At 48.7% G+C, this 576,716-nt stretch overlaps 7 protein-coding genes and 1 long non-coding RNA gene across 15 annotated transcripts; 4 read left to right on the plus strand and 4 right to left on the minus strand.

The window, feature by feature from the left end:
• Positions 1-9,307: 9,307 nt before the first annotated feature.
• On the plus strand, positions 9,308-12,051 carry Cdkn1c (cyclin dependent kinase inhibitor 1C). 5 transcript variants are annotated; one of them, XM_041666547.1, is made up of 4 exons: positions 9,308-9,505; positions 9,642-10,623; positions 11,133-11,271; positions 11,363-12,051. In XM_041666547.1, the coding sequence occupies exons 2-3, from the start codon at positions 9,651-9,653 to the stop codon at positions 11,264-11,266; spliced, it is 1,107 nt and encodes a 368-aa protein (XP_041522481.1). In that variant the 5' UTR covers positions 9,308-9,505; positions 9,642-9,650; the 3' UTR covers positions 11,267-11,271; positions 11,363-12,051. The 5 variants fall into 5 exon arrangements, with proteins under 5 accessions (XP_041522481.1, XP_041522482.1, XP_041522484.1 ...); XM_041666548.1 differs by having other exon boundaries at positions 11,366-12,051; XM_041666550.1 differs by having other exon boundaries at positions 9,642-10,587.
• A 33,323-nt stretch (positions 12,052-45,374) lies between these two features.
• Positions 45,375-366,361, minus strand: Kcnq1 (potassium voltage-gated channel subfamily Q member 1). Its single transcript, XM_041666328.1, has 16 exons — positions 365,906-366,361; positions 323,380-323,470; positions 286,800-286,926; positions 286,309-286,387; positions 285,771-285,867; positions 284,948-285,088; positions 277,620-277,730; positions 276,661-276,756; positions 275,041-275,163; positions 273,797-273,938; positions 210,183-210,303; positions 115,228-115,303; positions 111,370-111,464; positions 110,736-110,782; positions 109,821-109,882; positions 45,375-46,689 (listed from the first exon to the last, which is right to left on the minus strand). Exons 1-16 carry the CDS (start codon positions 366,289-366,291, stop codon positions 46,474-46,476), a joined length of 2,010 nt encoding a protein of 669 aa, XP_041522262.1. The 5' UTR covers positions 366,292-366,361; the 3' UTR covers positions 45,375-46,473.
• Positions 366,362-383,276: 16,915 nt separating this feature from the next.
• Positions 383,277-400,805, plus strand: Trpm5 (transient receptor potential cation channel subfamily M member 5). Its single transcript, XM_041666857.1, has 24 exons — positions 383,277-383,393; positions 383,728-383,908; positions 384,542-384,708; positions 385,375-385,558; positions 386,953-387,017; positions 387,151-387,342; positions 387,621-387,723; positions 389,083-389,201; positions 389,555-389,893; positions 389,959-390,099; positions 390,207-390,330; positions 390,780-390,925; positions 391,576-391,688; positions 391,844-391,936; positions 392,293-392,551; positions 393,170-393,288; positions 393,469-393,601; positions 394,243-394,417; positions 397,068-397,221; positions 398,167-398,348; positions 398,822-398,954; positions 399,624-399,696; positions 400,076-400,142; positions 400,474-400,805. The coding sequence occupies exons 1-24, from the start codon at positions 383,277-383,279 to the stop codon at positions 400,560-400,562; spliced, it is 3,468 nt and encodes a 1,155-aa protein (XP_041522791.1). The 3' UTR covers positions 400,563-400,805.
• A 974-nt stretch (positions 400,806-401,779) lies between these two features.
• Positions 401,780-404,734, minus strand: Tssc4 (tumor suppressing subtransferable candidate 4). 4 transcript variants are annotated; one of them, XM_041666373.1, is made up of 2 exons: positions 403,330-404,734; positions 401,780-403,106 (listed from the first exon to the last, which is right to left on the minus strand). In XM_041666373.1, exons 1-2 carry the CDS (start codon positions 403,545-403,547, stop codon positions 401,933-401,935), a joined length of 1,392 nt encoding a protein of 463 aa, XP_041522307.1. In that variant the 5' UTR covers positions 403,548-404,734; the 3' UTR covers positions 401,780-401,932. The 4 variants fall into 4 exon arrangements, with proteins under 4 accessions (XP_041522307.1, XP_041522310.1, XP_041522308.1 ...); XM_041666376.1 differs by having other exon boundaries at positions 401,780-402,908; positions 403,240-403,450; XM_041666374.1 differs by having other exon boundaries at positions 401,780-402,908; positions 402,991-403,450.
• Positions 404,735-404,886: 152 nt separating this feature from the next.
• Positions 404,887-420,916, minus strand: Cd81 (CD81 molecule). Its single transcript, XM_041666377.1, has 8 exons — positions 420,620-420,916; positions 410,949-411,063; positions 407,456-407,553; positions 406,745-406,819; positions 406,430-406,534; positions 406,020-406,121; positions 405,554-405,640; positions 404,887-405,469 (listed from the first exon to the last, which is right to left on the minus strand). The coding sequence occupies exons 1-8, from the start codon at positions 420,683-420,685 to the stop codon at positions 405,407-405,409; spliced, it is 711 nt and encodes a 236-aa protein (XP_041522311.1). The 5' UTR covers positions 420,686-420,916; the 3' UTR covers positions 404,887-405,406.
• Positions 420,917-434,087: 13,171 nt separating this feature from the next.
• LOC121457313 lies at positions 434,088-443,791 on the plus strand. Its single transcript, XR_005975760.1, has 4 exons — positions 434,088-434,419; positions 435,615-435,700; positions 438,057-438,148; positions 443,114-443,791. It is a non-coding gene; the product is annotated as an uncharacterized LOC121457313 (long non-coding RNA).
• A 16,643-nt stretch (positions 443,792-460,434) lies between these two features.
• Tspan32 (tetraspanin 32) lies at positions 460,435-473,729 on the minus strand. The gene is made up of 9 exons (XM_041666524.1): positions 473,664-473,729; positions 472,995-473,109; positions 471,991-472,088; positions 467,729-467,803; positions 463,926-464,027; positions 463,329-463,415; positions 461,897-461,980; positions 461,558-461,649; positions 460,435-460,516 (listed from the first exon to the last, which is right to left on the minus strand). Exons 1-9 carry the CDS (start codon positions 473,727-473,729, stop codon positions 460,435-460,437), a joined length of 801 nt encoding a protein of 266 aa, XP_041522458.1.
• A 9,492-nt stretch (positions 473,730-483,221) lies between these two features.
• On the plus strand, positions 483,222-514,576 carry Ascl2 (achaete-scute family bHLH transcription factor 2). The gene is made up of 5 exons (XM_041666526.1): positions 483,222-483,243; positions 490,512-490,624; positions 512,144-512,249; positions 512,697-513,490; positions 514,051-514,576. The coding sequence occupies exons 1-4, from the start codon at positions 483,222-483,224 to the stop codon at positions 513,470-513,472; spliced, it is 1,017 nt and encodes a 338-aa protein (XP_041522460.1). The 3' UTR covers positions 513,473-513,490; positions 514,051-514,576.
• The last annotated feature ends 62,140 nt before the right edge of the window (positions 514,577-576,716 follow it).

A 576,716-nucleotide genomic window follows, 5' to 3' on the forward strand; every position in this document is an offset into this window, starting at 1 on the left:
GTAGCCAACAGTTCAGTCTAAACAATTCGTTTGAGAAATTTTTGAATCACCTCTGTTGTACTTCTTCAGGAATAAAAGGACTGTGATTGGAGGCTGGGGACAGAGTAGGGGGTAAGATTTAATGTAGTCACAGCCCTGTTCAGGCTCTTTGAGGTCTCAGCCTGTCCCATGTTCTTTCTCCGCCAAAGCGGGTGAAGTTTCAGATCTTGGCCAGCAGGCGGCGCCCAGGTCCACAGTTCTCTCCCTGGCTCCCAGAAAGCTGCATCGTCTCAGGTTGCATCTACTGGTGTCGACGCCAGGAAACAGCCTGTGGACTGACTTGAGGCATCAGAGCGTGGGATCCAGGCTGGGCAGACAGCTTCCCATCATCCACTAAGCTCCTCTGTCTGCCTGTTCCCTGGGAGTTTATAGGTCCAGGCTGATAGTGATAATGGAGACAGATGAAGGTTTTTCCCAGAAGTCTATAAAAGTGTCCACTGACCTTGTGGGTGAAAGCGTGCAATGTGCAGAGCCTGGTCCCAGATCTCCAATCCAGGCCAGATGACCAGAGATTAGGGAAGGAGCTGGTAAAGCCCATAGTTGGCTTGGGAATTCTTGGTTTGACTGGGATGGAGGGCCCTCTCCTCTCTGATCTCCGGAAGTCACACAGACCACTGCGGTATCCCAGCTGGCCTTTCCGATCAGATCAGTGAACAGTGTCAAGGGGTCCTGTGGCTTCCCTTGCAACAGTTGCCCCTGCACCCCAGTCAAGGGATCAGCGCTTGTTTTTTGCTTGCATTCAAAAAATATTTATTTTATTTATTATATTTATTTTATTATTTTAAATTATGGGTACATGTGTGTACATGCTTCTCTTTGTTTGTAGATGCATATGTGTCCAGGTGAGTGTATGTTCACATGTGCAGATGCCTGGAGAGGCTAGGGTTATTGGCTTTTGGGTTCCACAAAGGTGTGAGCGTCATGATGTGGGTGCTGGGAACCAATTTAAAGTCCTCTGGAAGAGCAGTGTGTGCTCTTAACCACTGATCCATCTCTCCAGCCCTTCTATTTTAATTTTTGGGCAGGGCTCACTTTGTAGCCCAGTCAAGGCAATCCCCCTGCTCCTGCCTCCTGAGTTCCGGGATTACAGACATGAGGAGCAGCTTTCCTCCCTACCCTCTCCCTCTCTCTTTTGAGATCGGGTCTCGCTATGAAGCCCTGGCTGGCCTGAAATTCATCATGTAGATCAGGCTGGTCTTGGACTCCCAGAGATCTGCCTGCTGCCTCTGGAGCACTGGGACTAAAGGCGTGTGTCACCACACTTGCTAGCTGAGTAGAGTCCCCTACTTCCCCCACCCTAGGGCCCCAGGTACAACATTCAATCCAGGGAATGGACTGTGAAGAATCTCTCTGTCCTCACTGGTTCTAGAACAAATTTGCCAAACCAAGGGAGCCTATTAGAGCCTGGCCACAGCTCCTCCCCAGGGTTCTGCCTGCTATGATCACACATGGCATCTCTGGGTAGATCTATTCCTTGTCCAGCTGCCAGCCGATCCCTTCTATCTGTGGGTATGGCACAGGTTAACACCCTTGAAATCCCTTCTGTCTCCTGTCTTGCTGGGCCTGGACTTTCTCTCCCTGCTCTCCTGCTTGGAAGACCCCGAAGCTCAGCTTCTCGGCAGACTTACTCCAAGGCAAGATGCTCCTACTTTGAGCACTGGCTAAGCATTCAGAGAACATTGGCTTGGGATAATCACGCCCCGGTCCAGACACTCCATGTCCTCTTCCGTGCCCAGGGCATCAAGGCTGAAATCTAGGTGTAGCTAAGGCTCGGCACTGACTGGTTTGCTCTCTGCTGCCAACCGAAGCTTGGTGGAAGCTGGGCATGGTATGCTGTTTGTAATCAGCACGCAGGAAGCCGAGACAGGAGAGCTGTGAACCTGAGGCCAGCCTAGGCTACACAGGAGAGCTTACCTAAAAAAAAAAAAAAATCAATCCAACCCAATATATTAAAGTCTAGGGAGGTAGCAGAGGAAGTTGGGGATCGGCAGATGGCCTGCTAGCCTGCGTGGGAGCATTCACACGGGGTTCTGTGGTCAACAATCATGACTGACCAGGCTTAACCTCAGTTTTCCCATCTGGGATGTGGGGGTGAACCCTGCTCTCTGCCTCATTGACTCTCCTGAAGATTAAATGCGGTTATTGGCATGTAGAGACAATTGCATGGGAACCGCCAGATGCAGCAGATCAGTATGCAGGAGGGAAGATGCCACTGAGGGTCTGCATGTGTGTGCGGAGACTGGAGGAATGGGCCACTGAAGACCTGCTTGGGGGGGGGGGCGTGCTGTCAGAGCTGGTAATTAGGCCGCGGATTAGGGGACCCACGTGACTGCTGGTGCAAGTGCTTTTGTTGAGGTCTGAGCCTCCTTTAGCACCACCCCCCACCCCTGGGATCAAAGGAAAAGTCCAGTTCTCTTTGCAGCACAGTGGGAGGGGGTCACCCGGAAGGGTCTGAGCCTTCCTCCCAGCGTTGTTAGGGGCGACCAAGGGAAGGAGGTAGTGAGGCACCCTCGAGGGAGGCTTGTTTTGACAGTTCACATGCCGCTTACATGGTCCTCAGGCCTCTAGAGGAGCCGCAGAGATGAGAAGGCCAAGGCTCAGAGAGGGTCATACGCTTGCCCAAGGACCCAGCCAGTAAGAGGGTGGGACTCGGCCTGGTCCTTCTCCTACCCTTGTCTCCTACCATAGTGTGGACCAGCCTTCAGGGACGGAACCTCAGGCCCTCTCTGCCTGGCTCCAGTGATCTCATCAGCATCCATCCTCTCATTTCTCTGTTGTAACCCATCTGAAAAGGCTGGGGTGCTCACAGACCTGGGGTGCAGCCCACAGCCACCCTCCCATGAAGAGCTACGATGGGGCCTACGGGGCCTGTGGGACCTGAGAGCTGCTAACCTGTCACTGCTCTGCCTTGTACCTTAATGGTGGCGTGCCAACGGCCACTCACATGATCACCTAGGTTCAAGAAGGGAGGAAGGCCGGGGGCATGCCTCCTAGCCAGCCCAGCTGGCTTTGGAGCTCTGAGGCCTGGGGCTTTGTTTAGTCATTTCAGGGGAGGGAAGCAAGGGAGAAGGCACTGGAGGGTGGCCAGGCCTGTGCGGGCTAGCGAGAGAGCAGGTGGGCACCAGGAAAGAGAGCTGAGGTGGGGGGGGGGGGGCTAGGAATGGTGGAAGAGAGACCTTGCTCCCCTGGGGGCTTGCTCTCTCCCTCTTTTTTGGTATGTGTCTCTTTTCATCTTAGTTTTTTGTTTTGTTTTTTTTGTCTTTTGAGACAGGATCTCACTATGTAGCTCTAGAACTCACTATATAGGCCAGAACTCAACAGAAATCTGCCTGCTTCTGCCTCCCAAGTGGTGGACTCAAAGGTCTGTGCCACCACCACAGGGCAGCTTCAGTCTTCAGAGCAGGCACTTTGTCCTTCCTTCCCTTTGTCCTACAACTTAGCAGCCTCGGAGGCTATGACAGACTCACAGGTTAACAGCCAGTTTGCCTAAGGCGTGAGTCATGGCTCTGGCTCTGGCTTTTAACAGTTCTAACTGGACACATTGGGCAAAACCACAATCTTGAGGGCGTGCAGCCGCAGAACAGCAAGATCTCTGCCAACTCATCTTCAGGTGTGAGGCACAGTTGTGGGCAGGACCAGCTTTCACATCCCATGAGAGGCACTCCTGCTGTAATGTGGTCACTGAACACCAGGGGGCAGCAGGAGTCCAGCCTTGATCTTGAGGCTCTTGATCAGGAGGCCTCTCCACTGCAGCGCATAGTTGCCACTCTTTAGCCTTGAGCAGCCTAGCTGGGGAAGAACCTGTTCACCTCAGCAAGGGATCCTGGAGGTGCTGCTAAAGATGGACTGCTACCTTGGGAGCTGTCCCAGGCCCTGATTGTCCAACTTCCAGCTTGGCTAACTTCTCTCTTTAAAACACAGCCCAGGGAGGGCTGGGTGTAAGGGAAGAGTAGGAAGGAAGTGAAGGGAGTGAAGAAGGCCCCCTTGCCTTGACCACACAGGGTCCAGGTGAACCTATTCTTTCAAACTCCACTTCTGGTGAGACTCTGAGCAGTGACTTCCGCTCTGGCCTTGGTTCCTTCACAGGGATGTTACAAGAGTAAGTGAGGGCACACGAAACAATGTCTAAAAGTCCTAGGCTCTGAGAACACAGCTCAGTTGTTAAGAGTTCTTGCCTAGCACACATATTCTCAGCACTACATAAACCATGCGTGCAGGGCGTACCTGAAATCCCAGCTCTTAGGAGGTAGAGGCAGGAGGGTCAGAACGACAACGTCATCCTTGGCTACAGAGCGAGTCTGAAGCCAGCCGGGTCCACCAGAAGACCGTGCCTCGAAACAAAATATAACAAAGTATCTTTTGGCAACCCTTTCATCCCTGAGGTCTGTCTCCGGGTTTGAGTGTGTTTGTGGTGGTGGGTGGGCTACTTCTCCCTGCATGGGAGGAATACTTGGGGTTCAGAGGGGATCCTCGCCCTCCTCTCTGTGGGGTGGGGCCCACTCTCCCCTAGCCTCTCCGGTGGGTCCTGGACTCCTTTGACACTGTAGCTAGGCCAAAGGTAGTGGCTTGGTGGGACCTAGGGGTCCTGGGTGCACCCCGTGGGCAGGAGGTTCTGATTGTGAATGCTGCGAGTGCCAACAAGAAAGGGGATGTGGGGGAAGGGACTCAAGGATCTGCATTATCATACCCTTCACAAAGTGGGCCCCTGAGCCTGCGGACCCAGAGTTGCACATGGTCTGCTGGGAACTTTGGGCGAGCTTAATATTTGACTTCGGTTCCTACGGAGCCCTTTAGACCTCCTCATCCCCGAGAGAGGGGCATCAGGATCCTGGAATGCCCAGTGGTTCTGGACTTGTAGAACTTGAGTGGGTCCTGGGCCCAGTCAAGTAGTGCCGCTGATCGCAGGCTCCCCGCCTCCAAACCGCGGCGGCGGCTAGGCGGCCGCCGCACGTGTCTGGGGGCGGCTCCTGCCTGCGGCTGTTCCTTGTTCGTAGTCTCCCTCAGCACGGCCTGCCCTGCCCCTCCCACCCATTCCTGGGGAGTGAGGACCCCCGGCCCGGACCCCAAGTACAAGGCAGGCCCTGTAATCGGAGCCTGGGCCGCATGTGGCCGCGTCACCGGAGAGAGGCCGGCACCTGCGGAGGACGTGTCTGGCAGCGGCCCCAAGAACAGCCCGTCCTGGGGGCGGGGCGAGCCGAGCGCGGGAACTGGTGCGGGAGGGCGTTCGCGCTGAGCCCGCCTGGGGCCCCGCCAAGTGCGCGCAGGGCGCTGCTTGGGGGCGGCGGGGTTGGTCTGTAACCGCGCAAACCCCTCGGAGCCTCCAGCCCAACCAATGGGGCAGGCGTTGGAGGCTGGGGGGAACGTGTGGGGGACATTCCAGGGGCTCCCGCCATCGCAAACAGAGCCAGCACAAACTCCATCCAGGGCTTGGCCCAAGTGTTCCTTAAGATCGAGGCCAGTGAAGTGGCTGTTGCCCCTGACTGCTGAGTGATCTCAGACCGAATGCTGAACATCTCTTCGTTCTTTGCCCTGTCCTCTCTCTCCTGGGTGGTGGGTAAGGGAGCCCAAAGCAGATGCAGGTCAGAGCATGGAGTAGGCACAACATTGGAGACGCCTTTGGCCTTCTTGAGAGTGCATCATTAACAGGGAGCCAGCTGAAAACCCCCCCTCCCAAATAAAGAGACCCCAGAAGGACTATGGGAGATTGCTCTCTGTCCATGGCCGTCCAGGGCCTCCAGAAGCAACAATGTGTGTTACCCGGTCCTTTGGCCTTCTCCCTCTAGTTCTGACCCTGGGCCTGCAGTCTCCACCTTCCTTGATAGATGGGTGACATGTGGCCGCCCATGGCTTCATGGAAAATTCTTCAAGGCCTTAATTTATCTGATAAGACAGCTCAGGGTCTTAGAATCTGTGAAGGCTTCAGGCAGGTTTGACTAAGGGCCATGGGGAAAGACATATCTCAATTCTATATTTGGTTACCCCAAGAAGGTCCCAGAACCTGGGGCTGTGGGTCAGGCGATGTGTTTGACCAGGAGAATCATCCACGCAGGCAGGAAAGGGAGGCATGGGGCAGCCAGGAAGCTGGTGCTACCCTAGTGGCCACCAGGGGGCAGCATGAAGCAAAGGACAGACCTGACCGCTGCCTTCGCTCTAGTTAGGGGCTAGAAGACCCTGGGCACGGGGCTTCCTGGGGCGCCCGAGTCCCTGTGGCAGCTGAGCAGCTATGCCGGTGTTGTGTGACCCCAGGACGTTCTGGGAAACTGAACTGGCTTAGCTGTTCCAATCTCCTCTAAGAATGAAAGTGCGGGAGGGCTGGGGCCAAGATTTTTTCCTGCGTTACAATTCACTTATCAAATCTTGGAGTTGGTTCGAGGAGCTGGAGGGTGTGGGTTAAGCTGGCCTTAATCACCTAGGAGCCACAGCAAGGGTTTAATCTAGGCAGCCCGTTTTCTCCTCGGAACATAGTGCCCAAGTGTCCGCCTGCCTGTTGTGTGTTCTAGCTGCAGGCAGTAGCGCCACGGTAGAGTCAGCTCCAAACTTTTAGCAATGAAGGACCCAAAATTTATTTATTTATTCATTCATTTATTTTCGGTACCGGGGATGGAACCCAGAGCCAGGGTTCATACTTTTCAAGTGCCTTACCACTGAGTCACCCTCAGCTCTTCAAATTTTATCTCCTACTCCAATCCCTGGAAGAGCGGCTGTGCCTGAGCCTTGCCACGGCCCTCTTTTTTTTTTCGTTTGGTCAGCGGGTGGGTACACAGAAAAACAGCTCCCGTGGTCGTCATCTAAACGGGTGCGCATGAAATTTTGCCAGAGATCTGCGGCACAAACTGGTCTCTGGACTTAGATGTGCGCTTTTCCCAGGTGCTCTGGAGAAACTCTGGACACACTGCTCAAGGCTATGGGTGAAGACTGCAGGACAGAAACAGCGCTCTACTCACCATGACCAAGGGAGGGGTTCCAGGGCTTATACTTCCTTTACCCCACAAGAGGCAAGCCCAGGAAACTTGTCCCCCATGAGCCGGACACCAAACAGGCACCCCCCAACACCCCACCCCTCAGCTCTCCACAGCAACACAGTAAAAATGTACTTTTTCCCCTTTGGATGTATTTTTAATGACAGAAAATAGAAGGAAAGTCTTGTAGCCAGACAGAGGTTTACTAACGTGCAGACTCCATGGGCTGGCGGGCTAAGTGTGGGACTGGGCCCTTCTCCTGGAACCAGTGTGCCTAACAAATCTGTGATAGACTTGCAGAGTGGTCACTTCCCCTGTGTTGAGGTGGGACAAATAGACTGATCAAACAGTAATATAAAAGTAGAAAGCAGCCAGGCAGTGATGCGCACACCTTTAGTCCGAGCACTTGGGAGGCAGAGAGGCTGGCGGATCTCTGTGAGTTCAAGGCCAGTCTGGTCTACTAAGCGAACTCCCAGACAGCCAGAACTGTTACATAGAGAAACTGTTTCAAAAAACAAAAAAACCCCACAACAACATAAAAACAAACAAAAAGTAGAAAGCAAACAAGACAGGTAACCTTAGGGTGGGGGTGTTCTAGCCAGGCTGATGCCCAGTGAGGCAGTCTGCACACCTCACCTGGGCACCTTTACTGCTTCTCCCAACTAATAGGGCACATCGGCTCTGCACCACAGGGAGTGTGTCCAGTCCTCACAGCAGCTTTTGGCCTGGGTTGTGGGCCTTCTCTGTTCCTGCCATCTTTGACAGCGGTAGCCTGGGTATTCGGACTGTTGGGGAAACCCTGGGAGCCAGGTGGTCACTAACAAGTGTGGTCCTGTGCCCAGGGGTCTCTGGTGAGGACCCTGAAGCCTGAACCCAGGCTCAGAACTGACTCCTTGTGACCCTGGACTAGTTGATTTTAGCCTTTAGTGAGGGGTTTCAGAAGCCTTCGTTTGTTTGACTTTACTCAAGAAAAATATCGTGACTTACCAATGTCCTGAGAGATTTGTAAAGTGGTGTACTGAGAAAAAGACATCCTCACAGGTCACAGGCGCTGGTCTCTCCCCCAGGGAAGCTTCCAAACCCCGTCTCTCACCTGTTCCAGGACGACCTATTCACTGGCACCTGGCTTCAGGGTTTGAAGACCTCTTATCGACCACTCGTTCCGAACTACCTAACCACTGCAAATAGGTTTCTGTCTCGGAATTCTCAGAGGCAGTCTCTGCTGGCAGGGGAGAGCTTGGGGGCTCTGCACGGCCTTTCAAGTATGGCCGGAAGTCCTGGTTCCCCACGGCGGGGGAGGGGCCCTGCTCCTGGCACATGCCAGAGTCACCTTCTGGACTACCTGCCCTAAATAATGGACTTCTTTTGGCGGCAGGAGTGGGGGTGGGGGTCTGCAGTCGCAGTCGGGGTGTGTTTGTGTGAGTACACAGGGCCCCACCAAGAGGCACTGCTGTGGAGGAGGGGTGGGTCTTTCCCTCTTTCCCAGCACAACTACTTCCAGTCAACCAAGGCAGGCAGAACTGGTGCCTGGATATGGTCTGACGGGTCCTGGGCATATAGCAGTGTCGTGATGTAGGTACAGGCCAGGATGGAACAGTTTATGTCTCATCTGGGTAGGTGAACCCACATAGATCAGGCTACTGGTCAGGCCCCCAAGACCTCTACAATATTGTCCCTCTGGAAAAGAATGGAGCTGATCCCTGTCTCTACCTCCTTGTTGGAGGCTCTTAGTGCCAGCAGGTGTGCAGACACCTCGAACGAAGGCAGGGACACAGGCCTGGGTGCAGAAGGTAGCTCCAGCCATGGTCCTGCCCAGGGCCAGGACCCAGCTGGTAGGGATGGTTTAAAGCCCTATCAGCTGGCGCAGCCCTAGTGAGAGCACAGGCCGTGGGGACCGTAGGACCTGCACCGACGCCAGTATCGCCGAGGGGCAGTGCCCAGCTTCAGGGTCCGAGGGGGCGCGCGCGTCGCGGCTGCGCAAGCCCCCGCCTGCAGACAAAGGAGCCCGCGGGGGGCGGGGGGGGGGGGGATGGGGCGAGGGGGAGGGGCGTCGCGGTGTCACGTTACCGCCCGCAGAGCTCTTTAACTCGAGCCCCGCCCCCTGTCCCGCGCAGCCCGCTCACAACGCGGCCGCCAATCAGCGCACGCCCATCGCCGGCCCCGCCCGGCCCCGGGGGTGTGTGCACGCGGCCAATGAGCGAGTCTAGGGGGCCGGGCCTCTGTGGGCGGGGCGGGGTGTCTCGGCCTATCGCCGCGGTGTTGTTGAAACTGAAAATACTACATTATGCTAATCGTGAGGAGGCCCGCGCGCGCGGGGGTGGGGCCAGCGCGTATAAAGGGGCGCAGCGGGCTGGGCGTTCCACAGGCCGAGTGCGCTGTGCTCGAGGGGTGCCGGCTAGGCCCGACTGAGAGCAAGCGAACAGGCAGGCAAGCTCCGAGGGGGCGCGGCCCAAGCTGGACAGGACAAGCGATCGAGACGCAGGAGCCGTCCACCACCAATCAGCCAGGTAGCTGCCGCGTCCCTAGGCAGAGGCGGACGAGGGCTGTGCAAGGGGTCTCGCCCACGCCCATCCTCCGCCCTCTTCCTCTCCCCTCTTCCTTCTCCTCCCGCTCCCTTCTTTCTCGCCGCCCGCGTTTGCACAGCCTTCGACCATGGGCATGTCCGACGTGTACCTCCGCAGCAGAACAGCGATGGAACGCTTGGCTTCCAGCGATACCTTCCCAGTGATAGCGCGCAGCAGCGCCTGCCGCAGCCTCTTCGGGCCTGTGGACCACGAGGAGCTGGGCCGCGAGCTGCGGATGCGCCTGGCGGAGCTGAACGCCGAGGACCAGAACCGCTGGGACTTCAACTTCCAGCAGGATGTGCCTCTTCGAGGCCCTGGTCGTCTGCAGTGGATGGAGGTGGACAGCGAGTCTGTGCCCGCCTTCTACCGCGAGACGGTGCAGGTGGGGCGCTGTCGCCTGGTGCTGGGGCCCCGGCCTCCCCCGGTGGCCGTGGCTGTCATCCCACGTTCTGGGCCGCCAGCCGGCGAGGCCCCCGACGGCCTAGAGGAGGAGCCTGAGCAGCCGCCCAGCGCCCCAGCCTCGGCCGTGGTCGCGGAGCCCACCCCACCCCCGACCCCGGCCCCGGCCTCAGATCCAACCTCAGACCCGATTCCGGATGGGACCCCGGACGCGACCTCGGACCCGACTCGAGACCCGATCCCGGATGCGAACCCGGACGTGGAGCGTCAGGACGACGAGGAACAGGTCCCTGAGGAGGTCCCTGAGCAGGTCCCTGAGCAGGGCGAGGAGCCGGGTGCTGAGCCGGGTGCTGAGCCGGGAGCTGAGCTGGGCGCTAAGCAGGGCTCTGAGCAGGGCGAGGAGCAGGGCGCGGAGTCGGTCGAGGAGCAGGGCGCAGACCCGATCGAGGAGCAGGGCGCGGAGTCGGTCGAGGAGCAGGACGAGGAGACCGTGGAGGAGCAGGGTGCTGAGCCGGTCGAGGAGCAGGACGAGAACCAGGAGCAGCGCGGCCGGGAGCTGAAGGAGCTGCCTCTCTCGGGGATTCCAGGACGTCCCGCGGCCGGGATTGCTGCGGCCACTGCGAACGGTGCGATCAAGAAGCTGTCGGGGCCTCTCATCTCCGGTGAGCCCCGCACGGCCCCGCCCCGGCCCGGCCTCGCTTTGTCCGGCCGGCCGGGCTCTCCCTCGCCCTCGGGGGCCTCGCCCGGTCCCCGCCTCCTCCCGTGGCATTAAAGGGCCCGCGGCGCTTAGGGCGCGGTTGCGCCTGCACCCCTCTCCTACTGGTGGGGGTGCATCTCCAAGGCTCCCGAGCGTGCAGTGGGAGGGTGAGCCTGGCCGCGACCCACTCGGATCGCGGTCTTTGGCTCGGGCTGCGGGAGCCCCTTAGGGCGCCGTGTGTGCGGCATGGAGGGGGTTAAGTGCGGCGGCAGCCCCGGGGGGCTTGGCCGCGGGACAAGGGGAAATGCTTACACAGCACATTGCGCGGCGACGTAAACAAAGCTGACCCGCCGCGGACCTCGGCGCGGGCGGGGATGGCGCCCCCACCCCTGCCCCGCGCCCTGCGCACTCCGCCGGCCCCCTCGCGGGTCTCCGGGCCGGCCCCGCCCTGACCGGCGCGCTATCGCCCCGCAGACTTCTTCGCCAAGCGCAAGAGATCTGCGCAGGAGAACAAGGCGTCGAACGACGTCCCTGCGGGGTGTCCCTCTCCTATCGTGGCTCCTGGGGTGGGCGCGGTGGAGCAGACCCCGCGCAAGCGTCTGCGATGAGTTAGGTGAGTTCGGCGCTCCCCCCCGGGGGTCGCGGAGGGGCCGCCCCGGGGGGTTCCCCGCCGTCCGTGCTCACCTGAGTCCCTTTCCCCGCAGCAGCAGTTTAGAGCCTAAAGGCCAGAGAGAACTTGCTGGGCATCTGGGCAGCGGACGATGGAAGAACTCGGGGCTTCGGCTGGGACCTTTCGTTCATGTAGCAGGAACCGGAGAAGGCTGCGCAAAGCAGCCCACGGTTTTGTGGAAATCTGAAAACTGTGCAATGTATTGAGAACACTCTGTACCATGTGCAAGGAGTACGCTGGTCCCAAGGTGTAAAGCTTTAAATCATTTATGTAAAATGTTTAATCTCTACTCGCTCTCAGTGCAAAAAAAGAGAAACTAGAAAACGTAGAACGAAGGAAAAAATGAGAAAAAGAAAAAAACATGTATATTTGTACAAAAAGTTAAAAAAAATTATGCTAACTTAATAATTGTATTTATCCATGCGCGGATCTTTCTGCCACGCAACTGCTGGATTATTGATTATTACCAAAGGCACTAGAAATCACCAGCTTCAGATTACCCACAAATGTAAATCTACTTTTATATTAGACTCTAGGGGAATGGTTGTTGCTTAAAAGCCCCCACACATTCATCTCCAGTTAGCTTACAGTTTTCCCCCTGCTTTATTAGATTGCTCTTAAACTTGGTGACCAGACTGTCGAAATGGTTCCTGTGCTGCCCATACCAACTGCCCAGGGCTCCTCGTCCGCCAGGTTCTAAATAAAGAGGCCCAACAAAAATTACACTTCCAGTCTGTTTGTTCTTTTACACCTCTGTAGCCTCAGAACGGGGGCAACTGAACATGGTGGGTGGGGGGCTGGGGCAAAGCGGGGAGTCAGTCAAAAACATCATCACCACTTGACAGAGTTGTTGGCAGCTTACAAAGTGGGGAGGGATGGGTGCGGCTTTCACTGGGCCTACTGACCTGCTACTCAGGTTTGGGAAACAATGTCTGCCCACAACAGACTCACTTTTCCTTCTAATTCCAGCCAGGCCTGGATGGGGGCTTGCAGGACTTAGTACAACATACACAGCTCACATGTACCTGTAGAAGTTCTCCATGTGCAGATTGCAGTGAAGCCCTGAAAGCTCCAGGGTCCCTAGGGTCCATAAGGCTGAGCATCCTCAAGAGAGGGCAGCATGATGGCTTGGCAGGGAGTGGGGACATTGGTGATGAGCAAACACTAGAGGAGAACACAGAGTGAGGTGCCTGTGAGTGGGTGGGATGGGGTGGGGATGGGCCCTGACCCAGCTTCTGTGGAAGAATTCAAAGCTACGTCTCCTACATAACATGCCCTGTTTCCCAACAGTGCATGGGGTTCCAAAGAGCCCCCTTTTAGTCTAAAAAGGAAAGGCTCTTTATGCCCGGTCTATAAACCTATGAAAGCAATGGCTTTCAAAGGGAAAGGTGACATGAAACAGATTGGCCCATGAAGTCCTTATGAAATTCCTTGGGCCGAGGGAGAATTCATGGATGGTATATCAGCCTATAAAGGCTTGATCAAGATTTTAGAGATGTGTGGGGTGTATAATTAACCTTTCCTGAATACCTTAGAGGTCCAGCTGCGGTCAGGCTCTGAGCAATGCCCCCACCCCATTGAGAGGGCAGACATCAATAAGAGCGGAGACCCTGCTGCCTGCAGCAGCCCCTCAGCTGCATGGCCCAGGAATTAGATCCCAGCAAGGAAAGCTGCTTGCAGGCTTCTACGAGCTCCCCCGGGGTGGGGGAAACGCCCAGCACTTACCTGTGTGCTAGAGCAGCCCTTTTCTCTATGACTTGAAGGTGGATCTGGTACTTGAGGTGCTGGGCAACAGAGGCATGGGTTAGGTCCTTTCGTTAGGAGAACACTGGTCCAGAAGCTTGGCAGGTAGCCATGGGGCCTCAAGGACCTGAATGAACTACGTAGAGTGCACACAGTACAGACGGGACTCCGTGTGCAGGTTGGCTAGGCCTCTGTTCCCTGGTATGATTCTCACAAACACTAACCCTAGGACCTGCCTGCAAACCCACATTCTATGATACTTTATGGGGGAGGCTTCCTCAAAAGCATCAAGGGCTGTGTGAGAACACAGGCCAACGCCATTGCCACTTCTTGGGTGCAGCAGGGTCTGTAGCAGAATCTGGAAGACACCTGGCCTAGGAAGCAACACCACACGTGTGACTTTGAGCCCATGTGGTCCCAGCCAGACCTTGACCTTGGGAGCAAGTTTCTCTATTTGAGCTGGGAAATGTCTGACGTCATATAACTGCTGCCCTGGGCACGCAGGATGTCAGGTAGGACTGTCCAGTCCTGGACCCAGATGGAGGGGCAGTTGCTAGGTCTGTTGTATTAACCACCCAAGTGGTAATGCCACATGATGGTGGGCAAGGGTGTCACCCTGGGAAGGGTGGGTGAGTCCCTAAATAGGGGTGATCCAGGACCCCTCAACAGAATAGCCAGGACCATGAGGGAGGAAAGAGAAGAAGGGTGAGTGTGCAGAGGAGGAGAAGAAAGAGGAGACCATGGGGCTGTCAGGCTCTCAGGGGCTGCCTGGGGCCTTGGTGGGACTTCGACTACTACCATATGGGTTATGTTATTGAGAATGAATGTGCACTTTAGGGTGTGACTTCTTTTTCTCTGGCCTCACGAGCCTGATCGACAGGGTGCAGGTTGGCTTTTGTGCGAGGCCGTGAGGAATGAAAGCAAAGGGATCATGACTGGCAGAGAGCAGGAGAGCCAGCAAGAAGGCCGGCTGTGCCAGGAGGGTGCTGTGCTAAAGAGGCTGGGTGGCTCATGTTCCAAAGGAAGGAGAGATGTCAGAGAAGGGCGGGAAGAATAAAGCTGCAGTTCCAGGCTCCCTAAGACCCTCTGTGTGGGAGGCAAAGATAAATCCAGGGAACCACAGCACACTGAGACCAGTGTTGGAGACAGCCGAGCAACACCCAATCTTTACTTAAAACAGGGCACAGTAGGGTTCCCAGCAGGCAGCACTTGCTGACTGCACCAGATCAGTGGGACTAGCAGCGGAAACTTGCCATGCCTAGGCCCTGAGGCCCTGAGGGTATTCCCGGAATAGGGGGTTAGAGAGGCTGGGGGCAGGGTTAGGAACTGCTGTGAGCTGTATTTAGCTGGAAGGCCTCAGGTTTCTAGGGCTGATGTGAAAGGTGGGGGGTGGGAGCAGGTTGTCAGAATGAGGGAAGGGGAAACAGCCAGGCTCCTTGCTTTGAGATATAAGTTGCACGTCAGGCCATCACTATCCTGACTTTCCTTTTGGGATAGGCCATGAGAGCCTCGGAGCATCTTCATCATCTCAGCAGCCCTGTGGTGAGGTATGAGCACCTGTGTAACAGACATATGGAGTGAGGTTTTGAGAGGCAGGCTAGCTTGCGGAGTACCACTGCTGATTTGGCATAGGAGAGAAGTGGCCAGTGCATAGCCGGGCTTGTCCCTAGGGTCAACAGCACTGATTTGGCTTCTGCTTTTTCTGTTTGTTTTTGACACATTGTTATTAATGAAAGTTCACAATTTACACCCAGGCTCACTTTTGGCGGGTTGTCCCATCGATGGGTTTAGACGAATGTGTGATGTGCTATGTTCATTCCTGAAGCATCAGAGTGGGATCCATCTGCCCTCTGCCTCCACCTCCAGCAACCCTGGTCTTTTCGGCTGCCATAGTTTTGCCTTTTCAGAATGACTGTGTGCAGCTTTTTAGACAAGCTACATGCATTCAAGGCTTCCCATGGTTTCCTTTTCTTTTTAGCACACAATTATAGTAGCTGTAGGGTGCGTTACACTAGTTTATCCCAGCACCAACTGAAGGGCATCATGGCTGTTTTCAGTTTGGGCAAGTTTGACTCAAGTCCCTGAAAACATCTGTGTTGATTCAAGTTTTCAGTTCGCTAGGGCAAATACCAAGGAGCTCAGCTGGTGTATTCTATGGGAGGAGCCTGTTTGGTTTTGAGAGAAATCATCAAACCTCCTAGCGGGGCTGCAGTGTTCTGATCCCAACAGCAATGAAGGAGTTCCTATTGAGGACTGGTTTCCACTGTACCACATCTACCACCAACCCAGGTGAATCAGAGAACAGAAACCAGGCTCCAAAAGTGACTCACCAAGTGAAGGCACCGAATACCAGGACTGATGGCCTGGGTTTGATCACTGGAATCCACGTGATGGAAAACAAAACCAACTCCTACCAGTTGTACTGTGTGTATCACATACACACACACACACACACACACACACACACAGATGCACACACACTAAATAAATAATGAATTACAATGAAGAAAATATGGACTGTGGATGTGACCTAGCTGTTAGCGAGCTTGCTCATCATTTATGAAGCCCTGGGTTTGATCCCAAGCACTACATACACTGGGTGCAGCTGTGCACACCTGCAATCCCAGCACTCAGGAGGTGCAGGCAGGAGGATCAGAAGTTCAAGGTCCTCAGCTATATAGTGAGTTTGAGAACAGAATGTGGCCTGAGATACATGAAATCTATCTCAATAAACAAATAAATATAAAAAACAAAAAAATAAGTTGAGGATCTGGTTTACACTTATCACCCCACACTTGGGAGTGTGAGGTAGGAGGATTGTCAAGCCAAGCATAGTGCCCCAAACACACCCTACAAACAACAACAAAAACCCTAGATTGCATCTCTAGTACCAAAAGAAAGCAAAAAGTCAAACCTAGACTCAGTTGCATGTGGCTCATGTCTGGTGCCTGGAGAGTTCCAGGTCAGTCTGAGTCACAGGTGGGGACCCTATCTCAAAAGGAAAAAAAAAAAAAAAAAAAAGGAAGGGCAGAAACCCTTCTCCCAGCTTGCACACAACCAGGACAGAACACAGTTAAAAATTGACACTGATGGTCTTGGCTTTGTTTTAGATCATCAGTTTCTTTGACCTGGCCCAGGATGGAGAACCAGAGCTGTGACCAACCCTCTAACCGGGTGTGAGGTCACTTGTGTGATTGCCTAGATATCAGCTGACCTTCCTTACAGGGGAGTCTGCCTCTCCTGCCGTGACTGTTGCTGCCTAGTGGAGTATGATTGTCATAGGTTGCTTCTGAAATACGCCTGCCTAGCACAGTGTTCTGCCATTTTATCTCTGCCTTGGGACTGGCAAATCTGGCTACTCCTTCCCAGAAGACAGAGCAGAGTTCAGTCACAGCTCACAAGTCTGACTTTCATAGAGAGAGAAACGCTTCTTGCTTTTTGTCAGCCATTGAGGGTGTGGGGTGTGTTTGTTATGCAGCATAATGAAAACCAAGTGGACAGATACACTTCTAGCTCACCCTCTGGAGAAAGGACAACAGGAGCCTGGTTGGCACTGTCTTGTCATTCTGGAGGCTTGATGTTCTGTTTTGTACAGTATTTGAGTGTATCCCCAAAGGCTCATGAGAGCTCATGGGAGCTCTGTTCCCAGGATGTTGGTGTGAACTGATGGAGGAGATAGTTGGAGGTCCTTAGTAAACTGGGGGTATAGCCTTGGAAAGGAAGATGGGGTCCTCAGTCTTTGGCTTCCCATTTGGTGATGTGATTTCATCCTCTCCTATATACCAGCCATGCAGCTCTCAGCAGAAGCTAGCAGATCCTGGGATTGTCTCTCAAACTACAGAACTGTGAACTAAGCAAATCTTTTCATTTTATAAAGTACCCGGTTTTATATAATTTGTTATAGTAAATGGGAATGTGTCCAAAAATGATTCCCAGACTCCCGAGAGTCATAGGCAGTTCCCAACATTACCAAATCCAGCTGTAGAGATGGAGTACCCTGGGATATGTGATGTAGATAAGCCCTGCAGTACAAAAGGGAAGTGGCCTCACTCAGCAAGCCTTATGGACTTGGGAAGAAATGCTTTGATCTTTACTGCCCTTAGAAGTTCTGGGAATGATCTTTCTCCTGTCCATCTGGCTTCAACATTGGCTCATTTCCTCTGCCGTCCAACTCCCACCGTGGCTGCATCTCTGCCACACATTACCAATGGCATAAAGTTCAGGTACGGATTGCAACTGGCACTTTCTCTTTGACAGCTAACACCTGTCCCAAGTCTTTTCCCAAGTCAAGAGCATTTCAGTGCTGTGTGGATGAAGACAGGGCCTGTGGCTATGAGTTGGGAGTCTGGGGAGGACTGGGGGGAATAATGTGGCTGTGCTTTGTGGGGCAAACTTGAGCAACCTCTTAGACCTGGCCTTGTCACCTCTGCGGCATGTGATTTTCATCACAGAAACCTCCAGATTCAAGAAACAGAGTTTGCTCCTCAGTAGCAAGAGGGACAAAGAATCCGTAGCCATCATGGCTAGAGCAGCTCTTAGTGTGGGGTTGACTTCAGGGCATAATTGTCATCTGCCTTTCAAACACAAGCAAATTTTTTCCCCACTTGAGCCAAAACATTCAGCAGTAAGCAAACAAACAAACAAAAAAACATCAAAAACTTATTAATGAGTTCAGCGTAAGGGGGCAACAGAAGGTAACAGGAGTGGATATGATTAAAATATATATGTATTCGTGAAAATTTCAAAAACATAAATTAGGGCTAGGAATGGTTCAGCGGTTACTGTGCTTGTCACATAAGCATCGACTGGAGAGCTGCATTTCCCCAGAGCCTATGTAGATGCCAGGTGGGCATGATGACCTGCCTCCAGTGCCAGCACTTAGAGGGCAGAGACAGGGGGTCCCTGGAGCAAGCCGGCTAGTTAGACTAGCCACATCGTCAAGCTCTGGGCCCAACTGAGAGACTCTCCCTCAGTGAATAAGATGGAGAGAAATCAAGACTCTCAAAGTCAACTTCAGGTGTCCATGTACACATGCACACATAGTGCACCCATACATTTGAAATACATGCATGCCACATACATGTGAAAACACACTCATGCACATCATACATGCATGGGCACATACATGCATAACACATAGGTGCACGCACACTCATATACACACCACACATGAAAAAGGAAAAAATAAAAACAGGCCAAATTTAGGAAGCAATAAAAGTCAGTAGCGAGTAGAAAACTCACATAGAATGTTAAATATGCATAGCTTTTAATGAATGTCAACCATGGATCCATAGAGAAATCTAAAAAATACAATGTGATTATAAAAACAAACTTTTTGGGGGTTGGGGATGTTGCTCAGTTGGTTGTATGCTTGCCCGGCATGCAGGAAGCGCTGGATCCCATCTCTAACACCACGTCAATAGGGTGTGATGATACATGCCTGGGATCCTTGTTCTCAGAGGGGGGAGACAGGAGGATCAGAAGTGGAAAGACAACTTTATTGCACAGCAAGTTTAAGGGCAGCCTGGTTTACATGAGACCCTTTGCCATAAAAGAAAAAAATCTTTTTCTGTTTGAAATGCCCAATTGGCTTTCTGCTTGCCACATCAGGAAAATGTGCACATAAGCAGGAGCGAGGACACTGTATCCTGGAGCCACTGAGACACTATCGAAACACTTAGACAAGACGCCCACTAGCAGCAGCCCTTTCTGCCTTTGTTCCTCTGTTGGGTATACATGTGTATACATAATATATATGGACATGTGCTTGTGATCTATCATAGAGCCCTTGTATATAGTTGCACACACATGCCTATTTTCTTTTCTTTTTCTTTTTTCTTTTTTTTTGGTTTTCGAGACAGGGTTTCTCTGTAGCTTTGGTTCTTGTCCTGGAACTAGCTCTTGTAGACCAGGCTGGCCTCGAACTCCCAGAGATCTGCCTGCCTCTACCTCCCGAGTGCTAGGATTAAAGGCATGCGCCACCACGGCCCGGCCCTATTTTCTATTTTTAAATTTGATTTTGCATTCATTTATTTTATCTTATTTGAGTGTATGTATGTATGTGCACATACTTGTGGAAGTCAGAGGACAACTTGTTAGAGTTGGTTCTTTCCTTCCATCATGTGGGTCCAGACAATCGGATTCAGTTCATCAAGCTTAGTGGCAGTCACCTTTACCCAATGAGCCTTGAATCTCTTGGGCCTTGCATTGATTTATTTTGCATGTGTGCATGTGTATGTGTGTATATAGGAACACACACACAGCAGTGTATATGTGGCGGTCAGAGGACTGGTAGGGAGAGTCAGGCTTCTCCTTCCATGGTGTGGGTTTCAGGCATGGAATTCAGGGTGTCTAATAATAGGGGTCAAAACCATCTGGGTCCTAATGTGTCTTTTTTTGCTAACTTTGTATCTGATGTTCAATTAACTCAGCAACTTGTAATAGTATTGTTTGTGCTTTCTGAAAGACTCTTAGAGAAGTTTGCAAATAGGGCCAGTAATAAGTAGTCTAACAACAAAGTAGCAGCAAGCTCCCCTCCACCTTTTAACAGTGGTTACATTTTACTTATTTTAAGCTTCTGTTTCCATCTCCTTTTTGAACTAATCCCAGGCCCTTCTTCCTGCAGATGTTCCCTGGATTTGTGCACCCTTCTGGCTTTGTCCTGCAGGCGAGTCCTCTTCCCCACTTTCAGGAACCTTCATTAGGGATGCCTGTTCAGGAGTCGTCATCACGGACACCTGTCTAGCCCTGTTTGTTCTCTGTAAGACTCTGCGGTTGGCCACTCTCTGGACAAGCCTCAGATAATGCTTATCCAGATGCTGGATAATTTTGTACTCGGTACTACCATGTGTCCACTGTCCTGTTTTCCTGACAGGTGTTTCCCCACTGGAGGAGGGCATGCCATCTCTACTTGCCCTCGAGCCCTGACTATGTTGCTGGGATCATAATGGTTTGGATGCAGCTAGAAACCATCTTTCCTGAGCTAAGCATGGTGGCCCAGGCCAAGAGATAGGGGCAGGAGGAGCAGGAATTCAAGGTCATCCTCATTACTTAGTGAGTTCAAGGCCAGGCTGGGCTGCATAAGGTCTCATCTAAGAGAATTAATGAATGAATGAATAAATAAATAATCTTGAAAAACCCCAACTTTCTATTCTTTCCCTTGTAACTACCCATTTTATTGTCCCAGGGAGCTGCCTGCAAGGGCACATCCGTGGTCCTAGGTACTGTGGTCAGGGTTGAGATGGTTGGTTCGTGTCTGGGTGCTTAGAACATTCTAAGCTCCTTGGTCAGTATCTGTGTGAATTGGGCTTGTAGCTGCCCAGCTCACACTGGGTGTGGTGAATCCAGCCTGGCTCTGGGCAGCAGGGGGCTGTGGCCATGCTGGGCTCTTCTTGTTTTGTGCCTCCTCTCCTTGCCAGAGTCTGACTCCCCTTGCTTCTCTATCAGAGCTGGCTTCGTGACCACAAAGAAGGCAGACAGCAAGCCTGTTTCCCTTTGTGGGCCTCAGTTCCCCCCATCTGGTGAGGAGCATACAGTGGAGAGTCCAGTGGTAGTGTCCTCGGGGTGTATTAAACTTGCTCTGCTCTTCACTTAGTCTTCCATGATGCTCCCATCTGTCCAGACTCTAAGGCTCTTATGATGTCAGTTCCATCCCAAGCCTTGTCTGGTATGAGACCTGGAAGACACTTCTTGGTCTGTCCAAGTAGAAGGGAGTTCCAGCCCTGTTCCTTAGACTTTGGGGTCTTTTATGTCGATAACCTCATGGCCATCATGGGGCTTTATCTTTTGGCTCCAATATTTCACCTTCAGTCTTGGACCAAAGCCCAAGGTTTGGATGACATATTGAATGCAGACCTGAGAGGCCAATGTGAAGATACTTGACACCCGGGGCTGGGTGTAAGGGTGCCTCAGAGATCAGGAGGTCTGCGCGATAATATTGAGCGTCAAGGTTTAGGAGAGGCAACTCCATCGTGAAGCCTCAAACACCCTCATTTCCCTGACAGGGTGCAGACATTGACAGTCACTAAACTCTAGGTGCCTTGTACCAGACTTGCAGCTTCTCAGAGGTCAGGAATACCTTTCAGCTCTGCACAAACAGCAGTGACAGATGTTTGTAACAGTGCACAGGAGCCCCAGTACCCCTTAGAAAGAAAAGTCATAGTTCATAAGGACTGGATGTTTCTGATGTCCAGAGGCCATCTCTCTGTGTGGGGAACTGTGATATATGGTCAGGTGGGCAGGAGCTTGGCTAGGGTTACAACAGGCAGTGCCCATTTCCTGGTCCCTGGCTAGAGCTGTGTCCTCCATCTTCCCATTCATAGTTATAGCTCTCACAGACCGCTTTTTGTTTTTTTTTTTGGTGTATGTTACCCCAAAGGGTCAGGGAGTTTGGGCTTTGCTTTTTTGCATTCCTGGGTTCTATCACTCAGTTCAGGATCTGTCCCTTAGATCTCACATTGGTTTTGAGGGTGCTCTGCTTCAAGCCCAGAGCCCTGTGCATAGATGAGGGAGGAGGAGGGGTGAAGAGAAGAACTTGGGGTGGGGGACGAGAAGGGAAGTGGAGATACGCTCAGTGGTGGAGTGATTTCTTAGCACATGCAAGTCCCTGGGTTCTATCCCTGACACCAAAAGAGAAAGAAGACAGGAGGAGGAAGAGGAGGAGGCTGGGGGGAGAGGGAGGAAGCGAGAGCTCTGTGGACACAGGCATTTGTTGCTAAGCTTGACCACCTGAGTCCTCTGGGGCCACACAGGGTAAAAGCAGAGAACTGATTTCTGCAGGCTGTCCTCAGACTTCCACACACGCAGGCCTTGGTGCGCCCCCCCAAACTAAATAGAAATATAAAGCATTTTTTAAAAAAAGGAAGAGAGGAAGAAAACAGGGAAGAAAGAGAGAGGTGAGGAAGTCGAATGGCCTCACATGACTGTTTTCTCTCAGTTGCTTAGTTCAGGGGCTTCTTGCACCTTTCCAGCGGGTTCTACCGTTGGTGGAGCCAGGCTTGAGCAGGCATCTCCCCACCACCCTGCCCGGCTTCACTCCGGGAAAGTTTTGCACAGCGTCCAAGATGGGATCCCAGAATGCTGAGGATGTCGGTCCTCTCTGCCCAGATCAGCCCGTGTGAGGTAGCAAAATGGACAGAAGCGGCCCTCTGAAGTGGAATAGCATTGGAAAACGAATACTCAGGTGGTCGGAGACCTAAGGGCAGGAGGCACAGGTTCTGTGTAGCATGCAGGCTGCCTTCATTGTGTTCAGGACCATCCCTCTCAGCGAAGAAAGGAGGGAAGGTGGATAGCCACTGTACACAGAAGATTGAACCCTCTTAAACTGGCCACTGGGTGGGGTGTCAAGGAGACCAGCCACACAGCCACCAGGCAGCTGTAGCAAGTGTACTGAGTTGGAGTCACAAGAGGTTAGAAATACCCAAGCAGGCATTGATGTCTTATAAAAGACATCAAAGGAAATGGGGAAAAATTTAATATGTAAGGGAGGCAAGGATGGGGGAGGAATGCTGGCCTTTTATTAGGGCATGAGGGAAGGATAGAGATAGCACCAGAATGTCACACCTCCAATCTTAGACACACACACACACACACACACACACACACACACACACACACAAAGTGTCCCATCAAGAGGCCTTCTGTGAACCTGCTCAGCTATTCCAACTCGTCTAGGCTCCAGGATGTGGCCTGTGTGCCTGTTCAGTGGGATGCTCACAGGCACCCAGTTTAGGGCTGGTGCTGGCAAGGACCTGGTGACTGAACACATGCCTTTTCCTGGAAGAAAGTCCTGGTAGGTATGTGCCAATGCCTGAAGAGCCCAGAGGGAGTGGGGCTGCCAAGTCCTGCTCTCGTTGAACAGAGATGGAGTGTCCAACAGAAAGGGTGCTTCTGTTGAAGGAGAATGGTGGCTGGCTTTGGATACAGCCAGGGGCCACAGCCTCCCTCTGCTTAGGTCTGGTCCCTCTTGTCCCTTGTGCCATGCATTGTTAGTCATTTAAATGTGGCTCTTCCAGACAGGCACGGTGCCTAATGCTTGTAATCCCAGCACTTCGGAGGCTAAAGCAGGAAGATTGTCAAGAGTTGGAGGCCATTCTGGGCTACATAACGAGTTCCAGGTCAACCTGGAATAGAGTGAAATCCAGTTTCACAGGTGGTGGTGGTGGGGCTTATCCTGAGTCAGTATTCAGAGGCAGAGGTAGGAGGATTTCGCTGAGCTCCAGGCCAGCCTAGGTTACAGAGTGAGACCCTGCTTCAAAAAGGCAAAAACAACCCAAAGGGAAACCAACCAAACAATAAAAGGGCTCTCAGGCCTTGCTCTGTGCTGCCAGGAGTCTTCTCCTGCTGCTGTCTTGCATAGAGCCTCGCCCTTGAACCTGGGTGACTCCAGGGGAAGCCTAAGGATGCCAGGGCCTTCCGGGTGGCATTTCCCACTTCCTGTCCACCTCAGCTATTGTGTCCCTCTCCAACAGGGAGACAGATACATTCATGACCAGCCCCAACTACTTCTTAAAGCTCTTCTCAGCCCAATCTAGGCAATTCACTGGTTAAAGCCCTCACCCCTCCAAAGGTGCTCTGAGGGGTGTGTGCACTAGAAAAAAACTAGCCCCCTCCCCTGAGCAGGGTCCCTGGAGGGAACCACAGCCCAGGGCTGGTTTTCTTTACTGTGAGGGAAATTTGCATAGAAAACATAGAAAACTTCCAGGAAGCTTTGAACTCATTTGAGCCTGCTCTACGTCCCCACTTAACCGACACCAAAAAGTTGGTTGAAAGTGGACCCAAACCAGCTGGGCAAGTCTTCAGCTCGTTTCCTGCTGTAATAAGTAGCGTTAGAACGAATATAAGTGCGGTTGGGCCCTAGTTTAGCCAAATTTGGTGGGCAGGAATCTGGAGGGCAGAGAGGGTTGTTTTTCCCAAGTTCTTCCTCGGGGGGAGGGAAACAAGGGAACCCATACTTTTTCAAGCTTCCAACACTGTGGATGTTAGAATCTGTAACATCTTGGGGTTCAAAAACTCAAGGATTCGTTTCTGAGCTGCCGAGTTACACCCCAATTCTGGTGGGTCAGAAGTCTTCCTGCAGGAGGGGCAGCTGTGGCCTTAGGCCACCCCTGGACAGAGAGAGCCAGGGTAGGCCGTGGAGGCTCAGTTGGGGGTGCAGGCAGCTGCGCTGAGGTACGAGGGCAGGAGCGCGCCACGGTGGCCCGGGTCGTTCTGCCGGGACCGACGACCGAGCCTCCCCCTCCCGGCCGCGGCCACGCTCGGCCCGCCGGTCCTCGGGGAGGGGCGGGAAGGCAGCTGGACCCGGCGGCGATTTATGGGCCTTTCAGGCGAGCAGGTGCCTCCTCGGGCCGCTCATTGTCTCGCGCGCCTCACAATGGGGCTGCGGCAGCCGTAGAGCCTCCCCCGCCGCGCCTCGAGGCCTGCACGGGCGCCGCGGCCGGCCCAGGGCGGTTCAGGAGCCCGGAATCCGTCCATCCATCCTTCCATTCTTGCAGCCTTCCACCCGTCCTTCCATCCATCCATCCACTCGTCTGTACTTCATCCTTCTACACACCCATCCATCCATCCATCCATCCATCCATCCATCCATCCATCCAATACCTCCACGCACCCACCCACCTCCACCCATGCACCCATGCTCACATGCATCCTCCCCGCCCCTTTACTCCCTCCCCCGCACAGCGGCCCTGCATTCCCAGCATCCCAGCCCGCGTGCCGCCTGGCCCGGCTGGACTACAGGGACCCCGCGCCCCGACGGTGCGCCCGCGACTGCTGCGGCGCCCCGCTCCTTCTGCGCCGTCAGGCACCCGGGTCTCCGCCGGGCTGGCACGGCCAGCGCCGCCGCGTCCGGGTCGAGCACACAGGAGCCCATTCTTCTGGGCTCCGCGCAACCATATGTCAAATCCGCGTCGACGCAGCAGCCCCCCGCTCATTCAGGCGCAGAACGTCCCGCAACAGCGAACAATCGCAACTCTGTTCATGTCTATTATGGATGCGAACCGGGCGAGAAAAAAAAAATCATTTAACGCCAAGAGATAGCCAGCTAATTACCAACCATATGTGAGCCCGAATTCAAAGCCACGCGGAGTTCATTCTGAGTCCCGGCGACTTTATTAGGTATAGAAGACAGATGTCCCGACAGCCCACGCATCACAGAAAACTGTGTCAGGGAGTTTTTGAAACGAGGGGAGAGATCTTTAAACATTAAAGGCCCAGACTGCTGATGGACTGGGCCACAGTCCTCTGGGACCTGCGCCCTGGGAGTAGGATTTGGCCACCAGCTGTGCCAGAATCTTGCTTGGCTGGCCCAGGATAGGGCCCCTCCCTCCCCTTCGCTGTGACTCAGGTGTTCCAGAGGCTCCTTAAGATTTACAGCATGTATCAGGGATTTGGGGCTATCCTATTGGGAGCGTGGAGTCCTTGGTTTTTACCCCTAATGGGGCTCTTAGTAGGCGGTTGTGTTGGTAGGGTCTGGTTAAACCCTTCTAGTCTGGGTTTGACTAGCCTGGCACACAATAAGTCTTTGCCTGGAGTGGAGGGAACGAGTGATTTGGTGAATGAATGAATGAATGAGCCCGTGTGTGACAGCCTACCCAACTATGAAAATCCCGGGGAGTGGGGGTGGCGGAATGGGTACAATAGCAAGGAAAACACCACACACAATTCCTTTACCAAGAAAATAGCCTCTGACCACCAGCCTCCAATTCTGTAAGGATGGAAGAGGAGATATGAAGGAGTAATAGAGGAGAGAAGAGGGAAGGGTGGGGGGAGAGACAGAGAGGCAGACAGACAGACTGACAGAGACAGAGAAAGACACACACAGACACACAGAAAGAGAGATTTTTCTGTTTTCCATGCAATGTAATCACATCCCAGCTTTTTCCCCTTGTTATTCTTTTAAGCCAAATGTCTGAATAAAAGGATTATGTCCCCCCACCCGGGACTGGCTGTGCCCCTGTGAGCAGGCGGGGGCCTAGATTAACTGTGGCCTATGCCTTCTGAATTTTTTCTATGAAAATAAGTGAGGTCAGCTGCCATTCAATTGTCACAGAATATATATTTGAGAATTTAAATATTTGAATCAAAGGAAAAGACCAGGCTTTACATCTATGGCCAACCCAACCAGCATGTTCCCTGAATCCCTGCACAAAGGAAACAGTTCACCCCAAGTGAATTGTCTCCTCCAGGAAGATTCTGCAGAAGGAGCAGCCGGCTCTCTCCCCTTTGTTTCTTGTGCTTTTGTTTTGTGTTGTATTTTTCTTTCCTCTTCTTATCCCTCTCATTCAGTACAGGAGGGTGTTTTCTGAAGCTTGGGGGCTTACTTTGGGCCAGAGGATGTGAAGAAGCACGCAGAACCTCCCAGAACAGTTCATGTCAGAGACCACTCTGGCATAAAGTAAGACTTAATCGAACATGTGTGGGTGAAAGAAACAGACAGAAAGGGGAGGTCCCGTGTCACTAGGACACGACCGGTGAGCAACTAGGTGGGGAGGAATGGCCCGTGCTCACAGCCCGGAAAACTTCACAGTCGAGGTGGAGCTTGGTCCTTCAGCTCTTACCCTGGTTCTTTAGGATGACAGATCTCTAGCCCTCAAACCAGACTCATTAGCATTTAGTGATTAAGAGACATAGGGACTGCACATACATACTGTGTTGATCCGTGAGGATGGCATGGGAGAGGTGTTAGTAGGAGACTTCTAAAGGACATCGTTAGCGAAATTGCACAAAAGGTCTCTAGGCCAGGGGTAGGTGGCAGTGGCTGGTGTCTAAGGTCTGGAGGCCAAGGCTGTTTATTGTCTCTTTGTGCAGGTGTGTCTTTTGTGCGCTGATGGGATGGAGGCTGGGTCTTCACAGGAAGCACCACAGCCAGAGGCTTCAACAGTCCAAGTCCCCAGCTCCATGTCCGGAGGCTGGAAGTCAGAGAGGAAGAGCAAGAAGCTGAGGAGCCGGCCCCTCCCAGGGCCTATGTCCTTAGCTTGCAGACTGCATCTTCCTGTGTTCTTATGTGATTTTCCTCTGTACAGCTATGTCCTGATTGCCCTTTTCCACAAAGATCCCAGTCAGAGTGAATTAGAACCACCAAAGATCTCATAAAAAGATGCCATTTTCAGATATACTCACCTTTAGAGGTTAGGGTTCAACAGATTTTTTTTTTTTGGAGGGGGACTTGACCCAGAGCATGGCTTTAGGCTTTCGGGTTGGATTCCCTCTGTCCCTCTGTCCCTCTGTCCCTCTGCAGGACAGTGGGAACTGTGCTGTTTCACTGGGGCTGGGGACTGAGGGTTCAGACTAACACAGTTTCAGGCTTTCTGTTGCTCAGAGAGGCATTTGGACACACTGATGTTTTCCCAGCCCTCCCCTCCCCAGAGGATGAGTCTAGAAGCAGGCTGTGTGTGGGGTCCCCACTCTCACTGAGGACTGAGGCTGCTTGGGAGCTGGCCCTGACCCAGAGGTGAGGGACAAAGAGCTGAAGAGCAGGCTGGCTCTCCATTGGGGTCCTTAACTGCCATCTGCCCGGTCCTGTGTTCTCCCCAGGTATCCACCCCTTTTGCTTTAATCTCTTGTACCTGCCTCGGGGCTCCTTTCCTTTCCCTCTCTCTCCTTTCTCCCTTCCCCCTCCCCCTTTTTTTCTTTTTCTTTTTTTCTTTCTCCTTCTGCTCTAGCCTTGAACACCTTCTTGAATCTAAAGGAGAGCCCAGCAGGTAACCTCCACAGTGGAACAGTACTGGCTGGGTCTGATACCTTCTATTCTTGCACCAGCCACACTGTTTATTGCTGTGTGACCCAGGTAGATAGGCTGACCTCTCTGAACCTTGGTCAGATTACTTTGTAGCAAGCCAAATGCTGATTTGCCTTTTCAGCACAAGAGAGAAGGAGCTAATGAAAATGACTGAAAAAACACTCCAGGCATTTAAAAAATGTCACGTAATTGCAAAATAATAACAATAACAACAATATACTTTGGAATTTTGCTGGAACTGAGAGCAGGCCCCAGTGGAATTTGGCATTAAGTGGTCTGCTCTGGCCTCTGTCCAAAAGGGTCTAGTTACTTCTGCACCCCAGGAAGGCATTCTGAGGAGGCCCTCTTGTAAGGGGGTCCTGCCACTGGACTCCTCCATGTGCTGGGGCCCAGGCACCCCTATGGGCCAGGGGCCAGTTTGGAGAATTGTTGCTACAATCCCAGGTCATGCATCTGGAGAATCAGTGATGTCTTTCATATATATATATATTTAAAATAACTCAAATAAAAATATATTTATCTGATTGTAGAACTGTGTTTTATTAAAACACAGTTTAAAAACTTAAAATTAAAAAAAAAACAACTCAATACAGAAAGGTGCTATTTCCCTCGATAGTGTCTTGTCTGCCACAGCCCCATACTGGAGTCTGGGGATATGTATACTCATATTGAGAGAAACCATATCCACCTTTGGAGTAAAAATTGTGCATTTAGTTAAGCATTAGAATATACGTGCATGTGCACACAGAAATGGCTCACCGATTTTTCATAGGGTCATGTCCCAATAAACCCACTGTAAGTTGAAAATAACAGAAGACAAAAATGGAGTGGCTCTGTCTAGCCCACCTTAGCTCACCTGATCTAAAGTGATCCCTAGAACGCTAGCCTGCAGCCCAGCCCAGCCCAACAAAATCATTGACAAAACTCCTTTGTGTGCTTTCTTGAGACAAAGTATAATATAGCACAGGCTGGCCTCAAATCTGCCATGTGTCCAAGGCTGGCCAAGCTCCTTGATCTTCCCCTTCACCTTATTGGGATCCCAGGGATGCACCTCTTCTACAAAGCTCTCTCTCTCTCTCTCTCTCTCTCTCTCTCTCTCTCTCTCTCCCTCCCTCCCTCCCTCCCTCCCTCTTTAAATAATAAAGTGTGGAGGACCTCATGCAATTTCTTGACTACTGCGCTGAAAATAAAAGCAGAATTGCTTACAGATTCAAAGTTGAAAGTTTGGCTTCTGCTGGAGGCTGAGCTGCGCTGTGGGAGTTACCTGCATCCTTCCCTTTTCTGTCTTTTGTGAGACAGGGTCTCAAGAAGGCCAGGCTGACTTGGAGGACCTGATCCTCCTACTTCTACCTCTCAGATGCTGGGTTCCTTTTTTTCTTTGAGGGAAGGCTTTGTTATGTTGTGCAGACTCACCTGGAACTTATTATGTAAGCCAGGGTGGCCTCTAGCTTGAGATCCTCCTGCCTCAGCCTCCCAAACACTGGAATTCCAGGTGATTGCATGGTCCCCATGGTGTCTGTAATTGTTCAAATTGGAAATATTTATTCACAATGAGATGTTTAAGAGGCTCAGTGTGGTGATATTTTGTTTGTGCTGTAACAAAATAAAATTTGCTTGAAGATCAGCGTGTGGAGCTGGTAGCCACACTAGTTAGCCATAGTGATCCGGCAGTGGTGGCGCACACCCGTAAACCCAGCACTAGGGAGGTGGAGACAGGAAGTGCTACAGTTAGGTGGAGAGCGGAATATAAGGCAGGGAGGAGACAGGAGTTCAGGATTCAGTCTGAGGTTTCACAGAGTCGGCATTCAGTCTGAGCATTCAGTCTGAAGATTCATAGAGACAGGATCTTGCCCCCATGGTTCTGAGGATTTTGTAGAGCTAAGAATTAGTGGCTGGCTGCTCTGCTTCTCTGATCTTCAGGCAAATTTTATTAAAGCACAAATAATTACAGCTCAGAACATGAACATGTCACAAACAGAGCATTTGAGATTCAGCTTAATACAGCATACAGTGCTGTGTTAATACAGTGACCTGCTAGAATCCTGCTAGTGACCCTGCTAGAGCCGCTGGGATATGCCTGCTGCCTGGGGGCCTGTGGAGACAGGAGTTCATTGGTAAGACAGTCTAGCCAATCAGAGAGCTCCAAATTCCATGAGGCCTTTGACTCTAAAATCAGGTGGGTGTCAGGCCCAAAGGTAGAGCCAGAGGCTAGCCCCATTACCCCCTTACCTGCTTGCACCTGGAGGAAGGGGCAGAGTGAAACTGGAACAAGCTTGTGCTGATGTAACTGACGGCTTTGAAGATGTCACAACCACTCCTCTCATGTCGGGGAAATGTCAAAGCAGTGCTACATTAGTGTGGTCCATTTGAGAGACCTTAAACCTAAGAACTGTTAGCAAGGATCCTTCAAAAAACAATGCCCACAATGGCTGCTGGGGATATTGGATTGTCTCCATTGTAGGCACTAAACTTTCCTGGATTGTCATGTCACCACAGACAGTGAACCTTCAGGAGGCGATCATGCTAAAGTCTGGGAATAAGAAGTAGAGGCTTGCTATGGAGGCTGCAGTGGTGTCCCTCAGTTTCACAAGTGTCCTTCTCTCCCCTTGAAGCCAAGGTGGTTGGCCAGATAGTCCCTCCGGTCTCGGCTCAGCATCCTTCATCAGACACTCACACCCGAAGCCCTGCTCACCGCTCTGTGTCCTCACCTTGGTTCCTCCCGTTCTCCAGTTTCTACTTCTCTTCATCGCATGAGTTTATGTTGGTGATTTCAAGTCCCCTGTGGTAGCAACACTGCTAGGTGGAAAAAAAAAATGCCTGATACCCTGAAATTAAGAAGGCAGTACTCTAGTTTGAATTTTTTTTCCTGATTTTTCTTTTAAGTAAATATAGTTAAAAGACAAAGTGGAGTGCGATCAGGGAAAATACCTGCCAACCACCTCTGGCCGCTACAGCCCTTTATATACATGTCTGCTCATAACCACTCAGCCCTAACACAGCACACCTACATGATAGCTGAAACTGAAGATGCCCACCACTTGGAAGTGCATTAGGAAAGGTCAGCTTCCAGGTGCCAGGTGTTGGAAGCTTCTGTGGAGAAGATAATATATGATGAAGAAGCTACCACTCCCCAGAAGCCACATCTGGCCATATGCATTGCAGCTACAACAGAGTGTCCATCGAGGCCCAGGCCGGCCTGGTCATCCAAGACTCACTGAAGACTTGAAGCAGGGAGGGGGACTGGCTTTACTGAGTAGGCCCCCAGAAGGAAGATGGGACCTCTGGCTGACGGAGGGACTGTAGGGGTTGGGAAGAAAGCCAAAGGAATCTGTGGATTCCACAGGAATGGGCGACTACTTCCATCCCTTGCCTTGGAAACTTCCCTAATGTCTTCGGGATGTGCATTTCCTATGAGACGCTGTCAACCCACCTAGTGTCACTGTTGGCAGGAGCTGCCAGGGTGAATACTGAGGATCTGCAGAGTCCTTGGGATGTGGGCAGGATTCTCAAAGCGGGAGCCACCAGAGGTAGGTATGGCAAAGAACGAGGTCTTTGACCCTAGTCCAGGGAAGGATACCAGGTTCAGGATGCCCAGAGGACAGCAGGGAGGAGGTGCAGGACGAGAGGAGCTTTATAGGTCACATGTGTCAGGGAAGGATAGGATTTCGCCAGCCCAGGCTGCAGTAGGATGGACCGGAGGACCATCAGCCTACAGGGAGCTGCAGCCTGGTGCCAGCCTGGAAGAGAAGGGCCTGAAAAGACAAACTGAATGCTGGGAGCAGTTGGGCTAGATCTCCCTTGTCAGCTGACTTCAGATCGGGCCAGTACCATAAATTAGGATCCATCTTCACTTGAACAGATGACGAAAACACAGCCCACAGAAGGACCAAGTGACATGTTCCAGAGAATACCCATGGAAGACCCCGGTTGTATGGTGTTCTGAGGCTGGTTTGACATCATGATAGCAAAGGGGCAGACCACAGGAGGACTTACCAGTCCCTGTCACTTACTTATCCACACATTCATTCAGCCCTTTATCCATCCACGCACCTATTTTCTCAGTTCTCCATTCATCCATCCGATCCATTATCCATCCACCTATCCATCTATCCATCCTTCCACCTGTCATCCACCTACTTCACTCAATATTAATCTAACCTTCCATGCATCCACCCGTGTACCCACTCACCTATCCATCCACCTACTCATCCATCTGTCTAGTCATCTATCCAACCACTTACCATGCATCCCTATACCCATCTATCCACCCACGAGTGTATTCTGTCCAGACAGCTCAGTTCAGTACCGCTGTCCTCCACCCTGATAAGGTTGCAGGAGGTGAGTGCTGACCCAACCAACCTGGCAAACAGTTTGGGCATGTGGGGGTGGGGGCGGCGGCGGTGAATTTCTGCTAAATTGCAAGGTGGGGCTCCTGGGGACCCCAATTATGGGAAACTCATAACTGCAGCCTAAGCAGCCAGGCCTGGGCGGAAGGGCGCAGGCCGAGGGCTTGCCCGGCAGGGGGTCCCGTGTCCCCACTGCCCCCCCCTCCCGCCTCCCCCCTGCCCCGCGCGCAGTCTGTTTGGAGAAGAAAGCGGGCCAATTTGTTTTCATTCAGAGTCACTTAAGATCCCATTTTGGAGAAATGAAAAGAGAAAAGCCCGCTTCCCGCGCCCGGCCCGCTGGGTGCTCGCCCGTGCCCGGCGGCGCGCTGGGGGGTGGGGCAGCGCCCCTCCCCCACCCTCTCTCATTCCCTCCCCTCCCCCACAACCCCTCCCCATCTTACTCCACTCTCCTCCTCTTCCCCTCTTCTCTCCTTTACTCCCCCACCCTTCTCCTTTCCATCCCCTCCCCCCTCTCCCGCACTCCCTCCCCCACTCCTGCAGTCCCGCAGCCCCTTAGCCCCGCGTCTCGGCCCGGCCTCGCTCATTCACATGGCCGGCACACTCGCGGCCCATCTGCGGAGGCGCAATTAAACGCGGGGGGTGGGGGGTGCCCAAAATTAGCATTTCCGCGGCCATCTGGCGCGAGGAGCGGGCGCGGCCGGACAAAGGGCGCCGGGCGAGGGGAGAGGCGAGTGTGCCGCGGCATTGACCTGCAAATGAGGCTTTGTCTGCGCATTAAAGCTCGCCGGACCCCCGACCCTGGCCTGCGCCCCCACCGTGGCCCCCGACGGCCCAGGCCGGACCGGCACCCCGAGGCCTATGACCCCCGTGCGGGCGCCTGTACCCGGGGTTGCACCGTGGCGAGGCCGGCCCCTTGGCCTAGCCTGGGCCAGCCTAGCCTGGCCTCCTGGCTTCCTCAGGTTGCCCCAAACTTGGCCAAGCCCTGCTGGGACTCGCCAGGGACTTAAGGTGCTGGAGATGCCCTAGGTAGCCACCTGCATGGATGGATCAGTCTCTGAGCTCACAGCCATAAGGGCCAGAGTCTTCTGCCTTCAGCACCAAGGAGGCTCAGAGTGCTGGTGGAGTTGCAAGATGATCTGTATTGGTCCAGATCAGGACCCTGGACCTGTGTCAGAGGCCAGTGTCTCTTACAGGCCTTGCCAGGCATTGGACTTTCTACAGTGGCTCAGACACTGGAGATCCTCAAATGGAGTCCCCATAGCAAATCCCATGACCTCCGTTGGACTGGGGAGCAGTGTCAAGCTGCCTGTGAGCCTCAGTTTCCAAACGTGGACAAATGGGAGTGTGTCGGAGGTGCTGTTTCTGGGTGAGGACCATATGTGGCCCAGTCTAGGGGTGGTGAGGTTTCTTAAGCAGGGGGAGAACAAGAGAAAGAAGGTTCATGGCCCATCCTGGGATGGGCAGAGCAGACCTTGGCCCTTGGGTTCCATCCTGGGACAGTGGTGATGCTGGAGAGATGCAGGTAGGGCCAGAGTGACCACTAAAAAGAGCTGTGGTTAAGGATTAGTGTTGGAAGAGCTAACCTAGTCAGGGTGGAAGCTGAAGATTTCGTTGACACTGTCCTATCAATTCATTTCCTCAGAGGTTAGACAAGGCTGCTCAGAGAAGCGAGGGTATGGACATGTGGCAGTGCCTGGCACAGCCTGGCATCGAACCACAACTATACCAAAGGGATGGTTCCTTCTTCTATGATGTGGCTGAGCGGCTGGGACCTTACATATGGGCCCATTCCTACCTGTGGGTCAATAAACATATGAACTGTTCAGTTTCATCAGCCATCAGAGAAATGCAAATTAAAAACCCCTTTGTGGGGCTAGGGAGATGGCTTAGTTTGCATAAGATGTGAGTTCTATTTCTAGAACCTATGTTTAGGGAAAAAACCAAGGTAGCATAGTGGCACACATTTGTAATCTCAGCATTGCAGAGATAGAGGGGAACAGGTAGATACCTGGGGCTTGCCGGTTGTGTGGTGGAGGAAAGGAGCTGGGCCTGGGCCTGGTTGCAGCATCCAGGCCTCATGTCCACTGCTCTTTCCCTGTTACCAGCTGGGCTGCCCCGCTAGCCAGGATTCCACCCCCAAGTCCCAGGCTCTTTGGTAGGCTCTCCTTCTGAGGGTAGGGCCACTGGACTGGCTGCCTCTCCACTCAGCTCCTTTGCGAGGCTGGTCATCCTGAAGAGAGCCCTGTCGGTGCAGGAAGAAAGCGGGGACTAGAAACTCTACCAGGAAGAGGCTAGTCAAGGCCCAGCACCTTGTCATTGAAACTTCCTCAGTGTCACCACCTCAGACCAAATTGGCCCTTCCTCCCTTCTCGGTTTGTCAAACTCCTGACCATCCTACAAAACTGAACATGAAGCTTTCCAAAGTGGATCCAGGATCTCTAGCTTTAAGGAGGTATTGTGCCCTACAGATGAGTATGTGCCCTCAGAGCAGATCACAGAAGGGACACTTGAGAAGGAGAACCAATGAAGATTAAGAAATGCTGACCTGCAAGGAAACCAGTTCAAGCTGGACCCAAGAACTCCTGAAGACATCTGCCATGATGGCAGCTGGGGGTGGGGGCGGCGGGGGGGGGGGGTTGTGGTCACTCACAGCCTTGAGAACATGGGCTTTGATATTTGCTGGGAGCCTGAGGCCCCTCAGAGTGGGAGGTGCCAAGTGTAGAAAAAAGAGGCACTGGTTTTCCCTGCTCTAGAGCACCCTACTGCCAGCACCATGGCTCTGCACACAGCACAGCCCCCTATGCCCCACCCATATAGGATCACTAGTGTGCTTATGCCGACCAGGCTCATACCTGGTCCCCAGTGCCCCAGACACCAAATGCACCCAGGACTCTAGTTGCATAAACTCCACACCTAGCAGGCAGCAGGTGCATTGTTATTATTTTGTGTGTCATTATTCAGATGTAAGTGCACACACATGTTCTGGGTGTGTAATATGTGTGCATGTGTTTGGAGGCCAGAGATCAACCTTGAAAGTCAATGTTTAGTCTCTGTCCACTGTCTTCTATTTTTTTTTTCTGAGACAGGGTCTCACATGGACCTGGAACTTACCAAGTAGGCTAGGCTAGGGATTGCAGGTCTTCATTCTGTCAAAGCAAGAACTTCAACAACTGAGCTACCTCCTAGATCTTTATTAATTACTGCTATTACAAGGCCAGGTTACTCCCCTCCCCCGCCATATCCCACCATCCTCCCTCTTGCTTCCCTCCCATTAGTGTCCCCCAGTTTCTGATTCTATTTTCTTATCCTCAGTGCATATATGACTTTATGTTCTCCCTGAAGTCTAGGACCCACAAAGGACACTTGCAATATTTGTCTTTCTGAGACTGACGTAACTCACTTAACGTGATTATCTCCTGTTTTATCCATTTTCCTTCCAACCACCTCACTTCATTTTTGTTGTTGTTGTTGTTTCTGTGATTGAAAAAAAAAATCCCATTGTGTGTATAAACCACATTCTCTTTACCTGGTGGTCTTTTCTTGCATACCTAAGCTGCCTCCCTAATTCAGCCATTGTACGTAACACCGTGATGAGCAGCGACGTGCAAGTATCTTTGCGATGTGTTGACTTAGAGGCCTTTGGGTAAATACCCAGGAGTGTAGAGCTGGGTCATGTGGAAGATCCGTTGTTAGTTTTTTTGACAAACCTTCATACTGATTTTCATAGTGGCTGGGCTAGTTTCACTCCCGCCAGCAGCATGGTGCACAAGGGAACTCTTTTCTCCACAGCCTGACCAATGTTTGTTCTTGGTGACTGCCATTCAGACTGAGGGCTATGAATCCCAGTGTAGCTGGTATAGGAACATATGCAGGACACCCTAGAAGGGCATTCTTCGTGTGCATGCCCAGCTTGTCTCTCATTGACCTGAAACTGGTAGATTAGGCTAGGCTGGCCAGGCCCAGGACGCTACATGTCTTCATCTCTCCACAAGCCTGGCTTAACTTTATGGGGGCTGGGGATTGAACACATATCTTTATGCAAATAGAATAATCGCCCCAACCCCTCCATGTGGCTTTTATTTGCATTTTTCTGATGGCTAGCAAAACTGAACAATGCTTTGTGTGTTCATTAGCCATTCAAATGTACCTCATCTTTTAAGCCCTAGACCTCACTCTGCCAGCCTGTTTATTGAGTAATTTGATGTGTTAGTATTTAGCTTTTCGAGTTCTTTATACACTCTAGATAGCAATCCTCCCAAACAGGAGATTTTTTTAAGCCTTGTTGGTCATGTTGTATCAGGGGTTGCCCCACAAGGCAGATGACCACTGTCCCCACTGCTGTCAGGACCTGCTAGCCATGCCTATCCCAACCATCCCACCCATGTTGATCAGGCATGAAAGTGCTCATCTTTTCTGTAGAACATCTTAGTGTCCAGTGCCACCCTCCCCACCCCTGACCCCAGGCTGAGCCTACCCAGAGGTGCACAGACTGAAATGCAAAGCCTGCATGGAGATAGCCTTCTCTGAGATCCTTGGCTGGTGTGCAATGCCTCAGTGACTTTAGCCAACATTCATCTCTTGTGCATGTCAGCCTTCGTCTTCCTGCCCAACTCGTAAGTGGCCTTTAGGCTTAGGTCTCTGTGGCTTTTTGAAGGAAAATGTCCCCCATAGGACCATAGGGAGTGGCTCTAATAAGAGGCATGGCCTTGTTGGAGTAGGTGTGACTTTGTTGGAGGAGGTCACTAGGGGATGGGCTTTGAGGTGTCAGATGCTCAAGCCAGGCCCAATTTGGCTCACAGTCTCTTCCTGCTGTCTGTTGATACATATGTAGAACTCTCAGCTACTTCTCCAGCACCATGTCTGTCTGTGTACTACTGTGTTTCCCGCCATGATGCTAACGGACTAAACCTCTGAAATGGTCAGCCAGTCCCAATGAAATGGTTTCCTTTATAAGAGTTGCCATGGTCATGGCATCTCTTCACAGCAATAGAAACCCCAACTAAAACAGTATCTATATATTTTCTCCTTTGGAGAGGATTGTGAATTGAGCACTGGGACGAAAGGCTCTGTCCAGCTCTGTTCCATGGGAATGGGCAGGTGGATAAGGGCCCAACCTTAGTTTCAGATCATAGGGTGGGAGAGGGGCAGGGGCAGGATAGTGAAGTCCCTAATCCTGCTCTGGGTTGCCCTGTCTGTGAGATTCTGGAGGTAGCTGTCTACCTTACTCATCTTCCCTGTTGTTCTGTACCTCAAGGTGGGGTACATCCTATCCCTCCATTCCTGGTGTGGTCCCCCAGGATTTCATTAGGCTCTGATGGGACTGGGCCTAGGTGGGGAGGCAGTTGCCACATTGGCAGGCTGGCTCCTGTGAAGGCGGAATGGGCATTGTGCCCTGCCCCTCTCGGCTGTCATCTGCTGCTGGGATTCAGTTTCCTAGAGCTGGTGTAGCTGCAGGTGGGTTCTGGAGGTCCTGGGACATCATAGCTCATGAGAATGGCTCCCTGGGGAGCAGAGCCCAGAGTGCTGCAAGAAAGAAATCTGCTGGTGACCTGAGGTCTCTCTGCTCCTGGCAGCAGGAGGGATTGCTAGGAGCAAGGGTGCCAGGCCTTGGCAGGGCTCTTGGGAAGCCAGGCCAGCTGGGTGCTGAACAACTGAAGCCCTTGGATGCATTCGAGACACAGGACTGGTAGAGCAATTTCATTACGGTTCCCAGGCTGGTGGCTGAGGGGAGAGTAGAGGTATTTGTGTCTGGGATAAGGGGATGGGCCAGGCTTCTGTTGGCCCTTCTACAGCTCCAGCTCTTTGGGGGAGCTACTGGTGTTCTGAGTGGTGTAGGGGAGGGAGATATAGCTTCTCCCAGTCTCCTAGGACCTTTCCCTGACCTCTGTGCTAAACGAGTCAATAGATTAACCAGAGGAACCCCCATTTTGATTGCACAGGTATGTATGCACAGCCCTGAAGAAGTTAGTTGACTTTAGGTCAAAGCTGGAGGTGGAGCCCCTGAGGTGAGAGGGGTGTTGTGTGGGTTGGCAACCTATCTTGTTATGTAGAGCTGACTGCAAGTAGCAGAAGCAGTCTGCCAGCCTTTAGAGCCCTGAGGGATGCTGCCTCCCATCAGGGAGCCTCGTGCTTATCTGCTTATGAAAGACACCCACTTCACCAGTTATCCTCTAACCTCCATCCTGGTAAACGACAGCACTTCTTAGATGGGCTCCAGGGACCTAGGGAGCTCTGCCAGGTGCTCTGTTTGCATCCTGTCCGTGGACATGGGCTGGCTCCATCTACCGAATGGAGAACGAACACAACAGCATCCGATGAGGGATATGAAGTCTGAGAATGGGGACTATGTGGGGAATGCTTTATAAGCTCAAAGCCCTTGCCCATAGCTGCCTTCCCCGCCACTTCCTGGGCTGCACCCTTCCCTATTCTTCCACTCAAGGATGTACCTTCTCTTTTCTGGGTGTTTGGGGTTGAGTAACTCACACATTTGAATCTCCTATTCAGCTCTCTCGAGTAGCTCTTACAGGATCAGGACAGGCCAGAGGGTTGATGGGTCACTTAAGCCAATCCTCTTCCCACGTATCGGGTGGATCTTTCTACTCCACTCAGGCACAGCTCAGGGACATAAAGCCTTGAGGTTCAGAATGAATGTAATCACCATACCCACCCTTTATAGCCATGCCTAAGGAATAAGTGACCAGGCTGCTGTAGGGACAACTGAGCACAGTTGGCTAGGAAGTCCCACACTCTGAGAAAGGAAAGAGACACAAAGATGGGATGCCCATGGCCATCTTAGCCATAGGTGTTGCTGCTGCAGGCATACCCACAAGAGGGGTGGGTTGGAGAACAGAAAGGCCTCTCCCCTCATCATTGGATTCAAGGTGTTGAGGGATACACAAAGTTTTGTTGATACTTTGAAAAATACTGCAGAAAGAAGCAAGTCTCTGGAGAGGACTCAGGAGTCATCTAGAACATTCTAGAACTGAGGCATAGGTGAGCCTTAGGGTAGGCAGTGGGTTCCAAAGGCTGTGGAGCTGTTTCTCAGGCAACTGGGCACCAATTATATTTAATAGGTCCATGCAAATAGGCAAATTCTAGAACATTCTAGAATTTCAGGGATAGCCTTACTTTCATTCTATAGGATGGAGGGGGAAACAACACAGGTATATCTGGCCAAGTTCATAGGTCAGGAATTCAAGCTTCTAAAATACACAGGCGTCTGGTTCTAGCACTAGGGAGACTGAGGCAGGAAGTTACAAGTTCCAGGTCTGCCTGGGTTTACAGAGTGAGATCCTGTCCCTGAAAACAATGAAAAGATATTCATAATCTACAGGCTGTGACAGTCCCTTACCCATCCTCAGGCAAAGCTAAGAGATGCCTCAGTTTCTCTTCATGTAAGTGCATAAGCACTGGCTCTCAACTGTTGAAGGTTTGTGGAGTGGAGTCAGCTTCCCAAATAGAGCAGACCATGCAGGTGTCTGGGCCATGTGTGGACAAGCTGGAGAAGAGTAGATCTAACTTTGGGCACCACAGTGCATAGGTCCCTCACTGGAGAGCCAGCCCAGCTCAGAGCAGACCCAGGTTGACCAATTGTCCTTTCTCTGAACTCCAAACTCCTTTGACAAGACCCTGTACATTCCAAATTCCTTTGTCAGGACCCTTAACAACTTCTCACTGTCCTGATAGTTTCCTTTTAAGGAAGACTCTATTGAAGGGAATCCATAGGTCCCGACGACAGGCCTGGCTCCCGAGTGATGTTGGGGTCTCTCTTTCTTGGCCTCTGCTGGGGTCTACAGCATCCCCATGCCTTGGAGAACCCTCCCTAACATGAACCCCCTTCTCCCAAGCTTGGCTGATAACTTTCAGCTTCAATTGAGTCTTCTTAGACAGGCCTCTGTGGGGGCTGTGGATTGGAGGGAATGTGGGTTCCCCACGTGTGTGCACAGGTCTCACTGGCAGATCTTCTGACCTCTCTGGGTTCCTGGACTGTGACATACTATGTCTTCACATAGCCATGGGTGCCACACTTACCTGGAATCCTGAACTGCCACAGGATCAGGCTCAGTCTGGCTATTCCACCAAAACGTGTTCCACCTCATGTGGCTCTCAAAGTCTGCTGCTTCTGCCTGTTCTGCCTGTTCTGCCTGTAGCCTTTTTCATGTGTGTGTATGTGTGTGTGCGTGCATGCATGTATGTGTGTACATTCATGTGCTTGTTGCATGTGTGCGTGCTCAAGTGTGCATGCATATATATGTATGTGTGTGTGTGTGTGTAGGGCTTGGTGGTAGGGAAGGATAATAAAGTCTTAAGAACCAACCAGAAAGAATTCTATGGGATTTGGGGAGTCTCATTAGTTTTCAGTATATAAAGGATCCAAGTGGCCTTCTATGTGGCAGATGCTAGAGCAACCTTAATGGAATCAGTGGGCTGTCTGGCCTGTGGCCTCCTCAGGTAGGCATGGTACTTAGTGACTTCCAGCTTGCTTGGGCTGGCAGAGGAGCTGTGCTCAGGCCATCCGAGAGCTTTTCTCTCCCTTTTCTCTTCATCCTGGCCCCTGACATCTCCAGATCCTGGAAGGCAGCTCTATCCCAGTCAGGCAAATATTCATGTCCTGAGGCTCCTAGGCCTCTGGATTCCTAGGCCATCTAACTTCTCTGTCATGGCTCTTTTTGTTCCCCAACATAATGTTTTTATTAATTACTTGGGAATTTCATACAATGCGCCTGATCACACTTGCTTCCCATTCCTTCCAGGTCCACCCCCCACCCTTGAGCTGCCCCCTCCTTGCCCTAAATAAGAAAACAAAACAAAACAAAACACAAAAAGGCCACCAAGTCCAATTTGTGTTGCCCAGATGTCCACTGGAACCTCATCAAGCTCCAGTGGCCAGCCTCTGAAAGAAAACCGAGTCCTTCCTCATCCCCACTCCACCAGAAGCCATCAGCGGTGAAGGGTTACATTTCAGCATCTTTGTCACAGTTTTTAGGGACTCTCTTCAATATCTTCCCATTGCAATTGTTTCTTTTGTTGGGGGGTGAGAGGGAGAGGTTGGCACAGAAGCCTTCAATGTCTCTCATTCTCAGTTATGAGTCTGTAGTCGTGGATCTCACTGCAAAAGATGCCTCCTTGTCTGTAGCAACTGGTGGCAGCTCAGATCATGGACATCCACATGGTTTCCGGTGTCTGTTGTGGCTCTTTACACACAGATACTGAGCTGTTCAGCTTCAGCCTGGGCCGTGTCTTCCTCATTTCCCAGGTGGAGAGGTTTCATTGTTTGAAAGCCTGTCTGTTCTAGGCTTCTGTCCTCTTTAGTGCTCCCTTCTTGCCCCTGAAGGCCCCTTGGGTGCTCCTCACAGTTATGGCTTGGTAGGAAGATGAGGCTGTGGGTTTGTTTGACTGGACTAGGGTAGAGGGGCTAGGAGGGTAAGAAGGTCCGAGGGCCTCTATGGTCCCCAGTATGCCTTGCTGTCCCCCTGCCTATACTTAGGTCCACATCTGAGAAGCAGTCTGGTGGCTTGGGTTCTCTTGATTGAGAAGCTGCTGCCTGAGCCTGTGTGAAGCTAGGCCTGGAAGCAGGTGACTGAGGCTGGGCTGGGCTCTGGGAGCTAGGGAGGACTTGTCTTCTTTGGGCCCTGGGAGATTGGAGAATGTCTGAAGGGGAGTGGAGATGGCTCCCTTATGTGTCACGGGAACTGCAGAAGGGGGTGGAGATGCAAGGAGAACCTTGCTGTTCTCTGGCACTCTGGAGTGCCTAACAAGGACACTGAGAGGAAGGCCAGATAACAGAACCAAGCTCAAGCCATATGGGGACCAGTCAGGAAAGAAAGGGATCTTGAGTTCTAGTGGATTCTATCTCCTACACTCCAGCAATAACTGAGTCTTAGTGGGAGGGAACCTGCTCCCAAAGGCTAGGGATGGGGTAGGAGGATCCATTTCTCAACTTTCCTGGAACCTCCACTGGAGAAGACAAGATGCTTCCATTCTTAGGGGCGCGTCTCTGCTCAACACCAAGAACGCTTACCCAACCTGCACTCAGGAGGCCCAGTGAGCAAAGCAGGGGCAGCATTGTTCTAGAACAGGAGAGAAGGCAGTCACTGACCAGGGGAATGAGAGGTGCTTGTCTGCTGAGCTCCAATGCTACCCAAACAGCCCAGCTCTGCTTTCCTACCAGTCCTGTGCTGGGCAGGAATAGTCCAGCATTCTGAGGTCTATGAGAACTGAGGCTGTCTGCTCGGATCTGGCTGCCCTAAGTACAGCCTAGGCCCTACAGTCCTGGACCCCTGCTGTCCCAGGTGGGAGGACCTGAGGGACAGGATGTGGGGTCCAAAGCTCAGGGTATAGGCGTGGCTCCATCCAGACCTCAAGTATACAGACACAGGAAGAGGAGAAGGGTGCATGGGGCTGAGTATGGTGAGGGATAGACCCTCGATCACCCAGACCTTAGAAGGGTGCCCACAGTGCTGGAAAAATGGCTCTTAGAATTGGGGGCCCAGAACTTCATGGAGGGACGTCCCATCTCTTTTGGGGACCATGTTATACTAGAGATGCCAGTTGGGGACTGAGAGGGGAGTGGGGAGGGTCCCAGGAGCACTGTATCTGGCCCTTCACCTCCATTCTACTGGGCTGGGAGACTGCTGCAGGTTCAAAGGCAGGGGCCAGTGATCTCCTTCAGGCACAGGACAGCTCCTCCCCTGGGTCCAGACACCTCTGTGGCCAGTAGGTGCCTTTATTTTATCCAGTGATTTAACTAGTTTTGCTTGAGCCCAGTTGAAATTGGGATATTTCTGGGCCAGCTGCTCCCTCTGTTTCATTGACCCTCTGGCACCTGCCCATCACGATGGAAGTCCTGAGTATGTATGTATGTACGTACGTACGTACGTACGTACGTATGTATGTATGTGTGTGTATGTGTGTATATGTATGGGGGTGTTGGGTGCGGGGAGAGGAATGGAGGGGGATTCAGATAAATATGGCTACTGGGATTCCAGGAATAGTGGGTTGACTATGTGGTATTGAGCCAGGGTGGTTTTGGGAGGGACCAACCAGCTGCCTCTCTGCCTTTGGGAGGCTTGCTCTGCTCTGAGAGGGCAGGACTAGGAAGAGGTGGGGCTCATGCTGAGGGGTGTGGCTAGAAAATGGGTGTGGCTTGATACGGGAAGACCAGGGAAGGATCTAGAGCTAGAAGGCAGAAGTACAGGCGGGAGGAAGAGCCAGCTTCACCCTAGGGGATTTCTCTGCTTGCCTTAAGTATATGGTTGTGCCTCTGCGTCCGTCTGACTTAGGTGTCTCATCTTCATCAGTCCTTTTACTGTCCTGTGTACCCGGCAGACGCAGGTAACTGATAAAAGGCCACAGCCTGGGTAGCAAGGATCTCTTCTCTCTGTATGCTGATTCAAAGATGGGAAAACTCAGGTTTGGGCAGGGCCAAGCCCAGTACTCAAGAACCACAGCTGGATGGGAAAGGGAGCAGGCGCAGTGGCAGAGGCAATCCCATGAAACAAGAGCTCTGCTGGTCCTCTAGCGAATGATCCTAGCACCCACTGGACACCAGGGCCTCGATAAGGGGACAAAGGCACAGCTCTGGGGACAAATACTCATGGGTATTGTCAGCTCAGCCACTAGAGAGCTGAAGCGAGGCCCACAAAGGACCCGAAGAAAGGGCCGCGGGAGGGGCTGCGAATGGGCCTTCCCGCACATGCCACCGTTGCCCGGGCGACGGCCCTCTCATGGAGAGGTCTGCTGGGCCATTGTCCGGGGCCCGCAGGACGTGTCACACACCAGATGGTCGTGTGCTGTCTAGGTCACTTATAGGGGGACAGAGTGAAGGAATGTGGCCAGCCCGGCAGGCCGGGGCACCATCTGTTCCCTCAGACCGTGGGCATCGGGCGGGCATTGAGCGTCCAGCCTGCCAGGCCCAGCCTTCTTCCCGACTTTAATTAGGTAATTCCATAATTGGGCTTTATTTCAGGTAAATTGCATTTCACACCCGAGAGGGCTGCAATGGTCCTTGTGGGAGAACAGCACTTGGCCACTCTACACAGTCCATAGTACAGCACCGAGGCCAGTAGGGTGCAGGGACTGGGTCCTGCCCAGATGGGCAGCCCTGAGTTCCTCATGGGCTATAGCCTGCCTGGGCAATGCTGAGGGCCCTGGCTACAGTCAGCCACAGCCTGGGGCTTCCACAAATATTTACCCAACAAGGAAACAACAGCTTCTGCCTTTCAGCAATTGTTGCTGCAGAACCCCTCTTGAAGGGGGTTGAGACCAGAAAGCATGAGGCTTCAGCTGCCCTTCTACCCGTCCCTGCCAGGGATGGCCAGTGCTTGTTAGACCAGAAACCAAGATCTTGTGGAAGCTTCTAGGATATGCAGACCCCCAAGAGTCAGTGTAAGAGGAACTTGAGGCCTTTCCCCTCCTATAGGGGCCTCCAGTTGCATCTCCATACTTGGATCCTTGATCCCACTACTGGCTACCTGCTGCCTCTAAAGACCCAGGGTACCTCCATCCTTCAAATCTCAGAGACCTTCAGTCCTGACAGTCTGACATATGGGGTAGGTTCTAGAAGGAGGACAGACTAGGGACAGAGTAGTCAGTGGAGACAGTAGACACTGGCTGGGCAAGTCCCTGTTCACAGTGTGCAGTTTCCATCCCTAGAGGATGGCTCACAATGAGTGACAGCCATAGGCCCAGGTGGGCAGGGTGGTACTCACTTGGAATAGACCTCCAGCCTAGGGGACTGACTGGACAGCCAGAGGAACATCATAGTCCCAACAGGGAAATGGAAGCTTTGAGGGGAACCTCACTTCTATTTCAGGAATCAAATTCCTACAGCCTTGGAAGCTGGTCCTGGAAAGGATCTACTCTTGGATGGCCTCTTGGGTCACCCTGGTGGGGAAGGACAGATGACAGGGCCTGGCCCATGTCTGAGGGTGACTTCCTGGGCATATGTCAGTGTTGTTCAGCTAAGCCAGGTCCTAACGCAGGCTCAGCTACTCCCAGAGCTCAAGGTCTTCTGGGAATCGGGTGGTAACTATATCTTTATCACATTGAGTAGACAGGGATACCTGGAGTGGTGGCCAAGGGCTGCCCCTGCCCAGCCCAGCTCTGTTCTACCTTTGACATTTCATTGGGCATTTGAGCCCTTAGAGCCTGGGCCTTCTCTGCATGGCCTGGCCAATCATGCTCAGGCCATGACCACCTGGGCACCTGGGCTCCAGGGCTCCAGGGAACTATAGGGTCCTGTCCACAAAGAGGTTGAGGCTGTCCATGGGAGCAGCAAGAGAGAGGAAGGTGGGGTAGGGCAGAGAACAAAGGTTGAACTCTATGTTATTCTAAAGACTCCCCCACCCCCAGACACTCCCAGAAGTAAGCATGTGCCAAGATCAACCTGGGATGTCCCAAGTTTATTTGAAAAAGCCTCTCAATCAAGATCATACTATCAAATTCATTAAAACAGAGATTCTGAATCACCGGAAATTATCCTGATTTCTGTGAGGTGCGATGTCCGAGGAACCAATCCCGGGAGAAATGGTGATACCACTAACTGTGTCATGGCTCAGCTGCTGGCTGAGATGTGCTGTGATGAGGCCGGAGTCTGGGCATCTCTCCAGCACCTCTGTCAGCAAGGAGTAGGGGGCAGGCTGCACACATAGGGCACATAGGCCTCGAGGGCCCTGCTGACTGCTTTAGGGGAGGAGCTGTCAGTCCACAGCTAACTAGGGTGGTGGACAGTGGATATCCCCCAATTTGGATATTGGGAACGCTTATGGTATCCTGCCCATGTGATCAGCATCACTAGAGAGGGAAGGAGTTGGGCTCTGGCCTGCTGAGCCCCCACTGGCCTGTAGCCTGTAGAGTGGGCTGGATGTGCCCTACCCTTCTTGCTCCCAGCTGGGTCCTGGATTCAAGGCTGAGGGTGGGGATCCCAGACTCAGACTCTGCCATATTCTTCCTGTCTCCCTTGAGGAAGCAACTTGACATGGCCTGGATGGGCCTCCCTTTGCCCGAGTTGCATCCTAGCCCTACAAGATGCTCCCCATCACTGTGTTCCAGCCATCAGGTGAGCAACATCACCATCTTGATAGGAGTGACAATTCTGGCCTGAGAGGAACCCCATGCCTAGCCAAATTCTAGTACCCACTGGCTGGGCCTTGGTGAGTTCCAGGTTCAGGCTGGTGATTTGGCCCACGGGTTTTGGGGCTGTAGGGAGCTAGACTGCCATATGAGATCTTCAAGGGGGTGAGGACCAGGTGAGTGCCCCTGTTGAGGGAGGTGGGGCAGACCTGTTAGGGTTACCCTGGACCTCTCTTCTGAGCTGCTTCAGGAGCCCTCATCAGGGCCCATCCCGGGCACAGTCAGCTGTTCATAGGTGGGAAGGCTGTTGCTGGGCAGGAAGAGCTCAGGGTTGATGGAGCCATCTTCATCACTAGCCACCACCTGTGGCCTGTTGTTGCCAGTTGGACCACCCTGCTGTAGGGACAGCAGCTGGTGGAGCATGTCTGTGATGATCACCAGCCTCTGGTCCAGTTGTGTCACCTGTGGGGACAGAAGCAGAGATGAACATGGTTCTAGGGAGAGGCTAGTGCAGGCCATCCCAGGGCTTGAGTGTGGAAGGCCTGAAAGACAGAGAATGACATGTGTCCTTATAGATATGTGAATTTATGTATGCACCATGCTGAGAGGCCCTAGGTCACCCTCATGTGCCTGTCTACATGTGCTTATTGGGGTGCAGTACAGAACTGAGTTCTTGTGTCTATCCATCCATCCATATTTGTCCTTTCCTGTTTCTACATAGACCTAGTGGCTGGGAGCACCTCATAGCCCCCTCCTGGGCTTTTTAGTCTTGAGACTCTAGACAGCCTTCTGCAGCCTCTAACACAGTCTCTGGCTTTTTGTGGCCAAGTGGAGAGGGGGAGGAGGGAACACAATGGGTGTAATTTCAGAGGCCAAGGGTTATGTCTAGCTTGGCTTGGAGGGGACTGGAGCCCTATACAGAGAGGTCTAGCTGAGAGGGGCTGTCACCTGGAGAGAGAGATTGGGACAGGTGAAGACTGAGCAGACAGAGGCTGGGTGGGCCATGGAAGAGTGCCAGTCCCCAGAGATATCTCAACAGGGACTAACTTAGGACAGCATCACCTTTCTGGGTCTCCATTGACCAGGGCAGTGACTAAGTGGAGTTCTGGGCCAGGTGGTCCCTAATCCATGCCTATAAAGGGCTTGTTTGACTCCAAGAAGTAGGCGGGTAGCTAAGAAACTAGGGAGGAGCTAGAGCCAGGGTAGAACCTGGGATAAATGGGTGCAGAGTAGGCACTGGACAAAGGTCTCACTCGCTGTGCTTGTAGGAGAGTCATTGGAGAACTTCTTAGAAAGAAGGAGCCATTGTATAGGGGGCTGGAGCCAAGTCCTGGGGGCCTGAAGTGGTTGGCTACTTCCTTTTCTCCTCTAGAAGAAGAGAAGACCTGTCTAGGGAGGCCAGAGCCCCCAGCACAGTTCCCTAGGAAGCAGCAGCTATTCCAGGGCCAGTTGGAGGATTGGGTGGGGGGTGGGTGGGGGAAATATATGAGCCTACCCAGCATAAGCAATAGAGCATGGGTTGCGATTGAGTGAGGGGACCTCAGAGACTGAGCACATGGGTGGTGCCCTCAGTGTGCTCTGTTAGGAAAGCAGGGGTCCCCCTCACCCTCACATGGGGACCTTGAGCAAAGGGAACACCAGTGACGCAGGGATGGAGCCAGAGGTCTTGATGGATGGCCTCATATGGTCAGACCCGCAAAGCTGCTTTAGGGAAAACCATGAGATGACTCAGCCAACTGCTGACTGCTGGCCTCAAAACCTGGTTGACTTGGGCCCTGAGGACAAGGGACAGCATGGGGCCAGCTCCCATCTTCCTGGACAAGTGTGTTCTTGGGGAACGTCTGTGTCCTAGGTAGATCCTGAGGCTTTTAGTACTGGCTCCTCTGTCCCACTTCCGGTTCGTATTCTTGAAAGGGCTGGATGGGAGAAGTATCACGTGGAGCTCACACGGAGAAACTGAAGCTCAGGGCTGAAGAGTGCTGTGGGTGGAAGCTAAAGCTAGGTTGTCCCTGGCAGGTGAAGCTAGGGTTCACGCCCCATCCGAGGTCTCCCTGAGCCACCCTGCACCAAAGGAGGGTTGTCTGAGCCTACTCTTGGTCTGGCTTCATGTAGCTTTAAACACACAGAGCCAGTTTGAGTAGGCAGGGGGAGAAGCACCAGTTGGCTCATGAAAGATGGATCGTTTCGTGAATGTTTACTAACCCACACTTTTGCTGATGGGCAGAGTCCTTAAAGAGAGTCCTTGGGAGTGGGGGGAGGGCTGTTTGAAACCTCCTGCAGGGCAGCTGCCACAGGGCCCACCAAGCCTGTGTGTGCCACTCCAGGGTATCTCCAAAGCTTCCCTGGACAGTTCCCAAGCTCATAATGACCCCGTGGCCACTGTTTATGCCAATCGGGGTTTTGAGGAGCCTGTTTGGGTCAAAAGTTGTCCTATTGGCCAAGCTGCTAAAGGCAGGATATGGGCTAGAGTCCTACGAGGGTCCAGAGTCTGGGACCTCAGTGTGCTGCTGTCACCTTGTCTGAGGGGGGAGGGGTAGACGTGTAGAGACAGGAAATAATGCAAGGGGTCATCCAAACACACACACTCCTCCAGTTCTCTGGCTGCTTGAGAGTTTGCCTGGATTCCATGGCCATGTGCGGGATCCTCCTGGGTCCTCTTGGCCATCCACCGGATCCTGCTAGATTTGCCCAGCTGTGCACGAATAGGGCCCTCTTGCTTGCCCTGGCTATCACGGCAGTCACTTGTGGTTGAGTTTTGTAATTTTCCTAGCCTTGATCAGACCAGCTTGGCCTGGGGTGCAGATACCAGGGCTTGGATTCAGGGTACAGGGCCCTAAGATACATTCAGGCTGTGGATCTTTGTTGGTCAGCTGAGGACACTCTGTAGAGTCACAGGAGAATGGTCTTTGGTGCCTTGGGGGACATTCATAGGTTACTTTCAGAGGCCATATTAAAAATATTTGCTGCCCAGTGAAAAGTTATCAGATGCCATCTGGCAATAGAGGAGCCTGTGGGGAGATGGCCAGTGTGAATGTCATATACTTGTATTTATGATCTTGCCTGGATCTTAGTGGCTGGCTGTGGTGCTTGCCATCTAGTCTGTCCAGCACAGCTTGGGGATCAAGGGTTGCCCTGTGAAGTAGGACAGCCTGGCTATGCATTTTCCTTGTTGCTTCTGTTTCCCTAGCTGGGACGTGAACCAAGCTTCTGCCCACCGGTGTGTTGTATAGCAGCCTGGGGAGCTTGTCTGCCAAGGCCATGCTTCTGCCTTGAAAGCAGGTGGTCTTAGCTTGCTCTTTTGGCCTCTGCCTCTTTCCTGGCCACTTAAGCTCCCAAAGCAGCCCCTAGAGAGCCTCTATGCCCTTCATGCCCAAGCTGTGTCCAGTCCTGCTGGGCCATTCAGGGAGGGTCCTGGCCTGGTGTACAGTGGCTCCTCAGCCCAGAACCCAGCTCCAAAGATAACACTTCAGCAATTGTTCTTGGAGCCACCTGGCTCTACTTTCTTCCTTTGGGTTTTGAGTGCATGGCCAGAAAGCTGGTGAGGCGCTGTGTCCCATGCTGGGTAGGTGGAGGCAGGGAGCCACGACACCACAGGCAGGTGCCCAGAGCGGTGCCACCACCTTCAGGGAAGGGAGTGCCTGCTCTGGGCTCTGGGATGGTGTTCTCCAAGAGCTACTGGGACAGATCAGTTTTGGGGATCTCAGATCTCATCACTATTTGCAATTCAATAGTGATTAACAGGGCAAGGCAGACAAAAGCCTTGTTGTGCCCTGTCTCTGTTCACCTAAGTAAAAGCCATCACTGGCTTCCCTGGGCCTCAGAAGAGAAAAAAGCAATTAGAACAACAGCTAGTTAGAGAGCTGGCGGCGGCTGGCGATCAGACTCAAGGCAACGGGGATTCCTGTTTGATGTGGTTATGAATTTGCTTTCAAAGGAAAATCTTGAAGAGTCTTTTCAGAATTTTTTTTCTTTCAGAACCTGCCAAGCCTTGATCCTTGGTCAGGACCCCCACAACCCTGGCCTGTGGATCGTCTCAGCCTCAGCCTAACCTGGTGGGGATACTTAGCCTTGGGTTCAGGGTGTAAGGCCCTGCTATGCATTCAGGTTGGGGATCATTATGGGTCAGCCCAGGGCCCTCTGCGGGGTATTGGGAGAATGGCCTTTGGTGCCTTGAGGGACACTCATAGGTCACTTTTAGAGGCCATATTAAAAATATTTGCTACCCAGTGAAGAGCCATCAGATGCCAGCCTGGCAACAGAACAATCTGTGTGGAGTCAGCCAGGGGGAGTTCGGTAGAAGACATAATGCGTATGAGCCTAGACCCCAGTCGAGCTGCTCCCTGGCTCAGTTGACCCCAGGCTCACACTGGCCTCCACTTCTGCATCTTATGGATCAGAAGAACACTGCCTGGCGGGCCCTGATGATCCTCAGCCCTACCTTAGGCTGCCTGCCCATCATCACTCCTCCTCCACGTCCTCTCTCCCAGCACCCCGACACTACCATCAGAGAGACACCTCTTTAGTGCTGTCTAGGTTAAGTGTGGCCCTACTTTGAACAGAAGGAAGGAAGTCTGCCTAGGGTACTATGGGAGAGGGAAGAGTTGGGGCAGAAGTTGGAGGAGTAGCGAGGGAGCAGTGATTGGTAGGTACTGGAGCTTCAGTGGGTTTATATATGGTGTTTATACAAACGAGCTTAGCACTTCTCAGCAGGTAGCATTATGGTTCTCATTTCAAACACTTCATGGAGATGCTAAAAGAGGGGTGTGTAGTGGAGCTGTTAGGGTCATCTCCTGTCTCCTACCCCTTTGGGGGCCTTCTGTTACGGAACTTTCCTCCCATCAGCTGGAGGCCAGGCTCCCTGGACAGTTCTATCCTCCGGGCGCAGCTAGCATCTCCTATTCCCTGAACGGTTACAGTAGTGTCTACTGGCTGGCCTCCCACTTCAGCAGGTTTACACGTGACAGTCCTCTCAGAACACAAAACAGCACTGTGCTGCTGGCCCAGGAGCCACCTTATAACTCACTCCCATTTCTCCATGTGGCCTTTTTCTTTCTTACTCCCGTGACTCCAGGCCTATGCTGCTCCTCAAACACGGCAGTGTATATCTCTCTCAGGGCTGTCCTCTCTCAGCCCTTTCTTTCCTCTGCGGTGATGCTGCCAGCCCACACACAGTCACTGTTTCCTCAAGGTGCCGGCTTCCCTCACTGGAATTGGGTCACGTCAGTTGTGGTCTTTGTCCACACTACTCTGAGTTCAGGGAAGGACGCCACCAATGCTAGGCCCGTGAGTACCTTCACTCCAGAGTCCAAGCCCAAGGAAAGGAAGGTAGTTTTACCTTCTCAGTGCAATCAGGCCTCATCTTCACCTAGCACCCATCTGCATGGGGAGACCATAGTGAACTCCCGTGAATGACACATGGTCACATGGAGCTTGTACAGGTTGGTCTTGTGGAGTGGAGTGGATGCCAACACGCATTGGTGACCGGAAGAGGCTGTGCTTACAGTTGTCGTATTCATGACTTAGTGCTCTGGCTTTTGTAGAAAAGCCTGCAAGCAGTATCTCTGGCTCACAATCACTAGGGTGGCCTTGTGTCCTTTGGCTCCCAGGATCCACAGGGCACATGTGTGAGCCTGCCTGAGAATGCAGGCTGGGTCCTATCTGGGTGCCATGTTGAACAGTGTCTCTCTGCACCAATCCCAGGGCCTTCATTTTGTCAAGCAACATCTCCAACCCCAGCTGTTCATTTTACAAATGTCTAAAAAGGCCTGGTGTGGTCACACACACCTTTGACCTCAGAAGAGACAAGCGAATCTGTTCTATATAGTGAGTTCCAGACCAGATAGGTTTATATAAAGAAACACTTCCTCTAAGAAAAAAAAAAGTCAAAAAAAAAAAAAAATGACTCAACCCATGATCTTGCTTATGCAGACAAACACTTGGCTCCCACCAGCATATCAGATAAATTATCTATGCCAACAAATAAATATTCCTGATCACCAGAAACATCAGTCACATGAGTGCCAGTTACCACACGAGATGGGACCTGGGACTATAAAGAGCATCCCTAGGGGGCTGGTGAGATGGCTTAGTGGTTGAGAGCACTGACTGCTCCTCCAGAGGACCTGGGTTCAATTCCCAGCACCCACATGGCAGCTCACAGCTGTGTGTAGCTCCAGTTCAAGAGAATCTGACATTGTCATACCAATGTGCATGAAATAAAGTTGTTTTTTTTGTTTTGTTTTGTTTTTTTTTTTTAAAAAGAGCATCCCTAGACTAAGATGCGGCAGGCACCCTGACTATTCACCAAGTCATTTCTTAAGAGCCTCACCCAGGGAAACTGACATAGCGAAGACTTTTGCCTCTGCGTCCGGGCTCTGTCTCAGATCCTTAGTCCACTTTTTACAGAATCTGCCGTCCAGACCTACAGATGCACGGCTCTACACATACCCATGGTCCATAAGATTTTTACCTGGTTCCCTACAGCTGCTTCCTTACGCCTGCCTCTCTAACCCTTTCTTGGATCCCTGCCGCTATACACACACACTCACACACACATGCGCGCATATGCACACATGCACACGCAACACACGCACATGCACACACACACATGCGCACATACACCACATACACACATACACACACACACACACACACACACACACACACACACACGTACACACCATGTAAGTACTCATACAAAGCCAGGCCCTCAAACCTCTGCAGACAAGGCCTGGCCCTGGCCAGCAGTCTCACCCCTGACCCAGACGCCTGCACTCCCCTCCTTTGCTTTGCTCTGGGCGGCACCAGCTGACCTTTGTGCTCAGACCTATGTCTTCATCTCTCCGTTTTTCCACTGCACCAATGAAAGTCATCTCCCTCTGCAGCCCCTCCCCAATCCCTTCTCACACAGATCCTGAACACATCCTCCTCCATTTTGCCTGAGGACCTTTGCACTCACTGGACTCTCTGCCTGGAAAACCTGCTCTCCACTGCTTTGTGGACTTTCAGCCGCAATGCCCACTGCTCCGCAAAAGCTCCTACTTATCTCGTTTCTCCTAGCACACTCTGTGACGGTTGCCCCCTTCCCCAACTGACTTCCTGAGTTTATTAATTGACTTGTTTATTGTCTTTTCTTCAAACTTTAGGATCCTGAGGTCAGGTCCTAAGTGTGCCATTCCTGTCGAGTCCCTGATAGTCGGACACACAGTAGGTGCTTAGAAACCCATGTGATCTAGTACAAATATTTGCTGAGTGGCTAAATTAATCTTTGGTCTTTCTCTTGGGTGAGGGGGTAGAAGCCCCCAAGAGCCCTGCTTTCCAGGAAGGTACTGGGCAAAAGCCAATGGGGTATACAACTGCTGGCAAGTCCTTTCATGTTCATTGATTTGTAAAGACTCTTTGTATGTGAAGGCTTATCTTTTGACATGTAGATCACAAGCATTTTCTCTTGCATGCTGTTTTGTGACAGTACTTATGGGGACCATTGTTTTTCCAAATAGGAGCTCCATCTATTCTTTTTTCCTTTATGGTTTCCAAGTCAGTGTGTACTTAGCTAACTAACCCTTCCTCAGTCCGACATGAATTTTTTCTGGTGTTTTTTAGGTTTGCATTTCACCTGTAAATCTTTGATGTGTATGGGGTTGATGTAGTTTTCCCTATAGTGGTTAATCTCTCACTGGGTGGGGGAATATCTTTTCTACACACTGACCTCCTTGCCTGTCTGTTTTTTTAGGGTTCACTGTATATAGCTCTCTCTCTGTCCTGGGTTTCACCATATAGGCCAAGCCAGCCAGACACTTATGATCCTTCGGCCCCAGCCTTCCCAAGTGCTGAGATCACAGGCCTATGACTACACACACACCTGGCTTCTAAATAGCTTTAATCCCTCCCAGGCAACCCTGTTGACTTTGCTCTCGACTCCCTAGCCTGTGCTGGGAGCCCTTGTCACCTCTCCCACACAATCCCATAGCTCAGGTTGCTGGGTCTCCCTCCTGTTTCTTCTCCAGCTACTGAAGTCAACCTTGGTGCTCATATGACTCATCTCTTACCCTGTCTTCAGACCCCACTGCCTCACACAGATGAGCAGTTGATGTCCCTGGGCCAGCAGTGTGTGGCCCCAGGTTACAGGACACTAGGTCATCTCCTCCCTCCCAGGTGCCCCTGTTGCTTGGAACCGTCCATTCCATAGTTTCCCTGCTTTGTGTGAGCTGATGACAGCTTCAGGGACAAAGGTCCTGAGCTGAGCAGTGGCAGGCTTGAGGCCCCATAGCCCCTTGCTCCTGACAACACTGAGGGCCTCTGCCTGCCTGCCCTAGAAGCTGCCTCTACCCCCCTGGCAGTTAGTGGAGGTTGGGGGAGATCTAAGCCCAGAATGGGGACGCCAACCTCTCTAAAAGATTCGCCAGCTCTTGCAAGCCTCAAAGTGTCCTGTTTGCACCATGTCAGGTGCTTAGGAAGCGGCTGCTCTGCCTGCTCAGTCCCCCATGGGCAGATTCTACAGCAGTTACTCAGGCTGGGCAAGCATGTAGACAGGCTGGAAAAGTGGAAGCCGAGAGGCCCTGTTTGTGCTGGCTGCAGGCACAGGCCCCACCTGCATTGGATTCTCTTCTGCTGGAGTCCCGGAAGCTTGAGGACTCCAGGCAGAACATGTTGTACCAAAAGCCAGAGCCTTCGGCCAAACTAGGTGGGCAGTGGTGGCAGGTGGACAGGGACCACACGGGGCTCAGGCAGTTGATCAGGACTGCCCACCTGGGCCGGCACCACACCCTGTGTCCTAGGCAAACACAAGCAGGTCTGTGGCTGCTGCTCCAGGAGCCTTACCTCCTGTCCCCAGTCCCCAGCCTCCTCAGACCCAGAGTTTGTTCTGTTTGTCCTTTGTCCATGTCCATCTCTGCCTGCCACTCTGGGACTACCCGTCGATGTGAACACGGGTGAGCTTTTCTCAGCCTCGCCCTTCATATATGTACAGCCATCCAAGTGGCCACCTTCTTGTTCATACAACAGACATTTCCATCTTCCCCAGTAACCAGGTGGGGGAAAGAAGTGTTTAATCTCTTGGTTCCTGCTTTACTCTCTTCCTTGTAACACTTGCTTCCTGGTGGACAACCTCACTGGGCCTCTGGCTATGGCTTGGGTCTATCCCCATTGCCACACTGACCAGGACCTGCCTTCCCTGGGTGGGATCTGGGTGGTGCTGGGAGTTCACTTTCTGTGGGGGCATCCTGTGACTTGGCTTATCCTAGACCTTCTAGATGCTTCTTTCTTGAACATTCTCAAGTGCTAACTAGTCACAGGCATAGCCCCAGTTTTTTCTTCCATTCATTCAAGATTTTCCCTGGTTCCGTGTTGATCTCATGGGCCTCTCAGGGTAAAGGGTGGAATCCCCTTAACACTACCTCTCTCCTGGTCTGAGTGCTGGCACTCCCTGCCCTTTTAGTATAAGAGCACTTCCCTGACCCCCAGATTCAGCTGCACCTACAACCTTGGTATGTGTTCTCCTTATACCTCACCCAAGCTGGGACTGTCCTTAAGATAGACCCTTGGAACAGCCATGCACGCCCCTCCTTGCCCATCTGTGTATACTCTGCTTGCCAGGTGATGGCTTTCTTTCTCATACTATCCCAGATACAATCAGGAGTGTTGGTAACCTGGTCCTCTGTGTCCCTTTGTGTTGGTCTCTACAAAGATGGAGCTACATGGTCTACAGTGACACATTCTGTAAAGTACAGACATTCAGCACTGCCTCCCATTTCTCCCTGGGGCCTCCTCTACCAGGTGCTTGGCTGGCGACAGGGTGTTTACCCTCCCTAGCTCCGGCATGAGACACTGTATCCCTCCATGGCAGTTTTGACATCAGCCGTAATATGATCCAGGTGTGGCGGTCCACTTGCTTGTTTTTGCTCAACGCAGGCTTTGAGGCCGCCAGTTAGAACATGTCAAGGGCACTTGCTTCTTGGGGTGGCTGCACATCCAGTGGGCCTCCCTGAAGGGACCAGCAGTGCCCTAACCTGGGCCCTGATGCTGGACAAGGGAACCCCGGGGAACAACCCAAACCCATGAATGCACGGTGCCTGAAGCTTGTCTGGAGGAGACTCCTGTTCTGGTGGAGTGCTAGGGTCTAGAGCAAGGTTGTGTGTGCCCCAGTGGTCTCCTCACCTGCCCCTGGCTCCCACTGCCCCTCAGCCCCCGGTAGACCCTAAGCATTTGTTCGTGCTGCAGGTTTTCCACCTATGACGGGGTTTCCCCAGAACCCGCCTCCTGGGCTTGGCTTCCTGGTTCCCAATTGCTAGTTCCTTATACGCTATCCTCTAGTTTGTTCCCTGGCCTCCATTCCCTTAGCCTCCACTTTGAATTTGGTGTCTTTAGAGAACACCCCCTGTGTCTCATGGCCCAACCAACCCATCCAGCTCTTGTCTTTCTCCTCATAATAGTTGTTGATCTTCAAGACATCCATCTTGGTCCTCCTTTACCCTCCTGCCTGAAAAGGACACAAGCTCTGCCTCATGAGTGGCCCCATGACCACTCTGTAGGCATGGCTACCTTAGGAGCCCCAATCCGCTCTGCTGTTAGCCTCTAAGTCTTTCATAGCTCTTACCCTAGGGCGACCTCTGACTGACCCCAGTCAGCTCCATCCTGCCAGCCCTAGTCCCCCTGGCCTTCTGGGACCCTCCAGGCCCTCTGTACCTGCTGAACTATAAGCAACCACCTCCCTCCCTTAAGAACTTAGTGTTGTTATGTCTCAGGCTTTTTTTTTTTTTTTTCTTCTCCACAGTCCTTCACACCTGCACAACCTGGATGGCCTTCTTCCAGTTTCCTGCTGAGAGCTCAGGGTTCTGTGCTGACCCAGGTTGTCTGTCTCTCCAGGTCAGGCAAGCAGGAGGAGGCTCTTGCTTTACCCATGCTTGGGTCACAGTGGGTGCACAACACTGACCCACACGATGAGATGCAGGGATCATGGCTACCATAGGCTAGAATGACCTAGAACTCTGCTGGTAGGGTGAGAGAAAAGCCTGGTCTACCTGTGTGGACTGTGTCTTTCATATGCCTGTAGATGTGTGCATGGCACTGGACACAGGCTCTGTGGAGCCGAGTGTGGCTATGTGCTGGAAGCCAGGAAACTGGGAGCTACTTCTGGAAAGCAGATGCCATGTGGGCAGCAGGGAGCTGGGCAGGAAGTTCTGAGGTAAAGGTGAGCACTATCCAGTCGGTATCCCAAGCTCACAAAGCCCTGCCTGCCCTCCTGGGGCCTGAACATCCTGCCTCACTGCTATTCAGACTCTGTCCCAGCCTGGAGATTGAAGGGGCCCCATGACTCAGCCAGTCAGTCATCCAAGCTGCAGCTGTGGCTGACCCAGGTGGGCAGGCAGCCCCCAGCCCAGCCTGCAGAACGGGATGGGGCCCCACTCCCTCCCCTGCTTCCTGCTTCTACTCTGAGACAGGATTTTCTGAAGTCAGGACCCCTGAGGCTGGAGGCTAGGCTGGAGGCTAGTCCTAGGGCTCCGGATGGGGGCTGGGTGGCTGGGCCTGGAATCTAGACTCCTGCTTCTCTTCTGGTGTTTTTAACTGTGGGGACAGAGTTAGGATGATCCTAACTACCTCTCCTGGCATCTGGGTCAGGCCCAGTATTCTGCTTGGAGTAGAGGCCTGGCTGAAATGTGGGGTGCGGGGGACAGGACAAGGCTTCCTATTCTGTTCCCTCTCATTCTTTGTGCCTCAGAACTTCCTTAGTCCTCTCAACACAGGGTTCCTGTACTCCACTGGGACAGAAATTTCAGTATCTCATAGGTGGGCCCAGTCTTAAATCTATGGGTTGGGAAACTCTAATGGAGAGACAGCAGGTAAAGATCCTGAGGTTGGGCTCCTATGGGGCTGGCAGCAGATGGACAGATCTTTAAGGCTTAGAAGATATCACATGAATAGAGGAACCTGGGATCCCGGATCCCTTTCTGACCCTCTAGTCACTGGGAACAAAAGGGCTGCCAGCTCTCCTGGCTTCCATCTCCCCTCACCCAGCAATGGTGTTTCCCTTCACATTAGCTACGGCGCCACACCACCGGCCACCCTCTCCCCGTCATTCTCTCCTCTGTGCTCAGCTCTGGTATCTGTGCTGCCTCCTCATTGGACACTGGACACTCATCCTCCACAACCTGCCATATGGACACAAGGCTCTGAGGTCACCCACCAGGTGCCCTGTGCTGGTCTTCACAGATCAGACCAGAGAGTGTGGGGTTAGCCCCTGGCTGCCTCTGGTCTCCGGCAGACTGTTCAGGAAAGGGGTGAGAGGAGCTGGACCAGCAGGAAGTTGCTGGGGCTTCAAGCCAGGCCCCAGTGCTCCAGCCCATCTGGACATACTTGGCAGGTTTTCTTCTTCGTGTTCCCAAGCTTGTCAGGATGGACCCTCACACTAGACACGTCCAGCCTGCTACCTGCTGCCAGGCCATGCTGAACAACTTCCCATGCCTCCACCTCAGGCCACCCTGCTGATCCCCAGCCCAGGCTCAGGCTCTGGTGATTGTCTACCTCCTGCTTCTGTGACAGGAACTGCCAGGGACACTGAGGTGCTAAAGGTGTTGGATGTGAGGGGAGTGAATTTGCTCTTCAACAATGGCTACTCACTGGCTTTCTGTAACCTCAGTAGTCACCTAAGGAATCCTAGTGGGGTTAGTTGGGACCCTAGGCCCCAGGATGGTAGATCAGGTCTCTCCCTGGCTCAGACTGCCATGGATCTGGGTGACCCATGTTTTCCTGGTCACCTCTGCTTAAGTCCTGCCCCAAACTCTGAATGGCAGGCATCCCTGGGCAAGCCCCCAGCTCTGCTGCCTTTTCCGAAGTTGGGCTCGTGTATGAGCTATGGTGCCGGGACTCAGGCACTGCCTACTCAGCCTGTTCTCCTAGCTTCCAAGGGTCCTGGAAGAGGTGACTTCAACAGATATTTTATCTCTGGAGGTGGTGGTGGGCATTGGTGCCACCTCCTTCCCTTTTCTGGTGACAGTTCTTCCCTAAGCAACCTGCCCCAAGCAGACAAGCACAGGAGGGATCTGTACTGGGGACACGCTGGAAGGGGAGGGGGACCCAGGACCATGTTGACACAAGCAAAGAGCAAGGTTCTCTGGCTCGGCCCTCACCCCTGTAGGGCTCCAGCCAGGCCTCTGGTGCAGTGTAGGTTACAGTTACTACCTCTCCCTGCACCCACAGACACTCTTATCCTCACTGTAGTCCAGGGTCCACATCATAGTTGTGCCCCAGCCCCCAACTCTGGCCATGGCCTCCTGCCACCTTGGAGATTGACTGATCTATCCTGTAACCTCCCACCTCACTCCACAGCCAAAGATAGGTCATTTACTATTCTGTTAGGAGCCTTTTCCTTGATGCTGGGCACTGTGGAATGCTGACCAGGCCCTGAGTCCAGGCAAGGCTAGGGGCCCTGAAGAAAGACTCTCTGGAAGGCTGCTGTCTCTGGAGCTTTATACATAGTTAGCTTGGCCTGTAGTGGCGCTCTTTGTTCCTGGGAGGAACCAGGTGGGTAGGATGAGGGTTAAGCTGTAGGGAGGACATGCAGAAAAGCACCTGGTAGATTTGGAGGTTTACCTTGTGCCCATGACCTGCAAAGCCAGAGCCCTGGCTGCCTCATTCCTAGAAAGTACTGCGACATCTCATGGGCCCCACTAAGTTCCCATGTTCTACCCAGGCTACGACTGGAGTCAGATGTGGGGCACTCTTTGGAGCCCAAGGCTGAGGGCAAATAGGTTGTGAGGGCTCCCAGAAGGTCCATAGTTCTCAGAAGGTAAGCCAAAAGGTGGGGAAGCCTCCACCTAGGAAAGAGGTTCTGGTTGGCCTTGGGCCCATCTGACCTGGGCTGACCCCTCCAGCTGATGAGAGATTCAGGCCTATCCTGCAGTTCCCAGCCCGCCCTTCCTGTGCTTGGGGCTGGGAGGAAGAAGTCACCCGGGACACCAGGGCTGTGGTAAGGGGCTACATGCTGACAAAATGGGTGTGGTTCACAGGCCCCAAGAAGCCCTCAGTTCCCCTGGCTGTCAGGTTCTCCATTACTAGTCCAGACCTTGAAGCCTTGGAGACCATCCAAAGCAACATTCAGATCTGGGAAGCCTGCCTAGGGAGGAACCCGAGTCTCTCTGTCACCTCTGGTTAAAGGAGGGGACACCTGGAAGTGAGCTCTCCTCTCTTACTACTGCCCCATCCCACACGACCACAGTTCTGCTCTTCCCAACCAGGGTCTAGCTGACCCCAAGACTACACACGCTGTGCAGTGCTCCACCCTGGTTGGCCCTTCATCTCCTGCCACCCAAGGCCCTAGCATGTCCTCACCTTCTCCTTGCAGCCCCAGCTCCCCACTGGACCCTCTCTTCTTCCTCACCAGGCCACCAGCAGAATTTTCTACCTTCTGGTACCTACATTCCCTTCCTGCATTTTAGAGGCTTCTTGTCAATATTAATCAATCTGTCAGAAGCTCTTCCATCTCCCAACAGCCCAGAGAGGGGGTTATATCCCCAGGTCCGAATTCCTATTTCCGCTGTTTCTGGAGGGGAATCTTTAAATTTCTTGACTGTTTCTTAGTTTTCCTGTTTTATTTCTAGAATCTCTGTGTTTTTTTTTTTTTTTTTTTTTTTTTTTTTTTTTTTTTTTTTTTTTTTAACATCGCCGTGTAAACACTGTATTCACAAGGTCTTCTGGGATAACAGCTTTCTGTTTTCTCTGTAGTTCAGGGTTGCCTTTGGGTTAGGCTTAGTTTTTCTTTTTCTTTTGTTCTTTCTTTTTTAAAAAAAAACATTTCTCTCTCTCTTTCTCTCTCTCTCTCTCTCTCTCTCTCTCTCTCTGTACATAGGTCAGAGGATGACCTGTGGGTTGGTTCTCTCCTTCTATCATGTAGATAGAGAGATCAAATTTAGATCAAGCTTGGTGGCACGTGCCTTGACCTGCTGTGCCATCTTGCTTATCCTTTGCTTAGTTAAAAAAATCTTTTAAAAGCCTTTATTTTTATTTATGTGTATGTGTCTCTGTATATATGTCGTGTATGTTCCAGTGCCTGTGGTGGTCAGAAGAGGGTGTTAGGTCCCCTGGAGCTGGGTTACAGTGGTTGTGAACTGCCTGATGCGGGTGCTGAGAACTGAACTCGGGTCTTCTGCAAGAGCAGGAAGTGCACTTAACTTTGGGCCATCTTTCCAGTCCCAGAGAATTAATATTTCTAAATCTTTTTCAACTATTTTTTTAAATTGCTTGGGATCAAACCCAGGGCTTTGCACATATGAGGTGAGCACTCTAGTGCCTTCTAATACATCTGTCATGAATCCATCCTTTAACTTTCTGCAAAATTGCAAAGTTTCTATTGATCTTATTGGGAATATTGGTAATGAATTTCTCTCTCTCTCCCTTCTCTCTCTTCTCCTTCTCTTTCTCTCTCTTCTCTCCTAACTCTCCTCTTTCTGCTGGAGTCCTAGCAGGGCTATTTTCTCTCTAGTTTTTAGGTATTATATTCTTTCCCTTGGTCCCCAGCTTCTGTGTTCTTGCCCGTTTCCCCTCTCATTTTGCAGGAGTATATCCTCAGGCAATTTTCTGAGAAAAGGTATGAGGTAAATAAAAATGTTTGAGCGTGCGTTTTGGCAAATCTCTTTATTTTTTTCTGCTATACTTAGGACTCTAGATTGGAAATGACTCCACCTTCCTTCTTCCAGAAACGCAAAGATACTGTACTAGCACATGTTCACTTCCTGATGCTTCTCTGCTTTCTGTGTGTGACCTATATTTTTTCTCTCAGGAGATGCAGGATGTCTGTTTTATCGCTGTTCCGAAGCCATAGTGGAACCAAATGGGGCATTCTAAGGAGTTGACTTTTCAGCCCCAAAGGGTTCAGTTCAACCCACAGCTGTTCCTAGTGTCCTGACAGGATCAGCTTCTCCAGAATGTAGCCTCTCATCCTTGCTTGGGTGGGGGGGGGGGTCAATAAGTACCTGGGTTCATGGGATACTGAGGGAGTGCTTGACACTCAGGCTGAACTTTAGTAGACTCCTCTTTGTGTTCCTGCCTTCAGGATGTTATAAGATTTTTCCAGGATCCTGGCTGAGAGCTACCTTATCGTTGATGGTGGCTCTGCCTGGAAGGTCAGACTCTAGCTCTCATTTCTATAGTCATCTCTGCTGGTGGCTCTCTATCTAATCTTCCAAACTTTGGGGATGTCTCTTTCCCTCTTCCATTATCTTTTTCTGTCTACCCTTCTAATTCTTTGCTTGCTTACTTATACCACCAATTACCCACTTTGGTGCTTCTACTGCCATTTTTTTTGTGGGCTTTAGAGGAAGTAGAGATGAATATTAGTTGAGTCACAGGTCTTCTGTGACCTCAGCTTTCTGACTTCCCTGGGGTTAAGGGTCACCTTTTCATCCTCAGACTCCCAGGACACACATTTCTGGGTCTCTTTCCTCCACCATCTCCTTCTCCACCCAGGTTTTCTGAGTCCTGCCCTTACACCTCCATTGGTGGGTGCCTCTTGGCTGTTGGCCTCACTGGCCAAGCTTTAATGCCTCTATACATTTAATGCCAGCCTGGACCCTCAAGGCTGGCTGAGCCACAAAGTTGCTGGTGTCTGACCTCACCACTTAGGAATCTGAGAGGCTCTTAACTTTGACCTATTCTAGGCTGAGCTCTGTAGATAGCCTGTCAGCCTTGTCTTCATCCTGGGGACCAGCCCTGCTTTGTGCCTGGCTCTAAGGACTCAGGCTGAGCCCCTAAGGGTCTGAGTCCTCCCTGCTCTCTTTCCAACACTCACTTCCTATCAGAGTTTTTTCCCCCTGAACCACGTGGGTTTGCCCTCAGACAAAGACAGAACTACTTCCTCCTTTAGCAAAAGAACCTTGAATTAACTATTTACTCACCAGGGGTCCTTGCAGTGGCAAACCTGTCTTTGGACAGAGGAAGGCAGATACCCCTCCAGTGATGGGAGGGAGGGTGAGAGAAGGGAGGGTGAAGGGAGGGAGGGTGCCCTTCAAGTACTTTCCTCCTCCTCACTGCTGGAATGCAGAAGTGATGGCGACTGTGGAAGCTATGGGGTGTCACATTGTGGACAGAGAAGCAGACAGAGAACAGAGACAGTTCCTGGTCTGGCTGCTGCGCTAGACCCATGGGAGGTCTTGCCTGAGACACCAATTGTCATTATCCGAGCAATAGCTTAACCAACTTGCACTACCCCCCTCATGGCATGCCTGATGCTTTGCCTGCTCCTTGTCACCTATGACGTTCTATATTCTACACCTAGCTTGACACACTCGCATATATGCCACCCCTGAGTTGTGTATAAGGTCTTGTGACTGGCTAAGTAACCTCAAAGCCCAGACTCCTTAGGGTGCAGCTTCTGTGCCACCCACTGCTGGCACCTACCCTCCCTCTTTCTTCTTGGCCTTGAGGTTTGCCACAAGAACCCTGTGCCCTACCTGGCTGTGACCATGTGGTGCCAGTGGGCTGGGAACACCAGTAGGAAGGGGCTGTGGGTTCTCTTAGAGCCGGCAGAGATCCAGCTGGATGGGGGTAGGCTGAGGACCCTTGGGGTGCCTGCTGCCTCATGCCTGGTCCTTTTTGAGCCCTACTGGGTCCCAGCCAGGCAGGGCATTTTCTCTGCCAGCTGTAGGCCTGCAGGTGAGCCCTAGGGAAGCAGGGGCAGGGGAGGGAAAAAGGGCTGGGATGCTGGCCGGGTGCACCGACAGCCCGCCCAACTTTCCACAACTGTCTGCACAGAGCTGCACGGTGGTTTCCACAGGCTCTGCCAAGTGGCGGCTGCCGGCTCGGCCTGGGGTTCTGACCCCCGACGGGGCCTGCTCTCTGCCAGGCAACCCTGAAAAGCTAGGGCAGACAGGGCCCAAAGAGTTAAGCCACCCTCCACCCCATCTCATTCCTACAGTTTTCTGTCCAAGACACAGCTGACGTGAGAAACAATAGCATTCCCTTGGAGAGGTTCGGCTGCGGGCTGAGGCCCCCCTCCCCAATAATTACTCAAGACATTGGCACGAGCCAGGCCTGGTTAGGTAACAGGCTGCTCGTTCGCTCCGGAGACTTCTAGCTCACAGTCAGTTACACATAATCTCTGCAGACAACAAAATCGTTTCCAGGATGGTGGGGAGGGTGAGGCCTTGCAGAGAGGGTATAAGGGGCAGAAGGGGCAGAGACCAGGGTAAGGTGGGGGTAGGGTCTTATTGTAGGGACTCCCAGGAGTCTCAGGGATGCAGCTAGGAAACTCTGGGTGTTGGCCAAGCAACTATGGTAAGGGAGGGAATTGCCCTGCCCCCCCCCCCCCCCTCTACAACCTTCCCCACCCTTGTCCCAGTCCTTGGAAATGGGAGGCCACCCCGGTCTGGTCTGTTATTGAGCAGAGCCCCAGAGGCACTCATTCATACAAGAGTGTGAATGACTGCTTTAGGTGCTTCCTCCTCCTCCTCTCCTGACAGCCTCGCAGAGGACAATTTATGGCCTGTTTACTGTCCATGGCTCACTGTATGCGACTTCCTCAAGGGCAGGGCCACATACTGCACCCCCCTGCCTCTCCCCGCTCCCCATGTTCCCAGAGCACATAGCAGACATTCAGAAAATATCTGCCAAGAACAACGGACGACATCTAACCCGAAGAAGCAAGCATCCATGGGGTGGAGTCAGGCGCATGGGAGGGGTGCCAGGCAGGGAAGACGGCGGAGGCCGTGGGTGCTCTGCCACCCTTCAGGGCCTGCCTTCCTGGCACTGGGACTCTTCCACAGGAAACCCGCCCATTTTCCTGGAAGGATGCTGAGCAGAGTAGGCTAGGACCAGGGTTTGGGTCTGGAAGGGCCTCCCTCAGCCTCCCCCTGGCAACTGGGCAGCTGAGTCAGGCCACGGAGAGCTGGGACAGCAGTATAAGGGAAGGCTCCAGTCTCTGTCCAATCTACACCCAGCATGACCCCAACTTGGGGAGGGAACCTCCCTCCTTCCCTTGGTATATCTCAGGACTTTTATCCCTCCATGATGTGTCTCAGTGCAAGGCCAGCTGTGGGCATGCGAACAGAGCACACCACTGACTTCCTTGGAGGCAGAGCTGACCTGCTGACCTCAGGCTACCTGTCCAGTCCCTCAGGCCTTGTCTATTCTCTTCTTCCCTCAGTTCAGGAGGCCCGGAGGACAAGCATCATGGCTCTTGTCGTGTTCTATGTAGGCAGAATGAATGTGGCATCAAGAGAGAACCTAGCAGGCTCTCAGCTCTTGCTTTCCCGTCCCTTTCTTGAAGCCTTCATGGGACACGCGTGATGCAAGAGCTCCTGGATTTCTTTTGCCTGCCTCTGGCCTCCTGCTCCAGCTTAGGTCTCTCACTGCCCATGTTCTGTGTTCTCTGTGGTCTCTTGTAAGGTGACCTTGAACATATCCTTTTTTGGGGGAGTCTCCTTCGTGCCAACAGTCTTCTAGCAAGTAGAGAAGTTTTAGCTTCTCTGAACCTCATAGCCTAAATTCTCAGTTCATGGTTTGGAGTAGACACATAACCATGTGACCACCTCCGTCACTCTGCTCCAGTCCGGAAATGGACTAAAACCAAATCTCAGTCATGTGGTCGAAGAGAGCATAGATTCCTTTTCAACCTCTGTCCTCACCTCCCTTCCCCACAAGACCCTCTTACCTGTTCCCACTGACCTCCTATTTCTTAGTTTTCCTGTTATCTTTCTTTTTCTTTTTTCTCGAGAGAGGATTTCTCTTTGTAACAACCCTAGCTGTCCTGGAACTCACTTCATAGATCAGGTTGACTTCAAACTCACAGAGCTCCACCTGCCTCTGCCTCCCAAGTGCTGGGATTAAAGTCGTGTGCCACGAATGCCTGATTCTGTTGTATTTCTTGAACTTCTATTCCTTGTTTTTGCAGTCTTAGGCATTCTCTAGTGACTAACATGGAAGATGAGCCATCAAGACTTTTGTCCTACAACTTCTTCCCCAGTATTCCTTCTGCGAAGTTACACCACAGTTTAGGCTAGATAAATATTTACCACTTGCATTTTAAAGAAACACGTAGCTTTAAATGATCACAATGTAAACACTGTGTTCACAGGGTCTTCTTTGATAACAGCTTTCCGCTCGCTCTGTAGTTAAGGGCTGCCTTTGGGTTAGGCTTAGCTTCCTTCAAACTTGTTTATCTTTAAAAGATTTTATTATTCTTTTAAATTATGTGTCCATGTATCACCGTGTGGGTGTGCACAGTAAGTGCAGGTGCCTGCAGAGGCCAAAGACGTTAGATTCCCGTTGAGTTAAGGTTGTAGCTTCAGCTAGAACTGTCATCTGGCAGGCGCTGGGAATTGAACTCTGGTCTTACATCTGAGTAGTACATGCTCTTAACAATGGAGCCATCTCACCAAGTCCTTATTTACTTATTTTTCTGTGCATGTTCATATGTGTGGAGGTCAGAGACTAACTGTGTAAGTCAGTTCTCTCCGGCCATCTAGGTGCTAAGGATCAGACTCAGGTTTTCAGACTTGATGACGAGTGCCTTTACCTGATAAGCCATCTTGACAGTGGGGAATGAATTTTACTGGGAGATAATTTTATGCACATGTAAAGGAACCTGTTCGTGTGAAGGAGTATATTTGTGTGGGTCTGCATTCTGAGTCTCTATGTGTATAATTGCATATGCAGGTATTGTTCTGTGTGCTAGGTTGTACATGTGTGCAGATACATATACCATCCAAGGAATGCTTGCTGTACACATCTTTCAATGATAGGCTGCTCTCTTGCATTCTCTTGGCCCTCTCTGCTTCAGGTATGGGTTGTGGCCTTGCCTGACCTTGCTCTCCAGAGAATTTACATTGGATGGAGAACATTCCCACAAACTTCTAAGAAAAGGTAAGGAAAGCCAATCCTATACATTTCCAAGTATCTCCTTGGCCTTCACAGATACTTTGACTAGGTATAGAATGTTCTCTTCAGAAGCTTGTAAGCATCTTCTCTTGAGAGGCCCATGGCTTGGCAGCTCACTTGCTATCTCTGAGATGATTGCACAGTATTCTCTTTGTCCCTGTCTCTCTGGAAGAACAGCCTGGCACATGAGCTTCTCCTCCTGACTGGGGCTTTTGGGATGACCCTTCTATTTCCTTATTTTTCATATATGAGTATTGCCCGAGTCTATGTATGTATACTGTGTGCTCTAGAAAGGGGTCAATGAATCCTCAGAGGCATCTGTGATCTCTGCGTGGGTGCTGGGAACTGAACCTGGCTCATCTGCAAGAGCAACAAGTGTGCTTAACTACTGATCTGTCTCTCTAGGCCCTCTCCCATGCTTCCCCTGGAACTTCTAGCTGTCAAGTATTGGATCTTTTTAGACTGAGTTTGTGCGTGCGCATGTGTGTGCGTGTGTAGTCCAGAGGTCAAACTCAGGTATTATCCCTTAGGTATCACTCAAACTTTTTTGGAGACAGGATCTCACTGGATCTAAAGTTTATTGATTAGTATAGCTAGATGGTCTTTGAGCCCAAAGGGTCTTTTGTCTCTACCTCGCCAGTGCTGGGATTACAAGTATGTGCCACCATGCCTGGCTTTTTTTTTTTTTTTTAACATGGGTTCTTAGAATTGGACTTAAGTCCTTATGCTCATGTGACAAAAGTCTCACTGGCTGACCCATCTTCTGAGTCTTCCTTGTTTATGGGTCTTCTTTGATTATAGCCTTTTGTTTTCTCTGGGGTTAAAATTTACCTTTGGGTTTTGCTTAATTTTTCTTTTCTTTTAAAAACATATTTATTTTTGAGTGTTTATGCTTCTTGGCTAATTAATTATCTTAACCTCTCAGTTTTTATCCTATTTCTGGGAGATTTACTTCAACATATTTCTGAGTATTTGAAATCAGTACTCAATGATACATTTCCAAAAGCTCCTTTGGGGTTTCTATGCCTTTTTCTTTTCCTTTTTTCCCTCCTAACATCTGTTCTAGTTTAATGATTGCACAGCCTTAAATTTCAGAAGGATCTAATGCACGCACCCCTAATCTATATTTCCCTGCCTTCTGGCCTCCCTGTGCTGAGGTTAGCCCTTCCCAGTACACTGCCTTCCCTAATCCCACTCAGTCTTCTGCTTCCTCTCAGATCAAGCTAGGCCCCTTCCTTCCTGAGCCGGGGCCCTTACATATGCTGCACACCCTGCCCACAGGGTTTGTTTCATCTGTGCACTTGGCTTAGCCCCTTGCTTACGTGGAGGTTCCTTAGCGGCCTCCTCTGCTATCATCCTGGATGGTTTCACAACCCATCTGACACCCTGAAGCTCTCTTTATAGCATTCACTACTGCTAAGGAAATGTGATTCCTGCCATGGTGATTGGTAGCTGCTTGGTGCCCCTGCGTTCTCTTGTCCTCTGCTGTGGTCTGGGCTCCTGTCATTGTCCTATTCCTCTGTTTTCTTAGCATGTCACTACAGCCTTAGGGGCATATATCTGATATCCCTGTCCAAGAAGTCTGAAGTTTGACGTTTGCAGGGCTGGCTGCTTCCTGAGAGTTCTGGGGCAAGTGTATTCTGGCCTTTCCAGCATCTCAAGTGGCCTGCCTCTTTCACCTGTGGCTCTTCCTCTATTTTCTCCCTCTCTGGTCTCTGCTCTGGCACTTGTTTCTTTCATGGCTGCACCCATTGCCCTCTCTTGTAGTGACCCTTGTGATGACAGCTCTGAGCATCTAGGGTTCAGTCATCCTTCCATCTTCTTTTTGCCTGTGCTCGTGCCCTACACAGGGCCTCTGCACCTGTGGCACAACTAGGGATGAGGAGGGAGGATTTGCATACAGAGTCTACCTTATAGGCACCATGGTGCTGAAGGAAAGAACTCAGGCAGAAGTCAGGTGAGGAGGGGTCACAATGTGTCTGTGCCACCCAGAGGGCCAAGGGCCTCACCCAGGAGGAGGGTTCAGATAGACGGGGTGAGCAGGACAGGGCCTTAGACTTGTTTTGACATCTTTGGAGAGATGCAGAGGTCAGGCATATACAGGAGCCCAGACCCTAAAAGGCCCCTATCCCTATGACGGCTGAGAGAGTACCAGAGATTTTCAGGTGCAGAATGGCTATGAACACATGAGGAGTGATGGACAGGGAGCAAAGCCCCAGTCAAGGATGAGAAGTTCAAGGGAGTAGGAAGATCAAGTGTGTAGATTTCATGAGGGACGAGGTAGGGGAAGTTTGGGGAAGCTTCCAGAAGTGGAACAGGGAAAGGACATGGTATCTGGGACTTGAATGGGAAGACAAAAATCAAAGAAAGCAATAAATCAAGGAATCCACCATACTCCTGAGAACTTTCACACCTATACCCAAGAAACCAACACTACAGGGGGAAGACAAACAAGTAAATAAGCACAGAAAGAAAGTCTGTGACTCATGAAAAGCTGAACTCCTGACAGAGGCCACTGCCTCCTGTGTACATGAGAAGGTCACGGAGTCAGTCCTGGGCCTCCGAGGAAAATTCCATAAACTTCAAAAAAAAAAAATCTGCACATTGATATAAAATTGGAAAGTAGCTACCAACAGACACACTGGAGGTCCAAAAGTAACCCTCTAAATAATTCTATGCTTAGAAAGGAGATGCAATGGGAGACACATCGGTTTGCGGATTGGCCATGATGACAACGTGACAAGCTGACCGAGCGTGCGATGCGGCCAAAGGGACATTCAGAGGGATGCTCAAAGCCATGTTAAAGAACCAGAGGGATTGAACGCTCACATTCTGAGTTTTTTTTTTTTCCCCCAGGAATCTAAAAAAGAACAGACACAAAAATAAATACAAAGAAAGGACAGGGAAGTAATTGATCAAGATGCAGGAGAATATTAGCAAAATGGAGAAAAATTCTGAAGAGTCAAACTTAAAGCAAGCAAGATAACAATGTGTTAGAAACTCAAAGGGGATAACAACTAGAGACACGGAGGGAAGTGTCTAGCTGCAGCTGGTTATGGAACACTGTTTGTTTTTGAGACAAGGTCTTGTTCTGCAGCCCAGCTAGATCTAAGTTTCTGATCCCCCTGCCTCAGCTTTCTCAGTGCTGGGATCGAAGGGCACAGAAATACAAGAAAGTTCTAGATCCAGATGATGTCTGAATATAAACCCTTAAAGGCATGGGCAGCTGGACCTTACTTGACAGCCTGTGGTCAAACACCACCAGAGGGTGTTTCTGACATGTGGGGGTGGTTGAGTATGCTTCTGTTACCTGGTATCACTGCAGCTGTCTTGGACTAAGTAGGAACACACTATGAAGGTCACACAATGATGGGATTTTCCAATGACGCATTCCGTAGGACAAATTCCTATCTGCAAGTGATGTGCAACAGACATAGTCAAGACCAGGTAGGGTTCCTCTTGGTAACGCATGAAAGGTTCTAGGTCAGGAGAGCTCCAGGCTCCTGTTTCTAGTGTGATTCATAGAGACCTCTACTCCCATTTGGAGACAACAGCACGCTTAGGGATGGGACAGTGGGGCTTGTACTTCCTGTACTCTGGGTGTCTTCCCTGTCTATAGTCCAGCATGTGGCCAGCCACATGGCTGGTGGGTGCTGCTTATCACCTTGAGATAACCCTCCCCGTCCCCCTACTCCACCCCTGATCAGCCAGCCCTCTTCAACAACAACAGCTATCCAGCTCAGCACTGTTGTGGGGAAGCCTAGCGCATGAAGGCGCTTGAGCAATGTTGGATGGACAGAGGTCAAAGGCTGGATAAAGTGCCAGGTAGACCCTGTAGGGCCAAACTTCCCTGGCCAATGTCCAATTGGTCTTTGAAAGGGACAGAAAGGTCTGGCCCTTTCAGTTCAATGCAATCCAGCTTGAGCAGAGTATGACTGGTGTGGGTTTCCTCTAGAACCGACAACGGCTGTGGAGCAGGCTGGATCCCTCAGGTTACCCTCTTCCAGAGTGGCCAGCGGCCTACCCATCTGACATCATTCTGCAGGCCTGGGGCAGTAGAGTAGCTGCCTAGCTAAGCAGCCTCCCCACCCCCCCATCCCCTGCAGTTGTGGGAGACACCTGTTGGGAAGGATGGAGGGCTTTACTGGCAGCCGACAGCAGGCCTGGCCAGCTCTGAGGGGTGATCATCCGGCTGTGCCTGGGTACAGGAGCTCTGGGCAGCTGGTGCTAAGGACCTGACAGGTGGGAGGGTTTGGGGCTTAGCAGCTGAACTGCTTAGGGGACAACTGGAGGTGGAGCGGACTGCATTCCAAAGGGAGCAGCGTCTGAGCTGTGAGCACATGTGTAGAGTGGATACATAACATTTGTGAAGAAGGGACAAAGGGGGCACTCTCTCGGCCCCTTGCTGGGATAGCCAAGCCAAGTGGCCCAGGCACGTGGTGACATATGTCAAAATATCCTGCTTCTGTTCTGTAGTCTGAAAGGCCTCTTTCTTTGTCTTTTCTGAGAGCTGCTGGGCACTCTCTGCCCTGGGTAAACTGGGAAGGCACCACAGAGCACAGCCTGACTCTGAGCATGTGCTTTGGTTGGTGTGGCCCCAGGACCCTGATGGTTCCAGGCCCCGGGGCACTGGTCTGGCTTCCACAAGCTTTACTATCTGACCTGAAGAACAGACAGGACTGAGGGTGGCGAGGGAGGCAAGCATTTCAGTGCACGCTAACCCAGAAATACTGGAGCTCTGTGGTGTGAATGTGTGGGCTGGTGGGTGTTGTTTTAGACAGCCTTGCTACTTCTTGCAGGGAAGGTGGGTTTTAGATATCAGTGCAAACTCTGAAAGAAAGCTCTGGGGGATGGGAGGTGTTTAGAAACTGCTTAGGTTCTTTGGGGTCTTTTTTCAAGGTCTTTCAAATGTAAATGGACACCATTTCTACAAAGCTAGTGAGTGCCCAATGGGAAGGGAGAGTTTTAGGGAGGAGTGTGTGTGCCTACAGATTTGTGTGCAGTGTGTGGAGACCAAAGGTCAAATTCGAGTGTCTCTCCTCAGGCACCACCCACCTTGTTTGTTGAAACCAGGTCTCTCACAGCCCAGCTCTCCAGCAGGCTCCAGGAGCTGCTTGCTTTTGCCTCTCAATGCCTAGATTATAGACTCGTACCAACCCCCATTCCCGGCTTTTTGTTTTGTTTTGTTTTTAAATTCTGGGCTTTGAACTCAGATCTTTATGATTGTGGGAAGCATTTACTGACGGTGCCATCTCCCCAACAAGGTTTGTGAAACATGTTAGACTCCGGGTCCAGCACCCCTGCGTGGGATGCCACTTGTATCTTTAGGATTGGGTGTTTTTTTAAGTCTAGTGGTTGGCCCCTGCCAGGGAGGAAGGGCTGGACCCCAGGAGGAGCCCAGCAAGGGAAGGGGCCCTAGTTGGGTCTATAACCACAGTTCCCTTGGCTCAGGGTCACTCCAAGCCTTTGTGGAGTGGGGACGGCTCTGTTAGTACTCAAGATACCACGAGCCTCAGCCATCCGCAGAGACTTCCTGGCTGAGGACCATGTCAGAGTCTTCCAAAGGCAGCATCCCAGGTGCCAGTCACTAAGACTAGGGCCTGCTTTTTCATGATGTTAACACAGATGCAGAGGCCTGGCCCAGCCTTCCTGCAAACTATCACTGGGGTCAGCGTCTTCCTGGGTACCTGGGGACAACTATGTCTGTGTAAAGCTGTGGGAGCTGGGCACTATTACAGCCCTCACCCTGGGGTGTGACAGAGCTTTAAGGTAGTGTTCAGAATCTGGCTAAAACCACGGAAAGACCCGTCATGGGTTCCATCCAACGTGGTTAAAAACATCTGACTTTGACCACAAAAATGCTGGCAACCGGGCCACTGCTGAGACCGTTCATCTCAGAAGCGAATGTGCGGTGCCGAGAGCTCCCGCCTTAACCCGTGGAAGGGCGTGTGCAGGAGCCCATGCGGGACTGGAGCCACGGGCCTCGGCTGTGGGGTAGGCCAGACTGGGGCGAGCAAAGGACTGATTCTAGAGTATTCTGGGTGCTACTGGGCATGGTTGCCCTAAGGCTGCTGTCAGCCTCAGATGTCAGTGTCTTCTGGGGATAGGAATCAAGGTATAAGAAGGGACTTCCAAGGCAGGAAGTTGTCACTTTCCAGGGTCGATCTATGGTAGGCAGACATGTATCTGTTTGTTCATGAAAATAACAAAACACTATCAGGCTGAGGTGTTGAGGACAACACGTAGGCTTCAGTAAAGCACTGACCTCCCCAGGTGACCCTTGGGTTTCGGGGGATGTGGGCAGTAACCATGTGATGTCAGACAGAGATGCAGGGGCCCTAAAAGGGAGCAGGTAACTTCTGGGGTCACAAGCAGGAGGGAGTGTCAGTGGAGAGCAGGACCTCAGGGAGAGTCAAGGCAGGGTGACAGGAATGAGAAGGAAATATGCTGGAATGTTCCAGAAATAGATAACAGACCACTTGTCTTGCTTCTTGGGCCACCAGAGTCACTCCTCAAGCCAAGGACTTGACTGCATAGTGTCCCTATTCTCTACTGCCAGAATTCTGCCATGGTGGGGTCTCCTGTGGTCAGTTTTAACCATTATGAGGATTCACAAAGGGGCTGCCCCTCAGGGGCACATACACAGAAGTCTGCGATTTTGGGTGAATATAATCTTCATTTGGTCAGAAAAGCTGCAGACGCTCTCCAGACACGGAGAGGAGGTCCCGTCTCCTCACACTGTCTCTAACACTTAGTGTCCCTCCACTTTTTAAACCCTTCCCACCTGAGTCTCCAGACTGCCTACTCTGTTCCCACTAGGAATCTTTGGCATAAGGGCTTCCTCCTGGGAGCTTTCTATGCTGTGGTTTTGAACCTCATAACCCCAATGCAGGCTAACTAAGGGCTACGGATTCCTGTTCTTATTCCTTGCCTTGGTAGCTCAACTTTCAACAAATCCCATCACCAGCCATTCATGTCTACCTCATGGTCCTATTGCCCAGGACTGTGTACACGTTAGGGCTCCCTAAAGCCCAGAACATGCCTACCAGGGAATGCATCTAGTTCACTTGCTCCCTTTACCCTAGCAGGTATATGGGATTCAGAGGCACAGGCAACTGCTGGAGAAAGCCTGGGGATCCTTGCACAGCTTGCCTGTGGTGGGATAGGGGCTTAAAGCCAGGGATTTGGGGTGTATGAAGGGGGTGCAGCATAGTTCCATCCAGTACTTCTCAGGTATGACCAGTACAGGGACATTTGGGCTTTCTGTTTGCTAGCTGATAACTGGGCTACCATGGTGCCTCCTGTGACTCCAACATAGAGTCCCATGCATCCATCAATTGGGTGCTGGTGACCTTGTTCATATCACTAGAGGCTCTGGAAGGGATCCAGGGTGGGAGCTTGAGGTAGAATGTGGGGTATGATCTACAGGGGAAAAAAAGACTTCTGGAGAGGGGTCGCTGAATTCAGAACTACCTATAGGATCTCAGGCTACCTTACCCAAATCCAGGCTGCTCCCTGAACCTAGGGGTCTAGCTGTTTCAGGAGGTGCCCTAGGGAGCATGCTCACTGGATTACCACCCCCTGAGTATCCTGGAGACATCTGGCCATCCAGGTTCAAGGTGTGGCCTGTTCATAGCAGGCTTTGGTCCTTCACTAATCTTAGTATGGTTTGAGTCTGAAATGTCCTCCAAAGGCTCATGTATTGAAGATGTGGGACTTGAGGAAAGCAAGGACCTCACAGACCGATAAACCCACAAATAGATCCTAAATCTGAGTAGACTGTGGGGAGGTACTGGGCACCGATGAGGTGGGACCCAGCTGAAAAGAGTGGGCCCTTAGAGGCTATATCTGGTCCCTAGCCCCTTCTGTTCCATGCTGTCACAAGTGGAACAACTTTGTTGCTAACAGAGGCTTTGACCCACCATGATGCTCTGCCTTATTACAGCCCACAAACCACAGCACCAAGTCACTATACACTGAAGCCTCCAAAACCACAAGCCAGAGCTACTCTTTCTTCCATTTGAGTTATTTTTTTCCTCAGAAATTCTGTCATAGAAACAGAAAATGAACTAACACAGGATAGGAAGGAGTTGGTACAGATAGCATCAATAGGATCTTCTACAGTGACTATGAGGGGCATGGAAAAGGGTTGTTAGGACAACTGCTTCCATGAGGTCCATAAGGCTAAGGTGAGGAAAATCTGGGGTTATAGACAGCTGGCACTGGATAGGCATAGTGGAGTTTTGCATGGGTGCTTGCTCACCAAGCCCTACACTAGGTCCAAGGAAGAGTGGGCCAGGAGACCCGGGAAGGAGAGAGGGAATTGGCTTCATGTGCACCTTCTCATAAGCAAGGAGTTTGAAAGGGAAATGGCTCATGTCCTAGGCCTTGGCTGGATAGTAGAATGATAGCCATGGGCTGATGGAACAAAGAAAGGGTGCCAACATTTAGGGCTTGGGGCCCACATGTTCCAAAGGATGAAATATTTGCTTGAAGTTATTAATACTCATCTAAATTAAGTTATTCCTCCTTCTTTCCTGTCTTACACTCATAACTTATCTACCCATTTGTCATCCATTCATATATCCACCCACCCATGCATCTATTACTTATCAACCCACCCACCCATCCACTCACCCACATGTCTATCTATCTATCTATCTATCTATCTATCTATCTATCTATCTATCTTTTTCATCCATCCATCACCAGCCACTTATGTATCTCCATTGTCTCATCTTTCTACTCTCTGCCATCAGTTTATCTATCTAGCCATCCATCCATCATTGTCATCTACCTACCCATTTATCAACCCATCACCCATTTAGACATCCATTCATAACCTATCCATTTACGTATTTATCTATCTATTGACCCATCACCATCTAACCATTGCCATCCATCCACCCATCATCTGTCTATGCATCTGTCTAGCCACCATCCACCCATTCATCCTTCTATTATCTGTCATCCACTTATCTATCCATCCATCTATCCATCTATCATCTGTCCATCTGTCTATCTTCAATCCATCAAGCCATTCATTCACCCACCCTGTACCCCTTTATTCAGCCTTCTCTTTCTCTTTCCCTCTTGCTACCCCACCTGTCGATCCACTCATCCAATTCATTCATGTTGTCCCCTCCATTCTTCCCACTGTGGCTGTCTCTGTGTATCTTGCTGCAAATGACAATATCAAATGGCATGGCTGATGCACCCACTGGTCTTGGAGTGACAGCCTGTCACCAACTAGAAACAGATCAAGACCAACCAAGATGCCAGTCCTCTGTCTATTCCTTCTCTTGTCTCTTGAGCCCCCGCTCTTATCAACAGGGTACACACTCCATCAGATCAAATGGGACTACGGAGACAGAGATGGGATATCTTCAGGGCTAAACAGCTAATCGCGGGACTGGAGAAGTGGGGAAGTCAGGGTGATTGGATGGGGGCATTTCTGAGAGAGCTAGTTTAACAGAGGGCCAGGTTTGTCACGAACATGGGATCCAGTGTCCCCTGAATGGCTTAGGCTGCTTGGAGTCAAGGCGGCCACTGCTACCCCCATGTCTTTTAAACATGACACAGGCCTCTCCTTAGTGCCTACTTTACCCAAGTAACTGCAGGCAGGGGCTGTGACTCAGAGGAAGGTGTTATGGCTTCCTGCCCATCCCCAGGGCTGGTTCTCATCTCTAGACAGGTGAATCTGCTGTAACAGGGGGAGAGGAGTGTTTACAAAGTCTCTCTGGCATGTTTTTTATGCCAGGTTCTGGTGCGGGAACAGGACTGTAACGGGAATGACTTCAGTTGCAGCGAGGAAGGAGAACCGCTAGCCAAGCACAGGCATGGTGGGTTAGGTGGCAACACAGGACTGGTGCTGTAATCAGGAGCCCAAGGCAGTGAAGGAACGGCACGTCAGGAAGGGGCCAGAGTGTCTCCTATGTGGCTATGAGGCTGTTGCAGCTTGACATCAGGGTTGATTTTCCTACAGGGGCCCAGGGTCGAGTGGAGCTTCAGGAAGGTGCTGCTGGGGAGACTGTCTGGCCAGGGGTGGGGCCACGCTGGAATCGCCTTCCAGGGAGGAGGGAGGCTGACAGGCCGTGAGCGGGAGTACCGTGGGTCTGGTTTATGTTTTAGACATCCCTCTGGCTGCTGCATGGAGACAGGAATGTGGGGGGAGAGTGGAAGCCGGGGTGCCTCTTGGGATGGGGAAAAACTCTCTCTGTACATGCCGTTCCTGACTGCCGGAAATGCCCTTCTGGCCCTGGCAGAGACCACGGTGGGAAGAATAGTACCACTGAGCAGGGCAAATGGTGATTCAACCATGTCTCTCCACACCTATGACCTAGGTGGGCACACTGTGGGGGTGAGACTGGGAAAGATCCCTGCCACTTGGAGTGAGGGAGGGAGGAGGTTTCACCCTGGACTTCAAGTGCCTATCATGGGAGATAGCTGTCCTTCATAAGCTGCCATGTTTGTTTGGGGTTTGTGCCTGCCTTGAACTATTGCTTCTGTGTGGAATGGTGGCAGGAGGGTCAGCATCCCCTGCAGCACCTGCCACAGCCATTGCCAGTCCTTTAGAGATAGCACCTACTTTTTGGGTGACTCTTTTCCTTAGATTCCCCTAGCTTCAGGCTGGGTACATGACTCCAAGGCAGGTACAGAGTACAGCTGTCTGCCAATCACCACAGGGACTGGGCGTGCGGTCTTAAGCTGACCTGCAAGTGTCAGCTGGTGGTAATTTTCTAGCAATGTAGGGAAGCTGTAGTTGTGATCTTCAAGCTTGTGAATCTGGGGCTGAGAGCCATTGGCCACCACACAGAGACCACTGAGGTCAGAGACGAGTCATGGAAGCTACAGTGTTTGCTCCTGGATCTAGCTATGCCTGAAGCTATGAGTCAATATGTGGCATTATCATTGAGACAAGTTTTAGGGGCAGGGATTTCTAGCTCTAGAAACAGAATATGTGTGTGAAAACTTGAAGATCTTATCTCTAGAGGTCAGGGTCTGGTGCAAGGGGTAGGGTACCTGGACGCTTCTGAAGGAGGCAGTGGTTTAGGGAGGCTGTGATGGGCCAGCTAAGGGTCAGTGTTACAGCGAAGGTGATGACTTGGTAATGTAAAGATGGGATTCAGATGGTGTGGAGTGCAGATTCTGGGGCAGCTGTGACTGGTCAATGCCTGTGGCTGGGTCTGAGCCACTACCCGACTGTGAGCAGCCTGGGCTTCAAGGTCATCCAAGTGGCTACAGTGGTAATATCTAGGGCTCCCAAGCCAGCACCTATGAGATGCATCTCACTACCACTCCACTTGTCCTCAGACATGCTGCCAGGCTGGGACTTAAGAACCATCCCACATCTATTCTGAAGATGAGGGAACTGAGACTCAGAAAACTTCCCCTGACTTAAGTTCTGCAGAGTACCAGGGAGTCTGGTCTAGGAATATATGAAGAGAGAAGGCGCAAAGGTCACTGGAGGTTAACATGATAAGGTGTTCTTCTTTCCCCATTGGTCGAAGGCAATGAGAGACCCAGGACAACAGCTGCGGAACAGAGTCTATTCTACCCACAGTAAGTGGGAGATAACTGAACAACTATGAACAATAGGAGATCTGGTGTGTGTTACTCAGCAAAACTGACTATTGCTTAGGGCTGGGTCCCAAATGGCAACTTAGCAAACCATAGGACTTGTGACCACTCCTTCCCCCGTTGGTTAAAAATAGGGCAACATCCATAGCTGTGTATTCTCTGTGCCAGGTCCTTGCTATGCTAGGCAGAGATATGGACAGTGGCTGTCCCTCCGTCCCACCTGGGCAGTCTTACTCTGTACAGACACACCCATCTATTTCCCAACTTTCCTGCCAATGAGGCAGCCTTTTAGCAGTGGCCTGACTGTTCTAACGTAGGGGTCCCTTAGTGTAATGTCTGGCATTCCCCTCACCATCTATATCTTAAATGTTGGCAGGATCTGCTTCTATAAAGACCCCAAGAAAACACTTGGCAATACTAAGGAGAGGGTAAGGACAGCTGGGCTAAACAGACACAGAAGGTCTGTTGAGATACAAGCCTTATTCGGAATCTCCAAACAGACCTAGGAGCTGCTGGGCCTGGTAGGCCATGGTTAATGTCAGAGGTCAGGACTTGCTATGGGAAGTTAAAGTCAGAGCTGTCAAAACAGGAGACAAGTCAAAATCAAAGTGAGGGCTAGGAAGGCAGCTGTTGGTAAAGTGTTTGTCACATTGTAGAAACATAATCCCAGAAAACAGGAGGGAAACGTAGAGGGCATGAAAGTCTCATTAGAAACATCCTTAACTGCTGGATAGTAGTGGCACATGCCTTTAATCCCACCACTAAAGAGGAAGAGGTAGGCAGATCTTGGTGAGTTCGAGGCCAGCCTGGTCTACAAAGTGAGTTCTAGGACAGCCAGAGCTGTAACACAGAGAAACCCTGTTTCAAAAACAAACAAACAAACAAACAAACAAAAACAACAACAAGAAAACAAGAACAAAAACCCACATCAGAAATAATTGTGTAAAGGAAATTAATAATAATAATAATAATAAAGGAATCTTCCAGAACTTCCAAATGTCCAAAGAAACCAGTAATTAAAGTTACCTATAAAGTAATTTGGCCAGAAAATTTAGACACAAAGACAAGAGTGTGGCTACTAAAACTTTCAGGAAAAAAAGGAAAGAAGGGGCGTGTAAGAAGGTGTGTGACTAAGACTTCTAACTGCCAAGCCTGCACGCCATAAGACCATGGAACCAGGCCTTCAAAGTTCAGAAGGAAAAGCCTTTTCTACTTGAAATTCTATACCCAGCTTAACTATCAATAGCCAAGGTAATGTAATGAAGATGTTTCAGGACCCAGAGCACAGATCTTCCACATATGACTAGAAAGGTTCTTGAAATCTCTTCAGAAAGACAAGGGGACAAGGAGGAGGTATGAGATCAGGCAGCTGTACACCCAAACGAGGAGTTATTATCAGGGTGTCTCTGGAAAAAAAAAGATGCTAATTAAAAGCAAGAGGAAGGAGAAGTCTGGGGGACTGTGAACAAAGGAGTCATTGGTCCGCACACTCAGGCAGTGAGAATAATAAACCTAAGGAATGAAGGGAGTGGTCAGCGGGAAGCAGGCAAGAACTGAGGGACCTTCTAGAAGGAGTTACCGAGGAAGAGCTCTGTCCCATCAGGACAAAACCAAGGAGAAGGCTGGGAGACAGTTGCAGGGAAAGCGCTTGCTGTGCAAGCATGAGGCCTCGAGCTTTATTTCCAGGCACCTGTGTGAGCAAAAGGGAGTCCTGGCATGCACCTGTGACCCCAGCACTGGGTAGAAGGAGACAGCTGGGTTCCTATGGTTTGCTGGCGGGCTAGCCCAGCCCTTTCAGTGTATCCCAGGCCAATGAGAGTCTCTGTCTCAAAAAATAAGGTAAATGGCTCTTGAGTAACGATACCCAAGTTGTCACCTGGCCTCTATAAACACATGCAAACACGCATGCATACTCACAAATACACACGAATATGCATCCTCCTGTGGATTGTGGTGATCCTGAGCCTGTTTCCAGCTTTGCATAGAACGGAGACAGATGGCGATGAGAAGTAGGGCTTCAGGGCTGACTTCAAATGTCACAGTGACATCGATCTCACCATGATAGCCATAGCACAAAGAACACACAGAGGGCAGGAGGACAGCCTGGCCACTGTAGAGCTCCTATCATGGGAGGCTAGGACTGCATGCTCACAGTGAGCCCCATTTCCCACATTTTGTAGCATTTCCCCCTCAACCTGAGAGCGATGGATTTCTGTGGGTGAAGATATGTTTACCTGAATTTGGCCATTTCTTCCACTTCACTTAGAATTTTTCTTGTTAAGAATAAATGATTCAAAAGTTTTGAAATCATACCTACGATTGTTTATGATGGTGTGCATCCCTTTACCCATATGCTTACATATCCATTTGTCCATCTGTCTGCCTGCCCTGTCCCTCTATCCATTCTTTTATTCTTCCATCCATCTGTGTACTCATGCACACACATTCATCAACCCACCCTCTCATCTGTCCACTTCTCCATCCATCCATCCATCCATCCATCCTCTTACCCATCATCCATCTACTCAGCCATCCATTCATTGACCCATTCATCCATCTATTTGGCCCTATTTATCCATCCATCGTCAGCCTGTCTCCTCTCTCAACCACCCCCTCACACATCCGTTTGCCCATCCACTCAGCAGTTCACGTGCCTATTCATCTTTCAGTTCTCTAGCTCTTTACACACGCATCTTTTACATCATTTTACATCATTTACACATGTTCTTCCAATTCACCTGCCTGCTTGTCTGTCTGTCCATGCATTCTTTCCTGTGCCATATGTAGAGAATTATCTAGAATGCTGCTTCTTTCCTGCTGAAGATGGATCTTCCTGGGAAAATAAGGACTATCTCTAGAAAAGAAGATCATGAGGGTTTTCACTTTTTTTGTAGGCCTTCCTGTACTGCTAGAACTTGAAAGAGAGCAAAATCTCTTTATTATCAATTGTTTATCAACTATCAATAATCTATCCTCATCATTATCATAAGAACCCATTTATCTATCGATCATCTATGTATGTATATAGCTATCTGTCAGTCATCCCTCCACCTTCATTTTTGACATGAACAACGGTTACCTATGGAGATCTGGGTCCTCTTTTGCTTTCTTTTCTGTTCGGCTTTGCACTGAGGCCTATTAATAGCATCTTGGCACACTATTTTTGGATGCCCCTCCCTCAGAGGTCTTCCCTGACCACCCTGGCTCCTCCCGGCACAGTGCCCCACTCTGTCTCTACATGGTAATTTTCCCAGTCTGTAATTACGTGGTGTATTTTTGACCAGGGGCTACTCCATAATGCTAGGAGCTCTGTCTTGTCCCTGTGGCACCTCCAGCACTGTCTGCTGTCTGGGACATAGCAGGGGCTTCAGTGGGGGACTGTGGGAAGGAAGGAGTGAGCCATGGGCAGCCTGGGATTCTCCTTTGATGCCCAAGCAGACAGCCTGTAGCCTCAGTGTGGTGCTTGGCAGTGGGCGGGGAGAACTGATTCCTGACAGTGCCCGCAGTGGTGCCCATGAGAGGAGGCGGAAGCAGGTGCTTCCACTTGCCACGTGCCGGGCACTGGGCCAGGTGCTCAGCAGGGAGGGTTCCAGGTAATGCAGCCCACGAGCCTGGAGGAAGTGTTCTTATCTTCTTTTAGATGAGGGAATTGAGACACCAAGTGGTTTGTGGGGTCTCCAGACTTGGCCCTCTCTTCTATAACCGTGCTCCAGCCAGTGTTAGGGGCTGCAGGAAAGTAGGAGCATTGGGTGAGGACAACTGGGGGCGGCCTCAAGATGGAAACGAGATCAGACCAGGTGAGAGAAGGCAGGAAAAGGGGGAATCCTAGCACGTGGTGGCTAATAGGAGGGCCACTGTGAAGGGATGCCCCTGAGATAAGGGCAGGGAGTCAGGAGGGGGTGGAGAGTCTCGGAGATTCCAGCCCCAGAAGTGCCTAAGCTTGAGTGCACACAGCCCACACTGACTCTCTAAGGTACAGTTTGCACATGGGTGCTCACCCCAGAGTGACAGACTAACTAGCTTGCCACAGCCACCTTTCTGGTTGAGGTGTCACGCTTGATCTCTTCTCCACACAGTGAGACCTGCTGTCCCTGGAGAGACCCCGGGCAGGGCCAGGCTGAGCTCCTTCTGTGCTCCAGGCAGCAGTGCCATCATCTATCCCTTAGGCCTCAATAAGAAGGAGGTCACATTGAGGAAGAGCAAGCAAGACAAGGCAGAGAGAGCTCCAGAGATGGGAGGTACCATTGTTTGCCGGCTTCAGGCTGTGCGTTCCTTAAGAGAGTCTCAGGGGGCCAGGAATGGGGTGGGCAGGAGTGGTGGGCTGTGGAGAGTGTGTGATAGATGGGGAGAGGACAGAGAGGGTTCTGGAGAGAGGGAGGAAGTGAGGGGGAGGAGGGGCAGCTGGAGGTAGAAGGGGGCTGGGACATAGCCTAGTGTAGGAGGCTCAGCAGTGGGTGAGGGAGGGAAGGGCAGGGCACTCCCTGGCCTGTGTCATGCCTGCCACAGGGCCTGTGTGTATGTGCATGTATGTGTGTGTCCCTGGGGTGGATCTGGGGACATGCACTGAGCGGGAAGGCCGGCTGCTAGGCTGAGGAGAGCCCTGGGCCTGCGGGGAATGTTCCAAGGAGAGATTTATTAGTGAAACAAAAGCATATTTTTTAGGCAGGACTGTTTGTACAGTTATTTCATGACATCGCCTTGGCCTCGGGCCCAGAGCAGGACGGCCGAGGAGGCCCCGCACGGCTGGCCGGGTGCACAGGCCTATTCGTTAGCTGGCCGTCCTCTCCCGTCCTTATCTGGTCCTGGACATCAAAGCGGGGGCTTTTCATAAATGAATTAAAATAGCATACACACAGCACCGGGGCGGAAGACCCCAGGCCAATTAGCTCTAAGTAGGGTGAGAGGCCTTTCAGAGACGAGCCCCTTTCTGAAGGAGTCGCAGCGGCTTGTCAAACTCGATGAAATATTTTGCCCAAAGCTCATTAAAATAATGAACCTGCATTTCTTTCCTCAAGAGAATAATTAGCAGACTTCCAAATGGGTTAAAGCAGCAATTTAGAAGTGGCCCCCCTTAATTGTCCCATTTACTTCATTCTGTGACAAGGAAACTCTGGCGCCTTGGGGAGGAGCCGATAGTCTCGGCACTGGCCCTGTGTGGTGATGGCAGGGCTGTGGGGTTGGGTGGGAGCTAGGGGCCTGCAGAGAGGGGCTGTGTCCAGCTTGGGACCCTTCTGGCTCTGCAACCTCCCTGGCTTTCTCTCCGCAGACCCCGTCCCTCTTGTGCTTCCATCAGTGACAAGTTGGCCAGAGACGGGAGGTCTGAGGGTCATGGCCAGCACCCAGGTGTAGTTTATGCACTGTTGCTGGGAGGGTGTCGACTCAAAGCACTCGGGAGTGGGGGTATCAGCTGGAGGCTCTGCTGCAGACAGGTGCTGAGGAAGAGAACCCCAACAGGTGATCTGAGCCTCCGCATAATCAAGGGTTGAGCCCTGGTACATCAGGGACTCTGATGAGGAGGAGTCCAGGTAGTGAGAGGCAGGGGAGGACACAGATCAAGTGGGTCAAGAAGGGTGAGCTCAGAGTGGGCCAGGATCTGTCTCCCTGGATGGTAGTAACACTGATGGCCAACAGGTAGAGGGGAGAGTTTATCTGGCATCAAGCCACTGGGCACAACAAGTGGGGGACAGGCCACTTGTCTAGCATGGGTCTCCTGCCGGGAGTCATCTGCCCTTCTCCGTACTGCTGTCAGGGAGGATCTACTTTTCGCAGTAGCCTGAGGTGGCTCTGGACAGCTCAGAGAGCAGAAATGCATTCAAAGTAGATGGAAAAGTTGAGTGGGCTTCAGTGGCGAGCCTCCCGCATGGCCTTTCTTTGCTCCTTCCTCCCTTCCTTATTCCACATTTGTTTTTTTAAAGACACTCATGATGCAGATTTTGCAAAACATTGGTAGTGGCCTGCACAGTGGGGTACTATTTACAAGGTGCTGTGCCATGTACACACACTCCAGTGAGGGGCTCATTTCCCTGCTGAGGTTAGGTACCTGAAATCGTACTATATGTAAAACCAACCCTTAGCCAATGAAGACTTGTAGTCTCTTTCTGATCTCTCTGTGATAAACAAGGCTGCCATTAACTTGCTTGCATGCAACTCCTCTTTGAGCAATTCTGATTGGGGACAGGGTCCAAGAAAAGTCACAGGGTTAGGGGAAGGGTGATCTGTACCTTGGACACATATCACCAGTGCAATCTGGGAAATAGGATGGGCTCACTGTCCCCTGCTGCTTCAGTGTCATCATCACAGTAGCTTTTATCCCTTTGTAGAACAGAGCAAACAATGTGAGGATATGTCAGAGGCCACATGATCACTGTGCAACCCCAGTGCTCTCACTCTGGGATAGGGTCCAGTCCTGAAAAGCCTATTATATGCTGGAAATGCACAGAGCCCCCAGGCCCACTGCTTAGCATAGCTTAGCTGCAGGATATTGTAAAGTGTCTGACATTCACCCTGGAAGGTAGGGGACTAAAGAGAAACTGTTCCTGAAGCTACCTGGCATCTAAAGATAGAATTGTATAGCCATAGCTCAGGAAAAGATCTAACTTCAAAATCTAAAGTACAATGTCCATGTACACATGTGTGTACACACATACAAGTACATGCACACACAATTGTATACACACATGCATATGCATACAGTATACACATGCACGTAAACACATGCACAAACACATATACACATAAGTGCATGCTCAATTCACATGCATATATGCACACATACATATATTCATGCACACACATGCAGATTCATATACACACACAAGTATAGTTCTTACTGGCATGCATCATGTTCACACCTTCAAATGGACAAGTTGTAAGTTGAGAACTTTTAAACCTTTCATTGAAGCATGCCAGCTGCTAGATCTTGCATGCCTGTGAGTGGGTGTGGCTTTGTTCTAATAAAACTTTACTAACAAAGATGGGTGTTAGGCTGGATCAGGCCCATGAACTGTGTTTTTTCTGGCCTTGTTTCAGCAGGTGAATGAGATGAGACTTGCTTCTTTAGTCTTGGGCCTTCTGCTTCAGGCTCCCATAGACTTGGAGTCTATATACTAAAGACAGCCTTACTCCACCATGGCTTTTGTCTGGTGCAGCCTGACCAGCAGAGAGGGCCCCTCTACTCTGTCAGCCAGGCTGGGCTGGAGGGGACTCTGTGATAGCCCCTAGCATCTGTGAACTCATTCTCTTTTAGAGACAAAGCCCTGCTTCCAGCTGTCAGTCCAAGCTATCAATCAGGCTCAGCCTGACCCTAGAGACCAGTGGGCATGTCCATCTGCTGTTAATGGCTTGTTAAAGCAGGGACTGATTTCAACTCAGCCTGGCTGGGCAAATATGCCTGACTGGTGCCAGCATGCCTGCTGCTCTCATCCAAACTGGGGACAGTCCTGTAAATGGGGTTGGGAGAGACGAAGGTAGGAAGCCGCGGGCCAGAGCAGAGCTGCTGACTTATCATGGCTGCATCCACACAACTGCCCATGGCCCCTTGGCTGGCTCCTGAGACAACAGAGCAGCCTAGAACAATAAATCAGTTAGGAAGAGTAATAATGAGGGCGGGTGCCCCATTCAGTGCCAAAGCACCAGCAGCTGTCTGCTACCCTAGGTACCGTCTGTGGGAACTATTCGCCTTGCACCAGTCACCTGCCATCACCAGCAGGAAGAAGATGCCACCCTTGGTTCCCTCTTGTATCTGAGGAGACTGAAACTCTGGCCATAGTCACACAGCAGGGATTTGTCCCCAGGGACGCTTGGTGCCTCATGTCATACACGCCTGCTATGGGAGAAGCAATGGCACAAGCCAGTGTGGTCCCAATGACACGGACTGCTTAGGGAGGAAGTACACCCTACTTCCAGCATTTAGCAGAGGTGGAAAACGATTTGTGCCTCAGCCTCCCTGCTATAAAATGACGTTGTGGGTGGTCGAGACCATGAGGTTCTGGGAGATCTTTGCCTGCCAACACGCTCAGGGCATTTGCATGGCTAACAGAGTGCTGGCGCTTGCCTTGACCGAGTGGCGGTTGCTCTGGCCCCTGTGAGCATTTCTACCCCTTGTATCTACTTATTGACCAGCAGCTACCACAGCGAATGAGTGACATCCGTAGCACTTCTATTTAGGATACAGAATGGATTCGGGTTGTGTCTCCACTCAGGACACATTTGCCTCTGCCTTGACTATTTCATCATTCCCCTTGGTCTTGACTCCTCAAAGCCCCGTCCTTCCCTTGAGGCTGTGAGCAAGGTTGAGTGGGACAGATGGGGGTAGATGATCCTAGGCACCACAGCCCAGGGCTCTGAATACCCTGCATATAAGAGAACTGACTCTGAGAGCCTCAGTGGTAGCAGGTGGGAGCTTCTGAGACTGAATGGGAGGTGAGCGGGGAGGAGAGAGACTGGGAGAGGAACAGGGTATGCTGGGAGAAAAGAGGGCCCCAGGAGTCGGTAGGCAAGTCTGGGCAAGCAGAGGCTCCGGGCACTCAGAGGGGCAGGCTTGGGTGGGCAGGCTGGGGCAGGCAGCAGGAAGGGGGCTGGTAGAGGGGCACAGGCCTAATCCTGTGTCTCTGAGGCCTGATGGGCATCTCTTAAGTCCCATGGTTCTACAGCTTGCCCGAGCCAAGGTGGGACACTATGGCTTCATGTGATATCCCCTCAACCCTAAAGACAGAGACGTGTTTTCTGGTGTCTGAGGGGACACTGTAGCATGGAGGGAACCTCATGGCATCATCATATTTCCTCCCTTGCCCATCTTTAAGGCTTCCAGTTCTTGTCTTGCCCTCATCCAGGGAAACCCTGCCCAGGATGTTCTGTTACTGCCCACATTGCCTCAGCCTCTCAGGATGTCCTCATCCATCTGAGTACTCTGTTTCTTGACTGGGGATACTTACGGGACAGTATTCTGGCCAAGGCCGGTCTGTTGGATGTGCCCCATGGGGAACTCAGATGGTTGGCGAGCTGCTTTTTCACAGGTGGCGTTTCCTGGCCTGTGGTCTTAAAGGAGGCCACGTTGATGGGCAGTTGGCCACCCCTCATGTACAATTGGATCAGGAACCCTGCTGTCTGTCTGCTTTCTGCTTCAAGTTCCACTGGATGAGTGCTGGAGGCTAGGGCTGGGAGCTTAGCCTTGAGGAGCCCAGGGGATAGTGTGCCTATCTTCTTGTCCTGTTCTGAGGGAGCTTGGATGGTCAGTCTGGCCTTTAAAGGCTATGTTATGATACTCTGAGTTATGCACGTGGGCTTTCCTGACCTGGGATGCCAGAGTGATGGTTGAAAGTCAGTGATGGGTATTCTACTTTTCTAGTCTACGGTCTGGGCAGATGAGGGTAACATCTAAATGTTGGCCTCAAACCTGGTCTGAGAGTCTTTGACATGGAGTGAACTCACACCTTCTCTGTGCCCCAACAGCAACCTGAGGGGTTGACTAGTGAATATGTTTTAGGTGTTTGTCATCACCCTGCCTTGTGGTCTACTCATTGTCTTGAATCCTGTTGGGCATTGCAATGATGCCTGAGAGTCAGGGTGGTTGCCAGGGCCACCAACCCAAAAGAGTAGAGCTCATGGAAAGAGCACCAAAACCAAGGGGCTTCATGCTGTGGCAGGTCCCCTGTGGGTTTAGCACAGACAGGAGGCAGCCTTTAAAGGTACCTTTTTCACTTGAGGGTGTCATACTCTAGGCCCAGGTTCCTAGCAACTGTTGCTTTAGCTCCCTTGAGACGACTTTGATAGTATCAGGATCTGGGCAGTCCTCCTGGCTGAGGATAGGGATAGAGACAAGGATAGTCCTGAAGCCATGGCCAGCTCATCCTCCTGCTGGCCATATTCACCAGTACCCAGTACACTATGAAGTTCAGAAGGGTCCGTGAGGCTCAGGCTGAAGAGAATGGTCCTCAGCTGAACTTCCTGTACAACAACGGAGGTAGAGAATCCCTCCCTCTTCACATCAAAGCAGGATCACCCTGGAGCCCTGTTAGTCTCTCTGTTGGAAGTTTTCTAACCCATTTCACCAATGAGGAAACAGAGGCTCCCAGGATCCCTGGATGCTGAGTTGTCTGTAACATCATGGACAGTGGGAGTGTGACTCTCAGGCAGGTAGGGGCTTGGGAGATGACAGAAAAGTAAGACCAAGGGCTGTAACTGGTCCCCATGCCTAGGCAGTCCACATATATCATAGATTGAGACAGTGGGGCTTGGCCTTCCTTGGGTGCCTTGTGGAGGACCCCCAGATCCTGCTGAAAGGTAAGCCATGTCCTTAGGCATTGAGCATGATAGTTTATCTTCACTGCTGACTTGGCTAGATTTGGACCAACACATAGACACACTTCAAGGCATGCCCAGGAGGACACTCCAGAGAGATTTAAGTGAGGAAGAAAGGTTAACCCTAAATGTGGGTGACACCATCCCATGGGCTAGGGTCTCAGATTGAGTAAAAAGGAGGCAGAGAGGCAAATACCAACATTCATCTCTTCCTGACTTGGGCTGCCTCATGCTTTTGCCATCATGCCTTTCTATCATTGTGGACTACACCCCTCTTAAGACGTTAGCCAAAAATAAAATCTTCCCTTAAGCAGTGGTTCTCCATCTTTCTAACGCTGTGACCCTTTAAGACAGTTACTCATGTTTTGGTGACCCCCAACCATAAAATGATTTTCATTGCTACTTCATAACTATGGTTATGCTTTAATTATGAACCATAACGTAAATATCTGTGTTTTCCAATGGTCTAGGTGACCGCTGTGAAAGAGTTGTCTGACCCCCAAAGGGTCAACCAATAGGTTGAGAACCACTGCCTTAAGCTTCTGTTTTGAAAGATATTTTGTCACAGCGATGTGAAAAGTAAATCATAGCCTGAGAATCCTGTGGTCTTCTGTGACACCTCACCTGGTACCCCCTCTTCCTCAGAAAAACTCCAGATTCTTTTCCAAAAAAAGAGAGGGAACCCCCAGGGATTGCTGTGGGTGAACAGGCATTCCAACAGCAGAAGGCTACTGGAGGGCCAGCAGAGAGCTTATAGCCTCAACACAACAGTGTCTCAGGTAAGTGGTCAGGTGGGCAGTGTCACCTGGAAGGAGACCCTGGAGATCCCATCCCTAAATCGGATGGCTCTGCTGGCCCCAGACTTAGGCCACTCTTGGATAGCTGATCTAACCTATCTGGACCCCAGTTCTTCACCATCAGAATTAGATAATATAGATGGACACAAGAACTTATCACCAGGTGTGCTACCCCTTTGTTCAGGACAAAACAGGAAACACAGTCCTCATGATGCTGCCTCTCACACAGGGACTCATTTCCACTTGGCATAAATGAACAAGGCACCTGACTCCATCTTTGAATTTCCACTCTTGGCAAGACTGGGTGGGGGTAGGAATAATAGAAGAAGAAACAGAAAGAGCTTTCCTTAGAGCCTCAGTACCCAGCATACCTCAAGCTCGCCCTGAGGTGGTTTTCAGATACACCACAAGTCTCATGGCCAAACCCCTCACCTTCATGCATGCAAGCATACCACACAATATTTAAACACACAAACATCAACCACCCTCATACATGCAAACACACCAGACATACACATATGCAAACATCCACCGCCCTCACATGTGCAAACACATTACACATCATCCTTGAACATACAGACATGCTATACACTCATACATATAAACACACACCACCTGTGCCAGGTCTAAAACCACAAATACCTTTGGATGCATAAATGTAGCATATGCCATTCCAGTATATGACAGGGACACCTCTGGGCCCAGCCTAGGCAGCCCCTAGGACATAGCACCACTGCCCTCATCAAGAGCAAATTCCCTTGAACTGCCTTTCTCCCTCACATGGATGCAGAGGAGCTGGCCTCCTTTTTATTTCACCTGTCCCAGGGCCATTTCCCTGCTGTCCCGCATTCTGGATCCTGCTGTCTCCCCCTCTGCAGGTGTTAGCTGCCATCCGTTTGGTACCTGCTGTTTGATCACTTGTACCCAGTCTGCCACCCCCCATGTCTTCTGCACATGGTTCTGTCTCTCACCACTCCTCTTTCCTGCCTTGCTTCTGGCCCCTCCGACCCCTTCCCCTGTCCCAAATTAGGCAAATGGGCACTCACAAATCAACCCTGCCCACAGCATAGAGGCGAGAGTTCAAACAATGCAGCCAATTTATAAACAATTTTCTCTGCAGCGATTAAGTTACATTTTCCCCAATAGCTGCTTCATTTTCTTGTCAAAAGCACACAGTTTTCACATTTATCTCACTGCAAGGGTAATTAATTTCCAGACCATAAGTAAGAATTTAATTCGATACCTGCAAGGATTATAAACCATTTCAATCTGTTGTTTACATGAAATCAAGAAAGATTCGTTCTGTTTGCAATTATGTTAATGAGGAAATAGAGTGGCCACTTTTTTATTTTCAGGGAACTCAGCATAATTTTGCCATTACCAATGGATTGGGCTAAAAAGGTCCATGGCCACCACAAACCTCTGTGTGACTATTTTTAGGCTGACCCTAGTGAGGGAACCAATGCAGACAGTCAGGTACTTCGAGGAAGACTTTTGGGAAAATGACTCTCAAACAGTGGTGGTGATTTCCAGGGCATGGTCCCAGCTTGGGTTGTGGGCCATAAGCTGGTGACAGGCAGAGGGGATGGACGTCCCTCAACCCTCTCCTACTACTGAGCTGTAAAGAGGGGATCCAAGAAGATCAGGGTAGTGGGGGATCCAGGCATGGTGGCTCACCCCTCTGCTCACAATGCATATTGGCCAAGGCTGGGGACTGCAGTGAGGACATCGAGGGAGAGAAGGGGCTGCTTTCAGTCCAGAGATACATGTTAACTCAGCTCTAGTGCTGTGTCAGAGATTCCTGGTAAGGGTGTGTTTGCCCACCAAGGCACCTTGTAGGCTGTCCATGACCCCCAAAAGCCCAGGCAGTGTAAGATGTCTGGGAGATGCCCACAGCATGCCCAAGGAGAGATGTGCTTCCTATGTCAGAGGGACCAGCTATCTTCTTTGGATGGGGCTAGGTGCTGAAGGCCAAGGGTGAAGGAGGCCCATTGGAATGGAGGTACAGCATGAGCAAGGGTGAGAGGTATAGGAAACGCCCACAAGCACAAGGGGAGCTGTGCATAGAGAATATAGGGGAGGAAGGAGCTGGACCAGGCTGCCAAGGCCAAGGGCCATGTGCTTCCTTCATAAAGGCAAAGAGCAGGCAAGAAGGAAAAGATGCTGATAGGAAGTCCCACAGACTCCTGAGTCAGGGTAGACCATGGTGGGCAGCTTGGGAGAGACTCTGCCTGTGTTGACATGGGTACCAGGGAAATCCTCGGGGGTCTAGGAGGCAGGAGGCTGTCTGGCCCAGACCTCCATAAGGCAGGAGCCCCCAAGGAGGTGGGCTATAGAAACTGGCTCAGCTTTCTGCCTCCCAAACCTCCTGGGCACTGTAGGGCTACAGGAGAAAGAGAGCCCATTCATGGTGTGGCCCGCTGTGGTCTGCAGACACGTTATGGCCTGTCCCTGGCTGGCTGTCACTAGGGGGATGGGGGATGGGCACTGTCCTCTTCCTCACTGCTGCCCCCCACCCCCAGTCAGCCCAGAGCAGCCGGCCTGAGGCTGCGGCTGAACCTCATAAATCCTGGGATGCTGGAGACAGCCCAGGTGAGGCTGGGAACAATGCCCCATTGTGGCCCCGTGGGGATGGTCTGCCACCACTTGCCACCAGCCCCTATGCTGTAAAATCTCTCCCCATGGATCCAATTTCGCCTCTCCGGCCCTTGAGGGGTTAGGCCTGGGACAGGCGCAGTTCCATTCCACACAGAAACCATTTACGGCTGGGATAAAGGCTGCCTTCATCAGCACCAAAGGGCCAACGTTTCCCCGGCCCCATCGTTTTGTCACCGCCACATCTGTCAGGTGGCAGCATGCGCAGTAATGGGGGCTCGTGTGGGGGCAAGGGAGGACCTCAGTGGCCACTACAGGGAAGAAGGGCCTACAGTCTTGCACTTCCTGTGAAGCCTATGGTGCCTCCCTGGCTTCCCAGCTTGTGCTTTAGTGGGATATTATTGCAGGGTCTAGCTCCGAGGTGGGGGCACGTGTCCTGAGGGACTGGCAGAGAGGACATCAGACCAGGCTGAGTGGAGACATTGCCCTTCATGGCAGAAAGAGTTTGTATGTATGTACATACATTAATGAGCAAGCCAGGAGCAAAGCCTAGAGGAGGCGAGGCTTTGGCCTTGCTAGGCTGCAGTTCCAAAGCCTGAGAAGCAGAGGAGCTGGGAACACCTGGGAGAGGATGGAGGGAATGAGAGGATGTATCCTGCCACTTTGCCCTTTAAGCTCAGGGCCAGCAGTGGGCCTCAGTTCCATCGCACATTTGAGAGGCAACAAGGATGTAGGAGCCACCTTGTCCTTGTCCTTGGCTGTTCATCTTCTGAAAAGCCTCTCCCAGGCTGTGGACACCAGGGCTGTGCTGGTCCTTCTGTGGTGATAGCCTGACCCAAGCCCTCACCTGTATCTTAGCATCTATGCTTGCATTTCTGTACAAGGTACAAAAGATGGTGCTGAGCCAGAAAGCCATTGTTTCTTGGGTGTCACTTCTTGAGATGAGAATAGTATGAACGTTGTGTTCACCAAAGTGAGGAGGTACTCTGGAAACATCACAGAGGGAATAGGATGGGTGATCATAGTCCCACATCCTGAGGCAGCAGAGGCTCACTGCCCTGGACCTCTAGCCTGCCTTCCCTGCCCACTCCTTCACTGGGGAAGGAAGCTGGAGAGAGGCCAGGCAAAAGGGGTACATTGGGGTAGAGCATAAGAAATTTTCTCTTGCAGTATGGCAGTGGGCACTGGGTAGGTTCTGTGGTTGGGGTGTCAAAGTCACTATGACAACTGAATATCTGAAGCCTGCAGAAATAGGGGCAAGAGAGTGAGTTCTGGAGACTGTTATTAAACTCTGGTGAGCCCCAGTGGGTGTAGGATGGGGAAGGTTATGTCAGATTCTTTCACATCAGGCAGGGGGCCAGGTTAAACTGGGGAACTGGTGCTGGCTGGCACCTACGAGTCACGGTTACTTTTGGGCTTGCTTTATAACTGGGTGACAACTGGTCACAGTGCCCAGGCTGATTTAGGTCCAGGATTCCAATTTTAGGAAAAAAGTGTATGATAGTTAATTTTGACTGTCAATTTGGTGGGATTTAGAAACACACCTCTGGACATATCTGTGACAGTGTTTCCAGAGTGCTTCAGGGGAGAGCCACCCTGAATATGGACAGCACCAGCCCCTGGGCTGGGGTCCTGGACTGGATGAAATTGAGAAAGCAAGCTGAGCATGAGCGTTCACCTCTCTCTGCTTCCTGACTGTGGCTGCAGCGCGATCAGCTGCCTCACACCCCTGCAGCCATGAGAAGCTGCATCTCTTCAAATTGCGAGCCAAAATAAACCATTCTCTTAAGCTGCTTCTGCTGGGAACCTGGTCACAGCAAGAAAAGAGATTAACACAGAGGAAAAACTGAGTAAGACAGACAGAAGACCGAGCGAGCACCTCAAGCGCAGGTGGGGAACAGGGACTGCTCTGTGAACCCAGGTATCACGCTCCAGGCTGTAAGCAGCACACTTCCTTCATTCTCAGCAAGGATCGGGGAGGCAGGGAAATCAAGGCAGAGAGGGAAGAGGACTGCTTGTGCTCTCAGTTATCACTGGGGCAGAGGATTCTGAATTGGCACCAGATTTAGGTCATGTATCTTTCGCCCACAGATGTGGATTGGGAGCACATGGGGTTAGAGGTGCAAGGGGAGGGCGGATGCTCCTCAACAGGATGGGTCTTGGCTCCTCCTTCATGAACCTTCTCCCCACTGGCCCTGCATCAGAGGTCTCTGGGTGCTGCCTTCACTGTATCCCACATGCTTTCCTGATTCCCCATCAACCAGGAAGAGTGGGATTGGAGAAGGGGCTGTAGGAGAGCTGTGGAGGCCACTGGTCACCTGACCTTCGTTCTATGATCCAGCCACTGCTGGGAGCTGAGCCTGTTTCCTTTCTTGCCCCGTCAGACTTTGTCGCCCTTCTAGGAACAGTGAGTCCCAGGGCCTTCTGCCTGGGAAGCCGGATGCCTGGAGCCTCTTCCCCTCAGATTCTCACAAACCTGCTCTTCCCCTTTCTTGCACTGAGCCCTGAGCTCAGCTCTGGCCTGGGCTTTGGAGCACTGGCCTGAGGCAGGGCCAACCTCACTCTTCTACTTTCCTGCCTTTCTGAGGAGTAGGGAAAGCCCATTTCTTTGACTTTAGCTATGATTTTGTGCCCTTTTTGCCTCTCCACCTTGAACTGACTTTCTTCATTCCTTTGCACGTGAGCTCCCTGACATTGGAGGTCAACCTGTCTGCGTCAGAGGCTGGGGGTCCTTGATGTTCTCTGTCCTCCATCTTCCTGTCTAGTCTCTGAAGGGGCCAGCAGTCTATGGGCCTGGTCCATACTGTTAATGCCACACCTAAACCCATCACAGCCTCTCACAGCTAACGGGAGTCCCTTCTTATCTCCCTTTTTCTGCTATAGAAAACCCCTGGGGTTTAGCTGAGAAGTCTGTACCTTTCTCACTAGGTTATATCTTGCTGTACTCTCTGACTTCTGGGGGCACTGCCTTCATGTCCCAGGGCCTCTGTATAGGCTCTGCTGGCCTGGCCTCCACCTGGACTTCTTCTGTTGGCTTCTGGTTCCTGACTTCCTCACCAGGGAAAGCCTGCTTCTGCTACTTTCTCCTCTCTACCATGGGAAACACATAATTACAGGTCGCTATGGGTGTCCCCTCCTCTGTGGATTTCAAGGACAAGAGTCAGCCCTCTCTACTAGGCTAAGTGGAAGCACTGGATATGGAGCTGGCAGCAGAGGGTGCAGATGCCTGGCTGACTGGATGAGTTCATGCAATGCTCAGAGGTTTCCTACTTGCTTCCCTGGGGCTTCTGCCCCTCTGTTTTGGCTAGAAGGGCTGCATTTTAGAGAATTCTGTGGGCTCTGGGGAAGTACCCTACATGTCCACCCTAGTTGTTAGAGGTGGCCCAAAGTAGCCAGATGGATGTCATAGACATGTAAACCAAGTCTGTGGGCTTGCTGGGCATACCCAGACATGCCCTACATGGTGCCTGTAAGCTGAACCCCATCAATAACCATGGGCCCCTCACTATGGCCACACAACCAGCCAAGAGTGACCAGGTGACATAGGCTATCAAGGCCCCAGCCAGGACCTCATACCTTCCTCAGAAGCCCCACCCCTTGGGGGGTGGGTGCCGGTGGTCTGATGGGGCGTCCACCCGGCTGGATATAGCATCTCTGTGCGAGCAGCAGGCAGCTGGCCACCTCGTTGCCCACACAGATGTCTCTTTATGCTCTGGACCTGACTTGCGGCTCTTGGCTCCCTAGGAACAGAGGGGGCGCTGTGCACACTAACCAACCTGTGTTGGCTGTGGGGTGAGGTGGTGAGTGGAGGTAAGGCAGGGGAGGAGATGGGTGAGGATACACAAGGGCTTCACCCCACACTCTGGAGCTCATAGTAACATGTCAAAAGGGGCCTGCTGAATATGTAACTGCTGCTCACCAAACCCCATCTGCCAACCTCCTCAGAGGGAAACCTTTCAATGACTCCAGGGTGCACAGCTACCCTCACGGTCTACTCCACTTTCTGCTCCTCTTAATCCATCTTTTGCCATGGAGCAACATGACAGGCATGCTCTGTACCCTCCTTCCCCAGAGCCCTTTGTAGGCTAGCTCTACACCTTGCTCCCTGGCCACTCTAGAGATCCCTGGCAGACCTGCCCACCCTCTAAACTTCTTTGCAAAAGCCCAGGTCTGCCTGGAAGAAGCACCTGAGCAGGAAGGATGAAGGATTGACCCCCACCCTCCATACTAGCCTGGGCCTTGTGTTTTCTTGGTAGCGCAGTAGCCACAGGGACAGGGTCGTGTCCTGGTGCTTTTTGAATGCCGAACCACAGGCACATTGCTTACCTGACTGAGACAGCCTGGTCTTTCAGAAATGGAGATATGGAGGTCAAGAGTACCCTAAGCTCAGAGTCCCTGCAGGAGCTGCTGAGGAGGCCTTCCCTGTTCTGGGCCAGCACAGCTACCCCTCAAGGCCACAGGAGAGGGACGGGATATAGAGCAGTGGAGGAGGGAGATCCAGGAGCAGAGGCATGAATGGATGGGCCGAGGGCGGGAAGCAGCGGATGAGGAGCGGGTGGGGAGGCAGCATGCTGCCAACCTAAACAGCCCAGCGTGCCTCAGCCCGGCATTTAATCCACAAAAATTTCCATCTGCTTCTGGAGCCCTTGGAACCCAGGCAAGAAAGGCTGTTCCCTCAGCAAAGCAAACAGGCCTCCGTGTGCGCAGCCGTTCCCAATACTCGCGGCCCCAGCTGAAAGGCAGAGTCAGCCATTTTGTGGATGAGGACCTCCAGGCCAGACAGGACCCCCACCTGCACCCCAGGCCTTGGGTGGGTGAGCATGGAGACCGCACTTGCTTTGTTAGCAGGTTTCACTGGCAGGGACCTGCTGGATCCACCTGCCATTCAGCAGAGGCTATGTGGGCCACATGCTGCACCGGGGCTGAGAAGCTCTCCCTATCCAGAGAGGCCCACTGTGACACCATCCAGGCTTGGCCCTGACTGTCACTTGACATGCCAGATGTTCCCAATGGTCTCTGTGCACCCTGAGGGGTGTCCCCAAGTGTGCCTCATGCCTGCTATCCCCGCCCTGGCTTCACAGGCCCATGGTTTCCGGAGCTGCCAGGGCTAAGGCCAGGGCCAGGCACGGCTGGCTGCCCCTTTCTAGGCTGGTCCTCTCTTAGGGAGGGAGGGAACAGCTCTAGGTTGGGAGATCTATTTTTGGTGGTGACCAAACTGCTGCTTAATATGCAGAGCTGGGGCATGGTCGGCCCTGGCCCACAGGGTGACAAGTTTAAAAAGAGGCTCATTTTGACCAAAATACATGTTTTTCTGAGGTTGGCTAAGGAGGCCAGGCAGGGCTGGCCACACAGACACAGGCTCGCACCACGCTCACGCCCCATCCCCAGTGGACGGTGCCCACTACCTCCCTTAACAGAAGCTACTGATTAGAGATCACCCAACAGCCCCGTGGAGGCCCAGGGCCCTCGCCTGCTACAGGCAGACACATGTGCCTCTGTCTGCTGCCCGCCTGCTCCCTGCCTCTCAGAAGCAGTCGCACCCACAGAAGTTGACACGGGCTTGAGCTAAATTTTCAAAAAATGTAAATTTCCTCTCTAGCCAATATTTGAGGCCTATAAATAGAGTCACTCAGGAGAGCTGGTGCGAGGCGGGGGAGTGTCTCCCACACAGACAGGGAGAGAAACATCCTAAGAGAAAGGAGTACAGAAGGAATGATGGCTCTGGGGAGGGGATTGCTGGGGACTTGAAAAGCAGTGGTCACTGTTGGAGTGGGGGAAACTGAGACCCAGATTTGGGATGATTGCTCAGGGATACATGGCAGGTTGGGGCAGAGCCAACTGCTGCCACATTCTCATGCTCACACTATGAGCTCTGTGGTCAGTGCTCTGGGTCTCTTAGTTCTAGAATATTCACACAATATTACCCACACTGCAAGGCCCTTGCATACAACAGTCCTCTGGCCTGGCTGGGGATCCTCTATCAGTGCTGGACACATGGTGCTCATAGGACCTGCTAGATCTCCTGGCCTGAGTGACAGCAGCAGGGCTTGCAACCTAGGTGCTGGCTCCAAAGGCATTGAAGGAGGTCCAGGTTCTGACCTGCATGAAGCAGACAGCGGACGATAGCGCAGGGCTTGTGGTGTGCCTGTACACACAAGTAGAATAGCATAGATGCAGTACACCTGGGGAAAGCAGAGCCTGCGGAAAAGGATGATGACCCTTGGCATGGGGTTCAGGGGCTAGATAGGCCCAGTGGGGTCTTGAGATGAGCACTGAGATCATGCCTGCAGCAAACCAGCATGGTTTCCCCACAGGGGAGTGACCCCCAAATCAGGCCAGACTAGAAAACCAGAGAAGGCCACGATTTTCTCTTAATTTCTCCAAATTCATGGTAACTGACATAGAGTGTCCTCCATACCTTGGATGAAGGAGAAAATTTAGGCTCACTGAAGACAGTGGGGTCTGCTGAAGGCAGAAAGGATCACCCCCCCGCCCCCAGGGGAGTGAGCTCTAGTCCCATGTCTGTCTGCAGCTTTTGAGGCCCAGATAATGTCCTTGTTATATGGATGGTGGAGAAGGTTCCCAGTCTCTCTCAGAGGCTGTCTGGGTTGGATTGGGCTCTGAGACTTGCTGTCACAATGGGCAGGGTATAAGGTCATTTTCAGGCTGGCCATTATTGCTGGGCTACTCTGTAGGCCTGGGAAGAGCTGGGACAGAGAGGGCCTAGCACACAGGGTATCAGGCTGTGATAGTCCCGGTACCAGGGCAGACAGTAGGCAGCCGGTTAGAGGACCAGGGCAAGGAAAACAGGTGGGGATGACAGCTATATTGTTTCTGAGTCTATCTGTGGGTCAGACATTGCTTTCCTTCCAATGCCAGCCCTGGGAGAAGCATCAAGAGGTTGGTTGCTAGGCATCAGAATCTCCTGCTTAAACAACAAGAGAGCCATCTACAATCCCCATATTCACCCTATGGTTTGCTACACCAGAACCACTTAGGAAGAGAAAGGCCATGAGGCCTGCAGCTGCTCCTCCAGCTCTGCCTTGGGTAACAGCAACATCCCTACAGAACTACATACTAGGTCCTGATGGCCATAGGACTTCAGGACACTCTGTTTTGGGAGGTATCCACTGTGATTAGCTCCTCTTCTTCCATAGCTTCTTGAGGTGTCAACAGTCAGCAGTGTCCAGCCCTCTGCTGGACCTGGAGCTTATCCTTAAGCTATAGTCTGGAAAGGCACGCGGATGTCCGATTCTCACAGCCTTCCCCAGGCTTTTCTATAGAACCCGTGACTGAAGAGAGCCTGCTACACCAAGGACACAAAGTCTATGACTCACTCTATGCTACCCATTGTGATGGTGTCATTTTCTTACATGTTGACTTCCTTCTGGGGGAAGTTAGCAGCTGATACTTTCCTCTAACCATGGCGGAGGTGGGGGTGGTCTTTTGCAAGGACTCTTCTCAGGTCCTAAGGTATACCTGAAGGCAGAATGGTGTAGCTCACAGGACACAAGCCTCGCACAGCGAGTTCAGGCTTCATGAGTGGCCTCTCTTAGAGTGTCAGCTGGGTACAGGGACTCCCCAGCAGCCATGCCCACTCCCGCCCAGGACCAGGGTGGTGGGGCACTATGTCAAATGGCGCTTTCATTATAGGTTTATCTTTGAAACCCTAGACAAAACAGGGCTTGTGTGGCTTGACTGAAGGACCAAGCACCTCAGGACTCCACCATCCACTAAGACGGCTCCTCAGGAAAGAAAAAATACACGAACCTTAAAATAACCAGTTCCCAGAATAGCAAACGAATGCCGGCTTCTGAAGGGAGCTCTTTGATCGTCTGGAGCCCCAGGCCTTGGCCTGTTTACGGCCCTGTCACTCAAGAGTAGCCCAGCAGCAAGGCAAGAAGGGGTGATGGAGTGGGGCTGGGGGACAGTGGGAAGGGGGCCTTGGTGGGGGATGCAGTGCTGTGGAGTGTTTTAGGCTGCCCTACTTTCTGATGTAACCAGCCCATGCAGGTAGCAAGGCTCTTAATGGCGGCTGGCAAATCAGCCAGGAGAATGGCTTGTGGGTCCCAGCCTGTGGTCTTCTGGGACACTGGAGAGGGTGAGACATGGACTGGGGAACGGGCTTAGGAGAGGGAGCCCAGGGGACCCTGCAAGTATGTTTGTCTGGATAGGCAAAGGGTTCAGGGCCAAAGATGCTGCTTCGTATCCCTCTTTCCCTCCATGCCCTCCCCACTCTTCTCTTGGTGTTCACAGACCTCCTGGTCTGGCCGTGGCCACTCTTGCCTCCCTGTATGTCATATATATGAAACAGCGCCAGCCAACAGCTCAGCCCCAACCCCATATTAACTTCAGAAGAACTGAGTTCTAATGATCTCATTTTAATAAATTTAAAATTAATTGTACATGGGTCCTTACCTGAGCTTTAAGAACATTTAAAGAATCTCTTTTCCCAGACTGGGCCTGTAATCTATTTGGGAGGCTGAAACAGGGGAATCATTTGTGTTTTTAAAGTCACTGTTAGCTACATAGGGAGTTCCAGGCTAGCCTGGGGTACACAGTGGGTTTTAAGCCAGTCTGGATTGCAGAGCAAGACCTGATCTTAAAATCAAAGACAACTGCCTCCAAATCTCCTTTCCAAGTTGTAAATTTTATAAAGTCTTAATATGACTCCAGAAGCTCTCATGAAAACCCAGCTTTCAAATTGAGATGGGCTATATGTATAAAATTTGTCTGGCTTCTGAGGACTCAGAAAAAGGGAAGACTGGCAGCTGCTCTAACGGTCTCTGTATTGATTATATTGGAATCATAGTATTTGGGGTATCCCGAGTTAAATAAAATGCATGACTGTGATTTCAATTTCATTGTATTACTTTTTAGAGCCACTACTGGAAAATTAAAAATCTGTGACTAGCAGCCAGGAGCTGACTAGATAGTGGGGAGGTTAGAAACTTAAGACTCAGAGGTAAGCACTTCCAAGGGCGCCCATGCACTGTGAGGTTTAGTTTCTTACTAATGACGTTGGGCATTGGAAACTGGGTGTCTCAAAGCAGAAATCTTCACCAAGCTCCAACCTTCAAATAGCTTGGTGGGAAAGTCAACAAAATTAACCCACTCCCTGAGAAGACTGTCAAGATGGCTTTAACTGTTAAGAGGAAGGGAACAGTTTTTGCCCTGGGAAGCTGTATCCTCAAGCTAGTTACAGCTCAGATTAGAGCTCAAACTCTTATCTTCTGAGTGGTCTGGAAAACCTCGAGCCTAGGGCGGAAAGGCCAGGCTGGATGTGTGCCCATCTGTGTAGCAGCAGGAGAGGGAAGCAAAGCAGGCACTTCATGGAAAGCAGTGTGTGTGAGAAAGAGGTGGGCAAATTTGCTGATCATATATACGTCTATATATGTGTGTGTAATGTGTATATATGCACATATATATCCACATGTGTACAACACACACATACACAAAAAACTTACAAAGCACAAGAAAGCTATAGTACAATATTCTTTACGACTATAGATGCAAGCCAGGCATGGTAGTGCTGGAACCCCAGTATTTGGGGTGTGTGGGCAGAGCCAGGAGGATCATAGTAAGTTTGAGACCAGCTTGGGTTACATAGTAAGTTCCAGGCCAGCCCGGGATAGACTATACAAGGACACTCTGCCTCAATCTCCATTTTGTCCGTCTCATAAGTGTGTGTGTGTGTGTGTGTGTGTGTGTGTGTGTGTAGACATAAATACAAATGTTCTTAACACAATATAGCAACCTGAACCCTGCACCATAAAAAAAGTCATCACCCACTATGACCAAATGGGTCTTATCCCAGGAATGTGAGGTTGGTTTAGTACCCCTAAATCAGTTACGGTATCATACTGTATTAATAGAATAAGGGGTTAAATGACAAGTGGTCACCTCGATAGAGTCAGAAAGGACATGTGGGAAACTTGCACATTTACTTCTGGTCAGCTCTCAGGGCACTCAGCACTGAAGGAAATATCCTTAACCGACAGGAAGCATTGATGGGAGATCCAAAGCCGTCACTGTCCTTAGTGGCAGGTGACTGGGGGTCTTCTCCCAGTGGATCTCCAGTCTTTCTAACACATTACTGATGTTTCAGCCAAGGTAAGAGCAATGGGAAGGCAGGGAGAGCAGGAAGGAGGGAAGGAAGGAAACTAAAGGCATTTGGACTGGAAGGGAAGAAGTAAGTTTTTCTTCATTATCTATAGCAGGAACGGAAAATCTAACAGAATTGACAGCAAGAACAAAACCCAAAAACCAAGAATAGCAAATTTGGATTTTCCCAGGTCAGCCAAAGATTGTGTTTCTAGCTCTAGTAATGGACAATTCCAAAGTGAAGTTAAGAAAAACAACCCCATTAGCAATTGCATGGTGAGTAAAGCAGGGGTGAATTTGACAACAACAACAAAAGCACAAAACTTAGACATCAGAAACTACAAAAAAGTACCAGAAAATTTGTAATCCTAGAACCTGAGGCAGGTAGACTGCGAATTTTATGGTAAAGTTAGTTCCAGGATAGCCTGGGATAAAGAAATAAAACCCTGTCATAACCTTACCTCTCAAGAAATGAAAGTAAAACACAGACAAGGAAAGAGATAGTGTATTCATGGTCTCAAATGTCCATTTACCCAAAGGATCCACAGGTTCAGCAGAAAATCCCAGAAGCCAGCTATGCTGTTTACCTGCCTTTTCTCCCCTCTTTCTATTTTAAAAATAGAAATTTACAAGTTTATTCTAAAATTCATATGAAAACTTTTAGGTCTCAGATTAGGCAAGAAGAAAACCAAATCAGAGGACTTTTACTACTTGATTTCCAAACTTACTGCAAAGACACAATAATCAAGAGGGTGTGGGGTGGGTTTAGGGACAAGTATATGGACCAAGAGAATAGAATTGAAGGTCCATAAAGAAGCCCATACATTTATGGTCAACGATTTTTTTTAAATTTTTTTGAGACCAGCCCAGGTTGACTTTAAACTTGGAATGTAGTTGAGGCTGTTTTTGGACTCCTAGTCCTTTTGTATCAATACCCAAGTACAGGGATTAAAAGTGTGTACCACCATGCCAGGCTTGTTAATTGATTTCTGATAAAGATGCCATTGCTAATTGATCAAAGAAAAAGATTTTTGACTAATGGTGCTGGAAAACTGACTATCTGTAGGTTAAGAAGCAGCTGTTTTGTGGCATCTGCTGTTGGCAAATATTGAAGACTGTTAGACCGTTAGAGGTCAGCTTGGGCGTGGAACTCACTGTGTAGACCAGGCTGGCCTTGAATGCACAGAGACCCACCTGCTTCTGCCTCCCAAGTGCTGGGATTACAGGTGTGCGCCACTATGCTTGGTCTCTGGCTAGATATCTATAAGAGGCTGGGAAGATAGCTCAGTTGTTAAGGAACTTGCTGTGTAAGCGTGAGGACCGGAGCTTGGTTTTCAGAGCTCATATAAAAAAGTCAGGCATGGTGGGCACATACATGTAATCCCAGGGCTGGGAAAGAGGAGACAAGTGGGTCCCTGGAGTTCTCTGACCAGGCAGCCTCGCTTACTTGGTGAACTGCCGATCACGTGAGAACTTTTCTCAAAGAATAAAAGGGATGGCTGCTGAAAAACAACAGTTGAGGTGTTTCTCTGACCCCCATACACATATATACCTGTACACATGTGTACCTGTGCATGCACACACGTAGACATACATATACACAAAACCAAGCAAACAAAAACTTAGATTTTATTCCATTTCATACCTTAAAATTATCTCAAAATTTAGACCTAAATACAAAAGCTCATTCTATATAATTTCTAGAACAAGAAGAAAAAAGAAAGCAAGAAAGTGTTTATGACCTCAGATAGTGCAAAGGGGTCTCAGAACATCAAAAGCAGGAACCACACAAAACATACAAAAGACAAATTGGACTTCATTAAAATTAAAAACTTCTGTGATTTAAAAGACAATTCAGATAATGAAAAGACAGCCGGAGATTAGGAGAAAGTATTTGCAAGTCGTACGTCTGATGGAGGACGTGTACCCAGAACATATTAAAAACTCCTGCCACTCAACAATAGAGTGGAGTACCTAATTGGAAAACGGGCAAGAGAGTTGAATAAACATTTCACCAGAGAAGACTATGAATGGCTAATAAGCACATGAAAAGTTGCTCAACATCATTAGTCATTAGGGAAATGCAAATCAAAACCACAATGAGATACCATTACATACTCACTAACAGGGCTGAAATAGAAAAGACCAGGCCTACTGCCTAGTTGCAAGGCTGAGAGAAAGTGAGCCGTTTACACATTGCTGATGGGAAAACAAGGGGAAAAAAAAACAACTTTAGAAAATAGTCTAGTGGTTTCCTAGAAAGTTAAACAGAAATTTACCCTATGACTTCTTAGAAATGATAGATCAAATAGATAAAGAGATTCCAATGAGGATATAGAAGATTTGAATAAAACAATGAACAAGCTTGTTCGAGCGCTTGTAAACACAGCCCTGCATCCAATGGCTGCAGAATATGCTTTCAAGTACTCAAGGCACATTACAAAGGCTGAGCACGTGTTACACTATAAAACATCTTTCAAAACATTCCAAGGGGTTGATATCCCAGGAACACTTTCTTTGACAGTGAAACAATGTTACTAGAAAGTTCTACCACAATAATAACAATGATGAAAACCACACAGTTATGCTGCCATGGCATAACTCTTGGCATAAACAAGAGATGATGGAGATTAGAAAAATACAGCCCAAGCAGATGAAAGTGAAAGTGAAGCACTTTATCAAACGTAGGCAGCCTGAGGCAGTGCTGTGGGGCTGTCCCCCCAATGACTCAGGAGGCTAGCGTAGGACAGTCTGGAGTTTGAGGCCAAACTGAGCTACATAGTGAGACCCTGTCTCAAAAAATGGGTTATGCCTTTCAGTGGTATTTACAGAATAAAGATAGTGTAAAGGATATGAATAGCTGTCATGGCTTACACACTTTAAAAATCTAGAAAATCTGGAGATTAACAATTAATTATCCAGTTTAAGAAGTAGAGAGAGAAAAATACATTAAGGCCAAGGATTAAAAGGAAAGAGATAAACAGATGTGAATAAGCAAGATAAAATCCACAAGCAAGAAGATCAACAAAGCCAAAAGCTTGGTGAAAATATCAATAAAATTGGGGAATGCATGGCAGGCTTGGTCACTGTGGGAAACAGGAAAAGGCACAGATAAACAACACTGGGAATGAGAGCGTACCGGGGCAAAATGCAGATGCTACAGACATGCAGTAAACACCAATAAAATTGAAAACCAAGATGAAAGGTACAAATTCCTCAGTCCAACTGCTTATCAAAACTGACACAAGAAGAAATAAAGAGTCCTAGTAGTTCATAAGCCTTAAATCCCTGTAATCAGTAGTTTAAAATGTTCTCACAAAGGAAGTAGCAGTCTGGATGGTGTTACCTTAAAGTTCTAACAAACATTCAAGACAGAAAAAAAAAACATCAAGACTCACATAAAGTATTCCCAGATACAGGATTGATGGGAACACCTTACCACTTAATCTGTGAGGAGCTACAGCTCAGCAAAAATGGCAGAATAGAATTAAATGGATTTTGACAGCATTTAAGACTTAATATGGGATGCGAGAGATGAAGCAGGGAAGTCTGCAGTGATGTCTAAATAACTAATCCCCCAGCCAGAGAACTTGAAGGCCTGGGCTTAGAAGACATCCCACTGGAGAGCAAGGGTGAAACAGGATATCCAGGGAATGGCCTGGGATGATAATGTCTCAGAGGCCACTCTGTAGGCCTCATGATAGAAGATGGTCCATGAAGTGAAGGCAGGTGGTGAGGGCTGAGTAGTGTCCTTGTACAAGAAGTGTGTATGGCCTGGGTTCTAGGACAGGACTAGGCAGAAGGAGTATTGGGGCCTTAATCCCCACCCCTAGATGCCCTATGAGCAGGGTCTGGAAACCAGAGCTCCCCTGTGTCCGGCTTTGAGCCACAAACATTTCCTGCAGAAAACAAGAAAGTCAGTCTCTTGGCCCCACTGTGCTCGGCATATCAGCACGACAGTGTGAGCTTAGCTTGTAAAATAAACACTGTGGCAGGTCCAGGTCCAAGAAGAGCTAAGAACACCATAGGGAAGAGGAGGGTGTGGGTTCTGCAGAGAGCTGGAGGACCCTAAGGAAGCCAGTGGGGGGCCTAGGCAGGGCTAAGCAACAGAGAGAAGGGGCAGGAGCCAGAACTCTGGGGTTCTTGTTATAGGGATAACAAGATGGCCTATACTGTCTTGAATTGCCACCAGTCCTGACTGCTGTAGCCCCTGGATAAGGCCACTGACCCCTACCCAGCCTTAGCTCTCAGAGCTGATTCCAGTCTCATTTCCAAAGGATCTCGAACTTCTGAATTATTCTTCCCTTTCCCACATCTGTGACTGCCATGAGGACCAGCTCTTTGTATAACTAGCTGTGTGACCACAGGAGACTGCTTGATCTTTTAGAACAAAGGAATCAGTAATATACAGTGACTGCAAGACAGGAGTCCATGGGCATGGCTCCCCGGTATGGGTCCCTGGCCTAGACCTAAGGAAACTCCTGGTCAGAAAAACCGAAGCACCTCTGAACAAGTTCAGCTTGTTTCTCCTGGGAAACTCTTACAAATAGACACCCCAAATCTCCATGGTTCCTTAGCCTGATCCTCTTCTGAGAGTGAGATCCAGCTGTTTGTGAGTGGGGTTCAGCCCTGTTGTGTAGGTGGCCTATGGTGGGACACCCTTCACAGCTGAGGGGCTAAGCTGAGCTAGGTGAGCTGCTGGGCACTGGAGACTTGACTTTGGCCAGCCTGCGGTTGGAGGGGTGGGAGGGAGGGGCTGTCAGCAGGGAATCCCAGGGGCTCTGGCTGGGCTCAGCCAGGCTGGCTGGCATTGGCTCCGCTCTGGGACTGCTGGGCTCCCAGGGATTTCCTGTCCCCCTACTTCCCAAGGTCAGCAGGATTGCGCTTGGGTTGTTTCTGGTCCCGATGGTTACGTTGATAACTGTGATGATGTGGGGCCCTGGCCATGCTATCGTGCCCTCTGGGCCCAGCAAAGCTCTTTCCCAGGGTCTGTCCCCACAGGGGGCAGTGGTCCCGGACAGGGGAGGGACTGGGCAGACTGCCATGGGCTGTTTGGGTCAGTGCATCTTTTACAGCCTCTTGATGTACAATGAGGGTCCAGGCTAGAGTTCTGGGAGATGCCTTGGTTCAGTGTGGACCATGGCCTTGGACAGAGGACTCACTCCCCCATCTTAACCATCTTGAGGCAGGGGGTAAAGATGAAGGGTGATGTCCATGAGGTGTTTGTGCAGGATCTCAGCATCCTTGCAAACCTGGCTCAGAGCCCAGACAGGGCCAAGGTCACCAGGAGTTCTGAGGATCGGCCTAGCTTTGTTCCTAAACCTTGCTCCCAGAGACCATGGACTCTGGAAAATCAGCCCTTTGTTGTTCTGATCTGATGAAACACTGGCACATATTTCTGCCCCTGCCCCTGCCTCTGCCCCTGGGCCAGTACAGGCTCCACCTTGGTCACAGAGTTGTGACCTGGTTCTTAAACCCCAACTGCTGCTGAGCAGCCATATCTTGAGTCTGGAAAGGGAGACACTGGTAGGAGACAATACCTATCACCTTCTATCACTTACAGGAGACACCAGGTTTCTGTTCTGGGATTGAGGGTAGCCTGTTGTGTGTGTAATGGGGAGAAGGGGAAAGGTGAACAGTTAGAATGGGATAGAACTTGATCAGGTCAGGAATTTGTTGTGGCTACTGGGACTGGAGACAGCAGGCTGCTTTGAAATTTTTGGTGAGAGAAGGCTCACATACTTAGGATTTGGTCTATGCTATCTGAGGGTGGGGGGAGACCTCCCTGATTCCTATTAGCAATAAGAATGGTCAGCAAAGGTGGCCTTGACCAGGAAAGACTTGGGGCTGTCTGAGAGGTTGAGTAGGAGACTCAAACTGGGGTGTTTGTCACTGGTCCAATAGGCCCATGTACAAAGAGGGAAGTCAAAGGTATCCTTGATCACGCAGAAAAATAACAAGGCTCTGAAGCCACCACTGAGCCTAGGCCTTGTGAGCTGAACATTCTGAGTATCTTTTCCATCCTGCCAGATGTGCACAATCTTTGTTCTAGCTGGGCACTCTGCTGATCAATGGCCACAGTACCTCCTGCTCAGGTCTGGGATGCTACAGGTTATACCAGGTCCTATAGTGAGACTCAGTACTAGAGATATACACCCCCAGAGTCCCAGAGAATATCTGGAGCCTAGACCATGCCCCCTCCTGATTCCTTTCACTGACCACAGAGTTCCATGGCTGCCCCAGACTGGGGACACTTGTGCTAGTGAGGAGAAGAGAGACTTTGGAGCCCAATGCCCAGGATATGTTAAGAAAAGGAAAGCTGGCTTGTCCTATGTGGGCCAGACTATCTTTGCCTACCTGCCCAGTTGCAGCCCATATTGGAAGGGAGCCAGAGCCAGGCGTTGCTAGGGCAACCCAGCAGCAACTACACTCCCCACTCAACTGAAATTCCACTATTTTTAGCCTCCTAGTTATGTTCAGATAAAATCCGTGTATACAGACAAGTTGTCTGGCAAGATAACGGCACACCTCAAACTGCAGAGACTTCAAAGAGTAGCAGTGGGTTGTACCACGGGCCTAAGAAAGCTCCCTGGGTGAGTCAGAGCCTCCAGCGGCTCGTGAAAGGTAGGATGTTGTGCACAGAACATGGAGGTCAGTGGAGTAGCCTAGTGGCCTAGCCAATGCCAGCTGTGACATTCTGGAACATGAGATTGTGGGCAGTCAGTATACAAGGAGCTACCATAGGGTATGCCTATAGTAGTGGATGCTAAAAATAGCCTGGCCAGGCAGATCGAGCACAACCTACCACAGTATCTTGAGGACTTTCCACATTAGTCAGGTCCAGGGTAAGTAGAGGCCAGCACCATTGAGGAATCTACCCTATCCAGGTTCTGAGTCTTCAGAAGGTTTGGCCTACTCAGCAAGGATCCTATCCAGGTAGCCTATGGGAAGGTTGATGGGAGCCTAGCTGTAGCTACCTCCTGACTAGAACACAGTCAGGATGCACTTAGAGCAGAAAGCTCAAAGGGTAAGGAATGGAGGGAAAGAGCCAGGTCATGTTCAAGGTTTCAGTGTGACTGACTTTGAGGTCTTACTCCTTCCTTCCCAGGGCAGAGGCAGGGATACAGGCCTTGGGACACTAGGCAGAAGCAGCCAGCAGGTAGGCAGCCTTCTGATGTCCTAAGCACACAACTGTGAGATGTATTGCCCACCCACCACACATAGTGTGCTTCTCAAGAACCCCACAGAGGAGATCAGTAGAATGCGGTGGTGCAGTGAGCTGCTGCCCTTGAGGTAGTGCACTGGCTGAGGAAGGCAACTATCGGAGCTGATGGAGTGGATGTGGGAGCCTACCTTGTCTTCCACCCGGTTCAGACGGGCACCAATGGTGTTGCTGCCACGGTCCTTGCTCTTCTCTATGGGATAGAGCACAAAGTCATGGGTATGAAGCTGCGGGTGTGGGTTTGAGAGCCTGGATGGACTGAACCTAAGGAGCAGGAGTTGGGGAAATGGGTAAAAATGCCCCTTTAAAATTCTCTCGCGACTACAACAGCAGGGTCAGGACAGCGAGAGGTGCTATAGTGGCAGAGTGGATCTGGGCGTCATCCTTGCTCCTTCTGGCTTAGGAACCCCTGAGAGTCTTCCAGGAGGGACAGAGCACTCTCTGTCCAGGAGTTGATTCAGCTGGGTTGTGAATGATACCTGCTGGGCTTAGACCCATCACCAGGCCATGGTGTCTGCTGTCTCAGTGGTCCCCAACATTGGATTATGCCCCACAGTCCCGTTTGAACCTCTGCTAGCACTGTCACCAGGAATAATGTGCCTTGCTTTTTCTCTTCCTGGTGCCACATAGCCCCTTATCCTGAGGACCTGGGGGTTCCCACCAAGACAAGAATTAGCCCACCCAATACCACTGTGCATCCCTGAGCACCGGAGCCATCATGGCCCCTGAAACCCTGGGCTGGCTGCTCATCTGATCCATGTGCCTGGCCCTTCCATCACGGGAAAATGTGCCCTTGGTTCACACTACCGTACCCAGAGTCTGACCATGATGCTTTAGAAATCTGTTATTTAAAGTGGCACAGCAGGTTCTGTTGTCACCAAAACATCCCATTATACAGCCTGTCTACAGACACTTTGCCTACCAGGGTCTATCTGCTACAGGGGGTCCTAGCGGCCTGTTGTGATAAGAGGGGAGGCAGAGGGGGGTGAAGGGGACAGAGAGTCAGTCATGGGTTGCCCTGTCCAGGTACCAGTGCAGACACCCACCTGAGATGGGGAGAAACAAAGATGGCTTTCCGATGGACTGGTCCAGCCTGGGAGAGAAGAGAGGGACACCAACTCACACAATGCCTGGGGCACCACAAAGACAGGCCATTGTGTATAGGAGGACAACATGACACTCACTCCAGGGGTATCTTCCATTGCCACTCCAAGACCTGCCAAGAGGCACCTAAGACCCTGTGGCCAATGCTCTTGAGAGAGCCAGTCAGGAAGTTCAAAGATGAGAGGCAGAAGCCGAGGTGCCTAGACTTCTTCTCTGGATGGATGAATGGAGTGAGAACAGAGAAGCTCTGAACCTTTGCCTTGTCTATGGAAGGTACAGTCATTTCTCCCAAATATACACAGAGCTAGGTTTGCAAGATAGACCATAAAACTAGCCTTCTAGGTCCAAAGCTGTGCTGGGCCACAGGGACCACATTGCTTCAATGGAAAAAGGGTTGACACCAGAATCCCAGACCGTGTTGGTTCTGAATGGTCAGGATCCTTAGCCCCACCCCAGTGGCAGGAAGATCCATGGATGGAGGCTAACTCAGGGGTGGGGTTCACTAAGAACTCTTTCTCTCCCTGTGAGGCCAGGGCCCTCCCAGGGCCATGTCACCATACCCATTTCTGTGCCTACCTTCTCTGTAGTTCTTTAATGCGCACCATAAGGTTGAGATGGCCCTGAGAGTACTGCTCGATGACGTCCCGCACATCATAGGGCTTCCGTGCTTGCTGCAGGTCAGAAAGACACATGTTACTTTCCTCTGAGTCCTGTAGGCTCAGTTCTAAATGTAGACAGTGAGGGGGCAGCAATAGGGAGGAATGGCTTAGAACATATATAGTAGCAGGCTTAATCCTTGCAGGCTGCCAGTGTAGCCTGTCTGGACCTTCACTGCGAGTCATTTCTCCAGCAGGACCAGACAGCAGCTCCTGCCGGTCTACTAGTCCTCATTCCAAGCCTCTTCAGGAGGAGCTGGCCTAGCAGGCCAGATACATGGTGCTGCACAGCTACAGTGCATCTGGGCCCTAGACTGATGATTGACATGCTTGCTGCTTCTCGGGGTGGGGAGTTAGTACACCATATGTTCCAGACGGCTCCCAATGCCACACGGACTTCCCCTAATACAGTCTAGCTCCCATGAAGGAAGGACCTGTCATGCCCAGGGTAATTCTGCGCACCAGGACCACCACATCTTCTGTGGCCTACATACCCAGTGACTGTTATGAGGCCAAGTTTGGGACAGCACTTAAACAGATCCTTGGTCCTTTGCGTATGTAGTTACGACAGCCTTAGAACTGAGCTTGATAATGTCTCCAGTTTACCATCTTCTGAAGACGGAGATGTAAGCCCTGATCCTCCCTCGTATAAGATGAAATTCTGAGCCTTGTTCCTGTCTTCAGTAAAACAGGATACTGAGTCTATTCCTCTTTTCTGGAAAATGGGTTGCCGAGGTCTACTCTGCTATGTCTAGGAGGGAATGAGAATAAAATAAGATCTAAGATGAGAAAAGCCAAGGAATCCTGATGCAGCACCTTGTCAGCCAGAGGTGGCAATGACTGAGTCCAGGACCTGGGTCTCTCTGTAGTGTACACTGAAGGTCACTCTCGGTACTAGGGAAGGGAACGTGTGGGCCAAAATGCTTTACGAAGTGTGTGGCACCTCTAGGCATGCCTGGTAGCACACGGGGTAAACAAGCAAGGATGGCAGAAACTACAGTTTGAGGCAGTGCGGGCCTGGGCGAGGAGCAAGACAAGTCCTTATGTTGGTTTATGAATAGTCTGAGGGTCTGAGGGCCATTATGTCCAAGTGTGCTAGTCTCTGCAAACGTGTGTGATCAAATGTGTGGTGGGGAAGTGGGAGAATGCAGGCCTGCAGGAGCAGGATAGGGGACTGTAAGCAGTTAAGAAGGATCAGAGAGCCAGGTAGTGGTGGCACACGCCTTTAATCCCAGCACTTGGGAGGCAAAGGCAGGTGGACATCTGAGTTTCAGGCCAGCCTGGTCTACAGAATAAGTTCCAGAACAAAAATAAACAAACCAACAAACAAAAAACAAAAAAACAAAAAAAAGGGAGGAAGATCAGATACCCCACCAACTACCCATGGTCAGCAGTTCTCCAGGCCTGCCAAGACTTACCTTAGAAATGCCAAACTCCCTTCCAGGACCTGGTTGGGGCTGGCGAAGCCTCTGTCAAATATCTGCCTGGAGCTACTCTAAGAGACCATCCCAGTTTTCTCCTAGGGCAAGTGTCTCTGGTGGCAACAGGAGCCAGAGATGAGCCAAGATAATGCCATCTGTCCAGACTGACCGGCCTGTGCATGTGGGTGCTCAAGGCAAATTTTCAAGGGCTAAGAGGCCCTGGCTCCTCAGGCCAGACACAAGGGCGGCTGGCCAAGGACTTATCGGTCAGCAAGGCAGGCAGGCATGCCTGCATCAAGACCAGCAGGGCCGGGTGGGAAGCAGGTGGGTGAATGGCTGAGGAAAGAAATCTGGGTCACTAGGGTGGCCTAGAGCCCTTGGGGCCCTCCTCACAGGGGCTCCCTCTTTATCTATCCCACTCTTTCTTGGAGGCCTGCCACTACCTGTCCATGTGTCCCCAACAAGAAAGTCAGCCCACTGTAGAGCCCTTACTTTTCTTTACTCAGAAGCCTCAGTACCCCCACAGGGCCCCTCCAGCACCTGGACTGAGTGTCTAGGGGAGAAGCAGAGAGCAGGAAGGTCAGAGTTGTTTGGCCTGTTCTGGCAGCTTCCTGAGACACTCTTAGTACCTAGTGTCCTAGGTCTGAAAATGCAGGGCTCTGGGGCTTTTCCTCCTCAGCTTCCAAACATATCGGCAGGAAGGCAGGCAGGCCCCTTGTGTGGGCCATGGAGAGTGGGTCTGTGTGGACCACTTAGACGACCTCTGACTCAAAGGGGGACTTGCTTGGAAACCATGAGGGTTCCTGTGTTCCACTGGGCATCCAGACTGCAGAAGTGAACCCCAGGTAGCCATGGGCCTACCTAGCATGACAGCATAAAACCTAGCAAGCAGGTACCATACTGTCTCATGTGAAACCTAGTCCAACACCTACAGGGGCTACTTCTCAGCCTGGGTACTGTTGTGACCTAGCAATTTCTTTTAAACATTAGCAATTTAAGCTACACTGCTTCCCAGTGTCACACCCTAGCCCTTTCTTGCCCCTAAGAGACCATGGGCTCCTTGCCAACCTGGGAAGAGCTGGTTCTATGGGAGGCTGTTTTGTCCCCCAATCTCCTTTAGCACCCCGTGAAACTGTAGGGGACATGACTTCTAAGTGGGGGGAGAAAGAGTATCAAGTGCAATCTCCATGGTGCCTCCTGGATTTGCCCCCTGCTGGGTGCTGTCCTTACTCCTTTTGACACTATGAAGTCCCTAGCCATGGTGGGGAGCTTGGACATAACTTGGTCTACTTGAGTTGTGACAGTACTGGCGGGGGGGTGCAGGCTAACACGTGGGCAGCAGAACGCCACCATGGTACTGTTGAATGTGCACCCTCCAGGGTAGCAGTGAGTAGCTAGGATGAGGAGCCACATCCTGTTCTCATTAGTGTCAGGAGTTTGGCAGGAGGGCCAGTGGCCAGCCCAAGGGCTATTCTTAGGGCTGGAACATAACAGTTGAGATGCTGAGGACTACAGTACAGTGAGTAAGACCCATGTCGCCCAAAGCTCCTCTTAGTACAATGCTGATAATCTGGGATGAGAACTGTGTCTGAGCCCCTACCTCTCACAGAGGAGGGAGGTTTGGGTTGCTCCGGGACTGGGGTGGGGGCTGTTCTGAGGGGGCAGCAGGAGCCTGTGTCAGTCCCATGGCCTGGTATGGAAGATGTGGCCCTATAACAAGACTCAGGGCTACCACTGAGATTGTCCTTGGAGACTAAGATAGGCTGCCCCAGCTTTCTCTCCTCAGGGACGAGGACCTTGTGGCAAGAGAATGCCTTCTTTTCCTTGCTGCTTCTATTGCATGTTCGCAAAGTGGGGAGTAAGACTCTGTCCTCCTCATGATTTCTGCTCACGACTGTCCCACAGCAGAGGAGGAACACAGCCTGCTACCTTATTTCCTGAGAGCCCTGGTCTCAGAGCCTCAGGAGAACAACTCTGGAGGTGTGCTGGCAGCAAGTGGATCCCAGAGCTGCAGTTTTCCCAGCTCAGGAGCCCTTGTTCATTAGCAGTATAGGTAGGGTAGGATACAGAAAGCTCCAAGGTGGCTGAGGACAAGGTCACTTCTTGTCCAGGTGACATTGCCAGGTTGTCACTTTCACAACCTTGCACAGAAGGAGAAGTAAGGCCATGAAGTTCCTGTTAACAATCAAGGTGGAGGGACAAAGAACCCTTGGGCCATTATCCTTGAAGGAGCCTGCTGTCTTGGGCAGTGGTGGAGATTCAAGGACTATGGTCACAGCATCTTGGTACCTAAGACTGAGGGCATACTACTACTCTAGTCTTCTTGGGGCCAGTTGCACAATTGGACTTGAGCTCACCTGGAATTTCTTCTTGGCTACAAAGTACTGCATGCGCCTGATCACCTTGATGGTGGCCCGATGATGCTCCCGTAGCCTGTGGAGGAGGGGGAGCAGAGTGTGAGCAGGTTTCATGCTGGTAACCCTTCAACACATGTCAAAGGTACCCTGGCCAAACATGGATGAACTCTCCAAGAACAAAGAGAACATTCTATCCAGGGTTTGCCCTGCCTCTAGAGAAGCTGGAGGCTAGGGATTCCTAAAGGGGAAAGGGAGGGTTGCCTCACCACAGGTGGAGAGAAAGATCCTTTCCCTACTTGTGTTTCAGAGCTGGGATGGGTGTCTGTACCCCCAGTTTGCAAGGGTTGCAACTCTTAACAGCAGAGTCAGAGAATGCCTTTGGAGGGGTAGGACAACAGTCATGCTATGAGGGCACTGTTCACAGAGACTGTTCAGGATTCTTCATTGGTTTGTTTCTAAGGCTCCTTCGAGAAATAAGGTCCTTTTAGAAACATCACTGGAGAAAGCAGGCCTGTGATCAGACATCTGAGTGCACAGAAATAAGACTAGAAGGCATCCAGGCAGTGGAGAAACCGGGAGAGTTTATAAAGCTCAAATTTGACCAGCCAGACTAAACCGCACTGGCAACAGAGAGTTGCTGGGAGCCTTTGGGAAAGCTAGACTCGAAGGGCCCCGAGCCCAGAAAACAAGAGGCAAGAGGAAGCCAGCCTAGCCTCCAGGCTGTGCTTCCTTCTCAGAGAAGTGTGGGAAATGTCTACACCAGATGGAACGGTGGGGCTTCCTGGGCTGTGGGGAAAACAGTGGAGCCTGGGCTACAGAGCCACCAGGATACAAGTGACAGGATTCCAGAGAACAAAGGCTATCAGGGTATCTTTTTTTCACACAGTTCCCCCTTGGAAATAGCTGTGGGTTCTCACAGAGCACAGTGTTGCTGGGAGGGAGTAAAAATGAAACAGAGAAGCTAGCAGGCTCTTGTCACTGAGGACAACAGGCTTGGGATTCAGACTATTTTAGGATGGGGGCCCCAGGAAGCAGCCAAAAATTTTGGTTGAGGTCCCCCCAAAACCTCAAGTCTAAACTAGCCCAGATTTCTTTTTCATATTAGAGGAAAACCTAGTCATCTGTGCAGAGATATCTTGGAGCGTCTGCGTTGTTTTTTTGTTTTGTTTTGTTCTTATATAAAAGCTGAAGATGAAGGGGAAACACAGATCCTAGCTGGAGAGCTGGAGGTGGTGCTTTCTGCAGTCTTACCTGCTACAGGCTCTCTAGCCTCAGGAGATAGCTGTTTACACACTGCCTGAATCTGAGCTGACCTTGTGACCTAATGTGACTGCAGAGTCCGGGGAGCTCACCATGTGTGGAAACCACAGGTGCTGGGAGTGTGACTGGGGTGGTTGCAGGGAAGTAAGTGGAGGTGCCTAGCCATCAGCCAGCACTGATTGCAGGCATGTGACCGAGCCATCTTGAACTACCCAGCCCTAAGCAAGCTACCGATGACTGCTGCCGCCTGAGTCATCCCAAGCACAACCACAGAACCACCTTCCAGCAGAGCTGAGTCCAGGCTCCTGACCCAGGGAACTGTGAGCAAGACAAATAAGTATTAAACCACAACATTGGTTATGGTTTGCTGCTCAGTAGTAGACAGCTGATAAAGAAATTAGAAGCTGGACTCATAATTCTAGATATTTAGAAGGCTGAGGCAGGAGGATTATAAATTCAGGCCCTTCTTGGGTAACAGAGTGAGGTCAAGGCCAACCTGCACTACTTAGTGAGATCCTGCCTGAAAAAAATGAATCAGCAGTTAAGAGTACTTGCTGCTTGTACTTCCAGAAGTCCTGGGTTCAGTTCCCAGCACCCACATGGCATCTTACAACCATCTGTAACTCTGGTTCCAGGGGATTCAATGCCCTATTCTGAACTAGAAGGACACCACACACACACATGCTGCACATATATACATGTAGGTAAAACATATATACATAAGATAAATAAACAAAACTTTAAAAAGTTAAAAAAAAGAAGGCAGGGGAGCTGGGTGTGTTGGTACATGCCTTTAAGCCCAGTACTCAGAAAGCAGAGGCAGGAGGATCTCTGTGACTTGGAGGTTTGCCTGGACTATACAGTGAGTTCTAGGCCAATTAGGACTACATAAAAAGCAGGGGTGGTGCTGGGAACATAGATTAGTGGTAGAATGCTTGTCTAGCAAAAACTGGTTTCAATCCCTAGCACAGAGGATAAGAGAGAAAGGAAGAAAGGGAAGAAGGAAGGAAAGAAAAATGAAGAAAGCTATTAATTAGAATTTAGAGGTTGTGAATTCATTGTATAATATTTAGTATTGATTTTAGGAGCAGAAAACAAAAAAGGCGGATGACAGAAGGCTGGGACGTGAGGTGTTGTCTGCAAACACTGAGACCTCTAAGTGTGTTGGAGGGAGAAAGAACTTTGATTTTTAGGGAGGAGTATGAACATGGAGGCTGTTAAAGATAGACGAAAATCCCTCTTTGCTCCTGCCATTAAAGATCTGAGTCTGTTTCCACCGCAGTGTTGTAAGCTTCGGCCTCAAAAGACCTGCAGATTTCACTTTTACCCTCTCAGAAAACTGCTGCCTCCTGGACAAGTCCGAGCTAGCCTGCTAGTGAGTGAAGGAGGAGAGTTGAAGGGTTCGGATGACAGCTGACAGCTTCAGGCATGTGAGGCTGACACTGCTCAGCCACCAAGTGAGTGTTCTGCCCCCAGGAGTGCGTCCGGCAGGGCAGCCCAGAGTCTGACCTACAGAGTCATTGCTAGATAGATGGCTGTGGCTTGCATCAGACTTTCTAGATGAGAGCTTTAAGATAACTGTGATGGATAGAGTCAAGAAAATAGATGAAGAGATGAGGGGTTTCACCATATGATAGAAACTATCTCCAAAGACTGAAAAAGAAATTCTATAAGAGTCAGGCATGGTAGCACATGCCTGTAATTCCAGCACTTGGGAGGTGGAGGCAGGAGGATCAGGTGGTTCAAGGTCATCCTTGGCTACACAGAGGTTTGGGGCCTGCCTGGGTTACCCGAGGTGCTGTCTCAACCACATTCCATGATTCCCTTTAACAACAAATAAATAGATATATATATATATAAATAAATAAGAGAGAAAGGGCAACACAATAGTGGAAATTAAGAATGCAATTGGTGATTTGATAAAAGAGACAATGTAGTAAAAAATAAAGAAAAATAGTAAGAAAAAATGGGTAAGAATAAGATGGTAGAGAATGTGCATCTAAGTGAATTGATATTCCACTCAATAGATGAGAATTGTTAGTCAGGATTAAAAAGCTAAGACATGAACTCACTAAAAGGGTAAACAAAGAGACCGAAAAGAAAGGGGCAGAGAAACAGGTATCCTAGCATAGTTCTCTAAACATAGGCATCCGCGAACCAGCACCAGGCCCTGCCTAGTCAGACAAAGATCTCAGAGTTACAAAGATACCAGCTCAGGGTTACCTGGTAAAGAGCTTATCTCACAAGTGCAAGGACCTGCTTTCCTTCCCCAGAACCCTAATTAAAGGTTAAAAAAAAAAAATCTAGGTATGGCAGCATGTGTTTGTTATCCTAAGGCTGGAGAGTGGAGATAGGAGATACCTGGGGCTCACTGGCCGACTATCTGAGCCCACTTGGCAAGTTTCAGACCAGTGAAGAGACCCTGTCTCAAAAAAAAAAAAAAAAAAAGCACAGCACTTGAAGAATGGCATCCAAGGTTGTTCAGGGTTTCCACTGGCGCCTATATGAAAAAGTGTCAGTTCAGCAGGAAAAGATCAATTCCAAATCTGTATGCACCTACAAATAGAGCCTTAAAACATATAGAGAAACTGGGAGAACAAAATGGTAAAAGAAAAATCTACAGCTATATAATGATTATGGATTGAAAGGATGGCGAAACATCAACAGAAACAATATGAACAATCTGAGTGTCAGTCTGCCCTAACTGACAAAACCACGCCATCAAAGGTCAGCACATGGAAGTATTTACAAGGACACCAAGTGCTAGGTTTTAAAAGCAAGTTTCAACAAATTTCAAAGACATTAAATCACGTTTTGCATGTCCACAATAAAATCAAACTACAAATTAAAAATATTCCTAGGAAATCCCCAAGTGTTTTGGAAATTAAATGATCTAAGTAACCCAAGGTCAAAGAAAAAATCTTACATGAATTAGAAAATAGTCCTAATTGAATAATAAAAATGTATCAAAAATTATAGCTAAGTCTGAAGACCTGAGTCTGATCCCCAGGACTTGCATGGTGGAAGGAGAAAAACTAACTCTCAAGAGTTGTCCTCTGACTTCCACGTAAGGGCCATGGCACACGCACCCCTCCGCACACACATGTAAATGAATATGATAAAAATTTAAAAATCGTGCTTCCAAAAATATAATTCAACAAATGTTGGTGGTGTATTGAAATATGGACACTGAGGGGAAGATAATATATGGCCTTAAGTGTATTAAGGAGAGGCTGAGATCCAGCTCAAGTTTAAAAAAAAGCCAAAAAACAAAAACACAAAACCAACTTAAACCTGAAGGAAGTAGAAGGAAAGAGATAATAAAGATAAGGCTGTAAGTTGATGAAATAAAAAAATGAATGTTGCATTAAAGAAAATCAACAAAGCTTTCCAAAGAGACTAATAAAATTGATGAAACTTTTAGCAAGATGGATGGAATGGGGCGAGGGGGATCACAAATCACCAATGTTGGAAGTTTAAAAATGAACACCACTGTGGAGCTAGAGACATAAAAAAAAAAAAAAAAAACATTCAGAGGATAATATGAGCAAAACCAATTTTGATAATATGGATAAAATAGATTAACTCATCAAAACACGTTTTAAGAGAAGAAGAAACAAATACAAACTGCCCTATGTTAATAGAATTACACTTGGAATTTTAACGATCTTCCTACAAAGAAGTGGTCTAGATGATTCACCAGCGAGTCCTTCCCAACACGTGAGAAGAAGTCCACAACTATATACAAAGCTTCTTACAGGGCTTTTATGAGGTGGTCTGGCCTTGATACCCAAATCTGACAAGGATATTCCTGAAAGAAAACTCAAGGGTAATGTCTGTCCTGGATGTGGAGACAGCCTCTAAAAACCAGCAGCCAGTGAGAACCAGGGCTCATGTCAAGATGCAGGATCAGCGTGGCTTAATCCAGTTATGCAAGGCTGGCTTAACATTTGAAAATCAACCAACAGAGCTCACCACATCAACAGAACAAGAAAAAAACATATAATCAACTCAAAAGATGCAGAAAAGCACTTGATAAAGTTCAAGGCCTCGTCCTAATTAAAAACACAACTGCTAGGAAAGTAGGAAACAATTAAAAAAAAAAAAGAAAAATGAAAATTGAAACAAAAAATCCTAAACACATCAAGTGTAATGATAATGTAGAAATCACTTTGTTCCTGAGATGTGTGCTCCATATTTTCTAACAGTGTCCATAAAATCTTATACAAATAAAATGTAATTTAACAGTAGAATAAAGCACTTAGGGGCCAGAAGCAGGTGAATCTCTGTGAGTTCAAGGCCACTTTGGTCTACATAGTGAGTTCCAGGACAGCTAGGGCTACACAGAGAGACCTCGTTTGAAAAAAGCAAAAACAAACAAACAAACAAACAAAAACAACTAAACAACAAAAACCAAACCAAAAATCCAAAAAAAAAAAAATAATTAAAAAGTAAATTTAGCAAATCCTGACCTTGCTGGCCATGACATGGTAGCTCAGGTAGCTTATGCTTGTAATCCCAGAAATCTGGGGGCCAAGAATGAGGACTGAAAGAGGAGCAAGCCTGGTTCAACTAAAAGTTGAAAGCTAACAATCCATTATCTTACTGTCTGCTGGGAACAAATAATTAGACCACAAAATGCTAACTGTAATAGTGCCAAAGTTACTCCATCTATTTAAATTGCTCACAGGTGAGAGCTATAGGCAGCCAAGCACTGAACACCAGTGAGAGCTGAAGGTGACTTGAATTCATGAAGGCTATAACATGTTCTTATCTGTGGGGCTGGAGAGATGGCTCTGGGATAAAGGGTGTTGGCTTGCTCTTCTAGAGGATATGGGTTTGATTTTTAACATCCACATGGCAGCTCACAACTATCTGTAACTCCAGTCCCAGGGGCTCCAAAGCCTTCTTCTGGTCTTGAGAGTACTGCACACACATGGTACACACATGTACACGCTGGCAGAACACTCATACACATAAAAATAATAAAAACATTTTAAAAACCCTCAGTGTAGCTGGGCATACACCTTTAGTCCCAGTTACTTGGGATGCAGAGGCAGACAGATTTCTGTGATTCAAAGCCAGCCTGGTCTTATTCAGTGAGTTCCAGGACAGCCAGAGCAATACAATGAGACCCTGTCTTAAACAAAAAAGCAACAAAAAAGCCCTTCTTATTTACAAGAAGATTTTCTTCAAGCTTTGGTACAGATTTCTCATTCCAGTTTCTATAATTTTTGTCATCTTTCTACCTTTTGAAATCGACAGTTTGACCTTAAAATATTTATGAAAATGCTAAGCACTATCCCCATGGCAGTTCTGAAAAACAGCTACAATATTGAAGACTTGCAGAGTTCAGGTATCACAGTGAGATGGGTAATGGCTCTCTGGTACAGCACTTGCTGCGCATATGTGAGGCCCCTGGGTTTGATCTCATATAAATCACCCTATAACCCCAGCAACTCAGGAGTTCAAGGTCACCTGGGGCTATCTGAGACCCTGTCTTGCAAACAGACGAACACAAAAGGTGGTCATAGGGTTGGAGAGACGGTTCTAGGGGTAAAGTGCTTGTCACACAAGCATGAGGAATGAGTTTGAATCTCCAGAACCCATGTAAAGCAAGACAGAGTAGTGCACATTTGTAATGCCAGTGCTCCCATGGTGAGATAGGAGAATCCCTGTGAGCTCGTGGGCAGGCCAGCTGGCAGCTATGAATGACACAAGGCGGAAGACAGGGTAAATACCTGAGGACATCCCCTGACCATCATATGTGTACTGTGTCCTGCATGCCTGCATTACAACACACACACACACACACACACACACACACACACACACACACAAAATCGCATATCCACAGCACAAAGAAAAATCCCAGTAAAGCTGCATGGTGGGCAGGGCTACAGGACAGAGCAAGACCTTAGATGCCATAAGCACACCTGTGGCCTCTGCGTCTATCACCGAAGCTGTTTCAACAGGGAACCAATGTTCTCAGTAGACGTGCTTGGACACCATAAGAGCTAGATACTGTAATTCTTCCCTCCCCACAGCTGCAAAGCTAGTTTGTCAGGCCTTGAACAGGAAGGTAGAGAGGCTGGGTTGTGAAAGGCTACCAAACGCCTGCATAGCCTTGGGCTAGATAAAGGGTTCTTCACAGAATCCAGGGAGCATGAGCTATTAGAGAAGAATGCTTGACGAACTGGAGGCTGCCTGAAACCCTTCATTCCAGGCATGGCCTGAGGAGATGTGGCTCTGTTCTCTCTCCATCCCTGTGAAAGGCATGAAAGTGGGTGAAAAGTGGGACTCCATGAATGTGTCACCTCATCAACCACGACTGTGGTCTTGAGAGCCTTCAATCTTAGCTGGAGTAACCACCCCTGTGTTTTTCCTCCCTTGGTTTTTGTTTTCATATATATTTTTTATTATATCTATATGTGACCCAGAGGGCAAATATTTTTAATTTTGGTGATTTACTGAAATAAAAAAAAAGCTAGGCATTGTTGCACACACTATAATCCTAGCACTCTGGAAACTGAGGCAGAAGGATTGCTGTGAGTGTGAGGCCAACCTGGGCCAGAGAGTGAGACCCTGTCTCAAAACAAACGAGCAGATAAACTTATGCCAGGGTTATTCAGCCCTGCCTCCGTATTAGTACTCCATTGCTGAGAGGCCCTTATGTGGCTGTCTGCCACTGGCTTGGTCACATGAGCCGGCATAAAGTTTTCCTTAGCATGAACATCCATGTTTATTTAGTTTCTTTCCTCCTGACAAAGGTGTGGCTAGTGCTAGGCCTCAGGGCTGTGGACAGTGCTGTGACGCACATTCCCCTTCTCAAGGTCTGAATACCAGAGTTTCCTGTGAGCGCAAAGCTAGACATTGCCTTGCTCATCAGCTCTGGGATGCCTCCACCTCAGAGGCGATGCCACATTTTCAAAGGGGTGGCTATCCACTGACCAGAAAAATGTGTTTCCTCTGCTGTAGTAGAAGCAGGCTTGTGGTTCCTTGAAATATTTAGCACATAACAACCCCACCTCTACATACGCATCCCAAGAAATGAAGACACACATTCAAGTAACAACTCCATCAGTAGACAGACATGGTTTGCCCATGTGACTGAATATCATTCAGCCATACAAACGAAGAGTGTTGACATGCTGACGTGTATCACAGAGTGGATACTGCCCTACAAGGCACTGTGCTAGGTAAAAGAAGCCAGCCACGATGGACCCCATGCTATAGACCTCCAGTTCCATGAAATGCTCAGAATAGCACATTGTAGAAATTCGAGATTGGTGGTTCTTTAGGCGGGGAGGATAGGGAGTGACTGCTGATGGGTGAAGGTGGCTTTTGAGAGCGATGAAACGCTCTAAGGTTAGCCAGTGGTGATGGCTGCAGGGTGCGACCATGCTGACGTGTGCACTGAGGTGGGCATTGTAGCAGGGGTGACTGTCCTGCAGATCACTGCAGAGAGCTCAGCTAGAGAGATAGGGAGGCTCTGGAAAATGGAGAGAACCCCTTTTCTCAGAGTGTCCCAGGAACCCTGGCAGGCACCCAGGGTGCACTAAAGTTGGTCTCATTTCCTCCCTGTAGACACGCAGCCTATTCTCAAACTGTGGATCACAGGGTGCTTCTATGGGACAAAGCCCAACTCCTGAGATTCCCCCACCCAACCCTGCAATCCTTGCTACAGCTCCCTACTACACCCGATGACATCCACATTCTCGGGACAGCCCATGACCCAGTGTCAGTGAATTTTGACTCTCTTGGCAGGTCTAAGTGATGTCTCATCACGTACAGTGTTCAACGGGTGGTTCTTGTGTCTTTGTCAAATTATTTCCATATCAGCCATCAATGTGAGCCACCCCTTGCTGGGCCCCCGCCCAGACAAGCCATAGCAGACATTCTTGTTTGGCACTAACATTCTGCAGGGTCTCAGGGGGCAGGTGGCTGCAATGCAAAGGTCACCCATTTCGACTGTCCCAGAGCTGAAAGAGGAGGGCAATTTTGTTTCCCCAGAGTCAAGGCTCTTGGGTCTGAGTGTCTGCATACACTAAAACTTCATCTCCAAGGAGACTGTGGTGGGGCCTTTGAGAGGACATTAGGTCATGAGAGGGGCACCCACATGAATAGGGTTAATGATCTTATACAAGAAGCCTGAGGGGCTTTAGTTATCTCTTCTTACCCTTCTGCCATCTGCCACAGGACACACAGAAGACACTATCTATGGGGCAGACATAGTCCTCACTAGATCCTGAATCTGTCAGAGCCTTGATTCTGAATTTCTCAGTCTTTAGAACTGTGTACAGTAAATCTTTATTGTTTGTAAATCGCCCAGTCTAAGGCATTTTTGTCACGGGGCTAATCCTGAACTTGGCACCGAGAATGGGGTGTTGATGAAAGGCAGTGTTGGGAGAAAGAACAGGAAGGGGCCAGAAGGGGTCTGAAGCTCGTGAAGAGAGACTGAGGATGGCCTGGGTGTGGTCTCAGGAGACCAGAGCTTTAGAGATTTCCTGGGGACGGGCGAAGAGCTACAGCTGGGATACTGGTGGTAATGGGGAGAGGAGAGAACAGGCTGGAGAGGGCTTTGCGGGAACATAGAGCCATGAAGTAGCGAAGAACATGGTAGGATGGTGTCCCAGGGTCTTAGTGTCTGTACAGGATGGCACTGCTGAGAAAGGAACAAGTCTATTTAGCAGAGGATACCCCTCAGCAAAGTGTTCATGGTGCTGCCTAGCCTCTCTTGATTGCTCATAGTACAAAGTAAAAGGAGAGTCACAAGCCAGTGACAATCACAAGGAAAGCAAAAAATGTCCCCACCTGGATAAGACAGCTGCCAGAAGGAAGGAAAAAAAAATGAAATGGCTCCAGGCATGGTGGACTAGATACTTGTGTAGTCTCAGCATTCATGAGGCTGAGACAGGAGGACAGCCCAGAGTTCAAGTCAGCCTGGACTAGCACCAGACCAGCCAGGACCACACAGCAAGATACACAATAAGACCCTCTTTCAAACCAACCAGCCAAATGGGAGAGAATGAAAAAGTGTGTTCACGAGAGAGCAGAAAGGGAGGAGGCCAGAACGTGATATGCCCGAAGGGGAGCTAGTGCCGCTCACCAGGTGACACAGAGACCACGGAGGCATTTCAAGGAGCTTCAAGGCCACCTTATCCCTTATGTGGGTGGCAAGTCTCAGTGGCCTTCATGGGGCCATTTCCACCTGGTATAGCAGCTAAGGGCAGAGCTGTCTCCACTCAGAAGATGCCCCAAAGAACTACATGCAGAGCTGAGGCAGAACTGATGCATGGTGGGACTACAAGAGAAATTCCTAGTCCAGCCATGTGGGTAGGCTTATCTCTAAAACCCAGAGCGGCAGAGCCATCAGCACTGAACTTCAGCCTGGATGACATATGGGATATATCCAGTCAAGTCACAGTGTCACAGCTATGTGGAATCTTGGCTTAGTGTACTCAGAAAGTGGGACAAAGACTAATGATTTCAGCCCTTACAAGTTAGTGCTATCTGTCTGGTTGGGGTTTAGATGTATTTGAGACTGGTCACTCTTTTCTTCTTGTTCATTTCTTCCTTTTGTGAGGGGACGTCATCTTTAGAATGGCCCCACTATAGTAATTTGGAAGCTCAGGGCCTTTGTGATTTCACAGGCTAATAGCTCTGGAGACCAATTTGCCTCAGGATGAGTCTGACCCTGGCCTCACTCATTTTGGACACTGAAGACTCTTGTGTCAGTACTGGAATTAGATAAGATTCTCAGCGCTCTGGGGATTCAGGGGCTTGTGTGAGCATGTGAAAAGGACATAAACTTGAGAAAGCCGAGTTTGAATGGTGTGATCTGGGTGGTTATACTGCAATCTGTCTGTAAGTCTTATGCATTCCCCGTGTGGTGGCTTCGGAAAGCAGAGTCTCTGGGAAGGGATTAGGTCATGAGGGCAGAGCGCTCATGAATGGGATTAGTATTCCTTTCAAAGCAGCCTGAAGAGCTGGGGATGGGGCTCCCACAAGTTCTCGCTTAGCAGGCACCAAATCCCTGGGCTTCATCCCTAGCATAAGCCAGCTGATGCATATCTATAATTTCACGACTGAGGAGGTAGAGACAGGAGGATCAGAAGTTCAAGATCATTCTCAACAACTGGAGTGAGTGTGAGGCCAGCCTGGGGCACATGAGACCCTATCTCAAAAAGAAGCGGCAGAGGAGGAGGAACACAAGAAACCATTGTGGCCATTACAGTCACTGCTGTCCAAGGAGCTCGTTAACTCCAGTCATGTGAGGATTCACAAAAAGTGCCCCCTGTGCAGCGTACAGAACCCTTAGGAAACTTTTGAAAGGTACTTTCCAGATACTGAATGCATACGTTTTCTCAGCTGAATGTGTTTTGTTATAGAGGTCTGAATGGCAGATACTATAATATTCCTTTGGACCCTCAGAGACAACATGACACAGATCAGGTATAAAGTTACTAGCTCCCCCTCACCCATGTGAGTTCACTTGGTTGAATTTATATCAACTCCCCTTGCTCCAAATCACGGTAGCTCAGCATCATGGAGGTGAACTCAGCACTGTGCAGCGCAATACAACTTGACCCCCAAACTGCAGAGGGCTGTCTTGTGGTGGAAGGATGGACAGGCCTGATTCTTTCTCAGAGGCCTCTCAGGCCGGGGGATGATGGTGTCACCCAAGTCTACCACAGAGGAGAGTGTTGATGTGTGGGGAAGGGGTTTTAGAGAGAAGTGCCTCTGCAGAAGCCTGTGGCCTGTGCTATGGGGCTTAGATGGAGCCCATATGCCCTGGGGGTGAAGAGGGCAGACTATAGCAGGACCTACCCTCCATAGTGGCCCTAAGACCAGAAGAAAACCCCAAACAAGCTCCACCCCATGCCACCAGCATTGTCCTTTGGGGTACACCCAGAAGAGAGCAGATAAGAGTGGGGGAAGCTGGTGTGGAAGGGCTTCATAAGGAGCTGAACCAACAGGTAAGGGACCTTACCATTAGTGGGACACACAGACACAGAATAGGGTGCCTTTGCCAGAAAAGTCAAGGGATGAAAGGCAGAAATTGGAGACAATAAGACAGCCAAGAGTGGTTCAGTTTGTAAAAACATCTCCAATCCCTCCTAGAGGAGAGTGGGGGCCAAGCTATGTGCTTGGGGCCCCTGCCTGACACACGAGCAGTCTGCCCTGTGTGATGGGCATGAGCCAAGCACTTCTGTGAACACAGTAGTTCCCTTTACCTACAAGGAACACGCTCCAAGATGTCAAGCAGATGCCCAAAGCCACAAGCAGTTATGAGCTGTGTAGCGAGAGGAGAGGCAACACAATTAGCGATGACTTCTTTTTCCTTCTTTACAGTTTTACAGATTTGTTCTTCCCGTGGGTCTTGGCAACCTAGCATGCCACTGTTTTCTTTCCTTGTTAACTCAGGAACTTTCTTCTTTTCATTCAGAGGAGATACTTTATGGCTTCTCTTTGGCATATATGAATGGCCAGCACCATGACTGGTGTAATTTTTTTTACTATTGTGTATTATGTTTTATTATTAAGTAAGAGTTTAAAGGCAAGCCTTGTGACACCCAGATGTAGACCTGATGACTGAGACAGTTACTAAGTGGCTAATGGGCAGGTAGTATAAACTGTTGGAAATGGGGGACGGGCCTGACTCATATCCCAGGTGGGACAGAGTGTGATGGCATGAATCTCATAACACTACTAGAATGACAAGTAATTAAAAGCTTATGTGTTGTTTATTTCTAGAATTTTCCATTTCATATTTTCTGACCATAGTTGGAGTAACTAAGAAGGCAGAAAGTGAAGCTGAGGACAAAGGAAATGACTGTAGTCATAAGTAACAGTTTTAGGGGGGTATTTCAAAAGATTAGATAGAGTGGAGAAACTGTTCATCCCAGGACTGATACCATCAGGGTGGAAGAGGAGGAGCTGAGCGCAAGGTGGGAGATGAAAGCTGTAAGAGGTCCAGGCGCGGGCCCACAGAAATGAGGTTTGTGTAGCAGTGTGGCCTGAGGAGGCTCTGTGTAGTTCCTAGTCCAATAGGCTCACATAAAACAATAAATGAACACAAACTACCCAGACACCAACATCAGGCAGCACAGCCATGCTGAACATCATGCCTTAGTTTTGTGAGCACACCCTGTCCTCATGCTAAACCGAGGGGTATTCTAAGGAGGTTCCTTTTGCAGACAGACTGCAGGTTCAGAGATGCTGAACACTGTGTGGTAGCTTCCCCAGATGAACAGGCGTAGCGACACCACTCCGTGTCCCCGCTTTTGTTCACCCTATATTGCAGAGTAAGAGTGCCACACGGGGAGAGCCCATTCAGGACATCCACGTATCTCAGAACAGCAGCCCATTTCTGTGAGATGTGTGCCTCACGAAAGGAGACTGGTTAGACTCGGTGGCACACACCTGTAATCTCAGCACTTGGGAGACTGCCACAAGTTTGGGGTCAGCCTAGTCAACATAGTAAGTTTCAAACAAACCAAGACCTCATAGTAAGGCCTTGTCTGAAAAAAAGAAAAATCAAACAGCAGAAAGTGTGGTTGATGGGGAGAGGCTGACCTGGCTCCGAGTCTGGACCACTGGGTGTGCAGGTGAGTACTCAGCCCACAGCTCTTGGCACTACTGAGGGCTGTTTTCATATCAGGGGAAGGGTTTGTCGGCATAGAATGGATGTCTACTTTGGGTATCAACCCAGTCCTCCCTTTTCTGTGCTAGTAGAGACCACAATTCTTGGCCTGGACCCTCTCCCAAAGATGGCAGCTTCTATAGGCTAGGGCGGAGAGGGAAACTTCCTGCCCTGTAAGAAAAGCCCCCAAACCCATTGCTACTCTGGGACTCAGAAGGCTCCAGTAAATTCATTGATCTTTTGGGTGTCTCAGAAGCTAGAGAAATCAGAAAGAAAAGAATAGACAAAGTTTTCATGTTGACCAAAAGTATCCCGGGAGTAAGGACTGCCAAGGGCCAGACTCACACATTGTCTTTAAATCCACTGGGAGACAGGGGTGCTAGTGCCCCAAGGTAAACTGATGGCCTGAAAGTCTAGGGGGAACCTGTGTGGAGCTGCTGAGTAGGAATGGCAAAGACATGTCTTTGTCTAGGTTTGTACCAGGAGGAAAACTGGGGCAGAGAGGTAAAAAACTAACAAGGTTGGGGTATGGGCAGGCACTGGAGAGGACCCATTTCAATCCTGGGGAGAAGCTGGGAAGGTTGGGGTCTGAGCAAGTGCTGGGGAGAACCCTGCTTCGGTCCTGGGGAGATTATGAGGACGTTTGTTGCAGACTGTCAGCCCTCATTAAGTTAATGGAACCGGCGAGGAGTTGGCTGGGTTCCAGCATGTTGGAGAAAGAAAACAAGAAAAGCGTTTTCAGCGAAAGAGCTGAGAGATCCCATTTCGCTCGGCAGCCCCGGGAGATTAGGGGCCGTTGGTAATGGCCTCACTGAAATGGCTTATTGGGGACTTGTTGATTAAAACAAGGGAGAGAAAACTCCTAATGTCTAAGAAGAATTACATGGGCTGCGTCCAGAGGAGTGATTTGTGCATATTTCCTCGTGAACTACACAGCAACCTGGGCCCAACCAGGGCCTCTTGCAGCCACTTGGGTTATAAGGGGGAAAGACAGGAGTTAAGCTAGCAGAATTCAGGAGATAGCTCTCTGGGCTCCTGGAGAGGGATTCAGCAGCCCAGAGACTAGGGTCCTAGAGCATAAAACCCCTGAAGTTGTGTGGGACTAGCAGATCTGGGACCTCTGACCCAGTCTTTCTGGATAGGGCACAAAGTCCTCGATGAATCGATGAATAGTGTGCTCATGGTGGATTTGTCTCTCTGGGACACTTTGCTATGTGTCCAGATGTTTTTCTCACAAACTCCATAACCTGTCAGGTCACCCAGAGGCCCACCTGGTGACCAACTCCCAAGGGTTTGGCCTTGGACTCTGACTTGCTGGGCTCTGACTTGCTCCAATCCCATCTTTCTTTGGAATGTACAGCATCCTCCAGCATTGACCGAAACCCTAGATCCTGCAGGCCTCAGGTGGGCAGCCTGCACATCCTACTTTGCCCCAGGCTCCCCAGAGATACTCTGGTCCCTTAGCCTCATCATTAGCTTTTTGCCTAGATTCCTTCCTCTTACCTTAACCCCCAATACATGTTTGCCGCAAGCTTCCCAAGCTTCCCTGTTCCTGGGCTTTAAAACACGTTTAATGTCCAAAACCCTTTCCCTGTACAAATAAGGACAGAGACCAGAGAGGCTCAGCTTTTGGCCTCAGGTCATATAGCCTTGGAGGGGAAGAGTGGCAACCTTCAGAGTTCCTGTTTCCCCAGCGAGCAGATGGTTAGTCTTATCTCTAACTGCTCCCAGGCCCCACATCCTGGAGTCAGGCCCCCTAACACCCCTCAAATCACATGTTCCCCACCCTTGTCCCCAAGCCCCTTCCCACAGAGCCTTTTCTAGACCTGGCTGGTAGGTCCTGGCTCCACACTGGAACCTGGAGTCTGTTGAACTTTACGGTGGGTGGTGAAAGAATGGGCCCCCAATCAGATGGAGAAATTAGACTAAAGTCTGTGAGGTTTTCCTGGGACAGACCCTCCTTCCTCCCAAAGCCCAGGTATGAGGTGAATGTTCGCCAGAGTTCCCCATTCGCTTTCACTCTAAGAATGGCAGGGATGGGCTTGTTGACAGGGTCTGAAGCCTCCCCCTATTTTGGAGACCTGGACTAAGCCCTCCTACCCCTCAATATCTCCTGTCACACAATGCAGTGAGCCAAGAACTACCCTTCAGTCAAGGTTAGAATCAAAGACAAGGTAACATCTGCAAAGAGAGACATGGATCTCCCAAGGGTGAAAGCTCAAAAGATTGACAAGAGCCAGGGATTCTGGCCTACTGACTTCTACTTTCTGGACTTGATCATAGCCCCCAAGATATTGTTTACGTTAAGGCAGGCCTAGCCTGTTTCTGTCATACAGAATCCTCAAGGTTCAGAAAAGGAGGGGTAGACTTTAACATAACCAACCCTGAGCACTGTTGAAATGGGCTTGGTGTTGGACAGGGAAGGTCTCTACTGTAAGCTCTAGTGGCCTCCAAGACCCTATGTCTCTGACTTCCTGGGGCTCTAATATCTAGAGCTGGGTCCTCCTTGGTAGGCTGGACCCACCTAGGATCCCTGTTTCTATGCATATGCCTGGCCAGGGCACTGGCTTAAATGTAGGGCAAGTAAGGACCAGACTATCAGGATGCTGAGGAGGCCTGTCTGTGGGAACAAACCCCTGGGAACATTCTGATGGGACTTGAGGTTACACAGTCAATGAAGACCCCTCAGCCCTAGTCCAACTCATCAAGTTCCCCAGTTCACTTGCTGTATCAAATATAGCATCTCCCTTCTGGGATCTACACACAGGCCCCCTCCCTGGGCCTCACCAAGTAAAGGGGAGGAAGGCCAGTCCAACTTGTGTTTCCAAAGGTGGGGAAAACTTTTCTCTCTACCCACCCAAGAGGTGGGGTCAAGAGGAACTCTTGCCTGTCTGGGGACCTGAAGGTGTAGTCCAGGCTCTTCCCTGCCTAGTCCTGGGCTTCTCTCGAGCCCAGTCCATGAAGGAAGAGCTGGCCTCTTGCCCAGCACTCGGTCCTGTCCTTCCCTATGGGTAGATTGTGAAGTTCCGTAAACCTAACACTGTTTTCAGCTTGGGCTGAACTTCATTCCAGAGTGTCCTGTCCCTGTGGAGAAGTAGCTTTTCCATGACATGTGTCCAAGATGGCTCTCTCCAAACAGGAGAGATTGTTTTGAGACCAGATGTTATCTAGCTTCATCTGGGAAGGACAGGAAGTAGGCTCCATAGGGCTGGCTGCCTTACCTGCTCAGGCTAGCCCTGCCCCATCCCCCTCCTCCCAGAACCTTCCCTCTGACCTCTGAACACTGTCCACCATGATCCCCAAACCTGGCCTGGCTATTCACTTCCTCTCCCTGTGTCCTTTATCTTTCCCCACCTTCTCAGACCTGACCCTTCTGCAGGAAGCCTGTGCTACCTCCCCTGAAGCCATGTACCTTTCTCCTAGGATACCTGTGACAGATATGGGCGGATGGCCTCAGGGACAGTGTATTTTTTTTTTTTTTTTTGAGGGCTCTGTTTCTTCAGGGCTGTATCTCCATAACTTGGCTCACAGTGGGGTATTGACACTGCTTCAGTCAGAACCAGCAGGGACAGAGCTCTGGCTGCCCCAGGGTGCAGAGCTGGACTGCTGGGCAGAAGCAACATAGTGGGCAGGGCCCTCCCAGGGCCACCACCCGGTCCCCCAACCCCTCCCTCCTTCCCTAAAGGGAAGGAGAGGTTAATAAACCAATTACTTTGGGCAACGAAGCAAAATAAGTCCCATTAAAGTAATTAATGTCCTTTGCACAGTCCCCATTGGAGAAGACTAATAAATTGGGGCTTTGTCACCATCCGGTAATTTCTCTCTAAGGCGTTTCTTCACCCCCATCCGACAGCACAGTTTAAGGCTCTGTTAATGCTTTTAAGACGGGCTCAATGCCAGACTAATTAGATTTGCATTTCCACCATGGGCCAGGCTGGGCGCGGATGTGCCCAATGAGAGAGGCTCCAGGACCCCGCCGGGGCCCAGGGACAGCACCCGCCTTTGAGAAGGGGCCATGTGTGGATTCCCACGCCTGCCTGGGGCGATGGCCTGCTACCCTGTCTGCCTGCTCAGCTTCCCGGTCCCCGGGGAACAGGGCCCATGGCTTTGATCCAGGAGGAGGCCAGACCTCATTCTCAGGGGTCCCTTCATGAATGGTCCCCACTGGGGTCCACAAGGGTCAGTAGTGTGATCCATGTCCTGGAGTCTCTCCTGGTGACCAGGGCCAGGTCCTGGTGGTTTCTAGAGGGACAGTGTAGAAAACGGGGACAGAGCAATATAACCATTGGGAAGCCAGACAGACACAGTCCAGCCAGGATAGCCAACCCTAGCATAGGGGTAAGTTGTGCAGTTGGCACCCTTAGTGGGAGGGGAAGAGAGGATCAACTTCATTTCCTAACCTGTAGAATCACCTAATGCTGAGAAAAATGTGATACAACCCAGTGCAGGATGCCTCTCAGAACCCTTGCAGAACCCATGATCATATCTAGGATAGAAAGAGGTAGTTCTGGCCTGGAGGAGCCTCAGGAGGCAGGTCCTCAGGTTGTGTGGAATCCTGGATGGGTCCTGGAATGGGAAAGGGATACAAGGGGACATTGAGGAAGCAAAGAGAGTGAGCTGTGTGAGGCATGGTGGGCATCGGTGGGCACCTCTGACCAGCAGCAATGAGCACATACTGAGACATTATGTTCCTAACAAAGACCCTGGAGAGGACACACGCACACTCTACTGACTTGCAGTGATCTTACAATTATAAAATTATCTTACAATATACTTTACTTCAAATGAACACGTTCCATAATAGGGAGAGATAAGAGGCTGGTAGAGGCTGGTCTTACTATTGTCCCCTCTTGCCTGTGGTTCAGGTAGGCAGACAGGTGCCCATCATGGACATGACCAGCTAGCAGATGGAGATGATAAACCATCATCAGCAACCCATCGTGTGTTGAAATCTCCAGAGCACCCCTGCAATCCAATACCTGGAGAGAGGAACCACCCTGGACAAGGGATGCAGGAGCCTGGAGCTATGCTCACTCCTCGTGGGGAAGGTACTCCCTGGGCATCACAACCCTGGAGCTTTTGGCTTGAAATCATGCTGAATGAGGGTGTGGAGAACCAGTTGAGTTCAGACTGTTCTAGCATCTGGACTCTGAGAGAGTTCCTCACCTCCTGAGCCCTTGTATCCTGCTTTGTGTGATAGGTGCCACTGCCAACAAGACCACCATCAGCTCAAGAAGCTCCATGGACAGGCAAGGTCAGGTAAGAACACGTTTCTGCATGGTGGGGATCCACAAGTCCTTTCTTTCTTTCTTTCTTTCTTTCTTTCTTTCTTTCTTTCTTCTTCTTCTTCTTCTCCTCCTCCTCCTCCTCCTCCTCCTCCTCCTCCTCCTCCTTCTCCTTCTCCTCCTCCTCCTTCTTTCTCATGACAGAGTTCCACTATGTAGCTTTGGCTTGTCCTGGAACTCACTCTATAGACCAGGATGGCTTCAAACTCACAGAGATCCGCCTGCCTCTGCCTCCTGAGTGCTGGGATTAAAGGGGTGCACCCCTATGATGGGCTCTGCAGTCATTTTTCAGTACTCAGTTTTTACCGTGGGGTTTGATGAGATGAGCATGATCTACAGAGTGGGTAGCAGAGGGCCTGGAGAAAAACAGGGTTGGGCCTGGACCAAGTTGGCTAGAAGCCTGCTACATATGGCAGAGTCTAAGATGGGGTTGACAGGGAAGGGACAGCTGAGAAGTTAGGTGGGGTGAGAAACACCAACAATGCTGGATTGACTGAGCCTTGGATGACAGGATATGTGGAATGTTCCATCTGCTGGGCAGACACCTGCTTGGCTGTGCACTTCAGCATGGGAACAGCTGTAAACAATGACTGCCATGGCTGGCACAGCTGTGTACCCATACAGCTTACCATGCAGATGAGCATGTTCAAATTTTTATACTCTCCCAAGTGTCCTTTTCCTATTCTTCTTCTTTTTTTTAAGCTTTCCAATTAAAAATTAAAAAAAGAACTATCAGCTCATGGGCCACACTAAAACAAGCGGCACCTCTCAGTTTTCAACCCTTGGCAAGGATGTGCGAACATAAAGTAGGATGAATGCCTGTGTATGTGTAAGCTTAGAAACACCAAAGAAAGTGGACAAACACACAGAACTGTATCAAATCTCAAAATCTGTGATAGAAGATAAGTATCTAAGAAATGCAGTATAGAGCTGGGTATAGAGCCCAGTGATGAAGAAATTGCCTAGCAAGCATGAGGCCCTGTGGTCAGTCCTCAGTAACCCCTCCCCTGACATACAGACAAAAGAAGGAAACATAGATGTCACTGAGACCTCTCAAAACTCCTGCATGCCTGGCTTTATAGTTGACCACGTCCAAAGCTTCATAAGAGATCTAAGTGGCTCCAGAAAACAGAACAAGAGTTACATTGCCCAGTCAAAGAATTTGGTTTCAAACCTGTGTAAGCAAAATACAAGAAAATGGAGCTGAGATTCCTATGCCACTTATGAAGACAGAGGCAAAGGTTGTAAACAGCAAACTGTTTGTAGCCCACGCTTCCGTGGACCTTGCTCTGTAGACCAGGCTGCCCTTAAACTCAGAGATTCCCTTGCTTCTGCTTTCTGAGTGCTGGGATTAAAGGCATACACCATCAAACCTGGCTCATCTTTTATTTCTTATAGTTAAAAAAGCAATCTTTAGAGAACATGAATAGAAAGGGAATTTTCTTAACTCAGCAAAAGTTATAAACCAAGCCCTGGAGCAAACAATTCATCAAGTAGACATCACAGGGATTTCCACTATGAGCTGAACCAGCCAGTGCATCCATGGGCTCCATTATTAATGGTGGTCCTGGAGATATTTAGGGCCAAGAAGCAGAAAGAAGGTGCTGTGAAGAATTCAGGAGAGAGGGAAAAACTGCTCATATTGGCTGCCTTCTGAGAAAACTGGTAGCTCATCTACTAGAACTGACTAAAGAAATCAGCACTCCTAAGTCCACAATGCTGCTTTATGCCATCAATCAATAAATTCCAATATAGCATGAGAAAGGACACATTCTCTTGGCATCACAGAAGTGAACTCCTGGGAGCACTCTCTGGGGGAGACTTTCAGACTTGTGGGGCCCTGAGAATATGGCTCAATCCCCTGCAGTTAATCTCCTTGCTCTTGGGTGTATTGGTAGAGTAGTATAGATTCCAAGATTCCCACATGGAATGGCAAACCAACCTAATCTAGAGAAAGCCCCATTTCACAAATAAATTGAACTCCAAAACTGACAAGGGGTCCAAAACCATGCACCACGCTAAAGAGATGAACCACTTCGGAGATTGGAGCTCTTCTGCGCTCTAGAACCTTATTCCACCCACAGCAGTGTGTTTTGCGGTGGGGTGGTTGGCAGACCACCAAAGAAGGCCCCCCTGGTCATACTCCTTGAACCCATGAGAATGGAGCTGAACAAAAACATGGCTCCATCTACTATCATGGAGAGGGTGGGGACATGACACAGTGTCACTTCGTAGAGGAAAAGATACCTGATTCTGTTGGAATGAAAGCATACCTAGGAATGATAGCAGAATGTTGTAGTTTTATTTCTGTGGCTGTGACAAGCCCCTTGGCCAAAACAAACAAACAACTTGGAAAAAGTTTCATGTGGTTAACAATTCCAATTCACAGTCTATCACTTCAGAGAAGTCAAGACAGGACCTCAAAGTGCTGGTCACATCGCATGCACGATCAGGAACGGAGAGAAAGGAACACACCTTTGCTGGCTTCTCTCAGCTAGCTTTGGACTGGTTTATCTAGTTCAGGGTCCCTTGCCTAACAAACAGTGGGCTCACTATGGGCGAGGTCAGTGAAAGAGAGGATCTCCCACAGATATGCCCGCAGGCCAATTTGCTCTTGATAATTCCTCAGCTGAGACCTCTTCTAAGGTGAAGCTAGGTTGTGACACATTGACACTTAAAACTAACCAGCACACATACCAACAGTCTTGATGTGAGAAAATACAGGGGAATACCTCCGAGTGGTACATACCGGATGGCCCGTCGTAGGAGTAATGGGCGGCATGCTGATGGTGAGTGTAGGCACTTCTCTGAGGCCTCATCTCCACGACTGTGGCACCCTGGTCAGAATCCCACTCCTCTCGATAGATGTCATAGGCTTTGTTACCTTCTCTGCAAGACCCTAAGTTAAACAGATGGGGATCTTGTCTCTTTTGCTCATTTTGTGTGTGTGTGTGTGTGTGTTTATCTCCAGGACCTGGTATGGTGCCTGGAATGTTGGGCGGTGGGCAGGAAACATTGTTGAATAAGCAAGAGGTCAAAAAGAGAAAGGCCTACGGGTCTGCATACTGGCTCTGCCTCTGGAGGACGTGTAGGTTATATCTGCTCTCAGATTTCTCTTCTCACAACAGGCACATCTGGCAGCTGTGCAGGTATTCTGCACGTACCAGAGCTGAGGCAAACATTGCATCATTCACTTCTACGGGCCCAGAAGAGTCGAAGGGCTCAAGTGCTGTGGGAGATGTGCCTGGAGTTTGGTTCCTTATAGCCTAGCTCCAGGGCTCAAGCATAGGGCATGGAGCAGGTATGTGATCCAGGACAGGATAAACTAGTGACTTCAAAATATAGCCAAGTAGGGAAGAGCTGGACACAGGATGGCTAATACTCTGAGCTCAGAGTTCAGGCTAGACCAGGCATGCCCCACGCCAGGTGTATGTGCAGGTCCCATCTGCTTCTGCCTAAATTGTTGTTGGGACAGTTGGTTCAAGCTTTCTTCCTAGGTGGAAAGAGAGCTTAAAGGTAATTTGGGATGGTATGAAAAGCTACATTCTCTTGCTATACTATCCTACCCATCAGTTTTAGCCATCTTGCTGGCATCTTCCTGAATTGCCATGGAGTTGTCAGGGAAGTCTGACTTCCATGGCTGTGTACTCACCTCAGCATACACCAAGTGAGCACATCTGCTCACAGACTCACATCTGGGGGCATGCAAATAGACTAGGGGAGGCATGGGCCTTAAAATCAGTTACTGTAATAGCCCATTATTACACTATTCTGTGCTATAATCTGAAGATGATGGTCTGTCAATGTTTTAATTTACAACTATTAAACTTTACTATAGTACAGAATAAGTCTGTATTCATAAGAAATTGCATTCTGTATTCTGAATTCCAACCCATTGCTAGTGTTATACTCATGTTTGGTCCTCTTTCATGACGCTCAAGTAATAGTAAAAGCACACACCACAGCCAGCCCCCCAAAGCAGGGCGAGCAAGCAGCTCCACAGGGTGCCATGCGGATGTACTGTTGTATCCACTAAAAGAGGCAGATATACTCTCCTTCTGTCTTAGTCTGTCTGTAAGCATGTCTCCCTGTGTGTGTACATGCATGTGTAAATATATATGTGTGTGGGGTTATGTGTGGGGTGGGTGGGTGTGTATGCAAACCAGAGGACAGCCTCAGATGTCATTCTTCAAGTAGCATTCACTTTGTTTTTTGAAAAGGGGTCTCTTTGCTGACCTGGAGCTTGCTAAGAAGGCTAGGCTAGGCTGGCAGGCCAAAGAGCCCCAAGGATCTGCCTGTTTCTGCCTCCCCAATGCTAGAATCGCAAGCATGTTGCCATATGCAGATTTTTTACATGGGTTCTTGGGCTAGAACTCAGGTGCCTGTGTTTGCAAGGTGAGCACATTACTGATTTTTTTATCTTCCCAGCTACTGCAATACATTTTTAATTATAATAATTTCAATTTATGATGGAGTTATCAGGACATAACCCCATGGTAAATAAAGGAACATCTGTCATGTTTATTGGAATAATAATGAGGGTTACCTTTAAAAGGCTAGGTTGAATTAAAATGGGAAATACCACAGGACATTGAATTGTGGGTTTGCATATATGTGGCTAAGAGGGAATATGAATCTCACTGTAGCTGGGCTACAGTCAGTGAACAGCAACTTTCCAGGAGGGAACTAAGTGGGCATTGGATCTTCCAGGTGGATGTGGAAGGAAGGACGATATTGGCTAGGAGAGCATCCATTCTATCTCACTTGGGCACCACTGACAGCCGCAGAGCACAATGGTCCAGCTGTGCAGACTCAGAGAATGAAGAAGGAGAGTCAGGCAGAGCTGCTCTCCTGGGAGGGGCTGAGGGTGAGCGAGCAGACAGAACACAGGCCCCTGAAAGGCTATCAGTGCTAAGCCTAGGGTTTGGGTAGGGAGTAAGGCACAATGACCGCTATGCCAGGACTCTAGAATATCTCATATCTCAGGCCCAGAATCTTGGTAAAAACTGTAATCCCTTCTAACCCTGAAGTAGAACAGTGGAAAGAGGGTGGAAACCCTTCCTAGAGGTCTGAGCTCAGCTCCAAAGCAGTAGAGAACAGATCAACCCCCACAGACTTCCCACACTGGAAGAGCACAGGGTCCCTGGCTTGCAAGACCCCCACATCCCTGGAGGCCTATGAATCACTCCAGTTGCCCATAATTGCTAAGACACCCCTCTCTCTGCTGCAGCATAATAGCCTTGCCCCTGGCTTAGGTATCCCCAATGGGACCTCCCTCAGTTTTGATCCATACTGAGGGACACCCAGGCCAGCCTTCCCCACAAAGAACTCAGAGAATCTGAAAAGTTCAGGGTGGGAGGGGCAGCAAAAGACCAACTTCCCTGGATCCTAGGAATGAGAAAAATCAACTACCTCAACCCCTGGCAGCCACCTGGGGAAGGCAAATGTCTACATTGCCCTTCCCAGTAATTCTGGACTGCAGCAAAAGGCTCACGCAGGGCTTTCTGAGGCTGCCTACTCACGGGGGTCTCTTAGATGCATTTGCTTTGTTTGACCCGCGGTTTATTCAGCGCTGTGGAATAGCCCCAGCTGGCTGTTTGCACCGAGGTCCGGTGTGCTGGACTCAGCACTCTGGGGAGGTGAGGGCCCCTTGTGCTCCAAGGCTCTTGTTTGCAGAGCTGAGGAGGACCCAGTGGGATGGAGCCTAGACAAACACTGAGCATCCTTGGCTTCAGAAACTCTACCGGTAAACACTCCCCTGCCACGCATTTTTGCCTTGCATTGATTCAGCTGCAGAGTGCAAACGGCCCTGAGAAAGGGCCAAGGGGAGCCCAGGCCCAACTGCATTCAGAAAGATCTGTCATGGAGGTGGCATAGCTGAGTGGGCAGTCACCATGGTTCCCCATCACAGGGTACAGGTGTAGAGCCGTGAGTGCCCAGGCATGCAGCAAAATGTTCCCATTGGACCATCTCAAGTCAAAGGCTATCTGCCACCTCCCCATGCCTCCCGCCATGTTAATCATATCTGAGCTAAAGCACAGGGTAGCCCAAGCCAGGATGATCTGCTGTCTGCCAGGGATGATAGTTTCAGGGATGTCCTCTAAGACATTGTTCAAGAGAAGAGAAATTACCATTTTGAGTGATATTCTACCTTACGAGCAGTATAGAAAGGGCAAAGCCCATTTTTTTCAGAACTTACTTTTCTTCCAACTTTCGATGTGGAAAACTCTGGCATTGTCACAGTGAGTTAAACAGTCAACACTGACTCAAGTTCTCGTGCCAGGAGTTCCGGGAAGCAGCTAAGAGGGCCAGGAGTGGCAGCCCTAGGGCAGAGGGATGGGGACCTCAGCAGCTCTGTGGTCGATGATCAGACCTGATTCTGCGTGGCATGCCTAGGTGAAGGGGCTGGGCCTTCTCAAGATGGGCATCCAGAAAAACCACAGGCCAAGGGGTCTTGGCAAGGGCTCCCAGCCCCCAACAGTCTGTGTCTCTATGGCTATACTGAAAAGAGCCCAGCTGCCCTGGTGGCTGGGCACGGCTCCTCTAAAGTAGGCACTTCTCCACTCCCAGAGCCAGGGTAGGTAAACAGCAACTAAACTTTCTAGAATGTTCCGTCAGTAACAGATGGGACTTGTAGCTAAAGAACTGAGACCCAAGTGGATCTCAGACCTGGGGCTAGAACTGAACAAGCCTGGAGAGCTATAATGGGGCAGGGATGGACAGGAGGCTTGGTGCAGGATCACATAGGGGTAAGCACATACCACTCACGTGCTGCCCTGTGAGGACATATGGAACCTTGGTGAGGATAAACAATGAAACAATGGTGAGGAAGAAGTTATGTCTAGAGCCAACTATGCCCTGGTCATCACCATCCTAGTGAGACAGATCTGCCTCAGCAGATTCATCAGGGCTCCCACTTCCTCAGAGGCACTGTGAGCTAAAGCCCAGCTTCTCATTCTCTTCTTGGCCTACTGTTATGAATTCCCCAGGTACAGAGACTCTCTGCTCCGATCCTGAAGCTCCCTATACAGGCCTGTGACCACTCTGGTGCCCTTTGGACCTCATAAACCACACGGTAGCTCCAGTGGTCTGTGAGTACATGCTTGGGGACAGGGGACACAGGGAACTGGATGCTGCGGTGAGCAGTAGGCTATTGGCCCCTGAAAACGTCTGTCTTTATTTGGAACCTGTGCATAGGCCATGTATCAAAGCAGAATGAATGATGCTCATCTGCTGATTTTGGGTAGTGAGATCAGCATGGACTAGGGGGTGACTGATGCGACCATAAAAGACCTTAGACCAGAAATTGGTGGAGCCAAGATAAAGCCACAGGGAAGGTCAGGGACAGGGGAGGGAAGTGGGGGCCCTGTTCACTAGCATCTCTGTTCTTGCAGAGTCCATGAGTCAGGGAAAGTGGGCCATCTGCAGTAGAAATCAGCCCTCCCCACGCTTGACCTCCAGGACTATAGAATGGTAATTCTGTATAGTTAAAGCTACCAGCTTGTTGTGTCTGTCATAGTGACCACAGGAAATGTGCAGGTAGCCTTGGATGGCCTTCCATCAAAGTCAGGGACCCCAGGGGTACTATGTTCACTTACCAAATCTAGGGCCTGCTAGGAAGACCTTCAAAGTCCACATGTCATGTCCTCTGCCACTGCTGGGTCCCTCGCTATATCTGCCACTCATTTGATATCTTTGAACACCTGTAGCACTGTTTGTTTAGCCCTGTTCCTTAAACAGACTCTGTTTCCTTATCTGAGTGTGTTTTAAGAGGCAGAAAACGTCACTTTGTGTCAAAGATAGTTGTGAAATGTACATAATTAAAAGTAAATTTGATTGAATTTGCTCAGGTTTCCCCGAAGGGCTGAGAGATGAAGGTATATTGTTCACGTCTTTCGTCCTCATTCTTGGCACTGTCCCTGGAGGAGTGCCCTGAGGAAGCCTGTCTCATGCAGGGAAGAGAACACAGTTGGTGACTTTTCACAGCTTCAAAGCAAAGGGGCAGTCCCAGCCAGCACCAATGGGTGCTATTCCCAGTTGGCCGTGGGCACATAGGCTAGTAGGTTCTGAGTGACTTCACAATGAATCTATCTTGTTTACCATCCCATTACAAGTCTTTAGTTGCTGAGACACAAGAAGGGACACACAGGGAGACTACAGTCACTGCCTCAGGATCGACCTCAAAGTCTCATTCCTAGGAGGGCTTCAGATAGCTCATCCTTCCTTTGTCCCTCTGTCCTCTAGACTGGAATTTGTCAGCCGGACACTGACTGAACAAGGCCACCATGCTGACAGAGCCAGGCGCACTTAGAGTGGCAGGGTGGCCTAAAGGCTCTGGTAGATGTTGGTAGATGTTATCTAATGACTGGACAAGAGTCAACTCTTCTCCCAGACTTTGTAGTCCTCGCTGTCTTAAAGCCAAGGGGTGGAGCTGATGGTGGGCCTGGCAGAATCTGAACAAGTTCCTGATAGAGAGAACCTAGGCCTCCAGCTCCCTAAGTCCGAGAGGAGGGCCCAAGCCTTTCTAGAAGGAAAATGGCCACAAGTGACCAGAGCAAAGTTTCTCTCTTTGCATAATAAAAACACTGGCCACCCTATGTCTGCCCCATTTGTGGCCAGGACTAGCTTATCAGCTGGTTTCATTACCAGCAGTGCTCTTGAACCCACCACTGTTCTTATCGCACCTCCGTTGGTCCATCAATGCCTATTTGGAGGCTGGAAAGTTGTCCCCTGTAGGGACTAGGGGAGCCAGGCTACCCTAGGATGGATTCCTGCTTTGACAGTAGCTGCCTGATACAGGAGGAATATAGGGTACCAGCCTTGAAGGTACTGGGGATGAGGCTGCCCCTCAGCCCCCACCCCCCAGGAGGCCCAGCTAATGCCATCTACAGTCTACCAGAAGGATGGGCTCTGCAGGAAAGTCAGCGCTTGCTCGAAGCAACATGGGAATGGGATTTGGGGGATAGTACAGGACTAGGCCATCATCTGTGGACTCCCAACCTCCACTTACACCAGGGGCTCCTGGGGCCCCATCTGGTGAGTGACAAGCTGTGTTGTGCTGCCCACCTGGCCTCCGGCACCCACACTGCACCTGCAACAACAGGGCGTCGGAGTCGGCATCCGATTACGGCCCCCTTGCAGCCTGCTCTGAATTCCTGCGGAAAACCGGCACATCGAGGCCTGGGCCAGGCAGGAGGACAATTCCTGCAGTGTCTGTGCAGCTGGCACCACAACGTGTGGCCTGATGAGAGGGCAGCCTGGTCCAACCCAGGTTCCAGGCCCAGCCAGAATCTCCCAGCCCCCAACACCGAGGCTCCGCGAGCCCCTTGCCTGACTAAATGACACCCTGCCAGAGACTCCTTGATCCTGGAGAGACCAAGAAGCCCGGGTTTGCCTCCTTCCACCCTCTAAGCCCATTTTGCTGAAGGCAGGTGGGGGTGAGGCACAGGCAAGACGGTGGGTCACAGTGCTTTCTCTGCCCACCTCAGAGGTGAGCATCACCCTGTGGTACCCTTACCAACATGCCAGGGGCTGCGGACCCTTTTCATAGTGGGGTCCTTCCATCTCTCTGCATAGTTAAGGCAAAGGTCACCTCCTCAGACAGCACTCCCAGATCATTCTGGCTTCTTGACAACACTGCTGCCCCCACCCCACTCCCATACCAAAGACCATGTTGTAAAGACCACCAACCAGATCCAGCTTCCATTTGGTGAGGGCTAACTTCTGCCTTCCCAACCAGAGGAAGTATTTTTTTTCCTTTTTTTTTTTTTGTTTATATTTTTAATTTTTTGCCTTAGCCACAGCTTGTGCTCCTGGAGAGCTTCATTGAGGAAAGGCTAGGATATGGATTCTCCCTGGATCCTCCTGAGCCCTAGGCCAGGGCAGGAGTTAGATATGGTATTGGTTTCATGCCAGAAATGTCCCTCCTCTGGATGTCATGGGTGCTGAGCTCTTTGTGTCTCCTGCTTATGCCCCCTGTACACTCTGAATGTGTAGTACATGCTGAGGTGTGACAGGCCCTCCCACGGTCATTTGAACCATGGCTATGTACTCATTGACACCCAGGAGTCCCGTGTGCCCTAGCGTTAGCAGGGACTTTGCCACGACCTCAGATCCCTGCTGGGCCTGGACCCACCAGCCGGTGTTTTACGGCCTGTTAGGGCTGAGTCCGCATGAAGCCTTCCCAGCATTTTACACAAAGGTTCTTCGCCGTGAGCGGAGTCAAATAGATTCACGTTGGGATCATAAATATAATTAGGAGACTTTTATTTTCAAGTAGCACTTCTGAAATCTATAAAATTAAGCTAATATACTGATTTTTAAAACACAGGAATTTTATTGCTCTGTGAGTCAGAGTTTGCCAGCCCATGAGGTCGGGAATTAACTCTTTCCCATTCTCAGGCAGCCAGTGGCATGCCTGAGAACCTGGGCCTGCTTCCCTGATGAGGGCACATACTCCAGAAAAACAGGTTCCTGGGACAGGATGGTGACTAGGCAAGGACTGACCTCCATCCCGCAAGCACAGTTCTTTCCCTCACGTTGACTCTCTGTCTTCTCTTTGCCCTTCTTGAACCCTGAGGAGCCCAGAGAGGCTCAAGATCCAGCCTCTACTCCTCTTGGAATCTGCTCCCTCAAACTGTCCTTCCTGACCCCTCTTCTCCTAGGGGAGTCCTGCCTAGTACCCAGCCCTCATCTGAAGCCGCCCTTTTCTCTGAGTTTCTCTCTAGATCCAGCTAACAGGATGTGACGCCTCAGCTCTGTGCCCTAGGAAATCGGGCCAGCATGTTTAGCTTAGTCTTTGGTAGGGGTAGGCAGGGAGAATGAAGCATTGCCAATGGGCACCTCAAGGGCAGCCTGAAGCTGACCTGGCACCTTCTGGGCTTCCCATGTGTGACTAAGTCTGCAGTGTCTCATATTAACCAAGTTTTTACTCTGTAGCCCTGCCTGGCATGACCTAGGCACATCATCTTGACATAGTACCAGGTTGGAGGGAGCTGTGTAGGTCACCATCCACCCCCTTTACGAGGCAGGGTCTTATTTCACAGGCTTTACGCATCTTCTCTGTTCAGGGACAAGACCTCTCCTTAGGGTCATGGGGTGACGTGACCATTGTAGGGACTGCAATTTAGCATCCTCCTCCTCCTCTTCTTCTTCCTCCTCCTCGTCCTCCTTCTTCTCCTCTTCTTCTTCTCCTTTTCCTTCTCCTTCTTTTTGACAGGGTCACTATATAGCCTTGGCTAGCCTGGAATTCCCTATGAAGACTAGGCCGGCATCAAACTCATAGAAATCTGCCTGTCTCTACACCCCATGGGCTGGGATTAAAGATGTGTCACTATGCTCCACTAAGACTGAGTACCGTATTGACTGGAAACCGAACCAAGGCCTTCTGTGTGTCAGGCGAGAGTTTTATCGCTGGCTCACCAATGTAAGGCTCCACTTCTTGCACTCTTGTGTTACAGTCCCTTTGTGCCATCCTGGGTGCATTGTCAGACTTCACACATTTTCTTGGGAAGTTCAATTTAAGCCAGATGCGTGCAGACAGTCACAGCTTGCATGATGACAAGCTGAGGCATCCATGGCACATGTGACATGTGTTAGCACGCCATTGAAGGCACTCATTTTCACTGGGCCCAGGGCAGTCATGGCACAGGCTTGGCCACATGGCTGCTTTAGGCACACAGAGACATCACCATAGAGGCTTTTATTGGGCATCATTTTGGGTGCCTCTGTCTGGGGCCTAGGTAACCACTGACACCCAAGCAGAGACCATAATTCTCATTTCACAGCAGGGCAACCTGAGGCAGGAAACGTATTCTAAGACGCAAAGAAACAGTGCGCCCTCCCTCTTGCCCCCAACCACACGGTAACTTCTGGGATCACTACCTAGCAGGTACCAGACTGGAGGATTCAGGACACTGTTTCTAGGGGTCTTCTAAACTCTTAGGTCCTAGTTTCAGGGGTGCCCCATTGTCTAGTCACCCAGCATCCCATATAAGCACCCTGACTTAGGCCTCACCCCACTGGCCCATCCCACTCAACCGCAGAGCCTGCTGCTACCATCTCCATCAGGTACACACTCACTGAAGACCCCACCTCTAGTCACCACTTCATCTCCCCCTCTCCCCCACCTCATCGCTAGCTGGTGGTCTTGGGTCCATAGCTTGCCTGCCTCTCAGTCATCCTGACTCATGTTGAGGCCTGGTGCGACTATCCACTCATTTACTGCAGTAATTCATTCATTCTCTCTTCAGATGCTTACCAGCCCCTCCCTACTATGCCCAAAGCCCCCAAAACAGAGCAGCACCCTTCCCTGGGCCTTAGTCTCCCAGTTCCTGGACAGAGGTTTGGTAGGCAATCTACTGGCATCTAGAGCCACCAGGAAGGAAGGCAATGTCAGGCCAGTTAGAAGCCTGGGCAGCCTTGATTTATAACATGTGACTTGTCTTTGGACAACCTCAGAAATAGCTGCTCCAGGGACTTGAAGACAAAACAGGACTCAGAGGAGTGTGTGTGTGAGTGTGTGAGTGTGTGTGTGTGTGTGTGCATACACACAAAGGCCCTGAGGTAGGAAATGAGAGCAAACAATAGGTCCGGAAGTCTCCCTCCTGTCCCATAGAACCTTTGCCACTTCTGTTTTTGGCTGACTGGGGTTCAGCTTCAGTTGAGAGGGTGCAGCAATGAATGCGCATGCGTAGTTTCCCTACAGGGATGCCTGGATCTGGTCTGGCACTTCCTATGAAGCCTCTCCTGGTTCAGTGGCCTGTTCTCCTCCTAGGAGCTGCTGGGTGAGAGTTTGGGGTATCCCAGTATTCTTTGGAGCCTGCCCTAACTTCCATACTTTTATAGCCATGGCTTGCTCCTCGCCGGGAATTCCATGCTCAGCTGGACCTTACACATTGTGCCTCGGGGAGGAGGCTGATGCAATAAAAGATTTGTAGGAAAACGAGGGTTGGGGTCATGTCAGAGGGAGTAACGTGGGTGTCCCTTGTACTGATGCTCGTTGAGGGACATGAGGGTGGTGATCCCTGAGAGAGGGAGTTCTTTCACTCTGGATATGGGAGGAAAATCAGAGACTGAAAGTGAACCTGGGGAAAGACAGAGTCGTAGCTGCTCCTGACTTCCTGGATGCTGGAGTGTAATTTGGGAGATGTGTGAGGCTAGCTCATGTCTCCCATTTTATGACGGAGGGAACAGAGGTGAAGGGCTTGCCCCATGTGAAGAAGACTTAGGTGCCCCATCAGGGAAACTGGTTGGCCTGTTCCTTGTGGGTGGCCACGAGCTCCCAGCAGGATCCCTAAGCTCTAGAGCCTGCTATGACTGGAACCACCCCTGCCTCAGCACAGTGGTGCTGGGGCCCACAGGGAAGAGGGTCTGGCCAGGGGACTGCCAGGGCAGGGGTCCCCTCCCTGGGCCCCAGTGGGTGGGACAGAGGCCCCAAGGCTCCGGCTGCAAGGCGAGGCCCTCAGTGGCGGCCACAATAAATATGTTTGTTCAAGGGAAGCCAGGCTGGGAGCTGTGTGCGCCGGCCCGGTGAGGAAGAAAAGGCTGCTTGTGCCTTGCACACTGGGGTAATTGTTCCTGCTCACGCAACCGCTGCCCCATGGCCGGAAAGGTCAGACGGCCCTCAGGCCTCGTCGGAAGCACCCGGTGCCTCGGGCCCCTTTGCTTGCCCCCTGCCATGATGTCCTGTAACGCCCGCGTGCAGCCTGCCTCCTGGACTTGGCATGGGTAGAGAAGCAATGAGGCAAGGGGAGAGATGAGGCTGCGAGTCCACCTGTCCAGCTCAAGGGATGCAGTAGCATGGTGTGAGAAGAACAGGCCCTGCGGGGGGCCTCAGCGTTCAGAGGCAGCCAGGAGCTAGTTGAGGGGCTTTACTAATAGGCTCATCTGACTATAGGCCTAGACATTAGGGATGACATAGTAAGAGACAGGGAGAGGTCCAGACAACACATACAGGTCAACAGGTCACCGTTAGAGGCCAGAGCAGCCATCATTCTACTCTGCAATAGATGAGACAGCTGAAGGAAGTCCTACCCGGCCATGTCCCCAAATCTGTTAAAGAAGGATATTATAGAGACCCACTTCCTGCCCTTTGGGCTAGAAGTATAACTTACTTGGTAGAGTGCCTGCCTAGCAGCCATGAAGCCCTGGGTGCCATTCCCAGGACTGCATAAAACTGAGGGTGCTGGTGCACATTTTTAGTCCCAACTTGGGAGATGGAAGAAGCAGGAGAATCGGGAGTTTACGGTCATTCTTGGCTACACAGTAAGTTTAAGGAATTCTGACTCAAAAAGTAAAATCACAAATACCCTGGAACCCCAGAGTAGTCTTCCAGTTCCTGAGACGGGAGAGGAGGAGCACAAGAACTTACAATTTGCTCGCTGCAGTAGTAGACCCTGAGTGACGCCCATCCAGTCTCCATCACCTTCTGTTCTCCAGGATCACTACGATCTCCACTAGGATCACAGACTAAGGAAGCTAAGGAAGACTGAGGAAGGCTGCCCTTTTCCAAAGTCCAAGGTTCAGCTGAACTGTCCCGAGGGTGAGCGTGATAATACAAGTGGCTTTTATAGCCCAGTTTGGCCACTTGCAGCTATTAGAGCTAGGGATTATGGGAGAACAGGACTTGTGGGAGGGGTTCCAGAAGTTTCTGGGGGCAAAGCACCAGAGGCCCTGAGAGTGAATATAGCACACAGGATTCTCCCTGCCCTGCCTCCCTTCTGGGGCAGGCTTCCTTCTACTAGACCTACTCAGCTGGCTTCTTGCATGCACCTGTTGTCACAGGGCCCCTGGAGAACTGGAGTCGTTCAGAGGAACTCTTCTAGTGTTGAGATAGAAGCCACCCTTGGGGAGGGTTTAAAGCATAGCATCATGGTGAAACATAGCCACCCTTTCATGGCTACCATGCTTTGTATCCAAGGTGAGGTGGGTGTAATGGTGGGTAAGCTGGAACAGTGGTTCCTGTTTTCAGGGCTCTACTACTGATACGCTACCAGAACATGCCAGACTCACCACAGCCTGAATTCTCCAGGCGCCTGGCATTCTGACAATGGGATAAGGGCATGTTATACATGTTATACTGGTGCATGGGGAAGGGCACCCCTAGAATTCACCACCTTCACCCCTTGTCTTTAAGAAAAGGTAAAGGTTGTGCTCAGGCTAAGGTGAGTTCAACACCCCCTTAAGGAGGGGAAGCCTGAGCTATGCCTACAGGGATCTGGTGAGGGACTCTTCGTGATATTACTTTCCTCTGCCAGGCTAGGCAGGGCTCCTCCATCTCAGGCTCTGTGTTTAGCTGTTTGGCACCAGATTCAAGTTTACTCATCACTCAAGAAGATGGGTCTCCCCATTTCTCTCAGGAAAACTGAGTTACCAGTGAGCAATGGCGATTAGGAGACAGAGTTAGGACTCTGGTGCACATAGCCTCAGGCCTGGAATTGTTGGCAGACACAGCCACCAAAGACCAACTCCACAACAGTCTGGCCAGAATCTTCATCCTCTGTCTAACTTAGCTTCTTGAAGCCACAATCACTACAAACCTAGCATCCTCCATGGCAGTCCTTATCAGCCACCGAACCACTCCCTGTCTGGCTGCATAAAATCCTTCCTTAGGCCTGGGCCTTTCCATGGCTGGCCCCACAGACATGCTGCCATGTCACTACCCTGACTGTACTCCAATGAACCTCTGTGAGCCGTACAAGGAAAGAGAAAGGCAGTGGTGACTGCTAGGAAGGAGGGTAGGAAGAGGGGGAGGTGGAGCTTGGAGAAAGTGCAGGTACCAGAAGCCAGAAAGTGGAGAAGAGGATATACTCTCCTGCCATCCTCTTGAAGAAACCCAACCACAGGTTGACTTGACCTGACCTTGAACTCTGACCTCCAGAGCCCTTTGCTACGTACTCTTTCGAAGCTGTTGTGTTGGTGGGAGTGTGTTACAGTTGCCATAGGAAACTAAAATCGCTCTTTAAATAAAATACCCAGACCCATCACTTTCCTCCTTATGACTTGCTTCTCTCTTGCTTGGATTTGTACAGTAGCTTCTGCTTAGCCCCCCAGCTTAGCCCTTGTCCTTCTAAAACCTGACTCTATCAATAGGGCTTTGAATCTCCTAGAAGATGCCACCTGGACCTTGCTGGGTGGTGTCTGTAGGAAACTAGCTCACTATCAAGCCACTGAAGATCCAGTCCTAGTTATAGTGATAAATTTTCAAGGTACTCTTGTAGGAAAGAGAGCTGGCATGGGGACATTTCCTACAGTTTCCTGAAGGACAGCGTTCTTCTGTCCTGTACAGTACACTCTCTAAAGGAACCAGGAAGAACCCGAAGATGCTACAACCATATACAGGGCAGAAGGAAGACGTCAACAGCTTCTCAGAGATGCTCTTGGCAGAGGGGACAGAAGAGCTGGCACCTGCACGAGTGGAAGGCAGCACCATTTTATGTCCTAAGCAGAGGGCACACCCAAAGGCCTTGGGACCTGAACAAGATGGATGAAGGTGGGGGACAGAGCCCCCAGGCAGAGTAAAATGAGGGTGGGGAAGTACAATAAGGTTAGGGATGATGTAGGCCTTGGGCAAGGTGAGGTTTGCATTTGTACAAGGCCAGTGGGACAGTGGGGCTGGCACAAAGTTTCTGGAGTCGGGGACCCCCTCCACTTACACTATAGGCCTTGCAGCATCCACAGAAGAATACTTGGATGTCCCTGCTCCTCACTGCCCATACAAAGGCCATGTCTCAGGGTTTTATATGGAAAGCCTTGAATCCTGGATGCCATCTCCGCCCCTCCAGGTCCTATGACCTTCTTCTGCTGCTCATGCTTGCAGGAGACTGACTTGATTTACTTGCATGCCCAGGTCTCTTCCCCATGGCTTCCTACTTGGGTCTAGCCAATGAGACACCTGGAAGAACAGACACGATGGGGTCACTGGCTGTGACTTGTATCTTGGGGCCTAACTACTTCTCTCAAGGTAACCAGGACACATGACTCACATTCTCCTGAGCTTCAGACTCTTTTCTCTTAGTATCTAAGTCTGGGTCAGGACTGATATTGCCTAGGGTACTGGAGGGCCTTGTGGTTCTCAATACCCTGCCATCTCTGTAGAAGAGCCTGGGATGTTTTACTCAGGCCTCCAGTGGGAGCCTTTCTTCCCATTGTAGGGATGGCTGCCTACCGAGCAGTCACCATGGCAAGATAAGCACAGGTCTCCAGTGGTTTAAAAACCCCACTCCTCCCATATCAGAGTCAGCTTCTATTTGGAAAAATACAGAAATAACATGACTTGGGAGGGATAATCAAACTATATTCTTCCTGCTGGGAATTGGCCTTACCCCTCTCTCTGGCCCTGTTTCACTGGCTTGTCACCACAGTCCCACCCAAAGCCCCTCTGGACTCGAAGTTGCCTCCCTCTCATATCAGCAGAGAGGGTTGGGGGTGGGAGCTGGCAGAGCCTGGAGTGGGTCCCTGCCCTGCCCTTAGTGTCTTCTGCCCTACCAGAGGAGCTCTTATCTCCCTAGTTGCTTCTAGACTTCTTTAAACGTCTGTCACTAGCTCTAGGCTTGCCTCCAGAAAGGGTGTGCCCTTCACTCAAACACATCTGGGACATAGTTCAGTGATGAAATGCTTGCCCAATATATATAAGACCCCCAGTTCAATTCCTAGCAACACACGCAACACATGCAACACACACACACACACACACACACACACACACACACACACACACTCCCATTACCCCCAAAGAGCATATCACTTCGTATCTGAGGTGCCAGCAAGTTACCTAATCTGTCCAGGGATCCAGGGGTCCTTGAGTCAGGAGCCTGGGTGGACATTTCTCCGCTCACTCCTGCCCAAGCTTGCCACGTCAGCACGTATCCTGAGAGCCATCTCAGCTTCTCCAAGCCACCGCCCTAACCCACCCTTGGCCTTGTCCTTGCTGGGGCCAGCTGGAAGCAATCTCCCTGGAGCGGCAGGTGGTCCTCCCTAGCAGGCTCCTGCTAGGCCATCCCAAGCCCTGCACCCACGCAGAGGTGGTTCTGAATGCAGGGCTGCTTTGGGCCCCTTCCCCGCAGGAATGAACGAAGCACTTTGGAATTCGCAGAGAAATCTGGGGTCTTTAGCTGCTGTTTTTCTTGGCGCGGCCTTATCACAAATTAGTGGGGAAGCCCGAAGGTTAGGGTTTCAGTGAGCTCAGCAGAATCTGAGAAGTGAGGAGCTGGCCTTCTGCCTTTCTAAGTCAGAACATACTTGACCTGCTGGGCCCCAGGGACTTACAGAGTCCAAGACGACTCCTGGGCAGGTGACCCTGGCTCTGAGTGTGGGGGAGCCTGGGGGAAGCAGTGTTCATGTAAATTGTTGTTTTTCTTCTCCTAAGCCCAAATGGCCTCCCTGGTGCCTTCGTGGGGTCACCCTGAACTGTTAGTGTGAGTTTTGAGTCTTCAGGCTGGGGTTCTTGGCACTGCTAGCAGGTCAGGCACGTAGCCTGGGAAAAGCAACACCTGGGAAGGGGGTGCAGGCAATTCTGGATCAAGGGACAGACTCTGAGACCTAGTGACCTCCAGTCACAGATAGACATGCCCTCTACCTCAAAGTTCAGAGAGAATATGGAGACCTGAGCAGACAAACGTGGGGGCCTCCACTCTGGTGTTAGCCTCTTCTGATGTAAAAGTCAGAGATTACTGCACCATTGTTAAGGAGGCCAGAGCCTGAAGCCCACAGAGTGTTCTTCATGAGAGCCACCCACCCTCTTAGATGCTTCTTCAGCCTGTCTGTTCAGATGGGGACCAACTCAGAGCTTCTCCAAAGCTGCATCTGCACACACCTCTGCAGTCCCTGTCTCTATCCCAATAGCTTATTCCCCACCCCCAAGTCAGAGCCAAGTCTAGTCCCAGTGTGTGCTTGGAGGACACCTCTGACTGTTCTTAGCACACCAAGAGCCGCTGTACTGGGGCCTAGTGCAGGGTGCCCAGAGGCCAACATTGTTGTTAAAACCTGGTATAACTTACTGGATCACTTATCTTTACCCCATGACAGAGCCCACTGTACAGCTCAGAATATGGAGGTCTTGGAGAGTATGCTTTAGGTCACACAGTTGGGGGAGGATACTGCAGGGTATGAAGCTAGCTCTTCACTGTTGTCAGGGAGACAGACAATTCTAAGGCAAGGTGATTGTTATACAAGCACGAGGACCTGAGCTCAAATCTCCAAAACCCACATCAAAAAGAGTTTGACATGGCGGCACAAGCTTATAATCCTGGAGCTGGGGTTGGGGATAAATTGGATGGAGACAGGAATATCTCTGGGGCTTGCTAGCCAGTCTGCCTTTTCTAATTGGCAAGTTCCAGACCAGAGAGTCCCTATCTCAAAACAAAACAAAACAAAACAAAAAACAAAACAAAAAAAAACCAAGGAAGATGGCTCTAGGAATGATGTCTGAGTTTGACCTCTGGCCTCTACACATATATGTGCACATATACCTGAATACAAGTCCTGCTACCCCCAAGATGACAATCCCAGTCACTACCATCAGCAAATACAGATGACTCTCAGCCCTAAATGAAAGACTCTGGTACACACCACTTTTCCATGTGCCCCCAGACAAGACCCAGGGGTATGCCAAGGGACAGCCATCGAGCACAGAGCTTAGCAGCATAAGACTGGCATTTGGTTGGGATCACAACTGTGTACCCCTGAGTGCCCCTCCTTCAGCAGGGTGCAGGTTTTTGAGATGGGGAGGGCTAGCAGATGGGCCTCCCCTAGGGCATGAGGCTCCTGACCAGGGTGCAGATAAACCCCAAGGCAGCCTGACCTTTCCTTTCCCACCTCCCCTTTCCCCTCTTCTTACCAGCCCTTCCTCAAACGGTAATATCTTCACAGGGAGGCTTGGTCCCAGAGCCAGCAATGGGACCCTGGCCGCCAGCCCTGCTCCATTGTGAGGAAACCCAATCCAGGCAGGAGGACGGCTGTCGCTCCTCACGATTTAGGGCTGTCACCTGGCAGAGTGGAGGGCTCTCCAGTCTGACAGAATAAGTGGTTCCATGCTGAAAGGTGACACCATAAAGCAATTCGGAGCCGGCAGGAGGACTGTATATCATGTGGGCCTGGATGTGTGTGTGTTTTTCTTTCTGGCTCTCCTTCCTGGTCTCCTTTCTGTGGCCCCCCGCCCCCTGATGATCTTATCAGAGCATCCGGGGCCAGATGTGGTTTTCTATCAAGAGGATGGGGCCCTAGGCAGCCCCAAGGGGTCATGTGCAGAGGAGGAGGGGAGCCTTATAGAGGGTGGGCTCCATGTCAGACACAAGAGTCAGACCCACAATTCTTACCAGCCAGAGAACAAAACTCTTTATACCTGTAATTGGTGAGGAAGATGTCAGCTACTCACCCACCCACAAACAACTTGCTTATGACCACTAAGTCACAAGTAAATGGCATAAGAGGCTAGCAGTACCACACATGGAATGGCTGGAACCCTTACTGGGCACATGGCTGTCCTTTGCCAGCCAGGCCAGGCCTGTCAGCCTGCTCTGCTACTGTATGAGCTCTAAAACAATGATAGAGAACAGTCTCTTTGAGCTACTCGGGTTGGGGACAGCATTACCTATTTGGGGCTCAGTGTTTGCTTTACATGCTATTATATCCTGGTCTCCCTGGTCACCCCAGAGTCACAGACCAGTTATGGGGTTGTTACCATAGGGTCTCTGACTGACTGACTGACTGACTGGCTTCACCTAGCAAGTCTGCCAGAAGGGTATTCTCATATTCCTCTTTACAGTCAAGGATACCAAGGCTCACTTAGGGATAGACGTACTTGTTAGGGGTCTGGAGGAACCTGCTAAGCAGGTCAATGATCCTCAGTGGTTCTGGAATTTCCTTTCCTGTTCCTGTAATCAATAGGCATGCTGTCATCTCTGTTCCCATCAGGGATAGACAGACGGTAAAGAGAAAAGGAGAAATGGAAGCCTCCAAACATTTCTCTTGGCTACGCCTCACTTCCCTCACAGTACCGTTTCCCTTGATAGAGCTATTCCATCATGGAAACCTCCTACTCTCTTGACTCCCTTCAGTACTCAAGCTGAGCAGTAGACACTGTCTATGTAAGCCCTCGCCACAGCAGCCATTTTCCCAGGATGCCTTAGCTGTGATACCCTGAGAAGACAAGGTAGCCAGTGTGTGGGATCAGGGAATACTGCCGTACACTTTCTGTGGTGACATGGATGGTGCTAGACCTCCTAGGCTAACGGAGAGGCCTTCCCCGAAGCAGTGGAGCTAAGGCTGATGGGTACCTCAGGAAAGCTCCACTAACAGGGACTCTCTGTATAGTGAGGGACAAAGGGTGTCACCAAAGGGATGTGATGAACAGACAAGTAGATGGCAGGTGACTCCAAGTAAGTCTCAGGGACTGGGCCCCAACTGTCAGCAAGGCCCATGCCCAACCTAATGTAACTCAATAAGGGAAATGGCGGTCGGGGGGAGCAATGACCACACATGATACAAAGTCACAGTTTTCTATCGGGAGAGGGAAGAAAAGAGCATTTAGGGAGAGAAAGTGTTAGCTGGCTGGAGGTCCTGGGTTCTGGAGCTTATACAGGCCTGCTTATGGAGGAAATGGCCACAGGTAGTACACTCTTCAGTTACTGTTTTCAGTGGCTGGGGAGACACTGGCTCTCAGGTTGACATCTCCAATGGAAGCTCTTACAGAAAGGTACTGTGGGGCTCTGGGCTCCAGGCATGTTGAGGTTAACAACATGTAGGTTCTGGCTAACCTGGGTCCCATTCCTTTTGCAGAGGCAGCCAGGTGACCTTCGGGGGCTGCCTCTGCTTTGGGAGTTTTCCCAAGGCCAACAGCCTCCTCCTGGCCTTCATCTGTCCCCACACAAGGCCAGTATGGGTTTAGCTTAAAGGAGGCCTGACCTCAACCTGGCCCCAGAAGGCAGATGAGCAGGAAAATTGTGCTTGTGTATGCAAATAGACCCAGCATGGGAGCAGTCAGCACACACGCCTTGGAGACACCACTGATTCTTTCTTGTTTGTTTCTTTTTTTGCTTTTCAAGACAGGGCTTCTCTGTGTAGCCCTGGCCGTCCTGGGACTCGCTTTATAGACCAGGCTGTCCTCAAACTCAGAGATCCGCCTGCCTCTGCCTCCCGAATGCTGGGATTAAAGGTGTGTGCCACTGTGCCTGACCAGAGATACCACAGATTCTAAAGAAAGCATGTGGAAGGAAAATGTGGCTTGTTCTAAGTCTTTAATTTCCTTTTTCTTTTTAAAAATACTATCCATGTCAAAGACTCCTGTACTATCTAACATACTAGAGCTTCTCCCAGTAACCCTCTAGTGAATTGGGGATCATACCCTCTTGCTGGAGACTTATGGGTATCTATGACCCCTTGGTAGTCTCTATCTATGACCCCAAGTCTCTATATTAAAGATTTAGGCGTGTGTGTGTGTGTGTGTGTGTGTGTGTGTGTGTGTAAGGCTCAGGAATCTGGATTTCACAGGTTCTCTGGGAATTCAGGTGCAAGTATGGAAATTGAGCTGAGACTTGCATGGAATGCCTACCTGGCCCATTCTTCAGCCACTCATGGTAAAATGGGAACCTGGATGGTGGGTGTCCTGTGTAACTTGGGTTAGGGCTCATTCAACACCACAGTGGACACAAACCATGTAGTGTGGTCCTTTCTGTAACATTTTGTTTTGTTTTGTTTTGTTTGTTTTTAACAGATGTGTCCCTGGGACTAGTTGCCAGATGTGGAGGCAAGTGGGTAGGCCTTGTGCCTATGGAAAGCCATGCAGTAGATTCCCAGATGGCCCAGGCTGTGCAGGCCTTCCAAGAAGCTGCAGGGAGTATAACCATTATTCTCATTTCTCAAGTTACCCTTATAGCCCCCAGGGCCAATTCCTATGATCTAAGGATTTGGGTCCCTTTCCTCACATGTATCCAGAAAACTGAACCCCGGAGGGATAAGATGGAAGAATCATCAGAACCAAGAATGTAGTCCTGGATCCTGAGGGACCCAGGTCCAATCATGGGTGGAAAGAAAAACAACATGTAAACACACAGGAAGAAAGGGCAGGGCCAGGGCCAGGGCCAGGGCTGTATAGGTGCTCTGAGAATGGGGCCCATCAGGTCTCAGGTATGGCAGCACATAATGATGGAGGAAGGTCATTGGCTAATAAAGGAACTGCCCTGACCCATTTTATTGGTTAGAGGATAGGTGGGAGGAGTAAACAGAACAGAACGCTGGGAGGAAGAGGAAGTGAGCTCAGACTCGATCGCTGTCCTCTCGGGAGCAGATGCCTGAGAGAGACGCCATGCTCCTGGCTCCTGGGCAGACACATGCTAGGTTAGATAGAAATGGGCCAAGCGGTGTTTAAATGTATACAGTTTGTGTGTTGTTATTTCGGGCATAAGCTAGCCATGCAGGCGGCCGGGGTGCTGGGAACGCAGCCCTGCTGCCCTTATTACTACACTAATGAGGTCAGGACAAGCAAGGGTAGCACAAGGGAGAGGAGATACAGAGGAAGCTGGAAGGAAGGCAAGATGAAGACATGCCTGGCTGGAGCAGGGCTCCCAGCTCCTCCCCGAGGACAGGGAGAGTTCTCGAAGGGTTTAAGTCACAATGGAGCATGTCATTTCTGTCAGTTGGAAGTTCACCTAAGAAGGGAGGCCAGGATGGGGCATGTCCCATGTCAACCTAGTACTCAGCTCCTGGAGGGAGCAGTCCCATAGACCCTGAGCTGTAGGACCCCGAGGCAATGCCCTGTCATCAGAATAAAACAAGACTTACTTTCTCAGCAAATGTGCCCTTCCCAGACTCAGAAATAAGACAACACAGCCAAGTTTAGTTATTTCCCCATGATCCTTAAAGAACTGGGATGTCAGGGCCAGTGAGATAGCTCAGAGGGTAAAGACACTTGCCAACCAACCTGATGACCTGAGTTTGATTTTGAAAACTCACAAGGTGGAGAGAACCAATTCCCACAGTTGTCATCTGACCTTCATATAATGTTGTGGTGTATACACGCACACATGCACACACATTCAAATTGTTTTAAAGAACCAGGGTGCTGAGCTATATCTCTAAGGGAACAGACCCTACGGGACCTGGGACAAGTGGGCATGCATTTAAGGGTGCTTTCCCCTGAGGTCCATGTCCATATAGGTTCACAGGTCTCAGCCCATAGAGAATGGCCTTTTCATCTTCTGCCTCCATTTCCTGGCTCTCCATTGCTCCCACTGCTGCTCATGGTACTCCTGGCTGCCCACATCTCTCCTCTTCTACTATTACAAGATCTTGTGTTTAAATGAAGTTAGAGCCAGCAGTATGGTCGTGAAAAATGTTTCCGAAAGAAGGGGCAGTTTAGGAAGTAATGTCTTGGGAGAAGCAATGACTTCCTGGCTCTAACCTCTCTTGCCTGTCCTAATGTCAGACTTGATGTGAAAAAAACAGTCATGCTTAGTTGCTCTAGTAGAAAGAGAAAAAGGGATGGAAGCAGGAATGGAGAATTCTAATCGGCTACCCGCAAGTCACCATTTTCTTGCTGCATGGCTGCATGGCTTACTATAGCTTGATAGAGACTTGAAGAGAGACTGAATATATAGCAAATGCAGGGTGGGTTGCGATTAAATGCATGAGGACATGTCTGTCCATGTACTCACTTTGAGGCCATCATCCTCCCCATCCCCTAATTAACATTAGTCACTGTTGGTCATACTCTGCAATGCCCTGTAGGGACCCATGGAACTGATCTACTGAAAGTGAAAAAGGAAGACAAGATTATTTACAACAGTGACCAGGGTCCCTGAAGCCCCACCCTTGCCACAATAAACAAGCAGGAAGAGAAAGAAAGGACAGCTATGGAGGCTGCATATGTGGTAGGAGTCTTCAGTTTGTCATTTGGTAATTAGCCAGCTAATGGTGGTGGTGGGGGGGGGGACCAAATAGTTCCACACCTGACATCTAGATTCCTGGACTTGCTCAGTGGGGATTTGTTGAGCTTGGACTGCACATCTGGACTGCAGCCAGAGGCCACACCTTTGGTTGCCCAATATGCAGGACGCACGTAGTGCTTGCTCCAGGCTACTCGTGGCTCCCTCAAAACACGGAAATAGAGTGGTTGTTCTAAAGTAGAAACACCAGGACCGGTGTGGGCCATCCGATTCCACTCCACTCAACAGAAACAACTGGCTTCCATGGGCCCCCTTCTACAAAGGGCCTCCTTCCCAGGTGCTCCTCCAGGAATCTAGAGTCTTGGAGCGACAGGGCTGGGTGACTTAGGAAGCCTTTGAGATAAGGTACACTGGGAGACAGATTGTAGAATTTCACCAAGCCTGCGGTGCTGAAGTTGTTTGTGCTAAACAGCCTACCTAGTCATTACTTAGGAGGCCTGGATACCTGAAGCTGTGCCCTGAGGCTCAAACTGAACTGGTGATGGGGGAGGGACACTCTGTGCTGTCGTATCCTGTCCTGAAGAACCAGGGGGAACCTGAGTGTCTGATCAGAGGTCAGCCACAGAATCCACCATCTGATGCTGCCTCCCAGGGTTTCAGATCAACCTGGGGTGAAGAAGCTGAGGGTCTTTAGAATTTACTTAAGAGCTTGTGAGATAGAGTCTTGATTTGTAGCTCTGGTTAGCCTGGAACTTGCTCTGCAGATCAGGATAGCCACAAACTTAAAAACTTATGGCAGTCTTTCTGCCATGTGTCCTCATCTACCACCATGCTTTGCCTGGCCCCAGACCTCCGTGCCTTGTTCATGACTTTTTTCCCCAGTGGCAGAGTCACTGACTCTGGTATGGGGAGGATCACATCACTTAGGAATTACTTACGGTCAAAAGTAAAAAAACTGTAATACAAACAGCTACTAATGTGGTCCTGGGCTCCAAGATAAATGAGGTGGTCTGGGACTAGATCCCAGGCTCTTAGCCTGGTTAATGCTCTGAGGACAGGGTACCCTCATAACTGCGTGCGGAACCATTGGTGCGGGAGAGGTCAGAGGCAGGGTGCTGTGCTGTGTGGCTGAAATGCACTTTTAGGGGAGTGGGGAATGAATCCTAAAGCTGTAACCTTGAAGTTATCAAGGAAGCCTTGTTTTATCTCAGGTACTCCACTATGAGCTGTATCACCTGGGTGGAGAGTGACCTCCTCTTGGCCATCATCCTTTACAGAGGAGGTCGGCTTGAGAGGTCTGACTGAGACATGGGGGGAGGGGTGCAGTTTTATGGTTTGCATCGGTATGGTTCTTGCCCAGGCTGTCCCTGCCCACTCAATCCCTGGAGCTATAGTCCATGTGACTGCTCTCCCGTCCAGAAGGCTGGGGGCACTCAAGCCAAGGCTATTTCAAGGGGACATGGGCTACTCTGGCTAGCTGACCTTTATGCAAAGAGCCGGGTGGAAAATGGCCAGAGGGACAGGGTATGACATGTAGGCACCCTAAGAGAATCTCCCATACTGGTTGATCTAATGACCCTCACCCTCTAGAGAGGTTCTCTTTAGTTTGACTGTGGTGTGCCACAGGGCCCAGGGTTGGCAGGGCCAGGGAAGGACCTTAGAAGAATGGTGTAGAATGTAGGCTTGGGTGTTGGTGCTCCAAGAGTGACGGCACCCCTCACTGGAGCTAGAAATCCAAATCTCTGGGGGAAGCTCTGCTTCCTAGGCTCTCACAGAGGGCTGCACCTTGGTGAGAGTGCAGGGATTCCCCCTGAGCTTGCCCATCACCTGACTGGCTGCTAGGAGGGTCTGAATAGTCTTCAAAGCCTCTGTTCACCTCTCCTGAGCAGCCTCAACCTGCTTCCTCTTCTCTTTCCTGCCTCTTTCTCCTTCTCTGCTTGTTCCTCTCCTGCTCAGCATCCACACCAGGACCCATAGATTTCTCTAGCCTGGACTCCCCTGAGCTCACTAGACAGGAAGGACACAGAGACAGGCTCCAGAACACACCCTGGTTAGCCACTTCCTGGCTATGTGTCTGTTTGGGGTATCCTGACCTGGGTGACAAAGTGCCCTTGTGGAGAGCTTGTTGGAGAGGGAAAAGAGAGGTATGCTGGGACCAAATCTGCTCAAGGCTATCCTTGCTCAGTGTCACTCAGCAGGGTGACTGCTGGCCCCCTTCTCTGATTATTTATTTATTTATTTATTTATTTATTTATTTATTTATTACTGGTGCCAATACCTGAGTATGTAGGACTGCTGGGACTTCTGAGCTGTGTGTGATATTTGTGCCCCCCCCCAACATCTCTTCCAGGTCCCCACCCCTGAGTTTCTACCTTAGAGCCGACAAGATGGAAGCATAGGCTGTGAAGGACTCAGCCATGAGTTTTAAGGTCTCGCAAGGAAAGTGACCCTTGTCTAAACTATGCCCTTGCATAAGAAAGGAATTGGTCATCTGAAAGACAGTGACCCACTTGGCAGCTCCTAGTGTCTTCCCCTTGCCTGCTCCTCTCCCTTGGCTTCAAAAGCTATGTGTTACCACTTTTTCTGAAGCTGACAAGGGCTGACTACTCTCTCTGTGCTTTTGTGATCATGGTTCCCTCTGCCAGGGATGCCTCCCGTTTTGTGAAGAGAGGGTGCCACAAAGGACACGAAGCCCACCCACCCACAAGATGAAGGCCTGGAATGACTCAACTCCTCACAGGTGGACAAAAAAGATATCCCCAGTTCCTTTACTCCATGAATGCAGGCCTATATCCTGTTCAGAACAGACCATGCTGGCAAGATAATACAAAAAAGAGGCTGGGCCCTGGACACAGGGGCTGCTTGAGGGTGGGGCCACAAACTTGGGTGCCCTGAGGCATCTCACACTTTTCTGAGTGGCAGGCATCTGGAGGTTCCTGAGTGAGCTGGTGGGGAGTGGGCAGCAGGCAAGCACAGAACAAAGGCTTGGTGCTGAGCCCCTGATCAGGCAGGCCATCCTGCATCTCAGGGCTGGGCTGTAAGCGGGTGTTTGCTCATCTGGAAGCAATATTGCAGTAACGTTAGACGGCTTGAATACAGCATATTCTCTGAATCCGTGAACTCTACAGTGAGGAATATGGATTTAATGGATAATCTCACCAGCAGCCAAAAGAACCCAGATTCCTCCCCAGCCTTCACCCGGGCCTTGGCTTCTCTTGGAGCCCCAACTCAGCCAGGGGCCCACAGAGCCTACAGTATAGCTTCCAGGAGGAGCATGTGATCTTTGAGATCTGGGCTAGATTTCCCCCTCCCCCCTTTTTCTGGGTGGGAGAAGGGGAACTGGGGACCTGTTCTGGGGTAACAGAGGGACTGATCTCCAGACCAGCCCATAGCCAGAGAAGCTGAATTGGAGAAAGTAGGAAAGCAGAGTGATTTCTCACTATCTCCACTGGCCAAGGCTTGCTTTGGAGTCGGGTGAGGGTGGGTAGAAATAATTCCTGCAGCTCTTCTCAACTTAATATAGTTGGAATAATAAAACGAAACAATAAAACCACAGCGGAAAAGATGATGGAGAGGTTTTACAGTGAGCGGCAGAGGAAGAGCCCAGAAGGCCGGCAGAGCTCCGCGAACAATGTGACTCAGGGAACTCATCCAGAAGGCGGTCGGGGGAGGGGAGGAGTGGAATGCAGGTCTGGCTGGCCCTGGCCACCAAGTGCTGAGAGGCTGCAGGCCACTCAGCCTGTGGAGGCTGCAGCTCAGGTAGAGGAGTCCTGGCCATTCTCTGGGGTCTCGTTCATGGGCTCGTTAATTCTTAATTTAAATATTGCCAATACCTGAAGCCTCACAGAAGTGCTAATTTCACTGTGAGCCATCAGCTCATTGCCTCCTGGGTGCTGCAGCTGCATAGGTAGGCCCCTCATTCTCGCCCGGATTCCATCCCCACTACCCAGATTCCTTTAGGGAGCCAATTTTCCTCCGGTGAAGGGGGAGGGGTGAAGAGCAAGAGTTAAAAAAAAAAAAAACCTGTGTCCTTCCATCTTTCCAACACTTCAATGTCCAGTTCAGAGGCCATGCAGGAAATACCACAGATCAGATAGCACTCCACTGTACTCTGGGAGGCCCTGAGAGTCATGTGTCGTGGCATCCCAGCCTTTGGGTGTGGCTGTTCCAGGGGGAGGACAGGGCTGGGGTATCCAGAGGAGGTTCCCACTGCAGGCCGAGCAGGGATAGGGGCCTCTCAGTTGGCTTTATCTTCACATTCCAGGATCAGTAGAAGCCTCCAAGGGTCCCCAAAACACGTCATCTGATGAGTTGGAGATCAAAGCTAAAACAGCAGAGTTTAGTTTATTGGCTTCCTCGTCTATCCTGAAGCACAGGGCCTGGTGGCTAAGGACAGAAGCAGGGAGGGGTCTCCAGCCTGCACTCTAGAATACTTCCCATTGTTTCCTACAGTTCTGTCCAGAGACTCCAAGTCTTCCAGGGGCTACAGTGAGCACAATATCCTGCAATTGGGACTCTTGCTCTTGCCTCGTCTAGTCTCAAAAAGGGAGTATAGGGCTCTCCCTGAGGCCACATGGCCCTGTTGGACTCTGCCTTCCCCAGGGCAGAAGTCACAGTTGATTCCATAGCAACACACCTAGCAGAGGGCTGGAAACACAGAAAATATTCAAAAGTATGGAGTTCATGATCAAATGAAGGAACAAGCAAATGCTGAGGGCTTAAGGAAAATGCTACACAGGGCTGGCTCCACCATAGAATGATTTTCTTTTAGACTACACAAGGCCCTGGGTTCAATTCCCAGCATTATAAGAAAAAATGTGAGCACAAAGCTTTTGCCCAAACTCCCAAGAAACCCCAAAGCTTTCACCTCTTTGGGTCTTGATCCCCTTCCTGTTTCTCTGAGGACAGGAAACACAGGCAGTATTTCCTCTGAATGCAGATGCTGGGTGGGGGTGGGGGGGTGGGAAGAGAGCCAGCATGGCAGGGTTATATCAGAAGGCTGTGATCCAATTTGGTCCAAATGACATGACCCTGCTCTGTCCATGGGGATGGCTTCAGGGGAGCAGCCCTCAGCCACCTGCCACCTGCCATGGTTCCTGGCAAGTATGCACCATGAGCTGTTTGTCCCCCCCCCCCCCCAAAGGTACCATCTTCAGAAGCAGTGCCAGGACCCTGCCCCTACCAGAGGTCTGGAAACTGGATTTGAGACCCTTGAGTTGAAAGAAAATTTGAAAAATCAAATTCCTTTTGTAAGCTGCCAAAGTCCTGTTTCTCTGGCGGTGAGGCCCCAAGATGCCTGGCTTGGTACTAAAGGACTGTTTATCTATCATGGAGATATGTGATAAAATGGTTATCTAGGAGACAGCTTAGTTCCAACCACAGATCTCTGGGCTCTGAGCTGGACTGTAGGGTACAGAGGTGGGCAGGATAATAGAGTCACCCCAGGCTTAGGAAGCATTAGTCTAAGGGTAACACACTTGGCAGAGGACATCAAGGCCCAGGGAGAAACCCTTGGACAGGAGGATGGTTCAAGTTGCTGGTGCAACTTGAGGAAGTGAGAGAGGAGACGAGAGAGTGCATTCTTGGCAGGTCTGCAGACTGTGAAAAAACCTGGTCAGGGCAGCAAACTGCATAATGGAGACCAGGCAGAAGTATGGTAGATGTAGTAGGGCTTGGAAATGTGGCCTGAAGTAGCATGGGAGATGGGCTTGGAGAACCGGCAAGGCCTGGATTGTGGGGAGGAAGGAAAGCTACCAGTCACCATAGATTAAAACCTACAGGACCAACAAAAGAATTACGGAAGAGATACTGAAAGATGGCAAGGCATTAGAATTATTACTCCTCTGGATACCCCAGCCCTATCTCCCCACCCCCGACAGCCACACCCAAACACTGGGATGCCAGAGCACTAGACTCTCAGGGCCTCCTAGAGTGGAGTGTATCTGTGGTATTTCCTGCATGGCCTCTGAACCAGACACTGAGGAGTTGGAAAGATGGAAGGACCCATTAGTATTATTAGAAGAAAACTGTAAGTATCCTAGAGGGAGACAATAGCCATAATACTGTTAAAGGGCAATGCTAGCCAACTTAAGCTCAGGTTCAAACAATTCCAGCAGAGTTCTCTGTAAAAATCGACAAGTGGATATTAAAAATTGCATTGGGAATTCAATAGACCCAAACGACTCAGACAGGGAAGAACAAAATTGGACAATTCACATTTTCTGATTTCAAACTTGGTCCATAGCTACACAAATAAAGACAATGTGGTACTGCCGTAAAGACAGAGCCATAGACAGAGATAAACTGATCACTCATTCCTCTGAGAGCCCACAAGGCTGTCAAGATCATTCGATGGAGAAAGATGATGGGTTTTTTTCAACAAATGGTGTTGGAACAACTGGGTAGTTGTAGGGGAAAAAAATAAAATTGGTCCTCTACCTCACACCACATATAAAAATGAATCAACATTTTAAACGTAAAATCTTTAAAACTCTTAGAAGAAAATAGAGGGGTAAATCTTTCTGACTTGGGCTGTATATGTTGTTACTTAGATATGATACCAAACACAAGCAACATGGGGGGAAAAGGAAAGTTGGAATTTTATCACAAGTAAAGTTTCATTAGTCAAAGGACCAGTAAAGAAAGCCACTGAGAGGGTTTAACTGAAAAGGCGCATGTCACCAAGCTTGACAACCTAAGAACCTACATGACAGATGGAGAGATCTGAATCTTCCAAGTTGTCTTCTGGCTTCCATGTGTGCTGTGACAACACATACACACAAACACATATACTGTCCCTCACTCAATGAATAAATAAATATAAGTTTAAAACATTTTAAAAAGAAAGTTAAAAAAAACCAAATATATACTTATAATTGTAGCACCTGGAAGTTGGAGGCAGGAGGGTCCGAAGTTCAAATTCAGAAAATTTGAGGCCAGCCTACATGAGATCCTCTCAAAGACAATTAAAACAAACAAAAACAAATAATAAAGCAAAGAGACAACCCACAAAATGGGAAGAAATATATCAGATAAGGAAATTTTGTCTAGAATATAAAAAACCTGTGTGTAGGCTAGGAAGAACAACACTTTATAACAAAAAAGCAAATGACCAATCAGAATGGGCATTCCTCCAAAGCCAGCACACAGGCGACTACCCCATGAAAAGATGTTAACTCTCTAGGAAGTGCCAAGCAAAACCATGAGATGCCACTTCACACCCATGAGCAAAGTGAAAACCGAAAGCATGTGTTGTTGGTGAGGACTTGGGGCACAGGAGCTGCAGACGCTGTTGGTAAAGTGTGTGAGAGTTGAAACCAGTTTGGAAGAAGTTTGGTAGCTCCTTGAAAGGTTCAGCAGAGTGTTCTAAGATCTAGCAGGGTTACCCCTTGGTGGATACCCAAATGAAAATCCATGTTCACAAAATGCCTGAGTGTTGATGGTTGCATTATTTACAAAAAATAAAAGGTAGAACTAGACTCATCAATGCATAAATATGGTCTTGCCATTATATGGGATATTAAGTGGCCATAAAAAGCAATGAAGCATTGCCCCTTACTGTAATACGAGTGGACCTCACAAACATGGTGCCGGGCGAGAGAAGCCAGGGAGAGAAGCCAGGCTCAAGAGAACATGGAACATACGATTGTAGTTAACAGGAAGTGTACAGAGCACGCTGGACTATAGAAACGTAAGGCTGAGTTGTATATGTCTGGGACCAGGGAATAGGGTGAGATAGAGGAAGTGATAGATAAAGGATGGAGAGAATGTTTTAGAACCAGACAGAGTGATATAGTTGCACAACCCCCAATAAACTGAAATTCGTTAAATTGCGTACTTTAAGTAGGTGAATTGTATGGTATGCAAATTCTATCTTAATAAAGCTGCTAAAAAAACAAAAATCAAAAATGAAAACCAAAAACAAATAACAATAAAAAAATTAGTCCCACAGGACTCGAGCCCCACAGCAGACCCTGAGTGGCTCCCAGTTCCAGGTGCTCATTCAGGCGTCCAAGAGGCCCCTCAAACTCTGGGGCTGAGCCTCCACCCAGGTCTTGCTCCTCGGCTCTCAGGTTTGCTGTTTCTCACGGAGGCGAAGGCTCAGGAGCCTGGAGCCAGCAGTGCTCTTGCAGCTGGGGCTGGGCTGGGGTGGGGGCGGGAAGCTGTGCAGCAGGGATAGAGGCTCCCACGCTCCAGGGCCAAGCTGACGTGACTAAAGCTAAACAGACCCCATGCCACAATGGGGTTACAGCTAATTCTGCGCAGCACACTGAGCCCTCGCCAGCGATGGCAGCCTCGGGGAGGGGCGGTGGGGCAGGCAGCCCCAAAGGTAATTTGCACACGGCGTTTATAAGGCCCCTCAGCTCTTTTAAACATATGCTTCTCTGATTATAAACAGCTGATGGCTCACAAGATTCAGATTTTCCAGCAGGGCTTCCAAAAAAAGATTGCACTAGGGTAGGGAAAGGTGACCGGGTGCTTTGCCGAGGACGTAAATCCAGCCATGTTCTCGAGCAGCCCAGCCGTCACCAGGCTCCGAACCTGTCACATCTTTAAAATATTGGCTGCTATTGATGTGTCCCAAGAAAGGCTTTGGCTTAGGGAGGGGACAGAGTGATGGAGCCTTCCATAAGAATTGGGTTCTCTGCTGCTTTGGTGCAAGGGATAGGGTTTCCTCCATCTCCTGTCCCGAGGCTTTCAGTCCTGGACCAAGAGCCAAAAATCGAGGCCCTGGGTCTAGGCCTCCCTACTCTCTCTTCCACGCAGCACCCATACAGAAGTTTCTGAAAATGATTTGGTTTCTCCTGGGGGTCCTGGGAGCCCTGAGGGGTTCAAAAGAGAATGAAGAGCAGGTAGCTTAGTAGGACACCACAGCAGGAGACTCTAGAGATGCCAGGTTTACTCCTTTGTCAAGTCCCCACTAGCCATGACGCACGAACACCAGGAATGGGTCAGAATTCTGTCACCTATCTCTAGCACCCAGAGCTTAAATAAAGTGGCATCCTCCTTCTACTCAGGAATGATTCTCAAAGCCTCTAGCCTAAAGTTATAGACTAGAATGGCATGTGACCCAGAAGAATATCCTGAAGCCCCTTATCGTGGCTGTTTGTAGAAGGCATCTTGGGGGCAGAGGCCTAGCCCCTGGGAATCTGGCATTGTGGAAGGTTAGGAGTTATCCCCTTGACCTTCAGTAGCCAATGCATAGTCATCTGGTCCCAAATCAGAATTCTGGGGAATGACACGCGGGGGCTCAGTGCCCAGGGAGCCACATGTGGGCATCTCCATAGCAGAAGCTGCCAACAAGCAGGGACTGTATCTCTCACAAGAAGCTGCATGCCAGCAAGGGAAGAACAGCTGGTCTCTGGTTCTATACACAAAATCTCCAGGGTCTTCTACCTGTCTGACCTATTTGCTCTTCTGGATCCCAGATAATCTGAAAGTCTTATAGGGGCTTAAAGCTGAACCTGTAAGCCAATTGCCTAGGATATGATTGAGGGCGAGGCTTTGGTGACAGGGGCTTCTGGGTGAGGCTGAGAGTGATACAGAAAATAGCAGTAGCTCTATGCCCAGCTGCACTGAGGGACAGTTCTACATTCCTTACCCATGGGCTCTAAAGGAATTTCACCCAACACAAAAAACTGCAGCAATGTTCAAAGACAAGGACAAGACCTGTTCACAGCGCAGGTCCAGGGAAGGAAGGGGTTGGAGGGGCTCCTGTGCATTTCCATCCTCTCCACACACCCTTGCATCTGCATCTACTTGTAGTTTCTCCTTTTTTCCCCCCTGCTCACTTTATTCTGTGACTGAATCAATATTCCCAGTCATAGTAAATAAACAAAGGACCGAGCTGGCTGTTGAGAACCTCTTTCCCCGTGCTTGCAGGCACTGTCCTTAGTTTTAACATATTCCAAAGAAGTTAAAGAGATTTTCTTTAGAGAACAAGTTTCCTATTAATCTTCACAGGCCAACTTTCCTCCCCCACCATAAGCCTATTGTCCCTACATCATTCCTATCTGAAAGCACAGCAAACACTCCAGACCTGTGTGCTGGAGACCAATTTAGTGTCTGGATTTCTTGGGTTTCCAGGCTGGGATCTGTGCTTGAGTTCTTGAGCAGGGGAAACTATACTAGTCTGGAGGACAGACAACCCTCATCAGGGCAGAAGCATGATACTTGAAGTTAGGGAGGTGTGCGCCTGGACTCAGTACCGTTGCTGGTGTCCAGGGACCACCTTCTTGGGAGCTGTCTACCATCAGAGAAAGTTGATGGACAGGTGAGCCCACTTTGCTGCTCCATCAGCACTTGGGCTGAGACCAGTAGGGATCAGCTATTATTGGCTCACAAGCCACCCCACAAAGTCACAGCTTGATGCACACAGGGATGAGAGTCAGTAGATCATGAATCTTTGATGACATGGCTGGGCAGTGCTGGCTTGTGAAGTTGCAGTAAAGAAGCCTGGCATTGGTTGGAACTTCTGGAATCACCCGAAGACCTGATTCAGGGTATCACCCCTGCCTCTGGCTCTCTTTGAGACACGAAACACTTTCTCACTGATATCTGGCCACAGGGTTGCTTGGGTGCTCTTATAACATGGCAGCTGGCTTCTGTAAGAGTCAACTACCCCAGTGAGAGAGAATGAGGATAAAATTGTGAGACTTTTTATGAGCTGGCCTTGGCAATCATACTGTCCCTTCACTTGTTAGAAGGGAATCACGGAGTCTACCCTAACTAACTAGAGGGGAAGCAAATGCACGCTCTCTCTCTCTCTGTCTCTCTCTCTCTGGGTATGTGTGTGATATTCGTGTGGTTTTGCAAGTATGTGCATGTGAAGGTCTGGAATGGTGTTGGTTGTCTTCCACAGTTGCTCTCCACTTTATTTTCTGAGACAAAGTCTCATGGAACATGGAGCTCATTAATCCCGCTAGCTGGGCTAGTTAGTGAGCTCCAGGGATCTGTCTGCCCCCCACCACCTCAGTGCTGGGACTACAGATGTGCTGCTATGTTTGGCTTTCATGTGGGTGTTGGGGATCTTAACTCAGGTCCTCATGCTTGAATGACAAGCACTTTGCCGATTGAGCCATCTTCCCAGCTCCTAAACTCTTGAAGTATGTGAGTGTATGGGGGAGGGGAGGTGTCAAAGACCCCACAGACACATTGTAAAAGCACCACGGCCATTGTCAGGCTTCCTTTCTTCCCATTCTTATCTTTTTTGTCCAAATGACATCCGCCCTCTGAGCCTGCCTGGCTCAGGGAAACATGTTCACCAGGCTCTCCCTGGCCCTTTGGGGCCAGTCACTCTGCACTTGATATTTGCCAGAGGCCTAGTCACTTCAGCAGCCTTGCTCTCCAAGGGCACATGGTGGGGAGGGGGTTGCTCGCTCTCTGAGAAAATGAACATCTATGCTTTACTGCAAAGACCATGGAGGGCCCTTTAACACAGAAAGACCAGCTAAATAGAGCAGAGGGGTAGTACTTCCTGTTGACACTTTTCTGGGGACTTCAGAGAGAGTCCAGGGGTGGCCCCAGCAATGGTAACTTTCAGAGGGCTGTATGGGGGTATGTTCCCTGCTGAGTGGGGCTATGGACTTGACAGGCATGAGCAGGACCGGGAGATAGAAATGCTCTGAGCTTGAGAAGTATCCAGGGAGACCACCGCTCCTGGAAGATCGTGGTAGAAAAGGCTCTTGTGGTGGTGGGTCTGGCAGGGCCCAGCTCCCTCCGTTTTTCCCATCCTCGGGGCCTGGCATGTAACCAGGCCCTAGGCAGGTGCCTGGGAGACAGCTGCGGTATTAACCCATGTCACAGCAGGGGCTCAAGGAGAGCGGGTTTGCCTAATCAAGGCTTGGTTGTGCAATGTCCAAACATATACAGGACAGCTGCCCTCCCCATGGGAGGTGCCCACACCCCATGCTGCCACTCACAGAGACTGCCTGAATGCCAGACATCCAACCCCCACCTGGCCTTGAGTTATCGATGACCCCAGATGTAGTAACTGAATCTTCCTGTGTACAGAGGCCAGTACCAGCCCTAATGTAGCATAATCACCTAATGGCATGTCCTCTAGCAGTCCAGCCCAGAGTGCCTTGTGGTTCCAAGACTGACTTGGATCCTGGGCTATCCCAGGATCAAGGCCTGGGAAGCTGTATTTCCCAAAGCTTGTGCCTCACTTCTAGCTCTGTGTGGCAAAAACATGGATGGAGACACTGACAGGCCATGTCCATGAGGTGCCCTATAACTATGCGCTGTCACCACAGTAGGGTGTGTGTGTGTGTGTGTGTGTAACTTTCTGCCCATAACTTTTAAAATTTTTATCTTACGTGCATTGGTGTCTTACATGTATGTATGTATGTTTGTATACCACAAGCATGGTACCTAAGAGGGCCAACGGGTGTGCCAGATGCCCTGGAACTGGAGTTACAGACAGTTATGAAGTACGATGTAGGTACTAAGACCTAAACCCATATCCTCTGGAGGAGTAGCCAGTGCCCTTAACTGCTGAGCCATTTCTTTAACCCCTGGCCATGGCTTTCTTAAGATGTAGTTTTGACACCTGATCCTTGCTCTCCTGCAGGCTTGCCCACTTCTACAACATTACCAAAGGACTGAGGGCCCAATCTTAGCTATGACGTTCAATCAAGGCCATCTCTTCAGGAGGGTGTCTCTAGCCTAGTACCTGTCACACTTCCATAGATGCCACCTTTTTCTAAGCATCCCTCCTTTCCCACTGCAGAAAGCCATATCTCCCACAGAACCTGTTGAGCACACCCTTCAGTCTTTCTATCAGGCGTCCAGAGAGTTCTTTCTAGAAAGTTCCCTCTAGGGAGCCCCTAAAGATTGCTCATTGTGCCTTACCTCCAACTTTGGCCTTCAGGACCCAGAATGCCCAGAGCATGGGTGCAGAGTCACTGGGATATTGGCCAACATCTGCAGGAGAAAGGCAAGGTCTGTTCACCTCAAGGACTGGTGGGGTTGGGGAGGTGTCAACAGACCCACAAAGACACAGACTGGTGGGGAGATCCAGATGGAGTGCAGGCTCAAGAGACACAGAGGCCATAGGAGGAGGAAGGTTCTATGACAAGCACACGGAGTATAGGTCAGCTAAGAAGTCACCTAGGTCAGCAGAGTGAGGAATGTGTGTCCCCGCGTATATATGTGTGAGTTTGACAGGGTCATGAGGAGGGGCTGTGGAGGTGGGACACTTGCTGCAAGGGTGAGTCTTAAGAATGGGTTTCCTGGTCTAGCACTAGTCACTCAGGGATAACCCGAGGCTCCTGTTCACTTTTGGACCATAGCATACAGTCAGGCCTTTCCCTAGAAGATGGGATGACCAAGCAGCCACGTGGCCCTAAGCCTCTCTGCTTTGGAGAAAAGCAGTAACTTGGGAACCTGGCTGAGCCTGCTGGTTCCATCCTGACTCTGGGGATGGGGGTGGGGAGAAGTGAGGCCCACAGAACCCCTTGGCCAGGGCCTGCTGAGTTGTTGCCTGGGTGAGGGGCTCCCACTTCAGCCCCCTTTCCTTCCTTGCCTGTGTGGAAAAGATCTGGTCTTTCCCTTGGGACCCCATGGTGCTCTGGGCCCCATCTGCACTTCTGTGCTGGCAAATGCAGAAGAATTAGCTCAGCAACTTCCTCCCCCTAATCCCCCACCCCCACTCTAAATACCTTGGAATCAAGAGAAAAGCCGAGTGGCCCGTTTGCAGCCTAATTCTCTTCAGCTGTGCGTGCGTGCCTGCGTGCGTGTATGCGTGCGTGTTCTTGGGAGCAGGGGCCTGTGAGGGAACCTTTTGAACCCCAAATGTTGGAGTTGGAGGGAACACAAGGAACGTTAAGTCCAGCCCCCACCATGTCCAGATGACATAAACCAGATACAGGAGGAGGACAAGACCTGCCTCTGTCACATGGAAGCCCAAGCACAGAGCACCAGGTGCTGGGCTTGCTGCCGCATACCCATCCCTACAGTCCTTAGCCCCTGGAAGGTAACTGGACACCCAGGCTAGCCAAGGCCTGGGAAGGGACTGCAGTGCAACCCAGCAAGGCCATGACTGCTACCCTCTCCCCCAAATTCCTTGGTGCCCCAGGCTTGCTCCATTTTCCCCCAGCCTGCCCTGCAGCCCCAACTCCTCCAGGCTAGCCTGAAATCTAACCAGTTCTCCGTGTCTCTCCAGAAACACCTTTCTGTCTCTTGTCTCTCAATGAGAAAAGACATAGCTGAGTATCAAGCTCTATTCTTTTCTAGTCTCCCCCCCAAAAAATAGAGAGGCAGGGTTGGTGTGGGGGGGGGTCTAGTTGTGTTCTAGTTGATTGACAGCACCCCGCGTGCAGGAAGTGGGTGGTGTGGGGTACATAGGTCTTGTCCCTTGAGCCAAAGGACAAGGACAGTTTTCTTGGCCTAACCTACCTCTAAGACTGATCCAATGAGATCTCTTATAAGTTTGGTGAGATGTCTACCAGATGTCATCAAAAGGGCATTGATTAGGGACAGAACTGAAGGCCCAGAATCTATAAAGACATTCACGAATCTACCACTTGTGGGGTGTGTCTTGACCAAGGACACAATCAGAACTCAGACTTTGTTAAGTATAACATCAAATAAACTCAATTTTCATGATAAAAAAAAATCCATTCTTAGCCTAGTAGTGGTGGCACGCACCTTTAATCCCAGCACTTGGGAAGCACAGGCAGGCGGATCTCTGTGAGTTTGAGACCAGCCTGGTCTACAGAGCTAGTTCCAGGACAGTCAAGGCTACACAAAGATACCCAGTCTTGAGAAGAAAAATAAAATCCATTTTCAAGATAGAATGCCTTTCAAGTTTCATGACTCCTGGGAGGATGCTCACTGCTCTAAGTGACCTTGCCTCATTCAGGTAGCTTCCCAGCTCACTCACATGTCTGAATAAAACAGAAGACCTTTGGGAAACCACAGGGAGGTCTTGAGGGTCAACAAGGGCACTTCCACAAGACACAGCTCTCCTAGGCAGCAGAGATCTACCCATTTGGTTTGGATTAAGAGCATCCATAACATTTTGAAAACGTGCCTGTATTTCTTACTGGGAGTTGTGTTTTGGTGGAACTTGTGGGTACTCTCTAAAGAACTGGGGATCCTACTGTCCTGTCCTTTCCTGCAAGAAACGGACCTGAAAGAAGGGGACCCAAAGAAAATCTCTAGCAAGGCCTTATGCCTCAGAGCTTAGATGGGAAGGGGCCTGCATTAAGAAAGAGCAGGGTTTCAAACCACAGCCCCTCCTCACACTCTCCTTGGCTGCTCTGTGGGCTCAGAAGCAGCACCTGACAGGCAGGTGGGAAACAAGGCATAGAGGCTTCTGGTGCTGAAACTAGGGCCCCTTCCTGATCTCAGCTAAGGGAAGAAGACAACCATGTTCCCACATGGGCCTGTTGCCCCTCTTAGAGGACACTTGGGAGGCTGGCAATGACAGAAAGCAGGAAGGTGACTGGTCACCTATCTTGGTGACACAGGGAGCTGGAAAGGGCCATTTGTGAGCCAAATATACCAAGCTTCACTTCCAACACGCAAGTTCAAAGCTAAAATGATGAATTTTAAGATGCTGTCCTTGAGTGCTGGCATTAGTTGTATGTCTGCTCTGGGATAGGCAGAAAAGAAAACCACTGGTCAGGTGTGAGGGCAGGACTAGCCTTTGAAGCCAACGTAACATGTTCCAAAGGAGCTCAAAGGGGACTTGCAAGGCAGATGTGTGGCCTGGCAGGAGGTGGGGGTAGAGCTAGGCACAGCTTCTGCGGGTAAGAAAGGAAGGGCCTGATGCTGGGGCGACGACACCATTTTCTCTTTTCCCCGAATGAGCAGTAACTACAGGAGAAAAAGAAAAGAAGCAAAACAAAAAACGCCCCACCAAACCCTCACCAGTCAGCTGTCCTTGGCAGGAGAGATTCCTGGCTGTTTTCGTAGACATATATTTTCAGCAAAAGCAGTTAAGATGTATGGCCTCTGCGTGCTTTAGATGACCACACCCTGGCCTGCTCGCAAGACTGGCTCTTCTTCCCCTTCTCTCAGCTTCCTTGTTTGAAAGCAGTTCTGGGGTGGTTTGGAGAGTACACCCAGAGTCTTGCATGCTAAAACTACAATGTGCAGAGGACGTCCATGTTGCCCCAAGCTTTACTTATGAATCCAGGCAAGGGGTATGTCCCCCAAGTCTGGCATTTTGGCTTTAGTTTGTCAGGTTTCTCCAGGTTCTAGCTCAGCACCTGGCACACACACGGGTGGTGCATAGACCATGTTAGCTAAATGGATGTATGAGTAAGTGGACAGAGTGGGAACTATCGTGGACATTCAGGAGACAGGACCCCTAACCAAGAGAACCAAGAGAAGCTGGAGGTGGGGTAGAGTGGCTGGGGTCTAATCTCAGGTCTCTCATTACCCAGCTTTGTGACCTGGACAGACCCAAGGATTCCTCCGTTTTAGCCACATACAAGTAGGCTAGTCCCGAGATTTACCTCACTAGGTGATAACAAGGAACAAACATGTCTGAAGGATGGCGGCGCACGCCTTTAATCCCAGCACTTGGGAAGGCAGAGACAAGTGGATCTCTGTGAGTTTGAGGCCAGCCTGGTCTACAGAGCGAGTTCCAGGACAGCCAGGGCTACATACACAGTGAAACCCTGTTTCAAAAAAACCAAACGAAACTAACGAAACCAAAAAACCTCCACAAACAACAAAACCACGGCGGCCTGAGGAGGGTATCAGGGGACAGAAAGAGAGGGTGGAGAGAATGGATTATTTTTCGTATTCCAAGGTCAGGCCAGGACCAGAGGTCCCGTCATCTTAGGTCATGGAACCTTTTAAGAACATTGGCTATTTCAGGGATCTACCTTGGGGCTTCACTGAGGTTGTTATCACACTTATTCAGAGACGTGAGCTCCAGGCTCAAGCAGAAGGACGTGTGGGGGTAGGGCGACCACACTCCTTAGACCTCCACGGGTGGTGAACCCAGAGGGGTAAAGCATGCCGGACTGGCTCACCCAATCCAAGCCATGGAGACATCAGGCTGTGCCCTCTCAGCCAATAACAATGCGCAGCACGGAGTGGTCTGCGGCCAGCCAATCATGAAGCAGGTCTCTCCTCATTGCTCAGCATCTGTCTAATCAACTGTGCCGTGATTTCCACGTCACCAAGGTCTGGGTAGGTGGCCCAGCTACGGTCGCTAGGCAGAACAGTCGCAGCGGATCGGCGCGGTTGCGGTGCTTCTCTGCGCAGCCTCTGGTGGTTCTTTTTGCTCCAGCCAGGTCCGGTGTGGTCTGCCTTTTTTCGGATTATTTCGCGGTGATTCTCGGCGGTGGTTCCGGTTCAGTCCACCTCAGCGTGCTTTGCTCAGAGTGGTTCTCCTCAAAGTGGATCTCCTCAGCGCGGTCGTCCTCAGCACGGTTCTCCACGGTGAGGTCATACCAGTGGGTCTTCAACCTCCGCGTGGTTGTCCTCGACTGGGTTGGATGTGCCGCAGCTCGGATTACTTGAGTGCGGTTCGTCTCAGTACACCCTCCTCTGTGTGTTTTGCTCAGCGTGGTCCTCCTGAGGGTGTTTCTCCTGCGCTCAGACCTCCACGGCCAGGTCTTATCCGTTTCAGCGTGGTCATCCTAGGTACGGTCCGATCTGCCTCACGTGGATCGCTCCTGCTCGGTCGGCTGCCTCATCGGGGCCTCTGCCTCACATGGATCGCTCCGGTGCAGTCGGCTGCCTCAGCGTGGTCGGCCGCCTCAGGGTGGTCGGCCACCTCAGCGTGGTCGGCTGCCTCGTGGTTGGCTGCCTCACGTGGATCGCTCCGGCGCGGTCGGCTGCCTCAGCGTGGTCGGCTGCCTCAGCGTGGTCGGCTGCCTCAGCGTGGTCGGCTGCCTCAGCGTGGTCGGCTGCCTCAGCGTGGTCGGCTGCCTCAGCGTGGTCGGCTGCCTCAGCGTGGTCGGCTGCCTCACGTGGATGGCTCCGGTGCGGTCAGCTGCCTCACGTGGATGGCTCCGGTGCGGTCGGCTGCCTCACATGGATGGCTCTGGTGCGGTCGGCTGCCTCACATGGATGGCTCCGGTGCGGTCGGCTGCCTCACATGGATGGCTCTGGTGCGGTCGGCTGCCTCACGTGGATGGCTCCGGTGTGGTCTGCTGCCTCAGAGTGGTCGGCTGCCTCAGCGCACTCCGCTTTGCTTCTCAGCATTCTTTCACCAGCCTCAGTCCTTTTCTCGGGGCGTTTCCCTCAACGGGTTTCTTTTCCTCCGCGTGTTTCTACCTGGAGCGCTTTTCTCCTCAGTTCAGTTCGCAACGCTTCTTTTTCCTCCGCGTGGTTCTGCTTGGCATGGTTCTCCCCCAGTGCACCCACAGCGTTCTTCCACAGCGTGTGTTTCCTTGCTTTGTGGTTCTCCAAACAGTTTTCTCAGCGTGGCACAAGGGGCAAGTCTGCATGGCAGAGCCTGTGACCCCCACGCGGCAAGTACCCGCGGCCAGAAGCCAAGGCAAATCCATGCCGCGCTCTCGCGGCTCCATCTTCGTTTCGTGGCTTCGGCTCCATTGTCATTTGCGGCTAAGGCTCCGTCTTCGTTCCGTTGCCGTGGCCCCATCTTCATTCCATTATGGGCCCATCTTCATTCCGTTGCGGTTCCATATTCATTCAGTCGCTGCGGCTCCATCTTCGTTCCGTTCTGATGCCGCGGCCCCATCTTCGTTTTGCGGACCGTGGTTCAATCTTTATCTTGACCACAGTAGCGGGGGATGGCTTTGAGGCCGATTGAATCCCAAGGTGAGTGGGCCGGGATGGTGGCTCAGGCCGTGGATTGTGAGAGCCAGGTTAAGTCGCCACACACTCGAGCTGGGGCTGAATCGGTTCTGGACGCACCTCAAGCTTTGCAGTTCAGCGTGGCCCGCACCGAGCAAGGTGACTTAGCTAGACGGTGGTTGTCTCAGTGTGGAGAGAAGAGGGGCTCCGTTTGGGATGCTCTTAATGTGTCGGGAAAGGAGGTGTACCATGGAGCTGAGTCTGGGGGATGCTGGTTATTTCTGAGTTCCAAACTGAGAGCTGACTCTTAGATCCGAGCTGTGTGGGGGGGAGGAGGAGGATCGGTGTGGGTCTGTGTGTGTGCCTGTGTGTGTCTTTGTGGGTCTACAGTGGTTTTGAATCCAGTCAGGTGATTCTGAGTCTGGAGCAGAATCGAGAGCGAGTCGGAATTCAGGTGTGGAGTCCATTGTGGTTCAGAATTGGCATCTGGTGGTGGAGGCCGCAGTGGTTCTCGGCCTCGCTTATACTGTGACCCTTTAATACAATCCCTCATGTTGTGGTGACTTCCAACCATACATGTTCATTGCTACTTTGTAACTAATTTTGCTACTGTTCTAAAGTGTAATGTAAGTGTTTGTGTTTTCCAGTGAGTCGTCTTTGGCAACCCCTGGGAAAGGATCATTAGACCCCAAAGGGTTGAGAAAATACTGGGTCAGGCCCAACAGAGCTGAACTGAGAGTTAGAGTTACCTGCAGATTCTCAGCTGGGATTTGATCTTTTCCTTTGTTTGAGTTGAGATCCCAGAGTCGCAGGTTCCTTTTGCGGACTATACTGAGGGTTTCGAGCTGTACTCAGGGACCTGACTGGGGAGTCCGCAAGAATTAAAGTCGGTTTTGAGTGTGAGCGCAGTATGGGCTGAGTTAGAGTAGGGGTCAGGACTGAAGTATAAAGAGTCTGGGTTTTGGTGAGTGTGGCTCACATTTTGAGAAGCAGTGTGTAAAAATCTTGTCCTAGGTGGGTCAGGGTTGATTAAAGGAGCCCCAAGGTCGGGGCTCAAATCTCAACCCTCCATCTTGTTCCCTCCGGATGGTCACATTCCCTTTTCTGTAAAATGGGCACGAGTGCTTTCCAGTGGAACCGTTCTTGGCATAAGAGGTAATAAATAATTCATTGAGGTAAAATAGTTTTATCTTATGATCAGAAAGTACAAAAGGTTTTTTAATAGTAATAGTACAAATGATATATTCAGCAATCTTTTCTCCTACTGTGTACCCTTTGTTAGAAACTACCAAAAGGGAACTTTTTTTGTTCTTTTCCCTAGTGTTTGCCCCACACCCAGCCATAAGCGAGCCTAATACGTAGCCATCCTCAGGCAATACTTTTTGAAGGAAAGCAGGCAGGCAGGATTAACCAGATTTCTATGGTGTCTCAGATGATCCATTTCTGCACCTGTTTTCCAGATACTCACTAGGAGAAAAATTTAATGATTGGATTGCTTGATTCTGGTTCTATTTTAATGTGTTACCAAATATACTGAGAAAAAAAAGTAGATGTGTTTCAGGATTTATGCTCCAGCTAGAAGGATCTTTTAAAATTGCGAATCAGAGCATGTCCAAATTCAAATAAGGAGAGCACAAATAAAAAAATTATGAGCCCTTTCCCTGATGAACATCGATGTAGAAGTTCCATGTATAGTGTTAACTAACTGAATCCAACGATATATTAAACAACAGTTCTTAAACAAGTGAGATTTCTTCTTGGAATGTAAGATGATCCAATATCAGAAACTCTATCCACGTAACTCACAGCATTAAGAGACTACAGGAGAAAAACCATATGGTCCTCTCAATAGAGGCAGAAAATTTGTATGATGAAGTTTAACGCCTATGTAAGCATTTGAGGGGGCTGGAAGACATGACTTGGAAAGCCAGAACTAGAAGAGAACTTCTCTAACTTGATTCAGTATATATCTAAACTTAACTTTTCAGTAAACTTAAGGGAAAAATTGTATTATTCCTTGTAAACTAAGGAACAGGTCAAGGGTATGATCCCAGCCACCTCCTAACACAAGGCAAAGAAGTGCAGATGTAAGGCTCTTGTGGTGGGAGAGAGAGACGAATTATTTACAGATCATAGGATTCTTTTTTTCTATTGGGGTTTGCAAACATTCTTGCTGTTATAACTTTTGCACACTTAAAAATCAAGCCCTCCCAATTTATTTCTAAGGTGGATTATATCTATTGGTAGTTACATTCTTAGAAATTAAAACATAGAGCTGTAAAAGCATATTTCCAGTGAGGTCATACCTTTGGAAAACTCTGACTTTGTGAGAGTCAAAATAGAAAAGGCAGACAAGGTCTGAGTATTATGAAAATACTTTTTCCTACGACCTTCTATGACCTTTCCTGAGAGGGTCTGAATAGGCTTCTTGGGAATCTTTGGACTTTGAAAACTGCTGAGCTACCTGAAAAATAAATAGTTTTGCAACTAAAGAAAGATTTTAGCTAGTGTTTTGGGTATATGCAGTATATATATTTTTGTGTATATACCCAAACAAACAACAAACCAACCCCATTTCTTTATACCAAGAGTGATTTAAAAGACAGAAGAAGTGTACTAAGATAGCAGTTAGAATAGCAACAAATTTTTCTGGCCTAAACATTTTTTTTATAAAGATGATGTTTATGGGAAAAAATGTAAATTTCCATTGGAGGATAAAGGAAGGTATTTGGATGTGTAGAGACATCCGTTTTTCTTGGTTGGGAAAATTTAGCATTAGAAACCTCAGTATTTTGCAATTCTATAAATTCAAGTTAGATTGCCATCAGACTTCTAGTTGGAAGGTTTAACATCTCTATTCCTCAAAAAAATATACGTGGAAGATAAAGATCTACAAATGGCAAGTGAACTATGAAATAACATCCCCCGCCTTAGCAGCCAGCAGGGCCTTAACAGCCAGCAGGACGTAGTGACAGAGACTCAGAACAGAGCATAAAGAGCTCACCCCTGAGTCTAGAGGTGACCTGTGGCAAGAATGGCAACACATCTCAGTGGAGATTACTTAGATGTTAGAAAACCAGTAAACCAAAAAAAAAAAAAGAAACAAAACCCAAAACCAAAAACAAACATACCAACAAAAAAACCCAAAATAACCATGGATTTCTGAGTCCCTAAAAAAAGTGAGCTTCAGATAAACTAAAACTTTTAAAGTGAAAGATAGTTGACGTTTATTTAGTAAGAAAAGACTACGGGGAATGATTTCCTGGTCCAGAGTGGCATGGAGATCGTAAGCAGGACAAATCTCAAGACTAAAATTTATGAACTTGAATAAATGATGCAAATTAAGGATTTCTATTAAACAAATCTATCATGGCCAGTGCCACTATTCCCATAATAAAAAGACATGATCTGCCTTCTATTTCTTTCCCAAATGTAATTTTGCCCATGACAGATTACAAGATAATTGAAATATAAAAACTAGAGAACAGCATTAAGACGACGAGAAAGCCCTGGAAATCAGCGAGAAAAAGATGACAGGAAACTTAGAGGAGGGTTATCCAAACTGAAGTCACCAGAGAAATGCAAATCAAAGTGACATTTATTTATTTTTTTTAATGAGAAGCCTTAGAAAGGAGGATAATGCCAAGTGTTGGTAGAAGGTAGGGAGTAAGCCTCCCTGCCTGCTGCAGGTGAGAAGGGAGACCGGCACAGACATTCTGGAAAGCTGGCCAGCATTTTTTCCTCAAATAAAATATTTTATACCTGCGGCGCAACAGTTTCCCTCCTGAGTAAACATGCTGGAGCAGTTCTCCCCCAGAACAAGGAGAGGCTGTGTGTGCCTGCTTAGCACAGCATGGCCTGGGGGTGGTGGGGTGGTGGGCATTTGGCTCTGGTTGCTGTGGTTAGAAGCAGAGGACTAGATGTACACTTCACGAGATGGAGCCACATAGAAACAGTGCTGAGTGACACAAACACCAGACAGAAGGAGGGTTTCAGTGCATGCCTCTGTTTACATTAAAACTACACACCACCCAGACCCGCAGTAACAAGGCATGCCATACATACATACAATGATATAAATAAATTACTCTGGAGCAGCTGTCTGAGTGGAAGGGAGTTGGCGGGGGGTTACGGGACAGAGATAGAATGAAAACGCATGAGAGGAGCAGAGTGGTCCTTTTAAACAGACCCTTCCAAGGTACCAGTGTTTTATGGGCCAAAGGCTGTGATTTACTCTGTGTGCTATGCACCAGAACCTAAAAGCCAAGAACGAAGGAATAAATGTGCATCCAGTACTCCCCTGCCAGATATCCTCTGTAGACTCCTGTTTCTAGGAACGCCAGATTTTCACAAGATTGGCTTTCCCTGTACTCTGATCATTCTTCCTCTCTTGCTGAGCTCTCTCACCAGCATCATTTGTGTGTTTATGTGATTTATGCATTTGTGCACATGTGTGTGTGGCAGCTCTTCTAGGTGCATGTACGTGTGGAGTCCTGAGGTTGACACTGGGTGTCTTTCTCTATCACTTTCTTCTTTATTTTCTGAGACAGGATCTCTCACTGTTCCTGGAGTTTACCATTTTGTCTTGACGGACTGGTCAGTGAGCCCCTTGGGATCTTAGTGTCTGTGACCTACAATTCCAGTGCTGGGATTATGTGTTGCCACACTGGGATTTTGTGTGTGTTGGGGATCCCAACTCAAGTTTTTATGATTTCTAGCAGTCATAATTCCCAGCATTACTGTATCCAGTTAGCCTTCTCCCCAAAGTACTCCTCCCACAGCAGGGTCTTAAAGCTAGCCACCCTGCTTGGCTTGCATTTTCCTGTAATCCTCCTATATCATTGGAAATGCCTTTTCCGACCTACCATATCAATCAGTTTCTTTAGCTACTTGTTAGCTCAGTCTCCGAAGTGTGGGCTACACTGTGGTATTTTTCTTGTTCCTTAGGCATCCACTTAAATTGGCGGCCTGTCTCCTCTACTAGAAGGGAGGCCCTGTGAGAACATGCATGTAGGGTCAGCACTCTGCAGGTGTGTCACACGTTTCTGGTGAATGGCTTCATTGATTTGTTGAATGAAAAGAGAGATCAGGCCAGGAAAATGTTCTTCCACTTTCAAAACTCAGTGAGAAAGTAAGTAGTGAGGGTTTCTTAGCTGCTATCCTGGTGATGTTTGCTGCAGGACCAGTGGTTGGGGGATAGGCGCTCTGCATTGCAGTAAGTTTAGCAGCCTACCTGGCACTTACCTAGTAGAAGTAATCTCTTCACAGTTGTGCTAACAGAATGTGCCTCCTCAAGGTTATCATGTAGCCCCTGTGAGGGGTTGGGGTGGAGGCACTCCCTGCCAGGACTGCCTTAGACTAGTTTCAAGGAGCTGGAAGGCCTTTCTGCTCTGACCCTTTAAACACTGCAGGCTGTGGCCTGCATCCTGCGCTGTATCAAATCCATAGTCTCATAGCCTTCTGTGAGAAAGACCCTAGCCTATACCTGCATAATAGAAGCACGCCCATCCATCAGTGTTATAAATAGTTTGGAAGATAATTCCTGTCCCCACAAACTGTGGGATTCCATTAAAATCTTTAGTTACAACAGTCTTAAAACAACAACAACAAATGAATAAAGTCCCACTTGTCTTGCATGTGTATGAATGTATGCATGTGTACCATATATGTGCCTAGTATCCATGGGGATCATCATAGTTCAGATGGTTGCAAGCTACTATATGGGTGCTGAGAAACAAACTTATATCCTCCCCAGAGCAGCAAGTATCTTTAGTTGCCGAGATATCTCCAGCCCCAATTACAAATCCAATTACAACCATCTTTTTGGTTCAGTTCCTAAGTTGTGGATAGCACTGGCACCTGATACCAGGTTGGAGATGGCCTGGAAAGAGACTGGGTTGGGTCTTCTCACCACCTCCAGTTAGGGCAAACTAGTAAGTGGCTCTTGTGAACAATGGATCCAGAAGTTTATAACACACTTAGGAGGAGAAGAGGGTTTGCCTTAGAGAAGGCTGGTTGGGGAGAGTAAGTGGGTGGCCTCTAATACTGGGTTTCCTTTCCCTGTGCTTGCCTCTGGTATCAGCCTTTGCCATGATCCCCTATGCTGCCTGGCCCCAGAAAGTCTTGGTCACTGGCCAGAGCCCAGATTCCCAGGGTGCTGGTCGGAGCCCTCAGGAAGGCCTGGGAGATTAGAGCGCCTGACTCCCTAGCATCTCTCACAGGGAACTGAAAGCTTCTCTGAGCCTTTCCTAGGCCCTGAGACCCTTGTTTGCAATTTAAATGTGGCCTCCTTTATGGAGAAATCCCCAGCTCCTTGAAGAGTCTTGGGCTTACCCTCCCTAGCAGTTCTATCATTAGCCAGGAGAAGAAACTGATCTAATTGGCCTTTCTCCTAATAATGCTAATTGTGGCAATTAGCCTCTGAGAATAGGGAGGGACAGGGCAAGCATACTAGTTTGTGTTTAGCCCAAACCCAGACCCACTACTTGGGCTGTTGTCTAGGTTGACTGAGCCCTATGAAGATTCTGCATGGGCAAAGATGCAGCGATAAAGGAGGGAGGGTTGAGGCCTGCTGGCTTCCAGGGTTGGTTACAGTGTCCATACAGGTGACCCTGGGCTTTGCCATGTGGTCCCTCCAGAAGAGGGCCTAACTCTAGAGTATAGAGATGGTCTGAATGAATCAACAGACCAATATCCAATCTATCCCCTCCCTGTGTATGTGTGTAAGAGAGGAGGAGATAGAGATCAGGGAATGGGGGATAAGGACTATCTGGTGTGACATAAAATTAAGTTTTGAAGCATATGACTTTTATGGATTAAGAAGCCAATTGGAAGATCTAAACCCTTTAACCTCCTAACACGATCCAAAGGAGTGCATGTTTTTTCATTCTGCAGTCTTGCTTACAAAGCACTCTGGGTTCTGTTCTCTCTGGAATCTGGGGATATGGTCTGATGAAAGGAAACTTAGTCCTCAGCACAGGCATAAGCAGCCTGCATGCTGAGATATTCTAAGTGTATACCATAGCTAACTTTTAGTGAATATATAGTGTCTGTATGGTACAGAACCTTTCCCGAAGTGAATTACATGTGGGAGGCAGGAAAGTGATTACTGCCCCATTTTATAGACTCAGCCATTCAACACATACTTATTGAAAGTTTGCCATGCATCACACAATTGACTTGAGGAGGAGGGATTGTATAGGAATCAGGTCATGCCTGTCCTGTGGAGCCCATGTTTGATTATACACTGAGGAGAATACTCTCTGAGAGCTGCAGATACAGAGAGTGGCCTGTCAGGAGCCAGCCAGAACCAATCTGGAATCCTAGTAAGGCACCAAGACAAGAAAGGCACTGTGAAGGAGGGAACAAGAGAGAGAGAGAGAAGCTAGGTTTCTAAACCAGGGTACAGAACTGCAGGCCTTGCTTCCTGTGAGGATCTTGGGCTCGCTTGTTCTGAGACCACCAAGAGCTGCGAGGGGTCTCACACTCAGGGAACTGAGTAGAACCCAAACTCTAAAAGGATTTTTCTTGCTGAGTGAAGAATGACTAGGAAGAAAATGAAGCAAGTGGGTTGTCATTTAGCTGGTGTGGCCTACCAGAGCAGTGACAGGACAAAAGGAGGGAGTAGTTAGAGTGGTGATCAGCCTGGCTTGGTAATGAACTCCTTGGGGGCAGCTAGGAGAGGAGGTGTTGGAAATGATTCCTGGTTTCAGGCTTATGCTACTGGAAGACCTTTTATTAGAGGAGGGACAGTAAGTTTGGAGGAATGGAATGTGAAGTAGGTAGATATGGTGGGTCCATCAACGGAAAAGGAGTTTTTGGTGGTAAGGGGACTGTCTTAATAAAAGAAGGGCATCAATAGTTGGTGGGCAGTGAAACTGGGGACAGAGCCAGCAGGGTGGCAAGACAACCAGCATGGGATGGATAAAAAAGAGAAACCATTCTTGCCGAGTCACATGGAGTCAGTGTTCTAGTCTTACCAGGCTTGGCAGTAGACAGCAGCCAGCCTGGAATGTACCTCCTGTCAGGATAACTCTGACATCTGACAACTTTCTCCAAGACAACTAGAGAGAAGACCTTATTCCTCAGTGGTTCTGTTTTTTTTCTCTGTGTTCCTAGAATCAGGGTAGCAAAGAGAATTTCTCCACAGAATGTGCAGGGAGGGTCACCTCCCTCAGGAGGCCTCATCCTTGCTGAAGTATTTCATAATCTTGGAAGGATGGAAAATCCTTCTACCCATTTTAATGCAAAGCTGGAAAAGCTTTAAAAAATGGCCTTGAATAGGCTGAGATGAAAAACAAAGAGGCTGCCAACACTAGAGGCTGGATGGGGGAGGGGTACAGGGTAGGGAGATTTTGGTAGGCTTCAAAGTTAGCAGTTTCTGAGCTTTACTGCTTAAACCCAGAGGCCCAAGCCAAGCAGGGCAGGACCAGGGTTCAAGGTGCAAGGAGCAACAGTCTTTGGTGGAAGATGTCTCTTTCTTGTTTTTTTATTCCTGATTAACTGTTCAAACAGCCTTCAAAGATTATTCAGAAGTGGTTAACTGTAGGTCCTCCACTTCTGCTTGCTAATTTTTAAACACAGCTGACCCCGAGGATCCCTTCCAAAGGCTCAGAGGGCAGAGGCCAGCACAAACTCTATACACATCTCTCCTTTTCCCAGTCAGGGCCCAAGATTGTATCTCATTCCCATGTTTCCCCTTGTTCTTCTCTTAGCCTCTGTGGCATCTACCTTAGATATGAGACCTGTTTAGATCCATGGTGATTCCTGAAGTCCAAGGCCTTCTGGTGTCACCCACCTCACCCTAGCTCTCTGGGATCCCAGCTTTTCTAAGGGAGGCAGGTAGCTCTCTCAGACAGGCATACGCCCAGAGCCAGACAGCCACGTCAGCATGGCTCTAAGTGCTCTTTAACTACTGTTCAGCATTGTGGACCTGAAGTTCTGTGAATGGGATTTAAGACTTGTAAGAGCACCACGAGAGAGAGAGTAGCAAAATAAAACTCAGCCATACAGACTTGTCTGAAGCCACTGGATGCCTGGCATGACAGAACCTCCTGGCACGAGTCCTGACTCTGGAGAGACTAGCACTCATGTCTGTAGAAGAGCCATTTCCTGTCTTAACCTTGGCACAGAGAGTGATCTTGGGTTCATGCTTCCATAGAAGCAGTCTTGGTCAGAGTAGAGAGAGACAGGCCCTGTTCTCCCAGCCTTCTGCTTGGGCAAAGCCTTTTAAGAGGTCACATTCTAGAGCAAGTCACACTATCACTGTTAGGAAAGGCAGCCTAGGAGTGCCAGGTTCGGGAGCTGGAGATCATCCCTGAGAATAGGCTGGACATATAGGTGTGGGTACTTATAAACACCGTGGTAGGTATGTGGAAGGGCCCCAGGACACCATGATAAGGTACCACCACTGCCCTTCCTGCCTGGGTTGCTTTAGCACCAAATGCCTGCCACTAACTCGCTGTAAACAGATGGACCTGGTGCATATGCAGTGATAGATGGCTTTCCTCAGTAGGGTATATCTCGCCTTTTGATTCTGTTCCTAAAACCTGCTAAGCCTGAAGAATCCAGAAAGTAGCCACTACAACAAATGTTTATGTTCTTGATATGCCATTCATTCTGTCCTTCCCATGGAGGCTTAAATGCTGAGACACTGCGCAGAGAGAGGACAGGGGAAGGTACTTCCTGGAGTTCTCCAGAGGCTGCCAAGAGGCAAGGTTATAATTGAAATCTTTGGGGCCGTCTCCCTACATAGTGCTGTCCTCTTCATTCCCTTCTTCTTAAGGGTGGGCTTCTCCTCCCATAGGCACTTCTTCCCAAAGCCACTTGAAAGGACTTAGGTTTTAGAGGGATAACCCGAGGGTGGCACTGAGTTTCAGGGTGCAGATGAGAGATTATCTGCAGAGCTGGTAGAACCCTCAGTCTGCAGGGCTGACTTCAAAGCTGCTGCTGGGCTTAACCCAGTGCATCAAAGTCAGCCAGTTAAACAGTCTGCACATAAAAGGGAGAGTGGAGGGCTTAAAGGCCTTCCTGTGAAGGCAGGCAGGCATTCCACCCTCTTCTCAGGCACAAGAGCCACTGGAAGAGGAAGTAATTGCTTCTCAAAGACTTGCAGAAATTACCGTATACTCCAGTTTAGGGTTTGAAGACCTTGTCTACAAGCCTTAGGCCTTATGAGGCACCTGTGTGTAGAGTTCCTCCATATCCGTTGAGCTCTCTGCTTAATATCTGACCTTGTACTCTTCTTCCCTGCCTCCAGCACCCATGTTTTGGGTGGCAGACTTTTTGGCTGTTGGGAATGAGAAGGAACTCAGAGTCAAGCTGCTTAGGTGGGACCCCAGATTTTAAGTATGCTTAAACAATAGCTAGGTAGAGTACCTTCCTTCCAGCCCTAGCAGCTTTGTGTGAGTGGGTGTAAAGGAGATCCTTCTCCAGAACTCTCCAGCAAAGGCCCAGGGGAATCTACACTGCTCCCCTTCTTCCCACCCCTGCTGGGTCCCCTGCTTGACTCTAGTATACTGTGGTCCCAGAAGCACCACCTTCTGAAGCAAAGCCTAACCTTTCAGAGCACAGAGGGGTGCTGACCCTGCCCTCATTCAGGGAGACTTCAAAGGGAAACTGGAAGCATTCCTCACTGACCCCCAGTGAGTGGGAGAAAAGCAGCAGCTCAGATCAGCGGGCTGGGCTGGGGATTTTCCATCCTACCAAGGCTATCCATATGTTACCCTACTCTGGCCTTTGAGGACCTAGGAACCTTAGGAACCAGGGTTTGATTTTCAACCTGTTGGTTCCATGAAGGGCTAGGTTTGTTAGCTTCAGGGCATGTCCAGCTGCCCAAGGAGCTCCCTATCCTGTTTCCTCATGACATTCTGACCACTAGTTTGAAACCTTAGCATTTCTTACCCCGCCAGAACACTACCTTGGGGTCTTCTGAAACCTGACTAGTTTGTGGGGGGCTCAAGAAAAGTAAAGATAAGATGCCTACCTTTCTCCCATCGGCTGTTTACCCACCAGGCTTTTTGTGGAGTACATATGTAGCCCAGTGCAGATCAAACTATCCCAGACTGTCCCAAGCCCTCAAGCAAAGCATTGTGAGGCCCGAGGATTTAGCACCTTCCAAACAGAGGGGACAGGAAGCCCAGAAATGGAAGTCAAATTTATGCTAGCACCAGGGTACCTCCTTGACTAACATGGGCTTTTGGTAGCTTCTGGCTCTCAGATCTCCATGTGCAATTTGTAGGCTAAAGTACCCCACTCAGGATATCTAACCCCATCTCTAAGAGTTGGACTGTCAGGTTTTGTACTGAGTCTCAGCAACCCCAGGCTTGGTTGTTGTTGTTGTTGGTTTTTTTTTTGTTTTTTTTTACCAGGATGATGGACTAGGTATGCTATGAGACCCTGATGGACTTGTATTGGGCTACCTCTGCCTTCAGGGTTGTCACCAGTATGTATACATGAGGCCCTTTCCAGAGCATGTAGCATTTCTGAGTCCCTTTTCATAATTTTTGGGCATGTGCAGGGCTGCTTACTTCACAGTGGTTGAGGTATAGGTTTATAGTTGGTAAGTATTGGTCCTGGACTGGAAATGAGGCTGATGACATAGAATTTTTTTTAAGCTTACAGCATGTGTTTGGCATCCAGTGGGGGTCCCATATGTAGCATAACATGTATGTTCTGTGTAGCCTCAAACTGGGCCTGAGAACAGATGCGTTGATGAGAGTGCTAGCATTCACAGACATCTCTGGAGCAACATATTGCAAAGAGGTGGGAACTACTCTGGGGCTCTATGTGAGATAACTGGGGTTATTTAAAAATAATAGAGAAAACCTGACAGTGTAGTCTCTGGCCATAGGCATCAACATTGGTCAGCTGGGTTGGGGTGTCCTGGCATTATTGATAAGCCCTAGTAAGCATGTTCCTCTCTTAGCCTAGAGCTTACGGGACTGGCCAAAGAGAATGCAGTGTGGTCTCGGGGATGTTCTCCTGGGCCAGCAGCGGCACTGAGATGAGGTGTTTGCCCCATGTTTTCAGGGCCTGGTCATACAACCAGGCTGGAGCAGGCACAGAGGGCAAGATTAGGCATTGAGAGCCAAAAAAAGCATAGATAATATGATAAGGCTAATGATTCATGTTTTACTGTCAATGTTGGCCTTCTTTATGATTATAGAGAAAGTAGGAAAAAATCATTAGAGAAACCTGCTAGGAATATTTCCTGTTAGGAAACCTAGCTAAGTACCAAAGTGCTCTTTGTAGCAGGTGGAATCATGGGTGGCCCAGCTGGTGACATATTGGGCCCTCGTGTGACTGTGCCCTAGGTGAGGCCATCCCTCCTCAGATCTCTCAGCCAAAGCAAGTACTCGGTTGGCTTCCAACTTCAACAAGGCTATCTTCAAGTTTCTATCTATAGATGAGGGGCTGTTACTCGCTCCTGCGAGTTACTCAAGGGACACAGAAGGTAGATCTGTAACTTTTCCAATACTCAGAAGTTGGTCAGAAAGCCATGAACACTGTTTGCTACTCCTCCTTATGTGAGAAGGGATGCTGCTGGTTGACCTCTGCATCTTGTCTGTGTCTGGCCTGGGCCTTCATCTCACAATGGCCACTTTAGAAAGGAGACTGCAATGACAGAAATGAGTGAATTTGGCTGGACTGGGTAAAGTCAATAATAGACAGTGCCTAACCAAAAACTACTGGATACTTGTTCTGTGATGTGCCCCAGTCTTCAAGGAAAGCCATTCCCCTGAGAGCTGGTGTGATGGATTTAACATGGCTCTGCCTGGTAATGAGCCCTGTGAGCTGGTACTGCCCAGAGAAGGACAGGCTGACAAGAAAATTCTCCTCAATGCAAAGAGGCAAAGGCAGTTACCAAGCTTTGTCTTATCAGGAAAATGGAAGTGTCTATCTTTGGCCATCTTCTGTGCACATGGCTTAAGAGGCAGCTCTGAATGGTGGCCAGAGAGAATCACCTAACAACCTGGCTATGATCACATTTGGGTCATGGAGCTAGAGTAGCTAGCTCTGGGGCCTCATGCACCCAGAAGAACCCACAGAGGAGGGGGAGGTGAGGAGAGAAAGAAAGAGAGGGGAGAAAGGGAGAGAGAACAAGGAGGCTCAGGAGCTTAGACCAGACTTCTGACCCACATGGAGAGACAGAAAAGTGAGAGATCTTCCCTGCAGCAAGATGAAGGACTAGCTATGGGAATAGCACTTGAAATGTTAGTACTTGAGGGTAGTATGTGTGGTTCTGGCTAGCAGGAAGGTTTCTCCTGATGCCGGAGGCTTGCTCTAGTTCATAAATCTCCACTTCTCCTTAGCAGTGTGAAATGTTTACTCTGAACTAAGCCTCTGCTTTAACAAGTCATGTTTCAATAGGAAAACTGTCGTTGATGGAATCGAATGCAATTCCTCCTTTTTTCCAGTTACCCATTCCTAAGAAAAGCCCAGCCATTTGGCAAGCAGCCAGAGCTCCAGGAACCAGCATTTGCAGACAGTAGTGGCAGATATGATGACCTTGTGTTTATAAGGGAGAATCTGGCCTCTATGGGCCTTGTCTTGCCAGTTCTTCAGGCTGACAGTTTTAGAGGGTTGGGACCTGTGCTCCATTCTTCACTTCCAGCCCCATTACCTATTGTATGGAAGCCCTTTGTGGGAACCTTTAGTCCTGATGCTGGTTCATTCCTCAGACTGGCATGTTGCTGTGCTTCTGGTGACAGTCTTATTGCTAAGCAGCAAAAGAAGTCCTGTTGCCTTAGGAGAGCCCACCTAGCTAGTTTTACCCGGTGCTGAGACTATAACCACACAAACATGTGGCAGGAGATCTACCATCGCTAAGGCAATAGTGTGTTTTCTTTACCTAAACTCTACAGTGGGTTTCCTTTGTGTATCTAGATGCCAGGGGTTGCTGATATTATTTAGAAACATCTGCTGCCCCCAAGCCTTGATCTATAAAAACCAAGATGGTTCCTTCCATGTGAAATCATTCGAGGATCACCAAAAATCCCTGTACTTCTAGTGCCTACTTTTCCGGAGTGGCAGACAGAAGGAGCAGACTGCGAGTGATAGAGAATTGCAATGAGAAAGCTTCTAGGAGACTTTGGGACCTCAGGTCTCATGGCTAGAACCCTGGTGGCGAGCTTTGAAGCTGTGCTGCCCCTTCAAGATGCTTCTGGCACTACCAGGACCTAAAGCAGTCTTCCCAGTCCCAGCGTGGGTCTTAGAATCTGACTGATTGGATGTGAGACCTCAGTCATTTGTATGTTCATTTATTTCTTCATCAAACATTCACTGAAGGTCCACGATGGACTCTAAGTAGATTAAACACTGAAGGGAAAACACTGCCCTCATGGACCTTGGATGGTATCGACAGAGAAAGTTGGTAAACTCTTTACCACAAACATGCAGTTATACATTAAAAATGAGGAATGGGGGGGGGGTGCAGTTCTCCATGGCTCAGTCTGAAGCTTAGAATTAGCTTAAACACATTTCAACCTAAGCAGTCAGCCCTGGCTTGTGAAGGTGAGAGAAGGTCAGAAGAGAGCCTGGAATGTTTAAAGATAATGCCAGGAGAATGTTATGGGAGCTAGGGGCCCTTTGAGCAGATCAACTGCTCCCTGGCTTTGTGACTTGGGCCCTAGACTTGATCACTCTAGTTTCAGTTTGATTATCTCTAAATCAGAAATGATAGATAGTATTTATATGTCAGAAACTGCTTTGAGGATTAGTGAAGTGATGTGGATAAAGCACTCAGCATAATGCCTGAAAACTCTAAGTAGTATTAGCTCAGGATTATTCTTTAGACTGACAGTGTGCTCAGAGCGAGCATGTTTTCTCCTTAATAGAGTGGCGGTTCTTTTAGAATACCCAGATGCTGATGGTAAAACCAGGGCTGTCCTGTTCTTCCTGTCCATGAGGCCCCTTTTTAAATGAATGTTGTGGGCTCTGGTGGAGGCCTGGTACTCAAAAGAGCAAGTTTTCCTCTACTCATGTGCATGAACTTAGTTTTCTAGCTTCTTCTAGCTCCAAGAGCCTGTATCTGTCACACTTCAGCGTTGCTCAACCTTGAACCAGCTTTAAGAGCCACCCCCTTTGAGCTGAGTACACCGTATGTGTGTGCCCATCATTGGTGCATACATTTATTTGTAGGGCACAGCTAAAAAGAACCCCAGGAATGATGTCCTAGGGAAGACTATACTATTTCTAGGCTTCATAGTGGCCTAGTAGGGACCACTTTTGGTTTAACCAAAGCCTCACATTCTGCCAGAGAGTCTGTGGACATTGTCACCTGTTTCCATTCCATTGGTGATTCCCAGATCACCAGTCTTTTTCAATTATCCAAGCCCTGAGAGCCTACCTAAACATAGGGCTATATGGTGACTAAGGTTCCCAGAGTTGGAGAGATAGATAAAGTAGAGTAGAGTGGCTGGCCTAGAATTCTCAGAAGAGATCTTCCTGTTTCTGCCTCCTGGGTGGTAGTCCGCATCTATCTCCTATCAAAGCTAACAGGTCTCTTTCTAATCCCTCTACTCCCATAATATAATATAAAAACATTTTCCTTGGAGTTCTCATAGCATGAGAAAATGGAATTGCAGAAGGATTTTCTCTTAAGACCTTTTTTTCTTTTATTTTTGATCAGTTAAAAAATGATCATATCCTCAATGACATCTTCTAAAATCTCTTTGGAGTAAAAGTTCCACTGATATGCTAATATGACAATGCTAAAATGATAAAAAAGCATGTACCTGTCAAACCTATGATGACCAGTGTAAAACTGCTAAATCTTAGCAAAGAAAGTCCAGCAGTTCAAAAAAATATAGACCTGAATTAAGGTCATAGCAAGATGCAAAGACAGACAATCTGGGTAAGTTTCAGAGGTGGGTAGAGGAAGTACTTAATTCAAAGATGGCATGCTGTTTGGCTTAATTCATGTAACATTCCCATAATGCCATGTGTGGTGGTACTACGTACCTTTAATCTTATCTCTGAAGGGTCAGAGACAGGTGACTCTGAGTTTCAGTCTAGCTAAGGGTATATAATGGGACCCTGACTAAAAAGAAAAAACAAATATATAAATATGTAAATGAAGTACAGGTTAGTAGTTGCCAGAGGCTCAGGACAATTGGGCTGGAGGACATGGGGTGCCATGAAGTGACTGGATGTATGGGCCTTTGAGACCACAGAAACATAGCCATGGTTCCATAATAGACTAGTCTGTGAGCCACTTACTATATGGGACACATTGTGTCTTAGATGATATACTAAGAAGCCCTGCTATAGCGAAACACACATTTTAAAGTTGTATAATGAAATCAGCAGGCACAGTACAGTCCTAAGGAGAGCCTGGAAACAGGCATAAACAAGACTGTGAAATAAAATCAAGATAGCAATGAAAATCAGTACGAAAAAAGATGGTAAATTTAGTGTTGAAATAATCACATAACTGTGGAAAATAAATGGACTTACTGACTATTCCAAGTTCAGACAAACAAATCTAATGTAAATGTAAAGCATGAAGTAAAAGATGATAGAAAATATAAGAGACCTAACTGTAACAGTCTTATAATGAAATTATTTCCAACTCTAAATCACTAAAGACTGAAGGTGCTGACTGTAAGAAATCTTAACAATTCTTCAGCAGTTACTGAAAAAAACTAAAATACCCAAGAAACAGTGGGAGAAAGTGTTTTTAATGTATGTGCCATAGACATTTTATATTAAATAATCAAATAAGTCCAAAAGCTATGAAGAGATGGCCTTCCAAAAAAAAAAGGGGGCTTTCAAATATTTTAAATATTTCAAAAGGTAAAACTCTCCCAGGGAAGAAATGACTCAGTGGGTAAGAGGGCTTGGTATGCAAGCATGAGGACCTGAGTTAGGATCTCAGCATCTGTCAAGAGGTGGGTGTGACTGCATTGCATGCCTGCAACCTCAGTATCTGCTGAGGTCTAGGATTGCTAGGTCTTGCTGCTGCCAGCCTAGGTCCAGTTCAATGAGAGACCCTGGGTAAAGTGTGATAGCGCAGGATGCTTGATGTTCTCTCTGGCCTCTATATAGCTGCATAGGTACATGCAGCGCGCGCGCGTGCACACACACACACACACACACGCACACGCGCGCACACATACACACACACACACACACACACACACACACACAATGAACCCTCGAATAAAGGAAACCAAAGTGTAGCATATGTTTTATATCTTTCAAATTAATAGGGCAGTATATACTCTCGTTGGTGAGATCTGGGCACAATGTCTGTTTGGCATTGTCTCCCAAAAGGTAAGGAAAAAATTTAATCCCATTTGAAGTAGGCTGAAGAGACATGCTAAGGTGAACTCATTTAAAAAATGAAGACCAATAAATACATTGTGACAAGCAGATGATTGGAAGGTTATCTTGAAGAATTGTTAAGTTATGAAAAGGTTAATTTAGATCATTTAGACAATATGTAATAACGGCAATGTTTGCAGATATGTACTTATTTTAGAAAAATAACAAATTGAAAATGGTTTTATTTTGTAAAGCATTAGTCGTACCGTCTTGCAGACAGAGAATGTTTTTTTTTTTTTCAGAATATGGCAAATTTTCAGAGGGGCTGCCCTGTATCTTCCATGATCTCATTGATTCGCTCTTGAAATGCTTATCTAGAATCAGCCTGGGTCTTCTTTTCAGGAGATAACTGGTCTAACTGTCTGATTTCCATGGGAGAAATTCATCAGAAAATCCCTTTCCAACTTGATGCATTCTCCTGTAAGATTTATAGTTACTCTTCATAAGTGATTTGCTTTGTGTGTGCTTAATATTATTTGGTGGACAAGAGCAGCCAAGAAGGAGCTCAGTCAACAGAGATGCCAGCAGGGATAACATGTGTGGGGAGGAACAGCTATGTTCAATAGGGAGAGCAATTTCAGAGGGAACTAATTTCATAAGTGGTCGGTTCATAAGTGAATACACTTGAATGGATAATCACTATTTTTAGCTGCTCTATACATTCATCAATAGGGGACTTGTTTCATAAATCATGGCACAATCAGAGGCCCTGCAGCTGTTAGTAGAAAGGATGTTTGCTGCTTGTCTGAGTAGAGCTCTATCTTCTCATTCATGTCCATTGGTGCTGAGCACCCATACTAAACCTGCAAGGTTTTATTTGGCATGGCCTGTGGGACACAGGTCTCAGCCCAGTATACTGGCTGGCACTCTGTTCTCTTCACGCACTCTGAGATTGCTTCATGATAGACCATCTACCCCTGGCCACTGTGTCCTGTTGGCCTCCTGATCTCTGCATTGTCTCAGCAGCACCCTTGGGAATGTTCAAACTCTCTGTGAACTTCTCTTTGGAGGAGAGTCTGAGTTCCACCCATTTTCTAAAGGTACCCTTGGGAAGGTGGCTTTTTAATGCCTGGTGTGGTATTCCTGATCCTGCACCACCATCTACATGGCTTTGCCAGGCACTGTTGAGTCTACATGTTGACTAGAAATGGGGCTGATTCCAGGAACACACCAGCTAACAACCTGAGCAGAACAGTGAGCACGTTCTGTCTGGGAGAGGCTGGCCCAGAGCAAAGGCCACATCCCCTTGCAACACACTGGAATCCCAGCCACGAGAAAGCAGCACTGTCACCCACTCAATTGAAGGTGCATCTGCAAGTGAAACTGCCACTCAGATGCAGCACAGCATAACAAGCCAGTTCTGTGCACGCCGCTGGTGGCACCTGCCAGTACACAAGGCACATGTACAAGTACACAGGAATATGTGCCACCTGTGTCCAAAGGAAGGGCAGGAAGATACCGGTAACTTCCTTCAGGGAAGGAAACTTGGGAATTAGGGTTGGGTAGGAGAGCCTTAGGTTTTGTTTTTTTTTTTTGTTTTTGTTTTTAACCATATTCCGTTCTGTACCCTGATTTATTTATCACTGTTCAATTTGTGTATTTGCATGCAAGTATGTGTGGTGCATTTTATTGTGATTTTAAAAAACCATAATACTAGTATATTAGCAAAGGCTTGCTTTTATGTGCAGTGTATTTTATTGTGATTTTTTTTTTAAAAGCACAACATTAGTACTTTACAAAAGTCTTGTTTTGAATTTGGCAGGTGTCATTCCAGATTGGGAGTGGATGTGGGCAACCACAGTGTGCATGCTGTGTGGACAGCATGCCTGTGAACAGCCGCTCTCCAGGCATGGAGCTGGAAGTCTCTGGTTCATGTCACTCTGGAGCAGGGGCTACTCTAGCACAAAGAAGGTTTTGAAAGGGAGAGGCAGAGCCAGAGTCAGGGCAGGCTCTGGGCAGGCTCCCAGAGAGCCCAGCAACCCTCTGCTGAAGGGTGCCCTGCACCCCATCGCACAGGCGGGCACCTTGTGTGAAGTGAGCTTGCTCCACGAGTCTTGTCATTACAGGATTGTGAGTAGAGTGATTCTAAAAGGAAAGAAGGAGAACAGCGTGCTCTGGTTGTGCCACATTGAATACTGGAGATTTTCTGTAACTTTCCTCCATTTCAGGTAATTTTGGTTTGATGAATGAAGAATGACAGCAGTTCATCTTTCAGTTCGCTTGTGTCTCTATTGATCTAAATGTTTTCTAATGCATATCTACCTTTTAAACTAATTTATTTTTAAATCAAACTTAGATCCCATTCTGCGATCACATTTCATATTGCCAAAACTCTGCCTTGGGGGAAGGCTGAGTTATCTTGTTCTGTTCCAGAGCTGGTTTGGCTTTGTCTGTTCTGTGGGAAATGACACAATGTTGACCTAAGAGGGGCCCTCACCTCTCACTACTGAATCCCAGGGGTTGGGGAAGGAGAAGCTGTGAGCCCACTCCCAGACCTGCCCATGCCCACTCAGGAAATACCCATGCTATGCTTGTCTATGGACTCTGCCCTTGGCATCCCTGTTGCCCACCTGGGCTCTGGCAGAGAAGTTAGGCGGGAAGAGGCCAACCGAATACCCGCCAGTATAAGAGGAAACGGAGAGAAACAGCTCCAGTCAGCCCCAGAAGGGAGGCCTGGAAAAACTCTGCAGCTGGAGCTAACACAAAGGACTTTTCAGATCCTGAAGCCAAGGTGCCCAGTGCTTTTTTTTTTTTAATACAGCTATTAGGGTGACAAGCCTTTCCAAAGGCCAGCAGTTGGCGAGAGTTTCCAGGAAGCTGGTCTGGCATGGGGCTGGGATCATAGCAACTTTTAACGAGTGAAGTTCAGAAGGAAGAAGTCATCAGGAAAGGTTTAAGGTTCAACAAACTTTTTGAATTATTTTGCAAAAAGTTCTGGCTTTCCAATTCAAAGGCATGTTTCCCTGTGATGGGTTTAAGCCAGAGCTTATTTCAGCGGCAACACAGACTGCATGTTTCTGAATCATTCCCTGGAGATATTTGCCTAATCCTAGAGACAGGCTTTGGAAGTGCCATCCAGTACCTGGAGACACTGGAGCCATCTTACTATCTCTTCAAACAACCATCCGCCCACGTGTCTCTCCCCTCTACCAGTTTCTGTGGTTGTGAGTACACACATGTGCACACCTTCCCTAAGCAGGAAGCTGCTCTTTGCCAAAAGCGAAAGGAATTCAGATTTCCAGAGGGTATCCTTGGTCTCCAGCTTCAATAGCTATCTGACAAAGAAAGATCCTAGTGTGTGTATGCTGGCGCTGGGAGAGAGGGGCTTCCATATCCATTCACATGTTTCTGGGCCCCAAGAAAAACCCACAACTGGATGTGCTCTCCCTAGTCCCACCCAACCTCAATCACATTCCTTCCCTTCCTGAGCCCACCCTGGGTGGCCCCAGCAAACCAGGTTCCACTCCTCCCTTCCCACCAGTGGGGAGATCTAACCCATGTCCTCATTGAACAGCCAACAGTGAAAGTGAAGGTCACACTACAAGCCCAAACAGCTGAAAAGCACCCCGCTCCTTCTCTGCTTATTCTCACCCCAGTAGGAGAATAGACTCTTTTTTTCTCTGTCTAGCAGCCCAAAGGACTAAGCTTTCCCACCTTCCTGTGAATGCTTCCAGGAAATCCTTCTAACCTACTTCCTCCTGAAACATTTTTGGGCCTGGAAATGAAGAAGCTGCTTTTTGAGTTGTAGCCCTTCGCCACTAGAACTTTCCTACATAATAGGGATCTTTATCCCCCCAGGAGGATTTATAAATGTTGACATGGTTATTTGAGTCACAGTAGTGGATCAGCAGTGGCAAGATGGACTGGCTGGTCATGCTAAGTTTCTTCTTAGCCTAAGTTATTGAGCTCTGTACTTGTTTAGGCAGGGATTGTACAGGTGGAGAGACCCTTCTGTAGCCATCAGAATGAATGAGTGACTATGATAGACATTTTGGTTTTATGCTCAACTCAAAGGCAGTGCTGAACTCCAGTCCAGTTGGCACCTTTGTTGTTGAGACGGTTTTCAGTGCCATAGCATCCTTCCTGTTAGGCAGGATTATTTCTCCTGATATTAATTCTGGAGAAGACTGAGGCTTTGCAGTCTGGGCCTGGCCATTTCACCTGTTTTCCAGATGGCCATGGTGCTCAGCATGCCTTGTCACAATTAGCGTCTCTTCTGTCTCGGTCAGTCTGATTCTCTTGCTTGGTCAACAATAGTGTTATCCACTAGGGTCTTCTGGCTGTTTTGTGAAGTGTTAATTATGGCTTTCCTGACCAGTCCTGACCAGATGAGTCCCAGAACTCATCTTTAAGTATCTACATCATACCTCCACTTTACCAGTTTCTCCTTCGAGGCAGAGCCTGCGGTGAACTTGTTCTCATTACCTCGGAAGGATTTTCATGTCCTAGTCCTTGGCTTTGAGTGTCTATTCAGTTTGCTGTGTCTGTTCAGGAATGTGCTACGTAAGGAAGTGCCCTAGACAGCTTGCAGTAATGTCATTTGATCAAGGTGCTTGACAGAGCCTGGTACGGAGAGGAGATAGGTCCCACCAGAACAACAAAAGAACATAGTAGAAAATGGGCGTGCCTTCTGGCTCTGGTCCTGACAGTAGGTGACCTTATATGCTCATCTTTCCCATTCTCCTGTTGTTCCAGAGCATGATACCCAGGCTACATGGTCTACTGAGGTTCTGTGATAGGCCTATTGTACACTGGTGAGACAGCCTGGTAGCGTGGAGGATGGGGGACCTAAGGGAAAAATACCTTAATGAAGCCCTGAGCTCTGGGTGGACAGCTCTATTGGTAGCCCTCTGTACACTGCATGCTGGGTCAATCAGGCCTGGAGCCTTTTGCTAAGCATCACTCGTCTGAAGGTCACCCATGCCCTCTCTTAGGATCCTACTTCTGGCTTCACTTGAAACCTGACTTATCATGCCATGTCCTTGAGCCTATACCTGGAGCTCACACATCCAGCTGGTAGAGTTTATAAGGCAGGTTTTGGTTTGCTGAAAAAAAAGAGTATTTCAGTGTTTCAAACTAGCAGAGTTTGAATTTAACAAATCCAAGCTGAGCAGTGGTGATACACACCTTTAATTCCATTACTTAGGAGGCAAAGGCAGGTGGATCTCCGAAGCCAACCTGGTCTACAGAGCGAGTTCTGAGACAGCCAAGGCTATACAGAGAAATCCTGTTTCAAAGAAATAATAATAATAATAAAAGAATTCATATACAAACCAGAGGAAAACAAAATCAAACCAATCTCTAAAAGGTGCAAGAGGGAGAATTAGATAAAAGAAAGATCTCCTTGGAATAGAGAACAACTAAGTGTAAACAAGCCCAGGGTAAGGGGACAGGCCCACATCACATGAGCACTTTTAAGTCGAGATCAGACCCTTACCCTACCATTTCCACCTCAGGAACAGAGGCCAGCTGCTAAGGAATAATAGTGGGGCCCAGAGGTTGACTGTCTAGTGCTATCCACCTCAGCGGACCTGGTTCTCTTGGGACAGCCAGTTTAGGTCCTAATGCAGAGAATGTGGACTCATTTCGGTAAGAGCCCTGCCTGAGAGTAAATATGTATATGCATAGAGCTCTGTGCTCTCTGTGCTTCACCTTTCAACTTTCTCACTTGCCTATTCCCTCACTTCTCAGAATCCATTACCTTGTAGATTCAGCCTTATTTCTGCCTCAGTTCTCCAATGGGCTACCACAAGCCATTGTGAGGGCAGAGTTATACTTTGAGTATAACGCAGTCTGGTCTTATATAAGGACTTGGAGCCAGAGTCCTCAAAAGAAAAACCAAGTAGAGTAAACATTATCTCTTAAAGCATCTTGATTTGCACCCCTCCCCAGTAATCCCTCTCAGAGCCCTTTGTATTACTCCTTTCTAAATTGCTCTCATGCCCAATGAAGTAGAAGACCCTCTGAGAGGGCCTGCCAAGTGTCTCTGAACTTCTGGGGCTGTAGCCGCATGTGTGGATTGGTAACATCGGTAGAATATGTAGATGCTGAAGTCAGGGTTATGGAGGTAGAGATGCTAGACTTGGAGTGGACATGGCTCCTATCTACCTTTCTCCATCTTTTATTTCTCTTCCTCCTCCATCTTTCCAAGGTGTCACCCAGGTCTCCCATGGAGCTAACTAGACCTGAAAGACTTAATAGTGAGTCTTCTGTTAGCCAGTCATTGCCAAGGATATGTATCTCAGGTACGGTTTCTGCTCAGAAACATCTGAACTATCCTAATAGGCACAAATATTGAGTGGGCGGATTTGGCACACCGTTAGGAGCCAGAGAGGAAAGTCAGCCTAGTCTATGAGATCTAGAGATGCTCAGAATGGCCTGTAGGCAAGTGAAGGCTCCTGGCTTCCTTATGTGGTAGTGCCAAGTCTCGATATACTTAAGAGACTGACTGAATTCACAGAATTCTCATGACAGAAGGTGATCAGATGACCAGCACCCAAACCCACCATGGACTGCTCAAATCTATGCAGTGGGTCATAGAATCTCACTTACTACTGTTCCAGTGCCAGCTCACTACTCTCAGGTCTTCAACCTGATTTTTACCAAAGGAGATCTAGGCTCTCCCAGTGACAGCGTCTCTCAGAATGAGCCTGGTTCTACCAGTATTTCTTGTGTGATAGTAGCAAGTTTTTGTCCTTCATGAATCTTTAACTTCCCCATCTGTGAAGCTGAGGACTGACTCACTAAGTGTTCTTCAATCTCCCAGGATGTAAGTTAAGTATTTCAGCCAACTGTGGCATTTACCACTAAAACCTAGCACCAGAAGTTCAGCATAGGCTAGCTCATTCTTAGCAATGAAACCCACAGTTTGTGAACACTGTGGTCTCATTGGGTTTATCTTTTCAACAGAGATGTTGCCATATTTTCCCTATCAATTACAGGGCCAATGGGAGGCAGGATATACAGCTTATCCTTCTCTTAGTCTGTCTGAAAGTAGGTGTCAAGTTGTCAAGTCAGCACAGTGATGGAATTAAATGACAGAAGCACACGGGGCATCTATAATTGCCATAGGCACAGTCCTCTGATCCCATCTCCAACTTCCGCGGAGCAGAGTTATGGGTGCTAGGACCGTGCCTGTATGTCTTTTAATAGGAGTCAGAACAGCCCATCAGCCCCTTTCCTAGCTCCTTAAGGCTTTAGTCAGAATCTGTAGACTTCCTCTGCTGCCACATTCCTCCAGATCATCCGCAAGGCCAGTACTCTTATGTCTTCAAGTTCATCTTGTTTAGGACAGCACTTGGGATACAGCCGGACCTATTTGTATCCTTTAGAAAATCATTACCTGGCCGTTTTTAAAGCTTTTGGGTCAAACAAGCAATAACATCATGGGGTCTCTTGTCACAAAGGGACACTTTATATTGTCTAACACTTATCTCTGATCAGGTATATGGCTAAATACCTGACCGTATTTGCTGAAATATATATGCCAACACAGGAAGATATATTCCCAATGTATTAATTAGTATACAAGGGAACTGTAGCTTATAGAAGTTAAGAAAACTGGCACGCCTTTAATCCCAGCACTGTGGGAGGCAGAGGCAGGCGGATCTCTGTGAGTTCGAGACCAGCCTGGTCTATAAGAGCTAGTTCCAGGACAGGCTCCAAAACCACAGAGAAACCCTGACTCGAAAGACCAAAAAAAAAAAAAAAAGAAAAAAAAAAAAAGAAAACTGGTCTAGGGTTCTGTGAGCAGGATTGAATGACCCAAGCTTGCTAGGGTTTCCTGGGAGATACTGATTAACCATTATGATCAAATCCAAGCTTCCCAGGGTTTCCTGGAAGATACTGTCTTTAGCCATTGTGAGCCTACACCAAACCCAACCATTAGCTGAAAAGTTTGAAAAGCTGTGACATGCACAAAACTATAGGACACAGGAAGAAAAGGAAGATGCCCTAACTAAAGAATCAGGCCATGATTTCCAGAGCCCTGATACGGTGGATACCCCTTTTCTCATGCCCATCTAGAGGGGCATAGGATAGATACCCCCTTTCTCGCGCCCATCTAAAGGGCCATAGGGTAGATACCCCTTTTCTTGTGCCCATCTAGAGGGCCACAGGGTAGATACCCCTTTTCTCATGCCCATCTAGAGGGCCACAGGGTAGATACCCCTTTTCTCATGCCCATCTAGAGGGCCACAGGGTAGATACCCCTTTTCTCATGCCCATCTAGAGGGCCACAGGTTAGATACCCCTTTTCTCCTGCCCATCTAGAGGACCGTAGTGTAGTTACTCCTTTTCTCATGCCCAAATAGAGGACATATTTTTCATAGACACTGATGTGTATGTTGAAGCAAAGGCCTTTTAGAGACAGCAGAGCTAGTCATGAAGAACAACTGTGGGGCCCCTGCATACTGTAGCCCTCAAGTCTTAATTGGTAAACTGCAGTGATAATGAAAGGGTAGCACTGGCCAAAGAGAACAACCTGAACCTGACAAGCAAACTGAGGAGAGTCCAGAAATAGAACTATATGCCATCAGTGAGCTGATTTGTAGTGATGTTGATATGGCAGGACGGTGGGAAAAGGATGGTGCTGTATCAGACTGGATGTCCAAGTGGAGGAAAAAGCTTATCTTGACCTTGACTTCACATAGGACAAAAAAAAAAATTGATTCCAGATGGGCTGCAGATCTACATGTGAAAGGTGAGCTTTTAAAGCTTTAGAAAAAACCAGAATATCTTTATGACCTTGGAGTAGTCAAAGTTTCTTAAGTAGGACATAAACAATACTATCCAGAGAGGAAATGTTTGATTAACTGGACCACATTAAAATTAAGACCTTCTGTTCATCAAAAGACACCAAGAGAGGAGGGAAGGCAGCCTGCAAGGGGGGCAGTGTTTAGAATGCATGTGTGTATCTGACAAATGACTCATACTCAGAACACCCAGAACATAGACAAAACTGCAACTGAAGAACAACTCTCACTCAGTCTTATACTGATAGAGAATGATAGATGTGACCAAGCAAGAATGTAGAATGGGACTCAGCTTACTGCAAATTACAATTACCAGTTGATGCCATCTGGCTAAAAGGGCAACAGTGAAAATTCGTGTGTGTGTGTGTGTTTTATTTGTGCAGATGTAGAGAAACTAGAATATTCACACGCTTTCCAGCAGGAGTAAAAATTAGGGTGATTGCTATGGGAAACATCTAGTCACTTGGTGACCCAGCACTGCCACCCTAGGCATACAATTAGCAGAGACCACCATAACTTTCACCAGACACATGCACTGAATATTCCTAGTAATTCACTACCAAAACCTGCCCAGTGGCTATGGGTAGTAAAATGAATAAGCAAAGCACAGAGTGGAGTGCCAGAGAGCAGCAGGCTCTTGGGACCACTGTTTTCTTCAGCCCTACAAGGGGGTTCTTAGACATCACAGTGAGTGAAAGTGCCAGATACAAGGGTGTATGTACTGTGTGATCCGTCTACGTAGATTTCAAACACAGGCAAAGCTGGCCGTTGTTGCTGGAAGGTGAGCTTATGATTGCTCGTGGCATGTCTATGATAGGAAGTGAGATCTAGAGGTCTTCCTCTGGATGCTTCGGTCTCAAGTAGGGAAAATGTGTCATTTGCACTTGAGATCTGTGTACTTTACTCTTTTGGTGTATTCCCTTTCTAGGTTTATAGCATGATGCCCTGTAGAAGACTGTATTCTGTCTGAGCTTTGCTGGAGACACAGCTTAGGTACACAGAGGGACTGGGTTTGCTTCCTGGCCACCACCTTGCTTAAAAGAATATGTTACTTCAGTACTCTGACAAACTGCCTTGGAGCTGTCCTTAGCAGGCCCTGTATAGTTGAGTTTCCACTTGCAGCTCTCAGGAGATCTGTTTGGGTCTCTCCTGTTTTCTCTCTGACTGTATATACTGCTGCTCTCCACTGGTATCCATTTAGCCAGTGAGGTCCTCAGAATAGTTCTGAGAGGTTTCTGCATCCCTTCCCCGTGCTTGGATGGAGGAAGTGAAACTAGGGGGCACTGGGGGCTGCCTGCAGCTGGGCCAGTGCAGGCTGGGAGCCAGATTGAGGGCATTCAATTCCCAGTCCCGTCTCTTTCCCACTGAGCCACTCCGCCTCGCTTTTAATTTAATTAGGAGAACATTTAATCCCCCGTGCATTTCAGAGACGGGTTTGAGCCTGGCCGGGGCCGTGTGGGGCTCTGACAGGGATCCTGTGACTCATACAGCCTTGCACAGCCCTCCCGGGAGGGCTCCCATGAGGCTTCTTTGGCACCTTGTGCAGACAGAGGTGGTCTGGAGATTCACAGAAGACAGGACACTAGTCTGGAAAGACAAACTGGTCTCATCTGTTCTTGACAAGCCCCTTCCCTGTCCTCCTGGACACTGCCCCCAACATGGCCTTTCAGTCTTCTCCCATCAACATTTGAAGGCTGAGAAGCCAAGTAAGAGAAATGGGTGCTCACTGAGGTGCCACAGCAGGCCCTCGTTGTCTCCAGGCCCTGAACATCCCAGGCAAAACTGTTCCATCAGAAGAGCTAGCCTCCTGATCTACTAATGCCCCCCTTTCCAGAAGGCATAGGCTGGCCCCAGCCTCGCTGACAAATGCAGAATTCAGGAGACATTAGTAGTGATGTGGATGAAAGCCAGGCCACAGCGGGCCTCCCTGGAAAAGAGAAACTCAAATGTCTTGGCGTGAGATTCTGCAGGGTCCAGGAGAAAGTTGAAGACATGGAAATTCTAATTAACGCACGTGGGGCTGGTTTTGCTCAAGGATTTTTGAAGCTGTCATGTCACAGGAGGCCCGGCAAGCACATGCTCGCCCGGGAGGTGCTTATGGGCACCTGGTGGGATTCTTGCGATGCCCTTGCCTGCGTTCTTACTTCTTTCCCTCTGCCCTCTAGACTTTGCTCCACCCACCTTGGTGAACTAGGTAGCCCCTGAATTCCCCCCCCCCCCCCCCCGCGCCTTCAGAGCAGGATGACAGGCTGGTTAGTAAATAAAAGTTGAAGCTGCCAGTTGGAAATGTCACAACAGAAAAGTCAGAAGGGTCAGGAACCAACTTCTTGGAAGAAATCTTCAGGGAAACTATATAAGAGAGCCAGGCTAAGCTATAGACTGCTGTACTTATGGTAGGCTTGGCCTTTGGGGATGTTCATCTTGGGTATCCCTTGTATAACTGATAGGTCAAAGGTGTAGGTTCCAGACAAGTTTTGATTGGTACATCAACTGAAGGGTGGGGGTGAAGTGGCTATAGGAAAAACTCACTGAGGCCACACCCACTGTCCTTTAGCTTTTATTTATAGGTGCTACATGGAGACTTTATTTTATCTCAGGCAAGGCTAAGGTATATTTTCTGTGTCAGAAGTGGCAGTCTTAGGGTCCTTCATCCTGGAATTTGAGGAGCGCTGGAAAAGGAGTGACCAAGAGGAGCTGTGGACACTCTGCTCCCTACCAGGCTAAGAGTCAGGGAGCTGTTACTTGGGGGTTTTATGATTGCCTAAATATGATGTGAGAGGTGTCCCCAGGAAAAGGAAGGCCGAGTAGACACTGGACGATGCATGTGTCTCCAATGCCTGCAGGAGTGATGAGGGTTTTCCAGCTGGCGGGATACCACACAAGGCAATGGATGCATACAAGCCCTTGCCAGTTTCCCAGAGTAAGCAGCGTCCTGGGGACTTAAAGGTATAAGCCTACCCCTATCTATTGTTGTAGTTCCTTCACGTGTTGACAAAGGTCTCTCTCTATTCTCTGTTTCATAGTTGGCCTTCAGAAACCTGGAGCAGGGCTTTGGGCAGAGGATTCCTGTTGAGGGAGCTTGAAGAGTCCAGGGCTCCCTTCCAATGATGTTAGAATCAGGAAGACAGCATCTGACTGAAATATGTATGCAAGTCTGAGGTCCAGCTGCCCAGAGCTGAATAAGGCCTGGGAAGTGCTCGGGAGCTGCTGGGGTCAGAGAAGCTGCCTTGTCTTCTCAGCATCCTTCCCTGTTTACCAGCAGTTCTCTAGTTTTTCAATAGGCCAGCATCTTGGCCTCTCGGTCCCCAAACTATCAGTGGCCAACAGGCTCTGGAAAAGAGGAGCTTCACCCAGCCCCAGGGACCTTCCCATAATCAAGGCTACAGTGACCTCACCTCCCTGGGGCCCCTGGGTGGGGAGAGCTTGAGATGGAAACAAAATGTGTCTTTATTTATGCTTTTAATTTGAATTCTGGAACTGGCCCAGCATGGTAATACATTTAACATCAGTAAAATGCTGAAGAAAAATGGATCTGTTTTTTTTTCTGCAACTGCCTCCCACCCACTCTGCCCCCTGCAAGACCCTAGTACACATCTCTGTCCCTGGTAGACACGTACCAGGGTGCGTGCCTCTTTTTTCAGTGTAGGTTCATAGGGCCAGTTGCCCACAGGAGCCATGCTGCATCACGGAGCTGCTGGAGCCTAGCTTAATTACAGACATCAATCAACAAGCTGACTGTGCAAGAAGCAAAGGAATGCAGTCCTGGTGTGGGCACGTGGACCCCATATACAGTACCCACGATTGCCTGTGTTCCCCCAGGACGGGGAGGGGTCTCGGAAAAGCCAGTAGTCCTGAAAGCACATAGGGTTCTAGGACCCAGACAGTCATGCCTATGAGGATCATCTTTGCTAGAACTTCCAGCAAGGATGGCACTTGACTTCTGAGTATGTGGATGTCCATAACCTCATCCCTGACCCTCAACTCTGCTTTGACCAGATTGTATCTCTTTGGAGAAGCCCCTGCCTTAGGTCTTTTAACTTAGTACCACCATGGGCTCCTTTCATACCTTCCCACCTTCTCAGATTGGCTTACTTCCAGCTGTTGTATTTGGTGTGTTCCTGGGTGGGGACTTGACTGGGTAAAGACTGTCCATCTCCTACTCAGAGAGACTCCGGGAGTGCTGACCTGAGAAGAGCTGTGGTACCTGGATAGATGGTGACAGAGTAGCCAGGAAAGAGTCATTCACATATCAGGCTCTGTTACCTCAGAGGAGAGATAGGAAATGGACTAGTACTCTGAGCAATGTTGTCTTACTGGCTTAGGGCTGTGTCTGGAGCAGATGGGCAATGTCTGGCTCCAGGAGCTTTGAGTGTAATAATACCAGCACAGGTGACCTTTTGCCCACAAAGGGGTGATTGTAGGGCAGCTATAGGTTGAACTATGGGTATGTATCTCCAGTTTTCCACCTTCCTGTGAGACCCCACTGGTGTTTTCCTTCAGGGGCTTCACAGTGGCCAGGAACTGCGAGGCATGTTTGTCCATCTGGATGGAGAGTTTGTCAAGAGCCCTGTACTCTATTGGTGCAACTGCTTTTGTGTCTGGAGGCTACTCCATGGCCATGAGAATAAAATGAAATGGGCACCAGCAAGAGCTGAGTGATCAGGAGCCGAAGAAGGCTGAGTGGCCTCTCCAGGCTTGGGCAATTCTCTTGGGCCTATTATGGTTGCCATGGTGCTATTTACTGTCCCTACTCCAAAGCAGGCACTGTCATATGGCATATAACACCAACCACAAGACACCAGTGTTTACACTTTGAGTTCTCTAGACCCCGAACTTAATTTATTGAGAGCCTTAACCACGTTGTATGCTATTGCTCTACCCATAGACACCAGCTCACACCTTTGTTTTCCTCCCTGTTAATACAGCCAGCCAGTAAGGCTATTTTAGGAAGGAGAATGACTCCTGCTTCTCAATAACTTCCTATCTCTTTCTGAGCCCATAAACACTCTCTACATCTCAAAAACTACGAGACATCGGTAACCTCTCTTTGAGTTTGGGTAGCCTGGGAAGATAGGGGCCATGGCTTGTTTCATCATAATCATCCCATTTGACAAGGCTGCCTTCCCCCCAGGGTGGCCTCAGCTTGGCTATCTGGTTACTTAAGAAACCCTCATCACCAATTTCTTCAGTCTCTGCAAACCCAAGCCCGTACCAGGAAGATAGCAAAGGCAAGCAATCTAGACATAGGCTAGAAGCATTATGACAAAGCACACAAGGCTAAGGACATGAATTTCAGAATTTCAGAAGAGTCCCAGTATGTAAATCCCAGCAGGGCTACAAGTATGGCACTAACACCTTGACATAAGGACACTTTTCCAGGGGAGTATCCAGTGGTGCAGTGGCCAGAAGGGGTCCAAGTGACCTGCCTCCACCACATGGCTGGCTCCACTGGGCTTGGTGGGGACATTTGAATCACGTGTTGCGAATAAATCAGACCATGGCTGGATTCTGGGGATTGGCCTGGTGATGCCGTGTTGGGGGCCCCAACAGGGGAGAGGATGGGCATGTGTCCCAGGCCAGCTGTGCCTCAGGGGAAGGCCAACTGGAAGGCGTGGAAAATCAGCCATTTCCTCCACCTGAAGGAGCCCCTGAGGACAGTAGCAGCAACTGGCAGACATCACCCGGCATCTGCCCCATGGCTCTGGCCAAAGTTCCATGGGGAAATGCTAAAAAACAAAGTTGACTCTTTTGAAGGAGTGGTGGAGGGGGGACAGGGGAGAGAAAAACTATTTTTTCAGATGCTCAAAAGCATGAAAACAAGTGGAAAATGATCAGTCTGGTTTTCCATAAGTCAAAACAAGAGGATCATATTTCTAGATTTGGTGGGAAAGCCCCTGCTCTCCTCTCCTGCCCAAGCCCTGAGGCCAAACCCAGCAGCTAGTGGCCTATTCTTAAGGATAGGCAGTAGTTCTGGGTACTAGGTGAACAGACTGTGTTGTAGCAAGTGGATAAGCTTTACCCTATGCCAGGCAGTTCCCATTAGCCTCAGCCTCTGTGCGCAGAAATGGACACTCACTGTGACACGTGGGTGATGGGGGTCAGCAGTGTCTCTCCTTCCAGGTCCAGGTCCTCAGCAAAGCTGTTTGTTCTCAAGAAGTGGGGTGTGCTTACTTCCAGCAGTGTCGGGCTCTTCCTTACTGTGGAGAAGGTATGGGACAGCTCGTTAGGCTTCAGTAGAAACTTGATCATGAAGGGGCACCAGAGCTGGACAGAAATGCCCACCTCAACCTGTTATTGCTGTGGGATAAACCTGTGCACTCCTAATGTCAGGTGAAGAATGGAGACAAAGCTTAGAAGTTTCAGTCTCACCCATCAGGTTTACACTGAGTGGAGTAGAATAGGTGAATCTGTGTTCAGATTGGCCCCCAGATACCTGAGACCTCAACGTCTCTGATTGAGTGATAAAGGCAGGTACTTCTCCTCAGTGTGGCAGCTGCCCTGGGACTGAGCTCCAGAACTGAAGATCTGCCCTGTCAGGTTCTGGACCTCTCACCTAGCTTCACACAAAACATGTGTGTCAAGAAAAATAGAAGCACTGACTACTATTATTGTGATGTTTACACACATGACACTAACAGATCAATGGGCCAAGCAGGAAGGAGTGCTAGTACCTCTGCCTGTCAGGAATCACAAACTGAATTCCTTGCTCTGGCGTTGATGCTGTATTAACCAGGGCTTTGAGGGAGGCCCCCAAATTGTCCTAATAGCTGACTTCATATAGCTTAGGGGACTGATCCAGACCAGTCTTCATGGCTGTTCCAGCTTACTAGTGTTTGCTTTCAACTCACTTTTCATTTAAAGTGTTTGATGTAGAGCAATTGAGTACTTCTAACAAGTGGAATAATGCAAAATTCACAGTGGTCCTCAATTATCATAAGTGTCAACCTGCCAGGCAGATCCTTGGCTCCTGTCTTTATTCATCCCAATAGCACATATGTGATGTTATATACCTGAATGAACCTCTGTTGTCATCTTTTCTAATCATTCAGAACAATTAGGTATGGAATTATGCAACTGTGCATCTAACGATCATTTTGGCAGCATAACAGCCCACAGTTTAGACCTACCACAATTTACTTACTTATCCTATATTTTATGGACATTCAGTCTCATAGTTTTACGCCAATCAGACAGTGATGCAATATCCACCCTTATTGTTAAAAGCTGCTGACACACTGGGTCAAGTGAGAGGGTGTGTCTTTGATATTATTAATAAGTGTTTTGGGGCTGTTCTTCTATTAAGCTGTAGCAATTTTTTCTTCCCCTTCAACTTTCCTGCTCTTTGCGTGGCCCATTAAGCATGGCTAAAAACTGAGGTTTTCTCATTTTAAAAATTATTTACTCTTTGAGAATTTTATACATTTTGATCATAGTCACCCCATCTCTTCCCAGATCCATCCTCATCTACCTCCCAACCCCCCAACTTTGTATTCTCTTGTTTTAAGATTTAATAACCCAACAACTTCAGTTTTGTACTTCTGGGTATGGGACTATCCACTGGGGTGTGGTTGCTCTGCCAGGAGTCAGAACTGTTAAAGAAGTACTGACTCTCCTTCCCCAGAAGCCATTAACTTGATAAAGCCCCTAGCTTATCAAGAACCTTGTGGGGTTCATGAACCTCTTCCCACTTAGTGATAGAATGTTGACTGGCTGATCTCGTGTCGACAAGCCCACAGCTGTCCTGTCATGTCCAGAAGTCAGTTTTGCTACAGTTCTCCTCTTTAGTCTTTCCATCCCCTCTTCCACAATGTCCTGGCCTTGGGGAGGGGGAGGTTTTCTCATTTTTCACCTTCACTTACTGCTTTCTGGCTTGTTTGGGATTCTTCTTGCAGAATTGCCTGTTTATACTATTTGCTTGGCATTCATTTAAAAGAAGCTTTTAATTCATTAGAGATAATAACCTTATGTTACATAAAGCACAAATATCTTTCTTAGTCTATATTTGGCCTTTTAATACTATGTTGTTTTATCATAGAGGCTGTCTTGTTTTTTTTACAGTGATACTTTTACTTTATGAAATGAGTTTCCCACATCTAATACAGCAGTCTTTTACATTTATTTCCAATATAAACATACAAATGTGGGCATACATCTGTATGCATGTATAAATTTTAACACAGTTAGCATTTATACCTAATGCAAGGGATGGTTAGTGGTCATAAAATGGTAATTCAAGACTATGTGTAGTTTTACTTTTTAAAAATCTGAAATATAACATAAAACTAAAGAATTTTTTTGAGAAAACATAAAATTCTTGATTTGAAAGTGAATTGAGATACAACACCAAAAACTTAATCTGAAAAAGAAAAACAAATCAACTTTATTATAATTAGAAACAAATGAATTATTGTTGCAACAAGTGCATTTTGCCAAGCAATTAAAGAAGCAAGGAGTAACAACAGGGTTTACAACTGTTAAAACCCTTTGCTTTGTGAAGACAATGAGACCAATCACAGATAGGCTGCACATCACTTACTCAATCAAGGACTTGTACCCAGAGCATTAGAAAGAAGAATGCTCATGATCTGACAACAATGAAGTAAACAACCCATCTTAAAAAGTAGATTACAGGGGCTGGAGAGATGGCTCAGTGGTTAAGAGCACTGATTGCCCTTTCAGAGGACCCGGGTTCAGTTCCCAGCACCTACATGGCTGCTCACACCTGTATTTAATGCAGAGATCTGACACCCTCACCCTCATACATGCAGGCGAAACACTGATGCACATTAAATAGATTATTTTTAAATTTGAATTACAAATAAGCGTGTGAAATTGTGCTCAGCCAAAGCCCATTATCTTTATGGAAATTCCTATTCATGTAGAAACTCACCTATTCCGTTCCAGTTACAATGAGATAACACTGAAAATTATTATGATCATGGAAAAAAACATAATATCAAAAACATTATAACAACAAGCAGCCAAAGGAAGCAAAATAACTACAGTCCTCGTGTGCTGCCGGTGGGAATGCAAAGAGCAGAGCTGCTCTGAAGAACAAACTTCATAGTCTCTTATAGACATATATATATAGCTTATGACCAAAGTGTATGGAACATTTATGTTCACAAAAATTTGTACATGAATATATAAATGCAATTTCACCTCTAATTGAAGAAAACAAGTAACAACCAAAGGTGTCTTTTCAACAGCTAAATGGATAAACAAATTGTGGTATATCTGTTCTACTTCGTAATGGGATAATATTCAGCAGTAAAACAAGAGGAGTCCTACAACATCATAGACGAATCTCAAGTGCATTTTGCTGAGCAGTAAAAGAAGCAAGGTGTAACAGGATGTAAACTACGTGATTCAGTTTCTAAGACATTCTTGGAAAAACAGAACTTCATGGGCTGTGAAACAATTCAGCTTCTGTTAGTGTCCTGGGAGAAAGATGTATTTAATTTTTTATTAAGAATTTTTTAACATAATCTTTTCTCATTTTACATAGCTAGCTCTGTTTCCACTCCCTCTCCACCCTTTCCCCCCACTCAATCCCCCCATCCACTCTTCAGAAAGGGTAAGGCCTCCCATGGAGAATCAACGAAGTCTGACGCTTCACTTTAAGAGTACTTTAAAAGGCTCCAATCAGAACATTTTAGGTGAAGAAACTTCTCTGTATAATATTTAAAACATTTGTGAAAATCCATAGGACTATACAACTTTCAAGTGAATGTTCTTGTATACAAATGGGGGGAAAAATCAACCAGAATATTGGAGGTCCCCAGGACAGAAAGTTCACCATGATGAGTGGACTCTTATGTTGCAAATATATGACACAGCATTGAAGATAGGGGAAAGGAATTGACCTACTGCTTTTAAAAAGAAATGTTTTAAAAAAAAACAACTAAAAAAAAACCCACTCTCATAAACACAGTATTCTTGTAGGTAAGTTTGTTTCATGCAGGTGAAATCAAGGGTTAAACAAACCAGAAACTGTACTAGAAAATGAGAGCTGGGGACAAGTAAGGATGAACTCTTCAGTCAGAAACAGTATAAACTCAAGGTTAGCTGCATATAGATACATACAGCGAAACATGGATGTATATAGACTTCAGTTATGAACTTATATTTCCTAGTTCTACCTGCTGAAAGGAGATGTCAATAGTTACTCTTTCACGCCAAGGAACACATTCAGTGTCCAGATCATATTTTCTGACACTGCTAGTACTCCAGTAAAAGCAAATGTTTCTCTTTAAACGAATGGACACTTCTGGGGCTAACATAGGGAAACAGCAAAACAAACCTGAAACAAAAGCATGTCAAAAGGGCCCATGTACCCTTAGCCAAAGCTAGAAAAAATTGAACAACAATACTCGATTATACCTGAAAAAAGCACAAGTTGCCAAGTCTATACTTATAAACAAGTAATTGAAAAATAAATGAAGATCCTTCTTACAGAATTATTCTCATAAGTATAGAAGGAATGAGTTAACTAGGAATATACCATAGAAATTCTTGCTTCAAGAAAGATCCATGGATGAATGCTAATATTAGTAGGTGAAATCTTAAGTAAAACTTCAAAGTCTCCCCTCCCCATATATTTTTTTCCCAGTGACATTGATTGAATCCAGGGCTTTGTGCATGTTAGACAAGTATTCTGCCACTAAGCTACATCCTTAGTCCCAAAATTTTAATTGCTTTAGTGATTTTAACACATTCACAGAATTTCTGATACTTTCCTGCGGGAGATAGACTAAAATTCCTCATTCCCTGAATGTTGTAGACCTGGTGAATTGTTCTTAATGACTAGGGATAATAAAGAAGCAGCAGTAGGCTAGTTACAGCTAGCTACTTACCCATATAGTCAAGGACAACACTGCTAGCAATAGATCATGTTAAGCTAATGAATAAAAAGAAAAGCACCTTGCCTTAATGACATCCACCAAAACTATAAACATATTCTAATTTTGGGAAAATATTAGACACACCCAGAGTAGCAATGATATAGGATGAGTATTCTTTAAAAGCAGCAAGGCCAATAAGTTGCAGGCCATAGAATACTAAGGACTCGATGAATAAATGTAATGGTTAGAAGGTTCTTGGAGTGTGAGGTAGTTAAATTGGGAAAATGACTACATTATAGTCCAATAGTGTTGTATTTTTTTTTTTTAGTTTTCATCAATGTAAAGTGGTTATAAGGTACTTCAATGAGAGGTATATGGTAAAACTATTTTTGTTTCTACAAGTATATATAAGACATATGCAAATAACACACACAAATTAAAAGTGAAGAGATGCATAATGGTAGAGAAGAATCTTAAATATATAAAGACAGATTAAAAAACCATAGAGAAAAGCACAAAACCTTAAGCAGAGACATTAAGGTTTGCATGTGAACACCTTGATAAACTGGTTCTAAAATTTATTTGGAAGTATAAAAGACCAGGAAAAAATAGTGTTCTTTAAAAACAGTGTCTAATTTGCCTACTAAACACAAGTAGTTCTTAACAGTGGTTATTAATACAGTGTGGTTCAAGGACAGACTAACAGGCTATTAGGATAGAGCTAGATGTCAGAAAATAGCCCCTACACATGGACATTTGCAGTGTATTAAAGACAACCTATATATCTTGAGATGAGATGGCCTTTTCAATAAAACATTCAAGGGCAACTGGAAATGCACATGGGAAAAACGCTAAATTGGATCGGTAATTTTCTCACACCATACATCAAAAATTCATTCTTGGCATTCCAGGGGATTATGACAAGCAAAGCTAGAAGGTCCATATGACTGAATATAGAAGAATATCTTCATGGCCTTGGGGTAAGGATAATTAAGAAGCACCAATCAAAAAGGAAAATCCCAATTTTATTACAGAGTCAAAACTTAAATATCTAAATACATGTTAAATAGTAAAAAAAAAAGAATCAAAATAATAAAACATAAAAGCTTGAGCGAATCAGTAAGAAAAATAGCCAAGCCTGGGGCTGCAGTTCGGTAATCCCAGCTACTTGGGAAGCTGAGGCAGAAGGACCTGTAAGACCTTGATGGGCAACAATGTGTTGGGACCACACTCAAAGAGCAGTGCTTTATCTCAAAGAGTGAAAAGGGGGGCTAGAGACAACTCAGTGGCAGAGTGCTTTTCTATTGTGCATGAGACCTTAGGTTTAAAACCCTAACACTGAAAAAAAAAATGATCTAACTAAAAATAAGCAAGACATCCTTCCACCCCAGAAAAAAAATAAAAACCACGAGAGAAGAATCCAAAAGCCTGATGAGCTTATGGAAAGGTGTTGTGCCTGACTAGCAATCAGGGAAATGTAAATAAACTCAGGAGCTCATGGCCCATGGGGGCCAGAGGCAGACTTCCAGCAGGAAACTACACAGACATTACTTAGTCATAGCTGGGAGAAGGGCTCTGTGCCCGTGACATCCTCAGAGAGACCAGGGAAAGACCGGTAAACCTTGAGGAATGTGTGCACATGAAGAGGCCCACAGGTCTGGGACTTGGTGGGAGTGTGTTACCCTTCCCATTTTAGAGACTTGGGGCTGAGATTCAAGTACACTGGGTTATATTATATACTTGTCAAGTCACAGCTAAAACTTCATCCAGGATTCAAATGTTCTTTTGGAAAAAAGGAAAGAAAAAGAACACAAATACATATTTCAATGCTTGCATCATTTGTATACAGAAGAAAGGAGCAACAAAGAGGTGACTGGAAGAGGGGGCTGTGTTCTACACTCTCAGAATGACAAGTGCCATCTCCAAGCCTTAGCGCCCAGGGTGAGCCTGGTATTAGGAAATGAAAATGTGCCCATCAGTTGGCTGTCCAGAGTGGGTGGGGCCTGCACCTGCCATAGAGGAATGTGGACTCTTTGGTTTAATCCTGGGATGGGTTCATGGGGCCCCTGCAGTGAGGGTCAGAGAGGGGCTCAGCACAGTTGTTTTTCCAAATCAAAAGGAAAGACTGTTGTAGACTAGGCATGTTTCAGCGACTATGAGGGTGCCTCCTCTTCCATGATGAAACAGTAATCAAGACTGCCACCCCCTCCCCATTGGATCTGTACTTAGAGCCAGATCAGACATCTTAAAGATTCTGGAAGGAAGTTGGTAGGGCAGGGATTCAAATTACAGACATTGGTGCTGCTCCTCTTAGGCAAGAGCTTGGGGGAAGTATTGTCTTCTAAGAATCCCCCATGGGTCACCCCCATCTCTGAGGAACACAGTTTTTCTTTCATAAAGATATGGAAAAATAGCCCTACTGTAACTGTAGAGCACACTGTGAGACCACAGTGACTATGCTAAGGGTAGTTCACCTAGACACTTAGATCCTCCATAAAGGATACTGGAATGTCAGGTGTTCTCTGCTGAAGCATCCAGTTTCAGAATACCTGGCCCTGGAGGAAAAGGATTGTTTCCTAGTGACAATGAAGTCACATTTTCCTAAAATGGTCCCAGTTTTTGATGCTTTCATTCTTGGCTGCTTCTGTCTTGTCAGAGCCAGAATTTGGACCTAAGTGTGCAGGGCAGAACAAAACAATTTTGTTTTCTAGGAAAATGGGAGGTCTGGAATGGCGAATGTAGCCTCAGGCGTGGCAACTGCCCCAGCTGGGGCTACCCACTGCCAAGTTTCACCCTCTCTCAAGAGAACCAAAACCAGACTCTATGCACCATCTTCCTTCTCAGCCAAAGGGCCCACTCATTAGGGTGATTTACATTTTACTTAAGCATAGAAAAAAAGACTGGAAGGAAATAGATCAGAATGTGACATGTTTGCCTTTGGATTAAAGGACTTCAAATGATTTTCATTTCCTTCCTTATAGTATGTATATTTTCTGCTTTGAATGTATGATACATCTAGAAGTCATAAAAACATTAGTTTGTACAAGCCTCCTTTATTTGCCTTGTACTCATCATCTTGGAGTGGACACAAAGTATCAGAGTGTCCTTTCTCACCCACCTTCCCCTAACTGTCTTTAAGATGCCCAGAAGAGACAATGACACAGTGCTCTTTCTTCCTAAGTTCTCTAAAGTCTTCCATTTCCTAGCTTCATTTCCCTTGCATTGAACTCCCAGACTTGCCCCTCTGCTCACCAGGTCAGCATTTGAACATTCCAAGTCCAGCTCTCTGTAAGACCCCAGGCCACACTGCTGCCCACTGCCCTCCACTGAGACCTGCTGGTGTCAGTAACTTCACCCAGCTGCTCACCCCTGCCCTCCTCCTTCTAACTGATTATAATCCTGCCTAATCTCTCAGATGTAACCCAAACCGCCTTCTTGTACAAGCTTCCCAAAGCTCTGGAGATTGCTCCCCTCAATTGCTGTGGGGCTTATGTGTGCCTGGCCCTTAGCACAGAAACCTTGCTTTCTTCCTTCCCCATGTCACCTCCGGTGCCTGGCACAGGCAAGTCCCCTGAGCCAGCCCATTCCAGTGGAATAAACAAGCTGTCTATGTTCTCCCCTAGAAGAGCCCCCCTTCTCTATCCCTCTCAATCAATTTCCCCGTCTTGGTGGATTTGCCAGAGCCCTGTGGATCCTGCACCATGAAGGAAAAAGCCCTCCCTAGGGCATCTGGACAGCTGCAGTCAGGCTCTGCGTGACATTGCTGAGTTGTAGCTCCACAGCCTGTGCCAGCTGCCTATGCCCTGCTCAAAGACCCTGAGCCAGACAAGCCCCACCACCACCTGTGTCTCCACTCAGAGGCGAGAAGTAAGAGACCAGGATAGAACGTGTAGAAGCCATTCCCACAACAGCTGCCAGGAACAAGACGAGAAGTTCAGTGTAAATGTATATTCACAGCTGGTACCCAGTTCCGGTTAGGAAAATACCTTGCTTGAGTGGACACCTGTTGTTTTTGCATACCCTGCAACCAGGCCTGGCTTCTGGAGTATCTCACTGAATAATCCTTCAAGGGGTCCTCATTTACAACTCCCCAGTGTGTTAAGGGTCAGGAATCCACCAGCTCTTACCAGAGGGGGCATTGTGGCTGGACCACAGCTTCAGAGACATAGTTGTGCCTATGAGGCTGTCTTGTACTGGGTTTGGAAGCAACAAGAGCCTATTCTGAGCCTGTGGCAGGAATCACTGGAAAAAAGCCTGTGACTTCTTTCTCCTGGATGCTATAAGTTGGTGATCACCTTACACTCATTGGAAAATGGCTGCTTAAGGATACAGATGTGTATAGCTATGCATGCATCTAGTTGTGCATTTATCTATGGGCAGAGAGTAAGGGGAAGAGAACAAAAAGGGGATAGGGTAAAAGGAGAAAGAGAAAGATTATCACTGAAGTAGGTCCAGCTGTGTCTGGAACAGCTGGGTTCAGATTTATGAGCCAGAAAAGTGTCCCACTTGTTATCTAGATAGAATTGGGGTCTGTCATTTGTTTTTAAGAACCTTCAGGAATACATAAGTTAGGGATAGGATATGAGCCTGAGGAGATAGGTCTGGGGGTAAGACTAGGCTACAACCCCCCCCCCCCAAAAAACAAAAAAACCCAGTAAATACCCCCTGAGACAGCCTTGTTAGACTTTGCAGGGTGGAGGACAGGGAGGAAGAAGGTTAGCTAGAAAAATCTGGCCTGAGGCCCTGACTTCAGCTCTTCACTGGCCAGGAACCTCTGGGAAAGGGGCTTCTTCCAGCTGCTCATTTTCTACTGTTATAATCCAAACACCTTCAGAGAGGTTCTCTCCATGTCCTGTGCAAGTGAGTATCTGTGGCACATTATGGAACATGTACTTTGTATTCAAGCAAAGATTGCTGAATACATTTGACTTGAAATGGGCAGTGACATGATAGTTGAAGATGACCTGTGGAGTCCCAAGACATCTTAGGAACAATGCTTGGCTTTATATAACTTCAGATCTGGTTCATAGTACTGGAGACTTTTTCCTGAATGCCTTTTCTCACAATGGAGATAACAGGCCTAACACATAAATCTCATAATAAATGGAAATGGTTCTGTGGTCCCACAGGTGGGGTCTGAATAGTAGAGGTGTTAAAGACGACAGACAATGAGAGAGCCATCCCCAAGTGAGCCCAGGAAGCAGAAAGTGAGCGGCACAGCTGCCTACAGAACTAAAGCAGTGCACACAGCTTTATATGCTGCAAGAAGTCACTGTCCAGATCTCTCAAGACACATTTGTGAGGGAAGGTTCCAGGCAGCAAGAGCAGCCCCAGGAAACTTTAATATACAATGGAATCTGGGTTAAGCACTATCTTCTCCAAAAGTTGAGCTCACAGGACATTCCCCAGAAACCTCTGGAGAGGTGGGGAGGAAAGTTTCTGGAGGTCTTTGGATGAAGAAAACAAAAAAGTGGCCTTGATTTTCGAGGAGAAATTACACAGGAAGAAAAAAATGTTTTTAATCTAATTAAGAGCGATCTTTTCACCTTCATCACAACATCACGGAAATGTGCCAGTTCTTAACTTCACACAATAATCAAAGCAATTAAGGAGAAGCCTTGGAAACTGGTGCAGATGTTCTCAGAATGTTTAATGGGGAAATGAGTTGCAGGCCTCATTCTCAGCATCCGGCTCCAGGCCCTGGCTACCAAATCCAGACATCTGCTGGGGCCCCACCCCCAGGCCTGGAGGGTGTGTGCTTGAGAAATACAGGTCCCTTCCCAGGCTGCCTCCAGCGAGGCCAGATCTGGGATCCCAAAGGCTCCCCATGGTTCTTCAAGCCAGAGCCTGGACATAGTCAGAATCACCCCAGAGCTAGGGGAAGCTTAATGTCAAAATTATGTTAACAACTGATGTCAAAAGTAATCAACTCAAACTGACTTCCCCACCCCTCCTGGCTGCAGGAAGACTATGAGCAGAAGAAGGGAGGGTCCCTGGCAGGGGTTTGGGGAGACTCTCTTCTTTGACTTCCTCAACATGAACACCATGTAAAGGTGTGCCAGCACCAGTGCAGTGTGTTTCTGCAGGCCTCAGCTCACTGTTGCCAAACTACACCCAAGAATCAAACTGGTACATCTTTGAGGAGTTTCCAAGGATAATGGGAAAACATGTAGAAATTAGGATGCTGCTTACTGAGGAAATAGCCTGTTTCCAAGAGCAGAAAGGCATATGAGTAATGGTAACTGGCTTGAGAATGAAGACCTTGATGTACAGACACAGCTCATTAAATCACATTGGAAGCCCTGGTGTGTGGCACTCACAAAGAACAAAGAAGTAAAGAAAACATCCCTGGTTTTGAGGACACATAGGCAGTATGGGTCCTCACACGTGTACTACTTTTAGCATTCATGCTGTTTTCATACCAAAGGCCTCTTAATACAAGAAATACTGTGTTTGACTCCAGAGGCCTGTTTAACTCCATACAGAGTAGTCAAAGGGAATGGAAAGAAATCTCTCAAAGTATGCCTTCAGTGGTGATCAATACTCCAGGCCTAGTATCACTGGTAGAACTTTAATTTAGAGTATTGTAAGCCAATTTCCAGCTGTTCATTGGAGTGGTTTCTTAGGAAGTGGTGGCACAAGTTTTTTGAATTATCCTTTGTCCATGAAACTAGTCCAAGAAGGCGTGACAGGAATGGGATAGAGCATTTAAGAATAAAGTAGCATGATGCACTTTTTATTAAAAGGATTTCAGGGACTGCTATGTAGAGAATATAGCAAAGGGAAAGCCAGAGGGAAATGGGAGGCCAGTGAGAAGTGAAAGGGAACCATCAAAAACAAAATAAACATGGTGGCAATGGTATTCAAGTAGCTATAGAGACCAGGAGTGGGAAAATGCATATGTGAAAAAGCATAATTTTAAAGACTTTCAGGAAGATTTGAAGAATAACAGCATACTACATTTCCCTGCTTGGTCGTCAAATCTTTTGACTTATCCCAAAAATTAGAACAAGAAACCCCAACAACAGTAACAGCAAAATAAAACCATTTATGATCAATCCCTTCAATAGTAGGCAGACTACTATAACCTAGAAATTACCCATGAACAGAGAATCTGCCCAGTGTTGTATGCCAGTGGGTACAAAAGGCAAGAAAAGGTTTAAAGCTGCTCTGTCAGAAGAGTGAGAATGTTAAGTGCTATCAACAAAAATAAGGTGCCCCTCTCCACAGAAATACATTTTTCTATAAACTCAGAATTAATGCCAGTGATTAATTCTAGGAAGCAGTCAGTGATTTGATTTATTTACAGAAACCTCGTGAACATCACAAAAAGAAATAGCCAACTAAAAAGTGGTAGAGGATCAGCAAGATGGCTCAGTGGATAAAGGTGCTTACTGCCAAGACTGACAAGTTTAGTGCAATACCCTGGAACCACATGATGGAAGGAAAGCACAAGCTTCTTCAAAACAATAGGAACTTGTGACATTTTTGCTTGTTCTTGCATACTCATCTTCCCTTTCCCCACCTGGTTTGGTGACACTGTTGAAGATGGTAGACTATATTCCAAGTATGGACTATGGCCCTCATTTCTGGAGGGAACAGAGCAGTCCTTGTTCTAAAAGAATTATTTTTTGTTTTATATTGTTTGGAAGCAGTCTGAACGACTGATGTAAAGTGACTACATTTTTTAACCTTTCAGAATTTACTCAGTATAAATGGTGGACAGTACTTGCAAACACTGTAAGACTTTCATTCCAATTATGACTTGGGAAAATTTCAGTTGCTAAAACATAATAGGCCACAGAAAAGTCTCAGAAGACAATGTATAGTGAGTTTTAGTGGACACTAAGAACATTTAAAGTAAGAGTGTGTGTTAAGGAACTTATGAATGTACAGAGGTAGATGCTAAGAAAAACCCTGAAAACAGTACAATACTACCTATGGCAGATTTCTGTGCTCACCTCAAGCTACAAGTGAAAGCATAAACAAGCATTGTAAATAGTCTGTCTAAATATTGAAGGAATATTCCAATCCATTTAATTTTCAAAAACTGGATAAATCCTGTACCCCTTTTATACCTCTCTGATTCCTTCAAAAAAATCTGCCATAATGAACTGAACATAAATGAAAGGAGCAGGAACTTCAAAGACCACACACAACCGCACAGAAAATAATTTAGAAGCCACTGAGAAACAGTTACATTTTGAAGTATTATAAAAATCTTGAGGCAGTAAAGAATGTAATGTTCACAGTTATCATATAGCATATTGAAAATATACACTTGTAAACAAAAATTGTGGAGTATATAGAGAAACAATAGCAATAAGTAGCCTTTCTGCAGAAGGCTGGAAAAAGCACAGACATTGAACTTAACCAAGAAAATTTCCTTCTCAGGATAGGGAATGGTTTAGCTGGTAAAGGGACTTGCTACTTAAGCCTGGTGATCTCAATTTGAGATCTGAAACCCACAGAAATGTGCTAGGAGAGAACTACACAAAATTATCCCCTAGTCTACAAACGGCCACACACACATCCTCATTTATAATAAAATAGAAATAGTCTAGTCAGACAGTGGTGGCACATGACTTCAATCCCAGCACTTGAAAGGCAGAGGCAGGTAGATCTCTGTGAGTTTAAGGCCAGCCTGGTCTACAAGAACTAGTTCCAGGACAGGCTCCAAAGCTACAGAGAAACTGATTCAAAAAACAAAAACAAAACAAAAGAAATAGTCTAAAGTATGCTGAAAGATAAAAAGAAAACAATAAAACAGAACATAGAATATGAAGAATGAAATATAAATTAGAAGATGGAATTAAACAAATTCTGGAACTGAAAAGTATTAACAGAGAACACCAAGCAAGGTAAGTGCTAAAAAATGCATCTAAGCATATCATCTACAGCAAGTCAAACCTAGAAGAACATCCTACTATAAAGTAGCAATATTACAGACTACATCCAACCTTTCCTCAGAAACCGTGGAAGCAAGAAAAGTGGAGAAAAAAAAAACCCACTCATCTACCATTCTGTACTCTGGATTGTCCTTCAAAGGTGAAGGAGAAATCATCAGATAAGCAGAAGTTGAGTAAAGTTATGGCCAGTTACCCTCTTTGTAAGAAATGTTGAAGTCTTAGAAGGAACATATGTGGGAAACATACCTAAATAAAGAAAAAAAACATCAAAGGTAAGTGAATGTAAAGTATTTTTATTTTAAAACTGTCATATCAGGTAAGATTTTAAAACAACCAACAATGTATTATAATGGTTATATATACTTAAATAAGTGCAGTGAATGTCAACAGTGATTTTAACTATGGTTATATTTATTTCAGGTCATACTGTGTGTGCATTGGTATAGTATTATTTGAAAGTGGGCTTGGATACAAAATCCAGAGAAATCAAGCAAAACATAAAAAATGCAGTTCAAGCAGTATTTCAAGGAGAGGGGGGAGGGGAGAAGGGAAATATTAAATGCTCAAACCCTAAAAGAACTATAGAAATTACAGCTCTCAATAGTTTTGTAGATAATAATCCTAGTTTTAAAAACTTTTCATGAAACATGTATAGAAAAACTAGTTTGTATTTATTCACAAGGATCTCAGTAGTGTCCTGGGTTTATGGTACCAGAATCTCACATATAATATCATGTTTACAGTAGATTTCAGATTGGGAAATTTGTTTTACATAGTCATTGATATTCAATAAGTATCTTTCCTGCAATTTGTGGCAGTACTAGTAAAGTGTTTTGCAATTGAGCTGAATCCAAGACAGATGTTCTACCTTTCTAATTGCACAAGGTCTAATCCTGTTACACTTAAAAGGTCTATATTAAATACAGTGTAATTCTTTACTTGTAGGTGTTACCTAAGAGAGTAAAAGTGGTTTTTGAGCAGGCTAAAATCAGCCAAACAACAACAACAAAGACATTTGCTATCAAGCCATCAGCTATGATATAGCTAGTATTCCTACTGTTTCCACTGATAGGAAAATGAAAATATCTCAGAAATTGGGGAAGAATGAAAAAGGGATTGGGGTAGGACAAGGAGGGGAGAGATGCTACATCTTTCATTTGGCAGAGAGAGATATTTGCCAAGAATCCAACAGAACACTCAATAGAAACATACCTCTCAGGAAATATAACCTTGGTAAAGAGAATATTGGAATAGAAAGAACTGTTGACTTTCTGTGGTACAAATCAGTTTAGGGAAAGTACCTATTTATATTACCTGGTTTGTAAAAGTATGGTCGAGAATATGGCCATCAGAATCTAATTTCAGAGTTTCTGTGAAAGTAAGACCTGCTTATTTTCTGTAATCCTACTGAGGATGAAGCTGTTACTGATAAAGATAGGCAAAGGGTTGCTATGCTTTTTCAAGAAAAAAATATAGTATTCAGAAAGGTCTTGAAGCCCTTGCATTGGACTTACTAGACAAATATTTAAAGCAGCAATTTCAAAGAGTTAAAGACTTTCGTAAACATAATAAAAATTTAAATGATAGACTAGGGCAGAAATTTTTCAGAATATGTAAACAAAGGATGCGATGTTATAATAATAGAAGATATAATTAATGAAATGGATCAACTGCATGGTAAATGTGATCTATCAAGTCTCACAAGAAGATAGTAAATCAATAGGCAACCTAAACAGAAAGTTCCATGGGTTTACGGATGAATTCTGACAGTTTTTTTTTTTTTTTGAGACAAGGTTTCTCTATAGCTTTGGTGCCTGTCCTGAAACTAGCTCTTGTAGACCATGCTGACCTCGAACTCAGAGATCCACCTTCCTCTGTCTCCCAAGTGCTGGGATTAAAGGCGTGTGCCACTACTGCCCTGTTAATACTGACAAATTTTTAAAGGAAGAAACTATACCAAATTTTCTACAGTGTCTTTCAGAACACTAGAAAATATTGCCTACCTTACTTGAGTCCAACATTACCCTAATTTCAAATATCAGATAACACATTTGGGACATGCTAAGTATCAGTAATTCATGTTTTACACATTAAACAACACGTGGAAAAACATTAATATGCCAAATGCAAGAATATTATAGTTGTTCAAGGCTGTGGAACATTAAAATCTCAGGTAAGTGAGCTTAAGAAGCAAAAAAGAAGTTACATGATTATATTACTGGACACAAGAATGTAACTGACAGAATTATTTACCAACTCATACAAAAACCCCCAAACCTCTGGAACATTAAAAACTAGACACAAAAGTACATCTACCAAAATTCTTTATCAACTCATAATTTAAAAAATCCCTCTGGAACATTAAAAACTCAGGTAAGTAATCACAGGAAGCAAAAGAATTTACATAAGTATATACTAGACACAAAAATTCATTTGGTAATTTTCTTTATCAACTCAAGATTTTTTTAAAAAAAACTCTAGAACATTAAAAACTCAGGTAAGTTTTCACAAGGCACAAGAAGCAAAGAAGTTATATGATTATATCACTAGACACAATATCTCTCGAAATTCTTTATCAACTTATAAAAACCAAACATACCTCTGGAACATTAAAATTTCAGGTAAGTAATCACAAGAAACAAACCCAGCTACTTGATTATATCACCGGACACACAAGTGCATCATGCAATTGGCAATTGTTTACCAACTCATGATTAAACAAAAACAACCAATAACTCTGGAACATTACAATCTCAGGTAAGTAATCACAAGAGACAAGAAGTTCCATGATTATATTACTGGACACAGAAATGTATCTGACAAAATTATTTACCAGTTCATGATTTTTTAAAAAAATCCCTGCAACATTAGAATCTCAGGTAAATAATCACAAGCAAAATCAAGCTACAAAAATGCATTTGACAATTCTTTACCAACTCACGATAAAACCAACAACTCTGGAACATTAAAATCTCGGGTAAGTGATTACAAGACACAAGAAGCAAAAAAGAGAAGTTCTGTGATATCACTAGACATGAAATGTATCTGACAATTCTCTATCGGTTCATGATTTAAAAAAAAAATCACTGAAACATTAGAATCTCAGGTAAATAATCACAAGCAAAATCATGCTACAAAATACATTTGACAATTCTTTACCAACTCACGATAAAACCAACAACTCTGGAACATTAAAATCTCAGGCAAGTGATTATAAGATACAAGAAGTAAAAAAGAAATTCTATGATTATATCACTGGACACAAATGTATCTGACAAAATTCTCTACCAATTCATGATTTAAAAAAAATCCTTGGAACATTAGAATCTCAGGTAAGTGATTACAAGACTCAAGAAGCAAAAAAAGAAGTTCTATGATTATATCACTGGACACAGAAATGTATCTGACAAAATTCTCTACCAATTCATGATTTAAAAAAAAATTCCTGGAACATTAGAACCTCAGGTAAGTGATTACAAGACACAAGAAGCAAAAGAGAAGTTCTATGATTATATCACTGGACACAGAAATGTATCTGACAAAATTCTCTACCAATTCATGATTTAAAAAAAAATCCCCAGAACATTAGAATCTCAGGTAAATAATCACAAGCAAAGTCAAGCTACAAAAATACATTTGGCAATTCTTTACCAACGCACAACCAACAACTCTGGAACATTAAAAACTCAGGTAAGTGAGCCGGGCGGTGGTGGCGCACGCCTTTAATCCCAGCACTCGGGAGGCAGAGGCAGGCGGATCTCTGTGAGTTCGAGACCAGCCTGGTCTACAGAGCTAGTGCCAGGACAGGCTCCAAAGCCACAGAGAAACCCTGTCTCGAAAAACCAAAAAAAAAAAAAAAAAAAAACTCAGGTAAGTGATTACAAGATACTAGAAGCAAAAAGAAGTTCTATGATTATATCACTAGACACAAATGTATCTGACAAAATTCTCTACCATTTCATGAAATCATGAAACATTAGAATCTCAGGTAAGTGATCACAAAATACGTGGAGCAAAAAGAAGCTACATGATCATATCGCTGGACACAGAAATGCATCTAACAAAATTCTTTACGTATTTATGATAAAAAATAACAAATCAAAGACCAAACAAACCTCTGGAACATTAAAATCTCAGGTAAGTGATTACAAGACGCAAGAAGAAATTACATGATTGTATTGCTGGACACAGAAATGCATCTAACAAAATTCTTTACCAATTCATGATTAAAAAGAAAGACCAAACAAATCTCTGGAACATTAAAATCTGAGGTAAGTAATCACAAGAAGCAAAAAGAAATTACTGATTTATCACTGGACACAAAAGTGTATCTAATACAAAATTCTTTACTAAACTCATGATTAAAAAAAAAACTACAGAAAATTAACACTACAAGGCAACATTAATTTCTTAATTGATATTTACCAAAATGTACACCAAATATAATTGACTGGTAAAAGGCAATGATGGTCTCCACTCTCAAAATTTTGTGGAAAAATTCTAAATAATGGATCAAAATACAGAAATAGATATTTTGTGAAAAAGATTTTCTTTTAGGTGGCATGATATAGAAAACATAAAAAAAACACATTTCTGCAACTAAGTAGTGTTCTCAGCAAGATTGCAGGGTGCAAAGTTAGTATACAAAACTTAGTCACTTTCTTATATGCCAAAAGTTAGTGGAATTAGGAACAAAGTACATCATTTACACTGGTACCACCAAATCAAATATTTAGATAAAAATAAGTACAATACATTTCCAAACAAAAGTATGAATCTGATTAAAACTTATCCACATAGATGGGTAAAATATTTCAATATTGCCAGATTTTCAGTAACTCATACTGATCTCTACATTAAATGCATCTTTAAGCATTTAAACAAATATTTTATCAATAATGCCAAATAAATACTAAGATTTCTATGGAGGAAAGACAATACCTTAATATGATTTTTTAAAAAAGGGAAAAGCCATACCTATTTCAGTGCCTTGCTTTAAAGCTTCAGAGGTGCAGAAAGTGTAGGTAAGAAAGAAAAGTAAAATGAAAGGAAAAAAATATCATGTCAAAATAGAACCTAAGATGACTCAGCTAATCTGTAACAAGGGAACAAAAATAAGACAACAAATGATAAAATAATAGACATGAAAAATGTGCCAATTTAGATATAGACCTTGCACTTCATACAAATTAAGTGAAAATGGGTCATAGACATGAATGAAGAACACATAAACTAGGAGGAAACCCCCTTAAGATAATACAGGCCTAAAAAGACCTTGCAGTAGTGAAGTACGAAAACATCTTTGATATTAGGAGCAAAACATGTCAACTTCTGCTACTTCTATTCAACATAATGCTTAATGGTTTAGTTGGATCAAATAGACAAATACAACACAAGCAAATTGTAAAAGATAAAAGCATAATCACATATGTAGGAAAAGCAAGATTCCTCAAAAATTATTATAGTAAAATCAGCAATGTCACAGCACAAAAGTATGTCCGTACACAGGTTTCTTTTTTATGCATAAAAGATTACATCTAAAAATTCCTGTTCAAATAGTTTCATTTCTGAAGCATCAGAATATCCACAGCTTAAGTGATTGAGTAACCTTGTAAGGTAGAATAACTTATTTCACTTTCAGAAAAGGTTAAGTTCATCAATAAAAGTCCATTAATCATCCAGTAACATCAGTTTATATGGTGTAATGGTCAACACTCTGGACTTGGAATTCAGTGATTCAAGTTCATATCTCAGTGGAACCTGTTCCTTGAGGAAGAGACCTGATCAGTCCTCATCAACTCAAGATGATGAAACCCAATATAAACGTTCTACCTATGCATGCTTCAGCCTTACTGGGGGGCATGGTTCACTTTTTTCCCCAAATATCCAATAGCATATGAAAAAGTTCACATGCTAATGTTTAACGATACGAAGAATAAGATGTTTTTTTAAACAGGTTTAGAAAGTAAATTGAGAAGTGCAACATTTTTCCATGATAAAAATTTTTAACAAATTAGGTATAGAAAAATTGTGCTTTAATAAGCCCAGATTGTGAGAAACAAAACTAAAAAATAATGAGAAACTATTTTCTCAAAAATAAGAAAATGATACCAATGAAGCAGGTGATCTGGCTAGTACATAAAAGTTACTTTCTGATAAGCCTAATTACCTAATTTGAATCCCTGGCACTTAAACAGTAGAAGGAGAAAACAGACTTCTTAAGTTGTTCTCTAACATGAGTGTTTTGGCAGGTTCACACTTATATGCATGTATATACAAAAACAGGTACACAGGCACACACTAAGTGAATGCTGCAAGTCTTAGCCAGAGAAACTGGGGAGGGGAAATGAGATATCCAAATCAGAAGGAAAAAGTAAAATGTGTATTTGTAAATAGTATGCTTGTATAGAAAAAATGTTACTTCTCCAGAAATTATTACAGGCTGCAAATTAAAGTTCAATATACAAAACCACACAAGAATTAACTACATTTCTGTGTATTAATAGTGAACTACCCACATGGGTAAATTAAGTCAAAAAGCTCAATAAATATAGTGCCCCAGATCAAAAATAAAACTTTGAGTATATCAAGGGAGTTTGGATAAGAATAACATGGTCATTTATCAGATAAAGGTTTGAACAGTGTTTTAAAAAACTGGGTATTAAGATTTAGAGTAGACTGAGCAGTGATAGTGAACGCCTTTAATCCCAGCTTTAGGGAGTCAGAGGCTGGTGGATCTCTGTAAGTTCAAGGCCAGTCTGGTCTACAGAAAGTGTTCCACTACAGGTGCCAAAGCAATAAAGAAACCCTTTCTTAAAAAGCCAGTAACAAAAACACTTAGAAGAGATGTAGAAATTTCAATTTACACTATATAAAATTAACTTAAAGTGGGTCAAAGACATAAAATATAAAAGTAGAATAAAATGCAAGGAAAATTATATAGCATTGTTTATATGAACATATCACCAAAGGTATAGGTAACAAAAGATTGGACTTTTACTATGTAGAAATGAGTTTAACCAAGTCAGAAAAATATCTATATACTGGAAACTAAATTATTGGTAATAAATTGAAGATGACAGGAATAAATGTAGACATGTTGCCTATTTTTGGATTAAAAGTTTATCGTGTTCATACAGCCCAAAGCAATACACAGACTCGATGTAATTGCTATTTTTGTTTTATGCTTTCCTTAGAAAGAGGAAATTATAAAAATTATATGTGGTCATAAAGGAACAGGGATAGCTGAAACATTCACGTGACAAAAATATTTGGAACCATCATACTTCATAATTAAATTATTCTATATAGAGACAGAACAACAGTAAACAATGCAGAGTCAATTGACTTCACACAGGAACAAAGAATACACAGAAGAGTAGTCATCAAAACCAGGTATATAAATAAAACATAAATGAAATTGTTTCCATATGGAACATCATAAACTAACTCAATAGGTTAGAGATTTTAATTTCAACTAAAACCACAGTAAAGCAAAATACATTTTTTGAGATACAATATCAAAAAAACTGAAATAAAAGTAAAGTGGTTGTCTAGTACAAGTTTTGTAGGACAGAAAGTAAAAATAAAATAACCTACATAACGAATATTTCTAAACAATCTAATAGTGCATTAATATCCAAACTATTAAAGCAACCCATAATTCAATAGTAAATAATAAAATGACTTAAATAAGAAATGGAAAAAGTGAAGTTTAAATATTATCCTAGCAGAGACAAAAACTATTAAAAGTTTATGGGCAGTGCTCTGCATCACATCAAAAATGACCATGAGATAAAACTTCAAACCCTTTTCCTAAATTACCAAAAAGTCAAAAAGATAGTGTGGGTGACAATGTAGAAAAAGTAAAATCTAAATATGTGTAAGTGTAAATTGGCATAACTATTATGCAAAACAAAATAGAAGCACCTTATATCTTGTTCAAGTAGAATCACAGGTTGCTGTGACTTCCAGCATCTTTTTTACACAAGTATGCCAATGTAGTTATTAAACATGAGCATTGTAAAGAAAAAGTGTGACAACAAAAGATTGAAAATGTAGGGTGAGTGAGATAGGTCATTCAGAGTACTTGCTGCAAACATCTAACCACCTTAGTTCAATCTTCAAAAGAAACAGAAAAAGAGGACCAAATATTTAAAATTTTTAAAATTAAAAATGTGACTAAAAAAGTGGTTTAGCCATTTCCAATGCAGGATAAATATATGAAAAAAATGAAATCAGGATCTTAAGAGATATATAATTTTTTGTTGTAACATTTGTTAGCATTCATATTAACATAAGAATAGGGTGTCAAAAATAGATGAATGGATAAAAAGTAATACAGAAAATGTTCAATCTTAACAGGATGCCATTTAATGGCATCCTTCATGATCTCATTTGTGTGTAATCAAAAAATAAACTATAAAACTTGAATAGAAGATTGGTTACCAATTTAGCCTTGGGGATTATGGAAAATATCGGTTGAATTGATTCAACATACAGTTGTAAGATAAATAAGTTCAACACTGTGAACCTAGCTTTCCATAATGTATATTTAGAGCCTGATGAGTATATCGTATTTGTAGTACACCCATGTAAAATACATGAATTAACTGACATACTAGTTTCGTTGCATTAATATAATAACTAACAGATTTAAAATAGATTTAATTTTAATAAATCTATTTAAATAAATTTAAATAAAATAGATTTAATTGTAAATCTATATATTGTCCACTAATCTCAGTACAACAATTAAAACCTCAAAGTATCAAGAAGTGAAAAACATTCAGCAATTAACTAAGATGGACAAAGGTTTATATAATTAAAACTACAAATGGTTTCTAAAGACATAAATGAAAACAGTCACTATTCACAGTAGTACATAAAGCAATCTACACACCCAATGCAACTATATTAAACATCCTAATAATATTTACAAAGAAAAACCCTAATATTCATAAGAAACCTTTTGATGCCAACACAGACTTGAATTGAGGCACAGTGCTGATGAAGTCACAATTCCTAATTTCAAAGTTTTTTGCAGTGCCATCTTCAAAATTACTTATGTAAACCAATGGAATGCAATAGAAGAAAGAACTCAAAATGATCCTTGGTGCTGATGACTTTTGACACTTTCCCAGACCAGTTTAACAAGTATCTAACACTACTTATTCCTTGTAAAATGGATATCCTCATGTGAAAGTGTGAATTTGGGACCCTTACTAAAAATGTACAAAAACTACCTCATAGTTGGTCTAAGAAATAAACATAGTATGACTCACAGAACTGGCAGTGACCTCTTAGATATAATACTTAACAAGAACGGAGAAAATAGAGAAACCCATGAGCTTTTTTTTTTAAATATGAGCATCAAAATACTATTAAATGTAGAAAGTCAAACACAAAGTGAGAAAGGTATTTGCAAGCTGCATATCTAATAAAGAACATGGTCATCAAGACAAAACATTAGCCTACAGAATGAGAGATAGATGAAAATAGATCCATACCTATTACCATGCACAAAACTCAAATGGATCAAAGACCTCAACAAAAAGCCAGCCACACTGAACCTCATAAAAGAGAAAGTGGGAAGAATACTTGAATGCATTGACACAGAATACCTCTTCCTAAGTATAACCCCAGTAGCACAGACACTGAGGGAAACAATAAGTGGGACCTCCTGAAACTGAAAACCTCCTCTAAAGCAAAGGACATAGTCAACAGAATGACAGCCTACAGAATGGGAAAAGATCTTTACTAACCCCACATCATGCAGAGATCTGATCTCCAAAATATACAAAGAACACAAAAAATTGGTCATTAAAAGAACAATCCAATAAAAAATGTACTACAGATCTAAATAGTGAAGTCTCCACAGAGGCTTCTAAAATGGCTGAAAGACACTTAAGGAAATGTTTAACATCCTTAGTCATCAGAGAAATGCAAATCAAAAGAACTCTGAGAATCCATCTTACACCTGTCAGAATGGCTAAGATCAAAAACACTGACACAGATTCGATGCAATGCCCAGCAAAATCTTTCACAGACCTTGGAAGAATGGTACTCAACTTCATAGGGAAAAGCATAAAAACCCAGGGTAGCCAAAAAGAAAAGAACTTCTGGAGGCATCACAATCCCTGACTTCAAACTACTACAGAGCTACAGTACTGAAAATAGTCTGGTATTGGCAAAAGAACAGTCAGGAGGACCAATGGAACTGAATAGAAGACCTAGATATTGATCCACACACCTTCAAACACCTGATTTTTGATAAAGAAGCAAAAAACTATCAGAAGGAAAAAAAGAAAGCATTTTTAACATAGTACTGGCATAAATGCATATCAACATGTAGAAGAATGAGAATAGACCCATATCTATCACCATGAACAAAGTCAAGTCCAAATGGATCAAACACCTCATCATAAAGCCAGCCACACTAAACCCCATAGAAGAGAAAGTGGGAAGTACTTTCACTTGAACGCATTTGACACAGGAGACCACTTCTTAAATATAACCCCAGTAGCACAGACACTGAGAGAAACAATAAATGGGACCTCCTGAAACTGAAAACATTCTGTAAAGCAAAGGACATGATTCATACCAGCATTGTTTGTCATAGCCAGGAACTGGAAACAAACTTAATGCCCATTAACTGAAGGATGGATAAAGAAAATGTGGTACATTTACACAATGAAGAACTACACAGCAGAGAAAAATAACGACATCTTGGATTTTACAGGAAAATGGAGCTAGAAAACATTTTGAGTGAGGTAGCTCAGACACAGAAAGACAATTATCACATAAGTGGTTTTTAAACATAAAGCAAAGAAAACGAGCCTACAAATTACAACCCCAAAGAACTTGGACAGCAATGAAGACACTAAGAGAGAGTTACAAAGATCTAATCTAGATGGGAAATAGAAAAAGACAAGATCTTTGAGTAAATTGGGAGTATGGGGATTTAGGGGGAGGCTTAAAGGCGGAAGTGGTGAGACAGGGAGGGGACCAGAGAAAAATGTACAGCTCAAAAAAATGAAAAAAAGAACACTGATGAGAACTTATGCTGGAGAGGTTGTCAAGAAAAGGGAATACTCCTGCATTGCTGGTGGGAATGCAAACTGGTATAACCCCTTAGAATGACCGTGTGAAGATTTCTTCAAAAATTAGGAAACAACCTTCCTCGAGATCCAACAACAAAAGATCCAGCAATACCACTTTTGGGTACATGTCCAAAGGATGTTCAATCATGCCACAAGGACATGTGCTCAACCATGTTCATAGCAGCATTGGTTGTTATAGCCAGAACCTAGAAACAACCTAAATGCCCCTCGACTGAAAAATGGATAAGGAAAATGTGGTATTACACAATGGAGTACTACACAGCAGAAAAAATAACAGCATCTTAAAATGGATAGATCTAGAAAACATCATATTGAGTGAGGTAACCCAGTTCCAGATAGACAATTATCATTTGGCTTTTAGATATAAAACAAAGTAAAACCAGCATACAATTCCCAATCGCAGAGGACATAGACAACAAATAGGACACTAAAATAGACAGACATGGTTCTAATCTACATGGGAGGTAGAAAAAGACAAGATCTCCTGAGTAAATTCAGAGCATGCTGACCATATGAGAAGGTTGAAGGGGTTGGGAGAAGAGAGGGGAGCAGAGAAAAATGTAGAGCTTAATAAAAACAAAAAATTCATATAAATAGAAACAGAAAAGCTTACTGAAAAAGAAATACAAAATATGCAGAGGACATTGTCCTAACAATAAGTACAAATGGAAATTGTGCACATAATTGATGTGCATCAATCAATAAGGAAACGAAGATCAAAACTCAACAGGATCACTGATGTGACTCATTATGTAAAGTTGCCCAGCGATGCAAGTCTGACAATTTAATTGTCCCCAAACCCAATGGGAAAGTGGAAGGAGAGCATATATGCCATACACACTGTGACTCCCCAACAGCACATCTATATTAATATAGAAAAACCCTATGACTACATACCATTTTATATATAAATACCTATGATATACTTGTATATTTTCAAAAGCCATATATGAATTGGTGATGAAATTTGGACAAATCATAAGCTATGCATAATTTCACAGGAATCTAATGTATATCACCTGTAGAAGCAAGTTTTATGTCTCTACAAATAGAGATTTCATATGATCCACCAATCCCACCTGTGAGTATATAAGTGAAATAATACAGAGTCTCAAATATGCATTTGTACAAAGGTATTTACACTGGTATTTTTGCAGCATTTGACATAATATCCAAACATCTTTGAGTGGATAAGAAAAATATGAGCATACAATGTCGAATATTATTCACTCTCTAGAAATTCTCTAGGAAATCCAATGTGGAAAAGAAGTACCCAGTACTCATCTCCACGAAGATCCAATAAAATATTTTCTATGTATCTGGAAGAATATTGATAACCTGCAAGCAATACTGGATCTTATAATATTCAGAAACCTAGGACTACAAACAAACTATAAACAAAATACCCTGACATCTGTCATACTGTTTCCACAGCTCAGAGAAGGGGAGATTGGTCAGAATAAGTGTAAAAGAGTCTCAGAAATTGTTTGAATGCTTAACGTCATAGCTTCTGACAGGATTCCCTGTCTTCACAAAACTTGAAGACCACTTAACATGACATCTCCATCAATTTGCCCTGCTTAGGGAAAGATACCAACTCTCGGTGAAGCAATCTCCAGGACATATCCAGAGAAATACGGTAGTATCTCAATCTGGATCATTCTAGGAGTCACAAATTTTACAGTCCTGCATGTTTGACTTTAGAGGCATTTTACTGCAATGAAAACCAAGAATTGGGGAAAAAGACAAGGTAAAATGACCATTTTCAGAATATTCAAAGGTACAGAAGAAGAGAAATGGCATAAAGCCTAGCTGATAAATAATAGAAGAAAATTCCCTTAACCTTAAAGACTATACATTCATCCATACGTGACCAGAAAACTTTTTCAAGACATTACAATCAGGCTATGAAAAGAAATAAATCTTTAAGAAAAGTGACAAAGCCAGGCGGTGGTGGCGCACACCTTTAATCCCAGCACTCGGGAGGCAGAGGCAGGCGGATTGCTGTGAGTTCGAGGCCTGCCTGGTATACAAGAACTAGTTCCAGGACAGGAACCCAAAACTACAGAGAAACCCTGCCTCGAAAAATCCAAAAAAAGAAAAAAAAATGACAAATCTCATTTACAGCAGATTTCAAAAAATGATATTCTACCACCCAAGAGGAGATGAAATGAGATGTGCTAAGTTCACAAAAAGCAATTTCCGACCAGTATGTTCAAGGGTATTCTTTGAAATGAAGGTGAAACAATATCCAAGACTTGAAAATACTAAGGATATTTCTTGAGCACTAGACCAGCAAATATTGCAAAAATTGTTTAGGAAGATTACATGAAGAAGAGACAACTACCTTAATGAAAGTACCAAATACTTGACCTCACTAGAAGAGTAGATGCACAAAAATTTAAAAGGAAAGAAAGCATTCATGATTTCAGATAAATGGTTTGAAGGAAAAATACTCAAAGACAGCAAGATCAAATTGAGTGTACAATATTCTAAATTTTCTATTTAATAGGCCAATTAAATATTTTATTTCAAAAAACTCAACAAACTGGCCATGGTGGCACACACCTATAACCTTAATGATCAGGAAATAGAAACAAGAGGATCTGTGAATTTAAGGCCAGTGTGGCCTACATAAGTTCCAGGACTACTAGGACTACATAGACTTTGTTTCAAGCATACAAACACACAAGTATGATATCTACAAAATAAGATCTAAACTTAAAAATCGAAATTTAAAAAAGTACATGCAACATCATTTGGCAAAATAGACTTTTTGACTACTGAAGAGGCAGCAAAGGTCTCTATAATGATCAATATAATTGTTTCAAATCTATTCAGTGTTGGAGCACTTGTTTTTTAAAACGGATAGCATCAGAAAAAAACAGGTAGTCTCCAGTACAATCATAGAGATGTCAACAACTCACTTTGTCAATATTTCATCAAAGAAAAGGAAAAAAAAAGGCTACAGTATACTTCAGATCAAATGGACTTCATAAACATTTATAGAATTTCCCATTGAGCAGCTGTAAAAGACACAGTTTTTTTCTTTTGACAGGCTTTCTCTTTGTAGCTTTGGAGCCTATCCTGGAACTAGCTCTTATAGACCAGGATGGCCTTAAACTCACAGAGATCGGCCTGCCTCTGCCTTCTGAGTGCTAGTATTAAAGGTGTGTGCCACCACTGCCTGGCTAAAGACACATTCTTTTCATTAATGTATGAAACTGTCTCCTGAACACATTGTGTATTAGGCCACAAAACAAGTCTTAGTTTAAGGATCAAGTGGGTTACTGGTAGAGATCTAGGTTTGATTCTAGTACTATATGTGCAAAAGCAAACTCGCAACTATCAAAAACTGGTTTGTATCATTTGTGATGGCAATAGAATAAAATCAGAGGCAATAACAAGAAATTTTATATTTTATACAAATAGAGACTAAACAATAAATGAACACTGGCCCACAGATCAAAGATAAATTTTTTTCTTTAAACAAACAAAATGGAAAATTCAACAAATTAACACAAAACAGCAATAAAAAGAACCTTATGGTAATATCTACAAAATGTATTTCATCTAACCCAATGCTATATCTGTATATAGATCTGTAGGATTTAGAAAACAAATCAGTCCCCTATTTGGAAGAAAAAGATGAGTTGAAACAGATGAACAATGATATTAAAGTCAGAACTCTGTTTTTGATAAGAAAATAAAAATCCGGAAACCTTTAGCTAGACCAAGCATGAAAAAAAGGAGCTTCAAATGAAATCAGATAGAGGAAATATAACAACTACTATTACATAAATTCACAGATTAATTAATATTATGAAAAACTATACTAAGAAATTGTAAAATATAGAGGGAACAAAAAGTGTTGGGCATATATGTCCTGCCTGTTTGGATCATGAGCACTTATAAAACATATATGCTTAACAGTGAGACTATTATGCAAAACTACGTACATAACAAGTCATAAGACTTAATCAGTACTATAGTGTACCCAGAAACCTCAGGATTGGATGACTTCACTGTTAAATTTTACCAAACACTTAACAGTACCAACTTCAATTCTTTTGAAACTAATTCAGTGAATTAAAGGAAAAGAAACTCTTTGAAACTGATTCTGTGTTATAAATATTACTCTATTTCCAGGTAATAACAAAAAAACCCTAGACCAATATCCTTGATGAACAAAGTCTTGCCAAAATACAGACAAATGTAATTCAACAGCACATCAAAAAGATTAGTCATCATAGTGAAGTCAGTTTCCTCTTGGGGATTCAAGCATAGTTCACTTTATGCAAATTGGTAAATTAATACATCATAAGCCATATGTTTATCTCATCAGATTTCTAAAAGCCTATGACAAAATTGAATATTCAGGACTTTAAAAACCTAGAACAAATTATAATTTTATTTTATTATAACAATGTTTTTATATGGCAAACATATTGTAATATACAAAGGAAGGGAAAGCTGAAAGCTCATCTAAGATCAGAAACAAGATGAGGATATAAATACTTAACGCTCTTCATCAGTACAGTATTAGGAGTTTCAACTAAAGTGACCAAGTAAGAGAAAGGAAAGGAAATACATAAAAATAGGAAAGCAGGAAGTCAAATTGTCCCTTAGCAAATTACATGATCTTGTATATAGAACCCTTAGTTTTAAATCAGAATACTTTTAGAACTAATGAGTAGATACCAAATAGTACAATTCAAAAATCATTCTACAAATTCATTAGCTCTTCTACACTTAGGATTTTTCTAAGACGTTATAAGAGTTACATTAATTGTTTTGAAAATTTCCTTAGAATAAACAAAATAAACTACAAAGAATATCATGAAGTAGTGTTAAAAGTATAAAGAAGGTAAATGCATGTGTTCATGTGTACACAATAAATATAAATTTTTTAAATTGAAGATATAAAAGTCATATCTTCAGAAAATTAACATTATTTAAATGCCCACAAATCTAGTTTGCAAATCCAGTGCAATCTCCCCAAGTGCAAACGACATTCTTCTCAGACTTAAAAAAAATCAGTTGGAGCTGGGCATGGTGGAGCACACTTTTATTCCTAGCACTCTAGAGTCTGGGGCAGGCCAGCTTAGTCTATATAGCAAGTTCCAGTATAGTAATAACTACAGAGCGAAACTGTCTTAACAAAACAAAAAATAAAAAAGTTGTTCTAAAAAACTTATTTGGAAGCACCCCTTCCAGTAATACAAAAAATAATAAATCTAGAGGCACCACATAAATGAAAAGTATATTGCAGAGTTGTAGGAACCAGAACAGCATTGTTATTCCCATACTTTCAGAGACAGACCAGTGGAACAGTGTACATCAGGAAAAAGGCCTACACATCAACAGCCAACTTTCTTGATAAAGGTGCCAAAAAGTGCATTAGAAAATAGACCTCTGGAAAAATAGATATTAGCATGCATAACATTGAAATTTTAATTAAGCTTTTATTTTGTATAAAAAACCAACTCACATCAGTGACCTAAAATAAAACATGGAAATCTGAAGCCACTAGTAAAAATGTGAGGTAACTCTGCAAGATCTCAAGCACAGACAATAATTTTTTTGGATAAGGGTCCTAAAGTCAAGGAAACAAACTAAAATTGATATCAAATAAGAAATTAACATTAAATAAAAAGTTTCTGCACACTACAGGCAACAAGAGTATAGGCAAACAAAATAGAGTAATCAACTGATTTTCCAAAGTGAAGCACAGTGTCTTAGTCCTGCAATCTCAGTAGTTGTGAGGGCCAAGCAATAGGACTGAGAGTTTAAAGCCAAGAGAATTCCATCGTAGCCTAGAGTACATAAAGAGAGTTGACTAAAATCACAAGAGCCTGCTTGAGCCTGACTCCTGGGCCAGGACAGTTAATTTGTTACAGCTTGCAAAGCAGAGGCTCCATTTTGGACACCTTGGAGTCTGTTCTCTTGACTCACACCCCTTGCACTGCCTCTTCAATACTTTTGCTTCTGTCTTCCCAGTGTTTTTTTTTTTTTTCTAAAAGATGCTTGGACAACTTCCAAAAATCGTATCAATGTCCTCTCTATATCCCTATGTGCGAATAGCTATATGAATCCCATAGTTCTTGCTTGATATTTAAAGCCTGAGATTTCCCGGAACCTTCTTAATCTCAGCATTCACTGGATATACATTTTTCTCACCATTCTCCCCATTTCTTTCCCATTACCATCACCTTAAATCAGACTTAGAGCTTCTCCCATCCCATTGGTCTCATTTTTCAGTTCAACGTCAGCTACCTCACATGGCACTTCAGGCCCCTTCAGGCAATAACACACTGGTAGTCACATCTAGCACCTCTGAGGCTCACTCTTAGCAAGGCATTTGTGACACCATTTTGATCAGATTTCCTACCAATTTTGCATCAGCTAAGTGAAAATCGCCTGTAGTTGTTAATAAAAGGCAACATTATGCTGTGAATATGCCAGGTTTCACAATACAGGTCAAGTATTGTCCTCTAGGAAGCCTTGTCATACAATGTAATGCAGAGGATTCATCTCACCCTGTTTGGTATCTATAGTGTTTATGGAATATTAAGATGAACAATAGTACTATCCATGAATGAAATGTAGGTCAAAGGTATAAGATGCCATCTAACTCATGTTAGAACGTCTTTCACTAAACAACAAAATAAATGAGAATTGTCTTATGCCAGTAACTCACGATATTAAGAATGCTATGCCAGAAGGGTCACAAATTCAAAGCCATAAAAAGTACAATATTGAGACCCTTGTCAAAAAAGTAGAAATATAAAAAGAAAACAAAATATGTATCAACAATCAAAATATAAGTTAAAAATGCTTGTAAAATATGAAGCAGGGAAATTCTTAAACTTTGTTGATAGAGATGTTAATTAGCATATCCATTACTGAGAACCAAAAGAGTTCTACCATCACAAAAAACAACCAGGAAATGAAGTGATCTGTGTCTAATTATGCAAGCAAATTATATATAAATTTCCTAATACAAGAGAAACACTTGTACAGCCATATTTATTACACAATTATCAATAATTTAGACATGGGAGTAGCCTTGGTGCCCATTGACAAATGGGTGGATAAAGGTATTTGTACACTGCAGAATTATTCAGTTATAAGAAAAAATAAAATTGCATGTTCTATTGCAACAAAATAAATGGAAATAAGCTCAACACAGGCAAGTGTTGCATGTTTTTCCTCATGTTTAGGCTACAGTATGGTGACTCCTAGAGATTAAATAGGGCATGTATTGGGGAAGATACGTTTATTAGGTAAAATGGGGAAATGCCACACTGAATACCTATAAAATATATAATAAATGTTCACTAAAACCTTTTATGAATTAAAATTAAGTCATACGCATGTTATAATGTAGATGATACTGAAGGATGTGCATATTGAAATATGTGAAAAAGCCAAACATTCTGTGTGAATTATTTAATGTAAAAATTACAGAAATAGAAAGAATGCAGGTTTCTTGTAAGAGGAGAGAAGAGGAAGCTTTTTGTAATGTAGAATTTCAGATATCTACATGAAGAGTTTTGAAGTTAGTGATAATGATTACACATTCACTATTGAATTGCACATTTAGAAGCCTTTAATATGGTAGCTTTTATGTAAACTGTATCTTCAATTACAAAGTTGGAATTCAAACCCAAACAAAAATCTAGGAGAATAAAAGAAGAAAACGTGGACAACATCCTGTTTGTTGATGACAATGACCTTTATAGTTGATAAAGTTGTAGATATAACTTCAAAGGTCTGAGGCATGAAAGGAAGAATAGATAAAGTAGATTTTAATTAAAAATAGAAACTTACATCTTGCAAAACCTACTAAAAAAAAAGAATAGCCATACCACAGGATGGGAAAAAATTTACCAAAAATTAGCTAAAGACTTTCCAAAATGTACAAATAATATTTAAAATTTAGCAATAAGAAAACAGCTTGGTGAAAAAAAAGCTGGCCAGTCAGTCATCTCATTGCTTTAATGGCAAATATATACACGGAAATATATTCACTCTCTCATGTTTTAAGGTAAAGGTGAATACAGGCAAAACTGAGATGGTCTATATCCCTATTAAAGCGTCTCAAATCTGAAACAAGGACAGCACCAAATATTCTATATAAGTGGAGCAGAAATTCAAATTCTCTTACTATGGATATTTAGAACAAATGGCCATTTTCTAATATAATTTGGTGATTTCTTATGAAAACAAATACACTTTTTATATCCATTCCCACAGTCCAATCTGTTATTTTCCCAAAAGAGATGAAATTTTATGTTTATATATCCATAAGCATGGATAATAGAGCTTTATTTATGATTGTAAAGATTGGGAAGCAACTAAGATGTCCTTTGGTATATAAATGGTTAAGTATCAAGCCATGAAAAGAGAAAGTAAATTTGAATGCTTATTCTTATATGAAATGAAGACCATCTGATTAGGCTACATACTTTAATATACCAAATAAATGCCATTCTTGAAATAGCAAACTATGGTGAAATGTTTAGTGGTTGCCGAGAAATGAGAGGAGTAAAGGATGAACATCTTATTTTAGGGCAGTTTAAATATATAACCTGTATACTATATTGTGTATGTACATTATCTATTTGGATAACAGTGAACATTAAGATGTGAACCATAGACTTTTGGTGCTAATTAAGTTTAAATGTGTACTCATTCATTATAATAATTGTTCCATAGGAAATATGTCACAAGTCTCTACTTTCCTCAATTTTGTTTTAAACCTAAAGCTTCTCAAAAAGTATAGTCTTTAACACAGAGGTAAGTGGATATATTATAATGGAACATTATTATGCGGATATATTATAAATATACACCAAGAAAATGTGGGAAGGGCAAGAATGTAAATGATAAAAACATTGGCAAAATGGTAGTTCTTTCCTATCGATGATTGTTTTAAATATAAACTGAAATCATGAAAAAACTGTATTTGACAAAAATGAGCTTTAAAAATCCACCTTATATGTGTATCAGCTGGGCCATGGTGGCACACACCTTTAATCCCAGAACTTGGGAGGCAGAGTCAGGAAGATCTCTGTGAGTTCTGGTCTACAAGGACAGGCTTCAAAGCCACAGAAAAACCCTGACTCAATAAACAAAAAACAAACAAAAAACCAAAAAACTCACTTTGGGTCAAAAAACAAAATAGATTGAAAGTAAGCATAAGAATTACATTCCATAAAATAATAACCAACAGAAAGAAAAAAGTCTTTAACCAAAATAATGTAGTAAAGGAATGCTGTTACATAATGAGAAAAAAACGTTATTTATAAAAACATGTGACACAAGTAATCCAAATGATAGAACTAAAGTAGAATAAATATTGGTAAATTAAACTATAAGAGGAAATAGGTTCTACAATAGACTTGTATGTTTCAATAATCTACTTTCAAGAACAGAGTGAATCAAAGATATAAAAGCAGGAAATTTAAAATGAATGTGACAAATAACAATGCACACATACAAAATCCTTTAGAGTGTAGAAAAACTTTTTGAGAGGGACTGGTAGCAACAATTTCCTAATATATGTTTTAAGATGATGCCAAATTGCACATAAAACAAGTAACTCAATGAACTATGAAAAACAATTTGAACTTAGATTAGCAGAAGGAAATCAAAATCAGGAGAGACATATTAGAAAAAGAAAAGCTAGGTAAACTGAGGTTCCTTTTGATTAAAAAAAGACAAACTTATAGATTACTCGAGAAAAAGAGTACTTAAGATCATAAATGAAAGTGGAGTCATTACAATGCTTGAAAAAAAATGGAGGTTTATAAAGGAGTAAAGATGGATATTTCTTAGGAAAATCCAACAAACCAGAAATGAATCAGGAAGGAATACCTCAAAAAGACAAACAAAATATCAAAGTCAATGAAAAAGTCTAAGAAGACAACTCTAATATAAAAATGATATCATTGCTGGATACTAGCAAGTACAAATTATCAGTAATACTTTTTAACCTGTTTTTAAAAGAACGCTTTCTAATAAATTTTATAAAGCCAGCTTCACTATGAAACCTAAGCTACAGGCACCACAGAAAGATAAAATTTCAGGTGGGTGGTCCTTGGACTTCCCACAGGGCAGGGAACCCTGATTGCTCTTTGGGCTGACAAGGGAGGGGGACCTGATTGGGGGAGGGGGAGGGAAATGAGAGGTGGTGGCAGGGAAGAGACAGAAATCTTTAATAAATAAATAAATAATTTAAAAATTTCAGGCTAATACTACTTGTAAAGATTGGTTCATAAATATTTAATAAATTATTAACAAACTAAATTCAATACTACAACAATATTACACATCACAACCATGTATGGTATAAAGTCTGGATAAATATATACCTACCAATGTAAAATAGCACATAATAAAAGATTAAAACACATGACACCAATTTTTACAACTTACATGTAAAAAATTTATAAATTCAACATTTTTATATTTACTAACAGTTTATGTATGGAATGAAAGTTTCTCAAGTAACAAATGCCATTATGAAAATCCCTCACTTAACAGCCAATGTATAAAACTGATTTTTTTTTCTTCTAAAATTGAGAACAAGGCACAGGCACCTGCTTTTACCAGTTTGACTCAAAGTAATATGGAAACTACAAAATGAGTCAATAAAAAAGAAATAAAAGGTATCCATGGTGGAAGGAATAAGTAATAAATTTTTTACCAATGAATTAATACTATGTGGCTAAAATATTGAAAACTACAAGCAACTATGAGAAAGAGTAACAGTGTGGTATTGGTATGAAAATAATAATACTCTGAGTGGAACAGAAAAGAGAACCCAGGAATAAATCCAAATACACCAATTCAACTAGGTTTTGACAAGAGTATAAAAAAGTGAGAACGGGTAATGGATTACACCTTCAATAAGTGGTAATCATCATCAACTCAAAACGGCTAAAAAATAAACTAAAAACCCAGATGTGATGGCTTATAATTATAATCCCAGCACTTAGAAGGAGAGGTAAGAAAATCAGTCATACTTGGCCACATAACAAGTTTGAGGATAGCCTGGGGTATGGGAAAATTTGTCTCAATATAAACCATCACATAAATAAACTCAAAAATAGATTAAAGAAATAAATGTAAAATCTAAGGCCACTAATTCCTAAAATATGTGGGAAAGCTTCTTGCCAATAATATTTTAGATTTTAATACAACAGATAATGCTAGGAAACTGAGCTTTTAACAAAATCTTAAAAAGCTTCACAATAAAGGAAAAATCAAGAAAAATTAAAAGGCATCTTATGAATTAGAAGAAGATATTTCCAGGCTATATATCTACTACAGGTAAAACACACTCTATGTAAGTCTAGTGTCTTAGGGTTTATATTGCTGTGAAGAGGCACCATTGCCATGGCAACTCTTAGAGAAATTAGCATTTAATTTATTTGTACTGCCTAATAATTCAGAGGTTTAGTTCTCTGTCATCATGGCGGGGACTATGCCAGCATGCAGGCAGACAATGTGCTAGAGAAGGAGGCAGGCAGCAGGGAAAGAGAATGACACTGGGTCTAGCTTGAATTTCTGAAACCTCAAAGCCCATTCCCCAGTAACATACTTCCTCCAACAAGGCCACACCTCCTAATAGTGGCACTCCCTATGAGCCTATGTAGTAGTTTTTATTCAAATTACCACATCTGGTTACAAAGTCCACAAATCCACTGTAGAAAGAAGAGAACCAACCCCTGGAAGTTGATCTCCGACTTCCATACATATGTCATGGTACACACCTGCCTCACATGCATACATGTTTACACACATAATAAGAGATAGCATAAAATGCTACACTTCTGTTTTGTTCAAGGGCTGTGTTTTGGTGTAGTTATTATAGAATGCAAAATGGAAATTTCCTACATAAATTAAAAAGGAACTCCCAGATATTCCAACAATTTCTCTTTTGAGTATCTCTGAATGAAAATCACCATGTCAAGATGACTGTACTTTCATGTTAATTATAGACAGTATATACAAAATAAGTGTCCATTGTGTAATTAACAGATAAAACTTTGGCATATAACAAAAATTATTTAGCATGTAAAATGGAGGTGATCCTACCATTTTCCACAAAATGAGATGAACTTGGGTGATCTTGTACTAAGAGAAATAAACCAAACAAAATGAAAAAAAAAAATCACATCTTTTATTTGTATAATAAAAAGAAATGAAAAGTATAAAAATCTATGTTAAAAAAAAGCTGTTGTTGAAAACGGGGTTTTAGGTATAGGTAAAAAGGATACAAAGTAGCAGATCAAAGAAATGAAAAAGTCTAAAGATGAAATGTATACCAAAAAGACTATAGTAAATAACTGTTTTTTCTTTTGAGACTAGATCTTACTATGTAGTCCCAGCAAATCTCTAACTAGTCTCAAAGTTATTATCTTCTTGCCTCCACCTACCAAGTGCCATGATTACAAATGTGTGCCACCATATGTGACTTGTTTTCAAAATTCTTGCTAAATGAGCAGTGTGTTATTTTTATAACATATCTTATAACTTAAACATTTATAGTAAAATTTGTTTTATAAGAAAAATAATGGGCGCCGGGAGGTGGTGGCGCACGCCTTTAATCCCAGCACTTGGGAGGCAGAGGCAGGCAGATCTCTGTGAGTTCGAGACCAGCCTGGTCTACAAGAGCTAGTTCCAGGACAGGCTCCAAAACCACAGAGAAACCCTGTCTCGAAAAACCCAAAAAAAAAAAAAATGGGTACTATAAAAAGATTACTGATGAAGCAGAAGGCTTAAATAATTCTATAAGCTGACGACAACTGTAGATATATGAAAGTTTGAAAAGAGAAAGTATAGTCTTCACAAATATACATAGAGTGTTTTTTAGGATAGATCATATTTTAAGGGTAAAAGAATATAAAAGTATAAGATAGAAATAATAAAGTTCTTTTCCAACTACAATTGGATGAATCAAGAATATGACATAATAAATCACTAACAAATATTTGGAAATAAAACAACACATACTTTAGCCACTAAGCTAAAAAAGTTCCAAGAAAAAATTAGAAAATGCATTAAAACAGCTAAAATTCAGACATAAACATAGCAAAAATTATGAAAGGTAATGAAGTAATTTCTCAGGGAAAATAATAGCCATACAGACCCACTTCAAGAAAAACAGATCAGCAATCTAATTTATCACTTTATGAAACTACATAACTAGAACAAACTAAAACAAGATCTCTCAGAAAGAATGAAATAATGCATATAAGCATGAAGAAATTTAAAAATCACATTTAAAATCTAAAAGCCTGCCTAACACAAATTGTATAACTTCGAAAAGGTATCAAAAATTAGAATAACCAGAACAAATAGTTGAGAGTATCAGTGTTACTAGTGAAGGTGATAACATTATATATTAAAAAGAAATATAAAAGAATATTTTAATGCCCACAAGGAAAACTAGATAAGGGTAAGATGTATATATGTAAATGTCCTTGAAATGTACCACTAAAACAAATCTAGCATCATATAAGAGTTTTATTCACCATAACCAAAGAGGATTCATATCAGGAACTCAAGTAGTGATTAGAAGAATATAGACTAACATACAACAAATTGTCTTCAAATTTCAGTGGTGTTATATCCTGACCAACCTATCAAAATATGAAAATGCATGTAGCATAACTACCCTACCAAACACCACTAGTTTAGGAATGCAATATTATATCGAATATTATTTATTATTATGATCTCATGACTAACTTGGAGCTGGGACTTGGTATTGTTTCTCAGCACCACAAAGGAGCATCATTCCTTGTTACTAACCTAAGAGGTCAAAATTGAAAGTATAATTTCCACTGAAACTCTACCACTTTCATTCTGTCATAAAGTAAAAAAAGCTAAGTTGTATCAAAGTTCTGGGATTATCTTACATTTTAATAGAATAAAAAGAGAAATCATATATAGCCATATAACCACATTAGTTGGTATGAAAGAATTTTGTAAAGTTCAATGTCAAAAACAAAACATTCAGAAAATGAGGAATTGAAAGGAACTTGGGAATGTGATAAGGGACATTCATGAAAAAAATCATGCCTAGCCGGGCGATGGTGGCACACGCCTTTAATCCCAGCACTCGGGAGGCAGAGGCAGGCGGATCTCTGTGAGACCAGCCTGGTCTACAGAGCTAGTTCCAGGACAGGCTCCAAAGCCACAGAGAAACCCTGTCTTGAAAAAACCAAAAAAAAAAAAAAATCATGCCTAACAGGATGAACAATGGTAAAAGACTGGAAACTTCCCCAGTCAGAAAACAATGACATATTAATTTCCCACAGCTAAGAAGTGGTGTATTTAAAGATCTGCCTGCAATAATTAAATAATATCTAACCTGGAAATAAAGGAACAAAGGTATTTGAATATTACATAACCTTATATGAGAAAAATCTAATGGAATTCACAAACAGAGCTAATTAAGTAGTTCAGCAAAGTTGTATGCATGGTAAGTGCTTAAGACACACAAAGGTATGAACACTTCTAATTGTAACTGGCAGTGATAGTGTGGGACTGAAAACCATAAAATGTGTGTGTAAAGATTCTCTCTAGAAATCACTATACATACAGGAGAGGTTTCTTGAAAGGAGCCTATACAACCATCAAAGAATGAGAACAATCTATGAATGGGTGATATATTTCTTTTTAAATAAGGAACTTGAAATGAGAAAATAACTAAAAATATTTGTGAAGAATAGCCACACATAGACTCTAAACTAGAAAACACTAAAATATATTGCCTACTGTAAGAGTTAGGGGTTATGAATATTGAAGGGATATGGGAAGGAAAGACTTCTCTTGGTAGTTCCTTTCATATTATGCTGAGTTTTGGAAGTATGTTAATATTTCCAGTAATTTAAAAATTAAGATGTGGGTGACTTGAAACAGTGGAATGAAAACCTTATCTTAAGCACAGGCTAATATCTCAGCATGACAGTATATAACCATGTTTCTAGATACTTGGGGGGAAAGATTTAGGAAGAATGACAGCCTGGGAGTTCAAGAGCAGTCTGGCTAATACCAAACTCTCATTTCTCTAAACCAAAGGTTCTCAATCTGTAGGTCATGACACTTTGGGGGTCAAATGACATTTTTACAGGGGTTGCATATCAGATGTTTACATTACTATTCATAACAGTAGCAAAATTACAGTTGTAAAGCAGCAACAAAAATAATTTTATGGTTGGGGGTCACGAAAACATGAAGAACTTTATTAAAGGGTTGCAGTATTAGGAAGGCTGAGAACTGCTCTGCACAAATAGCAAACCCTCATCTCTCTAAAGAAACAAGCAATCAAACAAATACAGCCTTAAAAGGCAATGAAAAATCAGAATAAGGTTATCAAAAACAAACATTAAAGAACTGGAAATTAAAGTTATATCACAAATTGAAAACTTACTAAGAAAAACGTTAGGATTGTAGAGCAGTAATGACACTTATTTCACAGTTGTGGGGACCTTATTTAATAACAATAATTTTTTAAAATGTTCCAAAGGGGCAATCTAATAAGTTATCATAAAAACTGAACGGTTTGTGGCAATTCAAACTGAGGCCATATTACTGGTACCTAGATTTAACCTTGAGGGTCAGCAGCTTGTCTTCTAATGAATAGACCTAATCTGACTTGGGCTCTATTACAAACTCAAAAATAATGTCCTCAGGACATACAATGGGTAAAGCCACCACTATAACAATCTGATGCTCCAATACTGGTTGGGGAAAGTATAAGATCAGTAAAACATTTCAAAGAAATCTCAGAGATATGGAAGATGGCCTGTGCTCTCAAGAAATACCAGAGATACTCTCTTTATCTACGTTCCTGATTGTGAGACACTGTGCAGACAAGATGGTAAAATGAAGGACAAATGAAAGGAGCCCAAATGTTGAATGGAAATACCAAGGCAAGACCCTTTTAGAAAAACTTGGAAGATTTACCAGGTTGAGATACTTAAAGCAAAGCCTCTGACTAATGGTGGTTTAAGCTGATCAATTAAACTAAGCTTCAAAAACAAAGACAGTCATTTTCTAAAGAGCAAATGTGCAGATAAATAAGATACACACACTGCAGGGAAATGCAAACACCATAGAAGCAAAATTGGCACAGGCATGGCAGAAACAAGCAATTGCCCACACAGATGGGAAAGGATTCAAATGTAATGTTCCTACAATCAACACATCAACCTAAGTGGAAAGAGGGAGGAAAGGATAGAGAGATTAAAGATTAATAGATAGAAATGATCGCTGAGGGAGCCTAAATGTTTTAGTAGGTCAAGATTTTTAAAGTATAAATATGCTCAAAGAACTAAATTAAGCCTTGTTTAAATAATGAAAGTAAAGCATAACAATAACTCATCAAATGAAATTTTAATAATGAGATGTATTATAAAATTTAGTAGGTGCAAATTATAATAACTAATAAAAAATCTTACTTGCAGGGCCAAACAACAAGATAGGCTGGGAGCAGAGATAAATAATCAATTTAAATATAGATATATAAAGATGATTCAATTTAAGGGACAGAAAGAATGAAGAAAAATGAAGACTTGAGATATCTGTTAGTTACCATAACAATAAGTTACCACAAATGTATATGTTACCAAGGAGTATATATAATTGAATTGTTAGAAAGGGAAAAAAACAGGTAAAAACATTTGAAGAGATTTTTGACTGGAAGCAGCTTGTTTTTTATGTAAGATTTATCTTATTAAACTCCCCAGAGTAGACTACTAAGAAAAAATGTTTAGAATAGGGAGAAGAAATTAGCAACTAATTTAAAACAGCATTCTAGAACATTCTAGAGTTTAACACACTGAATACAATAAAGGAGGTAAAAAGAACAGAAGAGATATGGCAAAGAAAAGTATAGAAATGTGGTTGAGGGGAATCTTATCCAGAATTATGTATAAAGAATTCAATAAAGGCTGCCTACAAAAAAAAAAAAACCCTTTCAAGTGTACACATTCTACAACAGAAACAAATAGCTTGAAAGTGAAAGGATGGAAGAACATAACATGTAAATAGTAAACGAGGAAATGTCAAAAGGTTTTATGAATCTATTACAGTCATACAAAAATCAGAGGCTTTATGGTGATAAAAGGATCAATTTAACAGAAGGAAACAAAACATTTAAAGAAATAAAAATGACAGGTATAGTAAATATAATTCTAAATTACATAAAAGGATTTAGTGATAAATAAAAAACTAGATAACCCAAGAGTGATAGATGGTTCCACAGTAATATTGCTCAATTTACATATCTGTGAAGATGACGTGGTTAAATCATTTTTCTGTGCAGGCATAAGGCCTTGAGTTCAGATACCTAGCACTTCCATAAAAGTCAGACATGGCAACTCATGCCTATTACTTCATTATTAGACAGGGGAATTTGGGAATGGAAGGTAGAAAACAGGAGTATCCTGGGGATTTACTGGTCAGCCTGCTTAGCTGAAGTAGGGACCTCCATGTTCAATGAGAGACCTTCTCTGAAAAAAATAAGGTGGAGAGTGATTGAGGAAGATACCAGTGTCAACCTCTGGCTTCTATATACACATGCATAGGTGAGTGAATACTCTTGAGTACGCGCGCGCGCACACACACACACACACATTTTTAAAAAGTGATTATAGAAATGTCCAGTGATTACTGTTGAATGAGATAATGGGAAGTAAGGTTCTGTGGCACGCTACAGAACACACATACCCTTGATGTAATGTTAAGGGACAATCTTGACTCTCACCTCTCAATGGAAACAACAGAATTAATGAAACATCAGAATACATACAAACCAAAGTTTAAAAAATACAGAAGACATGATTTATCAGCCTTGATAAATCATAGTTATCCTTGAATTAAGAAGACAATTCAATTTCTTGTATAAAAATCTGCTATATCAGAGCTAAAGAGCCAGGTGTGGTGGCACATGCCTACTGTTTAGCTCTTGGAAGGCTTATGAATTTGAGACCACCATAGGCCACATAGTAAGGTACCATCTAAAAATATCTAAATGGGCTGGTAAGATGGCTTAGTATCTTCAGACAAGCCTGACAACCCAAGTTTGATCCCTGGATCAACTTATATTGGTTGAAGAAGAGACCCAATACCAGAGTTGTTATCTGGTTTCTAGATGCCTGTCATGGCATGAACCTACACTCACATATACCCTATTTGTGACATGAGGTTTCTGAGGTTTCCTTATAAAATAATCCCACTCATAAGGACCTAATCATACACAAGGTTTCACCTCCTCTTACCATTATATTGGCAATTAAGATTTCAGTCTATGAACTTTAAGGAATACCATCTTTCAGTTTACAGTGTATACAAATAGAATAAAAGACAGTTTTTTAAAAGTTAAACACCCATCCATAATGGGTGGGGGACAACAACCAATCCACATGATGGACTAGAAATGAGAAGAGACATCTGTTAAAAAATGCACTGGTACAAGGGATGTAGTTCATCCCTAGATGGTAGAATGCTTGCCTAGCATGCAAAAGCCCTGGAGCAATCCTTAGCTCCACAAAAAATAGGATGTGGTGGTGCATGCTGGTAATCTCAGTACTCCAGTGTTGGAGGTGGGGAGGTTTAGAAGTTCAAGGTCATTCTCAGCTACACAGTGACAGCAGTTGAGATCAACCTTGGCTACAGGAGATCCTGTCTATAAATAAGAAAACAAAAGAACCCATGCATGATAATATACTTAATGGTGGGAGATGGAATGCTTTCCCCTCCAAATCAAGAATAAGTTAACTGAGTGTAGTTGCACACAACTGTAATTCCATCACCCGAGGAGGAGGAAAAAAAGAGTTAGATGTCATCTTGGGCTCTATAGTTATCTCAAAAAAGAAAAATGCTAGCCTACCCTCAATTCAAGAACTCTCTTTCATCACTTCTATTAAACATTATGAAGAGGTTCTAATCATGATAATTAGAGAAGAAAAAGAAACAAGATTGGAAACAAGGAAAATTGTATTTTTGGATGTCATCAAAGTCCTAAGAAACAACTTCAACAAGTTTGCAGCATATAGAAATCAATCATATTTCTATGAACTGTGAGGGATTCTTGAAATTAAGAAAACCAATTTATAATATAAAATCGAACACGTCACAAAGTATTTAATGCTACAGAAACATACACTTAAAATTACTTATGAAAATTTGTGCTTTTTAATAAAAAGAACAAAATTAATAGATCTAACATAAGAAGTATAAAAGTTATACTCCAAGAGTGACAAGACACCACTGAAAGTAAAGGTCTAAACAAATGGAAATAAATCTTCTGTTTGTGATTGGAAGAATTGATGTTAAGATAGTAATATTCTTCCAAATGATATAGAGATCCAATCTTTATCAAAATATCAGCTGGCTTTTCTAGAAAATGACAATGTTTAAAATTATGCAAAATCCAAATGATTCACAATAGCTAAAGCAATTATAAAAGTCAAGTTTATAGGGTTCATGCATTTCAATGCTTATTACAAAAGAATAAAGTAGTATGATCATGGCATTAAATAGATCATAGGAATGAGAATTAGAGTCTGAAAATAAAACCAGATAGATATAGTCAATGGACTTTTGATAAAGGTGCTATCGTAATAAATGAGGGAATGAACAGTTTTTTGAACAGCTTTTCTTCAACAACTGATTGTATGTAAAGGAATTGAGGTTGTCACTATATGTTAAATTCAAATGTATTGGAGAGTTAACAAATAAAACTGTATAATTCTTACAAAATAACATAGAGCCAAATTTTTATACCCAAAGGTTTTACAAAAGTTATTTTAGATATAAATGAAAAGTTAAAGAATAGACTTATTAGACTTTATTAGAATTTTTAAAATTTATTCTTGAGAGTATACTAGAAAGAGAGATGCAATCCACAGGTGTGAAAAAATACTTGCAAATAATAATATATAGTATATATTATAACTCAATATATACAATTCTATGAATTCTTACAAGTCAAATACACACATAGAAAAATGCAGAAGCAGAAAGATCTCTATGAATTTAAAGCCAGATTGCAATTTCCAGGCCAGCCAAGGCTACATTGTGAGACCTTATCTTTAAAAAAAATGAAGACTCTAAATAGAGTAATGAAAATATATAATTGTCAACAAACAACTAAAAACTGTTCAACTTCCATTGAACTTCCATTTGCTATATAGAAAAGCAAATCACAACCACAATGACATGCCATTTGTATCAAGAGATACTACATGTATGTGTGTATTAGAGTTTATTTTATGTATATTAGTGGTTTTGGCTGCATGTATATGTGTGCACTATGTGGATGGCTGGTACCTTCAGAGGTCAGAAGTAGGCTTCAGATCCCCTGGTATTGGAGTTATGGATGAATATGAGCCAACATGTTAGCATTAAGAACTGAACTGAGGTCCTCTGCAAGAGTAACAAGTATTCTTTTTAAAAAATCATTATAAATATTTTATTATCTCCTATAATCTCAGAAATCTGTGGTAACAGAATTTTCAATAGGAAGCATTAATTTATAGCAGGTCCCAAAGTTTTTGTCTACAAAATTTTGCTTTTTTCTAGGCCATTAATACTGGGCATATATTTACAGATGTTAAAACAGTCATTAAATGCAGTTGCAATTTTCAAAAGAAAATAATTCTTATTCTGAAAGGAGGAACATATCTGAGGAATTAGTAACTGATAATATGAACTCAGGTGGAAGAGAGGCATTCCAGGAAACAGTTCAGAATGCCTAATTTTACTGAGAGTCTCTTGGTGGGGAAGAAACTCTCAAGATGTTTGTTTACCAGAGAATGTTCACCCTTTCTGAAGTTCTTGACTGCCAGAAGAGAAGATTCAATTTCATACAAAATTCTGCTTCCTCTGTGTAAATCTGAGATGGAATTTTATCTTTGAGTAACAAGTATTCTTAACTGCTAAATCATCTCTCCAGCCCACCAAATGTTTTAATAAAGGATTGGTGAAGATGTGGAAAAATCGTGCACTTCAGATGGAATATTAAATGCTGCACTCATTTTAGAAAACACTTCAGTTCCCAGAAGACATGGGAACTCAGTTTTCTGTCTGGTGTATTTATACAAGAGACATGAAAATATATGTTTATATAAAACATGAATTTATTTCTGCATTTTTAATAATAATGGAAAGGTGGAGAAAACTAAATGCTCACCGTATATACATACTATAAAATATTGAAGAGGAAATCAAATATTGATATGTACTACAACATGGATGAATGAATGAACTATGAATAAATTCTAACTGAAAAGCCAGCCTCAAAGGACCACATATTATGATTCTATTTATATAAACTGTTCAGAAAATGCTAGTCTATTGAAACAGAAAGTAGATTAGCAATTGTCTGAGGCTTGGAGTGGCAGAATGGGGGAGGCAATGTTAGAAAATGATAATTTAAAAACATTTATTTTCTTTGATAAAATGAAAATATTCTAAAACAGGGTAATGATGGTTAAATAGACTTCAGGCTATAGAAAAATACTGAATTTCATTATCTAAATGATAAATTGTATAATGTGTTAGTTATTTCTCAGTAAATCCATTATGGATAATATGGGGGGAGTATTCATTATCTATAAGTGAGCAAGTGTTTCATAGCACTAGTATCAAAAAGTATATTTCATGGGGCTGGAAAGCTGGCTCAGCAGTTAAAAGTACTAACTTCTCTTCAAGAGAAGAAGGATTTGATTCCCAGCACCCATACGGTGGTTCACAAATATCTCTAACTCCAGTTCCAGAAATCTGATACCTTCTGGTCTTCAGATGCCAGGCATACATATGGTTCACAGACATACATGCAGACAAAGCACTCATACTGTATTCCACAAAAAGGTTACGTTGAAATTCATCAAGATAAAACAAACAGGTGTGAGCCAATGACTCAATGGTTAAACACAAGCAAGAAGAACAGAGTTCAGGTCTCCAGAGCCCATGAAAATGTGAGGTTGGCAAAGGAACTTGTTATAATGCCAGTCTCAGGAAGCAGATATTGAGTTCCTGTAGAAAACTGGCTTTGGAGATTAGCCATAATGGCAAGTTTTAGGTTTGATTTGGAGACCTTGTCCCAAAGAATAAGGTAGAAGAGCAACAAAGGAAGATTCTGACATCCTTAGATTTTCACATGCACCTGAACACATACATACACAAAAAATAATAAAAATAAAAAATAGCTCCTATAAGGATCATATTAATAGGATAAGACAGATAGCTATAGCGGGGGTAAGATACTGAGAAATCATATATTTGACTTAGAGCTGCATTTAGAACACATGGAGAAGAACTTTTCAAAACTTAACAGTAAAGTTCAGTTGGAAAATTAGCAAAAAATTTAAATAAACATTCAATGAATGGAAGACTGTGGAAAAAAACCATTCACTATTATCCATTGGTAAAATAAAGATTTTAACCACAACCAGAGTTGGTAAAATGAAAATGCTGTCAATATTAGATGATCTATAGTAGTCCCAAATTAGAAATGACCTAGATGTCTACGGAAGAGTGAATGTTTAAGTCTTAATAAACTGACAAATAAAACAAATTGGATGAAACTTCTAGAGAATTGTGAAAAGTTATCAAATTCCAAAAGATTTGCTTGTTTCTATTTATATATCAATCTTAAAAAGGCAAATATATAGACTCAAGAACAGAATAGCAATTACTGAGAATTAAGGCATGGTAGGAGGCAAGAGAATTTAGCTATAAAAAAGCAAACAGGAATCCTTGTGGTAATGAAAATATTCTGCATCACTGAACCAGTATTTCCATCCCCTTTAAACTATACTACAGTTTGGATACCACCAGGAAAAACTAAATAAATGGTGCATGGTATCTCTTTGATTATTTTTTACAAATGCATATGAATGTTTAAAATAAAATATTAAAAACTTTAATTTTGGAAGTGTGCAAAAGGGAAACAGCAAGATAGTGGGTAGAGGAGCTTGCTACTGAGCCTAATGACTCAAGTCTGGTCCCCAGGATCCATATGGTAGAAGAAGAGAATAAACTCCCAGAAGTTTTCCTCTGCCCTTCATGTATGTGTTGTGGCATGCATCAGTAAAGAATATATTTAGCTGACCAATAAGCACATGAAAAAGTATTCAACACCATTTATAAAATACATCAAGACTGATATTAGATAACAAAATAATAAATGCACAGTTTTTCTCTTTCAGGACTTTTGGACTGGGGTATTACAGATGAAAAATCATTTTTTGCAGCTACCATGATAAAGTCTAGTTACAGAAAGCATCTTAGTCAGGATACTCATTTTTTTTATGAGGACTGACATACTTGCAAGGGCTTATAGCAAACCACACACACAGCAAGTTCATCTGCCTCAAGGTAAATAGTGACTACACAGTGGAAAACCTGACAGTACCTCCATGAAGTGATCAAAACAATATTACTATTGAAGATCATCATTTAACTCAGGACATGGCATCCTAAGAAAAATACTGTATCTTTTGTGGAATATACCAGAATATACAATCTGGATCTAATCATAAATATAAAAAAATCCTCAAAAAGTGATTTTGATGTTAGTAAAGACCAAGAGAAACTAGAAATATGCAAGTTCATGGTAATTAAAGATACACGACTAAGGGCAACATGGAACATGGACTTAACTCTGCACGGGGGGTGGGTGGAGATGCACCAAAGGATTGTGTTGTGTTCACTGAAAAAAGTGGAACATAGGCATTGGATTATTTCAGTGGCTATATTGATGTTTAATTGCAGAAGTTGATGTGTATTATATCACTTTCAAAGGGAGGAAATGTGATATTGTCATCCTCCTTAAACTAGTACAGTTAGGAAATAAATTGTTAGGAAATACACAGCAAAATGTCTAGGGGTGAGGGACTGTAAAGTGTGCAATGCCTTTTCAAGTTTCCAGAGGAACATAGTGTACAAGTATGCATATAAAAACATTGAAATGAAAAAGGAAATGAGGTTTTAATGTTAATAAGTTTTACCTCAAATCTTAATGAAGGATATGAAGATCCTCATTCCTGCAATTTTTCTATAGTCCATCATTACTTATGAATAAAACAGTTTTGTTATGTTTCAAGAATCAGCTATGAGATATCACAGTATTCCAGTGGTTCAGACTGGAACCAATTTTGCCCTATCTGAGGGGGATAAATTTGGTAATATATAGAGAGTTGTGGGTTACTTTATTTTTGGTTGTGGTAACTGAGGGTGTGCTGTGCTGGCATCCTGGCAGAGACCAGGGACTCTGCTAAACATCCTACAGTACACGGGACATTCAGTTGACAAAGAGTTAGCTCTTGCCAAATGTCAATGGTTCCGCAGTGGAGTATCCCTGCCCCACTTGGCTAACAAGATGGAAAATTGCTCTGCCAATAATGGCTGGCAGGGATGCCGGGAAAGGGGAACCCTGCTTGTGGAAATGTGAGGTCAGACAGCATTTGAGGAAAGCAACCTGGCAACATGCATGCAATTTAACAGTGAACCCATGCCTGTTTTTGGGGTTGAGCTCCATCCCCACCAGTTTCCCAAGTTGAAGCCCTCATTTCTAATATTTCAGAATGTAACAGGAGATCAGACCTTTAAACAGACAGTTAAATTGAGTCCGATTTTACTGGTGTGCCTATAAATAAGGGGAAATTATGACACACAGAGAGTCCCAAAGTGTGACTGTGTAGACAAGACTATGTGAAGACACAGGGATATAGAGACCATGTGCAAGTTAAAGGTTTTAAGAGAAAAACAACCCACTGGTACTCTAATCTCTGTCTTGTGCCCTCCTGTTTTGTGAGAAGCCTGTCAATTCAGCATTTGGTTTTGACGACCTCAGAAAACCAATACATTATGGAAGTTCACTGCATAGAAATAAAAACCTGCACATTGGGAAGTAAGTTTAAGAAAGACTTTTAGAAAATTAGCTTGAACCTCAAGTAAAGTATATTTCAAGCAGCCAAGAACATTGTGGATTAGGTATACTAAGAGGAATGAAGTAGACAATATAATCTTAGATTGGAATAGAAATGAGAGATAAATAGAATTGTTCCTGCAAGCAGAGGAAGCTGTAGTGATACGACTGTATAAGAAGGTGAAGAAAATCATGCATAATGTGGCCCCCGTTTGTTCAAAAACAACAATAAGGCTCCATCATGACATGTATGTTTGATTGCATTGTGTATCATATGAGCATCAGAAAAAAATATTAGAGAATAAAATTATTGTTTATCAGCGTAGGTAACAGAGGAGAACCTAGCAAACATAAAGATCATATATGTACATTATACTCAACTATTATATAATTTTAAGGGAGTTTTTGTTTTGTTTTTTCAAGACAGGGTTTCTCTGTAGCTTTGGAGCGTGTCCTGGGACCAGCTCTTGTAGACCAGGCTGGTCTCAAACTCACAGAGATCCGCCTGCCCCTGCCTTACAAGTGCTGGGATTAAAGGCGTGCGCCACCACCTGGCTAATTTTAAGGAAGTTTAAGAAAAAGAATCCCCACCCCCAAGATTTGTGGCATGAGGACGAAAATGGGAGAAGGTGGAGCACAAAGCTGTCTGATCAGAGAGAACAGGTCTGGTGTTGATAGAACATGGGGTCAAATTTGAGGAGGCAGATACCAGAGTCTTCATGGCATGCTGGGTAGCAATCTACATCATCATATTTTTTCACTACAGCAATCCTTGCAGTAGGCAGTCAGGCAGTAGGAGTTTTTCCTATCATTTTTAAAATTACATTTTAATTTATACATGTCTCTGCACAATACGTATGTATGTACACATATGTGCCTCTGTGTGTGTGTGCGTGCACATGCATGTAGATCAGAGAACAACTTATGGTAACCAGTTTTCTCCTTCTAAAATATGGGTAACAGGGAATTGATTTCAGGTCATTAGGCTTGGCAGGAAGTGTCTTTACCTAGGGAGCCATCTTGTAGTTCCCACAGAACCTTCATTTCACTAATGTATAAGAGAGTCATGAAAAGGCAGTAGGTGGATCAGGACCACAACAATAAATGGTGGGACAGGGCTGTGACCTCAAGGAGCATGGCTGTAAGTACTCTGAGCACTATAAGTTTGTCTCTCTTTAAAGAGCACAACTGCAAAGGAATAATTTAATTTCAATATTTCAAAATACTTAGAAATATTCAAAATACTTGTGGTGGGATGGATATAGGGCAAAATAGACCTGACTGATTAAATAAATAAGTAAATCTATATGGATGGATTTATAATCCATCTTCGTGTATTTTATCTGTGTATGCATACAAATCCGTACCCAAAAATAAAGGACTCTTTTTACGTAGGTATGTGGAACAGGTCACATCCCAAGTTACAAATTACAAAAATAACGCTCTGATTTTTAGACTTTGATGTTGCAAAGGAGCTCTTTTAAGAAATCTGGGGCTTTCACACACTGCATCTTTTCGCTGTAAGCCTATTAAACCAGAAATAAATAACAGTTATAAAAATTTATTGCTTAAAAATTAAGCAAACATTTAAAAGAACTCTAGATTAAAGAGAAAAACATAACACAAAAATTATAAAAAAGGGGGGAATAAAATGGACCATATTTCATACTATGCCCTACATATCACAGCTATAGCTGTGATCAGAGGAAAATTTATAGCTTTTAAAATGCCTCTTGGTAAAGGGACTTTAAATAAGTGAACTAAATATTATTCTTAATTAAGTTTAAAAAGAAAACACATAAATTAAAGATAATTAGGAAGATGGAATTAATAGATATCATACCCCAAAATGACTAAGAAGAAAACAAATATAGACAAAGGTAGTTTTTTGATAAGAGAACATTTTAATAATTAACAGATTAGATAAATCTCTCATGAAGTTGACTAAGAAAAAAGCAAAACTATAAAAGTACAGGCAAGAAAAATTTATAGAAAGAGCATAAACTACTGAAAGAAAATTAGTTGCTACCAAGTGGCATCACAGTTGAAATACTTCAGGAAATTACATAACAATGAATAAATTATCCCTTAAAGCATGCACTAAACTAATTTAGAATACATTACCACAGAAAAGACTAAAAAAGGTTAAGATTTTGTATTAGGTCCAGATGGTACGTTAAATTTTTTTACGTGTGTGTGTGTGTGTGTGAACATATGTGCATGTAGTGTGGTGGTGGGTGCACCTCACAGCATGTATGGAGGCCAAAAGAGAACTTGTAGGGATTGGTTCTTTCTTCCCAAAATGTAGATCCTAGTGATCAAATTCAGGTCATCAGGCTTGGCAGCAGGTATCTTAACAAACTCACTGAGCCTTATTGCTAGCCACTATTTAACCTTTAAAGAGACCATAGCTCTAATGTTTTCAAACTTTTAGAACACAGAACAGATAGATTTCTAACTTGCATGCCAAAGGCATGGTGGAACCTGTCCTACTCTGCTGAGCCAGAGATTCTATTACTCGTAGGATCAGATAACAGGGCTGTCCCTCATACTGCTGAAAAGCTATCCTTATAGCTTTAATAACTGATTGAAGGATCTCCATCAAATAAACATATCTCATAGATGGGGATATTAGTAATTTGCAGTGTTTTGCTACTTTGCAATCAAAGACATCAATGTCGCCAGACAAAAACACTTTGCAAATGTATAAATTTATACAAGAGTTAAAAATTGTGCACAGTTTTAATTTTGATATTCGCTGAGATTCCATCCATTTTTTTTCCAACATCAATAACTAAGGCTAAGTTTCCACATATACTCATCCATTGTGAGTTACCAGTCTTTTACTTAATAATCAAAGATATAACCCTTGCTTGTATTTACACTGTCTCATATGAGAGCCACATATCATCTTTTTACCCTGGAATCAATAACATTTTCTTTTTTTTAATTCTCCCATTTTCTCAATGTAAAGAGCTTTGAAAAAACTGAATGAAAATAATTCACTCTGTGCTTACAATATGGGTGGAAACTGTTTCCCCAGGTTACCACTTAAAACTTATTTTTCGTATTTTCTGCTGTGCAAATTTTATATATTCTATTACCAGCTTTGCTGAGGTACAGCTGGCATATAATAAATGGCACGTGTTTAAATTGTAGGATTTGGTAACTTTTGACATGTGTTGAAATCGCTTCCACAATTAAGGTAATGAGCATATCCAGTGCTCCCAGAAGCTTCCTCTTGCCCTTTTGGACTTCCCCTACCACTGCTCCACCCCTCGGTAATTATTGACCTTTCTGTCACTCTAGGTTAGACTTCATTTTCTAGAGTGCTGTGGTAACAGAAGGCGACAGTATGAACTCTTTGTCTGGCTTCTTTCACTCACTGTAATTACTTGGTGATTCATCCATGTTAGGTGTATCAGTAGTTCATTCCTTTGTACTTCTGAGTAGTATTCCATTTGAAAAACTCTTTTCAAATGTTGACTGTGCTTGGAATGTTTCCAAGTGGAAAAAAAGAGAGAAAGAGCTAGAGACAGAAAAAGAAAGAAAAGAAACCACTGAACTGTTTTTGCAGAGTCCCTGAACTGCTGAGGAGGACATTGTGACCATGACAGATGATGGTTAAGTTCCTTAATGTCTTCACTAACACCTGGTCAGTCTCCTTAATTTTACGCAATTAGTAGTTATGAAGTAGTGTCTATCTGTGTGAACTTCTTCAATAACTAATGATGCTGGGCATTGTCTCATTGTCTTCCTTTCTGTGAAGTATTGGTGTAAACAGTTTACCCATTTTTGTAATGTGTTTTTTCTTATTTTTCAGTTTAGAGTGTCTATCACATATTATATGAATTTTTCAATGAAAATTTTTTATTCTGAGAATTTTTATTTTTTGAACAAAATCAAAATCAAAAAAATCAGGAATATGATTTTAAAATATTTTCAGGGTTGGGGTAATGGCTCAATGGATAACTGTGTTGAAATGCAGGTGTTCAAATCCCCAGCACCCACATTTTAAAAAGCCCTAAACCTGTCATGGCTGCACATATGTATAACCCTAGCATTGCAGGTGGGGTGGGCAGAGACAGGCAGATCCTGGGAGCTTGCTGACCTGTCAGTCTGGCTGAAACACTGAACTTCCAATTCAATGGGAGACTGCTTCAGGGAAAGAAGGTAGAGAGCCATAGAAAAAGATACTAATTCTTTGTCCTCTGCATGGGTATTAACAGATATTCACAATTGTACATTTACATGCAATGCACAACACAGAACACACAAAAACATTTTCTTTCAATATCTGTCTTTCAAAAATGCATGCTTGGGAAGTCTGGCCAATTTATTCCAATTGCATGCTTTTGATGTGTCAAAGATATCCTTAACTACACTGTGTGTCCTGTAAGTTTTAGCCTTTGAATTCAGTTCTATGACAATTTTGACTTGGATTTTGTGGAGGAGGATAAAAATGTTTGAAATGTATGTTCAGTTTTTCCATTTTGTCCCCCCCCCACTGCAAAAAAACCCATAACCTTCACATGTGGTTTAGAAATTAGTTGTCAGTATAAAGGTCCACCTGACCCCCATTCTGTCTCATTGATTTATTTGCTTCTCTATGCTGACACCATACATCCAGGTAACCTTTCAACCTTGTTCATGTTCGAAGTTGCTTTGGTTATTCTGGCTATCTGCATGCTGGTCTTTGACTTTCTACTGAATTTAGAAATCAATCCTGAACCCTGTAGTTTGAGAACCTAGTATGTGTCTACATTCATTTTTCTTAGTTTCATTAGCATAGTTTCACATTTTTAAGGCTACTCAGAGTAGTATTTAAAAGTTTTTAACTCTGGCTTATTAGCAGCTAGAATTTAGAAGTAGAATTGCTTTTTGCAAAGCCACTTTGTGCAGCTGAACTGAATCTGCATAATCAAGTGGCCAATCTGACACATCAGATTTTCTACAGACAACCAGGAAGTCTACAAATTCTGTTTCACTTCTTTTCCAATTTGCTGTTTCTTACCTTATTCTACAGGCAAACATCTCCAACCTAATGTTGAATAAAAGTGTTAAGATCAGATGTTTATGTTCCTGACATATGAGGAAAAATTGGTTTACTGAATATGCAGTAACTAACTGCAGGGTTTTTTTTGTTAATAACCTGTTTCAGCCCGAGGAAGCTTCTATTTTCTATTAGATACTTTGTAATCAGTCATTGCCAAGTTTTTCCAAATACTTTCGAGCATCTTCTGAGAAAGCTATGTCTTTATGTTGCCACTTACTAATAGGGTTCATTTTACTAATTAAAAAAATTAAAACTAACTTTGTATTCCTGACCCCTAATTGATCATTTTGCTTAAAATGTTTGACTTGGTGTTCACAAGTGATATTTATCTACAGTTTCCTTTTTGTAATTTTTTGGCTAGGTTTCATATCAGGATAGTGCTAGTCTCAGAACTTAAAAGGATCCCTTTATTTCATTTTTTGAAAAAAGAAACTAGATTTTGCTCTCTTTTAAACATATGCCAGGATTCATCAGGAAAACAACATGGTTCTGGAGTATTCTTTTATTTCATTGGTATTAGCAGATGATGCTTGGTTTACATCTGCCTGCATTTTACCTCTTCCAAGAAATCTGCCGTTTCATCTAAGTTTTGGACTTTAGTAACAAAGAGTTGTGAAGGATAGTCTTGTGGTTTTACATCCTGTCATTTGCACAAAGCCGAGCATCTCATTTCTGACACTGACAAGTTACGACATCACTCTTTCTCTTTTAGTCTAGCTGGTTAGTCACTTATTGATTTTTTTTCCTGGCCTTAAAAATCAACATGAGTTTCATTATTTTTCCTGTTTTTATTTTCCTACTTTTTTCTTCAAATCCTTATTTCCTTGTGTCTACTTATTTTGGTTTACTTAGCAGTTTTATAGGTCCCAGTGTGAGGCCTTCTCTGAAGTGCTTGCACGGTTCTATCTGTTCCTCCCAAGAATTGCTTTAGCGGTGCCTTTAAACTGTTGCATTTTGTGTTTTCACTTTCAATTGATTCAAAACAGTCTGTCTTTTTTCCTTAGATTTCCTCTCTCTCCCTGTGTTATATAGTGACACATTCTTTGCTTTCCATATATTTCAGAATTTGCCATCTTTTTAATTGATTTTAGTTTAATTTTATTGTATTCAAAGGACATATGACTTGACTAATTTTAAGTTTGTGAAGTTTTTTCACAGCTCAGAATATGATCTGTCTTGGCATGTGCTCTCTTTGTAGCTGGCAGCCATGTTTATTCTGCTGTTGTTGGGAGGAACGTTCTACCAGGGTTAGTTAAGTCAACTTGATTGAAAGTATTGTTTGGATCTGCATTTAGTTTGACCTTTATGTCTAACTACAGCATCTCCAGCAATAGAGGTATTAAAATATATAACACTAGTAATAGATACATACCTCATACATACACCATAGAATCTGATGTGGAATATTTTTATCATTATTTTTCTAAATAGTCACAAATCTGGGACTGTATTTCCTCTTTTGGAGAATAAGTTTAAATGCCAGAAGCATCACTGTTCAGAAGAGTAAAGTGATGAACCCAATTCCAACAAAATAAAAAGTTTAAAGCTTGTGGAGCACTTTCCCATCAGAGCCAAGCTAGCTTTCAGACTCTGTGTAGCAGGTGAACACCACAAAATTATTGGCATAAATATTTGCCTAGAAACAACACAAACCAGTTTCAAAAGAATTTAAAATGACAGGCATTAATGCTCATGTCACAGTAAGTAGATAAAAGCAGGATTAAAACTGAGCATTCAATGTGGACCCAACCCAGGGATGACAGTCATCAAAGCTGGGGTGTAGCCAGGGAGAGGACAGTTGTCCAAAACCTAGCAGCAATAAGACAAAAGCTGTTTTTTTCTTTATCATCTTCTCTGTATTCATGTTTTACAGTGAATATGAGCAGAAAACTCTATCTCTTAAAACTTCAAAGTAGATGTATTTTCTTAAAGATACAGGCTGCAATGTGAAGATGATTAGGCAGATGTACCGGGTGGGAAAGTCCAGCTATGGGACAAGACAGAAATGGCTAAGTAAGGCACTGCTGGAAAGATGCGGGGAAACCAGGCTCTTGTAAGTCACATGACCCTTCTAGGTATACAACAGCCATTACCAGTTCACAATTCCTTCCAAGGTGGGCCCACTGATTCATCTATTCATCCATTATGAAGACTAGACTTGAGGTGACAAAAAAGGAGGTAAAAATGCAGGATGTGTTATCAGTGGCAGTACCAAAGAGAGGGAGAGTCATCAGGACACTGGGAATAGAAATGAGAAGCCAGATGCAGTGCTGATGAGAAGGTTCTGATCCAGGCTCAAAATATACCTAAGAAACTATGATCAGCCTTCTTACTGGCCCCTCCATAGCCTACATCCCATCAGTGAGGTAGGTTCTCTACCCCAAAGTCCTGATCAACTTCCTCAGTATATGGAGGCTGCTGCGGGTCATTTGTGACAACTGGGAGGGTCATTAGAAGTTTTGATCAAGTCCAGCCAAAGTCCTGAGCTACTATCGCACCTGAGACCCAGAACACGTGTGCAGGTGGCAGAGGCACTATAAGCCTACAATTGTCCTACATCAGGTCTTGCTCTCCCACCCTGGTGGCTCTGATGCAGCAAAGTGGGAAGACTGAGAAGTCACAGAAGAACTGTTCTGAAGCTGGCACTGACCTCACACTGGGAGTTTCCCAAGGCTAATCTATAAACCACCTGCTTCATAGTAACATGGGTGCCTGTTACAGATTCCAGGACCTTTCCACAGTCAAGACAACCCAAAGAATTGAAGTAGGTTTGTAAATCTGCTGCAGATAAGCTCTGGCCTATGTGGAGAGAACGTTCTCTGACACAAAGAGAAAGCGTCTGTGTTAAGCAGCAAGCAGACCTAAAATCTGCTCCCTGCAAGAAGTCCCTAGACAAGTTTGTGGAAACAGAATGGCTGCCTTGCACATACCTCTGCGCTCCTCTGTAAAAGAAGCTCTGGAATCAGCCTGAGAACTGACAGTAGAGCAGGTGCGGCAGGGCAGAACACATTCAGCCTGAACCAGGTGGCCTGTATCTCAGCCTACCTGAGTAGCCACATGTGGACTCTGATGGCCCCTAAAGAAAGAAAGTGAATCTGGAATCTTCATAAGGCAAGAAGTGATAACTGGGACTCCTCCCCAGTGTAAAACTAGGCCTTAGAGAGACCTATTATCAAAAGAGAAGACTCAAGGGAAACATACAAAAACAAAGCAAATAAATAAGCCCACACATTGGTAGGTAGGGGAATGAAGGAAATTCACTGGTCTTGCTCTATTCTTCCTGATGTATAAAAGCAAAGGGCCCTGCTTGACCTGCATGACAGGGACCTGCTCTCCAAGAGATGAGCCTCCACTCCAGTACATGAACTCTCTAGAAAATCTAGCCCAAAGCTGAGGCCCTGAAGACCTTGCATGGCTTTCCTGAGCTGTCCTATATGAGAGAAGATATAGCACCTCCCCCAGATATGTGCTCTTCCCAAGATACCCCACAGACAAAAGGTACTATAAACAAGAGTCTACACTACATGAAATTAGACTCCAGGATCTGCAGATGTTGAATTTATCAATAGAGGCTGAAAAAATAAACATGTTCATATGACTTCAAAATGAAAAGTTGTAAAATGAAATATGAGAGAGGTATTAGGTGCTAAAACCAAGGCTGATTTAAAGGTCCACATGAGAATATACAGAAATGAGGAAATAGGAAATATACAATAACTAAAATGACTATTTCATTAGATGTGTAAGGCAGTGGATGAGACATTCCTGTAGTTAGGAATGGCAGCAAGTACAAACATAGTATGAGTAGCCTAAGAAAGACATGAGGCAGCCAGGGATAAGGTGAGACGGTCCAGTAGAAGATTCAAGAAGGGGACTTGGAAGATAGCTCAGTATGAAAGTGTTTGGTTCACAAACATGAAGACCTTGGTTTGATTCCCAGAACACATACAAAACTGTATGATATGGTGACACGTGCTTGCAATCCCAGCAGTGTGGAGGCAGAGACAGGAGGATTCCTGGGGCTCACTGAGCAGCCAGTCTAGCCTGATTAATAAACTAGAGCTCATTAATGAGAGACTCCATCTCTGAGAAGGAGATGGTGTTTCTGAGAATGACACCCAAAGTTGTCCACTGGCCCGCACACATATACATATGTACACAACAGTTCCTAGTAGATATGGGAGCCACTTTGCTCGCCTGATGCAAGATATATGACCTCAGATTCAAGAGTCAGTACCACACCCCATGATTGAAAAAAAATGATCCACCACTTTGATACATCATATTTGTATAACTAAACTCAGAATTTTCAGAGTCATCAGGGGTGAAAAGGTCATGTACAAAGAGATGTCTGTATACAATTTTCCCAACTGAACCATCATCCAGGAGCAAGAAACAATAAAAAGATATAATCCAGCTGCAGCTGAATGCTCACCAAGACCATCCCTGGGGGAAGCCTAGACTCCCAGAAGAAAGAAGTCTAGTTAAATCTGTGAGCAAGCCTCAGTGGTTCACACCAGCAGTGAACAAGTAATGCAGAGGATTGTTTGAATAGGCAAAACTAAAACACTGGGCAACAGCAGCCTAGAGATGTGTATTGTGGGGGCAGGCAGGGTGACAGCACCTAGAACACACCCAGGTCTCCTGAGGCTCGAAAGATGGGTCCGCATGATATAGAGATCATAAAAGTATTTAAAATGTGACTCTATGGGAGCCATAGAAATTCACACACAGGCTGGAGTAGCGGAGTGCACCCAGAAAATGCCTCTGTCACTGACAGCTTTGTGAACTCCTGGGAGTCAGGGCTACTGCTTGACACACCTTGGAAGACCTACTACATTTGTGGGAACAATCAAGCCCCACCCACAGCAGGATCTCTGCATAAATGCACCCATTCCATGGCTGCCAGTATGTTAGATGTCCACTAAGGTCACAGGTGAGTACTCAGGATTCCTAAGAGCAGTAGTAGTCAGGTCACCAATGTTGTGCTTCTCCATGATCTAGGGCCCTGGGCCTTGCTCTGCACCTTCTCCTTGGACCTGGATATCAATCTCTTTTGAATGCTAGTGGCATGTGGCTTGAGTCCTCCAGAGTGAAGGGCAATGCCTATCAGACCTAGATAGTTCCCTGTGTCCTCTCTAAGCTGTTGGCATTACTCCTGTCTCCTGGTAAGAGAGGTGGGCCTTCTGGGGGAGGAGCAGACTCCTGCCTGCTTTTCACAGTGCATCTCTTTAAGGGGGCACACCCCCATTTTCACTGCAGGGTAGACTGGGAAGAGATCCTTTCCCTTACCTGCTTCCACCACTCCAAGTCCACTATACCTGCACACATCTCATAGGTGAGCCTAGAAGAGTTTTCTTAGGATATGTGTGTATCCTTGGGAGGTCCCTGAATGATTCTGGGTCTCTGTCCAGCCATTTTGGTTGGGATAGCACTGCAGGCCACTTCTACCTTCAGCATACACTGAAAGGACTGTCTGCATGTGGATTTTTGCACACCATGAACAGGTATGTGTCCTATGCTAGGACAAGATTATGGCTTCCTAGTTCTCACACACAGATGAGGTCCAAGTCTTGGTTTGGCCTGGCACTAAACGTCAGTGTGACTGCTTGGGATCTGCCTCGTGGGAGCAGACACTCTGGGGCTTTCCCAGTGATATCCCTCCCCCACTGGGATTAGCACCCCGTCTCCATGCCAGAGTGTCCAAGATTCCTAAGAGCCTCTTAGATAAGGAGACTTGGGTATATCAGGTAACCCGTGGGGTAGGGGTTGCCCTGGGTCCTTAGAGGGACCAGACCAGTAGCTCAGTCTCCAAAATCTGGTGGCTCTGGTCTAGGCTGACTTATCTCATTAATAGAAAGAGACAGCGCGGTGTGGGAGTATTCCACAAGCAGTGCTGCTTTCTCCGCTCGTGTACCTCATTAACATGCCACAGACATCACTGCGGACTTCATAACACTAAGCAGGCTGAATGGACGGCAGGGACACTGCTGCCCCGTATTCAGAAAACATCGAGTGATGCTTCTCCTGGGCAGGCACAGGGCTGCATCCCTGCCGCCTCCGCTCACGCCCAACCTGCCCATTAGCATTAGCAGAAAGCCCCTATTTGCATTGAGACAATGATCCTACCCCTGAAGCAGAGCTGCAGGGGCACTGGGCATTTGTTGGCACAATTGCCCTTTGTGCCCGCTCCAGTGGGCAGGCGGGGAATATGTCCCAGGGGCTCATGGAGATGTGGCCAGCCCTGAGCCAAATCCCCATGCCATCTGATGAGGACGTAGCAGCTTGGCGCTCAGTAGAGTGGGGCCCAGGCTGGGTCCTGACAGACGGGATGCCTAGGGTAGTCTTCAGGAGCATAGAACAGCTACAGCCTCTTTCTCAAACACTTCCCACCCTCCTGCCAAGATGTAGTAGTGGGAACAATGACACAAGCCACAGGTCTGCTGCCCCCAGACAAGCTGAACTTGGTGGGCTGGGGCCCTAACACCTGTGAGAAGAAGGATGAGGAACAATATTGTTGGTCATCCTCTGCTATACCTAAAACTGTCCTTACAACTGCCAACAAGCTGCAAGTTTCTGCAACATTCTACTTAGTACCAACACATTCTAGCAGGTCCCAGGCATTGGGAAGAAATCTGAGAAGCCTAAATGACAGAATAACAGAGGGGCATAGCATCAACACAGGAGACAGTGTTGGATACACATTGTCGGTCTGGATCTTTAGTTCACATCCTACCAAGGATGCAATGTCAGTGCCTATTTCCTGCCTGACCACATAGCACATAAGGCTTGGCATAACTCTTGGCAGCCCAGATACTGAAACTGGATGTCCAGTCTCCAACAGGACACTCAAATGAAGCCTTCCCTTGGAGCCTGGGACTCATTGAAGGTAAGCAGGAATAATCCTGAATGAGAGGGTAGATTCTGACTGCAGAAACCAGGCCCACAGGAGCCAGCACTAGGCCCTGGGTTTTCTATCATTGCTAGAGTGAGCAAACAGTCAAAGAGGAAGTGAGATGAACACCTATGCCTTTGGCTCAACCTTCCAGCTCTCCAATAGGATGAGGATTCTCCCCAACCTCAAGTGCTGAGGCCTAACTATCATTTCTTTGTACTTTCAGTCAGATGTCCCCTCCACTTAGGACTGCATCTTGGGCAGGGACTTTGGGAATGTTTGTGAGGTCTCTCCTCCCTGTCTTTCAGAAAGTGGTACTTGGACTCTCCCAATTCATGAATACTTGGGTCCCTTAGATAAAATAGGAAAGCATTTACACAGAACTTTCTTGCACATCCGTATGACATCTCCAGACTCTTTAGAAAAACAACTGCCATGTAATAACCTGCTAACTGATTGAGTCAGAGGATGCAGAACCTGTGGACACTGGGATAGCTGAACCATTTGCCTCAGTATATAGTCCTGAGAGGAATCAGTCAGCAGGACAGTGTAAGGGATTTCCCAGGAGATGCTGAGAAAAAAAAAAATGTGGTAAGTATAATCACATCCCAGTCCCAGTGACAGATCATTATCTCAATACCCACACTGACTCAGAGGAGGAAAAAGGCCAGAACCATTCAAATCAAGTTACAGACAGCTGCTAGAGAATTCAGTCATTCACTGTGAGCTGGGTACTGAAGTTTTCAGAGAGATAATGAGAGCTGCAGGGAGAACTGGGTTCCTTCCACAACCACCTATGCTGTCTCCCAAGGGTTATGCTGCAAATTCAAAGTCTCCACTTTGTATTTGGGGCCAGGAATGTGAGAATCCTAGACCCATGCAGCCGTGTCTCATGGGAAAGTACTCAACAATATACCGTGATAACAGAAACAGTACATGTACCTCCAGAGAAGTCTCTCTGGTCAGTGGATACCTGGTGCTCCTGCTGTGGTCCCCAATAAAGGTGTCTCCAGATCAAAGGAAGGAGGTGCCAAGAGTGCTCACAGCCTATCTGCCCTGTATCTGGTGACCCAGAGGCATATCTGGAGGCATGCCACATTCCCACTCTGTGGCCTGGAAAATATGCCTGACCTCTCCACGTTCCCTTCTCAAGTGTTGCAGAGCCTCGCTGTGGCTTAACAAAGGCAAAACTTGAACTGGGACCCAACATCCAAAGCTTGGACAGGCCTGCAGTCTAATAACCAGGTCCCATGAGCCAGGCCTCATCCAAGCCCCACAGTGGGATGAATATAGAGGAACAGCTCTGGTGAGAGCAGATGTAAACCTAGGGCTTTAAGAAGTGTCTGTCCATCAAGGTGCTGACCCCAATTCCATATGTTCCCATGATTTCACCAACCATTCACTGGCTCTCCAGAGCCTGCAGAGGCCTCATCTCTACCACCCTCACCTCGGGACTTCCCTGTCAGTGGGCAAATCTCTAAGAGGTCACCCTAGCCATTTTTCAAATACAGAAACTTGGGTGCTGAAAAAGAGAGGTCCAGTGAATAGGACGTATGTTCCACCTTCCCTTTTGTGGCAAGGTCAGGCCATGCTGACCCCCAACGTCAAAGGCAGTTGTAGGCCTCCTCTCAGAAGACTGTACTTCCTTTGGAAAGGCAAGGGGAACACGGCATCAAAGCTTTCAGAAACTTCCAGGTCTACTCTGCCTTCCATCCTCCTGTAGCAGAGACCTCAAAGCTATGTTTGGGCTCCCAAGTTAGGCAGAGACTGTGTGTGCAAAGGGTCCTTATGGAGAGAGTACCAGGAGAGGACTGGGGGTGGCATGGAAACTCCCCAAGCCAGACTGACGCTGCTACAGGGTCAGCACTGAGGGCCCTGGCCCTGCACACATGTGTGCTTGCTTACCTGAGCTGTCATAGCCTTCAGGGGAGAAATGGTCTGGCCTCCGATCCTCTGGAGGATCATATGTGATGTGAGGGACATTGAATATTTTCTCTCCGGGACTCATCCCATTATCCTTGTCCAGCTTGAACTTCTTCTTCTTTACCTAAAATGTTCACATGATGAATGGCAGCTCCTGAGCACCATCTGCCAGATCGTCAACCAGCCCCACAGCACCTGTAGAGTCCTGAGTCCAGCCTTGAGATATGTACCCTTGAGGGAACTTGGGTCAGAGGCTGAGCTCTAGCACCCTCAAACATTGATGGAGTGAGGTTTCAGTGTGCTGATGTTGCTGGAGGGATCAGGGTGTGACTTGGCCCAGAGTGGCCCTCTGTGAGCCTTAGCCTAAGAAAGGCAGACAGACCAAAAAAATAAAAATAGGACAATAGTATGGCTGAAGGCCAAGGCAGCAAAGTAAATGGTGGGAGATACACTAGGAGCACTGGAGCCTCTTTAAAGAGGTCTCCTGGCTGGGCGGTGGTGGCACACACCTTTAATTCCAGCACTCGGGAGGCAAAGGCAGGCAGATCTTTGTCAGTTCAAGAATAGCCTGGTCTACAGAACAAATTTCAGGACAGCCAAGGCCACATTAGAAAACCCTGTCTGGGAAAAAAAATCAAACCAAAACAAGCAAAGGGGTCCCCTGGATAAAGTGGGGAAGCAGGTTGTGTGAAGCCAGGGAGAACATCCAGGCAAAGGGAAGAGCAAGTTCAAGTGTCCAGTGACAATTGGAAGCTGGGAAGATTGTCTCTTCAAGGAAAGTGAAGTGAGGGCCAGCAAGAGGAAGAGCTCCAACCTTTTCCTCAGTGCTCCAGGTAGATGACAGGTCTCCTGCCCACAGCTGCTGGAACCTCCCTCCTCTGTGATCTAGAGCTCCTACCTTCCCCTCTGCCTGCTTTACCCAACAAGGAAAACCAGCACCAGGATCCTCTCAAGAGCTTTCTTTTAGCAGTTGATGGAGTCAGCCCATCCTATTTCAGAAGTACTCTCTTTAGACCTATCCTGGTCTTGGCATGGCCGGTCCAATATGGCTCCAAGGGCAGAGGACATGAGGACAGCAGGGATCAGGTCAGATTTCCTCTGAATGGTGGTGGGACCCCAATGAGCGCTACCCTCAATGGCAATACTAGGGTTTCACACTCAGCCTCTCCAGCTTCCTGAGCTGCTAACACTCAATCCCCATTCTGGTGACTGGTAAGATTGCTTACCATGACAGACTTCTTAGGCTTGGGGCTAGGGGACAGCAGAGGGTGGCTCCGGGCAGGCTTCCGGACATAGATCTTCCAGGTGGATGAGTCAGGGTTCTCAGCAGCATAGCACCTCCATGCAGTCTGATAACAGATAGAGGGGAGAGGAAAGAGAAGTCATTGATCCAGCCATTCAGTGGTACCTCTTGGAAAACCTTGAGCTCTTCCCAGAGCCCCAGGCCCCTTCCCTGGCAGCAGGAACTGGCCCTCTAGGGCTAGGAAGGGAACTGTCTTATGCGTCAACTATCAGTCATAACTCAGATGCTAACAAGACCTTTGCCTGTGACCTGAATCCCTCCTGAAGAGTGGCCTCGAGCAAACCTCAGACACATCAGCTAAGGCAGAGTTAGACACTTGGGTTTACCTAGAGAAAGATAGTGGAAAAGGGTTGCCCGGGCCTGTGTGAACACCAGCAGGGTGTGGAACACCAGCAGGGACCAGCATGAGGTGAGGCCTCCTCGAGGCTTCAAGTGCTAGCCTGTGACTATGAGGAGCCTCTGATGATTACAAAGGAATCTCTTGGCCAGCATTCTAGAGGGACAATCCCTTCCCTTACATTACAGCAAGGTGACCCGCAAAAGACCCTGGAGGGGCCTGAGGGAACCAAGGCAGCAAGAAGAGGAAGAAACACATGCCAGAACCTCTTATGGGGACATATCACAATGGCTTTGTCACTAGAGGCCCTATGGGCATAAGAAAGCAAAACTGGTTCAAAGTTCTACGTGCTGGCAATGCTTCTGGGAAGACAGCCCCATTCTGTGACAGGAATCTAACACAGACACCAAACCCAGGCAGGGATACCTATGACCCAGGACAGTTTAGAGGCCCTTCCAAGGGTTGTATGTTTCACGCACACCCTATGTGGGCAGCTCCACTTGAACCAGAGGTGTTCACACAGTGGTTATAGCCACTACTCTGGTTAGATGGTTATGTCCACACTCAGGCTATGTTGGTCATGTAGAGCACCCGTGCTCAGAGTCCTCACCTGACCTCAGCTCGGTTAGCAATAAAAACCAGAGACCCAGTTTGCAACGGTTCTCTTTACCATTGAAGGGCAGTCCAGGTCTCTGGAGTGTTCCTAAGGGCCTAGAGAACAGTAGCAAAGCCCACCATTTCTTCAGTTATATTTAGAGCCTTCTTGCTCTTTGCTCTCAGGCTCTGCTGTCACTAACTCCCAACCTTCTGAGAAGTGGCCCGTGCTGTCTGACTATTGTACTTACTATTCCCACAAATGGCCACTGGTCACCGTAAAAGCTGGGTCCTGGTCCACTAGGCCTCCTCTCTCTGACTTGTCCCTGTCCACACAGGCTGACTGGCAGAGTACAGACTGGCTGAGTGGCTATGGTCAGGCCTCATGCTACCCTGCAAGTATGGCCATCAATGGGAATAGTATAGGAAGTAATGGTCCTGCATTTTTGTGCCCATCCTGCCATCCCAATAATGGGTATTTTGCCAGAGAGCCACCTTACCATGGGAGGAGCCACAGCAAAAGGACCCATTCCTCTCAGGCAGTAGGCATGGCTGGAGGGGCTTCACTGCCCAAGCACATAGCACTAACAGCCCACCGGGCACAGCACATACCTGGATGAGGGATGCCGCGGCTGGGATCTGCCGGTTGAAGTGCTTCTGCCTCTGCTTCTGTTGGACCTTCAGGGCAAACCCAGAGCCAAGTATCCCCTGGTAAGGGACACAAGGTGTCTATTGTCACATGGGTCATGCTGGCCAATACTCAACAAAGGACAAAGGCCCCAAGGAAGAGCAAGAGGAGCAAAAGGCACCTGGAAACCAGGCATGCACAGTGCCCAGGGCTGTGGCAAGGCAGCCACCACCAGGAGGTGGGTAGGAGACACAGCAGATGCCCCAGGGAGCAGGAGTTTGAGGCTGTGCTCGACCAGGAGCCCACGGCTACTGCAGCCAGGGTAGCCAAGAAAAGCAGTGACAGAGAAAGGGTGTTACCTTAGCAATAGGGGGCCATGCAGGAGACATATACCATATGTTATAACTTATGCCTATATGTCACACATGCACATACAACAGACACATGAACACATATTATCTCCCATGTGCTGTAGAGACTCATGCAACGGATACTATATAGACATGGAACATATGTGCAAATATACGTGTACACATGACACACATTAAATCAGAGATACATATATGAACACATGTACACAGAACATGTGGTAAATGTGCTGTTCAAATGCAACACAGATACTTATAAATTCAACACATGTACAGTATATACACACAATATGTATAAGAGATACCTACAATGACACATATATACAAGTAACCAGTGTGTGTCCCACATAGCACACATGTGTAGGCATAGGTCTATGGTTTCTGGAAAGGTCATGAAACAGAGTCACTCCCAGCTGCAGAGCAGGCCTACAGGTTCTGCCCAGTCTGCTCCCCTGGACCTTACTGCTTCTGTCAAGGGTCACGACAGGCTGCCTCTCATTCTACTTCAAGGAAGGCTCAGGAGTTGGGGCAAGGATGCAGGGGAAACAGAGGATAGGGTCCCCTTGGGCACCCACCGCTGGGAGTGCAAAGAAGGATATGGCGAAGACAGAGAAACAGGAGGCGATGGTCTTCCCGACCCACGTCTGGGGTACCTTATCCCCATAGCCGATGGTGGTGACTGTGACCTACAAGGAAGAAGGACAGCAGTCAGTGGCTGGTGGGCTGAGAACCTCAGAAAGGACACCCGCCAGTTCCAAGACAGTATCTTCATAACAAGAGAGACCAACCTAAAACCCTGTTCACCATAATAGTGAGGCACAGTTCTGAGAAAGTTCCAGGAACAGCACTGTGGTAAGTTGGTTAGTTCAAGTTTCTGTCTCCTTAGTCCCTCAGCTCTGACTACCACAGATGGCACAGCCCTGGGGTTGCAGAGAGGTTGGGATGTGCAGGACAGGCAAACAGCTCAGAGCCCATCCACAGGGGCCAGGCTTCCTGCCCCATCCCAAGGAGCCCTGTCTTGGCCACCGAAGTTGCAGTACACTGGCCCCCAGGAGGCCGGAAGTTCCCACTGAGGCCAGCGGTCCACAAAGCCCCAGGATGGGGTTGACATGCTGCTTCCTGCCACCAGCCCAGGGATCCAGATGTTTCATTTTCTTTTTCAGAGAGAATAAGACAAGGCGCTAGCCTTCTTCTCGGTGGGAGAGCAGCGTCCAGGGTGTGCAGTGGGACAATAGGAGTGAGGGGCTGCTCCCCCCCCAGGTCACCCCCTGCCATCTGTCATCTGAGGTTTACTCCTGAGGCCTCTGATGAGGGGCTTGGGGGCCCACCCTGGCTGTGCCTAACTACTAGATCACACCATAAGTCTGCCTTGGGCTGGGGAGACCAGGGTGTCACACACACTCACACACAGCCACTGAGAACACAACACGCTGTCCAGGTCAGCCCTGCAGCTAAGGCAGGTCAGTGTGACGGGAGAGCCAATTGCTCACTCCAGATGCCTCAGCTGCCACACTGGGGTCCAAGTGACAACCACCCAGCCGAGACCTACATGAGAATCCCTAAGTGACCTCTGGCCAACAGGGTCAGCAAGGACGGGGCCTGGGGAACACCATTTAATAGACTTCAACTGAAGGGAGGCCCAGAGAGGAAGCTCCAAATCCCTCCAGACCATCACTGCCCACGTCATTCCCAGACAGATTGCACTCTGGACCATTGCTGTTCCCCAGTGTCCACTGAGGAAGAGGGGAAGGTAAGAGAAGTATGGGAGTCAGAGGTGACCAGGCACACATGAATGGCTGCGTAGATGGGTGCTCGCAGCCCAGGAAGCACTCTGAGCAACCACAGCAGGGGAACAGAGGACAAGGACAGCAGGAGTCACCTCATAGTGCCAAGTTCATTACTCTAGCAGTATGCTAACAAGTCATGAAACAACAGGTCAGTCTCCCTGGATGGCAACCAACAGGACAGGCCACAGCTGGCCCAGGCCACCATTGGACCACCCCCCTCAGGGCTGCACCAGGCTGTAGAGGGTACATACTGGTGTTTCCCACAACTGCCCACATGAAATCTTCCCCACAATGTCATTATCCTTAAACAAATCCACACCCCACACACAAACAGAGGGCATAGCAAGCCATTCATGACTGGGCTCTTTAAAGGGACCACCCTGTTCTACATATGTGGCCATACAGTTGGAAATGTGCCTCACATGGAGACAGGGACACACACTCCCACTCCCATACACATGAGGGAACATGCACCACCGACAGAGCCGAGACCATGGGGGTGTGCATACACACTGCACAAGTTCACAAAGAGGTCTAGAGGTCACGCCCATGACTGACAGCCAGGGCACATGCTGTCCAGACATCTTATGTGCACACACACACCTGAAACAGCTCTGAAAATGTAAACTGAAGCCAAGTCACTCCTGGGACTGAGGGCATGGCTGCCAGAGGGCTGCTGAATAAGAGGACCCAAGGGAGCTGAGCTCCTCGCTAGTAGTGTCTTCCCAGAGGGCCTGCACCACACATGTGAGCACTGGCCCACAGCTGCCTTCTCTAGGGAGTCAGGCACATGCCAGGAGCTACTTGCAAAGGCAGAGCTGGGCTGCAACCAGTGAGAGTTTAAGGTCATGTATGGTTTGTTTGAGGCTAGCCTGGGCTACATAAAACCCAGCCCCCCCCCCACCAAAAAAAAGTGGGAGAAAAAGAAAAGAACAAAAACATCTCTACAAGTGGAAGGGTAATGGTCTAGATGGCAAGCTGGGAAGAAGCACGGGTGAGTGGGGAGGAAATGAAGGGAAGAGACCTGCGGCCATGCTCCTGCCTTTCCCCTAAAGATCAGTAGGAGGAGGCTCCAGTGCAGGGGTCCTGAGTGCTGGACAGCCCCTACTGGAGGGCACCTAATTACTAGGAGCCTTTTCCTTCTCCCTGGGCCACCACAGACCTTCCAGTCCAGTTCATGAGTCCTCACTCTCAGGTGCTCTGTCCCTGTCAAATTCTTTTTCCTGAAGTTACAGAGACAGCAACTCAGGAATGGGCCATTTTATAGAGCTGTCTAGAACCTGTCCCCAACAGCCAGATCTGCAAGTCTTCTGGGACAATGAACAGAGGGGACCTTTCCAGGATCCAACCAACAGTAGGTCACCTGAGTAGATCGCTGTCCCAATGACAGAACCTGTGGGGCAGGCTATGGTTCATGGTCCCCTTCCTCCTCCTGAATAGGCTGAAGGAAGAAGAGACTGGGAGGACTTCCGGAGCTAGTGGTACCTAGTCTTCTCCTTTTGAGTCTGGAGGCAGTCTGGCCCAGAACAGTCATTGCTGGAGCTCAGCTTCCTGCATGCTCACTAACTTAACTCTTATTCATACTCATGGATTAGATGTGCCCGAAGAGGCTAGTTGGCATACCCAGGGCCACACAGCTGATACCTGGTGGGCATGGAATGTGAGTACAGCTTGGTCTCTACGGTGGTGTCACACTGTGTCACCCTTGTATCTCATCTTTCACTACTTTCTGAGGCCATCTGCTTCCTCCAGGAGGAAGGGTACCTGGGAAGCTCTATTCCTGAGACTTGCGCAGGCACATCCTTGATGGCATGAGCTAAACCCCTGTGCACCCCTGGAGGGGCATTTCACTTGTATTTTAATAAATAAAGCTTGCCTGAGGATCAGAAAATTAAAACAGCCACACTGGCCAGCCTTACAGATCAGGCAACAATAACACACACCTTTAATCCCAGTAGCCACACTAGTTGCCATAGAAACCAGGCGGTGCATGCCTTTAATCCCAGTGGTGCACACCTTTAATCCCAGAACTAGAGAGGATTATAAAATGAGAGGAGACAGATCTCAGTCTCATTCTGAGATTCCTAGGGGCAAGGTCGCCATTTAGGACTGAGGTCGAGGTAAGAGTCAGTGGCTGGCTGCTTTGCTTTCGGATCTGAGTTTTTATTAAGCATGCTTCACACCACCATCACCAGATCTGCTGAGTCTATGTAATACATCTTGTAGGCACTGGCTACTGAACAGCAACCACAAGAAAATGGGCCTACTTTGTAGACTCCTAGCCATCTGATAAAGACCTCTCCTTGGGAAGGGCTCACTAGAAAGGGTCCTGGCAGGCTCTCAGCCCTTACTGCATGATACTCATAGAACCTACATGGAGGAGGAAAAGGCTGAATGCTACAAGCCCTGACCCCTGCTCTGGCCTTCATGTCTCCATAGTCAGAACAGTCCTGAAGAATGACACCTCCCACAGACAGTTCCACAGGGTTTGCATGTGACCATCTGAGGAGACCTCCCCATACCAAGGCCCCTCTAGCCTGACTCTGCAGGATGCAATCCAGCCTGGAAGGTGGGAACCTTCCAGAGCTTCCAGGTGAGGAAAGAAGCCCAGTCAGACTGGGTTTTTTTTTTTTTAAAGGACTGAAAGGCAGGGTGGGGATCAAGTCTGCTCACTTGAAGTTCTGTATTTATCCACTCGGGGTAAACAGAGCCCAGCAGCCGCCTGTTTTCAGAGACCCCAGGCACTAAACAGAGGAGCCCGTGTTTGCAGAAACAGCTTTTCCCTCCACTCAAACCATAGTACAAACAAATGCATTCTGTTCCACAAGTAAAGGAAAGGCCTGAGGAGCTCCCCAAATGCTTCACAGCCACACTTGGACATTACACTGGGGGTTCTGGGACCTCACACCCATGTAGGTGTTTCCACCAGAGGAAGGGGACACAGTCCCATGGAGCAGGCACCTTTGTAGTCCAGCTGTGGGAATCCACGGTCTGGGAAGACAGGCAACCCCGCAAAATACAACCTGGATAACTACATTCTGGACTTAACTGTGTCCCCCACGTGGCTCACCACCCCCGTCACACACACAGACTCTAGTTTTATTCCAAATTACAGCCTTCCTTCTGGGTCCCCTGGGTGGATCCTAATCCAGTGATATGTGTCCACGTAAAACACAAAGGAACAACCCGGGATGCTCAGGCCACCAGAAACCAGACTTAATAATGAACCTTCCAAGAGCCAGCACAGCCCTGCCCATGCCTCAGTTTCAGACTCTGGTCCTCAGAACAGTGGGATCTTGACAGAACAGGACATACTGAATCCACCTGTGGGCAGTGGACAGACTTTCCTGCCCCCATTCATCTGGTTTAGTTGCTCAGTGAAGAAACACTGGCCAGAGGAGGACCCTCGGCTTCATTACAGCCTCTGCAGGCTAGCAAGGTGAGAGCAATTCCCACCCCTGCAGGCATGCCTCTATGCCTGGTCCTACCCTCAGCATATCTTAGGGGAAGCTAGTCCGGTCCCCAGGGTCCAGCCAGCACCCTTTGTGATAGGGGCCAGGGCTTGAGGTACAGCAGATAATAGAGGGGCCTGACCGAGGCTGGACACTGCTAAGGTTGGGCACCACTCACCTGTGGGTGCTCACATGCGCCCCCCTGCCACATTAATACAGATGAGCAGCAGGGTGGGGACATAATCCCCTTGTGGAATGAAGGGAGACAAAGGAGATGACTGTTCATTGGCACAGGCTAAAAAACTCTGAGCCCGGCTGCCCCTGTCCTGTAGCACTCAAGTTCTGATTACCCTAGAGGTGCCAGGAACACAGCCTTGGGCTGCTCCCACCAGACAGCTGCAGAGACAGCCGCTGAATGAATGGGGGTTGTTGGCCCCCTGAGCTGGGTGCTGGGGGTCCTGGGCAGCCAAGGGCACAGGGCCTCATGGGAACAATGGCCAGGCCAGGGGTGTGCTGTGGCCGAGGCCTGAGTTGCAGCTGACAGAGTAGGCCGGAGCACCGGTGCCAAGCTGGGCACAAAAGGGCCGTGTTCCCGGCTGGCGGGCGGATGTTTGCACAGGTGTGGGAGTGGGGGCGCCTCTCTGCCGAGGGCTGGGGGGCCAGGGACCAGGGGGCTGGGAAGCAGCTCCTGCAGGAGGCTGGGAACACAGGCAGGGCAGCACCAGGCTGGACACTGTTAAGGTTGGGCACCACTTATCAGCCACACTGTGGGTAGTCACCCACTCACTTCCTGTTGTGCCTCAGTCAGCACTGCCCATCTCTCACCAGAGAATTCTGGCTTGGAGTAGTCTGCCCTTTCCCATGCAGGCCTAGCTACATCTCTGGGATGTTTCCCCCTTCCACAGGCAAGCTTCCTAACTGGGGCACTGAGCTCTCTCCCACCAATACTACTTCCTGTCATACCAGGGTATCTGGAGACATTGGCCCCCCAAAAGGTAGACAGAGGTGAACCTAGAGCCTGTCCCAACCTGGGAGCTTGCCAGCATGTCCTTACCTTCTCTAAGTTGTTTAGAATGCTGGAAACTTCCAAAAAGCAGACTGAATTGGCCAATGTCAAGAATTCCTGCTATGTGCCCTGCTTCCTGGGGGCACGTGAGAATTGTGGGAACATGTGTTTGCCCCAGATCCCTGTTGCCACCTTAATCTAGAATCTCTGAGAGTGAACAGGCCTCAGAGATTGTTCATTCCTGGTCGGGGTATTTGGGGGACACTGAAACCAGGGCCCAATATGGCTGTTTGCTCTGCGCCAGGTTCCCAGAGCCTGTGTTGTCCCTTTCTATGGGTTGCCACAATCCAACCAACCTTTTCAGTAGCCTAGTGAGCTCCAAGTCCAACAGACTGAGAATGCTGGATGGGAAGGAGTTGGCTCTGGTATCCTCACACTCCCCCAGGGGTGCCAACCCTGGTAGTTCCTCCAGGCATGATGGTGGCTCTGTACAACCTATTGCCCTCAGAGTTGAGGGGTGCGATAGAGTCGGGGGTAGCCCACAACTGCCCTGAACTATGTGCTGCTGTTAGATATTTGTGTTCCCTGTGCATAGGGGTTCTTGACGTCTAATGCCTGGACAAAGCCTGCTTTCAGAGAAGGACCTACAGGCCATGCGGCAGCCATCAACTTCTGGAGGACACTGGCAATTAGAAAGCCCCCTAAATTGCCTTAGTCAGAGGCTTTTAGGCCATGAGCAATGGTTCCAAGGTCATAGACCAGTACTCCAAGAGTGTGCCTGGATTTCTTCAACACCATCTTCACCAGAACCTCTCCTTCTTCTGCCTGCTAGCCGACTCCTGGGGAGTCATATGTCCCCACCCATCTCCCCCTATCTCTCTCTCTCTCTCTCTCTCTCTCTCTCTCTCTCTCTCTCACACACACACACACACACACACACACACACACACACACACACACGCGCGCGCGCCTGCACACATCACCACCCCTTGGGACATTCAGCCCTAGCATAAGAGGTCATCTGTCACACACCAGGCTCCATACATACTGGCAACTCAGCTGGTTTGAAGTCACCTAACCCAGGAGGCTCATGACCATCTTCATAACCTTAGGGCCTGGCTGGCCCTCACACTGTTGCTGCCTGGGGCAGTGAAGGACCATGTAAACCTCACATCCACAGAAACCCTGCTTCTTTCTCCCAGGCCCCAAGGACCGTGAAGATATTATGCCATCTCACGGCTTGATTCCGGGCACAGGTGTGTTCTCTGGGTCAGCACAGAGACCAAAGACATGCAAAGTGTGCATCTGACTCCTCCCTTCACTCTGAGCCCATGACCCCTCCAGGGCAAAGATCACCACAAGGTTGAGGTACCAAGCTCCGTGTGTCCCATCAGCTTTCCCTTCCAAAACAGAAGTTGAAAGATAACAGTGTTCAAATTTCAAAGTGGGGACCAGGGAACGCTTACTCTGGTACAGAGGGACCCATACTGTAGGCTTCACGAGCAAATTTTGTGGTTGAAAAGTTTTTAATGTTGGGGTTAGTAGCCTCAGGGCAGGAGGCGAAACAATTGAGCAAGTAGAGCCCAATATCCCTAACCCTGCTGCCCAGGTCCATGTGACCCCTCCCTGAGATACCCCAGCAAAAGATTCCAACTTACCACCCCCCACCACAGAGCATCTGCATAGCTGCCAAACTCGATGCGGCCGGACTCGTTCACAGCATCTTTCTCAGCCAGGTAGACAAAGTAGGAGGAGAAGATAAGACCCAGAAAGCCAATGTACAGGGTGGTGATCAGCTCCTGGGGACAAACAACACAACAGCCATGCTCATATATCCTGTGGTCCAGAGCTCCATGGGTGTGGTGAGAGTGCCTTGGTAGAAAGCTCCAGCATTTGCTAGATTATACTATGCTGGCTATAGGGTGGTCTACATGCAGAAGTCACCTTCCAGAGCAACCCAGTTTTCACAGCTCTTGAAGGTGATAAATAATGCTACTTGGCAGTGAGGCAGTCTCAGCTATCATGCTGAATCAGCCACTGGGTTACCAGATTCCTCTGTTCTCATGGCAGGACAGTACTTAAGAGTCATGTGTCCCACAAGCCTCTCTGGGAAAGAGTTCCCATTGGACAGTATCTGAGACCCTCGCCACTGCACCACCCTTGATTTCCGAGCTTCCTAAATCTGTTCTCCACTGTACTTTTGTCCCAAGTCTGAGGGAGGTGGCATCAGCTCTGCACCATGGGCAGACCAAGTATGCTACCATCGTGGATATGGAGTGGGTTCAGATTGCAAGGGAGGGCTCTAGGGGTTCTGGACCCTGTCCTCAGACCCATATGCCTTGGTATCTGCTTAGCTCTGGGTCACTCAGCTGGGGTCCTGGCACTAAGATACCACCAACCCCATATCCCAGCCTTGTGAATCTCTGGCCCTCCTGCTGTAGGCTGACTAGCTTCTGTCCTGCCCACACCAGGCTCACTCACCTGACGGTGAATGAAGACCACAGAGCCCAGAAGCCTCCAGGTACCCCCCTGGCGATCAACGTGCAGCATCCGCAGGATCTGAAGGAAGCGGATGCCCCTAAGAAGCAGGGAGAGAGGGCCTAAGAGGGTCATGGTGGTCACAAGCATTTGCCTCCTATGTTCCTGTCCCCACCAAGAGCCAATGGGTAGAGGAGACACACACATGTCACCCTGTACTGGGCCATCTTGCTTCCTACAGGTGCCTGTGAACCCTGACTCTAGCAGTCCTTCCAGATGGCCTTCTTGGGGGAGGCCCAAGTCACCCACATTGCAACCACCGAGTCGGCCTATCACCTAAGTCCTAGGAGCTTGGAAGTGCTGGGGTCAGGCTTTGAACCCAGGGTTGCCTACTGTCTCAATACTATGAACTATGGTCACCCTGCCCCTTCTCAACCCACCATGAAAGAGCCAGGTAGAGGGAGGGAGAGGCTACTGCTTACGAGGAGGGAGCCCTGTGGTGGGTCCTGTCTCACAGGGAGAAATGGAAGAACCAACATACCTGATAGCCGATGTCGCAAACACTTGTCCTTTGGAGCCCACACAGAGAACAACCATAGAGGCTACAACCACGATGAGGTCTGTGGGAGGGGCAGCTGGTTATTACTTCCGGCACCCAGGGATTTGGGGACGTTGGGTCACCACCCAACTCCGGGTAATGTGACATTCAAGCAAGATGAGACCCAACTATTCAGGGCACAAGAACAATCTAGGTGGGGACCCACGCTTGTGTCTTTACCTAAGTCAGAGTAGACAGAGCCTAAAGCTTGTCAAGCCTTGCTGGGCAAGGAGAGTCACATGAAGCTGTGGCTCCAGGGCTGGGGGAGCCGGGCACACTTCCTGCTGGCCACAGGGCCTGTCTTGCTGTAGGGAGAACAATGTGTGGGGGAGTGTCTCAGTCCATGGGGACTCTCTGGGAAGGACTGTGATCTGGGATGTCCTTCTGGCTGCAGGGGCGTGGTATGGAGTGTCTGTAGGGTAGGTAGGACTCACCAATGATGGAAATGGGTTTCCGGGCAAAGCGCAGCCTGCCCCAGATGCCCACGTACTTGCTGCGGCAGCCTGCAGACCAGAGGCGGACCACATACTCTGTCCCAAAGAACACCACAAGGACGATCTCCTGAAGAAGACAGCAGTAAGCTTGTCAGAGGCTACAACCACTCAGGCTGGACCACCTACACCAGCGTATCATGCCCAAGAGCCTCTGTTGAAGGATACCCAAGACTAGCAGGCTCAGTATCCATCTGTAGTAACAGGTGGTGTCTATGAGAGGCACCTGCCTGGAAAGGCCAACACACTGAGTCCAGGAACCCCAGTAGTGGACACTGGTCAGCTACCTCTGTCTAAGGAAGACTCCACACCAGAGTTGGGCATAATGACTGAGTGTCACAATACAGTGTTGACATCCATGTTGTCCAGCTTCATGAGATCCACAGAGCTCAAACCCTGCACCTGAAGGAGGGTTCAAGTATATGTGTCTTTGGGGGACTGTCTCCCTTTCATCTCATAGCTCTGCCTCATGCTAGAGACACCATATCCACCATCTGTTTCTTTTTTTTTAAGCCTTCCTATACTCTTTATTATTATTATTATATTATTATTATTGCACCATCTGTTTCTTGACTGAGGTCTGGGTGCAAGAACCCTCCCAACCCATCCAGAGATAGCAGGACGAATAAAACAAAGGACACGGGCAGCTTCAGCTGTAAAACAGCTCCCCTTGGCCACTTCACATAGACCAGGCCTCTCCCAGTGTATCCACATAGGCAGAAGGCTCTGGAAGGGAGGGGCTTACAAGCTAGAGGAACCCAGGCTATGACCCAGGTTACAGGGTGGAAGGACAGATGGACAGAAAGCTGAATGGGTAGATGAGGAGATAGGTGAGTACAGAGACAGATACATGAGTGGATGGATGGATGGATGGATGGATGGATGGAGGAGTGGATGGATCAGTGAGTAGGGGTGGGGGCAAGGGTGGAGGAATAAGTGGGTAGACGGATGGCTGGATGAATAGGTGAACAGAAAGGCAGACCGACAGCAGACAAATGCAGGTCAGCGGTGTGAGAACCAAGTTCAAAAACAAAGGGGGACCATTAGCTCTCTCAGTTAAGTCAACAGCTAGACAGAGGTTTCCTGGCACTTGATGCAGCCTCTGACTATGATTTAGAATCCACCTAGCAGCAGTCTTGAGGCCTGCTCAGTCTGTCACAGCACTGGGTGGGAGATGCTGGGCTGCTTCCTGCTCGCACAGCCTTGACACAAACTGAAGGAATAGTCACTGCAGGCCTGACTATCACCATGAGAGAGGTCAAGGCGAGGCTCATAGGGCCTTGCTTTTGATTGGCACATAGCCTCTGCTTCTCCATCCTTCACTATCTGTCTCTTTGATGAAACGCCCAAAGGCCTGCCACATGCGCAGTACTGGAGGGTGAGGCAGTGACTGACTTGCCATGGGACAGTGGTAGCAGGAGGTCTGGTCTGGGGTACTCATATTCTGCTGCCAGTCTGGGTTCCTTCCCAGCTCCTGCCACAGGGCCATTGTCATAGGGACTGACTGTCCTGACTAAGAATACTCTTCCTGCTTGCTCTATCCCTGGGTAGCTCAGGTCTGGCCCTTATCCCTGCTATGGCATGGATGTGAGTAGCCCATTGCAAATGGGTGATTGGAGGATTTGATGCAAATACACATTTCATGTGAATTACAGCCTGCTTTGGCCCTCAAGGTCTTGACCCTGTTCCAAACCTGTGCCCCAGCTCCCAGTCAGCCTTCATTGGTAAGAGGCCCTTGGGGAAGGCCTGGGGTGAGGAGGTGAAACCACTCCCACATATGTTAGGGAACTGTGCAAAGCCACAAACCCACGAAGCCACAAAGCATTGTGCTGTTCAGGCCTGCTTCCAGCTGGCTCCCTGCCTGCCTCCCTCAGGAGCCTGGCCCTGGAGGGGACTTCCTCCTTGACGGGTAACATTGACTGGCCCTGCCCCCACCAGTCCCCTGCCAGAGAATCTGTCATGAGTGGGAGCTGAATACTGCCTACCATACACAAATGCTCTTGATTAAGATAAAATACTCTATCACCTGGCTTGTGTTTCAGGCAAGAGCAAGACTTGATGGTAGGCATGAACTTGGGAGAGAGTCATACCTCCTTCCTTGTGAGAAGAACATTTGACCCATGAAGTGGATTCATTGAGGAAGGGGGTCTGTGTGATGGCTAAGGGTGAGAGAGCAAGAGGGTGTTGGCAATGATGGGTCCTCTTTGACTGAGCATACCAGGGAGGAGCCATAGTCTCATTCACTCCAGTCAGTGCTCACTATTAGCCTGTGGAATGAATGAATGAACAAATGAATGAACAAATGAATGAATGGACAAACAAATCTGTGAAGAGCTGGGTTGTAGGATGTTGATTTATCTTTGTTTCTTGAGAGCCTGGGCCTGTAGGATTGTTGCCCAAAGTACTGTGTGTGTCTTTGACCAATATGAAAAGCCTGCTCCCAGTCCCCACCGCAGAATGTGACTTCATGGGGGACAGCATGCCTGACCATGCACAGCCCCAGTCGGTAGTTAGAGAGCTAGCTCAGACAGCAGGCCTCTGTCCCAGCTTCATGGGCCATCCATCACCCAGCTGGCTGGTAATCTAGTGGGGTTTTCTCATTTAGATGTTTGTCATTACTTAAATACCTTCTTAGCAATGGCTTCTGTTGACTACAGGTGCCCCCTGACCTAATACTTGGAGGAAAATCCATTTTGGGATTGGCCATGTGAAACGACAGGACCTCTTACACAAATCTCCAAATCCTATTCAACATGTAGACACAGTGTGAAGTCTGGCTTCAGAGAGCTTGGGCCCCATCATCCCCTGAAAATATCTGGCTAGTTATGTCCAGAGCAGGCAGGGCTGAGTTAATTAGAAGGGCTCAGTGGCTGCTGGGAAGGGGCCGAGGAAAGCAGCCCTGTCCGGGGTGGGATACAGCCATATTCAGTGTTTGCAGAGATAAAATGGTCTCCATCACCATTAGCTTTGCATGTATCCTGGAGCTAGGAGGGGTGGCCCTCAGACCATAGGCCACACTGGGACTCCAGCAAGGAGTTGACATTTGGCAAGAGTGTGAGTCTATGGGAGATGCACCGTGGGCCAGTTTTGTAGCAGCATTTCATTTGTGTTCTAATAAATAAAGCCTGCCTGAAGATCAGAAAGTAAAACAGCCCCACTGGCCAGCCTTACAGACCAGGCAGTGGTAACATAGACCTTCAATCCCAGTAACCACACTAGTTGCCATAGAAACCGGGCAGCGCATGCCTTTAATCCCAGTGGTGCACGCCTTTAATCCCAGCCCTAGAGAGGATTATAAAACGGGAGGAGACAGTTCTCAGACAGAGTCTCATTCTGAGATTCCTGGAGGCAGGATCGCCATTTTTGGACTGAGGTCAAGGTAAGAGCCAGTAGCTGGCTATTTTGCTTTATTGACCTTCAGGTTGAACCCCAATATCTGTTTCTAAGGTTTTATTAATCGTACTTCATAGTTTGACTCAGGCAACAATACCCTAGTCCACAGGAGGGTTAGGAGAGGCTAGCTTAACTTCCTTAGAATAGACCCCAGGGTTGATGTCAACTGTTCCCCCAGCATGGTCACCCCCTGCCATGGGAGTCAGGCCCAAGGCTCGCCGGTCCTGTATAAGTAATCTAAGTACAGTCCCAGTGTTGAATGAGAGGCCTCAAATATCTCTACAGAACACAGAAATACCTGCTAGTCCTCCATGCCCATTCTCACTCTCCACCTGATGTCAAAGGCTAAGGGTGACTACCCAAAGGATGTCATGGCCTAGTGCACCCCAAGATCCTTCCTAGATTCCAGGCACATCACATCTTCTGAGTTCTCCATGTCTTCAGAGGCTTGATATGTGGGGTGTACTCCCTTACCCAATCTTCCAACCACCTGCCGTGCTTAGGCCATTCCAGCACCCCTGAGCCTTGGAAGAGACAACTAAGAAGCCAGTATGCTCCCCGCCAAAAAAAAGCACCAACCCAAGGCATTCAGCATTGTCCAACCCCCTAAAGGGCCTCCCAGAGGAATCCACATACTGCCAAAACCAAGGACTCAAGGCCCGGAGACATTGATGGAGTGTGGCCCTGAGCTCTGTCCTAAAGATATAAAAGAAAGGGCTGTCCTTGGGCCAGCTAGCTTGGTCTGAGACAAAAGGCAAGAGAACACAGCGGCCCCTCCCACCCGTACCACTGCTCCTTGGACTAGAGCTGGACTAGCTTCGCGGCTGAGACTCCTATGTCAGGGACAATCACCAAGCACAGAGCCTGCAGCTTTTCCTGGATTCACCAAGGCAGGACCACTGTGCCTCTTACCACACACAGAAAAGAAAGCTCATGAGAACAGGAAAAACAGACAGACTCGGGCCACGGCAGGGATCTCATGGGTCTCAGGGAGCGGACTCTGGCGAGTTAGGCTATTTGCCTCTCAGAGGAATTATTGCTGACACGTGAGCAGGACCGAGAATACATGAGGACAGATGAGGTCTGGGAAGTGTCTGAGAGTAGGGATAGTTTATACACTTCGGGGTCTTGTGGGATCAGAGACAGAAACCAAGGTGTAACAAAAAAGGCTTAGGATGGAGAGTGGCCTAGAGATATAAGAGTCAGTTACCTGGTCTGTGACAGGAAGTGTCCAGAGTAAGAACAGAAGATGAGCCCAGGCCATGAATGGGTCCCAGCACCCCTATCCTGGTGGTCATCTGTTCACAGCAGGAGAGCTAAAGATTATGCGTGTGAGTCTGGGCTGGGTGGAGGTATGAAGAGCCAGCCCTGAGGAGATACAGGAACCCCTGCTAACATACTGGCCCCTGTCTCCTCTAGACCCTTGAGGAGTTAGAGAAGATGTCAGGGCCAGAGCCTTATCATTGGCTCCCTGTCCAGAGCTCTGTCAAAGAAATGAGAGGGGTGGCCTAGTGGCGTACGAATGCCAGTGCCAACAAAAGAGGTTTGGACAGGCTCTGAAATCAACAGTCCCTAGAGTGTGCCCCTGGCAGCACCCTGCTCCTTTGCCCATGCACGGGTTCCAATCCACGTGATATGCCATCTTCCGCGACCAGGAAGCAGGCCCTAGCCATAGTCTGCTTATTTCCCCTACAGCGAGTGTTAAAAGGTATATCTCAAAGGAGCGATCCACATACATTAAAATTGTTTTTAAAAACAAAGCTTCTAGAGCTGAGGCTCAGTTGACAGGTGTGCTTGCCTAGCATGCCTGAGGCCCCAGGTTCCATCCCCAGCCGTGTAAAGCAGATGTGGTGCTGTACACCTGGACTCCTAGCTCCAGGGGCAGAGAGGCAGGAAGATCAGAAGTTCAGGGTCATTCCTGGTTATGCACAAATTTGAAGCCAGCCTAGTTAAATGAAACCCTGTCTTAAAACAAAGAAACAAAACAAAACAAACAAACAAGAAATTACAAAAAAATAAGACAGAGGACCCGAATAGGCAGTTATTTGGAAAAAACATACAAATGAGAAAGACATCCCACAGCCCATGCCACTAACTGTGGGAACATAGATACAAACAGACACTGCTGTGTCCCTCCAGCCTATCAGGATGGCTATTAGCAAAACACAGGCAACGACAACAGTGGAAGAGGAGGTGGAGAGGCGGGGCTATCACACATGGCTGCCTGAGGGAGACACAAGACCCAAGGTACAGGGGGCATGGTTCATTGGCTCCCCAAGTCATGAAGCATAGAGTTACCACCCACTCAATTCTGCTCTAAACAAGGCTCTATCTTAAAAAGAGAAACATAAAAGGAGTAGTAGCTCAGAAAAAAATACAATTGCTGAGCTATGCAGAACATAGTTGTTAGAGAACTTGCCTGGCATGCATGAAGCCCTGGGTTCAATCCCCAGCATCACACAGAAATGCATCGATAAGAAAAAATAAAGAGCTGTCATAGAGCTCAGCAATTCTACTTTGGGGGCTACGCTCAAAAGATGGACAGAACTTTGAGGAGCTCTCTGGCCGCTGTGTTTACTCTGGCAAGGCACACAGTGGCCAAAGGCAATGTCCACCAAGAGGCTGGATAAAACAGGTTCGAGACACAGCAGGGCGCACAATATTCCTCCAGATGGAAGTGTGCTCCAACACAAGGCACGGACCTTCTGCTGAGACACAATCCTGAAAGATCCTACTGCTAGTACAACTGTAGGTCCTTGAGTTGCCGAAGCCACGGGGACACAAAGCAGGATGAGGTGGCAGGACCTGAGGAGTCAGTGTTTAAAAAAGATCAGAGTCCATCTGCAAAGAGGAAAGGTTCTCGAGGTAGACAGCGGGCACGGCTGCACAACACTGTGAATGAGCTTCATGCCAAGCTGGACAGTCGAACGTGGCCAAGATGAGTGAGCTTATGGCATGCATGTTTTAGGAAGGGAGGGGTGGCAAGATGGCTCAGGAAATAACTGCGCTTGCTGCCATCGAGCCGGTTAACTCGAGTTTGATTGCCAGACCCACATGATGGAAGAATAAAACGGATTCCTGCAAGTTATCTGACCACCACATGCAATCTTAGATACACACAGGTACACATGTACATGCAAAATAAGGAAATAGATGTAATAAAACAAGAGAAAGGATAAGAAGAGGGCGTGGAGTCAAGAGGTTCACAGGCTCTACTGCCTGCAAAGTAACAAATGGACCCTTGCATGGCTTCCATTGTGAAGATAAGGGAGACAGCGGTGAAGCAAAGGCAGGAAGCAACCAAGGACTTAGGTCCTTTCTAATCTCATTTCGCTACTGCAATGATGGAACAGATTGATGCATGGGCTCGGTAGCACTCTTGGGTTCTGTATGCTGCCAGGGACACCCACGCACAGACACACTGCCTCTAAAAACCTCACAGTGGGAATGAAGTTTTCTCATTTGACAGATGGACACTATTCCCCCAAACTGAGCTGCAAGAGATGCAGAAGACAAAAGCTCGGCATGACAGAATTTCTGACAGGCCTAAAAACACATGTCACTCATGAACACTCCCTACACACGCACATCAGGTGCTTGGGGGCAACCATAGCCTAGCAGCGACCTGCCCACCCAGGAGCCTGCAGGGCTGAGAGTAAAGTAAAGGAGGTGCTTTACCAGGGTGAAGCTGGAACAGGGGAATGGCCGGCACAAGGTTCACAGCCTCCTGGCTCATCACTGAAGGTTGCAGGCGACTTATCCATTGCTTCATTTTATCAGCTGGTAAATCCCATTTCTGGGAGGGTGGGGGTCCAGCTTACCACAGTCACTCACCTATGGGCCACAGCAAAGTAAGGACATGGCAGACTGGCTCAGCCCAGCTGCCTCGAACCCTCAGATAACTCTCTCTTTGCTTAACAATCAATGGAGCTCAAAGATGCTTATCATGAGTATTCGGTGTCTCTGATGTTACTGTTTTACTATCTTTTTAATGAAAGAATAAATTGAAAGCCCACTGGAAGATTAACTACTGCTAATGAAGTGTTGGCCGGTATGGGTAGGGGCCCTGGCAAGAGGGATGGCAAAGTCAGGTCACGGAGCCAAAGGCCCTTCAGACCCTGGACAGGGAAAAGAGTATTAGGTACCTCTAGGCCCTACTTAGGCCACGAACCGGCATTGGGGTGATGTGGAAATCTATGGCTAGGGTTCTACCATCCTCTCATAGCTAGGAAACCTGTAAAGTGGCTGTTTCCTGAGCCAGGGGGCTTCTTGTGGGAGGACAGTGCCGTCTCAGCACAAAGTCAGCCAGCAGACTATGGGGCCAGCTGTTCTGACTCTACATGGGCCCCAATAAGCCATAGAGAGGGCCAGCCTTGCATTCTCGGGAGGGGCAGCTGGCCGGAGGCTTGGTGCCGGCATGCAAGCTGCTCAAAGCGCCCTTTGTTCAGGTCCTGCCTGTGGCCAGCTGCTCCCAGCCGCCCGCCTGTGCTGAGAGCCCATGGGCCCCCCAGTGACATGTGCTGGGCACAGCTGGAGCCCTCAGGCCATGCTCACTGAGGAGCATCAGTCCCCACAGGCCACCAGCTAGTCCCAGGTGACACAAAGCCTTCAGGGACTCTAGGGGGACATCAGGGTCCCACTGGCTGTAGACAGAACCAGGACCCTGTGGAGAAGTAGCCCTTTCTATAAGAGCCCACTTTTTTCCAAATATCCCAGGAGTCATGAGTACCTCAGTGGTCATAGCTGAATTCCCTTGCTCACTGTGTGGTGGACTCCGATTGGTTGGCAGCTTTGCCAAACTCCTCTGAACTGCAGCTCATGACTTTGGTTGGCTTACCTGAGCCCCTGGCTACCTAAGGTGGCCTGGAATGGTTTAGCTTGCTTAGACAGTAGGAATGTAGGTCCTTTTGCACCACGGACCGCTCCCAACAGTGACAATAAGCTAGTGGGGCCCTGGGGCACAGCACAACACAGCCAGGAAGCAGGCATTTCCTCAGGCCCGCCACCATGAAAGCTAGTAAGCTGTCACAGAGAGCTGGAGGCAGAAGACCTGGTCCTGGGAGTTGGCTGCAGAATCCCACACAGGCCTTCTGCAATAGCCAGCTCCCAATGGCACCAGCAGCTGCTGTGTCCACACCCATTAGGGGAGACCCGATTTGGGGGGAACTCTAGGAGACACAGAACTACTTTCCCCTGAGAACCAGCCCCAACTGCCAGCTGTCTAAGCAGCCATTCTCCACACTGGGCAGAAGAGGCTATGAGGCTTGCTCGGTCACCATGGGGATGGGTGTTCCCATCTACCCGTTAGCCAGGCCCTGAGAGGGCACAACAGCTGTTATCTGGCCCTCCCATCATGGACCCCACTTCAGTAGGTGGCATGAGGCCCAGGGTCCACTGCTATCTGGGGAAGCTTGTGTGGGACCAAAACCGCAGGGGTGCCTTGAAGACTGGTTGTTTCCCCTGAATCACATTCTATGTCAAACCTTCCCCTCAAGGGGTGTGGAGGTCCCCATCTCCCTTCTTTCTGGTCTAGTACCCACCTTCTGGTTGAGGCTCCGCCATCGAGGACCCCCCTCCCCCGCATCATACTCAACCCTCCCTCTATTATGCTCCAGGTATAATGGCCCACCCAGCAGGACCTTGAAATTCCAGTTTGAACAGTGACAGACTGTCTCCACAAACTTCCTAACAAGTCCCTCTGGGATAGTCAATGCTCTTAGGAAGCAATAAAAATGCAATCCGTTTGCCCAGGAAGTACCTCTTGAGCACGCTGTCCCAGAGCTCGGGAACTTCTGCTCCAGCCACGGAGACAAGGTCCAAACAGGAGGCAGATGGGGCAGAGTAGGGATAGGCCAAGGGCCCCAACAGTGGGCTAGCCCATGCTTGTACCGCCCATTATTATCAGGGAAAATCCTCCTCGGATTGGAGGCTTCCGTGCCTCAACCTTGGAATAAAGGCTGCCCACTCACGGTGGAGAGGAGAGCGGGCCCTGTGGTCATTTTAATTTTACGTGTGCTGCCAGTGCGGTGCTGTGTGTACTGACTAGAGTTACAAGCGGTTCAGGTGGTTTAATGGCCTGCTTCCAGTCCTGGGACCCAGCCTGCTACAGGCCCGCAAGGTGGGGGTGTTCATGCCCCTCCCACTCCCTTCCTCGCTGCTTGGGTGTTCTAGAGGTCAGGAGGCGAACATGGGGGTTCAGTGGTCTCCTGACGCCTGGTGGGGGGCAGGGTAGATGGCGCCAGGATATGCACGCAAACCAGCCCAGGAAATCCCTGCCCAGAACAGCCTCATCAGCAGATTCAAACCAAGCAAATTCATGCCATCCCCCAGATGCCTCCAGGGTACTTGTGAGCCAGTCTCTCCCCCACCCCCACAGTAGAGAGGAGGCAGCCTGGGTGCTCTGAAAGTGTGTGTCTGCATAGGACAGGAGGCAATGATTTTTCTTTAATGAATTTCAAACTATGTGGGGTTGCAAACACCAGCAATGGAGGAAGGTGATGACAGGCAGACGTGAAAATGAAGTATCTGCCACAACTGGGAAAGGGGGCAGTCTGAGCCTTGCTGGGGGCAGGATGAACAGTGTCTTTCCATCAAGAGAGGTCAGCTCCACATAGCTGTCCACAGCTGCCCTGTCTTCCCTCACTTAGCCTAGTGTCTCTGGACATTTAGGAAAGGGCCCCTCTATCCCTGCTGATACAATGTTTCCCCTTTCAACATTTTAACCATTTGTTTTTATGTTCCTAGTTTTATTCCTTCCTTCCTTTCTTTCTTTCTTTCCTTCCTTTTTTTTGTTTTTTTTTTTTTGTTTGTTTGTTTTTTGTTTTTGTTGCTGCTGCTGCTCTGCTGCTGTTGAAAAAGGGTCTCTTGGAGTCTGGGCCGGCCTCAAACTCTATGTAGCCAAGGATAACCTTTATCTTCCCGTACTCCTACCTTCATATCCCCAGTGCTAGGATCACAGGTGTGCAGCACCATACAGACTGGAGATTGAGCCCAGGGCTTCGTGCATGCTGGGCAAGCGCTCTTTCAACAGAGCTAAGTCCCCAGCCCTTGCAGTGAGTTTGGATTAGAGAACACGAACAATTATCTCAGTAGTGTGAGATGTGTTCTTTTAATACGAGCCCAACATGTGATTGGCTTCAGGAATCTTCCACGGATGCAAAGAAGCAGAGACTACCCATTATTGGACTCCAAACCTCACAGAGACAGCTTGAAAACCTGGTCCCCACATTCCTTGCCACTCTGGCCCCCAGAATCTGGGCTTTAAGATCGAGAGCAAAGGCTGGTATATTCTCCTGCATATCCTGTCTCTCGGCTCCTGTCTTCTGGAATGCTCACTTCTGCTTTTTTTTTTTTTCCACTACAGATCAAACCCAGACCCCTGCACACACTAGGCAAGTGCTCTGCCACTGCTCTTGTGGACTCCGCCCCCCCCCTCCCCGTTCTGGAATGTTCATTTCTAAAGTGGAGCCACGAGGAAGCTGCCACACAGCAGGGTAACAGCCTTGGAGGCAGATTTCTGCACAGGGCCGCTCCTGTGCTAAGCAGAGAGGTGCTAGCCCCAGAGCTGGGGAGCCTTCAAGCCCGGGACCTGTGCTCTGGGGCTGTCTGAGGTGCTGGATTTGTGGGGTTTGGTGGGGGCGGGTGCCTGGCTAGAGAGAACAACAACAGATTTTAGATTCCCATTAGATTCTGAACTACTTACTTATTTGCCTATGTTCTCTGATCTTGTATCCACTCTAAGCCTACTCTGAAAGAATTGCCTTATGATACCTGTGACGGTTAGGGCTAATTTTCAGCCTTACAAAATCCAGAACCACCATGGACACTGTCCTCTGCGCATGTCTGTAGGGCCTCTCTTGATTATGTTCCTTGCTGTGGAGAGAACTAGGTTGTCTGGGTGAGGAAAGTGAGCTGGACAATAGCACGTAGATGCTCATCGCTCTCCTCTTCTGACTGCAGACTTAGTGCGAGCAGATGTTTCAAGGTCTGGCTGCCTCGACTTCCCCACCCCAATGAACTGTAACCTGGACCTGTGAGGCAAGATAAACCCTTTCTCTGCTAAGTTCCTTTGGCAGGATATTTTATCATAACAACAAGAAAAAAATAATCCCCCCAGTCACCACAGTTATCCCTCTTTTCCACACTCCACATAATATATCTCAAGCATTCTACCGTGTGATGTCTTCTTATTTATAATTAGGCCTCACCCACACTAGCCCAGGCTTCAGTGTTGACAACCTGCTGCCTGCCTCCTTCTCTGTTTTCTGTGTAGTTTCTTTACATATTTTTGACTATCCCTCTCTCTTTTTTTTTAACTTTTTTTTTATTGAGAAAAGAGAAAAAAAAACAAATTTCCTCCTCCTCCCAGCCTCCCATTTCCCTCCCCCTCCTCCCACCCTTCTCCCCCTCCCCCCACTCCTCTCCCCCTCCCTCTCCAGCCCAAAGAGCAGTCAGATTTCCCTGCCCTGTGGTAAGTCCTAGGTCCTCCCCCCTCCTCTCTCTTTTTTTTAAACTGTCTATTATGTTTGCTTTACTAAATGTATTGGATCTATCTGTTTAAAAATATAAAAAATCAGACTGGGGCTATATAGTCACCAGCAATGTCATTTCCTCAGCACAGAGCCTGGAGCTACAGCCCCAGCACAAGATTAATTCGGTATGAACAAATAAAACCCCATCTGACAGCCGGCTGCCTTTCGGACATTTTGGACATCTCCTTTAGGAAGATGAATTTAGGTCATTAACATTTAGTATAAAATTGAATGCATCTGATTTGATTCTTTCATCCTCATGTGTGCTATGGTTCCTTGCCTCTCCCCGCTTTCTGGGCAGCTGCTGAGTTGGTCAGCACCGCCCTTTCTGCTTATCTCGTGGACCAGGACATTTTACTGTCCTCTTTCATTCTACCAGACCCTTAAAGACAGAACTAAAATCAACTCTTATCTAGCAAGACTTCCCACAGCACTGCTTTCGTGAGACTTTTCCCTAGTGAGCCAGTGATTTGTGTATGGCTCTGTTTCTTCTGACCTCGAGCCGAGTCCTTAGAGCCAGGCACAGCCTAAAGCTTTTTCTCAAAGGCCAGGCAGTGGGTGTTTAAGGCTCTGTGGACCACATGGCCTCCTTCCTGAAGTGGAAGGGACAAGAGACAGTACATCCACAAGAATTCGTGCTATGTGCTCATAAAATTTGATTTGTATAGACATATAGGCTGACTGTGGACCAAGTTCACAGACTTCCTGGTTCCTCATCCTCTGGTGGAAGAGCGTTATCAGGTAAACGGTATCAACACAAATTCCTGTCAACATCCCCTTGCCCAGGACTTCAGGGTGTTACCATATTTGGAAGCAGGGTCTTTGCAGATGTAATTTAAGATGAGGCAACAAAGGCATGGGATGTGTTCTTCATCCAACATGACAAGGGGACTTTAAGATCCAGAAACAATGGTAGGGAGAAAGCCAAGTGGGTGTGAGGGTAGAGGTTGCTACAATGTTTCTATAAGCCACAGAACACCAAGGATTGCCAGCTTCCAGAAAATAGATTGAGAATGGGTTCTTCTCAAGGCTAGAAGGAACCTACCAGCTAATTGCTTATCTTTGATTTACAGCCCAGAAAGAATAACCCCTAAGCAGCTACAAGCTGTCACCTAGACCAATCCAGGAGTTGGACCAGGACCCCGAGAGATATCTACTCCTCTGTCAGGCCAGAAGAGCTCCCAACAGACTGTCTTTCTCCTTGTGGGCATATGGAACCACTGCTTCCTCACACCACCAAGCAATGTGGGCTTTGAAGAATTAACCCAAGTCATGGGAGGTAGCAGCAAGGCCTCAGAGGTGTGCTGGCCTCTGTCTAGATGGCGGATGAACCCTAAACCTCTGAGAGTACAGAGGGACCTCTGCACATAGGAGCAGCCCCAGTAGCCCACCTTGAAATTTGCTTTTGTGGGGGCAGGGGCCTAAGATTACCCATACTTGGAACTCCTAGACAGTTTTGCAATCATTTAAATCAGGCCTCAACCTTTGCCAAGAAAGTCATACCCATCTATTGCCCAGTTATATGAGGTTTTACTTAGACTCTCAACCCCACTACCAGTGGCTGTCAACCCCAGGGAGAAACCTCCCAAGATGGGTCACTTGTTGGGACTGGGATGTGTTTTCATATGCAGGGAGCCCAGACTTCAAAAGCCACTGCAATCAAGAATTTCCCCAGGACTAGAGTTTAGTGAAGCTGAGACCCTCAGGGTGAGCACCCTTCACCACAGCTGTAGACCTGGGCAAGCCTGCTGACCCACTGCCTGGACTCCAACTCCGTCTATGGAGGCCTAGGGGCTACACCTAGCCAGACAGTTCTGAGACCTGCGGGGCAGGAGGATAAGTGGGTCACCTAATCACAGGCTGCACTATGCCTGTTTGAGCCTGCACTGGGGGCATAGTGCTTGGAGTTGGCCTATTCATTGTTCCACGACTCACTCACTGTGCAAATCTAGACATCTTAATGAGGGGAGACTTTAGACAGGATTTTTTTTTCTTCCTGTCAGAAATGTTTTAAGGGACTGAGGAAATTGTGCGTGGATTTGCTGTTTTAGGAGGTGGTAAGTCAACAACTTCAGAGGGAGCCCTGCTACTTCAGAGCTCATGTCTACACAGTTCATGGGAGACATACACGCCACCTGCCATGGGTTCTGAGCGCTTATCTCCTCTTCTCCTCGAGTTTTACTCCCTGGGGAAGAGGCTGTTTCCTGCAGATCCCAGCATATGGCTACTCTCTGTGCCTGCGTCCTGTGTCCTGTCATGCAGGCTGGACAGGGTGCCCACAGCCTCTGAATGGTCAGCAGCACAGAACAGAGATGGGAATGAAACAGCTCTGACGTCACAGTCAACCTGGAGTCCTCAGAACTCTGGGGTGAGCTTGCATACACACACACACACACACACACACACACACACACACACACACACCTCATCCCAAAGTCTAAGTTTAGGAATACCCAAGGTTGTGTGTGTTTTGTTTTACGAAGGTTTGGGTTTTTTTTTTTTTGTTTTTGTTTTTTGTTTTGTTTTGTTTGAGACAGGGCTTCTCTGTGTAGCCCTAGATGTCCTGGAACTAGCTCTGTAAACCAGAACTGGCCTTGAACTCATAGAGATTCACCTGCTTCTGCCTTCTGAGTGCTAGGACTAAAGACCTATTGCCCGGCTTTTGTGTGTTTTTAAGATAGGATTTTATTATACAGCCCTGGTTACCCTCTCACTCAGTATATAGCCCAGGCTTGCTTGGAACCCATGCCAATCTTCCTGCCTCGGCCACCCAAGACCTGTGTGCTACCACACCCAGCTCCAAGATGGTCTTGTCTTCAAATTCAGGTTTGAGGCTCCTGCTCCTTGGGGGGAATGAATGCTTTGAAGAATGCAAATGGCCAAAATTTAGCCAAAGAGAAATTCGAAAGTCTCGGGTCCTGCGTTTACTAATTTATCTCAAAAAAAAAAATTCTTGCTAGGGAAAGTGCAGATGGGATGAACTCATGGGTCTGTACAACCTGGAAAGGAGAATACAAGACATTTTATATAGCCTCGGGCTGAAATGAAGGAGCATGGGTGTCTCCTGACCCAACCTCGGGTACCAAAGCAGAACACATGGCAGGAAAACTAGGCCTTTTCCTATGTGAACACAGATGCGCAGACCAGAACTCTGATGATCTAGTCCAACAGGATGCACGTTTAAAGGCACTGGAACGGAGATGGCTTTCTGTGACAAAAGGGGGGATGTTTTGTTCTTTGCAGTATAATGGGTACAAAACAAAGTTTAAGAGAGGAAAAGGCAAAGCCATCTCAACAGGAAAGGCATTGAGGACCACCCAACAGTAACTGATACCGTCTCCTGGCCCAGGAAACTAGAAGAAAAAGAACATGCCCAAGTTGCCATCACCCCCTCCCAGGCATCAGATCCCACACTATCTGACCCAAGGATGGCAGACCACGTGGCCCCTTTCTGATCACTGCTAAACTTCAAGTTCAAGGTCTCCAGCTTGTGCCATGAGACAAACCAAGAAATAAAAGGAATGTGGACCAAAAAGGAAAAGTACAGATGATTTTATCTGGGATAACCAGACCTCTCCATAGGGAACCCTAAAGAACCCACAGCAAGCAAATAGAACGAACGAGTTGACGCCCTTCTCCTAGTCATAAGTAAGGTCAGCAAAGCCGCTGGAACAAGGTTAACATGGGAAACAATCACTGTCCTTCTGTATCCTAGCAACAAACAACCCCCAAAACAAAATGGGGAAAACGGTCCTGTTAGGAGCTTCAGAACCCTGAGGGACGAAGAAGCAATCTAACAGACTGTGTCCTGGAGACTGCATAGCACCATGACTGGGACTGAAGATACTTAAGCAGGTAGAGAGAGAAAGCGCAGTGCAGTTCAGATACACGAGAAACCCACATTTCTCTACTCCCCTGTGCAATACCAGTCAAAACGCCAGGAGGGCCGGGTTTGGTTCTTGGCTTTGGATTGTTGTTAAAAGTTGACGACTAGATTCTCTGATTTTCCAGAGACTGTGAAGGGTCCAGCAAAGCATCATACTTTGAAAATGAACCAAATTGGAGGATTAACAAGACCTGATTTCAAGGCTTAGTGTAGAAGTCGCGGCAATCAAGGTTTTGCTGGCAGAACAGTTTACAAAGTCCAGAAATCGGACCCAGTGCACGGCCAACTGACTTTCATCAAAGGTGCCAAAGTAATTTCATGAAAAAAATAGTCACAGGGACATGAGGGTAACCACATGCAAAGGAGACTTGGTCCTGATTCGTACCTGTCACCATGCATAAGATTAAAACTGGAAGGAATTACAAATCTAAACAAGAAACATGAAACGATAAAGTTTCTACAGAAAACAGGAGAAAAAGCTTCGTAACCTCGCATTAGGCAAATATTTCTTAGACAGGACACACAAAAAAATGAGCCCTTCAGGAAAACGGGGGGAACACCCTAAAAATTAAAAACTGCTTTCTGAATGATACTGCTAAGAAGAATCAAAGATGAGCCCAGGGGAGGAGAGGCCTGAGCAACACAGATCACGTGAAAGACGCCATGCCATGGAGAGCATCCTTCTCACTCAGCATGAAGGAGACATACAGTTGTTTGAAAAATCACTGAAGACTTCCCTGCAGGAGATCCACACCATCAGATGCAAAGAAAATGTGAATTACTATTATGATTAGATTGGTTAACATTTCAAAAGCAGACAATGCTTTTTTATTTATCTGCTTACTTAATGTGCATGAGTGTTTTGCCTGGATGTGAAAATGTACATAACAATCTTCTTGGCTGCCTAAGGAGGTCAGGAAAGAGCATTGGGTCCCTGTAACTGGAGTTAACAGATGTTTGTGAGCCACCAGTGGGTACTGGGAACAGAATCAGGATCCTGTGCAAGAGGATCTTAACCACTGAGCCATCTCCCCAGCCTTCACACAGACAATACTGTTGGTGAGGACCCACAGCTACCGTGGTGGTGTCCAGGGTGGCGATAGCAAAGTCAGTGGCAGCCATCTTGCCAGAGGGCTTGGCAGCTTCTGAACATGCTGATCCCCCAACTCAGGGACTGGGGGTCGGGGAGTTACTGGAGAGCAACAGAGGCAAGAACAACGCCAGAGCATGTGTGCAGTGCTCATGGCTGCTTTCATCATAATAACCAAACCCCAGAGACGGCTCAGATGTCCATCAGCCTGTGGACGGGTAAACAAGCTGCAGTACATTTTATCCTTTCCAAATGAAAGAATCAACCAGAGCACAGACCAGAAGCAGACAGGCCTCAAGTGAGCCCTGCAAAGTGATGGGAGCCAGACGTGGGGCTTCGTGCTGCACAGTCTCATTCTCAGGGGGACAGAATAGTTCCCAGGTGCAGGTGCAGGGATGGGCTGTGGTACAGGGCGTACAGAGCGTGTGAAGGAACTCAATTTGGCCTAGGAATTTGCCAGAACTCACTGAACTAGGCGTCTCACATGGGAGAGAGTTTTGCAGCACATAAGTTAAGCCCAACAAAGCTAAATCTAAGGCAAGAAAACTGAAACACACACAAAGAGAAGCCTATGAGATGGGTGGGTCACTGGTGATGTTTTCAAAAGTTGAAATAGGAGCCAGCAAGATGATTCAGCGGGGAAAGGTGTCTGCCACAAAAGCCTGGCACCTTGAATTTGATCCTTGAATTCCCCGGAAAGGTGGAAGGAGAAAACCAACTCTACGGAGTTTTCCTCTGGCCTCCACATGCCTCTCAAGGCATACGTGTTCATATGCATGCACAGGTAGGCATGCAGAATAATAATAAGTAAATAAAGTCTTTAAATGTTTGCAAAGTTTAAATACTAAAAAGAAAGATATGCTAAGGTTTTGGAGACTTAAAAAGGAAACATCCCACATTAGGTTGGCTGTAGGCACTTACGCCACAGCTCCTGAGCACTGGGTGGGTTCTAGCCCCAGCATTGACCACCACCCCTTCTCTAACCTCCTCCCTCAGCCTCTGGGAGTCCAGCCCAGCTGTGATCCCCTCAGCATCTTTCCTGGGAGGGGACGACCAAGGGACTCTCATATCAGGCTCATCTTGTTGCTCTTAGCACTTGTCATAAACTCTCAAGGGCAGCTGGGGTTCTGTTATGCCTTGGGCCTGGAATCCAAGACATGGGTGCAGAAGACTGGAGAGGGTGAATATCACTGCATATCTGTTTGTGTCTTGGTCCTTAACTGAGCATGGTATCACTATGCAACCTGCCCAGCAGCCTTGGGGGCTCAGTTATAAACACAGAATTCTGGGTCTTCAGCCACAGGAGAGGGAGCCAACCAGGTAACAGCAAGAATAGACAACCCACAGCATGCAAGAACTACTACAGCCTATGTTATGGTTCCTCCCATGCTAAGGTCACCCTGGGCCAGAAAGTCTGCCCTCCAGGGGGACCGTGATGCTTATAAGACAAAGTCCAGAGCCAGCGAGGGTACAGGGTGAAGCTGACCTCACTGTCAGCATCTTGGGCCTTAGCCTGATACCTCTGTCCACTGGTATATTACATTTGGTTGAAACCTGCTTTAACATTGCTGAAGGTGTCAGGAGTCATACTCCTAATGATTCACTTCTAGGGTCTGTCCCCTGTCCCTCCCAGGTGTGCCTACCGCCTTCCCTAATGTCTGTGGGCTCCCACACCTCCCAGTCACCATGCCTAAGTTTCTGCTTGGGAACACCAGGGTACCCTTCCTACTACTCTGTGGAAGATACACTGGATGTCAGGCTTCTGGCCCCACATGGCCCCACATGTCAGGGTACACATGGTCACATGGGTATATGGCACCACATGTAGTCGCTCACAGTTACTTCCCACAAGACATCCTGAGGCCTATCGGGCCCCTGGCAGCTGGAGTGCAGCAGGGCACACAGGGCCTCTTGTTTCTCCTCAGGTGCTGGGATAGAGGCCCACCCTTCTGGCAGCCACACGGCATGATTACTGGAAGTATCCCAGGACTTCAGGCAGGTCCTTGGGACTGGTAGGCACTTTGCCTCCATCCTGTTTCCATGACCCTCGAGGGTCATGCAGCATTTCAGCTCTTCTGATGGAAAACCAGGGCCCCAAATTGCTCTCAAAGGCAGGCAGAAGTAGAAGAGGTGGCAGAAAAGCAGAGCCAGCCCAACAAAGGATGCCCCCCAGGTGCCCAGTCCAGGTACACCTAGCCTGGAGACAGCACCTCAGTATCCAAGCAGTCTGCCTTTCCTGCAATCTGACCCCAATGGCTCATGGTACCCAACGAGATGCTGGAGCCTAATAATGTCCACTGTAATGTGGAAGACCCAGGGCTGTAAGGTGACCATGGCCACTGGAAGCAGTCTTTTGTGGGGAAAAGGACTCTGGCACCTAGCCTGGAGGCAGCGCTGAGACTAGGACACCTGGTTTTGTCCGGGCACCCAATACCTGTCACCAAACACCCTTCAAAGTGCTGGTGTTTGAGTCAGAGTAGTTCACAGGAGTCGGGGTGCGGGCAGGGAACAGAGCCCCTTTGTTCCCTCCAAATGTGCCCTTACTTTGCCCCAAATTGAGAGTGGTACCTCCACATAAGTTGGGCCGGCAACTCACAACTCTCTCTCTCTCTCTCTCTCTCTCTCTCTCTCTCTCTCTCTCTCTGTACATGTGTGTATAATCCAAGTCAATTAGCCTAGGTCTAGAGCCCAGTATTCCCATGTGTATGTACATGCATGAGTACATGTGGGTGCACACATGCATGTGTGTATGCGCATACACACGTACAACAAGCAGGGTCAAAGAGTGATGGATAAGACTCACCTTCAAGGGGGTTATTGTATCCAATCTCCTCCTCTACATACCTACAAACACTGCTTAAGAAAAAGTTTCCCCAAGGAATTGGCGAACTCTGGAGATGTCTTCCAGAGCCTGGCCAATGACAGGCGTGTAAATGTGTCCCCTTGGGGTACCCCAACTGCATCTAAAACTCTAAGAAAGGGAATGCGAGCAGTTATGGAAGCATTTTGGTTACATGGGAATTTTCTTTGTCTGACTTGTAATCTTCTGAGTAAATACAAGAATGCAGTCAGTGACACGAAGGTTTATATGTGTGTGTCCCACCCCATCTCTTATTTCTTCAGCACGGCCAAATTTGGTTCTGATTGAGAATGTAAACCTGTTGGGATCAGTGAAAGCCTTCTCTAGACCCCCTGAGTCAAGCCTAGTCCAGGTGTGTGTCTGCATGACTCATGTAGGCAGTGACCTTCAGGTCCACAGCACTGGCTCCCACGTGGAGAGGAGGGCGTTTCCTTCGGTTCCTACCATCCTTGGCCCCCATCATCCTATACACAAGTCCAAGTCTTGTAGCAACCCACAGCCGCCAACTCTCATTCTCCTTCCACTCTGACACCTGGAATCCTTGCAGCTCTGGTCACCCATGCCAGGCATACCAGGCTTACTGAAGGTCCTGCTGGGTATTGTCTCTTCTGATGGGAATACCAGAACCCAACCCTCTTCCCATTCCTACTATAGGATCCCTATTGCTCACTGAACAAAGCTATTCAGGACCCCTCTGCTGAGAACTGAAGACCTGCCCCCATTGTCACCTGCCATCTCTTTGTTCTCTGATAACAAAAATATACTCACAAAGGCTCTGACAAAGGTGAGACCAAGAACCTCAGTCATGGCAGTAAACACAGGGAGGGCCCACTAAATCTACTAGAGAAAGAGATTTTGATTCACAAGGCCCAAGTACATGCTTCATACAAGGAATGTACTCAAGTCACAAACAGTTTGAAATGAAGATGGATGAAAAGACATACATACCATGTACATATTAATAAAAGAAAAGACCAGAGCAAACTAAACTAAACAGAAGGCAATTTCATAACAGCAGACAGGCAAAAACATCAGGAGGACATTGCAACCCTAAACACAAACACACCTAATAAAAGGACTTCAAAACACACTGATCAAAACCTGTAAGAACTACAAGCTCCCTTCACAGTAGGGGACCTCAACACCAGTCTCTTGGTGACAGAGGGAAAGAGGATGCGGAAGATCAGCAAGGACATGGCCAAGATAGACCACGCTGTCACTCACAGTGCCAGGTCTGTAGAGCGGGCCTCCCAGCACCAGCAGAATAAGCACGCGGACGTGCTCTCAGAGAGTATCTACCAATGTAAACCTGATCCTGGACCCTAAACTGAGCCTTACTAAGCTGTGATGGAGCCAAGGCATATTGAGTATTTTCTATAATCAAATCCAGATCCAGGTAGAAATCAGTGAGGGGGAGGGGGCAATCAAGAATGCCTGTGCTCAGTGGATACAGTCCTAAATAATATATGTGTCAAAGGAAACATACCCTTTCACAAGATGGCAAGTGACGAGTCTACTCCCGATGGGTGGGAACAAAATATGGCCACCCTTTCTGCACCTGTTGAACACTGTCGAATCAAGGCTAGACAATGCCATCAGGTAAGAAAAGAAACCCACAGTCCCAGTCCCAAGGAAGAGAAAAGTCTTTCCTCACCAGCAGCCAACATTGTTAATGCCACATGACAACAATGGCACCTACAAGAAGCTTCTAGAATTAACAAGATAAATTTGCCAAAATGTCTGCAGTTCTCAATAAAGAATCAGATTTAACAGACCCATGACCATTAAATTCTACTTACAACCTTTTCATGGAGAGAAGTTGGGCTCAGATGGCATCAGGAGGAAGCTCACTAAATACAAGAAAAGAGGAAAAACCAACTTGGCTCAGCAAGAGCATCAAAAATAATAAATAAACAACTGGAGCTGGAGAGACGGCTCCGTGGTAAGAGCACTGGTTGTTCTTCCAGAGGACCCTGGTTCGATTCCCAGCAACCACATGGCTGCTCACAAGCATCTGTAACTCCAGTGCCAGGGGATTTGATGCACTTTTCTGACCTCCACAGGCTACAGGCCTGCATGTGGTACACAGTCATGCCTGTAGGGAAAGCACCCATGCACATAAAATAATTCTAAAATAAACTTGGAAAAAAAGAACAACATAGGTACCTTGAACAAGATACCTGGACACTGAGACCTTGAAAAATAAAAGTAAACTCCACAAATGACTGTTTTTTGCTGTTCTACCTTAATGAGAGTAAGGACACTATGGCATCCCAGGAGGACAGATCAGTGGCTCAGGACAGAGTCTGGCAGATCACACTCTTGTGGCACACTCAACTTTAAGAAGGATGGCAGGAGACTTGGGAGGGAAAGGAGATTCTTTCCAGAAAATGGTAGTAGGATCAATTCAGCATCCATATGAAGAAGTTAAGACCGCCAACTCCATTCCACACAAGGGGCTGGCAATTACTCTGGGGGTACACTGCCTAAGCAAGCAAGACAACCTAAGTTCGGATCCCCAGCACCCTTGTGAAAAGTCAGGCATGGCTGCATGTGGCTGTGACCCCAGCACTGAAGGTGGAGACTGGTGGTGGATCCTGGGGCTTTGCAGGTCAGACTGTTCAGCTACAACAGTGAGCTTCAGGTTCAGTGAGAGACAAACACTCAAGTGGAAAGCTGTGTGGGGGGGGGAATTAATGTCTGTCTACCTCTGGCTTCACATGCACCTGAATGGGCGAGCACCCCCATCATGTGTGCATGTGTGCACATGCATGTGTGCATACACACACTCTTTCACTCACACATACATACACACTGCATTACAGATCAAAACTATAGAACTATAATAAGAAAATATTTATGTCATGCTTAATATGTGATTCTTAGAAATGAAATTAAAAAGTAAGAATTAAAACAGAAGAAGGCAAAAATTTGACTTTGTAAAATTAAAATTTTCTTTTTCTTAAGTTGCCAGGGATAGAATCTTGTGCACGTTCTCTATCTCTGGGTCACACTCTTGGGTCACACTCTCAGGCCCAAACATTGCTGCTGCTGCTGCTGCTGCTGCTGCTGCTGCTGCCGCTTCTTCTTCTTCTTCTTCTTCTTCTTCTTCTTCTTCTTCTTCTTCTTCTTCTTCTTCTCTTCTTTCTTCTTCTTCTCCTCCTCCTCCTCTCCCTCGCCTCCCCTTCCTCCCCCATCCCCTCCCTCTCCTCTTCTTCTTCTTCTAAACCACATTGTTAAATAAACAAGAAGGCAAGTAACAGAATGGAATAAGCTATGTGCAAAGCCCAGACCTATGGTGACGTCACAAAGAACATTGACACCTGCACTGGTAGAAAGGCAGGACTAGGATTAGCTCAGTGCTGGAGCACTGGCCTAACATGCATGAAGTCCTAGGTTCAATTCCCAGCCCAAGAGAAACAGCAGCACAATGCACATAAAAAGACATTTTTATGTCTATTTTAGAATAGGATCTAAAGGCAGTTTCACCAAACAAGTTACACGAATGCCAAGTCAACTACAAAAAGATGACACCTGGCTGGGGAGGCAGCCCAGGCAACAAAGTGCCAGGCTGCAATCATGAGGAGTCAAGTTCCATGCCCAGAACCTATATCATAAAGTGGGGATGGGGGCACCTGTCTGCAATCCCAGCACTGAGGGGCAGGGGACAGGGACAGGGACAGGCAGAGATCCCTGGAGCTTGCTGGTCAGATAGCCTAGCTGAAATCAGTAGGATCCAGATTCAGTGAGGGACTTTGTTTCAAAAATAAGGTACATCCACAGACACAGACACACACAGAAACTGCACGCATGCATGCATGCGCACAAACACACAGAGAATGAAAGAGAGAAAGAGAGAGAGATTCAGTCCCTTCAGTCTCTAGGAAATGTAATTTCAGATACAGTGAAGTTCCCCCTCCCCTAAGACACACACCAGATCCATTACTTCAGAAAGGGTTGACTAGCCAAAGCAAGAGGTTGCTGGAAATCTCCATGCTGCTCAGAGGGTGTAAAATGGTACAACCTTGGTTGGCCAGTCCCTGAACAACTAGATAAATACCCACTATATCATCCAGGCATTTTACATTGGCTCAAGAAAAAGGAAACAGGAGTATTCATGGTGGCACATTCATATACTGGCATACAGTGATGAAAAAGCAAGAACCTAGCTAGATCTCAAAGAACGAAACTGAATCAAAGGACCCAGACAAAAAGAAGGCATTATGAATGCTTCATTCGTAGGAAAACTCTAGAAAATGGAAGCATCTACAATAACAAACACCAGGCCAGTGTGTACCACCTGTGGCTATGGTCTCATGTGTTGGGATTTATTGCTTTAAATATAATATGTGCTACATGCCTGCACACACCAGGATAAAAGCCTCCTATCTTCCAACCCAGGACACCATCAATAAACTCTTCTCCATCCCTGCCTGTTCATGTCACTAGAATTAGGAAGCCACTACCCACCCACATGCTGCAGCCCTGTAGCCACTGAGTCTGGGCTGAGAATGTTCATGTTTGATGTTCCCTGAAACAATCCATGTATGTCCTAGGAGCAGGGCAACCTACTGTTTTCTGACCGAGGAGTAAACAGAGGTCCAGAGACAGTACTTCACACGAATCCACCAGGCTGCCTCAGGTCTCTGGACTCCTGCCACCTCCATGACTGTTCTCCACCACACCCTCACAGGCCTCTGAATGCTCCCTGTCACCCCTAGGCCATCGACTGCCCCTTAGCAGGGGCTAGGTTTGGAGTCTGTTGCTGTAATCTCTTTCAGAGAAAGAGGTGTTAGTTATCCCATCACCACATTCCCAGGAGAAGGGGCCTTCAGATATGGGGTGCAGGGATGGCTTCATAAATGTCTGAGCATGGTGGATCAGGCCCGGCTTCACCTCCAGGTTTTGGTAGCAACCGCTAGGTCCAGGGACCTGTTTTTTGTTGGCAACACTTAGCAATGGGCAGGGATAGAGCCTCATCCGTGAACAAGAAGAGACACAGCCCTGTTAAAGAATGTAAAATAAGCCAGGTAGTGGTGGCACACACCTTTAATCCCAGCACTCGGGAGGCAGAGGCAGGCAGATCTCTGTGAGTTCGAGGCCAGCCTGGTCTACAGAGCTAGTTCCAGGACTGGCTCCAATGCTACAGAGAAACCCTGTCTCAAAAATAATAATAATAATAATAAAAAAAACCAAGCAAACAAAAAAAGAAATGTAAAATACTGACTGGGGGTCCTCACCCAGCTCAGTAGACAGCACATCCACCTAGCATGCAGGAAGCCCTGGGTTTGATCTCCAGTAGCACATAAACTGGGTGTGGCTGTGCAGGCCTGTAATCCCAGAGCTGAGGAGCTGGAAGAGAGGGATCAGTTCTAGATCATTTTCAGCTACATAGGGAATTAGAGGATAGACCCATGTTAAGAAAGGAAGAGAAGGAGGAAGGAAAGGAGGGAAGGAGGGAGGGAGGGAAGGAGAAAGAGAGGGAGGAAAGGAGGGAAGGGAAGAGGGATGAAGGGAAGAAAGGAAGAAAAAATAAACATGATGTGAAATCAAGATTCCCTCAGGCCCTCAGAGCCCCACAATCTCCCCTCTGCAGGGGTGGAACTCCCAGCCCACACTTGATATTTTGTTCTTGTCCAGGCTTCTTATGCTGACAGTTCCTGAATTAAATGTGCAAATGGAATGGAACCAAGGGGGGACCCACTCCCCACAGACCCAGGTCCAAGCAGAACAGTTGAGTTGCATATGTATGCAACTCCAACTTGCATTCAGGTAAGAGCGGAGCACACAGGCCAGGCACTTGTGAGCCTCCACAAACTCCTTTGTGTTTATGTGTGTGTACCCTGAACATGCATATCCCAATCCAGTGTCCCAGCTGCACCAGGCTGCCCTTTCTTACTAACAACCTGCTATTTAGCAGTCCTGAGCAAGTGTGGAAGCCATTGTCACCATTTGCAGCTCCTAGCCTCTTTTGTAGATCACAAGTGCCGGGTCCACCTGCAATTCAGCCCCCCCGAGCCACATCTCCAGAGCAGAGTCTGTGTTATAAATAACCAACAAACACAAAGCCTTGACACCAGGGGCCAGGATGTGTCTTCCCAAGCATCACTCACATGGGGGAGGCGAGCATAGCTCCTGGTTGCCACGACCCTGAAGGTACTTGAGTACGTACTCCATTTCTCAAGCCCAGCAGTCCAGACACACTGAGATGGCCTCTGGGTCAGAGCACCTCCCACAGCTATTGAAGACGGCTGCCGTAGCCCAACCCGGGCCCCCAGCTCCCAGCCCCAAAACCCCACTTGTTCTACGCAGAGTCCCCAGCCGCCATGCAGCCTCATCGCCAGGAGACAGAGAGTCTACTGAAGCTGCTGCTGGAGCCTTCCTTCACCGGTCAGCTCAAAAAAGCAAGGGGCCGGGGGCCTGGGTGCTCAAGTGTGCCTCTCGACCCTAAGAGGCTGCCCCCAGCCCCCTCCCTCCCTCCCACCTGCAAAGTCACACAATGACATGCTTCAATAGCACACAGCCTGGGCCTCTGGTTTTCGTTCTGAGTGACCCTGGGAGGCCAAGAACGTGATGGGAGCCCGTCTGAGTGTGATGCTCTGGGGGACACTCAGGGCCCCAGCCCGCGCCACTCAGGCAGCCCCCGCTCATCCAGGCAGACAGCTGGCGGGCTCCACCACCGAGCTGTGCCCCTCAGCCATGAGGCCCTGCGGCTCATCCTCTCACCCCCAACACAGTCCCCAAACAGCCCCCGGGCGCCCCACTGGAGAGGGGGTGCCAGGGCGGCCTGCTCAGCCCACCCCACTATATTATGTCAGCTGTTAGCCCGTACTTAAAGCGAGGCGCTCCAGCTGGCCAGGGTCAGATGTAAAAACAAGGGCCTAACAAAACCCTGCCACCCCCCAGCTACTCTGAACTGGAGACCCCCACCGCATGCGGCACTCGCTGAGGAGGCTCTTCCCAGCCTCAGGCAGAGCATAAAGGAAACACCTGTCCCTGGCCGGCACACTCTAATCCCACTAAACACGAGTGGAGAACCACCCCCAGCAGGCCAGCTTCTACCCCAGGTCTGACGTTTTTGTCTTGGGCCTAAAGGATGGATGGTCGAGAAGACAGAGAAGAGAACCCACTGCTCTAGGAAGTAGAGGCCTCCTTGTGCCCCAGCCAGACCCCATGCTGCAGAGATCAGAGTGCCCAGGGAACCCCCCCCCCCACACACACACACACCTACTTCCTGGAGTCTGTGAATGAGACCCTGCCTGCCTTAGGATCCTCGGTTCCTGAACAGTTGTCCTCCTTTAGAAGCTCCTGACACAGAGCGGTCTTTCCTACTGACATGGGAGCCCCATGTGACCCTGTTGTAAGCCAGGACCCCAAAGAGCCATTGGACGCCCCACACACGGCCACCCAGGCTGATTTATCGTTCCTTACCAACCTGGAGCTGAGTCAGCACAATTGTTAGGAAAGGGGCAGGGAGAGTAGGGGGTGAGGAGAGGGAAAGAGGGGAGTATAAGACCACCCAGATACCTGGAGGCCCTGGGAGGAGGCTGGGAAGTCATGAGCAAGCACATTACACAGAAATGCGTGCGTGTGCCTCCCACACACACACACGGGGGTGTCCTGGTGATGGCCCAGTCACCCCTTGCAGTTTCCCTGACTAGGAGGATGATCTTTGGGGTCCCAGGGTGACATGGGGATGGCAGGCTCCCAAGAAGATTTGAGGACTAAAACAGAACTGTAAAATGGGGAGGGGAGGGTCCCCCTCATTGGTTTGGTCCTTGTGACAAGATGCAATGCTAAGCGCAGCACTGACCACATGCTCACGAGGAAACAATGAGAGCTGGTACAACATGGGCCTCTCCCCATGTTTCTATACAGAACCTGGGCCTTGTTACTAAGACTCAGCAGCCATCCAGTGTGGAGACTGGCACTCCATCCACAGCACATACATTATTTGTTGTATAACTTGAGTCAGTGAAGGCCTCGAAGACAAGTGGTTAGCACTCAGGTCAGGGTATGGGGAACCTTCAACCAGGGCCTCTCCCTGACTCTCCAAGGGATCGTCTTGAGGCCATGAGAACCTGCTGCTAGGCACACACCAAGGCCTCTTCTCTTTTCTTTTGGGCTCAGGGTCACCTGAAAATGATGTGGAGATGAGCCCTGAAGGAAGAGTAATGTGGAACAGGACCTTCAAAACCAGCTAGGTCATGGCTTTTCACCTACAGAGCCTCCAGAAGACCAGCCCTGCCTGCATTCCCAATCCTGCCTAGGAGCCTCCAGCTGATTCTCGCGTGCTACATAGTAAGGAATAGATTGTGTGTCCTTCCAGAAGGGTCCCATAGTTTCTTTACTTCCCTCTCTCTCCCGCCCCAGTCTTCTCATGATTCTGTCGTGTTCTGAACAAACATTATATGTGATGATTCTTGTCACTACACACTTGGTTCTTCCCAGTGAATGCAGAAACCAGAGCTGTGTCCTGCAGGACCCTCCACACTAAGGCCTGGGAGGTTCAGGAAATCTGGTGGCAGCTGAGGATGCTGGCCTTCCTGCTCTTACAGAATACAAGCCTTGCGCAAAGGAAACAGGGCAGGGTGGTGGCCAGTTTAAACCCCATAAACCTGACAACCTAGAATCCATGGCCTTTAAATTGTGTACACTGTGGCAGAGATGGCCTGCCCTGCCATTTCTACCCCAGATCCTAATGTGACCTCCTAGGAGATATGTCCCATGCATCCTAGTTTCATTTCTGTTGCTTTGACAAAATATCCTTGGGGCGGGGGGACAACTTAGGAGAAGAAGAGAAAGGGCATATTTTAGCTTACAATTCCAAGGTACAGTCCATCACTGTGGGGAAGTCAAGACAGGAACTTCACACAGTTGGTCACATCCCAGTCACTGCCAAGAGCAGAGAGAAATGAATGCATGCATGCTCACTTGCTCGCTTGCTTGTGCTCAGTTTCATTTCTCCACTCTTACTCAGTCCAGGAGCCTCGGCTAGGGAATGGTGCCGCCCACAGTGGGCTAGGTCTTCCCACATCAATTAACTTAGGACAATCACCCACAGATGTGCCCACAGGTTAGCCCAGTGCAGGCGATTCCTCTTTCCAGGTGATCCCAGGTTGTGTGGAGTTGACCATTAAAGTCAACCAATGCTGTTACAAAGCAGAAGGTCTTCTCCTAGAGGCACACACTGGCTTTCTAAAGATAAGGGACACAATCTCAGTGACTCGGGAAAACCCCATCACGATGTATTTATAGAGAGAAAAATATTGGCATAGATGGAATAGAGAAAACCAACTAGTGGTAGAGTCATCCAAAGTGGCATGAACAAGGTACAGTTGTCTTGTATGTCAACATGGGAACACAGAAGTGTGGGACCGTGCAGCATGCCCATGGGGTCAGGACACAGCAATCTAAGTACCATTTTACTGCACGTGCTTCGTGTGAAACCAGGGGGAGTAGGAGTTCAAGGCCACTCAGAGTTGCCAGGCATGTCTGCACAGGCTTTGCACCCCAGTGCTCAGGAGGCAGAGGTAGGTGGATCTCTGACTTGGAAGCCACTGTGGACTACACAAGATACTGTCTCAAAACAATGAAAACTAATGAAACAATGTATACCAGTGACCACTGTTCTGCAAATTCTCCTGCTAAACAGAATGGGGCTTGCCCACCTTCTCAGAGGCCATAAAGTACTTGCTGTAAGCTTCAAGGGCCACACAGTCTCTATCCTGGCTCAGAAACAAAAACTACGGAGCCTGTGGACTCTATTCTGCCACGCCCTTCTTGGCCCCTAGTAGCATAGGTGGGGTCTCAGCCTCCCAGGCAATCTCTATATTCTCTAGCAGCTGAAAAAGAAAAGATACCAGGAGAGCTGCCCACCATGCCTGCCCCAGCCCATGGACAACATAATAATACACAAAAGACTCTGGAAGAATCCGGCTCTGTCGAAGGGGCAGCTAGGAGGCAAGAGCTTTGCTGCAGCTCAGCATGGCAGGCATTTCTAGAAACCTGGCAGGACACATGAACTCTGAGCCCAGCCAGTATGACTTTCCTGTGCAGCTCTGAGGCCTTGAGATCCCTAGAAGCAGCCCAGCCTCATCCATTCACCTAGGTCACTCCCAAGACTAGAGGCCACACACCCCCCCCACAGACCAAACCACAGAGCAGCTGTCTCCCTGGAGAGAGTGCCAGCAATTCCTAGAGAGTACCCCCCATGCCTCCTGAGCTCTAGATGCCCTGGGGGCTACACACAGAGCTAGGCCTCAACGCCAGCCCCAGGTGCTCCTTGCAGATGGCCATAGGGACTGGCCTCCACGTCCACAGGGCCCTTTGGTGTGAGTTTGGGGTGTGAATCTGGAGCCTGTGTCCCATCAGCCCAAAGCCTGAAACATAGTTGGAGCTTCATAGATATTCTCTGCCTCAATGAACCTAGGAGAAAACAACTCAGCCAAAGAGGTGGGCATCTTGAGTGCATGGGGTGGGGGCATCTTGTAAAGTAGAAAATTATAAGCTAGGACAGTAGGATCCTGGAGCGCTGGGGACACAGGGACAGAATGCCCCCTCTAGGGGGCCCAGGCGAGAGCCAGGAACTCCATTGGTTAGCTGGCTGACACCCTAAGGAGTTGTAAGAACTAGACCTCTCCAAGCAGAGAGTTGGAGCCTCACAGGGAGCCAGCCTTAAGTTTGTCCGTGGAAAACTGAAGTCACCCACTGGTCTCCTGACCTTGGGCAGCAGTGATTGAACCTACAGGAGTCTCCTTCCCTCGGCTGCAAACTGTCTTCAGGGACAGGGTCAGTGTGAAGATACTGGCTTCCACGCGTGTAGCCAATGACAAGTGTGGTATTAATGCCCCCACAAGAGATTCCAGACAGGACACCAGACCAGGCAGTGTGACACACGGCCAAATGTAGTACAAATGCCAACACCACACCAGGTACAACCTGAGCCGGGTCGCAGCCAAAAAAACAAGGCACCAACTACAATTCCAGGCAGCAGAAGATCAAGAGATAAGGATGCACTCTACAACAGATAGAGCGTGAAAACAAACGAAACCAAGGCAAAGCTCAGCTACAGGACAAAGAAAGACATGAAGCTAGGCGCTGAATTTAACGCCAGTAAGTCTCTCCTGGCAGGAAAGGGTGTGAAAATGAAGGCAAGCACATGAGGCCCTGCCGAGTGTGAACGAGGGTCTGGGACCTAGGGAACTGATCTTGTTCCACATGAAAGTGGGACCCACGGAGGGCTGTCTCTAGGACTCAGAGAGCCCACAGGATCTCATTTTGCCCCTGGGAAACTGAGGCCTGCCAAGAGAGTTGCAGAAAGCCAGGGCGGGCCAGGAAGGGTCCAGCTGCAGGGAGGTGGGTCGCCCCTGCGGGGCCAGGGAGCCTCACAGTCAGGGAGGAAGCTGGAGAGATGACCTCATCCCCCAGGCCTCCGGCCGCGGCTCACAGGGGTTTTAACCGCAGGCATGGCGGGACAGTTCCCTGGTATGCGGGCCACGGGGCTCACGGAGCTGGAGTTTGTGTTAGTACTTTTTCAATGCAGCTGTCTTTGTGTGGGATTTGAAAACAAGCTGGGGTTTGAGAGACAAAAAACAGCCCTGCACCTGGGCCTGGCCAGGGTCTCCTATTGCAAGCAGGGGTGGGTGGGTTTGGCGGCATGCATGCACATCCAGCAGGCGTGCACGTACACGGCGTGCACACACATGTGCGCCACGTCCACAGATGCACGTGAAGCCTGCTCTGGGTTCAGAAGCAGGATTGGGGTGGGGGATGCCCTCCTTGGGGCCACAAACAGGTTTCAAGGCCAAGCACACCTACAACACGCATGATCAAAGTTCCAGCCAGATCCTGGCCTGGCAGGGTCCAGATTTCTCCAAGAACAGCTTTTCAGGCCCAGGGAATATGCCTGGCTCAGCAGAATGCTTAATCCCTCGGAGGCCGCCTGGCTTCCTTGGCCCTGCTGAGATAACAGGGCTCTGGCACCGCGAAAGCCAGGCGCTGAGGCAGGAGTATCGGCGCTGGGGTTGGGGAACGCAGCCTCGCGTGACTTCTTCTCCGCCATTTACCCAATGTGTTCCCAGAATCCCTCACAACGTTCCCTCGCCCTGGGCCCCCGTGGGGCACCCCAGGCTGTGGTTTGGGCTCCTACGCTCAGCACTCTGGGCTGGGCCCAAGGGCTGCCGAAATGCGTATGACAAGAGCGCCACCTGGTGTCTCCACAGCCCAGCGGAGGCTGCCTTGTCCTTAGCCCCAAGGCTTAAACAAATAACCTTTGCTTCTTACCCCACTCCCATCCACTGCACGTATCACCTGCGTTTTACACTGTGTCCCTCTGCCTGGGGCTCCAACAGTCATTCTTACCCCAGAGGCCTGGAATCCATAACCTTGATATCTGCCTGGGCTGGGACACAGCCACCCTCTGAGGGCCATGAGCGACTGGCCGGCCATCTGCTAAAGCACACAACTCCTCCTTACCTAACGCTCTCATCAAGCATCCTTTCCTCCTGGAAGATATCACCATCCCATATACATGGCTCTTTGAGTCACACACTTCTCTCCTTGTCCATATCTCTAGGCTGGGCACATGCCTGCCTCTTCCTTGCTGTCTCCAACACCATCTGTGGCCACGAGTCTAAAGGAAGCCTCTAGACGCAGCCAGTTCAAACCCTAGAAGGTATGACCTCCAGAGGCCGGCAAGTGAGGACACAGCTTTGTTACAAAGTGGAGGAGAGAGTGATGGCTCAGCAGTTAAAAGCCCTTGCTGCTCTGGCAGAGGTTCCAAGTTTGGATGGGCATCCATATTGGACAGTTCACAATCGTCTATAACCCCAGCTCCAGGAATCTGCCACACCCTCTTCTGGTTTTTGTGGGCACTGTACACACACACACACACACACACACACACACACACACGTACACTCATACAAAGAATGTGGAAAAGACAAATGGGAAGGCCAAAGCTGAGGCTGATTCTCATTCCTACACTTTACAGATGGGGAAACTGAGGCTCAGGGGAGTCCCTGTGGGGCATGCCTGGTAACAAGACTTAACAAGAAGGGGGTTGTATATATACAATTTTTGGATATACAAATTTGAGCAGCTGGAATGCTGAGCCTCCTTGGCACAGTGGAAAGGTGTGAGAGAGATGTGAGCCTACTCACAGAATCCTGTCAGACCCAGGGTGCCCAGAAAAGAGCAGTGTTCCAGAAGGGAGTGTGCAGAGCTGACCAGAGGTCAGTCCTAATAGCAGAGAATCAACTCTGCTGGGCACAGCGCCTGTGCAAAGGCCCTGAGGCAGTTGAGAGTGAGTGATGAGGAGGGAGGGGAGGATTGGAGATGGGGGGTACTTAAATGTGTAGCACTCTGAGGACCATGAAAGAGAAGTTGGAAAATATCTCAAACCACCCAGGGAGCATCCGAGACACTTAAGGTTGTTCTATAAAGTCTCTCCCTAGTTGTTGTGGGGCAGGAAGAGTCCAGGGAATGGGAAAGGGACAAAGGAGGTAATGAGGTCGCTGCCCTCACTGCAGTGGACAAAGAGCCACTTCTGGGAAGCAGAATAGACTGGGGCGGGGCCGCCTTCGGAGTAGGGACCTGCTCACACAGAGGGAAGGGACTGGGGGGAGTGGACATCACAAGGTCCCACCCACACTCGCCTTGGCTCTGGGGCAGTAGGATCTATGTGGTGTGCAATTCCAAGAGTAGCCACCAGATGGTGTACAGGCCGCAGAAAGAGCCTAGCTTGAGGGAGGCAGCAGAGGCCACCAGGAGAGGGCGCCTAAGTCAGAAGTTACTGTGGATGGGAGAGAGGGGCGACAATCACCCCAAGTCTGGAGCTACCAGATGAGGAATGGAGCATGTATTCATGAGTCCACACACAAAAAGACACATATTGACACATGAACATATAGTTACATATGAAAACACTGTTTACACATAGGCATGAACATAGCTGCAGATGCACAAATCAGTATGAATAGGTACACAGGTATGCACAGGCAGACACGAAATCAAATACATGTAAATGTCCTCTCACACATGTACTCAGGCCAAACACACACATGCTTAGAGACACAGCTGTATACAGGAAGGTGTCCATCTGAATACACGGGTACATGCTTGTGTGAACACATTCTCATGAATGCATACACAAATGTGTGCTTGGAGACCTTCCAGGGGAATGTCCTGACAGTCAGGCCCTGCTCAATATGGGAACAATCAGGGACTGTTGGCCCAGGCTCTCCAGACCAAGTCCCAGGCCAAGGACTCCAGAACCCTAGCTCCTTGGGGAGGAACCTGGGCCATACCCTTCAGCAGCCACCAGATGCTATGTCCTCTCACAACACAGTCGGAGACCAGGCCTTTCCTGTGTGACAGCCATTTCTGTAGTAGGCAAGGGAACAATCCTGAGAAAAACCTATATGGATATCATCACACATAAGACCAAGGAACCCAGAGCCCTCTTGCCGCATGAAAGGATGTAAGGGTCCTGTAAAAATCCCCAACAAAATAGAAAAGCTCCATTGGACAGGTCATGAAAGCTTATATTCTGGGACTGAGAGGTGTCACCCAGGAAAATGAGGCTGGTTGGCCAACACATCTAAAGAGATGCCAGCTAAGATTTGACAGTCAGGGGGTGGTGGCATACGCCTTAATCCCAGCACTCAGAAGGTAGAGACAGGCAGATCTCTGTGAGTTTGAGGCCAGCCTGGTCTAAAGAGCGAGTTTCAGGACAGGCTCCAAGCCTACAGAAAAATACTGTCTTGAAAAACAAAAACAAAACAAAAAAAATTGATAGCATCCTTCCTGCCAGTCAAATGGAACCAACTAGGAACAGGTTTACTGTGTACTGACTGGATGTTGCTTTTGGAAAAGTCCAAGGAACTGACCCACACTTGAAGCCTGGTGATCATAGGTACAGGCACATCACAGGCTGAGGCCCACAGTGAAAAGTATCAGAAGTCACCCTCTAGTGACTACAACTTTCAATAATGTGCCTTTCCATGTTAGCAGCTGCCTAAACCACATGCAAAACCACCAGTGACCCCCACAGAGGCAGGTACACCACTGCCTGGCACCACAGCCATGTGGGTATCCCCAGCATAGTGAACATAGGGTGCATCCTGGGTTGTATGCATTGACTTTCAGGCTGGGATGGGGGCATGAAATATGCTACAGATTCTACTACAGGGTGCAGGATCCCGGCCAGATGAACCCTCCAGTGGCCTGTGGAGAAGAACTTGGTACTTCCAGGCAAGCTCCATGTCTGATTTGGGCTACAGTGAAGACACGCATCCTATGGTGGGGGGAAAGGGGGTCTTTGGGGCAACTGGCACTCTGTGCTGGAAAGTTAGGGGTAAGACGGAGCAGTGCCTGCCCACACTCTGGTGGAGACTCCCAAAGCCATTGACAGTATCACCATGACTGCTCAAACCCAGAGAAGAAGACATCACATTCAGGCCAGAAACAGAGACCTCTACGACTCAGGAAAGAAATATTTCTTGTGGCTCAAAATCTAGAAGCAATAAAGGAAAGATAAAGTTGACACATGAAATATGTGTGCCACTGGGCAGCAATCACTGTGACTCAAGATCTAGCAAGACAAACTTTCCCAGCTGACAGAGGGAACTGAGAAACACCTAAGGTGAAGGACAGCTATCTGTGATCACTGCTCCCTACTAGGTTCGGGAACATCCTATCACAAGAGGAAAACACAAATGCACGCAAGCAGAAAGACGTTAGGCTGCGCCTTTCTAGGCTTTAGCACCGGTCATCATCTTGTGCCCACAGCCATGCTGCCCAGCCTTCCCAGCAGCATCATAACTGTTTCTAAAGTGCACTTGGCCTCACATCTGGCCCAACAGTGAGTGGTGATGCACTGGTGTTCTGCTGTCATGGCAACTGGCTCCAGGCTCTGGACAGCCCTGCCAGACAGGGTCTGCCTCAGTTGCAATATCCGACCCTGGCCCTGTCCCAGGGCTCACAGCTGCCAGATAAACAGTCCTTCGGTCCCTTGGAGCATGTGGATTCACGTACTACACAGTATCCTGAAGGCACAGTTGGGTCCTCACATAGGGTAGGGTCACACGGGACAGTCCCCAAGTCTCTCACATTTTGTAGATCACACAGGACAGTTCCCAGGCTCCTCAGAGAGTGTGACTAGACCCTGGCATTTGGGAATTCCACTCTTCAAACTTTCCACAGGTTACTCTATGCTGGGACGGGGGCGTGGGAGATATGCCCCAAGCCTGGCCTGCAGAGGAGACCCAAGCTATGTACCAAGGTAGTTGTGGTACCCATTAGGACTGCCATGGTGGTCCTGCCAGGAATGATGCACGAAAGTCTCCTGGGCTGAAGTGGGGTCCCACCTTGATGACAGGGGTAGACTCTTGTCTGGAACACTTGCAGGGCTCATGAGTCAGTAGTAACACACACAATCATCACTCAGCCCTAGGCACTGCCCCCCACCCCCCACCCCTCAGTGCTATGGTGCCCATTTCCTCCTGTCTTGCCTCTGGGCCCATTTTGGAAGTTTCCCATACAAAGGCTTTTCTGACTACCTACTCCAGGTCCCTTATGTTCATCCTGCCCTCAACACACAGCCCAGAGCCCTGGCAGGCATGGATGCAGGGGAATTGCCCTATCTGATACCCCAGTACCAGGGTGGTGGAGACCAGGGTTGACGCAACTTTACCCAGCCCTCCTTCACCTCCTCCATTCACACTGATGGCATTTACTGATGGCCCTGGGTGCCTACATACCATCCAGAAGAGGGTCCCGGTGGCCAGAGCGGCATACTGTTCAATAGTGGACAGGACACTGAAGATGAGGCAGACCAGAACAATGAGGAAGCTGTGAGGACAGGGGATATATGGTCAGTGCCTGATCCAGCTGCCCTGCCACCGCCCTCCTTCCCGACACCCCACATGCAAGATCTTTAGTGCTAGCAACTCCAAGTATACCTCAGTTAGTGCAATCACACATAGGGTACATGGAATGGAAGCCACTGACCATCATGAGGACTGACCCCAGCTTGGTGTCTCAGTGTACATAGACCTTGAAAATGCCACACTCTGTGACCACCCCATCCCATCCCAAGATCATCTGTCACCTGACTGCTCTGGACCAGCAGCCAATCCACAGAAATGTCACATAGCCTTGTGGCCATGGCCATGGGGAGGCAGACAATGGGTCAGGGTCTCCTAGGAGGCTTGGTGGTCCAGCCTCAGAGTGTCCAAGAACCTTGGTGTACAACTGAAGCTCAAAAAAGCCATTTTTAGACACTGGGGGCCCTTCACGCCCAGGAGTTCAGAAGGGTACATTCCCTCAGTTAACGGGGAGATCTAAGAAAAAAGGGCCAAGCACAGCCACTACCTGTACCCTGAGGGCACCCAGAAGGCACAGCTATCACATGGAGACCATGGTTTCCACCTGCTCTGATTCCAAGGGCACTGAAAGATAAGTCTCTCTTCCACTGAGCTTCCCATCCCTGGGTGTCACCATCCAATGTGGCCTTCAAAGTTTCTCCCACTTTAGGGACAAGGTAGCAGAAAGAGAGATGCTGAGGGGAGTGCTCCAAAGACTCTGTATGCCATCATGGCAGATTCTTGGGGATCAGAATGGAAGTGGGGAACTGACACATTGTCCCAGGGTTACAAGAGGGGAAGACAAAGAAGCCATACACAGAGACATCCGGGCCCCAGAACAGACCCCTGCCCACATCAAGGAATTCACACACCTTCCACCAATCCCATATCCCGTTTTCTCAATAAGACCCAGGCCACCAGCCTCAACCTCCCAGAGGCCATGCAACAGCAACGGCCTGACTCGACCACAGAGTTTCCTGAGTGAGGCACAGCTCAGATCTGCACCTCGCAAGACTGAGTCCATCCAATCCTGGCCTCTGGAGCCACCACTAGAGGCCTGGAGGACTGACAGAGCCAAGGGCCCCACTTGCTACCCATTGCCCCCCTCCACCTGCCCTGCCAGGTCAAAGCCTCCCTCATGACAGACACTTCATTTGTCGTGACCGCTTGCTCCCCCATGCAGAGAACATCCCAGTCTCCTCTTTACCCCAGCCCAGATGCCCACTCCACCTTCATCTCCCCCACATCATGCCTAGTGTGATACAGCAGTGGACCTAGTCCTGGCTCCTGGTCCCTCCTTCCAGGTCTTGAGGACCTGCTGCCACTGCCCTACCTGGAGGCAAGGACTCAGGCTCCTGCAAAGTGGTCCCATCTCATGTGCAAAGTTACTCTAGTACCCGCTCTGTCCCCCTGTGCCACCTCAATCACAACACTTGAGGCGAAGCATCTCTGCCAAGCCCTAGTGCCTGCAGTCACCCCCAGTCAGTGAGCGTCTTTGGAACAAGTGCCTAGCATAGGACCTGGTATACAGAGATCTCAGTACCCCAACACATACACACCTCTATTCAATACCAAGCTTCTGCACCTCTCACTGCACCTATGGTAACCTCGTGTCATGGTAGGCAATAGCTTCAGCTGGCACTGATCCCTGGCCACCATCCACCCCAGGATGCTCACCTGGAGCACACATCTGATTTTGCCCTGGAAGAACCCCTGAGTGGGCTTCAGCCCTTGCCACTCCACAGACTGAGGCCTTCTCTCCCACCGTGCATTCCTCACAGGCCTAGAGCTCTGGATGTAGCCAATCTCTAACACCTTGGCACCCAGTGCTGCTACCAGAGACTGTTTTCTCTCATCCATTCTCCACATTGCCTCAGCCCTGAGGACCCTCCCAGGGCAACACAATAGGACACCAGGTCCTCCTAGGTCCCCCAGTTGTGTTCCTCCTGGCCAGCAGTAACCACGCTGATTGTTATGCCCATGTCTGACTCCTGACTGTAACTGCATGGCATTGACCATGAAAGGCTCTGTGAGATGAACCAGCCATGTGGGTCATCAGGAAGCCTTGGCTCCTACGGGCACAGCAAACACTGGGTGAGGTGAGCACCTCTCTGCTGCCCATCCACAGGTTAGACCTCCATTTAGGCCTGCTGGAGAGGTCTGGCTCTTCGTCATGGATCCCCAAGTGCTTCTTGAGCCCCTTGAGGCCTTTGCAGACTTGGTTCCCCTCTGGCTAGGCTCTCTTCTCAGAGTGACTCATCACACAGTGGGGCCTCACTAATCCTGGGTGTGAGTTGTTTTGACTTGCAGCAGGCAGGGAAGTGGGACTGGGTTCATCCCTCAACAACAGAAAGTAGAATAGATGCCCCACCCCCAGACCATTGGTTACACATGGAGCCTGAAGAGGGACCAGCATGAAGAGACACAGCCCCTTCTGGCCGCCCCTCCACAGTGAAAAAGCCAAGCAGCCCCCACTTCAGATTCCCCATTGACCCAGTAGGAGCTTAGAGACACCCTCTCATAGAGCTACAGTTGACAGCACAGTACATACCTCAGGGGCTCAACACCTAGAACTGAGGTGGTAACTTTATCCCAAGGTCTTCTGCCCCCAAACTCCTGGTGTCACCACACATGATAAAAACCTCCTGCTACCCTGAGCACCTTAAGGCCCAATGTCAAGAAATCCTCTCAGGGCACTATGTGGCCAGGTCTACTCACTTATCACCTGACCAAGGCTTGACAGAGAGTACCACCAGACCCACAAGAACCTCACAGGTCACAGTGTTACCGTGCTGGAATCCAGCTATTTCTGAGGTTCCTGGGGATCTTTAGGTCACTCAAGTTGAGCCATGGAGGTGACAATGATGTTGTTCTTAATGGAATTTTGATTCTTTCACTATTAGGGTAACAACTCAGTCTTTCAAACCCTGTAAGGTAGCCTTGGCTCCAAGATGGGATACAATAGCTACAGAACTTGAAAATCAGAGAGCTTATATGTAGCAAGGGAGTACAGACCTTCAAATAGGCTATGGAAGGAGGAATGGCTGCCATGGGCCACTCTGCCCATGACTGCAGGAGGCTCAGGACCCCAGGAGGGCAGCAGCAGTTGCAGCCTGTGGTTAGAAAATTTCAACAGCCTGGAAGAGTTATCAAAACAAGGGGGCTGTGTGGAAGGCCCCTTACTCTCTGACTACTCCCACCTGGCAGTAGGAAAGGTCTGGACACACAGATCAACCCTGGGGTAGAGGTGCAGAACTGCTAAGTGCCCAGTGCAGACAGAAAACCACCTCTGCTCCAGACGGGTGGCAGAGGCTAGGTGACACACCCACCACAACTAGCCCAAGCTGACCTGCCCAGGAACCTTGAGGTTGGGGACAACGGTGGCAATCTGCCCCCACGTGCTGGCTGCCTTTTACCTTCAAGTATTCCGAAAGCTAAACAGTTCTTCAAATATTTGAACACATTGTGCTGCCCAAGAAAGGGTTATACGGCATAGTTTACTTTATATCTACTCCCGATAAAATGAATATTATCTTATTTGCTACTTTATCTGTTCCTGTCCTGGGTGGGGCTGGCAGCCTCAGAAAGACCACACCAAGGGTTTCTGCCTTTGGGGGAGCTCACAGGCCAGCTGCCCATCCCCTTCCTGCCTTTATAGCATCCCTCTACCCTACCTTTGTTACCCCAGAACCCCAAGGTCAGGCCATGAATCATAAGATGCCCTCTCCACTTTGCCTACCAGGAGCAAGGCAAACTAAGGCCCAGGAAAATACCTGTGTCCCTGAATACAAACTAGCATGCTCCTAAGAGAGTTCACTGTGCAGGGTATGAAACAGGGGGTTCCTGGGAACAATAGACTGCTTTTTCTACTTGCTCTAAATCAACTCATCAGCCGTGACCGCAGCCCAGCCCTGAGGGACGGCCAATACCTTATCGGACATCACTTCAATATCTCTGTGCCCAGGTGCCCTGGGAACACAGAACACGGCATCCAGCCAGCACCACGTGGCTGCCCCAGCAGGAGGCATAGGGGTACAAGGGACAGGGACATGCACAAGCCAGCTATGGCAAATTGGGGCTATGACTCAGATCTCCTCTATACATACCAGGTCCCTGGCCAGTAGCTGATCCATGAGAAGCCAGGGCTGGGCTTAGAACCCTGGGTACCAGATCCACTCAGCATAGGCCTGATAGTGATACTATCCCCAGTCCACAGCCCTTCATCATCCCATTGTGAAGGGCTATGCTCTATATACACACAGGGTCTGTTCCAGAAAGATTGACCTTCAGCCTAGCCATCATCAAATCCCCAGGACCTAAAATGTAACACTGAAACATCTCAGGAAACCCTGAGTCCTTATATCTGCATGCATGATAATAGCGTAAAGTGCCCTGAAAGTATTGTTAGTTTGGAGGGGGTTGGAAATGTCATACACAAAAGGTCACTAGGCAGGGGTGGACCTTGAAGACACTTGTTGAGATAAGCCAGGGATGAGAGGACACATATTTCAGGAAGCTTCTCTTCAGAGGCCCCTGGAGTTACCAGATCTGCAGAGACAGAAGACAGAATTGGGAGCCAGGGGCTGGGAGCAGTTTCAGTCTAGAAAGATAGTTCTAGAGGTGGGAATGGCCACACATTCTATGAGTGAGCATCACACCTCTGATAGAAGCATACATGCACAGACAGCACCTGTGCTTCATCTTGACTAAAATAGATTTAAGAAAGAAAACCAGGGCCTGGAGAGATGGAACCGTGGCTAAGAGCACTTGTTGCTCTTCCAGAGGACCAGAGTTTCAGTTCCCAGCACCCATGTTGGGTGGCTCACAACTGCCTTTAACTCCAGCTTCAGGGGACCAGATACTCTTATTTGACCTCTCTGGGTGCACTCATGCATGCACGAGACACGCACATCCAAATTACAAAAGAACACCAGGCAAATCGCTTTGACAATGGAACATGAGCTGGTCAAACACACAGGCCACGGGCTGTAGCTGAAGCTATCAACATTCAAAGGCCCCCTGGGGATGGCTCCCCACAGACCAATAAATAAATGCTCAGTGGGCTTCTTGGCAGAACTAAAAACCTAAAGGTACAATGAGCTTTTGTATGCATAACACCCCCATAGACTAAATTCTGATGTATGAACCCCAAGCCATGTCTAAGGGAGTGTGCTAGTGTTCCCTAGGGAGTTCCTTGGAGAGATTCCAATCTATCCCCCAAATATGCTGCCTGGGAAGGGAAGCCTAGAGAGGGACCCTACTCACTCACCGCCCACCACCCACCCTCATCATTGCCTAGACTTCCAGTTGCCTGGCTTCAGGCTGGACGTGGACATGGTCCAGGATACTGGACTTTCAGAGGAGACAGCTTGTTTAATGTTATTCCAGGAAGGATCAGCACATAGGATGGTACCAACAGCAAATATCAGTTGGATAGAGTTGGCAGGGTTGAAAGACTTCAAGGCTACCGCTTGGTCATGACAGCCCCTCCCACATGCTGCTCAGGGTAGAGCCTGGGCCCGGCCACCTCCTGAAGGTACACATCTCAGTGCATGCTGAAGGCCCAACATGTGTCCGAGGCTGGGCATAATATAATGTCCCTTATCGAAGCACTGAGTAGGAGTCCCAGGGTGAGCAGTGCCAGGTGAGTGATGGCTGGTCTCAGGCTTAGGCCATCTATACGTCTTCAGAAGTCCCCTTTGGGCTGGGGACAACAAGAGACAGTCACCTGCAGGGAGACTAAGACCCAGAGGTCAGCCTCATGTTCTGTTTCTTGGGAGCCATCCATTTTGTTTTGGAAATAAATCTCTCATTGGGACATGGGGCTTGCCAATTAGGCTAGGCTGGCTGCCAGCAAGCCCGGTATAGGATGCATACAAGGCCACATGGACAGTAACCTCAACCTGGCTACTCGGGCCACAGTGCTCAGAATGGGGGAGCCACCCCGTCCCACATGTCGTCCTGGGCTACCTTGACTCCTCCATCTGAATGGACACGTCCTTCTCTCTCAGATCCCATTGGGCACCTTCTGGGAAGAGAGTCGACCTTGGCTTGGGGTGTACCAACTACCCCATGATGGTTGTACATCCTCAGCAGAGCTTTTTCTACACGAGGTCAGACCAGCTTCAGGAGGAGGGGGGTTTGGGAGTTATCCTCTAACCTACAGCAAGTCACCCATCAACGGTGATTCTCAGAAGATCACGAATTCTTGATCAAGAGATCAGCATCGAAATCAGGTTCTGGTGCCAGGGAAACCACAGGCTTACAGATGGTTCAAACTGCTATGGGGCTGATAGGCAAAAAGAAATCTTACAAGGTTTTAAATAAGTCCATCATTCTGCGTGGGGCCCCACTCATACCTGTGTTGGGCCACACAATGCCTGTGAGCTGTAGGTGGGAGATGCTGTATATGAAAGCTAGGGAGACCCAGAGACCAGGTGTACAGTCCCTATTTCTCAGCCCTGTACAAGGTCAGCCCTACCTGCCTCACCAAGGTGCCTGTTCTCAGTCTGAAGCCTTTGCCTATGGACAGGGCTCCCAGGCCTGAGATCACACTGGCTCTAGACCTTTTTAGGCCTGGCTCAGGACCTAGTTCATTTCATTACAAGGTTCTGGTAGGAAATACCATCTGCAGTGACCTTACCTGCTGGGAGGTAAGATTTCCAACCCATTGTCTCAGAGCCCCTTAATGTACTGGTCTGGCAACTGCAGATCCACCAGGAGATTAACCCTGCCCAGCACTGAGGTCTGCCTTGCCTCCCCAGCACCAGATGACACTCTCTCTAGGATCTGGCCCAAAAACCCCAGAAAAGCAGAGCATCCGCCTGACTCTGCAGAGTTCCCAAGTCTTCTGCCCACACATTTCCTCCAGGGCCATGATGTAGGTACCTCCAGCGCACGCTAGTGCACCCTGTGCCCCAGACAGCATTCTCAGGCATCTTAGAGTCCGGAGAAATGAATATCCCAAGTATCTGTGTCTGGCTCCCTCCTACCCATTGATTTCCAGAAAACCTCCCTTACTAGTAGAGAAGCCCTTAGTGCCCAGGGGGGTCCCATTGGCTGGCACTCCTTTAGAAAGCCCAGCATCAGGTCAAAGACAGTGTATGGAGTTTGCTGACTAACTGAGCAACTGTTAAGCTGAGAGGAAGTCTCAGGCCCTCTTCCAGGGGAGCCCAGTTGGCTGCCTGCTCTGCCTCTCCAGCTGAGCCAAGCCCTTCACAGCCTCTGACTTGGGTCAGTGCAAGACACAGGGTTGAGCCTATAACTGTTGCTGGCCAAGCCATCGGCACAGGTCATGAGCAGATGAGTGTCCTCAGTGGCTGTCTCCAGTTGGCAGATGTAAGGATGGCAGGAGAACAGTGTCATATACATGGCTAAGCACAAAGCCTGATTGCTCAGCTGTCCCACCTTTGCCCCTCTGAAGCCTGTAGAAGAGGCCACCAGGCCACCAAAGAGAGGCAATGAAACTTCATAGCCACCCTCTATTCAGCTACAGTAATTAGCAACAAAAACACATGGTTTTCATTTTGGAGTCCCTGACCAGGACCCAGTGTCCCCCAGCACCCAGAGCAATACCTGACATTGGACCTGTCCTCCCAGTAACACTCCCATGTGGGACCCACAGAACCTTGCCCCCCCCACCCCCGCCAAGCCACATGGCAAGCAAGGCAGCATCCCCAAGCTTAGGTCCTATCTTGATAACACATGTCCACAGCTCACCTTTTAATTTACCCCAGAACTTAGAATCCTAAACTTACTTCAGCAGAGTCCCCAAGAATAGTCGGGAGTGTTACCCTGCTGTCACTGATATGCCTCTCGGGGAGCATCTTGGTACTTCTTTTCAGGCTTGGTATGAGGATAGATAAAGACCATCCTTGGCAAAAGGTTAATCAACCATATGTACTATCATTTGAAACCTTTATTGGTGGCCAAGGAGATCAATAAAGTACTTGGTTCACAGTGTCTGAGTCTAACCCTCAGAACCCAAATTAAAAAAAGCTGGGCATGGTGACAGGTACCTGTAATCCCAGCACTGGAGAGGTAGAGACAGGCAGGTCCTTGGGGCTCAGTGGCCGGCTAGTGTAGCCTAACCAGCAAGCCTTGGGCCAACAAAAAGATCCTGCCTCGAAAATTAAGATTGACAACAGAAGAGGGACTATTGGGGTTGATCACTGGTCACACACACACACACACACCTCTTTGGAGAACTAGAGGGCTAGGATGGGGGTTGGAGGGGTTGTGCTCAGATAGTGTGAGCACAGCAGAAAGGCTGGAGCACTGGCCAAGGCTGGAGGAAGAGCTGGGGGCACTGCAGCCCCTCCGGGTTAGTGGCTGTATCTGAGGCTTGGGGAGCCTGTGGTGGACAATGCATTGACCTCTCTCTCAGAGCAAGCCTGCAATGGTCTGGTAGAGAATATGTGTCTAAAGGTTGCAGCCTTGTGGAATCCACCACTAGATCAGACATACATGACTGCTATGTCACAAACCACAGCACCTGGCTGAAGCAGCTGGCTCTCAGTCCGAAGGGCCCCTGGGGCTACCCCAGCTGGATAGCATATGTGGAGCCAGGACTCAAGAATTCAGTTGGCAAATAGTGCACAACAGATCGGGGCTCTCTGAGGAGCATGTGTGCAGGCCACGGGCCCCCCCACAGGATATGAACCAGGGGCCTCAGATATGGGAAGGTGGAAATGAGCCAACTAGGAACTCATGTTTTCCTGTCAACTCAGCATGTGCCTAAAGGTGGTCAGTCTGTCCTTTATTTGAAGGATTGGAAAGGGAGGAAAGATCAGCAAGGGTTTGTGCCCTTCCTAAAGTCGCACAGCACTAAGCAGTCAGTGAAAAACAGGGCACAAAGCATAGGTCTCCACCCACCCACCTCGAAGCCTCCAGGGAAGGCGCACCCCTGGGGGAGCCAGGAGCCAGGGTTGGGGAAAGCAGAGGCAGCCAGGAGGCCTGGTGGGAGTAAGTGGTCTATCCCAAGGTCTCAGGGCCCAGAGCTCAGGAGAGAACCAATGGCCTGTGAGTGTGAAGGCATGCCACTCTTCTAGGGAGCGGAGATGCCAGGCCCAGTCACTACTAGAGTGTTATGTCCCTGGGCAGTTGGCCATGCCCAGCTTTGCTCCCCCAGGCCCCATGATAAGATGCCTTAGAGACTATATTTAGAATGTGTGGTAGGGACAGGCTTGCACGGCAGGCACATGCTTGTCGTGGATTGTTCGCTGAAGACACCCATGTTCTCCAGCATGAGGTGGGGTCACGCACAGTCTGTGTCTCTTAGAGATGTCTCCACACAGGACTGCTCTGGCCCAGCAGGCTCCTCAGGCTCAGGCCTCCCTGGAGAAAGTGGGCACTGCCTACTTGGGAGTAGCAGGTGGTTCACTGGGTTGACACGTCTCCATAGACAGACAAACAGACACCTCCATATGTCTACATTCTCGTAGTTCAGCCATATTTGGGAAATTCCTTCATTACATCAAGTTCAAGTCTTTCTTGCTCTCTTCTGGGCCCCATTCTAGAGATTTTTAAGGAATCCCTATCCACCAAGCTATTGTGCAATGTATGAGCCTCAGTTACCCCACGGGGTGAAAACACATCCAGGCTGCTTACTATGTCTGCGCTCAGTCGAGGGCAACTGTCATCAGATAGACCCCCTTGTTCTATGGCACTCAACCCCAGTAACACATCAATATTCTAACAGAGCCCTGGGCTCTGAGACTACAGTCTTCACAAAATGTCACCAAGGGCTTGTGACCAACATCCCTGGCAGAAGCTTGTTCTGGTCCCACTGTCTTCTCTGGTACAAACCTCCAATGATGTAACCAAAGAGTGTGACCTTGACAAGGGAGAACTGAGTTTTGCATATGAGGGTGAACCAAGAACAGAGAGTTGACTAGATGAACAAGGGTAACCTATCTCTTCCTCCAGGAACAGGTAGCCACACCTATCTCTGTAAGGTTTGGGCACTGTCACCCTCTGAAGGAGTGCAGGGTGGTCCCTAACATCCCTCTACATGGGAGGACCACAGACCTGGAACAGGCAATGCTTCTAGCTAGGCAGGGTCCCTCACACACACACACCCCGCCCAAGGCATGGTGGTAGAAGGCTTGGGGGTGTTAGGGGGTGGAGACTGATGAAGAGGACACGGGCTAGTGTGGATCACTGGGCTCTGTTAGGACAGATTAGGTGAGTGGTTCTCCTAACCTGCACCCTCAATGCAGATCTGCTTGCTACCAGAAGCCCCGCACTCCAGGACTTTCTTGATCACCCGACCTGGAATTTTTCCTATGCAGGAGTTAAAGTGACACTCAGATAAACTGACAGCAGAGGGCGCCAGTGAGAAAAACAGGGACCAAACAGTGGCAGCCTGCAATGGGTCACTCAGAGGGGAGCAACTGAACTACAGATCACTCAGCTCCCCAGAGTTACTTTGTAAAGCCTGGGGGGCGGGGAGGACATCTTAGTAGTAGTAATGGTGGTCCCACAGAAACCACTGGGCAGCAGACCGTGTGCTGAGTGTGACAGTATGGAGACCAGGTCTAGTCTTTGCTCTACCTAGAGAAACTGAGAGCCCTGAGGTCAACTGGGGAAGCAATCTACCCTAAATGCTCTCATGCCAGCCAAGGTATGGTATCTAATTTTGTCTCAAAACCTCAGCCTAGAGCTCCATGGTTGCAGATGGATAATCCTGAAGCAGACATCACCCAACCAGCAGGATCCAGAAGACCAGTACCAAGGCTTCTGGGAAAAGGAAAAGGTAACATGGCCTGGAGACTGGACACCCAGTAGAGCTCTTGGCCACCTTCAGAATGCAGCTTTGCAGGCCCCGCTGTCCTGTGAGTTGATTCATTATAATGAGCTCAGAAATCCCATGTATACAAAATATCAACACACGGACTGGACACTGAGAGGACAGTTTCATGGGCACAAGGGAGGCTATAGAAGCAAGGTGTCCTGCTCATAGCCCACTCATCCTGACCCCGCTGGTCCAAAGCCTGGGATTCCCCCAAAGCCCAACAGGCTTGTGTTGGAGCAGATGGCCTGGCAGGAGATTCTGGCAGAAGGTCATAACCATGCACACTCGTGTCCACCCAGCTTTGGCCAAGCATTTGGCACTGATGTGGGGAGTCACCTGGCAGGCCAGCGTCCTGCCAAGGCTCAGGGAGGAGAGGTGCCAGAGCAGAGAATGAAATAGACAGAATCATGTCTTAGGAGCAGCTTCTGGTAAGGTCTCTGTGAGGACCGAGTACATGTGCTAGATACAGGTGGCTTACTACTCCTGGGCACTGGGAGCCCTGTCCGTCACTTCCACTTGGTAGACCCTGACCTTGATGTTGTATGAGTGATCTTGGTGCTCTGGTTAGAGGTGTCCTGGAGTCATACACTGGGACCAAGAAGGAACATCCTGGATCCCTGCAGCCATGTCTCATGGCTCATGACACTTGATGGCCTCAAACTTACTCAGCTCTGTGGCTCTATCCCTGAGGGACCCTTGATGTAGGTGGGTCTTCTTTCTATGTGTTGCTTTCATTGGTTAATGGATAAAGAAACGGCTTGGCCTGATACGTCAGAACATAGGTGCGTGGAGTAGACAGAACAGAATGCTGGGAAGAAGGGAAGTGAGGCAGACGCCATAGCTCTCCTCTCCAAAATGGACACAGGTTAGAATCTTCCCAGTAAGCCACCACTTCGTGGTGCTACACAGATTATTAGAAATGGGTTAATCAAGATGTGAGAATTAACCAATAAGAGGCTGGAACTAATGGGCCAGGCAGTGTTTAAATAAATATAGTTTCCGTGTAATTATTTTGGGTGTAAAGCTAGCCGGTGGTCGGGAGCCAGGCTTCAGGGAGCGGCCCGCAGCTCCTTCTACAGACCCTCCCTCTCACTAAGGACCAGTCAGGCTGGAGGCCCCAGGGAAGCCACAGGTCTCTTCCTGAGCTAGGAATCTCAGCCTCCTGGGACCCTCACTCAGTGCCATCTACTTCCTGTAGCCCTACTCTGATTGCCCAAGTGACCTGAACCAAGGAAAGCCTCTGATGACAAAACAAGGTGGTCACATGCACTTCAGTGCAGCCTCATCATGCACACAGCCCCAGGCAGCAGCTCATCAATGGCACTGTTCTTCTAGGGCTCAGGCAAGACTTAAGCTCTTGGCAAGTGGCTGTACCACTGATCACAAGACAGAAGGCTTTGGGATTGGGTGGGACAGTGCCCCAGTGTGTCTCATGCTGCACCCATGCAACATCTCACAAGGATGTGGCTTCCCTGTGGAAGTACAAGAGATGACAATGAGCAGGACACAGGGATGGGTGACAGAGATCTGAGGGGTCAGGGTGGAGGACAGGAATGGAAGGGACAGGACATGGGAGATCACAAATGTTAAAGGAGATACACAGTTTCCCTGGGTACCCATCATGGAAATACCACCCATCTGATGATGTCTCCCAAGTCTAACTAACCCCAAGCTGCTCTCTGCACAGCCACGGATACCCCTGAGAGTCAGTTAGGCCACACCCACAGTCCTGTCCACCTGCCTGCCCCTCCACTCCCAGGCCAAGCCAGGTGAGAACTAGACTGCAGGTTCCCTAGACATCAGCAATGTCCCGTACCAGCTGCATTACCCCCTGCTGTTGCCCCATTCTAGTCCTGCTCTCAGCAGCCATCCAACCCAGCCATAACTCCTCCACTAGGACCCTGGCAGTGTTGCCTCTAGGGGACCAAGAGTTCACTGAACGGAGGGAATAAGATCCTTCCCACCTTTGACCTCAGCTCATGCTCAAGGGCTGAACACAACAGCTGGGTACTAAGGCAGAGGAAGGGAACCTGGCAGAGCCCTGAGGAGGAGAAACAGGATCCGCAATGGGCATTCCTAGGCCACATGTTAGAGGTCAGCGGCCATACAGCTAGGCTCCAAATGACACTCTCAAACACAAACTCCCAGGGACTGGAGGAAGTCCCTAAGCAGTCCAAGGCCTTTTGTGCCCCCAGCAGGTTAGATATATACAGTACCCAGGGCCACTGCATTGGGGCACATCCGTGAACTTTTACAGACCTGAGGCCCAGGTGACGATGTCAGGAGGGGCTGATTGCACTGAGTGGCGTTGCCCTAGAAGGACCCAGCAGGCACATGGCAGATACTGAACCGTGGTGTGTTCCATCATCACATGGGGTAAGATCTAGAGAAGCCTCTGGAGGCTCCTCTCAGGAAGCCATCCCACTTCCTCCTCCTCTGGCTGGCCAGGACACACTTCACTTCCTGAGCCTCTTCCTCGGCTACCACACTCTGCTCTGACCTGTGCCCTCTCTAGGGAAACCCGAGTATCCTTCGTGGGTCTTGGCTCTCCCCCTGCACTGACTGAGAGTGAAGCCAGGCGTGCCACACATCAGGGCCTCCTCCCTGACCCTGAGGCTCTGTGGGCTTCCAAAGGCTTGCCAGGCTGGCCCTTCACAGGCTGGCCCTTAGACACCAAGCCTTCAAAGTGAGGGATGGCTAGTGTATCTGGCAGTGGGGAGTGACTGGTCTCCTAGAGCAGGAGTGGGGCAGTGGCTTAGTGATAGCCACCGTGGGCAGAGCTCCTTCATGCTGAGTGTCATCCTACATGGGAGCTCTGGCCACAGGGTCCCATGGCCAGCGTACTAAATGATACTTATCCAGCCCCCAGACTTCCTAGGCCATGGAGTGCCCAGGACGTAGCCAGAGAGGACCCTGCCTATGCAGAGGCTGCCCAGAGGGGATGGCTGGGCTTGGTCAAGCTATCCTAGCTCTGCAAAGGTTGTGGAGACAGGTGTCGTCCTGTATCATGTTTTCACTTCACAGTGCCTTCTGGTAGTGCTGTGGCTTTAGAAGGAAAGGCACAGGCCTAACCCTACCTATCAGACCTGGTCCCAACCCCTTCTCAAGGGCCAATGAGAAACTCAAGCCTTAGTGCACCCTAGCTGTCCCCACCCAGAAGGCACCTACTGTGTGCACAATGCAGGCTCTAGAGAGGCAACAACAGACAAAACAGACACAGGAAACTAAGAGGGAAGAAAACTAACAACCTGATAGGAAAAACTCAAGGTGAGGCCACAGTGACCAGTGGGTCAGAGAGGCCAAGGTCACTGTGAATGGTAGGTCAGGGAGAACAAGGGAGGTCATGTGAGTGGTGGGCCAGTTGACCTTATTGGGTAGCAATGTTGAAGCTGGGTCAGAAGAGCTGGAGACAGGTGCTCCAGGTAGAATTAACTGCGAAGGCCCTGAACATGGCTCAGCATGAACAAAGCCTAGGGACCAAGGTAGCAAGAACAAGTGATGGGGGAGGACAGCCCCTCATAACAGGGCCAGAGGAAGTCAGACAGAAGGCAGGAGACTTTCACAAGCCAAGGAAGCACAGGGGAGCCTGGCAGCCTCTGCAGATGGCTGTCATCCAACAGAGTACCTAAACTGCATCCCAGAGAACTGCAAGTGGGAAGGAGGGTGGGACAGCCCAGTAGCATCGTACCTCCATGGACACCATCCATAAAGAACAGAGAAAACACATCAGCCACAGTGTGGGGTGCTGGGATGCATCAGAGAGCACACTGCAGTGATCGTCTTTAGGAACCCCTAAAGCCTGCCCTATGTCACCTTCCTCAGGACCCTCCAGGACCCCTGCCTACACCTGTCACTTTAAATGTAGCCAGTGGCTGCCAGGCTCCCTTCCTTCAGGGAGCCCTTTCTTTCCTGTTTCTTGAAGGCCTTGAGTCAGTAACTGATGGGGCAAAGGAAGTGTGTGAGGCTAAAGAAAAAGAAAGGGACCTGGTAAGATGGCGAGGCCGAAATGGCAACACCTCCACCACATATGGGAGCTCTCCATGTCACCCCCTTGTACATGAGTGGGAACTGCTACTTCCTGCCTGCTGTCTGGAATAGCTAGGCATATCCCCTGTACAGGACCTGGCTTCCCTTAAGCTGAGGAGCAAGTCTCCTCCTCAGGTCACTGACCCCCATGCTCAGGGACCCAGCATTCCTGCTACAGATCAGTTTGGGCCAGACGACAGTATTTGCAAGGCTAGGAATCCTAAGCACCAGAGACCCTGATCCTAAACATGGAATAAAGGAAAGGATATAACCGAGGTAGGGACTTTGGGTTCTCATCAATTCCATTCACCAAGACAAACTGGTGAACACACACTGTTAAAATAAAAACCTAATGTGGCTCAGGGCTCCTTGCTGTACAAGGATGAAGACCAAAGTTCAAACCCCTGTGCACCCATGTATATATTCAGACCATGTATGCCTGTAATCCTAGCACTGGGGAGGCATAGACAGGTGGGATTCTGGAGCTCCCTGGCCAGCTGATCAAACTGAACAGGTGAGTTCAAAGTTCATGAGAAACCATGTCTCAAAAGAATAAGGTGGCAAGTGATAGAAGACATTGATGTCAACCTCTGACCTACACACACACACACACACACACACACACACACACGTACAGGAATATATATATATATATATATATATATATATATATATATATGCACATACACAACAAACAAAATAAAAATAAAAGCCTTTGGTGGTTACTCTGCCTTCCAAGCTATACTCCCCATAGTACAAGGGCAGTCCCTCTCTAGGAACCCCCAAATCTCCCATTAGAAGCTTCCCAGTCTGCTGCTTAAACCCCTCTGGGGACATGGTTCACAGCCACTAATGCTGTGTACCTTGCTCCATGACCCTTTGCCTACTGCAGCTCTGCCTTCATGGTCCCTGGCTATGAGTGTTTTCCAGACATGTACTGGGGTATACCCTGAACAAGCCCTGTAGGAAACCAGGAAAATGATGGTTGTTCTCCTTACAAACCCCTGCTCACCTCTCTTGTATGTCAGTCTCTGTACTGGAAAGCAGGAGGGCCAGGGCCATCCTCTAGTGTCCTGGAGGCTCTCTAGAAAAGACTCAAGTCACACTTACTCTGTGGAGTCCACTTACTTGCCTCCCCAGCCATCTTCTTTCTCTGCCTAACACACAGGACATTTATCCCAGGACCCACGGCCATTCCTGTGTGGGACACTCAGACAAAACTGCTTCAGATCCCCAGTACAGTCTTCAAGGATGCTCTGCAGAACCCAGGCTACCAAATGGGTGCCTATAAAGCTTCCCTTTGTAACAGTGTTACCACCTTACAGATACACACCTACAAGTTGTATTTTGTAACACTGTCCAAACACTACTGATAAACATTACAAACAAAATTACACTGTGCAACTTTATCCACTAAGATACCTATTAGAAAAGCCCCATAGAGGAGAACATACACACCCAAAAGGACTAGGTGACCATGAAAAAGAACATGATAGGTCTCAATAAAGCAATATAAGCCATGATACCAAAGCAAAGCCAAGGTCTCCTTAACAGGTGGTGCTGGGCAAACTGGTACTCTACAAGCAAGAAAAGAAAGCTGAACTCTTACACTTCACACCATAACCAAAGACCTCCAAGTAAGTCCTAAAACTGCCAAACTCTGAGAAGGAAGCCTAGGACCATAGCTTCAAGATATTGGATTTAGCAATGATTTCTTTTATAGGACACCAAAGGCTTGGGCCACTAAAGGAAAAATAGACTATCAAACTCCATGAAAATGAAAATGTCAACATGTGGCAAAGGTCATATCAACAAAATGGTAGATTTTAGATCATCTACCTGATAAGGGCTTAGTATCTGGAATAAACAGACTAACAATCTCAAACAATAAAACCCAGGTGATTTTAAACATGGCCAAAATAGATATATCTTCCTCCAAAGGTGACTGAGGCACAGATGGCCAGCAAGCACGTGGAAAGATGTTTGGCATCTGAGTCTTGTTTCCTGTCACTGTGATCAAATTCTCTTGACAAAAGCAACTTAAGTGGAGGGCTGGAGAGATAGACATGTAGGCAATGTAGGGTAGAATGTGACCTGCCCTTGCAAAGGGTAGCCACCCACCCATATGCTACAGCACAAAGGAGCCTTGAAAATTGAAGATGACTGTGTTAGGTGAACTGAGCCAGTCACACAAAGACATGCTATGTGACTCCACTGGGACAAGGTCCCTAGTGTCGGATCCACGGAGGCAGAAAGCAGGATGGATACAGGAAGGGCAAGCTGCAGCAAGGAAGCTAAGAGTGTCCAGGGGTGGGAGAGCAGGTGAAATACAGTTGGTACTGAGCACCTTCACCATGAGTGTCTCACTTCCTTTCCTCATATCCCTAAAGCAGCAAGCCTTGAACCTACTCAGGAGGGGACACCAGAATGAACCAGCAGCCCCATGCCAATGCAACTCATGATAAGCACCCATTAAAGCCACGTCACGTGTGTGGGGAGGGACAGAGACAGGAAGCCTAACCTGAGCCACTGTGGGTAGCAAGAGTGCCAAGTACACTGAAGTTAGTAACAGAAGAGCTGCATAGAGACACTGGTGCCTGCCCTCCTGGCTGCTCCCAGAGAAGAGGCAACCCTGGGACTACCATGTATGTGCTCGGCCCCAACAAGCAAGTCTTCATGCTGGGAATCCATTCACACGGTGAGAGGATGATGCTATAGGAGAGAATGTTTGCCTTGAGGAGCTGGGATTGAGCCACCAGTACGAGACCATGTGTGTAATCATACAACCGAGCCAGAGACACAGAGGGGAGATGGTGAGCACACAGCAGCATTCCCAACAAGGTAGAGGCAATCACGGGGGGGGGGGGGGGGGGGGGGGGGCAGTGTGCTTGGCTTTAGGGGACTGGGTTCCAATTCAAGGAGCCAGCTCTCCTAGGAGAAGAGCTGATTTTTGGACTGGGACATGAAAATCCCAAGTGAGTCTGCAGTTTTAGGAATAGGAGAGAAAGTCCATCCCACAAAAAAGAAAGAAAGAAAAAAAAAAAAGCCAGGAGCCAGGGTCACCAGACAATGACCTAAGAAAACCCAGATACCAAAGCCACAGGATTTGAACAACAAAAATAAACAATGTAAAACTGGACACACCCTGTTATCCAGGAATAATGAGATGGAGACAGGGAGAACTGAGGCCTCGGTTTTAGGCCCACCTGGGAATCAGACATTTTCTTCTCTCTCGAAACAAAAGCAAAGCCACAGGACTGGAGAGATGGAGCCATGGGTAGGAGGACTTCTCATCACAGGCATGAGGACCTGACTTCGGATCTCAGCACCCACAAAAAACCTGTGAGTGCTGGCATGAGTCTGTGACACCCAGTGCTGAGGGGTGAAGGCAGAGCCACAGGACCTTGTTACTCAACAGCCTGGCTCCAGGGTCCATGAGCTAGTCTGTCTCAGAGGAATACGGCAGACAGTGAGGGAGCAGGACACCCACCCCATGTTCTCTTTTGGTCTCTACACAAGTGTTCGTATACTTCATTTGCAATTACAGCAGAGGGGGGGGGGAAGGAGAGAGAGAGAGAGAGAGAGAGAGAGAGAGAGAGAGAGAGAGAGAAACACAACCAAATAACAATACCCAAATCAAAACAAAAGAACAAATGTCAAAAACAACAGTGTTGATGTTTGCCATAAAATAAGTATTCATGTATGGCACTGATATGAATAAATCCAGGGAAGATAACTAGAAGGTTCTTAGGGAGAACCCTAATTCTCAAGACACCAGGAGGAAACTGGAAACAGATGTCCACTCAGCAAATGCTCTAGAAAGAACATCACAGGCAAGGCCCACAGAGGGGGCAGGAGAGACAGCTCTGGTTAAAACCACCAGCTCTTTTTGCTGACTCAGATTCAGTTTCCAGCACCCACATGACAGCTCACAACTGCCTGTAACTCCAGTTCTCGGGGATTCAGTGCCTGTTCTAGCTTCTACAAGCACCAGGCACACAGGTGACACAAAGATACATGTGCAGACAGAACACCCATACACATAAAACAAACAAATCTAAAACATATGAGATCTATCAAAGTCCCAGGCCAGTCCGGCAGAGGGGAATTTGTGTGTCTGTGGGTATCTGCCCCAAGATGGTTTCTGATAACTCCCCACAGGGCAGCCAAGGTCATCAGTGAGGAGACATGACACAGTCTAGTCTGGCAACCCTCTGATACACTCCTGGGATCTGCACCGCAGCTCCTGGGCAGATTTCCCCCAAATTCACAGTTTCTATCTGATCACAGAGCCCATCAGAGTGAAGGCCCGGGACGCAACAGCTGGCATTTCTCAAAATGCCAAGGTCATGCGAGACAAAGACGGAGCTTTCACGGGTGGCAGGAGACGAGGCAGATGTGAAACCAGTGTGAAGTGGGGATCACTAAAGAGAAAAATGCATTCTCAGTGGGATGGCATACGGCCAGATGCTCAGTTGTCACTTACTGGTGATAATCTGGTTTCAATCTTGTGCCCTGATGATGTAATTTCCTGAGACTATAAGGGCAGCTAGGGAACTCTATACTGTCCTGGATCATTCTCAAGCCCAAAATTATCTCAAAAGAAAAAGCAAGAAACATGTAGGCATGCTGAGAAATCAGATCTTATCAACTGTTACTCAAGCCTTCAGGACTTCCTGGTGGTCTGAGTCACAACCCTGTGGCCCATCTCCCTGCCACCTTCCTCTCCCTGTTCCACACCTCCCCCAGCTCCTCTGCTCCAGCCCTGCTGCTTGTGGTGCCCATGGATGCCAAGTTCATATCCACAGGGGCTTTGCGCATGTGGTGGCCTTTTGCAGAGAAGCCATGGCTAACTCCCTCTACTGTCTCAGGTCGAGGTGGTGGCTCCCCTGACTGTCCTCCAGAAGGGCCCTTGGCTCCTTGTGGGACTTCTTAGGGGTCTTGACTCTCTCTTCCAGATGTACTGTGCATTGTGTATCTGTGGTGTCTCTCTCAGCTCTCTGGAATATTACTTTCAGAGAGGACGACACTCTTGCCTTATTACCTCAGCTTCCCCTACAATTACAGGGGCCCAATGGGAGGACAGTGGAGTGATATGAATGCAACATAGACTGAAGACCTTTGAGAGTACTCCTTCACTGAATGAGTGTTTGTTTTGTTTTGTTTGAGAAAGGGTTTCACGATGCAGCCCTGGCTGTCCTGAAACTTGCTATGTAGACCAGTCTGGCCTAAAACTCACAGAGATCCACCTGCCTCTGCCTCCTGAGTACTGACATTAAAGGCACGTGTCGCTACACTCAGTGAGATTCTAATTTTAAGAATTGTGCACAGATACAAACGTGTGCATATTCAGGTGTATGGGATGTGCATTGCACAAGTGCACGTGGAGCCGGAGGAGAACCTTGGGTATCATCCTAAGGAATGCTGCACACAGACTTTGAGACATCTATCGGAGAGGCTCGCTGGCCACTGAGCCCCAAGCATCCTCTCCTGGCTCTGCATCCCAGAGCTGGGATATCAAGTCGCACTACATCCAGCATTTTACACATTAACCGAGGACCAAACTGTGGTCCACGTTACTGACTGAGCCATCCCTCCAAAACCTGGAGATTCTAATTTTGCCTCATCGAATTGGTGAAGTGTTTTGTGGTGATCCTCGGGTTTAGAAGGGGAAGTCAGCGATGTCCGACAAGGTGGGTGGAGATAGGTCAGGGCATTTCCTGCAGGCCAGTGCAGCTTTGGGTTCCAGAGCCATAAAACCGTGGGAACCCTTTGATCCTGTCAGTCTCCTGCAGATGATGCCCAAGGACGCAATCCTGAGTTCCTGCTGAACTGTGAGGATTTGCATCAGAGTGCTATTTTTAATAGTAAGTGAGGAAGCAGGCCAGGTGTCCACAGGAGAGAGTCAAACGAGCTACATCAATACCCCGGGAGAAAGGCAAGGTCCATGCAGAGACATACAGAAAACTTCAAAAAGCAGGTCTAAACAAGGCCAGCAGTGTGATTTTTTCAAAGTCCGTCTGAATGTATGGACACAGGGTGCTAGTGCGTCCAGTGCTGCTGGGCGCCTCCTACCACTCGCACTGACCTGCCATCTCACAGCTCACCTGCCTCACCCTGCAACAAGGGCCGTGGGCTCCCCCAGTCCCCATTTCATAGAGGAAAAGCTGAGGCCATCACAGGGAAGGCAATGGGAAAGAGCCACTGCTTGTGGGAATCTGCCTCTAGGGTCAATACCGTCTGGTTTCATCTCTGCAGCCATGATAAAACACTCTGACGGAAAGCAGCATGGAGGAGGAAAGGCTTTATCTGACTTCTACTTCCAAATTGCAGACCATCATTGAGGGCAGTCAGGGCAGGAATTCAGGCAGGAACTATGGAGGAATATGCACCCTCCTGGCTCTCTCACAGGATCATACTCACTAGCTCCCTTATATCGACCAGGATCACCTGCATAGGGAATGATGTCACCCACAGTGGGCTGACCTCACTGTCTGGCTGCCGTGTCATCCCCACCAAGATGGACTGTGCCCTTAAACTGTGAGCCAAGTGAATCCTTCCTTGAGTTCCTTTTTGTCAGGAACTGGTGCAAAGAAGTTGGAAGGAGCGGGGGTCAGGGAGATGAGCAGTTGTGGGGAGACTGAGTCAAGGCAGCAGCTGACCTCTGACCTGGAGCTGGAGTTGGAGGTAGCCAGGCAGGAAGGGAAGCCAAAGGTATCAGAAACCGAGACCTGTGGGGCCAGCCCCTCCCTGCATCCCTGGCAAGTGCACACAGAGCTAGCAATTCCACTGTTTCATATTTATCGGAAAGGCTTGACAGATATTTATTATCCTGCACACTCTGGCTGAGATGACACCACGGGTAGAATAGGCAGAAGCGCCCGTCACAGGCCTGAACCTGAGAAACCCACATGGTAGAGATACCCAGCACCCACAAGTTGTCCTCTGATGTCCACACGCACACTGTAGTGTGCATGTGTACCAATACACTAAACAAACAAATGTGAAGCCCCACACCACAGGTCCACAGCCATGACTGCCAATAGCCTAGAAAATATCCCAAGAACCTGTAAGCTGATAAACCAGAAAACTGAAACTGGAAGCCACACAATGGATAATTTTAGTTTTCACACACACACGCACACACAAAAGATGAACTTTACCTACAAAGCACATGATAAAATTTTATTCAGCTTGAATAGGACTATTGGGGTGAATACCAGGCTGTTGAGATGGCTCCATGGGTAAAAGTGTCTGATAACCTGAGTTTGATCCCTAGAACCCCCATAAAGATGGAAGGAGTCGACTGACTACACAGTTGTCCTATGACTTACACACACACACACACACACACACACACACACACGCACGCACGCACACACACCAGGGCATGCACCCTAAACACAATAATAAAAATTGAATAAAATTTCTTTTTAAGAGGGGAATGACAAGACCAGTGACTGGCCATTTGTGATCCTTGATGTGGGAGTGTTATATATCTGTTGATTTCATTGGTTAAGTAATAAACAAATTGCTTGGGCTCATAGCTTAGAACTTAGGTGGGTGGAGTAAACAGAACAGAATGCTGGGAGGAAGAGGAAGTGAGGTAAGACGCCTCAGACAGAGACTCCACAGCTCTCCTCTTGGGAGCAGACGCCTCAGAGAAACACCATATCCCGCTCCCGGGCAGACACATGCGATGAAGCTCCGACCCAGGATGGACGTAGGCTAGAATCTTCCCGGTAAGCGCATCTAGCTGTGCTACATAGAATATTAGAAATGGGCTAGTCCAGGTGCGAGAGTTAGCCTAGAAGAGGCTAGATAGAAATGGGCCAAGCAGTGATTAAAAGAATATAGTGTCCGTGTAATTATTTCAGGGCATAAGCTAGCCAGGCGGCCGGGGTGCTGGGAACGCAGCCCCGCCACTCTTATTACTACAGATCCTAGAACTGTCATACACCAGGGACACAGCCCCTGCCTCCCCCACCTACTGAGGTTGTCCCTATATGATTGTGCCTTTGTCTCTCAGGATCCAGCAGTACTGTGATAGGAATAGGCTTGGTGCATCAATCTCCTCCCACCTGTGGCGCCCGGTCCCTGTACATACCAGGGCACCCCAACCCCTGGCCAAGCCTTCCTGAGGCTCTGCAACATCATGAACCAGCTCTTTGAGTAGGAATCTTGGGACTCACTGGTGAGGAGAACGCAGAGCAGGTGAAGCCTGGGCCTCTCTTCCTGGAAGGTGCCCGTATTGAAGGCCAGCATAGGGGTTGAAGACGGAGAGGTCTTTGGAGAGTCTCCAGTCTAAGGCTTAACTTAATGAGTACCTGTCTGCTTGTGCTGTTCCTGTGTGAAGGTAGCGAGGGCCCTGTGTGTCAGGAGGGAGCCCCTAAAGCTGAAACACACTGAGGGTCCATAGAGTCATGCATCCATAGTGCACCCAAAGCTCCTGAAAACAGAATGGCACCAGGCTAAGTCCCCAGCATCACCACTCACTCCTCAGGCAAGTGGAGGTGCAAGGAAGGTGTGGTCCCCCTGCACTCTAGATGATGAAGGGAGAAGGACAGCAGCCTAGTCAGGTCCACACAGTCATGGAGCCCAAGTCACAGATCTTATCCCTGAGTCCCCACCTAACCCCATAGATCTGCCCCTACAAGTGAGACATGCACACCATGCACTCACACGCACGCATGTGTAACTTCAAACACATGCTGGAGACATGAAGCTATGTTCCCAGATCAAAGCCAGGGCCATTGTTACCCCTAACCTCAAGGCCCAGACAGGGACACTCATGGTGACATGAGGGTGGGGAGATCCAATGGCCCCACTGGGTCAGCTGACACATCGGGGATGGCATTACAGGTTCCAAATAGACCGGCACTGTGGAGGAGGGGATGCACCCAAGGCAGAGGAGGAACAAAACCAGCTATACAAATCCACCTGTAGCGACAAGGAGCCACGGAGAGCCATAGGAAACCACACAGTCACTCAGAACTACAAAAAGCCACATGAAGCCACACACATACAAGGAGACACTCAGAGCAATACGGACGAAGAAGCAGGCTGGCTCGCATGTGGGAAGTTGAATGGATCAGAGTAATCAGACCCTTCCTTACTCTTTGCCCAGACTATGTTCTCAAGGTCTGCTGGGTGTTCACCTTTGAGACTGATTACTATTGTATATGTGTAGAATGTGGAGGGAGGGCACACATGCCATGGCTTGTGCGTAGAGGTCCAAGGACAGCTGTGGAGTCGTCCTCTCTTCCGCCTTTACATGGGCTCCAGAGGCCAAACTCAGATCATCAGACTTGTGCAGCAGGTGCTCTTACCTGCTGCGCACCTTGACCCCTTCATTTGCTTTTCAAATCCTCCCATGAACAGGCCATGGATGGGGGACCCAGAAGCAACTTCTCGCAGTAGGAAGGGCTGCTATTGGCTTCTGCCAGGAATGGTGCTTGACTCCACACAGGGCTATCATCACAGCAGACAATGTCACCTTGGCAACGGAGAAGCTCACTCTATGAACTAGACTATCCTGAAGCCAGTTTCCATTAATACCTGAGGCACAGAGAGGTTAAGAAGTCACCAGGCATAGGGCTCAGCCCCTCTGCTACCCGGCCTATAATGATTTTGGCCAGCATTCTCACAACCCAGCATGCTGGCAGCATCATGTTAACCAAAAGGCTCTGGATTGGTAGGAGTAGCTTCTCCTAGGGGAAGGTGACCCAGTCCAGATATGCCCAGGCCAGGCAGTAATGCCAGTTGCCCCTGTTCATACTCCAGGACCAGCTAGAGATGACAGCAGAAAGCCTGCAGCTATCTCCATAGTAACCCTGGCCAGTCCCTCATTCTTACCCTGAGAACAAGACCATCCCATTCTGCTTCTGAGACCCCAGACTTTTCCTGCAGAGAGGAAACATGCCTGGCCTAGGAGGATATCACACCCACGTGGACACATGACCACTACAGTAGAACCATAGACAAAGAGTCATCTCTTCTTTGAAGGCTTCTCTACTCTGGAACTCAGTCTCCATAGCTATAAAATGGGACAACTGGGCCAGAGCATGTCTGTGCGGCCTCCAGGAACCAAGGTCACTGTTGCAATGCTGTGGTTAACATGTCCTAAGCAGAGGTTCCGGAATGATTTAATACACCACAGAGTTCCCCTTGGGTGAGCAGGTCCCTATCAGGCTCCGTTAGGCCTAGCCTCCACACTCACCCAGGAGGGTCTGGGTTCCCAGGGGGTGGCCCAACCCAACAGCCACACAGCTATGGAGGAGGAGTGGGTCAGGTTAAAGCCAGCAGGTCAGGATCAGGAGCCATCTGGTAGAGGCCAGTTCCCTGCAGGCTCTCAGGAATGCTGCCAGCCCTATATTCAGGGTTGTGACTAGCCATGGCATGGTCCCAGGCTACTCAGCAGGCATCAGGATGCAAAGCAGACCTGTGAGAGACTCTAGGCTGCTCTGCATTCACCTGAGGCTCCAGGAAACCCAAGGCTACCCTGTCCTGGAAGGGAGGCTGGTGGAGATGGGGCCTGGACTCCCTCCCTCATGCTCACACAGGCCAGGCCAGCTTCCCCAACGTGTGGGAATGCCTTTGGCTTGAGCCCAGCTGTGTTGAGGCCATCCACACAGGGTGAAGAAGCCCCCATGCTTTGCCACCTTCCCCAGGCTTTGAAAGGAACCTGCTTTAGTCCCAGCTAACCGAGCTACCCAGAGCAGCAGTCCCACCTGAACAGGTGCTTGGGCAATACACTCTCATGAACACTGAACGCGAAGGGTGGGGTTGCACAAAACTACCCAAGCTGCACCGGACAGAGGGCCACCCAGTAGGCCCTAGGGCCACAGGTTCTGCCACTGCTCTGTGGCCCTCACTAAGGAAATCCATATAGGCAAGGGACTTGTAGGTGTCCCAGCCCTGGTGGGGGTCAAGGTCTCCTCTGGCTTAGACCCTCAGATGGCCTACTATGTGCTGGACAGAGAGAAGTAGTTGGCAGCAAAGAGGGGCTCAGGCCTCCCATCCAGATGGGGAACTTGTACCCTAGTCCACTCAGGTGAAGACCACAACACCAGCAGCAAGTCTAGGTATAGAACACCTTCCTTCCTTCAACACCTCCAGAGGGAGCGGTCATATCACTGCCTGGAAACTCCGTCCTCTAGTCCCAAGCCTGCCTGTGAGCTACCTGCCTAGACTGTTCCTCCTATTGCCCCTGCCTAGACTGTTCCTCCTATTGCCCCCCATGGTTTCAAGAACCCCAGAGTCACTTAGCCAGACAGAGGTCCTCCCAGTATGAACCACACACCATGCAGTACTGGTCCCAAAGAGAAGCTGGGTTCCTTCCAGCAGGCCATAACTCTGCCTACCCACATTTGTCATGCTAACCCCAGACTTCCCTAAGGACAGGGCCTTGGACTCAGGCCCAGAACTCAAAAAGAGCCAATGTCCTGGGGCCAAGAGCCTATGAGACCCCCTTGCCAGGCATATGTTCCTATCGCAACACCTCTTCCAGTCCTAAAGTACATTCAGAGTTCTCCACCCAAAATGACAAGAAACACCTCCCATGGGGAGGCAGGGAGCAGGTCCCTATGACAAGTTTCTTATTGCTTATTTTTATTATGGTGAGCCTTTTATTACCCAAAATACAGAAATGAACCTGTTGCAAAATTCACATGAGGCCACCACAATGGTTCCTTGATGACCCTTCCTGGTTCTTTCCAAACTAGACGATTTTATATTCTGGCCCCAGGGTGAGCATCCTGTCGCCTGACAAAGTGAGGGACACTTTTCTGTGCCAGACAAACCCAGCTCTAACTATCCCAAAGTTTCTTCCACATGTCCTGGCCTTACCCTGAGTACCCATCTGTCCGCACATGACATCCAGTATCTACAGTGCCTCGCAGACAGGGCTCCTCATCCTGGACTCTGGGTAAACCCTGGAACAAGTTCAGAGCCCAGGTGCTGCTCACACCCTTCCCTCTGACTATATGCTGACAGGACTTGGAGAGGAAGAGTCCCACCCAGGATGCATTTGACACCTCCAAGGCCCCCTGCAGTGGCTGGTTCCTGCTGAGGTCCTCCAAGAGACACACTGAGAACATACTTAGGTGCCCATGGGAGCCTGGTACCTCTGAACCTCTGTGAACTAGTATGCACCCTGCTCAATAGGTACCACTGGTAACCCACACACGACAGTCATTTGTCCCCCACCCTGGAAGAGGTTGGCTTGCCCAAGGACACCCGCCCAGGGCGGTATGACTTTGAGGCCAAGGCAGCCAGCCAAGGAGGCCTTGATAAGCACAGCAGAGGTGGGGCTGCCGTGGAAACCAAAGCTGGGAAGACATGGAGTCCCTAATCTCCCCCCTAACTCTCTACCCCAGTCCTTGTGCCAAGGACAGCCAAAACATTCCCGCTTGCCTCGGGAGGTGCCACGCCTCGAAAAAACTGAGCCAGGGACCTTGATCTGGGACAGAGAGGGCAAGTTTACACTTAGCGGAAAACCATCCTTACTGCACAGGTTGGCAGGGACTTCTGAAAGGCCCTTTGTATATCTGGTTTACCTCCTAGCCAAGTGACGTGGGAATCAGGCACCCCAGGGACAAAGGGAGGTCAACAGGTCACCTGAACCCATGGAATGAGGCTGGAACAGAATGCCATCTCTACTTTTCTGTCAAATGCAAACCTGGCACCCTGGAACCCCACAACCACAACCACTCCTGTGCTTCAAGGCAAGCGTAAAGGTTTCATTACTAAATGAAAGATAGTAACTCCAGCATGACACCCTTGTCCTTGACATCCACACCCGAGTTTATAGGACACCACAGTCAGCCAATCAAGCAACACCCACTGATCCAGAACCCACTCACTGGCCTAGAGTTCAAGTACTAACAGGCTACCAGCTAGACAGTCCATGGCCCACAATAGAGGCACATTTAGAAACCCCTTCAGGATGGGAGATGAGAGTCTCCCCTGGGTCCCTGAAAGACACAGTAATACTGTTTCTCTTTCCACATTAAGGAGACTCTGTGGCCCTTTGAGTCTTAGACTTTGGTGACATGAGCCTAGGATGAATAGAAAACAATGGCTCAAGATGGCTGACAGAGCAGCAACTCAACTGGCTACAAAGGCAAAGCCACATAATCCTATGGCCATTCTCAGGACATCAAGTGGATTGGTCAGTGTCCTCAACGGACACTACAAGTTATATCTGCCTATGTTTCCTTCTTCCAACCCCTCATCCCTCGGCCCACCACCCTATCCATCCATCTCTCCACATGCCTACCTACTACTTTGAGTCCACACACCTACCAACCTGGAAATCCATCCATCCACTTACCAATCCATTCATCTTTCTACCCTTCTCTCCATGTATCTACCTACTGCTACACCAAGAATCCACACACTACCACCCTAACTATCCATCCATCCACACACCCATCAACCAACTCAGCCATCCACCTACCCATTATCTTATCTCTCCTCTATTTCCCCATCATCCTATCAATTCACCTCTTCTTTCATGCAACTACCCACCATTCTATCTATCTATCTATCCATCCATCCATCCATCCATCCATCCAACCAACCGCCCACCAATGCAGTCACCTATGATCTCAGCCATCCGTCAAACTACCTAGACACATATCACCCACCATACTCCATCTACCAACTTAAGCCATCTAGCTTTCCAGCTGGTTGTCCACTACCCACCCACCCAGCCACCCACCCACCCACTTTTCCTCATAATGCACAAATTCATCTGTCCCTACCCTCTTTCTTTTCACATCTGTTTGTCCTTTACAGCCCCTGCTTCGTTGGCTCTGTGCTGCCAGAAGGGTAGACGATCCTTTCCACACCTTGTGGCAGTCTAATTCTCCAACTTTCTGAGACCTAGAAGCTTGACTTTGGAGCAGGGACCACACAAAAGTAGTCATTCACTATCTGTGGCCTGTCACCCTGCCCACCCAACACATACGTGAACACATGGGTGTCCGTCTGGGTCTCTCGCACCCTGTGTCATGAAAGCTAGTGGGGACAGGGTAAGAGGCGAGGGTGTCTCCGCTCCACTCTAGATCAACTTATGTGGCTGGCATAGCTTATCTCCTCTAAGCTCCAGAGAACTGCCTCACTGTAGATCCTATTCCCAGAGCAATGCAGGATATTCTAAACATCTGCAAGGAGGTGACTAGCTCATACATCCACTTAGAATAATTCCCTCTGATACCAGAGACACAGAGGTATTGAACAGTGAGATGGTAGCCTTGAAAGGCCTTTAGAGGGCCACATATAGTAAGGTGTGGGACTCTGATACTGGAACCCATGGGATCACATGACCTGTTAGCCTTCCTAAGACAGAAGCCCAGGCCCTGTCCACGTGTGAGGAAACAGTCCCCAAAGAAAAGTGATCTCCCAAGCCATATACCCCCAGTATTCAGGCTCTGGGATGGTACCACACCCACTTCAAACTGTTCCCCTGCCATTCCCATGTCACTCAGGAGAGGGCATTCTGAGATCCAGCAGAGGTGCAGCTCTATATGCATGAAGCCTCCATGTTCTCCAATGTCACCTGAGAGCCCAGGTCCCACAGTTGCACTACTGAGGGTCCCCTTCCACCGAGTTCCCCAGGGAAATGGGCACTGTCTTTGCAGAGAAACACAGGCAAGCAATGTGGCCTTTGCTGCCTGGGCCCACCTTCTGACCAGCCTGTCATCCCAAAGTGACTAGGCCATTTGATGGACACTCCCTGCCACTGGAGTCCTGCTTCCCACTTGACTGGGAGGATCCAGGTACTATGGTTTCTCTAGAAACCTCCATTGTGCATTGCATAGAGGATCCAAGATGGCAAACCACTGCTGCAGCTGGGGAGGGGCTTGTCTGGGCACTCAGTGACCCACAGTCCTCCTGGGACCAGAGGGGCTCTCCTGAGAGTGTCAGGCAGGGCTTCTGAGCTGAGGAGAAGCGATTGTTTTTGGTCATTGGTAGCCAGGTGTTCAGTCTGGTCTGACTCAAAGACACCAAATCTCCTGTGTGGTTTTGTACATACCCCTGGCCTTCAGGTTCCCACAAAGAAAGAATAACCACACCCATCTCGCTAATGCAGTTCTAAGACCAGTTGTGGACTACAGCTACCCAGCTAAACCATGGAAGGAGGGCAAACCTTGTTCTGATTCTGTCAGCCCTGAATCACCAAGATGGGGTACAGAACACGAACATGGGCCTCCCTGAGGCTCCCACCTGCACAGAGGTACTTGTCTGAAAACAAGCAGCCTCAGCCAAAGGAGCCCAGGCATGTGGGCAGTGACAAGTAGCAATCCACCCCCACGCTATCCTCTACAGTATCTGTGGATTAAATAGCAAGCTCATGGTCCCTGAGCCAAGTACCACGATATTATAGCCTGTCCTTGGGGAGGGAGCTAAGGACTCTGTAGGAGTGAGCCTACAGAACAAAAACCACCTCAAAGACCTATGCATGCCTCATTACTTAGAAACAGGGAAGGGCCTGGCCTGTTACCAAGGAAAAAATTTCAGGTGGGAGGGAGGAGGAGAGAAGAGGAAGGAGGAGGAGGCATGGAAGGGGGAGGGAGGGAGGTGGAGGGAAGTGAGAGAGGATGGAAGGGGAGAAAAGGAGGGTGTGGGGAGGAGGAAGGAATGGGAGGAGGAAAGAGGAGAAAAGGAAGTAAAAGTAAGACAGGGGGAGAGATGAGGAAGAGTGGAGGGGACTGTGGGGGGAGGGGGGAGTCCTTGCCCACTCTCCAGACAATGATCTTTGGACTTTAAGTTAGCACAGAAGGCAGCTGCCAGCCTTGGCTATCTACAGAGAGGACTACTGGCCTACAGTATGGGGCTGGAAAAGGCACTGAGCACTTTTCCCTTTCAAGAAGGGTGAGGTAGACACCAGACCCTAGTAGAGGCGTTAAGTGGCTGAAGTCATGTGGCTTGCCTGAGGTACAGGTGTGATTCCACATCCCACCCCACCCCCACACTCCTTGGGGCCTCCAGCAGGGCCTGGGTAGCTCTAGGTTCACCAAAATCCCTCTGGTTTTCCTAGCCTGACTCCTGCCCCAGCATTCCTATCTACATACCTCCTGCTTCTCCACAACTCTCTGGCTTGCAGGGATAGGTGGGCATGCTGCTTCTCCCCAACACTGGTTAGCTCCTCAATTACAGTGTTCAAGGCACCCCACTGGTCACATGAAGAGGGCCAATTCCTGGCAGCATTCAGCATCACCCCATACTAACTCTGTAACCATAGACACTATAGGTCACAGGTCATTCCAGCTAGGTTCCTTCAAGTATTCCCCAGGAAGCTTGGCACCTCCATCTCACTGCTGACACTACAGGGCTGGCATGAGGAGTCCCAGAGCACTGGGCAGGAGCCTCAGTCTGTCTGCTCCTCCCCAGCATTTTCTTCACATCCTGTCCCCGGAGAGCAAGGGAGCTAGCCACAAAAGGATCACAGCAACCTCACCCTCTCCCCACTGGGCAGAGCCAGCTCACATAGCAGACCCAATAGGTGACACTCATTGCAGAAAGGAGCATATCTTTGAGCAAGAGGTAATCTCAAACAGTGGATTTTGCAATTTGTTTAATCAGGACCCAAGAAGGGCACATGCTATATACGCTCTCCAAGTCCCTCTACCCTCCCTCCCTCCCCTGAATATTTCTTGGTGCTATTTCTTTACCAAAGACCCCAGGTCCTCTGTCCTACAGGTCCCTTCCATCATGACTTATGCACTTCATCCCTGCTATTACCTCCAAAGCATGTTCCTTTGGTCCCAGGATTTTAGGCCCCATAAGCTTGATCTGGAGGCTGCAGCCAGCTCATTCACTCCTCCAGGAGCAATGGCAATGTGGGTCCTGGTGGAGTAAGTTCTACCCCAATGCTAGGCTGTTCCACCCATCTAGACTTCGGACAAGTTAGTAGCTGACACACTCAAAACTGAATCTGTGGTCTCTCTTACCAAGACCCACGATAGTGCAGCTCAACCTGGTGTGGCTTTAAGCATAAGCAGGAATTGACAGGAGCCCCAAAGACATAGGAGCTCTTCCGTGCTTTGGTACCCCTGATTACTGTTACAGAGGAAATCAGCATAGGTGTGTGCTGGGTAAGATTTGGGCTATCACCTGTTCATCTCCAAATTGTCCCTTAGTCACTAGCACAAGGGGCATCTGAATCCCTGCAATGCATCTGACCCACTCCAGCTGTTGGTGCCAACAAGGCACACCTCCAAGCTCTCTCCAGTCTCCCTGGTATACACTGGCCACTTCCTTGCCTCCTACTCCAGGCTTGGCTTGAGCACCTACTGTGGCTATAGGTTCAGCTGTCAGTTAGGAGCTCTGGATCTGGGCTTAAGGGAATTCGGGGATAGGAGGGTTCGCAGCTGCCAAGCAAGTCTTGTTTCCTGCCTTTCCAGAAAACAGAAAAGTCTAACCATGGCAAATGAATACTGACACTAGTCATTTATATGTAGGGCAATTCAGGATTAATGTCCTGTAACTACTGCCGTAATAGCTATGCACTAGTCCTCACCTACAATTCCCAGACAGCAGCCTCAGAGCAACTAAAAAAGTGGTGCTACCCATGGCATGGTCTCTGAGAGCTGTGCATTTGTCCCAAAGAGGTGACAGTGTAGAGATGTCACCAAAACCAGTCCTTTCTTGAGAGTCAGCATTTACTTCTTGGTATACCTGCTTTGTTTTAATCAGCAGAGACTGTCTTTTCTAGTTAAGATTCATTTTCTCAGCTTGGTAGCACATCTTTAATCCCAGCACTCAGAAAACAGAGGCAGATGAATCTCTGTGAGTTTGAGGCCAGGCCTGGGATCTTATTTGTCTAGTTCCAGGTCAGAGTTACAAAGTCATTGTCAGAAAGAAAGAAAGAAAGAAAGAAAGAAAGAAAGAAAGAAAAAGGAAGGAAGGAAGGGAGAGGAAAAAGATAAAGAAAATTTGAAGTTTTGAATTGAGCTTAGATTTTTCTTTCTTTCTTCCTCACAATATGCTAAATACATGACCTACAGTCAAGAAAATAAAGCAAGGATATTCCTCCTCTCCTGGCTCTTGGGAAGCAATTTGTTTTGTTTTGTTTGAGACAATGCATTGATGTGTAGCCAGGGCTGGCTTCAGACTTTCGGAAATCCTCCTGCCTCAGCCTCCCAAGAACCAGGATTACAAATGTATTCCAACAAGCTTGGCTTCACAGTGGCTTTCTCACTAAAGACCCATCCTAACACTTGGGAGGTCCCTGCACAGCTGCACGATGTCCTGTGCCCGTGGTATATCCTACACATCTGGTTCTCTGGCCCACTGGAAGTGATCTCAACATGCTATTTGACCAGTGAGCCCCATGTGACTGGTTTTTACTTTAGCTATCTGATGATGTGACATTCCTCCTGATGTTCATCTAGTTTGAGATACTACATTTCCTTATATGGATGTGTAAAGCTCAGTTGCCTTGGCTATCTGTCTGGCCACATGCCAGTGGCATGCTCCTTTAACCACCAGATCTTAACCATATTTAAGCCATCATGTCCAAGGGCATAGATATGCTTCATGAAGGAACAGGCAGAGATGGTATAAAGCAGAAGTCTGCCACGTCAAGTGCTCTGAGTACATGACTCCTCGGAGAAGTTTAGACACAAATGGGTTTCCCCTGGTAGCCCCACATTCTCCCCTCTGCCAGGTGGATGGGGTACCTCTGGGAAGGAATCACAGGGTAGAAGGCCTTTCCCTCTCAGGGAGGCTGCAGCCAACATGGGGAAAGATGTTCTCCTAGTCCAAGGTAGCAGGGGGGGGGTCCCTTGCTGCTGAAGGGGGTTCCTCTATAAGGGCTGAGGCCTGAAAAAAGTTAGAGGTGGCTTGGTCTCTGGGCAACTGATGAACCCTGACTGTGGCTTTCTGATCACAAGTTCCATAAGAAGGTACTCTGGAGGGATGTTCTGAGTGGCCTTTTGGTTTGTCCAAGAACACAGTTTAGAGAAGGTGAGGAGAAGGGCACTCACCTGCAAGAGGCATGGAGGGGAAACTTAAAGGCCTGCTCCCCAATGAATCTGTACCCTACAGGTGAGATGGCCAGGTACAAGGCACCCTGAGATGGGAAAAGAGCAGCCACCAGGAGTGCTTCCTAGGGGCTGCAGATAGAGGCCAGGCATGGGAGCATGGCCCACCTACCATCATGAGCATAGCATCACCTTGCTGGAGAACACTGCATCCTAAAGGCCTCTGCACAGAAATGAAGGAGCACAAAGGAACTAGTAACTCTGCCAAAGAAAAGAAAAAAAGACTGCCTGTGAAACTAGTAATTTTTTAAAGAAAACTTTATAAGATACAATACAGACTATAGCAAGACAATTTAATAAAACTGGAAAAATACTTTACGATACGAATGAAAAATTTAGCAAAGAGTCACTTTGGGGGTGATATCTGAAATGAAAGAATGTGATATGTAAATTTAAAAAAACACTATTAAGAGCCTTAGTCCATACTAGATCAAGCAGAAGAATTTCTGAGTTTGAATACAAGTGTAACAAAAAGGAAGGTCAGACAAAAAAATACGCAAAAGCAAAGAAAACTTGCAAGACCTGCAGGAGACCAGAAAGTGGGTAAGCAGGAAGATTGTCAGGTTTTCAGAATGAGAAGAGAAGGGAAGCAGCAAAGAAACTCAATAAAATAGTTGACAAAATAATTATTGAAAACTTCACAATTTTTGGAAAAGATACAGACATTTAAGCCTGTGAATCTCAAAGGACCCCTAGTAGATACAACCAAAAACTCTACAGAGCTGGAGAGATTGATCAGAGTTAAAAGCACTGGCTGCTCTTCCAGAGGGCCTGGGTTTGATTCCCAGCCTCCACATTATAGTGCCCAATTATCTATAACTCCAGTTCTAGGGATCTAGCATCCTCTTCTAGCTCTGCAGCCATTGCACACGTGTCTTACACAGACATACATGCAGGTAAAACAGTCATACACATTAAATTACAAATTTAAAAAGATACTCTATAGGAACTTTATCCTCAAACTACCAAAAAATACAAGGCAGAGACTTCTAAACCCAGCAAGAGAGAAATGTGAGTTTACATGTAAGGGAATTTTCATTAGACTAACAGCAACCTTCTCAGCAGAAACTGTATAGGTCAGAAAAGAATGGGATGATATAGATAGAGTCCTAAAAGGGAATAAAAAAGATGCTAATCAAGAATACTATACCCAGAAAAACTATCCTTCAGAAAAGAGAAAAATAAAGCAAGCAGAACTGAAAGAATTCTTCAATAGAGTAGCCCTGTAAGAAAGACTTCATGTGGTACCCTAAAAAAAAAATAACCGTCTCTGCTCTCTTCCTAGCTCAAACTGTAAGCCAGAATAAATCCTTCTTTCCTTAAGTTGTTCTGTAATGTTCCTGCAGTGATAAAAGTAACTAACACAGAGACTGAAAGTTATCAACAACTCAACAAAACAAAACAAAAACAAGCAAAACCAAAAAGGAAGCAGGAATCACAGTTACATCAGGAAGGTCAACTGTCAAAGACCAGAAAGAGACAGAGAAGCCCACCACATAATGGTAAAGGAATGGAGTCAACAGCTTAATTTCTGCACCCAGCTGTATAAAGCAGAAACAGAATCTAAGATTTTATCAATGCCAAATTGATACAAATCAAGAACAAATTGTATCAATGGAAAGGCAGTCCAGGAAAAAGTCAATGGAGAAACACTGAAGTTAAAGTGCACTAGAGAACAAGGGAGTGGTGACACAGGCCTTTAATCCCAGCACTCAGGACGTAGAGGCAGACAAATCTCTGAGTTTCAGGACAGCCTTGACTACACAGAGAAACCCTGTCTCAACACACACACACACATATGTATGTATGTGTGTATATATATATACATATATATATATACTAACAATAATAATGAGGATAATAGAGTACAGTATAGACTAAAAGGACCTACAAGGCACCCTCAGAGCATCTCTCCCACAGCCATAGAATAAACACCTTTTACCAGCACAGAGAATGGCCTACAGGATAGACCACAAGGGAGACTGTTGTGGAATACTTGTTTACACTGTGAAGATGTGTCTTTGCCAAGGCACCTTCTGATTGGTTTAATAAAGAGCTAAATGGTCAATAGCTAGGCAGGATGAGGGTAGGTAGGACTTCTGGGGACAGAGAGGACTCTGGGAAGAAGAAAGGCAGAGATGCCAGGAGACTCAGAGAAAAAACAGGAGGTGCAAGATGGAGAGAGGTGACAGGATGTGATAGAACATAGATTAATATACATAGGTTAAGTTCTCAGAGCTAGTTAGAAATGAGCCTAAGCTATAGGCTGAGCTTTCATAATTAATGAGTCTCTGTGTCATTATTTGTGAGCTGGCAGCCCAAAGAAAAATCCATCTGCAGGAGACCACAAAGCAAAACACACACACACACACACACACACACACACACACACACACGTTAGAACTGGCCATGCACTATAATGAAGATGCAAAGAACAAAATGCATTTTTCATAATCATCAGCCTGCCATATCGACCACTAACTTGATAAGACTAAAATCAAGACAAAGCCTGCTATTCGTTACAAAAGGATGGATGTGTATAACTAATATCTCTACAGTGGATATTACAACGTGAGAAACTGGCGAGGATGTTGAAGACCATCAAACCGTGTTCGGGCCTTCAAAGAAAATTGTTATAATACCCATAGCTGTACAAAGCAATGCATAGATTCAATATAATTACTATCAGAGTATCAGTGGCATTTTTTTCACAGGACTAAAAATAAGTCCTAAGATTGGTGTGGGGCCACAGAAGAACCCAAATGGCCCAGGAACTTGCATCCAAAAAGAACAAGGCTGGAGATAGCGTAATACATAACTTGGAATCATCCGCAGGCTGGGGAAGTGACTCAGCTGGCAGAGGTCTTGCCTAACATGCCCAAGGTCCTGGGTTCAATCTGAGGCAAAAGGGGAAGTGAGGTTGAGGTTTGAAACAGATTGGAATAGTATATATCGCAGGGTGTATAGTGCACATCTGTAATCCCAGCACTTGGGAGGTAGTGATGGAGTTTCTAGGGTTTAAGGTCATCTTTGGTTACATAGTCTGAGTCTGAGGTCAGCTTACATTATATTAGACCCTGTCTTAAAAAAACAAACAATGCTTTATAGCTTGAGTAAGCAAAGAAGCATGAACCTAGGCATAAAAAGAGACACGATATGGAGCTGAAGAGATGGCGGTTAACAGCACTTGCTGTTCTTGAAGAAAACTAGGGTTCACTTCTCAGCATCCACTCATAGATGCCTGTAACTCTTGTTCCCAGAGATCTGAAACCCTCTTCTTGCTAAGGTCACCTGCATGTAGAGTGTGTGTGTATACACACACACACACACACACACACACACACACACACACACACGTTCCTGCTATAGGAGGTAGCCTGGCAGACATGCTGACATATGGGGAGGGTGACTCTATGAATGGGCCCAGCCTCTTTTCCAGGGCACCTTTGCCTTTGCCTGGATCCTTCTGGAACCACATCCAGGTGTGTTCTGCTCAGTTCCCATAAACAAGAGCTGGGATTCCACGGGAGGCGGCCAGGCAAGCACCATGTGAAGTGCTCCCATCTCAGATCTGCCTGTGCTCAGCCAAGGCAGTGGCCAAGACAGAAGCTCTCGCTTATTAGAACAGCAATGGGTAGGGCCCTCAAGACTGTCCCCAGGCCACAGAAGGTCCTTGACAGCCTCTGTCTCTTCCCACCACTTTCCCAAGCTCAGGAATGTCACTGGATAAAAATACTGCAGACATATGTCATCAGTCTGGCCTGTCTGTGGGGCTTAGAGTTGTCCAGGCAGCAGGCCTGTTGACCACAGACCTGGCTGTGAGGGTGGGGCGAGCACCAGCAGAGAGAAGGCAAAGAAAACCCAAAAAAGGAGCCACACAGAACCAGGTAGCTGCCTGCTTCCCTGTATGGGCTCTTAACACTCACGGGCATCAAGACACAGGCTAATATCAAAAAAAGACAGCTTTACCAATCCACTCTCTGTGTGCAAGAAGACAGGGCAGGGGGACAGACAGGAGCACTGAGCGTATCTCTGCCTGGGAATATTTCCTGAAGGAAGCAATTTCTGAACATGTGACAGTGTGCACTAACGCTGACATGTGTCAGGGTGGACTCCAATGCATCCTCAGCGGACAGGCTCCTTCTGTCCAAGGACTCTCGTCTCTCCTCCTAGAAGAGCAGCAACCATTCTTTCCTTGGTTCAGATCATCATGGGGTATATGGGGAAGGAGCTCCTGGCCCCTTGGGCACACCCAGCTGTGTGACCCTAGGCAAGTAATCTTCCCTCTCTGAGCTCCAGGGTTCTCAGCTGTACCCAATAAGTAGCCATACTTGACAGAGGTGCTGCTGTAGTCCCTTTCACCTTTCAAGAGGCCTCTGGGTAGGTCCTGGGAGGGGGGCTGGGCCACACAGTAGAAGATAAAGGGCTTACAGAGGCAGTCTTTTCACGTGCTCAGAAGCCTCACGGAAAGTCAGGTCCCATGATGACCACAGTCACCCTGCTGATAGAGTAATCACTAGCTCCTCTCTGTAGCCCTGGGAAGTCTGGGGCTCTGCACACTCAGCGCAGCTATAGAAAGGGTTTCCCACCAGGAAGAGGTGAGAGGGATGCATCCCAAAGGCCTTTGGGTGGGGTAAGCAGAGCTGGGGTGACATGTTAGCACCACCTACTCTTTGGCCCTGAGGCACTGCAGGACCAGCCTCCCCCTGCCCTACCTGTTACTCCACATGCTTCCCCACAGGGTCAAAAGGGCCTGCTCCTCCCCTCTGCAACTATCCCTTAGGTTCAGTGTCCAACTGACCCTTGCTGGCAGCCCACATCCCTTCATTCTCCCTGCCAGAGGCAGGGGCTGGGCACCTCACGTAAGAGCTTCCAGAAGCTTCTCTGCAACCTTTCCTCAGGACTGACTATACATTCTCATGCCACCTTGGGCCTGGAACAGCTCCTTGGAGGCTGACCCCAGCCTGTCAGACTCACGAAGAGGGAACAGAATCACAGCAAGGTGCATAAGAGCCAGCAGTTGACCTGGAATGTCAGAGCTGGCAGGCACCATGGAGCTAATCAGTGCCCACCTCCTAGATAAGGGTGCTGAGGAGCAGGGGCCCTGAGGCAGCCAGGTCATGGCCAGAACCTGTGCATCTCGTTACTCAGAAGCCACTGACAGAAGCAGCTGCAACTCTCCTCTGCTAGGGAAACCACTGTGAATGCCACCCTGCATTGTGCCCTGGAAGCAGCCACTGTTTGCAAAGGGGACACCACACCCAGGAAGCATGCATTCTGGACCCTGCTTTGCCACCAGAGGGCCCAAAGCACCAAACTCCCTAAGAAACAGAGGTCACAACAGCTGGGGCCTGACCCCTGTCATTGTAACACTATGACTTCTTTCCTTTCTTGCCTCAGTAGCTCCCAGGACCACCTTGGCCTGCCATAGGTCCCCATGCCTCATGACCCCAGAGTAGAGCTGCTCTTCCTCAGACTAGAGTTCCATGGGCTTGTTTCCTCCTCCTCCCTAGCTGAGAGCCCTGGCCAAGAAAAAAAAAATGCCTGTAGCCACCCAGCTAAGGGCAAGCCAAGATGAAGGGCTCCACATACAAGCAACAGTGTACACAGAAATACCAGGCTGACTCTGAGAACAGGTTGAGGCGGCTATGTATTTCTGGACAGTCAGGGAATGACACCAAGAGATGACACCAAGGAGCCAGGCCCCAGAGGAGAAGGTACGTAGAGAAGCCCCAAAGAGACACCTCAAAATTTATTCTTTTCCAGGGCTGAAGAATAGAAATGCTGTCAGGGAACCAAAAGGGAAGACTTGGTCATCCAGAAAGCCCTGCAACTGCCTCAGCTCCAGCTCCATCATCCTGCCAGCTATCTTCCTAGGTCTGTTGAACAATTACCCAGTGGCCACTCCTCAAGAGTCACAGCCAATACAGTGCAGCCCCTGCATTTGGAAAGGCCAGCCCAGGCAACCACCAGGTGCAGCTGCAAGCTCCACTCATGATCAGTTCCTGAGGTACTAGCAAAAGCCACCAGGAAGTTCTTGGGAACTGAGCAAACCAAGACTGTGAGGGGATGGAAAGGAGGTGCTCAAGTTTAGGTTCAAGAACCAGGGAGGGGGTAGTGTCTCTCAAATCCTCTGCTAGTCACAACCAGGATCTCCAAGCAGCTCGACAGAGTAAATACAGCAGAACATCTGCCCTTGACCCTGGCCAAAGTCCAGCAGAGGCAGTTGAACCTCTGTGACCTCAGCTAGGAAGGGGACTTCTCTCTATGGGGACACAAAAGACCACAGGAAAGGATTAGGGTGAGGGGGTGGGGACCCAAGCAGCAAAGGGCAGCGCCTGAGGGCATGCCCTGACCCTGTCAGCCTGAGAAGGCCAGCACAGACTCAGGAAGAGCTGCTCTATTTGGGCCAAGGCAGGGGTCCCCCAAGGAGGGGCCAGGATGTCCGGGCCTGTTTCCCCATATGCATGTGGGAAAGCATACCCCAGAGCCTGCAGGACGCTGGCTCTCATCCCTACTCTCCCTCCACTCCCACACATTTGTTCCCTGCTTTTCAAGAGCAAATCTGTCCTTCCAGCCACAAAACCATCACCTGATTATGTTCTAGAGTTCATCTTACCAAGAGCAGAACTTGCCGTCTGCCAATGTTGCATTTGTTACTTAGAGCAACACCAGGGGCAATCAGCATGAATGACCGTGCATTCCATAAAGATGTGACCAGGCTCCTAGCTGCTGGTCATGTCTCCTCTCAGCAGACTGCATGACCCAGAGGGTCCTGCCCACCTCCTAAAGGTGCTAGAAATGAGACCCCCTTCCCCAGAGTCAAGGCAAGCCACATGCAGTGCCCAGCAGGGTCTTCCCACCTTACTTACTCCTTGGCCAGCCAGTGCTAGGGCTGGGGAAGGCTGACCAACTGCTACTCAGCAGCTAGCATCTCACTCCCTCTTCTCAGCAAAGAAGCCCTTAGACCACCAATCTAGAAAGTCACCAGGACCCTATGGCTCCTGGCTGCTGGGGAGGCTGGGCAAAGGCAGCTCTGCTGAGCAAACTTCCCGAGGGCTGAACAATCCAATTCAGGAAGAAAGCACAGTGTAAGCACAGACTTCCTCTGGGGCGGGACAAGCCCTCTTCCTCCACCAGGGCCAGGCTACCACAGTCAGGAACTTAACGATGCTCATTCTAAGGACCTAAATCCCCAGGAGGATACCATGTAAGTTTCTGAAGGCTGCTCACCTTGGCAAATGGGGCTCCTGGACAAAGAGGTAATTGGGTGGGGGCTTCTCCAGCACCCCAAGCCTTTCATCTTAAGGATCTTAGGGTTCAGGAGGTCAGTGCTGGGAAGTAGCAAGCCATGTGTTTGCTAGACATTCAGCGGTAAGGCCCCTTGGGGTCTTTGCACACTATTCCCTATGCCCTGAGAAAAGCCCATGGCCGCTGCAGACACACATAGAGCCGTTATCACCCAAAGCAGCAATGAAGTCTCAGGGGTCCTGGCACTTTGGGAGGCAAGACTGGGGCTCGGGTGGCCTTAAGGACAAATCAAGAATGCCTGTGGGGGCAGGGTGTCCTGGGACTTGCCCTGGCTACCATGGAAGGTCTTTGTCTCCCTGTGCAAGTCAAGCAGCCATCAGAATTCACCTTCGTGAGCCTGGCTCTTGCTGTGCCTCGGAGGAGTAAACAGAACCCTGGACACGCAGCGGAGGCCCTGCCCAGGTGGCAAAACTAGTGGAGCTTCCACAGCAATTAGCTGCGGGGTTGGTAGAGTAGAATCTGAAGCCAGAGGGTGGCAGGGCACCAAGAAGCTGGGCGGCCAGGAAGTGCTGCTTCGAGGTGGCCAGGGGGAGGCAGCAAGGAGGGCAGCCAGACCATTCCTGGAGATGACTTCCTGTGCCCCTGCCCTTGAAAAATAGAATGCCCTGCCCCTCTCAGGCCGCTGGTGAGAATGAGAGCCACCTGGTAGCAGGGAAGGCCAGGTGCAGTTCTGCTCCCTCCCCTGTTCTCTAAAGCAGGTGCTGGTCGTGGACTCTTGATAATGTGTCCGCTGGGCTCAGGGCATCCAGCCCACTTTCATCAGCTTGGGTTACCGAAGCTGTGGATACACCCCTGTTGGACATCTTGGGCAACACCAATGCACCTGCCGGTCCATCCCGTACAAGTTCCAGCTACTCTGAGTGCCCGGGATAGAAATACCCGCCAAGGTTTGGTTGGGTTTGTACACAGACACCAGTCACTCCTAGGGGCTCCTGAGTCTCCTGTCACTGCTGACCCACACCAAAAGGCGGGCTCCCGGCTTGCTTACTCCTCCTATGGGGACTAACTCACAGACGCAGTTCCTCCATCCCAAGAGTTCAGTGTTGGGGAACTCTTGGGCTGGCATACCCCATGTTCCAAGTGTCCCCCTTCACATGCCTCTCTCTCAGTCACAGCAGAGTCTCTGAACTTAAGGGAGCAGCCCCCAGTCTGATTTCTGTTTCTGTGATTAGCCTTTCCTTGCCTCCCTCAGGGTCGCAGCGGTACCAGCCCAGAGGAGCGCGGGGAGGTTACTCACACGGTGAAGTGGTACACGAAACACTTCCAGCCCGTGGGGCGCTCGAGGAAGTTGTAGACGCGGCCCTGGATGTGAGTGCGCGCCAGCAGCGGGCGGCGCGTGCTGTAGATGGAGACGCGCGGGTCAAGGCTCACCCGTGGCCGTGGTCCGAGGTCTGCGGGGCCCGCGGCGGGCGACACAGGGGGCGACATGGGGGACCCGGGCCCCGAGGCTCCGGGAGGCGCGATGGGCGCGTAGAGCGTGCCGCCAGCCGGGCCACCCTCAGTCAGCTCCAGCGAAAAGGGACACTTCTTGGCTAGTCCCGCGCTGCCCCGCCGGGCGCCCAGCCGGAGGCCCCAGCCCGCGCGCTTCCTCTCCGCACTCGGCGGGGACGACGCTGAGTCCATAGCCGGGCAGGACCCCTGGACGCGCCGGGCCTCAGAGATGAGGTGAAGGCGGCACAGGGCGCTGGGTGCAGTGCGGGTAGCCGCTACAGCCAGCCCAGCCACCGGGGGCCGCTGTCTGCCTGGCCTGGGGGCGGGGGAGGGGGCCGGTCCCCAGGGATGGCACGCCCCGCCCCCAGGACGCCCCGCCCCTGGGCGCCACTAAGCGCCTACCTGCACCCAGGCTCAGCCAGCAGCAGGCCACCTGCCACTCCAGCCATACCATTCCAGGCTGCTCGCAGAGCTCCCCTCTGTGAGCACCTGTTGGGCGCACGTGCTCATCAGCACTCCGAGGCCCTCCCGCCCTGCCGGGCTCTAAAGTCCTCTAACTGGGGACTAGCAGGTGCCACCACCAAGAACCGGATGGAGCACAGGCACTCGACCTCTGAAACTGCCCTAAAGAGGGAGCAGGAGGCCGAAAGAAGGGCTTCCCCGGGCCACGCATAGACACTCTTGGGCACAGGATAAGGAAGTGTTGATCCAAAGAACACTGAGCATCCTGGAGTGACAGAAGTCGCTACTGGCAGTGGCAAATGCAAACGTGCCCTCCCAGTAGCTAAATGCTGCCCACTAAGGATGTGGGATTGAGGAGATGAGGACAGACCATGAGTGGCACTCAGTGAGAGCTAGCTAAAGTTAGCCGAGCCAGGGGCTAGATTGGGGGTTTTTCTTGGTAGACCCTGCCTGCGGGGCTGCCTGGGCAGGTAAAGGGAGAAACGTTTCCTCCTCCCCAGCGTCATGAAGGAGCATCTTGTCCTGGAACTCTTGTTCTGTGAGAACAGAGTCAGAAGATTTGCTCAGCTGGCTCTTGGGAGCTGCTTCGACCAGGTCTACACCGGCCTTTGTGTGGATCCCAGAACACAGATGTGACCAACATCTGCATCTCCATATTCCAAATACAGTAGAAGAAAAGTGTGCCTTCAATAAGCACCCAGGTGGTAGTACGGGTCTATAGTCCCAGCACTCGGGAGGCGGAGGCAGGAGGATCAGGAGCTCAAGATTCTCCCAGGCTCTACAGCAAGTTCAGGATCAGCCTGAGCTACATCAGACCCTGCCTTAAACCAACAATAAAGTATTGACACTAGATGGGCATGCAGAGAAGACGAAGGATCAGCCAGGCCCACCTCTCACACCTCTCACACCGTGCACAAGAATAACTTTCAGGTGGTGTCCTTGTTATCGTCAGTTGTCAACTTGATGTAGCCCAGAGTTATCTGAGAAGGGAATCTCAACTGAAGGACTACCCCGATTAGATTAGCCTGTGAGTGTGTCTGAGGGGGGGTTGTCTTGATTGTTTTAATTGATGGAGGAGGGCACAGGCCACTGTGGGTGGCATTTGTTCCTTGGGCTGTATCTGGTCCTAAGCTGTCTAAGAAAGCTGGCTAAGAATGGGCCTGATAACAAGCAAGCCAGCAGTGTTGCTCTGGGGGTTCTGCTGTGCTTTCTTGGCTGTGAATGAGTTCTTTGATGGGAGATGATGCCTTGTGGAATAGTGAACAAGCCTGCTTCCAGGTTCCTGATCACGGCACTGCACTGAGCTCCCTTGATGATGGGACTCTAACCAGTAAACTGAAATAACTTGCCTCACCTCAGTTGCTCTTGATCCTGGTGTTTACCACAGAAATAAAGGGAAGCGAGGACAGCTGGATCAAAGGCTTTGGCATAAAAGTTAAAATAAAGCTCTTCAGAAAGGACTCAGTAAGGGCTCCCCTCAGTAAGGGCTGAGGGGAAAGGCAGAGGTAGAGTGTGCGCCTGTCCTCTGTCCTGAGGAGATGGCAGGGAAAGGAGGAAGAGCACTGCCTCAAGAAACCAGCACTAAGGAAAACTTTTCCCACTGTGCTGTGAAATCCGGAAGTATCAGATAAAACAGAAAGCCACCACAGGGGAAGTAAGAGATAAAGGACACGCTGGGACAGTCTCCACATTTTCACCACCACAGGCAAGGGATTCGTACCACTAGTACATAAGGAGCATCTAAAGCCAGAGAAGACTGTGGCAGACAGTGCTATGGGAGAGAGGGCTGAAAACAGGACCAGCACACAGAGAAAGAGGCATGTGGCCTTGGTGCCTCCGGAAAAAAATGTTCAGCCTCACTCATAACAAGAAAATGCAAATTAAAAGTACACTCTGATACCAGTGGCCCACTATCTGATTGGCAAAACTCCAGGTGTTTGACGGCACAATCTTTGGGAAAGGCTAGGGTGGCAGGTGCTTTCCTAATCACCGGTGGGAAGGGCATTTTGGTAGTCTAGCAAAAGTGTATGTGCCCTTTGACCCAAAAATCCCACCACTAGCTAACCCAAAGACAAATGAGAGGGGGAAAAAATGAAAATAAAACTGGGCATGGTGGGACACATCAGTAATCCATATACTTGAGAGGTAGGTAGAGGCAGGTATAAGGAGTTCAAGGTCATCCTCAGCTACATAGTGAGTTCAAGGCCAGCCTGAGCTATGTAAGACCCTAGAGAAGATATATATATATATATATATATATATATATATATATATAGAGAGAGAGAGAGAGAGAGAGAGAGAGAGAGAATAAACACATGAACCTTGTACTGCAACACGGCTTATACTAGCAAAACACAAGAAATAGCTAGAGAGATGGCTCCGTGGCTAAGAGTGCTGGCCCTTCAAGCATGAAAGTCAGAGTTCAGATCCTACCACCCACCTAAATGCCAGGTGTGACCCTGTGCATGCCTATAACCCCAGCACCGAAGAGTTGGTGCTAGGGTCTCTGGGACTCTTGGCTTCAGTCAGACTGAAAAACTCAAACTCTAGGTTGAACGAGAGTCTGCCTCAAAGGAACAAGGCAAAGAGTGATAGGGCAGGACACCAGAGGCCCTCTGCACAGGCGACCAGGTGCATGCATCTGCATACACATGTGAAGGCATAACACACACACACACACACACACACACACACACACACTTAGGTATCCTTCAGTTGATTGAATTATATTCTAACACAACCACAAACCACAAATTGAATCATCAGTAATAAGATTGACAGGGACCCACTCCAGATGCCCCCAGGCTAAAATCCTCAGTGTTCAAGTCCTTCACATAAAACAGTATAGTCTGTTCTTAGAACTTACTACATCCTCCAGTGTGGCTCGAACCATCTCTAGATTCCTCAAAATTACCTAGCACAATGGGAATGCCAGATCGAGTGTTGCTGCCTTATACTGTTGGGGAAAGAATAAGAGACCGCACTAGTCCATTCCAGATGGAATTTGTTTTTCAAATATCTCCCACCTGGTGTGGGCTGCAGAACCTAGAGATACGGAGTGCCGACTGTCTGAACAAATCAAATATATATGTTTACATATCAAATAAGCAATCCTTTTGAGTTCCTTAGGAACCAAGATATAAAAGATACAGAAGTAAAAATCAAAGAAGTACAAACAAATCTTTAAATGTGAGTTTGAAATGTTACCATAATCTCCTCCGTTAGTTTCTCAAAATTACTTCCACTAAAACCTTTGGAAAGAGCAGACTGAGGGCGTGGCTTGGGAGGTAAAGTGTTTGCTGTGTAAGCATGCGGACCTGAGCTCAATTCCCAGAACCCACATAAAAATGTACGGCATAAAGTGCATGGTGGCACATGCCTTTATCCCAGCACTCGGGAGATAGAGGCAGGTGGATCTCTGTGAATTTAAGGCCAGCCTGGTCTACACAGTGAGTTCCAGCACAGCCAGGGCTGTGAAGAGAGATCTTGTCTCAAAAATCAAGGTGGATTGCCCCTGAGGAAAAACACCAGAAATTTGTCTTCTGACCTCCACACACATGTACACCCATTCTCTCTCTCTCTCTCTCTCTCTCTCTCTCTCTCTCTCTCTCTCACACACACACACACACACACACACAGCCTTGTGCACACACAGGTACATCCCCCACACAAATGTACACCCTTGCTTGTGCACACCCACACCCACACTTTTTTTGGAAGGGTATAAGTAACAGCAGAAGAATTCCAACAGCACAAACAATTATGAAAGCCTTACACAGAGACTCACATCTGTAATCCCGGAATCCAGGAAGTTGAGGCAGGAGGATTTCCATGAGTTCAAGGTCAGCCTGGTCCACAGTGAGCTCCTATCTCCAAAAACAAATAGAGATTAAAGCTTGCCAAATGTCCTAAAACCCAATTTGTTCGTAATGAGACTTGGAAAGTCCTCATTGTCCTTGGACAGTTGCTTGGCTCATTGTTCTGAAAGCTAGATGGGAGGTGGGGTGAAGTGTAGCCTGCCTTGCCTTCTCTGTACCAACTTCAGGGTGCGAGGAGCCCATGCCTGCCAGAGGTATACACGGAAGAATGTGCAGACAGCAGTCTGTGACGCAGGAAAACTGCTTTGCCCCGATCAACAGGAAGAGGATAGGGAGTCAGGTGCAGATTAAAGCAGACTGCCTCTGAATTGGGGATTGTTGGAGCTACACTGAATGTGCACATTATACTGAGCTCTTTATTCTCGTGTACATCTCCATATTTTTCAATTATATTGATAGTTGCCCAGGTCTGTCCTGGGGGATGACAGAGAAAGGGAAGAACGCTCTCTTAGGACCTTCGAGTTGCTTGCCACCGAGTCCTGACAGTCTGAGCTGACCGCTGCGGCTCAGGTGGGAGGAGAGGGCACTCCCTCCTTAGCCTCCAACCTCCACATGCATGCCACGGTATGTACATTTGCACACATAACAAATAAAGGTTTTGGTTTTAGTTAAGGGTCTTGGGAATGCCTGTCCTGCCCTGGCCAGGGAACCTGTTCTGGAGGATACTGAGGCAAAAGGAATACTGGGCAAGGACCTGCCATCCTGGTCCTTGGACAGAGAATGGGGGGGGGGTGGCTGAGCAGGGTGGGAACCAAGGACAAGGACTCCAGGCATACTGGGGAGCACAGAGTTAAGATGGGCTGGGCTCAGGGTGAGGCTACAGCTGAAGCTGAGAAAGTAAAGGCTGGCAGCCCAGATCAGGAAACACATAAAACCCTGCCTATGGGTGGGTAGCAGGGTGGGACCTGAGGGGTCCATCAGCCTAGAAGAGAAAAACCTCTGGGGTAGAGAAGAAGCAGATTGCTTAGGCCACGGAGGTCTGAAACTCTAGGCATGGGACTCTGGGGTGCCACCTGCTCCTGCAGGACTCTTCCTTTACCAAAGAAGCACTTCCCACTCCCACAGTCACTGAGGGGCGGGGCACACATCCCACCAGACTGCATCCTTCAAGAGCACCCTCTCACTACCTGTCGCCGAGCCTTGAGATGTTATGGAAACCTTGTGCCCACCTTTCTACATGCTGACTTCCTAAGGACTTTTTGCCAGTCCATATGCAACCCATTACCCACTCATTCCTTGTTCCTCTGATGAGGTCAGAGGGCAACAACAGGAGGTGCCTCTGAGGCTATCATGAGGATAGGGAAACTAGAGCTGATGTCTTCTATAGGACCAGAGTCTACCAGCCACGGCTGTTAGGACAGTCAGTCTTCCGAAGGCTTCCCAGATGTTATCTCTCTTCACCTTAATTTCCCATGTATTTATCCCCAAAGTCTTATATGCACTGCCATGGAGCCATCATGTAGAGGTGAGCAAGATAGTGAGCAGACTTGGCACAACCCAGAATTATCTGAGATACACATTGACTAATTGCCTAGACCAGATTGGTCTAGCAGTGTGTCTGTGGGGGATTCTCTCAATTGCTAATTGATATAGAAAGGCCTAGCTCACGATGGTGGTACCATCCATCCCCTGGGCAGGTGATTCTGGGCTAGGTAAGAAATCTTGCTAAGCGTGAGTCTGTGAGTGCACCAGCTAATTGTGTTCCTCCATTGTTTCTGCTTCAATACCTGCCTGAGTTCCTACCCTGAGTTCCCTCAATGATGAACTGTGACCTGGAAGGAGAAATAAAGCCTTTCCTCCCCTAAGTTGCTTCTGGTCAGAGTGTTGCATCACAAAAACATAAATCAAACTAGAACACTCACTGAGGGCTCAAGGGGTCTCTACAGGACTCTTCACTTAAGCTGGAGGAGAATGGCTGTCAAGGCTCTCCACATGCAATAGATACTCAATGCTAAACAGATGAATGGTCAAGGGAAAAGCATGAGATATATGCCTTCCCACTGTGAGCCCCTGATGCCTCTCTGTGGGTCCTCCTTGCTAATGACTATCCTTGTGAATGGGACACCCAGAAGTTGTACTTCCATTCCTCCAGCACCTCACAGGCACTCACTGCTGGGGTGTCCTCTCCTCATCTGAGCACGTAAAGATTCATCATTTCAATCAGCTTGCTCTCAGGCCTGGGAAGGGGGACCTAGGACCTTCTCTAGGCAAACACTAAGGTGGTGCCACTGGGCAGGGCCTGGCACCATTCGCTCCCAAGAAAGGACCCAGGATCACAGTCGGACAAAGGCAAGACTGGGCCTGTCCAGAGTCCTCCAGGCCTGAGGTATTGTCTTCCCACTCACTCTGTATCTGAAGTCATTTCACTAGGTGCATCGAGTAGCCACTGTGCTCTGCACTGTGGATGAAGGCTGGACAGACAATCCAAGCACACATTCATGGAGAAAGTTGCCCTGTGAACCAGTCCTTATGCATATGTAGAATCAAAGAATGGGGGCTCCCTGGGTGTTCTTCTCTCTCATGGAGCCCTGAGAATTGGTCTAGGCCTCACTGAGACCAGGAGAGCGCAAGAGCCTGAGGGCAGAGTGGTAGGAGCTGGCATGCTGTCATTCAGCCACCCCTTACTCACAGGCCACACCCACCCACACTCTCCTCTTCCAAGATACCACACTGGGAACCAGCTGGCAATACTGAGGGTCGTGTGCAAGCATGTGCAGTGTGCATGTGTGTTGGACACATGTAAATAGTCCTTTGTGAGCTCCCTTTTGTGACTGCTCCGAGGGCAGGCTCCTCAAAGCACAGTGAGAAGGGTGTGCCCAGAGAGGGAGCAACCTGATAAGGAAGCAGGAACCACCCTGCAGGGCCACAGCTATACCCAATTTAACAAGGCTGTATGAGGTGACCAGACTTTCTCTGAAAACTTCACCCCTGATTCCCAGAGGTACCAGAGATTTACCATAGTGCTTACTTTTAGTTGAGCCCTCTGGGAAAGCTGCCTCAGGTCTCCAGAAACCCACATATACTCCCGAGGCCAAGCCTACCCATAGGAAATCCTTCTAGACATTGTTCTGAAGTCAGCATTGATCTTCCAAATCCCAGGAATGAGCTAAAAAAAAAATTAAAGACTGTCAGCACTTGCCTTATGCTGGGAGCATCAGTTTGAGCAAATACTGAAGAGGCCCCTTTCAAGGAGCTACCACCATCTGCCCCAGAATTCACTCCTCTACTTCCAAATGGGTGTCATGGAGAGCAGTCCCAGGGCCTCAGAGGTCTCAGACTTCCTCAGAGATCCATGGTAAGTAGCCTGCTCAAGAGCAGAGCCTCCCACACTCAGGATCCCTTAGCTGGTAGCCTCACTGATACCTCTAGTCCACGGTGCTCCACCCTGGGCATCTGCTAAGCCACCTGTGCCTCATCTGACAGAAATATGCTGGATATCCCTAGCCAAATTCAATGCTATGGTGGCAGGGCCAGCCATTGGACAACCCAGCTGAAAGGGCTCCCATGAGAAGCCACCATGGCCCCACAAAGGCTGGAGCCCAGAGCAAGGGCAAGGCAACTGAGGGACAGAAAAGGAGGCAGGAACAACTCAGCTGCCAGCAGCATTTGCTAGGTACCTACTGCATTTCTAACCTTGCTGGTTACACCATGGGGAAGACTGGAGCAACGAACAGGAAGACCCAGCTTCAGGAGACAAAGATCTTATCTATGAGACACACGGATGCAGGGCGGGGGGAAGCACATGAGAACCTCACATGCCACTCAGGTGCTCTGACCAGCCCTGGCCCTTATGTGACCCAGAGACTGAGAAGCAGCCACCAACATTCCTATGTGTGGGTATTGTGTGACAGGGAGTGGATTCACCTCAGTGAGTCCAGGAACAGAGAACCAGCTGACGGTGAATGAATGACTGGAGAGAAATGAGTGGGTGGCTGCAGAGGCAGGTGGGTACTTGGATGTTGAGGATAAGTGGATAGTATGTGGGAATTTGCATGAGTGAATGAGTAGGTGAATGGATGGGTGGCCAGTTGATGGATGGATGGATGGATGGATGGATGGATGGAATTATCTGGGGTAGATAGATAAATAAATGGGTAAACAGATGAGTAGCTAGTGGATGGGTGGATGAATGGATAGATGGATGGTAATAACTAGGCAGATCGAGGCATAACTGGGTAGATATAAGGATAAATAAATAGTTAGATGGATGATGGATGATAATGATGAATGGTAAAGTTGATAGATGAATGGATAGGTGAACAGATGGTGTGGTAGTTTGAATGAAAACATCCCCCATGGGCCCATGGGGAGGAGTACTATTAGGGGGTGTGGCCTTGTTGGAGAAAGTGTAGTCTTGATGAGGGAGGTTTGTCACTGGGGATGGGCTTTGAGTTTTCAGAAGCTCAAGCTGGGCCCAGTGCCACTCTCCCTTCCTGCTGCCTGTCAATCCAGATGTAGAAGTCTCAGCTCCTTCTCCAGCACCATGTCTGCCTGTGCTCCACCATGATGACAAAACTGTAAGTGGCTACCTCAGTTAAATGTTTCCTTTATAAGAGTTGCCATGGTGTCTCTTCACATCAATAAAAACCCTAACTAAGACAGACGGATAATAAGATGGATGGATGAATGGCTAGGATGGTTGGTTGGATTGGTGGATGGACGAATGGATGGATCAGTAATGATGTAGGAGGGTCATCTGTCTATGTGTTACTTTCATTGGTTAATAAAGAAACTGCCTTGGCCTTTTGATAGGCCAGCCCTTAGGTGGGTGGAGTAGATAGAACAGAATTCTGGGGGGAAGAAAGCAGAGTCAGGCAGACACCATGCTTCTCCTACCCAAGACGGACGGTGGTTAGACTCATGCCGGTAAGCCACAGTCAAGTGGCGATCGTTAATAGAAATAGGTTAATCAAGATGTGAGAGTTAGCTAGTAAGAGGCTAGAGCTAATGGGCCAGGCAGTGTTTAAATGAATACAATTTGTGTGGTGTTATTTCGGGTGTAAAGCTAGCCATGCCGGAGCCGGGCAGGACAAAAAGCGGGCCTGCTTGCCTCATCACTACAAGTGAATGGCTTGATTAGTCTTGATTGTCAACTTGACAGGATTTAGAATCACCTAAGAGAACCATCTCTGGGCATATCTGAGGATGTGCTTCTAGGGAGGATAAAGATTACACAAAAAGCAATCCTGATACAAAGAGGTCCCAAGAGAAAAAGCAATGTCCACCTCCCCTTGCTTCTTGCTCCTGAACAAGTATGTCCACCACTGCTGCCCTGTCCTCTGCTGACTTTGGACTCCAGCTTCCTTGGCTTTCCAGCATGGACTGAGCACCAAGGATTCTCCTGGGATCTTCCAAGTCTTATTGGAACAGATTGAGACTACTGAGATGACTGTCTTCGTGGGCTGAATGGACACTGGGTTCTCAGCCTCTCCAGCACACAGATGGCCATATCATGTAAGCAATACAATAAATCTTATTGATAATGTGTATATATGTTCTGTGAGTTCTGTTCTTCTGGAGAAGGCTGCTTAACTCGGATGGATAGATGGAAGATGGTAATTAATGTATCTGGAGGGTTGGGTGGGTGGAAGAATGGACAGAAGGTGGAGAATGTCAGTTAGATGCCTGGATAGAGCCAGGGAAGATGGCTCAGTAAAACACTAGCTACATGGGCATAAAGATGAGTTCAGAGTCCAAGAACCCACATAAAACCAGACATGATATTGTTGTGTATGCCATCTTAGTGCTCCTACAATGAGACAGGAGGTGAAGACAAGAGAATTCCAGGAAGCACAGGGCCCAGTCAGTCTAGTGTGTGGTGGCAAAGAAGAGACCCTGTCTCAAACAGTGGAAGGCAAAGACTGACATCCAAGGTTGTTCTCTGACATCTGTACATACTCTGTGGCTTGCAGACATCTGTACTCATATGCACAAACGTGCACACACACACAAACACACATACACAAAGATTGTAAGACAAGATGCCTGGGTTGATGGGTAATTGATTATGGGTGAGTGATGTCCTCAAGACATCCTCGGTCTGTCCTACACATGCTCATCTTGGTGTGTCCTCATCAGCTCCCAGGAAATGCTCATGGCCATTATTCCCGTTTCCTGACAAGACCTGGAACTGGTACGGGGCTGGTAAGAGGCCACACTGAACCTGGCTACCAGTCCTGTACCTGCTCTGCATATATAGAAGCATACAAGTACATGTATACAATTATGCATCTGGGGCACAGATGTGTGCACAGAACCCTAGTGCAGGCTATGGAGTCAGGCAGTCGTTAGCTTCCATAACTGGGGCTTGCTCTGGTTGGCCAGCAACCCCATTGTACTGTTCTGTACTTGGAGCGCTGCTGAGTGACTGACAAGCTCTTGTAAGGGCTGGGCCTGCCTCCAGGTGGCAGGAGGAGAGGGGTCAGGGACCATGAGGCCTGGCAGGAGCCCTGAGCTTGTGGACCCTCATCTCCTCTGGCCTTGGTCTACACCTGTGTTATAGGGACAAGATCAGGGCCAAACTGATAAGACAGAACTCAGGCCTAAGGCCTGCTCCCCTCTGTCCTTACCTTTCCAGACCCCGTCTCTGGGTTAGAGACCAAAGACCAGAGTCCAGCAAACTGGACAAAAATCCTGTGCCAAGAAGGTACTAAGACCATGAGTTCCACATAGGCAGCCTTAGATCTGATATGGGAAGGAGAGGTCTAGGTGCCCTAAGTGCCAGAGAGAGCTGCAGAACTTCTGGGGCAGCAGAGAGATTCTGCTCCACAGAGGGCAGTCAGAGAACTTGAGACAGGGCTGTCTAGAAGCAAGGTGGGGCAAGGCACTGGGCCAGGAGTTGGTACTGGGAGCTGGTTTCCCTCCCAAAAGTATGTTGGGGACCTTTGGGTGCAGAGTTCTGCAGGCTGGGAAGGCTAGGAGGCCTGCCAGACTTTGGCCTCTTCTTCCTCAGCCTACGTCTAAGTGTCAGCCTCAGAGATAGCTCAGGCTGTGTAAGAGCACTGGTTTTCATGGCTGCCAGACTTGGCTTTTAAGCAGGGGGTATGGCAGGCAGTTAGTGAGGCTGTTACAGTCAGAGGGGAGAAAAACTGCTACCCTGGAGACACAAACTGGGGTGGGAGCCGCCCTTGCTGAAGGCTTGCCCTCTGGGACACAGCCTCGCCCAAGAGGAAGTATCCTCCTGGCACCAGCCACAGCAACCACAAGAGAGACAGAGACAGTTAGCTACCAGCTAAGCCATAGTGGCCAATGTGGGGAAGCAGCTTTTGAGGGCAATTTGGAAGTCTCTCCCCCACGGCACCCTAATTCTCCTTCCCCTTGTCACAGGGGTCACAGCTGGGAGCATGGAAGGCAGCGGAGCCTTGCCTCATGTCTATCTGCCCAGAGTCCTGGAATAGCTGGGAAGCTGTTTCCCGTTAAGCGGCTGCCTCCCCAGACCCCACCTAGGCCTCCGTGGGGCTCATGTATGTGCACATGCTCAGGCACTTGTCTACACACAGTAGCCTTTGAGCACATGGTCTGCATGCAGTCATGTTCTGCACTTGGAGTTGACTGTGACCGCCCAGTGTTCCACAATCCTATGGCGGAAGAAGCTGCTGAAGGACAAAGGAGGAAGCAAAAGATCACTTCAGACAGCAAGACAACACTGAGCAATATCGCCAGGGTGTCTGGGAGGAGAGCTGCAAGGGAGGTGTCCTGTGTTGCCGTGGTCCTGGGTGACGGGGTCTCTGAAGGACGAGGAAGCCTGTAGCGACAAGGAGCCAGTACGACATACTCCACCATGTCTCAAGGCGTCAGAAACAAAAGCACCAGGGCCCCTTTGGGTTTGATTATTAGGATAATCGGGGCCAGGGAGGTTGTGGGTAAGGAGAACCACAATATGTCATTTGCCTGGGATCGGCTAGGGAATGTTTACGGCAACCCTTCAATTGTCCAAAAGATGGAGATAAGAGGACAGCACCAAATGGAGAAAGGACTGTGGAAGGAATGGGTTGTGGAAGGATTCCGGTTCTCCACACACCTCAGATACAGTGGGAGCCACAGGGAGGCCAGGCCCTGGGTTGCTGGGTTAGGCATGAACTCAGGCTGTATCTCCAGAATCCAATGAACTCAGGTCTTGTCCAAGGCTGAGGTCTGACCCTTCCACCTAGGCCCCCAAGATGTCCCCTCCTTCTGAACTGGACCCTCTAGTTTTCCAGACCTGAGAGCTTGTGATTCCTGCTCTGCAGAGACCAAGTATCTGGAGCTAGTTCTGAGCCTCTGGCCCCAGCCCACCCTGTAATTCCAGAAGGACCTCAAGTGAAGCTGGCTTGTGTCAGGATAACATAGGCATGCTTGGTAACATACCCGTCCAAATGGGCAAGTAACTCGGGGCAAAGCCAAGAGCCCCCTCTCCTGTTTCTGACTATGGTCCTGGCGCCCTCTGGTGGTTAATGTTGGGTCCTTGGCTGCTGACCAGCCCCTAACCCCTACCCCTGGGGCTAATGGCAAACAAGGGCCAAATCCAGGGATCTGTGAGGGAAGGGCTCATGGAAACACTGTCAGAAGCTATCTGGAGAGTTCTTCCTCCCCAGTTACCCACAGCCTCCAGGAAACTGAGTTCAAGGATCTGTCTACAGGCAGAGAAACCGAGACTCAAAGTGGTGAATGAATTGGATGGATCAACAGGAGAGCAGCCGCAGAAAGCCTGGTCTATCCCTCGGGCACCAGTCTTGAGCCCCGATGTAGAGACAGTCGTCACGCAGCCCCCCAGGCACTGACTGACTGCTAAATAGACGTTACTCAGCTCACCCACACCGTGGGATTCGCCAGGAGGATGGCACACCACAGAGCAGGGCAGACATCTCCAGACCTCCTGGGACCTGGGGGAACAGTTCATCTGATGTGGGATTTCCCACTGTATACTGTAATCACCATTAATGAATAAAGGAACTGCTCTGGGCCTATAGCAGAGCTATAGGGAAGTAACTAGGTGAGGAAAACTAAACAGAATGCTGGGAGAAAGGAGGTGGAGTCAGAGAGAAGCCATGGAGCCTCCACCAGGATGCTGGGAACTTTACACAGTAAGCCACTCCACATGGCGATACACAGATTAATAAAAATGGGTTAAATTAGTATGTACAAGTTAGCTGATAAGAAGCTAGAGCTAACGGGCCAAGCAGTGATTTAAATAATGTAGTTTCTGTGTGATTATTTCAGGGCTGAGCAGCCGGGAACCAACAAGCAGCCCTTCCTACTACATTCATCTGCCTGCCTGTCCTCCTTGGGACAGCTTGCTATACGTCCTTGCATGGGTCACATAGTTTTAACACAATCCTTGTTTCCTCAACTAGAGAAACTGTGGCTTGGTGAGGCTGAGGCAGAATTATCTTCTGACCTCATGTTAGAGTACTGTCACTCAGACCTCATTGCCCACAGCAGGCTGAGCCCATGGAGGGAAGGGACAGGACCCACGTATCATCCATACCCTCTTAGCAGTGAGTATAGCTTCCTTGCCAGCTTGGATGTGCTCTCAGACCAATGGCACCAATCCTCCCTTGATGGCTGGGTGGCACCCTATCTTCACTCACACCCAGCCTTCTGGGATGCCATTGGCTACCAAGTGTCAGGTGTGGTATGTGGGGGGAGCAAAGGGGGACACAGCCTGCAGTAGGTCAGTGGCTCCATCGGTCAGCACCAGCAGCCACATACCAGGAGTCTGGAAGGAACAGGCAGGTAAGCTCACCTCAGGGCCAGCTTGCAGAGGGAGTGGGGCCAGAGAAGAGCTCAGCTCTTCTGTGGGGCAGGTAGGAAGGACAAGCAGGAGCTTTGTTCTGTCTTGTTCTATCCACACTTGCACCTCATGCTCTCTTTTCCTCAGCTCTATCAGGGATGGAGCCCCTCTTTCCTGTAGCATCAGAAGAGCAGGTCTACCATGGGCAAGGGAAGGGGCTACCCATTGTTTGGGAGAATCTGGGTGAAGGGCAGTCCAAACTGTGAGCCTCAGACTTAGGGATTACATCTGCCAGAAAGTCAGGCAGGGCTCAGAGGCTGGGTATGAGGGGAAGCAGAGAGAAGAAGCCAGCTTCTCATGGCTGTGTCCATGTTCTGCTCTCTTGGGAATGCCAGGTGTCCTCACTGAGGGGATGAGAGGTGCTATGCTATTTCCTGCCTTCTTGTAGTAACCTTTCTGCACCTTCTTATCATTGTGGTTATACCCACATATCACTGGAAGCTGGCACAGAGAGTTTGGAGACAAATAGAGTTAGGACCCAAAGGTCTGGGTGCCAGCCCTCGTCTTGCCCTGGGTGCTTTCCATATTAGGGGTGAGAAGTATATTTAGTTCAGGCTGTTTCTATGAACACCTCAGCTAGCAAGAGACTCTAGGGTCTCCACTGCCCTGGGATTAAATGTCTGGTTTTTGCCTCTCAGAGTTTGGCATAGAATAATGTTCAGGGTTATGCAGTCCAACTCCACCCCGCCCCCCAAAAAACCACCAATAAAGAGGGGGTGTTTAAGACCTGGACACCTGCACATGCAAATCCTATTTGCATGCCTTCCCTCTTGGTGGCCACATTTGCCTGGTCCTTGGCACATGCCCAGATGCTCCTCCACACCAGCCTGGTGGGGAGAGCAAGTGCTTGCAGTTCTTGAGAGTTGCATCTAACTCCTATGGCATCCAGGGGTCCAGACCACCCATGCCATCTACCCTGAAGTAAGACAAGATGACCTGGTTCACTGCCCATGGGTGGGTGTGCATTATTGAGCCCCATATTGAAAGCCATTCTCTAGAGAGACTAGTCCTTGAGATAGAAACACCCAGGACGCCCCAGAGAACTTCTCTCCTGGCTCAAATGAGGCTGTCCATGACCTTCCTACCAGGGACTAAGTAAGGCAAAGAGTGGACGCTCCCATTCGCAACCCAAAGACTGGGAACACACATGGCTCCCATACCCAAGCCAAAGGGCATATATAGCTTGAGTCACCTCCCTTGCTGCATAGCCCATGTCCGGGTGTGGCTGAAGAAACTCTGTTTCCAATAGTGGGGCATGGTGCCCACATGGACCCTCAGACAGCAGTTTTGTCTGGAAGCAGGGTCTTTGTAGATGAGATAGAGGGTAAGTAGGGACCCTGGCCCAGTGATGGAGTCCTTTATGGAAGAGGAGAGGACAGATGTGCACGGGCACAATTATGTGACCACAGAGGCAGGGACTGGGACCATGTGGTCACAAACCGAGAGATGCCTAGAGCCCCCCGGGAGCTGAAAGACCAGGGAAGATGTCCTCAGAGCCCTGGGGAAGGCCACAGCTTGTCCATGCCTTGGTTTTGGGTTCCTGTCCCTAACACTTCAGGAGTGGACCTCCGTTAGATCAGGCCTCCCAGCTTGTGGTCCTTGTTCCAGCACACAGGGGCATGCCTGTGACCCCATTAAGAGTCCCACAGGAAAACTATAGAGTGTTTGTTTCTGGGGCTGGAAGGGTTTATTCAAATCCTGTCCTCCATGGGCCCTGGGTGTGAGCTCCTGCTGTGGGTGGGGAGATTTACATTTCCCATAACTGGGGCAGGATGGGCCACGGGGGACCCACAGAACCAAGGAGTTGAGCCTGGCTACAGGAACCAGATACAAGGGAGGAGGCCTGTGGCCATACATTGACCCATGGAGGCTACCTTCATACAGGGCCATATACTGGGAAGTCGGGGTGACAAACCAATCTTGGTCTGGAGGCCCAAGGTGAAGAAGCCCTGGTGTCCTTGTCTGCTTTCTGATGCAGTGATAAACATCATGGCCCAAAGCAACTTGGAAAGTTTGCGGCTTACAGCCCATCATGAAGGGAAGCCAGGTCAGGAACCCAAGGCAGGAACTGAAGCAAAATCCACAGAGGAATGCTGCTTACTAGCTTGCTCCTCATGGCTTACTCAGCCATGATTTTCTTATAGAACTTAGGACCACCTGCCCAGGGGTGCTACTGCCTACAGTGGGCTGCACCCTCCCACATCCATCGTTAATCAAGAAAATGTCCCACAGGCTTGCCTATAGGGCATCTGATATAGGCATTTTCTCAGTCAAGCGTCCCTCCTCCCACATAACTATAGCTTATGTTAAGTAGGCAGCCTCTTCATCCTGTTTGCCAAGGTGGGAAATGAAGGGAAAGAGTCTGGTGGGGTCCTGCCTCTGCGACCAGGGAGCCAAGACAAGGCTCCCCTTCCCTACCCCTCCTTGTTCTTCCCATTGCCCTCTTCACCTGCTACCCGGCTCAGACTTCCCTTCCTGACTTCCCATTCTGCCTTCTGTCCCCGCTTCCCATTTCTAGCCTTCATCTCTGCCTCCCTTCCCTGGCCTCCCCTCCTGGGACTTCCAGGTCCACCTAGGTCCTTCCTTTTCTCTACTCTATCCTCCCAAGCCCTTTGCATCTGAGATAGGTCCCCTGCCTTCTCATCTACCTACTCAGGGGCAGACACCAGGGTGTCCTCAGACCTTGTCCAGGACAAGGGCAGTTTAGGGTGTGGCTCCTTTGGACTGGGAAACTGAATTCCTTACTTAGTCTTTGGGGGTTTCAGGACACCCCCTGCAAAGACCTCCGGAGAACCGTGACAGGCGTGTTGGAGTCCAGATGCCCGGAGTTCGGTAAGTGTGGGGAACAGGGGCAGGCAGGTGGGTTGCTGCGCCCCTCTCCCCTATGGGGAATGAGCTGACTCTAACTACAGCTACTGTGAAGAAGATGGTAGAGGCATGGAAGGTGGGGCCAGCAGATGGGCAGCTACCTCATGTTACCTGGGATGGATCTTCCCTGTGAAGAGGGGAAGAGGGTGGTTACTACACTCTCTGGGTTCCATCATATGTCTCACAGAGAAGCCACCATGCAGACTGCCCAGAGCTCCTGCCCTGGAAGCCCCCCAGATACTGGCGATGGATGGGAGCCAGTGTTATGCCGGGGAGAGATCGACTTCGGAGGGTCCGGGAAGAAGCGAGGCAAGGTAGGGGTGCAGAGACCCTGACCAGATGGGCAAAGGTTGAGAGTTGCTTCCTGCACTTGTGATAATGGGAACCATGAGGTCCGGGACTCCTGCCTTACCCCCCACTCACGAGGGAAAGATATACTAAAACGACCATTATCACACAGGCCTTACCCCGAGAGGGTTCTAGGGCCCACTCATCTGTGCCTTGCCCTTAAACCCAGCCTCCTCCCCCATACCCAGAATCCCTCAGGAACTCCCTTCAACCTAACATTTACCTTATTCTTAGAATCCCCCAACCCAATGCTGCCTACCTGTGCCCTGACTCTAAACTCATCTGCCCCCTACCCCGCAGTTTGTGAAGGTGCCAAGCAGCGTGGCCCCCTCTATGCTCTTTGAGCTCCTGCTCACCGAGTGGCACCTGCCAGCCCCCAACCTAGTGGTGTCCCTGGTGGGTGAGGAGCGGCCTTTTGCAATGAAGTCCTGGCTTCGGGACATCCTGCGCAAGGGGCTGGTGAAAGCAGCTCAGAGCACAGGTAAGGCTCTCCTTGGACTGGGCTTGCCTGGCCTGCTGCCCTGCTTGTCACTGGGAGGGGGAAGCCAAATCAGCGAGCTCCAGGTTCATCAGAGACTATCTTACACAGACGAGATGAATGGCACCTCTGGCCAACACATGTGCCTGTCCCCACATAGGTGTCCTGCACACACAAACGCACACCCAGCAGGAGGGGTGGGGGTTCTGAGTCTCTCGCTGCAGAAGTGATTATAATAAAGGAATGATTCACAGTTAGAAGGAAGTGGGAGCTTTGTCATCCTGGTCCTCACCCAGAACATGTTACCTGAAAGCATCTCTGCCAAATCTTGGAGAAGATCACTATCTGCCACACACATCTCCTCCCTGAGCCTTAGTGTCCCCATCGGATTCAGAGTGCTCCCTGCAGCTGGGCATGTTGGTGTATACTGTACTCCTAGCACATGGAATGCTGAGGCAGGGGAATTATTTCAATTTACAGGCTAGACCACACTCTGAAGACCCTTTCTGGGGGAAGGGGAATAAAAGCATTTTCCATCACCTGATCCCTGGATCTCTGACTGTAATATGGCTAGGGGATGAAGTTGGGCCAGCCAGCTATGAGGACTCCAGAACCTTTCTCTCCCAACTCCCACAGGTGCTTGGATCCTGACCAGTGCCCTCCGTGTAGGCCTGGCCCGTCATGTTGGGCAGGCTGTACGTGATCACTCTCTGGCTAGCACATCCACCAAAGTTCGTGTAGTGGCCATCGGAATGGCCTCTCTGGACCGTATCCTTCATAGTCAGCTTCTAGATGGTGTCCAGGTTAGTGACAGGTTCATGGATCCAAGGCTGTAAAGGGCTCAGTAAGCTTGTATAGGTAGAGGAATCTATGGACAGAGTGGAGGACTATGTTACCCACAGAGACTCTGAGAGTATTAAGAGGTGGGGAACAAGTATGGGCTTCAGTGGGAAGAAAGACATTGGTTGCACGGGTCTCAGCACTCCCCAGCAGGTGGCAGCATCACTCAGGAATAAGGGTGGCAACCTGCTACACTCCTCTAGGGAGCCGGACGGATAGCACTCAGGGCCCAGCCTAGCTGGACTGCTGTCCTAACGTGCCGGAAAACCCTGGCCAGGTGGCTTCTGCTCTCTGGTATTCATTCACATCCCCCACTCTGTGGACTGTGTAAGGCATAGCCAATGAGAAGCCCAGGAGGCCCCACTGAGGTGAAGTCTGGACCCCAGCCCAGAAGAGTCTAGAAGGTGGAGCTTTCGCAGCCCTGGCCCCAGCTGTTTCCATGGTTCACTCATTCCAGGGAGGCCCCCGGCCCAGCAGTCCAGCCTCCCTCTGCCTGAGGGGTGGGGACTCTGAGGCCTTGCGGAAGCCTTGCCCAGGGCCCCAGCATGGCGTGCACAGAGCAGCAAGGCCCAGCCAAAGCTGCTTCTGAGGTCTCTACCTCTCCATGTCTTCCCAAACGTCTGGCACAGGAAGATACTCCCATCCACTACCCTGAAGATGAGGGCAGCATCCAGGGACCTCTCTGCCCCCTGGACAGCAATCTCTCCCACTTCATCCTGGTGGAGCCTGGTGGCCTCGGGAGTGGGAACGGACTGGCAGAGCTACGGCTGAGCCTGGAGAAGCACATTTCTCAGCAGAGGACAGGTTATGGGGGTAAGGCTCACTCCAGATGCACAGGCAGCATCTTGGGGATGCAGACATGGAGATATGATACACAGTTCATGGAGAATGAGTGGGAAAAGGCCTTCCAGGAAGAATCCCCACCCCACCCCACCCCCACCCCCGCCGCATGCCTGAGCATAAAGACCTGGGAAGAAGAGCTGTTGGGGTGGGATGGGAGAGTGGCACAGCTGGGTAGGATGGCCCTGGCTAGGCAGCCACCTCTTGGCCAGATAGCAGGACAGCTGCCACTGTTTTAATTGGCACTGTTCTGACTGCAGACTCTGCTAGCCCATTAAGGCTTCTAAGAGGTGCAGTCCCCTCCACTGCCACCAGGGGGCAGAAATGCCTGGAGGAATGGGTACAAGTGTGGCTAGTGGAGGGTGTGAAAAAGAGATGGACTGGGAAAATCATAGCAGATGAATGATATGTATAAATGACTATACCATTGCTTAGCATGTGTGTGAATAGTATATTAACAAGCAACCATGTAATTCTTTGGTGACGCCAATGGAAACAGGTCTGTATCTGACACCACAAAGGCCTCCACAGGACCCCAGCAGTTTGGGGTTGCTCCCACCCGCTTCTATCACTTTGTTGGCCCAGTGTGTCTCTTGTGATGTGGAGCGACTCTGTCCTAGGCTGGTAGAGTGGCTACCTAGCCATAGGGCTACCCTTGGATGTGGTCGGTGCCACAAGGCCTCACATCTCACAGGTTACTTTGCTTACCTGCCAGCCCTGAAGAGTACAGACAGACAGCTGAAGTCTTGGCCCACGGTCAGGGATTTGATACACTATCTTGGTTGAAAGTGAGAGGGGGGAAGCCACCGTGGGCTGGAGATGTCGCTCGGTTAGTAGAGTGCTTGCCTATGGCACACAATGCTCTGGGTTCAATCTGCAGCACGGAATGAACCGGGGGCGGTGGCACATGCTGTAGTCCTAGCACTCTGGAGATAGAAACAGGGACATCGTCCTAAACTACACTTCAAAATCCAAGACCAGACTGGGCTACATCAGACCCTGTTTTTGGTTTTGTTTTTGTTTTGTTTTTTAAAAGGAAGCAGGCGGTGGCACATGCCTTTAATCCCAGCACTTGGGAGTCAGAGGCAGGTGGATCTCTATGAGTTCAAGGCCATCCTGGTCTACAAAGTGATTTCCAGGACAACCAGGACTGTTACATAGAGAAACCCTGTCTCAAATAGGAGAGGGAGAGAGGGAGAGAGAGAGAGAGAGAGAGAGAGAGAGAGAGGCTTTTTGGCAGGGTGTGCCTGAAACATGGTAGCTGGAGGGGGGTTCCTGAGATTGGGGGGGTTGCTCTACTTAATGAGGAGGACCTGAGTTTCTCCCTTTCTGAGCATCAAGTGGCCTCATGGCTGCTATACCCACAGGCACCAGCAGCATCCAGATACCTGTCCTTTGCCTACTGGTCAACGGTGACCCCAGAACTCTGGAGGTAAGGACAGGGGAGAGGAAGGGTCTGACTGGAGTCAGGGAGGATGTGGTGGTTTCCCATGGTACCCCGGGGTAGTGTGGAGGGCTGAGGCACCTCCTAAATGTGCATCTGGATGTCACCTCTGCCTCCCCAGAGGATTTCCAGGGCAGTGGAGCAGGCTGCCCCCTGGCTGATCCTGGCAGGTTCTGGGGGCATCGCTGATGTACTTGCCGCTCTGGTGAGCCAGCCTCATCTCCTGGTGCCTCAGGTGACTGAAAAGCAGTTCAGAGAGAAATTCCCCGGCGAGTGTTTCTCTTGGGAAGCCATTGTGCACTGGACGGAGCTGGTGCGTGCTGCTAGGGGTCGCTGTAGCCAAGTGCTGTGTCTCTCCTCCCAGCAACCCCTGGGGTGGGGATGTCCTTCCTGAAAGTCCTGCAGGCCTTGCCTGTGCCCTCTCTCCCATCCCATCTTGGAATCAAGCGGGTCCTTGTGTAGCAGTGAGAGCAGCCAGCCAGCCTGTCAGGCTGAGCTGCTGAGCTAGGCCTGTGGGTCCGCGGGGCAGAGTGGTTTGTCTGAAGACCCTTCCAGGCTCCATTCAGACCTCAAGCCTCTTCCTGGCCCTAGTTACAGAACATCGCTGCGCACCCCCACCTTCTCACTGTGTATGACTTCGAGCAGGAGGGTTCTGAGGACCTGGACACTGTCATCCTCAAGGCACTTGTGAAAGGTGAGCCGCCTAGACCTGCCCTCAGAGGCAGCAGGACTCAACAGTGTCCGCAGCAGATGACTGTCTGGTGACTCAGATTTGCAAAGCCTTTCTGAAGTGTGCAGTCTAGTGACTTTCCTCAGGGCATTGTCACCACCACCAATACTGGAATTTTTCTATTACCCCCTCCCAAAAAGCCTTAGCAACTTCACCTTGTCCCCAGGTCCTGGTCTCCTACCTGCTTTCTGTCTATAGATGTGAGCTTTGGGGCCACTTTGCATGAATGGAATTACAACCTGCATTGTTTGTACCCAGTTTCCCTCATAAAGCACAATGTCCCACAGACCCATTCCCCCTGGCAGATGGTGCCAGGAAACCCTGACTTCCAAGGCTGAGTTCTAATATTTACTGTGTAGATGTACCATGCATCTGTCCACTCGGCCACTGATAAAGATGTTGGATTACCACCCAGGCTTGTCAGTACAGTGGGGCTGACCTGGAACAGGTGTACACAGGCTGGAAGCTGGACAAGGGAGTGTTGGGGAAGGAATGGGGGCATACCTGAGTAAGGGGCCACTCCAAGAGGGCCTGGTACACCTGGGGCTGAGGATGCGTTCAGTCGGCAGAATGTTTGAGCCAGGCAGTGGTGGCTCAAGCCTTTAATCCCAGCACTTGAGAGACAGAGGCAGATGGATCTCTGCAAGTTTCAGGCCAGCCTGGTCTATAGAGTGAGGTCCAGGATAGTCGGGGATATACAGTGAAACCCTGTCTCAAAAACAAAAACAAAAAATTTACCTAGCATATTCAAGGCTCTGGGTTCAATTTCATCACCTCATGAACCAGCTGTGATAGCTTACCCCTGATAGGCAGGAGGATCAGCAGCTCAAAGTCATCTTTGGCTGCATAGAAAGTTCAAGGTCATTCTGGTCTACAAAAGGGCAGCTCTGGGTTTAGCCATTTGCCTTCCCAAGACAGTGAGGCCCAGGGAGCCTGGGAGCCCAGGACCACATGTGACTTTCAATGAGTCCTAGCTTCATGGAGACAAAAGCCTGGCACTCTTAATCCTGGGGTTTGGGAGTAGCTGTGGCCTTCGGTGAAAGTATACAGCCATCCCCATGGGAGAAGTGTGTCTGCATGAGAGTGTACAGCCCTGCCCTGTTCCTGGGCAAGAATATGTTGGCCAAGATGCTACATTACTGAAAACAGGACTGCGCCTCCTGTGCAGTCTAAGTCCAGGAGGTTCCGGGATGTTGTCCCTGAGTGTTTAGTTTAGTCCTGTGCCTCTTGCTGCTGTTCAAAGGCAGCTGCCAACCCCCATCAAGTCCGCAGAGAGTTCCAGTTCCTCCCCTCCAGCTCTGTGGGACTCCCTCCCTCCCACAGCCTGCAAGAGCCACAGCCAGGAGGCCCAAGACTACCTAGACGAGCTCAAGTTGGCTGTGGCCTGGGACCGCGTGGACATTGCCAAGAGCGAGATCTTCAATGGCGACGTGGAATGGAAGGTGCCCCCCTACCCAGACCTAATTTGGGAAGACTGGTCAGGGAATGCACTGAGGCCTGAGGAAGCAGGGTCTCAGGGGTATCATCTGGGCCCACTCTGTTCCAGCTGTTGTCCTGGAGGGGGTCAGAATGACATTAGGGAATCCCCAAAGTCCAAGCTGGGGTGTTAGAGTCCTGACACTCTTATTGTCAACTCAGCAGCCCTTTCCTATCTCTAGCCCCCGAGTCCTGTATGCTCTGCTGACCCATGCCTGCTCCAGTCTCAGAGTACAGGTTGGGGTGCCCAGGAGAGGATGTCCAGCCCCTCTTTCTCCCTCTTACTGTTCTGATCTCCTCCTCTACTGGGTTAATCCAGTCCTGCGACCTGGAAGAGGTGATGACGGATGCCCTAGTAAGCAACAAGCCTGACTTCGTGCGCCTCTTTGTGGACAGCGGTGCTGATATGGCCGAATTCTTAACCTATGGGCGGCTGCAGCAACTTTACCACTCGGTATCCCCCAAGAGCCTCCTCTTTGAACTGCTACAGCGTAAGCATGAGGAGGGCCGGCTGACGCTGGCTGGCTTGGGTGCTCAGCAGGCCCGGGAGCTGCCCATTGGACTGCCTGCTTTCTCACTCCACGAGGTCTCCCGTGTACTCAAGGATTTCCTGCACGATGCCTGCCGTGGTTTCTACCAAGACGGGCGCAGGGCAGAGGTGAGTAGAACCAGGTTGGGCCAAGGTGTGCTGAGCGGGTTGAATGTTGATGCGCTGTTCTGTAGGAGAGAGGGCCGCCCAAGCGACCGACAGGCCAGAAGTGGCTGCCAGACCTCAATCGGAAGAGTGAGGACCCTTGGAGGGACCTGTTCCTCTGGGCTGTGCTGCAGAACCGTTATGAGATGGCCACATACTTCTGGGCCATGGTGAGCAGTCACCCCAGTCCATGGCTTCCTTGGCATCCTGAGAAACAGACTGGAGAACGGTGGGACAGTTGGGCCACCTTCTAAGATCCTGTCTTTCCATCTTCCAGGGCCAGGAGGGTGTGGCTGCTGCTCTGGCTGCCTGCAAGATCATAAAGGAAATGTCCCACTTGGAGAAGGAAGCAGAGGTGGCCCGCACCATGCGTGAGGCCAAGTATGAGCAGCTGGCCCTGGGTGAGTGACAGGCAGAAGGCCTCTGCTTCTCCTCCCCTAAAGACAGGGAAGTGGCTGTCTACAGAAAGTAGTTCAGAGTAACCCTCATGGCCTCCTATGTAGAGCACAGAACTCAGGGCAGTTACTCCTGGGAGTGGAGGTTGGTCAAAAAAGTCCCGACAGGGAGGTGGAGAGGTGACAGGCCCCAGTACTTGATAGCTACGTAGTAGGCCCTACCACAGATTGAAAGGTGTTTGGCAATTAAGGCCCTCACAGTACTAAGAGAAGGGCAAGAGAAGGTCAGAGGTTGAGAAGGACCCTGGGACCAAGCAGGGACTCTCAGTGGCCCTGTAGCATGGGAGGCCTGGTTGGAGCATAGAAAATAGATGCAGGATATATGTATGCTGCAGAAGATGGGGACCCAGGGGCCAGACATCAGCACCCTGTTCCAGCAGTTGGCTTTTGTGCAGATCTTTTCTCAGAGTGCTACAGCAACAGCGAGGACCGCGCCTTCGCCCTGCTGGTACGCAGGAACCACAGCTGGAGCCGGACCACTTGCTTGCACCTGGCCACTGAAGCCGATGCCAAGGCCTTCTTTGCCCATGATGGTGTGCAAGTGAGTGGCTTATCCGCCTAAGGATGGCCTGGAGTGAAGGCGCGTTGGCAGGGCCCAGGCTACCCACCCAGAACACTGAGGTACCTCAGCTAATGTCCCAGCCTACAGTTTCCGGCCCATGCCCAAGCAACATATGGAAGGGACCAGGAAGGGTAGCTGGTCCTTCATCAGGGATGCTTTTCTAGCTTGGTTCTTGGACCCAGTAACACCTGTTCTCAGTTTGGTTGTCCTTAACCCCAATTCACAATTCTGTTATTGAAAGGTTACAACAGGGCTGGGGGTGTGGCTCAGTAAATAGAGTATACAGCATGCACGAAGCCCTGGGTTCAATCCCTAGAACTGAATAAATCAGGTGTGGTGACCCGTGACAGCAATCCCATCAGGAAGGTGGAGACAAGAGGACCAGGAGTTCAAGGCCATCCTCAGCTGGGTAGTTCACAGCTTTCCTGAGTTATAGGAGAGTGCCGCAAAGACAAAAGAAGGGAAGGAGGGCAGGTTGTGAACAGTCAAACATGTGTTCCCAGAAAGAGTCTGACCTTCTGCCAAGCAGGTGCACAGGTGGGGGCTTGAGAGGGTCTGTGCACCTCAGGCACAGGGCCCTGTGTAAGAGAAAATGTGGTAGGCAGCCAGAACATGGGACTTTATTCTAGGCATTCCTGACCAAGATCTGGTGGGGAGACATGGCCACAGGCACGCCCATCCTACGGCTGCTGGGTGCCTTCACCTGCCCAGCCCTCATCTATACCAACCTCATCACCTTCAGGTAGGTTTATGTAGGCAGCAGCAGGCGCCAGAGTCTCTCACTGTTCCCACTTCTCATAGCCCAATGCCCAATTGGCTATGTGAGCCCTCCTTCTTGGTGGGCCTAGTACTTCCTTCTTTGTCTGTGTGCTTGGGATAGCCTTCCCTGTGTTGCAGTGAGGATGTACCACAGAGGATAGGCCCGGAAGAGCTGCAGGAGCCAGACAGCTTGGATATGGAAAAGAGCTTCCTGTGCAGCCAGGGTGGCCAGTAAGGAGTGGCGGGGGGGGGGGTGTGAAATGGATAGAGGGGGGCAGGAAGGATGAAGTGAGGAAAGATGGAAGGAGCTAGGAAAGTGGGAAAGGTAGACTGGGCCCAGAAAGACAGAGGGCAAGGAAAATGGAGGAGACTATAGAGGGGGCTGAGAAGGATAGAGAAGACTGGGGATCATGGGAGTTAAGAATGGAGGAGACTGGGAAAGATGAAGAGAGAGGAAGGATTACCACTCAGCAGTGGCCGGTGGTTAAGTACAGGTGGTTAGTGACAGGTAGACAGAGGTGAACTCCCATGGGGGTACGGTGGTTAGGTGCCTCCTCACCATGGTGACCACCTTTGCACCCACGCAGATTGGAGAAGCTGACAGAGACACCAAGGACTCCAGGCGAACTGGGCCCACAAGCCGCCTTCCTGCTCACACGGTGGCGGAAGTTCTGGGGAGCGCCTGTGACTGTGTTCCTGGGGAACGTGGTCATGTACTTTGCATTCCTTTTCCTCTTCACCTATGTCCTGCTGGTGGACTTTCGACCACCTCCCCAGGGACCATCTGGGTCTGAGGTCACCCTCTATTTCTGGGTGTTCACACTGGTGCTGGAGGAAATCCGACAGGTCAGTGGGGAGCCTGGACCTCTCCTGGGCTCTGCAACTCAGGCTGTGTTATGTGTAGCTCCAGACAGGGCCTGCTGTGAGGGCTAGGACTGTCCATCTATAGAACAAGACCATAGTGTGACCTTTCTGTCAACCCAGGCTACTGTGCCATGGTCCTGGTCAGGCTGAGCCCCAATCCCAGCTCCAGACCCAGCCCTTATTTTGATCAGAATAAGCCTGATCTTCATCACAGTCTTGATGTCCATCACAGTCAGAACCCTGAGCATGACTTCAGCTCCATCCTGAGCCCTGAGCCCTGCTCCAGATAGATCATGATTCCCTAGCAGAGTCTGAACCCTGGCCTGAGTCACTGGCTAAGTCCAGACGCTCAATGTAAACTGACCCTGAGTTCAGTCACAGACAGTTCTGACTCAAGTTCAGCTGGACCTCATTTTTTGTTCCCAGACTCAGCCCTGAAATATCTTCAGCTGATACCCCCAGCCCCAACCATACACTGGCTCCTAGTCACCAGCTGATTCTGATCAGCTTGGCAAACTGAGCCCTGATCCATGCAGATTCTACTCTGGTCTCAGGGAGGTGGAACCTGGCTGCTGTAACCAGACTTCCTCCCTCCGCCAGGGCTTCTTTACAGACGAGGACACACGCCTGGTGAAGAAGTTTACTCTGTATGTGGAGGACAACTGGAACAAGTGTGATATGGTGGCCATCTTCCTGTTCATTGTCGGTGTCACCTGTAGGTCTGTAGCCTCCGCTGGGCTGGGTGGGCAGGTCTAGGGGGCCCACTCAGTCCTCTGGAATCCTGGTATAGTCCTGGAAACTACCCTTTGGCCATTTGGCGAGCCTACATTGTATCTTGGGGGAAACCTCTTGATGTCCATGGGCACCTGCGGCTCTACGCAGCCATTGTCTCTCTCCAGGATGCTGCCCACGGTGTTCGAGGCTGGCCGCACTGTTCTGGCCATCGACTTCATGGTGTTCACACTTCGGCTCATCCACATCTTTGCCATTCACAAGCAGCTGGGTCCTAAAATCATCATTGTAGAGCGGATGGTGGGTCCTGGGGACCCTGATCCTTGAGGGGGATGAGGCACTGGGTCCCCAGCCTTGGATGGATGGGACACCTAACCCAGAGGATAGTGAGTCCTCAGGACCCTAAACCCAGTGAGGGTGAGTCCCCTGGAGCCCCAGCCCTGGATAGTTGAGAAGCCCAAAGGAACACTGACTCAGATGGTAAGGGCCCTGGGCTTTAACTCTAGATGAGAGTAAGCCACTACTGTGTCCACCTAAAGGGGGGATTCTTGTAGTCCTAGCCTTGGGTAGATGGAGTCCTAGCCCTGGGTGGAGGTGAGCACCCTGGAACCCTAACTTGGGTTAGGGGTAAGCCCCTTAGGACCTTGACCTTGGGTGGTGATGAGCCCTGTGGTTGTGCCATCCCAACCCTGGCTAGCAGTGGGAATCCTGGAATCTTCAACCCTGAATGGGGATAGGTCCTGAAACTCCAGCCAAGGTGGTGGTGAGAACCCTGACACCATAGGCCTGAGAGGGGATGATCCACCTGGAACTCTAACCCTTGGTTGGGGTAAGAACCCAGAAACGCCAGCCCTAGGTGAGAGTAAGCTCTCTGGACTCCCACATGGAGGAAAGTGAGTTCCCATTCAGTCCATCTGTGACTGTGACCCTCCCCCTTGCAGATGAAGGATGTCTTCTTCTTCCTCTTTTTCCTGAGCGTGTGGCTTGTGGCCTATGGTGTGACCACTCAGGCCCTACTGCACCCCCACGACAGCCGTCTGGAGTGGATTTTCCGCCGAGTGCTCTACCGGCCTTATCTGCAGATCTTTGGGCAAATCCCTCTGGACGAGATTGATGGTTTGTGCTGAGCCAGGAAGGTGGGCTGGTGGGCTCCAGGATATGTGGTCCTCTGCTGGGACTTCTGTGTCACCAAGGCCCTGGCTGGAAATACCTGAGACAATCCTAATTTTAGGCCACAGGCCTTGTGTACCTTCCAGGCTGGGATCCAGAGGCAGGGCAAGACACAGCCAATCATAGAACCCCCACCTTTTCCCTGACTGGGAAGTAGGCCATGGAGATCCCAAATAGCCAGAGCTGGCTTTCTGTCTGAGGAGGCCGAGGGCTGGGTTGGCTCTTGGAGACAGAGGTCTTGTGAGGGGCAGAAAATGGACAGACACTATGAGCACAGTAAGAAGAACCCGGGCCACCCTGGCCATTCCATGCTGCTTTGCCTGGCTGAAGTCTCCACGTGATCCATCTGCTCACCACTTCCAACTGAACCCACTTCCATTAGGAATCCATCCAGCTTGTGTGTGCTGCCTGTTGGGGTGTGGCTTGTTTGTAATCATGGGTGTCCCTTCAAGGTAGGCCCGGCACCTAGCTAGGGCTGATGGAGATCCTAGGAACTTCATGACAAGTGGGTGCAGCTGGGTACTTACAGCAGGGGTCTTGTGGGTGGTGGAGGAAGGAAAACACTGGAGCCAGAAAGGGGACCTGTGAGGACCTAGGGGGGCTAAGATTGGGCAGAGGGATCTGGTTCATTAGACAGGAAAAGGGCTTAGAGAGTGGGGGCTTAGGACAACAGCTCCACTGAGCATGCACAGGCTTAGAGATGGGGTACAGATGGAGGCATAAGGGTGAGTGTTCGTGCTAGTGTCAAGGGACTTAGGGTTAGTCAACCATGGAGCTCTGCAATTTGAATAGTCAGTAGAGACCTGACCCCGGCCATCCTGGGGGAGGCCAGGTCAGCAATCACAACACTTGATGAATATTTGTCAATAGAGGACAGTGAGATTGGAGCAAGCCCAGGCCTCTGATGACAGAAGGGCTGGGAATTAACTTCGAATTGGAGTGTTCCCAAGCCATACCCTGGGCTGTTTTCTTCTCCCCACCCCAGCGCCTTCGGTGTTTGCTCAACCTGAGCCATCACTTTCCTAGCCATTAGCTTAAGCAGGTATTGCCTGCCTCTCCCCTCCCCCTCACCATATGGCCTCATGACCCCAGTCCCTGGGGGCAGAAAGAGGAAGTTGAGTGCCCTGGGCAGAGCAGCTCTGGGGTCTCAGTTCTCTAGTAACTACAATTCTGGTCTCTCTTGCACAGGCATTGGGAAACAGGCTCAGGCCAACTGGCGCCTAGAAGGGCAGCGGGTTGGAAGGGCTTTAGTCTAGACATGGAGGCCACCGCAGGGACAGCAGAACCCCCATGGATATGATGGGCATAGCGAGGCATGAAGCAGTTTTGCCAGTCCCCTTGTTAGTTCCCCACACAGAATCTACTAGGCCGAGAATAAACCGGTATTCTCTAACATGTCTGTGCTCAGAGGGAAACTAAGGTCTGGGTAATTCTGGCCCACTTTGTGAGGTATAGAGACAGGGGAAGCCCTTCCCTTCCACCCCTTCATTCCCCTTCACACCACACTTTCTCCTCTTTCACCAAACTCTGGACTCTAGGGTCAAATTGTGTTCAACCAGGCCATGTGGGCCTTCTCAGACCTCAGGCAGGTGCAGACTTATGGCTTCACAAAGTGGGGCTTGGCCACTCCTCTGGGGACCTTGGGAGGAAAGAGAGTGGGGGAACAGCATCATTGGGGGCTGCTAAGGTGAAAAGATGAGATCCGGCTTTCTCAGAAGGCTGCATACACCCCTCCATACAACACTCATTTACTGTCCAATGGGTTGACAGCTCATCATAACTCACTGGGGCAACAAGGCAGGAATTTGTCCTAGAGAGGGAGACAGGGTCAGAGAAACACTAGTATATACAGGTAGACCTTGAAAATCCAACATAGCAGAATTGCACCCCACACAGCCTCCCTGGAGTGTTACTTGTAACACAGAGCTCTGGAAGAACAGGAATAGAACCTGCACGCAGGCACATAAGTCCACACCTACTTACATGGCAGTCATCCACCAGCACACAACCTGGAGAAGATGGAATGGAACCAGGAGCAGGGATGGTAACCTCAGCCTGTGCTGCCCTGCAAGCTTGGCCAGGTGTAGCCAAGGTGGGGACCTGGAGGGGAAACGCATAAATAAAGGGGCTGACAGCTCAAAGGGGCTAATGTTGTGGCCCAGAACCCTAGAGGGGATGCCCAGGACAGTGGAAACTCCCAGAGTGGGCAGACGCACTCCCAGCTGGGAGCCCTGGGTTGGAAAGGCACAGATAGTAAGCCCTTCTGGGGTAGGTGGAGGAATTGTTTCATGCAATGACAGACAGAAATGGGTTCCATGACTCTTGTATCCTCACTTCCGTTCCTCACATGGACTTGGCTTGCCTCCATGCCCTGTGACCTTTCCTGGAATCCCAGCAGAGAATGCGGATGATACGCAGTCCACCTGTTAGTTTGGTGCAACTAGGGCTGGCTTCCACAGTGGCACTTTTGGTGCTTTGTGGTTCACATAGCCAGCCCTTTGTGAACCAGGCCCCTGACTGCCTAGCCAGACTTGCACCCTGGTGGCCTCAGCTTGGAACCACATTCCCAGTCTGAAGATGTCTGTTTGTCTTGCAGAGGCCCGTGTGAACTGTTCGCTTCATCCTCTACTGCTGGAAAGCTCAGCTTCCTGCCCCAATCTCTATGCCAACTGGGTGGTCATTCTCCTTCTGGTCACTTTCCTGCTGGTCACTAATGTGCTACTTATGAACCTGCTGATCGCCATGTTCAGGTACCCCCTCTTCTCCTGGACACCTGCCCTCACTACATTCCTGCTCGAGCTTCTCAGTGGAACTGGTTTCAGGGTGCCAGCAGAGATAGGACCCGTGTCTCTAGTAGAAAGGACCTAGTCCCTTTCGCTGTTGTGCCCACTGGGCTGGCCCTGTAGTAGAGAGCCAATGCCTCAGCTCTGGGCATACTGTGAACCCACCCCAGCTCAATGCCGGATGTCTATCCTGCTAGGAAGGAGAGTGAGTCTACAGGCATGGGGACTCAGGCCTGTGAGTATGTCCCACGGCAGTACACTTGAGTCTGTGACTGAGGGGTGCTGGCCCCTGTCTTAGTCTTCTTTCCATTGCTGGGCTAAAACTGCTTGAAGCAGTTTTAGGAAGAGCAACTTAGGAAGAGGCATGGTTTACTTCATCTTACATGCCCAGATCACAATCCATCACCGAGGGAAGTCGGGGCAGGAGCTCAAGGAACGCAGGAACCACACAGGAATGCTGTTTGCTCGCTCACTTAGGTTCACGTTTAGCTGGACTTCTTACACAGCCCAAGACCTCTCACACAGCGAATGGTGCGGCCGACAATGGCTTGGGCCCTCCTACATCAAAAAATAGTCAATATAACCCACCACAGACATATGCACGGGGCAATGGGATCTTGGCAGTCCCTCAATTGTGACTGTCTTCTCAGGTGACTCTAGATGGTCAAGTTGACAGTTAAACCTATGTTAGCCTCCATCTCTGAAAGGGCTCCCAGTACAGGCCAGTTGCCCCCTGAACGCAATTAAGATGACATATAGGGAGTGGAGGGTAAATGGGGTGGGATGAAGGGTGGCAAGTGGGATCCAGGAGGGGTGGCATATAGGGTGGGAAATGGTGCCGGGTTGAGGAAGGATGTTTCTATAGGTGGGAGAGCAGCTTATAAGGCAAGGGCTTGGCCATGTGTCCTGTAGCTACACATTCCAAGTGGTCCAGGGCAATGCCGACATGTTCTGGAAGTTTCAACGCTACCACCTCATCGTTGAATACCATGGGCGACCAGCTCTGGCCCCGCCCTTCATCCTGCTCAGCCACCTGAGTCTGGTGCTCAAGAGGGTCTTCAGGAAAGAAGCCCAGCACAAGCGTCAACATCTAGGTGAGGCCACAGGCTGGATGCCACTGTTCCCAAGGGTCCTAGCTGCCTGAGAAGACTCACAGAAGGGACTGGGGTTTCTTTTTTCTTTTTTTTGATTTTCGAGACAGGGTTTTGGTTCCTGCCCTGGAACTAGCTTTTCTAGACCAGGCTGGCCTCAAACTCACAGAGATCCTCCTGCCTCTGCCTCCCGAGTGCTGGGATTAAAGGCGTACGCCACCACCGCCCGGCTGGGACTGGGGTTGCTCATCTAGGCCCTGAAAGGCTAACCAAAGCCCCAGGCCCATACTAGACAGCCATAGGGCCATCCTGTCTCCTTGCAGCCCAAAATTCCTCCATGGGGCCTATTTCTGCCATCTGCCTTGTGCCCCACCTGGTGGCATCTGCACTAGTCCCTTGCCACAGCCTGGGCTTGGGCTCTGCCCTACGGACCCACACAGCTCTCCAAGGCTTGCTGCTGTCTCCCACCTTGCCAGAGAGAGATTTGCCTGCCCCCTTGGACCAGAAGATCATTACCTGGGAAACAGTTCAGAAGGAGAACTTCCTGAGCACCATGGAGAAACGGAGGAGGGACAGCGAGGGAGAGGTGCTGAGGAAAACGGCACACAGGTGGGGTGACCTATGGGACTCCAGACAGGAGGCATGTGAGGCTCAGGCTGGCAGGTGTCACCATGCCTGTTCATGAGCTGCCCAGAGATGTAGAGAGGGCCCTACCTGGAGGCAGGTGGACTCAGATGCAGTGGGGCTGGGTTGACCTTGGTCAACCGGTTGTTATGAGGGGCAATAAGTCTGGGAGGGGCTCCCTAGTGCAAGCATACGGAGGCAGAAAAGTATCTAGTCTTTTCAGTAATGGTGGGATTTGGGGAACTGCCTTAAGGCTGATGAGACTCTTTAGTGCCAGTAATAGGACCTCTGAGCTAGGGAAACATGGCTGTGTCACAGGACCCAGCACTCCAGCCTCTTGCTCTAGGGGGAGGGTGTCGGGGGAGGGATGGGACATAAACCCCGTAATTAGGTATCTTTATGAATGGGACTCTGTCTTCATCCTCTCTCAAGTCTGAAGAGCCATCCCCGGACGCTGCTGGGTGGTGGAAGGGCTGTGTCTCTGGGAGGACACAGAAGTGTTCCATATCTATAGACAGAGCCCAGATCCAGATTAAAAGGAGAGTAGCGCAGAGGCAACAGCAGACCGAGGCCGAGAAAGCAGTTAGGGCAGGCAGGCTCCCCCTTGTGGCGCGCCATGGAATTATCACATCTAAGGCCGGCTCTGTTTTCCAGAGTGGACTTGATTGCCAAATACATCGGGGGGCTGAGAGAGCAAGAAAAGAGGATCAAGTGTCTGGAATCACAGGCAAGCCAGCAACCCACTGTCCATTCTTCTTGAGGTGGGGCCATCCTTCTGCTTCTATGGGAACTGCCACAGCCCTGTACTAGCATTCTGATGGGCAGCATTAGGGCCGGGACAGAGCGGAGGGATTATGGACAGGGTAGATGAGATCTCAGGGTAGAAGCCTATGTTGGCCTATGCCTGTCCTTGCCCCAAGTCACTTTAGAGACCCACCTTTCTTCTAGAGCTGTTCCAACAAAACCTAGAATCTCCACCACTTCCTGTGACATGGGGAGCCTGGTCCAGAGTGAGGAGTCTTGGGGTCACAGTTGCCCTGGCAGGAAGGGAGTCACATGGGAGGGACCCCGTGCCAAAGTCCGGCACCTCCCTTGGCTTCTTCCAGGCCAACTACTGTACGCTTCTCCTGTCCACCATGGCTGACACAGTGGCTCCAGGCAGCACCTACTTAAGTAAGTGTTGTTCAGGCCATGGGAACGAGGTGGGCATGGGCTTTTCCCTTTGGCCACTGATTGGGGCAAAAAGCAAAGCTGTAGCCTGAGCATCTGGCCCTGCCTTCCCCACCTGTGCTGGAAGTGCCTACCCCCTTGGCAGGCCGCTGTTCCCAAGGCATACAGGTGCCTGAGGCAGAGCCTTAGAGTGCCAAGGATCTGTCTGGTATGAAACCTGCTGGACAAGCGGCCTTATCACACTCCGTATCCTGGACCTTGCCTCTCTCCTGCCTTGTCCTGCCCCAGCTGGGGCTCTACAGCTGAAGGTCCTCTCTCCCTTCCTTACTCCCAGGCTCTCAGAACTGTGGTCGCAGGAGTCAGCCAGTCTCTGCCAGAGACAGGGAGTACCCAGAGGCTGGCTTGCCACCCTCAGACACCTGACATGGAGGGACCACCTGTCCTAGAGCCCCAGACCTTGCCATCTTGGGGTCTACCAACCTTCCCCTACTCTCAGCAACTCCCAGAAATGGTCTTCCAGGCCTTGTCACACACTTCTTGGACATTCCTTCCTATGAAAATGAAATTGATGTCTCTTGGCGCCTATCTGGGAGCCCCAGCAGGAGGAAGTTCTTTCGGTCCTACCTAGAGCACTCACTGGACATCAGGAACTATGTACCACACAGGACACCATCTGCCTAGGCTGAACTAAAGTGGGTCTAGGCCCCTATCTCTACCCTGAGTTCCTAAGAAAACCACCTTTTAAACACCAGCAGTTTCTTTCTGCTCTCAAAGACCCGCAATTCATCAGCTGACCAGCTAGTAGAGCGCTGGTAATCACCAGCCTTGACCCTTCTGCCCCAACAGCATTATCTGCGAAACTGTTGTGGCAGTAATCCCAAGATACTGTCCAAGGGTTCCCAATGATGCTATAAAGCCTGCAGACCACCTCGACCCAGTTACACTGGAAAGCAGGGATGGCTGAACATGCATTTCAAACACCTGGGGAGCATGGGGAGTTACCTAATCTATTGAACAGCATCTCGGTTGCTTCCATTGCTCTTCAAATTATATGACCATCCAGGCTGATCCCTCGTTTTTGGGAACACTTAAGTCCTGGAATAGGGACTACAGACGCTAGGGCAGACTTGGTATTTAGCAGGACAGGTTAGCTAGCTTGGTCCAAGACCCTGGCCTCCACATCAGGTACGCAGTATCTTTTCCGCACATCATTCTTCCTCCTGGGCTAAGCACCAGCTAAATGACCTAGCATCAGGAATGTCCTACACAGAGATCACAAGTCCTGGAGACATACAGGGCACCAGCTCTTTGGGTGGATACCTGCCCAACCTCCCTTGCTGACTCAATCTACCCTCTTCCTAAAACTGATCTGCACAGGGCTGGTGCTGAGGCTGTGCTGGTTTCAGGGAGCAGATTATGTTCATCCATTACCATCAGGGGCACAAGGCTGGGCATGGCTATGAGCCCAGTCCCTCTGGGTAGGCTCACCAGTGGCAAAAGTGAAGGACCATGGCAAACCTTCACAGCAGTTCCCACTGGAGTGGGAAAGGCAAAGAGGTGATGTAGATGGAGTCCTGCAGTCAGGTGTCAAGGGCTGTTTGGACAGATCTTTTGAAGGGGGCCCAGAAAAATCCACAAAATCCAAGACATACCCCAAACCTTTATTGTCCACCCCAGGACAATGGGGCACAAGGGCTTCCAAGGTCCCACATTCCCAGCCAGGGCTGTTGCACAACACAGCTTCCCTCAAACCTGGGCTGGGCAGGTGAGGAGGTGGAGAGCTAGCACTGCAGTCAAACTGAGGGGCCTCTCTCAGACCCTGGCCCCTCGGGGTTACTGTCCCTGTTCCGGAAATGTTCTCTGCTCCGCTTCTTGCTGCCATGGAAACCAACAGCCTCCATCCCTGTGGGGTCTGAGGAGGACCCAGGGTGGTCAGCTCCTGAAGGTACCACTACCTCTTGCAGTCCCTGGTGGCCACTCCACTCCTCAGCCTCAGGCCCGGCCAGATGGGCCAGCTCCACAGAGGCCTCACTCCCAGCACTTGACACATCCCCCTTCTTTAGGATCCTCTTCCTCTCGGCCCTAGCCTCACTGCCTCGTACTGGTTTGGTAAAGACCACTCTCCCCTCTCCACAGCTAGAGGGATCCTGGTTGAAGGAGGGTACATAGTCTGTAGGGGATGCCTGGCTGCGAGAGCCCAGGAAGGCCAGAGCAGCAGCACGATTGTTCTGCTCACTGACTTCAGCCACATCTTCCAGACTGTACTTGGTCCAACGTTCAGGATGTGACACATAATCCGGCACAGGAGGCACCCTGATTGGGCCAGTGCTCTCATGCACTCTGCTCAGGTTCCTTGCCTGAGTCTGACTTGGGGGAGTCACAGGCCGTTTGAAGCTGCCATTGTCAGTCACACTAGTTTGGGGCGCAGAGGGCGGTGCCTGCCGGGCCGCACTCTCCAGACAATCAAAGATGCTGTGACTGCGCTGCGAGAAGGTGGAACTCATGCCTCGGAGGTGGAACGGCTGGACTGGGGTGGTGGGGACACCCGTGAGGGGTGAGGGAGGGTCATCAGGGCCGGAGTCCTCCTGGGCTTCCCCGGAAAGCCTCTCCGGGGACAAGACTTGCACCTCGGCACCACTAGGTAGGCTGAGGTCCGAGTCCGAGTCGCTGAGGGAGACGGTGTCGGAAGGAAGGGTGTCATCCTCGGTGGGCTCCTCAGCCTCCAAGCCAGTCTCCGCCTCCGCCATGCCGACCTGGGACCCTCCCCACCTGTAGCGAAATAGCCCAAGTTCCGCCGTAAGGGGTGTACTTAGGCCACGCCCCTCCGTGTTCTCCCAAGCTCCCCTTTCACCTCCACTACGTGCTAGGCGCCTCTGTTCACAGTCAGACGCTGACCGGTCATGCAGCGAGCGACGGCCTCGCGAAGCTGAGTGCCTAAAGTGTGTCCACACGCGCACAGTTGTGGAGCTGCAGGTTAGATAGGGTTAAGGAAGAGAGTCAATTATGAGAGCAGAGAAGTGCAGACATATAAAGGATGCACGCTGGGAGATGCTGGAGACAGGCTTTAGATCAGCAGAGCACAGCCTCTCCGGGTACACACCGCCACCGCAGGGACTACCCAGCCAGGTCCGGAGGAAGCGCCGTCAGGGGACTGGCCTAGTCGCGGGGTTCTAAGGAGGCCGACGCTCACCGTTCCGTGCACGTTGCAATACCCAGCAGCCTTTCCCAGCAGAGTCCCGCGGGTTCCGCGGGATTCGGCCCGTGGTTCCTGCCCACTTTCGCTCGGCTTTCTGGGAAACCGAGTCCCCGGCTGTCTGACTGGCACGACTTTAGTACATCAGGAACTACAACTCCCAGAAGGGAATGGACCAATGCCCAACGGGAGGTGTAACCTTTACGTATGCGCATCACCGAAAACCGGAGCGGACACGGAATTGACGAAAGAGGAAGAGGCGGAACCAAGGGGCCTCGATTCCCATAACACTCTAGGGCTAGGCCAGTCGCAGAGGGTTGAGGCCTCCAGCGCCGCCTGTCGGAACCCGCCTGAGCAGGGTTCGTTACAAAGGAAGTGCGTCACCACGCAATGCGGGCGCCAACTAGTTTCCTGGCACGGAAGTGGTGCCGGTCTTGTCCTCTGTTGGCTCTCTGGAGCGGGGTGGGACTAAAGTCCTAGTTGGCTATTGGAATCTAGAGATGTGGTGGGCCCTGGAGTGTCGATTAGTTGGTTGGGGCAGCAGAGATTCGAGGCCGCTCCTCTGGGCTCTGCCTATTCGTACTTCGACAGGGACCCCACTTTTCAAAGCCGCACACAACCCCGCTCCAGGTTTGGAGCTGTCCTCTTGCATCCCTGGGGACCAGGGTCTGAGGATACAGTGGGCTGCTTTGTGCTCCCCTTTTTCCCTAGTTCCTGAAGCTGCAGGCCACTCAACAGCCTTGGCCACGTGCTTCACAACATAAAGAGAAAGGGTTCCTCAGACCAGCAGCCCACCCAAGCAGGGAACAGGCTTGTACAGGAGTGGGGGAGGTCGAGATCAGAACGCCCTAGTACAAGCTTGGGGTTCACTGACAAATCAGCCTCCTGGGAGGCTGCTAGGAGCTGGGATCTGAATCTTAGCCAGGCTTTCTCTCCCCTAGAGGCCAATTAAGTGTGCCAGCAGCCTGGGGGAGGGGCTCAGACAGGAGTCAAAGGGGAAAAGACAGTAGTGGTGGTAGCTGCTGGTGTCCAGGAGGTTGCTTAGCCTGACCCTTAGTTCACAGGGCTGAGCTGAGTGGGCTGCCATCTTGCCTATTACTCCTTGAGACCATAGGCTAGAGCCACCCAGCTCTGTAGAACATTTCTAATCACCTAGATACTAGGGATGGGGCAGTGGTCTAACCTTTGCTGTGTTGTCCCTCAAAAGGGGTATGGGGTATGGGTGGGGTGTTTTTGTAGCCTATCCCCAGCACTCTGTGAATTTTCCTGCTGTGTGGCTCCGCCTACTCTGCTCAGCAATGACTTGGCACGGCCAACAGATGAGTGGAAATGAGGTCAAGGCTGGTATAAGGTCAGCACTGAGCTCCTAGGACAGGGAGGTAGAAACGAGGGAGTACTCACATGGAGTGCTCCCTGGGTCCCAACCCTTCCCTCCCACTGTGTTCCACAGCCTCTCTTGGACCTGTTCACCCTGTGCCTGGTGAAGTTCAGAGCTGAGCCCGGTCTCTAACACCACTGGCTCAGGAAGAGGTCTGGCAGTCCCATTAGCATGCCTGATTTTCTCCTCCTTTATTAAATGACTATTTCAAGATGTAATTACAGCAGAAGGTGACACGTTAGAAAGAACAGGTGCATTGAAGGCATAAGAGTGCTTACAACCCAGCTTTTGAAACGGGGGCAGGAAAGGGACGAGGATTAAAAAGATATAAGCAACGTGACCCACAGTGGGCAGAGTGGGTGGACATGGCCCTCTAACTCAGCTACAAAGCCTCTGGGCCAGTAGCTATGGAGGAGGTTTGGCTCAGCAGGCAGAGCTCCCCAGGGGTCCCGGAAGTATAGGGCCCTGCAAGCCAGGGCCAGCTCCACCCTTATATCCCTACACACGCCACCTATGTGTGATGTCAGCCCCCAAAAGGTAACAGGAAAAGTTCAGAATGAAAAAAAAAAAAACCCTCAAAAGGCTAAGTGTAGCAGAGTAATACAGAAATATATACACAGGCCATGGCCCCCAGGAGGTCTCTCGTCACTCAGGGGCAGGGCACTGCAGGGTCCCTGTGGTACAGAGTGAAGGGCCTCAGTACACAGAGCTGTTCCGGATGCCACAGCACAGCACCATGCTCAGAATCATCTCGAAGATCTGTGGGAGAGAGGGGCATTGTCAGCACCTAGGTCCTTGCTTGGGAGGGGTGGCACTCACCCACCAAACAGGCCCTGTGCTCACCATGATGACGGCTACCACGATGGCCGCAATACCAATGAGGTACAGCTTCCCAGAAAAGAGCTCATCAATTTTCTGATGGCAGTCCTCCTGCAGAGGGCCAGAGGGTGGTAACAGTGAGGGGCTAAGTCACAGCCACCACCATGCTCAGAGGTGGGGCTTATGTCCCAGAGGTTATCTTCCATCCAAAATAAAACACATGGACCTGCTGGCCTTCTTTATTACAGGGAAGTGTTTCTGACCTCACTAGTACCCTAGGCTCACCAGTATGTATAAGGGACCACTCAAGAGAGCCATTTCCCAAGATACTGCAGGGGCAAACCCAGGCTCTCAGGACCTAGCACCCCACTCGCTGAGATGTTCTGTGAGCCTCTCTGATGTCCTGCTTGAAGGGCTGATCTTCCTGGTTGGCCACATTCACCACCTACCTACCACCCAGGATATGATGCCCACTCCCACTCCATGTCACCTTCAATAAGGAGTTGAATACGTTGGTGCCTGCGGGACACAGGCTGTTCCTTATCATAGAGGTGGTCAGCGCGGTCAGTGCATTGGAGCCACAGCAGTTGAGCTGCAGAGACCAAGAGTATCACTGTCAGCTTAGGAGCTTCAGGAGACAAGGGAAAGGTCTGGCACATGGCACATCATCACCCCCAAAACATCTGGGAGCTGGCCTGCCCTATTTGTCACACTGCTCAAGAACCCTGTTCCTCCAAAGCTCTGGGCAAATGAGGCCCATTAAGTTCCTACAAATCAGAGGAGAACCTTAGCCAGGCCCTGTCCTGTTTCTGAGGTCTGGGAAAAGACAAGACTCATCTCCATAGATCATACATGCTAGGACTCCCATAACCTGCCCTCCCTGCTCCAGCCTAGTTGTACCGTCTCGTGGAAGGTCTTCACCACAGTCTTGGCATTGTTGGCTTCATCATCCACCACAGCCTGTTGAAGGGCCTGGTCGTAGAACTGCTTCACATCCTTGGCGATCTGGGGAGAACCATAGTCACATGAAACACAGGGCCTACCATCAAGAGCACTTGGCTTCCTCCGATGCCATCTCTTCTGTTGAGCTCCCAAGACCCTTCTACCAGCAAGCACCAGAAGTTTGAAAAGCACCTCTAACCCATGGGCTCAGAGCAGGCTACACCTGCTGCCTGAGCAAAGGCATATCTCCCTCTCCAGTGAACCGAGGCTCACCTGGTCTTTGTTTACGAAGCCCCAGATGCCAGCAGCCACCTCACAGGCAAACAGGATCACAAGGCAGGTGAAGAACTACGGGGAAAGTAGAGGTTAGAGCTTTGACCAGCAATCTCAGTATGGCCCTCTATGGGTGCCCACACGACCAACAACTATGTGCCAAGGGGGATGACCATATTCACCAACCATGTCCTGATTAATGAACCACACAGAACCATGAAAGACAAAGGATGCAGCTCGGCACCCAGATGCCTAAGTTCTCATGGTTTCACCCTGCTCCCTGCTTTGCAGGATGCAGCTGGTATAGGAGATGCAGTTGACAAATCTAAGTGTCTACAGCCTTCAGAGATGCACATGCAGCAACATGCCCCCCAATCTTGACCTCAGTTTCCTTACCCCCTTTATCATACATACACAGGAAGATTAAACTAGGAAGTGTGCTTCATCTTCCCAAGATTTTGATACTGGCTGGCCAAGCTCTAGAAGACATACCTGGGACTCAGCTCCACCAGTAGCTACTGTGGCCAGGACCACTAAGGCGACTGGGTAAGACACCCCTCTGGAGGTTATGCTTTTCTAAAGAGAAACTCCCTCTGTCAATGAGTCTTCAGAGTCAGACTCAACAGAAATCAAAGAGAAAGACCAAAACCTTGGGGAAGACAGAGGTTGCCAGAAACCCTACTCCCCAGCCCTGCAGCCCTTCCTACTTACCGTTCCCAGCAGGCATTGGGACTCCTGAATGGCCCCATAGCACCCCAGGAAGCCCACAAACATCATCACAGCTCCCACAGCAATGAGAATGTAGATGCCTGGGGAGGGGGAAGAACTGAGTGAGTAGGCTGCAGGCATCACTGTCTGAGACCGGAGCGTCTAGGGCACCCACACCCACAACAGGCAGAGTTTGGCAATGTGAGATTTTTTTGTGTCAGTGTCCTGCTAGAGGAACTGCCACTGCCACCAGAGGATAAAAAGCAATTCAGTGTCCAGAGGACACAGGTGATCTGTACTTCACAGGTATGCGTTGCCTTGTAGCCAGTCCCCCACTACTTGCACCCTAGAATAGGAACCCTTAGCACTCACTATAGAGGGCTGAGATGGACTACCCATCTTAGTGCATGAAATGGGGAAGCAGCTGGGTTCAGCTGTTGGTCTGGGAGTGGATGCCCAGGACTCCCCGTGCTGGGTGAGTATGAAGGCAAGGGCAGGCTATGCCAGTAGCCAAGTCCAGGCACCTCATCTCAGGCACACCAGTGTATAACTGTTCTGCTCACCTAACTCTAAGGACAAGAACATGTGGGCGGAGCAGCTGGATGACTGACAGAAGGACAGGGGCAGCCTGAGCAGAGCACTTAGCACCTGTCACACATACTGGCTGGGCTGTGAATATACAGGGGAGCACTGGGACCCAAGACGCACCAGTTGGGCCATCTCCCTGTTTCAGTGCTCACAGTACCCCTCAGGCCCTGGGAAAGACCACTGTGTCTCTGAAGAACCCTCCAGCTCTTGGTCCCTCAGCAGACGCAGCCCCTCCCCCAGTCTCCACGGCAACACTGCCAGGCAGTCCAAGCTTCCTTGCACAAAGCCAGGCCCATTGTCCCCTGCCTGGCCAGCCCAGGGGTGAAGGCGCCATGGCCAGGACCTACTGCCAGGCTTAAAAACAGGCCAGAGCATGGGCCTGGTTTCCTTTGACCTCACTAAACACATCTGGTCCAGGGAAAGCCTCCCACCAGGGCTGCCTAGCAACTGGCTTTTCAGATAGGCAGAGCAACTTCATCCAGACCACTGTCCTTAGGCCCTGAAACCTCATCGCAAGATGAAGTAAGCTCTCTGTCACTATATCAGGCCCAGCAGGGGGATGGACAGGGTACCTAACACACAGGTGCTGTCCTGAGACTGCCTACAGACCCTTCTAGGCCTAGCACATGCCCCATCTGAAGGTCCTGGGGTATAGTCTGAAGTGCTCAACTGTATATTCACAGCCCAGCCAGTATGTGTGACAGGTGCTAAGTGCTCTGCTCAGGCTGCCCCTGTCCTTCTGTCAGTCATCCAGCTGCCCCACCCACATGTTCTTGTCCTTAGAGTTAGGTGAGCAGAATGGTTATATACCGTGTTGTAGTAATAGGAGCAGTGGGGCTGCATCCCCGGCACCCCGGCCGCCTGGCTAGCTTATGCCCCGAAATAACAACACACAAACTGTATTCATTTAAACACTGCTTGGCCCATTAGCTTTAGCCCTTACTGGCTAATTCTGATATCCCGATCAACCCATCTCTAATAAACTGTGTAGCACCGGTCTTACCGGGAAAGATTCAGCATGTCTGACCTGGCGGCTTGCTTCATTGCGTGCGTCTGCCTCAGAGAGCAGAGCTATCGTGTCTGCCCGGGAGAGGGGAGCATGGCATCTCTGAGCTCACTTCCTCTTCCTCCCAGCATTCTGTTCTGTTTACTCCTCCCACCTATGTTTTAATCTATGAGGGCCAAAGCAAGCTCTTTATTTAACCAATGAAATTAACACAAGCCAGAAGACTCTCCCCCATCACCGTGTGCCTGAGATGAGGTGCCTGAACTTGGCTACTGGCATAGCCTGCCCTTGCCTTCACCCCCAGACCAACAGCTAAGCAAGCCCCTGAACCAACTCTCCTAAGCACTAGACAAAGTGCCTTTGTCAGGGCCACATCTGCTCCCAGCAGGGCTCAGTTCAGGGGCAGCAGAGGGCTCCAGAAAGCCAATTCAGAATGAGCAGGGAGATAGTAGCCAGAGTAGCTCCTCCTGTGCATAGGCCATGCGCCTTGCTGCTCAGTGCCCAACCTGCCACATAGTCCAGGGCCCGAGGCTATTTCCTCAGTGCCCAGGAGGCCATGACCACAGAAAGGCAGGTGACTGAGCAGCTCTGGAGCTGGACCCTGATGTAGACTATGGTGACAACATGAGGACAGAGACCTGCCTGCTTCCTAGGCCACCCTATCTGGGCTCTGCAGGGTACCCAGCCTCTCCTATCAGGAAAAAGTGGGAGCTTTGGCCCGGCCTTACAGCATTCACATTGTGGAAGGTCCAAGGGCAGGAAAGAGTCCTTCACGGGCCAGTACTCTTCCTGTCTCTGATACCTGATCACCCCTGTGAAGATGCCCACACCAGCTGCTACACAACAGGCTGCAGTCTCCATGTGATCTGGTGGGCATCCTGTTCCTCTGAAGGCACCAGATCCAAGGAGGAATAGCATTGTAGGACATTCCCCACTAACACCCAGACCTGCTTTCCTCAAAGGAGACCAGGTTCTGCCCCTCCCCTGTACATTGCCTGGACCCTAACCTGACCATTCTACCTGTGGGAAGGATGAGGGGAGGGTACAGAGAGGAAGGAAAAACAGCCAACCACGGTGTGACCTTGGCTGCCCTGGAACACAAGGGTAGAAAGGGAGAATACCGGCGTTTTCTGACTTCCTGACACTACCCCCCTGCCAGCCATCAAGCATGTCTCCCAAGCCCCTTCTAGGCTACACACAAGAGGGAGAATACACCTCAGATTCCTGATGAGTGCTAGGAACTGTGAAAAGGCAGACATGTCTCCAAAGACTTCTTGAGTTCTCAGGGTGCCAAGTCCCCCTCCCAGAGAGAAAGGAGGAGAGTTGCCTCCCTGAGCACAGCGTAGCATAGCCTAGCATAGCATAACATAGCACAGAAGCCCTCTTTCTGCTTTCCCTGCTTGGAAGGGAGGGTGCTCAGTCCCCCACAGGCAGCCTAATAAGGCAGGTGTAGCAGTCTGGCCTGGCTTGTGTGCTGGGGGGTGGGGAGAGCATCTGAGTCATCTACTGACTGCCTGGTCTCCAGCCCTCCCCAACTCAGGACTCCTGGGAGCTCAGCTGTTGCTAGCCCAGGCATCCAGCCCCACCCTGCTCAGGGAGGTTCACCAGAAACGCATATGTTAAAATAAGTAAGGTCTCACAAGGCTCCTGCCCCACCCAGCTGCTTCCCCGCTGCCTAGCCTAGTCTCAGATCTGTGGGGTCCCTATCAGCACTATACCCAAGAGAACTTTCTAGTCTTAAGAGCCCCTCTTATGGGCAGCCTCCCTGCCCAGCACATACTAGGCCTAGGCCACTGCCAGTTCTAATGCCTTACCCACCAAACTCAGACTCTCAGGCTCCTCCTGGAAGCCCACCCTGACTGTTCTCAGCTTGTGACTAGATCCTGTCTCCTTATTACTCACCCACATAGAAGGTGCTGGGTGCTGGTCTGTCTCCAAGTTCCAGGTAGAGCAGACTGGTGGTCTGTGGGTCATGGCGCAACCACAGAGCCACACCAAGGATCACGCCTCCAGCCAGCTAGGAAAAACCAGGAACAATGTCATATAGAGGCCAGAGCACTGTGGGGCGATAGAACGCTACCACAATTATCATGTGAGGCCATCGTTTCTAGTTGTGGGGGGTCTGTCCATTGTCTGAGCCACTGTCCACTGGGGCCCTGTAGCCCACAAGCTTCTCTGACTACAGAACAGAGCTCAAGTGTACCCCAATACTTCATGACACATACAAGAAGGTTTGTGATGAAAATGTGACTCCATTGATAGGAGTGCTTTAGCATGTAGGGAACCCTGGGTTCCATCCCCAGAACCACATATACTGGGTCTGGTGGTGCATTCCTGGTATCACTTGAGAGACGGGAAGCAGGAGGATCATGTTGAGTTTGAGATGAACCTGGGCCATAAGAGACCTTGTCTCCAAAATAAAACCTCTTTTTCTACTCATCTCAAGTTCCAGATTGGCCAATCATGCAGTATTTTTATCTGAGAAGTGTGGCAGAGGTACCCTGTCCTAATAGTCTTGAGATTGCTTAGGGATTGCCACAGGCAGGGTACTGGGAACCCCGTGGTGGGGATACCAAGTTCTCCTTGCCACAAGAAGAGGGGTGACAATGTAATGTCATCAGGCCCCACGGGGAAAACAGCAGGGCACCTCCTACCATGGATTTGTGTGAAGCCCTATAATAGAGCTTCTGGAAGCAGGAGGTGCCCTCAGGACAGACCAAGGGAGAGGCACTCTCTTCCCCATTTCTAGGCATCCTCTTCTTGCAAGGGGTCAATGGATCTGTCTAGCACAAACAGGAAACAAAAACCTGGGCCTGATTAAAACAAAACAAAACAAAAAACCACCAGGTGGCCCACTTCCTTCTCTGGGGATCCAGGTCAGCACATAAGCTCAACAAAGATCATGCGAATCCCCAAACAGACTGGTTCTGGAAAGAGGACCTGTGGGACCCACCTACCTCCTTCTACCCTAGGATCCTGTTCTCCGCCTAGCCCTGAGAGAGGAAACTAGGGGCCACTTTCTGCAGAACACCATCACCTCGTACCCTCATCCCATGGGTCCTGTGGTTTTAGCTTCTTCTGTAAGTTTTAATTCAGTTTTCACACTTTGGTTAAGGAGGGATGAGTCCTCAACCTCTACCAGAGCCTGAGAGAACAGGGTCTGTGGTACAGCAATTAAAGCCACACTGTGCCCAACCTACAAACGACATGAAAGCTGGGACCCTGAGAGTGCCCTTATGAGCAAAGGCCTAGTGATGCCGGGGATCCCCAGAGCTTCTAGAGCCTTACAGCGACAGCTCTGTGTCTATACGCCCTTAAGAGGCTAGCCTTCAGCCTGGGCAATAGAGGCAGGAGGGTAGGGCCTGGCAGGAGGCCACAACAGGCAACACTCCTCTTAAACTGGCATGAGAGGAGGAGGTGATCGGCCCGAGTTGCCCTGGTAACCTGGCTTCCTTTGCAGCTTCGAAACGTCATGTATTTTGTTTGAGAACTGGTCCGGAGGTCGCTCTGAGATGTTCCAGAGCAGAAGGACTAGGTGGCATGCCTGCTCCCCATGCTTCCCTCTGTAGTTAAAAGACCCCATGGCGACAAATCCCCAATAGCTACAGAAGCTGAGGGGCAGCTGGTGGGTCACCTGCCTTCCTCAGTCTGTGTGCTTACCTGTAAACAGATGGGCATGCAACCATGCCTGACTCAGACTTCTCTACTGATAGAGAATTTTCCCTGTGACCTGGAGGCAGAAGTGGGCAATGGACGATATTCAGCCCAGCCCCAAAGCCTGCTAATGTGGGTGTCTGACCAAGCCACCACTTACAGCCAGGCTTTATGAAAGAGGTGGGGTCAGGAAGCTGACTTCAGAGAAGTCTCTGGGCTTCAGTCCTTCATGTTACCTGACAGGTCTGAACTGGGGTTGAGCGGGAGGTGAGGCAGGGGGGAATGGGAGACTTGGCCACTCATCTGTTGTCTCAGAGGCAATGAGAGCTGAGTGGGAGAGGGCAAGGAAGGAATGCCAGGCATTGGGCTGGCTGCCTCCAGCAAAGTGACCCTCCACCCCCTGCTCTAGGGAGGAGTAGAGGAAGTGCTAGGAAAATGACAGGGCTCAGGAAGGTGGGACAGGGGGTCTTCAAATAGTAAGAGGCTGGAAACGAACCTTAGCTTCAAAATGTAACTATCTCAAATGACCAAAACAGACAAGGAACTTCCAAGACTCCATGGTAAGAGATATTCATCTACTGAGACAGGGCCCTCAAGTAGGGTGGGACTACCATCCTGACATCATGAGGCTCCAAAGAGCCACAGGGAGATTACCAATCTACCCACTAAGCCCAAATTGCCACCGGGTGTGGCGGGGTGGGGTGAGGAGTGGTGGGGTGGCTGGCTCTGCTGCACCGGCGGGCAGCTTGTCGTTTCTGAGGTCTGTTTCTGAGAAAGTTAGCTGGTGCCGCCTCCTCACCACAGCCAGCTTAGCACCTCAGGCTTTACATGCAGGTGTGTATGTTTCTCAAGCTTCCCTGTTACAGCTCAGCCTAGAGCAGTCCATATGTCTCTTGACCGATGAATGGACAGGCGCTGGGTCCATCACAAGGCAGGGAGAAGACATAGACCCACGAGATCGCAAGGAGGACGGGTCAAGGTGCTGAGTGAAAGGGGCCCATCGGGGATGAAGCAGCTGATGCCTCTGGACTCTGTTCATATGAAAGCAGAATTCAAAGTTCATTCAAGATAGTGCAGAGATAATCCAGCAGAAGTGCTGGGGGGAGCAGGAATGGAAGGGACTGCAAAGGGCCCTAGGATGCTCTGGGCATTCACTCTTCTGATGGCGCTAACAGTTTCATGGGGGTATAAATGCTGGCTATGTTATATGTCAGTCACAGCTACAGAAAACTATTATTTAACCCCAGCTTCAGTCCAGTCTCTAGGTCAGAAGCTGTGCTCAAGCACATTCCCCAGGCCTGTGGGGTGTCGCAGTGATTAGCAGCAATCAGACAGGCACATATCTTGTCTACAGAAACATTGGTTTAGAATGATCTGCAAAAACTGGGCAACACTCACATCCATTAAAGAAATACCAGTCCAGTGTCAATGGAAATATGCAGCGGTGCCATTGGACAGAGGCACAGGTAAGGTTAAGGGTGACCAAAACCTCTAGCTGTGTCATATCTGAGCTGGGGGACTTCAGGCCCATCTCAACCTCCTCCATCTGCACCTTCATTTGTTAGTAAAGGGAGTAATACACACAGGCTGCAGTGTATGACGTCACTGTATTTAGCTCTTGCTAGAGCTGAGGAGGTGATCCACAACGAACCTTACCAACGATCCTGGGATTTCTTCATGCAACCACTCAGGGGCCAAAGATGCCTCTGCCCAAAACTTCTCTTCCCAGGTGGGTCCACCACCTGCTTCTACAGCCTAAGACACCTTCTGCTTAGAGGTGGGGGTGGGAAGCACCCAGATGGGATGCCCAGGTAGGTTCCCGGAGCGCCTTCCACAGCACAGAAGAATGCATTCATGACTCTATACAGGATTATGTTGCTTCCTCCTCCTTGAAAACTAACACATAACAGACTCAAACTTTAATAGGATGAGGAGCTGCCAAGCACACTGGGTCCCTGCCCGGCTGGTCTTGTGGTTTCCCAGAAGACTGAAAGGGAACAGGCCTGGGGCAGCATTCTACTCTGTGCTAGCTGCCCACTGCCAGCCCTGGGCCAGACCTCAGATGGGGGCATACCTACCCCTCCAGGAAGGGACAGAGCTCCTGTCACCAGCCTGGAAGGTCTGAATGATCACCCCAGACACCCCACATGTTCCGGAAGGCTGACTATAACATCAGCTTGTTGTTTTAGTGACCTTTTGTGTCTTGGAAGAAGAATCAAGGGCAGAGGCAGACGAGGATGGGGCTTGCTCCATGCCTCCTAGGTACATGGTGCACAACGGAAGGTGCATCAGAAAGAGGCTGTCCACCTAAGCAACTGGAAGGGGCTGAGGGTCTAGGAACCTCCCTGGTAATGGCAGAAACTGTGAAGATCAAAGGCAGAGGGGCAAAAGGCTTCCCTGGGCAGCTGGGAGAAGTCAGAGTAAAGAGGCTCCATCTGGCAGGTTTTAGGAGCTGAGGAAAGGGCAAGATGAAGAGGCCAATGGAAAGAGCTGACTTAGGTGCTGTCCTCCCACCTGGGTCCCTGTGCTCAGGGCACAACAGGCCAGGGCCTGGTCAGGCCATGGAGGATGGGGACAAGGCCAGATTCCTCTCTGAGAGATATAGGATCATGCTCAGGCCTTCCTGGAGGTAAAGACTTGCAGTTCACCAAAGGAAGCTCAGGAAGGAAGCTGGAGAGAGGGGCAGGAATCCTTGCCTTGGCCAGGAAGCATGGTTCCTTTCACAGGCCCCTCGCCTCAGGAAGCCACTGTCCTAACATCTAAAAATAGGTGGCAAGGCAAAAGCTTAGCTCTGGGGCCCAACTGACAGGCTGGGGAGGGGGCAGGGCCATGGAGGATACACTGTTGTCTTGAGGTACAGGAGATTAGGCTGGGCCATCCCAGCTCTGCCTTTTCCAGGTCCAGGCTATAATGTTCCTCAGACAGAGAAGCTGGCAGGAGCTTTCCCCGCCCACCCTACACCTGCTCTCCTCTAGGAAGGCCAGGGTCTCATGAGACCCTGAAGGGAGACTGTGTGGACCCTGATGGCCACAGTGATCTGCCAGAGATGACAACAGCAGAGGCGGCATGGAGGCCAGGCTGTTTGCTTCAGAGAAAGCTCAGGTGGGCCTAGTACCCACTTAGAAGCACAAAGGGAGGCAGGGGACGAAAGAGCGGGTAGAAGAGTCCTATGTAGCTCTGGTGTTGCCACCAGCAGTACCAAGAAGCTCCCATCTGCACCAGGCTAGGCGTGGCCCTCTGTCCCAACCATGTCCCAGGGCAAAGCTGTGGGGCTGGCATAGTCTTACAGCCCACTCTGACTATGGAACGAGGTGGCAGAGTGGGGAACAGTTTTACCCCATCCCACTACTTCCTCACATGACAGTTGCTTGAAAACCTCAGTCCCTTCATCACTCGCAAGGATCTGATAGCAGCCCAAAAGGGTGCTACTTCGGGTGAGTACAGGGAAGACTGTTACCAGGGCTGAAGGCTAGGCCATGCCCCCAGGATGGAGACTTTTTGCCAAGAAAAGTTGCAAGAGGATGGATATGTATTAGTGGGTGGGTGGCAGCTACAGTATGTGCTTGCCACACACCATAAGCCCTTGCCACACTAGGTCCCACTCCAGAGCTCAGGGATAGAATTTCAGGAGGACAGGTGGCTTGGGCTTCCTCATTCCTGCACCTGCCACACCAGACACCTTTAAATACCACTGGGACCTTAACTGCTAAGCTGCAGTACAGAGCCAACATTGATGCTTGACCACAGGTAAACAAGTCACAGAATGCCACAGACCCACCCTGAGAAAAGTGCTGATGACCCAAGCTGACACAAAGCATGGCGTGATCTGAGAGATAGCGCAAAGGAAACACAGCAAACTGGGGGGCCCTATCACCCTTCTGCCCTAACTGCCGGGCTCTTGGCCTAGATTACAAACTCATGGTAATTTAGAGCTATAAAATCCTAGGCACCTGGATTCTAACGACTTCCCTGCACTCCCAACCCTGCAGCCCTCTCCAGACTTCACACGCAGGAAAGCAGGTGCCCTCTCCCAATACCCCCTTGTAGTTACTTTGGCAGCCAGCTCACAATTCCCACCACCAGTTGATCACTGGTTAATCCCTTGTGAACTGCTTCCCAAAAGGTAGAGTCCACACAGAGAAACCCAAATGGTTTTGAATGGCATAGTGTGTGCATGTGTACTGTAGGGAAGGTACAGGGGGGAGGATGTCCGCAGTCAAAAGGTTCCTGGAAGGCTACTGGCATGCCAGGTCACAGTACATCCTACTAAACAGTTGAAGGACACCAAAGGCCAGTTCTCGGGACATCTGGTTCTCTAGCAAGAGTCTTAGAAACAAAAGAGATACCTATAGAGTGCAGGAACACCCGGCACTCACAGTATGTCCTACCGGGTGCCCTGGTATATACCAGGGCCAGAGCCACCGGCACCTGGACTTCCCCACATTCCCACCCCACCCTACCCCCACCTGAGCCCTCTCCAAAGGCCATGTGTGCAAGCATGACTGCCTACTATCTCCCTGCGGCGCCTGGACTCTAAGCCTATTGATTTGATGACTGAGGTTCCTCCCCTTGGTGGACTCTGGGTGCTGCAATCCAGGTTGGCAGCTGTTGGTGAACCTCCTGGAGCAGCACAGACGCTCCATTTGAGGAAGCAAGACTGGACTAAGGGGAAGGCGCTGAGAGAAAGCCTGAAGGGTCCAAAAAGAATAGGGTGAGGGCTCTTATCATGAGGTAGCCGTGTGTGAGAACCAGGAGAGGCTGCCAGAGGCTTCCCACTTCTTTACTCCAGTTCTGTGCTCTCTCCACTGTGCAGACATCCTTCTTTGAAGCCAGCCCAGGGACCAACCACAGATTTCCCCTCCCGGGCAGCCCAGCCCACTGATTGTCTTTCCCAAAGTCGGGTAAGCTGACAGCCTGGGGGAACAAGGGGAAGTCTGCTCTCCCACAGGTGAAACTAGGCACAGGAAGTTCTCATTCCACCCTGAGCCCACAGGGATTGCAGCCCCTCTGCCGGAAGGAAGACAGCAGACTGCTGAGTGACAGACAGTCATGTGCCGTCTGGAGAATTAAATGCCAGTTAAGGCTGTAATCAGCCTTTTGTGGTGGGTCGGGCTGCCTGGGCCACTGGAAGGGGGCCACCAAGCAGCCTTAGGCTGGAGGAGCAGCCAGTTCTGGGCAAGGAACACAACTCCCATTCCAGTGAGGACTGGTGGCCTCCCCTCCCTTATCCAACTACACCTATTGGAGTCATTATCACACTAAGCTACTCCAGGCCCACCCCAGGACATAGGCTGGCAGGGTGATAAACAGGGACACCATCCCCTACTCTCCTGTCCTACTCCCAGCAGGAGTCAGGAGATGCCTCTCTCTACCCCAGACCTGTCTCAGAGGACAGGTATCCACCCAGCTTCTAATAGCATCTTACACAGCCTCTGCTGAATTTGCCCACTGCTCATCTTTCAGGTTTGTGTCTTGTCCCATGTGTCCTGGGAGTCCAAAATTCTGTTGGCCCCAAAGTAGGTTCTGAACAAGATAGGTCTAGTGTGGGTCTTAGCCCAAGGAGGACTTCTGAGCACAAGATTATGAGTATGCAGTCTGGGGCGCCTGGGACATCCCCTCCAACAGATAAGCCACTTTAATCTGTAAGCTGGAAATTTTAAAAAGTGCCCATTGAGACATTTACTGTCAACCAAATCTCACTTCTAGAACCCTTAGCCTCCATAGCCATCACGGGCCCACAGGACCTCTCAGCCCCTTCCCCAGACACCTCTTACACCATTACTCAGCTCTCCTTGGCCCAACTCCCTGTTGGACACTGTGCCCAGCATCCATTTCCTGAGCTTCCTTTATGCCAAGCCCCTTGCTCCACTCTGGAGTGCATTAGCTAGTCTGCCCACAATCCCAGGAGAGAGATACCCCAGGAACTCCCACTTTAAGGGGAGGAAGTGGAGGCTGAGAACCAGAGCAATGGGGTGGGGCTCCCCAAACGTTCAACTTCATGGCATCAGGAAACTATCAGCCACAGGACAGGCCTTGCCACACAGGGCACAGAGGAAGCCCCTCTGCCAGGGTGCTGTTCGCCAGTTGTGGTCTGGCTCTACCCCAGATCCCTGACCACTGTGGAGGCCAACATGGGTGGGGAGGAGAGGTCCATGGGATTGTGAAAGGGCATGGTTTGCACTGTTCTGCAGTCAGTAAGTGGGCCTCTGGGAGCAGGGGAGGCTTCAAAACGGTTTCCTGGAGCCTCAATAGAGAATTACCCCCCAGGGATATGTTGGGACTCCACCCCAGCTGCCTGGGAAACAATCAGCCTCACCCAGCCCTAGCTCTCCAGGGAAACTGAGGGGCTACCAGCTTGATCAGGTGGGTGGGCCAAAAGAGGAATACCCTGCAGGTTCCTAACACCCTGCATCTGGAGCTCAGGGGTCAGTGGAGGGACTTCCTGAGTGAATTTAACTCCTTGCACGGCTCAGAGAAGGCACCACTAACCAACACAGCTACCCAGCCACGACCCAGGGCACGCCCCAACAGAGAAAGATTAACCCCATTACCCAAGCTATTCCCTGGGGTCACTGTGACTGACAACCAGGGTCTCCTCAGCAGGTCACACAGCATACAGTTCAGTCCAGTTGCTGCCCATCCCCAACACCTTAATGCTCCCTACCCCACCCTGACCCACCCACCCTTGGAGCTTCAGCAGTCACGATAGGAAACAGGTGTCCCCTTGTCCCACACACCCACTCTAGAGGCCATGTTACAAGTTCGCTCTTCAACTTTAGAGACAGACTGTTTCCACATAACCTCATTTCTTCATGGGAAAAAGGAGGATGGAGGGAAGAGCAGGCTGTGCACTGCGGGGGGAGGGGGGAGGCGGGGTGTGAACGCTGTTCAGAGGGGTGGCTAGCACTGCCCATTCAAGTCCCCGCAGGAAAGTCTGTTAGACTCTACCACTCTCATTCTCAAGCCAGTCAGGAAATGGAAAGAAACACACACCACCAATGGTCACTCCCCAGCAATGAAGACAGGACCAACGGACCCCTGGAGACCCTCCTATAACCAAGTCTCCATTCCAAGATGACCAAATGGGTGTGCACCTCTTTCCAAAGTGGAGAGCCCAGCTATGTCTGAAACGACCTCAAGCCCCTGATTCGTATAGACACCAGATTTTTGCATTATCCTGGTCTGCACCAACTCAGAACTGCACATCCCCCTTCTCTCAAAAGCCTCCACAGAACCTTAAGGGCCAGGCCAAGGCTGTAATCTGTGCGGGAGACGACAGACAAGGAGGAGGGGCAGCTGCGGGGTGGGCAGGAACTGGGGCATGCTGCGCAGCAGCACGCGGGCCACCTTGTCCTTCTCTAGGCCCAGAGCTCGAGCCTCCCAGGGTGGCAATACCAAGCTGAAGAGCAAGTAAGGGTAAAATAATAGTGGGGTGGACGTCTCCAAGGCGAGTGTGCCCCCACCATTTCGAGGCCGCCCATCCAGGGGCGGTGGCTACGATGAGATCATGGGGGCGGGGCGCCAAGATCCCGCCCTTCTCAAGCCCCCTCAGTGCTCGCGAAGCAGGATGGTCCCCAAAACGGCGTTCACGAGGGTGCTTATACCCCCTCCACAGCTGAAGGCTCAGGGTTACGTGGCTCTAACCCTCAGATCTTTGCATCGGTCTCCAGCACTCAGAGGCGACAGGCCAACGATCCCCTAATTCCGCGGCCTCAGAAGACCCTCGAGCAGAGGCCTGGAAGCTCAGCTCCTGGCCCCAACCCCACTGGCGAGGGGCGCCAGGCCCCCGGCCGGCGCACGGAGCCCACAGGTGGCGCCGCAACTTCACTGCCGCGCTGCGCCCTCTCAATTGGGCCTAGCGCACTGCCCACCCTGGCCACCGACGGTTCGCCCGTCCCCAGTTCCCGGTGGCTGCTCACCCAGAAGACGAAATTGAAAACGAAGAGCAGGTATTTGATGCATTTGGTGCAGCCCTCCACCCCCATGGCGGCGCGCGGCCTGCGGAGCTTGCGCTGGTCTTGGAGCGGGCGGTCTGGGAACGCAGGACTGGGGTCCGGGACTGGCAGGTGGCCAGGGACGCTGGCAGGCCCGGGAACTGGGGAGTGGAGAGCGAGAGAGACGCGGGGTAGAGAAGGGCTGGAGGCCTAGCGGAAAGCACGAGAGTCCAGACCGCTTAGAAGCAGGGGCGCGCTCGCTTGGACCGGGCGCGCGCCGCGCTCCGCACTCTTTATAGACCGCTAGGTCCCGCCCCTCCTAGGCCCCGCCCCGAGGACACTCCGCCCCAGGCCCCGCCTCCCGCCTGCGGGGGTTCCTGGACGAGGGGTGCTTGGGTGCTGCTGCCACTTTAGTTCCAGAGTAATCGGTCAGGAACTCAGTGCAGATGGTTCTCACGGTCTCCTTGCGCTGTGTGCCTGTGTGCGCGCGTTGGATATCCCCAAGCTTCCTGAGGGCTCTTATCCCCCGGGAGCAGGCTGCTAGACGAGGGCTGGCCACAAGATAACCCCCAAAGAATCCTAACTTACTTCCTCCCTTGTTGGGGCGCCTTGGACTTTCCCCGAGGGTTCCCCAGTGGAGCTGTCTCGACCGGAAAGGGTCTTAAGAGTTAGCGTGGTTTTTTTTTTTTATGTGTGTGTGTGTATCTATCTCTTAGGCAGCAACTTGGATGTGTCTGAAGCTCTAGAATGGAATTCTATGTTGGTTGGTTAATCCCATGTCCCACAGATAGAGTCCCTGGCTGCAGTTCTGGTAACTGCCTCTAGGAAGGTCACTAGTGTACCCATTGTTCCTACCCAGTCTTGTGTCTGGAGCACCCTCGGGGGCACCTTCAAATACTGCCTTCATGCTATCCTGACTGTGCCTTCCAAGTGTCCTTCCTCCATCCTCTAGCTGGCTCCCAGAAAGTTAGGGCTGTAAAGAAGTGAGGAAAGATTTGGGGGCCTGAGCGCCCCCTTCCTGGGTGAGGAGTGGCTGCTGTCACTGTGGTGATATTCCAGCAAAACATTTGGCACCCTCTCCCCAAACTGGAGGACAACCTGGCTGTTTCATCAGCAGGGACTCACTGGGGACCATGGAAGGACTAGTTCCCAAGACTCAGCTTTTTCCAGTTCACTCCCTGTTCTTAAAACATTGAGCAGTTAAGGGCACGTTCCCTATGGGGCTCACCCCTGGGACCCTTCTGGCTACAGGGCATTGGAAGTTATATATTAATTTTGAGACAGGGTCTTGCTAAGTAGTCCTGGCTTTCTGGGAATTCACAGAGTTCTGCCTTCCTCTGCTTTCCAAGTGCTGAGATTATAGGTGTGGGCTACCATGCCCAGTAACCTAAAGAACTAATATTTGAACTGTGTATAATACACATGTACACCTGATGATTGGCCAGTAACTTCCTGGGTGGAGCTACTTTTCTGGAATCATCTACTCTGCTAGGCTAGTAGGTTTCTTGAGGGTTAATTTGTACGTTTGTTTTGGCTTTGTAGCGGGCTAGTAGAGCTGCTACAGTAAAGGATTGTGCCTACTTTTATAGTTCCTAGAGGCTGATGTTATGTCACAATAAAAGTTACTCAAGTCACCGATCTGAAGGGATGCCACAATAAAAGTCCTTTTAGTCTTCGCGAGGGAGTCTATGAGGATTCTTTTTGTTTAAAGGAGGAAAAAACAGTCCTTGTATGTGCAGAGATGGGTAACTGCTTGCTCATCAGCTCTCCACTGTCTCCAGTGATGGGACACCTCATGCCCAAAGTAGGGGATGCACACTGAAGGTCATGCAAGGGTCAACTGCTTTGTCTACATACTGTGTGGTACATCAGTTTTTTTAGTGAGTTCCATTGTGTGCCAGGAACTGCTCCAAGTGCTGGCTATGGGCAGCCAAGGAGCCACAGCTACTTCCTTTGGGGCCCTTAGGCTCTGATCACATCAAAGCTAAGAAGGAGTTTCCAGGATGCTTGACCAACCACAGTTGGGGGGGGCGGTTGTGGAGCAGTTTTCTCCAAATTAAAACATCCCATTCTGGAGGGAAGGGATTAAGACTAGGAAATGAACAACTAACAAGTCTCAGAAGTTCCTGAGATTTACAAAGCCCCTTCCTCCCCAAGGACATGTAAACAGGAGGAGAGCCCTTGATCTGACTCGTTGAGGTGCCAGAGCTCCAGGATTTCAAGTTTTGTCAGCCATCACCCATACTAGGGTTTTTGGTGATGCGGCTGCCTTCACGGTGTCTCTGATCCCCTAAGTAGCCACTCATTCATACTCCTGTAAGTAGTCCCAGTGAACTGACTCATTTACCAAGTTGCACTTTAGTGGAATCTTTCTTTGGTTTGCTGTCAGTTCCCAATCTGGAGTGAGTGGATGTTCATATTGCATCTTCCCAGGGAAATGTCACACAATAGTAGTAGACCTCACCTGTGGGTCTTAGAGGAGCGAAGATGGGTCCAGACTCTGACACCTGAAAAGCCTTGTGGGCTGAGAGAACCATTCCAGGGCAAGGCACAGAAAGGAAGCTCTCTTGGACCCAGGAGAAACCTAGACAGATCTTGGTTAGGTGGAAGGTCAACATGGGCGCATTCTGTTCCATCTAGTGGGGGTGGGGTAGGGAACAATCTCACAGGCTCCAGGAGGCTTGCTGAGATGACTAGTTGCAAGAGTATATGGGGCCACCTTACAGGGCCTGCACCTGTGAGCACCACATCTCAGTGCCTTGCCTTGACATCCTGCCAGCTTGGCTATGCAAGCATGCGGAGACCAAGGGGCCAGTTTGGTAGGACATGGATCAGGTAGGTACCCAGAGAGTGCATCAGAGAAGGGTCCCTGTGGTTAGCTCAGCCTGACAATATTTCTTTTCTTGGCTCCAGAATATCAGTGGTGAAGGCAGATGAGCTGTGTTAGGGAATGAGGGAGGAAGCCTAAGCCTGGGAAAGGAGGTTCCTCCCACTTTCCCCTGTCCAGCAGGTGTGGGAAGGTGGGAAGAGCAGGCCTTCACAGCCAGGGCTTGTCTCAAAATTCTCCTGCCATTATGACGCTATACTGGCTTCTCAGTTTTCCCAAGTGTGACAGAGATGCTGCAGTGTGTCTCTAGGTGGGTAAAGGCAAAATGTCCTTGTCGCTTGAAACAGGGCCTGGCCTGATGGGAAACTCAAGGTCAAGTCCTGTTTGGCCCAGTCCCAGGGTCTTGTGACTCTCGCCACAGAGGACTTCTGCTGTGTGTGTGTGTGTGTGTGTGTGTGTGTGTGTGTGTGTGGGCGCGCGCGCATGTGTGCATGCGTGTGTGGCAGGAGGGGGGGGTGTTGTTGCAGAGCTGCTTTCTTAGTTTCCTAAAATTCACAGAGACAATCCAAACGGCTGTTTATGCAGAGCTTGCTCAAGTGAGGAGGTTGGCCACCGTTACTTCTGCTTGCTAGAGATTCATATGCAGGTCAGGGAGCAAGGCAGCTGTGTATTGAAAGAGTTCAGTATCCAAAAACAACCAGAGCAGTGCCAGACAAAACTCTTGTGACCATCTCCATAGAGACGGGAAATGCAGCCCTCTACTCTCCAGGCCCACACGCTCTCCATTCCCCAGCAATAGAAGGGGATCTGTCCTCTAGACCCCAGGAAGCACTCAAGATTTATAAAAGTCCTGAGCTTTTGTCCTCCCAAGGAAGACTGGAGGCTCCTCGCCCGGAAAGGTCAGAGACAAGACAAGATGAAACAAACAAGACAGTCTGGGCATTTCTCCCCAGGGTTCTAAGCAGGATGATTCGGCAATATGGAAACCATACCGTAGAAAAGGACATAGGAGCATGGAGAAGGACAGTGTGCTGATACGTGTTTAAAGGCTCCCGTGAGACATACCTACAGGCAGGTCTGTGAGGGAGTTTCTAGACTGGGTTGGCTACAGAGCAAAGACCCACCTGAAAGGGGAGCAGTTGCCATCCCAGGGACTGGGATCCTAGAGGGCATGAAAAGCAGAAAGTGTGCTGAGCACAGCGTTCATCACTCTGCGTCCTGATTGTTGGTATAATGTGACCAGTTTCCTTAAATCCCAGCACCCATGCCTTCCCTGCCATTATGGAATGTACCCTTGAACTGTGAGCCTGAGTAAATCTTCCCTCCCGGAAGTCGCTTTTCAAAGGAAGTTAGGACAAAAACTCAAAACAGGACAGAAACCTGAAGGCAACAGCTGATGCAGAGACCATGGTCAGGTGCTGCTTACTGGCTTGCTCCACGTGGCTTTCTCAGCCTGCTTTCTTATAGAATCCAGGACGAGCAGCCCAGGGATGGCCCCGTCCCTTCCATATCACTAATTGAGAAAATGCTTTACAGTCTTGCCTAACTGCCTGATCTTATGAAGGCATTTTCTTAGTTGAGGTTCCCCTCTCTCATAAGACTTTAGCTTATGTCAATTTGACATAAAACTATCCAGTATAGCTGGGCAGTGGTGGCGCACGCCTTTAATCCCAGCACTCAGGAGGCAGAGGCAGGTGGGTCTCTGAGTTCGAGGCCAACCTGGTCTACAAGTGCTAGTTTCAGGACAGGCTTGATAGATACAGCGAAACCTTGTCTCGAAAAACCAAAACCAAAACCAAAAAACAAAAAAACAGAAATCAAGACATACAACCCAGAAGCACTTGCTCAGGACTGGCACCATCCGTTATCTGAGCCCTCCCATATCCATAATTAATAAAGAAAATGCCCCACAGACTTGCTTGCAGGCCAGTTTGATGAGGGCATTTTCTCAGTTGAGGTTCCCTCTTCCCATGTGACTCTAGCTTGTATCAGGTTGCCAAAAACAACAAAACTAAACCAGACTCAAACAAAAAATTAACCAACACAGTAGCGATGGCAAGCAATGGAATAAATAGAATAGAAATTCTAGAAATAAGAGTTTTGGTTTTAAACAAGAGGACAATACAACTCAATGAGGAAAGGAATCTTCTTAGCATATGGCTCTAGGATAGCCATCCCTGTACAGAGAAAAATCAAGACAAATCTGTCAAATATCATACCTGCCAAAATGATCAAAATGAGACCTACGACCCAGAGAAATGGCTCAGCGGTTAGGGGCACTGGCTGCTCTTCAAGGGGACCTGGGTTCAGTTCCCAGCACCCACATGGCAGCTCACAGTTGCCTGGATCTAATTCCAGTGGATGTGAGGCCCTCATCTGGCTTCCACTGGCATTGAACATGCATATAATGTGCAGACATGCGTGGAGGAAAACACCTATACACATAAAATAATTAAGCAGGCAGTGGTGGTGCCTCTCTTTCCTGCCATCTGCCGCCTTGCCTTCCCTGCCGTGAGCCTCAAACCAAGAGCCAAAACAAACCCGTCCTTAAGCTGGTTTTGACAGGTATTTTGTCCCAGCAATGAGAAAAGTAGCTAACACCAACATTTGTACTAAAACAAGAGGTGCAAGCATCGTGTTAGCAAGAGATTGCTCTGATTTGTTGAGGAAAAGGGACTTGAAAGCCGTATTTCTGGATCTGTCATGCTACCAGAACTCAGCCTAGCACCAGCCCAAGGAATGCCTTGGCAGGAATGAGCATTCTTGCCCCTCTCTTTGGCTATCAGACTACTGAGATAATGGACCTAAGAAATTAGAATTTCCCCAGAAGTATTCTGAGAGAAGAACAAGTTGAAGTGGTAGAACAAGCAGAAGAGGGTTTTGTCTCCTGAAGGAAGATTTGTGTCAAAGAACCTTGTAGGAAAGATTTGAGAGCTGAGGTAATGGTGGGCCAAGGGCTCACACTTTGATCAGGTCTGCTTAGTTATGCATATCAGAGCCCTCTAAACTTTAACCCCATGTCAGGACCCTGAGGATGGACTTGGGGCAGGGCATCTCTGGATCTCTCTGTCCCTTTTCCCAATGTAACCGTATTGGACAAATCTCCCCCTTCCTGCTTATTGTCTCCTTTAATAAAGATTTTATTTTATCTATGTGTAAGTGTGTCTGTCTTTCTGAGTGTATGATCTCTTTGTGTGTGTGTGTGTGTGTGTGTGTGTGTGTGTGTGTGCACACCTATGGGGGTCAGTAGAGGGTATATGAGTCATGAGTCTCTGGGGTTGGTAGTTACATGTTGTTGAGAGCTGTCTGACATGTGTGTTCAGAATCAAACTTAGGTTCTCTGCAAGAGCAGCAATTCTTTTAACAACTGAGCCATATCTCTAGCTCCTTAACTTAGCTCTTTTTAACTGACTTATGAAGAATGGATAACCAAATCTGGCTCGTTGGGACTTAGGCAGTGATTCTAAATTCAATAAGACTCTCTAGGCATGCAAGCACCCAGATACCCAAAGGGTTTCACTTCTCTACCCAAATGATGGATAGAGACCACAATACAGACCGAACTTCCAGGAATCGTGGTCACCATGCTCTCTGTGATTCTGTGTCTGTGGGATTGGAATGGGAGAAGATGGTATATGTTAAAGGAAAAGATTCATTTTTTAAAAAACCTGTGACAACTGGTGGTGTTGTAACACATAACTATCTTTGTACCGTCATGGGAGAAAAGTCTCTACTATCATAAAACCTCTGAAACCCCCCAAAGGAAATCTGAATCCAAACGAAAATGGATCCATGTGCTAATGTGGCATTTGTTATTGTAGCCATAAAGTAGAACCAGGGCTGGTGGGGTGGCTCAGCGTTAAGAGGGCCTGTTGCTCAATCATGGGAGCCTGAGTCTGGATCCCAGTGTCCACAGCCAGTGGCTTACAATGGCCAGTAGCTCCAGCTGCAAGGGTTTTAATACCCTCTTCTAGCCTCCATGGGCACTGCACGCTCATGATGCCCAAACATGAACACAAAGCACCCATACCCTTTATAATGACTAATCTTGGCTGCTAATTGACTACATCTGGAATCAACTAAAACTCATGCAGTTAAGTGTTCCTGCAATTGGATCCTTTGAGGTTGGGAGACCCACCCTAAATCTGGGCCATACTTCCTGGTGGCAGCTCACATAAAAGTACATGAAAGAAGGAAGCTTGCTTCTTCGTCTTTTTTTCTTTTCTTTTCTGTTTTCCCGCATGTTTTGTCGGTTTTGTTGAGGCATTCCTTTGCTGGTGTTAGAACCTACTTTTTCAGGATTCCATCATGCAGCAAAGACCAGCATTTCTTCAGGAATCTTCGAGGACTCCAGCACCAGATTGGGACTGCTGAGACATTCAGTCATGTGGACTGAGCAACTACCAGATTCTCGGCCTTTCCACTGGGAGACTGCTCCTGCTGGAAAATCCAGAACACAGCCTGTAAGTCATTCTAATAAACTGCCTTTGAATATATATTAATATATGCTCATTCTATCAGTTCTGTTTTCTTAGAGAACCTAATGTACACATAAAAATAAACTAGTATGTGGTGGCACATGCCTTTAATCGTAGCCTTAGGGAGGCAGAAGCAGAAGGATTCCCACAAGGTCCAGGCCAACCAGGACTATAAAGACCCTGTCTCAAAACAAAAACAAAACAAAGCCCTTTAATATTTTGTTGATGAAAGAAGCCAGGTATAAAAGACCATGTAGGCAACATTTCCTTTTTACGTGCTATGGAAAGTCAGGTGTGGTGGTGCAAGCCTTTGATCCCAGGGCACCTGAGAGAGGCAGAGTCAGGCAAATCTCTATGAGTTTGAGGCTGGCCTTGTCTACATAGAGTTTCAGGATCACCAGGGCTTCATAGAGAGACCTAATAGTGGTAGAATGATGGAGAGATAGAAGGGAGTCTTGCCATTGCCTGGCGCGTGGATGGTGGTGCTGATGGTACCCAAGAGATCTTATCCCATCTTTGGGGTATAAAAGTGTTCTGCGATTAGGCAGTGGTTTGGACTGCATGCATCTGTGTATTAGTCCATAAGAACATGGACTCCAGTCTGCCCATGGGAAGCTTTTGTGGTAGATGAGCTGTGGCTGCATACAATATAAACTATCTCTAAACACAGTTCAGGTAGGCCCCCACGGAAGGTGGCTGGTCTGAGAAGGGAGGAATAGAAATGGGGGTGTATTGATTTGGGGAGCATATTTGGAGTTCTCTACTTGGTCCTGCCTGAGTTTAGGGACCCAGGCTTTCTGTACTGTGTCCTGATGCTTAGGGCTTATTACCCAGAGGTTAGGCTTTCCTTCCTGAGGGTTCTGAATCCTAGAGTCTTGTATGGACATTGTCTGTTTGGGGTAATGTCCTCATTAGCTTTAACTGTCAATTTGACAAAGCCTAGAGCCACTTGAGAAAGGCATCTCGATTGAAGGATTGTTCAGTTCAGCTTGGCCTGTGGGGGATTGTCTTGATTGTTAATTGATGTAGGAGGACCCATCCCACTGTGGGCAACACCATTCCCTAGGCAGGTGGTCCTGGGATATATAAGAAAGCTAGCCAAACACGAGTCTGTAAACAAACCAACAAGCAACATTACTCATGGGTTCTGTTTCGAGTTCCTGCCCTGGTTTCCCTCTGGAAGTATAAGCCAAGTAAACAGTTTCTTCCCCTAAGTCGGTTTTTAATCATAGTGTTTTATCATAGCAACAGAAAACAAACTAGAGAAGGAAGTCATTTCTCATTCTGGTCATCACATTTGGCAGACCAGGAGAACACTGGGGCAAAAGGGAACAGACAGAAAGTAAGAGGACCTGTCACCAAGTTAGGGAACTTAGAGGAGCCAGAAGGGGATGAGAAAAGAGTGATCTCTATCCAGCAGTGGTGGCTGAGCCATTAAGCAGAGACATAATTGAGGCCTATGCCTTACTCACACTTGGTCGGCATGTGTACAAAAAGACCCCAGACGCGACAGCATGGGAAGGGACTGAGAGTTGAAAGGCTAGAGTCTGCGTCTGGATCTGGGGACCCTAGAAGGTCAGGCTGTGCTTTCAAGTGTTCTTTCTGGTGGAAGGAGAACCAGCAGGGAGTCAGGGAAACCCACAGGCACAGTAGTGCAGGTCCAGGAAGAGCCACCAGTGACTGGCCTGTGGACAGAGATCGTCAAGAGGTCATCAGCCAGGGAGACCTTCCTGTTTCAGGGACAACAAACAGCCCCAACAAAAGACCTGAGCCATCAAGCCTTCACAGTCAGGAGGAAAAGGGAGCTGAAGGCAGGGCCCTGTGTGACAGGCTGAGTGCAAAGGCCTTGTGAGCTTGCCTGTGGCCTGCCATTGTACACAGAACAGTTGGCAGTGAGGTGCTGGCCTTGTGCCGGGAGGCCTGGACTTGCTGTGCCGGGGAGAGTGTGTTGGCATGTTCTGGGAGCCCTGAGATGTGGGATCTGATCAACTCACAGGGAGCTTGTCGAGGTCACATGTGGGTCAGGATGAGTCTCCTTAGGATCTGCAGGGACCCAACCCCCCTTCAGTCCGGTTGTTGGAGGAAGAGGGCAGCAACAATTCTGGATTCCTTGGGGTGGGGGTGGATACTGCAGCTGTGGGAAGAAAAAAGCCTGGTTGGCCTCTGGAGGGCTGTAACCCTACTGTGGCTGACTGGACATTGTAGCTACCCCTACTGTGGGACCCTTGCCACCTAGGATGGTGCAGTTTGAAGATATCAGCCCAGCCAGATGCACACAGTTCTCCAAGTGAGAGAGGGCTGGTCAGAGCTTTGCATTATTTCCACCTCAGGACGCCTCCTGGCAGGCAGTGGAATCCGGAAATCTGGACTGAGCAAGTAAGAGGAGGCCTTGTCCCTAAGGAGGGGGTCAGACGGCCCACTGTCTGGGCCAGGGATGGAGCCTCAATCTACAGGACTAATCCTGCCCTTATGGACGCTGTGTCACTCTGAGCTCAGACCCTAGTGGTACTGCCTGTTAGTGTGAGGCTAGGGTCACCTTCACCATCTACCCAGGAGTCTTTGCTCAGCAGGGGAGCAGTAGCCTGTTGAGACCCATCTCCTGAGGAAAGAGGGGTTCTGGGGAGCGACCAGGGCTGGCTGGGATGCTCTTGGTGCCTCCATTCCTGTGAAATCTAAACCTAGGGAGGCCCAACAACCGCTGCCTCCCACCTCTGTTTCATCACCATGGATTGTAGGGGTTGGAGGGCTGAAGGGGACAGCATGGGTAAACCATCTCCTGTCTCTGCAGAGACCAGGCTCACACAGGCCCTGCCCCTTCTGATTAGAGTCATTCTGCCCTAAACACGGCCTTTGCCCCTCTTTCTCCAGACTCTTGCTGAGAGCATAAAGGGCGCATTGAAACTTCAGGCCCTTTGGTCTGTCACAGGGACTCTTCCTGATCTATGTCTCTTACTGTCTAGACTACCTGGGGCTGCCTGGACAAGCTGTACCCACTGTTGACAGCAATAGCTCACCAGCTTCCATGTGACCAGGCCACACAGGGGAAGCCAGCTTCTCTGAAGAGGACCCTGAAGTTCCCACAGAGAGGCTGCAAGATGAGATCTGAAGAAGTAGGCAGCCCTTAGGAGAAGGGTGTGTGTAACAGCGTAAACGAATGCAGACAGATTGTAAAAATATATATAGCTTTAATGGCGAAATAGACTTACAGAACCACCGTTCCTGCGGAGACCAGGAAAGCAGAAAGGGACGGCTGGGAGCACGCTTGCCAAATTTATAGGCCAACATTAGCCCGAGGTGAACACGCCCCCTAAGGGGCGGGACTTATCCCTACAGGTGTGGGTGTTCGTGTATCCCCCTCCTCACCTAGACCCTGATAGGTCAAGGGGTCACTGGGACTGCTGGAAAGGCCATGTGGATGGAGTAGAACCTAGAGGGAAGGTGGGTGGGTCTGCTCAACACAGAACCTGAAGTCTGAATTGAAGGCACGTCTTTCAAATCAAGGAAGTAGCTGGAAATACTCAGGAGAAAGCCAGGAAAGGTGGGTGCTGTGGGAGAAAGTTCCGGAATCTTTAACTATCTCTGCTTCCCATTTCCTCAAGCGTAAGTAAATGGCCAAACCAGCTTGGGTTAAGCTGTGGGAGAAGGAAGTGGGAAGGTGCTTTTGAGGGAGGGCGTGACTGGGAGGATGGAGCTAGGCCTCAGTACCGACCAGTGTGCAGTTAGGGTATGACTTGGTTTGGGACCTAACATTAATGAAAATGAATAGCTATCAGTACTACCTGCTATTAATTCTGTGCAGTGGAACCGGACTCTGGTTTCCAGATCAATACTAAGTAATTAAGAGAGAAAAAAAATATTAAATAAGACTTAGAGATCCAAAAGTTGTGGCAGACAAGAGAGTCGGAAGGTTTGACAGAGGACGTGGACAGGACTGGGAAAGCTTGTAGGGGAGACTGGTCTGGAAGCAGCTGTTTGGAGCCAGGATGGGCAATGGAGAGACTGATTGGTTCAAGGACCTCATGGCACTGCAGGGAGAGGAAAGAAGGAGAAAGAAGGAGACACAGAGTTAGAGGCCACTGGAGAGAGGCCCAATGGAAGGGGCTGAACTCCAGCTATGGTGTAGGATGGGGCTCCAGCAAGGAGTCCACCTTCTGACCCCTTCTAGCACGCCAGGGGGTCTGAGAATGCTTGCTGTCCCAAATTTAAGACCCACTGTCCACTAGGCCGATCACAGTAAGGCCAGCTGTTCCTGCGGACCAGTATTTGCAGGAGATGCATGCACTTCTGAGCCTCTAAATGTTGTCACTATGTGGGGACACTGGGTACAGACACAGCATCTGGTAAAGTGGACTATTCTTTTTTTTTTTTTTTCGAAACAGGGTTTCTCTGTAACTTTTTGGTTCCTGTCCTGGAACTAGCTCTTGTAGACCAGTCTGGCCTCGAACTCACAGACATCCGCCTGCCTCTGCCTCCCGAGTGCTGGGATTAAAGGTGTGCGCCACCACCGTCCAGCAGGGTGGACTATTCTTTATCTCAGTCTCTAACTCAGTGCCCAGATTGCACATGGACTGAGACAGGAAGGGCCGTGGTGTGGATGGAGCCCTGGGCCTGCAAGTCTCTGTGGGCATCTGTCTTTCTAGCCAGATTGAGGACCCTGGTTCCTCTTTCTCCATCTAGGAAGCCCAGGGTCCATGTTTTCCTGTCCTGTAAGGAGGCTCCTGTTCATAATAGTGCCCAGGTTCTGATCCTAGGCTTTGTGTCCCTAGCCTGGCAGTCCCACAGCACCTGCCTAGGACAGGCTCCTTGCATCCCACAAAAGTCCAGGATCCAGGGACAGCTCCCTGTTCTACTGCCACTGTTGGAAAGAGGAGTGGAGGAGACTTTCAAGACAGCTTTAATGGCCCAAGGACACCTATGGAGCTGATGCAGCCCTTTAGAGACACTAGGAACTGAGAGAAAGGTATTGTCCCTTTGTCCCTCTATCAGTCATTAGAAGGACCCCCCAGAAGGACAAGAACTTAGGTGAGGCAGCCCTGTGAGCTGGAGCATCTCTAGTGAGGAGGGTCAAGACTGCACAGAGGCCTGCTCCATTTTATTATATCTCTACCCCGAGACAGAGACTGACGAGAGGGACTTATTAGGGACATTGGCATATATGGTTGTAGACACAGAGAAGTCCCATGGTAAGTCCCATATGTGGTCTGGAGACCCAAGATACCAGCTACTGAGGTTGAGTCCAAATTCAAATGCCTTAGAATCAGGGGAGCCAAAAAACTAATACACAATCCAAGGCTGAAGGCCTGCAGCCAGGGGGTAGGGCTGTCAGTGAAGGTCCTGGATGCTTGGCTCTTCCAGAGAGCCCAGAGCTCTGAAGTCCACAGAAGAAGTGTGTGTGTCAGGAGGATGAGGCAAGGGGAGAACTTCACCATTTTCCATCTGGGCTTTCAGCTGTTCAGATGATGCTGCCCACATTGGGTGAGGAGGGTCTTCCCCGAAGCCACTGATGGAAGTTTCAGGATCTTCTAGAAAAACATCCAGAGATAACTTAACAGCAATGCTTCTTTAGCTATCTGGGCAGTCCACAACCCAGGTCAGTCATAACCCACTTGACACGCTGAACTGCCAAGTTCGTCCTTGTCAACAGGACACATTCATAGTGGTGTAGCTAGGGTCACATGCCTAGCAACATCTCCCTAAATCCCTCTTTATCTCCCAGTAGACTACAAAGCCATGGTTCTACATAGCATGTTCCAACCATGTGGTGCATCCCAAGTATCCCCTGAACTTTTCCCGAGAGGAGAATGTAGTCCTTGGTTGATGTTTGTTCTCTTGACATCTGTATAACTCAAAGGTTATGGGTCATGTGATTCAGGAATAAGCTAGGGAAGACATAGGAAGGAAACAGATGCTGATTCCTCATAGTGAACTTTATACCCACAGACACTTTCTTTAAAAGAAGAAAAGGATTAAGTTTCTGAGTGTGGTGGTGCACAATTTTAAACCAAGAACATCGGAGGCAGTGGCAGGTGGATCTTTGTGAATTCAAGGCCAGCTGGGTCTACATAACGAGTTCCAGGTCAGCCAGAGCTATTCAGCTAGAAACTGTCTGAAGTATTTTTTTTAATTTACTTTTATGTGTATGGGTGTTTTACATGCATACATGTATGTGCACTGCATGTGGGCATTGCCCATGGAAGCCAGAAGAGGGTGTTGGATACTCCGGAGCTGAAGTTACAGGCAATTGTGAGCTGCCACGCTGCTACTGTGAACCATATCCAAGTCTTTGGCAAGAGCATCCAGTGCTCTTAACTGCTGTGACATCTCTCTAGACACGTTATTAAAAGAAGAAGTGCTGTAGCTGCTGCAATCTTTGCAGCTGTCTCTGGTCACGTCACCTTACCTATCGTTTGGAAATGCCGTCTTCCACCGCCCATTCTGCAACCCATTTGCCCTTGGCTGCTCTTGGTTCTTACCTGGCAGGTGAGTTTTTGGCATGTTCACTTTTCCCTTGCCTGTGAATCCTTGTGGTTCCATCCATCTTAACCTGGTGACACGAGGGACACCCTAAGGAAGCCCTGAACTACAGATCTCTTCTGGTAGTCATGCCCAGACATTCCACCATCCCTAACTCCTCCTCAGCCTGAGGAACTCAGATTGACTGTGGTGTTTGTTGTGCCTCCTTGCAGAAGCGCTCCCTGTTCTGGGACCAAGCTTTCTAGGCCAGTAGAGCATACGGTTGTGCAAACAGGAAGCAGAAATCTTGCTTGGGTCTCCAGGGGTGGTGGTTAGTAGTTCCATTCCCATAGCCACCCCTTGATTTCTGGACCCATGAATCGTGACTGTGGGAAAAACAGTACCGGACACGGGATGCTGAGTCAGAGAACATTCAGCCTTCTGGAGAATTCTGCCTCAGCTCTATTAGGTACTGCCACCCAGTTGGTGCTGTGCCTTATCTTCAAGCTGTAAGCCAGCTGCTTCAGAGTGGTGGCGACACAGTTAGACATGTGAGTTACATGGATGTGGCCTATGGCCGTTCTTTACTTGTCGGCAAGTGTGTTCCTGTCCCAGAGGCACTGCAGTATCCCCGAGGTTGAAACATGATGTTTTATGCCAGCTTTTGGGAGTTGTCTCATTTTAGGAAGGCAGAATCCTAACAAATGGGATCCATGCTTTTATAGAAGGAGCGAGGGATATGTTCACTCATCCCTCCGTGCTGGGACATAGCAGGGAGGCGCCATCTGTCTTCCCCCAGACAACTGATCTTCAACTTCTCATTCTTTAGAAGCCCGAAAAACCGATTTCTGTTTTAGGGTTACCAGTCTAGGGCTGGGGAGATAGCTTAGTTGGTAGTACTTGCTTTGAAAGCATGATGTCTTGAATTCAATCCCCAAAACCCACATAAAAAAGCCTGATATGCTGGGGTCTGCTTATAATCCCAGTGCTGAGGAGGCAGAAACGAGGGCGGGACTGTCACTGGGGCTCAGTGGCCAGACAGATTAGTTGTAGTGATCTGAATGAGAAATGTCCTTTATAGGCACTGGTATTTGAACACCCGGTCCCCCGTTGGTGATGCCGTTTGGGGAAGTTTAGGGCAGTCTTGCTGGGGCTGGGGGCAGATAGGCTCTGAGGGCTTATGGCTCCACTTCCAATCACTCTCTCTGCATTGTGCTTACAGCTTTCCATGGTTAAAGATCGGATCTCTCCATGTCTACCACTTGTTGCTATGCCTTCCTGCTATGCTGGACTCATCCGTCTGGACCTGTAAGTGAAAATAAACTCTTCCGTAAGTTGCTTTTGGTCATGGTGTTTATCACAGTAACACAAAGTCCACTAGAACACATCCCAGCTCCTTGCTTGTATTTCTTCCCCAAATTTCTTTGCCATTCATTTTCTAATCAAGTTTATTCTAAGTCCCTAGTCATTCAGCAAAGCCACAGATGTAGTCCAAGAATTGATTTATAATCCAGGCCTAGCCATTGCAATAAAACACCAAGACCAAAAACAACTTGGGGAGAAAGAGGTTTATTTCATCTTACACCTGGTGCCACAGCCTGTCACTGAGAGAAATCAGGGCAGGAACTCAAGCAGGGCAGGAACCTGGAGGCCAGAACTGAAGTAGAAGCCATGGAGGAGGGCTGCTAACTGGCTTGCTCCTTGTGGTTTGCTCAACCTTCTTTCTTATACCACCCAGGATCCTCCAACCAAGGGTGGCACCACCACCTGTGGGATGGGACACCACTGCCTAGGGATGGGCCCACTCACATCAAGCATCAGTCAAGAAAATGTATCACAGGCTTTCTACAGGCCAATCTGCTCCCTCTTCCAAAACGACTCTTTCTGTGTCCAGTTGACATAAAATTAGCCATTACACTTGGGTAAGCCAGGCACAGGTCATTCCTTATCCTGCCAACTCGTCGTAGGGTACTCTCCATGAGGCTACAGCTGTCAACTGGGAAGAAATGAAGCAGTGACATCTGGGTCACCATCCTGGTACTTACTCTGTGTTTTCAAGGCCCACTTAGACCCAATCAGATTGCCCACTTCCATCTGAGGCTGGGCTGCTGCTGAACACACCCAACTTTTTGACGTGTGGTTCATGATGGGCAGCTAAAGATGCACAGTAATGTGTGAGACAAGTTTCTATGAATACCCAGTAGCAGCCCAGAGCAGACTTTCATTAGGGAAGTGGTTGTCTGCAAATAAGGGCGGGCCTTCACTCCGCAATCTGGCAGGGCTGTCTGCTGCTGTTTCCCTATGTGGTCAAACCAAAGCCTCTGCCACTGCAATCCCAATTTAGCAGCTCTTCTGTGAGGGTCAAAGAGCCCCCATGGAAGAACATCTGAACCTGTTGGAGAGCTTCCCCTGTTGGGGACATTGCATAGTTTAGTAAATACCTGAGCAACACACCCAAGTGAGGAATATGGATAGGCCCATGAGAGGCTGTGCTTTTTTTGGTTGGGGGTGGGAGCCATGTGTAATAACTCATCTTTCCCTGGAAGAGATGTTTTGACATGCCTGAGTATCTTATGCTGTAATTTATTTGAATCGACTTTCCTCCCTGACATACCAGTGTTTTACCAAGAAGTCAGTAGTTGCTATTTCTGAGTCGCTTGATCCAGTCAACATGACGTCAGTGCTACAGGCCAATGACGAGGAGGAACAGAAAGGTCCTTAAGTTCCTTGTGAACCAAACTGTGGACCAGGACTGGAGAGCAGAGACTCTGAGGAAGGATGGAGAAGGTGGCCTTGCCAGATGAAAGCACACTGACTCTGATGGGCCTTGTAGAGAGACAAGGGTAGGGAAAGAGGTGTTGTTAGCCATTGCTGCCGATCACCAGGGCACATGTTCATGCATCCAGTAGGGAGTCTGTGGTTGGAGTTACTACCTGGGCAAAGCTGTGGCAGATCCCACTGTCTTCCTCTAGTGTCCTCCTGTCAACTGCTCAGGCCAGGAGGAGAGCTGAGTGTGTGTGTGTGTGTGTGTGTGTGTGTGTGTGTGTGTGTGTGTGGTGGCATAATGGTGGTGATGGAAGTTACTACTCTTGTTTTTTTTTTTTAATAAAAAAAACGTTTATTTATTGTGGGCTGTGGTGGTGGGTACATATGTCATGGAGCACATGTGAAGGCCAGAAGCAACTCGTGGGAGTTGATTTTCTCCTTCCACCATGCAGGTCCTGGGGATGGAACTCAGATAACCAATCTTGGTGGCAGGTGCCTCTACCCACCGAGCCATCTTAGCAGCTCCATTTTCACTTTTCGGAGATAGAGCCTTACTCTGTAGACTAGGCTGGCCTGGAACTTGCTATGTAGATCAAACTGACCTTGAGCTTATGGTGACCCTCCCCTGCCTTTGCCTCCTGAGTGCCTGGCTTACAGGCATGTACCACCACGTCTGGGTCACCCTGCATTGTGCAGTTCCAGTTTGCTGCATGGTGTCTGCAGTCCCCCTGAGGAGTACCAGTGCCCTCACCTCACTAGCTCCCCAGTTGGAAGTGGCTCTAGTCTAGTGCTTCTCTTGGCCATTGTTACCATAGCAACTCTTATTGCTTAGGTCAGGGAGCCAACTAATATCCTGTTGCTGACTAAGTATATCTGTTCCTTTTTTTTTCTTTTCTAGATCTAGGAAAATGATCAGAGAATGGAATTGGGGACCTATAAGTTCTCAATGAGATGGATCAGACCTGACGCTCTATGGGTTTTCTTCCCGCTGTAAGTCCTGGGAACTGTGGGGCCACCATAAAGATCTAGTCTTCTGGAGTCAGTGTCGTTTGACAGCCAGTTCTGAGAAGGCCCTGAACACGCTGCTCATTTCCTCGTCTCCAGAGCAGTCCCCCTGAGAAAGGATCTTGGGTCCACTTGGGGGAAGGAAAGAGCCACAAGAAGACTCATGGGCATTGTGGCAGGATTTCTCCTGTAGGCTCCCCTTCATGCAGAAGCTCAGATCCATAAACTGGCTCTTGTCTGGGGATTGCTAGAGTCTATGACCTTTTGTTTTTAAGACTCAAGTTACACTTTTGCTCACAGATCCTGGAAGTTTTCCATAGAAAGATCAAACAAGAAGTTAGCAGACATTCTCTCTGTTTCCCGAAAGGAAATCCATGATCAATCCAGCCAGCACCACAGGTCTGCACTAACCAGACTGCTCGGACTATGGCTTTGTCTCTGCACCCCATTATAGTAACTGCGGTCACTATGCTTATGCCCACTGAGGACCCCCACATGGCCCTTGTCACCCTGAGATCCAATGACTGTCACTGAATTTGAGTTTTCCAATTGACTAGCTTTGGTTTCAGTGTAAGGTAGCCTTTAGAGATGAGCAGTCACAGAGCAGTGGAAGGATACTGCCCCTTCCCCCTTGCCCCAAGTCTGATTCTCATAGTCATGGTGAAGGTCAACCTTTTGGGCAAACGAGTTTAACAACTTGAATCTAACCTAGAATACTCAGCTTCCTATGTCCTTCATTCACCCCTCTACATAAAACCATCTAAGTCTCCTATTTCTGATTCCTTCACGTGGACCACTATGTAATCCCCACACACAAAAATCAGTCTGACTTACTAACTAGCTAACTAACCAATTAATAATTGTTTTTGTTTAGGTTTTTTTTTTTGAGATAGGGTTCACTATACAGTTCTGACTGACCTTGGTTTGTAAATCAGGATGGTCTTAAATTCAGAGATCTGCCTGCCTCTGTCTCCTCAGTAATGGGATTAAAGGAGAACACCACTGGGCCTGGCTTTAATCCTCATGATTCCTGGAGCTGCATCATTAGACACAGATCTGTGTCCAGTGCTCCCATACTGATATATCTGTCATGATCCAACTGTATGCTTGACCCTGTCCTACCTTCTGTCTCATTTGATGTCTATTACCACACGAGATCAAATGATTTCCTTTTCACTAAATTTCTTGTCTGTATAAAATGGGGAACTCAATTCTTCTAATGTGTAGTGCATGTCCTTATGGGTCACACACTGTTCTGCATAGGCACACATCTTTACTTGTAAGTCTGCAAACAATTGTGTTGGTTAGTTTTCATTGTCAACTTGACACAGACCTAGCGAAAAGGGAACCTCCGTTAAAGAATGGCTGTATCTGTGAGAGACTGTCTTGACCTATAATTGATGTGGGAGGGCCCAGTTCACTGCGGGTGTCGCCATCTCTAGAGTGGTGAGCCTGGGCTGCATAAGAAAGTCAGCTGAGCATGGACTGATCAGGCCAGTAAGCAGTGTGCCTCCATGGTTCCTGACTCCTGGTTCCTGCCTTGAGCTCTTGCCCTGACTTCGCTCAGTTATAGGCTATTACCTACAAATGCTACCTGAACAAATCTTTTCTTCCCCAAGTTGCTTTTGGTCATGGTATTTATCACAGCAATAGAAGAGCAAAGTAGAACATACAAGGAGAGGTGGTGTTGGAAGGGACCAGTGTTGTCCTGCCTGGTCCTTGTTGTTGCCTTGGGCATCATAGACTTCCTTCAGGTGGACAGGGAGGCCCCATCTATGGGGTAGGAGCCACTGCTTTGATTTTAAAGCATTATTTTATTTTTAATTGTGTGTATATGTGTGAGCATATACTGCATATGTGGAGGGGTTACCCACAGAGGGCAGAGATGTCAGATCCCCTGGAGCTAGAGTTATAGGGAGTTGTGAGTCATCTGACATGGGTGCTAATAGTTGAACTCAGGTCCTCTGGAAGGGCGATATGTGCTCTCAACCACCAAGCCATCTCTCCTGCCCATGGGAACCACACGTGCTGGCAAGAGAGGTTCATCAGAACACAGGGTCTTGGTGTCCCCAGATTTATGAGGGTCTCCCCACGTGACCCCATCCCAGCTTTCAGGATCTATTCTTTCCCAGTCAATGTCCTCTTTTCAATAGTGGATTTACCTTGCATTGTGAGGTAGTGAGTCTAAAATGAGGTTCTGTATTTGACTTTCAGCACATTCCCTCTCTGAATCTGCAGGAGACAAGGCTATCCTTCACAGCAAAGGAACTTGTAGACCATCTGTGTGATGTTTGATAGGAAGTGCAAACCCTGAGCTCATCCTTTTGGTCACCTGGTCGAGAAATATTAGGAGCAAAGGACTGATGTCTTAGCTTTCAAGAACTCTTTAGAAGTTTCATATGCAGAGTTACTTAACTCCTAACTTCTTAGTACTAATAATAGAGTTATTAGTATTTTAAATCAAGAGAGACCAGACTATCAATTCTAGAAAATGCTCTCGGCACAAAAATGTATATTAGTCAGCATTCTCCAGATAATGTGTGTATGTATTTAATAAGTTATGCATAACTACATTCTGTCCATCTATCCATCCATCTACCATCTGTTTCTCCATTCACCCCTTAATCATCCATCCATCCTCCCATCCATCCTCCCATCCATCCTCCCATCCATCCTCCCATCCATCCATCCATCCATCCATCCAGGATGTGTAATGTTGTCAGGATCTAGAATCACCTAGGAAACAAGTCCCTGAACACACTAGTGAGGGATTATCTAGATTAAGTTAATTGAAATGGGAGGACCCGCCCACTGTAGATGGCACCATTCCCTTGGCTGGCATCTGGAACTGTATGAAAAAGAGAAAGTGAGCTGAGCAAAGATAGTCATTGCTCTGAGACAACATGGCCAGGTCCTTCAGGCTCCTGTTGCCTAGACTTCCCTGCCATTATGTATTGTACTTTCAACTACGAGTCAGAATAAGTCCTTTCTTCCTAAAGTTACTTTTGTCAGGGCATTTTATCACAGCAACAGAAAGGTAACTAAAATACCACCTATCATCTTTACTTATCTATCTGTCTGCCTATCTATCTGTCTATCTATCTATCTATCTATCTATCTATCTATCTATCTATCTATCTAATCTACCTTCCTACCTCCCTGTTTTACTTACCAATCATCTAAAGTGAAAATCTGATTCATATGTCCCACACTTCTTATCTGCATCTGGAAATGAGGGACCTCAATTGTGTGATTCAGTCCATAGACAGATGCCCAGGAATCAGGAGGTCCGGTGGTGTGAATCTTGTCTGAGGGCAGGAGAAGTCCAATGCCTCAGCTCCAGTGATGAAGCAGCAAAAAGGAGGTAAATTAATTTCTCCCCTATTTTCTACTCTGGATCTCAGTGGCCTAGGAAGGTTATCTACCTCACTGTTTTTTTTTTTTTGGAGGGGGGAGCGGGGAGCAAAGAGGTACTTTATTTTTGACATTGCAGGAACACATTTAAGAGTTTTTAATTTTTAAAAAGGTTTTTAAAATACTTGAATTTATAAGGCTGTGGGACATCTGTGCTTATAAAATGTTTTATATTGTTAATCTTTGAACTTAAAATAAAAGGTTAAAAGTTAGGGTCAGAACCATAAGCACCAAATGCTAACCAGAAACCGGGATGTTCATTTCTTGTAATGCAGCAAGACAATGATCTAAGGAGTCTAGCAAAGGGCTTGAAGCAATTTCTCAGCCCATTGAGTCTCGACCCTTTGGTGGTTAAAAAAAAAAAAAACCCTTTTACAGGGGTAACCTAGGACCACCTGCATGTCATATGTTTTCATTAAGATTCATAACAATGACAAAACTGCAGTTGTAAAATAACAACTGGAAAATTTTTGTAATAGGAAATTATATATAATTTTTTCGTTTTTTGAGACAGGTTTCTCTGAAGCTTTGGAGCCCATCTTGGAACTTGCTCTATAGACCAGGCTGGCCTTGAACTCACAGAAATGTGCCTGTCTCTGCCTCCCAAGTGCTGGGATTAAAGGTGCGCCACCCCTGCTGGGCCACCCGCCTCACTGTTTCTCCTTGCTACTTGCTCCTAGCAGCACCCTCGGGGATGTGCATGCAGAGGAAGGGTTTGATCTGAATACCTCCAGTCAGTCAAGTTGGCATATCAAAGCCACCATCACACTGGGCTAAATCGTGGGTGTCTGTCTTATGTGGTTTAGTGTCTTCCTCCATCACAACCTGCACCAGCAAGTTAGGGACCTCTTAGGTCACAGTGGAGGTGAAAAGCCCGGACCAAAGACATACATGTCAGGCCTGGACATGGTTGTGGGCCACTCACTCCTCCTGCACCAGGCCAGTGTGTGATAGATAATCTTTACTGTCAGTTTGACAGGATCTGAATCACCTAGGAGACACACTTGTGTGACATCGGTGAGGAGAAAGTGATCCTCACTTCATAATAGGAGTCCTGGAGACTCAGAGCAGCAGAAACACAGGAGTTCATCTTAACTCTTCAACAGTTGGACACCAGCCTGGCGTGGCAGGCACACCGACTGAATGCAGAGAATGTTTTCTAAACCAATGGTCCTTCCTCCCTTTTATGAATACCCAGGAAGGTGGGAGCTTACATGTTATCTAGGTCTTATCTTCCTTCTGTGGCTTTTCTTGACAAAAACCTTGTGTGGGTTCGCTCTGTGTTTTAGAGCCTGTTTATTTTAATGCTTATCAGACGCACCATCTTGCAGGGAGGCTTGTCTGGTAGAAGTCATAAACTCTAAATTCCGAGATGGTGCACAGCTTAGGAGAGTTTGGATATATTGGGTTGTGAAGAGAGAATAGCTGGACTAGCAGGCATTAGCAGGGGTCTAGTGTTTTCTTTTCATTGGTAACTGGATTTAAGGTTGCTCAGGGCCCATTTGGAAATGAACTACCAGGTTTTATTTCTAACAGGTGGTTCCAGAGTGGTCTAACCCAGAAGGAGTGAGTATCTTCCAGCAGGTGACCCAGTACAAAAAAGTCTAAAGAAAAGCAGTGTTGGTTGCTTGCCTTCCCTTGGTCTGGAGTCCGTGTGTCTGTCTCTGCTGCGACTGTCCTCTTCTGACGTCAGACTGAAGCGTCTTCAGCCTTCTTCCAACACGAACTGCATACTAGTGACTCTCCAGGAATCCTCCAGACCTTCAGCACCAGACTGGGACTGCCAAGGTGATCAACTTTGTGGACTAAACAGCATCTCTGACTAAACTCATCTTGTGTAAGTCAATCTAACAAATCCTTCTTTATAACCCATGTTTCTTCTATTAGTTCTGTCTCTAAAGAACTCCATTTAATCCAGTTTGTAGTTCCAGTAGCAGATTCTAGAGAAGCAGAATCCTAAGGATGAATTTCTCTAGTGGACTTGATGGTGTCTGGAGCTGGCTCTCCAGTTCATCTACACCTAAAACTGCTAAGGACTCGACGGTACTCTGGAAGTAGGGAGATAGCATTGCTATTCCATCTTGTGAATTAAAGAACTGTACAGCGTGCGCACATGCACACACATAAATAAATAAGTGAACGTAACTTTAAAATGAAAATAAGAGGAGAGAGAATGGCCCTTCTAAGAGTGGAAGTGGACCGAGAGCTGGGAAAGGCTAGAAGCTCTGATGGCGTTCAGCCAGGGCAGTCATGAGCTGCTGTGGGTCATTTATATCGCGGCTACATGCTCCACATTTGGAACATTTGAGAGCAGAAGCTTTAGTCGGGTGTAATCTGTCCCTTAGATGCAGCCCCTAGTTGGATGTTTCCAGTATTCCTCTACCATTGGCTTCTTTCATATGCTAATTTTTATCTTCTTTTCCCCCTAGCATGCTATGCTAATGGACAGCAGAGACACCAAGCAGTGTCCATTATGGTCCAACTGGGATAGTTTAGTGGTCTGTGTTCCCAAAAGAGCAATAGATGGGGGAGGAGTTACTTAGCACCCACTCCATCTGTATAAGCAAATTCCAGAGCAAATGAAACATTTACCTTGAGGGATTGGAAGCCAGCTCAGCGTTTTGGAGCACTGACTAATTTTCTAGAGGGCCTGGGTTCAATTCCTGGCACCCTCATGGCAGTTTACAGTAATCTGTAGTGACTCCAATCCTAGGGGTTCCAGTGTCCGCTGTAGTCCTCTGCAGGCACCCGACACACAAGTGGTGTACAGACATGCATGCAGGCGGAACACCCATACATATAAAATAAATGTAAACAGTTTTAAAAGTTTACTTTGAATTGTAGCGACCATAGATCACAGTTTCTCAACAAATGCCCAGACATGGCAGCTTACAGAGCCAGAACCTCTTGAATGAAGGAGAAGCAGGTCCCCCTCAGGAGACTGTGTCACACTTCAGAAAGTTTTACAGTCAACCAATCTTTCTCCAAAGAAACCCATGGGCTTTGATTAGAGTAACTCACATCCAGGAAAAGGAAATAACCAGTCTTTTCAGGGCCTGTTAGAGACTGTCTCTGAACTGACACTGGTTCTGGAGACCGCCTCCAAAGTGTCATGGGTATCCAGTTAAGTTAGGGCCTGTGGAGGTCAGGTGGTGGATGGAGTTTCTGCCAAAGTCTGACTCACAGTGGGTCCAATGGACCCACAAACTCTGTCCAGTGGGAGAGATATACTTAGAGATTGGCAGCACCCCAGCGTTGCTTGTCAGACCTGTGGAATGAGGGCTATTATGGTCCGAAAGGCCGAATGGAAGCCCTTAGTTGCCTCTACCAGGAAAAATCATGAACCAGAAAGAGAAAATACCCTGGCAGGATTATGGAAATTAATGCCACCAGTAAGGCTTTGCAAGATGCTAGGGGTAGAGTGGGTGGGGAGATGGCTCGGTGGTTGAGAGCACTTGGCTACTCTGGCATAGGACTTATAGGGTTGGTCACAGCACTCACCTGGTGGTAATTCCAGTTCGTGGAGATCTGATGCCCCCCTCCTCTGGCCTCCAAGGGCACCACACGCATGTGATTCATGGATACCCTTGTAGGCAAAACACCCTTACTAACATTAATTTTCTTTTTTAATGAGAGGGGCTAGAGAGATGTCTTAGAGGTTAAAGGCACTGGCTGATTTCCCAGAGGATCCTAGTTCAATTCCTAGCACCCACATGGCAGCTCATAACTTGTTGTAATAGGAGCAGCGGGGCTGCGTCCCCAGCACCCCGGCCGCCTGGCTAGCTTATACCCCGAAATAATTACACAGACACTGTATTCTTTTAAACACTGCTTGGCCCATTAGCTCTAGCCTCTTCTAGGCTAACTCTCGCACCTGGACCAGCCCATTTCTAATAATCTGCTGTAGCCCATGAGGTGGCTTACCAGGGAGATTCTAGCCTACATTCATCCTGGGTCGGAGCTTCATCGCGTGTGCCTCAGAGAGCAGAGCTCTCGCATCCGCCCTGGAGATGGGAGCATGGTGTCTCTCTCCAGAGAGCAGAGCTGTCGAGTCTGAGCTCACTTCCTCTTCCTCCCAGCATTCTGTTCTGTTTACTCCTCCCACCTATGTTTTAACCTATGAGGGCCAAGCAGTTTATTGCTTAACCAATGAAATCAACAGATTGATATATGACACTCCCACATCAATAACTGTCAGTATCTCTAGTACCAGGGGATCTAATGCCCTCTTCACATGGGCACCAGGCAGCATGCATGTGGTGCACAGACATACAAGCAGGCAAAACACTCATAAACAAAGTGATGCAATGCATAGATAAAGCAGGAAAAATTGAACGATGCAGGGGTGGTGGTTCCTACCATATCTCCTTTGAACTCCCCCTGTTAGCCTGTGCTTTAAAAGACAGATGGATTATGGAGAACGGCAGTTGACTGTGGCAACCTAAGTAGTGACTCCAGTCACAGAAGCAATGCCAGATGCAGCTTCCTTACTTGAGTAGATTAACGCATCTCCTGGTACCTGGTATTCAGCCATTGGTCCGGCAAGTTTTTTTTTTCTGGAAACCTGTCCATAGGGCCATCAGAAGCAGTTTGCTTTCAGCTGTCAAGGCAGTAACCTTTGCAATTTTCCCTTAATAGCATATTAAGGCCCAGCCCTGTGTCATAGTTTAGTTTGCAGGGAACCTGATATACAAGGTATCACACTAACCCGTTACATTGATGACGTTATGCTAATAGGACTAAGGAACTGGAAAGTGACAGGTACTCAGGACTTGTTAGTAAAGCATTTTGTATTTTGGAGGCAGCAAACTCCTTACTTGGGTGTCTAGCTTTAGTCTCTATACCAAATAAACTCAGAAAGCTGCTAGTTTTGAGTGGGACCCAGCTGCTCTGCAGGCTGCTCTGCTGCTTGGACCATATGATCCAGCAGATTTGATGGTTATTTAAGGTGGTAGAGGCAGGTAGAGATGCTGGTTGGAGTCGTTGGCAGGTCCTTGTAGGCTATCACAGGGGAGACCCTTGTTATTCTGGAATGTAGCCCTATCATCATCTATAGACAACCATGCTCCCTTTGAGACACAACTCTTGGCTTGTTCATGGGCCTTAGTTAAACTTGACATTTAACAATGAGATGTCAAGATCTGCCTCACTCATGACATAGTCTTCAGCCCTGAATGGGATGTCATTAATCCCCTCCACTGAAGACCAGGGATCTATACAGAAGAGGTGACGGAAAGATTTTAAGATCCAGAGGTGGTGAATGGCTCCAAGGAAGCAGTGTCTTCCAGACACAACAGGATGGATGCACACACAAACTCACAGACATTGTGACAGCACACATAAGATCTGCACAGGTTCAAATTAGACAATATTCCAGCACCGAGAAGGGGAAGTGGACACAAAGCTCCGCCCCTAACCAAGACGCTATTAGCTAGTGATGTATGCTGAGAAAGGAAATTAGTTTTCTCCGATGGAGTGTCACTAGGTCTATCTGGCACACTCCAGGGGAGACCCCATGCTCAGGAGCAGGTGGCCCACTCAAATCAGACTCTATGTTTTTGTTTGTTTTGTTCTTTTTGTTCTAACATTGGCGAGCGGGATGTCAATGGCCTGAGAACTGCCCTGAAGACACAGCTGTAGTACTGAAAACCAAGGGACTGTGCTGAAGGAAGGAAACACAGTTCTGAGCAGAGATTGAATGGGCAGTGGGAGATGTGAGAGAGGCCTGGCCAAGGGCTTCTTGGAGAAGATGGAAAGTCTGGCAAAGCAGATCACAAAAATCAAAAACAATGCTGGCAAAGGACTAGGGGATAAATGGATACTCGGGAGGAAGGTGGAGTAGTTCCTTAGGAATGAATCTAAATACATAGCTGCCACACAGCCACCAAGGGCAGTCTCTGCATTCGTCCCAAAGAAATGAAAAGCCACATCCGCTCAAATGCATGTTCACACATGGAGGGTCAGGCTCTCCTCTCGCTCTCTCCCCACTACTCCTCCCCCTGCCAGAGACTTATCCTATATCCCAGACTCTCCTTGGACCCAGTACATAGTCATGGTGGTCTCAAACTCGGAGGAACACTCCTGCCTCAGCCTCCTGAGTGCTGGGATTCTAGGAGTGAATACATAGCAGCTATTTTTTATTTAAACATTTCTTTGAGAATGTCATACGTGAGTACTCTATTTACATTATTTTCACTTCTCCATATCCCAACCCGCTCCTTCCCAAAGTCATGACCTTCTCTTTAATTGTTTATATGTATGTGCATAAGTGTACATGTATGTTTAAGTAAACAAAATAATGTTTCTCTATGACCTTTTCAAACATCTTTTTGTTCATATTATCACCAAGTGTAATAGATGAAAATGTGCCTTAAGAAGTGAATGGTTGGTGGGCCATGGTGGTGCATGCGTTTAATCCCAGCACTCGGAAGGCAGAGGCAGGAGAATCTCTGTGAGTTCGAGACCAGCCTGGTCTACAGAGCAAGTTCCAGGAAAGGCTGCAAAGCCACAGAGAAACCCTGTCTCAAACAACAACAACAACAACAATAAACAAACTTCAACAACAAAAAACCCCAAAACAAACAACAACAAAAACCAAACTGGTTGGCTAGGTGTAATGAATGTTATTCCAAATTGTGAGTAGAGACAAGAGGATCAGTTCAAAGTTATCCTCAGCTATAGAGGGAATTTAAGGCCAGTCTAGGCTATACGAGGCCCTGTCTCACTCCTTCCCAAAGGAAGATGGAGAATGTAGAGATGAGGAGATCAGGGTTGTGTGGTCATCTGGGGAGGTGGGGTCTGTGGCTTTAAGAAGCATCAGGGAGGCAGTGGGGATGACGTTCTGATTATTGCAGTGGTAGTTATGCGAAGCCACACACACGCATACACACACACACACACGCACCCACAGGCACACTCAGGCAGGCAGTACGCACATGTGCATTCATACTCACACATGTGAGTGCAGGCACATCTGGTAGCATCTGCATCATCTGTGTGCATTGAACAAGTGATGGCTGTACTTGTTAGCATGGTGTTTATGCAGATGTCTGCTTTGGGGAAGGCCGGAAGGAATAATGCACCGAGACTTTCTGTGTACTATTTGGGAATCTATAATTGTCTCAAAATACAGTGTTCCAACAGATTTCAGGCCATGAAAGTTGAAAATGTCAACCAAATCAAAACATTGCTAGAAAAAAATTGTAAAGGGACAAAGTTGACTCAAAATAGACAAAATGGGGCTGAAGAGACGGCTCAGTGGTTCAGAGCTCTTGTGGCTCTTACAGAGGAGCTGAGTTCAGTAGTTCCCAGCACCTAGGTGGGGCATCTCAGCACCACCTGTAGCTCCAGCTCCAGGAGATCTAATACCCATGGCCTCCCTTGGAGATGGGTAGGCTGTGCGGTTTATAGGCTGCCATTTCCTGTATGGTCTCTGCTTCCTGGCCCATAGAGGTGAGAGCAAGTAGCTGCCACCCTTTCTCACTACAGTGAAGTCGCTGCTCCATCTCCCCTAGCGCCGCTCCTTTCCCACCATGATGGACTATGGCATCCGAAGCCATCATCCAGAACAAACCCTTCCTCCCGTATGGCTTCTTCTCAAGTACGCATCACAGCACCAAGAAAAGTAGCAAACAGAAGGGACATAAATAAACATTCACACAGGAAATGGAAATGTCTAGCTGAACCCTGGTGACCTTAGCAGATACAAGGTGCCTGGTTTTGTGGGCTCTAAGGAGCGTGTGGCCTCATCCAGGAGGACGCCACTCTCGTCCTGTGACAGGGAATAGGAAGGAGTGGAGTATAGAGGAAGGCACCGAGGACTGGGGATTTCCAGCTGCTGAGCCGGCCTCCTGCAGCAAGGCAGCGGCTAGGGGACAGGTTTTGAGAGTGGGTGAGAGAGGAAACTGGAGTAAACGTTAGACCGAGGAGGCGGGCTCAAGAGTGCAGCTCAGTTGGGTCTGGGTTTGAGCAAATCAGTAGCAAGAGCCATCTGGGGACATGGGAAAACTGAATTTGGGTTATGTTTTCAATGTGAGTAGAGAGTTATTATGAACACAGCAGATGTGACAGTGATGGATTGCAGTTCCATGGGAGTACACCCTCCATATTTAGAGGTGAGTGCTGAATTTGCTAAACTAATGTACATATGGAGCACTATGTTTACAATCTACTTTAATTCTAAATGCTTCATTGCCATTACATTTAGGAACACAGACACAGATGTACACACATACACAACACACACACACAGAAACACACAGGTACTTGCAAACAGAGAGAAATACACACACACTTTCTTGAAGGGCTTGGTACCTATCACAGTGGGCTGGCAAATACAACCTCTTTATCTTAGACAGCAGACTGGAAACTCAAGCAGGGTTTTCATGGCTCAAACTGCCTCTCTGGGAAGTGGGAGTCTCTGATCTGCAAGCTGCTACTTACTGAACAAGACCCCACCTCATGGGGATCACCCGGTGTCCTGGTTTGATTTCTGCTGCGGTGATAAGCGCTATATGACCAAAAGCAACTCAGAGAACAAAGGAGTTACTTCACCTTACAGATTCTAAATCCATCACTAAAGGAAGCCAGGGCAGAAACCTCAAGGCAGGAACTGAAGAAGAGACCATGGAGGAAGGCCATTTACTGACTTGCTCCTCATGGCTTGGACAGCCTGCTTGCTTACACAGCCCGGGACCACATACCCAGGGATGACACCATTCACATGGCTTGGCCTCTTTTTTTCTATAATTTTATACTTGTGTATGAACTTTATTTTAACTTTTTATTGATTCTTTGTGGATTTCACATCATGCATCTTGATCCCATTCATCTCCCTGTCTCTTTGAATCCTCCCTCTGCCTTTGCATCCTCCCCCACAAAATAAAATTAGATTTAAGGAAAAAATCTCATAGTGGAAGCTGTGGTGTGGCCTAGTGAGTCATACAGTATAGCCTTTAGTCCATGCATCTTTACTTGCACGTGTTCACTGCAATGAGTCGTTGTTCTGGCTTGATACTTCTGGCTTCGGCTACACTATCAATACTGGGCCCTCACCGAGACTCCTCATGGATATCCTGTTATTGCCCCGTGTCATGGAGTTCCTGTGACTTTGTATCTTCAGGACCAAGCTTGGCCCCTCTTACCTCAATCAGTAATCAAGAAAATGCCCCACAGAAATTGTCTACATGCCCATCTGATGTCAAATCCTTCTTTCCATGTGACTCTAGTTTGTGCCGACAAAAACTAACCAGCACGCTTGCTCAGTTATTCCTTGCCTAAAAAAAAATTCTCACAGCAGCAGGCTTTCAAACCCACATCTGGGTAGCATGTCCTGGGTCACTAGTTACTCCTCTCTGTGTTGTGGTCAATAGCTAACAAAAGCCAACTTGAAGGAAGAAGGGCTGTTGTTCTCACAGTTCAGGGAATGCAGTGTGCACCATGGCAGAGGGCTACTTGGTTCATGGTGCAGAGCATGAGGCAGAGAAATGGGAACCCCCTCCAGCTCAGCTGGCTTTCTCCTGTTAACTTATTTATTCAGTTTGGAACCCCAGCCTAAGGGATAGTGCGACCATGTTCAGGGTGGTGTCTTCCCACATCTTCATCCAAAGGGGCCTCATTAATAGACCCAAGTGCTTCGTTTTTATTTTGTGTTTATTTATGTGCGTGCATGCACCTGCGTGTGGATATGGGTATATGTGTGCACGTGCAAAGGTCAGAAGAGGTTGTACAATGTCTTCTCTCCCTCTTTACTCTTCTTTGGGAGTCAAGGTCTCTCCCTGAACATGTGGGTTACTCTCAGCTGGGCTGGAACCAGCAAGTTCCAGCAATCCTCCCATCTCTTCTCATCTCAGAGCCGAGGCTCCAAGTTTTTGGGGAGATCTCTTGCCTTGTTTCATGGGTCCTGGGATTCATACTCCAGTCCTCATGATTTCAAAGCAGGCACTTTTGACTCCCAAGCCACCTCTCCAACACGCTCAGGGTTTTTCAATCCAGACCAGTTGACAATCAAAATTAACACCCTGCTTGGATGTCGCATAGAGTAAGCCATCACAGTGTGTGTTTGTGTGTATGTGTGCTGTGTGTGTCTGTGCTGTGTTCTTTCTGTTGCTTTTCCACAAAATGGTAAAAGACACAAAGATTTTCCAAATTTTTAAAATAAAAGTCTCCATGAAGAAAGTGGAAGGAGCCACCCATGGTGCACACACCTTTAATCCTAGCAATCAGGAGGCAGAGGTGAAGGGATCTCTGTGAGTTCCAGGACAGCTAGAGCTGTGAGTAACATATAGAGACAGACAGACACATGGGGTGAGGGTCACAGGTCAGGAGATTATATTTATCCTGATTATGAGCAACATGTGATCTCTATGGTGATACACTAGAGTTCCCGTGAGCCAGCGAGACAAGGCATGTTATCTCATCTATCTGAGACGAGGCATGTTATCTCATCCATCGGTTGACAAGAGGCAGAGCAGGTGTTTGTGAAATGGAAACAGACATGGCCAAGCCTCTGCAAACTTAGTTAACAGGCAGAGAAATGGGAAATCAAAACCAGAAAACAATACCAATTTACACGGCTGGCATATACGAGTTTTAAATGTGTGAACAAGAAATGCATATCAAACAGGGCCAGGGAGTTTTTAATCTGGGGCCAGCGTTTAGGAAACATTTTGGCAGTGTCCTCTGAGGTACCTGTCAACACCTGCTGGTGACTTAACCTCCAGTCCTCCTCTTCCACCCTGAAGGAGAATTTTTTTCTTAGATTTGTGAGATGCCTTGGAGGTCATTCCAATTGTTTGGATGTAAAACCACTGGCTCCATTTTATCTGTGTTGACATCATAGCAAATTCTTTCTGTGCTGTTCCCTCTATGCCTTTATTTCTTGCTTTTTCTCTGGCCAAGATTTTTTTTCCCCCAGACCATTGTGCTCTGGGCCCCTTTGCTCCTGAGCCTGTTAACCTGATAGAAAGCAATTGTTGAAACTGTTTTCTCTTCATTTCTGTTGCTGTGACAAACAACACAGAGTTAGAAAGTAAAAAGTTAGAAAAAACAACTCAGAGGAGAAAAAGGCTCATTTAACTAACAATTTCAAGTCACAGTCTATGATTTTAGGGAAGCCGATGAAGGAACTCAAGCAGGTAGTCACATCACATCAAGAGCAAAAAGAAATAAGCAATGCATGCAGGCCTCCTTGCTGAGAGTCCGCAGCTAGCTTTCTCCCTTGTATTATGGTTCAGGACCACCTGCCTAGGGAGTGGTGCTGCCCACAGTGGGCTGGGTCTTCCCACACCAACTGACAACCAAGACAACTCCTCACAGCCATGTCTGTTGGCTACCTGACTGAGCTAGATAATTCACCATTAAGATTTCCCAAGTGGTTCTGAGCTGTTGCAAGTTGACCGTTAAAACTAATCCGCACAGGGCTCTCGGAGAAGATGACTCAGTGGCTCAGAGCACATGCTGCTCCGAGGACCAGAGTTTGATTCCTAGTAGCCACATTATGTGGCTCACACAACTTGCAATTTCACTTTCAGGGGAATCTAACACCCTTTTCTGGCCTCTGTGGGGTCCCACATACACATGGTGTATACACAGATATACACTACAGTGTTCACATGGGAGACATCTCTCATTTAAACCACCAAACCAACCAGCCCAACTACCTATGCCACATCCTGGATGCTGTGCCATGTTGAGATTCTTTCAGCAAGTAAACAAGCTCACTATTCTTACTTCAGCCTCCGCAGAGTCTCACGACAAGAGCCATTCAAGTTCCCAAAGCATCCTAGTTACCACCATGTAGGCAGTCCCTAACTTGTCCTTGATCTTCCCTGGTCTCTTGTCTTCTGTACCCACACCAGAATTACCCACAATGTCCCCTTTACAATAGTTCAGCCTCTTTTCTTTAAACAAACTATTTTTAATTGTATGTATATGTGTGTGTCAGTATGTACATGTAAGGCCAGAGAGGGAGTTGTGTTCTCTAGAGCTGAAGTTAGGAATGGGTAGTTGTGGTCTGTCTGGTATGACTGCAGAAGCAGAAAGTCCTATTAACCACTTAGCCATCACCCCAGCACAGTTTAGTCATTTGATAACTACTTCCTCAACTCTCCCTTCCTCTGCCAGCTTCCCAATTCTACGCCGGTACACTTCTAATGGTGAGACTCTTGGTACCAGTGCTCATTTGTTTGTTCTTTGTTAAAAACTTTTATTTATTTAAAATTATTGTTTTTTCTTTTATTGAAAATAGATATTTTTCCTCACATAATATATCCTGATTTCGATTTCCTTCCTCTCCTACTCCCAGTTCCTCCTGACCCCTCTCCCATCCAGATCCACCCCTCTTCTGTCTCTCATTAGAAAATAAACAGGCTTCTAGGGGATAATAGTAAAAATACAACAAAATAAAATATAGTAAGAGAAAACAAAAGCTGTTGCATTGGGGTTGGATAAACGAACAGAAGAAAAAAGAGTCCAATAGAAGGCACAAGAATCAGAGACTCACTCAATTGCACGCCCAGGAATCTCATAAAAACACTAAACTGGAAGCTGTAATATAACCACAGAGGACCTGGTGCTGGCCCAAGCAGATCCTGTGAGCACAGCTTCAGTCTCTGAGAGTGTGAATGTTCTTTGATCATGTTGGCATAGAGGGCCTTGTTTCCTTGGTGTCCTCCATCCCCTCTGGCTCTTACACTCTTTCCACCTCATCTTCTGTGGGTTCCCTGGCTCCTGAGGGGGAGGGGTTTGATAGAAACATCCCATTTTAGGACTGGGTGTTCAATGTCTCTCACTCTCTGCATGTTATCTGGTGTGTTCCCATCCACTGCAGGAGAAAGTTTCTCTGATGATGGCTGAGCAAGGCACTGGCCCATGAGTATAGCAGAATGTCCCTAGGAGTCATTTTGTTGCTAATTTTCAGTTGTTAGTTTGTATTTTGGAACAGTAGTATTTTGTTTTATCTTAGGTCCCTGGGCTATCTAGTCTCTGGTTCTTGGCTACTCAAGCAGTGTTGGGTTTGGGTTCCAACATTAAGTCAAATCAGGTTTTGGTTGATTACAAGCTCAATGCCACCATTGCCCTAGTGTATTTTGCAGGTAGTCCTACTGTAGATCAAAGGGTTTGTAGCTGTGTTGCTGTTTATGTTTTTCTTTTGCTAGTGTGCAGAGTATCTACCTGTACCAAAGACGCTGGAATGTAGAAGTCAAGGCTTTATATAGGTGCCAACTTAATTTCCTCATGTTCCATGAGTTGTGTAGGTGTTGTCTTCAGCAGTGGGGCCTTATTGTCCCATGTTTGTGTAGAACAACCTATTGTCTTGGCAACAGTTGGTTATCTGGGTTGTTTGGGATACCCACGAGACCCTTTTGGCCAACAACTCACTTAGATGTAACCCAATCCCTGTACTGGAAGTTTCATTTGGTGGCAAGTGATGACCAGTTGGGACTCTGTCTGTCCCCATTATTTGATGGTTTCATTTAGATTGCCTTCATATATGTATATATTTTAGGAAGCTTCTACTGTATTGTGTGACCTCTCAAATGGACCTTAATTTTAGTTGTCTCTTTCCATATCCTCTCCTTTGCCTCCCATTCTCTCCTCCCCAACCACACTTGACCCTTCTGCTCTGGCTCCCCACTTCCATCCATAACTGTCTCTTCTGTTACCCTTTTCTAATGAGATCTATCTGTTTCTACCAGTTCTCTATATTAGTCAGCATTTCATTATCATCATGAAATACCTGAGGCAAGATGCTCTTGCAATTTTTATTTTGTTCATGCTTCTGAAAAGTCGAGGGGCTTTCCGCTGGTGATAGCTTCCTTGTTCCAGAGTCCTGGGGCAATAAAGGGTATCCCCATGGCAAGCGACAGAATGAGTGTAAAGCCATGAAGAAATCTGTGGGGCCTTATTCTTGTGAGCCTATTATCAGATCAACTTGGCCTGTGGAGGAATTGTCGCAGTTTTTAATTGATTTGGAAAGTCCCAGCCACTGCAGCCAATACCATTCCATAGGCAAATGGTCCAGAGCAGTAATAGGAAGGATGAAGTTAGCTGAGAGCAACCAAGCGAGTAGGCCTGCATGTGTTTATTGCACTTTGTTCCTAGAGGGCCTGTTTCTGAACACCACTGTCGGATTAAGTTTGTATCCTTTTAATCCTCAAAAGGGAGATCAAACTTTGACACTTAACATTAAATTTTAGTTTAACTGCATCCAACCCGTATAATTGTTTCTGGTTATAGGACTAACCTTAAAGCCAAAGGTACAAGATCATGGGAAGGCCGCCCTGGATTCACTGAAGTTGCTATTCAGCTAGCAATCAGGGACATTTTGTGGAATTGTGGGTCGCTTCTCAAGTATCATTTAAGATCACATTGGGAGATTCCATTGCAAAACTGTGTAACCTCCTGTGGCATGTGGTATGTGTAACCAGTGTAGTGCTGTTTTTCCAAAACCAGAGCCCCTAGGTCGGAAGCCTAAGGGATGGGTGTGTGGTTATATCCTTCTTATAAGGATAGCTAATGAACCATCCTAGGAATTCTGCCTCATGCCTGCAAAGGCGTTGCACTGGGTCAAAGCTCTCAGTAGCCAACAGGGAAACGAACACTCTGGTCAGCCAACAGAGTGTACTGCAGAGCTAGAAACTGTGGTGGCACCTGGCTACTTCGGACTTCTCTTCTGCTGGGTTAGGAGACCCTAAAGGGTGCTGACTGAGTAGTGTTCTAATGAAGAAACAGGATAATGATGCTTGTTCTAGGCAGGTTCTGGTGGTCTGAGCTCTCCTGTCTCACCCAGTTAGTGATGGAAGAAGTGGCAACAGGAGTCAAGAAGAGATTCTCCTAGGAATGAAGAGCTGGGAAAACAGGACAAATCATGGCTGTTTAGAGCCACACACACTGACTTGGGGAGCAGCTGCAGGGATGATCGTTCTCTTACAGCATCTGTGGATTATTTTATGCTATATTGTGTACATTTTACAGGCTCTAGATCTTACTCTTCTTCTTTTTTTCTCTTCTTCTTTATTTGCCATCTTCCCACCGCCATTGTGTATGGGATCCTTTCTCCTTCCCTCCTTACTTCTGCCTTTCCTTCCCCCCCCCTTCTTTTGTGTTGTTGTTTTTTTTGAAACAGAGTCTTTCTATTAAGTTCATGCTGGTCTCAAACTCACAATCCCCTTCTCTGCCTCTTTGAGTGCTGGATCTTGCCTTGTGTGTTGGTTAGTTTTTTTTTTTTTTTTTTTTTTTTTTTTTTTTTTTTTTTTTGCCAACTTTACACAAACCTAGACGTATCTGGGAAGAGGGAATTCAACTGAGGATTACCCAGTAGGCAAGTCTGTGTTGGCGTTGTCTTGATTGATGATGATGTGGGAGGGTCCAGCCCACTGTGGGCAGTGCCACCCTGGGTTGTAAAAGAAAGCAGGCTGAGCAAGACATGAAGCACAAGCTAGTAAGCGATGCTACTATGTGGTCTCTGAGTCCTCACCTCCAGGTTCCTGACCTGCTTGAGTTCCTGAGTTGGCTTTCATTAATGATGGACCGTTACCTGAAGTGTAAGCTAAATACATCCTATCCTCCCCAGGTTGGTACTAGAACATCCTGAATATTTGTGCTTTCTTTAGTGTTAATTTCTTATGAAGTAGAGTGAGGTGGCAAGAATAGAACCAAAGAAGTTGCTTGCACCAGAGACCCTGAACTTTCTGTCTCAGGGAACCAAATGCTTGTGACATTGGGGGAATCTCCCTAGGGAGAAAACCTTGCATGTTTTCAGATGTGGGGTGCTTAACTCCTCTTATTTGAGGAAGTGGATGTGTAGGAAGGAGGGAGTGTGTGCATCTGAAACACAAGGTGGGGTTTAACAGGCTTTCCTCATGTGTTGGTGACCAATTGCAGAGTGACTCTGATTTGGGGGGGACCCTCGCTTTCTGGGTCTGGGTGTGAGACAGGATCTCATCTCTTATGTTCCCTTGGCTGCATTTGGGGTCTCAGCCTTGGCTGGGTCAGTGTATCTCCTTGGGAATATTCACAAATCATGTGAATATTCAAGAGCAGGTGATAATTCTCCATAGAGGTGGCTGCACTGTCATGTGACAGTGGCTACAGGAGGAGTTTTAGATTATGTGCCCCACCTTGCTCTGTCACAGTCCCGCAGCAGGTGATTATGAGGCCATGGTTAACTTGGTAAGATGTCTCCCTCACCATGCAACACAGAGGAACCCTGTGGTGAGATAGTCATGCCCAGGAGGGCCTCAGGCTCACCAAATCAACAGAGGCAGCAAGCAGGACCTGGAGCCAGGAGCTGGGGAGGGAGCAGGGAGTCAGCGTTGAATGGGGACAGAGTTTCGGTCTGGGAAGATGGAAAGTTCTGGAGGCGGATGGTGTGGGTGGATGTTAATTCTGCTGAGTTGTGCACTTGAATGCGGTCAAATGGCCAGTGTCAGGCACAGTGCATTTTACCAGGAATAGAAGAAAGAATTCTTGTTCAGACAAGATCATCATGTGGCCCTTAAAGTAAAGAGTTTCACCAGCTGCTGGAAGCCAGAGACTGCATAGCAAAAGGGAGGCTCAGCTTGTGCTAGGGTCTGAAGAAGGAGCTGGAGGAGGGGAGCGAACCAAATTCACAGAGCAGAAAGTTGTCCTAGCTGGCAGCCACTGAGGAGAGAGGGCCCACAAGCCCACAGCTGCAATAAATTAGGTTCTTCCAGCAGCCAGAGTGAGCCCAGATTGGGGAGCTTCTAGAAGCCTTTGAGTAGGGCCCAGCAAACCTGCCTCATGAGAGGTTATGTAAAGAACCTGCCCACATCTGGGCTCTGACCCACAACCTGCTGCAACTTCAGGTTGCTGTTGTGAGGACATGGATGCGTGCACGCACGCGCACACACACACACACATACACACACACACACACACACACCCCACAGGCGTGGTCCCCAGAGCAGTTCTCAGTCTCTGGGCTTCTGGGAAGTGATTATCCATGAAGAGGTTTATAATTTAATGACATTTTAAAAAGGAAGCTAGAAGATGAGGCTTCCTTTGAGGAAGAGGTTCCTGGGTGGTGCCCTTAAAGAGGGTTTTCTTTGTCTTTGGCTCTTCTCTCTGCTTCCTTGGTGTTAACCATGGGTGTTAACTCTACTGTACACATCTCTGCTGTGTTCTGCCTCATTCAGACCCCCAGACAATGAAGCCAGCTGACCATAGACAGAGACCTCTTAAAACATGAGTCAAATTAAGTTGACTTTTTCAGGTTTAAGTTGATTTTTCTCCCTTTCTTCCTTTAAGTTGACTCCCTCGGGCATTTTGTCACAGTGACAGACAGAGACATTGCTGCCAGGTTGATGCTCCTTGCTTCACAGCACAGGACATGAACATAGCAGTGTCTGGAAGTGGGAGGTGCAGGACATCTGACCAGGGCTCCTGGCCTGCCCTGTGTTGGTTTCCTCTGTGCTGACCTATTCTGTCCTGGTCCACAGACTCATCAAATCTCCCTAGGTGTTTCTCTCTGTTCTGCATGGAGCTGTTTACCTGATGTCAGAGTTGTAATCTGGTGTTTTCCACAGGCTCATGTATGCTTGCTCTGTGTCATGGGTTTGCTCTGAAACCTCTCCCACAGGCTCATATTCTGAATGTTCTATCCCCAGCTTCTGGTGCTATTGTGGAGCCTGTAGGACTTGGAGTCTGGTTAGCAGAAGTAGGTCATTAAGGGTGGGCTTTTGAAGGTTATACCTGTCTGTGGTTGTTTGAATGAAAACAGCCCTGTAGGCTTATAGGGAGTGGCACTATTAGGAGGTGTGGCCTTATTGGAAGAAGTGTGTCACTGGAGGCTGACTTTGAGGTTTCAGATGCCCAAGCCAGGCCCAGTGGCACCCTCTCTTCCTGCTGCCTGCCAATCCAGCTACCACTCCAGCACCATGTCTGCCTGCATGATGTCATGCTTCCCAGCATGGTGATAATGGACTAAACCTCTGAACTGTAAGCCAGCCCCCAATTAAATGTTTTCCTTTCTAAGAGTCTCTGTGGTCATGGTGTCTCTTCACAGCAATGGAAACCCTAAGACATTGCCCCTTGTTCCACTCCACCTGTTCTCTGCGATTACTTTTTTCTGGGAAACATGAACAGGAAACTGGTCACCCCTGATGGGGCATGGAAAGGATTCTACCCAAGTTTCAACCTGAACCAATGGATTTCTTGGGATGAGGAGTTACTTATAGGGAGCGTGGGTAACCCCCAAACAGTGTCATCCCCTAAAAAGCCCCACCATGGTGGGTGATGACCTCATGGATGCTGGATCATGGAGACCTGGCTTCAGGTAATTTTTCACATTCCAGCATCTCCCAAGATCCTAACACTTCCTTGGCAGGAGGGAGCAGTAGTTGGAATCACAGGTGAGGATATGGTGACCTCTTCTCCCTAAACTAAGGAGCATTAACAGACCCATGGCCATTTTCAAAAACCTGGCTGTTGCCATGTGGTTCTGTGTATTTTGTTATTGGGACTATGGAGCCAAAGTCACCTTTGTTCCACAATGACCCAGAGCAAGTTAGTTTACCTCAACATCCAGCCTCCAGCATTTGCCACCCTCTGATCCTGCTGCTGTAGACACAGCCACCGCTCCGTGCCTTCCCTGTTGTGATGGACCAGAATCTCTAATCCTTCCTGTTTCTGGTAGGTGTCTGGCCACAACAGTGTAAAAGTAACTAACACACTGATAGAATCTCCTCCCCTTCCCTTGCCCCACCAGGTGGATCATGGAGGGCTCAGCACCAACGTCTTCATCTCTGTGGGCAAGTAGGCAGCAAGCATCCTACTAGACCCGATGATCGGCAAACACCCGTGCTTCAGAGGGATGTCGAATAGTTAGCAAATGTTTATGCTTCAGAGGGGCATTGAGGCACTCCGTCTTTAGTCCATCTGAAGAGGCTAGGTTCCTGGGGCTGGCAGCCATGGGCTCTGAGAAGCAAAAGGGGACAGTGAAATTGTTCTGCATGTTCTAGAAAGAACTGGGGAATCTGTTCCAGAATGTTCTATAGGGACTAAGAGGCTGTTGTAGAACATTCTAGAAGGGACTGCAAGTCCATCCCAGAATGGTGGTGGTGAGGCTGTTTCAGAATGTTCTAGAAGGTACTGTAAGAAGGACTGGGGTATAATTCAGTCAGTGGAATGTACACACGCCCCTCCTCCTGCCAATTAAATAAATTATAAATGAATGAATATAAAAAATGCTTTGCAAGCACAAGGACCCGAGTTTGATTCCTAAAACCCTAAAAATGCCAGGTGTGGTGGGGCATGCTCGTAATCCCAGTATTGGGGAGGCAGAGACAGAGGCTCTCAGGGCTCTCTAACCAGCTGGTCTAGTTTAGTTGGTGAGCTCCAAGCCAGGGAGAGACTCTATGTCAGAGCAGGACAGCATTCCTGAGGATAACAACAGGTATTGTCCTCCAGCCTCTACACACTCATTTGTGCACACATACGAACATTTATAAACATGCCCCAGAGTGCTCTGGAGGCAATGGCTTGGCTATTTTCAGAACGTAGAGGGCCAGTGCAGATGCTGGGTATAGGAATCCAGATGTCAGAGCGCTTGGTGTATGGGTGGATGGAGCTTGCTGACAGCAGGGTCTAAGTATTCTGGGAACAGAAGGGCTTTCCTGGCTGCTGGGACTGGGTCCTTCCTGATTCTATCAATGAGGAGTCCTGGGGTTCCTTAAGACCAATTATCCTGGCCTGGCTCTGGGCCGCAGGGGGTGGGGAGGCAGGGCTGGAATCTTCCTATCTCTGTGTTGGTGGCAGGGTGATGTCAGGTCTCATCAGAAACTGGAAATGGGCAGAGTAGAGGAGGGCATGTCATTTTACCTTACACTTCCAAAGGGCTTCCTACGGAGGCCATACCTGCCCTACTGGGCACGGGTAACAACATATCTGCCGTGGGAGGCATAGATACACTGGGACCCTGTGGTGCTGTAAGACTCTTCTAGAGAGAGAGGGGCCTACCGTGGGGTGAGGGTATATCTGCCTTTGCGATCCAAGCCACAGTAGGAGTGAATGGCAAACCACAGGAAGGCGCAGAGCATCATAGCGTACACCTGGAGCAATCAGGAGAGATGCCCAGGCGTCAGCAGCCACCAACAGTCCTGATGGCAGAGCCTCCCACTTCCAGGGAAGTTCCCAGGGTCAGGGGCTGGCTCCTCCCTGCTGACTGGGCCTGGAAGATCCTGGCAGTGCCATGATTAAAGAGGGTCAGTCTGAGGCAGTAACCCAGGACTGCTTCTGTCTGGGAAGCAGCAAGGTGGGGCGGGATAGAAGGAGGCCAAGGAAAGAACTGGTGGCTACCGTGAGGGCCAGGCTGGTGCAGGTCAGGGTGGAGGCGATACTGTAATGTGTCCACAGGAAGCTCCCGATCCTCTGTAGGCAGTCCTGCACAGAGGACAACATGCATGGTTGATTGCCCTCCCTGCACTCTGTGTGTGGCTCTCCTCATTCCAGTTTTCTCCTAGAAGCCCCTGGGGCTGCATGGTTTGCTCAGCCAGTGCTAAGGCCAGGGCAGTCAAGGTGTGTACCTTCCCCAGGGGAACTGCTGAACCCTCTGGGAAAGAGGCTTTAGGAAGCTTGAGACTGAGGCCATGGCGCCAGTCTCTGTGGGGGCAGTGGCTCACTGCCCTGTTCTAGTTGCCCTGAGCTCCTCCCTAGGCTGCTGTTTGTCTCCAGGCAGTCCAGGATGGAAGTACTCTAGTTCCCAGGGCCTGCTGTTAGTGGTGGGGGCAGAGACTCTGGACCTGCAGGTCTCTTTGCTATGGGCATAGGAAGGTGACAGTTGACCTCTGGGACATTCAGATGTTGGCATTTTTGTTGGGGATAGCCTGGACCATGTGAAGCCCTACAGGGGGCTTTCTTGCCTTTTGGCAAGTAAGTGATCCTCTTGCTGGCCTGAACTGGCCTTGCTGGCCTGAGCTGGCCTTGGCTTCTCTCCCACCAGGGGTCCTTTGTAACCCATCTGTGGTCCCTGGCCACCCTGCAACAGGAGGCAGGCACTGAGCTATTTTGGATTTGGGACCTGAGGACTGTTCTTGGGTGGATGGGACTCCCTGACTCTCAGCCCCTTCCCATCAGGCCAGCTCCCTTCCCTGCTGGGCCTTGAGCCATTCCCCACCCTCTTGTTTCTTGGAGGGTAGCCAGACATCTCTCCCCATGAGATAGGGCTGGTTTGTTTCCAGGATAGCAGGGGGATGGAACAAAGAGGGGGCTGGGTAGGGAGAGAGGACCAGGGTGGGGGAGAGTGGGTCAGGGCCTAGTCCTCAGGGTAGAAGAGCTCCTCCCTGCCCCTTCCCTGGCACTTTCTGCTCTTTCTGGGGGACCCCTTTTTACTCCTCCTAAATAGTAAATCAATCACCTTATTATATAGAGCCTTAGCTTTGAGCTTCTAGAAGCTTCAGAGGGGAGGGTGGGGGAGGAGCTTGATGGCCTGGGGAAGCCTCATGAAGGAGGAGGAGAGTGGGCGGGGTACATACCCAATGCTAGCCTGCAGAAGGGAGTTGAGCCAAGTCAAGCTAGCCATCTTGTAAGTTCCTAGCCCCCTGCCACTTATCATGGGGGGGGGGGCAGTGTGTGCGGGGGGCGGGTACATCCTTGAGACTTTTGGACAGATCCCAAAATGTGAGAGGCCAAAGGGGCAAAGAGGATGAAGATGTCCCTTCACAGGTAGAACCTGAAGTGCCCAACCTTCATTTGATCTGAGTACAGAAACTCTCGTCCCCCTCCTCCTCACCTCTCTCATGGCCTCCTGGCCCTGACATGGGATGGCTCTGGTGCTCGCCAGAAACCCAAAAGGAGACTTCTTCCCACAACACAGAAACTGGAAGACAAACCAGAGAGGAGCATAGCGTGGGCAGGACTGACTGATGGAAAAACTAAGGCACCAAAGCATAAGCAACTTAGGCGATTCTGCAACTGGGGCCCCCAAGAGACCAGAGCCAGGAATCAGGATTACAGCTGCTGCTGGAAAAATATCCTTAGCCCTGGTGATGGAACGGCATAGCTCTCTGAGGACCTCGTCCCTGTAGAGCAGGGCCCTACTGCCTGCCTGGTGCCTGAACACCTACCTCCTTGAAGAATACCCAATTCCTTCTTAGAATTTTCAGTCCATGTTGAACAAGGACATTACCCTTTTATTCTGTACTTACATTGGGTAGCCAGTCCTATTAGGGACAGAGGGGGATGGGTGAGATCCCAGTCATCTACCCACAATGGGACCTGTGTCCTGGGATCTTCTCTAGAAGCCTGGCCAGGATGGCTGACTCTAGAGGATGTCTGGCACCCATTCTCTGGGGGCACAGCAAGTATGACCACCCTGTCCCTCGCTCACCGTGTCCTGGATGGTGGCCAGCTCCTGCCACCAGCTGCTGGATGGGCTCTTCATTGCCTGGTCATACACGAGGTCATAGGTGTCCAATACTGCATCCTCCACCTGCACCAAAAGCATCCCAGGAAACAATGGCCTGAGGGAGACCCAGGGAAGCCCACACCCTGGGCCTCCTTTTCCAGGAACTTTCTTCCTACCATGGCAATTCTACGGCTTGCGTGTTGCCCCTGGAACTCCCAAGGGTTAAAGAAGAGGCCAGTAGATCTCAGCTACCCACCCTTAGAGGTGGGTTCTGGGTAGCATGGGGTAGCATCCTGCTCATCTGGATATAGGCAATAGGCCCAGCCTGCTGAGAAGCATGGACAGAAGCCTGGACTAGTTCCTCTGTTCCCTAAGGTTCTTGTTGGCCCTTCTTCAGAACTACCCAGAATACTGGAAAGATTCTCTCTAGTCTTGGACCAGGGAAGGTAAGGGCACCTGGAGTCAGATCCAGGGGGACACAGCAGAGGAAGAAGGAAGCTGGGTGGGGCCAAGGCTGGCCCTGCTTCTGTTCCACACACAAAACAGCCTAGACTTTTTTGCTTCTGTGTCCTAGCTCTGATTCCCTACTGTGCTCAATTGCTACCCCAAGATGTCCTCCCCCAGGCCGAATATGTTTTCAGAGACAAATTGGAATTTCATCTCTTCCAGGAAGGCATCCCAAATATGTGGAACTCACTGATCTTCTGGCTCAGGGCATGTCCTCCAACGTCTTTCTGCCTTGAAGACCCTGAGTCCTCCTGACTCCCAGCCTTATGCTAGGCCAGCAGCCAGGTCACACAGAGTGTTGTCCTGAATGGCTGGACTGGTGTTGAAGCCCTATGTCTCCCCTGGTCACTCATGCCTTTCAGAGAGGAAGCATGTCTGTCCCACAGCCTGATTGTCCATTCCACTATGGGCCTCACTCACCAGGTGCCTGCAGGCCATAGTGGGCAGACAGGTAGTCAGAGGTTCTTGTAACCAAGTCCAGCCCAGGCCCAAGAGCCCTGTAGGAGTCAGGGGAACTCCGTGCTAACGGCTGGTCCTGGCACCGACTTCTCCCTCTCCATCCATGCAACAGAGCCAGACATCCCCATGAGTCATCCCCAGCTCAGCCTGCCCCAGCCCTCCCCCACCCAGGGCAGGTGCCAAGCTGGCCTTGGTTGCTGGTTAGTCTGGGCCAGAGCCCTCTCATGGGCTCAGCTCCCTCAAGCCTGTGGGCTTACTGTGTCCTTAAAAGAACAAATCCTGGGGAGGGCTGGGAATGCCTGGAGCTGCGTGGGTGGGGCAGGTAGCTGAAACAAGTAGGCACTATTGGACTAGCCCTTTTTGCACCACTCCCTGGCACAATTGACTTTATTTCCCTCATCAGTCCTGCCAGTTTTCAGGGATGTCCCAGCGCCCAGGGGCCCTCTGTCCACTGTCATTCCTACAGGACAATAGAGATGACATCAGCTCTAGAGCTCAGCTCAGCTTGGTTCTGCCCAGCATCCCACCCACCATGAGCAGAACAACAGAGGTCTGCCCAGACTTCAAAACCGGACTCTGGGGCCTTAGAGACCAGGCTGGACTCTTTGCAGAGCCCAGCACTAGGGCAGTGGGTGGGGGGTGGGGTTTGTGCATTGCCATCTGCACTCCCTTTGGCATTTAAGTTGCTCTGTGAGAGACTTGAGGCTGTAGTTCTTTCATGGGAATAGGGAAGGTAGACCAGAGGCTTCCTAAGCCAGGTTCCCAAGCCTCCACATCCTTTATCCAAGGGTCCCTTCCAGCAAGTATCTGTGTCTGCAGGGTTGGCAAGCAGCTTCTGGGGTACCAAGTCTCCTTTGTAAGTGTGTTGTCCTGAGTGGGTGTTTGTTGTCAAGCCTCAGACCAAAGCCTCAGATCCATGAGATGTTGGCAAAGCGTCCCATTCCGTGAGTCTCACTGAGACCAGCTCAAACCGCCTTCTTGTCCAGCTGTGTGTGATAAACGCACTCTCCTTGTTTATCTGCTTGTAATAACCCCGCCTCCTTATTCAGCTGTAGATAATAAACACACTGAGCTGTTGGGGGCAAAGAGACTGCAGCTTTCACTGCCCGATTCTAGCTTTCCAGTGTGTGTCTGTGTGTCTGTCCTTTCTTCATTCCCTTGCCGCCTCAGTCAGGTTAGTCCCTGGATCTGTGCAGGACATGGCAGCCCAGGCTACTGCAGATTGAGGAGCAATGTCTAGGGGATCCCCCTATCTTTCTTCCTAAGACCAGGACACTGTGATATCTATCCAGGCTTGGTGATGTCCCTTCCCCCACGTTTGTTAGATCAGGGTAGTAGAGCCATGGCCAGGAGGACCCCACGTGGAGCTGCAGGTGGCTTGTGGACCAGCATTGGGTCCCCAAGCTACATAGACATGTTTGTTCTGTGCTTGGTCTTGACATGAATTATTAAGGAAAGTTAAACAATTCATTTTCCGCTCCTTGGGGACAGTGGGAGATTGCGGCAGAGCAGCTCTGAAGCCACAGTGAGGGTAATGAATAGCCCTATCTCTCTGTATTCAGTACATAGCAGGCTGGGCCACACCACTATCCTCACCAACCTTGGGTGCCTGCCAAGGCCTGTGTCCTGGGAGGAGGGGGGATCAGGAAGGAGCACCCTATCCTCACTTCAGGCCAGAGCCTGGTCTACAGAGACAGTCAAGGTCTCCTCCTTGTCTGCCCTTACCTTCTTGCTAGACCCTTGTTTTAGGATGTCCTGGGGATCTTTCCAGGGAGGTTTTGGGGAGCTGGGGTGGCTTCTAAGCATTACTAGTTGATTCCTGTATTCTTTCTTACCCATGGGGCTGGGGGCAGCTAGGAGGACCAAGTCTAAGGCTGTGACCTATTTGGCTTGGATTGGTTCGCTGGTAGGGAGAACATGGGAGGATGGGAGGATGGTGGCTCTGTGCTTGGTACCACACATGGCTCATTCCTCAGGACAACCCAGAACTAGGTCCACATTCCAGACAACCTGGGAGTGCAGAGGATCCGGACTGCCCCTCCATTGCTGGCTCATCTCCATCATGCAGTAGCTCTGCAGCAGGGCTTTCTACTCTCCATTTACAGAAGCAGACACAGAGGCCCAGGGAGGACAAAGGACTGGCCTGCCACCCTTGATTTTAAACCTAGGGTACTTTCACCGAGGCTACCTCCAGGTAGCTCACCAGGTCTCAGGGCTATGTTGGAAGTTAGAAATCCAGCAGGCCAGGGTCCAGGAATAACCCTAGTCCACCACGGTCAGGCAGGCCTTGGAGAATTGCCCTAGCGGCCAGTCTTAAGAGGACTGGAGTAAGAAGCCCTTTCCCTTCTGTAGATTAAACCCTAGTTGCTGCCTGCCCTCTGGTTCCTGCAAGGCCTCTGCCTGTTCTGCACCCCGAGTTTAGGGCTTAGAATATAAACAGTTTTAGAACAGGGAGATGGGCTGCAGCTGCTGCAGGCTAACCCGAGGTCAGCCCCTGATACCTGGCAGCTGTCTTGACTGAGGCCACCCACGCTGTGACCAGCCATCCAGACCACCCGTCAGTGGACAGGGAAGGTTCTGCCCAAATGCTGCTTGGCCCGGCTGCCTCAGGCAGAAGTCTGGACACCCATGCTCTCAAGCTGTTGTTGGGGTTCGGCCCTCTTCCAGGTCTTCTGGACCATAGAAAAATATTTTTTTCATTTAATATCAGGATTGGCGTGAGCATTTTGGGGGTCTCCTTGGGTAGGGAGTAAGGGTAAAACAGAAACTCTGGGCAAAGAACCAGGCTGGTCCAGGTAGTGGGTCCTGGCTGCACTCACCTGGGTGGGGTTGTGGAATCTCCAGAATGCCACCTGCACCAGGACACAGAATGACAGGGCAAAGCACAGGAAACCCTGGGGACAGAGATGGCCTGGTCACTGTACAGCCAGGTATGTGGCCTGGGGAGGTAGGGCGGGGGTACCAGGTAGGTAGGTAGCTTCCCCAAGGGGCCTGGGCTGAGCTACTGACTTGCGCTCCATTAACTACTGCTTGGGGGAGGCTCTTTTGGGGATTCCTCTGTGCCTCTGGAGGACCTGGGACCTAAGGTGGCACATACTTCCTTAGGAATGGTAGGCCTTTCCAATATGGTAGAGGCCCTAGCTCACTACAGCTACTTCTAGGAGGAATAGTGACCCCAGGAGGGCCAGGCAGTGCCTCCCCAGATCTGAAATTTTGGCATCAGAACCCTCTACCCCTGCCCTTTAGACTTTTTTTTAGATTTAAACAAAATTATATTTATGTATTTTATTCCACATATATGGGGAGACCAGATGAAGGTATCGGATCTTCTGGAACAGGGGCCACAAGTAGTTCTTTGTGGTTTCTGGGAACTGAACTTGGATCCTCTGGAAGAGCAGGCAGCTCTTGTAACTGCTGAGCCTTTGCCCCAGCCCTATTCACCTAACTGCCATCCTCTCCTTTGAGGTGGACGCTCATGGAGGTAGCCCAGGCTGGCTTTGAGCTCATGACCCTCCAGTTCCTCAGCGCTGATTACAGGGGTACGCAACCGCGATGTTTTAGTCAGTGTAGTATCTCAGCCAAGGCTGTCATATGTGCTAGGCAAGCGCTCGATCAACTGACCCACATCCCCAGCCAGAAACGTCTCCCTTGAAGGTAGGTAATGGCCCCCTCATACAGGGCGCCTTCTGTGGGCCCTTTGTTGTTTCGTTTCTGAAACCCGTTTCCAAGGAAACCCTAACCTCTACAGCCTGACTCATAGAGAACCACAGGCCACAACCCCGGGCATAGGTTTGGCACCCCAGACTGTGACCTTCCTTTCCTCATGAGTTTCCTACCCTTCCTCTACACCAGTGTGGGTCCCTGTGGTCATCCCATTCCTACCCCTCACCCCAAGTGCTAAAAAGGGACTTCTTTACATACTCCACACTTTCCTTCTTGGCTTTAGTCGGGGTACAACTGCTGACTTCCTTACAGAACTAGAGGGCAGTGCCCATCTCTCCCCTGATACAGGTACTGGCACAAGTCCCTGCCCTTCTGTGACTAGTTTCACAGGGTCACTCTGTACTAAGAACCCTGTTCCTCAATAGCACCCACCAAAGTCCCATCTAGTGACCTCCCATCTGGGTGACCTCGGAGCCGCTGCCTGTGCTCTTGTCAGCACCAGTGCCATGCACATAGATCCTCCCAGTACACAGAGGTCCCGGGTGACCATGGAGCCTTCTGGATCAACCACCACCTCACTCCCAAGTGTCACTGGCATGAGTATGAGTAGCCGTGGCCTCACTCTGGGAAAAGTGGCCAGTGTGCAGAGCAGCCTACAGTCATAGGCCAGGAGGACAGGAACAAACAGTCTATGCCAGGGGCAGCTTAGCTCTCCCAAGTGTGTGAAAAGAGCTGGGGGCATCTGCACTGCCCCCTCACACTTGGGTGGGTGTGAGCTCTGCAGTGGTGGGGTGCCCCCTTTCCCTGCTTTCTCCTGCCCGACCTGGAGCCTGCATCACTATCTTGGAGTTGGCCCTGGCTTGCCTGCTGCTGCTGCTCCTATCTTTGCCTTTAGCCCTTCCTCCCCCTCCTTCCTCCTGCTGCCTTCTTGTTCTCTCTCCTCCACATTTTCTTCCCTCCTTCTCCTCCTCTCTGTTCTTTCCTCTTGCTGGCAGTCAAGGGCTGACTTTCCCTGTCTGGAAGCCATTCCTCAACTCTGCCTCCCAGCTGAGGCTGTGAGCCAGCTGCAGAGTCCAGCCCTTTCCAGAAACCATTTCAACCATTTCATCGTCAAGAGGGAGTTTCTCCCTCTCCCTCCCTCCTCCCTCTGTCTTTTTTGGTTTTTAGTCTCTCTGTTTCTCTCTCTCACACACCCTCTCTGTGTGTGTATGTAGAAAGGGTCTTAAGATCTGCTTAGTGCTGAGAGAGGTTGGGCCAGGCCTAACTGTCGCCATTTTTCTCTCTATTCGTTCAAAATGAAAATAAATGAATAAATAAACTTGTAAACAACTTGAATCTGCTTCCTGCCGCTAGCTAGCTCCTTCATTTCCTGTGTTTCAGAAGGCGGGGCAGGAAAGAGCATGGAGGGGGGCAGTGGGCACAGAGTCACGAAGGGGGATGTTTCCCCTCCCTAGACCCTTTTATATGTGCTTTACACGTGCTCCATCCAGTATGCAGGCCAGTGACAGTACACAGGCAGCTGCCGGGCAGGAAGAGGCAGACGGTGCCCACCGTGCACACAGGCACAAGTATAAACATGACACTAAGGCCCTGTGACCAGTGGAGCTCCCAGGGACCCTGTGGTGACTGAACTGGGCTTACTGTCTATGCTGGGGTAGAGGGTGCTAGGGATTCAGCAAAGTGCAGAGCACTGGGCCTGGAGTGACCTTGAGAATACAACTCTGAACAGAAGGAATCTGAATGTTGTCTTTTAGCTGAAACACGTATAACCACACCAGGCCCTGAGTCTGTTAGGGATGAGAACTTGGAAGGCCTGGGTAGGTTCTAATGCTCCTGGAATCCTTTGCCCACGGATCAGATGCCAAGCAGGACATGGGAGGAGCTTGGGAATGCTGAGTGGAATGAGCTGATCCAGAGCTGGGCCCCTTGGCCCACCTGCCTCCCGCCTCCCGCTTTACAGTCTTCATGCTGACTATGGTGCCCCCTGGTGGCTGAAGTTATATCCAGGCGCAGGCCTCTCGGCCTGTCTCCGGCATACCCCTGCCTCCATCTTGTCTTTCCTCCATGCTTTCTTCCAGCAAGACACAAATCCTCTGGGGTCACAGTCCACCAGTTCTGTGACCTCTTCGCTAGGGCCTCCCTCTGGGAGGCAAATCCAGGCTAATTTTTGTTTAGTGTTTATTCACGACCAGCACTATCCCTGCCCCTGTATCATCAGAGCAAGAATCCCGGGGAGGCTAAAGCTGCCAGGTTCTGCCTAGTCCACCACCCAGTTATGGCTGGTCCCTGAAGCAGCTCTAGCTAGGGGGTGACTTTGTCCCTATAACAGTACTGCACCAGGCCCTGAGTCTGTCAGGGATGGTGGAATTGAGGGATTGAGGACTTGGGAGGCCTGGGTGGGTTCTAAAGCTCCTGGAATCTTATGTCCACAGATCAAGTTGCCAAGCAGGACAGGGAGGAGCTTGGGAAGGTGGTGACTCTGTCACTGTCTTTGGAGACCAAGGGTCATCAGCAAATACACTGAACATGAAGACAAGGTTGCCAAGTTTAGTTTCGGTCTATCTAGGAAGCATAGCCTCCAGCTCAGGTTCCTGAGGGTTCTTGGATTCCCCCAGTCACTCATAGGCAGAGGTTGGGAGTCTACAAACAGGGGCACAAGGATGGATGGAGAAGGGAAATGAGATCTTATGCCTGGAATGGAGTGGGGCAGGTAAGAGACCAGGGCATCAGGAAGGAGCTGCCTCAGTTCGGGTAACTGGGAAAGCCTGGGTCAAACGGGGACTGGGTGGCCATGGAGAGGGTCCTGACAGACAGAACCTGGATTAACTATTGAGGGCTGTAGGGGCACACTAGGACACCCATATGGAGAAACAGTTACAGCAGCAACAAGGGCTTTCTTCTATGGGGTTGTGAAACTTCCTGTCAGCGGCTAGGCAGGGATAGTGTGAGAAGAAAGCCCAGGCTGCAGGAACAGGATTTCCTTGTCCCTGGTTGGTCTTCTAATGAGAATTGAAATTCATCCAGTCCTGTGTCCAGACCTGGCTAGACATCAGAACCAGGTCCTGTGTCCAGACCTAGCTAGACATCAGAACCAGGCCCTCCCAAGGTCTTTGGAGATGGCCCCAGGGCTGAGAGTACCAACTCTCTCTCAGGGGTGCTGTAGAACCATTGTTAGATCTGGGGAAGGCAGAGTAGCATAGAGCCCTGTGGGGACTAAGTGACAGCCTAGGTGGGAGAGTCCTGTCTGGCCAAGTGGAAGGCCCTAACTGTGTAGGTAGAGAGACTCACTGGTGCATAGTCCCTGACCTGTCCTCCTTTTAGGGTACTTTGACTGAGGTCAGGCAATTCCCTGGCTTTTTTCTCTCCAGCTCTTGTCCCTGTTGGAAGCTGAGGTCATCTGGCCGACCACAGAACTTACCGCAGCCATGAGGCCATGGGCCTCCCTCACTGTGGCTATCGTGCTCAGGACAGCGCCCAGGCTCAGTAGACCTGCTAGGCTGATCCCCAAGTAGAAGGCTGTGGAACGGGAGAGGCAGAGGGTTAGGGACCCAGCATGAGGACTGGGCACGGAGGTTGGATCCGAAATCTACTTTTTTTGGGGGGGGGGGCGGGTGTCACAGAACTAGGACTAAACTTCTAGGGAGGTCCCAAAAGGCACATATCTCTGGCCCAAAAAGAAGGGGTGTCTCATAGCCTGATAGCCTGTTTCCTCCCAAGACTGGGAAGGAAGGGGGAAGATCAGGGAACAAGCTAGGGACCATATTCTTTCCCCCATTTCTACTGCCTTCCCTGCCTCACAGACTATCTTGAAGCCACATCCCCATGCTCTAGTGACAGGTGGCAGTGTGGGGCTGTGACCTTATCAGCCCAGGCCCAGGCCCCAGGCTTCCTGCGTGGGCGGGGCCTAGCACCTTGGAAAGCAGGGGGCCTAGGAACTGGGGCTGACAACCCCCCATTCAGGGGCCTCAATTTCTCTTACCCTTTCCTACCCTCCTAGGTTCTTTGCATTCCTATCAGGAACACCCCCCCTCACTAAAGCCTTGCTTTTGTGGAGGTGGGGCACTCTGGCAGACTTGGCCCTAGCTAGGCATTTTCTGCCCTTTGAATATGGTATTCACTACCGAGTCCCATAGGCCATCTGATCCCTGCCCTGAAAGCACAGATCTGGGGTCTGGCACAGTTTGAACTGTCCTGTGTGGTAGGAGAACCAGGGCAGGAATGCCTGATGTTGCCTAAATCTCCCCACTTTTATTAGTAAAACCAGGACACTAGGGCATCTCCTCCCTGCCCCGACCTCTGACTCTGCCCAAAGCCTAGGGCCAGGGAGTCAGGACTGTCTGGGGCTTGGTCACTCCTCCCAGGTGCTTCTGACCCTGGGGCCCTCCCACCTCCCGCTCCACAGCCATTTCTGGCTGTACTTACCCCAATAGTGCATTCCTTCATAGGGGTTCCTCTCCAGGGCTACTTGACGAATGACAGTAAAGCGGTTTCCAAAGTGAATGACCACTGCCATGGTGGCCGTAGAGAGACCCAGCAGCTGAAAGTGAGGTGTGCATAGATGCAAAAGCCCTCCCACAGTGACAGAGTGTGGGGCCTGGGCTTCTGGGCGCCCCAAGCTGGCTCCCTCCAGGCGCAAGGCATCTGCGGGAGGCCTACATGTTTCTGTGGATGGGAGGGACGGGCCCTCCACAGACGGGCTATCACATACAGATAAGTATGCAACACATATACTCGTGCCCATTTTCTCTAGGGACCCAGAAGATCACATCAAACTGTCTGCAGAGACCCTGCATCCCTGTCCTCTCCCGGATCCCAGGCAGCACCCCTTCCTGGCTGTCCCTGCACACTCCAAATCACCAGCCAACCTGGGTTCTCCCAGGCTCTTCACTGCCCCTTGGGTGACAGCTACAAGGACGTGTATACACAGTCCTCTAAGGGTGGCCACCAGAGACCCAGACCCAGTCTGCGCAACTGTGGTGTCAAGGGAGGGGAGACCACAGTGCTGGAGGAACCCGGGCATGGTGAATTATTTCCCCTACTGCCCCACTGCCCACCTGCCCACCCACTCCTTCTGTTCCACTTGCATGTTACCAAGACAAAGAAGTTGGTGATCAGTATCTGGCATTTGGCAATCTTGATTCGATTCCAGTGCTCCATGGTCTCCTCTCCTCTCCTCTCCTCTCCTCTCCTCTCCTCTCCTCTCCTCTCTCTTCTTCTCCCCTCCCCTCCCTCCACCTCCTCTTTCCTCCCTTCCTCCTCTCCCCTCCCTTCTGTGGTTCCCCACTGGGTGGGGAACCTCAGACCACAGCTGACCCAGTAGGTAGGCTGTGCCCTCCCATCTGTCAACAGCCCTTCTAACATAGTGACTGGGTTTGGGGAAGGAAGAAAGACAGGCCGGAAGAGGGGCAGTTTCTATACCTGCAGCTGCCCTGGCCTGGCCCAAGACAACTGGGCTTTGGTAGGTACTTGAGGCTTCCCAGTGGATGGGTTGAGCCACCCTGCAGCATGGGGGAGGGGGTGGAGTCTTGAGAGGAGCAGTAAGAGAAGAGCCCAATGTCTGGCATTGGTTATAAGAGTGTACTAACCTGCCCAGCTACACTAGGACCCTTAGTGTATGCTTTAGAGACCCTGTGTCCCAAAGTCCTCCTGGTGTTAATCCTCAAACGGACTCCTGCAGGTGGTGACTATCTCAGGACCTGATGCTATTGGCCAGTTCATAATCAGCACAGAGGGGAAGGTTGTGATAGAGTGGGCTCTCAGGAATGTCCAGGGGCTGGGCAAGCAGACATGGTGCATACATTGGAGTTTCAAGATGAGGCAAGTTTATAGGTATTGGCGTTTGGTGGGCTAGCCATCTCTGATAGAAAGCAAAACATGTTTCTCACAACCAGCACCTAGGAGGCTGAGGCAGGAGAATTATAACAAGTTAGAGGCTAGCCTAACCCACATAGTAAGACCCTATCTCAGAAATAAATAGGGTGGGAAGATGGCTTAGTTGGTAAAGTGTTTGCCTGTCAAGCGTGAAGACTTGAGAGTTCCTCAGAATCTATGTTAAAGAAGCCAGGCCTTAAGCGAGGGCATACTTGTAATTCCAGCTGAAGCAGGAGGATTCCTGGGATTCACTGGCCAGCCAGCCTAGCCTATCTGGTGACTCCCGTGCCAGTGAAAGACCCTGTCTCAATAAACAAGTTGACTGGCTGCTGAGGAAGGACACCTGAGGTTCACCTCTGGCCTTCACATGCCTCCACCTCACCCCACCCCAGGAACACACACATAAATAAATACACAAAAATAAAGAACTATTCAAGATGCTGCCAGTCACTTTTTCGTCTTTTATTTTATTTATATATTTTTAGTTTCTGAGAATTTCATGCCTGTGTATTGTATTTACATCATTTTACCCTTCCCACGAGTCCTGCCGCTCTTCCTGTACCCCGAATGCATCTCAAATTTATGACTTTTGTCTATACTATTTTTTTACCTTTTAAAAAAATTATTTTTATTGAGCTATACATTTTTCTCCACTCCCCTCTTTTCCTCCTCTCTTCCTTTCTATGCTCCCAATTTCCTCAGGAGATCTTGTCTTTTTCACCTTTCTATGTAGATCTATGCATATTTCTTTTATGGTCCTCTTTGTCGTCTAGTTTCTATAGGATTATGACCTATAGTTTGGTTTTTCTTCTTGCTTATGTCTAAAAGTCACTTATGAGTAAATATATACTGTATTTATCTTCTTGGGTCTGGGTTACCTCACTCAATATGGATTTTTCTAGATCCATCCATTTGCCTGCAAATTTTAAGATGTCATTGTTTTTTATCGCTGTGTAGTACACCATGTGTAAATGTACCACATTTTCTTTATCTGGTCTTCAGTTGAGGGGCATTTAGGTTGTTTCCATGTTCTGGCAATTACAACTAATTCAGCTGTGAACATAGTTGAGCACATGTCCTTGTGGTATGATTGAGCATCTTTTGGGTAGATGCCCAGCAGTGGTATTGCTGGGTCTTGAGGTAGATTGTGTCCTAATTTTCTGGGAAATCACCATACTGATTTCCAAAGTGGCTATACAATTTTGCACTTCCACAAGCAATGCAAGAGTGTTCCCCTTACCCCACATCCCCTCCAGTGTAAGCTGTCATCAGTGTTTCTGATCTTGGCCACTCTGACAGGTATAAGATGGAATCTCAGGGTTGTTTTGATTTGCATTTTTCTGATGGCCAATGATGCTGGGCATTTCCTTAAGTGTCCTTCAGTTTAGGTCTGTACACCATTCTTTATTGGATTATTTGTTCTGTTGATGTCAAGTTTCTTGAGTTCTTTGTATATTTTGGAGATCAGCCCTCTATCTGATGTGGGATTGGTGATGAGCTTTTCCCATTCTGTAGACTGTCGTTTTGTCTTGTTGACCGTGTCTTTTACTTTACAGAAGCTTCTCAGTTTCAGGAGGTCCCATTTATTAATTGTTTCTCTCAGTGTCTGTGCTACTGGGGTTATATTTAGGAAGTGGCTACCAGTCACTTTTTGAAAGGAGAACAACTGTTTTCTTATTTCAAAGATCAGGGCCTCACAGGAGGGCCTGTGCCTCATACACACCCACAGGAATCTTTGTTAAAACATCATCTACAATAACACAGAATGACGTAAGCCATGGATAGCACAGTACTGCAAATTCAAACACATGTGGGCCATGCTAAGTGGACTTTTGAGGCCATGGTGTATCTGGTCATAACATGAGTGGCTCCCATAAAATCTGGTTAAGTCTGGGCCTTTGTAAACACCCGAGGCGACTTCTGGGTACTCCAGCAAGGACTGCATGGCTCTCCTTTCACATCCTGGAATATGGGGTCCTCCTGGTCAGGGGGCACCTTGGTAGGAAAAACAGGTAACTGAGGGAGTGACCCCTGGGCCTTCTAGAAGCCAGTGGAACAGGGCTCTGTACTGGCTACCAGTGTTGGTGCTAGGAAGATGGCCAAGTGGCTACCCACTCAGTGGGAGCCTATTGTTACAGTCACCTCTTCTTTCTCTCTTCCAAGGGACTCTTTCCAGATCCTCAGATGATTCCCCTGTAGCTGTCATCTTCCAGAGACCCTGTCTTGAGACTGTAAGGTAGGTGAGGGGTGGCATCACGCAAGGTAGAGTCCAAGGCCCATGCAGAGCAGCCTCAGAGGTGACCTAAGCTTCCAGTGTGCAGGCCACCTGCAACAGAGTCTTCCGTTTGCTTGCCACCTAGTTTTACTCATTCCTCAATACCTTTCTCCACCTGCACGGGAGGGAGAGCGAGGCAGCTGCCAAGGTCCAAGATAGGCCTGGAACCACCTAGAGTCTGTCCCCTGGTTACTCGGTGCCTAGGAGAAAAGAGCGGAGCTGGGTGCTTTGCTCAGGTGGCCTTACTTTGTCTTCTCAAAGTGGTGGGGACAAACCAGTCCCCCCGATACCAGTGACTACTTTCTCTTCCCTGAGTCCACTAGCAGGGCCAGGGAGCCATGTGTTGCAGGACCACCTGGCAGCATACCCTTTGGGTACACACCTTCTGCTGTGACTCTCTCTCTCTACCAGGAAGGGGTATGTCAGAGGAAGCTACTGTCAAGCCTACTGCCTCTCTTAGGGCACCCTGCAGTATGACCCACTCCCAGTAGAGGGCAGTACTGGCCTTCTACAGTCAGGAAGAGGCCCAAAGCTGCATGCTCGGCTTCAAAGAGATGGCTCAGGGATCGATCCATTTTGGTCCTGTGCTAGACCCTGTCCTGAGGCCAGGCCCATTGCTGGCTGCCCAGATCTCCAAGATGTTGTGTGTGTGTGTGTGTGTGTGTGTGTGTGTGTGTGTGTCTGTCTGTCTATGTATGTATTTGTGTGTCTCCATGTGTGTTTGTATGGATGTGTGCTTGTGTGTGTACATTTATGTGCTTCCTGTGTGTGCTGTGTATATCTATGTGTATCCGTGTGTACATTTGTGTGTGTGTTTGTATATGTGTTATGTATGTTTGTGTATATCTGTGTGTGTGGTTTTGTATGTTGTGGGTTAGTTTGTCTTTGTATGTGTGTCTCTGTATATGTGTATGTTTGTACGTTGTGTATTTGTATTAATGCGTGTCTCTCTCTGTATTGTGTATATGGCCCAGTGTGTATTTATTTATTTCTCTCTCTCCCCCTGCCCCGCTGTGTGCAAATGCATCCACAACAGGGCACTTATTGCTGGAATATTACTTCCTCTTTGTTGCTTCTTCCTTCATCTAATGAGTGAGCTGACTAAAAACGGTTCTATGCAAAAAAAAAAAAAAATTCAATGGCCAAAGCTGAATATTTTGAATAGTGTAATAGTGTTAGATTAAAAAAAAAAGCAAGCATACCTACCGCCATTCTAACAAGCTGAGCTCAATTCTGGGTGCTGCACACTAGAAGGGGAATGGACTTCTGCAAGTTGTCCCCTGACAGCACCTCCATACTTGTGCTGTGGCACTGCCCCACCCCCATAGTGAATTCATTCCAATAAGGTAAAGGATAAACTATATCAGTGAGTGAGGAAGAATAGAGCAAATGACCAATCCAGAAGAATCCCAGCAAACCCATCCCAAGGCTCCACCCTCCTTCTCCTGAAGGTGGGGCAGATCTCAGCATGCACAGCCAGAGCCTCTTCTTCCTGAAAAGAGAGAGAGGCTCTGTGTAGTGGAGGCCTTGCTGGCAGCCCAGCCATGACACCCAGGGACAAGTCATGTGGATGGTGGGGACCTGTATGGGAGGTTAGGAGAGGGCTGTCTTCTTCCATAACCAATGACTCCCATCTAACACTGAAAAAAATAAAATAAAATAAAAGGGACATTTCCCAGCTCAGGGCCCTCCACAGGACACCCGAGCAGCCACCTCAGATCTCATGGTTGCGGCAGAGACAGTGAGAAATTGCTCTAGCCCAGAAGAGCCTTTGGAGGCAGGATGCAGGTCATGTGGGATCCTGGATGAGCCTTGGGGCCACAGAAGGACAGGCAGGGACACAGGAGATGGGTAATTGACAGCAATACATCAATACTGGGTGACAGCTGCCTCTCACCATTGTCACATGTTGCTGTGAAACATATTTGGTTTCCTGGTCCAAAGCTCCTACAGATGCCCAGCCTGTGGTCCTGTGATCTGCATGTGACTGAGGAGAGCTAGTTATCCTATATGTGACTGAACATAAAAATTGTGAGTATACTAAAAACATTATTTTTCACAATTTTTTGTATGCACTCACACACATGCAAAGGCCAAAAGCCAACTTTAGGTGTCTTCCTTGATTACTCTCCATCTTCTTTTTCCTTTTTTTTTTTCCTTTTAGATTATTTTCATTTTATGTGTTTGGGTATTTTGCCTGCACATATATGGTGCAGTACCTGAAGAGGACAGAAGAGGGTGTCAGATCCTCTGGAACTGGCATTACAGTCAGCTGTGTGCCTTCATAAGCATCCTAGGAACCAAGCCTGATTCCTTGGGAAGAGGCTCCAGTGCTCTTAACTGCAGAGCCATCTGTCCAGCCCCTCACAGCTAAGTTTTAAGATGAATGCAGGGATCAAATTCAGGTCCTCATTGTTCATTGATCAGTTCACTAACTGAGCCATCTTTCCAGCCCTGTAGGGCTTTTGGTTTAGTTGAAACTTGATCGTGAACTTTGTAGGTGACAGTGTTGGTCCTGATGTCTAGAAGTTGGACACACCTAAAACCTTTTAGAATCTCCAGTGTGGCAGGAGCAGCCTTCATGGGTTGGCTACTAGTTCTGGCATCCAGGTTGCCTTAGGGTGGGGGTGTTCACCAGGAAGTTCAGGCTAGGGCAGAGAGTTTGGGGATCTCAATCCCACCCCTTCCCCAGCCTCCATGGAGTGGGGAGCAACTGGAGTCCTGTGATGGCATCAGCCCGACTGCACCTTAAAGCCGCAGTTAAAGGTAAAGGACAGTGTAGGAGTATCCAAACTGCTGACCACGGGAGGTGCCAGGGGGCAGTGAGCCTGAAGGTGACATGGAGGCATCCCCTTCCAGGTGCCTCACCTCGAGGCTCTCTGGTCTGGTGGCTGTGGTCGCCCTTCATCGTGGCCTTTATAATAAAGTAGTGGGCAGGTGTAAGGCAGCGCTGCCCCGAGTTCTATGAGCTACTCCAGCAAGTGACCCAGAACCAAGGAGGGGCCTGCAGGAGCTTACAGGTCTCAGCCAGGAGCCATGATTGGCTGCTGCAGGGGGCTGGGTTGTGCACTCTGACTGGGTGTAGCTTTCAGCTTTGGGATCTAATGCCGTCTCTAGGCAGGTCATGCAGAATCAGATGGAATTGGGAAACCCAGCCAGCGTATGCCGGAGAAATGCTTAGTGTGTGGGAGCCACCCTCATGCACCAGGTTACAGATGTGCCACATACTGACAGTGCAGGAAGGATGCAGCTCTTTTTTTTGCCTGGCCTGTCCTCCCAGCTGGCAGTAGAGGCTGTGAGAGGGTCGTTATGAGCTCTGGCATAACCCGGCATTTCTATATACCCAGACAACTCTACAAAGGTGATTTCATTTCAAAGCCTGTTTGTGTCAGCCCCAGATTGTGTCACTAAGCCCTGACCTCTTGGTCTTCCCCCAAACCTTTCCTTCCCACTGCTCCTTCTCCATCAGAGAAGGGAGAGGACAACACTTGCCAGCTGGTGTCCATCCATGCACCCACCACCCACTTGTCCTCCCCTCCCCTCAAGCCAGTGCTCATCTGTGCGATGCTTCATTGGTTCCTGTGTAGCTTTCTTTCACTAATGCCTCGGTTTACCTACACAGTTGCCTCCGGGAACCCTGGTGGGATGGGGGACTTTGGCCTAAGAGCAGGATCCCACAACTTGAAGACTATTGCCTGGGCCAAAGAAGTAATCTCCTCTTTTGTCCTCTTAAGAGCCACCTTGAGGGAGGTGTGACAGAAGAAACTCCTGCCGGCTCCTTGGGGCCAGCAGAGTGGGACCATCCCAGCCTGCACCTGACATCTGAGGTCCTGGTAGGGCAGGGGGGGTGACACACAGCCCTTCCCACTCCAGGAGGCCAGCTTGTCTGTTACCTGGGTGCATGGAGGCACCCACATCCTGGTTCTCTTCCTGCCCTTGTCACTTCCTGGAAAGTGGGGCTCCAAACCTGAGGGGACTGTTAGGGAGCCTAACCTGGGAGTAGCCTGACTTTTGCCTTTGTCCCAACTCTGAAACTGTTCACTCCGGTGAGAGTAAGATACGTTAGGGGCTGCCTTCTACCCGCAGCTGAGCCCAGGGGTCTCTTGCTTTCTGCTTCTGGCGTCTGGTCACTAATCCCACTCGGTCTGTACTCACACCTGCCCCAGTAGTGGACACCAAGGCCAGCCCTGCTCCACCCATCCCTGTCCTCCCTCCCTCCTCATCTGGTGGCTCAAACCCATCAATAATTCTAACTCCAGGGGATCCAATGCCCTTTTCTGGCCTCCATAGGCACCAGGCATGCATGTGGTACATATATATACATGGACATAAAACTCTCATACATAAAAATAAATAAATCTTTTTTAAAAATTTGCAAAGTTATTTTCCCAGTCTGTGGCTTCTCTTTTTGTTCTCCTCCTCTTCTAAAAATATTTACTTATTTGTGCATATGTCTGTGTGAGTATATGCACGCTTGTGTGTGGAGGGATGCACACATCAATGCCTATATGCAGAGGCCAGAAGAGGATATAAGGTGTCTTTGTATATCACTTTCCGCCTGTTCCTTTGAAGCAGGGGCTCTCTTCCTAAGCCTGTGGTTTGTGTTTTCTTAGCTAGGTTGGGAACCAGGAAGCCCCAGTGATCCTCCTGCTTCTGATCCCCTCAGAGCTGGGTCACAGGTGTACACAGAATTCTCAAGTTACCATGTGAATGCTGGGATCTGAACTCTGGTCTTTTTGATTGCTCAGTGTGTCCTCTTAATAGTTGACCCATCTCACCAGCTTCCCGTAACCCTGACCTCTCCCTCTGTTTGGTACAGGTCTCCTGTCCCAGGCTGGCCTTGAGCTCACTGACTTGCTGAGGATGACCTTGGACTTCACCTGTCCCTATCTCCCAAATGCTGGGATCACAGGTACATGTTATCATATCCAGTTCCTTTTCTTCTTTTAGCAATGTTTCTGCAAAGGAGATGTGTTGTTTGGGTGTGAAATGCCTCCCACAGGCCCGTGTATTTGAACACCTAGTTCTCACCTGGGGCATTGTTTTGGGAAGGTTGCAGCTTCAGGAGGTACGTCCTCCTTGGAGGCAGTAGGACACTGTGGGATGGACATAGAGGATCATAGCATGGCCTCACTTTCTAACCTGTCTCTGTTTCCTGATCCACAGAGAAGTGAGCAAGCCATCCTGTATTCCGCTGCTGTAGCTACGAGCTGTTCCTACTGCCGCGATGGACTGGGAGCCCACACAAATGGTTCCTTCCTCCAGTTGTTTCTATCAGGCATTTTGACATAGCAACAGCTGAGGTGACTAATACAACAGAAGCTTTCAATTTAACAAAGTCCAACTTATTGGCTGTGGAGATGGTGAATGCACTGGGTTTCTTTGTACATCTTAATAAAACTTACCAGGAACCTGCTGTCTTCAGCTACTAAGAAACACACTAGTCTGTCCCACTTCAGAGGCTTGGGAACACCTTGTCATATTCCAGCCCTAGGGATCCGAATTGACTTCTCTCCCTATGGGCATCTTGCTGCTCTGCTACTCCAAACACACAGCTGTGCTTCCTGCGCCATCTGAGCAGGAAGTTGTAGGCATCTGTCCTGGTTTTATTTCTTATGCTGTTAGTCTCTACTATCACCCAGTTCAGAAGCCCCTACCGTAGGGAATGGTGCTGCCCATGGTAGGCCGAGTCTTCCCATAATTACCTTAATTAAGACAGGTCCCCACAGTCATGCTCTCAGGTCAGTCCAAAGTAAGCAACCCCTCACTGAGACTCTCTTCCCAGGTGACAACTCTAGGTTGTATCAAGTTGATATTTAATGCTGACCTTCATGATCTCTAAAGATGACTTGGCCACATGGTGTGTGTTTGAAGGTCAGGTGATCAAATCCCACATGATTTGGGGGAGGCTTCTGCCTTGATGATATTGCTACACTGCAGTGGCCTGGGTCAAGTGAACTGCTTAGGGTACTTTCTATTGTGTAGGATACAGCACAGGGCCTTGCGGCTCTCTTTGGATTTTACAGTTATTGGATACATGATATCAAGTGACCCACAGGGATGTCACTTTTCAATGAGGCCCAGTGTATTAAGTGTAAACTGGCCCCCATAATCTCATAGGGAGTGGCACTATCAAGAAGCACGGCTTTGTTGGTGTGGGTGTGGCCTTTTTAAAGTCACTGTACGGGTGGGCTTTAAGATTTTCTATGCTCAGGATACCACCCAATGTCACAGTCAACTTCCTGTTGCCTGCAAGATGTAGCGTTTTCAGCTCCAGTATTCCATCTGCCTGCATGCCACCATGCTTCCTGTCATGACGATAATGAGCCAGAGCTTTGAACCTATAAGTGGTCCCCTTCAATTACGTGTTTTCTTTGAAAGAGTTGCCGTAGTCATGGTGTCCTTTCACATCAAAGGAAAACTAAGACACCCAGACAAGAAGAGGCCCAGGCTACTGTGCAACCTTCTTAGCTGTGTGAGTGTTTCTGAGTATCAGAGTCACGATGTGCAAGGTGCCTGCAGGAGGTAGGAAGTTCTGTGGGGGCCATTCCGGCTCCTGCAGGGACTTCACAGTCAACCACCTTAGTCTATGAAGCTGAGCCCTGCCATCCCCCACGGATACTTTCTCAGATCCTGGATTGCCCCTAGGCTTTACAGAACATATGGCCATGTGACACCAACTGGCCACATGACCTGAACTGTACGTATAAATGAGCTATGAAATGACCCATGATTCGATGGGTTGGGGGACACAGGTGTGCTTCAGCATTTCGTAGAGGCAGTGGATGCAGGGCAGGCCTGATAACCACCAACTCTGTGTTAGTCACTTCACTCATTCCCGAAACAAATGTTTCACAAAAGCAACCTAAGGAAGAAAAGGTTCATTTGGACAGTCCCGTCATAGTGAGGAAGGCAGCTCGCAGCGCTGCACGCACAGTTACAAAGCAGATTGAGATGAATGCCGGTGCTCAGCTTTCCTGCTTTCTATCCATCCCGATACCCCAGTCTATGAGATGGTGCCACCTACATTTAGGGTGAGCCTTTGCACCTCAACTAACCCAATCTAGAAAATCCCCAACAAATATGCCCTAAAGTTTGTTTCCATGGTGATTCTAAATCCCATTAGGTTGACAGTCAAGACTGACCATTACGTACTTCAAAGCTCCATGGAGTTCCATAAAGAGCTCCCATGATGCCAGTGGCTTGTTCCTGCTTCTTTGGCAGCCCCTCCCAGCAGCACCTGTCCTTCATATGTCATTTCCTGGTACCCAGTCACTGAGAAAGAAAAAGTCTTTCCCTGGCTTCCAGTAGCTTTGCATGGCACGTCAGCCCAATCCCAAAGTGAGAGGGAAACCTGCAGCCTCCTGTCGGGAATGGGAGGAAGGCTACACCCCAGCAGGTGAGGCTCAGCACAGTAACCCTGGTTGCTCTACTTGACCTGGAAGGAGAGATCAGGGTTATAGGTTATATGGCTGTAGGCCCATATTTCTGTATGGCACAAAAGCCATAGGCCCAGTCTGAGCTGATCACCTAGCTCTGCAGACAAGCCTAACAATAGCAAGGATGTACTTGTTAGAAATGTAGATCTCCTGAGGAGAGGTGTTGACTGAAACTGGTCAGGATGTTTGGTGCTTCCTTCCTTTGTAATTTGGAGGATGTCTTATAGAGATGCTAATTCATGGCCTACCTGACTCCTAGATGTGACCTGAGCCCAGGCACCTGATTGCCTAGGAGGCAGCCTAATGTGTTCCCACTCTATTGATGTGAGGATATATAAGCTGTTTGAAGAATAAATGAGAAATCTTTTTTGGAGAGAGATCTTGCCCTTCCATGATGACCGTGTAAGCTATGTCTGATTATTCCTCGCTACTCCATTCCAGTCTAGTTAGGGAATCTGTGTTGGACCCACATGGGCTCCGACGGGTGGCCAGTCGGTCATGATGCTCAAAGAACTGAAAGGCAAGCATTTGAAAAAGGTGGTAGCAGGAGGCTGAGGAAAGGGCTGGACCTCTCCCAGGGTCTCCCAGGATGCAGAGCACAGGATGTGAAGAGGCATATGTTCCTTATAGATGTTGGTCACAGAAATAAACCTCTGGGCTGAATGGAGGTCCATGGTGGATGAGAGGACCTAGTCAGTGGCCGCCAGCCAGCCTTTCCCCCGGATGTCCCTGTCAGTCCCCAAAGGGTTTGAGAATGGTATGGTACAGTACATGAGTATCCACTCATCGAGGTCCATCTGCTAGGTTCCCTGCCTGGCACACACTGCTGGGTGATGTTGGAGTACTGCCATCATGGGGGTACCCCTCTGCTGCCACTGGCACCAAAGCAAACCTGAATATGAACGGGCTCTTCTGACCCAGGGTACCTTCACAGCCTGCTTGACTCCCTGCTGTGTGTCACAGGGCTTTCTTCTGTGCAGGAACTCGGCACAGGCAGGGCCATAAAGCAGAGTGCAAGCTCAGAGAACTGCCATCTTTCACAGGCTCCCCCTCCCTGGTCTGAGGACACTGAGGAGCCGGAACAATATCCTCTGAACCCGTCCATGTGCTCGTGTCCCTGTAGCCACTGCTCATGGTCCTGGCAATCCAGGGGTTGACGCATCAATGATATTCTTGTTCCCCAGTGAAAGTCCACCAGTGACTGGCAGATTGAACCCAAGGCTTTTGCACGTAGCAGGCAAGCACTTTGCTACCAAGTTATATCCTAGCCCTTTGCCAGTAGCATTTGTCTCCCTGTCCCCACTAGTCAAGGTCCTCTTGATCAAGACCTCTGCCAATAGGTGCTACACTAACTCCCAGTACCCTGGAGGCTGAGGTGACCATAGGTCCACTTTGAGGTACTCCTGTGAGAGAATCTCCAGGCTGTAAGGGGCTGATTGTTTACGGGCTGGTGCAGCTGCCCTGACCAGGGGAGACAGGCTGTGGTTCCACAACAGAAAGTCTAGAACATAGATGATGACCTGCAGCTCTGGTCCCAGTGATTAACATCAGTGGAAAGATTCTACTGCCCAATCCACGCTGGACCGCCGAGGGCCCAGACCCTTCGGGAATGAAGGCTTAGGTCACCCACCAGGTAAAGGGCCACAATCAGCCAAGGCACAGGCTGAAGGAAAGACACATGCAGGAAGATGGTTATAAATACCAGCCAGACCATGTGACCGGTTGCAGCTCTGAGCCTGTGAGGGCTATGGAATCCTTCCCTATGCTGTGAGCAAGTAGGACGGAATGATGACTCCTCCTTCCCCTCCTCTAGACCGCTGCACCTAGTATTTATGATTTCCTAGATGCTACCTTTCTCTCGCAGGATTTACCGCTCCAGCTGCAGCTCAGCCAGAAGGGGGATGGGTACCATCCCTGCCCTCTCTGTGGGGGTGGGGATGCACACCTGGCTGTGCAGTCCCAGCTGTCCGTTAGGTGAAAGTGGAACTTTGCTTTGCTTTATCCAGAAGTTTCACCAAAGGGTTCCGTTTATGTAAGAAACCCAGAAGAGCCGGGTTCTTAGAGAAGGAAGTGGCTTCATGGAGCTAGGGGGGAATAAAGGGAGGAGTGGGTGCTAATGGGGAGATTGGGGCCTGTGTGCTGGGAATATTCTAACATCACATAATGGTGATTGTCTAGTGGAGTTACTGAAAAGGACGGAGCTGTTATGTTTGCTAAGAACGAATCAGATCCCATGTCATTTACATGCAATGAAGTATTTTCTTTTCATAGAGAAGTATCTGTGGATGCCGGGAGAGATGGGGTCTGCATGGTACCACCTTCTCTGAGCTGAAAGTGGCAGCCTTGAGTGTGGAAGTGAAGGGGCGGCCATCTTCTTTAGGTCTCACGTTTGTTTTGGCCTGCCCACCTAGAACCCATCCCTGAAGTCTTGGGTACTGGCCTCCTCCTGTGCTATTCATAGGTCAGAGCTGGACAATTGTCTGCCATAAGTTAATCCAGATTGCCTGGGAGCCCAGAGTCATAGGGGACCTCCTGTTTCCCACTTGTCATCCCCTGGGATCCCAACTGGTCACTGTGTACTGTGCCCAGTCAGGACATGTTCCATGAGCTCCTGGCCCCCAAGTCTAGCAGGGCTCTCTGTCTTGGCCCTAACTCCTCCCCATGAAGTGCCTGGGTGGCATCTGTCCCCAGCTCTGGTTACTAGAATGTGACCATTCTCTATCTTCTTCTTGTTTGATTCTTGCATAAACAAGGAAATTCCTCAAGCTGCCTTTTCTCTTCTTGCTTCTTCGACGGCATAGCCAGCTCCATGGGCCCTAGTCTCATGCTCTCTGTGCTCTCTTCCCGTCCTCATCCTCTCCCATCTCATCTGCAGACTACAGCAGAAGCCCGAGGTCAGCAGAGACCCCATCCAGTCCTAGCAGCCTCTATAGACACGCCTCTGTACAACCTGCACACACTGTGGTAAAGTGCACAACACTGCACCGTCTAAATGACAGCTCGGCGGTGTTCACCTCCTGCTTGCATCTTTCCCAATGAAACACGGACTCTCTGTCCCTCCTCAGCACCCATCATCCCACCCTGCTTTCTGTTTCTGTGGATCTGAGGTCTCCAGGGACCTCAGGAGTGGGATCCTATATCATGTCTCTGTGGTAGACTTCTTTCCCTGAGCAGTGTCTGGAACATTCTTTGCTCCACACCTTCCCCCTTGCCTGTGCAGGCCATCATTTCTGCTCACCTTCCCCCGGAAGTCTTCTTCCACACTTACTGGTCCGTCCATCCCTCACCTAATCTATCTATGTAACAGTATGACCATTTTGAGCTGGCATTAGTAGCCAGCATGGTGATCTTGCCCAGACTGTGTTTCTATCCCCCAATTAGTACTGTAGATCCTGCCTCTCAGGGATCTGAGGAAAAGCCTGCAACCAACCAGATACTAAAGACTGTGTTGGTGTGGGTGTGTGTTCATTCATATATCCATGCCTGCATGTTCGTGTGCACACATATGTGTTTCTGTGCTCCATACATGTGTATATGCATGTATGTGTGCAGGCATTTATAGATGTGTGCATATCTTCATACATGTATACATTCCTGCCTGGTTTCATGTGTATGTGCCCAGGCACATGTATATTTATACCTGTGTGCAAACCTGTCTGCATGTTTGCAGGGTATGTATGTGTAGGTATGTGTGTGTGCACCTTTTTACATGTGTGCATACATGTGGGTAGGTAGGCACATGTGTGTGCACTGTACTGTCCTTGTTTTGCACTGCACCGTGGCTGGTGTGCACGTGGATGTACGTGCATGTACATGCTGATGAACGGCCAGAGGCAATGACAGGAGCCAGTAGTTGGAGAAAGCGTCACTACTCCCCACCCCCTAAGCCCCGCCAGTGGCCTTGTAGTCATTGCTGACCCCTTCACCAAAGGAATGCATAGCAGCAGCCATGATGGCTGGGGGAAAGCAGGAAAAACTAGAAACTCCTGCCTGTCAGCAGGCAGCGGGTCCTGATAGAATAAGAGTCATAGCCCACAAGTCAGCCCCCAGCCTTGCCTCCTTCACCTGGCCGCTCTCATCTTAGAGTCACCCCTAGGACAGATGAGGCCTCTGAAGGTTTCGTTGTTTCAGTCTATGAAATAAAACCGAGGGTAGACAAAATGACCGAGACACTCGTGACACATTTGCTACGATGCCTAAACATGAGAGTCACATGCATACAACAGAGACACAAAAGATGTAGACAGTTCATCTTGGTCTGCTTCCTGAAGCTATAACAAGATTCCAAGGGCGGGTATTTTATAATAGAAAAGGGTTCGTTTAGATCACTCTTCCACTTGTGAAAACATAGGGTTTCCTGCAGCTGCCTTTCTGTTTCTCCCTCTTTCTCCTTTAAGGATGAAATCAGCTCCAGTGGGTTTAAATGCCACGGAATGCCAAGGGGTCTCCAGTTTTCCACTGGAATTTCAGTGGCTGCCTCCTATTTGCTCAGTCAACTCCTGGATGACCAGTGTGTCCTGGCTGTGTCTCATCAGGTATGCAGGAGAGTACCCACAGTGAGATAGGATGCTGGGGGACTCAGGACAAGCTGCCTCCCTTCACAACCACATATGCAAGCCGAGGTTGAGACTGGCATTAATGCTTCTGAGGTGGGTGCCTCCAGGGACAGAGCCACCTCTGCAAGGCCTCAGCCCTGCCATTCTGGGGACTGAACTTCCAGAACACCGTCTTGTGGGGACACACTCAGATCACCTTCAAGCCAGAACACATTGGAAGCAAGTCTAAGCTAAGGAATCTGGGGATGGGGCACATTCCATTATAGGGTATGTCAAATGCAGATGAGTCCCTGGGTAGCAGTCACCCAGGTTCACCTCAGTCTAGGACAAGTGTCAAGCCCTGTCTTGGCCCATTTTTTCCTCACTATATCGAAACTTCTGAAGCTGGGGAAAGTGTGAAGAAAAGACCATTTGTATAGGTTCAAAGCATGATGGCTGTCTCAGCTTGGCTTTGGTGATGACCTCGTGATGATGGTGTCACCATGGCTGTAGGTGTAAGAGAGTGGGGAGGGGTCAGAGTTGCTTTGTTTGTGTGTAAGCAAGAATGTACACGTTGGTGTGTGTTGGGTGCCTGTTTGTGTGAATGCCTGTAGAGGTCAGAGGTCAGTCTCTGCTGTCATTCCTCAGGAGACAGTCACCTTGTGTTTTGAGACAGGGTGCCTTACTGCAACCCAGAAGTTGAAGATAAGACCAGATCGTCTGTCCAGCGAGCCCCAGGGCTCCACCTGTCTCCCCAGCTCTGGGATTACAAGCATGGAACACTGTGCCTGGTTTCCTATGTGGCCATCAGATACAAAACTCAGGCCTGCGTGCTTGTGGGACAAGCACTTTACCTAATATGGCTTATCTTGGATTGTTGTTGTTGTTATTTTTGCTTTGTTTGTTGTTTTTTTGTGTGTGTGTCCTCTTTGGTAACTAACTGGGGCCCTTGCATACTATTTAATCTATTTAATCTCTCCCTAGAATGTTGTCTCCAGAGATCTGGTCTCTCACTCACTACTGCTGACTCTTTTTTTTTTTCCCCTTAGTTTTTCGAGACAGGGTTTCTCTGTAGCTTTTGGAGCTTGTCCTGGAACTAGCTCTTGTAGACCAGGCTGGCCTTGAACTCAGAGATTCACCTGCCTCTGCCTCCTGAGTGGTGGAATTAAAGGCGTGCGCCACCACTGCGGCTACAACTACCGACTCTTAAAGGACCCAGGGCCTCTGACAGAGCCACACTGAAGACCAAGCCTCTAACACAGGAAGCTTTGGGGGTGATTCAAGCCATACCCAAGCCACAGAACCCCAATCCATTCCTCCTATGAAAAAGTCTTATTGAGGATCAATGAGTTAGCAGAGCTGCTGAAGGTCAAGGTTCATCTGACATCACTGTTTGAGAGACTTCTGAGGCCTCCTCCCTCCATTTTAACCCAATTTCCAGATTACATATCCATGTGGGTACCAGTATTCTGCCAGTGTCTCAAAGCCCTCCCTGGGACCTGCAGAACACACTGTCTTTGTCTTTTTCTTTCCCTTACCTCTTGCACTCTCTCCCCTCCTCTGTCCCTGCTCTTTTCTCCCTCTTCCCCCCCCATCTCTGTCTCTCTCCTTTCTCCCTCATCTGTTTGTCTCCATCCCTCTTCTCTCTCTTTCTCTCTCTCTTTCTTTCTTTTCTGCTCTCTCCTTTTCCCATTCCCCTCCTCTCTTGTCTGTTTTCCTCTCCTTTTCTTTCCCCTCCTCCTCCCTGTTCTCCCTCCCTCCTCTCCTCCTCCCTTTTCCTCCCCTCTTCCACTTCTTCCTCCTCCCTTCCCCCCCCCAGGTATCTCCCACCTTAGGAGCCCTCAGCTCAGTGAACAGCTCAGGTCCTTGGTTGCTTCAGGCTTCGCTGGCTTCCTGCTGCTGATGCCGCCGGGAGCCTCTTGCTTCACCTGGGTGAGATCACGTCCTGTTTTCAAGTATTGGAAGTAGACAGGCACGTGTGGCCTGCTCCTGTCATCACCGTCTGAAAAGAAGCACAGGCAGGACTGACTGAGCGTTGGCTAAAAGTTGTACCCAGGAGTTTTCTCCAGTGTCGTGCCATCTTTTTTCCCTTGTAAACCCACCCACGGTATGAGGAAAGCTGAAGCCACCTAACTGTCCCATTAAAACCTCCTTGTTACCCAGTTGGGCCAACTTCATTATTATGGTGTTGCTAAGAGATGGCCTTCTAACTCCATCCTTCTCTGTACATTTATTAGTTGACATTCTGTTTCAAAACAAACAAAAACAAAACAAAAAAACCCACCCCCAGTTTTTTCTTGCCCACAGCAAAGTGAATAATAAATGACCTTTAAGATGAAATCTGTCACTGCCATTTACCCTGGTGTCCCTAGTGTGGCAAGTGGGTGCCGTCCCTTGAACCTGGCTGCTGTGTCATGTTGACAAGTGCCCAGCGCCTCCAAGTGCTGACATGCTTTCTGACATAAGATGGTTGTCTCGGGGCTTAATGCCTGGTAGTGGAATGGCCCTCACGCTAAAGAAAATGGTAATTTTAGAGGATCTGTGAGAAGGCTTACCAGTCCTGATGGCCTGAGCTCAACCCCTGGAACCTACAAGTGGAAAAAGAGAATTTAACCCTGAAAGCTGTGCTCTGTCCTCTCTATACACACGTTTGTGCGTGCATGCACTTGTGCACACACACATCACACACACAATTTTTTTTTTTTTGAGACAGGGTTTCTCTATGTAGAAACTCACTCTGTAGACCAGGCTGTCCTGGAACTCAGAGAGGTCCACCTGCCTCTGCCTCTCAAGTGCTGAGATTAAAGGTGTGCGCCACTGTGACTGGCTCAAAATGCAATTTTTAAAAAGGGAGCTGGCTCAGCTGTTAAAGTACTTGCATGGCAAGCCTGAGACATCCAGACCTCACAGTGCTGCTGGATGGGCGCAGTAGTCCGCCAGTAATTTTACCCGAAGAAGGAGAGGTAAGATGGCTGGTGAGACTAGTTCCACCTGTGAGCACTGGTTTCATAGAGAGACCCTGCCTCGGATGATACCTAACATCAACATTACATTCAATCTCCACATGTATACACACACACAAACACACATGCATACACACACATGTACACACACACAATGCTAAATGTGAGAAAAATAAGTTCTATAGCTCTAAAGAGAAATATCTTTGGACACTGTGAGTGTGTGTGAGTGTGTGTGTGTGTGTGTGTGTGTGTGTGTATCTGTGCATGTGGAGGCTAGAGGTCCATGGGTTTCTCCTTAATGGCTTTCCTCTTCCTTTTTTTTTTTTTTTAAATGGGTCTCTTACTGGACGTGGAGTTCACTGATCAGCCAGCCTCAGGGATCCTCCTGTTTGGGCCTCCCCAGCACTGGGATTACATCTCTGACTGTTGCATTGGTGCTGGGCATCAAACTCAGGTCCTCATGTTTGTGCAAGTACTTTGCTGACTGGCCACTTCCCTAGCCCAGGCATGGGATTTTATAGGCTATCACTAGTATTTATATGCAGTTGGGATAAAAATAAATTTAGGCACACTCATCTAAGGCATGCTACAGATACCTGTTTCGGAAAGAGCCACTGTACCAACCCTTTGAAAGAAGTACTCAAACAACCAGAGACACAAGTTCAGGAAGGTGATGGAGGCATCTAGAAGGATGGAACCTGGACAAGATGCCATTCACAGTACAACGAAACTGAAAGTTTCTAGAGATCAAGTGTTTTTTTTTTTGCTTTAACTTATTTATTTTATATTGATAAATGTTTTGCCTCTCTATATGTATTTGCACCATGTATGTTCTAGTGCCCTTGGTGGCCAGAAGAGGGATTGGATCTCCTGGGGCTGGAATTACAGATGGTGGTGAGCCACCATGCGGATACTGGGAAGCAAACCCTGGTCCTCTGTAAGAGCAGCTGGTGCTCTTAGCTGCTGAGCTGTCTGTCCAACCCCAGTCAAGTCTATTTTTTTAGATGTTAAGTCAACTTTGCATTCCAAGGACAAACATCACTGTATAGGTTGGTTTGGATTGGCTGAATTTTCTTTTAGAATTCTTGCATCCACATCCACGAGACACAAAAGACTGTGGTTCATCTGGTTTTGGCATCTGAGCAACGTTGGTTCATAAAGAGAGTTGGGAAGGTTGCATCCTTTTCAAGGTTTTCTGGATAAGTTTGTATAGGTTGGTTTTATTTTTTCATTAACCATTTAGAGAATTCGCTGACGTGGGCTACACAGACTCGGAGTTTTCTTTGTTGGAAGGTTTTACCCTTACTTTCTCCTACTGTGATAAAAACCATGACCAAAAGCAACTTGGGGAGGAAAGTGTTCATTTCATCTTACAGTTTACAATCTATCATGGAGAGAAGTCAGGGCAGAACTCAAGGAAGCAGGAACTGGGGCAAAGGCTATGGAGGAAAGCTGCTCCCTGGCTTGCTCCCTGTGGTTCAACATGCTTTCTTATACAACACAGAACCACATGTTCAGGGGTAGTGGCACCCCACACAGTGGGCTGGGCTCTCCCACATCAATCACTAATTAAGAAATGCCCTACAGCAAGTGGTGGTGTACACCTTTATTCCCAGCACCAGGGGAAGCAGAGGCAGGTAGATCTCAGTGAGTTCAAGGCTAGCCTGGTCTGCATAGTGAGTTCCAGGACAACTAGAGCTATATAGTGAGACCCTATCTCAAAAAGCAAAACAAAACAAACAAGCAAAAAAAAAAAAAGGAAGGAGGGAGGGAGGAAAAGAAGAAAGGAAGAAAGTGTCCTACAGACTTGCCAACAGGCCAGTTTGATGGAGGCATTTTCTCAGCTGAGGTTCTCTCTTCCCAGGAGACTCTAGCTTGTGTCAGGCTGACAATAAAAAATAAATAAATAAATAAAATAAAATAAAAAACCCTAATAAGCACAGCCACAAATTTAACCTACTGAGTAGATATGGGGCTATTATGCTTAACAATTTCTTCTTGTGTAAAGCTTGCTAGTGTGTGTCTTTCAAGAAATCTACCTACCCCAGCTAAGCTGAGGCACTAATGGCCTGAAGTTGCTCTCTGTTGTCTAGATGTGTGTCTACTGCTATCTGCAAGACCTGATCTTCTCTCATTCATTCCTGCTTTGGTAGCTAGTGGATTTTCTTTTGCTTTTTTTCCCCCTTAATCAATCTGACTTTTGTCAATTTTATTTACCTTCTCAAAGACTGTGTTTGGTTTCTCATTTCTCTCTGTGTATTTTTTGGCTTGTTAATGGCCCCATGTCTCTAGTTTGTCCACTTCTATTGGATTATTGAATTTAATTTGCTTTTTTTTTCTTCTTACGTTTCTTAAGGAAATTGTGGCATCTGACTAGAAATTTTTATTTTTATAAATGTGTGTATATGTATGTGTGTAGGTGTAAGAATGCTATCTATAGTCTGTGTGTGTTGGTCATAGGTCAACCTTGGGTATTGATCCTTGTGGTGATATTTTGTTTGTGTTTAACAAATAAAGCTTGCCTGAAGATCAATGTGCAAAGCTAAGCCACTAGAGGCCTGGTGGTAGTGGCACACCCCCTTAATCCCAAGATCTCTGTGAGTTCAAGGCCACCTTGGGCTACACTAAATTGACCCATTCTCAAAGAGAAACAGAGTCAGGTGGTGGTTGGCCACATCTTCAATCCCAGCACCAGAGAGGTGAAGATGGGAAGTAATTGGCTGGGCAGAGAGCGGAATATAAGGCGGAAGGACTCAGGAGCTCAGATGCAGTCTGAGGCAGCAGTCTGAAGCAATTAAGTCTGAGGATGCAGTCTGAGGATGCAGTCGTCTGAGAACAGGATTGTTCGTTTGGTCTGAGCATTGGTACAGGTAAGAACTCTAGTGTCTGACTGCTAGGCCAAGCAGTGGTTTAATTAATAGTTTCTGTGTTCTTATTTCGAGTCTGGGAACACCTTCCCCAACAATTGTTCCCCTCTGAAACCTCTTGAGCAGGGCTTCCATAGTCTACATTGCTCTCAGCTTTCCAAGCTCCTACTGGAATAACCCATTAATCCCAGTTTACAGTGTTGAGTCACTTTCTTAGTCCAAAGTCGCAAAGTCTTCCACATTCCTCAAAAAACAAAAACAAAAATCCCTAGCGTGGTCAAGCCTGTCACAGCAATATGTCACTCCCTGGTACCAATTTCTGACTTAGTTACTTTTCTATTGCCATGGGGGAAGAAAACAATGGCCATGGCAATTTATAAAAGAAAGCATTTAATTCAGGGACTCACAGTTCCAGAGGGTTAGAGTTTATGACTATCATGGCAAGGAGCATAGCAGCAGGCAAATACACTGGAGAGGATACAAAAGCACGAGAGAGAGAGAGAGAGAGAGAGAGAGAGAGAGAGAGAGTTGGGGGGTGGGGAGAAACACCTCCTCTAGCAAGGACACACGTCTTAATCCTTCCCAAACAATTCCACCAACTTTGAACCAAATATTCAAATATATAAACCTATGGGTCCATTCTCATTCAAACTCCTATGTGGACTGCCTGCCTGTAATTCCAGCCACAGAGCAGATACAGAATCCCCAGAGCAAAGCAGTTAGCTAGATTTGCCATATCAGCAAGGTCTGGGCTTGATTGAGAGACCCTGTCTCAGTGGATGAGGTGAGAGTAAGGTTGAGGATAATTCCTGTTTAACCTTGGGCCTCCACATGCTTGTGCACACATGTGCGTGTGTACTCATGCATTCACATATGCAAAAACATGCGAGCACAGACAAATGGGAAGGTAGGGTGTCACGTGGCTTCCTCCTGGCCTCATTGTTAGTATGACATAATTTGCTCTGAGATGTGCTATTAACCTAACACTGTAGCTATTTTTATTCAGTTCCTTGTTTATTAAAAAAATAGTACTTATTTTATTTTATGTGTATGAGTATTTTGCCTATATGTTTGCATGCTTACTACATGTGTAAAGTACCCATAGAGGCCTGAAGAGGGCATCAGACCCCTTGGAACTGGAGTTACACATGCATGCTAGCTGTGTTGTGGGTTCTGGGGATTGAGCCTGAGTCCTCTACAAGAGCAGCCAGAGCTCGGAACTGCAGAGCCATCATCTTCCCAGCCCCTGCCTAGTTTCTTATGCCTTAAAAACATTCAGTTGAACACAACATTGATGCTATGATAAAATACCAGCTTATGATTAATAGCAGCTTAAGGAAGGAAGGATTTGTTCTTAGTTTACAGGGTTAGATGTCCATAATGGTGGGAAAGTCATGGCAGCAGGAGGAAGAAAGCTAAGAGATCACATCTCAAACACACACATACACACACACACAGAGAGAGAGAGAGAGAGAGAGAGAGAGAGAGAGAGAGAGAGAGAGAGAGGACGCAGAGCTTGGACTGGAAGTGGGGTAAACCCTCAAAGCCTACCCTTTAATGATAGACTTCCCCTAGAAAAGATGCACCTCCTACACCTCCCCAGACAGCGCCACCTACTGGAGACCATGTGTTCAAATACCTGAGCCTATAAAGGACATAGTTAAAAATAAAAGACACAGATGAAATTTGCCATCTCTAGTCACTGGTTTTTTCATTACTGTGACAAAGGACCCCATGGAAGTAGCTTCAGAGGAGAAGGGTTTCCTAGCTCGCTGAAGTTCCGGGGATGCAGTCTGTCTGTCACGGTGTGGAAGGAGCTTTCAGCTATTTCAGTGCGGTGTGATGGGGCTTGTCACATCAGAGAGAAAGAAGGGGCTAGTCATAAATCTGAAAATCTGCCCCCCAGAAACCCACTTCCTTCAACTAGTCCCTGTATCTCAAAGGTTCTACAACTTCCATAAACAGTAGCACCAGCTGGAGACCAAGTGTTCCCACCCATGAGTCCATGAGGGACATTTCCCCTTTAAACAGTAATACTTCCCCCGCAGGCCTCTAAGGCTCATTCAAGGCCAGCTCACAATGGAAAATGAATCAAGTTTTTAACGTCTCTCTAGTTTTACTGTTCGAAGTCTAGCATCTCCTCTGACACTCCAGCCAATCTCTTAACTGTGAAGTCGTGTAAAATGAAATTTTAAAAAGCTACAGACCGTTAGAAATAATATCTCAGTTTCAGTTTCAAATGCACAGAAAACACTGGACTCTTACGGTTGCCTGCTATTCTAGCTCCCTCTGCCCCCAAAACTAGAGGTTTAGAGTAGAAAACTGCTAACAACTGGCCATGCTTACAAGGTCACACATCTGATAAACTTTAAAGCAAACACGGTGTAAAACATAGAGCCTGTGCATGGCTTTTGTTGAGAAAAAGACAAATCAAGTGTCAGAAGGAAAGATAAGTCCGAGATGACGCAGAAGGCTGTACTTTCTGATCATTCCAGAAGGGATGAAGGGTCATGTGTTGGGGTTTACAAAGATGATTCTCTGCTGCACTCAGTGTGCTCGGCATCCCATGCTGACACCCAGCCTCGTCATGTTGCAAAATAAACTGCCCAGACTTTACTTCTCTGTCTCCAGTGCTCTTATTATGAAACGAGGGTGCTCTTATTATAAAGTAAGGATCAGGCTTGGCGGTGGTGGCACACACCTTTAATCCCAGCACTTGGGAGGCAGAGGCAGGTGGATCTCTATGAGTTCAAGGCCAGCCTGGTCTACAAGAGCTAGTTCCAGGACAGGCACCAAAGCAACAGAGAAACCTTGTCTCAAAAAAACCAATAAATAAATAAATAAATAAATAAAGTAAGGATCACTATTTCTGACACGTGTTTCCAATACACAATGGCACAGAGTAAACATATGAATTCCAAAGGGAAGGGTAGGGATAAAACAAGGGAAGACTGAAGCAGAGCAAGACAGAAGTCCAGAGTGAAAACTGCCAACTCAAGTAGCTCCATGTCTGGTGTCTAGGACTAATGATGGAGCCATGTGGGGTCCAAAAGCCTTGGATGGCCCTGCTTTTCCAGCTCCTCTCACTTTGCCTGACTCCATTCGGTACCTGCAGCTTTCCTTAGTAAATGCCCCGGGGTTCTGGAATCTCTAGCATCCTGAAGTCTCTAATGCAATCTAGACTTCATCTTTACAGGGTCTCATAATGGCCTCTAAGGTCCTCCTTGCCGAGAATCCAACCCTACCGAACGTACTTGGTGGCTTTCTTTTCTTTTCTTTTTTTTCTTGATGGCTTTCTTGAACCTTGGGGCAAACCTCCATGAACCCCATATTTTTTCCATTTTGCATGTCTGCAAAATCAGCACCATGAGATCACAACTGCCTGCTTCTGCTGCCAGTTCTAAGTGTAGCTTAATATTCTTTGACCTCTGTGTATCAGCGTGATTTCAGAGCAGCATGGGAAAACACTTCCTAGAAAGTTAAATAGGGAACACTTGTGGCCACTTTTCTATCTAAGCATTCTCTTTCAGTGAATTTACATTTTCTATGTTACAGCTATTGATGGGTGTGTTCTGGCCTTCAATATACCTTTCCTATTGTCCAAGTGCAGAGTGCTGGGCTTCTCTTTCACTGAACTGATTTCTTCATAATCAGTGCTACTTTGTCCATAGCTGCCTTGTCTGCAGCCTTAAATTCATCCATGCTTCTTTCTTGGGAAGCTAAATATTTTCATATCTTTCTTCCCTACTTTCTGCTTTCTCTCGCTGTAAATCTTTTTTTTTCTTTTTTTATTGAGAAAAGGAGAAAAAAAAAACAAGTTTCCACCTCCTCCCAGCCTCCCATTTCCCTCCCCCTCCTCCCCCCCTACGCCCCCTCCTCCCACCCTTCTCCCCCTCCCCCCACTCCTTTCCCCCTCCCTCTCCAGTCCAAAGAGCAGTCAGGGTTTTCTGCCCTGTGGTAAGACCTAAGACCTCCCACCTCCGTCCATATCTAGGAAGGTGAACATCCAAACTGGCTGGGCTCCCACAAAGCCATCACATTACGTAGGATCAAACCCCCGTGCCATTGTCCTTTGCGTCTCATCAGCCCTCATTGTTCGCCATGTTCAGAGAGTCCAGTTTTATCCCATGCTTTTTCAGTCACAGTCCAGCCGGTCTTGGTGAGCTCTCAATAGATCAGCTCCACTGTCTCAGTGGGTGGGTGCATCCCTCGTGGTCCCGACTTCTTTGCTCATGTTCCAAGAGATGCCCTATCATATGACAAAAGCATTTGTTCAACTATGTTCATAGTAGTATTATTTGTAATAGCCAGAACCTGGAAACAACCTAGATGCCCTTCAATGGAAGAATGGATGAAGAAAGTATGGAATATATACACGCTAGAGTACTACGCTGCGGTAAAAAACAATGACTTCTCGAATTTTGCATGCAAATGGATGGAAATAGAAAACACTATCCTGAGTGAGGTATCCCAGACCCAAAAAGATGAACATGGGATGTACTCACTCATAATTGGTTTCTAACCATAAATAAGGGTCACGGAGTCTACAATAGGTGAATCTAAAGAAGCTAAGTAAGAAGGGGAACCCAAGGAAAAACATATAGTTATCCTCTTGGCCAAGGGAAGTAGACAAAATTGCCGGGGAGAAAATTGGGATCTTGGGGTGGGGTGGGTTGGGGGTAAGGGGAGATGGGGAGAGAAAAGTTAGAAGGGAAGGAGGTCGGGCCTTGTGAAAGCAGGAGGATTGGGATAAAGGAAGGTTGGACAGGGGAGCACGGAACCACAATTCTTAGTTAAGGGAACCACTTTAGGGTTGGCAAGAGACCTGACCCTAGAGGGGCTCCCAGGTGCCCAAGCTGAGGTCCCCAGTTAGTTCCTTGGGCAATTGAGAATAGGGAACCTGAAATGACCCTATCCTTGAGCAATACTGACGAATATCTTGCATATCATCATAGAACCTTCATCTGGTGATGGATGGAGATAGAGACAGAGACCCACACTGGAGCACTGGACTGAGCTCCCAAAGTCCCAATGAGGAGCAGAAGGAGGGAGAACATGAGCAAAGAAGTCTCGCTGTAAATCTTAGTCAACACAGCAAGCAATAACCACTATGCTATCTTAAAATTTCTTCTGCCAGACAACTTAGTCTATTATTTTAAATTCAGCCACACTCAAGTATTCAGTGCACAGACAAAATATATCTTTGTCAAAATGTAACATTGATGTCATTAGCTCAATTCCTGAGTAAGTCCTTGTTCTCTGAAACCACATGCACGCACTCTTCAGTGTCTAGATTACTATGGACATTCAGGTCTTCAGGACTCCCACTAGAGTTGACCAGTAAATTCTTACAGCATTCTAGGGCTTTGGTATCTCGGAACTCCAAACTCATTCACATTCCTCTCAAAACCAATCCCAATGGCCTGTGATCGGGTTTATCACAGAAACTGCCCCACTCCTGATACCAATATCCCGCATTGGTTACGTTTTGTGGCTGTTACAGAATACCTAATAGAAGCAACTTAAAGGAGGATTGTGTTTTGGGGGGCTTGCAGTTCAAGTTTGGGGATACAATCCATTAACAAGAAAGGAACAGCAGTGGGAGGGGTGTGTGGTGGCCACTTACATTTCCTTGGTAGCCAGGAAGTAGAGACAGGACAGGACATGAACAGAGCTAGTCTCTACAACTCAAGGCTTGCCCTCCTAGACTGACTCCACCTCTCAAAGGGTACACAACATCCCCCCAAAGCACTCTTTGGGGACTGAGTGTTCATTACCTTTCACATTTAAACCATAGCATCACCTTATCCATTTTAGGATGCAGAGTTCAGGAACAAAAACAATAAACATTGCTGTGTGGTTATCAGAACCATCCAACTGCAGGGTGTCTTCACCTTCCAGAGTTTTGTTCCATTAAACCTGGACCACAAATCTTCCTCCTGCCCCCCCCCCCCCGCCCCACCCACTGTGATGGTCACGCCTATCAACTTGACAGAGTGTCTGTGGTTCCATGAGGTTGTTTCTAGAGATGTTTAGCTGAGGAAGGAAGATCCACCCTAAACGGGATGACATCACCCTGTGTCTGGAGCTCCACACAGAATAAAAAGGAGGAAGTGAGCTGAGCATCAGCAGTCTTCTCTCTGCTTCCTGACTTAGGTGCAGTGTGGCCAGCAGCCCCACACTCCTGCTTGGTGTGTCTTCTCCACAGTGAGGTACCTTTGATACCCACTAGCCAGATAAACACTTCCTTAAGTTGCTTTTTATTGGACATTTGGACACAGCAATAAGGCAACTATCCGATATTCATCATCTTACCTTATGTGTCCAAGAATGTGATGACTCTAGGGTCCTCATAGAGACTGAGTCCCCTTTTATTTTTCTAAAATTTATTTTATGGAAAAAATAAAAATAAACCTTAAAATCTATTGAAGTGTGTGTGTGTGTGTGTGTGTGTGTGTATTGTGGGAATGTGTGTGTGTGTGTGTGTGTGTATTGTGGGAATTGGGTCTGATAGCCAATTGTATTGGGGCTGCTTGGCTCAATACACATAGGCATGGTCTTCTCTGGGGATAAGTGACCCAATAAGAAACAAGAGGGGGGAGGCAAGGGTCACACACTCTCTTGGACAGTGAATGAGTTGGCAGCAAGTCACAGCCTGGAGTTTCCCCATCACCTTTTGGGAACCAGGTTGCAGCAGCAGAGATGGAGAGCTGGTCCCCAGCAGGAGCAGTAGAGCAGCTGGTGACGTGCCTGAATTTCTCATTTTGTCTTGTAATTATTGTGCATGGATTTTGATACCAATAAAAGGTGACAAAACCCAGATTTCCGTGTGTGTGTGTGTGTGTGTGTGTGTGTGTGTGTGTGTGTGTGTGTTGCTGGTGCTTACAGAGGCCAGAAGAGGATTCCAGTTCCCATGGAGCTAGGCAGGCAGTTATGACTATTTGAAAGGGTGCTGGGAGTCAAACTTGGGTCCTCTCAGAAAGTAACAAGTACTCTTAACCACTGAGCCATCTCTCTAGCCTCAACACTTGTCCTTTTGTGACTAGTTTATTGCATTTAGTATTGTGTCCTCAAAGTCTATGAATTTCCCACACTTTTCTTTTCTCCTCTTTCTTCTGTCTCACTGTGTAGACTTGGCTACTCTCAAACTTGTGACCTTCTCTCCTGGCCCCCTATGTGCTTGGTTGGAGGTATGCAACACCACCTCTGGCTAGAATGTCCTTCCTTTAGGTCCTTTCTTCCTGCCTTTCAACAAAGATTAACATATCACAGGCTGGGCTTGAATTCATTAGTGGCCAAGGATGACCTTGGACTTCTCCATCTTTTGAGTGCGGAGTGAGCGCCACGCCTGGTTTATGAGATGATGAGGATTGAACCGAGGGCTTTGTGCTTGCTAGATAAACATGCTATTAAACTGAGCCACATCTCCAGACCTTTTTCATTTTTAAAAATTACATGGACTGGTTGATTGATTGGTGGGCGGGGTGGGGTGCCGTCGAGTGAGAGGGGTGTCTGCCACAGCACACAGATGGAGATCAGAGGACAACTTGTAGGAACTGGTTCTTTTCTTCCACGATGTGGGTCCCTAGTGTCTAATTCAGATTGTCAGGCTTGGTGGCAGGCACAATTTACCCATTGAGCCATCTCACTGCCCCCTCTATTTAAAAGGGGGGATATTTCTTTTTATGTGTGTGGGTGTTTTGTCTCCATGTATGTCTGGGCACCATGTCCATGCATTGCCACAGAGGCCAGAAGAGGGCATCGGATCTCCTGTAACTGGAGTAATAGACACGATTCATCTTGTGGAGGTTGGGAACCTAATGCCTGTCTCTGCAGGAACAGCAACTGCTGAGCCATCTCTCCATCCCATCCTCCCCTTCATTTTTAAGAATGGGCCAAACTACATTCTGTTTATCCATTCGTACCCCCACCCCACCCTCAGTGGGTGTGGGCTTCCTCCAACACTTGCTGTTTTGAGAAATACTGCTGCGAACAGATGTGCTAGTGTTGTGTCATCTCCTCTTGGTGTCTCTGCATACAGACTATTTTTTTCTGCATGTATGCATATGTATCATTTTCCTCTGACTAAGAATGTTTTTTTCCTTTCCTGGTTTCACATAATATGATCGTGATGTATTTTCTTTGTTCTTAGCTTTTGCTGAGCTTTCTGGATCTGTGGGCTTACGATTTTTATCAAATTTGGAAATTTTTCAGCTATTTTTTTTTCTCCAGGTGTCTTTTCTGTCTCATTTCTCGTTCTCATTCAGGAGCTCCAGTGTACGTTAGACATGTGCGTCTCCTCGCCTTGCCTGTCTGCGCTGACCTTTGGATGCCGCCCACTTCTGTGCCTTCAGATTCACTACCCTTTCCTTCCACAGCATCCAGTTTGCCACCGATGCAGTTTTCCATCCCAAATGCTGATGGTCTTGTCTCCAGAACTTCCGGGCACGTCTTCTGCGCTTCTACTTGACATTCAACATATGAAACTCAGGTACAGTCATATTCTGCTGACCTTGCCTGTGAACTGCTTCATGACACTGTTCCTGGGGAGATGTGAAGAAGCATCTCTTTACCCCACATAGTTCCTTTTGCCTGGTATTTTGTCACAGCAATAAGAAAAGTTATTAAGACAGTTGGGCACTAGACATTGAAATTTAAATCTGTTTTGTTTTGGTTTGGTTTTGGTTTTCCAAGTCAGGGTTTCACTGTAGCTTTGGCTACTGTCCTGGAACTAGCTCTTGTAAACCAGGCTGGTTTTAAACTCACAGAGATCTGCCTACCTCTGCCTCCCGAGTGTTGGGATTAAAGGTATGAGTACCACCACTGCCCGGCATAACTTAAATCTAAAAAAATATTTTTTAAAGATGTATAGGATATGTGAGTATGTGTGTTTGTGTGTGTATTCACATGGACATGTGGGTGCCCACAGAGGACAGAAGGGGGCATTGGACCTGGAGGGAGCTGGAGTTATAGGAAGCTGTGAGCCACTCAACATGGGTGTGGGGAACTGACCTTTGGTACTCCGCAAAAGCAGTAGCTGTTCTTAACCACTAAGTTATCTCTCTAGCCCCTATCCTTTTCTTTTCAATTTTGATTTCATTTCTGCACCCGTCTGTGCGCGTGTGTGTGCGTGTGTGTGTGTGCACTTGCACACGCACACACGTACAGGTGCTCTAATGTACATTCCACAACATGCCTGTGGAGTCAGAAGACAGCTTTCAGAAATCAGACTCTCTTCTTCCACTATGGCTCCCAGGTCCCACACTCTGGTCATCAGGCTTGCCCGGTGAGCACCGTTCCCTGCTGAATCATCGTCAGGCCAAGCTTTAGGCCTTTTGACCCCAGGTATTTTTTGTGCTCCTGGTTTCCAGCTCTGTCCTGGGCATGGCTGAGTTGCAGAGTGGAGTTACACTTTGATGTTTTGGGGTTTGGTAGGATTTGAGTGGTTCTCACTTAAGATAATGTCCCCTACTCCTGCAGCCCCCACACAGTACCTGATGCTTTCTGAGTTGTGGGGTCCCCTGCCACAGCTGCTGGACAGCCCAAATAAGAGCTGGGCTTGGAACTGAGTCCTCAGCATGACCCTTGCTCAGCCTCTGACTCCTTCCTACAGAAGCCTTGGCATACCTCAGTGACTCTGGCGACTTCTGGACCACAGCAGGGAGAGTGTCTCCATGGAAGCAGGGCACCAGCGGCCCTTCATGGCTGTCCATCTCCTGGACACTGTCCTTTGTGGCTTTCTGAACAGACCATTTCTGTTCTAGAAAGGAGAGGTTCCATTCTATTTCTGACACTTTATCTTAGTTATTAATGGAAACTTCCTCAACTTAAAATATTTTTTGCCTTTATTCTTGTTAGCATTCCTATTTCTGGTGTTTTTAAAAATGTTTGTTGGTATTGGGGCTCTGGGGATTGAACCCAGATCATTGAGCCCACTGAGCCCATGATTTTACCACCAATATATACCCCAGCTGACTTTCCCTAATCATTAATTATCCAATTTTTAAAACTTTTTCTTTTTTTTTTGTACCTGTCCCGGAACTAGCTCTTGTAGACCAGGCTGGCCTCTAACTCCCAGAGATCCGCCTGCCTCTGCCTCCCGAGTGCTGGGATTAAAGGCGTGCACCACCACCGCCCGGCAAAATTTTTCTTTCTTGATGCTCTAGAGTCAAATGTATTCATTGTTCATTTCCATCTTGTCTTTCCTGTTTTGTAAAGAATCCTCCTACGGTGAAGTCGCATCTCTACAGGCTTTCGTGGGCCTGACTCTTACCACATCACCTTCATTCAGTCTTGTGGATGCCCTGCAGGCTGTGTGTGTGTGTGTGTGTGTGTGTGTGTGTGTAAATGCATGTTTGTGTGCTTATGTGTATGTGCATGAATGTTTGTGTGTGTATGTTTGTGTGTATACACATATGTATGTAGATGTGTGTATATGTGTATGTATGTTTGCGTGTGTGTGGTGTGGTCACACATGTGTTTGTTTATGAGTATGTGTGTTTGTGTGTATGAATGAATGAATGTGTGTGTGTGTGCACGTACACATAGAAGCCAGAAGTCAACCTCAGGTGTCGTTTCTCAGGGGTTGTCCACTTCTGCTTTTTGAGCTTGGTCTCCTGGGACCTAGAGCTAAAAAGCTCCAAGGATCCACCTGTCTCTGCTTCCCTGGTGCTGGGACTACACGCACACCACACACTCAGCTTTCTGTGAAGGCTCTGGGGATCATGGCTACATGGCAAGCACTTTACTGTCTGAGCTCTCTACCTAACCCTTCCTCCTGATTACTCTTTGACTTTAGAGAGAGCCGCATGTCACCTGACTCTTCCTTTCTGCTTTTATTGCATCTACCACTGTCCTTGGAACACTTCCTTTCCAGGTTTTCTTGCTATGGGTAGCAACATCCCTGGAGAATATCTACTGTATTATGTATGGAAGCTTCCCTCATGGTTTGATGTCCGATGAGTTGACAGAGGGCTGAGTGGCTTCTTCCCAATGGCACTGCCCATTTCCAGGGCATGGCCTAGAACCAAGCTGTCTGTCCAAGGCCTCAGTGAGCATCTCGGGTGTCATAATGGTAGGCAATCTATGTTAAACTAGATGATCCTTTGCTTCTCGCTACCAGCAAGCCTCCTCTTTTATTCCATGAGACCCATGGATGGTCTAGAATGTAGCCTCCATTGCTATCTGAGTGTCACAGAGTCAACTGATGAAGAAATGACAGTTGTTGAGGGATGACTGTGTTTGCACCATTTCCAAGTGGCATGGGAGCCATACAGGCAGATGGCTCTCGGTACAGCATGCAGAAAGTTGAGACTGAATCCCAAGGGATGGGCCTACTTTCACTGGATTTGCCCAGGCTGTCCCTGCTTCCAGCTGGAGCTTACATAATGGGAGGTGACCTCCACATTCAGAGACCACAGTAGTCATGGGACAGCCTCCAAGGGCAAGATGGAAATCAGCTGGAGAAGTGGCCAGTCCACAGATGGAAGACAAGGAGGAAAGAGGACAGTATCCCAGTGGCTGACCTGTCAATGCTCTGGAGACATCCATGTGGAGGGGACTTAGGAGGGACGTGGGCTGAGGGAAAAGAAGTATAAGATAAGCCTGCCATGAATTCAGATTGAGAAACTGTGGGGAGCTGAGGCTCAGTCCACATGTCAGTCACATGGATAGAATTGTGGCTCGTATTACGAACTTTGCCTGCTCTAGGACTGTCCCAAATCTAGATTGGTGGGAGAGTTGGCTCAGTGGCTAAGAACACTTGCTGCTCTTCCACAGGACCTAGGTTAAGTTTCAACCATCCATATAGAAGCCCACAACCGCTCCAGTTCTGGGGACTCTGAGGCCTTCTCCTTGCCTCTGGAGGTGCTGTACGGATGTGGTACATATATAGACACGCAGGCAAAACACCCATACCATAACATAAAATAAATACCGTTTTTTAATTAAAAAATATTAAAGTGGTTAAAAAAAGATCAAAACGCAGGCTACGTAAGACAGCTAAGTTGGTAAAGTGATTACTGGACATAAGGACCTGAGTTTGAACTCTGGAATCTACTTTTAAAAAGCCAGGCTTGCTAACTGCTTGCATTCCCAGGGGAGGCAAAGACAAGAGGATCTCCGGGACTTTCTGACCAGTCAGCCACCTGATATAAGTCAGCGAGTATCTCAAAACAAAAGCAAAACAAAACAAAACAAAAAACAAGGTAGATGACACAACACTTGAGATTGTCCTCTGGCTGCCACGTGTTCCTTTACATACAGTGCGCATTTATCCCACACACATGCGCACCTGCGCCCACATAAACGTGTGTACACACACACACACACACTAAAAATACATTTTTGTAATGTATAAACAGGACCTGAAGTTACAGATGCAGCATCTTTATTGCTTTTGCTGGGAGACAGTCACTCTGGGTGTTTTGCTAATATCCATAGAAGCCTTTGTTCACTACTAATTCAGGGCATGTGACACTGACTGTGTCGCCTACAAAGCATGTTTGCTACCAGGTTCTTCTCTGAAAAAGCTGTTCTGCCCCAGCTTGAGAGGTCAAGGATGGAGACCCAAGAGATCCCACAAGCCAGGATTAAAAGAAAGACCCCTGCAAAGGAGCGGCACCAAGGGGCAGGCAGGGCACAGGCCACATCAAAGCCTTCCAGCCATTTTGTGAGCATAGTCATGCACCACACCCTTCATTGAACCATTCAAGAACAACACGTAGACTTCAGCATAGTCGGCCTGTGTGCATGTGTGTGCCGTAGCACGCGTGGAGATGAGATTCTCGAGTGTCAGTCCTCGACTTCTACCTTTCTGAGAAAAGGTTTTTTTTGTGGTTAACAAGTATATATTCTAAGCCTAGAGCCTCTAGTGATTCTCCTGTCCATCTCCCCGCTCATCAGAGCAAGGCAGAGATTATGAGAATGTACTCCCATGCCAGGCTTCACGTGGGTTCAGGCCTCTGTGCTTGCATGGCAAACACTTAATCTGCTGCGCCATTTCCCTCCTCCTTAGAATATTGTGATGAAAAGGAAATCCATAGTCTGTAGCCCCTACCTCCCCCTCATTCTTGTCCCTGTGCCTATTCCTGTCTCTGGGGATTGTCCTATGCTGGACATTTCTTGTAAATGAAGTCATATAATCTGTGGTCTTCCGATATTGCCTTCTTTTGCTCACTCATATCTACCAACACCATGGCGCCTACCACTGTTCCATCTCTTCTCATGTTTGATTGATATTCCCTTCTCGGGTCAGCTCACGCTTTATCCATCCATATGTTTCAAAATAGCCACATGGACTACATGAATAAAGACAGAACCAGGGTCCAAGGTCTACAAGAGAGACACATGAGACTCACATGTCCAGGAGACAACTATTTCCAGAGCAAGGGAACAGCCCCATGTTGAAGGCTGGAAGAAGTCGGAGGTCAGAGGGTGTGGGTAAGGTTAAGAAAAGAAGGGGACACCTAGGAAGACACCAGTCCCTAGGGACCCATCACCTTTAGGCTGAGGAGGACAGGGTGAGCTTGTAGAAAGTGAGAGGGCCAGGTTGGGGTTGAGGTGGCAGAGGAGGGAAAGGTGCTGGTTGGGATGAGACACTGGCTTGATAGAAATCGTGTTGTGCGATGTTTGTATACTCTGTGAAGATATACTGCAGTGATTGGTTTAATAAAGAGCTGAATGGCCAATAGACAGGCAGGAGGTATATGAGGGACTACTTCCAGAGGCGGGGGAGGAAGAGAGGGAGGGAGGGAGGGAGGGAGGGAGGGAGGAAGAGAGAGAGAGAGAGAGAGAGAGAGGAAGTAAAAGATAAATCTAGGCATGAGAGAGATGCCAGGGGAGAAGTAAAAAGCTGTGGAAGAATGTAGATCAATAGAAATGGGCTAAGTTTTAAGCGCTAATTGAGACTGAGCCCGAGCTAAGGCCAGGCTTTCATAATTAGTAAGAAGTCTCCATGTTATTATTTGGGTGTTGGGTAAGACAGAGAAAGATGAGTTACAAAGTAAGGCAGGAGCAGCCTGGGATGAAGGAAACATGGTCGGACCTCGGAAAGGATTTTAAGTCTCAACGAGACTCCTAGAAGTCCTGGGTCTCAAGGAGTCTTGCAAACTCTGCTCCTGAGAGCCAGAAACCAGCTGTGGAGAGTGAGCTAGATGAAGAAGCTATAACTATGAACAGCAACAACCAGCCTAGCAAGAGATCCTTAAAGGTGCAGTAGCAGCACATCTTTTTAAAATAATTTATTTTATTACTATTTTTTTTTTGTTTTTTTGAAGCAGGGTTTCTCTGTGGCTTTTTTTTTTCTTTTTTGAGCCTGTCCTGGAATTAGCTCTTGTAGACCAGGCTGGCTTCGAACTCGCAGAAATCCACCTGCCTCTGCCTTCTCAGTGCGCCACCACCTCCCTGCTATTTTATTTTTATTTTATGTGCATTGGTGTTTTACCTGCATGTATGTCTGTGTGAGGGTGTAAGATCCCAGAGTTACAGACAATTGTGAGCTGCCATGTGGGTGCTGGGAATTGAATCAGGGTCTTTTGGAAGAGCAGCCAGCGCTCTTAACCACTAAGCCATCTCTCCAGCCCCATGACACATCTTAGTAGTAACAACAACTGCCTAATTGGATTTGTGGCTTGTTCAGTAGGAGGGAGTTCATACCTGGTCCTATAAACCTAGCCAACTACCCGTGGCTGGTGAGATCATGGAGAAAGAAGAGAGCCTACCACAGCCACTTTCTTTCTTAAGCCAGTAAAATTGCCAGCTGCATTCTAAATATTTACCCTGTGTCTGCTGGTTAAATATAGCTCTTAGAAGATGTCATCAAAAAAAGCTTCTTTTTACGGCAGATAAAGACCAATACCGAAATCCGCAAAAACTGGCTGTGGATTTCCCACCCCAGCCGTCACAATTCTAAGGCCATCTCTACACGGAAGACTCAGGAAACAGGGAGGAAGAAGGGGCAGAAAGATTGTAAGAGTCAGAGGATTAGGAAGTCTGCTTCTAGATTGTGTGTTCTGTATACGACCGGGAAGCTACACCCAGGAAATCTCAACCATATGGCTGACTATACAAGATCTGAAAAATGACGTCACCAATGGACAAAAGCCAGTGTGAATGGGGGAACTTTCACAGGGCTCCACCCCTAGCAGACAAACTACAGTCAATTAAGGCTCTGTAGGTGGGAGAATCTGTTTTCTCCAGGGGTCATCTCCCTGATAGGTTATCCCATTCCAAGTGGCCAGTCCTAAACACATATGAACAACATTATGGATATAGTAGGGTGTGCATACATGTATAAAACTAATAAATAAGAAGAGGTCATGATTTGGGAGGGAGTGGGGTTGACAAGGGAGGATTTGGAGTGGGAAGAGGAAGGGGTGGAAGTGATATAATTTCATCTCTCATATATGAAATTCTCAAAAAATTAAATTTTAATTAAAAAAATTTAATCCAAGGCCAGGTAGATGACTAGGACAAGCTGCTGTTCTCCACAGTCCCAAAGTGAATAAAGTTTGAACAAACCAGCAGAGTGATGCTACAGTCCCACAGAGTCTCCAGAAATAATAACCCGTGTGGACCTTCACCACCAGGGCAGGGCCCGGGACTATCAGCACCCTTGCTCTGCAGCCTTCACTTGGTGGTGTGTAGAGTGAAGGGCACCAATCATCATTTTGAGCTTGCCAAGAAGGAATCGGGGAGGAGGGGTGTGAGGAAATGGCTCAGTGCTTAAGAGCTCCTGGGTGGAATTCTCAGTACCTACATGGTGACTGACTCACAGCCATCTGTAACTCCAGTTCCAGGAGATCTGACACTTTCTTCTGACCCCTGTGGGCACCAGGTATACACTCATACACATACAATAATAAATAAATATACTTTATTTTTTTTAACCAGGAAAGGGGTCTGGGGATGTGGCTTAGTTGCTAGATTGTCTAGCATGCACCATGCACAGAGCTCTGGGTTCAATCCCCAGCATCACATATAATGGGTATGGTGGTGCATTCCTGTAAACCCAGCATTCTGGAGATATTAGGAGGAGGATGAACAGTTCTGAAGTTCAAGGCCATCCTTAGCTACGTAGGAACTAGTCTAGGCTTCAAGAGGCCCTACATCCCCCCCCATGAAGGGAAAGTAAAAACAAAACAAAAACAAACAACAAAAAAAATCTCAGGGAAAAGCAAAGAGGCAAGCAGGACAAAAGTGACCGCTAAACAGGGAAGGTCTGCAGATCAAGGCTTGTCAAGGAGCCAGGATACAATCTGTTCACATTTATTTTGTATGTGTGTGCATGCTTTTGTGTGTGAGGGTGGACACAACAATGTGTGTGGAATTTGGAGGATATCTCAGGTGTTGGTCCTCCCCTTTCAGTCTGTTTGAGATTAGAGTCTGTTGTTCAGTTTTGCATTCGTGGGGCTAGTTGACCCAGGAGTTCACAAGGATTCTTCTGACCTCTGCTTTCCATCTTGGCTTTATGTGGGTTCTGAGGATTTGAACTGAGATCCTTACACTTTCACAGCAAGCCCTTTACCCACTGAACAAACTCTCCAGCCCACTTTCTGCTTCCGTTTCTACTTGGATTGCTCCACAAGGCAGAGAAGTGACTTGACTCATTTAGGTGCTCTGAGCAGGCACCCAGGAAGCTGAGACTCACAGCCCACCTCCCACAGCATGGTCAAAAGCTAATTCAGAAGTTTAGGTAGATACAGCTCCGGTGGATCCTGGAGGGTAACGGAGTCAGCAGGCAGCCACCACACCGGTGGCAAACGCTCCCTGGGAGTGTGGAAGCAGAGAGAAGTCCTGGATTGGGCCGGTTGTCCTCCCTCAATCACATATATTCAGGCACCCAGACCCGCCGAATAGACCACTTCAGCACTATAGATCTTGGCTCAGGAGCACCTAGTCATTTTGGGGAAAACTGGACTTGCTATGGCCCCAAGGGCACAGTTCCGGGACAGCGGGGGCAGGACTAAGATTTTTCCAAGATCTGTGCATTTCCCTGCCCCTCGACTCTCCCTTCACCAGCCTCAGGGGAGGGATGGGACTCAGAGGCCCGCTGGAATACTGAGAAGTGTCTTTGAGCAAAAAGCCCAGGAACTGAACGAGAACTAGTCTGGCTGGATTCAGGAGACATAGTAGGGAAAAGAGACCCAGACTTGGAGAGCTGGTTGTAAGATGCGTATGAGAGAGCGTGTGAGAAAGGAGGGTCAGAGTTGGCTTGATTGTATCCCCTCAGTTCGTGGCACCGAGTCCTGAGGCTCCTTGAAACCAAAGAGGCAAGGGGTGTGCATGAGGGACTGAACGGGGACAAGCTGCCTGGGGAACATGAAATTTCCTAGCACATGTCTGAACCACTTCTCAAGACCTCCTCACACTCAAAGTGGGACAGGTGTGTACCAGCAGTACGTTGACGCCCGGGTCCGGGAGGAGGAGCAGGGTGGGGCGGAGTGGGCGTGGAGCTTTGTTCAAGACACTCCCCATCTCTGGAGCCACGCGCCAGGCGTACGCTTCTTCCTGACCCAACATAGGACCGAGCCAGCTGTCATTGGCCAAAGGGACGATCCCAGATTGGCTGAGACTCCGGCTCCCGCCTCCTCCGCCGGGGGCGGGGGGGGTGGACGTGGGAGCGGGCTCGTGGCGCGTGTGCCGGGGGTGGAGGTGTGGGGAGGTTCGCGCTCACTCCTCGGACACTGCAAAGCCTGGTCGGGTTCGTCACCCGGTCGCGCGCTCTAGGTGTGCAGAGACCTGGCAGCTATTGGGGCTTGAGTGCTGAGTACCAGGGTGGATAGGGGTGCTTGTAGAGTACATTCGGACCCTCTGACAGGCCCTGGGGGCGTGGGACTTTAGGAGCACAGTCCCGGATCTGCATTCTAGTACTTGTCGTGGACGCACTGAGCACCTGCCCAGAGCGTGGGGGCGCAGTAGCCTGCGAACTGCACCCGGAGGGTTGGGGGTGGGGTCGCGCGGTGTCAGCTTTGCAGAATGTGTACGCCAGGGGGAGGGTGAAGCGTGGCGGGAGGGCGAGGCGAAAGAAGGAGGGCGTGAGAAAGGAGGCGGCGGCCCGCGGAGGAGGGTTATCTATACATTTTAAAAGGAGCCGCCTGAGCGGTGCACAAGGAGACCAGGGGAGGTCTGACCGCACGCGCGGGACACGAGCGTACCACGCTTCCCTACTTTCAGCCCTTGTACGACACGGGGTCCCAGGACTCCAGAAGGCCAGCGACGCGTGCACCAGGAAATCCTGCAGCAGTGCCCTGCCTGAGACCAGCGGAGGTGAGACCGTTTGCTTCCCACCGCACCCGGTTCCTCGCGGGCACTTTTCCTGTAGCACTCCGAAACTCCTAGCAGGCGCCCGAGGGCTGGATGCGAGCTTGATGGACGGCTGCGCGCTGCCCCGACTCATGCCCGCCTCGCCTGGAGTCGCTGGAACCTGCTCTGCTCGGCGGAGACCCGCATCCCCGGAACTGCTGCGCTGCAGCCGCCGCCGGCGATCTGGCACAACCGAGGCTGGGGGCGGCTCGGCGGCCGTGGCACGCCGCAACGAGCGCGAACGCAACCGCGTGAAGCTGGTAAACTTGGGCTTTCAGGCGCTGCGGCAGCACGTGCCGCACGGCGGCGCCAGCAAGAAGCTGAGTAAGGTGGAGACGCTGCGCTCCGCTGTAGAATATATTCGTGCGCTGCAGCGGCTGCTTGCAGAGCACGACGCGGTGCGCGCCGCGCTTGCCGGAGGGCTGCTAACACCGGCCACTCGGCCCTCGGCCGCCCGCGCGCCTCCTGTTGCCTCCCCTGCCAGTGCGTCGCTGTCCTGCGCGTCTTCATCCCCAGACCGCCGGGGCAGCTCGGAGCCTGGCTCCCCGCGCTCCGCCTACTCGTCGGAGGACAGTGGCTGCGAGGGAGAGCTGAGTCCCGTGGAGCGCGAGCTGCTAGACTTTTCCAGCTGGTTAGGGGGCTACTGAGCACCCAACCCCTCTAAGGTAAATTCCAGGGCCGCGAGGAGGAAAGGCAGTAAAGGAGACACGTGGTGGGCGGGCCTGGCACTTTGCGCCACGGGGACCCAGTGCAGCCAGGGCTCTGCTGGGGCGATCACTTCGATTTCGCGCAGGCTTCATTTTTCCTCAACCTTTTTCAAGCCTGAGCAAGACCCGCGTTTGTTTGTCCGGGATTGCAAAACTTCCTCTCTGGGCTCTGCTGCGGATGGGGGAGGGGGAGGATAGTGGAGGGGAGCGGCCTCAGGGCCGGGCCGGCGAGGTCCCAGTACTGGCGGAGCCCGGCCGAGTCGAGTGCTGGAGGCGGGGTGAGTTTGCATTGCAAATCGCGTCCTGGGCCGGGGTGCTGAATGAGTCGGCGGGAGCGGGCCCCTGAGTCACCGCGGGCCGACTCTGAGCGTGCGCCCCGCCCCCGTCAGCGCCTCCGAGCGGATCGAGGCACCCACGAACTGAGACTCCAAAACTAACCAAGCAAACGAAACTACCTGCTGCGCCTTGGGAGGTGGGGCGGTGTCCACACACATTAACGCGTTCTGTCCCCTTCACAGCCACATCTCTGATTGTCTCCTGGTGGACAGACCCGCGTTACTTGCCCACGAAGCCTGGAGCGATGCCTTGCCCATGCTGTATGGTGCAGCTTGACCAAAAGCCAAGTGCTGACCTCTGCTCGGCCTCCACCCCTCGGAATGACACCTTCTCCCAGTCTGTGTAGCACTAGGACTTGGAGATTTCTCAGGAGAGGATTTTACAATGACAGTCTATTTTTTACGAATTAACTTGAACTGCTGGAGGGACTCTACTGAAAATATGAAGACTTATTTTTGTACAAAGGATCCTTAGGCTTGGAGCACAATAAAGATTGTCTCTGCCCCTCACCCCCACTGTCTAGAACTTTCCAACCTGGCCAAAGTTTGGACCAGTCAGGTCCTGAGGGCAAGATGCCTGACTGCACTTTTCCTCTTCTGAAGCCAGCCTGCCGCTGATGTTTGGCCAGCGTGGGAAAGTGTACCCGCTCTTGTAAAGTGTACTCGCTCTTGTAAAGTGTACTATTCTATAAAGTTGTTTTTCGTTGGTGTTTGCAGTGCCTTCTACCGTCTTGTCCCTGTTTCCTAGTGAGGGCTAGGCCTGGGTGGACAGTGTCTGGGATTTCTCTTGAGCCCCACATTGCGTGAGCTGATGCATGGGTGTGAGTGCCTATTCTAGCTATCTCTCCACAGATAGCAAAGCAATTCAGACACCTTGGAGGACAAGGGCTTTTATGCAGGTTGTCTGTAAACTAGTGTCTGCCCTGCATAGCTGCTTGCCCCTAGGAAGGGTTTGTGTGAGAGGGGCAAGTGCAGGGTGCTAGACCGAGGGTAGTTTGATGCTTGTGAACCATTGACTTCCCATCTCTGAATTGTGGGCATCTCCAAGCCTAGGTCTCTTTCTTCCTTACCCGGCTGGGTGGCCCTTGGCAAATTGCCTAGCTGGCAAATGGTGCTGAGTCTAAACCTTCCAGGTTTTAGAGGGGATGGAAAACGTGTCCATGAGCTTGCAGCCAGCATGTGCTGGGCCCCTGTGCTGGCTGCTAGGACTAGTGGCCATCCTTAGATCCTACAGATAGATCCCTCAAGGAAGACCTGGAAGCTTCCCAAGGACTCCCCACCCACCTTCCTTAGCCCAGGGAACCAGGCTGTGATTGCTGAGATATTACCCAGCTCCACCTTTGACCCTGAACCTCTGCAGCTTTGAAGTCTCCGAGTGTCCAAAGCTCCCTTTTATTGCAGTGGTTTGGGAGGGGCAGAGGGGATCCCCAGGTGGTTTTAGGGTGCTTCAAGCACCCCTTCAGGAGGGAGTGGTTTGGACAAGCACAACCGTTGGAGCTGTGAGAAGCAGGAAGGACTGTGCCACGGAGCAGATGTCTTCCATGTACCTGTGGTACAGAAGGCTGTATACAAGGAGTTCCTCTGTCTCAGTATAATGACGGGGTCCCTTCTTCCCCATAGGACCCAGAACCTTAGAGCCAGGGTCAAAGTTTGCCAGCTGTTCTGATGGGAATTAGGCTCAGTTGGGGTCAGCCCAGCTACAGCTTGGGGCCGCAGGACTGAGTGGACCTGTCTTGGTGGACAACATGAGACATGTCATGACCACTGTGGGAGAGTCATCCTTTTCCCAGGAGCCCATTGTCAGCCAGTGTCTTTACTGAGCCAGGAGACCTGGCTCCCGCTTTCTTTTTCATATCTCAAAGTGATTTGTGGAAAGGTGGGGTGTAGCTGAAAGCATAAGCCACCCTGTGTACACAAATCCCTGGTGACGTTAACAGTGTGCTCCTGTAATATAGTATATCGGAAGTCTTCATTAAGCAACTTTATTGGCTCACAGCTGTAGTCTGAACACTTAGACTGAGACAGGAGGATTGTTGTTTCAGGCCAGTCTGAGCTCAGAGGGGTGGGGGCGGAGGAGGCAGGACAGATGGCTCAGTGGGTGAAAGTGCTTGCTGTGCAAGTGTGAGGGCCTCAATTGAAATCCTCAGGGTTCACATAGAAACTGGGCTCACAGCACATCTGTAACTCCGGAGCTCCTATGGGGAGATGGGAGGCAGAGGCAGAGCAATCTCTGGAAGTGTACAGGCCAGCCATACTGGTGCACACAGCAGAAAAACGAAAGCCCCGTATGTCAAAGTGGAAGGTGAGGACCAGTGCCTGATGCTCTGATCCTCAAGCACCAATAGGCACATACACAACACAGGCACAGAGAAACTTCTCTGCTTCGTGAACTGAGGCTGTGTTTGGTGTGCCAGATAGAAACCCCAGCCTCAGGGAACTTCCCTTCTGCTGCAGACAAGCCTATTGGCAAGAGGCATGTACCAGATCGTGGGGAGCCTGGTGAAAGCTTTGCTTAAGCCCACAACCAGGTTACGGCTTAAGGAGGCTACTGCCGCCCCACCCTGCTTCCTGACTCCACGCAGTTTTGAAGCACCTCCAGATTGTATGATTTCCATGCCTAAGGAAACCCCAGTGCCTTTTATCACAGTGATGTAAGTGCAGCTTGCCGGCGAGTGACACCATTCTCTCTCTGATCTGTAGAACCGGGGTCCATCCCATGTCCATACACCAAACTTGCTGCATAGATCTCTTAAGCCTCTTGGAAGCAATCTGTCCCAGGCATGGTGTTTGGAGTCCCTGGCCCTGTGTTTCCCGCAGATGGTAGCCTGAGGGACAGAGTGGAGCTCTCTTTGGCAGCGTACTGCCCTGTGCGTGTAACCTGCCTCATGATAGGAGGTGTGGTCACCAACTAATTCATTACCCAAACTTATCCCCATGCAGCCACTGTAGAGAGTAGAAGGTCTGTTTACAAGCAGCCAGACAACAGGTGAGTCACCTGAGCTGCTGCTCTGCTCAGAAGGTCCCTTGAGCTGTCAATTATGGAACACCTATCCCCACTGATTAAGTGCCCGAAGCCACAGAACTTGATCATGGCATGTAAACGGGACTCTGGCCCTGGGCTTTCACTCATCCCTGAATAGTCAGGAGCGGTGGCCCTGAAGCTGTCCTGGGGAGAACACCCCCAACATTTGGTATTCCGGACGAACAAATCTAGACTAGGCAGAGTACCTCTTGGACAGGGCCCCTGGCTTGCCCTAGGCTCTGCTGGAGTGGGGGTGGGGAGCAGCCGAACTGCTGGAAGGAGAGCCGCCCATTCCAGGCAGAAGGTGATCTGGATCAGTTTGGGGAGTGGGGGCAGGGATAGCCTCTTGGAGCTCCCGTCCACAGGACAAGGTGGAGTAGTGCCTCCGAATGGTTACCAGCCACAGAATCACATTCAAGGTCATGCTTACCCCGGCAAGGGGTAAGTGAGGAAGTAGAGGGCAATCCAATGACCTATGATCCAGGGAGCACTAGTGTATCCTGGGAAGATTTCTATGGACTCTGGCTCAAAAATCACTTTCTCCTAAATCTGGCTCTCCACATTGTGTGTGTAGCGGGGAGTAGTCACTGACACACAAGGACCCCAAAATAGGTCAGGGAGGTCGCCAACGTTGAATATCCTATGAACTCAGGTCTCCAACCACACATCCAGGGAATCTTCACTGGCACCACCCTCTGTGTTAGGAATGGGGTGTGTCACACACATGTCACCCCCCCCCCCCAGAGCCCAGTCTCTGGTGGATGCCATCTTCTAGACAGCCGATGAATTCCTGCATGGTAGTGTCAAGGGGATATGTACTGGGTCCCAGGCTGCAGCAGAGGGCTGGGGTTGTGTCCTTTTTCCTCAGTTTCTCAGAACCATCTCTACAGTGTTGACCTCATAGGGCCTGTGATGCCCCAGGGTTCAGGTGAGTTGCGTAGACCAGTCTGTCAGTCAAGGCCATGTTGTACAAGGTTCTTTTCATTGCACAACTGAAGGCACCATACTGCCCAGGATACTGTCTTCCCAAGGAGGTCAAGGCAGCCCTGGGAGCCCAGCTGTGATTAGCCTTTGGAGTCCCCAAACCTGAGCTCTACAAGAACACAGGAACAAACACTCATGCTGCACGATGCAGGATGTCCAGGGCAGGCTAAGGAAAGCCTGGGGCCCAGAGCAAAGCAAGTGGAGTTTCAAGGGGATCCTGCCCTTCATCTCTCTTTATTTCGTGCATCCTTCTGCTTGCCATGGGTCTCCACTGTGATATGTGCCACCCCACCCCCCAAAAAAGACAGAGCCAAGAAACTGCACTGAAACCTTTGAAACTGCAAGTCGAGATAAACCTCTTCTGCTTAGGGACTGATTACCTCCAGCGCTTTATTGTGGGACAGGAAGCCCACTGAGACTCTCCTTGCTCTGAAAGGAGTCAGAAGGTCAGGCTTCTTCTTCACTGCTTCGTGTCTCATACTCACTAATTTAATGTTGTGAAGATTACACAAAGGAACATGAACAATTTAAATTGCAGTTGGCCTTCCGTATCCAAGGGCTTTCCAGTCATGGTACACATGCATGTGTGTGCGTGTGTGTAAGCCAGAGGCTGATGTTGGGTTTCTTCTTCTGCACCTTAGTTTTTGAGACAAGGTCTCTCACTGGGCCTGAAGCTGTCTTATTGGCTACACTGACTGCATGAAAAACACCGGAGATCTTCCTATCTACCCCTCCCCAGAGCTGGTATTTCAGACAAATGCCTCTTTGCCTGACTTTTTTTTATTATTATTTTGTATGTCTATTTTTTCTTTTTTATTGATTTTTTATTGAAATCTACATTTTTCTCTGCTCCCCTCCCTGCCTTCCCCCTCCCTTTCAGCCTTCCCCCAAGGTCCCCATACTCCCAATTTATTCAGAAGATCTTGTCCTTTTCTACTTCCCATGTAGATTAGATCTATGTATGTCTCTCCTAGGGTCCTCATTGTTGTCTAAGTTCTCTGGGATTGTGATTTGTGGGCTGGTATTCTTTGCTTTATGTTTAAAAAACATTTATGAATGAGTACATGTGATATTTGTCTTTCTGTGTCTGGGTTACCTCACTCAAAATGATGTTTTCTAGCTCCATCCATTTTCCAGCAAAATTCAAGATGTCATCATTTTTTTTTTCTGCTGTGTAGTCCTCCATTGTGTAAATGTACCCACATTTTCCTTATCCATTCTTCGGGTGGAAACAACCTAAATGCCTGACTTTTTATATGGTTGCAGGGGGCCAAAATCATGTCTTCATGCTTGTGCAGTGTTTTAAAGTTTGAGCCATCTCTCTAGTCCGTTGAAAAATTTTGAGATGCTGGGGGTGCTGGCAAACATCTTTAATTCCAGCATTAAGGAAGCAGAGGCAGAAGAATCTCTGGTTAGACCCGGTCTACAGAGTGAGTCCCAGCACAATCAGGGTTACACAGAAAAAAAAAAAAAACCCTGCCTCTAAAAAACAAAACAAAATAAAATATTTTAACAAAACAATTTTACCCTTGGTAAACATGTGGGGACTTTTCTTTTGTCAATAGTACATGAACCCGGCCGGGCGGTGGTGGCTCACGCCTTTAATCCCAGCACTTGGGAGGCAGAGGCAGGAGGATCTCTGGGAGTTCGAGGCCAGCCTGGTCTACAAGAGCTAGTTCCAGGACAGGAACCAAAAGCTACGGAGAAACCCTATCTCAAAAATCCAAAAAAAAAAAAAATAGTACATGAACCCATCACATACAGCTTTCTGTTGTGTTGCCAGTCACAGAAGGAAGATAAAAGCACACGAGGGATGCGTAGCTTCTATAACATACTACAGGGTTCTATAGAGGAATCTTGAGCACCCGTTTTTGGGTGTCTTAGGGGTGGTAATTTCCCAAATCAGTTGCCCTCAAATATAAAAGACTGACTGGAAGAAATAACATAATGTTGCCATCTGCCCTTTTGTTGTATGATGCCAATTAGACATACAATTGCAAGAACATTTAGCTGGTATGCTAAATCTGACAGTACATAGTTCCAGGTATCCCAGAGAAACTGCATGGCCAGCGTTCAATGGTTTGTCTACTGTGTCAGTACTCTTCATCCTTGCTTACTGATGGGGAAGAGGTACAGGACAGGCATGGTAGCACACACCTTTAATCCCAACACTTGGGAGGCAGAGGCAGACAGACCTCTGCAAGTTCCAGGCCCACCAAAGCTATACAGTAAGACCCTATCTCAAATAACAGCCACAACGAAAAGGTACTGGGTTGACCCCACCCTTCTGTCAGCATATTCAGCATAAGTGGTTGTCTGCTGCAGGGAAGTCTCCCCACTAAGGCAGACATTGTCTCCTGTCCCCCCAGCCCTTCATGCTTACACTGTCTCCTTCCTGCCTTTGAAGCCAGCTCCTGGTTTGTATGGGAAATGTGACCCCTAAGTACCTAGTTTGTTCAGCTGTAGGTGTAACTGGGAAACCTTGAACTTGACAAAGGGGTGGGAGATAGCAAGGCTGAACACGAACAGGGTACAATGTCTCCTTAACTCACAAGCCTACTCCAGAGTCCCCTGACCCACCCGCTCGGGTTCAAAGGGAAGAATGAATACCAAGATGCTGAGGGACATGGGGACACTGTGGGTCCTATGGGGCTACAGAGCTCTCACACCCAGGAAGCTGGCCCTCAAGCCACCCCCAGACTGCCGTGTGAGGAGACCCCAAATATCACTTGCTTTCTGCCCCTCTTAAGATCAGAGTCCCTTGTAGGTGGTGACACCCAGACCTAGCAAGCAGTGGAAGGGCTGTGTCCGGGAATGCTGCTGTCAACAGGGCCCTGATGCTCTTACATCTTCCCTTCTCCTGAGACTGGTGACCTTCAGAGACCCGGGTACCACATGGCCATAGTCTATAACCAGAGGCAACGGTCTGACTGTAGGGTGAGACTGAAGGGACCTGATCTAGGGTTGCCAAGGGCAGCTTCTGGAGGCTTCATGGCACAGCTGGGCCCTTGGGTGGGTACATGCCTTCAGTTCTCTACTCGCCAGCCTGTTCCGGTGAGTGGCGTCTCAAACCCAGTCCGACTTTTAGAACCCAGAGAAGATGAGAGGGAGCCTAGGCTGTGAAGACAAGTGGTTAGTGGAGGGTGGAGGCTGCTGTCAGGGAAAAGACCCAGCACAATGACATGGGAGCTCCAGTCTCCCCCGGGGGACACACCCTCCTGGACTCTTTGTGGTGTCTTACCCTACCCAAGGCCCACAGGTATCCCAAGATGAACAGGGCTCCTAGTGAGCAGAAGTGGAGGTCACACCTCCCTTGTGTCTGCCTGAGGTGGGGACACCACGTTTGCTCTTTTCTGCTCACGTGGAGGGACTGGTTTGCCAGTTAGAGAGGAACCAGGGTCTAGCTTAGGCCTCTAGACCCTCCAAACCTTCCAAGCAGGTGAAGAAAAGACCTATTCCCTGGGCTCGGGGACAAGAGGCAGAGACCTTCGGCTCAGGAAGGGCTCCTTGAATGCTGATTGGAGGGTAGCTCCTCTGCTTTGACACCGGGTCCTGCTTCTTTCCAGAACTCCTCCTTTGTGGGCCTAAAGAAAAGAGGAATAGAAAAGAGAGGGGCTGAAAGCAGGTACGGTCCACTCAGGGTTGATTCTTGCTCCCACTGCTACCAGGACCCATGGAATCCTGACCTACCACTCTGGCCTTTTCCCTCCCTGGCTCCTGGTTGGGTTTAGGGGGGTGAGATGATTGGCCAGAGACCTGAAGAAATAGAGAACCTCACCTCCTGCCTCCAGGTGCTTAGCAGGGCCCCTCCTGAGATTGTGAGTTCCTGCCCCTCACCTCTACCCCCTTCATTTTACATATGGGAACAGGCCACGGTGAAAGTTTCTGCACCCCATTAGTCCCTCCATCACACAATAATCCGAATCAGACCAAATCAAACCGAATTAGAAAAAGCCCAGGTTTAATGGATGCCAACACTCCTGGATGGATAACTTTCCAGCCCCCCAGAGAGGAAATGGGAAGGGACCAGAAAACACGAGTTTGTTCTCTGGGGAGCAGTTTAAATACTCTGTGGAAGTGTTCTTAAGCGTCTCTGGGGAGGGGTCATCATTTGGCAGACTTCCTTGGAGGTGGAGTATGGACTGAGGCAGCTCCAGGGGAGGGGGTTTGGGCTGGAACATTCCAGACTCTTTGGGCATATGGATGCCAGGGCTGAGGTGAAGCTTCCACTCACACTGTGCAGAGGGCTCTAAGCTGCTAGGTGCCTAGGTGTCTCCCAGAGGTCAGGGACCTCCTGAGGGGTCACTCCTCCAGAGTGACTGCCCAAAGTCACTCAGCAACAGGAGGCAGGGGTAGGATATGCTTGCCAGTTCTAGTCCCTCTTCCCCGCGCCCAGGTACCCACACTCCACTGTGGAAGATCAGGGAGGGTGATGAGAGGCCATGTGGGTGCTGCTTGTTGTACCTCCAGCACCAGGAAAAGCCGGCCCCAGTTACTAACGCCTGAGGGAGCACATTTGCGGAGCAGCAGCAGGAGGACCTGGGGGCGTGACAGCTGCAGAGGCAGAGGTAAGTCAGCCAGGTCTGGGGACAGCACTTTAGCATCTCCTCGGGGCTTTCTCTGAGTCTCGAAGTCTGAGGTAGAGGTGTTACAAGGTGTTACATGGCAGATGGTGTCTTCTCTTGTGTCCTCATGTGATCCTCGTCTGTGTGCCTGTGTCCTGATCCCTTCTACAAGAAACCCATGTCGTAGGGATGGAAGCCACCCTAATGGGCCTCTTTTTAACTTATCTCTTCAAAGACCAGTCTCTAAGGCCAGTACTCTGGATAACCGGATGGTTGTGGCTTCAGCTGACAAGTGTGTGTGCACAGGGATCAGGGCAGCCCCCATCAAACAGGAAGGGAGGGGCCTCCGACACAGATGCATTCAAGCCACACCTCTCCTTCGCTGTTCACGTACACTGGCGAAGCAGGTCTCTCTTTGGGCAACTCTTGTGGATGGTAACTAGTCCAGAACTGATTTTCCATGTGGCCTTAGGAGAGATACCTCTCCTGAGACTAGAGTGGCTGGGACCAGACCTGAGAGTAGCAACAGTTACCCCCTAAGATCACAGCCCTGGCAAGGTGGAGCCTAGGAGGTTGGTATGGACTCCCTCTTCCCCAAGAGCTGCTAAGTGGGCCCCTTCTACTTGTGATCTCATGTGACAGAGACCTCAGAGCTGCCCTGATAGACTGAGGAGCAGGTAGCATCCCCACCCCCCAGCTGGCCCCAGCTATGGGATGTTGGGAGCCAATGTGACAGGGATGTTGGCTTCCCCCACCTGTTGGTAGATTACAGTTTCCCCCTAGCTTGTCTCTTGGGCCTATTCCTCTAGGTGATGTGGCCCAAGGTGCTGACTGTGCTGTGATGTTATCTGGGAGGTGAGGGTAGCCCTAGGCTCCCTATTACCTGCCTTCCCTGCACCTGGTGCTTGCCTGGGAGTCCCAGGCTTAGTCCAGTCTCCCAGAGGCTGGCTGTATTGATAAACATGCAAAACTCCAAATGAATTCAATTAATATCCAAATGAGAGCCAGGGAGCAGTTGCTGAGTGGCAGAGGCTGGGCTGGGCTGTATCTTGGTGCCTCAAATATTTGTCTCTTATTTGAATGCCTTTTTTAGGCTGGCAGGTGGGGCCTTCAGTCAGACAACAGCTGTTTTGTAAGTTAGGTTTGGGAAGATTTGGGCTGGGTTTTATGTGTCCAAGTCCACCTTCTGGGCTCCACAGCCTATCTCCTCCCTGACTTCTCCCTGTAGCCCTCCTAGGCTGGCTACTGTCTAAACCACACCCTCTTGCAAGGTAGACAGAGAAAGGAAGTAGAGGCCCGCTTGCCAGCTTGAGACTGGATAGCTTTGTGTTAGAATCTAGTTGTGGAGGGTGGGGTGAACTTAATTTCTGGGGGCTTGGTAATCCCAGGATGAAGCCGGGACTCCATGGGAAAGATATGGCAGCTAGACACACAGTTTTCTCAGGACAGGATGTGTGTGACCCAGACATCTGGGTGTGCAACACGTGTGTCTGATGCCTCTCCAGTTGTCCCTCCTATTCTGAGTCCAATCAGTGTGTAGTTAATCTGACTCCCCCACAAGGTGACAGCCTTGTCATTCCTGGGACTTAGGATCCTGGTCACTTCTCTAGTCAATTTTCCTCTGGACACATCTAGAATTAGCAAGGTCTTAGAGGCCAGTTTTTAGAACAGAGAACTTCTTCCTTAGTTTACCATGCTGGGGTGCCAGACCCAAGGTGTTTCCTGCTTCACTTTAGCATGTGTTCTGCACCCATTTCACAGATGGAGGCTGAGTCTTGATCATCTTCCTCAGGGCCACTCTGGGTGTGGCCCTTTCTCCTAACTAACAATGTGATTTCTTTAGCTGACCTTTAGCTGGTGGAAATGAGTTCCCAGGACTGGGCAAGGAAAGCTTATAGAGCGGTGGTTCTCAGCCTCCTTATGATGCAACCCTTTAATGCAGTCACTCATGTTGTGGTGACCCCCAACCATAAAACTATTTTTGTTGCTACTTCATAACTGTAATATTGCTACTGTTATGAATCATAATGTAAATATCTCTGTTTTCTAATGGTCTTAAGCAACCCCTGTGAAAGGGTCATTAGACTTCTAAGGGTCACAACCCACAGGTTGAGAACCAGTGCTGTAAAGGATAGGGGGGTCATGGGCTCCCTACAGCCTAGGATTAAGGGGTGGAGGAGTGCTGGGCTCACCTCAGCATCTTCCTGACAGTCTCTTTATCTCCATAGTGTCCCCAGTTTCACCCTGGCAGGGCCATGTTGTAACAATGCATCTTTGTAGTGATCTTGCTGGGGGCTCCTCCTCCCAAATCACCTTGCAGGAGCAAAAGCCTTACACCCCAGCCCTAGGACGCACCATGAAGAGAGCAGGCTAGAAGAGAGGATGGGACAGACATGGGCACACCTTTCCGTCTATCTCACGGTAGACCCCTGTTCACCCCTAACAGGTCTGTCCTTTTATTCTCATTTCTTCAAAGTGCCCACCCACCCTGCCCTCCTTCTGGGGGTGCTGGATGCTGAGGAGGCAGCAGAGAGAACTTTGGCCTCCTGCACAACTGGGTAGGAGGACTCTAGAAGTCATGATCAGCTTGGACCTGTAGAGAGGCAAGCTTCAGGCTTGTGCTAAATTTCCTGTCCCTAGTTACCTGCATCCATCCTGCCGTTGGAGCCAAGATCACTGGAATCCTGCCTACCTTCCTAAGACCATCACAGTAGTTCTGGCTACTTCTGTGGTGCAAAAGAAGAGGGGATATGAGAGGGTTCCCAGGGGTTGTGTAGACTGGAGATTGGACTGAGCTGAGATATGGGCCTTGAGCTTAATTGAGGGGTCCCAACCAGGACAACTGGTCACCACTCTGCAGCAAAGGCCTCTTGGTGGAGAGTGCCATCTCCCCCCAAGAGCGTGCTCTCAGTCACCTTCCCCAGAGACATAAGCCTGCCATTACCCTATATCTACCCCTGAATCTCCCCTCTTCTGGGGTACTTGGATCTTTAAGTCTTAGGATACTAGCGGAGTGGCTGACATCTTTCATTTGAGGTGTAAGTCTGAGCGGAAGTCTGGTGTACGTGCTGATGAATTCTGTGTTCATCTGTGTTTTGATATCCCTCAGTCACCACACCCAATGCTTCCAGAGCCACAGACTTCCCTGAGATTTGGCCCCTTCCCTGCCACGTCCTGCTATCTGTTACCACACCTTTGGGCTGTTCTTGAACTTCTTTTGAACAAAACACACATATGACCCTGCGAGCCCTAACTGCTGTGGTCTCTGAGGATGGCCACTGGTGACGACATGAGGGTCTGCCCTCCTCTCTGCTAGTGACAGTAGTCCGTGGTTCAGCTGCTACAGACAATGCTCTCACGGCTTTCTTGGGCTACTGTGTCTCTGTGGACTCAGGCTTTCTGCCATGTTCTGTTGGTACCCAGAAGGGATCAGACTAGACTTGCATTTCCTTCCATCAGGTATGATCACTGAGGGTTCCTGAGCAGAGCTGTAAGGAGCTCCTGGGCTTGACCTCCGGCTGAGATGTTAGGACATTAGGATAATGCCAAGAAAGAAAGAGTTGGGGGCACTGGCCAATGGATGTACTCCATCTTGTTTCTTATTACCCAGCTGTGGCTACTGGGAAGTCCTGTGATGGGAGCTGGCCTATGCTGTTGGCTTCTTACTGAAGCCTGGGATCACCATCTGGTTGATCACGTATCAGGCATCTCATTCCTAAGGGTTAAGAAGTTCTTCCTGCTTGATTAGCCTCTGAGGCAGATTCACTTGTGTAGTGGCCTCTGCCTATAACTCTGGTGCTTAGGAAGCTGTGGCACAAAGATGGAGAGTTCAAGGCTAGTCTTGTAAGACCTTTCAACCAGCCATCACCACACAGACAGATCTTCTACTTTTAAAAGAGGCCGGGTCAATTAATCTCGAGAGGTTTGATGACTGGGGTAGATTGGGATGCACAGGCAGACCAGCATGGCCCCTCCCTTCCATAATGGTTCTGGGACAGGGCCTGCCTGGAGCAGAAAGGGGGAGAAGGGATGTGAGGACCCGTTTCTCATTGTCAACAGGAAATGGAGGGCCTCTGAGATATTGGAGATTAATGGTCTTTCTAAAGTTCCAGTGAGTTCTCATGAGTTGTTAGTGATCTAGTGTATGGGTTCCAGAGCTCAGCCACAGGCAGCCTGGGGACAGGGCACTTCTAGAGTAGACATAGGGTGCTTGTAGGTGGATTATAGAACTTGAGCAGCTGGTGTTAGTGATGATAGGGGAGGCCAGCTCAACTAGGAGCAGACATGGGGCCATTGGCCTGACCCAGGCAAATTCACTGCTCTGGAGAAGACTTGGACTGGGGAAGAGTTGAAAGGCAGAGCCAGGGAGGCCTCAGGGCTCAACTGGTTCAAAGATCCCAGGGAAGTTGGGTCTGGTAAACTCCCACCAGCAAGACCCATCAGGGAGATGACCAGCAGTAGGTGGCAGGCTTGGAGGCAGGGTGGCAGCCAGACTAGCACCACCCTCAAGGCCTGGCCTCCCCTTCCCTAGTGGTGGCAGCTACCCCACCCCCAAACAGCACCAGGGTGGTTCAGGTTGAACCTGTTCTGGGCAGGGCCGCCACTGGGGGTGGATTCCAGCTTGTTTCTGCTCCGCTTCATTTGAAGCTGGAAACGCCTGGCCCAGCCTTGGCCACGCAAGCCCAGCCCTCAGCCCCAGGGCTCTACTTCCAAGACACAAGGCAGCCAAGTGCTGCGCCTCCCTCCTCCATATATGCTCAAGAATGACACAGGCACAAGGACCCTGTGGTGTACCACACACCTGTATACATGTGCATACCCAGATACATGCAGAAATATCCCCAAATAAACATATATACATGAACACACCCAGATACACCCAGCCACTCCAAAAACACACACCTAGATACATGCCAGAGACCACAAAATGCATACACCCAGAAATATGCAGAGAAACCCCAAAACAGACATATCTGCCCACACACAGATATATACAGCGACATCCCAAAACACACATCATGAAATATGTGCATACCCAGATATATGCAGATATCCCAAACACATACCTCCATCCACATACCCGGAGACATTTGAGACACCCTGAAACAGACACATATAGAAATCCATACAGAGGCCTTCCAAAACACACACATGCACATACCCATGTACATCCTAGGCCCTCTGAAACACACCAGACACATGTGATACACCCTGAAACACACGCACAGATTCATACTGAGATGTTCCAAAACATACACACACACACACACATACACACACACACACACACACACACACACACATCCAGTGTGGTGGTTTGAATGAGAATAATCCCTGTAGGTTCCCATATGTTTGAATGCTTGGGCCCCAGTTGGTGAAACTGTTTGGGAAGGACTAAGAGGTATGGCCTAGGAGCAGGAGTGCCGCTAGAGGTGAGTCTGAGGTTTCAAAAGCCCACGCCCTTCCCAGTTAGCTCTTTCTGCCTGCGCTTATAGATCAAGACCTGAATTCTCATTTCAGTGCCGTGCCTATCTGACCACTGTCATACTTCTGACGTGGTGGTCATGGGTTCCTACTCTCTGGAACCCTAATCCGCAAATGAAATCCTTCCTTTTATAAGTTGCCTTGGTCATGGTGTTTTATCACAGCTATAGAAAAGTAACTCAGACATCCAGATAAATGTAGACACCCTAATACACACATATGAACACACAGATGTATGTAAAGAGACTCTGAAACACACAGAGACACACTCTAATACACACAGACACTGAGAAAAGCATGGATACATACATGTACACAAACACATTGAGACAGAAACACACACAAAATACACAGACATGCTGAAACACACATACACACAGACATACACACAGCCACGCATGCACAGACATAAAATTCTATACATAAACACACCAGCATACACACCTGCACACTCCCAAAATAAGGTAGATTGTAGCCTTAGGCAGCGTAGATACAGGCCTGGGTGGCTCCATGCTGCTTACAAAGTCTGCCATGTTCATTCCCTATTCTCCTTATACTCCTTTCATTTATAAGCTCCTATTCAAACATCCCTTACTCCCGACACCCCATAAAGCAGAGACTACCCCAGCACACAAATTGACCTTGTATAGCATCCTGCATGATGACACTGGCCCCATCTGTCCATCTGTCCATATGGTGTTGGATAAAAGGGTTGGTTTCTAGATCAATGGAGCAGAATATATCCCCAGAGTAGACCCTATAAACATGGCCAGTTGGGCAACTCGATGGGAAAGGATGACATACATCTAGGGCTGCCATCAATCACTTGCTTTAATTCCTCCCTCTCTGTAGGCCTGCAGGCAGCTGAGGAACAAGAACCGTGCTCACTTCTTTCACACCTGATGGTGTGGAATACCTTTTAAGCCATTGATTTACCACACATTGCTCTTCTTTTTGTGGTGTTTGCTTAAGCCCGTTGCAATTTATTGTTATATGATGACAATGTGTGTGGGTGTGCATGCATGGTGTGGCGGTCAGAAAGCTGCTCTGTAGAGTCTGTTCTCTCTTCCTTCTTCACATGGGTTCCAGGGATCAAACTCAGGTGGCTAGGCATGTGCCAAAGTACCTGTATTGACTGAGCCATCTTGATGCTTGCTTTGCAGGTTTGTGTGTGTATGTATGTGTGTTTATGTGGGTGCGCATATGCATGTATATTTTGTTTCTGTATGCGTAAGCCAGGGGACCATCTCAGGAATCATTCCTCAGATATTACTCACCTTTAAAATTTCCTTTCTGGGGTGGGAAAATGGCTTATCAGAGAAAGCTCTTGCCCTAGAGTTCAGATTCCCAGCACCCATGCAGCTGTTGGCAGGTAGGCAGAGACAGGATCACTGGAGCCAGCTGGCTAGCTAGTTAACCAGCAAGCTCGGGGTTTAAGTGAGAGAATCTGCCTCATGGAAGATACCAATATCAACTTCTGGTGCACACACACACACACACACACACACACACACACACACACCACATACACATGCCAACAAGACTTACTTAATTTTTTAAGCCTAATCTAATTGTATGTGCATGGATGTATGGATGTTTTTGTCTCCATGTATGTATATGTACCACATGGCATTACTTGTAGTGCTCACAGTGGCCAAAAGAGAACCTCAGATTCCCTGGGACAGAAGTTACAGGAGGTTGTGAGCTGCCGTGTGAGTGCTGGTTGTTCAACATGGGTTTTCTGCAAGAGCAGGCAATGCTCTGTGTAGGTTTTGTTTGCTTGTTTGATTTTGGTTTGGGGGTTTTGAGACAGGATCTCTCTACATAGACCTGGCCGTCCTGGAACTCACGATGTAGACTAGACTGACTTTGAATTTACAGAGATCTGCCTGCCTCTGCCTTCCGAGTTCTGGGATTAAAGGCTTGAGCCACCATGCCCAGCAGCAACCAATGCTCTTAATTAACTCTCTGCAGCCCTATGGCATTGGCTTTCTTGTTGCTGTTTTCATAGATCTCCGTGTATTCCAGGTGAAGGCCTTGGACCAGTTATGTGCTCTGCAAGCACTTTCTTCCAACCTGAGGTCTTCTTAACATTGCTATTTATATTTTAAATGTAACAAAATCTAAGACATAACTTCTTTCTTTCATGGGTTGTGCGCTGGCGTCCTGGATGGGAACCCTTTGCTAGCCTGGTTGTTTTCAGCTCTGGGCTGCTGTTTCCCAGTGAACATTTGGCAATGTCTGAAGAACTTTTTGGTTGTCACACTTATGTATCCTCATGCACAGAGCAAAACAGCTCCATAGCAGAGAGATATGAATGTGTCTCTAAAAGGCAAGGCTGAGGATGGGAAGTCTAATGACCCTAAAGCCAGTAGTTTTTCCCATGTAACTGCTTTGAGTCACCCATGCACTTGTAAGTCACCCCTCATCCATCGTCATAACATCCTGCTTCCTTTTCCTGTAAGTCACCTGAACTGGTCAGCTGACTTATTTTATTTTTCAGTTTGACACAAGCTAGGGTCTTCTGGGAAGAGAGAAACTCAATTGAGAAAACTCTTTCATCAGATTGGCCTGTAGGCATGTCTGTGGGGCATTTTCTTGGTTAATGATTGATGTGGGAGGGTCCAGTCCATGTAGGTAGTGCCTGCCTCTGGGCAGGTAGTCCAGGCTTGTATAAGAAAGCAGGCTAAGAAAACCCGCAATGTGAGGAAGGCGGTAAGCGGCACTCTCTATGGCCTCTGCTTCAGTTCCTGCCTCCAGGTTCCTGTTTTGACTTCCTGTCCTGACTTTTCTCCAAGATGGACTACAAGGTATAAGATGACATAAACCCTTTTCTTCCCAAGCTGCTTTGGGTCACGGTGTTTCTGAGGCAGTGGGAAGCACACTGGGAAATAAGCTCACTGACTTGCTAAACTAGACTTGGGTGGAATCGTTTCTTCGATCCGTCATCGGTGCCCTATCTGGGTACATGGACATCTGTCCATGCCTCCCAAGACAGGAAGTCTCACGACAGCACCCTTTCCCATCTAATCACATTCACATCTTGCCCCAAACTCAACTGATCATATCTACAGGAGTCTACCTCTGGGATCTCTTATGGCCTTTCGATCAATAAATCTATCTTTTCACCCACCCCCACATTGTCTCAGCTTTAAGGCAAGTCAAGTGGAATAGTTGTGAGGTGGTGACTACCGACTCCCAAGAGAGTGCTGTGATGTGTCCTTCACTCTCTGAGTTGTCTTCACCCCCAACAGCTCATTGTTCACAAAAACATTCTGCTGTGATTTTTAGAATCAATTTGGGAATATTAAGATCAACTTGAGGAGGACTGACATTTTAGAATTGAATCACCCATGGACTTTTGTCATTTTTACCCTGATCTTTATTTGGTTTCTATCATTAGAGGTTTGTAGGGGTGTTTTTTACATTATTATTGTGTGTGCACATGGATGTGTGTGTGTGTGTGTGTGTGTGTGTGTGTGTGTGTGTGTGCGCGCGCATGTGGAGGCCAGAGGCTGCTGTTGGGACTTGGCCTCCATTGCATTTCCATTATTCATCGAGGCAGGTTCTTTCAGTCAAACCCAGAGCTCGCTGATATGGCTAGTCTTACTCTGGGCTCTCCTGCCTCTGCCTGCCAAGGCTGTAATTACTGGTGGACTACCATGTCCATTTGGCACTTGTGTGGGTCCCGAGGAACAGGACGTTGGTCCTCACGCTGGAGTGCCAAGTGCTTTCATCTCGGAGCCATTTCCTCAGCCCCCAGTGTTTTGTAATGATAAACTTTAGAGACTTGACATGTTTTCGGTATAACTATTTTGTCTTGCAAGTGGAGCTTTTGGAAAAAATGATTTCTTCTAGCTCATTACGTCTGTTTGAGGGCATAGCTCAGTTCTCGGCATCAGCATACCCTTAGGTTCCTGTTTTTTTGGGGGGGGGTCTATTTAACATTCATGTCACTGTGAATAGAGATAATTTTATTTCTTCCCTTAAAATATGCATGCTTTTAAAAATTATACTGGCAGAGCTTCCCAGTGAAAAATGTGGGATCAAAGTAGCAAGAGAGGTGCCCTCTTAGGCCCTCCCTAATCTTAAGGGGGGCAGCACCGGGGTCTGTTACTGTTTTCTATGTTAGGTTCCTTCCAGGATTCTAGTTCTTATTTTCAGTGTTTGGGCAAGTGCTCCATCTGTCATTGATGTACTGACAGTTCTCTTTCCACCTTAAAAAACGACTTCTTTACTTTCTGTGTGGATGTGTCAGCACTTACATGTGACGCTTGTACATGCGCACGGGTACTAGGTACTGAATCTGGGCACTCTGGAAGAGCATCTGGTGTTTTTAGCTGCTGAGCCACCTCTCCAGCTCTCGCGGTAGGAATCCATAGATGTCTGTTCTCGTCTCCTCCCTTCCATCATCTGAGCCATGGCCACACATTGTAATCTACACCATACTATAAGCAAACATAGCATTACTATTTCTTCTTCAGATACATGTCATCTTCCAGAAACATTGACAATAAGGGAAGAATCAGTTCTATTTTTACTTTAATTTATTCAGTTTCCAGTGCTCTTTGAACAGATCCATGTTTCTGTACAGCATCGTCTTCCTCTAGTTTGAAGAACATCCTTCAGTGAAGGTCTCACAACAACGAATCCTTCAGCTTTTCTTTGTTCAAGAAAGACATTATTGTCTACGTATTTGCTGAAAGGTGTCTGTGGTTGGCATGGAATTCTGGGTTGAAAGTTTCCTTTTTTTTCTTCTAGCCCTCACTTGCTTGGTGTCTGACCAGAATTTCTTTGCCCTCTGTGGGCTCTCTGGTGTTTCAGGAAGTTCCTTCTGTCTTGGCTATTCAACAGGCTGAGCACTAAGCTTTGGTTTCCCTTCCCATGGTAGCAGTCGCCCTGTTTGACCCGCCTGAGCTCTTTGGACGTGTTATGTTTCACACATGGTTCCTTTGAATATTTTGTCTACACTGCCCTTCTAGGCTTCTATCTAAGGTCCCAACTATACATGTATTAGAATTTCATGTCCACAGCTCTGCGTTGATCCAGCTTCTCTCCCCTTTTTTGTCTTTCGTGTGTGTGTGCACGCATGTAAGAGTGTGTGCAGATGTGCGTGCACACGTGTGTGTGTGTGCAAAGGCCAGAGGAAGATATTGGGTCCTCATCTCTCGATCTTATTCTCTTGAGACGGGGTCTCTCACTGAACCTGGCTAGGCCTGGCTGATCTCCCGTCTTCCCTTCTACTCTACACCAAGCCCTGGGGTTACAGGCATGCAGGGCCACACTCGGTTTTTTAAGTGGGTGCCAGAGATCTGAATCAGCCTCTAATGCTTTTGCAGCAAGCTCTCTCACACGTGAGCATCTCCTGCTTCGCCTTCTCCCCAACCCTTTCTTTGAGGCAGAGTCACGCTATGTAGATCAGACTGGCACAGTACTTGCAGAGACCTACCTGTCTCTGCCTCCTGAGTGCTGGGACTAGCTCCATCCTTTCCTTTTCACCTCTTTGCAGTTCAGCCTGTGGCATCGCTACTGACCCAACTTGTTGACTGACTTTCTTTACTGTGCCAAGTCATTGAGGAGCCCACAAAAGCATCTCTCATCTCCCCGGCCAGTTTTCTTTTGAATTTTCTATTTGCTTCCATCTCCTCGCAGAAGCTGTCTGCTCTTGTACACCCCCTCCTTTCGCACTCTTTGTTATGTTCACTGTGGCTATTTAAGTTTCAGTGCGTGTCACGCATGATCTGGCTGTTCTGATTGCTTTTTCTCATCAGTGTTGTCTGCACACACAATAGCACACCCATGTTACGCCAGTGTGTGCGCCTGCAGGATACAGTGATAGCCGCATACACATACACGTGTACATATATGCTGTATAGTATGTGCAGGCAGTGCTTTTGCTGAAATGGGGAAATTTTGTGGGGGGGTGGAAGTAAGCAGTGTGCACCTGGGAATGGCCATGCCTTCTTTGGTGTGTCACTCTGGTACCAAGCTGAGGTCAATGCCTTTAGTTACTCTCAGAGCAGGGCAGCCAATAAGTTTCCTACTGCTTGGGATTTGCTGTGAAGGTGTTTCCCTGTTACAGTCCACCTTCAGCTGTGAGTTGACACCTCAGAGGGATTTCCCTATGCTCTCAGCGGCATTCCCAGCCACTTCCCAATGTCACAGGTGGGGTTAGGGGTTTGTCGGTGCTGGGGCCTGCTCTGTTTTTATAGCTATCCCTAGACCCAGCATCCTCAGGGTTCCCCCTCCACCTTCAGCTGTGGTTCCAGGTTGCACATCTCACTCCTCACCACAAGTTGTGGGCTCCTGTGATTCCCAAACTTTGATGTTCTTTGCTGACACCCTGAGCTTCCCGGCCTTCCTCCTCCCCCACAGGGAGAGCCTTCTCTTTGAAGTAGCAAGCAGCCGCCTTTCACCCAGGAGCAAATAAACTGGCTGAGTTTATGCCTTGGGCCGTGTGTTAGTCACCTTTCTGTGATTTTTGCTCTGACAAAATACTTGAGAAAAACAGCTGAAAAGAGAAAAGATTTTGTTTGGCTGGTGGTTTCAGTCCAGGGGTGGGGGTGAAGACTGGCTCCATCATTTCTGGACCTGTGGAGAGACAGGGCCTCGTGGCAGGAGGGTGTGGCAGAGCAGACCCGCTCTGGTCAAGGTGTTGGGGAAGCAGGAAGCAGAGTGAGAGGACGTGGCTGCGGATAAGTATACCCTCTCAAGTCACACTTCCCAGTGACCTACTTCCCCCAGCTAGGCCCCTCCCCCTAAGAGCCCAGGCAGCTGTGCTCAGCAGTGGATTCACCCTTGGTTTTAGTGTACTAATTAGAGCCAATTGCCTCTGAGTAGTGTCACTCACGTGGGGCCAAGTCTGTAATCCATAGATCTTTGCAGGGGAACAAACCCCATATTTAATTGAAGAGCTATGGACACTTGATAGCTCCTGGGGGAAGGAGAGTCGGTTTTCTTTAAGGGTATGTATGTATGCAGTGCAAATTGGATTGAAGGGTTATTTAATAATAAAAAAAAATACAGGCATGATGGTGCATGCCTTTAATCCCAAAGCTTGGAAGGTAGAGGTAGAGCCAGATTGAACTCTGTGAGTTGAAGGCCAGATCCAAACTTTAACAACCAGTTGTGACCCTCCAGATCCTCATTTACAACTCATAAAAGATGTTACAGATTTGGTAGTTGGAAGTTGAGATGCAGTTACAGCATCATGGCCACAGACAGCCATGGTGGGACCCTGAGAGGGGAGAAAACCCTTCAGGCCTGAAGAAGAGCTTCACTGGGAGAGATAGCTGGCATGGATAGGATGGAGGGGGTCCCAAAGGAAGACATCTTTTAGAATTCTTTGTTCTTACAGGTTTCCAGAGACAGGGTGGGGAGGAAGTTGTATACCATATGCCAGGAGTTCAGGAAAGTCCTAAATAGATAGTCACAGAAGGGTTTCACAAATCACGCATTTAGCTGAAGAGATAGGATGCTTGATGGCTCTGGGGGGAAGGAGAGTCAGTCCTTTAAGGATATATGCAGTGCAAACTGGTGTCAAAGCATTAGTTAAAAAACAAACAAACAGGCGTGGTAGCACATGCCTTTAGTCCCAACACTTAGAAGGTAGAGGCAGCGATCCCCTGGGAGTTGGAGACCAGCCTGGTCTACATAGTTCCAGGACAGGCAAGTTCTAGGACAGCAGGGCTACATAGAGACACCTTGTCTAAAAATATGAAACAAAGCAAAACATGAAGCTGATGGGAGTGGGTGGGGAGGTGGAGGTGGATCTGACGAATTAGGGGGGAAACTAGGGAAAGGGAATATGATCAAAATACATTGTGTGAAATTCTCAAAGAATTAATAAGAATATTTCTAAAGGAGCTATAATTCAAGGTTGCCTTGGGTCTGGGTACGAGGGGTCCTGGATGTCAAGCTGCAGGGGCAGGGAGAAGGCAAGGCCACACAGGCAGCTGATCAACTCTGTCCACAGAGAGCTGCAGAGTATGGCCTTTAGAGACTGACACACTATGCAGTTAATCCCAAGATACTTACTAATCCTCTTCCTAAGTATCCAAAGATTTACACGAAAACTAGAAATGGGCGGCTGCGAGTGTGTATCAGTCCCTCTAAACTGCAGCAACCCTTCTGTGCTTGTTAGTTTTTGTCAGCTTGGCACAAGCTAGAGTCATCTGGGAGGAAGGAACCTCAACTGAGAAAACGCCGCCATCATTTTGGCTGTAGCAAGTCTGTGGTGTATTTTCTTGACTAATGATTTATGTGGGAAGGCTCAGATCATTGTGGGTGTTGCACCCTTGGGCAAGTGGTCCTAGGTTGTATAAGAAAGCAGACTGAGCAAGTCATGGGGAACACTCTCTGCCATGGCCTCAGCTTCAGTTCCTGTCTTAAGTTCCTGCCCTGATTTCCCTTCATGATAGACTGTAAGGTGAAATAAACCCTTTCCTCCCCAAGTTGTTTTATCCACACCAACAGATCCCAGAAAGGAGGTGTTGGTTCAGGAAGATGGGGGAAGTTAGGTGGCTCAGAGGCCAGCAACAATGGCTGCCTAGAGAAGACTTTTCTAGAAGCTGCCTGCAAGCTGGACAGGGAGCTCCCAGGACACAGATTTTATAAGTTATCACCTATGCTGGGCCGGGCTGTCTTTGAGTCACATGCGCCCTGTGTGGAACGGCAATAAACTTCCTGAGGCTGAAGTAGACTTGTGTGGAATCTTTGGTCTGTAGTTGGTGGCCTTTCTGGGGTGAATAGACTTTTGCTCACACCCCAGGGATTCCTTGTTATCTTGTTAGCCTCCATTTGACTTCCACAGATTTGCAGCTGTGGTAGTTGAATTCTACTGACGCTCTGCCTCACCTGCCTTGAGTCCTTTTGTGTTAGTCTCTCCTGGTGGAGGCTTCCTTTTCTTCAATTTCAGCTTTGTGGATTCACCTGTGAGCTCAGCTTTGACTGTTTCAATGGAAGCTGTATTCTTGGGGGACATTAGGCCCCTTCTGTTGTTCATTCTGCTGAGGTTGGGGGTGGGATGGGAGGGGCTCTCTCAAGTCCTTATGAAAGCTGCAGTGGCTTCTTAGTCTTCTCTCCAGGGATTCTCACAATTTGAAACTTAGTTCTTCATTCTTGCTGATATTCTGAGCAGCCATGCAGGCTGTATGAGGAGAAGGTAGGCATGGACCCCAGAGGCCAAGGACTGGCCTGACTCCTCTGCCAGGCTGTGATTAAGATATTTCTCCAACACTGAGGTGCTGGATCTGCCTAGGGCACATCTTAAAGGTTTGGAGTGGGTTTTCTGACTCACTGATATGGTCTTCCCTAGAGTCCTTTCTTAGACCTGGTTCTATGAGCATGGGTCTGGGATCCTTTAATCGGGGTCCATTCTGGGAGTTGAGGAAGCCTGGGATATTCATGAAGATACTTGAGGCCTTCTTGGGATCCAGAGTGGAGCGGGGCAGGCCAGGCTGCTTTTTCAGTGTTTCCCAGACCCCTGTGGGGACTAGGACCTGCCACATGACAGAAAGAATGGTTTGGACCCCTGAAGCCTGACCTTGTCTCCATCTCTCTTCTCCATGTGCCTCCCAATGCTCTGGGTGATGTAGTGGTCCAAGCAGAAGAGAGGCAGCTCTATTGGGAGCAGAACAGCATAGAGTCTTCCTGGGAAGGTGTATCTACCCCTTTCTTCATGGAAACTCCATCATGGCAGCTGACAAAATGTTTATCTGGCTCTTGGTCCCTCTGCCGTCCTACCCTGTACATCCATAGCATCTGCCACATAATGCCAGCATGGGTCTCAGCAGGAGACATGTTCAGCTGTCTTTTCAGACTATAAAGAGATGGTCTCAAAATCCAAGAGAATCTGTACTCTGAGATGTCCACTGTGAGCTCAGTGTTGTCGGAACCACCAACTCATGAGGTCAGACAAATCAAGAAGCCCTTCACCATACTACCAAAAGAGATAGATTAGAGCTAGGATTGGGGGCAAAAAGAGAGCACAAGAAAGACACACAAACAAGGGGCCTGGCAGCACATCCTTGGTGTCGACCTGTTGTCTTAGCTCCAGTTCGTGGTTCTGGAGGCTGAGGAGCCCGGATGCATAGCTATGTATCTGCATGGGACCTACTAGTGGCTTCGTGCTTCACTGTCATGTGGCCATGGCGCTGAGTGGTGAGACAGAGCGAAGGTGTTGGAGTCAGTATCTTTCTCTTATAAAGTCATTAATTCCATACTGGGTAACCCCACTTTCATAGCCTTCCTAACCCGAGTCACCTCCCAGGTCCCTGTGCTTCTGAATGCCAGCCACACAAGGATTTTAGCGTTAAATCTCCAGCACACAAATTTTGGCACACTGAAAACTTCTCAGATATGGGATATCCCCTAAGGCCCAGAAGTGTGGCCAGAATCTCCTGGAGAATGGAGATGTTCTCTGCAGGGTGCCAGTGAAGCCTCGAATGAATGTGTATAAAGTAGGTTAGTCCTGAGCAGATGTGTGCTGTTGACAGGGCCACAACCATGCCAAAGACTAATGCCTCCGACCCATGGGAAACTGTGTGGGCCAGACTCAGAATCGGCAAAGTCTCCCTCTGATGTTTTTCTGTTAGTTTAGTGGCTGCGCATGAATCTATTGATATTTTAATCATTATCTGCTCTTCCACAGGCCCCTCAGTCAGCACCCTGCTGGCCACTCAGGCCGTGGCCTGGTGGGGCTTCTGGCTCTGCGCCCTGGCTCTGCCTAGACTGTGTTATGTAGGTTTAAGTTAAGTCTCTGTCGTCCCTATTTATCAACAAAACTCAGAAGTCAAAGAATAGGGTGAAAACTTGCTAGCTCAGAGAGGCTGAGTATCAACTATCTGACCTTGCTTTTTGACTAGAGACACTACAAGAAACATGTCTCTTCCCTTGTTCCAGAACCAAAAGAGCTCAGACTCTAGTCCTTGCCCTTTTCTTCCTGTGTGACTTCACTCTCCAAATAGCTGGCTTTTCTATGGCCAATTGTAGTCAGCTGGCCACTGGCTCCACTCCCTTATTCAAGGTATAGCTTTAATTGGGCAGTCTTGAGAGTGTCAGAGTGCAATCAAAATATCCCATAACATTCCTCTGGTACAAGTAGTGTTTATGAATGACCAATGTGTACAAAAACTAGCTACTGTGGCTTCTTCTGTTGGCTGAGGTTTCTGTCCAGCCTGCTCCCACAGCTGTTCAGTCCCAAAGAAGTACACTGAGGTCTACATTAATTATAAACTGGTTGGCCTATTAGCTCAGGCTTCTTATTAACTAATTTCTACATCTTAACCCATAATTCTTGTCTGTGTTAGCCACGTGGCTTGGTAGCTTTATCAGTGAGGCATTCTCATCTTGCTTCCTCTGTGTCTGGATGATGACTGCGGACTGACCCTTTCCTTTTCCCAGAATTCTCCTGTTCTGGTTGTCCTGCTTATACTTCCTGCCTGGTTACTGGCCAATCAGCATTTTATTAAATTAATACAATTGATAAATCTATCTATCTCTCTCTTGCTCACTCTTTGTTTTTTTGGGTTTTGTTTTGTTTTGTTTTTTTTTGTTTTTCGAGACAGAGTTTCTCTATAGCTTTGGAGCCTGCCCTGAAACTAGCTCTTGTAGACCAGGCTGGCTTCAAACTCACATAGATCCACCTGCCTCTGCCTCCCAAGTGCCGGGATTAAAGGCATACGCCACCACCACCTAGCTAACAATTTACAAATCTTTAGAGGGCACAAGACCATTGTCCCCCAGCATTCTTCCTCCAAGATGTTTACAACCTGAGATTGCTCACCTACAGAGGCTTCAACCCCTCACCACCTCAGTCGGATTCCCTGATCCAAGCCATGCAGGAGGTGGTAGCTCCCTGCAAAGCCTCATTCCTGAGCCTAAGTGACAGGACCATGGCTCATCTGTGGGGTTTTCCAAGGACTCTGGATTTGGAGGACTTTTCCTCATTGCAGGCACCTCTGCTCTGTTGGCATTTGCCAGGTTCCATGGTATGCGAGCCAGCTTTTTATCACAGAGCAAGCACCTGAAGCAATTATGTATCCAGAGAGGGGGTGGGTTTGGCTTACAAGTGTGGAAGTTCTGGCCTGTGACCTGTTGGTCACTGTGATGGTTAATCTTGAGTGTCAAGTTACTGCATCTGGAGTCAACTTCGAGGCGAGCTACGGGACACTCCTGTATTGGAATTTTTCTCGATCAAATTATTGAAGTAGGAAAATCCACCCTAAATATGAGCAGTAGCTTCTGGTGACATTCCAGATCAAAGGGAAAGAGAAGAAGGAAACATTGCTGTTTGCCTGCTTGCTTTCACATTTGCTGGAAAGTTCTAGCTCTATCCTGTGGCTGCCACTGCTACTGCTACATTCTTTCGTTGATATTTGAACCAACTTTGGTTTTCCAGTGTAGATCAAAGACCAACTGTCCTCCAGGACCTCAGTATCAGGTTGGGATTGCAGAGGCATCCAGCCTTCTTGGCCTCTTTGAGTCAGCAATTGTTGGGCTGCTTAAGCCAGTCTAGTGAATCCTTTTTTTACTATGTATTTATTCCATCAGTTCTGTTTCTCTTGAGAAACCTGTTGCTCTGGGCCCATAGCAAGGCTGCACATCACTGCAGGAGCAGGTGATGGAACAGACATACTCACTTCAGAGCCAGTAAAAAGAGGAAGAAGAGGCATGGTGCAGGGGTCTCCTTCAAAGGCACACCACCACCAATACATTCCCAGTAGGCTTCACTTCCAAAAGGTTCCACTCTATTCTGGGTGCAGCTCTGGGGACAAGGCCTTCACTAAAACAAAACAAAACAAAACAAAACAAAAAAACAAAACCCACCACCACCAACAAAAACAGTAGTGATTTCACTATGTGTCATCTTGGCAAGACTCCTCCTTGAAGAGCTCATGTGCCTAACGGGGTACCTGGGTGGCTTGCCCTCTTCTTGCTCCTCATAATCCTAGAATAGGCTGAGTGAAGGGGCTGTGCACTGTTGCCTGCCCTATGTGACTGCACAGTGTTGCTCAGGTGCCTTCCCGAGGAATGTGGAGAAGAACTCATTCATGGGCATGGCATGTATATAGTGTCTCTCCTTCCCCTGTGGGCAGTTAATATACTTTAACGAGGGTCCTGTGTCTGGACCAGCAGCTCCACTGGGAGCTGGGACTCTTCTAAGTGAGGTGGTGCACAGGGTAATGGACTAGTAGATAGAGATCAATTCCTCTGTGTTCTGATTTTGTAGGTGATGCCAGCCTACGACATCTCCCTGGGAAGTGACTCAGGAACTTTGTGGAGTGTAGAGTTTGAGACGTTTTTACATAAGCCAAGAGTGAAAACATCACTGTTAAGAATCTGCACTTTATAGTCAAACCTTACGATAGATCAATTTATATTTTCTAGAATTTCCTGTAAGTAGACATATACTATAGGCATTCTTTTTGTATGGTTTCTTGTTCCTTCCTTCCTCCATTCTTTCCTTCCTCTCCTCCCCCTCCTTTTTACTGTAAGATGCACATGCCTGCATGTGTTTGTGTGGGTGTTGTTGCAGGTATGTGCATGCGTGTGTGTGGAAGCCAGAGGACAGTCTCAGGTGTTGCTCTTCAGTTACGTCCACCTTAGTTTTTGAACAGGCGCTGTCTTAGTCCCTGTTCTTTTGCTGTGAAGAGACACCACAACCAAGGTGACTTTTATAAAAGAAAATATTTAATCGGGAGCTTGTTTACAGTTTCAGAGGTTTAGTCCATTATCATCATGATGGGGAGCAGGGAGGCACTCATGGCGCTGAGCAGTAGCTGAGAGCTACATCCTGATCTGGAGGCAGAAAGAGAGACTCTGGGCTTGGCATGTGAGTTTTGAAACCTCAAAGCCCATCCCAGTGACATACTTCCTTCAACAAGGCCACACCTCTTAATCCTTCTACTCCCTTCAGATAGTGCTGCTCCCTGGTGACTAAGCATTCAAATACGCGAGCCTATGGGGGCCATCCTTATTCAGACCATCACAGGATCTCTCACTGGGCAGAGACTTGCTGAGTGGTCTAGGTTCCACCTGTCTGTCTCCGCCTCCCCAGTGCTGGGTTACATGCATATGCCACCTCATCTGGTAAACTCAGAAAATATTTTCCAGGAATCCATTCTCAGGCCCTCCTGCTATAGGCAACACTTTATGGACTAAGTCATCTCAGCAGGCTGCCACTGGCTCCCTTCACCCTGTTTTGAGCTACCTTGGTATGGCTGAACCAGCTGTGGGCTCCTTGCTGAGGAGCTGTATAAGGAATGCCCTTGCTCTTCATTGGCACCCTACAGGCCATGTTGGTTGAGCCATGCTGTGAGCCTTCGTGTGTACAGTCTTTGTGGGAACAAACATGCTCACTTTTCTTGAGTAAATAATGTGATCAGCTGGAACATATGACGGGTGCTGTGGTTAACTGCTTTTCCTCCATACTGATGGGTTTCATTTTACCTGTAAACCACAACTATGTTTTAAACCTTAAAGCAGTGGCTAGCATTTTAATACTTTTCTTGAAAAACTGAGTCTAATATTATTGGGCCCAAAAGTCTCATGATCAAAATTAATTGAAGATTAGTTAGTCCCAGCACTCAGGAAGCAGAGGCAGGCAGCTTTCCATGAGTTTGAGACCAGCCTGGTCTACATATTGAGTTCCAGTACAGTCAGGAATATGTAGGAAGACCCTGTCTCAAAAACAAAAATAAAACAAGATAAAACAAAACCAAAGAACAAACCAAAAAATCGAAGAAATAGTACCTACATTCTCAAACTTTTATGTAGTTTCTTTTATTAGTTTTTATTTTTGGTAGTATAATTACACCATTTCTTCCTTCTCTTTCCTCCCTCCAGTGCTCCCATATACCCCCTCCCTCCCTCCTTCAAATTTGTGACCTCTTTTCCACTAATGGTTATTGCATGCACATATGTATATACATATCTATCTACTTGGTTTGCATAATAGTACTTGCGTGCATGTTTCCATTCTGACCGACTGGCACTGGGCAGTCACTTGGTGTGCTCTTCCCTGGGGAAGACTCCTCCCACTCTCAGCTTTCCTCACTTTCCTGTGGTTCCTTGTGTAGGGTTGAAGACTCATGAACTTTTCTCCATCCAGTTTGGTATATCTGTTGGTGTCAGTCATGCTTAGTTCACGTATGGGCAATCGTGTTGGCGAGGCTTTATGAGTGTAGTTTCTGATGTTACTAGGAGACATAATCTTACAGCAAACTCCCGAATCCCCTGGCTCTTACAATCTCTTTGCCACCTCTTCTGCCATGTTCCCCAGACCATAGGTGCGGGAGTGTTTTGCAGATTTATCAACCAGGATTGGGATCCACAACTCTGCATTTTGATTAACTGTGGTTTTCTGCAGTGGTCCCAATCTGTTACAGAGAGAAGTTTCTTTAGTGGGCAGTAAATACGACTTATCTGTGGGCACAAGGACGAATGTTTCTAGATTGTTCTTAGGGGTTATGCTGGTGTAGTAAGTTAGAGGCTATAGATTCTCCTCCAATAGTCACGACTTCACTAGCTCTGAGTAGTAGCTAGGTTTCCTGGACCAGGCATGGTTTTGTTTTCGTTGAGCAGGCCTACCCAAGGTGTGGACCCTTTAGGGTTTTTGTATAATGCTGGTTGTTGATGTGGTCCATCGGCATCATAGCCAGGCAGGACTGTTGGTTGTCTTCCCTCTTTGGAAGCTTGCATTGTCTCCTGGTTCCATGGAAGTTGGTCCTCAGAGAGGGGGCATTGATGTCAGTTCAAGCTCAGGAGTCTCTGGGCTCTGTTTCTGAAGTATATGATGTTTTCAGGAACAGAGACTTGTCCAGAAACAATAGCAATAGGCTCTGGGTTTGGGGATTTGCTTGGACAGTCCTGGCTAACAACTCAAAATGTCTCATGTCTGGTATTGAGGTTTTTGTTTGGTGGCCTTTGACTCTTGGAGGCTTGGCTTTCTAGCATCATCAGCCTAGATGAGCAAAGTTCATTAAAACTATTATGTGTGTTTTTACATAGGATTATGTGTGTTATAGATTTTCCTAGGTAAACAGGTAACAGTATGACTTCTGTAACCTTCTTATTGCTATTTTATTCACCTCCCTCCTTCTTTTGTATTTCCTTCCTTCTGCCTTCCCTAAAAACCTCTCTCTTTCCCTATTTCCCCCATCAAATCATGTGTGCCCTCTTATTCCTGTTTGCCCTCCTGTCTTTCCCACTTTCTGATGACATCACTTGTGCCCCGCTATTTCACGCTCTATTGCTCCCCCCCACCCACAGTGGTTTCATTTTGCTTTCCTGGTTTCTGTCGTTACTTCAGACTGTACTCTCCTCTGGATTTAGAGCTAGGAGGCTGCAGTGAGAGAGAACATGCAGCATTTGTCGTTCTGGGTGTGGGGTTACCTTATCCAACATGATCTCAGTTCCATCCATTTACCTGCAAAGTTCATGATTTTATGTTTCTTTTCAGTTCTTAAGTAAATAGCTTAGTGGGATCAGTCAGAGCTTATGGTAGGCGCTATGAGCAACTTTTTAAAAATAGATTTTTATTATTTTCAATTATTTAATTGATATCAAAATATTAGTTCTATTCAAGTAATTATTCCATTACTCTCTCTATGTTTGTGTGTGTGTGTGTCTGTGTGTGGGTATATGCACACACTGGTTAAGGTGTTTAGGAATCCAGATAGGGTGTTAGGTTCTCTGGAACTGGAGCTAAGAACAGGCGTGACTTGTCACGTGGGTGCTGGGAACTGAACCCGGGTCCTCTGGAAGAGCAGCCAGTGCTCTTAGCTGTTGAGCCTTCTCTCTAACCCCATGTTTTCATTCTCGTTTTGAAATACTAGGAGCTTTTAATTTTTACAAGGGTTTATTTATTTATTTATTTTTATGAATTGTGTTCTTACTGTAATTTCCTTTTGGCTCTTTTTGTTGTTGTTGTTTTGTTTTGTGTTGTTTTCTAGACTGGGTTTCTCTGTAGCTTTGGAGCCTGTCCTGGAACTAGCTCTTGTAGACCAGCCTGGCCTCAAACTCACAGATTTGCCTGACTCTGCCTCCCGAGTGCTGGGATTTAAGTTGTGCACCACCACCTACAGGCTCTTTTTGGTTCTTGATAAAAAAAAAAAAAAAGATTGTTTTTAGGAAGCTAAAGTTATACAATGGAATAAAGAAAGCATCTTCAACAAATGTAGCTGGCATAACTGGATATCGACATGTAGAAGAATGCAAATAGATCCATATCTATACCCGTGTACAAAACTTAAGTCCAAATGGATCAAAGACCTCAACATAAATCTAGCCACACTGAACCTCATAGACGAGAAAGTGGGAAGTAGCCTTGAACACATGGGCACAGAAGATCACCATTTTCTTCTACAATTTTTTTTTTTAGTTTTAGGTTTATATTGTGTGATGAATTCATTTTAAGTTAAAATTTGAATATGGTCTAAGGTGTGTGCTCTTTTAATTTAATTTGTTTGTTAAAAACTGGGAAGAACTAAATGCTGGTGCTTCTTTGCTGTGTTCCAGTCAGTGTTGTCTTCTGTTATGCACACATATCTGGATTAGACAGCAATCTCCAGAGAAACAGAACCAAAAGGAGATAGATAAGTAGATGCTGAATGTATAGAAGGATGGAAGATGGATAGATGACAAGTGGTCAGATAGAGGATGATAGAGAATAAACGATAGATAGATAGATAGATAGATAGATAGATAGATAGATGATAAGTAGCTGGTCCATAGAAGGACAGAAGAAAGAAGACAAGTAGACAGATAGAGACCATGTGTTTTCCTATAGCTTTGTTTAGACTCCAGAGGACTCAGGACTCCCCTTTGTGAAATGGTACATGGACCGACGAGCAGTGGGAAGGGTGATGACCTTCTCCACCCTGGAGACTAATGATCAATTTCTCAGAAATGGAGTGCTGAGCTTCTTTCTCATAGGTTATAAGGTTTTCTTGTTCAGACACCCCCACACAAATTTGCAGCTCATCTGTAAGTGGAGGTAGCTCGTTTGTTTCCCGGCCACCCAGACCTACAATAATTACACAGAAACTGTATTAATTGCAATAGTGTTTGGCCAATAGCTTAAGCATATTTCTAGTTAACTCTTAAATCTTAAATCAATCCAATTCTATTATTTTATATTTTACCACGAGTCTCGTGGTTTATTGGTATCGGCCTGCGGGCATCTTTCTCCTCCGTGGCTGACTCCGCCTACTCTCTCTCTCTCTCTCTGTATCTCAGTCTGGCTGTATTCTGCCCTGCTATAGGCCAAAGTAACTTTATTCATTAACCAATAAAAGCAACACATATACAGAAGTGCATCCTTCCTTTACCATTAGGAACCAAATGCTGATAAAAAGTTGGAAAGAGAGCAAACTGGAGTCAACCTGGGAGGGACCCTCTCTGGTGCCATCAGGTACTGAGACAATGGTTCAGAGGCCGAGGGAAGATGGGCACACGACACAGAAATAGAATAGGATGCTGGCAACAGCACTCGGGGAAAATGCAGTCTTATCACAAAGGGGCCCTTTCTCCTAGTTAGTTTGTTTTGTTTCTTGTCATCTTGACACAAGCAAGGGTTATCCGGGAGGAGGGACCCTGAATTGAGAATGCTTCCACCAGATTAGCCTGTGGGTTAGTCTGTGGGGGCGTTTGTTAAATTAGTAATGAATGTGGGAGGGCCCAACCTCTGTGGGCAATGCCACCCTAGGCCGGTGGTCCTGGGTGGCATAAGAAAACAGATTGAGCAAGCCATGGAGGATGGCATTCCTGTATGGTCTCTGCTTCAGTGCCTGCCTCCAAGTTCCTGCCTTGAGTTCCTGTCCTGATTTCCCTCAGTGACAGACTTTAAAGCTATAAGGTGAAATAAACTTTTCCTTCCAACATTGCTTTTGGTCAGTGTTTTATCGCAGCAACAGAAAGCAAACTAAGACAACCTTTGAAATTAAGATTAAAAAAGAAGCATGGTGGCCCGCATCTTTAATCCAGCACTCAGGAACCAGAGGTAGGTGGATTTCTGTGAGTTCAAGGCCAGCTGCTGCTCTGCATAGCAAGTTCCAGGACAGTAGGAGTTACATGATGAGATCTACCCCCCACCCCATCCTACTCCTCTCCCCACAACAAGAAAGAAAGAAAGAAAGAAAGAAAGGAAAGGTCTGGATTTTGTCTGTTTGTTATGCGGAAAGACAATGGGAGGTTTGAGAACTGATGTTTTAAAAAAGTCTCCATTCAGTTTGATCTTACCCCGTGAAAACTTCAAAAATTAGAGATTCCTAAGGATGACAAAAAAAATCCAAGAAGTAGAAAGAGACATTTCAACCATAAGCACAAAAGAGAGAGAGAGAGGGAGGGAGGGAGGGAGGGAGGGAGGGAGAGAGAGAGAGAGAGAGCTGGAAGCAGGGCATGGCTAACCACTCCCAAAGTCTACCCCAGTGAACTTCTTCCAGCAAAGCTGCACAATCTCCCTAAGCAGCACCACCAGCTGGGGCCAGTGCTCACGTAGCTGAACCTGTCGTTAACTCTATTGAAGCAGCAGTGACTGACAAAAATGTCTGACATCACACATGTCACTGAAGAGCACCCTAGAATAAGACAGTCAGGCAACATGAATTGAATTTGAAGAAAAGAATAAAAATGTGTCATAGAAGAGGGGGAAGTGTTAGAATGTAAAGAAAATGTTCTCTTTTCTATCAAAGGATTACATGAACGCAAGAAAGTCCATCTTTAAAGAAACCTGTAGAGACACCACCTCACAAAAATCCTCTCTCAGCCAGCATTTTTCTAAGACCAGTGCTTAAGCTGCATCAGATGTGCTACAAGCTACCAAACCCCCGTGGGGTCTTAAAAACAAACAACAACAAAACCAAAACCAGTGGTGAGGGCTAGAGAAACAACACAAGAGTTCAGAACACTTGCTATTTCTGCAAAGAAACTTAGTTTGATTTTGAGCACCCGTATCAGGTGGCTCACAACTGTCTGTAACTCCAGCTCCAGGGCATCTGATGCCCTCTCTGGCCTCCATGGACACTGCACATATGTAGCACACACACTCTCTCCCATCCACATAAATAAAAGTAAAAATAAATCTTTATTTATTTATTTATTTATTTATTTATTATGTATACAATATTCTGTCTGTATGCCTGAAGGCCAGAAGAGGGCGCCAGACCTCTTTATAGATGGTTGTGAGCCACCATGTGGTTGCTGGGAATTGAACTCAGGACCTTTGGAAGAACAGGCAATGCTCTTAACCACTGAGTCATCTCTCCAGCCCCCAGTAAAAATAAATCTTAAAAGAGAAAACAGTGGACCCCTCCAAACCCCCGCCCCGAGTATGCTTGCTTGCTGAATTCAGAGTAGCTACGTTACCTGTCTGCAGAAGCAAACTTTTGCCTTGCTAAAGAACTTTGGATTGCGTGCCATCTTCCTGAGACCCCAGGCCTCTTTCCAGCAAGGGGCAGTCAGGTGTGTGGGAAGCGTTCTTCAGTCTTTTGGTTAAACTGTATTGTTTCAGTGGCCTGTGGTCCTGGGCCATACCCTTCAAAAACATTTTCAAAGTTGGGGGAGATGGGGATCCTCCTGCCACAGCCTCCTGAGTGCTAGGATTAAGGAACTGAGGCACCATGCCTAGCCCAACTATGATTTTCAATCCTGTGTTTCCAGGTCTTGCGGCACCTTCTTTCTGCAGGCCCTCAGCTACCCTCTGTAGGTGCTGTCCACCCCACAGCTCTCTGCTTGAAGATTCCCTGCCCATTCTCTGCGGGGCAGAGACAGGTGTGTGCCACCTCCTGCCATCAGCCTAAGGCTGGACAGCAAGAGCAAGGGGTCATCTGCAGAGGTCTGCCCGCAAGTCCCCCACCTGGAGCTCTCTGAAGAGGATGTAACAAAGTCCGTCCTGGGATACTTCTTGCCCCCCTCCCCTTTCAAAGTAGGGCCTAGGATGGAGTTTCTAGCTAAGCATTTTGTTGGTGGGAACCAATGATCTCAGGAGAAGGCAAGGCCTATAAGAGAAAGAGGATTTGTCAGGTCGACAGGACATACCGCCTAGGACAAACACTATTCCACAGGTGGTCCTGCTTGCAGGTCCCTGGCCAGCATGGCCTGGAACAAGTTGCCACAAAGGGCAATACGGGCAGTTAGCAGCCAACCTCAGTACTGGGGCTGGACACCTAGCATGGCTAGGGCACAGGTGGCATCCACCAAGGCGAAAGACTCAGAAGACTCTCAGCATTTCCTTGAGGTTCCAAGGCTGGTACCCCAGGAAGAGCCTCTGGGGCCTTCGGCTATACTAGGCAGTTGCTCTGTTCTTCCCTCCCAGGCTGTGAAGTAGGACAGGGCTCCACTCCCCTGGCCATGGCAGTTAGGTTCAGGTGGAGCATCTTCACACCCACAGTCTCCGAGTCCAAGTTGGCAGGCCCCAGGCACACTTGCTGCCTGGGGTGGTGTCTGTCTGAACCTGCAGGCTTGGGTGGACACGGCTGAGGACGTGCGCCTGGGCGGCGGTGGGGTTGTTGCTGCCTGCGGGCATCCGCTGCAGGAGTGGCGGCTGGGTGTTGCTCGATCTTGTGGGCGTGGCTGTGGGTATGGGAATCTGAGTGTGCCCAGGAGGGCTGGGCACGTGTCTCCATGCTTGTACATGCCTCTGTGTGGCCGCATGAGGCAATGCATACTTGCGTGTGACTGTGTATAACTATATTTGTCTGTGTGTGGTCATGTGTACCTGTGCATGGCTATATGCACCTGGCCCTGAGTTCCTGTCCTCAGGTTAGGCAATGTCTGCCTCTTTCTCCATTTGGTAACAGTGAGTGACAGACTGTGATATGCAGTCACAAGACTGTGTCCAAGTCCTTGTTGGTCAGCAAGTGACAGCAAGTTGGAGAAAAGAAAGGGGAGGGAGGCACAGCTTAAGACCCTAGGGAACCTTGTAGCCCATGCTGGCCACTCTACCAGAACCCCTCCTGCTTTGGACTGCCCCCTCTAGGGCTTATGAAGTGGGGCCACAGTAGTCTGTACAGATTTCAGGCTCAGGATGGCATCTGTCGGCTTCCTCCCTTCCCTGACTGAGGCCCTCTGCCTGGCTCAGGGTTTTACCTGTAAGTAGGATACCAGTGGGCTACTGCCCTGAACATGGCCTAAATTCAGCATGTTCCCCTCCAGGGGCCATCCAAACAGGTACTTATCCATTGCCACTCTCTGCTCCACTGATATTTACTGCATGCTTGCTATGTGGTTGGGATACAATCCTGTACCAGGGATAAATGTGGTCCCTATGGATCTTGTAATCCAAGAGGGCATCAAACACAGGCCCTACAACCTCAAGCTGATCCAAGGCCCTGGCACCTTTCTGCCTGCTGCTGAGCAGTGTGTGGCATGTGTGTGCATGAGATTGATGTGGAGTGCAGATCCAGAGCCTGCTGGGACATCTGGGGAAGGCAACCCCAAGAGAGTGGTGAAGGAGGAGCTATAGGCAGGGGTCAGAAGGGATTAAGTCAGGCTGGGGTGTCTCCTGTGCAAAACCCCTGTGACTAATCAGTGCCAGGTCCTTCAGAGACAGAGGGGCTAGATACGGCTGTAACCCCTCAAATCTGGGACATAGTCCTAGCCAGGAGATTTTTGTCTTTACTCAAGGTTGGTGGGGTCTCTAAGTACAGAGGAGGTATACATGGACATTAATGTTTGCTGAAATTGCTTGAACTTGAATTTCCAAGAGGATGGGAGGAGTCCAAAGGCTACGTTCATGGCTCTCTTCATGGTAAACCTAGTCCCCAGAGAGCAGGTGATGGCAAGCAGAAGGTAGCAGGGGACAGCTATGGTGGGCAGTCAGAAAACCACAGTGCCACCCCGAGCTCTGGCATCTCCAGTGAGGACGGACAAGATAAGGTCCATAGTCGTGGAAGCCGGCATCTGGGGTCAGGGCCGTGGAGATTCAGAGGGAACACAGCTGGCCAGGAGCTCTGGGAGGTAGATGAGGCTCCATCTTCACAGGGACCTGGGGAGGCACAGCTGGAGAAGGAAGAACAGGAAGAGGAGGGGACAAATGATCACCATGCCTGGGCCAGTCACCAGACCTTAGCAGGGCCTTTATAGAAGGTTGGAGGTATGGTTGGTTGTTTGGTACCATGGTGAAGCGGCAGAGATGCAAGGGTTAGGGCAGGGTGACTCTATGCTGTTTAGGTGAAGGACGGTGGCTTGGCCCATTTGTGGTACCTAAAGTAGCTGAATACAGAAACTGTTGAGCTTCAGAAAGAACAGGACCCCTTGACGCTTTTGCTGAGCTAGGCAGCCAGTGTGTGGGGGTCCTCAGTGTCATTGCTTGAGCTAGGAAACTAGTATGTGAGTACCTTCTACACCATTCCAGATCTAGATGTGTGTTTGGGGACTTTCAATGCCTTTGGTAAGCTAAACAGCAGGTATATGGGGACTCTCGGTGTCATTACTGAGCTAGGCAGTCAGTGTTTGGGGGTCCTTTGATGCTTATTGCTAAGCTAAGAAGTCAGTCACAGCCAAGGTCACAGCCAGATTCACCTTGGGGTCTGTACCACAGCCCCCACCCACAGCTTCCATTCACCTAAGTGGACCACTGGTGTTTTAAATTAAGGGAAGTTCTCACCACATGAGATTGGCTCTTTTTAAAAATGCATGACCCAACTCACTGGTAGGCAATTAGTGCATGCAGAGTACACAGCCATCTGCTTCTAGAACATGCTCATCCCAGAAGGAACCAGCTTGCTATTCTCCTTCAATCCTTCACCTGGCCTTCAACTTCCTGGTGACCCCTGCCCTTTTTCTTGCCTCTGGGGACTTGCCTATTTGGCATGAAGTGCTAATGACAGTGTGTGGCCCTTCGCATTGTGTCAGAGGCTCAGCCCAGTTGCAGCATATGTTATAGCTTAATTCTCTCTGTGTCAGAGTCTCACTGTGTAGCCCAGGTGTCCTTAGAGTTGTGGCAACTCTCTCGACTCAGCCCCCACCACACTCAGCTCACAAAGCTTCATCCTTTACTGGACTGAGTAATATTCCAAAAGGTGGCTCTGCCTCCCATAGGCTCACGTGGAGACTTTTCTCTCCCGTATCTTCTGTGTAATGCTGCTATGAACACTGAAACATCAAAGCAAGTGTGGGAGGCTCTTTGAGACCCTGACTTTGCTTCCTGTGACTGCATCCAGAGTGGACAGATGGTGCCACTGTGCTGTCCACCACGGCAGCTGCGTGATATTGGGTTCCTACTACTGTGTGTGACGTCTTCTTGCTGATATTTTTTTTTTTTTGATTTTTCGAGACAGGGTTTCTCCGTAGCTTTTGGTTCCTGTCCTGGAACTAGCTCTTGTAGACCAGGCTGGCCTCGAACTCACAGACATCCGCCTGCCTCTGCCTCCCGAGTGCTGGGATTAAAGGCGTGCGCCACCACCGCCCGGCTTCTTGCTGATATTTTATCTTACTTTATGTTTATGAGTCTTTTGTCTCTATTCATTTATGTGCACCACATGCATGCCTACTGCCCGTGGAGACCAGAAGAGGGTGCCGGATCCCCTGAGACTAGCTGTGGATAGCTGTGAGCCACCATGTAGGTGCAGGAGATACAGGTCCTCTGGAGGAGCAGCCAGTGCTCTAAACCAACGACCATCTCTCTAGCCCTTGCATGACTGTGAGTATCCACTGCTATCCTTTGGGTTGGGGCAACTCAGCAAGTGGCTGGGTCTGAGTCAGAGCATCTTTAACTGCCCTGAGCTCATACTGACTGGTAACCTGCTTTGGGGAACAAGGATACCAGGCAAGGACCAGCGTCTCCTGCTTTTAGAACAGTGAGGGAAAAAATCTCCATGTCCATGTGACCACCCATGCGGCCCCCAGCATAGGACAGCAGCACCCTGAGCGATGAGATGGGGGCTGCTCTGCCCAAGCCATGACCCTTCTTCTGGCTCCCCATCCTGGCCTCAGAGAGGGCCGTCTTCCCTGGTTTAACCATTAACAGGCAGGCCTACCACTGGGTTGCAGACAATGGCCTGTTTGTTGGGAGGCCCAAGGACTTGTAGGGCCCTGGCACAGGCATCAAAGCTCCATGATTAAGTCTATTAGGGACAGGATTTGTGCAAACAGAGACAGGTGCAGGGGCCAGGCCAGCTGCTGGGCCACAAACCGCCCTAGCTTGGCTGAGCCTTCCCCACCAGTGGTCTGCCCACCAAATATGGCCCAAATCAGCCATTCACCTAAGCACAGAAGGGGTGAGGACTGGGTGTCCCCAGCTGGGGGCCTGTCTGCTCACCTCCTGGGGTCCTGCCTGTCAGGAGAACCAGCCCTGGGAGTGCAGGGAACAGGGCACGTGATGGCCATCCTCCAGGCCAGCTTTGCTTAGGAGGGGGTCCTTTGGAGAAGCACTGGAGACTCAACCAACAAGGAGTGCCTTCATGAAGCCCCTTGAGAATACATCCTGGTTCTAGTCCCAGGAGGTTTGCAGGCACCTCAATCTGCAGTCCTGGGAATTGCTGAGCCCTCAGCTCTGCACCAAAGTCAGATGTCAGGGAGAGGGGAATACCGTGTGGCTCTGTGATCAGTGCCAAGAGTGCAGTGATCATTCTCTTGTAGACATCACTGCCCTGGGGCCTTGGTCCTGGAGTCTTAGGGAACACCGAGACCCATTAGTGAGTGTCATTTCTCTGTTTCCTAGATGTGTGTGTGTGGGGGGGGGGAGTGGGCGGCTACTCTGACAGGTACACAGCCTGGCCCAGCCCATGTGGAGAAGCCTCAGGCAAACTTGGTACCTGGCAGCTCTTAAGGGCCTTGATGTGACAAGTTGATTTGGGGCTCCATGCAAACGCACAGCAATGGGATTGAGCAGACAGATGAGCCAGGAATTCGCTTCCCAGACCAGCCCATGTAGGCAGGCCTGGGCTCAGCATTGGGCTATGAAAGAAAGTAGGGTACAGCTACAGTCCTTTTATGCCCTAAACTCAGAGATGATGTCATCATTTCTGCTGCATCCTATTGGCTAGCAGGCGGCAATAAATTTTGCTGCTTTCAAAGTCTGAACATTGCTGGGGTCCTTGGAGGTAAATGGACAGCAGATGGGGAAAGCACCTGCAGCGAGGTGGCCCTCCAGCTGATATGGAAGGCTGCAGCTCGAAGGGAGTGCGCTGGGTGAATCTGGCATGCTTGCAGAAGCCAGGGGCCAGAATGTCACCCCTTATCCTCAGCAGGTAGCAACTGCTCTCCAGCAGAACAGCTGTTGCCAGCTGTCCACACAGGTCACCAGAGGTCTGTAGAGACCTCAGTTTGGGGACCGAGTTCAGCACCCCTCCCCCAGCATGCAGCTCTCACTCCTTTGGCCCAGGAGGTATCTTGTCACGTGGAGCCTCACCCCCCTACCCCGCCCCTTGCCAGCTCTGATGCAGTCTTAGAAATGGAATAGGAGGAAGGCACAGCATTATCCCTGTCGTGTAGGCACACAGGGAAGATGTTGCGGGCTTGGACTCCATCCACAGGCCTGATCTGGTCAGTGTGGCACCGGGAAGGAGTGAGCACTTGGTCCCTGGGGTGCTAAGCTGAAGACTGCCTTGATTAGGACTGATGTGGCTTGGGTTTGAGTCCTGACATCAGAGGGGAAGGAAGGGAGTGGGGACAGAAGAGAACCTGCAGTTCTGGAGAAAGAGAGAAAGAGCTTGGTAGCCAGTAGTCTAGGGCTGAGTAATTTCCCCCAACTCCTCTCTGCCTTCCTTGGTAAGGCCATGTTCGCACTGCAATGGCCAGGCCTTAGCCTTCACAAGCTATAAGGGCTGCTCAGTGAGGGGCTTATGCCTGGGGCCAAGGGGTCTCCCAGCACCTCCTCTCCTGAGTGAGGTCTACCTCTTGCCTGTCTCTTGGCACCGACAAGAGAATCTTGGTGTTGCAGCAGCTACTCCAGGACTGCTCAGTCCCTACCCCTCCTCAGATCCACAGCCACACAGGCTTCAATCCTTTCTCTCTCAGCTCAAATGTTCAGCCCTGACTGCAGCTCTCCCTCTGGAACCCAGCAAAGCCTTGTCCTCGGGGCCCACCCTTCCTGCCATGACAACATTTTAGCATACCCTGTCTGTATTTCAGCCATCTCCACGTCCTGGTGGTGCTCTGTCACTTTCTCTCCTGCTGTTTCCCTTCCTTCAGGTCTCCGAACCCCACTGTTCCCTCTCCTCTCTGTGGCTACTCTGCTGCTGTTGGCCTTGGCCCTGCCTCAGGCTGCTTGTGACCTACAGGTGGGCTTCCTGCCCTCTTGTTCCTTACTCCTCTCTGCTGCCTGTGGGCAATGGCTGACCTCCACTGGGAAAAGATGAGGTCAGAAGGGGCCCTCCTGCTTCTCTGTGTACAAGCAGAGACACGCAGCCACTGATGGCCTTCACGTCACACACAGGGCAGCCTGGGACGGGTTATTTCTGGAATGTGGGCCTGAGTAGCTGCCAGTGCCCTCAGCATCCTGTTGGCAGGGGTGGGGTGACCCCATTTTCTGCTTAGTAACCAGCTTGCTGAAGGAAAGGTCCTACAGGCAGAGCCAGGCCACCACAGGGGAAAAGTGGTGGGTGGGAACTGGGCCTGCTGTACTTACGGGGGCCTGTACTTTCTGGGTTGGGCTATCATCTTATTTCCCAGCATCCCCTCCCATCTGAAGGGCTGTCCCCAGATCTTGGGTTCTCAATCAGCCTACCATTTCTGAAGCTATGTGGGTTCTTGGAAGGGTATCATTCACCTCCTCAGGTTGGGCCACTGATTGCAAGGCAGGCTGGGCCCATACTCTACACTAGGAGCGGCTGCAGGCACTACTGAGAGCCGCTGGTGGGGTCTGGAGCTCTAGTATCCCCCAACCTATTTCCTGCGTGGATGAGAGCCAGGCTGTAGCAAGTGTGGGTCTCTTCCCCCTCGAGTCTAGAGGCTCCCCTCTGACCTGTTTCTCGGCCCTTTTCCCCACCCCCTCAGCCACAAGCACGCTCACTGCTGCCTCAGGGTCTTTGCACTGTGTCCCTGTTAGGGAGACACCTGGCGTAGAGACTGATTATCCCTAGGAGAGTATCCTTAGGATGGGAAGGCTGAGGGGCTGCAAGTCTCGGGGGACTGGGAGCTTGAAGGGCTTGAAGTATGGGTACTAAGAGAAAAGCCTGAGAGCTGGAGGAAGGGTAAGGAGTGGAGGCTGGCAGGTAGGGAGGCAGGGATGTAGGAGGATGTTGGGAGCTAAGGCAGGAGGCAGAGCAGCGAGTGTGTGCTTTTCCGTGAGTCACTGGCCCCCTGAGGACAGTCGGGTCAGGTGCAGTACCGCCCTAGACGCCAATTAGTGACTCTTCACTCTCTGCCCTGGAAAGGCAGAAAGCAGGCAGCCAGGGGGTTCCTGCCCCTGGCTACAACATCCAACCTGGCCTTGTTCCTGGTGGCAGTAAGGGGGTAATCTTCTGCTTTCGTAGCTATAGGAAGGCCCCACAGCTGGACCCCTGCCCCTCAGGCCTAGCTATTGCATAGACTCATCTGGACAGCCTGCAGCTAGAGTCCACCCTGCTGGCTATTCCATCAGATACCCCAGGAATGAGCGTGGAGGAGCTGGACCTCCTGGGCCAGGGTAGAACTGAAGCCTCCTGGGCTGGGCAGGTGTGGGGCACCACCTGGGCCTTCTCCGTTTGACCCCGTAAATGTCACTAGCCCTCTGACCTCCAGCTCTAGAGCTGAATGAGAAGGTTCCTGCCCAGGGCTATGGAGAGAAGGGAACTCCATAATCTGTCAGCCCCTGGTCTGGCCCACAGTAGAGCCCTATCAAGGGGCTCCTCTAGGGTGCTTCATATGGAGCCCCTGTGCTGTTAGGGTTGAGTGTACCTGGACCTCATACCTTGGGAACCCCGTCTCATGTTAATCAGAGGAGGCCAGTTTAGGCAGCCAATCCTTGTATTCACCTCAGGGTATGACCTTATACTGATGGAAGTCAGTCCATTTCTGCTGCTTCTCTTCCAGGGGCCAGCTGGGGACCCTTGTGGGCACTGGGATACCCAGGAGAAGAGGCCTATGGAAGATAAACTGGTTGGCTATAGTCTTTTCCAGGAATTCCAGAGTTGACTCTGTCCTAATTTGAACTGGTGATCTTGAGGTAAGATTGGCTGGCCCTAGGAGGCCCGGCCTCTATCCTATGCCTTTTGTTCTATTGTTCCCTTAAGGAACAAGGCCCTCACTCAAGAGGCAGGAACCCATCTCCAGGAGTTCCCAAGAAACCCAAGGGTTCAGCCTCAGGCCGAAGGCTTTGTGGGGGGCCTCTGCTGGCCTCATGGGTGGAGTTGGCCCTTAGGGGCCTCTGCTGGCCTCATAGGTGGAGTTGGCCCTTGGGGGCCTCTGCTGGCCTTATAGGTGGAGTTGGCCCCCTGGGCCCACCCTGGCCACTCCCTCTGGGTCAGAGTTCTGGGCATCCCCATGCTTGTCTGGGCTACCCGCCACTTGGGGTGGGGCCCTTTAATGTCCCGACTCTTCAGGTGTGGCCCTGCGGCTTTCTTGGCTCTTTGAAGCTGCCACTGGCCTTTGGTTCATTCACAGCTGACAAGAGCTGGCATCCACCCTGGAGTATACTGGGTGGTTTGTGGGCAGTGAGCTGCCTTCCACGGGCCTAGCTATCTCAGAAGCCCACTTGCCCCCTGAGCCTCAGGGCCAGCTCCCTATCTATGGACATAGCTCCTTGCTCCCTCCCCCCCCCCCCAAAAATTGGTATCTTTGTCTATGCTAAAAAGAACCTGTGAGTGTTTAGTGATGTCACTTGGGGGACAGGAGAGCATGGTGGGACTGTTTCTGACTCTGTAGTGTAGCGGGCAGTACCTATCATGGGTGAATTCCCAAGAATCTCCCTGACTTGCTGATACCAGGCTCTTCAGTGAAGAAACAGCCTTGCAAACTTACAGTGCCAGAGCCTCTGCTAGTAGAGCCGTCCAGGCCAAAGGTGCGGGGAGAGAAATGGGGACCAGGAGGCTGGCTCCATCGTAGGCTGCTTCATGCCGCAGTTCCACAAGGGTGTAGGAAACCAGGCCCGAGAGGGACCCTAATCAAAGCGCAGCCTGTCACCCCACCCGCTCTGACTGAGATGGGGAGATGGCCATAAACTCTCTGTTCCCCAGAACAGAGAGGGATAAAAGCTTATGCCAATAAAATGATTGCCAATCAAAGCCGACTTATCTCTCCTTTTTGCTATAAAGTTACAGAATCAAAAAGGCAGGTGGCGTCTTTATGGTTTAGGGCTTCCGGGCCAGGACGGCCCCACTGGCCCACTACCCACACAGCAGTAGAGATTTAGGCTCGGGCGTGGGGAGCCTATGAGTGATTTGTCCAAGGCCACTTACTGGCCATGGAATCCGATGTCCTGGGGATTGGACAACTCTGTGTAAGAGCCTTATGAGACAGAGTGAGGCTGATGACGTGGCCTATGTTGATGGCATGGGAACCATCTCAGTTAGAGCACTTTGGAGGTTTACTGACCTGGAGCAGTGCCCTCTAGTCTCTGTAGAAGACCCCCTGTCCAGGTCCCCAGACTCTTTGACCATTTTGGAACCTGGACCTGGAGGAAACTGGGCCTCTGGTTCTGTGGTCACACCCCCATTCACGTAAGTTCCATGAGGCTGATGGGGTGTTCTTCCTCCTAGACAGTCTCTCTCCTCTTGCTTCTCAGACTCTAGCGGGCACCCCTTGCTTGTGGTTGGAAATGGTTTAGTTTCTGGCCACTCTTGAGGGCCTGGGGTCTACATCAGAGGTACTTGCCCACAGGTACGGGAGCTTGTGCACATGGGCACCTGCACCTGCTAACACACCTGTATACATGAGGGCCATGAGCAAGCACATGAGGCTCAGACCTTTATGTAGCATTCCAACTGTGTGCCCCTCCCAAAATGTCCAAGTGACCTTGGACATAGACATGTGCAGGCAGTCACTCCACGCTTTTGTGCTCACTTCCCCTCCTCTCTAGCCCATGCCAGAGCTTACTATGTGAGCAAAAGAGAAAGCTACCCTTCACACAGAGGGCTGTGGCTGAAGCCTCCATCCCTGCCCCTGGAGGTCTCTATCCCTGTCCCTGGATGGTCCTAGGAGCTGGACCAGAATCTCTCATCTCCTGCATCCCTCGCTGCCTTACCTCTGCCACTGTGGGATGGATATGTGAACAATACAGACCAGGTACTAGAGAATGATGTTCCCCAGAATTGTGGGACGATTTCCCTGCTTCAATGTGAGCAAAAGCAGGGGCCTGGGGGGCCTATCATTTCAGAGGACTTTCCTAGAATGGTGGTGACCGTTCAAGCAGGCTTAGAAGATGGGGACATGGACAAGTAGAGGACCCCAGCTGATGTGGGATTCCCCTCTGTATGCTATAAATATATCTTATCACCATTGGTTATAAATTGCTTTGCCCTATGACAGGGCAGAATATAGGTAGGCGGGAAAACTAAACTGGATACAGGGAGAAAGAAGGTGGAGTCAGGGAGACACCATGTAACTACTAAAGGAGAAAGATGCCAAAACCTTACCGGTAAACCATGAGCCTCATGGTAAAATATAAAAGAATAGAAATGGGTTGATTTAGAATGTAAGAGCTAGCTAGAAATATGCCTGAGCCATCAGTCAAACAGTGCTGTAATAAATATAGTTTTGTGTGATTATTCCAGTTTGGGTGGCCAGGAAATGAATGTGCAATCTCTGATTACACCCAGCATTTCTAGGTGGAGACAGCTTCATGGGTACACTGTGAAGAGCTGTGCCTCCAAATGTGCACTTCTCCACTCACCAGTCTATCCATCCACTCACCTTTGAATCCACCCATTCCTCTTTCCACTCACCTACCCATCCACTATCCATCCATCCATCCATCCATCCACCATCCATCCACCATCCATCCACCATCCATCCACCATCCATCCATCCATCCATCCACCATCCATCCACCATCCATCTATCCATCCATCCTCCCATCTATTTACCCCATCCATCCCCTAACTCACCCATTCTCTCACCTATCTGTCAGCCTATCCACCTATCCCCATTCATATGTTCACCTACCTATCCACCTACTGATCCCTCAATCCTCCATTCATCCATCCACCCACACACCCATCCATCTACTCGCCTACCTACTCATCCTTCCATTCTCACCCACTCACCCTGTCTATTCACTCATCTCCCTAGTGATCCATCCATCCCAACCTTCCATGCATCCACCATCCTTCTATCTACCCATCTACCCATCCCTCCATCCATCCACCCACCCACACACCCATCCATCCCCCATCTCTCTTTCTTATACTCTTTCCTCATCAGTTCTTCCATGTGTGCTGGTTTCTTCAGAATCAGTCTAGACACTGGTCTCTGATCTCTTCACTCCCTTAGCCACTCAGCCTCACCATTTACTGAATTAGGTCATAACGTTCTTGTCAACTTTGATATTTGTGTTGTGGTACACAGACTGCAGCCTATAAGGGCGTATTACAGAGTTGCTTCCAGGATCTCTGTGCTCTGAGCATGAAAACTCTCTAAGGCCATTGGACTGTCTTGTTCATTCAGCTTCTTTGAAAATACCTAATTTCTATCTTTCTGGAGCACTAATTTTGGGGAGCCCACATTTGTGTGCTCTTCGTGGGGTGTTGTATGTGTGTACGTAAGTACAGAAGAGAGGACAAGCGATTGTTGCTGGGGACAGGGAGGGAGGGTCTAGTCATCCTGTGGGGCAGGGTGCAGAGAACCCAGACTTGAGGCTCTTTCTCCAGTTGTGTGTGCTCTACCCAGTGTGCGCCTCTGCTCTCTGCAGCTGTACAGGGAGACATCTGCTCTGTGGGAACAGCATGGGACACAAAAGGCTGTGGCAGGGCAACAGGCTTGGGGTTGTCACAGAGGGGACCATGAAGACTAGGTGAGGGCTATGCGTGGGTTTGTGGTCCTATAGGATTGCTACCCTTGTCAGAGGACGTAGCAGGCAGTACCTTCTCTGAGGGTATGGCAGAAGGTAGCTCCTTGGTTGGTCATGGAAACCCTGTTCCAGAACTAAAGATGAGTGAGTTACCTGCAGCCCCAACAGGGAGTAAGGGCAGGAGAGGGGCGTGTGTGTATCTCTGTTCTACACCCAAAGGCAAGCAGGACAGGTGCGTCATGCCCAGAGGCATCTGCAGGGGCGAGCTGAGTCATGACTGGTGTCCAGTGTCTCCCCTTCCACAGTATGCATCTTCCTCCACCCCACCCCCACCTCATCCCTTATCTCCTCACGGTCCTCATACTTTGCACAGATAGTGCTCTCTCACCTCCACACCTGTTCTCCCATCTTCATGGTCTGGCGGCACGGGGGCGGCAGGGGTGGGACTGGGGGACTAATTCTTTCTAAACACAATGGTTACCTTATTGCCTGCTCCTTATCACGTGCTGGGGTCAGTCATGGGCCAGAATGAGGGGCTAGGAAGGATCTCCCTGCCTTCTGGAACCCCTAGAGGCTCCCAGAGCCTGCTTGGCTCAGTAGGGGACACTGCTGGAAAAAAAACAAAGCCGTAGGGAATGACGGGGTCCAGACACATATTCAAGGCTCCGGGATCATATTGGCTGGGCACCCAGGAGTGGTCAGGGAAATGGCTGGGAACTTTGTGGTGTGATGACCAATGCTGGCCCTGCTGTACTTAGAGTTCCACAAAGCCCATACAGGAAAAGCCCAGCAGCTCGAGGTCCCTGTTAGCACCAATACTTCAGTGAGGTGTCCCTGGAGATTACAGTATCCACACTCAGTCCTGGGGGCCAGGTAACCAGAGGTTCTAGCACGACCTCTGCCATACAAAGACCTGGACAAAGAGGCAGATGGCCTGCACTTGGGGTCCCTGGGTGTGAAGAGTGAGGTCCTGGTGCATCACACACCAGGGGGGGGGGATGTCTATCTGTGGGCAAGTCTCAGGATGAGTGTATACCTTTTCCAGATGAGAACCTCAGCCAGGCCCAGTCCCCAGGCACCCCCCCCCCTTGCCCCGGTATGTGCTCTCTGTTACCCTCTGGGTCCCTGAAGTCAGAGGTCAGCCCCTTCAGTTGGAGGCTACCACAGAAGAGAAATTTTGCTCCTCAGAGATCAGCCACTATAGGACAGCAGAGTCCTAGCTGTCTCCCATACCCTCTCCTGTTCTGTCTTTGTCTTGGAAGAAAAGAAGGGGCAAGGGCTCCAAGTAGGGCTGTGTGGGCTTGGGGCCCAGGGGAGTGTATGATGGGAATGCTGGCGCCAGCCCTGGAGGCAAGGTCTAATTACAATGACCCGGGGTGAGGTGTCTTGCCTCCATCCAGTTCTGAGCTCTGGAGCAATGGTGACAGGCTGCGGTAGGGTCCCTTTGCCTTGCTGTGTGTGGGGGCATGAGTATCGCTGTGCGCATACACATGTGTACTGGAAAGCATGTATTTGCGGCCATTTGTCACAGCTGAGGCATTGGTTCTGAGGATTTCACATGTCTCTGAAAGGGTGCTGGCCTGTGCATGTGACTGGGACACCTTGTCCTCAGGCCATGCCCCGTCCTGGAGACCCTACAACACACTGCCTGTGGTATCCCAGCACAGGTCTTTCTTCTTGGCATTTTCTTTTTAATTTCTGAGGACCACTACCTGACCCTAAGTCTGGCCCACCTCCTTTGTGCCTCCCCTAGCCAGATGATCATACAGTGCCTTCTGGAGTGCCTGCTCCTCTCTCTGAGGTCCCATGGACTCATGTGTGTTCCCTGAGGGCATCCTGATGGAACTAGCTGTCCCATTGTAGCTGACTTCACTGGCACCCCTCCGGACCCCCTTTTCCAGAGATCTGTCTTCCCAGATTGGGGTCAGGGTGCCCCCATGTGGCCATGTGGTTCTACCCCAACTCATCTTATGTACATGAGACAGCGACAAAGATCGAAAGGGATAGACAGAGACACAGGCAGACACAGAGATGAGAGACAGATAGAGACACACTGACAGATAGAAATCAAGAGAGGCAGAGTCGGAGACAGAGAGGAAGACAGACAGACAGACGAGAAGAAAAGTGGAGACACAAGGTGAAGCAGAGAGGGGGAGATGGCTGTGGCCATGCCTCCATCCTGCTGCCCTGGGCTGCCACCCAAGGCAGGGAAGCCTGTATATAATGTGTCACTGCACGCAGTTTGGGGACACAGGTGTAGATCCCAGATCTTCCTGCCCTACCATGTCCTTAGCTCCCACGTATTATGGGACATGGTGGTGACCCTAACTGTGTTATGCACAGGGCTATATTACTTGGCCAGAGCTGACCACCCCAATGCCAGAGCAGCCTCAGAGCCAGGCCCTAAGGTTCCAAGGAGCTGACACCCGAGGGTGGGGCCCTTATGGCTCCAATGACTCTATTCCCAGGCGGGATGGATGGCACCCTTCCATCTTCTGCTTCAAGATCTCCTTGTCCTAAGGTAGCAGGGGCAGCCTGGCCCTAAGGCCTAGGTCCCTCCATCCACTGCTCTCTGAGCATCTGTCTTCTCTCCAGCCAATGGGAATGTGGACAAAGTCACAGAAATGCTGGGATGTACATGTGTGGTCTGGGCCACTGTACCCATGAGCTGCTGGAACAGCCATCACAATGGACAAAGTGACCTGGCCTGCCTTAGTGGGACAAGCAGGAGCAAGGCATTGCTGAGGAAGCTTGGGGCTGGGCAACCGTGCAGCCCCTCTAAGCAGCTGTGGTAGCTGTGGGGCTTGGCGGCTGCAAATGGCTAGGCAGACTGGAAGCTGACTTTAGCTGGAACACCCGTGACCCCAGGTCCCCGGAGATCCAAAGGACAAAGATCCTCTCTCTACCTGGTTTCTATTGCTGATTGAAGTTCTGACTTAGAAGTTTTATTTATATGCCCCTAGAATTCCACCCCCCACCCACCCACCCACCATCTCACCTCCTTGCCAGTAAGACCAGGGCCATCGAAGGTCCAGAGAGATCTCTGGGCCCGAGTGAAACCTGAAATCTGGGAAATTGGAATTTTCAGTGTTTGCCTCAGTCTATCAAATGTCAGTGGCCCCGAACATCCATACAACACTCAGCAGCCCACTGAGCGAACCTCCTAGCCTCTTTATTGACAAACCTCACCTAAAGAAGATTATACTACAGTTGGCCACATGGGGGCACTCGTGGAGCGAAGGTTATACCGCAGCCGGCCACGTGAGGGAGCCAACCAACAGAGAAATGCAGAGCCTCTGCCGGCAGAGAGTCCTGTCAGAAAGCAAGAGGCAAATCAGCGCTAAGGAAAAAGCCCACCAAGCAGAGTCACGGTGTGGGTGTGGGATTTCCTAGAATGCTGCTTTTGCCTGGAGGGAGCTGTGCACCCACGTTATTCCTTGGTCTCAGGCAAAGGCACTTCTAAGATCAAAGTGGACAGGGGGTCCCAACAGGGCTATCTTTAGAGTCCCGCCTGTCCACAGTGTCCCTGTTCTAGCTCTGAGTACCCCTTAAGACTCCCCACCCTTATCTTTCATTCTTGCCTTCGCCTGAGCCCCTGCTGTGCCCACCGGACCCCACTCCTACCTCTGGGAACATTTGAACCTCTCCTAGGCCCCAACTATCCCTTCCTCTTGTCTCCCAACCTCGTTGAGTCCCTGCCTGTCCCCAGTGGAGCAGATGCTTCTTCCTGTCAGAATGACACAGACCAGGACACCAGGCAGGAGGTGGAGCATGATGGCTCTGTGGTGCCCTGGGGAGAACACTGTGTGCTGTAGCCTTGGTATAGCCTAGGGCACAACAACCACCAGACTCTTCCAGCTCCATCGCTCATCCCGCCCTGGGCACCCTGCTAGTTCTCACCATTGCCAGCAGGTTTGGCCCCAGAACAACCACTGCACAGGTTGGGACACTAGCCCTTCGAGAAGTGGCATTGTGGGCCCCGGGTTTCAGCATGGCTCGTGGGATTGAGGGGCAGAACCAGGTTCCTGGTGAGCCTCTGTGGGACCCTGTGCCAGCCCCACAGAGCCTGGCAGCACTTGGCCCAGAGAAGGGAGAGCAAGGCAGCAGTGGCTCCAAGCCCGTTCCGTGCAGATCGACAGGTCCTGGGTTCTGGGTTCTGCCCTCTGGGGTTTCTAAGGCTGCCACCCTTGATGACATCTTCCCCTGTCTCAGTCAGGATGTGTCTGATTCCTTCTGGGTCCTGTACCTTTCCAGGGGGTGGGGTGGGAGGATTCCCAGCTGGATAGAGAGGGGGCCTGGGTAGGGAAATCTTTCCAACCTATATGGGTCTGGGGCTACGTAGGCTGCTGTCTTACAGAAATGTGCATGGTCAGCTAAGAACCCTGGCCTGGAGGGAAGCTGGGGATCTTGGGAGTTCTAACTTGAAGCTTTCCTAGCATTCCCCTAGAAACTTCCAGTTTCTACCATGTGAGCATGAGGATCTGAATGCGAATTCCCAGAACCCATGTAAAGCTGGGTACAGTAGCGCCAGGTGTGTGTGTGTGTGTGTGTGTGTGTGTGTGTGTGTGTGTGTGTGAAACCTTTACCACTCTGGGGCTCTGGGGCCTGGGACCTCCTGAACCTCAGACCCTGTGGATGGCATCTGCCCAATCTGGAGGGTCACCCATGAGGTGCATCCCTGCTTTGTGAGAAAGGCCCTTCCATGTATGTTCCAGGGGTAAGGGTATAGAAACTGCAGCCTGCAGGCAGCACCCGTCACCCAGCCTGGCACCCCTTGCCTTAAAGGATTAGAACAGTGGGAGTTATGACTATGGCTCAATTTCCTCACTGCATCCCTAGGCATGGCCTCCACCTTGAATTTGGGGTGTCCATAGAACACCCCAACTTTTCCAGGCTCTTGGAGGTATCACACACTTGACTTCTGGGGCCTCTAAGCTCTGTGTGCTAGCTCCAGGCTGTTTGGAGACCATTTATTCCTCCCTGTGCTTCCGAAGCTTTCCGCGCTCAGATGAGCAAAGGTTACTTTTATAATCAGATTATTTTTTCTAGCTACAAAGCTGTTTCTTCAATAATAAGTACAAAGCCACAGACATCTCATCCACTGATTCCAAAAGGTCATCCTGTGCCTGGTGACAAAGTCAACAGACAAAGAAAACACGGGGAAGTCAAGTCCCCATCCTCTGTGAGCCCCGAGCCTCTCCCCAGACACAAACAGAGCCTGCGTGTCACCTCGAGGAGCTTAGAGACCTCAGCGCTAATGGATAGGATACAGCTAAACACCTCTTTCCCCTGTCTTCCTCCCACCTCCATTTCTCCCTCTATTCTTTCATCCCTCCATCCACCCCTTCTGTCCTCCCTCCCCGTTCATTCATCGCTACCCTTTCCATCTATCCCCGCACCACACCCTCCATCCTTTCCTCCCTCCCCCATCTTTTCTTCCATCCTTCCATTCCCACCTTATCCATTCCTCTACCCATCCCTCTCTCCCTCTCTCCCCCCCCTTATCCATCCTTCCTGTCCGTTCATCCCTCTACTCATCCCTTCCTCCATCTGCCCATCATTTCTTCTATCCTCCCCCTCATCCGTCCTATCTTCTATCCATCTCTACATACGTTCATCCTTCCATCTCCCCTTACATTCTTCCCTCTCTCCATCTTTCTCTGCTCTCCTTTATTCTCCCTCCCTGCTTTCCTCTGCCCTTTCTCCCTCCATCTGTCCCTCCATCCATCTTTCCCCTCGCCCCCCATCCATCCCTTCGTTCATTTCCCTTCCCTTCTTGCTCACGTCTTTCCACCTAGACTTTCCTGTCCCCGAGGGCACTGGCAGCCAGGGCAAGCTGCACCACACAGCTGTCACATGGGGCTCTGGCTTCTGTGTTCCAGCAATTAGCCCTCTCCTGCGTGCAAGGAGTCAGCAAGCTTTAGCTCCACGTGGCCCTGTGCCGATGGTGGACAGATAAAGGACCCGGCAAAGGTGGCGTCTGAGCATTAATGCTTGCTGTTCCTGCAGCTATCAGATGAGGTGCCCAATGAGACAGGCAGGCGCCTTCCAGACTTGTGAGGCCTGGGCAGCATTGTCCTCCTCAGAGGCTCCACTCCTGCTGGTTCGTTTCCTCACGGAGGAGGCTGGATATAGAGACCCTGGAAGTTCCCTAAGGTCCCTTTGGAATGTGTAGCCACAAAGCAGTGTCTCTGCAGAGGTGAAGAAGCCAGGAACATGTAGGAGAAAGATGGTCCAGGAAGTCTCCTCGGCAGGGCGACCAGGTAGCCTTTGCCTGCACCTGTTTTCTCCATTTTGCTACGTAATGAGATATAACATGCCTTAATAAGAAAATCAATAAATGGTTCTGAGGCCTTTAATGGAGAAGAAATAAACAACAACCGAGCCTGACTGCAGGGCACTGTCCAGGTTGGGACTGCTCTGGCAGACTCCAAGCTGGATAGCTGAGCTGGGCATCCTGGGTACGGGCTCTGCTCCTTCATGCTTTTTGTATCTGATTTGGACATTTTTGTCGAGGGAGCAACATGGGCTGGGGGTAGACATCCACTCCTCTGCCTGTAAGATGGGGCCTACCAGAGTAGTCATGGGCTGGCCTCATGCCTCAGGCAGGTCTTGCTGATCTAAATGGGACTCCAGTTTGGCAGGAGGCCAGAGTACCCCAAGGTGCCCCTCCCTGAACTTGGTCCTCCCACTTCTCACAGTTATAGTGAAGAGGGGGTCCCTAAGGGCATGTGTTACCGTCTCCTGCCCTCCTGTCTGTCTCGTGGCTGTTTGTCTAGACTTTGGCTTCTTTCACTTAATGTCTTCAAGATCAGTTCTTGTAGTGAGTGTCAGATTGCACTTCCTCCTTAAGTTTGAACAATATCCCACTGTGTGGGTGGGCCACAGCTTGCTCTGTTCGTTCATTTGTCGGCAGATACTTGAATGGCAGTTTGGGGGCTACAGATCACATCTGGAACATTTTGAGCAACCGCATACATATTTTGGTGGCGTTAATTCCTATCTATCTGTGGGTCCACCCCAGGTAAAAAATAGATCACATCATATAGAGATCCTAGGTTTAGTATTCAGGAGTCCACCAGACTGGTTCATTTTATGGTCATTGTTTTTTGTTTTGGTTTTGGTTGAAACAGGTACTCTTCTTTGTAGCCCAGGCTGGCTTTAAACTGTGATCCCCCTGCCTCAGCCTCCTGAGTGCTGGGATGACAGGCAAGCACTGCCACCCCTCTAGAAACTTGCTTCCACACAGCTGCCACCAAGAAGACCTCAGCTCTTCATGTCCTGCCCAATGATAACTTTTCCCTGCCTTCTGGACAGTGGCCCTCCTGATGGCTCCTCCCTGGAGGTAATGGCCCCTCACATGTTGGCTGTCTTCAAATTCTTGGCCTATTCAAGTCTTTTGCCCATTTAAAAATCACCCCCAACAAAAGATTTTAATTTCTCTATAGTGTAGTCTCTAATCCTTTATCAGTTATGGGTTTTGGGAATACTTTTTCCTCCATCCTGTGTGAGAAACAAAGACCCTCACTTCATTAAGAGAGTACCGGAGACTCAGCGCTGGCAAAGCAAAGTTGTTTATCTTATGACTTTGCAAAATGGGCTTTGGCCTAGAATGGCAGTGTGCTGATTTACCATGAAGCGGTGGTTTTAAATTTCATATGTGTGCACTGCATTCACATCATGTCAATCCCCTTTCCCTCTGTGCCTCTTTTTCTTTCATTATTATCACTATGTACACACACACATGCACGCACACACGCACACACACACAAGCAAGTAACTATATAAATACAGCCTGTTGAGTCCATTTAGTGTTGCTCAGATGTGCGTGTTCAGGGAAGACTGATTCTTTCTTCCTCAGAAGCCATTAATTGCTGTATCTCTTCATCTAGGAGTGGGGCTTTGTGGCATTTCCCCCAGCCATGTCGGCCTATCATTTTCGGGTCTTGTTTAGGCAGCCATATTCTTTTGAGCTCCTGGCTGCGGCTTCTGTGCTCCATCATAGGGTGATGGTTTGAATAGGAATGGCCCCAGGGGCTCATGTACAGGAGTGCTTGGTCATCAGGGGGTGGCGCTACTTGACAGGGATTAGGAGGTGTGGCCTTGCTGGAGAAAGTGTGTCACTGGGGGTGGGCTTTGAGGTTGCAGAAGCCCACGCCAGGCCTAGAATCACTCTTTCTGTGGCCTGCTGATCCAGACGTGGCGCTCTAGTCACCTCACCAGCACCCAGTCCGCCTGCGTGCCGCCATGCTTCCAGCCACGATAGCAATGACTAAACCTCTCAACTGTAAGCAGCCCCAGCTACACTTTCCTTTATTAGAGTTGCTGTGGTCATGGCATCTCTTGACAGCAGTAGAACATTGGGACAAGGGGTGAGGACTACACCTATCTCTGGGTATAAGGATGAGTATTTAGAATGTAATTACGAATTATACTGGCTTGAGAAAGTGTCAATAACAGGTTGTCCTCTAGGATCCACGGCTTAACCAGCCATGAGTGGTTGACTAGATGTACAGGGCCAGACATTAGTTCCTCCTTCTGACGGGGCCTGAAGTCCAATTAGACAGTTGTTTTCATGAGCCCTCACTAGGAAAGATTCCTGCCCTCTAGCACTGACATGGCTGGTCTCGCTAGCCAGATTGTTCTGTGGATGTGTCTCCACCTTCTAAGGCTGGAATTATGGGGGAGTAGGTTGCCGAGCCGAGTAGACATTTGCTTTAGTCAGTTCTGGGCATCTGAGCTCCAGTTGTCAAGCTTGAGGTGTAAGCACCTGAATCACTAAGCTGTTCTCCTCCAAGATGGAGCTCTCTCTCTTTGAAAGAGACTCCTCCATGTATTTCCACGGAATACAAAGTAAGGGTTTCAGCAGGCAGGATGCCCACTACCCCACCCTTGCTAGGCACTCGCTGCCCACTCTGGATTGTGTTTGTGTGTTCACATGTGTGCACACTTGGTCTCCAGGGCGCACATAGCTGTCTGGAGGAGTTCCTTTGTCTGACCACTTCCCTGCAAAGGGCTCTTTGAACTTTCTTGGCTCCAGCCCTTTCCAGTGCAGCTTCCTGTCTAAAGTGATCTGCCTGGGGCTGTCACCATGACCTTTTGAGTTGATACTTTGCAGGAAGGAGATGCAGGTGTGATCTCTAGCCTGGGGAGTGCATGCATGGACTTTGGGTGAGTAATGCCAGAGGCTCTCTCCTGAGCTACCTGATGAAGACCCTACAGTCTTGTCTGTCTGAAAAGGCTTTTTGCTCTGGCTGTTTGTGAAGTAGGCAGCCTGCATATAAAGCTCAATGAGATCAATACTCACGCAAACCATGGTCTACAAATGTCTGGAAGTTGGGTTTATGTAGTTGAAGGAGGTCCCCAGCGTAGGTTGACAGAAGGAAGTGGGTGGGGCTGGCAAGGCAGGGTCTCTGTGCCAACAAGCCTTGGGGTCCTGTAGTCACTGGCAAGCAGCAGGATCCATTGAAGGTGCTGGAGTGAGTGACCAAGGGTGCATGCACGTGGTGAGATCACAGAAGTGTGATTCCCTGGAGATGATGGACTAGCCTGGAGGAGCCAGGGGAACTGCAGAGCATCTATAAGGCTCTCCTTTATCAGTGATGATGTGGAGAATGATGCCCTGCTAGGCTAACCCTGCAGAGGAGGCCGGCCGAGGCCAGAGAGGGGACGGAGAGACAAGCCTCACACTGCAGTGATCTCTACTTGGGTACAATATGGATGCCAGGAAAAGCTGTGGACATATCCTTGCACCAGGACGATGCCACTCAATGACAAGTCCCCTTTATGCCACCTGATGTAAGTTAGGGTGTTTCCATCCAGGACGGAACTCCCAAATTCTACCCAGCATGTACCGCAGGCCAATTCTCCTGGTACCTGAAGTCTCTGATCCCTCTAGTGATAGCAAAGGTGGTTCACACTTCTTCTCTGGGGTTAGGAAAGCGTTCCAACAGCATTGGGAATGTCTCTACCAGGCTGAGCCCCTAGTGTTCTCATGAGACCCGAGGGGAATCCACATGGGCAGAGCATGGCATGGACAGAGACAGAATGTCTTCCTGCGTCTGTTTCCCAGGCATTGCCCAGATGGGAGATGTGCTTGGTGACATCACAGGAGTGTGAGTCCTGGGAGATAATCACAAGAGGGGGCCACCCTTTACTGGGAGGGCCACCCTGTGCTGGGAAGGCCACCCTGTGCTGGGAAGGCCACCCTTTGCTGGGAGGACCACCCTTTGCTGGGAGGACAACCCTTTGCTGGAAGGGCCACCCATCACTGGCAGGGCCACCCTTTGCTGGGAGGGCCACCCTTTGCTGGAAGGGCCACCCATCACTGGCAGGGCCACCCTTTGCTGGAAGGGCCACCCTTTGCTGGAAGGGCCACCCTTTGCTGGGCCCCCTGGTATATCTCAACCCTGTCTGACAGCCCCACTTAACCATTAGTCAAACTAGAGATGCTGATGATCATGTGCTCTCGGCATCTGCTGGGAGGTCACGACCCCGGAATGGCCCTGCCCACTACCCTGATCTCGCTGATATGTTGGCCTGCACAGGAAAGGTCTGTGCGGCCACTCCATCTGCAGGGTGTAAAAGAGAAATCATGCCCATGTGTTTGCTGGTATGGACAAAAGCTCCAGTGCCCGCCAGGGGACTGCCTCCCCCAGCGCCTGGCATCACTCTGCAGCCTGAAGCTTGATTTGCTGGCTTCTTGGACAAGAGCCAGATAACAGGACCATCAAGGAAGGTTGCAAAGCGTCTGCTCCTGACCCCACCCCCTTGAGGTCACATAAAGTTAATTGCATTTGGTGTCCAAAGGCTCCACGGGCCTGGAAAAGGTGGTCCTGGGCCATGAGAAAGGTTACTTATGCAGGAGGATTCACAGGAAGAAAAGATAAAGGCTTTCTCACTGATGGACACCCCAGACATTCCAGCTGTTAGGTATAGGGCAGGAGTTCAAAAGAACATGGATGTACTACCGGTAAGAGTCATTAGGACAGTTATCAGTGCTGTAGACAGACAGACAGCTAGGCATCGGCATCAGAGCCAACATCATGACAGATAGCATGGCGGATCTCTCCTAAGTGAGACTCTCTTGGGGTGGGTTTTGAGGATGGTTTAGGTTTACAGCAAGAACCTGCAGGAAACTCTTAGACTTCCAGGCAGGAGGCAGGAGGCAGGAGGCAGGAGGCAGGAGGCAGGAGGCAGGAGGCAGGAGGCAGGAAGGGGTCGGAGGCAGGACTATGGCCACCAATGCCACCTTTGATGTAAACCCACTTCTCCTGTGAGAGATCCTGGCCTTGGGAGTCTTAGTCAGGAGCCCCAGATGATATGTCAGCAGGCACCTGTCAGTGTCTGTGAGCAGCTGCTGCAGATACTGTGGCCCGAGCAGGGGCTGGATTCCAATGGCACTTTCTTATATGTGAGTGGGGGAGGCAGAGGAGCCAGGGAGAGATGCTTACAGTCTGCCTGCTCCTGTCGCTTCAATAGAAATGTGATATTTCATTGCACCGAGTCTCTGTGGACACCAGCAGCAGGTTCCCAGGAGTCACCAGCACATGGTGAAGGAGGAGGGGTGCCGATGTATACCTAAGGAGTATCTCTGCTCCTTTGAGGCCTCATCCTGGAGTCAGGTTGGCAGGTGCAGGCAGGGGTGGGTGGGAGGGTAAGCACCTTGTGTTTGTTTGCAAATATGCAAGTTCCAAGGGGAACCTCCTGTGAGTGAGTTTAACAATGTAAAGGCAGGATGTGTCTCAGCCCCGGGGAAAACAGAATAGCTGCCCTTCTGAGATGTGAGTACAACATCTCAGACCCTGCAGTCCTATTTCCGTTCATGTCTCCAAAGGATAGAAAGCGGGTCTCAAGGTGGAGTCTGCACACTTCATCCAAGTAGCCATAAGGGTGAAAACACACAAGTGCCTGTGTCAGACAGGGTGAAATATCACTCAGTTTTGAAAAGGAAGAGTGTCCTTGGTAGTGTGCACTAACCTTGAGGCCACTACATTGAGCAAGGCAAGCTCAAGCTCATCACAGAAGGACACACACCATAGGGGTCTGCTCACGCAAAATTCTTAGATTCGGTCTAGGGAGTGGAACAGGATGGGGCACAGCTGGCTGAGAAGGAGCTGGCAGTCAGGGTTTCGCAGGGGCACAGTTTTAGTCTGGGGAAATGGAGAGGTGGATGGTTGGGGTGGCTGCATATCACTATGAGCCAGCGAGCTTTGTGCTGCTGAGTCATGCCCTCCATCACGGCTCAGAGGGCACATTTTGTATCTACTTTTACCGCTGTAATTATTTAAACCCACCTTTGTCTCCTTTCCTGTCAATGTGGTAAACACCTGGACCAAAGCAACTTCAGGGAGTAAGGGTTTACTTTACCTCACAGTTCCGGTTTACAGCCTGCCATTGTGGGGAGATTGGAGGCGTCTAGTCAGACCCACAGGCAAGAGCAGGGAGAAGGTGAGTCGTGCATGCTTAGGAGCTCAGCTCACTCTCCCTTGTACAGTCCAAACCCAAGGAATGGTGTCACCCATAGTAGGCAAAGCCCTGCCCGCCTTAACTAAGGTAATCAAGACAGTCCCCTCAAGACCTGCTCATGGACCACCCTGATCTAGAGAATACCTCACTGAGACTCTCTCCCCAAGTGAGTCTAGACTGTGTCAAACTGACAGCTAATAATCCTAACCATCACCCCCCCCCCCAATACTAAGAACCTTTGGAATGGCAGGAACAGGGCTGAGTGAGAGCAGTGGCACACTGGGGCCACTTGAGATGCCTCAAGGCCCTGTGAATCCCGAGAAAGCAGCCAGGGTGGGAAACAGGAGTAATTAGAACAATTAAGGGTACTTCTCATATTTCAAATCCGTTGGACCATCAGGGGAAGCTGGGCAGCAGGTTCCTGGCCACCTTATCTGACTGTGGACAGAAGGGGGCTCCAGGCATAGGCTACTGGTCCCTATTTCCAATCTTGCCACCTCTGAGTCAAATTTCCCACTCAACTGTGGAGCAGGATGGGCACAGACACTTGTCTGTCTCTGTCTTCAGGGATGAGGTAAGCCCTAGGTGAGAAGCCAAGGTCCTGTGGTAGGAGTCAGGTTTCAGTTCATCTCCACGTAGGACCCTGAGCCTGCAGCTGCCTAGACCCTGTGAAGCACAGAGATGATTAAAAAAGATGGTGGGGAACACAGGCCAGCTCCGGTGTCAGGCGCCTTCATCCCAACTCCAAAGTAATCGCCTGGCAAACAAGCACTGTCTAAATATCACGGTGTGTGGGTTAGACGCACCGCAGCCTGGAAATGTCAGTGGTGGGGGCCTCCTCGGATCCTCAGGATTAGCCCAGGCACTTGAGCTATGTGTGCTTGCTTCAGCCCCGGCCCTGGCCCTGCTCTGGGGTGGCCCAGGAATCCAGAGAGGCCCCAGGTATGTGCCCACTGCAGAATCAAGGGGTTGAGCCTCCTGTGGGAAGGATGTCACCTGTGGGGTCAGACCGAGCCGGAAATGACTGTGGCCTGTGGAGCGACATACCTCCAACTCTTCACTAGGAACCCAGAGTAAGGCATCCCCAAGAGTAGAGAGCCTTGTTGTCCAGGCCTTCACTGTGAGACCACACACATTTGTTTTTTTCCCGTCTGCCCCCTCACTTGTACAAAAGCTGACCTCTTGCTCAAATGGTAGTGAGTGCTGGGTAGGAACCATTGCTACCATCTAGACAGGCTCTGGGGTGAGGTGGCCTTAGCCATAGCTGTCATACTTGTTAAGTACAAAGTGCACCTCCCCTCCCCCCCAGTAGCAGTGCTGAGGACATTATACTAAAGAGAAGGACTTTGCCAGGTAAATAGAAGGATTGTCATTGGGTCTATCGAGTCCTAAAGGCAGGCAGGGTTCTGTTTACCAGGAGCCGTTCTTAAACCACAGGAACTGCCCTTAATCTGCCCCAAAGGTCAACAGTCTTGGGTAAGGGCATCTAGTTCCGGGTCAGTCCAAACATCCTGTATCCACTCAAAGACCCCACCCTATTTACTGTCGTTTAACTCTGCTTGTTTCTCCACTCCCCCTCAAGAGAGCCCTGACAGTTGGAGCCCCAATTAACCTTTCTTCCTGCTCATAGAGTGGTCTAATTTAGGGGTTTACTGTGCCCTCACTTACAGAAGTGAGCACATTCCGAGCTGGGTTTGGCTCTGTCACTGATGGTCCCGTTCTGTTTGTGCTAGCTGTTTATGTCAACCTGACACAAGCTAGAGTCTTCTGAGAAGAGGGAACCTCAGTTGATAAAATGCCATTTCCAGGACTGGGAAGATGGCTCAACCGTTAAGAGCACTGACTGCTCTTCCAGAGGACCTGGGTTCAGTTCTAAGTACCCGCATGGTGGCTCATAACAAGTTCCAGTGGACCCAGCTCCCTCTTCTGGCTTCTAAGGACACCAGGTGTGCAAATGGCACAGACCCACATGCAGGTAAAACACTCATATGCATTTTAAAGACACACCTCAAAAAGCCTGTTAAGAGAAGATGCCTACACCAGATTGCCCTCCATCAGACTGGCCTCCATCAGACTGGTTTTCCATCAGATTGGCCTGTAGACATGCCTGTGAGTATTTTCTTAATTAATGATTCATGTGGGGTGGCTCAGCCAACTAACTGTGGTAGTACCAGCCTTAGGCAGATGGTCTTTGAGTGTATAAAACTGCAAGCTGGATGAACCACGGAGAATAAGCCACTAAACAGCAGTCCTTCATGGTCTCTGCTCCTGTTCCTGCCTCCAGGCTCCTGCCCTGCCTTCCCTCAGTGATGGACTGCGATCAGGACATGTAAGCTAAATAAACCCTTTCCTCCCCATCCTGCTTTTGGCTATGGTGTTTATTACAGCGATAGACAACAAGTAAGGCAGTGCTTTTATTATTTTGTATGTGTGCATGATCATGTGTGTCTGTATGTGACCAGCGGTGTAGAAGCCAGAGGTCAGCCTAGAATATTGGTTCTTTGATGCATTGGGAGAATTTTCCATCTGGAATCAGGGAGGAGCGTGGAGGGAAGGGGCTGGCTATCTGTCTCCTTCCTCAGAAAGTCCCAGTGACAAAGCAAAGTTCAATTTGACCGAAGTTTTTCTGGAGTAGCTAGTGGATTTACTGGGCTCTTTTATAGACTGGATAAAGGGTTACTGACAAGAGCATGGGTGACCCCAAAGCAACCACAGTGGAAAGTCTTCCTCATCAGGGATGGTAGCCTTCCCCATAGTCACACAGAAGAGCCCCATTCCTCCATTCCTCTAGTCTTCCTCAGACTATGAGCTGGACCCTTTTCCCAAGACACCAAGGCCAAGTACACAGGGCAGACTCACAAACAACTTGTAAAGAGGAGTAGCTGAAGGCTCCAGTGAGGGTCCTGTGACTCTCGCTACCCCCCTTCCTTCTACACAGGACAGTCAACAAGCCCAGCCATGAAGATCATTTGCAGGCTTAACTCAGGCAAACTCATGAAGATGGCGGCTGTTTGGCTTGGAGAATTGTGCTGTGCCACAGACGAGGCCACCATGTGCTTTGAGATGGTATCTCTTACTGACCTGGAGCTGGCTGGCTGAGCCCTAGAGACCCTCCTGTCTCTGCATCCCAGTGCTGGGGTTACAAGCATACACCACCACATCTGGCTTTTTACATGTGTCCTAGAGATCACAATATGCTAGGTCCCCATACTTGTGTAACAAGCCCTTTGTGATCTGAGTTATCATTGCAACACCACCTCAGTTTCTTCTCTTCGAGTCTCCACTTCAGTTCTGGCCTCCAACCTTGGGCTCCTCAGAAACACAGATCAGGGGAAGAGGCTATGCTGAGAGCAGAAACAGGCTGACTCCTCCATAGGTCACATGACTATCGTGTCAGCCTTACCTTAAGCAGGAGTGGGAATCACTGCCATGTAAGTCCAGAGTGGTGATGGGGTCC

Source organism: Microtus oregoni, unplaced genomic scaffold, assembly GCF_018167655.1.
Source record: "Microtus oregoni isolate MIOR12 unplaced genomic scaffold, Mior012 000016F_ref0000370, whole genome shotgun sequence".
Lineage (NCBI taxonomy): Eukaryota > Metazoa > Chordata > Mammalia > Rodentia > Cricetidae > Microtus > Microtus oregoni.

What these genes read in the sequence shown, in the direction of transcription:
- Cdkn1c (XM_041666547.1), top strand. Translation starts at nt 9,651, where the DNA reads ATGGGCATGTCCGACGTGTACCTCCGCAGCAGAACAGCGATGGAACGC. An exon ending in GTCGGGGCCTCTCATCTCCG is followed by an intron (nt 10,624 to 11,132) that starts GTGAGCCCCGCA and finishes ATCGCCCCGCAG; the next exon opens with ACTTCTTCGCCAAGCGCAAG.
- Kcnq1 (XM_041666328.1), bottom strand. Translation starts at nt 366,291, where the DNA reads ATGGACTCAGCGTCGTCCCCGCCGAGTGCGGAGAGGAAGCGCGCGGGC. An exon ending in TAGCCAAGAAGAAATTCCAG is followed by an intron (nt 111,465 to 115,227) that starts GTGAGCTCAAGT and finishes TCTGACCTGCAG; the next exon opens with CAAGCACGGAAGCCCTATGA. An exon ending in ATTAAAGAACTACAGAGAAG is followed by an intron (nt 110,783 to 111,369) that starts GTAGGCACAGAA and finishes CTTCTCTCCCAG; the next exon opens with GCTGGACCAGTCCATCGGAA.
- Trpm5 (XM_041666857.1), top strand. Translation starts at nt 383,277, where the DNA reads ATGCAGACTGCCCAGAGCTCCTGCCCTGGAAGCCCCCCAGATACTGGC. An exon ending in GAAAGCAGCTCAGAGCACAG is followed by an intron (nt 383,909 to 384,541) that starts GTAAGGCTCTCC and finishes CAACTCCCACAG; the next exon opens with GTGCTTGGATCCTGACCAGT. An exon ending in ACCAACCTCATCACCTTCAG is followed by an intron (nt 391,689 to 391,843) that starts GTAGGTTTATGT and finishes CCTGTGTTGCAG; the next exon opens with TGAGGATGTACCACAGAGGA.
- Tssc4 (XM_041666373.1), bottom strand. Translation starts at nt 403,547, where the DNA reads ATGCGCATACGTAAAGGTTACACCTCCCGTTGGGCATTGGTCCATTCC. An exon ending in ATTGCAACGTGCACGGAACG is followed by an intron (nt 403,107 to 403,329) that starts GTGAGCGTCGGC and finishes TCTAACCTGCAG; the next exon opens with CTCCACAACTGTGCGCGTGT.
- Cd81 (XM_041666377.1), bottom strand. Translation starts at nt 420,685, where the DNA reads ATGGGGGTGGAGGGCTGCACCAAATGCATCAAATACCTGCTCTTCGTT. An exon ending in CCCAATGCCTGCTGGGAACG is followed by an intron (nt 406,820 to 407,455) that starts GTAAGTAGGAAG and finishes CTTTCCCCGTAG; the next exon opens with TTCTTCACCTGCCTTGTGAT. An exon ending in TCGTGGTAGCCGTCATCATG is followed by an intron (nt 405,470 to 405,553) that starts GTGAGCACAGGG and finishes TCTCTCCCACAG; the next exon opens with ATCTTCGAGATGATTCTGAG.
- Tspan32 (XM_041666524.1), bottom strand. Translation starts at nt 473,729, where the DNA reads ATGGAGCACTGGAATCGAATCAAGATTGCCAAATGCCAGATACTGATC. An exon ending in TGAAGGAATGCACTATTGGG is followed by an intron (nt 472,089 to 472,994) that starts GTAAGTACAGCC and finishes CCCGTTCCACAG; the next exon opens with CCTTCTACTTGGGGATCAGC. An exon ending in CCCATGGCCTCATGGCTGCG is followed by an intron (nt 467,804 to 471,990) that starts GTAAGTTCTGTG and finishes CTCTGTCCCCAG; the next exon opens with GGTTTCCTGTGCTTTGCCCT.
- Ascl2 (XM_041666526.1), top strand. Translation starts at nt 483,222, where the DNA reads ATGTGCAAGGTGCCTGCAGGAG. An exon ending in GTGCAAGGTGCCTGCAGGAG is followed by an intron (nt 483,244 to 490,511) that starts GTAGGAAGTTCT and finishes TCCCCCCCCCAG; the next exon opens with GTATCTCCCACCTTAGGAGC. An exon ending in CACCCGGTCGCGCGCTCTAG is followed by an intron (nt 512,250 to 512,696) that starts GTGTGCAGAGAC and finishes CCCTACTTTCAG; the next exon opens with CCCTTGTACGACACGGGGTC.